Raw genomic sequence first — 528,414 nt, 5'->3', positions numbered from 1 at the left:
CGCTGTCCATGGTGTCCGAGTGCCTGTTCTCCCTGGTCAATGGTGACGACACAGGTGTGACAGGTGTGACAGGTGACACAGGTGACACAGGTGACACAGGTGACACAGGTGACCCAGGTGTCCCTCCCCGCAGTTCCGCTCGCTGTCCATGGTGTTCGAGTGTCTCTTTTCCCTGGTCAATGGTGACGACACAGGTGTGACAGGTGACACAGGTGTGACAGGTGACACAGGTGACACAGGTGTGACAGGTGACACACAGGTGACACAGGTGTGACACACAGGTGACACAGGTGTTCCCGTTGACAGTTCCGCTCGCTGTCCATGGTGTCGGAGTGCCTGTTCTCGCTGGTCAATGGTGACGACACAGGTGTGACAGGTGACACAGGTGTGACAGGTGACACAGGTGACACACAGGTGACACAGGTGTTCCCGTTGACAGTTCCGCTCGCTGTCCATGGTGTCGGAGTGCCTGTTCTCCCTGGTCAATGGTGACGACATGTTTGCCACCTTCGCGGCGCTGCGGCCCAGCGGGGCGCTGGTGTGGCTGTTCAGCCAGGTGTACCTGTACTCCTTCAGCGCGCTCTTCATCTACATGGTGCTCAGCCTCTTCATCGCCCTCATCACCGGCTCCTACGACACCATCAAGGTGAGCGCACACCTGCGTGTGACGTCACCGGGGCGGGGCCTCACCTGGGTGTGACCTCACCTGGGTGTGACGTCATCTGGGTGTGACGTCATCTGGGCAGGGCCTCACCTGGGTGTGACCTCACCTGGGTGTGACGTCATCTGGGCAGGGCCTCACCTGGGTGTGACCTCACCTGGGTGTGACGTCATCTGGGTGTGACCTCACCGGGGCAGGGCCTCACCTGGGTGTGATGTCACCTGGGTGTGACGTCATCTGGGTGTGACCTCACCTGGGTGGGGCCTCACCTGGGTGTGATGTCACCTGGGTGTGACGTCATCTGGGCAGGGCCTCACCGGGGTGTGATGTCACCTGGGTGGGGCCTCCCCTGGGCAGGGCCTCACCTGGGTGTGATGTCACCTGTGTGTGACGTCATCTGGGTGTGATGTCATCTGGGTGTGATGTCAGCTGTGTGTGACATCACCTGGCTGGGACCACACCTGGGTGGGGCCTCACCTGGGTGTGATGTCACCTGTGTGTGATGTCATCTGGGTGTGATGTCATCTGGTGCCTCACCTGGGCGTGACATCATCTGGGTGTGACATCACCTGAGTGTGGTGCCACCTGAGTGTGATGTCATTTGGGTGTGACATCACCTGGGTGTGACGTCACCTGGGTGTGATGTCATCTGGCTGGGACCTCACCTGGGCGTGATGTCACCTGGGTGTGATATCATCTGGGCGTGGCGTCACCTGGGTGTGACATCACCTGTGTGTGATGTCACCTGGGTGTGATGTCATTTGGGTGTGACATCACCTGTGTGTGATGTCACCTGGGTGTGATGTCATTTGGGTGTGACATCACCTGGGTGTGACCTCACCTGAGTGGGGCCTCACCTGGGTGGGGCCTCACCTGGGTGTGACGTCACCTGAGTGTGACATCACCCGGATGTGACGTCATCCCTGTCCCTCCCCTGTCCCCAGAGCCAGTCGGAGGCGGCCCCTCCCCCGTCTCAGCTCCAGGTGTTCATCGCTCAGTGCCAGGACAGCCCCAAATCCGGAAAGTTCCGCCGGGACAGCTCCGCCTCCTGCTCCGCCCTCTGCTGCTGCGGCCGGTCCGGACCCGGCTGGGGGGTCTGGGGGGGTCCTGGGGGGGTCTGGGGGGGTCTGGGGTGTCCTGGGGGGTCTGGGTGGGGTCTGGGGTGTCCTGGGGGGGTCTGGGGGGTCCTGGGGGGGTCTGGGGGGTCCTGGGGGGTCTGGGGGGTCCTGGGCGGTGTCACCTGGGCGGGGGATCCCGAATTATCCCAAAATCCGCCCCAAATCACCCCAAAACCACCCCAAAATTTAGCCCCAAATCACCCCAAAATCCAGCCCCAAATCACCTCAAAATCCAGCCCCAAATCACCCCAAAATCCAGCCCCAAATCACCCCAAAATGACCCCAAATTCCAGCCCCAAATCACCCCAAAATCCAGTCCCAAATCACCCCAAAATGACCCCAAATTCCAGCCCCAAAATCACTCCAAAATCCAGCCCCAAATCACCCCAAAAAGACCCCAAAATACAGCCCCAAATTACCCTAAAATCCAATCCCAAATCACCCCAAAATCCAGCCCCAGATCACCCCAAAATGACCCCAAAATTTAGCCCCAAATCACCCCAGAATCCACTCCTGGACCAGCCCCGAATCACCCCAAATCACCCCAAAATCCAGCCCCAAATCACCCCAAAACCACCCCAAAATCCAGCCCCAAATAACCCCTAAATGACCCCAAAATCCAGCCCCGAATCACCCCAAAATTATCCCAAAATCCAGCCCCAAATCACCCAAAATCCACCCAAACCCCGCCCCTCCCTCAACTCTCTGTGCTCCCCCCTCCCCTCCGGGAATTTTTGGGGTCCGGGGGGGTCTCCCCGGGGTCCCTCCCCCCAAAATCTCCTAAAACCCCCCCAAAATCTCCTAAAATCACCCCAAAATTGTGTCCCCGCAGGGCTCCCTCGCAGGACAGCGCGCTGCTGGTGAACTGAGGGGACACCGGGGGGACACCGGGGGGACACCGGGGGGACACCCCAAAACCCCCCCAAGCTTTTAATTTAATTTATTTTATTTTCTGCTTTTACCCGCCCGCGACCCCGAATTTGGGACCCCCAGGATGGAATTTTTGGGGGGGGGGGGTTGGGACTTCTGGGTCCCCAAATTTGTTTTTGGGGACGTTTTGGGACCCCCGGATCATTTTTTGGGGTAAATTTGGAACTTTGGGACGCCCCAAATCCGTTTTTGGGGGCACTTTGGGGTCCCCAAATCATTTTTTGGGGTAAATTTGGAACTTTGGGACGCCCCAAATCCGTTTTTGGGGGGCACTTTGGGGTCCCCAGGATGGGTTTTGGGGACCCTTTGGGACTTTGGGACGCCCCAAATTTTTTGGGGGATTTTTTTTTGGGCTAGGTTGGAATTTCAGGGCTCCCAAATCCATTTTTGGGGGGAAACTTTGGGACCCCCAAAATCTGTTTTTAGGGCCAGTTTGGGACCCCCCTGATGGTTTTGGGGGGGTAAATCCGGACCCTTGGCGCCCCCAAATCCGTTTTTGGGGACACTTCGGGGACCTCGTCCCTGTCCTTGGGGTCACCGGAGCCGCTCTGGGTCCCCCCACCCGGCCAAAAATGTCCCTTTTCACCCCAAATCTGGGGGGTGTGGCCACCCTGGGGGGGGTTTCGTGTCCCCAAGGGGACAATAAAGGTGACGTGGGACACGAGGGCTCTGTGGTGACACTGGGGACACCCCCGTTCCTGTAATGGTACAGCCCTGTGAGAAGGTCTCGCCCTCCCACGCTGCCTTAGGGTGGTATGCTCCATACGGCCCCCCCTCCGTGCCCTCAGTGGTACCGCCCGCCTCCCCCCGTTACCCCTCAGTGGTACCGCCCATCTCCCCCCCCCGTCTCTCCTCAGTGGTACCGTCCGTTACCCCTCAGTGGTACCGCCCGCCTCCCCCCGTCTCCAGTGGTATCTCCCGTTACCCCTCAGTGGTATCTCCCGCCTCCCCCCGTTACCCCTCAGTGGTATCTCCCGTTACCCCTCAGTGGTATCTCCCGCCTCCCCCCGTTACCCCTCAGTGGTATCTCCCGTCACCCCTCAGTGGTATCTCCCGCCTCCCCCCGTTACCCCTCAGTGGTATCTCCCGTCACCCCTCAGTGGTATCTCCCGCCTCCCCCCGTTACCCCTCAGTGGTATCTCCCGTTACCCCTCAGTGGTATCTCCCGTTACCCCTCAGTGGTATCTCCCGCCTCCCCCCGTCTCCCTTTAGTGGTACCTCCCACTCCCCCCTCACCGCTCCGTTCCCCCCTTGAGGCCTCCCCGTTCTCCCCCCCCCGCCGCTCCCGGTACTCGCCCCGACCCTCCCGGTGCCCCCCGGTCCCCTCGCGGTCCCCCCGGTGCGGCGGGGCCCGCCCTGCCCGGCGCTGTCCCCCCCCGCGGCGGCAGCATGGTGCGCGCCGGCTCCCCCCGCGCGGTGGTCGGCGCCGCCCCGCTCCCGCCGCTCGTTTCCGCGCGAAGCCGCTCCCGGTCCCGCCGAGCCGGGCCCAAAGCGCGGCCCCGAACCCGGCCCCGAACCGGGCCCCGAGCCCGCCCCGCGCCCCCCGCCCGGCCCCAGCCCCGCTCCCGATGCCGGCCCGCGCCGCGCCGCTGCCGCCGGCCCCGCTGCCCGCCGAGCTGCGCCGACGGTGAGTCCCGGACGGGAGACGGGAGTGAGGCCCCCTCAGAGCTCCTCATTTCTCGCATTGCCCTCAGAGCCCTTCACTGCCCCTCACAGCCCCTCAGAGCCCTTCACGGCTCTTCACTGCTCCTCAGAGCCCCTCACGGCTCTTCACTGCTCCTCAGAGCCCCTCAGAGCTCCTCATTTCTCGCACTGCCCTCAGAGCCCTTCACTGCCCTCAGAACGCTTCACTGCTCCTCACAGCCCCTCAGAGCCCCTCACTGTTCCTCACTGCCCCTCACAGCCCCTCAGAGCCCCTCACGGCTCTTCACTGCTCCTCACTGCTCCTCACAGCCCCTCGGAGCCCCTCACAGCCCCTCACTGCCCCTCACAGCCCCTCAGAGCCCCTCACGGCTCTTCACTGCTCCTCAGAGCCCCTCAGAGCTCCTCATTTCTCTCACTGCCCTCAGAGCCCCTCACTGTCCCTCAGAACCCTTCACTGTCCCTCACTTCCCTCACTTACCTCACTGTACCTCAGTATTTTTCTGCCTTCACAGCCCCTCAATTCCCTCACTGTCCTTCAGTCTTTCACCGCTCTCAGAGCCTCTCACTGCTCTCAGAACCCCTCACTGCCCTCAGGGGCGGCCCAGGATAAGCTGAGGGCCACCAGGATAAGCTGAGGGCCACCAGAATGGGCTGAGGGCCACCAGGATAAGCTGAGGGCCACCAGAATGGGCTGAGGGCCACCAGGATAAGCTGAGGGCCACCAGAATGGGCTGAGGGCCACCAGGACGGGCTGAGGGCCACCAGGACGGGCTGAGGGCCACCAGGATGGGCTGAGGGCCACCAGGATAAGCTGAGGGCCACCAGAATGGGCTGAGGGCCACCAGAATGGGCTGAGGGCCACCAGGACGGGCTGAGGGCCACCAGGATGGGCTGAGGGCCACCAGGATAAGCTGAGGGCCACCAGGACGGGCTGAGGGCCACACTGCGGTCCCGATCCGTGCCCGGTGTCCCCTCCGGAGCCATCCTGGTGTCCCCCGGCCCCGCTGACCCCCGGCTCTGCCCCCCAGGCTGCAGGACCTGGATCGGGATGAGGAGAACCTGGGAGAGAAGGTGAGTCCTGGGATGTCCCCGGTGTCCCCCCTGTGTCCCCACCGTGTCCCCTCTGTGTCCCCCTCTGTCCCCACACTGTCCCCATGTTGTCCCCACACTCTGCTCTGTCCCCTTGGTCTTCTGTGTCCCCTCCACCCCGGTATCCCCATGGTGTCCCCAATGTCCCCAATGTCCCCAGGAGAAGCTGAGCCTCATCCATGGCTTCCTGCCCCTCCTGTCCCTGCTGTCCCCAATGTCCCCATGGTGTCCCCAGTGTCCCCCTGCTGTCCCCAATGTCCCCCTGGTGTCCCCAGTGTCCCCCTGGTGTCCCCAATGTCCCCCTGGTGTCCCCAGGAGAGCGTCCAGGAGAAGCTGAGCCTCATCCACGGCTTCCTGCAGGCCGAGGTGCAGCTGCAGCTCAGCGAGCTCGAGGCCAAGCTGCGCCGCGAGGAGCTCTCGGAGGTGGGAGCCCCAAAACCCCCGGGATTCGGGATGAAACCCCGGGAAAACACAGGGGAAACCCCGGGATTTGGGATAAAACACTGGGATTTGGGATAAAACACTGGGATTTGGGATAAAACCCCAGGAAAACCCTGAGATTTGAGATCAGGGAAAACCCAGGGGGAACCCCGGGATTTGGGATGGAACCCCGGGGTTTGGGATGGAACCCCGGGATTCGGGATGGAACCCCGTGATTTGGGATGGAACCCTGGGATTTGGGATGGAACCCCGGGATTTGGGATGGAACCCCGGGATTTGGGATGGAACCCCGGGGTTTGGGATGTAACCCCGGGATTTGGGATAAAAAACCCTGGGATTTGGGATGGAACCCCGGGATTTGGGATGGAACCCCGGGGTTTGGGATAAAAAACCCCAGGGTTGGGATGGAACCCCTGGGATTTGGGATGGAACCCTGGGATTTGGGATAAAAAACCCTGGGATTTGGGATGAAACCCCGGGGTTGGGATGGAACCCTGGGATTTGGGATGGAACCCCAGGGTTGGGATGGAACCCCGGGATTTGGGATGGAACCCCGGGATTTGGGATGGAACCCCGGGATTTGGGATGGAACCCCGGGGTTTGGGATAAAAAACCCCGGGATTTGGGATGGAACCCCGGGATTCGGGACGAGCTCCAGGCCCCGCTGCCCTCCCCAGGAGCGTTACCTGGCCAAGGTGAAGGCGCTGCTGCGGCAGGAGCTGTCGGGCCGGAATGGCGCCGCGGGGGCCGATCCCGACCCCGACGGCAGCGACGATGACGACGACGGCGCCGCGGACGCGTCCGGCCCCGGCCCCGCCGCGCGGGCGCGCAAATCCCGCCGGAGCCGCTCCAACGGCGACGCCAAAAGTAAAACCTGGGGGTTCCCGGGGGGTCTTTGGGGGCGTGAATGGGGGTCCCTGGGGGGGGGAGGGAGGGGAGGAGCTGGGAAATTTGGGAAGGGGTTGGGGTGTGGCAGTTCCCATCGGGAGGGAAAATGGGATTTCCTTGGGAAAGGGTTGGGGTGTGACAATTCTTGTCAGAATTGAGAACTGGGGTCCCCTTGGGAAGGGGTTTGGGGTCTCCTGGTTTTGGGGTGTGACAATTCCCATTGGGATCGAGCTGGGATCCCCTTGGGAAGGGGTTTGGGGTCTCCTCACCTTGGAATGTGACAATTCCCATTGGGATTGAGAGCTGGGATCCCCTTGGGAAGGGTTTTGGGGTCTCCTGATTTCAGAGGACAACGATTCCCAGTGGGATCCCCTTGGGAAGGGTTTTGGGGTCTCCTGGTTTTGGGGTGTGACCATTCCCATCGGAATTGAGAGCTGGGATCCCCTTGGGAAGGGTTTTGGGGTCCCCCTGGGAGAGTTTTGGGGCTCTCCTGGCCTTGGGGTGCAGCAGTTCCCGGGGGGATCCCCTCGGGAAGGGGTTTGGGATCCACCCCGCTTTTCCCGGCAGAGTCTCCGGCCAGCGCCCGCGTCACCCGCAGCTCCGGCCGGCAGCCGTCCATCCTCAGCCTCCTGTCCAAAGGGTCAGTGAAGGCTCCCCCTCCTCTTCCTCACCCCGAAATCCCCAACCCCGCCCCGAACGCCCCAACCCCGGGCTCCTCCCGCAGGTCCAACAAGCGGAAATCGGAGGAGGCGAACGGGGAGGCGAAGCCGGAGCTGATGAGCGTGGAGAAGGAGGAGGAGGAGCTGGAGGAGAAGGTCGGTGGTGTCATCCCAGACCTGTCCTGGGTCGTTTTTGGGGTGATTTCCCGGGATTTTGGTCATTTCCAACATCCCAGACCTGTCCTGGGTCGTTTTTGGGGTGATTTCCCGGGATTTTGATCAGTGCTGACACCCCAGAACCCTCCTTGGGTCGTTTTTGGGGTGATTTCCCGGGATTTTGATCAGTGCTGACACCCCAGAACCCTCCTTGGCTCATTTTTGGGGTGATTTCCTGGGATTTTGATCAGTGCTGACACCCCAGAACCCTCCTTGGCTCATTTTTGGGGTGATTTCCTGGGATTTTGATCAGTGCTGACACCCCAGAACCCTCCTTGGCTCATTTTTGGGGTGATTTCCCAGGATTTTGATCTGCTGTGGCAAATCCTGGCACTTTGCTCACCCTGGGATTGTTTTTTCCCGCTCCTTTTCCCATTTCTTTGTCTTTTTCCCCAGGACCAAGAGGAGAAGAGGATGAAGATGGAAACCAAAGACGGGTGAGGAGCGCGGGGACGTTCCCGGCCGGCGCCGCGTCCCGGTGACGGCGACGGTGACACCGATGACGTCACTGCCCCGTCCTCACCCCAGGATTTAACTTTTCCCTCCCAGGTTGGAAATCAAAGACGAAATCCCTCAGGTTAAAATCACCGCTCCTGCTAAAGTGAGTTCCTTCCTCATTCCAGCTTTTTACTTTTTTTGGGGATTTTTTAATTCCTTAAAATCCGGAATTTTGGGGGGTTTTTGGGATGAGTCCCGAAATTATTTTGGGATTATTCCCAAGGGTGGATTATCCCACGTTCAGCTCCCCAGAACCAAACAGGTTCTGAGGGGAAACCACGGATTTTGCTGAAATCTGGGATAATCCCGGGAATAATCCCAGGAATAATTCCGGGAATAATCCTGGGGATAATTCCAGGAATAATTCCAGGAATAATCCCGGGAATAATCCCGGGAATAATTCCGGGAAAATCTGACCCTCCCTCCCCTCCCCTCTCCCGCAGACCACCCCCCCAAAATGCCTCGACTGCCGGCAGTACCTGGACGACCCCGACCTCAAATTCTTCCAAGGGGACCCCGACGACGCCGTAAGGGATCCGAACCCTCCTTCCCGAGCTCGGGAAGAGCGGGAACATCCCTTAATCCCGGTTTTTTATGGAATCTCCCCCCTCCAAACGCAGCTGGAGGAGCCGGAGATGCTGACGGACGAGCGCTTGTCCATCTTCGACGCCAACGAGGACGGCTTCGAGAGCTACGAGGACCTCCCCCAGCACAAAGTCACCTCCTTCAGGTGAGATCCCGGCGGGATTCCCTCCGGAATCCCCTCCGGAACGGCGTCCCACGCCCTCCCCGTCCCCTCCCCGGCAGCGTCTACGACAAGAGGGGACATCTGTGTCCCTTCGACACCGGCCTCATCGAGAGGAACATCGAGCTCTACTTCAGCGGCGTCGTCAAACCCATCTACGACGACAACCCCTGCCTGGACGGTGAGGAAACGCCCGGAATTCCGGGGAAATCCGGGATCCCCGCCCGGGAATTGCTCCGGATTTGGTTTTGGCTCTGCAGGTGGGGTGAGAGCCAAGAAGTTGGGGCCCATCAACGCCTGGTGGATCACGGGCTTCGACGGCGGCGAGAAGGCGCTGATCGGCTTCAGCACGGGTCAGGAGGGGCTTGGGGGGACTTTGGGAACTTTTTAGGGGTTTTCCCCTTTTTTTTTCCCTTCTCCTTTCTTCTCCTTTTTCCTCTTTTTCTCCTTTTCTTTCTCATTTTTCCTTTCCATTTTCCCTTTTTCTCTTTTCTCTTGTTTTTCTTTTTCTTTTCCCTGTTTTGGTTTTTTTTTCATTTTTTTTCCCTTTTTTTGTCCATTTTTTCTTCTCTTTTCCTTTTCCCTTTTTCCTCCTTTTCCCTGCTCTTTTCCCTTTATTTTTTTCTCCTCTTTCTTTCCTCTCTTTCTTATTTTTTCTCACCTTCCCCCTCTTTTTTTCCTTTATTTTTGCTTCCTCTTTTCTCCTCTTTTCCTTTTTTCCATTTTTTCTTTTTCTTCCTTTTTTTTCCTTTTTTCTTCTTTTTTGCTTTTTTTCCTTTTTTCTTCTTTTTTCCATTTTTTTCTTCTTTTTTTTCTTTTTTATGTCTTTCTTTTTTTCCTTTTTTTTTCATTTTTTTCCTTTTTATTTCCTTTTTTCCTTCATTTTTTTCCTTCTTTTTTCCTTCTTTTTTCATTTTTTCCTTCTTTTTTTCCTTTTTTCCTTTTTTTTTTCCTTTTCCTTTTCCTTTTCCTTTTCCTTTTCCTTTTCCTTTTCCTTTTCCTTTTCCTTTCCCTTTCCCTTTCCCTTTCCCTTTCCCCTTTCCCTTTCCCTTTCCCTTTTCCTTTCCCTTTTCCCTTTCCCTTTCCCTTTCTCTCTTCCTCCCCTTCCCCTCTCTCCCCTCTCCTCCCCCACCCTCCCCCCGCCCGTTTTTTCCCAATTCCCACCGTTCCCACCCCAATTCCGGTGGTTTTGGGGCCGTTCCAGCCTTTGCCGACTACATCCTGATGGAGCCGAGCGAGGAGTACGCGCCCACCTTCGCGCTGATGCAGGAGAAGATCTACATGAGCAAGATCGTGGTGGAGTTCCTGCAGAACAACCGCCACGTCAGCTACGAGGACCTGCTCAACAAGATCGAGGTGACGCTGCCGACGTGCTGGCACCTCATGGTGGCACTGCATCATGGTGTCACCTTCTTGTGGTGTCACCTTGTGGTGGCACTTCATCATGGTGGCACCTCATGGTGGCACTTCATCATGGTGTCACTTCATCATGGTGTCACTTCATCATGGTGTCACCTCATGGTGGCACTTCATCATGGTGTCACTTCATCATGGTGGCACTTCATCATGGTGGCACCTCATGGTGGCACTTCATCATGGTGTCACTTCATCATGGTGTCACTTTCTTGTGGTGTCACCTTGTGGTGGCACTTCATCATGGTGGCACTTCATCATGGTGTCACCTTGTGGTGTCACCTTGTGGTGGCACTTCATCATGGTGTCACCTCCTCATGGTGGTACCTCATGGTGTCGCCTCATGGTGGCACCTCCGCGTGGTGGCACCTCGTGGTGGCACTTCATCATGGTGTCACTTCATCATGGTGTCACCTTCCTGTGGTGTCACCTCGTGGTGGCACTTCATCATGGTGGCACCTCATGGTGGCACTTCATCATGGTGTCACTTCATCATGGTGTCACCTTCCTGTGGTGTCACCTCGTGGTGTCATCTTCTCATGGGTGGTGGTGATGGGGCCCATGGGTTGAACATGTTGGATCTCCCAACCCATTCCCAACCCATCCCATTCCCAAATCATTCCCAAATCATTCCCAACCCATTCTCAAACCATTCCCAACCCATTCCCATCCCATTCCCAACCCATTCCCAACCCATTCCCAAACCAAACCATTCCCAACCCATTCCCCACCCATTCCCAAACCAAACCATTCCCAACCCATTCCCAAATCATTCCCAACCCATTCCCCACCCATTCCCAAACCATTCCCAACCCATTCCCAAACCATTCCCAAACCATTCCCAACCCATTCCCAACCCATTCCCAACCCATTCCCAAACCATTCCCAAACCATTCCCAACCCATTCCCAACCCATTCCCAACCCATTCCCAACCCATTCCCAACCCATTCCCAACCCATTCCCAACCCATTCCCAAACCATTCCCAAATCATTCCCAACCCATTCCCAAACCAAACCATTCTCAACCCATTCCCAAATCATTCCCAACCCATTCCCAAACCATTCCCAACCCATTCCCAACCCATTCCCAAATCATTCCCAACCCATTCCCAAACCATTCCCAACCCATTCCCAACCCATTCCCAACCCATTCCCAACCCATTCCCAACCCATTCCCAAACCAACCCATTCCCAACCCATTCCCCACCCATTCCCAACCCATTCCCAACCCATTCCCCACCCATTCCCAACCCATTCCCAACCCATTCCCAACCCATTCCCAAACCAAACCATTCCCAACCCATTCCCAAATCATTCCCAACCCATTCCCAAATCATTCCCAACCCATTCCCAACCCATTCCCAACCCATTCCCAACCCATTCCCAAACCAAACCATTCCCAACCCATTCCCAACCCATTCCCAAACCATTCCCAACCCATTCCCAAACCAAACCATTCCCAACCCATTCCCAACCCATTCCCAAACCAAACCATTCCCAACCCATTCCCAACCCATTCCCAACCCATCCCATTCCCAACCCATTCCCAACCCAACCCATTCCCAACCCATTCCCAACCCATTCCCAACCCATTCCCAACCCAACCCATTCCCAACCCATTCCCATCCCATTCCCCACCCATTCCCAACCCATTCCCAAACCAAACCATTCCCAACCCATTCCCAAATCATTCCCAACCCATTCCCAAATCATTCCCAACCCATTCCCAACCCATTCCCAACCCATTCCCAACCCATTCCCAACCCATTCCCAACCCATTCCCAACCCAACCCATTCCCAACCCATTCCCAACCCATTCCCAAACCAAACCATTCCCAACCCATTCCCAAACCATTCCCAACCCATTCCCAACCCATTCCCAACCCATTCCCAACCCATTCCCAACCCATCCCATTCCTATCCCATTCCCAAACCATTCCCAACCCATTCCCAAACCATTCCCAACCCATCCCATTCCCATCCCGTTCCCAACCCATTCCCAACCCATTCCCAACCCAACCCATTCCCAACCCATCCCATTCCCATCCCGTTCCCAACCCATTCCCAACCCAACCCATTCCCAACCCGTTCCCATCCCGTTCCCATCCCGTTCCCAACCCATTCCCATCCCATTCCCAACCCATTCCCAACCCATCCCATTCCTAACCCAACCCATTCCCAACCCAAACCATTCCCAACCCATTCCTAACCCATTCCCAACCCAGTCTCAACCCATTCCCATCCCGTTCCCAACCCATTCCCATCCCATTCCCAACCCATTCCCAACCCGTTCCCATCCCATTCCCATCCCGTTCCCAACCCGTTCCCATCCCATTCCCATCCCATTCCCATCCCGTTCCCAACCCGTTCCCATCCCGTTCCCAACCCATTTCCATCCCATTCCCAACCCGTTCCCATCCCGTTCCCAACCCGTTCCCATCCCGTTCCCAGACCACGGTGCCGCCGGCCGGGCTGAACTTCAACCGTTTCACCGAGGACTCTCTGCTGCGGCACGCGCAGTTCGTGGTGGAGCAGGTGGAGAGCTACGACGAGGCCGGCGACAGCGACGAGCCCCCGGTGCTCATCACGCCCTGCATGAGGGACCTCATCAAGCTGGCCGGCGTCACCCTGGGCAAGAGGTGAGCTTTGGGGGTAAAAACCCCGAAATCGGGAAAATCCCGCCAAAATCCGGCGAGGGTTTGGGTTTTGGTGGCTGAATTTGGGGAAATTTCACCCAAATTTGGGGTTTTTTTGGCCAGTGGGAGGATCTTGTGGAGGTGGATGGGGTCACTGTGGGTGGGTGGGTGTAAAAAACCCAAAATCGGGAGAATTTCAACAAAATTTGGGATGTGAAGTGTTAAAAATAAAAGGATTTGCCCAAAATTTAGGAGGGTTTAGGCTCAGTGGTTCCAAATTCAGGGAAATTTGCCCAAATTTGGGGAGGGTTTGGGTTCTGTGGCTGTGAAATTGGGAGAATTTGGGAAAATTGGGAAAATCTTTCCGAAACCACAAAGACGCTTCAAAAACTGGGAGAATCCTCCAAAAATCACCAAAACTCCTCCCAAAACTGGGAGAATCCTCCAAAAATCACCAAAACTCCTCCCAAAACTGGGAGAATCCTCCAAAAATCACCAAAACCTCTCCAAAAATGGGGAGAATCCTCCAAAAATCACCAAAACCCCTCCAAAAATGGGGAGCATTCTCCAAAAATCACCAAAACCTCTCCAAAAATGGGGAGAATCCTCCAAAAATCACCAAAACCCACCAAGACCTTCCCAAAATCGGTCAAAGCCAAACCCGCTGCTGCTCCCAAGGGGGAAGGACCCTGGGTTGGACCCACCAAAACCCATCCAGACCTTCTGGAGACCCCAGGCAGCAGCTGCCGGGGGTCCCGCGGGCGCTGAGCGCTGTCCCCGTGCCGCAGGCGAGCCGTGCGGCGCCAGGCCATCCGGCACCCCACGCGCATCGACAAGGACAAGGGTCCCACCAAGGCCACCACCACCAAGCTGGTGTACCTCATCTTCGACACCTTCTTCTCGGAGCAGATCGAGAAGGACGAGCGCGAGGAGGACAAGGAGAACGCCACCAAGCGCCGGCGCTGCGGCGTCTGCGAGGTGACCGAGGGTCGCCGGCAGCGCCCGGCCCCCTCTCGGGATGCGGTTGTGGGGTGGGGGTGGCTGTGGGTGGTTGGTGTTGGATGGTCTCCAGTCTTGGTGGACATCAGTGCCATGGGTTGGGTTGGTGTTGGAGGGTTTTCCAGTCTTGGTCATCGTCAGCTTCGATGTCCTGGGTTGGGTTGGGTTGGTGTTGGTGGACATCACCATGGGTTGGGTCGTTGATCTTGGAGGGTCTCCTGTCTTGGTGGACATCAGTGCCATGGGTTGGTTGGGTTGGTGTTGGTGGACATCAACCATGGGTTGGGTTGTTGGTCTTGGAAGGTCTTCCAGTCTTGGTGGACATCAGTGCCATGGGTTGGGCTGGTTGATTTTGGAGGGTCTCCAGTCTTGGTGGACATCAGTGCCATGGGTTGGGTTGATCTTGGAGGGTTTTCCAGTCTTGGTCATCGTCAGCTTTGATGTCCTGGGTTGGGTTGGGTTGGTGTTGGTGGACATCACCATGGGTTGGGTCGTTGATCTTGGAGGGTCTCGTGTCTTGGTGGACATCAGTGCCATGGGGTGGTTTGGTTGGTGTTGGTGGACATCAACCATGGGTTGGGTTGGGTTGATCTTGGAGAACTTTTCCAGCCTGGATCAACCAATCCCGACCTCCCATCCCATGGGGCCCTCCCAGCAGAACCTGGGGAGCGTTCCTGGTGTCACCGGTGTCCCCAGGGAGTATTCCTGGTGTCCCTGGTGTCACCAGGGAACGTTCCCGGTGTTCCTGGTGTCCCTGGGGAGTGTTCCTGGTGTCACCAGTGTCCCTGGGGAGCGTTCCCGGTGTCACCGGTGTCCCTGGGGAGCGTTCCCGGTGTCACCGGTGTCCCGTGTCCCGTGCCAGGTGTGCCAGCAGCCCGAGTGTGGCAAGTGCAAGGCGTGCCAGAACATGGTCAAGTTCGGGGGCAGCGGCCGCAGCAAGCAGGCGTGTCTGCAGAGGAGGTGGGTGGCCCTGTCCCCTGTGGCCCTGTCCCCTGTGTCCCTGTCCCCAAAACCTCCCTGTCCCCAAACCCCTGCCCTGTCCCCAAACCCTCCTGTCCCTGTCCCCAAACCCCCCTGTCCCTGTCCCCAAATCCTGTGTCCCTGTCTCTGTCGCTGTCCCCAAACCCCCCTGTCCCCTGTGTCCTTGTCCCTGTCCCCAAACCCCCCTGTCCCCAAACCCCTGTCCCCAAACCCCCTGTCCCTGTCCCCAAACCCCCTGTCCCTGTCCCCAAACCCCCCTGTCCCCAAACCCCTGTCCCCAAACCCTGTGTCCCTGTCCCCAAACCCCCCTGTCCCCAAACCCCCCTGTCCCCAAACCCCGCTGTCCCCAAAACTCCCCTGTTCCTGTCCCCTGTGTCCCTGTCCCTGTCCCCAAACCCTGTGTCCCTGTCTCTGTCCCCAAACCCTGTGTCCCTGTCTCTGTCCCTGTCCCCAAACCCCCCTGTCCCCTGTGTCCCTGTCCCCAGACCCCCCTGTCCCCATCCCTGAGTCCCCGGTGTCACCCCCGGTGCCGCCCCCGGTGCCACCCCTGGTGCCACCCCCGGTGCCACCCAGGTGTCCCAACCTGGCGGTGCGGGAGGCGGACGAGGACGAGGAGGTGGATGACAACATCCCCGAGATGCCCTCGCCCAAGAAGATGCTGCAGGGCCGCAAGAAGAAGCAGAACAAGAGCCGGATCTGCTGGGTCGGGGAGCCCGTCAAGGTGAGGCACCTGCGCAGGTGAGGGGCTGGGGAAGGTGAGGGGCCTGGGGAGGTGAGGGGACCTGGAAAGGTGAGGGGACCTGGAAAGGTGAGGGAACCCATCCAGGTGAGGAACCCATCCAGGTGAGGAACCCATCCAGGTGAGGAACCCATCCAGGTGAGGGCCCCATCCAGGTGAGGGGACACATCAAGGTGAGGGAACCTGGAAAGGTGAGAAGGACCTGGAAAGGTGAGAGAACCCATCCAGGTGAGGGCCCCATCCAGGTGAAGGTCCCATCCAGGTGAGGGGACCCATCCAGGTGAGGGTCCCATCCAGGTGAGGAACCCATCCAGGTGAAGGTCCCATCCAGGTGAGGGGACCCATCCAGGTGAGGGTCCCATCCAGGTGAGGAACCCATCCAGGTGAAGGTCCCATCCAGGTGAGGAACCCATCCAGGTGAAGGTCCCATCCAGGTGAGGCCGGTACCTGTAACCGCGCCCGTGTCCCGGCAGAGCGATGGCAAGAAGGATTATTACCAACGCGTCTGCATCGACTCCGAGACCCTGGAGGTCGGCGACTGCGTGTCCGTGAGCCCCGACGACCCCACCAAGCCCCTCTACCTGGCCAGGTGGGTTCTCCATTCTCCTGTGGGGCTGGGGACATCCCCACCGATCCCCTCTACCTGGCCAGGTGGGTTCTCCTGTGGGTTTGGGGACATCCCTGATGATCCCACCAGGCCAGGTAGGTTCTCCCGTGGGTTTGGGGACATCCCTGATGATCCCACCAGGCCAGGTGGGTTCTCCCGTGGGTTTGGGGACACGGCGCCGTCCCCTCTCACGCCGCGGTGCCCCTCAGGGTGACGGCCATGTGGGAGGACAGCGGTGGCCAGATGTTCCACGCCCACTGGTTCTGCCCGGGCTCGGACACCGTCCTGGGGGCCACCTCGGACCCTCTGGAGCTGTTCCTGGTGGACGAGTGCGAGGACATGCAGCTGTCCTACATCCACGGCAAGGTCAACGTCATCTACAAGGCACCCTCGGACAACTGGGCCATGGAGGTGGGGACGGCGCCGCGGGGTCGGGTCAGCGCGGTCAGAGTGGTCCATCCCGGTCCATCCCTGTCCATCCCGGTCCATCCTTGTCCATCCCGGTCCATCCCGGTCCATCCCAGTCCATCCCCGTCCATCCCGGTCCATCCCGGTCCATCTTGCTCCATCCTGCTCCAACCTGGTCCATCCTGGTCCATCCTTGTCCATCCTTGTCCATCTTGGTCCATCCTTGTCCATCCTGGTCCATCCTTGTCCATCCCGGTCCATCCTGGTCCATCCCTGTCCATCTTGGTCCATCCTTGTCCATCCTGGTCCATCCTGCTCCATCCTGGTGGTCCACCCTTGTCCACCCTTGTCCACCCTTGTCCATCCTTGTCCATCCTGGTCCATCCTGGTCCATCCTGGTCCATCCTGCTGGTCCATCCTGGTGGTCCATCCTGGTCCATCCTGGTCCATCCTGGTCCATCCCGGTCCATCCTGGTCCATCCTGCTCCATCCTGGTGGTCCATCCTGGTCCACCCTTGTCCATCCTTGTCCATCCCGGTCCATCCTGGTCCATCCCGGTCCATCCTGGTGCTTCTGGCCCTCAGGGCGGCCTGGACACGGAGATCAAGATGGTGGAGGACGACGGGAGGACCTACTTCTACCAGATGTGGTACGACCAGGAGTACGCGCGCTTCGAGAGCCCGCCCGGCGCGCGCCCCACCGAGGACAACAAGTACAAGTCAGTTTTCGGGGTGGGAACCTCGGAGGTTCTTCCCATCTCCAAAAAAAAACAAAACCCCCAAAACCCCAGGTGGTTTTTTTGGAGGAGAACCTGGTGGATCTCCGGCAGGTTCTGCATGAGCTGCGCGCGCCTGGACGAGGTGAGGCACAAGGAGATCCCCAAGGTGGCCGAGCCGCTGGAGGAGGCCGACGGGAAGATGTTCTACGCCGTGGCCACCAAGAACGGCGTCCAGTACCGCGTCGGGGACGGCGTCTACCTGCTGCCGGAGGCCTTCTCCTTCAGGTGGCTTTGGGAATCGCGGCTTCCGGGCGGGATTTTGGGGAAAATTTGGGAAATCTCACCCAAAAGTGGAGCCACCTTGAATTTGTGGAATTTCAGCGTGGAAACGAGCCCGGTGTGGGTTTGGGGATGTTTGGTGGTGTCTCTGATCCCGGTGTTTGGGGGGGAGCTGGAGGTTGGGAATTGCAGGATGGAAGAGTTGGAGTTGGGAGATCCATCCAAGGTCCTGAGGTCCAAATTCTAACCCGGTTTTGGGGGGAAAAATTGGAATTATGGAATTAAGGCTCTAAAACTTTTCCAAGGTCCCTCAATTCCAAACTTTCACCCAATTTTTGGTGGAAAAATTGGAATTACGGAATTGTAGGACCCATTAAGGTTCAAAAACTTCTCCAAGATCCCTCAGTTCCAAACCTTCCCCCAACTTCTGACAAAAAAATTGGAATCAGGGCTGGAAAACCCCTCCAAGACCCCTCAATTCCAAACCTTCACCCAACTTTTGGTGGAAAAATTGGAATTATGGAACTGTAGAACCAATCAAGGTTTAAAAACCCCTCCAAGATCCCTCAATTCCAAACCTTCACCCAATTTTTGGTGGAAAAATTGGAATTATGGAACTGTAGAACCAATCAAGGTTTAAAAACCCCTCCAAGATCCCTCAATTCCAAACCTTCACCCAACTTTTGGTGGAAAAATTGGAATTATGGAACTGTAGGACCAATCAAGGTTCAAAAACCCCTCCAAGATCCCTCAATTCCAAACCTTCACCCAATTTTTGGTGGAAAAATTGGAATTATGGAACTGTAGAACCAATCAAGGTTCAAAAACCCCTCCAAGACCCCTCAATTCCAAACCTTCACCCAACTTTTGGTGGAAAAATTGGAATTATGGAACTGTAGGACCACTCAAGGTTCAAAAACCCCTCCAAGATCCCTCAATTCCAAACCTTCACCCAACTTTTGGTGGACAAACCAAACTCAAAGCTGGAAAACCCCTCCAAGACCTCCCCACCTGCCCCCTGCACCGCCCCGCTCTCCCCATCCCGACGTTCCGGGGCCGCTCTTCCCGCTTTTCCCCCAGCGTGAAGCCGGCCAGCCCGGCCAAGAGGCCCAAGAAGGAGGCGGTGGACGAGGAGCTTCACCCCGAGCACTACCGGAAGTACTCGGAGTACATCAAGGGCAGCAACCTGGACGCGCCCGACCCCTTCCGCGTGGGCCGCATCAAGAGCATCTTCTGCAGCCTGCGCGGCAACGGCAAACCCAACGAGGCCGACATCAAGCTGGCCATCTACAAGTTCTACAGGTGCCTCCAGGAGGTCCAAATCCCCGGAGTTTGGGCGGGGTTGGGAAGGTTTGGAGGTGGTGGTGGGACCAGGGTGGGGTTTGGTGGCACGAATCGGTGGAGGGTCTCGGTCGCTTTGGCGGTTTGGGTGGTTCTTGTTGGGTCTGGTTCTTGTTGGGTCTGGTTCTTGTTGGACCTGGTGAGGATCTGTTTCTTGTTGGACCTGGTTCTTGTTGGACATCTTTGGATGTTTTGAGATGTTTTTGGACATCTTGAGGCATCTTTGGACATTTTGAGATGTTTTTGGACGTTTCTGGACATCTTTGGATGTTTTGGGAGATCTTTGGACATTTTTGAGACATTTTTGGACATTTCTGGACATCTTTAGATGTTTTGGGAGATCTTTGGACGTTTTTGGACATTTTTGGACGTTTTGAGACGTTTTTGAGATGTTTCTGGACATCTTTGGACTCCTCAATCTCCTTCAAATCCCTTTCTCCTCAACCCCACCTCCTCTCCCCCTCCATCCCACCCAAACCCACCAAGACGAGCCGAGTTTTGATTTATTTTCTTTAAAAAAAACTCCGATTTTTTTCCCAATCCCAACGTTTTTTTGGGAATTCCCAGGCCCGAGAACACCCACAAGTCCACCAAGGCCAGCTACCACGCCGACATCAACCTGCTCTACTGGAGCGACGAGGAGACCACGGTGGAGTTCCGGGCGGTGCAGGGCCGCTGCTCCGTGGTCTACGGCGAGGACCTGACCGAGAGCATCCAGGACTACTCGGCCGGGGGCCCCGACCGCTTCTACTTCCTGGAGGTGAGGGAACGGGGGGCTCCAGGGGGGTGGTCCCGAGGGTCTGGAGATCCCCCAGGGGTGAGGGGAAGGTGGGGTTGTCCATGGAGGGGTTGGATTTGGGGCCAATTCCAGGATTTTGGGGAGTAAGGTTTGGATACTGGAGTGGGTTTTGAAGGATCTGGATGATCTCCTGAGGTTCTGGATGAGCTCCTGAGGTTCTGGATGAGTTCCTGAGGTTCTGGATGAGTTCTTGGAGGTCTGGATGAGCTCCTGAGGTTCTGGAGACCCCAGGGGTGAGGGGAAGGTGGGGTTGTCCATGGAGGGGTTGGATTTGGGGCCAATTCCAGGATTTTTGGAATGAATTTTGGGTACTGGAGTAGGTTTTGAAGGATCTGGATGGGTTCCTGGGGGTCTGGATGAGCTCCTGAGGTTCTGGATGAGTTCTTGGAGGTCTGGATGAGCTCCCGAGGGTCTGGAGACCCCAGGGATAAAGGAAGGTTGGGATTTTCCATGGAAGGATTGGATTTGGGGCCGATTCCAGGATTTTAGGATCAAATCTTGGATACTGGAGTGGGTTTTGAAGGATCTGGATGAGTTCTTGGGGATCTGGATTAATTCTTGGAGGTCTGGATGAGTTCTTGGAGGTCTGGATGATCTCCTGAGGTTCTGGATGAGTTCTTGGAGGTTCTGGATGATCTCCTGAGGTTCTGGATTAATTCTTGGAGGTTCTGGATGAGTTTTTGGAGGTTCTGGATGAGTTCCTGGGGGTCTGGATGAGTTCCTGAGGTTCTGGATGAGCTCCTGGGGGTCTGGATGAGTTCCTGGGGTTTTTTTTCCAGGCTTACAACGCCAAAACCAAGAGCTTTGAGGATCCTCCCAACCACGCCCGGAGCTCGGGGAACAAAGGGAAGGGGAAGGGAAAAGGGAAAGGTGAGGCTGGAAAAGGGTGGGAAAAAGGGGCTGGAAAAAAGGTGGAAAAAAGGTGGAAAAGGGTGGGAAAAGGGGCTGGAAAAGGGGCAGGAAAGGGCAGAAAAAGGGTGGGAAAAGGGATGGGAAAAGGGGCAGGAAAGGGTGGGAAAAGGGGCAGGAAAGGGATGGGAAAAGGGGCAGGAAAGGGATGGGAAAAGGGTGGGAAAAGGGTGGAAAAGGGGCTGGAAATGGGTAAAAAAGGGGCGGAAAAGGGTCCGGGAAGTGATGGATTACTGGAGGAGGAAGAACTGGGAATGAGGAGGAGGAAGGAGCAGGGATGAGGAGGAGGAAGAACAGGGAATGAGGAGGAGGAGGAACAGGGGATGAGGATGAAGAACAGGGGATGAGGAGGAGGAAGGAGCAGGAATGAGGATGAAGAAGAACAGGGAACGAGGAGGAAGAACAGGGAATGAGGAGGAGGAAGGAGCAGGAATGAGGAGGAGGAAGGAGCAGGAATGAGGATGAAGAAGAACAGGGAACGAGGAGGAGGAGGAACAGGGAATGAGGATGAAGAACAGGGGATGAGGAGGAGGAAGGAGCAGGAATGAGGATGAAGAACAGGGAATGAGGATGAAGAACAGGGGATGAGGAGGAGGAAGGAGCAGGAACGAGGATGAAGAACAGGGGATGAGGAGGAGGAACAGGGAATGAGGAGGAGGAAGGAGCAGGAATGAGGAGGAGGAAGGAGCAGGAATGAGGAGGAGGAAGGAGCAGGAATGAGGATGAAGAAGCAGCGTGAGCCATGGCTGTCGGGGCCGTTGCCAGGGAAGGGCAAGGGGAAGGCGGCGAGCGCGGAGCAGAGCGAGCAGGAGCCGCAGCGGCTGCAGCTGCCCAAGCTACGGACGCTGGACGTCTTCTCCGGCTGCGGGGGCCTCTCCGAGGGCTTCCACCAGGCAGGTGAGCTCCAGCGGGCAGGTGAGCTCAGCAGGTGAGCTCCAGCGGGCAGGTGAGCTCAGCAGGTGAGCTCCAGCAGGTGAGCTCCTCTAGGTGAGCTCCTCCAGGTGAGCTCCAGCGGGCAGGTGAGCTCAGCAGGTGAGCTCCAGCAGGTGAGCTCCTCTAGGTGAGCTCCTCCAGGTGAGCTCCAGCGGGCAGGTGAGCTCAGCAGGTGAGCTCCTCCAGGTGAGCTCCTCCAGGTGAGTTCAGCAGGTGAGCTCCTCCAGGTGAGCTCCAGCGGGCAGGTGAGCTCCTCCAGGTGAGCTCCAGCGGGCAGGTGAGCTCCAGCGGGCAGGTGAGCTCCAGCGGGCAGGTGAGCTCAGCAGGTGAGCTCCAGCAGGTGAGCTCCAGGTGAGCTTAGCAGGTGAGCTCAGCAGGTGAGCTCCAGCAGGCAGGTGAGCTCCTCCAGGTGAGCTTCAGCAGGTGAGCTCCAGGTGAGCTCAGCAGGTGAGCTCCTTCAGGTGAGCTCCTCCAGGTGAGCTCAGCAGGTGAGCTCCAGCAGGCAGGAGAGCCTGTGTCATTCCTGGTCATTCCCACCCACCCCTGACCATCCCTGACCATTCTCAGTGTCCACCCCTGACCACCCCTGACCATCCCTGACCATCCCTGACCATTCCCACCCATCCCTGACCATTCTCAGTGTCCACCCCTGACCACCCCTGACCACCCCTGACCATCCCTGACCATCCCTGACCATTCCCACCCATCCCTGACCATTCTCAGTGTCCACCCCTGACCGTTGCTGGTCATTCCTGACCATTCCTGACCATTCCTGGTCATTCCTGACCATTCCCACCCCACCCCTGACCATTCCTGGTCATTCCTGACCATTCCTGGTCATTCCTGGTCATTCCTGACCATTCCCACCCCACCCCTGACCACGCCGTGTCCCTCAGGAGTCTCGGAGACGCTCTGGGCCATCGAGATGTGGGAGCCGGCGGCGCAGGCGTTCCGGCTCAACAACCCCGGCACCACGGTGTTCACCGAGGACTGCAACGTCCTCCTCAAGCTGGTGATGGCCGGCGAGAAGACCAACTCCTTGGGCCAGAAGCTGCCCCAGAAGGGCGACGTGGAGATGCTCTGTGGTGGCCCCCCGTGCCAGGGCTTCAGCGGCATGAACCGCTTCAACTCCCGCACCTACTCCAAGTTCAAGAACTCCCTGGTGGTCTCCTTCCTCAGGTGGGCGGGGAGGGGGTGGTGAGATCTTCATCCGGTGTCCTCTGGTGGGCGTGGACCACAGCTGGTGGGTGTGGAGGGGATTTTTGGGATGAGATCTTCATGCACTGTCCCCTGGTGGACATGGACAGGATTTTTGGGATGAGATCCTCATCTGGTGTCTCCTGGTGGGTGTGGAGGGGATTTTTGGGATGAGATCCTCATCTGGTGTCCTCTGGTGGGCATGGACCACACCTGGTGGGTGTGGAGATGATTTTTGGGATGAGATCTTCATCCAGTGTCCCTTGGTGGGCATGGACAGGATTTTTGGGATGAGATCCTCATCTGGTGTCTCCTGGTGGGCGTGGAGATGATTTTTGGGGTGAGATCTTCATCCTGTGTCCTCTCTTTGGTGTGGAGGGGATTTTTGGGATGAGATCTTCATCCTGTGTCCCCTGGTGGGCATGGAGGAGATTTTTGGGATGAGATCCTCATCTGGTGTCCTCTCTCCAGTGTGGAGATGATTTTCTGGTGTCCCCTGGTGGGCGTGGAGATGATTTTTGGGATGAGATCCCAGGATTTTTGGGATGAGATCCTCATCCGGTGTCCCCTGGTGGGCATGGAGGAGATTTTTGGGATGAGATCCTCATCTGGTGTCCCCTCTTCGGTGTGGAGATGATTTTTGGGTGAGATCTTCATCCTGTGTACCCTGGTGGGTGTGGAGAGGATTTTCTGGTGTCTCCTGGTGGGCGTGGACAGGATTTTTGGGATGAGATCTTCATCTGGAGTTCCCTCATTGATCTGCAGAGGATTTTTGGGATGAGATCTTCATCCAGTGTCTCCTCACCAGTGTGGAGGAGATTTTTGGGGTGGGACACCAGACAGGGTCCCCTGGTGGACATGGAGCACACCTGCTGGGTGTGGAGATGGGATGAGATCTTCATCTTTTGGGATGAGATCCTCATCCGGTGTCCCCTGGTGGGCGTGGACCACACCTGGTGGGCGTGGAGATGATTTTTGGGATGAGATCCCAGGATTTTTGGGGTGAGATCCTCATCCGGTGTCCCCTGGTGGGTGTGGAGATGATTTTTGGGATGAGATCCTCATCTGCTGTCCCCTCACCGCTCTGGAGATGATTTTCTGGTGTCCCCTCACCGGTCTGGAGATGTTTTTTGGGGTGGGACACCGGCTGGGGTCCCCTGATGGACATGGACCACACCTGCTGGGTGTGGAGGAGATTTTTGGGGTCCCCCAGCCACGCCCACGTCCGTCTGTCCCCGCAGTTACTGCGATTATTACCGGCCGCGCTTCTTCCTGCTGGAGAACGTCCGGAACTTCGTGTCCTTCAAGAGGTCCATGGTGCTGAAGCTGACCCTGCGCTGCCTGGTGCGCATGGGCTACCAGTGCACCTTCGGGGTGCTCCAGGTACCTTCTCCAGCACCACTTTTGGGGGGAAAAAACCCTTTTTTGGCGCCCCGAGAACGTCGGGGAGGTTCCCAAAGGAGATGTCAGATCCCGGTGGGTTCTCCAAAGTTCCTGGTGGGTTCTCCAGAGCCCCCAGTGGGTTCTCCAAAGTTTCCAGTGGGTTCTCCAAAGTTCCTGGTGGGTTCTCCAAAGTTCCTGGTGGGTTCTCCAAAGTTCCTGATGGGTTCTCCAAAGTTCCTGATGGGTTCTCCAAAGTTCCTGGTGGGTTCTCCAGAGTTCCTGGTGGGTTCTCCAAAGTTCTCAGTGGGTTCTCCAAAGTTCCTGGTGGGTTCTCCAAAGTTCTCAGTGGGTTCTCCAAAGTTCTCAGTGGGTTCTCCAAAGTTCTCAGTGGGTTCTCCAAAGTTCTCAGTGGGTTCTCTGGAGTTCCTGATGGGTTCTCCAGAGTTCCCCATGGGTTCTCCAAAGTTCTCAGTGGGTTCTCCAGAGTTCTCAGTGGGTTCTCCAAAGTTCTCAGTGGGTTCTCCAGAGTTCCCCATGGGTTCTCCAAAGTTCCTGGTGGGTTCTCCAGAGTTCCCCAGTGGGTTCTCCAAAGTTCCTGGTGGGTTCTCCAAAGTTCTCAGTGGGTTCTCCAGAGTTCTCAGTGGTTCTCCAAAGTTCCCCATGGGTTCTCCAAAGTTCTCAGTGGGTTCTCCAGAGGAGGATTGACCTCTTGGGTGTCTCTGGGGCTGTTCCCACCCCTGTCCTTCAGGAATTGTCCCCTCCAAAGTCCCTGCTGTCCCCTGGGGTGTCTCTAGTGTCACCCCTGAGGTCCAGCTGTCCTCTGACGTGTCCTTGGTGTCCCTTGAGGTGTCCCCGCTGTCCCCTGGGTGTCCCTTGGGGTGTCCCCTGATGTCCCCGCTGTCCCCTGGGTGTCCCTGGTGTCCCCTGATGTCCTCGGTGTCCCCTGGGTGTCCCCGGTGTCCCCTGATGTCCCCGGTGTCCCCGGTGTCCCCAGGCCGGGCAGTACGGCGTGGCGCAGACGCGGCGCCGTGCCATCGTGCTGGGGTGTCCCCTGGTGTCCCCTGGGTGTCCCCTGATGTCCCCGGTGTCCCCGGTGTCCCCAGGCCGGGCAGTACGGCGTGGCGCAGACGCGGCGCCGTGCCATCGTGCTGGCGGCGGCGCCGGGCGAGAAGCTGCCGCTGTTCCCGGAGCCCCTGCACGTCTTCGCCCCCCGCGCCTGCCAGCTCAGCGTGGTGGTGGACGACAAGAAATTCGTCAGCAACATCACCCGGTGAGAGCCGGGAATCCGGGAATTCCGGGAATTCCGGGAATTCCGGGAATTCCGAGCCGGGAGTCGCCGCTGGGGAGGCGCCGGAGGGGAGTTCTGGGGTGGGAATTCCAGGGTGGGAATTTGGGGTTTGGGAATTCCGGGGTGGGAATTCGGGGTTTGGGAATTCGGGGTTTGGGAATTCCGAGTTTGGGAATTCCGAGTTTGGGAATTCCGAGTTTGGGAATTTGGGGTTTGGGAGTTTGGGGTTTGGGAATTCGGGGTTTGGGAATTCTGGGGTGGGAATTCCAGGGTGGGAATTCAGGGTTTGGGAATTCTGGGGTGGGAATTCGGGATTTGGGAATTCTGGGGTGGGAATTCCAGGGTGGGAATTCGAGGTTTGGGAATTCTGGGGTGGGAATTCGGGATTTGGGAATTCGGGCTTTGGGATTTGGGGTTTGGGAATTCCGAGTTTGGGAATTCGGGGTTTGGGATTTGGGGTTTGGGAATTCAGGGTTTGGGAGTTCCGAGCTGGGAATTTGGAATTTGGGATTGAGAATTCTGTGGTGGGAATTTGGAATTTGGGAATTCCGGGAATCGCCGCTGGGGAGGCGCCGGAGGGGAGTTCTGGGGTGGGAATTCCGGGGTGGGAATTCGGGGTTTGGGAATTCCAAGTTTGGGAATTCTGGGGTGGGAATTCCGGGGTGGGAATTTGGGGTTTGGGAATTCCGGGGTGGGAATTCCGAGTTTGGGAATTCTGGGGTGGGAATTCCGGGGTGGGAATTTGGGGTTTGGGAATTCCAGGGTGGGAATTCGGGGTTTGGGAATTCGGGGTTTGGGAATTCTGGGGTGGGAATTTGGGGTTTGGGAATTCTGAGTTTGGAAATTCGGGGTTTGGGAATTTGGGATTTGGGAATTTGGGGTTTGGGAATTCCGGGGTGGGAATTTGGAATTTGGGATTGAGAATTCTGTGGTGGGAATTTGGAATTTGGGAATTCCGGGAATCGCCGCTGGGGAGGCGCCGGAGGGGAGTTCTGGGGTGGGAATTCCGGGGTGGGAATTTGGGGTTTGGGAATTCCGGGGTGGGAATTCCGGGGTGGGAATTTGGGGTTTGGGAATTCGGGGTTTGGGAATTCCGAGTTGGGAATTCCGAGTTGGGAGTTGCGAGCTGGGAATTCCGGTGGGGAATTGCGGTTTGGGAGTTCGGTGGGGAATTCTGAGTTGGGAATTGCGAGTTGGGAATTTGTGAGTTGGGAATTCCGGTGGGGAATTGTGATTTGGGAATTGCGGTTTGGGAATTGTGAGTTGGGAATTTGTGATTTGGGAATTCCGATTGGGAATTGCGGTTTGGTAGTTCCGGTGGGGAACTGGGGTTTGGGAATTCCGAGTTGGGAATTGTGAGTTGGGAATTTGTGAGTTGGGAATTCCGGTGGGGAATTGTGATTTGGGAATTGTGGTTTGGGAATTCCGGTGGGGAACTGCAGTTTGGGAATTGTGATTTGGGAATTGCGGTTTGGGAATTGTGAGTTGGGAATTGTGGTTTGGGAATTGTGGTTTGGGAGTTCCGAGTTGGGAATTCCGATTGGGAACTGCGATTTGGGAATTCTGGTGGGGAACTGTGGTTTGGGAATTGCGGTTTGGGAATTGTGAGTTGGGAATTGTGATTTGGGAATTGTGAGTTGGGAATTCCGATGGGGAATTGCGAGTTGGGAATTCTGAGTTGGGAATTGTGATTTGGGAATTGTGAGTTGGGAATTGTGAGTTGGGAATTTGTGAGTTGGGAATTCCGATGGGGAATTGCGATTTGGGAATTGCGGTTTGGGAGTTCCGGTGGGGAACTGGGGTTTGGGAATTCCAAGTTGGGAATTGTGAGTTGGGAATTTGTGAGTTGGGAATTCCGGTGGGGAATTGTGGTTTGGGAATTGTGGTTTGGGAGTTCCGAGTTGGGAATTCCGATTGGGAACTGCGGTTTGGGAGTTCCGGTGGGGAACTGCGGTTTGGGAGTTCGGTGGGGAATTGCGAGTTGGGAATTGTGATTTGGGAATTCCGATTTGGGAATTGTGAGTTGGGAATTCCGATGGGGAATTGCGAGTTGGGAATTCCGAGTTGGGAATTCCGGTGGGGAATTGTGGTTTGGGAATTGCGGTTTGGGAGTTCCGAGTTGGGAATTCCGATTGGGAACTGCGGTTTGGGAGTTCCGGTGGGGAACTGCGGTTTGGGAGTTCGGTGGGGAATTGCGAGTTGGGAATTGTGATTTGGGAATTGTGGTTTGGGAATTCCGGTGGGGAATTGTGAGTTGGGAATTCCGAGTTGGGAATTGTGAGTTGGGAATTGTGATTTGGGAATTGTGAGTTGGGAATTCCGATTGGGAATTGCGGTTTGGGAATTGTGGTTTGGGAGTTCCGAGTTGGGAATTGCGAGTTGGGAATTCTGAGTTGGGAATTCCGGTGGGGAATTGCGGTTTGGGAATTGTGAGTTGGGAATTGCGGTTTGGGAATTGTGGTTTGGGAGTTCCGAGTTGGGAATTCCGATTGGGAATTGCGGTTTGGGAATTGTGGTTTGGGAGTTCCGAGTTGGGAATTCCGATTGGGAATTGTGGTTTGGGAATTGCGGTTTGGGAATTCCGAGTTGGGAATTGTGAGTTGGGAATTTGTGATTTGGGAATTCCGATTGGGAATTGTGAGTTGGGAATTGTGATTTGGGAATTGTGGTTTGGGAATTCCGATTGGGAATTGCGGTTTGGGAGTTCCGGTGGGGAACTGTCCCTCCCCCAGGACGTACTCGGGCCCGTTCCGCACCATCACGGTGCGGGACACCATGTCGGACCTGCCCGAGATCCGCAACGGCGCCGCGGCGCTGGAGATCTCCTACAACGGCGAGCCCCAGTCCTGGTTCCAGCGGCAGATCCGCGGCTCCCAGTACCAGCCCATCCTCAGGGACCACATCTGCAAGGTGGGAACGGGTCACAGCGGCTCCAGACGGGTCCTGACGGGTCCCAGCGGGTCCAAACGGGTCCCAGCGGGTCCAAACAGGTCCAAACGGATCCAAACAGGTCCCAGCGGGTCCAAACGGGTCCTGACAGGTCCAAACAGATCCAGACAGGATCCAAATGGGTCCCAAGGGATCAAAACAGGTCCCAGCGGATCCCCCCCATGGGTGTCCAACACCCCACATTGGGTGCCCATCACCCCCCATTGATGCCCAACACCCCCCATGGGTGCCCAACACCCCCCGTGGGTGTCCATCACCCCCCATGAGTGTCCATCACCCCCCGTGGGTGCCCAGCACCCCCCGTGAGTCTCCATCACCCCCCATTGATCCCAAACACCCCCCGTGGGAGCCCAACACCCCCCATGGGTGCCCATCACCCCCCGTGAGTGTCCATCACCCCCCATTGATCCCAAACGCCCCCCATGAGTGTCCATCACCCCCCATGGGTGCCCAGCACCCCCCATGAGTGCCCATCACCCCCCGTGAGTGTCCATCACCCCCCGTGGGTGCCCAACACCCCCCATGGGTGTCCAACACCCCCCATTGATCCCAAACACCCCCCATTGATGCCCAACACCCCCCATGAGTGTCCAACACCCCCCATGGGTGCCCAGCACCCCCCATTGATCCCAAACACCCCCCATGGGTGTCCAACACCCCCCGTGGGTGCCCAGCACCCCCGCCCAGCCCCGCCGTCCCCGTCCCCGTCCCCGGCAGGACATGAGCGCGCTGGTGGCGGCGCGGATGCGGCACATCCCGCTGGCGCCCGGCTCCGACTGGCGGGACCTGCCCAACATCGAGGTGCGGCTGTCGGACGGCACCAACACCCGCAAGCTGCGCTACACCCACCACGAGCGCAAGAACGGCCGCAGCAGCTCCGGCGCCCTGCGCGGCGTCTGCTCCTGCGCCGAAGGTGGGTGCCGGCACGCCGGGAACGCCGAGCCCGCGCCGGGCGGGCGCCGCCCGTTCCGCCCGGCGACGGCGGGCTTCGGCGGCTGTCGTGTTTCTGCTGTTCCCCAGGGAAGCCGTGCGACCCGGCCGACCGGCAGTTCAACACCCTGATCCCGTGGTGCCTGCCGCACACCGGGAACCGCCACAACCACTGGGCCGGGCTGTACGGGCGCCTGGAGTGGGACGGCTTCTTCAGCACCACCGTCACCAACCCCGAGCCCATGGGCAAGCAGGTGGGGGATGGTGGTCACAACCCTCGGGGGGGTCGGGGGGTGACCGATGGTCACGGTGTCATGGCCCTGGTGGTGTCCGGTGGTCACAACCCCCGGGGGGGTCGGGGGGTGACCACGGTCACGGTGTCGCGGCCTCGGTGGTGTCTGGTGGTCACAACCCTCGGGGGGGTCGGGGGGTGACCGATGGTCACGGTGTCACGGCCCTGGTGGTGTCCGGCAGTCAGGATGGTGGTCACAACCCTCGGGGGGGTCGGGGGGTGACCACGGTCACGGCCTCGGTGGTGTCCAGTGGTCACCGGCCTGGGGTAGGTCAGGGGGTGACCAATGGTCACAGTGTCACAGCCCTGGTGGTGTCCGGTGGTCAGGGGATGGTGGTCACAACCCTCGGGGGGGTCAGGGGGTGACCACAGTCACGGCCCTGGTGGTGTCCGGTGGTCAGGGGATGGTGGTCACCGGCCTGGGGTGGGTCAGGGGGTGACCACGGTCACGGTGTCACGGCCTCGGTGGTGTCCGGTGGTCACCGGCCTGGGGTGGGTCAGGAGGTGACCAATGGTCACGGTGTCACGGCCTCAGTGGTGTCCGGTGGTCAGGGGATGGTGGTCACAACCCTCGGGGGGGTCGGGGGGTGACCACAGTCACGGTGTCATGGCCTCAGTGGTGTCCAGTGGTCACTGGCCTGGGGTGGGTCAGGAGGTGACCAATGGTCACGGTGTCACAGCCCTGGTGGTGTCCGGTGGTCAGGGGATGGTGGTCACCGGCCTGGGGTGGGTCAGGAGGTGACCGATGGTCACAGTGTCACAGCCCTGGTGGTGTCCGGTGGTCAGGGGATGGTGGTCACTGGCCTGGGGTGGGTCAGGAGGTGACCGATGGTCACGGTGTCACGGCCTCGGTGGTGTCCGGTGGTCACTGGCCTGGGGTGGGTCAGGGGGTGACCGATGGTCACGGTGTCGCGGCCTCGGTGGTGTCCGGTGGTCACGGTCACACAGCCCTTGGCCACCATGACCTAATGGTGAGGTGTGATGGTCACCAGTGTCCCCATGGGTGGGGTCCCAGTGTCCCCGTGGGTGTCCCCAATGTCCCCACGGGTGTCCCCAGTGTCCCAAGGGTGTCCCAAGGGTGACCCCAGTGTCCCTGCAGGTGGGGTCCCAGTGTCCCCATGGCTGTCCCCAATGTCCCCAAGGGTGTCCCCAGTGTCCCCACAGGTGTCCCCAGTGTCCCACGGGTGTTCCCACGGGTGTCCGCAGTGTCCCCACGGGTGCCCCCATGTCCCCATGGGTGTCCCCACGTGTGTCCCCATGTCCCCACGGGTGTCCCCACGGTGTCCCCACGGGTGTCCCCAGTGTCCCCATGTCCCCACGGTGTCCCCAGTGTCCCCATGGGTGTCCCCACGGGTGTCCCCACGGGTGTCCCCACGGTGTCCCCACGGTGTCCCCACGGGTGTCCCCAGTGTCCCCACGTGTGTCCCCATGTCCCCACGTGTGTCCCCATGTCCCCACGGGTGTCCCCACGGGTGTCCCCACGGTGTCCCCACGGGTGTCCCCACGGGTGTCCCCATGTCCCCACGGTGTCCTCACGGGTGTCCCCAGTGTCCCCATGTCCCCACGGTGTCCCCACGTGCCGTGTCCGGCTGCAGGGCCGGGTGTTGCACCCCGAGCAGCACCGCGTGGTCAGCGTGCGGGAGTGCGCGCGCTCCCAGGGATTCCCGGACACCTTCCGGCTCTTCGGGAACATCCTGGACAAGCACAGGCAGGTCAGTGCTGTCCCCTGTCACTGTGTCACTGTCCCCGTGTCACTGTGTCCCCTGTCCCCATGTCACTGTGTCACTGTGTCCCTGTGTCCCCGTGTCACTGTGTCCCTGTGTCCCTGTGTCACTGTCCCTGTGTCCATTGGTCACAGGCAGGTCAGTGCTGTCACTGTGTCACTGTGTCACTGTCACCGTGTCACTGTGTCCCCGTGTCACTGTGTCCCCTGTCCCCGTGTCCATTGGTCACAGGCAGGTCAGTGCTGTCCCCTGTCCCCGTGTCCCTGTGTCCCCGTGTCCCTGTGTCCATTGGTCACAGGCAGGTCAGTGCTGTCCCCTGTCCCCGTGTCCACTGTGTCACTGTGTCCCCTGTCCCTGTGTCCCTGTGTCACTGTCCCCGTGTCACTGTGTCCCCGTGTCACTGTGTCCCTGTGTCACTGTGTCCCCATGTCCCTGTGTCACTGTGTCCCCCTGTCCCCCTGTCCACTGTCCCTGTGTCCCTGTGTCCATTGGTCACAGGCAGGTCAGTGCTGTCCCCGTGTCACTGTGTCCACTGTGTCACTGTGTCCCTGTGTCACTGTCCCCGTGTCCCCATGTCCATTGGTCACAGGTCAGTGCTGTCCCCTGTCCCCGTGTCACTGTGTCACTGTCCCCGTGTCCCCGTGTCCCCGTGTCACTGTCCCCGTGTCACTGTGTCCCCTGTCCCTGTGTCACTGTGTCACTGTCCCCGTGTCACTGTGTCCCCTGTCCCTGTGTCACTGTGTCCCCGTGTCCCCCTGTCCACTGTCCCTGTGTCCCTGTGTCCATTGGTCACAGGCAGGTCAGTGCTGTCCCCTGTCCCTGTGCCCATTGTTCCCTTTGTCCCCTTGTCCTGTGTCCACTGTCTTGTCCCCATCCCCTGTCCCTGTCCCCCTGCCCGTGTCCCCATGTCCCCTCTCGGTGTCCCCATGTCCCACTGTCCATGTCCCCTGTTCCCTCTCAGTGTCCCCATGTCCCCCGTCCCCTGTCCATGTCCCCTGTCCCTGTCCCCCTGCCCGTGTCCCCATGTCCCCATGTCCCCTCTCGGTGTCCCCATGTCCCCTGTCCCCCCTCAGTGTCCCCTGTCCCCTCAGTGTCCCCTGTCCCCTCTCGGTGTCCCCTGTCCATGTCCCCTCTCAGTGTCCCCTGTCCCCTCTCGGTGTCCCCAGGTGGGCAATGCGGTGCCACCTCCCCTGGCCAAAGCCATCGGGCTGGAGATCAAGGCCTGCGCTGTGGCCAAACTGCGCCAGGACACGGCCGGTGAGTGACCCCTGAGTGACCCCTGACCCCTGAGTGACCCCTGAGTGACCCCTGAGTGACCTCGCCTGTCCCCACGGTGTCCCCGTGGTGTCCCCAGGTCCCCGCGTGGCGCGTCCGGAGCCGATGGAAGCGGCCGCCTGAGTCCCCGGCCGCCGGACACGGAGCCCTGGGGGGGCGGCCTGGCTGATTTGGGGATGATTTTTGGCCTTTTTGCTTCACTTTGGTTTGGTTTCGCTTTTATTTCCCCTTTTTTTTTAATTTTTTTAAAGTTTTTTCCTCAATTTTTTCTGGTTTTTCCTCAATTTTTTTCTGTTTTTTTCTCTATTATTTTGTTTTTCCTCTATATTTTTTTCCTCTATTTTTTTTTCTCTTTTCCCCCCTTTTCTATTTTTCTCCCTTCTTTACATCCCTTCTTTCTTTCTCCTTTTTTTCCTCTTTTTTCCTATTTTTTCTTTCTCTTTCTTAACCCTTATTTTCCTTTATGTTCAAAGTTCTTTTTCCCTTCTTTTTCCCCCTGGATTTTTTTTTCCTGCCTTTTCTTCTTCCGTTTTTTTCTTTTAAAAACCACTTCACCTCTTTGTCTTTCGTTTATTTTTTTAATTTTATTTTTAAATTCCTTTCCCTCAGCGCTCTCTGTGCTGACCCAACCCCCCCTCAGGGCCCGGCCCCGCTCCCCGTTTTTATCGCATTGTACCCAACCCCCCGCGGCCGCTTTGTACAAGGTGGAACTCGATACTTTATGTAGTTTTTATATGTTGTAATATTTCTTCAAATAAATCGCGCCTATAAATTATAAATTAGAAACCGATTCTCTCCCGCCGCGCTACGAGTAGGCCTCAAGGGGGCGTTGCTTAGCAACCGCTTCCCGTCAGGCCCCGCGCGGGGCGCGTTCCCGCCTTCCCCCCCGCCGGAAGTGACGCGCGCGGGCCGGAAGTGGCGGGCGGCCTTTCCGGTGTGGCGGCGTGAGGGAGGCGGAGGCGATGCCGACCGGGGAGTACGAGTGAGGGCGAGGAACTGCGGGAACGGCACCGGGAGCGGCGCTGGGGAGCGGGAACCGGGATTGGGGGCGGGAACCGGGATGGGGGGCGGGAACCGGGATGGGGAGCGGGGCTGGGCGCGGAGCGGGAGCGGCGGGCGCATCGGGCCTGTGGCTGTGGGGGGTGGGGGGGAACCGGGAGTGGGATCCGGGAGCGGGGTCCCGCTTGTGGGGCTCGGTCGGTTCCGATCCGGGGTCCCGGAGGTCCCGATTGGTCTCGGTTTGGTGTCCCGGGGGGTCCTGGTTCGGTATCTGGGGATCCCGGTTTGGTGTCCCGGAGGTGCCGGTTCGGTATCTGGGGGTCCCGGTTCGGTGTCCCGGGGGTCCCGATTGGTCCCGGTTCGGTATCTGGGGGTCCCGGTTCGGTATCTTGGGGGTCCCGGTTCGGTGTCCCGGGGGTCCCAGGGGTCCCGGTTCGGTATCTGGGGGTCCCGGTTCGGGGTCCCGGGGGGATTCGGGCGGGGCTGTGGCCGTGAGGGGAAGGGGGCGGCGCTGGGGGGGGACAGACGGACAGGAGGGGACAGGGACAGGAGGGGACAGAGGGACAGGAGAGACAGGAGGGGACAGAAGGACAGAGGGACACAGGGACAGAAGGACACAGGACACAGGGACAGACGGACAGGAGGACACAGGAGGACAGAGGGACCTGAGGCCGTTGTGTCCCCACAGCTCCAAGCCCAGCTGGGCTGACCAGGTGGAGGAGGAGGGAGGAGAAGATGGTGAGTGACACCTGGGGACACCTGAGACACACCTGGGGACACCCCCAAACACACCTGGGGACACCTGGGGGGCTCTGGGGACACCTGAGACACACCTGGGGACACCTGGGGACACCCCCAAACACACCTGGGGACACCCCCAAACACACCTGGGGACACCTGGACACACCTGGGGACACCTGGGGGGCTCTGGGGACACCTAAGACACACCTGGGGACACCCCCAAACACACCTGGGGACACCTGGGGACACCAGGACACCCCTGGGGGGACACCAGGACACACCTGGGGGTACCTGGGGGGCTCTGGGGACACCTGGGGGGACACCAGGACACCCCTGGGGGTACCTGGGACAGCTGGGGACACCTGGGGGTACCTGGGACAGCTGGGGACAGCTGTGGGGGTGGCACCTGGGGCTACCTGTGCCCAGGTGACCCCAGCTGTCCCCCAGACAAGGTGATCACCAGTGAGCTGCTCAAGGATCTGCCCCTGCCCGGGGTCCTGGGAGGTCCCTCCAGCGCCGAGGCCGAGCTGCTCAAGGGAGGTGAGGCTGGGACACACCTGGGGACACACCTGGGACACACCTGGGGACACCTGGGGACACCTGGGGGTACCTGGGACACACCTGGGGACACCTGGGGACACCTGGGACACACCTGGGGGGCTCTGGGGACACCTGGGACACACCCGGGGACACCTGGGGGTACCTGGGACACACCTGGGGACACCTGGGACACAGCTGGGGGTACCTGGGACACAGCTGGGGGTACCTGGGACACACCTGGGGGTACCTGGGACACACCTGGGGCACACCTGGGACACACCTGGGGGTACCTGGGACACACCTGGGGACACCTGGGACACACCTGGGGACACACCTGGGGACACCTGGGACACACCTGGGGACACCTGGGGGTACCTGGGACACACCTGGGACACACCTGGGGGGCTCTGGGGACACCTGGGACACACCTGGGGGTACCTGGGACACACCTGGGGGTACCTGGGACACACCTGGGGACACCTGGGGGATACCTGGGACACACCCGGGGACACCTGGGGGTACCTGGGACACACCTGGGGACACCTGGGGGTACCTGGGACACGCCTGGGGGTACCTGGGACACACCTGGGGGTACCTGGGACACACCTGGGGATACCTGGGACACACCTGGGGGGCTCTGGGGACACACCTGGGGACACACCTGGTGCTCACCTGTCCCCAGGGCCCCTCCCATCCCCCAAGGAGGTCGTCAATGGCAACATCAAAACCATCACCGAGTACCGCGAGGAGGAGGATGGGCGCAAGGTCAAGGTGAGCTGGGGGCTCAGGTGAGCTCAGGTGGGGCTCAGGTGAGCTCAGGTGGGGCTCAGGTGAGCGCAGGTGGGGCTCAGGTGAGCTCAGGTGGGGCTCAGGTGGGCTCAGGTGGGGCTCAGGTGAGCTCAGGTGGGGCTCAGGTGAGCTCAGGTGGGCTCAGGTGGGGCTCAGGTGGGGCTCAGGTGGGCACAGGTGAGCACAGGTGGGGCTCAGGTGGGGCTCAGGTGGGCACAGGTGAGCACAGGTAGGGCTCAGGTGAGCTCAGGTGGGCACAGGTGGGGCTCAGGTGGGCACAGGTGAGCACAGGTAGGGCTCAGGTGAGCTCAGGTGAGCTCAGGTGGGCACAGGTGAGCTCAGGTGGGGCTCAGGTGGGCACAGGTGAGCTCAGGTGGGCACAGGTGGGGCTCAGGTGAGCTCAGGTGAGCTCAGGTGGGGCTCAGGTGGGCACAGGTGAGCACAGGTGGGGCTCAGGTGGGCACAGGTGAGCGCAGGTGAGCTCAGGTGAGCTCAGGTGGGGCTCAGGTGGGGCTCGGTGGGGCTCAGGTGAGCTCAGGTGAGCTCAGGTGGGCACAGGTGAGCTCAGGTGGGGCTCAGGTGAGCTCAGGTGGGGCACAGGTGGGGCTCAGGTGGGGCACAGGTGGGGCTCAGGTGAGCTCAGGTGGGCACAGGTGGGGCTCAGGTGGGCACAGGTGGGGCTCAGGTGGGCACAGGTGGGGCTCAGGTGGGGCTCAGGTGGGGCTCGGTGGGGCTCAGGTGAGCTCAGGTGAGCTCAGGTGGGGCTCAGGTGGGGCTCAGGTGAGCTCAGGTGAGCTCAGGTGAGCTCAGGTGGGCACAGGTGGGCTCAGGTGAGCACAGGTGGGCACAGGTGGGCACCTGAGCCCCAAATTCTGCACCTGAGCCCCAAATTTTGGCACCTCTGGACCCCAAATTTGGCTCAGGTGCTCCAGGTAACTCAAATTCTGCACCTGAGCCCTGAAATTGGGACCTGAGAATCCCAAATTTGGGGATTTTGTGGATCAGACGCTCCAGGAATTCCCAAATTTGGGGATTTTGGGGATCAGACGCTCCAGGAATTCCCAAATTTGGGGATTTTGGGCCCCAATCCCGCGTTTTTCCCGTTCCCAGATCATCCGAACCTTCCGGATCGAGACCCGCAAAGCCTCCAAGGCCGTGGCCCGGCGCAAGGTGAGGGGAAAATCCGGGAATTCCGTGGGAATTGGGGGAAAAATCCGGGAATTCCGTGGGAAATGGGAAATGGGAATGGGGAAAAACCCAGGAATTCCGTGGGAATTGGGGAGAAAATCCGGGAATTCCATGGGAATTGGGGGAAAATCCGGGAATTCCGTGGGAATTGGGGGAAAATTCTGGGAATTCTGTGGGAATTGGGGGGAAAATCCGGGAATTCTGTGGGAAATGGGGGAAAATTCTGGGAATTCTGTGGGAATTGGGGGGAAAATCCGGGAATTCCGTGGGAATTGGGAAATGGGAATGGGGAAAAAACCCGGGAATTCCGTGGGAATTGGGGAGAAAAACGGGAATTCCGTGGGAATAGGAAAGAAAACGGGAATTCTATGGGAAATGGGAAATGGGATTGGTTAATCTGGGAATGGGGAAAAAAATGGGAATTCAGTGGGAATGGGATTGATTTATTTGGAATGGGAATAAATTGGGATTGATTTATCTGGGAATGAAACTGGGATTGATTTATTGGGAATGGGAATAAATTGGGATTGATTTATCTGGGAATGAAACTGGGATTGATTTATTGGGAATGGGAATAAATTGGGATTGATTTATCTGGGAATAAACTGGGATTTTTTTATTTGGAACGGGAATAAATTGGGATTTTTTTATTTGGAATGGGAATAAATTGGGATTGATTTATCTGGGAATGGGAATAAATTGGGATTGATTTATCTGGGAATGGGAATAAATTGGGATTGATTTATTTGGAATGGGAATAAACTGGGATTGATTTATTTGGGAATAAATTGGGATTGATTTATTGGGAATGGGAATAAATTGGGATTGATTTATTGGGAATGGGAATAAATTGGGATTTTTTATTTGGAATGGGAATAAATTGGGATTTTTTTATTTGGAATGGGAATAAATTGGGATTTTTTTATTTGGAATGGGAATAAATTGGGATTGATTTATTTGGGAATGGGAATAAACTGGGATTGATTTATCTGGGAATAAATTGGGATTGATTTATTTGGAATGGGAATAAATTGGGATTTTTTATTTGGAATGGGAATAAATTGGGATTGATTTATTTGGGAATGGGAATAAACTGGGATTGATTTATCTGGGAATAAATTGGGATTGATTTATTTGGAATGGGAATAAACTGGGATTTTTTATTTGGAATGGGAATAAATTGGGATTGATTTATTTGGAATGGGAATAAACTGGGATTGATTTATCTGGGAATAAATTGGGATTGATTTATTTGGAATGGGAATAAACTGGGATTTTTTATTTGGAATGGGAATAAACTGGGATTTTTTATTTGGGAATGGGAATAAACTGGGATTTCCCAGCTCCTTTTCCCGATTTTCTTCTCCCCCCTCCCAGAACTGGAAGAAATTCGGGAATTCCGAGTTCGACGCCCCCGGGCCCAACGTGGCCACGACGACCGTGAGCGACGACGTCTTCATGACCTTCATCACCAGCAAGGAGGTGAGGGACACCTGGGGACACAAAAACACACCTGGGGACACACCTGGGACACCTGGGGACAGCAAAAACACCCCTGGGGACACACCTGGGACACCTGGGGACACCAAAAACACACCTGGGACACAAAAACACACCTGGGGACAGCAAAAACACACCTGGGACACAAAAACACACCTGGGGACAGCAAAAACACACCTGGGGACAGCAAAAACACACCTGGGGACAGCAAAAACACACCTGGGGACACCAAAAACACACCTGGGGACACACCTGGGACACCTGGGGACACAAAAACACACCTGGGGACACCAAAAACACACCTGGGGACACAAAAACACACCTGGGGACAGCAAAAACACACCTGGGGACACACCTGGGACACCTGGGGACACAAAAACACACCTGGGGACACACCTGGGACACCTGGGGACAGCAAAAACACACCTGGGGACACCTGGGGACACACCTGGGACACCTGGGGACACCAAAAACACACCTGGGGACACAAAAACACACCTGGGGACACCTGGGGACAGCAAAAACACACCTGGGGACACACCTGGGACACCTGGGGTCACCTGGGGACACCTGGGGACACAAAAACACACATGGGGACAGCAAAAACACACCTGGGGCACCTGGGGACACCTGGGGACACACCTGGGACACCTGGGGACAGCAAAAACACACCTGGGGACAGCAAAAACACACCTGGGGACACACCTGGGACACCTGGGGACACAAAAACACACCTGGGGACACACCTGGGACACCTGGGGACACCAAAAACACACCTGGGGACACCTGGGGACAGCAAAAACACACCTGGGGACACCTGGGACAGGTGGGGACACCTGGGGACAAGTGGGACACCTGGGACAGGTGTGTCCCCAGGTGTGCCAGGTGTCCCCAGGTGTGTCCTGGGTGTCCCTAAGTGTCCCCAGGTGCCCCCAGCTGTGCTCAGGTGTCCCCAGGGGGTTATCAGGGATACCCAGGTACACTCAGGTGTACCCAGGTGTGCCCAGGGGGTTATCAGGGGTACCCAGGTACACTCAGGTGTACCCAGGTGTGCCCAGGGGGTTATCAGGGGTACCCAGGTACACTCAGGTGTACCCAGGTGTGCTCAGTGGGTTATCAGGGATACCCAGGTACACTCAGGTGTACCCAGGTGTGCCCTAGGGGGTTATCAGGGGTACCCAGGTGTGCCCCAGGTGTGCCCCAGGTGTGCTCAGTGGGTTATCAGGGATACCCAGGTGTGCCCAGGTACACTCAGGTGTGCTCAGTGGGTTATCAGGGGTACCCAGGTGTGCTCAGGTGTGCCCCAGGTGTGCTCAGGTGTGCCCCAGGTGTGCTCAGGTGTGCTCAGTGGGTTATCAGGGATACCCAGGTGTGCCCCAGGTGTCCCCAGGGGGTTATCAGGGGTACCCAGCTGTGCCCAGGTGTGCCCAGGTGTGCTCAGGTGCGCTCAGGTCCCTCACCTGCCCCACAGGACCTGAACTGCCAGGAGGAGGAGGACCCCATGAACATCCCTTAGTGTCCCCAGGTGTCCCCAGGTGTCCCCAGGGGGTTATCAGGGATACCCAGGTGTCCCCAGGTGTCCCTAGGGGGTTATCAGGGATACCCAGGTACACTCAGGTGTGCCCAGGTGTGCCCAGGTGTGCTCAGGTCCCTCACCTGCCCCACAGGACCTGAACTGCCAGGAGGAGGAGGACCCCATGAACATCCCTTAGTGTCCCCAGGTGTCCCCAGGGGGTTATCAGGGGTACCCAGCTGTGCCCAGGTGTGCCCAGGTGTGCTCAGGTGACCTCACCTGCCCCACAGGACCTGAACTGCCAGGAGGAGGAGGACCCCATGAACAAGCTGAAGGGGCAGAAGATCGTGTCCTGCCGCATCTGCAAGGGCGACCACTGGACCACGCGCTGCCCCTACAAGGACACGCTGGGGCCCATGCAGAAGGAGCTGGCCGAGCAGCTGGGGCTGTCCACGGGCGAGAAGGAGAAGCTCCCGGGGGGTGAGAACCTGAATCCCTGGTTTTTTGGGAATTTTGGGAATTTTTTACCCCATTTCTGTGTGGTTCTGTGAGTGGTGCTGGCCCCGAGGTCGCCGTGGTGGCCCCGAGGTCACGGTGGTGGCCCCGGGCAGAAGGAGCTGGCCGAGCAGCTGGGGCTGTCCACGGGCGAGAAGGAGAAACTCCCGGGGGGTGAGAACCACAATTCCTGCTTTTTTGGGAATTTTGGGAATTTTTTACCCCATTTCTGTGTGGTTCTGTGAGTGGTGGTGGCCCCGAGGTCACGGTGGTGGCCCCGAGGTCGCTGTGGTGGCCCCGAGGTCACGGTGGTGGCCCTGGGCAGAAGGAGCTGGCCGAGCAGCTGGGGCTGTCCACGGGCGAGAAGGAGAAACTCCCGGGGGGTAGGAGCCACAATTCCTGCTTTTTTGGGAATTTTGGGAATTTTTCCCTGGTTTTTATGTGGTTCTGTGAGTGGTGGCAGCCCCGAGGTCACGGTGGTGGCCCCGAGGTCGCTGTGGTGGCCCCGAGGTCACAGTGGTGGCCCCAAGGTCACGGTGGTGGCCCCAGGCAGGAGGAGCTGGGAGTTGGGGTCTCACCTTTGCCTTCCCTCCTCACCTGTGCTCACCTGTCCCAATCCATCCCCACCTGTCCCCACCTGTCCCATCCATCCCCACCTGTCCCCACCTGTCCCACCTGTCCCCACCTGTCCCCACCTGTCCCCACCTGTCCCCACCTGTCCCCACCTGTCCCACCTGTCCCACCTGTCCCCACCTGTCCCACCTGTCCCCACCTGTCCCACCTGTCCCCACCTGTCCCCACCTGTCCCCACCTGTCCCACCTGTCCCCACCTGTCCCCACCTGTCCCCACCTGTCCCAATCCATCCCCACCTGTCCCCACCTGTCCCTCCTGACCCCACCTGTCCCAATCCATCCTCACCTGTCCCACCTGTCCCTCCTGTCCCACCTGTCCCACCTGTCCCACCTGTCCCCACCTGTCCCACCTGTCCCCACCTGTCCCTCCTGTCCCACCTGTCCCACCTGTCCCACCTGTCCCACCTGTCCCCACCTGTCCCCACCTGTCCCTCCTGTCCCACCTGTCCCAATCCATCCTCACCTGTCCCACCTGTCCCACCTGTCCCCACCTGTCCCAATCCATCCTCACCTGTCCCCTCCTGTCCCCACCTGTCCCACCTGTCCCACCTGTCCCACCTGTCCCCTCCTGTCCCCACCTGTCCCCTCCTGTCCCCACCTGTCCCCACCTGTCCCACCTGTCCCACCTGTCCCACCTGTCCCCACCTGTCCCCACCTGTCCCAATCCATCCCCACCTGTCCCCACCTGTCCCCACCTGTCCCAATCCATCCTCACCTGTCCCCTCCTGTCCCCACCTGTCCCCACCTGTCCCTCCTGTCCCACCTGTCCCACCTGTCCCACCTGTCCCACCTGTCCCCACCTGTCCCCACCTGTCCCTCCTGTCCCACCTGTCCCAATCCATCCTCACCTGTCCCACCTGTCCCACCTGTCCCACCTGTCCCCACCTGTCCCATCCATCCCCACCTGTCCCTCCTGTCCCACCTGTCCCATCCATCCTCACCTGTCCCACCTGTCCCACCTGTCCCCACCTGTCCCATCCATCCCCACCTGTCCCTCCTGTCCCACCTGTCCCAATCCATCCTCACCTGTCCCACCTGTCCCACCTGTCCCACCTGTCCCCACCTGTCCCAATCCATCCTCACCTGTCCCCACCTGTCCCACCTGTCCCCACCTGTCCCCTCCTGTCCCCACCTGTCCCCTCCTGTCCCACCTGTCCTCACCTGTCCCATCCACCCTCACCTGTCCCCTCCTGTCCCCACCTGTCCCCACCTGTCCCCTCCTGTCCCTCGTGTCCCCCCTGCAGAGCCGGAGCCGGTGGCTGCCCAGGTGAGCAAGACGGGCAAGTACGTCCCGCCCAGCCTGAGGGACGGGGCCAGCAGGAGAGGGGAGAGCATGCAGCCCAACCGGAGAGGTGAGCACACCTGGGGACACACCTGGGACACACCTGGGGACACACCTGGCACACCTGGGGACACACCTGGGACACACCTGGGACACACCTGGGACAGCTGGGGACACCTGGGACAGCTGGGGACACACCTGGGACACACCTGGGACACACCTGGGACAGCGGGGACACACCTGGGGACACACCTGGCACAGCTGGGGACACCTGGGGACACACCTGGGACACACCTGGGACAGCTGGGACACACCTGGCACACCTGGGACACCTGGGAACACCTGGGACAGCTGGGACACACCTGGGGACACATCTGGGACAGCTGGGGATACCTGGGGACACACCTGGGAACACCTGGGTGGGGGAAGCACACCTGGGGGGGGTTAAAAACCACACCTGGGGAGGGGAATAACACACCTGAGACACACCTGGGCACCTTGGGGACACACCTGAGACACACCTGGACACCTTGGGGACACACCTGGGCACCTGTGACCCCACTTGGGCACCTTGGGGACACACCTGAGCCACACCTGAGCACCTGTGACTCCACCTGAGCACTCTAGGGACACACCTGGGCACAGCTGGGGGTGGTAAAACACACCTGGGGAGGGGAAAGACACACCTGGGCTCTCTGGGGACACACCCGAGACACACCTGGGCACCTTGGGGACACACCTGAGCACCTGTGACCCCACCTGGGCACCTTGGGGACACACCTGGGCTCTCTGGGGACACACCTGGGCACAGCTGGGGATGGTAAAACACACCTGGGGAGGGGAAAAGCACACCTGAGACACACCTGAGCACTCTGGGGACACACCTGGGCACCTGTGACCACACCTGAGCTCTCTGGGGACACACCTGGGCACCCTGGGGACACACCTGGGCTCCTTGGGGACACACCTGGGCTCCTTGGGGACACACCTGAGACACACCTGGGCACCTTGGGGACACACCTGGGCACCTGTGACCCCACCTGGGCACCTTGGGGACACACCTGAGACACACCTGGGCACCTGTGACCCCACCTGGGCACCTTGGGGACACACCTGAGCTCTCTGGGGACACACCTGGGCACCCTGGGGACACACCTGGGCTCCTTGGGGACACACCTGGGTACCTTGGGGACACACCTGAGACACACCTGAGCTCCTGTGACCACACCTGAGCTCTCTGAGGACACACCTGGGCACCTGCGACTCCACCTGAGCACTCTGGGGACACACCTGGGCACTCTGGGGACACACCTGGGCACTCTGGGGACACACCTGGGCTCCTTGGGGACACACCTGAGACACACCTGGGCACCTGTGACCCCACCTGACCACCTTGGGGACACACCTGAGCACTCTGGGGACACACCTGTGCCCTCACCTGTGACCCCACCTGTGCCCTCCCCGTCCCAGCCGATGACAACGCCACCATCCGCGTCACCAACCTGTCGGAGGACACGCGCGAGACCGACCTGCAGGAGCTGTTCCGCCCCTTCGGCTCCATCTCCCGCATTTACCTGGCCAAGGACAAAACCACCGGGCAGTCCAAGGTCACCTGCGGGGCCCCGCCCCCTCCTCCCGCCTTTCCCGCCTTTTTCCTGCTTTTCCCGCCTTTTTCCTGCTTTTCCCGCCTTTTTCCTGCGGTTTGATCCCGCCTTTTTCCTGCTTTTCCCGCCTTTTTCCTGCTTTTCCCGCCTTTTTCCTGCGGTTTGATCCTGCTTTTCCCGCCTTTTTCCTGCTTTTCCCGCCTTTTTCCTGGGGTTTGATCCCGCTTTTCCTGCCTTTTTTTCCTGTTTTCCTGGGGTTTGATCCCATCTTTCCTGCCCTGCTTTTCCCGCCTTTTTCCTGCTTTTCCCGCCTTTTTCCTGCTTTTCCCGCCTTTTTTTCCCGGGATTTGATCCTGTTTTTCCCGCCTTTTTTTCCTGTTTTCCTGAGGTTTGATCCCATTTTTCCTGCCCTGCTTTTCCCGCCTTTTTCCTCCTTTTCCTGCCTTTTTCCTGGGGTTTGATCCCGCTTTTCCTGCCCTGCTTTTCCCGCCTTTTTCCTGCTTTTCCCGCCTTTTTTTCCCGCCTTTTTCCCACTGTTTGATCCCGCTTTTCCCGCCTTTTTTTCCCGCGGTTTGGTCCTGTTTTTCCCGCCTTTTTTTCCTGTTTTCCTGGGGTTTGATCCCATTTCTCCTGGGATTTATTCCCGTTTTTCCTGTGCTTTGATCCTGTTTTTCCCACCCTTTTTTTCCCGTTTTCCCATGATTTGTTCCCATTTTCCCGTGTTTTGATCCCATTTTCCCATGTTTTGGTCCCGTTTTTCCCGTTTTCCCGTGTTTTGATCCCGTTTTCCCGTGTTTTTATCCCGTTTTCTCGTGTTTTGAGCCCGTTTTTCCCGTTTTCCCGTGTTTTGAGCCCGTTTTCCCGTGTTTTGGTCCCATTTTTCCCGTTTTCCCGTGTTTTGAGCCCGGTTTTCCGTGTTTTGATCTCGTTTTTCCCGTTTTCCCGTGTTTTGATCCCATTTTCCCGTGTTTTGAGCCCGTTTTGAGCCTGTTTTTCCCATGTTTTCAGCCCATTTTTCCCGTTTTCCCATGTTTTGATCCCATTTTCCCGTGTTTTGGTCCCGTTTTTTCCCGTTTTCCCGTGTTTTGAGCCCATTTTCCCGTGTTTTTATCCCATTTTCCCGTGTTTTTATCCCATTTTCCCGTGTTTTTATCCCATTTTCCCGTGTTTTGAGCCCGTTTTTTCCCGTTTTCCCATGTTTTGAGCCCGTTTTCCCGTGTTTTGAGCCCATTTTCCCGTGTTTTGAGCCCATTTTCCCGTGTTTTGAGCCCATTTTCCCGTGTTTTGAGCCCATTTTCCCGTGTTTTTATCCCATTTTCCCGTGTTTTGAGCCCGTTTTTCCATGTTTTGAGCCCGTTTTTTCCCGTTTTCCCGTGTTTTGAGCCCGTTTTCCCGTGTTTTGAGCCCGTTTTTTCCCGTTTTCCCGTGTTTTGAGCCCGTTTTTCCCGTTTTCCCGTGTTTTGAGCCCATTTTCCCGTGTTTTTTTCCCATTTTCCCGTGTTTTGGTCCCGTTTTTCCCGTTTTTCCCGTTTTTTCCCATTTTCCCGTGTTTTGAGCCCGTTTTCCCCGCAGGGTTTCGCCTTCATCAGTTTCCACCGGCGCGAGGACGCTGCCAGAGCCATCGCCGGCGTCTCCGGCTTCGGCTACGACCACCTGATCCTCAACGTGGAGTGGGCAAAGTGCGCACCTGGGCACACCTGGGGACACCTGGGGACACACCTGGGGACACCTGGGGACACCTGGGAACACCTGGGGACACCTGGGGACACCTGGGACACCTGGGGACACCTGGGGACACCTGGGAACACCTGGGGACACCTGGGGACACCTGGGGGCTACCTGGGCACATCTGGGACACCTGGGGACACCTGGGGGGTACCTGGGGACACCAAAAACACACCTGGGGGGTATCTGGGGGGTACCTGGGGACACCTGGGGAACACCTGGGACACCTGGGCACACCTGGGGGGACCTGGGCACATCTGGAACACACCTGGGGACACCTGGGGAACACCTGGGGACACACCTGGGCATACCTGGGGACACCTGGGGGGTACCTGGGCACACCTAGGGACACCTGAGGGGTACCTGGGGACACCTGGACACACCTGGGCACATCTGGGGACATCTGGGGGGTACCTGGAGGGTACCTGGGGACACCTGGAGGGTACCTGGGGACACCTGGGGGGTACCTGGGGAACACCTGGGGGGACTTAGGGACACCTGGGCACACCTGGGGAACACCTGGAGGTATCTGGGCACACCTGGAGCACACCTGGGGACACTCAGGGGGTACTTGGGGACACCTGGGGATACACCTGGAACACCTGGGGGGACTTGGGGGGTACCTGGGACACACCTGGGGGGTACCTGGGAACATCTGGGCACACCTGGGGGGTACCTGTGAACATCTGGACACACCTGGGGGAACATCTGGACACACCTGGGGGGTCTCTCACCTGTCCTGACTCCCCTTTTCCTCCCCCCCAGGCCTTCGACCAACTGAGCCGGGTCTGGCGGATCCCAGCGGATCCCGACGGATCCCAACGGATCCAAACGGATCCCGACAGATCCCAGCGGGTCCCAACGGATCCCAGCTCATCCCAACGGGTCCCAACGGATCCAAACGGATCCCAACGGATCCCAGCGGATCCCAATGGATCCCAACAGGTCCCAGTGGATCCCAATGGATCCCGACGGATCCCAGTTTGGCTCCAGTGGATCCCAGTTCAATAAAAGCTCCACTTCCGCACCTCCCTGGTTCCTGTCCTGTGATTTCCGGGCGGGAAAAGCGGGAATTGCGGGAATTCCGGGCGGGAAAAGCGGGAATTATCCCAGGAAATCGGGAATCGGGAATTTCTGGTGCGGAATCCGCGGGAAATGGAGTTCTGGGTGGGAAAATGGGAATTTTCCCATGGAAAAAGGAGCAGGACCAGGCCCTGGGGGTGGATCCGAGTTTATTCCCGCTCCTCCCAAGGGGGAATTCCCGGAATTTTAATCCGGAATCTCGGGATTAAATTCCTGGGAGTTTTTTTTTCACCCATTTTTGGGGTTTTAGCCCCGTTTTTTCGGGGCGGTTTCACCTGGATTTGGGGGGATCCCAAAAACTTTTCCGGGTGACCCCAAAATTCCCCTGGGGACCCCAAAACTGCCCTGGGGGATCCCAAAATTCTGAGGGACCCCAAAATTCCTCCCAGAGACCCCAAATTCCTCCCAGGGACCCCAAAATTCCTCCTGGAGACCCCAAAATTCCTCCTGGAGACCCCAAATTCCTCCCAGGGACCCCAAAACTCCTCCCAGAGACCCCAAATTCCTCCCAGGGACCCCAAAATTCCTCCCGGAGACCCCAAATTCCTCCTGGAGACCCCAAAATTCCTCCCAGAGACCCCAAAATTCCTCCTGGAGACCCCAAATTCCTCCCAGGGACCCCAAATTCCTCCCGGAGACCCCAAATTCCTCCTGGAGACCCCAAAATTCCTCCCAGAGACCCCAAAATTCCTCCTGGAGACCCCAAAATTCCTCCTGGAGACCCCAAAACTCCTCCCAGGGACCCCAAATTCCTCCTGGAGAACCCAAAACTCCTCCCAGGGACCCCAGAATTCCTCCCAGGGACCCCAAATTCCCAATCCCAGGGGGGTCAGGGGGTCCCAAATTCTTCCCCCGCTGGGATTTGGGGGTTCCAGGATGGAATTTTGGGGTTCCAGGATGGAATTTTGGGGTTCCAAGGTGGAATTTTTGGGAATTCAGAATGGGATTTTTGGGTTTTTAAATGGGAATTTTTGGGGGGGTTCCAGAGCGGAATTTCGGGGTTCCAGATCAGGAATTTCGGGGTTCCGGAGCGGAATCCCCATATATAGGACGCGATTTTTGGGTTTTTCGAATGGGATTTTTGGGGTTCCAGAGCGAAATTTTGGGGTTCCAGATCGGGAATTTCGGGGTTCCGGAGCGGAATCCCCTATATATAGGACGCGATTTTTGGGGTTTCTCGAACGGGATTTTTGGGGTTCCGGAGCGGAATTTCGGGGTTCCGGAGCGGAATCCCCTATATATAGGACGCGATTTTTTTGGGGTTCCGGAGCGGGATTTCGGGGTTCCGGATCGGGAATTTCGGGGTTCCAGATCAGGAATTTTTGGGGTTCCAGAGCGGAATCCCCTATATATAGGACGCGAATTTTGGGTTTTTCGAATGGGATTTTTGGGGTTCCAGAGCGGAATTTTGGGGTTCCAGATCAGAATTTCGGGGTTCCGGAGCGGAATCCCCTATATATAGGACACGATTTTTGGGGTTTTTCTAATGGGATTTTTGGGGTTCCAGAGCAAAATTTTGGGGTTCCAGATCGGGAATTTCGGGGTTCCGGAGCGGAATCCCCTATATATAGGACGCGATTTTTTGGGGTTCCGGATCGGGAATTTTGGGGTTCCGGAGCGGAATTTCGGGGTTCCGGATCGGGAATTTCGGGGTTCCGGAGCGGAATCCCCTATATATAGGGTGCGATTTTTGGGGTTTTTCTAATGGGATTTTTGGGGTTCCAGAGCGAAATTTTGGGGTTCCGGATCGGGAATTTCGGGGTTCCAGAGCGGAATCCCCTATATATAGGATGCGATTTTTGGGGTTCCAGAGCGGAATTTCGGGGTTCCGGATCGGGAATTTCGGGGTTCCGGAGCGGATTTTTGGGGTTCCAGAGCGGAATTTCGGGGTTCCGGATCGGGAATTTCGGGGTTCCGGAGCGGAATCCCCTATATATAGGAAGCGATTTTTGGGGTTCCGGAGCAGAATTTCGGGGTTCCGGAGCGGAATACCCTATATATAGGACGTGATTTTTGGGGTATTTATGATGGGATTTTCGGGGTTCCAGAGCGGAATTTCGGGGTTCCGGATCGGGAATTTCGGGGTTCCGGAGCGGAATTTTGGGGTTCCAGAGCGGAATTTCGGGGTTCCGGATCGGGAATTTCGGGGTTCCGGAGCGGAATTCCCCTATATATAGGACGCGATTTTTGGGTTTTTCGAATGGGATTTTTTGGGGTTCCAGAGCGAAATTTTGGGGTTCCAGATCAGGAATTTCGGGGTTCCAGAGCGGAATCCTTTATATATAGGTTGCGAATTTTGGGGTTTTTCTAACGGGATTTTTGGGGTTCCAGATCAGAATTTCGGGGTTCCAGAGCGGAATCCCCTATATATAGGACGCGATTTTTGGGTTTTTCGAATGGGATTTTTGGGGTTCCAGAGCGAAATTTTGGGGTTCCAGATCGGGAATTTCGGGGTTCCAGAGCGGAATCCCCTATATATAGGACGCGATTTTTGGGGTTTCTCGAACGGGATTTTTGGGGTTCCGGAGCGGAATTTCGGGGTTCCGGAGCGGAATCCCCTATATATAGGACGCGATTTTTTTGGGGTTCCGGAGCGGGATTTCGGGGTTCCGGATCGGGAATTTCGGGGTTCCAGATCAGGAATTTTTGGGGTTCCAGAGCGGAATCCCCTATATATAGGACGCGAATTTTGGGTTTTTCGAATGGGATTTTTGGGGTTCCAGAGCGGAATTTTGGGGTTCCAGATCAGAATTTCGGGGTTCCGGAGCGGAATCCCCTATATATAGGACACGATTTTTGGGGTTTTTCTAATGGGATTTTTGGGGTTCCAGAGCAAAATTTTGGGGTTCCAGATCGGGAATTTCGGGGTTCCGGAGCGGAATCCCCTATATATAGGACGCGATTTTTTGGGGTTCCGGATCGGGAATTTTGGGGTTCCGGAGCGGAATTTCGGGGTTCCGGATCGGGAATTTCGGGGTTCCGGAGCGGAATCCCTTATATATAGGACGCAATTTTTTTGGGGTTCCGGAGCGGAATTTCGGGGTTCCGGATCGGGAATTTCGGGGTTCCGGAGCGGAATCCCCTATATATAGGGTGCGATTTTTGGGGTTTTTCTAATGGGATTTTTGGGGTTCCAGAGCGAAATTTTGGGGTTCCGGATCGGGAATTTCGGGGTTCCAGAGCGGAATCCCCTATATATAGGATGCGATTTTTGGGGTTCCAGAGCGGAATTTCGGGGTTCCGGATCGGGAATTTCGGGGTTCCGGAGCGGATTTTTGGGGTTCCAGAGCGGAATTTCGGGGTTCCGGATCAGAATTTCGGGGTTCCGGAGCGGAATCCCCTATATATAGGACGCGATTTTTCGGGGTTCCGGAGCGGAATTTCGGGGTTCCGGATCGGGAATTTCGGGGTTCCGGAGCGGAATCCCCTATATATAGGAAGCGATTTTTGGGGTTCCGGAGCAGAATTTCGGGGTTCCGGAGCGGAATACCCTATATATAGGACGTGATTTTTGGGGTATTTATGATGGGATTTTCGGGGTTCCAGAGCGGAATTTCGGGGTTCCGGATCGGGAATTTCGGGGTTCCGGAGCGGAATTTTGGGGTTCCAGAGCGGAATTTCGGGGTTCCGGATCGGGAATTTCGGGGTTCCGGAGCGGAATTCCCCTATATATAGGACGCGATTTTTGGGTTTTTCGAATGGGATTTTTTGGGGTTCCAGAGCGAAATTTTGGGGTTCCAGATCAGGAATTTCGGGGTTCCAGAGCGGAATCCTTTATATATAGGTTGCGAATTTTGGGGTTTTTCTAACGGGATTTTTGGGGTTCCAGATCAGAATTTCGGGGTTCCAGAGCGGAATCCCCTATATATAGGACGCGATTTTTGGGTTTTTCGAATGGGATTTTTGGGGTTCCAGAGCGAAATTTTGGGGTTCCAGATCGGGAATTTCGGGGTTCCAGAGCGGAATCCCCTATATATAGGACGCGATTTTTGGGGTTTCTCGAACGGGATTTTTGGGGTTCCGGAGCGGAATTTCGGGGTTCCGGAGCGGAATCCCCTATATATAGGACGCGATTTTTTTGGGGTTCCGGAGCGGGATTTCGGGGTTCCGGATCGGGAATTTCGGGGTTCCAGATCAGGAATTTTTGGGGTTCCAGAGCGGAATCCCCTATATATAGGACGCGAATTTTGGGTTTTTCGAATGGGATTTTTGGGGTTCCAGAGCGGAATTTTGGGGTTCCAGATCAGAATTTCGGGGTTCCGGAGCGGAATCCCCTATATATAGGACACGATTTTTGGGGTTTTTCTAATGGGATTTTTGGGGTTCCAGAGCAAAATTTTGGGGTTCCAGATCGGGAATTTCGGGGTTCCGGAGCGGAATCCCCTATATATAGGACGCGATTTTTCGGGGTTCCCGAGCGGGATTTCGGGGTTCCAGAGCGGGAATTTCGGGGTTCCGGAGCGGAATCCCTTATATATAGGATGCGATTTTTTGGGGTTCCGGATCGGGAATTTTGGGGTTCCAGAGCGGAATTTCGGGGTTCCGGATCGGGAATTTCGGGGTTCCGGAGCGGAATCCCTTATATATAGGACGCGATTTTTTTGGGGTTCCGGAGCGGAATTTCGGGGTTCCGGATCGGGAATTTCGGGGTTCCGGAGCGGAATCCCCTATATATAGGACGCGATTTTTCGGGGTTCCCGAGCGGGATTTCGGGGTTCCCGAGCGGAATTTCGGGGTTCCAGAGCGGGAATTTCGGGGTTCCGGAGCGGAATCCCTTATATATAGGACGCGATTTTTGGGGTTTTTCTAACGAGATTTTTGGGGTTCCGGAGCGGAATTTCGGGGTTCCAGATCGGGAATTTCGGGGTTCCAGAGCGGAATCCCTTATATATAGGACGCGATTTTTTGGGGTTCCGGATCGGGAATTTTGGGGTTCCGGAGCGGAATTTCGGGGTTCCGGATCGGGAATTTTGGGGTTCCGGAGCGGAATCCCTTATATATAGGACGCGATTTTTTTGGGGTTCCGGAGCGGAATTTCGGGGTTCCGGATCGGAAATTTCAGGGTTCCGGATCGGAATCCCCTATATATAGGATGCAATTTTTGGGTTTTTCGAATGGGATTTTTGGGGTTCCGGATCGGGAATTTCGGGGTTCCGGAGCAGAATTTCGGGGTTCCGGAGCGGAATCCCCTATATATAGGACGCGATTTTTTTGGGGTTCCGGAGCGGAATTTCGGGGTTCCGGATCGGGAATTTTGGGGTTCCGGATCGGGAATTTCGGGGTTCCGGATCGGAAATTTCAGGGTTCCGGATCGGAATCCCCTATATATAGGACACGATTTTTGGGTTTTTTTTAATGGGATTTTTGGGGTTCCAGAGCGAAATTTTGGGGTTCCAGATCAGGAATTTCGGGGTTCCGGAGCGGAATCCCCTATATATAGGACGCGATTTTTGGGGTTTTTCGAACGATATTTTCGGGGTTCCGGAGCGGGATTTCGGGGTTCCGGAGTGGAATTTTGGGGTTTCGGATCGGGAATTTTGGGGTTCCGGAGCGGAATTTTTGGGGTTCCGGAGTGGAATTTTGGGGTTCCGGAGAGGAATTTTTGGGGTTCCGGAGCGGAATTTTTGGGGTTCCAGAGCGGAATTTTTTGGAATTTGGATGTGATTTTTAAGGTTTTACAACAGGATTTTGGGGTCCCAGGGTGGGATTTTGGGGTTCCAGGATGGGATTTTGGGGTTCCAGGATGGGATTTTGGGGTCCCAGGATGGGATTTTGGGGTTCCAGGATGGGATTTTTGGTTCCTCTTCCGTCGTTTCCGGGCCTGGGGAGCGCCCGAGGGGCTTCGCTTCCTCTTGGAGCGGCCGGGAAACAAATCTGGGGGAAAAAGAGGGAAAAACGAGAATTGGGAGGGGAAAAAATTGGGATTTGGGGGGAAAAATGGGGATTTGGGGGGAAAAAAATAGGATTTGGGGGGAAAAATGGGAATTTGGGGGGAAAGAATTGGGATTTGGGGGAAAAAAACAGGATTTGGGGGAAAAAATTGGGATTTGGGGGAAAAAAATTGGGATTTGGGGGGGAAAAATGGAGATTTGGGGAGAAAGATTTGGGATTTGGGGGAAAAAATTGGGATTTGGGGGAAAAAAATTGGGTTATGGCGGGAAAAAATTGGGATTTGGGGGGGAAAAAATGGGATTTGGGTGGAAAAAATTGGGATTTGGGGGGAAAAATAAGGATTTGGGGAGAAAAAATGGGGATTTGGGGGAAAAAATTGAGATTTCGGGGAAAAAATTGGGATTTAGGGGGAAAAAATCGGGATTTGGAGGGAAAAATAAGGATTTGGGGAGAAAAAATGGGGATTTGGGGGAAAAAATTGAGATTTGGGGGAAAAAATTGGGATTTAGGGGGAAAAAATCGGGATTTGGAGGGAAAAAAATGGGATTTGGGGGCTAAAAAATGGGATTTGGGGAGAAAAGTGGAGATTTGGGGGTAAAGAATTGGGATTTGGGGGAAAAAAATTGGGATTTGGGGGAATAAATTTGGATTTGGGGGGAAAAATGGGGATTTGGGGGGAAAAAATTGGGATTAGGGGGGAAAAAAATGGGATTTTGGGGGAAAAAATTGGGATTTGGGGGGAAAAAAATGGGATTTGGGGGGAAAAAAATGGGGATTTGGGGGAAAAAATTGGGATTTGGGGGAAAGATTTGGGATTTGGGGGGAAAGAATTGGGATTTGGGGTTTGGGAAGCGTCAGAGCGTTTACTTCGATCCAAAATCACGGAAAATTCAGGAATTTTGCGTCATCAGCCACTTCCAGGGAGGGAAAAAGGGGGATCAGCCCCACCCCACCCAAAAAACTCACCTGGAAACCCCAAAAATCCACCTGGAACCGCCCAAAAATTCACCTGGAGACCCCAAAAACTGCCCTGGGAGACCCCAAAATTCTGAGGGACCCCAAATTCCCAATCCCAGGGGGGTCAGGGGGTCCCAAATTCCCGTTTTTTCTCCCCCTCAGTTTTTCCCTTTCCGGGGCCGTTGGAAATTTGGGATTTTCCGGGGGTTCGGGAGCTCCCCCCGCTGGGATTTGGGGTTTTTGGGGTGTCCCGGGTGGGATTTGGGGGTTCCAGGATGTCCCGGGCGGGGTTTTTGGGATCCAGGGTGGGATTTGGGGGTTCCAGGATGGGATTTTGGGGATGCAGGACGGAATTTGGGAGTTCCCCGTTGGGATCTGGGAATTCCAGAATGTCCTGGCCGGGATTTTGGGGTCCCAGGTTGGGATTTTGGGGTCCCAGGTTGGGATTTTGGGGTTCCAGGATGGGATTTTGGGGTTCCAGGATGGGATTTTTGGTTCCTCTTCCGTCGTTTCCGGGCCTGGGGAGCGCCCGAGGGGCTTCGCTTCCTCTTGGAGCGGCCGGGAAACAAATCTGGGGGAAAAAGAGGGAAAAACGGGAATTGGGAGGGGAAAAAACTGGGATTGGGGGGGAAAAATTGGGATTTGGGAGGAAAAAATTGGGATTTGGGGGGAAAAATGGGAATTTGGGGGGAAAAAATGAGGATTTGGGGTTTGGGAAGCGTCAGAGCGTTTACTTCGATCCAAAATCACGGAAATTCAGGAATTTTGCGTCATCAGCCACTTCCGGGGAGGGGAAAACTCAACCCACCCAAAAAACTCACCTGGAAACCCCAAAAACCACCTGGAACCTCCCCAAAACTCACCTGGAAACCCCAAAAACCACCTGGAACCTCCCCAAAACTCACCTGGAAACCCCAAAAACCACCTGGAACTGCCCAAAACTCACCTGGAAACCCCAAAAACCACCTGGAACCTCCCCAAAACTCACCTGGAAACTCCAAAAACCACCTGGAACCTCCCCAAAATTCACCTGGAAACCCCAAAAACCACCTGGAACTGCCCAAAATTCACCTGGATGCCCCAAAAACCACCTGGATCCTCCCCAAATTCCCCTTGACGGCCCCAAAACTCACCTGGAAACCCCAAAATTTCCATTTCTTCCCCCAGAATTTACCTGGAAGCCCTAAAAATCTCCTTTTCCCCTCTCCAAACTCACCTGGCCCCTCCCCCAACCCTGGCCCCTCCCCCATCTCACCTGGCTCAGGCTCCTCCCCCAGCTCACCTGGCTCAGGCTCCTCCCCCATCTCACCTGGCTCAGGCTCCTCCCCCATCTCACCTGGCTCAGGCTCCTCCCCCAGCTCACCTGGCTCAGGCTCCTCCCCCAGCTCACCTGGCTCAGGCTCCTCCCCCAGCTCACCTGGCTCAGGCTCCTCCCCCAGCTCACCTGGCTCAGGCTCCTCCCCCATCTCACCTGGCTCAGGCTCCTCCCCCAGCTCACCTGGCTCAGGCTCCTCCCCCAGCTCCTCTCTGTAATATTCGGCGTCGTCCTCGTCCGATGGCTCCTCCCCCTCACCTGGCTCAGGTGCGCCGGGGTCCTCGGCGCCGCTGTCACCGCTGAGGTCACCTGAGCCACCCCTGGGGTCACCTGAGCCACCCCTGGGGTCACCTGAGCCACCCCTGGGGTCACCTGAGCTCCGGCCCATCCCGGCCAGGCTGCGCTCCCTGGGGGTGACACAGGTGGGGACAGGTGAGGGTGGGACAGGTGAGGGTGGGACAGGTGAGGGTGGGACAGGTGAGGGTGGGACAGGTGAGGGTGGGACAGGTGAGGGTGGGACAGGTGAGGGTGGGACAGGTGAGGGTGGGACAGGTGAGGGTGGGACAGGTGAGGATGGGACAGGTGAGGGTGGGACAGGTGAGGGTGGGACAGGTGAGGGTGGGACAGGTGAGGGTGGGACAGGTGAGGATGGGACAGGTGAGGGTGGGACAGGTGAGGGTGGGACAGGTGAGGGTGGGACAGGTGAGGGTGGGAGAGGTGAGGGGGTCTCACCTGGGAGAGCCCCTCAGCCTCACCTGAGCCCCCCCAGTCTCACCTGTGCCCCTCCCCCCCTCACCTGAGCCCCTCCCCCAGTCTCACCTGTGCCCCTCCCCAGTCTCACCTGAGCCCCTCCCCAGTCTCACCTGAGCCCCTCCCCAGTCTCACCTGAGCCCCTCCCCAGTCTCACCTGAGCCCCCCCCCCAGTCTCACCTGTGCCCTCCCCAGTCTCACCTGAGCCCCTCCCCAGTCTCACCTGAGCCCCTCCCCAGTCTCACCTGTGCCCCTCCCCAGTCTCACCTGTGCCCCTCCCCAGTCTCACCTGTGCCCCTCCCCCAGTCTCACCTGTGCCCCTCCCCAGTCTCACCTGAGCCCCTCCCCCCCAGTCTCACCTGTGCCCCTCCCCAGTCTCACCTGTGCCCCTCCCCAGTCTCACCTGAGCCCCTCCCCCCCCTCACCTGTCCCGCAGCCGCTGTTGCCGTTTCCTCTCCAGGTTCTGCTCCTGCTGCCGCCGCCGCTCCGCCCTCACCTGCAGCCGCTGCTCCCGCCGGGCCCGCAGAGCCGCCAGCTCCGCCTCACCTTTGGGGGCTGCGGGGGACACACCTGTCACACAGCTGGACACACCTGGGCACACCTGTCACACAGCTGGACACACCTGGGCACACCTGGGTACACCTGGGATACACCTGGATACAGCTGGGATACACCTGGATACACCTGGGTACACCTGGGATACACCTGGGTACACCTGGGCACACCTGTCACACAGCTGGACACACCTGGACACACCTGTCAGACAGCTGGACACACCTGGACACAGCTGGGATACACCTGGGTACACCTGGGTACACCTGGGTACACCTGGGTACACCTGGATACACCTGGGTACACCTGGGTACACCTGGGTACACCTGGGATACACCTGGACACACCTGTCAGACAGCTGGACACACCTGGGCACACCTGGGCACAGCTGGGCACACCTGGGTACACCTGGGTACAGCTGGGATACACCTGGACACAGCTGGGATACACCTGGATACACCTGGATACACCTGGATACAGCTGGACACACCTGGACACACCTGGGATACACCTGGATACACCTGGATACAGCTGGACACACCTGGATACACCTGGATACACCTGGATACAGCTGGACACACCTGGATACACCTGGATACACCTGGATACAGCTGGACACACCTGGACACAGCTGGGATACACCTGGATACACCTGGATACAGCTGGACACACCTGGACACACCTGGGATACACCTGGATACACCTGGATACAGCTGGGATACACCTGGATACAGCTGGACACACCTGGACACACCTGTCAGACACCTGGACACAGCTGGGCACACCTGGACACACCTGGGTACACCTGGGATACACCTGGGTACACCTGGGACATATCTGGGATACACCTGGACACACCTCGGTACAGCTGGATACACCTGGATACACCTGGACACACCTGGACACACCTGGGCACACCTGGACACACCTGGGATACACCTGGATACACCTGGGTACAGCTGGATACAGCTGGATACACCTGTCAGACAGCTGGACACAGCTGGACATTGCTGGGACACACCTGGGCAGGTGTGATCCCCCCCCTCCCCCACTGTCACAGGTGTCCCCAGGTGTGTCCCTCACCCGTCCCTCACCTGTCACTCACCCAGCCCGTGGTACAGGTGTGTCCCAGGTGTCCCCAGGTGTCCCCAGGTGTCCCTCACCTGTCCCCAGGTGTCCCTCACCTGTCACTCACCCAGCCCGTGGTACAGGTGTGTCCCCAGGTGTGTCCCCAGGTGTGTCCCCAGGTGTGTCCCCAGGTGTGTCCCCAGGTGTCCCTCACCTGTCACTCACCCAGCCTGTGGTACAGGTGTGTCCCCAGGTGTGTCCCCAGGTGTCCCTCACCTGTCACTCACCCAGCCCGTGGTACAGGTGTGTCCCCAGGTGTCCCTCACCTGTCCCCAGGTGTCCCTCACCTGTCCCCAGGTGTCCCCAGGTGTCCCTCACCTGTCCCCAGGTGTTCCCAGGTGTGTCCCCAGGTGTCCCCAGGTGTGTCCCTCACCTGTCACTCACCCAGCCCGTGGTACAGGTGTGTCCCCAGGTGTGTCCCCAGGTGTGTCCCCAGGTGTCCCTCACCTGTCCCCAGGTGTCCCCAGGTGTCCCTCACCTGTCACTCACCCAGCCCGTGGTACAGGTGTGTCCCAGGTGTGTCCCCAGGTGTGTCCCCAGGTGTCCCTCACCTGTCACTCACCCAGCCCGTGGTACAGGTGTGTCCCCAGGTGTGTCCCCAGGTGTGTCCCCAGGTGTCCCCAGGTGTGTCCCCAGGTGTCCCCAGGTGTGTCCCTCACCTGTCACTCACCCAGCCCGTGGTACAGGTGTGTCCCAGGTGTGTCCCTCACCTGTCCCCAGGTGTCCCCAGGTGTGTCCCCAGGTGTCCCCAGGTGTCCCTCACCTGTCACTCACCCAGCCCGTGGTACAGGTGTGTCCCAGGTGTGTCCCCAGGTGTCCCCAGGTGTCCCCAGGTGTGTCCCCAGGTGTCCCCAGGTGTCCCTCACCTGTCACTCACCCAGCCCGTGGTACAGGTGTGTCCCCAGGTGTGTCCCCAGGTGTGTCCCCAGGTGTCCCTCACCTGTCCCCAGGTGTCCCTCACCTGTCACTCACCCAGCCCGTGGTACAGGTGTGTCCCCAGGTGTCCCCAGGTGTCCCCAGGTGTCCCTCACCTGTCACTCACCCAGCCCGTGGTACAGGTGTGTCCCCAGGTGTGTCCCCAGGTGTGTCCCCAGGTGTCCCCAGGTGTCCCCAGGTGTCCCTCACCTGTCACTCACCCAGCCCGTGGTACAGGTGTGTCCCCAGGTGTCCCCAGGTGTGTCCCTCACCTGTCACTCACCCAGCCCGTGGTACAGGTGTGTCCCCAGGTGTCCCTCACCTGTCACTCACCCAGCCCGTGGTACAGGACGTTGCCCTGGCCCAGCCCCTCCTCCACCTTCAGCAGCTGCAGCGTCAGCCGGGGCCCGATCTGGGACAGGGGACACGGGGACACAGGTGAGGGACAGGGGACACGGGGACACAGGTGAGGGACAGGGGACACTCAGGTGACACGGGGACACAGGTGAGGGACAGGGGACACTCAGGGGACACAGGGACACAGGTGAGGGACAGGGGACACAGGTGAGGGACAGGGGACACAGGTGAGGGACAGGGGACACGGGGACACAGGTGAGGGACAGGGGACACTCAGGGGACACAGGGACACAGGTGAGGGACAGGGGACACAGGTGAGGGACAGGGGACACAGGTGAGGGACAGGGGACACGGGGACACAGGTGAGGGACAGGGGACACAGGTGAGGGACAGGTGACACGGGGACACAGGTGAGGGACAGGGGACACAGGGACACAGGTGAGGGACAGGGGACACAGGGGACACAGGTGAGGGACAGGGGACACTCAGGGGACACAGGGACACAGGTGAGGGACAGGGGACACAGGTGAGGGACAGGGGACACAGGGGACACAGGTGAGGGACAGGGGACACAGGGGACACAGGGACACAGGTGAGGGACAGGGGACACAGGGGACACAGGTGAGGGACAGGGACACAGGTGACACAGGGACACAGGTGAGGGACAGGGACACAGGGACACAGGTGAGGGACAGGGACACTCAGGGGACACTCAGGGGACACAGGTGACACAGGTGAGGGACAGGTGACACAGGGACACAGGGGACACAGGTGAGGGACAGGGGACACAGGTGAGGGACAGGTGACACGGGGATACAGGTGAGGGACAGGTGACACTCAGGGGACACAGGTGAGGGACAGGGGACACAGGTGAGGGACAGGGGACACAGGGACACAGGTGAGGGACAGGTGACACGGGGACACAGGTGAGGGACAGGTGACACGGGGACACAGGTGAGGGACAGGGGACATTGAGGTGACAGCCAGGGACAGCCAGGGGACACAGGTGGTGTCTGTGTGGTGTTCCTGGTGTCCCCAAGGTGTCACCTCGGTCAGCCTGATGGCACTCTGCCGTGTCACCGCGTTACCCAGGGATGTCCCCAGTGTCCCCAGGGATGTCCCCAAGGTGTCACCTCGGTCAGCCTGATGGCACTCTGCCGTGTCACCGCGTTACCCAGGGATGTCCCCAGGGATGTCCCCAAGGTGTCACCTCGGTCAGCCTGATGGCACTCTGCCGTGTCCCCAGTGTCCCCAGTGTCCCCAGGGATGTCCCCAAGGTGTCACCTCGGTCAGCCTGATGGCACTCTGCCGTGTCACCAGTGTCCCCAGTGTCCCCAGGGATGTCCCCAGTGTCCCCAGGGATGTCCCCAAGGTGTCACCTCGGTCAGCCTGATGGCACTCTGCCGTGTCACCGCGTTACCCAGGGATGTCCCCAGTGTCCCCAGTGTCCCCAGGGATGTCCCCAAGGTGTCACCTCGGTCAGCCTGATGGCACTCTGCCGTGTCACCGCGTTGCCGCGCCCGGCGCAGCTCTGGGGCAGCTCCGGCACCGTCTGAGCCACGTCCGGCTCTGCCTCGCTCTCGGACAGGGGAACAGAGCTGGGGACAGGGACAGGTGACAATGACATCAGTGGGGACATGGGGACAGGAACAGGGGAACAGAGCTGGGGACAGGGACAGGTGACAATGACATCAGTGGGGACAGGGACAGGGACAGGGGAACAGAGCTGGGGACAGGGACAGGTGACAATGACATCAGTGGGGACAGGGACAGGTGACAATGACATCAGTGGGGACAGGGACAGGTGACAATGACATCAGTGGGGACAGGGACAGGGGAACCGAGCTGGGGACAGGGACAGGTGACAATGACATCAGTGGGGACAGGGACAGGTGACAATGACATCAGTGGGGACAGGGACAGGTGAACCGAGCTGGGGACAGGGACAGGTGACAATGACATCAGTGGGGACAGGGACAGGTGACAATGACATCAGTGGGGACAGGGACATGGGGACATGGGGACAGGAACAGGGGAACCGAGCTGGGGACAGGGACAGGTGACAATGACATCAGTGGGGACAGGGACAGCAATGGGGACATGGGGACATCAGTGGGGATGGGGACAAGGACAGCAATGGGGACAGGGACAGGGGAACCGAGCTGGGGACAGCAATGGGGACATGGGGACAGCAGCGGGGACATGGGGACATCAGTGGGGACAGGGACAGCAATGGGGACATGGGGACATCAGCGGGGACATGGGGACAGCAGTGGGGACAGGGACAGGGGAACCGAGATGGGGACAGGGACAGGGACATGGGGACATCAGTGGGGACAGGGACAGCAATGGGGACATCAGTGGGGACATGGGGACATCAGTGGGGACATGGGGACATCAGTGGGGACAGGGACAGGGGAACCGAGCTGGGGACAGGGACAGGGACATCAATGGGGACATGGGGACATCAGTGGGGACATAGGGACAGCATCCCCAGATGTCCCCAGGTGTCCCCAGGTGTCCCCAGGTGTCCCCAGGTGTGTCCCAGGTGTCCCCAGGTGTGTTTTTGGTGTCCCCAGGTGTCCCCAGGTGTGTCCCAGGTGTCCCCAGGTGTCCCCAGGTGTGTCCCCAGGTGTGTTTTTGGTGTCCCCAGGTGTCCCCAGGTGTCCCCAGGTGTCCCCAGGTGTCCCCAGATGTCCCCAGGTGTCCCCAGGTGTCCCCGTACCCCGTCAGGAGCTCGCTGACGTCGTCCATCCTGCCCAGGTCTGGGAATTTCTCCTGGAGAATTTTCCGGATCCCCCGGCTGAGCCCCACGGGCACCACCTGGACACTGCTGGATTGGGGGGAAAAATGGGAATTTGGGAAAAAAATGGGAATTTGGGGGAAAAAAAATGGGAATTTGGGGAAAAAAAAACGGGAATTTGGGAAAAAAACGGGAATTTGGGGGAAAAAAATGGGAATTTGGGGGAGAAAAAATGGGAATTTGGGAAAAAAACGGGAATTTGGGGGAAAAAACGGGAATTTGGAAAATAAACCCAGGAATTTGGGGAAAAAAATGGGAATTTGGGGAAAAAAATGGGAATTTGGGGGGAAAAAATGGGAATTTGGGGAAAAAAATGGGAATTTGGGGAAAAAAATGGGAATTTGGGGGAAAAAAATGGGAATTTGGGGGAGAAAAAATGGGAATTTGGGGGGAAAAAATGGGAATTTGGGGGAGAAAAAATGGGAATTTGGGGGAAAAAATGGGAATTTGGGGAAAAAATGGGAATTTGGGGGAAAAAAATGGGAATTTGGGGGAGAAAAAATGGGAATTTGGGGAAAAAATGGGAATTTGGGGGAAAAAAATGGGAATTTGGGGGGGAAAAAATGGGAATTCGGGGAAAAAAAACGGGAATTTGGGGAAAAAACCCAAGAATTTGGGGGAAAAAATGGGAATTTGGGGGGGAAAAAAATGGGAATTTGGGGAAAAAAATGGGAATTTGGGGGAAAAAATGGGAATTTGGGGGAAAAAATGGGAATTTGGGGAAAAAACCCAAGAATTTGGGGAAAAAACCCAGGAATTTGGGGGAAAAAATGGGAATTTGGGGGGGAAAAAAAATGGGAATTTGGGGAAAAAAATGGGAATTTGGGGGGAAAAATGGGAATTTGGGGAAAAAAATGGGAATTTGGGGAAAAAAATGGGAATTTGGGGGAGAAAAAATGGGAATTTGGGGGGAAAAAATGGGAATTTGGGGAAAAAACCGGGAATTGGGGGGGAAAAAAAATGGGAATTTGGGGGAAAAAATGGGAATTTGGGGAAAAAAACGGGAATTTGGGAAAAAAATGGGAATTTGGGGAAAAAAAATGGGAATTTGGGGAAAAAAATGGGAATTGGGGGGGAAAAAAAATGGGAATTTGGGGAAAAAACCCAAGAATTTGGGGAAAAAACCCAGGAATTTGGGGGAAAAAATGGGAATTTGGGGAAAAAATGGGAATTTGGGGAAAAAACCCAAGAATTTGGGGAAAAAACACAGGAATTTGGGGGAAAAAATGGGAATTTGGGGGGAAAAAATGGGAATTTGGGGAAAAAACCGGGAATTGGGGGGGAAAAAAAATGGGAATTTGGGGGAAAAAATGGGAATTTGGGGAAAAAACCCAAGAATTTGGGGAAAAAACCCAGGAATTTGGGGGAAAAAATGGGAATTTGGGGAAAAAATGGGAATTTGGGGAAAAAACCCAAGAATTTGGGGAAAAAACCCAGGAATTTGGGGGAAAAAATGGGAATTTGGGGGGGAAAAAAAATGGGAATTTGGGGAAAAAAATGGGAATTTGGAGGGAAAAATGGGAATTTGGGAAAAAACCCAGGAATTTGGGGAAAAAACCGGGAATTTGGGAAAAAATTTGGCTCTCACTAGTGCCGGAATTCCAGGAGCTGGGAATCGGCGTCGTAGGAGATGAGGAGACAGCGCCGGACGGAGTTCAGGTTCAGCTGGAGCGGGAAAAACAACGGGAAAACAATGGGAAAAATGGGAAAAACAATGGGAAAAACAAGGGGAAAAATGGGAAAAATGGGAAAAACAATGGGAAAAACCATGGGAAAACAATGGGAAAAATAACAGGAAAAACCATGGGAAAAATGGGAAAAACAACGGGAAAAACAAGGGGAAAACAAGGGGAAAAATGGGAAAAACAATGGGAAAAATGGGAAAAACAAGGGGAAAACAAGGGGAAAAATGGGAAAAACAATGGGAAAAACAATAGGAAAACAATGGGAAAACAACGGGAAAAATGGGAAAACAATGGGAAAACAATGGGAAAAACAAGGGGAAAAACAATGGGAAAACAATGGGAAAACAATGGGAAAAATGGGAAAAATGGGAAAACACTGGGAAAAACAACGGGAAAACAATGGGAAAAACAATGGGAAAAATGGGAAAAACGGGAAAAATGGGAAAAATGGGAAAACAATGGGAAAAACAATGGGAAAAACAACGGGAAAACAATGGGAAAACAATGGGAAAAAATGGGAAAAATGGGAAAACAACGGGAAAAACAATGGGAAAACAACAGGAAAAATGGGAAAAACAACGGGAAAAATGGGAAAAACAAGGGGAAAACAAAGGGAAAAACAATGGGAAAACAATGGGAAAACAACAGGAAAAACCATGGGAAAAATGGGAAAACAAAGGGAAAAACAACGGGAAAACAATGGGAAAACAATGGGAAAACAATGGGAAAAATGGGAAAAATGGGAAAACAACGGGAAAAACAATGGGAAAACAACAGGAAAAATGGGAAAAACAACGGGAAAAATGGGAAAAACAAGGGGAAAACAATGGGAAAAACAAGGGGAAAACAATGGGAAAAATGGGAAAAACAAGGGGAAAACAATGGGAAAAACAATGGGAAAACAATGGGAAAAATGGGAAAAACAATGGGAAAACAATGGGAAAAACAAGGGGAAAACAATGGGAAAAATGGGAAAAACAATGGGAAAAACCATGGGAAAAACAACGGGAAAAATGGGAAAAACAAGGGGAAAACAATGGGAAAACAATGGGAAAACAATGGGAAAAATGGGAAAAACAATGGGAAAAACAATGGGAAAACAATGGAAAAACAATGGGAAAACAATGGAAAAACAATGGGAAAAATGGGAATGGGAAAAGCAGGGAAGATCCTCCCTCCTTCCCCTGTTCCCATTTCCAAATTCCCTTTTCCCCTCCCCATTCCCATATTCCCAAATCTCTGTTTTCCCATGCCCAAATTCCCATTTTTTCCCATTCCCACTCCCAAATCCCCAATTTCCCACTCCTAAATCCCCATTTTTCCCCATTTTTCCCCATTTTCCCCCATTTTTCCCCATTTTCCCCATTTTTCCCCATTTTTCCCCATTTCCCATTCCCAAATCCCCATTTTCCCGTTCCCAAATCCCCATTTTTTCCCATTTTTTCCCCCATTTTTCCCCGTTTTTCCCCATTTTCTCCCATTTTTCCCCGTTTTTCCCCATTTTCCCCATTTTCCCCGTTTTTCCCCCGGGACTCCCGCTCACCCTGTGCACGTTGAGGGTGGGGAACATTCCCCATTTCTCCCCATTTTCTCCCATTTTTCCCCCAATTTTTCCCCATTTTCTCCCATTTTTCCCCCAATTTTTCCCCATTTTCCCCATTTTTCCCCATTTCAACCCCATTTTTTCCCCATTTTTTCCCCATTTTTCCCCATTTTTTCCCCATTTTTCCCCGTTTTTCCCCATTTTTTCCCCATTTTTCCCCATTTTCTCCCATTTTTTCCCCATTTTTCCCCGTTTTTCCCCATTTTCCCTGTTTTTCCCCCGGGATTCCCGCTGACCCTGTGCACGTTGAGGGTGGGGAACATTCCCCATTTTACCTCCGTTTTTCCCCATTTTTCCCCATTTTTTCCCCGTTTTTTCCCATTTTTCCCCATTTTTTCCCCATTTTTCCCCATTTTCCCGTTTTTCCCCGTTTTCCCCCGGGATTCCCGCTCACCCTGTGCACGTTGAGGGTGGGGAACATTCCCCATTTTTCCCCATTTTAACCCCATTTTCCCTCCGTTTTTCCCCATTTTTTCCCCATTTTCTCCCATCTTTTCCCCGTTTTTTCCCATTTTTTCCCGTTTTCCCCGTTTTTCCCGTTTTTTCCAGTTTTTCCCCCGTTTTTCCCCGGGATTCCCGCTCACCCTGTGCACGTTGAGGGTGGGGAACATTCCCCATTTTTCCCCATTTTAACCCCATTTTCCCTCCGTTTTTCCCCATTTTTTCCCCATTTTTTCCCCATTTTCTCTCATTTTTTCCCGTTTTTTCCCCATTTTTCCCCGTTTTTCCCGTTTTTTCCCGTTTTTCCCCGTTTTTCCCTGGGATTCCTGCTCACCCTGTGCACGTTGAGGGTGGGGAACATTCCCCATTTTTCCCCATTTTAACCCCATTTTCCCTCCGTTTTTCCCCATTTTTTCCCCATTTTCTCCCATTTTTTCCCCGTTTTTTCCCCATTTTCCCCCGTTTTTCCCGTTTTTTCCCGTTTTTCCCCGGGATTCCCGCTCACCCTGTGCACGTTGAGGGTGGGGAACATGCCCTGGAACATTCCGGCCGCCAGCCGCAGCTGCATCCCCGCAGCGCCCGCGTTGCCCAGCACCAGCAGCGGCGGCTGCAGGAACTGCTGCTCGTGCATGCGGTGCCGCCGCAGCGCCGACACCACGTCCCGCACCAGGGAGTACTGCCAAAAAAACGGGGAAAAACGGGATTTGGTCCCAAAAAATTCCGTGGAATTGCAAAAAAACCTGAGAAATTAAAAAAAATCCTACAAAAAACCCAAAAAAAACGCCCAAAAAAACCCCAAAAAAACCTCAAAAAAAACCCCAAAAAACCCCAAAAAAAACCCCAAAAAACCCAAAAAAACCCCCCAAAAAAACCTCAAAAAAAACCCCAAAAAAACAAAAAAAACCCAAAAAAACCCAAAAAAACCCTCAAAAAAGCCCAAAAAAAACCAAAAAAACCCCAAAAAAAACCCCCCAAAAAACCCCCAAAAAAACCCCAAAAAAACCAAAAAAAACCCGAAAAAAACCCCAAAAAACCCCAAAAAAAACCCCAAAAAACCCAAAAAAACCCCAAAAAAACCCCCAAAAAAACCCAAAAAAACAAAAAAACCCCCCAAAAAAACCTCAAAAAAAACCCCAAAAAAACAAAAAAAACCCAAAAAAACCCTCAAAAAAAAACCAAAAAACCCAAAAAAACCCAAAAAAACCCCCCCAAAAAACCAAAAAAACCTCCAAAAAACCCCAAAAAAAACCCCCAAAAAACCCCAAAAAAACCCCCAAAAAACCCAAAAAAACCCCAAAAAAACCCCAAAAAAACCCCCAAAAAACCCCCCAAAAAACCCCAAAAAACCCAAAAAAACCCCAAAAAATCCCCCCAAAATCCCCAAATCTCCCCCAGAATCCCCGGAGCTGCTGCTCGTGCATGCGGTGCCGCCGCAGCGCCGACACCACGTCCCGCACCAGAGAGTACTGCAAAAAAAAACGGGAAAAAAGGGATTTGGTCCCAAAAAATTCCGTGGAATTGCAAAAAATCCCCGGAAAATTTAAAAAAATCCTAAAAAAAACCCAAAAAAACCAAAAAAACACCAAAAAAACACCAAAAAACTCCAAAAAACCCCAAAAAAAACACAAAAAACCAAAAAAAACCCCCCAAAAAACCCCAAAACAACCCAAAAAACCCCCCAAAAACCCCAAAACAACCCCGAAAAAACCCCAAAAAACTCCAAAAAACCCCCCAAAAAACCCAAAAAAAACCCAAAAAAACCCAAAAAAACCCCAAAAAAACCAAAAAAATCCCCAAAAAAACCCAAAAAACCCCAAAAAACCCCAAAAAATCCCCAAAAAAACCCAAAATACCCCAAAATAAACCCCAAAAAAACCCAAAAACCCCCCAAAAAAACCCAAAAAAACCCCCAAAAAACCCCCCAAAAAACCCCAAAAAAACCCCAAAAATCCCCCCCAAAATCCCCAAATCTCCCCCAGAATCCCCGGAGCTGCTGCTCGTGCATGCGGTGCCGCCGCAGCGCCGACACCACGTCCCGCACCAGAGAGTACTGCCAAAAAACGGGGAAAAACGGGATTTGGTCCCAAAAAATTCCGTGGAATTGCAAAAAATCCTGAGAAATTAAAAAAAATCCTACAAAAAACCCAAAAAAACCCCAAAAAAACCCCAAAAAAACCTCAAAAAAAACCCCAAAAAACCTCAGAAAAAGCCCAAAAAACCCCAAAAAACCCCAAAAAAAACCCCAAAAAAACCTCAAAAAAACCCCCAAAAAAACCAAAAAAACCCCCAAAAACCCCCAAAAAACCCCAAAAAAACCCAAAATACCCCAAAAAAAACCCCAAAATACCCCAAAAAAACCCCAAAAAAACCCCAAAAATCCCCCCCAAAATCCCAAAATCTCCCCCAGAATCCCCGGAGCTGCTGCTCGTGCATGCGGTGCCGCCGCAGCGCCGACACCACGTCCCGCACCAGAGAGTACTGCAAAAAAACGGGATTTGGTCCCAAAAAATTCCGTGGAATTGCAAAAAAATCCCGGAAAATTTAAAAAAATCCTAAAAAAAACCCAAAAAAACCCAAAAAAACACCAAAAAAACACCAAAAAACTCCAAAAAACCCCAAAAAAACACAAAAAAAACCCCAAAAAAACCCCAAAAAAACCCCAAAAAACCCAAAAAAACCCCCCAAAAAAACCTCAAAAAAAACCCCAAAAAAAACAAAAAAAACAAAAAAACCAAAAAAACCCCACAAAAAACCCCACAAAAAACCCCACAAAAAAACCCAAAAAACCAAAAAAAACCAGCAAAAAAACAGCAAAAAAAACCAAAAAAACCCCAAAAAAACCCCAAAAAAAACCCAAAAAAACCCAAAAAAACCCCCAAAAAAACCCCAAAAAACCCCAAAAAACACCCCCAAAAATCTCCCAATCCCAAAAAAACCCCTCAGGATCTGGGAATGAGGAGAAAAACAGGGATTCATCCCGAAAAATTCCGTGGAATTACAAAAAAAATCCCGAAAAATTAAAAAAAATCCTAAAAAACCCCCCCAAAAAACCCCAAAAAACGACCTCAAAATCCCCCCACAAAAATCTCCCAATCCCAAAAAAACCCTCAGGATCTGGGAAGGGGGAAAAATGGGATTTCATCCCAAAAAAATCCAAATAAAACTCCTAAAAAAATCCCCAAAAAATCCCCAAAAAATCCCCCAAAAATCCCCCCAAAAATCCCCCGGAATTCCCGGAATTCCCGGACTCACCTGCAGCACTTTGAAGGTCAAGGTGGGACCCCCCGGCAGCCGGAAAATTTTCTGGGAAGGAGAAAAAGCTTCAGAAAATCCCGGGAAAATCCATGGAAAACCCTGGGAAAATCCCAGGAAATATCCCAGAAAAATCCCGGGAAAAAATCCATGGAAAACCCCGGGAAAATCCCGGGAAAAATCACAGAAAAATCCTGGGAAAAAATCCATGGAAAACCCTGGGAAAATCCCAGGAAATATCCCAGGAAAAATCACAGAAATATCCCAGGAAAATCCCGGGAAAATTCTGGGAAAATCCTGAGAAAAATCCCAGGAAAATCCTGGGAAAAATCCTGGGAAAATTCCAAAAAAAATCCCTGGAAAATCCCGGGGAAAATCACAGAAAAATCCCGGGGAAATCCTGAGAAAAATCCCAGAAAAACCTTGGGAAAAACCCCAGGAAATCCCGGGAAAAATCATTGAAATATCCTGGAAAAAATCCCTGGAAAAATCCTGGGAAAATTCCCAGAAAAATCCCGGAAAAATCCCAAATTCCAACCCCAAATTCCCTCCCGTTTTTCCCCCTCCCCCTTTTGGCCAACCCCAAAAAAAACCCTGGGAATTCCCGATCCCAAAATTCCGGGGAATCCCCCCCATCCCCCCCCAGGCTCCGGAATTCCTGGAATTCCCGGGATTCCCGGGATTCCCGGGATTTGGGCTCACCAGGTTGATCCCGGTCTGGGATTTGCTGAGTGCCAGGAATTGGGTGACTCCCAAGGGCCCGGCCACGGCCACCAAATCCCGCAGGGAATTGCTCCGGCGCACCTGGAAAAAGCCGGAATTGCCGCCGATCCCAGAAATCCCCGGGGGACGGAGCCCCGGAATTCCCGGGAGAAAAATCCCGAAATCCCCGGGGAAATCCATCCCGGAATTCCTGAGAAAATCCCGAAATCCCTGGGGAAATCCATCCCGAAATTCCTGGGAAAGATCCTGAAATCCCTGGAAATGACCCCGAAATTCCTGAGAAAATCCATCCCGGAATTCCTGAGAAAATCCATCCCAAAATTCCCGGGAAATCCATCCCAAAATTCCCGGGAAAGATCCCGAAATCCCTGGGGAAATCCATCCCGAAATTCCTGGAAATGACCCCGAAATTCCTGAGAAAATCCATCCCAGAATTCCCGGGAAAGATCCCGAAATTCCTTGGAAAAGATCCTGAAATTCCCAGGAAATCCATCCCAAAATTCCCGGGAAAGATCCCGAAATTCCTTGGAAAAGACCCCAAAATTCCCGGGAAATCCATCCCGAAATTCCTGGGGAAATTCCTGAAATTCCCCAGAAAGATCCCAAAATTCCTGGAAATGACCCCGAAATTCCTTGGAAAAGATCCCGAAATTCCTGAGAAAATCCATCCCAAAATTCCTGAGGAAATCCATCCCAAAATTCCCGGGAAATCCATCCCAAAATCCCTGGGAGATCCTGAAATTCCTGAGGGAATCCCTTGGAAAGCCTCAAATTCCTGGGAAAATCCCAAAATTCTTGGAGAAATCCCCGAAATTCCCATTGGAATTCCCAGAATTCCCAATAAATTCCCGTTATTTCCCACACCTGCAGCCTCCGGGCCGTGTAGGGCTCCAGAACTTTCCATGGACTGTTCCCAGACCCCGGAATTCCCAGAATTCCCGTTAAATTCCCAGAATTCCCGATAAATTCCCAATAAATTCCCAGAATTCCCAATAAATTCCCGTTAAATTCCCGTTATTTCCCGCACCTGCAGCCTCCGGGCCGTGTAGGGTTCCAGAACTTTCCATGGGCCATTCCCAGACCCCAGAATTCCCGTTAAATTCCCAGAATTCCCAATAAATTCCCAGAATTCCCAATAAATTCCCAGAATTCCCGTTAAATTCCCGTTATTTTCCCACACCCGCAGCCTCCAGGCCGTGTAGGGCTCCAGAACTTTCCATGGGCCATTCCCAGACCCCAGAATTCCCAGAATTCCCGTTAAATTCCCAATAAATTCCCAGAATTCCCAATAAATTCCCGATAAATTCCCAGAATTCCCAGAATTCCCGTTAAATTCCCGTTATTTTCCCGCACCTGCAGCCTCCTGGCCGTGTAGGGTTCCAGAACTTTCCATGGGCCATTCCCAGACCCCAGAATTCCCAGAATTCCCGATAAATTCCCGTTAAATTCCCGTTATTTCCCGCACCTGCAGCCTCCGGGCCGTGTAGGGTTCCAGAACTTTCTGTGGACTGTTCCCAGACCCCAGAATTCCCAATAAATTCCCAGAATTCCCGATAAATTCCCGTTATTTTCCCACACCCGCAGCCTCCAGGCCGTGTAGGGCTCCAGAACTTTCCATGGACTGTTCCCAGACCCCAGAATTCCCAGAATTCCCGTTAAATTCCCAATAAATTCCCAGAATTCCCAATAAATTCCCGATAAATTCCCAGAATTCCCAGAATTCCCGTTAAATTCCCGTTATTTTCCCGCACCTGCAGCCTCCTGGCCATGTAGGGCTCCAGAACTTTCCATGGGACATTCCCAGACCCCAGAATTCCCAGAATTCCCGATAAATTCCCAGAATTCCCAATAAATTCCCAATAAATTCCCGTTATTTCCCGCACCTGCAGCCTCTGGGCCGTGAACGGTTCCAGAACTTTCCATGAACTGTTCCCAGACCCCAGAATTCCCAGAATTCCCAATAAATTCCCAATAAATTCCCAGAATTCCCATTAAATTCCCGTTAAATTCCCGTTAAATTCCCGCACCTGCAGCCTCCGGGCCGTGTAGGGTTCCAGAACTTTCTGTGGACTGTTCCCAGACCCCAGAATTCCCAATAAATTCCCAGAATTCCCGTTAAATTCCCGTTATTTTCCCACACCCGCAGCCTCCAGGCCGTGTAGGGCTCCAGAACTTTCCATGGGCCATTCCCAGACCCCAGAATTCCCAGAATTCCCGTTAAATTCCCAATAAATTCCCAGAATTCCCAATAAATTCCCGATAAATTCCCAGAATTCCCAGAATTCCCGTTAAATTCCCGTTATTTTCCCGCACCTGCAGCCTCCTGGCCGTGTAGGGTTCCAGAACTTTCCATGGGCCATTCCCAGACCCCAGAATTCCCAGAATTCCCGATAAATTCCCGTTAAATTCCCGTTATTTCCCGCACCTGCAGCCTCCGGGCCGTGTAGGGTTCCAGAACTTTCTGTGGACTGTTCCCAGACCCCAGAATTCCCAATAAATTCCCAGAATTCCCGATAAATTCCCGTTATTTTCCCACACCCGCAGCCTCCAGGCCGTGTAGGGCTCCAGAACTTTCCATGGACTGTTCCCAGACCCCAGAATTCCCAGAATTCCCGTTAAATTCCCAATAAATTCCCAGAATTCCCAATAAATTCCCGATAAATTCCCAGAATTCCCAGAATTCCCGTTAAATTCCCGTTATTTTCCCGCACCTGCAGCCTCCTGGCCGTGTAGGGCTCCAGAACTTTCCATGGGACATTCCCAGACCCCAGAATTCCCAGAATTCCCGATAAATTCCCAGAATTCCCAATAAATTCCCAATAAATTCCCGTTATTTCCCGCACCTGCAGCCTCTGGGCCGTGAACGGTTCCAGAACTTTCCATGAACTGTTCCCAGACCCCAGAATTCCCAGAATTCCCAATAAATTCCCAATAAATTCCCAGAATTCCCATTAAATTCCCGTTATTTCCCGCACCTGCAGCCTCCTGGCCGTGTAGGGCTCCAGAACTTTCCGTGGGCCATTCCCAGACCCCAGAATTCCCAGAATTCCCAATAAATTCCCAATAAATTCCCAGAATTCCCGTTAAATTCCCGTTAAATTCCCGTTATTTCCCGCACCTGCAGCCTCCGGGCCATGTAGGGTTCCAGAACTTTCCATGGACTGTTCCCAGACCCCGGAATTCCCGATAAATTCCCAGAATTCCCAATAAATTCCCAGAATTCCCGTTAAATTCCCGTTATTTTCCCACACCCGCAGCCTCCAGGCCATGTAGGGTTCCAGAACTTTCCGTGGGCCATTCCCAGACCCCAGAATTCCCAGAATTCCCAGAATTCCCGTTAAATTCCCGTTTTTTCCCACACCTGCAGCCTCCGGGCCGTGTAGGGTTCCAGAACTTTCCGCAGGTCCCGGACGAGCCCCCGGAGGCTCCTCCCGGCGCGGCCCCGCGAGAACACGAAGGAATGCGGAACCTTCTGGAATTCCAGCTCCGAGCGCGCCCGGGCCCGCGAGCGCTGCAGCCGCTGGCAGCGGCTCTGGAATCAGCCCCGATTAATTAGCCCAACTTAATTAATTATCCCAAATTAATTAACCCAAATTATCCCGGAATTATCCCAGGAATGATCCCAAATTATCCCAAAATTATCCCGAATATTCCGGGTTAATTAACTGGGAATGATCCCAAATTAATTAGCCCGGGTTAATTAATTAACCCAAATTATCCCGAATTATCCCAAACATTCCAGGTTAATTACCCCGAATTATCCCGGGTTAATTAACCCAAATTATCCCAAATTATCCCAAATTTATCAGGGAATTATCCAGGAATTATCCTGAATATTCCAAGTTAATTAACCAGGAATGATCCCAAATTATCCCGGATTAATTAACCCAAATTAATTAACCCAAATTATCCCGGATTTATCCCGAATATTCCAAGTTAATTAACCCAAATTATCCCGAATTATCCCAAAATTATCAGGGAATTATCCCGGGTTAATTAAGCGGGAATGATCCCAAATTATCTTAAATTATTCCGGGTTAATTATCCCAAATTATCCCGGAATTATCTCGAAATTCACGGGATTAATTAATTCACGGGATTAATTAATCCAAATTAACCGGGAATTATCCTAAATGTATCCCGGGTTAATTAACCCAAATTATCCTGGAATTATTCCAGGAATAATCCCAAATTATCCCAGGTTAATTACCCCGAAATTATCAGGGAATTATCCAGGAATTATCCCGAATATTCCGGGTTAATTAACCGGGAATTATCCCCGAATTAATTATCCCGAATTAATTATCCCGAATTAATTCCCCAAATCCGGCGATTCCCAAACTTCCCCCCCCCCCCCCGATCCAACTTTTCCCCTCACGATTCCCAAAATTTGGGGAATTTCGGGATCCCCGCCCCTCCCCCACCGTTCCTGTTCCCGCCGCCGCTTCCCGGAGCCCTCCCCATCCCGGTTTTTCCCGGTTTTTTTCCCGTTTTTCCCGGTTTTTTCCCGGTTTTTTCCCTCCCGACCTTCCCGGGCCTCCCCATCCCGGCGTCTCCACGCGGCCTCCGCTCCTTCCGGTGCGTCACTTCCTGTGCGTTATCGCACTACGTCACTTCCTGTGCGCCACCTCCGCTCGTTCCGGCCTCCCAGCGTTTCCCCGAACTCGAGTTCCGCCCCTCGATGTTTCGGGACCGCCCCCCCCCAATAAAAATTCCCAAAAAATTCCCAAAAAATTCCCAAAATTCCCCCCAGGAATCCCGGAACTCCCGGCGCGACAGTGAAGGCCAAGGCGCGGCTGTGGGAGGAGCCCCGGCTTTAATGGAAACCCCTCGAAATTCCCAAAAATCCCCCCAAAATTCCACCAAAATCCCCAAAAATTCCATCAAAACCCCCCCAAAACACCCTAAAAAACCCCCCCAAAAAAACCCAAAAAAAAACCCCAAAAAAACCCAAAAAAAACCCCAAAACTCCCGGATTTTGCCCCAAAACTCCCGGATTTCAACCCAAAAACCCCCAAATTTTTGGGGTTCCTCAACCTGGGATGGCTCAAAGCCCCCTGAGGACACCCAACTTCCGCTGAGACCCCCCAAACCCAAAACAACCCCAAAAAACCACCAAAAAAACCCCAAAATATCCCAAAAAATCCCCAAAAAAAACCCCCAAAAAATCCCAAAAAATCAAAAAAAAATCCCCAAAAAATCCCAAAAAACCCCCAAAAAAACCCAAAAAATCCCAAAAAATCCATTTTTCTCCCCAAAACCTCGGGGATTTTTGGGGTTCCTCAGACGGGGGTGACGCGGCGGCGGCAGCAGCGGCAGGTGAGGCACCTCAGCGCCGCCAGGCTCAGGTGGAACCCCCAAAACCCCCCCAAACCCCCAAAAAACAACCTCAAAACTCCCCAAAAAACCCAAAAAACAACCCCAAAACTCCCAAATTTTTGGGGTTCCTCAACCTGGGATGGCTCAAAGCCACCTGAGGACACCCAACTTCTGCCGAGACCCCCCAAACCCAAAACAACCCCAAAACAACCCCCAAAAAACCCAAATAAAATGCAAAAAAAAATCCAAAAAAACCCCAAAAAATCCATTTTTCTCCCCAAAACCTCGGGGATTTTTGGGGTTCCTCAGACGGGGGTGACGCGGCGGCGGCATCAGCGGCAGGTGAGGAACCTCAGCGCCGCCAGGCTCAGGTGGAACCCCCAAAACCCCCCCAAACCCCCAAAAAACAACCTCAAAACTCCTCAAAAAAACCAAAAAACAACCCCAAAACTCCCAAATTTTTGGGGTTCCTCAACCTGGGATGGCTCAAAGCCACCTGAGGACACCCAACTTCTGCCGAGACCCCCCAAACCCAAAACAACCCCAAAACAACCCCCAAAAAACCCAAATAAAATGCAAAAAAAATCAAAAAAAACCCCAAAAAAATCCCAAAAAATCCATTTTTCTCCCCAAAACCTCGGGGATTTTTGGGGTTCCTCAGACGGGGGTGACGCGGCGGCGGCAGCAGCGGCAGGTGAGGCACCTCAGCGCCGCCAGGCTCAGGTGGAACGCGGGCCCGAGGTCGAAGAGGAGGCGCTGGAAGGTTCTGACCCCCAAATCCCCGCGGGGGTCGGCGAAGCGCAGAGCCAGGAGAGGGGAGTACAGGGGGTTGGTGGGGGTCCGGAATGGGGGGCGGGGGGCGCCGATCACAGCAGCGATGGCCTGGGGGGGACACGGGTCAGGGGCACCCCAAAAATCCCCAAAAAACCCCAAAAAAATCCATCCCAGATGGCCCAAAAACCAAAAAAAATCTGCTCAGAAATGGTCAAAATGCCCCAAAATGGAGCCAGAAACACTAAAAAACCTTGAAATTCCCCCAGAATTTTGGTCTGGGGTCTCCAATCTCTGGGGGGGACACGGGTCAGGGGGACCCCAAAAAACCCAAAAAAATTCCACCCCAGATGGCCCAAAAAACACCGAAAATCCGCTCAGAAATGGTCAAAAATCCACCCAAAAAGGCTCAAAGTGCCCCAAAACTCCACCTGAAAACCTCCCAGGATTTGGGTCTGGGGTCTCCAATCTCTGGGGTGGGGACACGGGGGAGGGGGACCCCAAAAAAATCCATCCCGGGTACCCCAAAAAACACCAAAATTCCCCCCAGAAAATCCCAAAAAATTCCCAAAAAATCCCCCAAAAATTACAAAAAAATCCCAAAAAAATTCCCAAAAAATTCCCAAAAAATTCCCAAAAAATTCCCAAAAAATTCCCCAAATTTCCCCAATCCTCACCTGCGCCACCTCCTCGGGGCTCTGGCCGAAGGTGTCGAACACCTGGCGGCTGGCGGGCAGGTAAACCTCACGGAAATAGCGCAGAGTCTCGGGATCCGTTCCCGGGAATTCCGATTTTTCCACCTCCTGCAGGACCTTGCGCTCGAACTCGGTGTTCACCGGGCCCGGCTCCACCAGAGACACGCTGGAACGGGATTTTATTGGGATTTTATTGGGATTTATTGGGATTTTATTGGGATTTATTGGGATTTTTTTGAGATTTTTTTTGGCATTTTTTTGAGAATTTATTGGGATTTTTTTGGTATTTTTTAAGGATTTATTGGGATTTTATTGGGATTTATTGGGATTTTTTTGAGATTTTTTTTGGATTTTTTTGAGAATTTATTGGGATTTTTTTGAGAATTTTTTAAGGATTTATTGGGATTTTTTGGAGATTTTTTGGGTTTTTTTTAAGGATTTATTGGGAATTTTTTTGGTATTTTTTGGTATTTTTTGGAGAATTTATTGGGATTTTTTGGAGATTTTTTGAGAATTTTTTAAGCATTTATTGGGATTTTTTTGAGATTTTTTTTTATTTTTTTGAGAATTTATTGGGATTTTTTTGGTATTTTTTAAGGATTTATTGGGATTTTTTTGAGATTTTTTAAGGATTTATTGGGATTTTTTTGAGATTTTTGGGGGGGAATTTGGGGGGATTTATTGGGGTTTTTTTTGACGATTTTTGGGGGTATTTTTTAGGATTTGGGGGGATTTTTGGGAGGTAATTTTGAGGTGATTTTTAGGGTGATTTGAGCTGATTTGAGGCTGATTTTTGGGGTGATTTCAGCTCATTTTTGGGGCTGATTTGAGCTGATTTTTGGGGTGATTTCAGCTGATTTTGGGGTCCCCCGCACTCACAAGACGTTGAACTGCAGCAGCTGCACCGCCAGGCTCTCACACAGCCCCTCCACGGCGAACTTGGAGGCCGAGTAGATGTCGTTGAAAACGACCCCTGGGGACACCCCAAAATATTTTGGGGTGTCGGGAAAGGATTTGGGGGTCTCAAAACCCCCAAAATTTGGGGTTTGGGGAAGGTTTGGAGCCTCCCAGGGGGTCCCAGGGGGATTTTCGGGAGCTTTTTTTGGGGTCAGGGAGGTTTAAAAATCAAACCTGGGAAATTTGGGGGATTTGGGGAGGGTTTGGGGTCTCGATCCCCCCAAAAATTTGGGGTCTGGGAGGGGTTTGGAGGTCTCGATCCCCCCAAAATTTGGGGTCTGGGTGGGGTTTGGAGGTCTCGATCCCCCCAAAATTTGGGGTCTGGGTGGGGTTTGGGGGTCTCGATCCCCCCAAAATTTGGGGTCTGGGTGGGGTTTGGGGGTCTCGATCCCCCCAAAATTCGGCTTTGAGACCCCAAAATTTGGCCTCAAGGAGGATTTTTGAGGCCCCAAACCCAAATTTGGGGTTCCCGAGGAGAATTTGGGGTTCCCGAGGAGGATTTTGGGGTACCCGAGGAGGATTTGGGGTTCCCAAGGAGGATTTCGGGGTCCTTGGAGGATTTTGGGTGGATTTGGGGTGGATTTGGGGTGGATTTGGGGTGGATTTGGGGCTGCCCACCACCGACATCCCCAGGGGGGGGTTTTTTGAGTTCCCAAACCCGAATTTGGGGTTCCCGGGGAGGATTTGGGGTTCCCAAGGAGGATTTGGGGTGGATTTGGGGTGGATTTGGGGAGGATTTGGGGTTCCCAAGGAGGATTTGGGGAGGATTTGGGGTGGATTTGGGGTGGATTTGGGGTGGATTTGGGGTGGATTTGGAGCTGCCCACCACCGACATCCCCAGGGCGGGGTTTTTTGAGTTCCCAAACCCGAATTTGGGGTCCCGAAGCCGAATTTGGGGTCTCACCCTGCAGCCCCATGATGCTGCTGACCACCACGATGTGGCCGCTGCGGCGCCGCTTCATTTGGGGGAGCAGGGCCTGGGCCAGGCGCAGCACCCCGAAAACGTTGGTGTCGAAGACGCGCTGCACCTGCGGCCCCGAGGCGCTTTCCAGGGGTCCCACCATCCCCACCCCGGCGTTGTTCACTGCGGGGCCGCGGGGAGAGGGTCGGGGAGAGCCCCAAAAACCCCCAAATCCCCACCAAAATCGGCCCCTGGGGCTCGGAGATGCCCAAATCTTAGAAAATCCCGTTAAATCTGAGTAAAATCCTCCCCAGGATCCGCTGAAAATCCAGCCTGGGAGGGGGAGTTAAAAGTTCGCTGGTTGTTGTTTGGGGAATGTCCTGGAAACTGAGATGAAACTACCCCGAAATCACAAAAATCACCCCAAAACCACAAAAATCACCCCAAAACCACACCAAAAATCACAAAAACCACCCCAAAATCACAAAAATCACCCCAAAACCACCCCAAAAATCACAAAAACCACCCCAAAACCACCCCAAAAATCACAAAACCCACCCCAAAATCACAAAAATCAACCCAAAACCACACCAAAAATCACAAAAACCATCCCAAAACCACCCCAAAAATCACAAAAACCACCCCAAAATCACAAAAACCACCCCAAAACCACCCCAAAATCACAAAAACCATCCCAAAACCACCCCAAAAATCACAAAAACCACCCCAAAATCACAAAAACCACCCCAAAATCACCCCAAAATCACAAAAATCACCCCAAACCCACCCCAAAATCACAAAAACCACCCCAAAACCACCCCAAAAATCACAAAACCCACCCCAAAATCCCTGATAACCACCCCGAAAAACCCCAAACCCCCCAAAATCTCCCAAATCCCCCCCAACCCTCCCCAAATCTTCAATAACCACCCCAAAAAAAACCCCAAAATCCCCGATAACCCCAAAACCCCCTGAAATCTCCCAAATCCCCCCCAAATCCCTGCCAATCCCCCCCAAAAAACCCAAAATCCTCAATAACCGCCCCAAAACCCCCCCAAATCCACCAAAAACTCCCCCAAACCCACCCAAAAACTCCCCAAAATCCCCTCAAACCCACTGAAAACTCCCCAAAACCCCCAAAAATCTCAATAACCACCCCAAAAAAACCCCAAAATCCCCGATAACCGCCCCAAAACCCCTCAAATCCACCAAAAACTCCCCAAACCCACCCCAAAACCCCCAAAAATCTCAATAACCACCCCCAAAAAAACCCCAAAATTCACAATAACCGCCCCAAACCCCCCCAAACCCCCAAAAATCTCAATAACCACCCCAAAAAACCCCCAAAATCCCCAATAACCGCCCCAAAACCCCCCCAAATCCACCAAGAACTCCCCAAACCCACCCCAAAACCCCCAAAAATCTCAATAACCACCCCAAAAAAACCCCAAAATCCCCGATAACCGCCCCAAAACCCCCCCAAATCCACCAAGAACTCCCCAAAACCCCCCCAAAAACTCCCCAAAATCCCCTCAAACCCACTGAAAACTCCCCAAAACCCCCAAAAATCTCAATAACCACCCCAAAAAACCCCCAAAATCCCCAATAAACGCCCCAAACCCCCCCAAATCCACCAAGAACTCCCCAAACCCACCCCAAAACCCCCAAAAATCTCAATAACCACCCCAAAAAAACCCCAAAATCCCCGATAACCGCCCCAAAACCCCCAAAATCTCAATAACCACCCCAAAAAAACCCCAAAATTTCCAATAACCGCCCCAAAACCCCCGGAAATCTCCCAAATCCCCCCCAAATTTCTCACCCACGACGTCCACGCGCCCCCCCGGGACCCCCCCCAGGCACTCGGCCACGGAGCTGTCGCTGGTGACATCGAGGCGCAGAATCCTCAGGGTGTCCCCAAGGGTGGCCCCGGCCGCCTCCTCCAGCGGCCCCCGGCGCGACAGGTCCCGCATGGTGGCCAGGACTGAGCCCCAAAATCACTCAGGGGTCCCCAAAAAACCCAAAAAACCCCATTAGGGGTCCCAAAAATCCATCTGGGATCCCAAAAAACCCCAAAAATCCATCAGGAATCCCAAAAATCCCATTAGAGACCCCCCCTCCCAAACTGGCCGTGACAGGTCCCGCATGGTGGCCAGGACTGAGCCCCAAAATCACTCAGGGGTCCCCAAAATCACTCAGGGGTCCCCAAAATCACTCAGGGGTCCCAAAAACCCCCAAAATCCCACCGGGGATCCCAAAAATCCCATTAGAGACCCCCCCTCTCAAACTGGCCGTGACAGGTCCCACATGGTGGCCAGGACTGAGCCCCAAAATCACTCAGGGGTCCCCAAAATCACTCAGGGGTCCCCAAAAATTCATCAGGGGTCCCAAAAAAACCCCAAAACCTGGCAGGGGTCCCAAAAATCCATCCGGGATCCCAAAATCCCACCGGGGGTCCCAAAATCCCGAGGTGTTGGGGACAATCCCGGGGTGTCCCCTCCCCCTTCCCTCCTGGGATTTCCCGCGTCCCCTCCCGCCTTGGGGACATTTGGGGACCGCCCTGACCCCTTTAGGGACCCCCCCTGACCCCTTTGGGGACACCCCTGACCCCTCTGGGGACCCCCCTGTCCTTGGTGACACTTCTGGGGACACCCCGACCCCTCTGGGGACCCCCCTGACCCCTTTAAGGACCCCCCTGACCCCTCTGGGGACCCCCCTGACCCCTTTGGTGACCCCCCTGACCCCTCTGGGGACGCCCCCTGACCCCTTTAGGGACCCCCCTGACTCCTCTGGGGACCCCCCCGACCCCTTTGGGGACCCCCCTGGCCCCTTTGGGGACCCCCCTGACTCCTCTGGGGACCCCCCCGACCCCTTTGGGGACCCCCCTGGCCCCTTTGGGGACCCCCCGGCTCTTCTGGGGACCCCCCTGACCCCTTTAGAGACCCCCCTGACTCCTCTGGGGACCCCCCCGACCCCTTTAGGGACCCCCCTGACTCCTCTGGGGACCCCCCCGACCCCTTTGGGGACCCCCCTGGCCCCTTTGGGGACCCCCCGGCTCTTCTGGGGACCCCCCTGACCCCTTTAGAGACCCCCCTGACCCCCTGGGGACCCCCCCCTGACCCCTTTGGGGACCCCCCTGACCCCCCTGACCCCCCTGGGGATCCCCCTGACCCCTCTGGGGACCCCCCCGACCCCCCTGGGGACCCCCCCGACCCCCCTGGGGACCTCCGTGACCCCTCTGGGGACCCCCCCGGTCCCTCTGGGGACCCCCCTAACCCCTCTGGGGACCCCCCTGACCCCTTTAGGGACCCCCCTGACCCCCTTGGGGCCCCCCCCGGCCCCTCTGGGGACCCCCCCGGCCCCTCTGGGGACCCCCCTGACCCCTTTGGTGACCCCCCTGACCCCTCTGGGGACGCCCCCTGACCCCTTTAGGGACCCCCCCTGACCCCTCTGGGGACCCCCCTGAACCCCCTGGGGACCCCCCTGACCCCTTTAGGGACCCCCTCACCCCCCTGGTGACCCCCCCGGCCCCTCTGGGGACCCCCTGACCCCTTTAGGGACCCCCCTAACCCCCCTGGGGACCCCCCTGACCCCCTGGGGACCCCCCCTGACCCCTTTAGGGACCCCCCTGACCCCCTTGGGGCCCCCCCCGGCCCTTCTGGGGACCCCCCTGACCCCTCTGGTGACCCCCCCGGCCCCTCTGGGGACCCCCCTGACCCCTCTGGGGACCCCTCTGAGCCCCTGGGGACCCCCCTGTCCCCCCTGGGGACCCCCCCTGCCCCCTCTGGGGACCCCCTGACCCCCCTGGGGACCCCCCTGACCCCTTTAGGGACCCCCTGACCCCCCTGGGGACCCCCCTGACCCCTTTAGGGACCCCCCCTGCCCCCTCTGGGGACCCCCCTGACCCCTTTAGGGACCCCCCTGACCCCCTTGGGGACCCCCCCGGCCCCTCTGGGGACCCCCCCTCACCCAGGTATCGTTTCTGGGGGTCCCGGGCGAGCCGCACGGCCAGGGCCAGCCCGATGCCCGAGGAGCAGCCGGTGACAAGGACAGTCCGGGCCGGGGGGGCGGCCATGGTGTCACCTCCCCCCCCCCGCCAGCACCGGCAAAAGGCGCTTAACGGGATCAGCGGGCACGTGACCCCGGGAACGGGGCCAGAACCGGGGCCGGAACCGGGAGCGGGGCCAGAACCGGGGCCAGAACCGGGGCCGGAACCGGGAGCGGGGCCAGAACCGGGAGCGGGGCCAGAACCGGGGCCGGAACCGGGGCCAGAACCGGGAGCGGGGCCAGAACCGGGGCCGGAACCGGGAGCGGGGGGTGGGGGTCACACCCGGGAGCGGGGTCACACCGGGATCAGAACCGGGATCAGAACCGGGAGCGGGGGGTGGGGGTCACACCGGGATCGGGGCCAGAACCGGGATCAGAGCCGGGATCAGCACCGGGATCGGGGTCACACCGGGATCGGGATCAGCACCGGGATCAGCACGGGGAGCGGGGCCAGAACCGGGATCAGAACCGGGATCGGGATCAGCACCGGGATCAGCACCGGGAGCGGGGCCAGAACCGGGATCAGAACCGGGAGTGGGGGGTGGGGTCACACCCGGGATCGGGGTCACACCGGGATCGGGATCAGAGCCGGGATCGGCACCGGGATCGGGGGGTGGGGGTCAGCACCGGGAGCGGGGTCAGCACCGGGATCAGACCCAGGATCGGGGTCACACCGGGAGCGGGGGGTGGGGGTCACACCCGGGATCGGGGTCACACCGGGATCAGAACCGGGGTCAGAACCGGGAGCGGGGCCAGAACCGGGATCAGCACCGGGATCGGGGGGTGGGGATCAGCACCGGGAGCGGGGCCAGAACCGGGATCAGAGCCGGGATCAGCACCGGGATCGGGGTCACACCCGGGATCGGGATCAGCACCGGGATCAGCACCGGGAGCGGGGCCAGAACCGGGATCAGAGCCGGGATCAGCACCGGGATCGGGGTCACACCCGGGATCGGGATCAGCACCGGGATCAGCACGGGGAGCGGGGCCAAAACCGGGGCCAGAACCGGGAGCGGGGCCAGAACCGGCAGCGGGGCCAGAACCGGGATCAGAACCGGGATCGGGGGGTGGGGGTCACACCCGGGAGCGGGGTCACACCGGGATCGGGATCAGAGCCGGGATCGGGGTCACACCGGGATCAGAACCGGGATCAGCACCGGGATCGGGGTCACACCGGGAGCGGGGGGTGGGGGTCAGCACCGGGATCGGGGCCAGAACCGGGATCAGAGCCGGGAACACCGGGACCACCTGGACCGGGCTCCGAGCTCCGGGACCGGACACCGGGACCACCCGGACCGGACACCGGGACCGGACACCGGGATCACCCGGACCGGACACCGCGACCACCCGGACCGGACACCGGGACCGGACACCGGGACCACCCGGACCGGACACCGGGACCGGACACCGGGACCACCCGGACCGGACACCGGGACCGGACACCGGGACCACCCGGACCGGACACCGGGACCGGACACCGGGATCACCCGGACCGGACACCGGGACCGGACACCGGGATCACCCGGACCGGACACCGGGACCGGACACCGGGACCGGACACCGGGATCACCCGGACCGGACACCGCGACCACCCGGACCGGACACCGGGACCGGACACCGGGACCACCCGGACCGGACACCGCGACCACCCGGACCGGACACCGGGACCGGACACCGGGACCACCGGGACCACCCGGACCGGGCTCTGAGCTCCGGTACCGAGCACCGGGGACCCCCGAGAGCCCCCCGGGAGCCCCCCAGGAGCCCGGGATGTCCCCCCAGCCCCACGGGCCGGTCCCGGCAGGGAGCAGGAGGGTCCCCGGGGAGAGGGGAGAGGGGAGGAGGAGGAGGAGGAGGAGGAGGAGGTGAGGATGAGGAGGAGGAAGAGCTGAGGATGAGCAGGAAGGTGAGGATGAGGAGGATGAGGAGGAGGAGGATGAGGAGGAGGAGGAGGAAGAGCTGAGGATGAGCAGGAAGGTGAGGATGATGAGGAGGATGAGGAAGAAGAGGTGAAGATGATGAGGAGGAGGAGGAAGAGCTGAGGAGGAAGAGGAGATGAGCAGGAAGGTGAGGATGATGATGATGAGGAAGAAGAGGTGAGGAGGAGGAAGAGCTGAGGAGGAAGAGGAGATGAGGAGCAGGAAGGTGAGGATGATGTTGATGATGATGAGGAAGAAGAGGTGAGGAGGAGGAGGAGGAAGAGCTGAGGAGGAAGAAGAGATGAGGATGAGCAGGAAGGTGAGGATGATGATGATGATGAGGAAGAAGAGGTGAGGATGATGAGGAGGAAGAGGAAGAAGAGATGAGGAGGAAGAGGAAGAAGAGCTGAGGATGAGCAGGAAGGTGAGGATGAGGATGAGGAAGAGGTGAGGAAGAAGAGGAGGAGGAGGATGAGGAAGAAGAGAAAGATGATGATGAGGAGGAAAAAGAGCTGAGGATGATGATGATGAGGAGGAGGAAGAAGAACAGGTGAGGAGGAGCAGGAAGGTGAGGATGAGGAGGATGAGGAAGAAGAGGTGAGGATAACGATGAGGAGGAAGGTGAGGATGAGGAGGAGCAGAAAGAAGAGGTGATGATGATGAGGAGGAGGAGGAAGAAGAGGAGGATGAGGATGAGGAGGAGGAAGAGCTGAGAAGGAGCAGGAAGGTGAGGATGATGATGATGAGGAGGAGGAGGAGGAAGAAGAAGAGGAGGAGGATGAGGATGAGGAGGAAGAGCTGAGGAGGAGTAGGAAGGTGAGGATGAGGATGAGGATGAGGAGGAGGAAGAGGAGGATGAGGAGGAGGAAGAGCTGAGGAGGAGCAGGAAGGTGAGGATGATGATGATGAGGAAGAAGAGGAGGATGAGGAGCAGGAAGATGATGATGAGGATGAGGAGGAGGAGGAGGAAGAGCTGAGGAGGAGCAGGAAGGTGAGGATGATGAGGAGGAGGAGGAGGAAGAGCTGAGGAGGAGCAGGAAGGTGAGGATGATGATGATGATGAGGAAGAAGAGGAGGATGAGGAGGAGCAGGAAGGTGAGGATGATGATGATGATGAGGAAGAAGAGGAGGATGAGGAGGAGCAGGAAGGTGAGGATGAGGATGAGGAGGAGGAAGAGGAGGATGAGGAGGAGGAAGAGCTGAGGAGGAGCAGGAAGGTGAGGATGATGATGATGAGGAAGAAGAGGAGGATGAGGAGCAGGAAGGTGAGGATGATGATGATGATGATGATGATGAGGAGGAGGAGGAGGAGGAGGAAGAGCCCTGGGTGTGCCTGAAACTCCCGCCCGGTCACATGGGGAAACCGCGCCAGGAACCGGAGCGGAGCCCGGAGGTACCGCGGGGACACCGGGGGGGAACACCGGGGGGGACACGGGGACACCGGGGGGGACACCGGGGGGGGACACGGGGACACCGGGGGGGACACCGGGGGGGACACGGGGACACCGGGGGAGGGACACCGGGGGGGGGGACACGGGGACACCGGGGGGGACACCGGGGGGGGACACGGGGACAGTCCCCAAACCCCCCCGTGGTGGGGGAGGGGTCCCGCAGCTCCTCGGGGGGGATGGGGGGGGGGAGGGGACCCCAAAAATTTTGTGTCCCCCCCCCCCGTAGGATGTCACCCCCCCCCTCCCGCGCTGGTGACAATTTTTGGGGGGTGGCGGTGACAAAAAGCGCCCGGTGTCACCTCGGGGGGGGCGGGGGGAGGGGGGACACGGAGCCCCCTCCCCACTGAAGGGGACAAAGGGGGGGTGGGGGGAGGGGGGGGTTGGGAGGGTGGGGGGAGGGGGGGGTTGGGGGGTGGGGGAGGGGAAGCGCGGTCGGGGCGCGACGGAAACGCCTCCGGTGCCTCCCGCGCCTCGGGGGGGGGGGAGGGGTGGCACCTGTCACCGCGTCCGTCTGTCCCCTCCTGTCCCCTCCTGTCCCGTGTCCGTCTGTCCTCGTGTCCGTCTGTCCGTCTGTCCCCTCCTGTCCCCTCCTGTCCGCTCCTGTCACCGCGTCCGTCTGTCCCCGTGTCCGTCTGTCCCCGTCTGTCCCCTCCTGTCCCCTCTTGTCCCCTCCTGTCCGTCTGTCCCCGTGTCCGTCTGTCCCCTCCTGTCCCCTCCTGTCCGTCTGTCCCCTCCTGTCCCCTCCTGTCCGCTCCTGTCACCGTGTCCGTCTGTCCCCATCTCACCAACCCCCCAACCCAACCCCCAAAATCCCATTTTCTCACCCCAAACCCCTCCAAACCCCCCCAAACCCCCCCAAATCCCCTCTCCCCCACCCCCAAACCCCCCCAAACCCCCCCAAATCCCCTCTCCCCACCCCAAAACTCCCCCAAAACTCCCCCGAGCCCCCCAAATCCCCTCTCCCCCACCCCCCAACCCCCCCAAACCCCCCCCAAATCCCCCCAAAACCCCCCCAAACCCCCCCAAATCCCCTCTCCCCACCCCAAACCCCCCCAAATCCCCTCTCCCCCCCCCAAACCCCCCCAAACCCCCCCAAACCCCCCCAAATCCCCTCTCCCCACCCCCCAACCCCCCCAAATCCCCTCTCCCCACCCCAAAACCCCCCCAAACCCCCCCAAATCCCCCCAAATTCCCTCTCCCCCACCCCAAATCCCCCCCAAACCCCCCCAAATCCCCCCCAAATCCCCCCCAAACCCCCCCAAACCCCCTCTCCCCTCCCCCACAGATGGATCTCGACGCCCCCCCCGCCCCCCCCGAGCCCCCCGCCCTCCTCCGGAGCTACCGGTGGCTGACGGCGACCCCCGGGGGGGACCCCGAAAAATCCCCGGGGAGCCGCCGCTGGGGCTGGAAACGCTCCTACAGCCACCCCGACAGCGACAGGGGCGGCGACACAGGTGGCGACAGAGGTGGCGACAGAGGTGGCGACAGGGGTGGCGACAGAAGTGTCCCCAAGGCCACCGCGCGGAGGTCGCTGTTCCAAAGGGCGTTTTCCGCCCCCTCCAAGGCTCCCAAATTTTTGGGGGACCCCAAGGGACAGGAGGGGACATCGGGGGACCCCAGGGGACAGGAGGGGACAGCGGGGGACCCCAGGGGACAGGAGGGGACCCCCCTGCAGCGGTACCTGCGCTCCGTGGGCAGGAGGAGGGGACGCGGTGACAGCGGAGCCCGAGCCGAGCTGGGGGGGCTCGATGGGGCAGGTGAGGGGGGAGAGGGGATTTTGGGGTGGGGGGCGAGGGGGTTTGGGGTTTTGGGGTGGGGGGCGAGGGGATTGGGGTGGGGGGAGATGTGTTTTGGGGTGGGGGGCGAGGGGGTTTGGGGTTTTGGGGTGGGGGAGATGGATTTTGGGGGGATTGGGGTGGAGGGCAAGGGGGTTTGGGGGTTTGGGGTATGGGGAGAGGGGATTGGGGTGGGGGAGATGGATTTTGGGGTGGGGGGAGATGAATTTTGGGGGGTTTGGGGTGCGGGGAGAGGGGTTTTGGGGTGATTGTGAGGGGGGAGAGGGGATTGGGGTGGGGGGCGAGGGGGTTTGGGGTGGGGGGAGATGGATTTTGGGGTGGGAGGAGATGGGTTTTGGGGTTTTGGGGTGGGGGGCGAGGGGGTTTGGGGTGGGGGACATAGATTTTGGGGTGATTGTGAGGGGTTTTGAGGTGGGGGGAGATGGATTTTGGGGGGATTGGGGTGGGGGGCAAGGGGGTTTGGGGGTTTGGGGTGGGGGGAGAGGGGATTGGGGTGGGGGGAGATGGATTTTGGGGTGGGGGAGATGGGTTTTGGGGGTTTGGGGTGGGAGGAGATGGATTTTGGGGTGGGGGTGATGGGTTTTGGGGTGGGGGGAGATGAATTTTGGGATTTTGGGGTGGGGGGAGATGGATTTTGGGATTTTGGGGTGGGGGGAGATGGATTTTGGGGTGGGGGTGACGTTTTTGGGCTGAATTTTGGGAATGATGAATTTTTGGGGTGTGGGGTGGGACACCCTGGCCCCGCCCAGCCCCCCTGGGGTCCCCCCTGTCCCCCCCCCACCCCCCCCACCTCCCCAGGTCCCCCGGGTGTCCCCCGTGCCGGGCCGGTGGCACCGGGCCAGGCCCCGCGGCACAACCGGCACCGGGACCCGGCCAAACCGGCTCGGCACGGCCGGGGCCACCCACGGCACGGGCACCGAGCCACCCGGGCTTGTCCCCACGCGTGGCCGGCCACCGGCGCTGCCACGCCCGCCCGGGGACGCCCTGCTGGCATCGCCATGGTCGTGGGTCACTTGGTGTCACCACGTCCATGGTGGCACCTCCATGGCCATGGTGGCATCTCCATGGCAATGTGTCACCTGATGTCACCTCACTCGTGGTGGCATCTCCAGGGGTGTCTGTGGTGGCATCTCCATGGTCGTGGGTCACTTGGTGTCACCATGTCCATGGGGTCACCTCCATGGCCATGGTGGCATCTCCATGGCAATGTGTCACCTGATGTCACCTCACTCGTGGTGGCATCTCCGTGGTCATGGGTCACGTGGTGTCACCTCCATGGCAATGTGTCCCTTGGTGTCCCCTCACTCATGGTGGCATCTCCATGACCATGGTGTCACCTCAATGGCCATGGTGGCACCTCCATGGCCACGTGTCACTTGATGTCACCACGTCCACGGTGGCATCTCCATGGTCATGTGTCCCTTGGTGTCACCATGTTCATGGTGGCATCTCCATGGTCACATGTCACTTGGTGTCACCTGGTGTCACCTCACTCATGGTGTCACCTCCATGGCCAAGTGTCCCTTGGTGTCACCTCCATGGCCATGGTGGCATCTCCATGGCCACGTGTCACTTGGTGTCACCTCCATGGCCATGGTGGCACCTCCATGGCCATGGGTCACCTGGTGTCACCATGTTCATGGTGGCATGTCCATGGCCATGTGTCACCTGGTGTCACCTCCATGCTCATGGTGGCACCTCCATGGTCACGTGTCCCTTGGTGTCACCTCCATGGCCTGGCCAGGCCGCACCTCCCCCCCGTGGGGTGACAGGGCCACCGTGGCCACCCTCAGCCGCTTCTGTCCCCTCTCAGTGACGCCCCTGGGGACATCCCCGCTGCCACCCGATGTCACCGTGTGGGACGTGTCCCAGTTCTCGCTGGTGGACGGACACCTGGTGCCACTGGGCAGGGACGAGGAGGTGACCGGGGGACATCGGGGGTGTCCCCAAGGGGGTCGGGATGTCCCCTCCTGACCTCGGGGTGTCCCCAGGGGTGTCAGTGTGTCCCCAGGGGTGTCCCCAGGGTGTCCCCGGGGTGTCCCCAGGGTGTCCCCAGGGGTGTCGGGATGTCCCCAGGGTGTCCCCAGGGGTGTCCCCTCCTGACCCCGGGCTGTCCCCAGGGCTCGTGGCGGAGCAGGACCCGCACCGGGAGTGCCACCTCCGAGGCCACCAAGCTGTCCCCGACGGGCAGGAGGGACCCGGGTGAGGACGGGGGGGGTGACACTCGGGGGGTGGCACTCGGGGGGTGGCACTCGGGATGTCACTGGGGGGGTCACTGGGGGGGTCACTGGGGGTCTCTGAGTGCTCCCCCCCAGACCAGGTCGCGAGGAGCCCCGAAAATGAGACCCCCCCGAGCTCCCAGTTCAGCAACGTCAAGGTGGGACAGCCCCGTCCCTGTGTCCCCTGTGTCCCCTCCCTGTGTCCCCTCCCTGTCCCCTCTGTCCCCATCCCTGTGTCCCTGTCCCCATCCCTGTCCCTGTCCCCAGGGGCTGCTGTGGAAGAGGCTCCTCCGGGACAGGAGAAGTCGCGGTGGCACCAAAAGCGACGCGGTGGCGGCGGCCCCGGAGGGTGACAGGTAGGGGACAACACCGGGGGGGGTGGCAGTGACACTGCTGTCCCATTTTTGGGGTCCTGGTGACACTGCTGTCCCCTCAGGGTCCCCATTTGGGGTCCTGGTGACACTGCTGTCCCCATTTGGGGTCCTGGTGACACTGCTGTCCCCATTTTTGGGGTCCTGGTGACACTGCTGTCCCCCCAGGGTCCCCATTTGGGGTCCTGGTGACACTGCTGTCCCAGTTTTGGGGTCCTGGTGACACTGCTGTCCCCATTTTTGGGATCCTGGTGACACTGCTGTCCCCTCAGGGTCCCTTTTTGGGGTCCTGGTGACACTGCTGTCCCCATTTCTGGGGTCCTGGTGACACTGCTGTCCCCCCAGGGTCCCTTTCTGGGGTCCTGGTGACACTGCTGTCCCCCCAGGGTCCCTTTCTGGGGTCCTGGTGACACTGCTGTCCCCCCAGGGTCCCTTTTTGGGGTCCTGGTGACACTGCTGTCCCCATTTCTGGGGTCCTGGTGACACTGCTGTCCCCCCAGGGTCCCTTTTTGGGGTCCTGGTGACACTGCTGTCCCCCCAGGGTCCCCAGCCGCAGCGGTTCCCGCGAGTCCCTGCTGCCACCGCCCGAGCTGGACCTGACCGGGGACGACGTCACCGTGCGGCCGGTGCACGGCAGCGTGGTGGGGGAGAGGTTCTGCTTCCAGGTACGGGGTGGGGGGCTTGGGGGGCCTGGGGGGCACCCCGGGAACCCCAGAGGGGCACCCGGACCCCAAAAAAGTCACCCAGACCCCAAAAAAGGGGATCCAGACCCCAAAAAGGGGGATCCAGACCCAAAAAAATGGGACCCAGCCCCAAAAAAGGACACCTGGAGTACCCCAGGAACCCCAAAGGGGCACCCAGACCCCAAAGGGACACCTAGACCCCAAAAAAGGGGATCCAGACCCCAAAAAGGTCACCCAAACCCCAAAAAAGGACACCCAGAGCACCCCAGACCCCAAAATAGGGGACCCAGACCCCAAAAAGGGGCACCTGGAGCACCCCAGACCCCAAAAAAGGGGACCCAGACCCCAAAAAGGTGACCCAGACCCCAAAAAAGGCACCCAGAGCATCCTAAAAGGGCACCCAGGACACCCCAAACCCCAAGAAAGGACACCCGGAGCACCCCAGACCCCCAAAAAGGCCCAAAAGGACCCTTAACCAGGGACACGCCTTGTCCCCTCTGGGGTGTCCCTGTCACCCTCAGTGTCCCCTCTGGGGTGTCCCTGTCACCCCCGGTGTCCCCTCAGGTGATCACGGCCGAGGGCAGCCGCTCCTTCGGCTGCTCCTCCCTGGCCGAGCGCGACCGCTGGATCGAGGAACTGCGCCGGACAGCCCAGCCCAACAAGGTGGGACACCTGGGGACAGCTGGGGACACCTGGGGACACCTCGGGGACACCTGGGGACACCCTGGGGACACCTGGAGACACCTGGGGACACCCTGGGGACACCTGGGGACACCTGAGGACACCCTGGGGACACCTCGGGGACATCCTGTCACCCCCAGCACCCTCGTGGGGCTCCCTTGTCCTTGGGGTGGGTGGGGAAACTGAGGCACGAACTGCCCAGCACGGAGCGTCCTCAGTGTCTCTCTTGTCCCCTCTGTCCCCATTGTCCCCATTGCCCCCATTGTCCCCTCTGTCCCCATTGTCCCCACTGTCCCCAATGTCCCCTCTGTCCCCATTGTCCCCCACCCCACCAGGACAACTGCGAGCGCCTGGAGCTGGCTCTGACCCTTTGGGTCTACGAGGGCCGGGACCTCCCCGCCGGCCGCCGCCTCCGCTGCCACCTCCAGCTGGACGGCGCCGTCTTCGCCCGCACCACGGCCAAACCGCCGGGCGCCGACGGCCGGCTCTTCTGGGGCGAGCTCTTCCAGCTGGCCGCCCTGCCCCCGGCGCGCGCCCTCACCGTCGCCCTGTGCCGCGACGACCCCGCCGGCCGGCCGCTGGCCGCCGTCACCATCCCGCTGGCCGAGCTGGCGGCGGCGCCGCAGCCGCTGGAGCGCTGGTACCCCCTGAGCGGCGGCGGCGGCGGCGGCGAGCGGGCGCCGGCGGTGCGGCTGCGCGGGCGCTACCGCCAGGTGCGGGTGTTGCCCATCGTGCGCTACAAGGAGCTGGCGGAGTTCGTCACCTTCCACTACCGGGAGCTGTGCGGCCGCCTGGAGCCGGCCATCGCCGCGCGGCACAAGGAGGAGCTGGCCGGCGCCTTGGTGCGCGTCCTGCAGAGCACCGGCAAGGCCAAGGTGGGGAGGGGATGGGACGGGATGGGGGGGGTTGGGTTGGGTTGGGTTTGGTTGGGTTGGTTTGGGTTGGGTTGGGTTTGGTTGGGTTGGGTTGGTTTGGGTTGGTTTGGTTGGGTTTGGTTGGGTTGGGTTGGGTTGGTTGGGTTGGTTGGGTTTGGTTGGGTTGGGTTGGTTTGGTTGGGTTGGGTTTGGTTGGGTTGGGTTGGGTTGGGTTGGTTGGGTTGGGTTTGGTTGGTTTTGGTTGGGTTGGGTTTGGTTGGGTTGGTTTGGTTGGGTTTGGGTGGGTTGGTTTTGGTTTGGTTGGGTTTGGGTGGGTTGGGTTGGGCTGGGTTGGGTTTGGTTGGGTTGGTTTGGTTGGGTTTGGGTGGGTTGGGTTGGTTTGGTTGGGTTGGGTTGGTTGGGTTGGGTTTGGTTGGGTTGGGTTGGTTTGGTTGGGTTGGTTTGGTTGGGTTTGGTTGGGTTGGGTTTGATTGGGTTGGGTTGGTTTGGTTGGGTTGGGTTGGTTGGTTTGGTTGGGTTGGGTTTGGTTGGGTTGGTTTGGTTGGGTTGGGTTGGGTTGGGTTGGGTTGGGCTGGGTTGGGTTTGGTTGGGTTGGTTTGGTTGGGTTGGTTGGGTTGGGTTTGATTGGGTTGGGTTGGTTTGGTTGGGTTGGTTTGGTTGGGTTGGGTTTGGTTTGGTTGGGTTTGGTTTGGTTGGGTTGGGTTTGGTTTGGTTGTGTTGGGATGAATTCGGTTGGGTTTGGTTTGGTTGGGTTTGGTTTGGTTGGGTTGGGTTTGGTTGGGTTGGGTTTGGTTGGGTTGGGATGAATTTGGTTTGGTTTGGTTTGGTTGGGTTTGGTTGAGTTTGGTTTGGTTTGGTTGTGATGGACAGTCCAGAACCTTCGACGTGTCAAACACCACTCAGCAGAGGCCCAGGAGATCCACCAGCGCTTGATGGTCAAGCCATGGTGGATCACTTGGGGTCACCTGGGGGGTCCTGGGCGCCACCAACCCCTTCCCCACCCGTCCCCGCAGTCGTTCCTGATCGACCTGGGCGTGGCCGAGCTCGACCGCTTCCATGACCACGAGGCCCTGATCTTCCGCGAGAACACCTTGGCCACCAAGGCCATCGACGAGTACATGAAGCTGGTGGGGGCCAAGTACCTGCAGGACACGCTGGGTACGCCCAGGGGACACGGGGGACATCCCGGGGGGTGGCAGGGGGCAGGACACCTTGGCTGGGACCAGGCCCTGGGGGTTGTGGGACACTCCTGACCATCCATGGGGACGTGGTGGTGACCCCTCGGTCCCCTCATGGCTTGTGGGACACCTCTGACCACCCATGGGGACATGGTGGTGACCCCTCATGGCTTGTGGGACACCCCTGACCACTCACAAGGACGTGGTGTGGGTTCCTCATGTCCATCCCCACCTTGGTGACCTCTGAGTCCCCTCACGGGCTGTCCCCTGTCCCCAGGGGAGGTGGTGGTGACCCCTCATGGCTTGTGGGACACCCCTGACCACTCACAAGGACGTGGTGTGGGTTCCTCATGTCCATCCCCACCTTGGTGACCCCTTGGTCCCCTCACGGGCTGTCCCCTGTCCCCAGGGGAGGTGGTGGCCCAGCTCTGCAGCTCCAAGGAGAGCTCCGAGGTGGACCCCAGCAGGTGCTCAGGGCTGGAGCTGTCGGAGCACCAGCAGCACCTGCGGCAGCTCTGCGAGGAGACCCTGCGGCGCATCACCGACGGCTCCGAGTGAGGGACGGCCGGAGGGGACGGCCGGGGTGGCACCGGGGTCACAGCCAGAGCAGGAGAACCTGGGAGAACCCACCTGGACACGGGGGTGGCATCAGGGGACAGGACAAGTCTGGGGACAGGGATGGGGATGGACCTCAGGATGGACCTGGGGACAGGGATGGACATCAGGATGGACCTGGGGACAGGGATGGACATCAGGATGGACCTGGGGACAGGGATGGACATCAGGATGGACCCAAGGACAAGTTTGGGGACAAGGATGGACATCAGGATGGACCTGGGGACAAGTTTGGGGACAAGGATGGACATCAGGATGGACCCAAGGACAGGGATGGACATCAGGATGGACCTGGGGACAGGGATGGACATCAGGATGGACCCAAGGACAAGTTTGGGGACAAGGATGGACATCAGGATGGACCTGGGGACAAGTTTGGGGACAAGGATGGACATCAGGATGGACCCAAGGACAAATTTGGGGACAAGAATGGACATCAGGATGGACCTGGGGACAGGGATGGACATCAGGATGGACTTGGGGACAAGGATGGACATCAGGATGGACCCAAGGACAAGTTTGGGGACAAGGATGGACATCAGGATGGACCTGGGGACAAATTTGGGGACAAGGATGGACCTCAGAATGGACTTGGGGACAAGGATGGACATCAGGATGGACCCGGGGACAGGGATGGACATCAGGATGGACCCAAGGACAAATTTGGGGACAAGGATGGACATCAGGATGGACCCAAGGACAAGTTTGGGGACAAGGATGGACATCAGGATGGACCCAAGGACAAATTTGGGGACAAGAATGGACATCAGGATGGACCTGGGGACAGGGATGGACATCAGGATGGAGTTGGGGACAAGTCTGGGGACAAGGATGGACATCAGGATGGACCCAAGGACAAATCTGGGGACAAGGATGGACATCAGGATGGACTTGGGGACAAGGATGGACATCAGGATGGACCTGGGGACAAGTTTGGGGACAAGGATGGACATCAGGATGGACAAGTCAGGGGACAGGGATGAGGATGGTCACCATGGAGATGAAAACCCCCTCGGTCCCCACCCCAGCCGTGGTGCCACCACCCCAGGGTGGCACCGGCAGGTCCCCTGTCCCCATCACCTTGTCCCCGCCCAGGTCCTTCCCGGCCGAGCTGGCCGAGGTGTTCTCGGCGTGGCGCCAGGAGTGCGCGGCGCGGGCCAAGGCGGCCATCGGCCAGCGCCTGGTGTCGGCCTCGCTCTTCCTGAGGTTCCTGTGCCCGGCCATCATGTCCCCGAGCCTCTTCGGCCTGGTCCAGGAGTACCCGGCCGAGGCCACCGCCCGCACCCTCACGCTGGTGGCCAAGGTCATCCAGAACTTGGCCAACTTCACCACGTAGGTCACCGCGGGGGTGGGACGGGGACGTGGGGCAGGGGGGACATCTCGGCTGTGCTGCGTGGAGAGGCGTGGGGCAGCTGGGCTGTCCCCAGGTCCGGGTTGTCCCCAAGGTTTGGGTTGTCCCCAGGTTTGGGTTGTCCCCAAGGTCTGGGCTGTCCCCAGGTCCGGGTTGTCCCCAAGGTCTGGGCTGTCCCCAGGTCTGGGTTGTCCCCAGGGTTTGGGTTGTCCCCAAGGTTTGGGTTGTCCCCAGGTTTGGGTTGTCCCCAAGGTCTGGGCTGTCCCCAGGTCTGGGTTGTCCCCAGGGTTTGGGTTGTCCCCAGGTCTGGGTTGTCCCCAGGTCTGGGTTGTCCCCAAGGTCTGAGTTGTCCCCAAGGTCTGGGTTGTCCCCAAGTTTCGGTTGTCCCCAGGGTTTGGGTTGTCCCCAGGTCTGGGTTGTCCCCAAGGCTCCATGGGACAGTTGGCTTGGATGGTCCATGCTCCTGACCATGGTGGTCATGGTGGCCCATGTGACCATGATGATGACCCCAGACCACGACAATGACCCCAGACCGTGGTGGTGACCCCTTGACCACGACCATGACCCCAGACCATGGTGGTGACCCCAGACCATGGTGGTGACCCCAGACCATGGTGGTGACCCCTTGACCACGACCATGACCCCAGACCGTGGCGCTGACCCCAGGTTTGGCGAGAAGGAGCCCTACATGACCTTCATGAACGAGTTCCTGGAGCAGAACTGGGCCACCATGAGCGAGTTCCTGCAGGCCGTGGCCACCCCCGAGGCCAGCGCCCACATGGCCACCTACGACGGCTGCGTGGACCTGGCCCTGGAGCTCGCCACGCTCCACCTGCTGCTCTGTGACATCTTCTCCAGCCTCGAGCAGGTGCCACCACCCCCTCCTGTCCCCAGCGCCGCGCCGGCCGCCTCCTTCTCCGCCCCGGTGTCCCCGTGATGACCCCGCAATGTCCCCGTGATGACCCCGCGGTGACCCCGTGATGTCCCCACGATGTCCCCACGGTGACCCCGTGATGACCCCGCGGTGTCCCCATGATGACCCCGCGGTGACCCCGTGATGTCCCCACGGTGACCCCGTGATGACCCCGCGATGTCCCCACGATGTCCCCACGGTGACCCCGTGATGACCCCGCGGTGTCCCCATGATGTCCCCGCGATGTCCCTGTGATGTCCCCGCGGTGACCCCGTGATGACCCCTCAGGACACGCAGGAGGAGCTGGAGCCGCTGCCCACCATCCTCAGGGCCATCAGGGAGGGGACACCGGTCCCCGTGTCCGTGCGCCTCAGCTCCAGCGCCAGGAGGAGGTACTGGGGACACCTGGGGACACCTGGGGACAGCCTGGGGACACCTGGGGATACCTGGGGACACTCTGGGGACAACCTGGGGATACCTGGGGACAGCCTGGGGACAGCCGGGGACACCTGGGGACACCTGGGGACACCTGGGGACACCTGGGGACAACCTGGGGATACCTGGGGACAGCTGGGGACACTTGGGGACATCTGGGACACACCTGGGGACAGCCTGGGGATACCTGGGGACAGCCTGGGGACAGCCTGGGGACAGCCGGGGACACCTGGGGACACCTGGGGACACCTGGGGACATCTGGGGACATCTGGGGACACCTTGTCCCAGCCACACTGGGGGTGCCCCATTTCCATCCCCTGTCCCCATCCCTGTCCCTGTCCCTTGTCCCCATCCCTGTCCCCTGTCCCCATCCCCCTGTCCCTGTCCCGGTCCCTGTCCCCGTCCCTGTCCCCGCAGCCCCTCGGAGCCCCCCAGGCCGGGTTTTGTCCCCCCGCGGGAGCTGGGCAAGCACAGTCCCCTCATCAAGAGCCAGTCCCTGACCAGCGTCCGGCGCCTGCGGGGCCGCGAGGAGGGGACAGCGGCGGAGCCACCCCCGGAGCCACCCCCGGAGCCATCCCCGGTACCGGAACCGGTACCGGAACCGGCCCCGCTCCCGCCCCGGCAGCGCCGGAACGTCCAGCGGACCCAGAGCGTCCCGGCACAGGGCAAGGCCAGCCGCGCTCCGGCCACCGCGGCCACCGCCGGCCACGCGCCCGAGGGGACAGCGGGGGACGGAGCGGGGACAGCGGCGACCGGCGATGGCCCGGTGAGTCCCGGTGGCCGCCGGGGGCTGGGGGACGGCTGGGAGTGGTGGCCCGGGGGGGTTCTGGGGGTATTAACGGGGGCGGGGTGACATTAACGGGGGCGTGGTGGCATTAACCGGGGGGCGGGGTGACATTAACCGGGGGGCGTGGTGGCATTAACCTGGCTTCTGGTGACACTAACGGGGGGTCCGGTGCCATCCCCGGTGTCCCGGTGCCATCCCCGGTGTCCCGGTGCCATTCCCGGTGTCCCGATGCCATTCCCGGGACACTGACGCCTGTCCCGGTGTCACTATCGGCTGTCCCGGTGCCATCCCCGGTGCCATCCCCGTGTCCCGGTACCATTCCCGGCGTCCCGGTACCATCCCCGGTGTCCCGGTGCCATTCCCGGTGCCTTTCCCGCCTGTCCCGGTGCCATTCCCGGCTGTCCGGTGCCATTCCCGGGACACTGACGCCTGTCCCGGTGTCATTCCCGGCGTCCCGGTGCCGTTCCCGGGACACTGACGCCTGTCCCGGTGTCGCAGCCCCGGGGGAAGCTCCGCTCGTCGGCGTCGCTGCCCCGCAAGCCCTCGGTGCCGTGGCAGCGCCTGGCCGAGGACGCGGCGGCCCCGGGCGAGCTCTACGGGCTGCGGCCGCTCGAGAAGGTAACCCCGGGCCGGGGGTGGGGACAGTCCCCGGTGTCCCCATCCCGGTGTCCCCATCCCGGTGTCCCCCGCTGTCCCCCGGTGTCTCCCGGTGTCCCCCTGGCTCCCCTCGGTGTCCTCCCGGTGTCCCCAAGCCTCATCCCGGTGTCCCCAAGCTCCCGGTAACGCCCGGTGCCCCCTCTGTGACCCCATCCCGGTGTCCCCAAGTCCCCCGTGACCCCATCCCGGTGTCCCCAAACCCCATCCCGGTGTCCCCAAGCCCCCAGTACCCCCCGGTACCCCCTGGTACCCCCCGATACCCCCCGGTACCTCCCCGGTGACCCGATCCCGGTGTCCCCAATCCCCGGGTGACCCGACCCCGGTGTCCCCAGCACGGGCGGCTGCTGGAGGCGCTGCGGGAGGAGCTGGCGGAGCGGGGAGTGTCCCCAAACCCCCGGTACCCCCCGGTACCCCCCGGTACCCCCTTTGTGACCCGATCCCGGTGTCCCGGTACCCCCGGGTGACCCGATCCCGGTGTCCCCAAACCCCCGGTACCCCCCGGTACCTCCCCGGTGACCCCATCCCGGTGTCCCGGTACCCCCGGTGACCCGATCCCGGTGTCCCCAAGCCCCCGGTACCCCCCGGTACCTCCCCGGTGACCCCATCCCGATGTCCCCAAGTCCCATCTCGGTGTCCCGGTACCCCGGGTGACCCGATCCCGGTGTCCCCAGCACGGGCGGCTGCTGGAGGCGCTGCGGGAGGAGCTGGCGGAGCGGGGAGTGTCCCCAAACCCCCGGTACCCCCCGGTACCCCCCGGTACCTCCCCGGTGACCCCATCCCGGTGTCCCGGTACCCCGGGTGACCCCATCCCGGTGTCCCCAAGCCCCCGGTACCCCCCGGTACCTCCCCGGTGACCCCATCCCGGTGTCCCCAAGTCCCATCCCGGTGTCCCCAATCCCCGGTGACCCCATCCCGGTGTCCCGGTACCCCGGGTGACCCCATCCCGGTGTCCCCAGCACGGGCGGCTGCTGGAGGCGCTGCGGGAGGAGCTGGCGGAGCTGCGGGAGCGCCTGGAGCGGGCGGAGGCGCGGGCGGCTCGGGCCGAGGAGCAGCACCGGGAGCGCCTGGAGCGGCTCCGGGGGCAGCTGGACGAGGGCAACGCCCGAGCCGCCAACCTGGCGGCCAGGTGGGACCCCAAATCGGGCTGGGGGCGCCCCGAAAATGGGGGAGAGCGCCCCAAATTGGGGTGGGGGCGCCCTGAAAATGGGAGGGAACGCCCCAAATTGGGGTGGGGGCGCCCTGAAAATGGGGGGGAACGCCCCAAATTGGGGTGGGGGCGCACCTGGGGGGTCACAGAACAGGGGAACCTTAAAGGGGGTCTGGGCTGGTGGCCAGGTGGGGCTGGGGGCGCCCCAAAAATGGGAGGGAACGCCCCGAATTGGGGTGGGGGCGCACCTGGGGGGTCACAGAACAGGGGAACCTTAAAGGGGGCCTGGGCTGGAGGCCAGGTGGGGCTGGGGGAGCCCCGAAATTGGGGTGGGGGTGCCCCAAAAATGGGAGGGAACGCCCCAAATTGAGGTGGAGGCGCCCCAAAAATGGGGGAAAGCGCCCCGAAATTTGAGGTCCCAGTTTGGGGTCCCAGTTAGGGGTCCCAATTTGAGGTCCCAGTTTGGGGTCCCGATTTGGGGTCCCGGGGTCCCGATTTGGGGTCCCAATTTGAGGTCCCAGTTTGGGGTCCCGATTTGGGGTCCCAATTTGGGGTCCCGGGGTCCCGATTTGGGGTCCCAATTTGGGGTCCCAATTTGAGGTCCCGATTTGGGGTCCCAATTCGGGGTCCCACCGCCCCCCCCAGGCTGACGGCGGCCGAAGGGACCCGCAGGAAAGACCTGGAGCGGCTGAAAACCAGCGAGGAGAAGGGCCGGGAACTGGTGAGACTGGGATGGGGACAGGGGGGACACTGGGTGTCCCCGAGGTGTCCCCGAGGTGACCCCGCGGTGACCCCGCGGTGACCCCGAGGTGACCCCGCGGTGACCCCGAGGTGACCCCGCGGTGACCCCCCGTGTCCCCGCAGGAGCGGCGGCTCTCGGGGCTGGAGCGGGAGCTGCGCAGGACTTGGGGACATCCCCGCGCTGTCCCCGTGTCCCCGAGGGGCTGCGACGAGCCCGGCGACGACGCCCAGGCCACCAGCGTGTGACGCGGAATGTCGCCGGGATGTCGCGACATGTCGCCGAGGCAATAAACCGTGGCGTTGTCGCCGAGCGCGGCTCTGTCCCCGTGTCCCCACCCTGGGTCCCGACGGGTTTTGGGGGCTTCGAACCCGGTTGATTTGGGGGTGCCGGGGTTTTTGGGGTGCCAGAGGTGCCCGAGGATGGTGAAGGCGTCCCCTCAACCTCTTCAGTGTCACCCCAATGTCCTCAAGTGTCCCCCAATTGTCCCCAAAAGTCCCCAAAAGTCCCCAAAATTCCCCATCCACCGAACACAGAGTTGAGTGGGATCAGATTTGGGGTCTCTCCCCGTTTTTTGGGGTTTCACCCCCGGTTTATTTTGGGGTGCCGGGTTTTTTGGGGTGCCAGAGGTGGCCGGGGATGGTGAAGACATCCCATCAATGTCCCCAAATATCCCCCAAATGTCCCCAAAAGTCCCCAAATGTCCCCAAAAGTACCCGGAAGTCCCCATTGAGAAAGCACCGAGCGCACAGAGTGGGATCAGATTTGGGGTCTCTCCCCGTTTTTTGGGGTTTCACCCCTGGTTTATTTTGGGGTGCCGGGTTTTTTGGGGTACCAGAGGTGCCCGAGGATGGTGAAGACATCCCCTCAACCCCTTCAGAGTCACCCCAATGTCCTCAAGTGTCCCCCAATTGTCCCCAAAAGTCCCCAAAAGTCCCCGGAAGTCTCCAAGCACCAAACACCGAGTTGAGAGTGGGATCAGATTTGGGGTCTCTCCCCGTTTTTTGGGGTTTCACCCCCGGTTTATTTTGGGGTGCCGGGTTTTTTGGGGTGCCAGAGGTGGCTGGGGATGGTGAAGACATCCCCTCAATGTCCCCAAATATCCCCCAAAAGTCCCCAAATGTCCCCAAAAGTACCCGAAAGTCCCCAAAAGTCTCCAAGCACCAAACACCAAGTTGAGAGTGGGATCAGATTTGGGGTCTCCCCAATTTTTTTGGGGTTTCACCCCCGGTTTATTTTGGGGTGCCGGGTTTTTTGGGGTGCCAGAGGTGGCCGGGGATGGTGAAGACATCCCATCAATGTCCCCAAATATCCCCCAAATGTCCCCAAAAGTCCCCAAATGTCCCCAGAAGTCCCCAGATGTCCCCAAAAGTCCCCGGAAGTCTCCATCCACCGAACACCGAGTTCAGAGTAGGATCAGATTTGGGGTCTCCCCGTTTTTGGGGGTTTCACCCCCGGTTTATTTTGGGGTGCCGGGTTTTTTGGGGTGCCAGAGGTGGCTGGGGATGGTGAAGACATCCCCTCAATGTCCCCAAATATCCCCCAAAAGTCCCCAAAAGTCCCCAAATGTCCCCAAAAGTACCCGAAAGTCCCCAAAAGTCTCCAAGCACCAAACACCAAGTGCAGAGTGGGATCAGATTTGGGGTCCCCCCAATTTTTTTGGGGTTTCACCCCCGGTTTATTTTGGGGTGCCGGGTTTTTTGGGGTACCAGAGGTGCCCGAGGATGGTGAAGACATCCCCTCAACCCCTTCAGAGTCACCCCAATGTCCTCAAGTGTCCCCCAATTGTCCCCAAAAGTCCCCAAAAGTCCCCGGAAGTCTCCAAGCACCAAACACCGAGTTGAGAGTGGGATCAGATTTGGGGTCTCTCCCCGTTTTTTGGGGTTTCACCCCCGGTTTATTTTGGGGTGCCGGGTTTTTTGGGGTGCCAGAGGTGGCTGGGGATGGTGAAGACATCCCCTCAATGTCCCCAAATATCCCCCAAAAGTCCCCAAATGTCCCCAAAAGTACCCGAAAGTCCCCAAAAGTCTCCAAGCACCAAACACCAAGTGCAGAGTGGGATCAGATTTGGGGTCCCCCCAATTTTTTTGGGGTTTCACCCCCGGTTTATTTTGGGGTGCCGGGTTTTTTGGGGTGCCAGAGGTGGCCGGGGATGGTGAAGACATCCCCTCAATGTCCCCAAATATCCCCCAAATGTCCCCAAAAGTCCCCAAATGTCCCCAGAAGTACCCGGAAGTCCCCATCCACCAAGCACCGAGCGCACAGAGTGGGATCAGATTTGGGGTCTCCCCAATTTTTTTGGGGTTTCACCCCCGGTTTATTTTGGGGTGCCGGGTTTTTTGGGGTGCCAGAGGTGGCCGGGGATGGTGAAGGCGTCCACGCTGCCGCTCATGGTGCGTGCCGGGAGGCGGCAGAAGCGCCGCTGGTCCGACTGGTATTTGTACAGAGCCTCCACCATGGGCAGGGGGACGCTGCGGGGTCCCGACCCCGAAAGGCGTTTTAGGGTCGGGGGGATCCCCCCCAAAGCGTAAACGCCCCGGAATTGGCAGCCCCCGTCCCGGAATAGGATCAGGAGTTGTTGAGCTGAGCTTTGTTCCATCTCCTGAGGGGGGGAAGGGGCGTTTAGGGGGGGTTTGGGGGGGTTTAGGGGGGGGTTTGGGGGAAAAAAGGGGAATTTTGGGTATTTGGGGGGTATTTATGGGGCGATTTGGGGCAGTTATGGGGGGGTTTGGGGCAGTTATGGGGTGATTTGGGGCAGTTATGGGGTGATTTGGGGCAGTTATGGGGGGATTTGGGGCAGTTATGGGGATTTGGGGCAGTTATGGGGGGATTTGGGGCAGTTATGGGGATTTGGGGCAGTTATGGGGTGATTTGGGGCAGTTATGGGGGGGTTTGGGGGATTTATGGGGTCGTTTTTGGGGAATTTTTGGGGTTTTGGGGGTTGGTTTTGGGGTATTTTTAGGGTTTTGGGGAATTTTTGGGGTTTTGGGGCATTTTGGGGGTCAGTTTTGGGGGATTTTTTGGGGTTTTGGGGGGATTTTTGGGGTCATTTTTAGGGGATTTTGGGGGATTTTTGGGGTCGTTTTTGGGGGATTTTGGGGTTTTGGGGGTCGTTTTTGGGGTTTTGGGGTCGTTTTTGGGGGATTTTGGGGTTTTGGGGGTCGTTTTTGGGGTTTTTGGGGTCGTTTTTGGGAGATTTTGGGGATTTTGGGGACCGTTTTTGGGGGATTTTTGGGGTTTTGGGGGATTTTGGGGTTTTTGGGGTCCGTTTTTGGGGGATTTTGGGGTTTTTGGGGTCCGTTTTTGGGGGATTTTGGGGTTTTGGGGGTCGTTTTTGGGGGATTTTGGAGGTAATTTTGGGAGATTTTGGGGATTTTGGGGACCGTTTTTGGGGGATTTTTGGGGTTTTGGGGGATTTTGGGGTTTTTGGGGTTCGTTTTTGGGGGATTTTGGGGTTTTTGGGGTCTCACCTGCAGCACTTTGGCCCTCAGGGGGGCGTTGGGGGTCCCGGCCAGGACGCAGTGGGCCAGGGCGTTCTGGATCAGCGGCCGGTTCGACCTGGCCGTGGGTTCCTTGTACAGCCTCGGGCCTGGGGGAGGAATTTTGGGGCAAATTTGGGGGATTTTGGGTAAATTTGGGGGATTTTGGGTAAATTTGGGGGGTTTGGGGGGGATTTTGAGGGGTTGTAGGGGAAGTTTTTGGGGTTATGGGGGCTGGGGAGGGGGAAATCGGGATCTGGCCGTGGGTTCCTTGTACAGCCTCGGGCCTGGGGGAGGAATTTTGGGGCAAATTTGGGGGGTTTTGGGCAAATCTGGGGAATTTGGGGGGATTTGGGGGGAAATTTGGGGGATTTGGGGGGAAATTTGGGGTTTTGGGGGAGATTTGGGCATTCAGGGTGGGGTTTTGGGATGATTTTGGGGTTATTTTGGGGTGATTTTGGGGTTATTTGGGGTTATTTGGGGTGATTTGGGGTGATTTTGGGGTGATTTTGGGGTGATTTTGGGGTGTTTTGGGTAATTTGGGGAGGGGTCTCACCCGTGTACTCCGGCCCTGGGGAGGAGGGGTTGGGGGGATTTGGGATCCCAGGGGATTTTGGGGTGATTTTTTTTGGATGATTTTGGGGTGATTTTGGGGTGTTTTGGGTAATTTGGGGAGGGGTCTCACCCGTGTACTCCGGCCCTGGGGAGGAGGGGTTGGGGGGATTTGGGATCCCAGGGGATTTTGGGGTGTTTTGGGGTGATTTGGGGTGATTTTGGGGTGATTTTGGGGTGTTTTGGGGTGTTTTGGGGTTATTTGGGGTGATTTTGGGGTGTTTTGGGGTGATTTTGGGGTGTTTTGGGTAATTTGGGGAGGGGTCTCACCCGTGTACTCCGGCCCTGGGGAGGAGGGGTTGGGGGGATTTGGGATCCCAGGGGATTTTGGGGTGTTTTGGGGTGATTTTGGGCTTTTTTGGGGTTATTTGGGGTGATTTGGGGTGATTTTGGGGTGTTTTGGGTAATTTGGGGAGGGGTCTCACCCGTGTACTCCGGCCCTGGGGAGGAGGGGTTGGAGTCGTTGTCCCACTCCCGCCCTGGGGGGGGGGCTCGGTTTGGGGACCCCGGCCCCGAGGGGGACCCGGCCCGGCTGGGGGAGGGGGAAAAAAGGGGTGAGAGACCCCCCCCCAAAAACCCCAAATTCTCACCTGAACCCCAAAATTCCCTCCCAGACCCCCGAATTTTCCCCACGAGACCCCAAAAGTCCTCCTCAAATTTCAAATTTTCACCCCAAAATCTCTCCCCAAAAACCCCAAATTCCCCCCTGAACACCCCCAAAAAAACCCCAAAATCCCCCCCCCAAAAACCCCAAAATTGCCCCCCAAAAAACCCCAAAATCCCCAAAATTCCCCCCAAAAAACCCCAAAATCCCTCCCAAACCCCCCAAAACCCCAAATTCCACCCTAAACCCCCCCAAAAAAACCCCAAAATCCCCCCCAAAAAAACCCAAATTCCCCCCTAAATCCCCCCAAAAAAACCCCCAAATCCCCCCCAAAAACCCCCAAAATTCCCCCAAAAAAACCCCAAAATCCCCCCCAAAAACCCCCAAATTCCCTCTTAAAAACCCCAAATTTTTCCCCTAAACCTTCCCAAAAACCCCAAATTCTCCCCCAAAAACCCCAAATTTCCCTCCCCAAACCCCAAAATCCCTCCCAAACCCCCCCAAAGACCCCAAATTCCCCCCTAAACCCCCCCAAAAAACCCCCAAAATCCCCCCAAAAACCCCCAAAATTCCCCCCCCAAAAAACCCCAAAATTCCCCCCCCAAAAAACCCCAAAATCCCCCCAAAAACCCCCAAATTCCCTCCTAAAAACCCCAAATTCCCTCCTAAAAACCCCAAATTTTTCCCCTGAACTCCCCAAATTCTCCCCCAAAAACCCCAAATTTCCCTCCCCCAACCCCAAACCCCCCAAAATCCCCCCCAAAATCCCCCCCAAAATCCCCCCCCTCACCTGGTGCCGCGCCCCCCGCCCGGCTCGGCCACGCTGGACAGGGACAGGGAGCTCTGGGAATAAACCTTGGACAGGCGCGACCCTGGGGGGGGAAACGCTCTGAGACCCCTCCCCAAATTCCCTGAGACCCCCCCGGGACCCCCAAATCCACTGAGACCCCTCCCCAAACTCAGAGACCCCCCCAAAAACTCAGGGACCCCCCCCAAAATCCCCCCAAATCCTGGGACTGAGAGCTCTGGGAATGGGAATTGACCTTGGACAGGCGCGACCCTGGGGGGGGGGAAACGCTCTGAGACCCCTCCCCAAATTCCCTGGGACCCCCCCGGGACCCCCCCCAAACTCAGAGACCCCTCCCCAAACTCAGAGACCCCCCAAAAACTCAGGGACCCCCCCAAAATCCCGGGACTGAGAGCTCTGGGAATAAACCTTGGACAGGCGCGACCCTGGGGGGGAGGAAATGCTCTGAGACCCTCCCCAAATTCCCTGAGACCCCCCCGGGACCCCTCCCCAATTTACCAGGGACCCCTGGACCCCCCCTTAAACCTCCCAAAATTCCAATGGTCTCCCAAAAGCCTCCAGGACCCTCTAAAAAACCCCCAGACCCATTTTTGGCTTCCCCAGACCCATTTTTGGGGGTCTCCAGCCCCCCCTGAAGACCCCAGACCCATTTTTGGGGGTCTCCATCCCCTCCCGAAGACCCCAGACCCATTTTTGGGTTCCCCAGACCCATTTTTGGGGGTCTCCAGCCCCCCCTGAAGACCCCACACCCATTTTTGAGGGTCTCCATCCCCTCCCCAAGACCCCAGACCCATTTTTGGGTTCCCCAGACCCATTTTTGGGGGTCTCCAGCCCCCCCTGAAGACCCCAGACCCATTTTTGGGGGTCTCCATCCCCTCCCCAAGACCCCAGACCCATTTTCGGGGGTCTCCAGCCCCCCCTGAAGACCCCAGACCCATTTTTGGGGGTCTCCAGCCCCCCCTGAAGACCCCAGACCCATTTTTGAGTTCCCCAGACCCATTTTTGGGTTCCCCAGACCCATTTTCGGGGGTCTCCATCCCCTCCCAGGACCCCAGACCCATTTTCGGGGGTCTCCATCCCCTCCCCAGGACCCCAGACCCATTTTTGGGTTCCCCAGACCCATTTTTGGGGGTCTCCAGCCCCCTCCCAGGACCCCAGACCCATTTTTGGGGGTCTCCATCCCCTCCCCAAGACCCCAGACCCATTTTTGGGTTCCCCAGACCCATTTTTGGGGGTCTCCAGCCCCCCCTGAAGACCCCAGACCCATTTTTGGGGGTCTCCATCCCCTCCCCAAGACCCCAGACCCATTTTTGGGTTCCCCAGACCCATTTTCGGGGGTCTCCATTCCCTCCCCAAGACCCCAGACCCATTTTTGGGTTCCCCAGACCCATTTTCGGGGGTCTCCATTCCCTCCCCAAGACCCCAGACCCATTTTTGGGTTCCCCAGACCCATTTTTGGGTTCCCCAGACCCATTTCCGGGGGTCTCCAGCCCCCTCCCAGGACCCCAGACCCATTTTTGAGTTCCCCAGACCCATTTTTGGGTTCCCCAGACCCATTTTCGGGGGTCTCCAGCCCCCCCCCGAAGACCCCAGACCCATTTTTGGGTTCCCCAGACCCATTTTCGGGGCTCTCCAGCCCCCTCCCAGGACCCCAGACCCATTTTTGAGTTCCCCAGACCCATTTTTGGGTTCCCCAGACCCATTTTCGGGGGTCTCCAGCCCCCCCCCCCCCCAAGACCCCAGACCCATTTCTCGTTACCCAGCAGCCCCTTGGGGGGGCTCCTCGCCAGGGCCGAGTCGTCGCAGCAGCGGGGCCGGGGTCTCCCCGAGCCCCCTCCCCGATTTTGGCCGTCCCGGGGGTGCCCCCGACCGCCGCCCCCCCCCGATTTTGGGGCGGGGGTCCCGCGGGGGGGTCTCAGGACTTTCTCCAGCTCCTCCATCAGCTTCAGCTGCTGCCGCCGCTCGTACTCCAAGCGGGTGAACTCCCCCCGCCGGGACCCCCCCCCAAATTCCTCCTCAGGGGGGGGTCTGGGGGGCGCTGGGGGCGGGGGGGGCTGGGGGGGCTCCGCTGGGGGTCTTTGGGGGAAGGGGGGGAGGGAAAAAACAAAGTCAGGACCCCTCCCCAAATCCTCCTCCAGGGGAGAAATCGGGGGGGGGGGGGAAGGAAAAAAAGGGAGAGACCCCTCCCCAAATTCTCCTGGGGGGGGGTGGGTGGGTGGGAGGGAGGAGTTGGGGTGCCCCCCCCCCCTGATTTTTAGGAGACCCCCTCCCCAATTGTTGATGCCACTCCCATTTTCAGGAGACCCCTCCCCAGGTTTTGAGACCCTCCCCGTTTTTAGGAGCCCCCTCCTCCAATTTTTGTGGCCCCCCCATCATTTTTAGGACCCCCTCCCCCATTTTTAGGACCCCCTCCCCAAATTCCCCCCTGACCTGTCCGGGGGCTGCTCCTGCCCCGCCCCCCAGAGGCGCCGCTGCCGCAGGGGGGGAGGGGCGCGGCGGGGGGGGCTCGGCTCGGTGTCGTCGAGCTGGGACAGGGGGACAGGGGGACATGGGGACACCCCCCCGGACACGCCCCGGTGTCCCCATGGTGCCACCACCCCAATGCCACCAATCCCAGTGCCACCACCCCAATGCCACCACCCCCGGTGTCCCCATGGTGCCACCACCCCCAGTGTCCCCATGGTGCCACCAACCCCAGTGTCCCCATAGTGCCACTACCCCCGGTGTCCCCACAGTGTCCCCATGGTGCCACCACCCCTGGTGTCCCCCCGGTGTCCCCGTAGTGCCACCACCCCTGGTGTCCCCCCAGTGTCCCCATGGTGCCACCACCCCCGGTGTCCCCATAGTGCCACCACCCCCGGTGTCCCCACGGTGCCACCACCCCCAGTGTCCCCACAGTGTCCCCATAGTGCCACCACCCCTGGTGTCCCCATAGTGCCACCACCCCCAGTGTCCCAGTCTCCTGTCCCCATAGTGCCACCATGCCCAGTGTCCCCATAGTGCCACCACCCCTGGTGCCCCCACAGTGCCACCACCCCCAGTGTCCCCCCAGTGTCCCCATGGTGCCACCACCCCCGGTGTCCCCATGGTGCCACCACCCCCAGTGTCCCCACAGTGTCCCCATGGTGCCACCACCCCCGGTGTCCCCATAGTGCCACCACCCCCAGTGTCCCAGTCTCCTGTCCCAGTGCCACCACCCCCAGTGTCCCCCCAGTGTCCCCATGGTGCCACCACCCCCGGTGTCCCCACAGTGTCCCCATAGTGCCACCACCCCCAGTGTCCCCATAGTGCCACTACCCCCGGTGTCCCCACAGTGTCCCCATGGTGCCACCACCCCCGGTGTCCCCACAGTGCCACCACCCCAGTGCCACCCCTCCCTGCTGTCCCCTGTCCCCTGTCCCCTGTCCCCTGTCCCCTGTCCCCGTACCTTACAGAAGAACCCCACGCTGGCCCGGGGTCCCCCGTTTCCCCCCTCGCTTGGGGACCCCTCCAGCGAGTCCCCTTCTCCTTCCTCCTCCTCCTCCTCTTCCTCCTCCTCCTCCTCCTCCTCCTCCTGGTGCTGCCGGTGTCCCCGGGCTGTCCCCTTCTCGCCGGGGGACAGGGACACGTCGCTGGTGCCATCCCCGCACGCCCGCGCCCGCAGGCTCCCCTTGCCGGCCCCCGGGGGCGACTCGGGGGGGCCGGAGGTGGCCGGGGGTCTCTGCTGGGGGTGGGGAGGGGGTGTCACCAAAGTGTCCCCGCGGTGGCAGCGAGGGGGACAGGAGGGGGATGGGAATGGGGGGGGAATGGGTTCAAATCGGGCCCGAAACGGCCCAAATGGGACCCGAAACAGCCCAAATGGGACCCGAAATAGCCCAAATGGGACCCAAAATAGCCCAAATGGGACCCGAAATGGCCCAAATGGGACCCGAAATAGCCCAAATGGGACCCGAAATAGCCCAAATCCGACCCGAAATAGCCCAAATCGGACCGAAAACAGCCCAAATCGGACCTGAACCGGCCCAAATCGGACCCAAACCCCCTCAAACCCCACCCGAACCCCACCCGAACCTCCTCAAATCCCACCTGAACCCTCTCAAACCCCACCTGAACCTCCTCAAATCCCACCCGAACCTCTTCAAACCCCACCCGAACCCCCTCAAACCCCACCCAAACCTCCCCGAACCCCCTCAAACCCCACCTGAACCCCCTCAAATCTCACCCGAACCCCCTCAAACCCCATCTGAACCCTCTCAAACCCCACCCAAACCCCCTCAAACCCCACCCGAACCCCACCCGAACCCCCTCAAACCCCCTCAAACCCCACCCGAACCCTCTCAAACCCCACCCAAACCTCCCCGAACCCCCTCAAACCCCACCCGAACCTCCTCAAACCCCACCTGAACCCTCTCAAACCCCACCCAAACCCCCTCAAACCCCACCCGAACCCCACCCGAACCCCCTCAAACCCCACCCGAACCCCCTCAAATCTCACCCGAACCCTCTCAAACCCCACCCAAACCTCCCCGAACCCCCTCAAACCCCACCTGAACCCCCTCAAACCCCACCCGAACCTCCTCAAACCCCACCCGAACCTCCTCAAATCTCACCCGAGCCCCCTCAAACCCCATCTGAACCCCCTCAAACCCCACCCGAACCTCTTCAAACCCCACCCGAACCTCCTCAAACCCCACCCGAACCCTCTCAAACCCCACCTGAACCTCCTCAAACCCCACCCGAACCCCCTCAAACCCCACCCGAACCTCCCTGAACCCCCCCGAACCTCCTCAAATCCCACCTGAACCTCCTCAAACCCCACCTGAACCCCCTCAAACCCCCTCAAACCCCACCCGAACCCCCTCAAATCTCACCCGAACCCTCTCAAACCCCACCCAAACCTCCCCGAACCCCCTCAAACCCCACCTGAACCCCCTCAAACCCCACCCGAACCTCCTCAAACCCCACCCGAACCTCCTCAAATCTCACCCGAGCCCCCTCAAACCCCATCTGAACCCCCTCAAACCCCACCCGAACCTCTTCAAACCCCACCCGAACCTCCTCAAACCCCACCCGAACCCTCTCAAACCCCACCTGAACCTCCTCAAACCCCACCCGAACCCCCTCAAACCCCACCCGAACCTCCCTGAACCCCCCCGAACCTCCTCAAATCCCACCTGAACCTCCTCAAACCCCCTCAAACCCCACCCGAACCCCCCCCAAATCCTCTCAAACCCCACCCGAACCCTCTCAAATCCCACCCGAACCCCCTCAAATCCCATCTGAACCCTCTCAAATCCCACCCGAACCCCCTCAAATCCCACCCGAACCCCCTCAAACCCCACCCGAACCCCCCCCGAACCTCACCTCTTCCTCCTCCTCCTCCTCCTCCTGCTGCTGCTGCTGCTGCTGCTCCTGGCCGTCGGCGAAGCGCAGCGAGCTGCGGGTCTGCACGGGCACCTGGCTGGGCGAGAAGCGCCGCAGGTGCGGCAGCGTGTCCACGTCGTGGGGAGGGGTCAGCACCCGCGTCAGGGGCGGCAGCCGCAGCTCGGCGGGCCGGGGTCTCCTCGGGCTGCGGGGGGGCGCCTTGCGGGACCCCCCCGTCGCGATTCCGCCCGATGTCGCGACAGAAGCCGCGTTTCCTCCCGCTGTTGTGGCCGGTGCGGCGCTCCCCGCGTTGTTGCTGCTTCCTCCTCCTCCTCCTCCTCCTCCTCCTCCTCCTCTCCTGGCGGGCGCTGGCGACCCCGGCGCGTTTTTTGGGGGAGCCGCGGGGGTCTTGGCGGATTTGGGGAGGGGGATCACCCAGGCTTGGGGGGCTCCGTGCGGCCGCTGCTCCAGCAGGAGCCGCTCCTGCTGCTGCGTCAGGCGCTGCATGTCCAGCTGCAGCGAGCTCAGCGCCGCGCTCAGCCTGGCCACCGCCGCCTCGTACTGCCCGGCGGGAGGGTGAGGAGGGGCTTTCTGAGCAGCCCCCAGACTCAATTCCTCCTCGGGAGGGGCGGGGGAAGCCCCCTCCTCATCGTGGCGGAGGCGCTGCAGAGCGCTCTGCCCCAGGCGCTGGCGGTGCTTGGCGAAGATGGCCTCGATTCGCTTCTTCTGGGCCTCGATGGCGCGGCGCTTCTCCTCCAGACGCGCCCCCAGCTGCGACATCTCGGCGCTGAGACCCCCGCCCGCCTCCGGGGGACCCCCGGGGGTGCTGGAGACCCCCCCCAAACTCACGGCGGGACCCCCGCCGCAATTGGAGGGGGCGGCGTTGGTGGCTTCCTCCAGCTTCTTCTTGCGCTCGGCGAAGCTGGTCATGGGGCGGGCTGGATTTTGGGGGGTCCCGGGTGGGTTTTGGGGGGTCCCGGGTGGGTTTTGGGGGGTCCCGGGTGGATTTTGGAGGGTCCCGGGTGGATTTTGAGGAGGGGGCGGCTCCGGGGAGTGAAGGAAGAAAGCGTCGGGGGCTCCGTCGGGGAGCAGGCGCTCGGAGCTGTGGATGATCTGCAGCGCCTCCTCGATGCTGGGGGGCTCGGGGGGCTCGGTGACACCGTTGGGGACCCCCGTGGGGGTGGCCCGGGGGTGGCGGCGGGGAGGGGCGAGGCTGTCGGAGCTGGCGGAGCGGGCCAGGGTCCCCGCCGGGACCCCCACGGGGTTGCCCATGACGATGTCGACGTCGCTGTCCAGCCCGAAGGGGATGCTGAAGGACACGGCTTGGGACAGGGGGTGGCTGTGGGGAGAGGAGGGAGGGGGGGGACACACGCACGGTTTAGGGGGTTTAGGGGTGGGGGGGGACACCCCAAAAAGTGGCACCGAGGTGGGGGGAGAAGGGGCGGATGGAAATGGGTGGGGGTTGGAGGAAATGGGGGCTCAAATCTCAGCTGAGTTGGCTCGAATTGATGAGAATTTGACCCAAAACTGACTCGAGTCATCCCAAAATGTGGGTGAAATCACCCCAAATCAGATGCAAATCACCCCAAATTTGACCCAAACCACCCTGGGACCCCCTAAATTCACCCCAAACCTCCCTGGGACCCCCCAAATTCACTTCAAATTCACCCCAAACCACTCTGGGACCCCCCAAATCCTCCCCAAACCACTCTGGGACCCCCCAAATTCACCCCAAACCACTCTGGGACCCCCCAAATCCTCCCCAAACCACTCTGGGACCCCCCAAATTCACCCCAAACCACTCTGGGACCCCCCAAATTCACCCCAAACCACTCTGGGACCCCCCAAAATCACCCCAAACCACTCTGGGACCCCCCAAAATCACCCCAAACCACTCTGGGACCCCCCAAATTCACCCCAAACACCCCTGGGACCCCCCAAATCCTCCCCAAACCACTCTGGGACCCCCCAAATTCACCCCAAACACCCCTGGGACCCCCCAAAATCACCCCAAACCACTCTGGGACCCCCCAAATTCACCCCAAACCACTCTGGGACCCCCCAAATTCACCCCAAACCACTCTGGGACCCCCCAAATCACCCTGGGACCCCCCAAACTCACCCCCAATCCTCCCAAATCCCTCCCAAAACCCCCCAGGACCCCTCCTCACCTGAGGGGTCTCTTGCTCCAGCCCTTCCCGAATCCGTCGCCGTGGGGGAGGGAGGGGGAGTGGGGCAGGAGACCTTTTTTGGGGTGGGGGGAGGGGAAAAAAGATGAAATGGGGTCACCCCCAGACCCAAATGAACCCCCCAAAACCGCCCAAAAAATCCCAATGACCTCCCCCCCAAAAAGCCCAAATCCCCCCCAGGATCCCCCCCCCAAACCCCACAAATCTCTTCCCTGAGCCCACCCAAACCTCCCCCTCCCCTCTAAGACCCCTGCCCAAAATTTTGGGGACCCCCTCAGATTTTTGGGGGGGGGGTCTCACCTGGGGGCTGCCCCCCCCCTGCCAACAGGGGGTGCCGGAAGTTGAAGCCGGGGGAGCTGCAAGGGGGAGTCATGAAAGGGTTAATTTTGGGGTGAAAAACCCCCAAATCCTCCCCCCAAAGAAACCCAAAATCCTCCCCAAAACCTCTGACCCCCTTCCAAGCCCCAAAATCGCCACCCCAAAACTTCAAAATCCTCCCCCAGACCCCAAAATCGCCTCCCCGAAACCCTCCCATCTCCCCCGACCTCCAAAATCCTCTCCCAAAATCCCCCAAAACCCCAAATCTGCCCCCAAAAACCAAAATTCACCCCCCAAAACCCCAAATTTACCCCCAAAACCCAAAATTCGCCCCCCAAACTCTCAACCCTCTCCGAAAACTTGAAAATCCCTCCCTCAAAAAACCCCAAAACTCCCCAATCCCCCCCAAAATCTACCCCCCAACCCAGAAATCATCCCCAAAAAACCCCAAATTCCCCCAAAATCCCCCCCAAAATCCTCACCTGCTTTTGGGGTTTGAGGCATCACCGGTGGCTGGAGATTCTGGTGGGGGGGGGGTGTGAACATTGGAATGTGCCCCCCCCTCCCCAAATTTGGGGTCTCAGGACCCCCACCCCACCCTAAAACCCTTCAGGACCCCCCCTCATATTTAGGGACCCCATCCCAATTTGGGATCACCCCAAACTTTGGGAGACACCCCCACCCCAGACCCCCTCCCCAATTCGGATCCTCGCCAAACCTTGGAATCTCTTCAGCCCCCCCACGCCTTTTTTAGGGCCCCCTCCCCATTTTAAGCCCCCTCCCCCCCAAAATTTGGGGTCCCCCACCCAAATTTGGGGTCCCCACCCAAATTTGGGGTCCCTCCCTACCTGGGCCCCCCCCCAGCTGCCGGGGGGTGACAAAGGGGGGTCTCAGCACCTCGAAACACAGGAACAGCTCGGCCAGAAAGGCCCCCACGTTCAACTGGGGGGCACGGGGAGGGGTCAGGGGGGGCTCCCAGTGCCTCCCAGTATCCCCCAGTGCTTCCCAGTATCCCCCAGTGCCTCCCAGTATCCCCATTCCCTCAGCCCCCCCCAGTTTTCCCAGTCCCTCCCAGTTTAGCCCAGTTCCCAGTGAGGCTGCCGTGTTCCCCCCCTCCTTCCCATTGCTCCCAGTCCTTCCCAGTTCACCCAGTTTGACACATTCCTCCAGTTTCTCCCAGTTTTTCACAGTTTTTCCCAGTTTTTTCCAGTTTCTCCCAGTTTTTCCCAGTTTTATCCCAGTTTCTCCCCAGTTTCCCCCTCAGGACCGGCCGCCATGTTGCCCCATTGCCCTCACCACCTCCATCCCCTCCCAGCTCACCGAATTTCTCCCATTTTCCCCCATTTCCCCCCATTTTCCCTCCAGTTTATCCCATTTTCCCCCACTTTATCCCAGTCCCTCCCAGTTTAACCCAGTTTTACCCAGTTTCTCCCAAGGTTCCCCCTCAGGACCGGCCGCCATGTTGCCCCACTGCCCTCACCACCTCCATCACCTCCCAGCTCACCAAATTTCTCCCAGTTTCCCCCATTTCCCCCCATTTTCCCCCCAGTTTATCCCATTTTCCCCCCATTTTATCCCATTTTCCCCCACTTTATCCCAGTCCCTCCCAGTTTAACCCAGTTTCTTCCCAGTCTCCCCCTCAGGACCAGCCGCCATGTTGCCCCACTGCCCTCACCGCCTCCATCCTCTCCCAGCTCACTGAATTTCTCCCAGTTTCCCCCGAGTTTACCCCATTTCCCCCCAGTTTACCCCATTTCCCCCCCACTTTACCCCATTTTCCCCCACTTTATCCCCGTTTCCCCTCCCGGTTTAACCCCAGCTTACCTTGAGGGCCGGCGCCATGTAGAGCAGGTCCTCCACCGCCAGGGGGCAGCGCGTGCGCAGGTGGCGCGCGCCGAAGTCGCGCACGAGCCCCAGGTTGTGCAGCCGGTCCGGCAGCGCCAGCGGCGCCCCGAGGCGGATCTCTGCAAAATTCCCGCCAAAAATAAAAAGGGGGGGGGGCGGTTTGTGTTTGTGTGGGGGTCGCGCCCCAAAACCGATCCTAAACCCCCTCAAAAACCCCCCCAGCCCATTTAATGGGATGTCTCCTCTATGGGGTTTCTCCATTGGGAACTCCTTATTAGGAACTCCCCCCGGTTTTTATGATGTTTTTAACTCGCCCCCCCCCCCCCCCCATGGCGCCCTCAGGTTGGGACTGTCCGGATCGCTGGAAAATTTGAGGGGGGGGGGGTCACACCCTAAAAGCGACCCCAAAAACCCCTCGGATCCCCCCCCCCGTGACCCCACATCGAACCCAAAACCACCCAAAGACCCCTCATGGGTTCCCCTATTGGAATTGTTCCCTATTTTCCCCATAGGACCCCCCCCCCCCCCCACCGTGCCCCCCCACCCATCCCCGGATCACCGAAAAATTCCAAGATTTGGACGTTTCTAGAAAAACCCCACAAAAAAACTCCTCAGGACCCCCACCATAAACTCAACAACTCCCCTAAAAACCCTTCCGAAGACCCCTCCCCATTAGGACAACCCCCCCCCCCTAAATTTTCCCAATGGGACCCCCAAGATCCCCCTCAGATTGGTTCGGTCCAGCCGCCCCTCAGCGGATCCGTCCCTCAGGTTTGTTGCTTGGAACCCCCCAACCCTTTTCCCAAAAAAGACCCCAAAATCCCCCAAAATCCCCCCAAAACCCTTCCTCACCCTCGAGGCGCAAAGATTGGGGGCAGTAGAAGTGAATGGCGGCCGCCAGGACCCCCCCGCTGGCCAAATCCTGGAGCCCCCTCACGGGAGGGAACGGGGGAGGCGCCGGGGGAGCCCCTTTGTCTTTACGGTACCGAATCTGAGGGGGGAAAAAAATTAAATTGAGGAGAGAGATCCTCAAAAATCTCAAAACTCCCTTAAACCCCCTCGAAATGTGGAAGGACTCCCCCAAAAAATAACAAAGAGGGACCCCAAATGTGGAAGGAACACCCCAAAATAACCCCAAATCCCCCCCCCCGCCACCCCCTGAAGTTAAAATGGAACGGTCCTGAAAGGCCCCTCAGGTTTGGGGATCCCAAAATTGCCCCAATTCACCCCAAAAATAGCAAAGGAGGGGGTTAAAATTGGGGGAAAACTCTTAAAATTATAAAAGAGAGGGGTCCCCAAAATCCCCCCAGGTTGGGGAGGGCTTGAAGACCCCAAAAACAACAAAAGGGGTGCCCCAAACCCTCCCCAAAAATGGGGGAATTCTCCTCAAAAATGGTCGAGAAGACCCCAAAAAATCCCCCGAGGACCCCCCCAAATCTCCCCCCAAATTCCCCCAAATTCCTCCCACGCCCCCCAAAAAAAGGCGCATGCAGGGGAGGGGACCCCCAAATTTTTTGAGGGGCCAAAATTTTGGGGGGCGTCCCACCCTAAAATCCCCTTTAAAAAAAACCCTAAAAATGCCCCAAAATTGGGGTTTTGGGGTGAGGTTTTTTTTTTTTTGGGGGGGGGGTCCAGGATTTTGGGGAGGGGTCTGGGGGTGCCCGAGAGGGGGAAAAGGGGGTGCCCCCTTCCCAAATTTTGGATTTTGGGGGGGGTCCTTACCACCGGAGGTTTATTCCCCGATTCCTTCAAACAGAAGGCGATGGCGTGCTGTGGGAAAAAAAGAGTCAGGGGGTCCCCAAAACCCCCCCGGGGACCCCAAAAACGGGCAGGGGACCCCCAAAAATGGAAAGAGCGCCCCCAAAAACGGGGGGGGGGGGAAAAAAGGGAAATTTGGGGAAAAAAAAGGGAAATTTGGGGAAAAATGGGGGGGAAATGAAGAGAAATGGGGAAAAAAAGGGGATTTTAGGGGGTGGAGAAAAAGGGGGGCACTAAAAAGTTTAGGGGACCCCAAAATTGGGGAGAGCGACCCCAAAATAGGGGGGGAAGTGAAAATTTGGCAAAAATCGGGGGAAAACGGGGAAAAGTTGGGGGGAAAATGGAGAAAAATGGGAACAAATGGAGAAAAAATGGGATTTAAAGAAGGGAAAAAAAGAAAGATGAGGCGAAAATTAAGGAGGGGGCTCTAAAAATGGGGAGGGGGCTCCAAAAAATGGAAAGCAGAGAAAATTCGGGATGGGCAGAAAAAAATTTGGGAAGAATTGGGGGAAAAATGGGGGAAAAAATGGGAAAAAATGGGAAAAAATAGGGAAAAATGAGGGGGAAAAAGAGATTTAAAAGGGAAAAAAAGGATTAAAGACCCAAAATTGAGGAGGGGTCTCCCAAAATTAGGGAAGGGTCCCCCAAAATTGAGGAGGGGAGCCCAAAAAATGGGAAGGCTCCAAATATTCAAAATAATGGGGAAAAAAATGACAAAAAAAGGCCCCCCAAAAAAGGAGAAAATCCTAAAAAAAACCCCAAATTGGTCTCAAAAAATTGGGGGGGTCCCCAAAAAATTTAGGGGGGGGTCCCCAAGCCCCTCCCCCTCCCCAAATTCATGCTCCTCCCCCCTAATTTCATGCCCCTCCCCCCATGCAGCTTTGTGCCCCTCCCCCTCCCTCCCAAATTTCGACGCAAGACACAGAAAAAAAAAGGGGGGGGGGGGAGGGGAGGATGCTGGGGGGGCTTCACCCCCCAAAAAAATTTGGGGGAAAATCCCATAAATCCCTAAAAATTTTTGGGAATTTTTGGGGATTTTTTTTTTTAAATTTATTTTGAATTTTTTTGGCATTTTTAGAGATTTTTTTCAGAATTTTTTGTAGGTTTTTTTTTTTTTATTTTAATTAATTCCAATGAAATTAAATCCATCCCCGAAAATCTGGGGAGGATCCCAAAAACTCCTAAATTGTTCTGGAATTTTTTTTCCAATATTTTTCCCATTTTTATTTCGTATTTTTTTAAAAAAAAAAAATTCAATTTTTTGCCAATTTTTTTCTCATTTATCCCCAATGTTTTTCCAATTCATCCCCAATTTTTTTCCAATTCATCCCCAATTTTTTTCCAATTCATCCCAAATTTTTTTCCAATTCATCCCAAATTTTTTCCCAATTTCTCCCATTTTTTCCCCAATTTATTTTCCCATTTTTCCTCCGTTTCTCCCCATTTTTTTTCCCCCATCATCCCTCCAAACTCCCGATTTTAAGACGGAAAAACCCATTCCAAACAAATTTTTTGGGGGGGATTTTTCCACTCCCACCCCCCCAAAATATTTGGGATGGGATTGAGCAGGCGGGGGTGAATTTTTGGGGTGAAAAAAGCGGATTTTGGGACAGAGAAAAGCCCCCACTTACGGGCACCAACTTCCAGTACCAGCGGGTGGGACACTGAGAAAAGAGGGGGGGGGTCAGCAAAAGGAGAGGAGGGGGAGCCCCAAAATTTGGGGAGGGGTCCCCAAATTCCACCGAGAGAATCCCGACACCGAGGGAGGAGAAGAGAAAGAAAAAGAGGGGAAAAAAAGCGAATTTTGGGGGGAAAAAAGCGAATTTTTGGGGAAAAAAATGCGATTTTTAAGGGTAAAAAAAGCGATTTTTAAAGGGAAAAAAAGCGATTTTTTAAGGGTAAAAAAAGCAATTTTTAAGGAAAAAAGCGCGATTTTTTAAGGGTAAAAAAAGCGATTTTTAAAGGGAAAAAAGCGAATTTTTTGGGAAAAAATGCGATTTTTAAGGGTAAAAAAAGCGATTTTTAAAGGTAAAAAAGCGATTTTTAAAGGGTAAAAAAAGCGATTTTTAAGGGAAAAAATGCGATTTTTAAGGGTAAAAAAAGCGATTTTTAAAGGGAAAAAAGGCGATTTTTAAGGGTAAAAAAAGCGATTTTTAAGGGTAAAAAATGTGATTTTTAAGGGTAAAAAATGCGATTTTTAAGGGTAAAAAATGTGATTTTTAAAGGAAAAAAAAGCGATTTTTAAAGGGAAAAAAAAGCGATTTTTAACGACAAAAAGACAAATTTTAAGGGGGAAAAAAAGCAATTTTTAAAGGTGAAAAATGTGATTTTTGAAGGATTTATTTTTATTTTTAAGTTTTTTTCTTTTGGTTGGTTCTTAAAGGTTTTTTTTTTAGTGATTTATTTGGGGGTTTTTTTATTAATATTATTATTATTATTAATTTATTAATATTTGGGATTTTTTGGAGATTTTTAGAGATTTTTTTGGAGGTGTTTGGGTGGTTTCTTGTTGATTTTTAAAGCCTTTTTTTTTGATGGTTATTTTATAAATATTTGAGAAGTTTTTAGGGTTTTAGTGGGAATTTTTGGGAATTTTTTTGTGCTTTTTGGTGGGATTTTTTTGGGGTTTTTTGTGCTTTTTTGGTGATTTTTGGGGGGATTTTTTGAGGATATTCCCGATTTTTTATGTGACTTTTGGCAATTTTTTTGGGGTGAATTTTGGGGGATTTTTTTTGATTTTTGCAGCACTTTTTGGCGATTTTTTTGGGTGTTTTTTATCATTTTGAAGCCATTTTTGGACGATATTTTGTGATTAATTTTGAGATTTTAAAGTGATTTTTTGGGGTGAATTATTGTGATTTTTTTCATGATTTTTTGCAGGATTTCAAGGATTTTTTCTTATTTTTTTATCGATATTTTTGACCATTTTTAGCCAACTCCTCTGATTTTTTGCGATTTTTTTTCAGGGTTTCAAAGTGAAAATTGTGAAGATTTTTTTTATTGACTTTTTAATCCATTTTTGACGATTTCTCCATCATTTTTCACCATTTTCTGTGACTTTTTTTAGGATTTTTAAATAATTTTTTATTACCTTTTCACTCATTTTTTCACCCATTTTTTGTGCCGATTTTTAATGACTTTTTCCACGATTTTAAAATTATTTTTACCACACTTTAAAATTACCTTTAATTCACATTTTTCACCCATTTTTTTACAACATTTCCATCACTTTTTGTGATTTTTCCCCCCCAATCTTTAAATTATTTTCTATGCTTTTTTCAATATTTATTTTATTACATAATTATTAATTTTCCCACCCATTTTTAAACACTTTTTTATTGATTTTGGACCTTTTTAACCACATTTAGAATTTTTTAACCCCCCCAAACCATTCCCAACACCGAAGGGGGAAGCCAGCGAAGCAGAAAGGACCAAAAAAAGCCATTTTTGGGGCGATTTTGGGGGTTTTAAACACCAAAAAAATCAATTTTAGGGTCTAACCAACCTTGTGGGCGCAAGCTGGGGGGGCTGTGGTGGTCTCGGGGACCCCCGAATTTGGGGGTGTCGCCCCCCCCTCTTTTTCCGTGCTTTCCTGCAGCTTCCGATTCACCTAAAAATGTGAAAAAAATCCCCCAAAAATTCAATTTTTAGCTGTTTCACCCTCAAAAAAAAAACCCCAAACCCCCCCCCCCAAAAAATAAAATCAACTTACGGTGTCCAACCAACCCAAAATTTTGGGTTCCCAATTTTGGGGTCCTGGGGGGGCTCCTGGGGGAGCCCCCAAATTCCGAGTGGCCTCGGCGACGAAGGCGGCCATGAGGGAATCGATCAAGGCCAGGTGAGCGCCCTGAAGGGGGAAAATTTGGGGGAAAATTGGGGGTTTTGGGGGTCCTGGAAAAAAAAATTGGGGATTTTGGGGGGTGCTGGGGGGAAAAATTTGGGATTTTAGGGGGTCCTGGGGGGAAAATTTGGGGTTTTGGGGGGTTCCTGGGGGAAAAATTTGGGGTTTTGGGGGTGCTGGGAGGAAAATTTGGGGATTTTGGGGGTCCTGGGGGAAAAATTGGGGGTTTTGGGGGTGTTGGGGGGAAAATTTTGGGGGAAAATTGGGGATTTTGGGGGTCCTGGGGGGAAAAATTGGGGTTTTGGGGTATCCGGGGGGAAAAATTTGGGATTTTGGGGGTGCTGGGGGGATGAATTGGGGGAGAATTTGGGGTTTGAGGAATTTTGGAGGGGTTTGTGAGGGTCTTTGAGGGGTTTTGGGGGTCCTGGGTGGAAAACTGGGGAGAAAATTGGGGATTTTGGGGAAAAAATTGGGGATTTTGGGGCTCCCAGGACTTTCTTGTCCCTTCCAGGACCCTCGGAGGGGGCGTGGCCAGGCGGAGGGGGCGTGGCTACACAGCTTAATGGGCGTGGTTAAAGCGTGATTGACGTCGGTGTGAAGGGGGCGTGGTCAGAGGGCGGGGAGGGTTAATGGGATTGGCCAGAGCCAATTAGCGGCCAATTAAAGCGGCCCAGCCTTAATGAGATTAATGAGGGGGGGCGCACACAGCTCCCAGTGCTCCCAGTATGGCCCCAGTCATCCCAGTAACCCTTCCCAGTGCTCCCAGTATGGCCCCAGTGCTCCCAGTATGGCCCCAGTGATCCCAGTATGGCCCCAGTGCTCCCAGTATGGCCCCAGTGATCCCAGTAACCCTTCCCAGTGCTCCCAGTGCTCCCAGTAACCCTTCCCAGTGATCCCAGTATGGCCCCAGTGCTCCCAGTATGGCCCCAGTGCTCCCAGTATGGCCCCAGTGATCCCAGTGCTCCCAGTATCCCTCCCAATTCCCCGCCAGTCTCCCCCAGTCCCTTCCCAGTCCATCCCAGTGCTCCCAGTACCATGCGGATGGGCCCAAATCCCCTCCCAGTCCATCCCAGTCCATCCCAGTCCATCCCAATCCCCTCCCAGTCCATCCCAGTCCATCCCAGTCCCATCCCAATCCCCTCCCAGTCCATCCCAGTCCATCCCAGTCCCATCCCAATCCCCTCCCAGTCCATCCCAGTCCATCCCAGTCCCTCCCAATCCCCTCCCAGTCCATCCCAGTCCATCCCAGTCCATCCCAGTCCATCCCAATCCCATCCCAGTCCATCCCAGTCCGTCCCAGTCCGTCCCAGTCCCATCCCAGTCCCATCCCAGTCCATCCCAGTCCATCCCAGTCCCTCCCAGTCCATCCCAGTCCATCCCAGTCCATCCCAGTCCATCCCAGTCCCCTCCCAGTCCATCCCAGTCCATCCCAGTCCATCCCAGTCCATCCCAATCCCATCCCAGTCCATCCCAGTCCGTCCCAGTCCGTCCCAGTCCCATCCCAGTCCCTCCCAGTCCCTCCCAATCCCTTCCCAGTCCATCCCAGTCCCTCCCAATCCCCTCCCAGTCCATCCCAATCCCCTCCCAGTCCGTCCCAGTGCTCCCAGTACCATGCGGATGGGCCCAAATCCTCTCCCAGTCCATCCCAGTCCCCTCCCAGTCCATCCCAGTCCCATCCCAGTGCTCCCAGTGCTCCCAGTACCATGCGGATTGGCCTCTGCTGCAGGTCCTGGGGCCTGACGGGGACCCCCTGCAGGGTGGGGGGGACCCCCCTCCCCGCCAGCAGCGCCAGCAGCGCCCCCAAATCCTGGGGGGGGGGCTCGGGGTGGGGCGTGGCCGAGGGGGGCGTGGCCTGGCAGGGCGTGGCCAGGGCGTGGCTCCAGGCCCTGCAGTAGATGTCGGAGGCCAGCAGGAGGCGCTCGACCGGGGGCTTCAGGTGCTCCTGCGCGTATTGGTCGGTGTAAAACGGGTCCCGCAGCTCCTCGGGGACGTTTCCTGGGCGGAAAAACGGAGAATTCGGGAAAATTGGGGTGGGGGGGTTAGAAATGGGTTAAAAATGGGTTAAAAGTGGGTTAAAATGGGTTATAAATGGGTTATAAATGGGTTATAAACGGGTTATAAACGGGTTAAAATGGGTTATAAATGGGTTAAAATGGGTTATAAATGGGTTAAAATGGGTTAAAATGGGTTATAAATGGGTTAAAATGGGTTAAAAATGGGTTATAAATGGGTTAAAATGGGTTATAAATGGGTTATAAATGGGTTAAAATGGGTTATAAATGGGTTAAAATGGGATAAAAATGGGTTATAAATGGGTTATAAATGGGTTAAAATGGGTTATAAATGGGTTAAAATGGGTTATAAATGGGTTAAAAATGGGTTATAAATGGGTTAAAAATGGGTTATAAATGGGTTAAAATGGGTTAAAATGGGTTATAAATGGGTTAAAATGGGTTAAAAATGGGTTATAAATGGGTTAAAATGGGTTATAAATGGGTTAAAATGGGTTAAAATGGGTTATAAATGGGTTAAAAATGGGTTAAAATGGGATAAAAATGGGTTATAAATGGATTATAAATGGGTTAAAATGGGTTATAAATGGGTTAAAATGGGTTAAAATGGGTTATAAATGGGTTAAAATGGGTTAAAAATGGGTTATAAATGGGTTAAAATGGGTTATAAATGGGTTAAAATGGGTTAAAATGGGTTATAAATGGGTTAAAAATGGGTTAAAATGGGATAAAAATGGGTTATAAATGGATTATAAATGGGTTAAAATGGGTTATAAATGGGTTATAAATGGGTTAAAGTGGGTTAAAATGGGTTATAAATGGGTTAAAATGGGTTAAAATGGGTTAAAAACGGGTTAAAAATGGGGAAATTGAGGTCAAGGGTCACTCAGAGGTCATCGTACACACGGACACTGACCCAACGTGGACACACAGACACTGACCCAACGTGGACACACGGACACTGACCCACCATGGACACACGGACACTGACCCACCGTGGACACACGGACACTGACCCAATGTGGACACACGGACACTGACCCACCGTGGACACACCGTGAACCCATCATGGAGCCATCACTGACCCACCCTGGACACACGGACACTGACCCATCATGGATCCATCAGTGACCCATCATGGACCAGCCATGAACCCACCATGGACCCTCCATAGACCCATCACTGACCCATCATGGACCAGTCATGGACCCATCATGGACCCACCATGGACCCACCATGGACCCATCACCGACCAATCATGGATTCACCATGGACCCACCATGGATTCACCACTGACCCAACCCACCATGGACCCACCATGAAGCCATCACTGACCCACCATGGACACACCATGGACCCACCATGGACACTGACCCACCATGGATCCATCAGTGACCCACCATGGACACACCATGGAACAACCATGGACACTGACCCACCATGGATCCATCAGTGACCCATCATGGACCAACCATGGACCCACCATGGACACACAGACACTGACCCATCATGGACCCATCAGTGACCCATCATGGACCCATCACTGACCCATCATGGACCCACCACGGACACACCATGGACACTGACCCATGACTGATCCATCAGTGACCCATCATGGACCCATCATGGACACACCATGAACCCATCATGGACCCATCATGGACCCACCATGAAGCCATCACTGACCCACCATGGACACACCATGGACCAACCATGGACACTGATCCACCATGGATCCATCAGTGACCCGTCATGGACCCATCATGGACACACCATGGACACACCATGGACACACCATGGACACTGACCCACCATGGACCCATCACTGACCCATCAGTGACCCATCATGGACCCACCATGGACCCATCATGGACCCACCACGGACACACCACAAACCCCAAGGGCCACGGAGACCCCAGCAATGACCACTGAGACCCCCAAGGACCACGTAGAACCTCAACGGTCACGGGAACCCCAAAACCAACCATGGAGACCCCAAAATTGGTCATGAGGACCCCAAAATTGGCCATGAAAACCCCAAAATTGGTCATGGAGACCCCAAAATTGGCCATGAAAACCCCAAAATTGGTCATGGAGACCCCAAAATTGGCCATGAAAACCCCAAAATTGGTCATGAGGACCCCAAAATTGGCCATGAAAACCCCAAAATTGGTCATGGAGACCCCAAAATTGGTCATGAGGACCCCAAAATTGGCCATGGAGACCCCAAAATTGGTCATGAGGACCCCAAAATTTGCCCTGGAGACCCCAAGAAGGACCCCCCTGAGCACCTCCCAAAATCCCGGCCCCACGGGTGGGGGAGGGGCACATTCCAGGTGTGGGGGTGGGGCAGGGCCACACCCACAGACGGGTGGGGGAGGAGCCCTGGCAGCCACCGGTGTCCCCACGGGGCCACGCCCTCACCTGCCTGGGGAAGGGCCACACCCAGGGGTGACAGGGGACACCTGGGACCCTCACTTGTCCCACGGCACCCACGGGACCCTCACCTGTCCTGTGGGACCCATGGGACCCTCACCTGTCCTGTGGGACCCTCACCTGTCCCACGGCACCCATGGGACCCTCACCTGTCCCACGGCACCCATGGGACCCTCACCTGTCCCCCACCTGCCCCAGCCCCCCCCAGGGGTTAAAATCCCTCCCCTCCCCCACCTGGCCCCTCCCTCTGCCCCTCCCCCCAGCCAAAGGGCGTTGGGGGAGGGACTTTGACCCCTGGAGGGGGGGAGGGGACTGGGAGAACATCTGGAGGGTCCCAAAATGCACCTGGGGGGTCCAAAATACACCTGGGGGGTCCCCAAAAACCCCTGGGGGGTCCTAAAAATCACCTGGGGGAGACACAGGGGGGTCCTAAAACACCTGGGGGGTCCCCAAAACACCTGGGGGGGTCCCTAAAACACCTGGGGGGGTCCTAAAACACCTGGGGGGGTCCTAAAACACCTGGAGGGTCCCAAAAACACCTGGGGGGGTCCTAAAACACCTGGGGGGGTCCCTAAAACACCTGGGGGTCCCTTTTTTAGGGAGGGGGTCCCCCAGGGCTTCCCCAACCCCCTCCGGGGGGGCGACCCCTCCCTCGCCCCCCCCCAACACCGCAGGGGGCGGGGCGCAAAGGGGGGGGTTCCCCGCCCTGTGACGTCACAGCGCGACGTCACAGCCCCCTCCCCCCGACTGCAACAAAAGCGCCCGAGGGGCGGGGGGGGCAGGGGGGGAACCCCGGGATTGGGGACCCCCCCCCCCCAAAAAAAAAATAAATATTCACCGGGGACCCTCCCCAAATTAAACCGCCCCTCCCCCCACGGAGCATCCCCCGGGACCCCCCCCCACGGCACGGGGACCCCTCCCCAGTACCGAACCGCCCCCCTCCGGTACCACCGGGACCCCTCCCCAGTACCGAACCCCCCTTGGGTACCACCGGGACCCCTCCCCAATACCGAACGGCCCCCCCCGGTACCCCCGGGACCCCTCCCCAATACCGAACCGCCCCCCCCGGTACCCCCGGGACCCCTCCCCACGGCACAGAGCATCCCCCACCCCCTTTCACCGCATCCTCCCGGGACCCCTCCCCACTCCCAGAACCCCCCCCCAGACCCAAACCCCTCCCGTTCGGTACCGGGACCCCTCCCCACTGTCCCCGCCCGCTCCTACCGGCGCCGCCGTAGCCGGTGGCGATGGCCCAGGCCAGGCTGGCGGCGCTGCGAGCCCGAGCCCCGTCGTACTGGTCGAGCGGGCGGATTTCGGGCACCAGGAACCCCCGGCGCATGGCGGCGGCGGCGGCCGGGGGAGCCGCCACCATCCCGGGGCCACCGCCGGGGCCACCGGGGCCACCACCGGGGCCACCGGCGCCCGCTTCGGCCGCGGCTTCGGCTCGGCGCCGCTTCGGGTGGGCTCGGAGAGGCTTCGGGTGGGCTCGGAAAGGCTTCGGGCGGCTTCGGGTGGGTTCGGCAGGCTCGGGTGGGCTCGGAGAGGCTTCGGGTGGGTTCGGCAGGATCGGGTGGGCTCGGAGAGGCTTCGGGTGGGTTCGGCAGGATCGGGTGGGCTCGGAGAGGCTTCGGGTGGGCTCGGAGAGGCTTCGGGAGCGTTTCGGGGGGGTTCGGGTGGGTTCGAGGGGGTTCGGGCGGGCGCGGCGCGAGCGCCAGGTGCGGGGAGGGGGGGGGTGGGGGAGGGGGGGCGGGGCGCACCTGCGGTCACGTGATTTGGGAGGGGGGCTGGAGGCCGCGCCCCCTTCTCTGGAGCGCGGGGAAAGGGGCGGGACTGGGAATACTGGGGGATACTGGGAGCGATGTGTCCCCATGTCCTGTGTCCCCCTGTCCCCATTTCAGTGTCCCCCCCATGTCCCCCTGTCCGTGTCCTGTGTCCCCATGTCCCCATTTCAGTGTCCCCATATCCGTGTCCCCCCATCAGTGTCCCCCCCATGTCCCCCTGGCTGTGTCCGGTGTCCCCCGTCTGTGTCCCCATGGCTCTGTTGGTGTCCCCTCTGTCCCCATGTCCATGTCTGGTGTCCCCCTGGCCCTGTCCCCATGTCCGTGTCCAGTGTCCCCACGTCCCTGTCCATGTCCCTGTCCCCATGTCTGGTGTCCCTCTGTCTGTGTCACTGTCCCCGTGTCTGTGTCCCCATGTCCCTGTCCCTGTGTCCCCCTGTCCGTGTCACTGTCCCCGTGTCCGTGTCCCCATCTGTGTCCCCGTGTCCATGTCCGTGTCCCCTGTCCCTGTGTCTGTGTCCCCATGTCCCTGTCCTTGTCTCCGTGTCCTCCTGTCCGTGTCTGTGTCCCCATGTCCGTGTCGCTGTCCCCTCTGTCCCCCTGTCCCTGTGTCTGTGTCCCCATGTCCATGTCACTGTCCCCTCTGTCCCCCGTCTGTGTCACCGTCCCCGTGTCTGGTGTCCCCGTTTGTGTCCCCATGTCCGTGTCCAGTGTCCCCGTGTCCGTGTCCCCCTGTGTCCCTGTGTCCATGTCTCTGTCCCCGTGTCCGTGTCCGTGTCCCCCTGTTTGTGTCCCCATGTCCGTGTCTCTGTCCCCGTGTCCGTGTCCGGTGTCCCCATGTCCATGTCGGTGTCCCCATGTCCGTGTCTCTGTCCCTGTGTCCGTGTCCCCCTGTGTCCCCGTGTCCGTGTCTCTGTCCCCGTGTCCGGTGTCCCCCGGCCCCTCCCTGTGCCCTATTTTCCACCGTGGCCATGGCAACGCAGGGACCGAGAGGGACACGGGGGGGACAGGGATGGGGACACAGAGGGGACACGTGAGGGACACAGAGGGGACACGGGGATGGGGATACAGGGATGGGGACACAGAGGGGACACAGGGACATGTGAGGGACAGGGGTGGGGACACTGAGGGGACACGGGGATGGGGACACAGGGATGGGGACACAGAGGGGACATGTGAGGGACAGGGGTGGGGACACAGGACACGGAGGGGACGCAGAGGGGACATGGGGACACAGCAGTGACAGAGACGGGGACAGGAGGGGACATGGCAGTGACAGGGATGGGGACAAGGGACACAGAGGGGACACGGGGATGGGGACACAGGGATGGGGACACAGAGGGGACACAGGGACACAGCAGTGACAGGGACAGGAGGGGACACAGGGACAGGGATGGGGACAAGGGACACAGAGGGGACACTGGGGGATGGCTGGGGACACGGAGGGGACACCGGGAAGGGACCTGGGGACACCGAGAAGGGACCTGGGGACACCGGGAGGGGACACGGGGACACCGACGGCGCCACCCCGCGGGCGGGGCCCGCCCCTCCCCCCCGCCCCGGCCGGGCCGGTCGGACTGGTTAAACTGGGAGTGGGGGAGGGGCGGGTCGGGCACACCCGGGGGTGGGGGGAGGGGCAGCGCGGGGTCTCCCCCACCCCCTCCCCCCGTTAATCCGCGGCCGCCGGGGCCCCTTAAGAGGCTTAAAACGGACCCGGGGGGGGGGGGGAGGGGAGGCACCCAAATTCCCGCGCCCCTCCCCCTCCCAAAATTCCCACCCATTCCCCCCAAATTCCCCCCCTTCGCCCCTCCCCCCTCTTTTTTTACCCACCCCCCCCGTATTTATTCGGGGGCAACCCCGCCAGATGTTGGAGGGTTCCGCGGTGACGTCACGATCCAGATGTTGGGGGCGTGTCCCCCCCCCCCCGGGCCTTCTCCAGATGTTTGGGGTCCCATCACCCCCTCTGCAGATGTGGGGGGGGGGGTCCCCAATTCCAGATGTTGGGGGTCCCCACCCGAATTCCGAGCCAATTCCAGATGTTTGGGGTCCCCATCGCCCACCGGCCCCGCCCCCCCCAATCCAGATGTTCATTTTCCCGCCATTAGCGGGCGGTTCCGCCCCCTCCGCCCCGCCATTGGCTGACGCCGCTGATTGACACCCGCGCCCACCAATCAGCGCCGCGCACCCCCAACAAACCCGGAAGCGCCGCTATTAAAAAAACAAGAAAACCCCTTGAAAATCCCGGGAATGTTTTGATGGGAAAAACCTGAAGATTTTTTGGGGAACAATCCCATTTTTTCCCTTTATTTATTCCTCCTCTGCCGGCGCCCGCTGGGGTTTCCTCCGCAGCAGCCTCCGGGCGGGGGATCCCGGCAGATTCCGGAAAGTTCTGGAAGCTGGGAGTGGGGGGGGGGAAAAATCCTCGTCATTCCCGGTTTTTCCCCTCCCCGAAATTCCCGGGATTTCGGGGTTTCTCCGACTCACCCAGCTGCTCCGAGAGGTCCCTCAGGTATTCCCTGCTCTCCTTCTGGAACTCCAGCACCAACTTCGTCGCCTGCAGGGCCTCGTCCACCTGGGAATCCCCGAAAAACGCAGCGGAAAGTTCCGGAAAGTCCCGGAAAATCCCGGAAAATTCCCGGAAAATCCCCAAAACCGGGGGATTTCGCCCCAAAAAAGCCTCACCAGGAGCTGCAGGGATTGCAGGAGCGGCGTCTGGCGGGCCAGGATCTCTCCGTAGTCGGGTTTGGAGGAGGGAATTTGGGAATCGGGGGGAGGGGGCCAGGGGGGGTTCCCGGCTCGGAGCTGCTCCAGGCGCCTGCGGGGGGAAATCCGGGGATTTCGGGGAAATTTGGGATTTTGGGGGGGTTTGGGGATTGGGGATGGGAAATTTGGGATTGGGGATGGGAAATTTGGGGATTTTGGGATTGGAGGGGGGAAATTTGGGATTGGAAGAGGGAATTTTGGGAAATTTGGGATTGGGGATGGGAAATTTGGGGATTTTGGGATGGGAAATTTGGGAATTTTTGGGATTGGAAGAGGGAATTTTGGGAAATTTGGGATTTGGGATGGGAAATCTGGGATTTTTTTTGGATTGGAGGTGGGAATTTGGGATTGGAGGTGGGAAATTTGGGGATTTTGGGATTGGAAATTTGGGGATTTTGGAATTGGAGGGGGGAAATTTGGGATTGGGGATGGGAATTTTGGGATTGGGGATGGGAAATTTGGGGATTTTGGGATTGGAAATTTGGGGATTTTTGGGATTGGGGATGGGAAATTTGGGGATTTTGGGATTGGAAATTTGGGGATTTTGGGATTGGAGGGGGGAAATTTGGGGATTTGGGGTGGGAAATTTGGGGATTTTGGGGGATTCTGGGATTGGGGATGGGAAATTTGGGATTGGAGGGGGGAAATTTGGGAATTTTTGGGATTGGAGATGGGAAATTTGGGGATTTTGGGATTGGAAATTTGGGGATTTTGGGATTGGAGGGGGGAAATTTGGGATTGGAGGTGGGAAATTTGGGAAATTTGGGGATTTTGGGGATGGGAAATTTGGGGATTTTGGGGAGATTTGGGGATTTTGGGGGGTTCCTCACCTGGAGGCCTCCTGGGATCGCTGCTGGTGCTGATCCAGGAGCCGATCCCAGGCCTGGAGCTCCCCGGAGATGCTGAGGGGACAGGACAGGGACAGGTGTGTCCCAGGTGTGTCCCAATGTCCCCAGGTGTGTCCCAATGTCCCCAGGTGTCCCCAGGTGTGTTCCAGGTGTCCCTTCCCCACTCCAGGTGTGTCCCAATGTCCCCAGGTGTGTCCCAAACGTCCCCAAGGTGCCTCAGGTGTGTCCCAGGTGTCCCTTCCCTACTCCAGGTGTGTCTCAGGTGTCCCCAGCTGTGTCCCAATGTCCCCAGGTGTGTCCCAGGTGTGTCCCAATGTCCCCAGGTGTGTCCCAGGTGTGTCCCAAGGTGTGTCTCAGGTGTGTCCCAAATGTCCCCAGGTGTGTCCCAAACGTCCCCAGGTGTGTCCCAGGTGTCCCTTCCCCACTCCAGGTGTGTCTCAGGTGTCCCCAGGTGTGTCTCAGGTGTGCCCCAAATGTCCCCAGGGTGTCCCCAGCTGTGTCTCAGGTGTGTCTCAATCCCCCAGGTGTGTCCCAGGTGCGCCCTCCCTGCTCCAGGTGTGTCCCAAATGTCCCCAGGTGTGTCTCAGGTGTGCCTTGACATCCCCAGGTGTGTCCCAGGTGTCCCCAAATGTCCCCAGGTGTGTCCCAGGTGTCCCAGGTGTGTCCCAGGTGTCCCCAGCTGTGTCCCAATGTCCCCAGGTGTGTCCCAGGTGTCCCCAAATGTCCCCCAGATGTCCCCAGGTGTGTCCCAGGTGTCCCCAGGTGTCCCAGGTGTCCCCAGATGCCCCCAGGTGAGTCCCAGGTGTCCCCAGGTGTCCCCAGGTGTCTCAGGTGTGTCCCAGGTGTCCCCAGGTGTGTCCCCAAATGTCCCCAGGTGTGTCCCCAGGTGTCCCCAGGTGTCCCCACCTGGCTATGCGCTCCTTCATCTGCACCACGGACGCCTCCGTGGCCGAATCCAGGGAATCCCTGCGGAAAAGGACCCAAAAAACTCCAAAAGAATTCCCAAATTTTGGGGCACATCCAGAGAAAACCCAAAAAATTCCCAAATTTCAGGGCAAATCCAGCCAAAATTCCCAAATTTCGGGGCAAATCCAGCCAAAATTCCCAAATTTTGGGACAAATCCAGCCAAAATTCCCAAAAGGACCCAAAAAATTCCAAAAAATTCCCAAATTTCGGGGCAAATCCAGAGAAAACCCAAAAAATTCCCAAATTTCAGGGCAAATCCAGCCAAAATTCCCAAATTTCAGGGCAAATCCAGCCAAAATCCTCAAATTTCGGGGCAAATCCAGCCAAAATTCCCAAAAGGACCCAAAAAATTCCAAAAGAATTCCCAAATTTTGGGGCAAATCCAGAGAAAACACAAAAAAATCCCCAAATTTCAGGGCAAATCCAACCAAAATTCCCAAATTTCGGGGCAAATCCAGCCAAAATTCCCAAAAGGACCCAAAAAATTCCAAAAAATCCCCAAATTTCAGGGCAAATTCCCAAATTTTGGGGCAAATCCAGCCAAAATCCCCACAGGAAAAGCTCCGGGATTGCCTCAAAACCCATCCCCAAATTCCCAATTTTTTTTTTTTTTGGGATTTCCGTGGATTTTTGGCCCCTCCCAGCCTGGAAATTCCCAAATTTTGGGGGATTTTGCCCCAAATCCTGACCCCGGGGGCGGCTCCACGCAATCCTCCAGGGTCCCATCCAGGAGCAGCCTCTGGAGCAGCCGCCGGAATTCCTCGGTTTTTACCTGGACTGGGGGGGAAAAAACCAGGATTAGAAACCCCCCCTGTAATTAATTAGTTCATAATTAATTAGCTGCTAATTAATTTTGCGGGATTTAGGGATTTGCCCTCGTTTTCCTGATGGTTTTTGGGCGAATTCCTGAATTTTTGAGGAGTCTGGAGGAGCCAGGAATCCCTCAGGGCTTTTTTTTTTTGTTGTTGTTCCTCCCCCTAATTAATTACTGATTAATTATCAATTAGTTATTAATTATTAATGTTGTTTATTAGTTATTTTATAGTTTATTAATTATTAATGAATTCCATTTTCTCTTTTTTTTGGGCCGAAATTCCCAAATTTCTTGGGAATCAGGGGCCTGCCCTGACCCTCCCCCAATTAACCATCATCTAATGATTAATTAACTCTTAATTATTATTAATTAATTCAATTATTTTCTCATGGAATTTAAGGATCAACCGTTTATGGTCATTTCCCACCTTTTTTTTTTGTTTTTTTTACCCAAACTCCCCAATTTTTTTTTGGGAATTGGGAGCATCCAGGACCATTTTTGACCCCCCCCAGTCAGTTAATTATTAATTAATAATCAATTAATTAATTACCAATTAATTACCAATTAATTCCTAATTAACTCCATTGCTTCTTCCCCGAATTCCCAACTTTTTGAGGTCCCCCCCACGCCTTTGTGGGGTTGGAAATTTGGGATTTGGAGGGGGGAAAAACCCCAAATTTTGGGAATTTTGGAGGTTCCAAATCCCCACCTCTGGCAGCGAAAGCCTCGGGGTCGAATCCTTCGGATTTTTCCAGATCCTTCTGCAACTTCTGGGCGGAAAACTGAGGGGAAAACGGGGAAAAATCCAATAAAAACGGGAAAAATTGTCTTTAATCCCGAATTTCTGGGGATTAAAACAAAGATTTGGGAAGAAAAATGAGCCCAAATTCGCTTTTTTTTGTGTTTAAGGGGTCGGGGAAAGGAATACAAGGAATTTTTTTGTGGGGATTTTGGTAAATTCCAGGATTTTTTTGAGTTAATTCCATGATTTTGGTGAATTTTATCGTTTTTCAGGTGCTGCTCCAGCCCTTAAAAGTGCCCCAAAAATTGCAGGATTTGGGTTCATTGCAGGATTTGGGGTAAATTTAAGGTTTTTAGGAACTTCTCCTTCTGTGGAAGGACCAAAAATTCCCAGGATTTTGGGGGAATTCCAGGGTTTTGGGTGAATTTACCTTGAAGCTGTTAAGGAGGAGGAGGAAGAGACGTTGGACTTCGGGAAGCTCCAGGCTGATGGATTGGCTCAAATCTGGACAAAAAAAAAACGAAAAAAGGTGAAATTCAGAAAAATAAACAGCTGGAATTTGACCCAGAATTCCCCCAAAAAGCAGCAGTGGGAAAAGCAGGGAAAAAAAAAAGGTGGGAAAAATCAAATTGAAGGGGGAAAGGAGGAGAAAAAAATCGAATTTAAGGGGGGAAATCGGGGAAAAATGAAGGGGAAAAGTCACATTTAAGGGTAAAAAATGGGGGAAATCGGGAAAAATGAAGGGGAAAAGTCACATTTAAGGGTAAAAAATGGGGGAAATCGGGAAAAAATGAAGGGGAAAAGTCACATTTAAGGATGAAGAGGGGAAAATGGGAAGAAGAAAGAGGAGAAGCCACAATTAAGTTGAAAATTGGGTTAAAAGAAGAACCAAAAACGAAGGAAAAAAAGAGAATCCTCAGGGGACAGAAGGCTCAGCGCAGCACCTCCCGCAATCCTCACTCCCAAAAAAATGATTTTAATTAAAAATCAGGCTAATTAAGCGTTAATTAAGCCTGGAAATACGAACCGGTGACGTCCTGGTGGACTGGGGGCAGCGATTTGCGGCGGGATCGCCTCCGCTCGAGGTCGGAGCGGTGCCAGAAGCGGATTTTGTCCTGAGGGGCGGCGGCGACCGGGGACAAAGCGGAGGAATTCAGCAACTCTTGGCTGCTCTCGGCTCTTCTCTTCCTGCTGGAAGGGCTCGGCTTTTTCTCTTGTCTGGGAAGCTTCAAAATCGCCTCAGGATCCGCTGCCGAGTCCGGATCTGAGGGGAAAAGAGGCGAAATTTTAAAAAGGGGAAAGTGCCCTGGCTGCGCTTCTCACTCGGGATTTCTCGGTTTTATGAGGGGAAATGGTTTTTTTTTTTTCAAGGATTTCGGAGCGCTGAAGGCGGTTTTTATGGTTTTATTTTGAAGCGGGCGGACCAGGAGCGCTGCGGGGATCTGAGGGGGATCCCCACCTCCCAAACCTCAAATCCTCCCTAAATCCCAACCAACTCCTCCCAAAACCGAAAGCAGCGGTTTCCTTCCCTGCCCTTACCTGGCGCGGCCCCTCCGCTCTCAGGGCTGGGTCCGCCGGGGCATCGCTGAGGGGAAAAAACCTTAAAGGCCTGGAAGCGCGGCCGCCCCGCGGCTCCCCCTGCCGGACCGGGCTCCTCCAGCTCTCACCTCGCCCTCCTGTGGCCCGGCCGAGCCCCGTGAGGACGAAGCAGCGGCCGGACCGGGGGAGCCGCCGGGTTCCGCCGCTGCCTCCGCCATTGCGGTTTCCCGCCGCCCGCTTGCCCTCAGCGTCTTGCGCATGCGCAGAGCCCCCTCCGGCTTCGCCGCCATCACGGCGCAGGCGCGGGGCGGCTCCTGCCCTCACGATCTTCCCGCCCTTTTTCGCCCCTCACGACGTTCCCGCTCTTTTTCGACCCCTCACGAACCTCGGCCGCCTCCCGCCCGCGGAGAGAGGGGAAAAAAATCAGAAAAAAGGCCAAAAAGAAAAAAAAAGAAAAAAGGCTTTGGAAGTTTATTTTCTTTGATAAAATCTCAACTGAAAGGGGCGGACTCTGAAAAGCGCCAGAATGGCAAAAACCCCCTCGAATTCCCATGGGGAAATCCGGTGTTTCTCGGCTGTTTTGTGGCGAATTTGGGGGGATTTTATTATTTTTTTTTACTTTTTCATGAGAAAAAGTAAAGCCGTGGAATTTAAGAAATCCCTTGGAACGACACCGGCAGAAGATCCTACCTGCGAGCGATATCCGGTGGGAAGTTTGGTAAAGCAACGTTCTCTTTAATTAGCTAAATTAGTTAAGAAAAAGCTGAATTCCCTATAGAAAATTACAATACAGAGAACATACAATTACAATACGGGGAGGAGGCTTGAACTGGAACTATTCACTTAGAACAGAAAATCCCAGAGTAAAAAAAAAAACAAACAAACCGGTCGGAAACGAAAATAAATCCGTTTTCTTCCGCTGTAAAACTGGAGACGAACGCCGAGACTTTTTATTTTCTTCGTGTGGAAATCAGTGGAGTTTTTCCTTTTTAAAATAAAGCGGAATTTGCTGAGGCGAAATGAAGTCGGAAACAATTTCAGGTCCCCGGCGGGGCCAAGAAGTCGGTGAGAGGTAGAGGCGTCGCTGCCATCGCAATCTATTGGCTTCTTCTGAGGTAATTAATTAATTGTGAGTCAATAATTCTTGCAACTTCGGTTAATTAACGCTAATTGACCTCTCTCCTCTCGTTAAAAAAGGTCCTAAAAAAATGTTTTAATTGGAGGCGTCGCTTCCCGGGTCTCCGGTGGGGGAGGTGATGGATGAGGGGGTGGCAGCGTCCTGCCAGCTGCCGTTGGCCTGTGGGGATATTAAAATGTAATTAATTAATTTTTATTGTCATTAAATCCTCGAGAAATTAACTCTAGGTGATGTTTGTGCGTTTGGAAGTGAGGGTGGTTTGAAAAGGAAAGTGTGCAGGTTGTGGATATCCCCAAAAAAAAACTTATTCTCTCTTGTTTTTATGTTTATTGTGCTAAAAAAACTTCATTTTTCCTTTATTTGTATCTTTGCAATTTATAAATTTCAGGGTCAATTTATAGATAAAGCAAAAAAAAACTTATTCTCTCTTGTTTTTATATTTATTGTCCCAAAAACCTTCCTTTTTCCATTATTTTTGTAGTTATAATTTATAAATTTCAATGTTAATTTATAGATATCCCCCAAAAAAAACTTCTTTTTTCCTTATTTGCATATTTATAATTTATAAATTTCAATGTTAATTTATAGATATCCCAAAAAAAACTTCCTTTTTCCTTATTTGCATATTTATAATTTATAAATTTTAATGTTAATTTATAGATATCCCCCCCAAAAAAACTTCCTTTTTCCTTATTTGCATATTTATAATTTATAAATTTTAATGTTAATTTATAGATATCCCCCCCCAAAAAAACTTCCTTTTTCCTTATTTGCATATTTATAATTTATAAATTTTAATGTTAATTTATAGATATCCCCCCCCAAAAAAACTTCCTTTTTCCTTATTTGCATATTTATAATTTATAAATTTCAATGTTAATTAATAGATATCCCAAAAAAACTTCCTTTTTCCTTATTTGCATATTTAATTTATAAATTTTAATGTCAATTAATACACTTTGATTTAACCTAGAATATTAATTTATAATGCAAAACGTTTGAGTATTAATTTACAATGTAAAATTAATTTAGAACATATTTTATAATGCAAAACTAATTTATTATGTAAAATTATTATAATTAAAACTCAGTATTTTAAAAAATATTAAGTATGTGTTTGTAATTTATATATTTAAATATCAATATAGAGGATAATGTAGTTTTTAATTAATATATTATGACTTATATAATATATTTTATTAGTATATTATTATTAAAGTTGTTTATAAGATAGAATATATTTAAAATCATATTAAATATTTTAATTATATAGATATAAAAATATATAAATGTATAAATATATATAATTATAATTAAAGATTTAAAAGTTGATCAATTAAATCCCATTTTTCCAAATTCTTTGCTTATACCAATATTGGCTTTGCTGGGGGAAATAATAAAAATAAATTAAAATAAATGAAAATAAATGAAAATAAATGAATAAATGAAAAATAAATGAAAATAAATGAATAATAAATGAAAAATAAATGAAAAATAAATGATAATAAATGAATAATAAATGAAAATAAATGGAAATAAATGAAAATAAATGAAAATAAATGAAAAATAAATGTAAATAAATGAATAATAAATGAAAATAAATGGAAATAAATGAAAATAAATGAAAATAAATGAAAAATAAATGAAAATAAATGAATAATAAATGAAAATAAATGGAAATAAATGAAAATAAATGAAAATAAATGAATAATAAATGAAAATAAATGGAAATAAATGAAAATAAATGAAAATAAATGAAAAATAAATGAAAAATAAATGTAAATGAATAATAAATGAAAATAAATGGAAATAAATGAAAATAAATGAAAATAAATGAATAATAAATGAAAATAAATGGAAATAAATGAAAATAAATGAAAATAAATGAAAAATAAATGAAAAATGAAAGAAAATAAATGAAAATAAATGGAAAATAAATGAAAAATAAATGAAAATAAATGAAAAATAAATGAAAATAAATGAAAAATAAATGAAAATAAATGAAAAATAAATAATAATAAATGAAAAATAAATGATAATAAATGAAAATAAATGAAAATAAATGAAAATAAATGAAAAATGAATGATAATAAATGAATGATAAATGATAATAAAAGAAAAATAAATGAAAATAAATGAAAAATAAATGAAAATAAATGAAAAATAAAATTAAAATAAAAGAAAAATAAAATGAAAATAAATGAAAAAGAAAAGAAAAATAAAATGAAAATAAGAAATCAGATTTATTGCTGAGATTTAGGAATGAAATCCCAATTTACATCGAGGCGCTGCGTGGAGAACAAAGGCTGGAACCTCCCCGTCGGGTGCAGGACGCGGTGCAGGGAATCCACCTGCAAAATGCCAGGAAAAAGGGCAAAAAAAGGGAAAAAAATCAAAATAAACCAAGTTGGGAATTCCTAAAACGGGAATTTCCCACCCCAATAAAGAACTGAGGGAACCTTAGCAAAGATTAATTAATTGGAGATTAATTAATGTGGAAATTAATTAATTGGAGATTAATTAATGTGGAAATTAATGTGGAATTTGGGATTTTATTTTGGGAATTGGAGATTAATTAATGTGGAATTTGGGATTTTTTATTGGGAATTGGAGAAATCCCAGCAGGAATTCCTGGATTTGAGGATGGGAATTTGGGGTGGGAAATCTTTCAGGAGGAATTTCATTGGGAATTTGTAAAATCCCAGGAAAAAGAGGCAAAAAAAAGGCAAAAAAATCAAAATAAACCAAGTTGGGAATTCCTAAAACGGGAATTTCCCACCCCAATAAAGAACTGAGGGAACCTTAGCAAAGATTAATTAATTGGAGATTAATTGATTGGAGATTAATTAATTGGAGATTAATTAATTTGAGATAAATTAATGTGGAATTTGGGATTTTTTTTGGGAATTGGAGATTAATTAATGTGGAATTTGGGATTTTATTTTTGGGAATTGGAGAAATCCCAGCAGGAATTCCTGGATTTGAGGATGAAGATTTCCATGGGAATTCTTTCAATGTAAATTTTAATATTTAATATAAAATTTCACTCCTAATTCCAAGGAGAATTTCAGATTTTTTTTGCCCCCATAAAAACCAGGAAATTTAAACCACAACAAAATTTGAAATAAATATAAAAACCAGGAAATTTAAACCACAACAAAATTTGAAATAAATATTAAAATTGGAATTAAAAAATGGGAATGAGTGAATTCCTCTGGGATCCAGGGGCAGAAATTTGGGATTTTTTTTCCCAGTTTTTCCCATTTTTCCAGGTTTTTTCCTCACATTTTGAGGGCTCTGGTAGGAGGTCAAGGATTGAAGGTTGAGGAAGGAATCCCCGGGATTTGGCATCTGAAATGAGCCAGAAGAAGCTGGAAAAATCAAAAAGATATTGAAAATATTGAGTTTATAAAGGAAATTTTGGGGAGGGGTAAATGGGTTTTTTTAGGGGGATGGAAAGGGGAATAAATGGGAATAAAAATAGGAATAAAATGGGAATAAATGGGAATAAAAATAGGAATAAAATGGGAATAAAAGGGATTTAGAAAGGGAATAAAAGGGAATAAAAATAGGAATAAAATGGGAATAAAAGGGATTTAGATAGGGAATAAAAGGGGATAAAAAGGGGAATAAAATGGGAATAAAATGGGAATAAAAGGGATTTAGAAAGGGAATAAAATGGGATAAAGAGGGAATAAAAGGGAAATAAAGGGAAAATAAACAGAAATAAACCGAAAATAAATGGAATTAAACAGAAAAAAACAGAAATAAAGGGAAAGTAAACAGAAATAAAATGAAATTAAACAGAAATAAACAGAAATAAAGGGAAATAAAGGGAAAATAAACAGAAATAAAATGAAAATAAACAGAATTAAACAGAAAAAACAGAAATAAAGGAAAAATAAACAGAAATAAACCAAAAATAAATGGAATTAAACAGAAAAAAACAGAAATAAACAGAAATAAAGGGAAAATAAACAGAAATAAAATGAAATTAAACAGAAATAAACAGAAATAAAGGGAAAATAAACAGAAATAAAATGAAATTAAACAGAAATAAAGGGAAATAAAGAGAAAATAAACAGAAATAAACAGAAAAAAACAGAAATAAACAGAAATAAAGGGAAAATAAACAAAAATAAAGCGAAATAAACAGAAATAAAGGGAAAATAAACAGAAATAAACTGAAAATAAACAATTAAACAGAAATAAAGGGAAAATAAACAGAAATAAACAGAAAATAAACAATTAAACAGAAATAAAGGGAAAATAAAGGGAAATAAAGGGAAAATAAACGGAAAAAAAGGGAAAATAAACAGAAATAAACATAAATAAAATGAAATTAAACAGAAATAAACAGAAATAAAGGGAAATAAAGGGAAAATAAACATAAATAAAATGAAAATAAACAGAAATAAACAGAAATAAACAGAAATAAAGGGAAAATAAACAGAAATAAAATGAAATTAAACAGAAATAAACAGAAATAAAGGGAAAATAAACAGAAATAAAATGAAATTAAACAGAAATAAACAGAAATAAAGGGAAATAAAGGGAAAATAAACATAAATAAAATGAAAATAAACAGAAATAAACAGAAATAAACAGAAATAAAGGGAAAATAAACAGAAATAAAATGAAATTATACAGAAATAAACAGAAATAAACAGAAATAAACAGAAATAAAGGGAAAATAAACAGAAATAAACATAAATAAAATGAAATTAAACAGAAATAAACAGAAATAAAGGGAAAATAAACAGAAATAAACAGAAATTAAATGAAATTGAACAGAAATAAACAGAAATAAACAGAAATAAAGGGAAAATAAACAGAAATAAAATGAAATTAAACAGAAATAAAGGGAAATAAAATGAAATTAAACAGAAATAAACAGAAATAAAGGGAAAATAAACAGAAATAAAGGGAAATAAACAGAAATAAAGGGGAAATAAACAGAAATAAAGCGAAATCACCGGAATTTGGCGAGGAAGCGGCGGCGGCGTCCGCGGCGCTTTTGGCGGCGTAAATATTCGCCTCCTCCTGGAACTTGCCCATGTTCTTCTTGTAGCGGATCCTCTTGTTCCCAAACCAGTTGGAAACCTGGGAAAAATCCCCCAAAAAAATTTGGGAAAAAAAATTCCCATGGGAAGGAGAAATTCCCCAAAATATTCGGGGTTTTTTGGGGTTTTTTTGGGGTTTTTTTGGGGTTTTTTTGGGGTTTTTTGGGGTTTTTTTGGGGGTTTTTTTGGGGTTTTTTTGGGTTTTTTTGGGGTTTTTTTTGGGGTTTTTTCCAGTGAGAATTCCAGGGATTATTCCAGTGAGAATTCCAGGATTTCATTGATAATTCCAGTGAGAATTCCAGGATTTCAGTGAGAAAATTCCAGGATTTCAGTGAGAATTCCAGGGATAATTCCAGGATTTCATTGATAATTTCACAAGGAATTCCAGTGAGAATTCCAGGATTTCAACAGGAATTTCAGAGAGAATTCCAGGATTTCAGTGAGAATTCCCGTGAGAATTCCAGGATTTCACTGATAGGAATTCCAGGGATAATTCCAGGATTTCACTGATAATTCCAGTGAGAATTCCAGGATTTCATTGATAATTCCAGGGATAATTCCAGGATTTCAGCGATCATTCCACAAGGAATTCCCGTGAGAATTCCAGGATTTCACTGATAGGAATTCCAGGGATAATTCCAGGATTTCATTGATAATTTCAGTGAGAATTCCAGGATTTCACTGAGAATTTCACAAGGAATTCCAGTGACAATTCCAGGATTTCATTGATAATTTCAGTGACAATTCCAGGATTTCAGTGAGAATTCCAGGGATAATTCCAGGATTTCAGTGATCATTTCACAAGGAATTTCAGCGAGAAATCCAGGATTTCACTGAGAATTCCAGTGAGAATTTAGCAAGGAATTCCAGCAAGAATTCCAGGATTCCATTGATAATTCCAGGGATTATTCCAGGATTTCATTGATAATTCCAGCGAGAATTCCAGGATTTCAGTGAGAATTTCACAAGGAATTCCAGTGAGAATTCCAGGATTTCACTGATAGGAATTCCAGTGAGAATTCCAGGATTTCAGTGATAATTCCAGGGATTATTCCAGGATTTCACTGAGAATTCCAGGGATAATTCCAGGATTTCATTGATAATTTCAGTGAGAATTCCAGGATTTCAGTGCTAATTTCACAAGGAATTCCAGGGATAATTCCAGGATTTCACTGATAATTCCAGTGAGAATTCCAGGATTTCACTGATAGGAATTCCAGGGATAATTCCAGGATTTCACTGATAATTCCAGTGAGAATTCCAGGATTTCACTGATAATTCCAGTGAGAATTCCAGGATTTCATTGATAATTTCAGGGATAATTCCAGGATTTCAGTGATCATTTCACATGGAATTCCAGGATTTCAGTGATCATTTCACATGGAATTCCAGGATTTCAGCGATCATTTCACAAGAAATTCCCGTGAGAATCCCAGAATTCCCAACAGAAATTCCAGCCACAATTTAACTTGGAATTTCAGCAGCAATCCCATAAGAATCTCCAACAACAATTCCTAAATTTCTAATTAAAAATTAAAAATTTCACCATTAATCCCAACAGAAATAAAAGCTAAAATTTCCTGCTTTTAGCAAAAACCTAAATTTTTATTAAAAGGGTGAAAATTGACCCAAAATCCCGGGAATTTTTCCCACCTGGGACACGGTGATTCCTCCTTTTTTGGCGAGTTCCTCTTTGGCCTCTTCGCTGGGGTAGGGATTGCTCAGGTGAGAATAAAAATATTCATTCAGCACCTCCGTGGCTTGTTTGCTGAAATTTCGCCTTTTCCGCCTAAAAAATGAGAAAAAAAATTAAAATTAATAATTGTTAATTCATTAATTAATAATTTATTAATAATAATAGCATTAATTGATGTTATTATTAATTAATAATGGTTAATAATGGGGTTTTGGAGGTGCTAAATTAATTTGTTAATTGGGAAAGGAGTTTTTAATTTGAAATTAATTGAGTTGGTGGTAAAGGGAATTTTAAGTGGGTGGTGGTTGGGTTGGTAATTAAGTTTATAAAGGTAAATTTAATATTTTATGTATTTTCTATGTAATTTATATATATTTTAATAGTATTATATATATTTTATAGTCTATTTAATATGTTATATAATCATATATAATTATAATTATGTATATTGGGTTGGTAATTAAGTTTAAAAAATAAATTTAATATTTTATGTATTTTCTATGTAATTTATATATATTTTAATATATATTATATGTATTTTATAATCTACTAGGTTATAAAATCATATATATTAATTATAATATAATATAAACTATAATATTATAATATTAATTAAACTTTATTAATTTATAATTATACAATTAAATATTATTTAATTGTATAATTCAATATACAATCATTTAAATTAAATAAAATTAATATTAAATGTAATAACATTACTCGTGTCAGAACATTTACATTAATATGTAAATATTCAATAAATTAATACTAAACCAACCAAAAATACCCAGATTTTTCCATCAAATATCCACGTTTTTCTACCAAAACCCACATTCCAACCAGAAAAATTTGTCTTCCCACCAGATATTGACATTTTCCCACCCAATATCCACATTTTCCCACCGAAAATTCAGGTTTTTCCACCAAAAATTCACATTTTTCCACCAAATATGGACATTTTCCCCCCGAAAATTCACATTTTTCCACCAAATATGGACATTTTCCCACTGAAAATTCAGATTTTTCCACCAAACATGGACATTTTCCCACCGAAAATTCAGATTTTTTCACTGAAAATTCAGTTTTTTCCACCAAACATGGACATTTTCCCCCCAAAAATTCACATTTTCCCACCCAATACCCATATTTTCCCACTAAAAATTCAGATTTTTCCACCAAACATGGACATTTTTTCACCGAAAATTCAGATTTTTTCACCGAAAATTCACATTTTCCCACCTAAAATTCACATTTTTCCACCAAACATGGACATTTTCCCACCGGAAATTCAGATTTTTTCACCTAAAATTCACGTTTTTCCACCAAACATGGACATTTTCCCACTGAAAATTCACATTTTTCCACTGAAAATTCACATTTTCCCACCCAATACCCACATTTTCCCACCGAAAATTCACATTTTTCCACCAAATATGGACATTTTTGCTCCAAATATGGACATTTTCCCACTGAAAATTCAGATTTTTTCACCGAAAATTCACATTTTTCCACCAAATATGGACATTTTCCCACCGAAAATTCAGATTTTTTCACCGAAAATTCAGATTTTCCCACCAAATATCCATATTTTCCCCCCAAAAATTCACATTTTTCCACCAAATATGGACATTTTCCCACCGAAAATTCAGATTTTCCCACCGAAATTTCACATTTTTTCACCGAAAATTCAGATTTTTTCACCGAAAATTCAGATTTTCCCCCCAAAAATTCAGATTTTTCACCGAATATCGACATTTTCCCACCCAACATTTTTTTTTTTTGGGATTTGTGTCCCACCTGGCGTCAAGGAACCTGGAGCTGAGGATCATGACGGCCTCGCAGGTGCTCTGCTTGAGCTGCACCTGGATGGATCCGAACTTGCCGTGGATGACGCCCTCCCAAAAATATCCAGGTTTTCCACCAAAACCCCCATTCCAACCCAAAAATATCACATTTATCCACCAAAACCCCCATTCCAACCCAAAAAAATCACATTTATCCACCAAATATCCACCTTTTCCATCAAAACCCCCATTCCAACCCAAAAAAATCACATTTATCCACCAAAACCCCCATTCCAACCCAAAAAAATCACATTTATCCACCAAAACCCCCATTCCAACCCAAAAATATCACATTTATCCACCAAAACCCACATTTATCCACCAAAACCCACATTCCAACCCAAAAAAATCACATTTATCCACCAAATATCCATGTTTTCCATCAAATATCCACATTCCAACCCAAAAATATCCACGTTTTTCTACCAAAACCCATATTCCAACCAGAAAAATTTGTTTTCCCACCAAATATCCACATTTTCCCACCGAAAATTCACATTTTTCCATCAAATATGGACATTTTCCCACCGAAAATTCACATTTTCCTACCTAAAATTCACATTTTTCCACCAAATATGGACATTTTCCCACTGAAAATTCAGATTTTTTCACCAAAAATTCACATTTTCCCACCCAATACCCATATTTTTCCCCCCGAAAATTCAGATTTTCCCACCAAAAATTCAGATTTTTTCACCAAAAATTCAGATTTTCCCCCAAAAATCCGTGTTTTTGCCCCCAATATTGTTGTTTTTTTGGATTTGTGTCCCACCTGGCGTCGAGGAACCTGGACCTGAGGATCATGACGGCCTCGCAGGTGCTCTGCTTGAGCTGCACCTGGATGGAGCCCAACTTGCCGTGGATGACGCCCTCCCAAAAATATCCAGGTTTTCCACCAAAACCCCCATTCCAACCCAAAAATATCACATTTATCCACCAAAACCCACATTTATCCACCAAAACCCACATTCCAACCCAAAAAAATCACATTTATCCACCAAATATCCATGTTTTCCATCAAATATCCACATTCCAACCCAAAAATATCCACGTTTTTCTACCAAAACCCATATTCCAACCAGAAAAATTTGTTTTCCCACCAAATATCCACATTTTCCCACCGAAAATTCACATTTTTCCATCAAATATGGACATTTTCCCACCGAAAATTCACATTTTCCTACCTAAAATTCACATTTTTCCACCAAATATGGACATTTTCCCACTGAAAATTCAGATTTTTTCACCAAAAATTCACATTTTCCCACCCAATACCCATATTTTTCCCCCCGAAAATTCAGATTTTCCCACCAAAAATTCAGATTTTTTCACCAAAAATTCAGATTTTCCCCCAAAATCCGTGTTTTTGCCCCCAATATTGTTGTTTTTTTGGATTTGTGTCCCACCTGGCGTCGAGGAACCTGGACCTGAGGATCATGACGGCCTCGCAGGTGCTCTGCTTGAGCTGCACCTGGATGGATCCGAACTTGCCGTGGATGACGCTGACCATGCGCTCGATCTCGCCGGCGGCGATCGGCCGCGTGCGGCTCTGCTCCCGCAGCAGGTTCAGCACGTGCGCCGTGAACTCGCTGCAGGCCTGCCCTCCACAACATTCCCAGGATTTTATAAATAAAGAAAAAATTGGGAAAGTTAAGAGGGATTCGTTAAAAAATAAAAAAAAAAAAAATAAGTAAAATTTTAAAAAAATTAATTGATGGCGTCGTCGTTAGGAAACGGCACCGAAAATGGGATTTTAGGGTGGGGGTTTGATGGGGTTTTGTTGCCTTGGGTGGTTTTTTGTTAATTTTCCTTTTGTTTCCTTTGGTTTTTAAAGGCTTTTCTTTTATTTTTGAAGAATTTTCTTTGGTTTTTGAAGAATTTTTTTCCTTGAATTCCCACGGATTTTCCCTTAATTTCCACAGATTTTCCCTTTAATTTTTCCCTTAATTCCCACAGGTTTTCTCTTTCATGTTTCCTTTAATTCCCACGGATTTTCTCTTTAATTATTCCTTTAATTTCCACGGATTTTTCCTTTTAATTTTTCGTTTAATTCCCAAGGATTTTCCCTTTAATTTTCTCTTTAATTCCCATGGATTTTCCCTTTAATTCCCAGATTTTCCCTTTAATTTTTCCTTTAATTCCCACAGATTTTCCCTTTAATTTTCTCTTTAATTCCCATGGATTTTCTCTTAAATTTTTCCTTTAATTCCCACAGATTTTCTCTTTCATTTTTCCATTAATTCCCACAGATTCTCCCTTTAATTATTCCTTTAATTCCCACGGATTTTCCTTTAATTCCCACAGATTTTCCCTTTAATTTTTCCCTTAATTCCCACAGATTTTCCCTTTAATTTTTCCCTTAACTCCCACGGATTTTCCCTTTAATTCCCAAGGATTTTCCCTGAATTCCCACAGATTTTCCCTTTAATTATTCCTTTAATTCCTACAGATTTTCCCTTAATTCCCATGGATTTTCCCTTTAATTTTCCCTGAATTCCCACAGATTTTCCCTTAATTCCCACAGATTTTCCCTTTCATTTTTCCCTTAATTCCCACAGATTTTCCTTGAATTCCCACAGATTTTCCCTTTAATTTTTCCTTTAATTCCCACAGATTTTCCCTTTAATTTTCTCTTTAATTCCCACGAATTTTCCCTTTAATTTTTCCCTTTAATTCCCACAGATTTTCCCTTTAATTTTCCTTTAATTCCCACAGATTTTCCTTGAATTCCCACAGATTTTCCCTTTAATTCCCACAGATTTTCCCTTTAATTTTTCCCTTAATTCCCACAGATTTTCCCTCTCATTTCCCCCTTAATTCCCCTTTAATCAATTAATTCCCCCTCCTTTCACCCCCACCAACCCCAAACTCCCTTTTCCCCCCCTCACCCCCCAAAAATCCCCTCCCAAACATCCCAAAAATCCCAAAAAAAAAACCCCAAATTTTTTTTTGGGGGAGGAAAAACCAAAAAACCCCAAATCACCTGATCGTATTTCTCCAGCTCCGAGTGGAAAATCTGTCGGATCTGCGCCAGCTTGGCGCGATAATCCGAGTGCTCGATGCCGTGCTCGTGTGGACAACCCCCAATCCCAATTTTTCCAGGGATTTCTCCCACTTTTCCGGGCTCTTTTCCGGAATTTTCCGCGCCTTTTCCCGTTTTTTCCCGGTTTTTTCCGGCTCTTTCCGGCCCCGCCACGCCCTCGGCCAGCAGCATGTTGTCCAGGCGCATCAGCTGAGCGTCAGGGGGTTCCTCCTCGGGGAGGTTACGCACGCTCAGAGCTGGGAAAATGAGGGAAAAACAGGGAAAATCAGGAAAAACGAGGGGAAAAATTAAAAAAAAACCAAAAAACCCGGAGGGTTTGGTGTTTATGGGGAGGAAATTCGGGGTTTTCTTCGTTTTGGTGTCGGGGAGGGGGAAGAGGGAGGGATGAGGAGAAAAGGTTTGGAAACAAAATGGTGTTTTTAAAGTTAAATTGAAATTCAAAAGAAGAGTAAAAATTAAAATTTAAAGTTTAAAAATAAATAAATAACGAATCAATTAATTAATCACGATTTTTAGTTAATCCCTTTTAGGAAAAGGAAAATAATCTGAATTTTTCCAGCTTTTGGAGGGAATTTCCTAAAGAAAAAAAAATAAAAAATAAAACTCCCAAATCTTGGAATTTTCCCGTAAAAACAACCCCAAAATTTTCCTTTTTCTCCCTTAAAAAAAAAAACCAAAAAATTCAAGTTTCAGCCTAAAGGAATGAAAGAATCATAACTTTTATTGGAGAATCCGTGAGGGAAAATTGGGATAAAGCGGAATGGGAGGGAAAACGAGGAGAAAAACGAGGATTTGAGGGAAAAAGTGGAATAAAAAGGAGAAATCCAAACCTGTTTTTTCCTTGATTTCACAGAGGACACTGAAAAGGGCCGGCTTCATCCTGTGGCAGTTCAGGGCGTGCTTCCTGCAGAAAACATGGAAAAATCAGCCCCAAAATCCATGGGAAAAGCTCCAGAACGGGCTCACGCGGCGGGAAGGACAGGTGAGGAAAAATCCTGGAAAAAATGGGAAAATCCAGGGGGAAATGGGAATTTTGGAGGTTTTTTTTGGGGTTTAACCTCGTTTTTTTTCTGGAAGGATAATGGGCTGGGAATGGCCTCAGTGTCCCCTCAATGTCCCCTCGGTGTCCCCTCAATGTCCCCTTGATTCCCCCTCAGTGTCCCCTCAGTGTCCCCTCAATGTCCCCCTCAGTGTCTCCTCGATTCCCCCTCGGTGTCCCCTCAGTGTCCCCCCAGTTTCCCCTCATTGTCCCCTCAGTGTCCCCTCAATGTCCCCTCGGTGTCCCCTCAGTGTCCCCTCATTGTCCCCCCAGTTTCCCCTCAGTGTCCCCCCGGTGTCCCCTCAGTGTCCCCTCAATGTCCCCTCAGTGTCTCCCGGTGTCCCCTCATTGTCCCCTCAGTGTCCCCCCAGTTTCCCCCCAGTTTCCCCTCAGTGTCCCCTCAGTTTCCCCTCAGTGTCCCCCCAGTTTCCCCTCATTGTCCCCTCAGTGTCCCCTCAGTTTCCCCTCAATGTCCCCCCGGTGTCCCCTCAGTTTCCCCTCAGTGTTCCCCCACTTTCCACTCAGTGTCCCCCCGGTGTCCCCTCAGTTTCCCCTCAATGTCCCCCCAGTTTCCCCTCAGTTTCCCCTCACTGTCCCCTCAATCTCCCCCCAGTTTCCCCTCAGTTTCCCCTCAGTGTCCCCCCGGTGTCCCCTCGGTTCTTGCTCAGTGTCCCCTCAGTTTCCCCTCAGTTTCCCCCCAGTTTCCCCTCAGTGTCCCCTCAATCTCCTCCCGATTCCCCCTCAATGTCCCCTCAGTGTCCCCTCAGTTTCCCCTCAATGTCCCCTCAATCTCCCCCCGGTTTCCCCTCAGTTTCCCCTCATTGTCCCCCCAGTTTCCCCTCATTGTCCCCTCAGTGTCCCCTCAGTGTCCCCCCAGTTTCCCCTCAGTGTCCCCTCGGTGTCCCCTCGGTGTCCCCACGCTGAGTCACGGCGTTCCCGCTCTCCCCGGTCCCCATCACCGCTCTCCCTTTCCCGTACCTGGCCTGGGCCTCATCCAAGCTCTGGTCGGTGATGGCCATGATCTGCTGCAGGACATCGCCGGTGTCGTGCTGGGGTGGCCCCGCTGGTGGCCCTGAGGGTGGCCCTGAGGGTGGCCCTGAGGGTGGCGGCTCCCCGCTGCCGGCAGCAGAGGAGGGAGGCGCTGGCGGAAGAGACCCCGGCATGGCCACCCCGGGCATCAACCGCGGCGCGGCCTCCATGGGCGGGCCTGGATCCGCGGGCCCGGCGCGACAAATCGCGACAAATCGCGACAGGAGCCGCGCCGACACCGCGGCCACAGAGCCGCCCCCCCCCCAAACCCCCCCTGCGCTGCCGCCTTTGTGGTCACGCCCAGGTATAACCACGCCCCTTCCCGCCGCGCCCACAGGCCACGCCCCTTCACGTGACGGACGCCCTTCCCGCCATTGAGTTTGGCCACGCCCACAGCGCAAACCACGCCTCTTTATTGGGGCGGATATTCCCGCTATGGCAATGGCCACGCCCCCAGTGCGCAATTTCCGCTCTCACGACCGCGCCCAAACGTCATGACGTCTCCATAGCAACCTTAGCCACGCCCACATCGTTAGGCCACGCCCCCAGCTCATGATTATCCATGATTTTCCCCGATTTTCCCCTTTTTCCACCCAAAAACCTGAGAATTTTTGTGCTCACAGCCCCGTTTTGGCTCATTTTGAGGCTCCGGTGTTGAATTCCACCCAAGCAGAGCTTGGAACCGAATTTTGGGATTAAAACAGAGGGAAAAAGGAAGGAATTAAAGGGAAAAATGAGGGAATTAAAGGGAAAAATGAAGGAATTAAAGGGAAAAATTAAGGAATTTCAGCTTAAAAATTCCCACTGGGAGCAATTCCAGGTTTGGAGGGAACGCTGCGCTCCGGGTTTGGGTGTTCAACCTCAGTTTTGCCTGGAAAAATCCCATGGAATCGGGAAAAATCCCGATTATTCCAAGGAATTCCGCGGCCGAGCTGGGAAAATTCACCTGGTTCCACCCCAGGGATCCCTCGGAATTCCCAGAAAGGGAACGGAAATTTTCCAGGATCAGGGGAAGAAAAGAGTGGAAAATCCGGATTTTTCTCAGCATTCCCAAATCCCGGGATTCTGGAGATTTTCCCGGGAAAAATCCTGATCTCGGAATTCCCAAATTCCCGGAGGATTCCTGAATTTTTTTTTTTCCAAGGAAAAACGACTCCGGGGTTAGAAGCAGTCTTTAATGGGAATTCTGCTCCGAGGGTGTCCCACAAATCCTTGAGTTTTCCAGGGAAAATTGGGATGTGGAGCGCTCCAGGATGCTCCAAAATTCCCAAAAAATCGCTTTATCCGTGATCCACCGGGAGTTTTCCAGGGAATTTTCCATGCTGGAAGCGCCAGGAGTCCGGAATTTTCCTCAGTTTCCCGATCTTTGCTCCAATGTGGTTTTTCCCCAAGGAAAAATTTGGGCCGCACCCAAAAAAAAATCTGGGAAATAAATAATAAAAAAATAATAATAATAATAATAATAATAAAAAACGAATTAAAAAAAAATTCCTACCCCCCCCCAAAAAATAAAAATTCCAAAAGAAAACAAAAAAATACTCCTAAAAATAAAAAAAATAAATAAAAAAAACTTCACAAAAAGATTTTAAAAATCAAAAAAGTTCCTCCCCAAAATTCCCAGAAGAATAAAATGAATTTGAAATAAATCCCACCCAAAAATTCCCTAAAAATCCTAAAAAATTCCCCCAAAAATTCCCTAAAAATCCTCAAAAAATCCCCAAAAATCCCCCCCCAAATCCTCCAAAAACCCCCCAAAAATCCCCAAAAAATAAAAAAAAAATCCCCCAAAATTAAAAAAAAAATTCCTAAAAATTCCCCAAAAATTCCCCAAAATTCACAAAAAATCCTCAAACAATCCCCCAAAAATTCCCAAAAAATCCCCAAAAATTCCTAAAAAATTAAAAAAAAATTCCCCAAAATCCCTAAAAAATAAATTAAAAAAAAATCCCAAAAATCCCCCCAAAATTCTCCAAAAATCGCCAAAAAAATTTTTAAAAATTTAAAAAAAATAAAAAAAATCCCCCAAAAAACTCAAAAAAAATCCCCCAAAATCCCAAAAAAATCCTCAAAAAATCCCCCAAAAATCCCCAAAAAATCCCCCCAAAATTCCCAAAAAATCCCCCCAAAATCCCAAAAAAACCCCCAAAAATCCCCAAAAAATCACCCCAAAATTCCCAAAAATTCCCCAAAAAATCCCCAAAAATTCCCAAAAAATCCTCAAAAAATCCCCCAAAAATTCCCCAAAAATACCCAAAAACTCCCAAAAAATTCCCAAAAATTCCCAAAAAAATCCCAAATAATTCCCAAAAATTCCCAAAAAATCCCCAAAAAATCCCCCAAAAAATCCCAAAAAAAATTCCCAAAAATCCCCAAAAATCCCCAAAAAATCCCAAAAAATCCCCAAAAACTCCAAAAAAATCCCCAAAAACTCCCAAAAAATCCCAAAAAAATCCCCAAAAATCCCCAAAAAGTCCCAAAAAATTCTGAAAAATTCCCAAAAAAATCCCCCAAAAATCCCCAAAAATTCCCAAAAAATCCCCCAAAAATCCCCAAAAATCCCCAAAAAATCCCCCCAAAATCCCCAAAAAATCCCCCCAAAATTCCCCAAAAATCCCAAAAAATTCCCCAAAGAATTCTCAAAAAATCCCCCAAAAATCCCAAAAAAATCCCCAAAAAATCCCAAAAAAATCCCCAAAAAATCCCCAAAAATTCCCAAAAAAATCCCCCAAAAATCCCGCACCTCCCTAAATGGAAGAATCCACGGTGAAGTTTCCGTAGTGGGAGCCGAGCCCCGGCTCGGGCGCGGCGTATTTGGCGCGGCGCTGGCACGGGAAGCCGAGGATGCGGCGGAAGGTGCTCCTCATCTCGTTATCCCGCCAGGAGTAAACGATGGCGTTAATTAGCGAGTTAATTTCGGCCAGCAGCAGCACGTATTTCTCCACGGCCAGCACGTCGCAGCTCTGGCAGCCCAGCCCGTCCAGGAGGAGCAGGACCTGGCCCGGGGTCCAGCAAACCACGAAAGCGCCTGGAGAAACGGGGGGAAAATGGGGAAAAACGGGAAAAACGGGGAAAGAAATGGGGAAAATGGGAAAAAACGGGAATAGAAATGGGGAAAATGGGAAAAAACGGGAATAGAAATGGGAAAAATGGGAAAAAACGGGGAAAGAAATGGGAAAATGGGAAAAACGGGGAAAGAAATGGGGAAAATGGGAAAAAACGGGAATAGAAATGGGAGAAATGGGAAAATGGGGAAAGAAATGGGAAAAATGGGAAAAAACGGGGAAAGAAATGGGGAAAATGGGGAAAAATTGGGAAATAAATGGGAAAAATGGGAAAAAAAATGGGAACCCAACCCAATTAACCCCTAATTAATGACCCACCAAAGATGATGATGTGCAACCCAATCAACCCCTAATTAATGACCCATCAAGGATGACGATGACCAACCAAGGATGATGATGACCAATCCAACAAACCCCTAATTAACCCCTAATTAATGACCCACCAAGGATGATGATGATGAGCAACCCAATCAACCCCTAATTAATGACCCACCAAGGATGATGATGACCAACCCAATCAACCCCTAATTAACCCCTAATTAATGACCCACCAAGGATGACAACGACCAGCCCACCAAGGATGATGGTGACCAACCCACCAAGGATGACAATGTCCAGCCAAGAATGATGATGACCAACCCAATCAACCCCTAATTATCCCTAATTAATGACCCACCAATGATGATGATGACCAACCCAACCAACCCCAAATTAACCCCTAATTAACCACGCACCCAGCACGATGGTGACGGTCTTGACCAGCGCCATGACGGTGTCGCGGTGCCGCGGGTGCGCGCCCGTGTGCCGCGCCATGCGCGCCATCCTCCTGCGGACGTAGACGAAGATGTGCCCGTAGACCACGACCATCACCAGGAACACGGCCAGGTTGGACACGGCCCAGAAGGTCAGGTAGCTCCGGCTGTAGAGCGGCGCCATCCTGGAACAGCTCTCCAAGGAACACAGGCAGTGCCAACCGTAGGACGGGATCAACCCCAACAACAACGCCGCCGCCCAGATGGAGAAGATCAAACCCACCACGCGCTGCGCCGACATCTCGCTGTGGAGCTGCATGGTCAGCACCGTCCGGTGCCTCTCCACCGCGATGGCCAACAGGTTGACCACCGAAGCGGTCAAGCTGGTGTCCAGCAGGCTCTGCCGGATGAACCAAGTCTTGAGGGACAACTGGGCGGTTCTAGGCCCGGTGTGGAACATGAGGAACATGTAGGCCACGCCGGCGAAGAGGTCGGCGGCGGCCAGGTTGGCCAGGAGGTAGTAGATGGGGTAGTGGAAGCGGCGGTTGGTGGCCACGGCGGCGATGACCAGCAGGTTGGTGAGCAGGACCACGGCGCTGACCGCCAGGCCCAGGGCCACCACCAGGACGTCCTTGGGGCGCCAGTGGGGGCTGAGCTCCTTGCGGCTGTTGTTGTAGAAGAAGCCGAGGGTCTCGTTGTAGAAGCAGTGCTTCATGGCGGGGGGCCTGCGGGGAGCGGGGAAACGGGGGGAAACGGGGGGAAAAATGGGGGGAAACGGGGGGAAATGGGGAAAAATGGGGGGAAATGGGAAAAATGGGGGGAAATGGGGGGAAATGGGGGGAAAAATGGGGAAAAATGGGGAAAAATGGGGAAAAATGGGGGGGAATGGGGGGAAACGGGGGAAAAATGGGGAAAAATGGGGAAAAATGGGGGGGAATGGGGAAAAATGGGGGGGAATGGGGAAAAATGGGGGAGAAATGGGGAAAAATGGGGGGAAATGGGGAAAAATGGGGGAGAAATGGGGAAAAAAACAAGGAAAAATGGGGAAAAAATGGGGGGAATGGGGGAAAAATGGGGGGAAATGGGGGAAAAACGGGGAAATGGAGGGAAAAATGGGGGAAATGGGGGGAAAAATGGGGAGAATGGGGGAAAAATGGGGGGAAATGGGGGGAAACAGGGGAAAAAACAGGGAAAAATGGGGGGAAAATGGGGAGAAATGGGAAAAATGGGGAAAAAATGGGGGAAAATGGGGGAAAATGGGAGAAATGCGGGGAATGGGGGAAAAAATGGGGAAAAATGGGGAAAAAATGGGGGGAAACGGGGAAAAAAACAAGGAAAAATGGGGGGGAATGGGGGAAAAAAACAAGGAAAAATGGGGGGGAATGGGAAAAATGGGGGAAATGGGGGAAAAATGGGATAAAAATGGGGAGAAATGGGGAAAAATGGGGAAAATGGGGAATAATGGGGGGAAATGGGGGGAAAAACGGGGGGAAATGGGGGAATGGGGGGAAAAAGGAAAAAATGGGGGGAAATGGGGAAAAATGGGGAAGAAATGGGGAAAAAAACAAGGAAAAATGGGAGAAAAATGGGGGGAAATGGAGGGAAATGGGGAAAAAAACAGGGAAAAAATGGGGAAAAAACAGGGAAAAATGGGGGAAAATGGGGAAAATGGGGAAAAATGGGAAAAAAATGGGGAAAAATGGGGAAAAAACAGGGAAAATTGGGGGGAAATGGGGAAAAAAAAGGGAAAATTGGGGGGAAATGGGGAAAAAATGGGGGGAATGGGGAAAACGGGAAGAAAATGGAAAAAACAAGGAAAAAATTGGAGGAAATATTGGAAAAAATGGAAGAAATATTGGAATTTGGGGTTTTTCCCCCCCTGGATTTGGGTTTTTTTTCCCAGGGATTTTGGGGTTTTTTTCCCCTTGGATTTGGGGTTTTTTTTCCAGGGATTTTGGGGTTTTTTCCAGGGATTTTGGGGTTTTTTCCCCCTTGGATTTGGGGTTTTTTTCCAGGGATTTTGGGGTTTTTTTCCAGGGATTTTGGGGTTGTTTTCCCCTTGGATTTGGGTTTTTTTTTCCAGGGATTTTGGGGTTTTCCCTTGAGGAATTTCCCTTTTTTCCCGGGATTTTCCCTCCCCTTTGGGAATTCCCCTCCCCCTCCCCCCCGGAAGCTCCTTCCCCCCCAAAATCCTCCAAAATCCTTCCCAAATCCCATTTTTTCCAAAAAAAAACCAACCCAGGAAGGGCCTCCCCTCCTCCTTCAGTCCCGCAGGGGTTGGGGGGGAAAAAAACCCTGGAATTCTTGGAATTCTTGGAATTCTCCTCCCAACAAATCCCCAAAAACCCAGCGGGAAAAACTCCATAAAAAAACCCCAAAATTCCCATTTTTTTTCCCCCCCTTCCTCTCCCGGGAATTTTTTCCTCCCCTCCCCCATTCGGAAAGATCCAGAGGGGGAATTTTTATTTTGGGAATCCCGAAATTCCAAGGAATTCTCACCTGGGATCAGCACGCGGCGCTCCAGGGGGGAAATTCCCATTTCCAGCGGTTGGAAAAAAACCCGAAAAAATTCCCAAAAAATTCCTTTTGGGTTTTTATTTTTATTTTTGGGGGGGATAAAATCGAGTTGGAGGCTCCCGGAGAAATCCGGGAAGGGGAAAAAAAAAAATTCCTGCCAGGAGCCGCCCCCGGGCGGGGCCTGAAATTCGATCCCGGGAATCCAAAATCCCCGATCCAGGGAAAATTCCGGGATCCGGAGCTGGGAATATCCAAGAAATCCTTGAAAAAATCGGGAAATTCCCAGAAATTCCCATTTTAGGGGTTTTTTTTAAGGGAATTCCAGGTGGGAATTATCTCAAAAAGGGAATTTTCCCAAATTTGGGATTAAATTGGGAATTCCCGCTGTTAAATTGGGGAATTTTGGGGATTAAAAAGGGGAATAAATCGGGGGATAAATTGGATTAATTGATTTTAATTGCCTTTAATTAATAAATTTTTGAAGATTCAATTTGATTTGGGATTAGACTGACTCGGCCTCAAAGAATTCCCATTTTTTTGGGGGAAAACTGCGGGGATTTGGGAATTCCCGGCTGGATCCATCCCGTTTTCTTCCTCCTCCTCCTCTTCTTCCTCTTCTTCCTCTTCCCTTCTTTTTTTTTTTGGGAAAAACCGCTGGGATTTGGATGTGATTCCCTACTCCTCTTCTTCCTCTTCATCCTCTTCCTCCCTTCTTTTTTTTGGGGGATTTTGGATGCATTCCGCTCCTCTTCTTCCTCCTCCTCTTCCTCCTCCTCCTCATCCCTTCTTTTTTTGGGATTTTCAATCCAATCCGCTCCTCCTCTTCCTCCTCCTCCTCTTCATCCTCCTCCTCCTCTTCATCCTCTTCATCCTCCTCCTCCTCCTCCTTTCTTTTTCCGGGATTTTGGATCCAATCCTCTACTCCCCTTCCTCTTCCTCCTCTTCCTCCTCTTCTTCCTCCTCCTCCTCTTCCCTTTTTTTTTCTGGGATTTGGATCCAATCCATTACTCTTCCTCCTCTTCTTCCTCCTCTTCATCCTCCTCCTCCTCTTCCTTTCTTCTTTTCCATAAACTCCTCCTCCTCTTCCTCCTCCTCTTCCTCTTCCTCTTCCTCCTCCTCTTCCCTTTTCCCGGCATTTCTGATCCAATCCTCTACTCCCCTTCCTCTTCCTCCTCCTCTTCCTCCTCTTCGTCCTCCTCCTCTTCCTTTCTTGTTTTCCATAAACTCCTCCTCCTCTTCCTCCTCCTCCTCTTCCTCCTCCTCCTCTTTCTCCTCTTCCTCCTCTTCTTCCTCTTCCTCCTCCTCTTCATCCTCCTCCTCTTCCTTTCTTCTTTTCCATAAACTCCTCCTCCTCCTCCTCCTCCTCCTCCTCCTCCTCCTCCTCTTCCTCCTCCTCTTCCTCTTCCTCCTCTTCAACCTCTTCCTCCTCCTCTTCCTCCTCCTCTTCCTCCTCCTCCTCCCTTTTCCCGGCATTTCCCATCCGATCCTCTACTCCCCTTCCTCCTCCTCCTCCTCCTCCTCCTCCTCCTCCTCCTGCTGCCTCAGCCGGTATTTGAGTCTCCTCAGGGGCTCTGTCAGGCTGCGCCGGACGGAGCCTTCGGCCTCCTGGGGCTCCTGGAAGTTCCTGTCCAGCAGCTCGGCCGCTTCCCGCCAGCGCTGGAAGCAGGCGGCTCCGGCCTGGCCGATCTCGGGCACGGCGTTTCCCGCCAGGACGGAGCCGCCGGGGCCCAGCACCACCACGGCCGGCGGCTCCGACACCCCGAAACGGAGCTGGAGCTCCCTGCGGGGCAGGGGAGAGGTCAGCGGGGTCACCTGGGTCACCTGTCCCTCACCTGAGCTCACCTGAGCTCACCTGGGTCACCTGAGCTCACCTGAGCTCACCTGTCCCTCACCTGAGCTCACCTGGGTCACCTGTCCCTCACCTGAGCTCACCTGGGTCACCTGGGGTCACCTGTCCCTCACCTGGATCACCTGTCCCTCACCCCGAAACGGAGCTGGAGCTCCCTGCGGGGCAGGGGAGAGGTCAGCGGGGTCACCTGGGTCACCTGTCCCTCAGCTGAGCTCACCTGGGTCACCTGAGCTCACCTGGGGTCACCTGTCCCTCACCTGAGCTCACCTAGGTCACCTGGGTCACCTGTCCCTCACCCCGAAACGGAGCTGGAGCTCCCTGCGGGGCAGGGGAGAGGTCAGCGGGGTCACCTGGGGTCACCTGGGTCACCTGAGCTCACCTGGGTCACCTGAGCTCACCTGTCCCTCACCTGGGTCACCTGGGATCATCTGTCCCATCCATCCATCCATCCGTCCATCCATCCATCCATCCTCACCTGTGCTCACCTGTTCCTCACCTGTTCCTCACCTGTCCCATCCATCCATCCATCCATCCATCCATCCATCCATCCATCCATCCATCATCCATCCCCACCTGTGCTCACCTGTGCTCACCTGTGCTCACCTGTCCCATCCATCCTCACCTGTCCCCACCTGTCCTCACCTGTCCCCATGCATCCCCATCCATCCCCAGCTGTGCTCACCTGTCCCATACATCCCCACCTGTCCCATCCACCCTCACCTGTCCCAGCTGTGCTCACCTGCCCAGCTCATCCCCGTAGGGCAGCGCCATCCATCCTCGGGCCATGTTCCTGACGTACTCCCGGTGCTCCTGCTCGCACCTGTCCATGCCCAGGTACACCAGGCTCACCTGTCCTCACCTGTCCCACCTGTCCCATCCATCCATCCATCCATCCATCCATCCATCCATCCATCCATCCATCATCCATCCATCCCCACCTGTGCTCACCTGTGCTCACCTGTCCTCACCTGTGCTCATCTGTGCTCACCTGTGCTCACCTGAGCTCACCTGTGCTCATCTGTCCCATACATCCCCACCTGTCCTCACATGTCTCACCCATCCCCACCTGTCCCATCCACCCTCACCTGTCCCATCTGTGCTCACCTGTCCCATCCATCCCCACCTGTGCTCACCTGTCCCATCCATCCCCACCTGTCCCACCTGTCCGAGCTGTGCTCACCTGCCCAGCTCATCCCCGTAGGGCAGCGCCATCCATCCTCGGGCCATGTTCCTGACGTATTCCCGGTGCTCCTGCTCGCACCTGTCCATGCCCAGGTACACCAGGCTCACCTGTCCTCACCTGTCCTCACCTGTCCCATCCATCCATCCATCCATCCATCCATCCATCCATCCATCCATCCATCCCCACCTGTGCTCACCTGTGCTCACCTGTCCCACCTGTCCCATCCATCATCCATCCATCCATCCATCCATCCATCCATCCATCCCCACCTGTGCTCACCTGTGCTCACCTGTCCTCACCTGTCCTCACCTGTCCCATCCATCCATCCATCCATCCATCCATCCATCCCCACCTGTGCTCACCTGTGCTCACCTGTCCTCACCTGTCCCATCCATCCATCCATCCATCCATCCATCCATCCATCCATCCATCATCCATCCCCACCTGTGCTCACCTGTGCTCACCTGTCCTCACCTGTGCTCATCTGTGCTCACCTGTGCTCACCTGAGCTCACCTGTGCTCATCTGTCCCATACATCCCCACCTGTCCTCACATGTCTCACCCATCCCCACCTGTCCCATCCACCCTCACCTGTCCCATCTGTGCTCACCTGTCCCATCCATCCCCACCTGTGCTCACCTGTCCCATCCATCCCCACCTGTCCCATCCATCCCCAGCTGTGCTCACCTGCCCAGCTCATCCCCGTAGGGCAGCGCCATCCATCCTCGGGCCATGTTCCTGACGTACTCCCGGTGCTCCTGCTCGCACCTGTCCATGCCCAGGTACACCAGGCTCACCTGCTCGGGCCTCTCCACGTGCGCGGGGTCGGTGAGGCGGCTCCAGAAGCGGCGGAGCCGGGGCTCGAACCCGCGGCAGCGCGGGCAGCGCCGGGCCGAGAAGAGCAGCAGCAGCACGCGGTTCTCCAGAGCCCGGCGCAGCTCCCGCTCCGTGTCCAGCCGCACGTCCGAGCGCCGCGTCAGCAGCGAACGGCCCGAAAACAACGCCCAGGCCATGCTTTGGGGTTCGGGGAGAAAAGGGGGAAAAAAATTGGGGGGTTTAAGGAAAAAAATCCGGGGTTTGTAGGGTTAAAAATGGGGGTTTTAGGGGTAAAAACCCGGGGGTTTTAGGGTTAAAAAATGGGATTTTTAGAGGTGAAAATGGGGTTTTAATAGGTAAAAATGGGGTTTTAATAGGTAAAAATGGGATTTTTGGAGGTGAAAATGGGGTTTTTAGAGGTTAAAATGGGATTTTAGAGGTGAAAATGGAATTTTTAGAGGTAAAAATGGGGTTTTTAGGAAAAAAACCCGGGGTTTTTAGGGTTAAAAATGGGGGTTTTAGGGTTAAAAATGGGATTTTTAATAGGTAAAAATGGGATTTTTTGAGGTAATAATGGGGTTTTTAGAGGTGAAAATGGGATTTTTAGAGGTGAAAATGGGATTTTTAGAGGTGAAAATGGGATTTTTAGAGGTTAAAATGGGGTTTTTAGAGGTTAAAATGGGGTTTTTAGGGAAAAATGGGGTTTTTAGGAAAAAAACCCGGGGTTTTAGGGTTAAAGAATGGGGGTTTTAGGGTTAAAAGAGAAGGGGGTTCAGAGCTAAAAATGGGGGTTTTATCACAAAAAGTGCGGGGTTTAGAGTTAAAAGAGGAGGTTTAAGGAGTGAAAATGGGGATTTTGGGGTGGAAAATGGGGATTTTGGGGAGGAAAATAGGGATTTTGGGGTGAAAATGGGGATTTTGGGGTGGAAAATGGGGATTTTGGGGTGAAAATGGGATTTTAGCGGTGAGCAGGGAGCGCCTCCGTGTCCAGCCGCACGTCCGAGCGCCGCGTCAGCAGCGAACGGCCCGAAAACAACGCCCAGGCCATTCCCCCCCCCAAAAAAAATGGGGTTTGGGGGAAAAATTGGGGTTTTTGGGAAAAAAAACCGGGGGTTTTAGGGTTAAAAATGGGGGGTTTAGGGGTAAAAATGGGGTTTTTAGGGGTAAAAATGGGGGTTTTAGGGTTAAAAAATGGGATTTTTAGAGGGGAAAATGGGGTTTTTAGGGTTAAAAATGGGATTTTTAGAGGGGAAAATGGGGTTTTTAGATGTTATAATGGGGTTTTTAGGGAAAAATTGGGGTTTTTAGGAAAAAAAACCCGGGGTTTTTAGGGTTAAAAATGGGGGTTTTAGGGTTAAAAATGGGGTTTTTAGGGCTAAAATATGGGATTTTTGGAGGTTAAAATGGGGATGTTGGGGAGGAAAATGGGGATTTTGGGGAGGAAAATGGGGATTTTGGGGTGAAAATGGGGATTTTGGGGTGGAAAATGGGGATTTTGGGGAGGAAAATGGGGATTTTGGGGTGAAAATGGGATTTTAGCGGTGAGCAGGGAGCGCCTCCGTGTCCAGCCGCACGTCCGAGCGCCGCGTCAGCAGCGAACGGCCCGAAAACAACGCCCAGGCCATTCCCCCCCCAAAAAAAATGGGGTTTGGGGGAAAAATTGGGGTTTTTGGGAAAAAAATCCGGGGGTTTTAGGGTTAAAAATGGGGGGTTTAGGGGTAAAAATGGGGGTTTTAGGGTTAAAAAATGGGATTTTTAGAGGGGAAAATGGGGTTTTTAGGGTTAAAAATGGGGTTTTTAGAGGTTAAAATGGGGTTTTTAGATGTTATAATGGGGTTTTTAGGGAAAAATTGGGGTTTTTAGGAAAAAAAACCCGGGGTTTTTAGGGTTAAAAATGGGGGTTTTAGGGCTAAAAAATGGGATTTTTGGAGGTGAAAATCGGGTTTTTAGAGGTTAAAATGGGTTTTTTAGGGAAAAATGGGGTTTTTAGGAAAAAAAACCGGGGTTTTTAGGGTTAAAAATGGGGGTTTTAGGGTTAAAAATGGGATTTTTAATAGGTAAAAATGGGATTTTTGAAGGTGAAAATGGGATTTTTGGAGGTTAAAATGGGGTTTTTGGAGGTAATAATGGGGTTTTTAGGGAAAAATGGGGTTTTTAGGAAAAAAACCCGGGGTTTTTAGGGTTAAAAATGGGGTTTTTGGAGGTAAAAATGGGAATTTAGCCCTAAAAAATGGGAATTTATCGTTAAAAAATGAGGATTTAGCCTTAAAAAGTGGGGATTTAGCCCTAAAAAATGAAGATTTAGCCCTAAAAATTGGGATTTAGCCTTAAAAAATGGGAATTTAGCCCTGAAAATGAGGATTTTTCCGTAAAAAATGGGAATTTATCCCTAAAAAAATGAAGATTTAACCCTAAAAAAAGGGAGAAAAAATTCTTGGAAGAAAAAGGGATGGGAAAAAAATGGGAATTTTATCCCAAAAAAAAAAATCGCGGGATCAAAAGAGCCGGAGCTCGCCCGGGAGCGGCTGCGCGGATTTGGAGCGATGGGATTAATTAGGAGGTTAATTAAGGGATTAATTAGCGGGAAAGGAGGGGGAGGAGCGGGAAGGGCTGGGGGGAGGGGCGAGAATCCCGAAAAATGAGGATTTTATCCCAAAAAATCGCGTTTTCATCCCCAAAAAATGGATTTTTTAGCCCGAAAAATGAGGTTTTTAACCCGAAAATTTGGAGTTTTATTAAAAAATTTGGGGTTTTATCCCAAAAATTGGGGTTTTATCCCCAAAAATGAGAGGTTTAATATAAAAAATGGGGTTTTTAGCCCCCCAAAATGAGGTTTTTATCCCAAAAAATTGGGGTTTAGCTCCAAAAAGTTTTAATTTTATGGTAAAAAATGGGATTTTAACCGAAAATTGGAGGTTTATCCCAAAAAAACGGAGGGGTTATCCTAAAAAATGGGTTTTAATCCCAAAATTTGGGGGTTTTAGGCAAGAAATGAGGGGGTTAGCCTAAAAAAGGGGCGGAAAACTCAACAAAAATTGGGATAAAAACCTCAAAAAATGGGGATAAAAACTTCAAAAAAATGAGGATAAAAACCCCCAAAATGGGGATGGAAACACCAAAAAAATTGGGATAAAATCCCCAAAAATGAGGAAGGAAATCCCAAAGAAATGGGGACAAAATCCTCAAAAAATGGGGATAAAAACTTCAAAAAAATGAGGATAAAAACCCCAAAAATGAGGATAAAATCCTCGAAAATGGGGAAGGAAATCCCAAAAAAAAAGTGGGATAAAAAACCCCAAAAATGAGGAAGGAAACCTCAGAAAAATGGGGATAAAAACCCCAAAAATGAGGATAAAACCCTCAAAAAATGGGGAAAGAAATCTCCAAAAATTGGGATAAAAACCCCAAAAATTGGGGATGGAAACACCAAAAAAACTGGGATAAAAACCCCAAAATTGGGGAAAGAAATCCCCCCAAAATGGGGATAAAAACCTCAAAAATGAGGATGGAAACCCCCAAAAAATTGGGATAAAAACCTCAATAAAATTGGGATAAAACCCCCCAAAATTGGGATGAAAACCCCTAAAAATTGGGATAAAAACCCCAAAAATGAGGACCAACCCCCCCAAAAAAAAGGTTAAAAAGGGGGGAGCCCCCCCAGGACCCCCCCCGGAGCCGCCTCCGGTGGCGGATTTGGGATTTCCGGGGATTATTTGGGATTTGGGATAATCGGGAATTAACGGCAGGGTGGGGGAGGGGCGGCCGGGGTGGGGGAGGGGACCCCGAGGTTTCTTTGAGGTTTTTTGGGGGAGGGGTCCCGGTTTTGGGGGTCCCAAACCTGGAGAGGTCCCGGATTTGGGGGGAGGGTCCCGATTTGGGGTCGGGTCCCGATTTTGGGGGTCCCGGCGCTGTTTGGTTTCAATTTTGGGGTCCCGAATTTGGGGGGGGGGGGGGGTCCCGCGCTCCCCTCCCCCCGCTGGGGGGCGCCAACAGAACGTGGGCGTGGCTCCGTTAGCTCCGCCCACTTAATTTGCATAACGACGCCCCTTCAGCGTCCCTGACCCCTCTTTTTTTAACCGTCCCCCTCCTCGTCCAATCAGCTGCCGCCATTCGCGCCGCCAACCAATAGGAGCGCGTCATTCCCCAAGCCACGCCTTTCGTGGGCGTGGCCTCGCCTGAGGGGGGCAGCGGCGGGGCGGGAGCCGCCATCCAGGAGGGAGCCGGCAGAATTCCCAGGAATTTGCAGGGAAATCCTGACTTTTTCCGAGGGAAAACAGCGGAATTCCGAGGAAAACCGGGACTGAGGGAGAACGATGGATGCGGCTCTTCCTTACGGCCGCTAATTAACTCTGACAGCGCTAATTAACGTCTAATTCGTGCCTAATTAACCCCGTCAGGGACTCCCGGACATATTTATTGGCATTAACCCTTTCGGGCCGTTTTTAACCCGATGTGCTGCCTTGGTCGTGCCTGACCGTGAGGCCATTAAAAACCAGCGACTGTGCCGCGTGCTGTGCTGCGGGGCCGGGGGGGGAACAGCGAGGGAAGCTTTATGCGGAGAAAGGCGGCGAAACAGCCGCGCTCCTCCGGCCAGCGCCGCTACGCGAGGCCGAGGCTTCACTAGGCCTCACTAGGCCGCGCGTTGCTAAGCAACGCGCGCTCTGACGTAACTTGCGCCGCGTTCACAGCCTAGCAACGCGGCGCGCTGCTGACGTCACTTCCTCCTTCTCCCTTCAGGCCGCCATCATGGCGGCCGTGGAGGTTTTCCCCTCTCCGGGCGAGCTCGGCGCGGCGCTGGCGCGGGCGGTGACCGAGGCCGCGGCCGAGGCGGTGGCGAGCAGCGGCCGCTTCACGCTGGGGGTGTCCGGGGGTTCTCTGGTGCCGCTGCTGGCGCGGGAGCTCCCGGGCGCCCTCAGCGCGGCTCCCGGCGCGGATCCCTCGCGCTGGCTCGTGGCGTTCTGCGATGAGCGCCTGGTGCCGCCCGAGCACCCCGAGAGCACCGCGGGCGCCTACAGGGTGAGGGGGGCCGGGGGGAACCGCGAGGGGCCGCTCCAGTGGCCACCAGTTCGGCCCAGTTCCCCCCTCAGTTCCCTTCTCCTTCCCTCAGCTCTTCCCGGTCCCTCCCAGTGCCCCCATTCCCCTGCCAGGCCTCCCCCAGTTCCTCCCAGTAACCCTGTCCCCGTTCCCAGTGCTCCCAGTAAGGGTTTACCCCATTCCCAGTGCTCCCAGTAAGGGTTTATCCCATTCCCAGTGCTCCCAGTAAGGGTTTATCCCATTCCCAGTGCTCCCAGTAAGGGTTTACCCCGTTCCCAGTGCTCCCAGTAAGGCTCTGTCCCGTTCCCAGTGCTCCCAGTAAGGCTCTGTCCCGTTCCCAGTGCTCCCAGTAAGGGTTTATCCCATTCCCAGTGCTCCCAGTAAGGGTTTACCCCATTCCCAGTGCTCCCAGTAAGGGTTTATCCCGTTCCCAGTGCTCCCAGTAAGGGTTTATCCCGTTCCCAGTGCTCCCAGTAAGGGTTTATCCCGTTCCCAGTGCTCCCAGTAAGGCTCTGTCCCGTTCCCAGTCCCAGGTCCTGGCCCAGTTCCCCCCCCCCGGGCCGCGCTGGCTCTGGGTCCGGCCCGAGCTCGGCGCCGCCGCCGCCAGCGACTACGAGAGCCAGATCCGACGGGTACTGGGAGCACTGGGAGGGACTGGGATGGACTGGGAGGGGAACTGGGAGCACTGGGAGCACTGGGATGGACTGGGATGGACTGGGAATAGTGAGGGAGGAATTGGGAGGGATTGGGAGGACAACTGGGAGCACTGGGCGGGCAACTGGAAGGGACTGGGGTGGACTGGGAGGGGACTGGGATGGACTGGGAGGGGACTGGGATGAACTGGGAGCACTGGGAGGGACTGGGAATAGTGAGGGAGGAATTGGGAGGGATTGGGAGGACAACTGGGAGCACTGGGAGGGCAACTGGAAGGGACTGGGATGGACTGGGAGGGGACTGGGATGGACTGGAAGGGACTGGGAGCACTGGGAGGGGACTGGGAGGGACTGGGATGGACTGGGATGGGAACTGGGAGCACTGGGAGGGCAACTGGAAGGGACTGGGATGGACTGGGAGGGGACTGGGATGGACTGGGATGGGACTGGGAAGGGACTGGGATGGACTGGGAGCACTGGGAGGGAACTGGGATGGAACTGGGATGGACTGGGATGGACTGGGAGGGACTGGGATGGGACTGGGAAGGGACTGGGATGGACTGGGATGGACTGGGAGGGACTGGGAGGGACTGGGATGGACTGGGAGGGGACTGGGATGGACTGGGAGGGGACTGGGATGGGACTGGGAAGGGACTGGGAGGGACTGGAAGGGACTGGGATGGACTGGGATGGACTGGGAGGGACTGGGAGGGACTGGGATGGACTGGGAGGGACTGGGAGGAACTGGGATGGACTGGGAAGGGACTGGGATGGACTGGGAGGGGATTGGGAGGGACTGGGATGGACTGGGAAGGGATTGGGAGGGACTGGGATGGACTGGGAGGGACTGGGATGGACTGGGATGGACTGGGAGGAACTGGGATGGACTGGGATGGACTGGGAGGAACTGGGATGGACTGGGATGGACTGGGAAGGGACTGGGATGGACTGGGAGCACTGGGAGGGAACTGGGATGGACTGGGAGGGTCTGGGGCAAACTGGGAGGGATTGGGGAGCACTGGGAGGGACTGGGAGCACTGGGAAGGGCTTGGGAGGGGAACTGGAAGGGACTGGGATGGACTGGGATGGAAAATCCCTGGTCTGAACTGGTCCACACTGGTCCAGACTGGTCCCTACTGGTCCGTACTGGTCCCGCAGGAGTTCCCAGGCGCGGGGGTGCCCCAGTTTGATTTGCTGCTGCTGGGGCTGGGCCCGGACGGTCACACCTGCTCGCTGTTCCCGGGCCACGCCCTGCTCCAGGTGCTGAATCCCGGCATTCCGGAACCTTCCTCCCCCTCATTCCCGCTTTCCACCCAAATTCCCCTCCCATCTTCCTCGTTTCATTTTTAAGGAGTTTTTTCGTCAATTTTGGGGAATTTTTTTCCCCATTTTTTCTCATTTTTTGGGAATTTTCCTCATTTTTTTTCCCTCAGTTTTTCAGGTTTTTTTCCTCATTTTTCCCTTGAGTTTTCCTCCATTTTTCCCTGTTTTTTTCACCATTATTTCCCAATTATTTCCCCCATTATTCCCCCATTTTTTTCTCCCATCTTTCCTCCTATTTTCCCCGTTATTTCCCCAATTTCCCACTGATTTTTCCTGCTGATTTTCCCCCATTTTTCCCATTTTTCCCCATTTTTTCCCGCTGTTTTTCCCCCTGTTTTCCCCCCATTTTTCCCATTTTTCCCTGTTTTTTCCTGCTGATTTTTCCCGCTATTTTTCCCCATTTTTCCCATTTTTTCCCCATTTTCCCCCATTTTTCCCCGCTGATTTTTCCCCCTGTTTTTTCCCCATTTTTCCCCATTTTTTCCCCACTGTTTTTCCCCCATTTTTATCCCATTTTTCCCCGTTTTTTCCCCATTTTTCCCCATTTTTTCCCGCTGATTTTTCCCATTTTTCCCCGTTTTCCCCCCCTGTTTTTCCCCCCCATTTTTCCCCCATTTCCCCCCATTTTTCCCCGCTATTTTTCCCCCTGTTCTTCCCCATTTTTTCCCATTTTCCCCGTTTTTTCCCTCTGATTTTCCCCCATTTTTTTCCCCATTTTTCCCCATATTTTCCCCATTTTTCCCTGTTTTTTCCCCATTTTTCCCCGCTGATTTTCCCATTTTTCCCCCATTTCCCCCATTTTTCCCCACTGTTTTTCCCCCTGTTTTCCCCCATTTTTTCCCATTTTCCCCGTTTTTTCCCTCTGATTTTCCCCCATTTTTTCCCCCCCATTTTCCCCATTTCTCCCCACTGTTTTTCCCCCTGTTTCCCCCATTTTTTCCCATTTTCCCCGTTTTTCCCCCCAGGAGCAGCAGGCCCTGGTGGGGTTCCTGGAGGACTCCCCGAAGCCGCCGGCGCGGCGCGTGACGATGACGCTGCCGCTGCTCAACGCCGCGCGCTCCGTGCTCCTCGTGGCCGCCGGCGCCGCCAAAGCGCCCGCCGTCAAGGTCTGAGCCCGGCTTTTGGGGTTAAATCCCGGGCTTTGGGTTAAATCCTGGGGTTTGGGGTTAAATCCCCAATTTTGGGGGTTAAATCCCAAATTTTGGGAGTTAAAACTGGGATTTTGGGGGTTAAATCATGGGTTTTTGGGGTTAAAACTGGAATTTTGGGGGTTAAAACTGGGATTTTGGGGGTTAAAACTGGAATTTTGGGGGTTAAAACTGGGATTTTTGGGGTTGAATCCAGGATTGTGGGGCTTAAATCCCAGAGTTTTCGGGTTAAGTCCTGGGTTTTGGGGTTAAAACTGGGATTTTTGGGGTTAAAACTGGGATTTTGGGGGTTAAAACCAGGATTGTGGGGGTTAAATCTCAGAGTTTTGGGGTTAAAACTGGGATTTTTGGGGTTTAATCCTGGGTTTTTGGGTTTAAAACTGTGATTTTTGGGGTTAAAACCAGGATTGTGGGGTTAAATCCCAGGTTTTGATCTTGAATCCAGGATTTTGCCCTCAAATCCCGGATTTCTGGGGTTAAATCCCGGCATTTCGGGGCTCCGGGGGTCGTTTTTGCTCCCGAATCCGGGGATTTTGGGCTGAAATTCCCGTTTTTTTGGTGTCTGTCCTCAGCGGATCCTGGAGGGCCGGGAGGAATTCCCGCTGCCGGCCGCTCGGGTCCGGCCCCGCTCCGGCCGCCTCCGCTGGCTCCTGGACCGGGAAGCGGCCGAGGAGCTGCGGAACCCCCCGGGAAAAAACCCCGGGAATCCCGGAATTCCCGGGGGAAAGAAACCGGGAGCCGAAGATCCCCACGGGGAGTGACGGAAAGTTCCGGAACTGGGATTTCCCCTGCCGGGAATCGGGGAGTTCCGGTGGGAAACGTCCCGGGAATCGGGAATTCTGATGGAAAAAACCCCTCAGGAATTGGGAATTCTGATGGAAAAACCCCCCAGAAATTGGGAATTCTGATGGAAAAAACCCTCAGGAATTGGGAATTCCATTGGAAAACCCCCCAGAAATTGGGAATTCTGATGGAAAATGTCACAGAAATTGGAAATTTTGATGGAAAACCCCCCAGAAATCGGGAATTCCGATGGAAAATGTCCCAGAAATCGGGAATTCCATTGGAAAACCCCCCACAAATTGGGAATTCTGATGGAAGAACGCTCCAGGAATCGGGAATTCTGATGGGAAATGTCCCAGGAATTGGGAATTCTGATGGGAAATGCCCCAGAAATCCAGAATTCCATTGGAAAACCCCACAGGAATTGGAAATTCTGCTGGAAAAACGCTCCAGGAATTGGGAATTCCGATGGAAAGTGTCCCAGAAATCCGGAATTCCATTGGAAAACCCCCCAGGAATCGGGAATTCCGGTGGGGGATTTTAGAGCTTGGAATTCCAATGGAAAAACCCCCCAGAAATTGGGAATTCTATTGGAAAATGCCCCGGAAATCAGGAATTCCGATGGAAAATGTCCCAGAATTCGGGAATTTTGATGGAAAAACACTCCAGGAATTGGGAATTCCGATGGAAAATGTCCCAGAATTCGGGAATTCTGATGGAAAACCCCCCAGGAATTGGGAATTCTATTGGAAAAATGTCCCAGAAATTGGGAATTCCATTGGAAAACCCCCCAGGAATTGGGAATTCCGATGGAAAATGCCCCAGAAATCGGGAATTCCAATGGAAAATGCCCCAGAAATCAGAAATTTTGATGGAAAATGTCCCAGAATTCGGGAATTCTGATGGAAAATGTCCCAGAAATCCGGAATTCCATTGGAAAACCCCACAGGAATTGGGAATTCTGATGGAAAATGCCCCAGGAATCGGGAATTCCATTGGAAAATATCCCAGAAATCGGAAATTTTGATGGAAAAACCCCCCAGGAATTGAGGAATTCCCATGAAAAACCCGGGAACGGAGAATTCCAAGGGGGGAATTTTTAATTTTGGATTTTTTTTTGGAGCTCGGAATTCCCCCAGAGGAGGAGAGAGAAAAAAAAACAAAAAACAAAAAATCCGGGATCAAAATCCACGGATTTGGCTCCGACATTCCAAACCTGAGCATTCCCATGGGAAAACCTCCGGGAATTCCAGGAATTCCGGGAAAAATTGGGATTTTTTTTGCTGTTTAATTGTTTTTTTATTGGGAATAAACGGTGCTTTGGCTGAGCTGGAATTTTGGGTGGGAATTCCTTGGATTTGGGGGATCCTGGACCGGGAAGTGGAGGAAAAGAGGCGGGAAAAAAACATTAAAAAAAGGGCTGGGAAAAAAAAACAAACCCGGGATTTTGCAGCAGGCGGAAATTCCCACAAATTCCACTTTTTACCACAAAAAGGAGCTTTTTTCATTCCAAACCCTCCCAGACGCCGCCCTCATCCCAAAAAAAACCCTCATCCCGAATTTTTCCAGCCTGGCTCTCACCCCATTCCCCTCCTCCAATATTCCCAAATTTTTTTCCCATTTATTCCCTTTTTTCCCCACTTTTTTTCCCATTTTATTCCCCAATTTTCCGTTTTTCTTCCCCCTTTTCCCCCCAGTCCTTTTCCCCTTTTTTTTACCGTTATCCCCATTGGGGATTTCGGGGTTAAACCTTGGAAAATTGGGAAAATCCCGTTAAAAATCCTTAAAAATTGGAATTTTTTAAAGGCGGGAATCCCTGAGGGGGAGAACAGGGGGGCGTGGCCACAACGCGGCACCACCCACACATCCATATATGGGCACAGCGGGCGTGACCTCATTTATAGCTATGATGGGCGTGGTTATGCAAATTACACCGCAAGGCGTGGCTTCGCGCCACACAAATATATTGTGTTTTAAGGGGCGTGGCTTGCGGTGCTCGGCCAATCAAATCGCTCGGGGGGGGGGGGGCGTGGTCAGGCGAGGCGCCCTGAGGGAGAAGGGCGTGGCTTGGCGTGAGGGGCGGCCCAAGATGGCGGCGCGGCCGTGGCCGCTGCTGCTGCCGCTGCTGCTGCCGCTGCTGGCGGGGCCCTCCCGGCGGCTCCGCGGGGGCCTCGGGCCCGGCCCGGCCGCCGCGTATTTCCCCGAGGAGCGCTGGAACCCGGAGTCGCCGCTGCGGCCGCCCAGCGTGGCCGTGGCGCTGCTGGCGAGGAACGCGGCCCACGCGCTGCCGCTGGTGCTGGGAGGGCTGGAGAGGCTGAGCTATCCCAAGGACAGGATGGCGCTGTGGTCAGTGAGGGGACACTGGGGGACACTGAGGGGGTTGGGGGCATTGAGGGGCAGTGGGGAGGCACTGGGGGGACACAGGAGGGACATTGGGGACACTGAGGGGATACTGGGGGGGGGATACCGAGGGGACACTGGGGGGACGCTGAGGGGTTTGGGGACACTGGGGGTCACTGGGAGACACTGAGGGGTCACTGGGGGACACTGAGGGGTCACTGAGGGGACATCGGGGGGACATTGAGATCTGTGACCCCACTGACCCCAGTGTGACCCCGGTGTGACCCCACTGACCCCAGTGTGACCCCTAGGGTGGCCGTTGACCACAGCGTGGACAACACCTCGGCTCTGTTGGCCGAGTGGCTGGGCCGGGTGCGGGGCCGATACCACCGCGTCTTCTGGAGACACCAGGAGGAGCCCAGGTGGGGTCTGGGGGCTCCTGGAGGGGGTCTGGGGGCTCCTGGAGGGGGTTTGGGGGGTCCTGAAGAGATTTGGGGGGTCCTGAAAGGATTGGGGGGTCCTGGAGGGGTTTGGAGGGTCCTGAGGGACTTTAGGCGGTCCTGAATGAGATTTGGGGGGTCCTGGAGGGAATCTGGGGGCTCCTGAGAGGATCTGGGGGCTCCTGAGAGGATTTGGGGGGTCCAGGGGTCTCAGAACTAATCTGGAGGGGGGTTTTGGGTGACTCTGGAATTTTGGGGGGGGTCTCAGGTGCCCCCCAGCTCCTACCCTGACGTGCAGGATCCCAAATTTCCGGGCAAAAATCCCTTACATTTTTGAGAACCCTTGGGGTGGGGGTCTCCAAGTTTTGGGTGGCGATTCTGGGGAGGTTCTGGGGGGGTCTGAGGGGGCGTTGGGTGCCCCCCAGGTCGTTCCCCGACGAGGAGGGGCCCAAGCACTGGAGCCCCGCGCGCTACGAGCACCTGATGAGGCTGCGCCAGGAGGCCCTGGAGGCTGCCCGGGCCATGTGGGCCGATTACCTGCTGGTACGGGGGGGTCCCCAGTTTGGGGAGGGGTCCCTGGGTCTGGGGAGGGGTCCCCAATTCGAGGAGGGGTCCCCAGTTCGAGGAGGGGTCCCCAAGTCTGAGGGGGGGTCCCCAGTTCGGGGAGGGGTCCCTAAGTCTGGGGAGGGGTCCCCAATTCGAGGAGGGGTCCCCAAGTCTGAGGGGGGGTCCCCAGTTCGGGGAGGGGTCCCTGGGTGTGGGGAGGGGTCCCAGAGTCTGGGGAGGGGGCCCTGATGTGACAGGTGGGCTCCAAATAGGCCCCCAGATGTCCCCAGGTGTCTTCCAGGCGGGTCCTAGACTGGGTCCTAGACTGGGTCCTAGAGTTGGTTCTAGAGCGGTTCTAGACTCGGTTCTAGACTCGGTTCTAGATCGGGTTCTAGAGCGGTTCTAGAGCGGTTCTAGACTCGGTTCTAGACTCGGTTCTAGATTGGGCTCTGGATCAGGTTCCAGGTGTCCCCAGGTGTGTTTTGGGTGTCCCCAGCTGTCCCCAGCTGTCCCAGCTGTCCCAGGTGTGTCCCCAGCTGTCCCCAGCTGTCCCAGGTGTGTCCCCAGGTGTGTCCCCAGGTGTCCCAGGTGTGTCCCCAGCTGTCCCCAGGTGTGTCCCCAGCTGTCCCAGGTGTGTCCCCAGCTGTCCGAGGTGTGTCCCCAGCTGTCCCCAGGTGTGTCCCCAGCTGTCCCAGGTGTGTCCCCAGCTGTCCCCAGGTGTGTCCCCAGCTGTCCCAGGTGTGTCCCCAGCTGTCCCCAGCTGTCCCAGGTGTGTCCCCAGCTGTCCCAGGTGTATCCCCAGCTGTCCCAGCTGTCCGAGGTGTGTCCCCAGGTGTGTCCCCAGCTGTCCCCAGCTGTCCCCAGGTGTGTCCCCAGCTGTCCCCGCTGTCCCCGCAGTTCCTGGACGCCGACACGGTGCTGCTGAACCCCGACACCCTGCGGGTGCTGATGGCCGAGAACAGAACTCTGGTGGCGCCGATGCTGGACTCGCGCGCGGCCTATTCCAACTTCTGGTGCGGCGTCACCGCACAGGTGAGGGACACGGACAGGGACAGGGGTGGGGACAGGGACATGGACAGGGATGGGGACAGGGAAGGGGGTGGCCATTCCTGCTGGGGCTATTCCTGGGGCCGTTCCCCCATTCCCAGTTCCCATTCCCATTTCCCATCCCAGTTCCAGTTCCCATTCCCATTCCCATTCCCAGTTCCCATTCCCAGTTCCCATTCCCAGTTCCCATTCCCAGTTCCAGTTCCCATTCCCAGTTCCCATCCCAGTTCCCATTCCCAGTTCCCATCCCAGTTCCCATTCCCAGTTCCCATTCCCAGTTCCCATTCCCCCATTCCCATTCCCAGTTCCCATCCCAGTTCCCATTCCCAGTTCCAGTTCCCATTCCCAGTTCCAGTTCCCATTCCCAGTTCCAGTTCCAGTTCCCATTCCCAGTTCCAGTTCCAGTTCCCATTCCCAGTTCCAGTTCCCATTCCCAGTTCCAGTTCCCATTCCCAGTTCCCATCCCAGTTCCCATTCCCAGTTCCCATCCCCATTCCCAGTTCCAGTTCCCATTCCCAGTTCCTATTCCCAGTTCCCATTCCCAGTTCCCATTCCCATTCCCAGTTCCCATTCCCAGTTCCCATTCCCAGTTCCCATTCCCATTCCCATTCCCAGTTCCCATTCCCCATTCCCAGTTCCCATTCCCAGTTCCCATTCCCAGTTCCCATTCCCAGTTCCCATTCCCATTCCCATTCCCAGTTCCCATTCCCAGTTCCCATCCCAGTTCCCATTCCCAGTTCCCATTCCCAGTTCCAGTTCCCATTCCCATCCCCATTCCCATTCCCAGTTCCCATTCCCATTCCCATTCCCAGTTCCCATTCCCATTCCCAGTTCCCATTCCCAGTTCCCATTCCCAGTTCCCATTCCCATCCCCATTCCCATTCCCATTCCCATTTCCCATCCCCATTCCCATTCCCAGTTCCCATTCCCAGTTCCCATTCCCATTCCCAGTTCCCATTCCCATCCCCATTCCCATTCCCAGTTCCCATTCCCATTCCCATCCCCATTCCCAGTTCCCATTCCCATTCCCATTCCCAGTTCCCATTCCCATCCCCATTCCCATTCCCATTCCCAGTTCCCATTCCCAGTTCCCATTCCCAGTTCCCATTCCCAGTTCCCAGTTCCCATTCCCAGTTCCCATTCCCATCCCAGTTCCCATCCCAGTTCCCATTCCCAGTTCCCATTCCCATTCCCATTCCCAGTTCCCATTCCCAGTTCCCATTCCCAGTTCCCATTCCCATTCCCAGTTCCCATTCCCAGTTCCCATTCCCATTCCCAGTTCCCATTCCCATTCCCATTCCCAGTTCCCAGTTCCCATTCCCAGTTCCCATTCCCATTCCCAGTTCCCAGTTCCCATTCCCAGTTCCCATCCCCATTCCCATTCCCAGTTCCCATTCCCATTCCCATTCCCATTCCCGTTCCCGTTCCCAGGGTTATTACCGCCGCACCGCCGCGTACCTGCCGATCCGGCGCCGGGAGCGCCGCGGTTGTTTTGCGGTGCCCATGGTTCACTCGGCGTTCCTGCTGGAGCTGCGCCGGGAGCGCTCCGGGGCCTTGGCCTTCCACCCGCCCCCGCCGGGATACCACGGGGCCCTGGACGACATCCTGGTGTTCGCCGCCGCCTGCCGGCACGCGGGTACGGGATCCTTGGGATCACTGGGATCACTGGGATCACTGGGATTGGGATCACTGGGATCATTGGGATTGGGATCATTGGGATCACTGGGATCACTGGGATTGACATCCTGGTGTTCGCCGCCGCCTGCCGGCACGCGGGTACGGGATCCTTGGGATCACTGGGATCCTTGGGATCACTGGGATTGGGATCACTGGGATCATTGGGATTGGGATCATTGGGATCATTGGGATCACTGGGATTGACATCCTGGTGTTCGCCGCCGCCTGCCGGCATGCGGGTACGGGATCCTTGGGATCACTGGGATCCTTGGGATGGGATCGTTGGGATCACTGGGATCATTGGGATTGGGATCATTGGGATCACTGGGATCACTGGGATTGGGATCACTGGGATCACTGGGATGGGATCCTTGGGATCACTGGGATTGGGATCATTGGGATCATTGGGATCATTGGGATCATTGGGATTGACATCCTGGTGTTCGCCGCCGCCTGCCGGCACGCGGGTACGGGATCCTTGGGATCACTGGGATCCTTGGGATCGTTGGGATCACTGGGATTGGGATCACTGGGATCACTGGGATTGACGTCCTGGTGTTCGCCGCCGCCTGCCGGCACGCGGGTACGGGATCCTTGGGATCACTGGGATGGGATCACTGGGATCATTGGGATCATTGGGATCACTGGGATCATTGGGATAGGGATGGGATCATTGGGATTGGGATCATTGGGATCATTGGGATCATTGGGATCACTGGGATTGGGATCCTTTGGATCGTTGGGATGGGATTGTTGGGATCGTAGGGATCATTGGGACTGGGATCATTGGGATCCTTGGGACTGGGATGGGTTTGGGATGGGTTTGGGATTGTTTGGGATGGGTTTGGGATTGTTTGGGATGGGTTTGGGATTGGTTTGGGATTGTTTGGGATGTTTGGGATTGGTTGGGATGGGTTTGGGATTGTTTGGGATGGGTTTGGGATGGGTTTGGGATTGTTTGGGATGGGTTTGGGATTGGTTTGGGATGGTCAGGATGGGTTTGGGATGGTTTTGGGATTGTTTGGGATGTTTGGGATTGTTTGGGATTGTTTGGAATGTTTGGGATTGTTTGGGATGGGTTTGGGATTGTTTGGGATTGTTTGGGATTGTTTGGGATGTTTGGGATGGGTTTGGGATTGTTTGGGATTGTTTGGAATGTTTGGGATGGCTTTGGGATTGTTTGGGATGTTTGGGATGGGTTTGGGATTGTTTGGAATGTTTGGAATGTTTGGGATGGGTTTGGGATTGTTTGGGATTGTTTGGAATGTTTGGGATTGGTTTGGGATTGTTTGGGATGTTTGGGATTGGGCTGGTTGGGCAGGGCTGGGATTTGGGATCAGCTTTGGGTGATCCCAGCATGGGAACGACGCCCCCATCTTGATCCCAGTCCATTCCCGATCCCGCCATTCCCGATCCCGCCGTTCCCGCCGCTCCAGGGGTGCAGATGTTCGTCTCCAACCGGGAGCAGTTCGGGTTCCTGCCGGTGCCGCTCCCGTCCCGGAGCTCCCTGCGCGACGAGGCCGAGAACTTCCTGCACGTCCAGCTGGAGATCATGGGTCAGATCCCCAGGGATCCCCAGGGGTTCGGGGCTGATTCCTCTGGGATTCGGGGCTGATTCCTCTGGGATTTGGGGCTGAATCCTTTGGGATTCGGGGCTGAATCCTTTGGGATTTGGGGCTGAATCCTTTGGGATTTGGGGCTGAATCCTCTGGGATTCGGGGCTGATTCCCCTGGGATTTTGGGCTGAATCCTTTGGGATTTGGGGCTGAATCCTCTGGGATTCGGGACTGAATCCTTTGGGATTTTGGGCTGAATCCTCTGGGATTTTGGGCTGAATCCTTTGGGATTTTGGGCTGAATCCTCTGGGATTCGGGGCTGAATCCTTTGGGATTTGGGGCTGAATCCTTTGGGATTTGGGGCTGAATCCTCTGGGATTCGGGGCTGATTCCCCTGGGATTTGGGGCTGAATCCTTTGGGATTCGGGGCTGAATCCTTTGGGATTTTGAGGACCAATTCCCACAGGATTTGGGACCAGTTCCTTTGGGATTTTGGGTCTGATTCCCACGGGATTTGGGGCTGAATCCTTTGGGATTTTGGGGCTGAATCCTTTGGGATTTTGGGGCTGAATCCTTTGGATTTTGGGGCTCATTCCCCTGGGATTTTGGGAACCAATTCCTTTGGGATTTTGGGGTCCATTCCCACGGGATTTTGGGCCCATTCCCACGGGATTTTGGGGCTCATTCCCCTGGGATTTTGGGGCCCATTCCTTTGGGATTTTGGGGTCCATTCCCACGGGATTTTGGGGCTCATTCCCCTGGGATTTTGGGAACCAATTCCTGTGGGATTTTGGGGTCCATTCCCACGGGATTCTCCCGTTCCCGCAGTGAAGCTCCCTCCGGCCGAGCCCTCCCCCAACGTTTGGGTCCCTCCCAAAGTCCTGGACAAGCTGGGATTCGATGAGGTGAATTCCCTGGATTTTCCCATTTTCCCCTGGATTTTGGGTGGATTTCCCCTGATTTCCCCATTTTTTCCTGGATTTTGGGTGATTTCCTCATTTTCCCCTGGATTTTGGGTGGATTTTCCCTGATTTTCCCCTGGATTTTGGGTGGATTTCCCCTGATTTCCCCCTGGATTTTCCCTGATTTTCCCCTGGATTTGGAGTGGATTTTCCCTGATTTTCCCCTGGATTTTGGGAGAACTTTCCCTGATTTTCCCCTGGATTTTGGGTGAATTTTCCCCTGGATTTTGAGTGAATTTCCCCTGATTTCCCCCTGGATTTTCCCTGATTTCCCCTGGATTTTGGGTGAATTTCCCCTGATTTTCCCCTGGATTTTGGGTGGATTTCCCCTGATTTCCCCATTTCCCCCCGGATTCCGGCTGAACCCCCCGTTCCCTCCCTGATCCCCGCTGGATTTCCCCCTTCCCCGCCGGCATCCCCGGGAATTCCGCCCTTCCCAGGTTTTCCTGATCAACCTGCGGCGCCGCTCGGACCGGCGGGCGCGGATGCTCCGGACGCTGCGCGAGCTGGGAATCGCCCCCAAGCTGGTGGAGGCCGTGGACGGGCGGTGAGCGCCGGGAGAGGGCCGGGAATTCCCGGGATTGGCTGGGAATTGGCTCCCGAGCCGCCTTCCGGAACGTTCCAGGGCGCTGAACAGCAGCCAGGTGGAGGCGCTGGGGGTGCGGATGCTGCCGGGGTATCGGGATCCGTTCCACGGCAGGCCCCTGACCCACGGCGAGATCGGCTGCTTCCTCAGCCACTTCCGCGTCTGGCAGGAGGTCAGGGAGCTCGGGAATCCCTCGGGAATTTGGGGGAATTTTTGGGGGAATTTTGGGGAATTTTTGGAATTTTTGGGGGGAATTTTTTTGGGATTTTTTGGGAATTTTTTGGGGAATTTTTGGGGGGAATTTTTTGGGAATTTTGGGAAATTTTGGGGGATTTTTTTGAATTTTTGGGGGGAATTTTTTTGAATTTTGGGGAATTTTGGGGATTTTTTGGAATTTTTTGGGAATTTTTTGGAATTTTTGGGGGGAATTTTTTTGAATTTTGGGGAATTTTTGGGGATTTTTTGGAATTTTTTGGGGATTTTTTGGGAATTTTTTTTAATTTCTGGGGGGAATTTTTTTGGAATTTTGGGGAATTTTTTTGGATTTTTTGGAATTTTTGGGGGGATTTTTGGGAATTTTTTGGGAATTTTTGGGGGGATTTTTTGTGGATTTTTTTTTTACTTTTTCGGATTTTTGGGGGATTTTGTTGGAATTTTTTTTTGTGTTTTCTGGGGGACTTTTTGGGAATTTGGGTGGATTTTGGATGAAGTTGGGGTGGATTTGGGTGGGTTTGGGGTGGATTTTGGTGGATTTTGGGTGGAATTTGGGTGGATTTTGAGTGGATTTGGGCAGATTTTGGTGGATTTTGGGTGGATTTTGGGTGGATTTTGGGCAGATTTAGGTGGATTTTGGGTGGATTTGGGCAGATTTAGGTGGATTTTGGGTGGATTTGGGCAGATTTAGGTGGATTTTGGGTGGATTTTGGGTGGATTTGGGTGGATTTTGGGTGGATTTGGGCAGATTTAGGTGGATTTTGGGTGGATTTGGGCAGATTTTGGTGGATTTTGGGTGGATTTTGGGCAGATTTAGGTGGATTTTGGGTGGATTTAGGCAGATTTAGGTGGATTTTGGGTGGATTTTGGGTGATTTTGGGTGGATTTTGGGTGAATTTGGTGGATTTTGGGCGCTCCCAGATCGCCGAGCGGGGCCTGCAGCGCTCGCTGGTGTTCGAGGACGATTTGCGCTTCGAGGTTTTCTTCCGGAGCCGCCTGACGGAGCTGATGGAGCAGCTGGAGCAGGCGGGGATCTCCTGGGACCTCATGTGAGCCTTCATCCTCCTCCTCATCCTCCTCATCATCCTCATCCTCATCATCCTCCTCATCCCTGTCCTTTGGGACCTCATGTGAGCCTTCATCCTCCCCATCCTCATCATCCTCATCATCCTTCTCATCCTCATCATCCTCCTCATCCTCATCATCCTCCTCATCCTCCCCATCCTCCTCATCCTCATCATCATCCTCCTCATCCTCATCATCATCCCTGTCGTTTGGGACCTCGTGTGAGCCTTCATCCTCCTCATCCTCCTCATCCTCCTCATCCCAAAACTCATCCCAATCCCCTGGGACCTCGTGTGAGCCTTCATCCTCCCCCTCCTCCTCCTCATCCTCCTCATCCTCCTCACCCCACTGCTCCCCATTTCCTGAGGCCTCTTGGATCCCACTGATCCCGATAATCCCATTGATCCCGATAATCCCATTGATCCCTGATCCCATTGATCCCTGATCCCATTGGTCATTGATCCCATTGATCGATCTTGATAATCCCACTGACCTCACTGATCCTGACCCCATTGATCCCCTGACCCCTGACCCTGATCCTGACCCCGATCCTGACCCCAATCCTGACCCCCTGACCCCAATCCTGACCCATTGACCTCAATCCTGACCCCATTGACCCCTGACCCCAGTGACCCCTGACCCCAATCCTGACCCCGTGACCCCGCAGTTACCTGGGCCGGAAGCGTCTGGAGCCGGCGGGTTCGGAGCGATCCCATCAATGCCCCTGACCCCGATCCTGACCCCATTGACCCCATGACCCCAATCCTGACCCCGTGACCCCAATCCTGACCCCATGACCCCAATCCTGACCCCGTGACCCCAATCCTGACCCCGTGACCCCGCAGTTACCTGGGCCGGAAGCGTCTGGAGCCGGCGGGTTCGGAGCGATCCCACCAATGCCCCTGACCCCACTCCTGACCCCATTGACCCTGTGACCCTGTGACCCCAATCCTGACCCCGTGACCCCAGTCCTGACCCCGTGACCCCGCAGTTACCTGGGCCGGAAGCGTCTGGAGCCGGCGGGTTCGGAGCGATCCCACCAATGCCCCTGACCCCGATCCTGACCCCATTGACCCTGTGACCCTGTGACCCCAATCCTGACCCCGTGACCCCAATCCTGACCCCAATCCTGACCCCGTGACCCCAATCCTGACCCCGTGACCCCGCAGTTACCTGGGCCGGAAGCGTCTGGAGCCGGCGGGTTCGGAGCGGGCGGTTCCGGGCGTGCGGCACCTGCTGCGCCCGGGCTACTCCTACTGGAGCCTGGGCTACGCCCTGGGGCTGAGCGGGGCCAGGAAGCTCCTGCAGGCCGAGCCCCTGGGGAAGATGGTGCCCGTGGACGAGTTCCTGCCCCTCATGTTCGACAGACACCCCAGGTAATGGGATTTGGGATTTATGGGATCAGGGATTTATGGGGTTTATGGGATTTGGGATTTATGGGGTTTGGGGTTTGGGGTTTATGGGGTTTGGGGTTTATGGGATTTATGGGATTTATGGGATTTGGGATTTATGGGGTTTGGGGTTTGGGGTTTATGGGGTTTGGGGTTTATGGGGTTTGGGGTTTGGGATTTGGGGTTTGGGGTTTGGGGTTTATGGGGTTTGGGGTGCTGATCCCCTGGGGAAGATGGTGCCCGTGGATGAGTTCCTGCCCCTCATGTTCGACAGACACCCCAGGTACGGGGTTTGTGGGATTTGTGGGATATTTGGGATTTGGGATCAGGGATTTATGGGATCGGGGATTTGGGGTTTATGGGAATGTGGGATGTGTGGTACAGGGATCAGTTCCTGCCCCTCTATTCAACAGACACCCCAGGTAATGGGATTTGGGGTTTATGGGATATTTGGGGTATTTGGGATATTTAGGATTTGGGATATTTGGGATTTGGGATATTTGGGATCAGGGATTTATGGGGTTTGGGGTTTATGGGATTGTGGGATGTGTGGTACAGGGATCAGTTCCTGCCCCTCGTGTTCCACAGACACCCCAGGTAACGGGATTCGGGATTTATGTGATTTGGGGTTTGGGGTTTATGGGATATTTGGGGTTTATGGGATTGGGAATGTGAGATATGTGGGACAGGGATGAGTTGCTGCTGTTTTTCCCATTTTCCCTCACTTTTCCCCTGTTTTTCCTGTTCTTTCCTTATTTTCACCCCATTTTCTTCACCCACTTTTCCCCCATTTTTCCTCCCATTTTTTTCCCATTTCTCCCCATTTTTTCCCATTTTCTCCCCATTTTTCCCCATTCCTCCCCATTTTTTTCCCATTTCTCCCCATTTCCCCCCATTTTTTTCCCATTTTCACCCCGTTTTCACCCCGTTTCTCCCCATTTTCACCCTGTTTTTCCCATTTTCACCCCGTTGCTCCCATTTTCACCCTGTTTTCACCCCGTTTCTCCCCGTTTCTCCCCGTTTTTCCCCATTTCTCCCCATTTCCTCCCATTTTTTTCCCATATTCACCCCGTATTCACCCCGTTTCTCCCATTTTCACCCCATTTCCCCCCATTTTTCCCCATTTCTCCCATTTTTCCCCCATTTTCCCCCCATTTTCACCCCGTTTCTCCCCATTTCCCCCCATTTTTTCCCCACTTTCCCCCCGTTTCTCCCCATTTTCACCCTGTTTCTCCCCGTTTTTCCCCATTTTTCCCCATTTCCCCCCGTTTCTCCCCGTTTCCCAGCCCCGAGTACTCCCGCTACTTTTCCCGGCGGGATCTGGAGGCGTTTTCGGCGGAGCCGCTGCTGCTGTTCCCCACTCACTACACGGGGGAGCCCGGCTACGTCAGCGACACCGAGACGGCCCCGGCGCCGCCGCGCGACGAGCTCTGACCCCAATAAAACTCACACTTGGATTTTTAAACGGCTTTTTGCTATTTTTATTTTCGGGATTTTTTTTGGGATTTTTGGGGATTTTTTATGGGGTTTTTTGGGGTTTTTTGGGGATTTTTTGGGGATTTTTTATGGGTTATTTTGGGGTTTTTTGGGGATTTTTTATGGGGTTTTTTGGGATTTTTTTTTGGATTTTTTGGGGATTTTTTATGGGTTATTTTGGGGTTTTTGAGGAAGTTTTTTCTGGGTTTTATTGGGATTTTTTCTGGCTTTTATTGGGATTTTTTCTGGGTTTTATTGGGATTTTTTTTTGGATTTTTTTGGGATTTTTTCTGGGTTTTATTGGGATTTTTTCCAGGGTTTTTTGGGATTTTTTCTGGGTTATTTTGGGATTTTTTCCAGGGTTTTTTGGGATTTTTTCTGGGTTTTTTGGGATTTTTTCTGGGTTATTTTGGGATTTTTTCTGGCTTTTATTGGGATTTTTTCTGGGTTTTTTGGGATTTCTTTTTTGATTTTTTTGGGGATTTTTCTGGGTTATTTTGGGATTTTTTTCTCGGATATTTTGGGGTTTTTTGGGGATTTTTTCTTGGGTTTTTTGGGATTTTTTCTGGCTTTTATTGGGATTTTTTCTGGGTTTTTTGGGATTTCTTTTTTGATTTTTTGGGGGATTTTTTATGGGTTATTTTGGGATTTTTTTCCAGGTTATTTTGGGATTTTTTCTGGCTTTTATTGGGATTTTTTCCAGGCTTTTTTGGGGGATTTTTTTGGGATCTTTGGGTAAATTTTTGGGGTTATTTTGGGGATTTTCTTTGGATATTTTGGGAATATTTTGGGGATAATTTGGGATATTTTGGGGATATTTTTGGGGATAATTTGGGAATATTTTGGAGATAATTTGGGATATTTTGGGATATTTTGGGGATATTTTGGGATATTTTTTGGGGATAATTTGGGACATTTTGGGGATATTTTGGGGATATTTTGGGGATATTTTGGGGCTCAGAGCTCATCGTGCTCCTCGTGCCCAGGTGTTTCGGGCTCCCTGCAGGGATTTGGGGATATTTTGGGGATATTTTGGGGATAATTTGGGATATTTTTTGGGGATAATTTGGGATATTTTGGGAATATTTTGGGGATAATTTGGGATATTTTGGGGATATTTTGGGGATAATTTGGGATATTTTGGGGATGTTTTTGGGGATGTTTTTGGGGACATTTTGGGGACATTTTGGGGCTCAGAGCTCGTCGTGCTCCTCGTGCCCAGGTGTGTCGGGCTCCCTGCAGGGATTTGGGGATATTTTGGGATATTTTGGGGATAATTTGGGATATTTTGGGGATATTTTGGGGATAATTTGGGATATTTTGGGGATGTTTTTGGGGATGTTTTTGGGGACATTTTGGGGACATTTTGGGGCTCAGAGCTCGTCGTGCTCCTCGTGCCCAGGTGTGTCGGGCTCCCTGCAGGGATTTGGGGATATTTTGGGATATTTTTTGGGGATAATTTGGGATATTTTGGGACATTTTGGGGCTCAGAGCTCGTCGTGCTCCTCGTGCCCAGGTGTGTCGGGCTCCCTGCAGGCCGCAGGTGTCTCCAGCTCCAGCAGGTACTCGCAGCGGCTCGGCTCCGACGCCGCCGTCACCGCCGTGTCCCGGCCACACCTGAGCCGCACCTGGCAGGGGACAGCACAGCTCAGACACACCTGGGACACCTGGGACACCTGGGACACACCTGGGGACATCTGGGGACACCTGGGGACACCTGGGACACATCTGGGGACACCTGAGATACACCTGGGGACACCTGGGGACACCTGAGATACACCTGGGGACACACCTGGGGACACCTGGAAATAGCTGAGCACAACTGGGGACACACCTGGGACACAGCTGGGGACATTGTGGGGGCTCAGGTGACACAGGACAGGTGACACACAGGTGACACAGGTGACACAGGTGTCACTCACCGTGGTGGCTCTGTTGGGTCCCTGCCAGCACCCCGTGCTGCTCACACAGGTGTGACACAGGACAGGTGACACACACACACAGGTGACACACACACACAGGTGACACACACACACAGGTGACACACACAGGTGACACAGGTGACACAGGTGACACACACAGGTGACACACACACACAGGTGACACACACACACAGGTGACACACACAGGTGACACAGGTGACACAGGTGACACACACAGGTGACACAGGACAGGTAACACACACAGGTGTGACACACACACAGGACAGGTGACACACACAGGTGACACAGGTGACACAGGTGACACACACACACAGGTGACACACACAGGTGTGACACACACACAGTGACACAGGTGACACAGGACAGGTGACACAGGTGACACACACAGGTCACACAGGTGACACACAGGTGACACAGGTGACACAGGTGACACAGGTGTGTCACTCACCGTGGTGGCTCTGTTGGGTCCCTGCCAGCACCCCGTGCCCCCCTCGTATTTTTGGGCCCCGAATTTGTCGCCTTCGGGCCCCGCCCAGGAGCCCCAGAGCCTGTGGGGGAGGGGCCAGGTGAGCGCAGGTGACGTCACGGGGTCAGGTGACATCATGGGGGTCAGGTGACATCACGGGGGTCAGGTGACGTCATGGGGGGGTCAGGTGACGTCATGGGGGGGGTCAGGTGACATCATGGGGAGGTCAGGTGACACCAGGGGCTGTCCCCGGGCGTCCCCAGGGTGGTTTTGGGGGGGATTTGGGTTTTTTTGGGTGTTTTTGGTGAGATTTTGGGGGTATTTTGGGGGTTTTTGGGGGTTTTTGGGGTGTTTTGGGGGTTTTTGGGGTATTTTGGGGATATTTTTGGGGTGTTTTGGGGGTTTTTGGGGTGTTTTGGGGTTTTTTGGGGTATTTTTGGGGTGTTTTGAGGGTTTTTGGGGTATTTTGGGGATATTTTTGGGGTGTTTTTGGGGTGTTTTGGGGGTTTTTGGGGTGTTTTGGGGGTTTTTGGGCTATTTTGGGGATATTTTTGGGGTGTTTTTGGGGTGTTTTTGGGGTGTTTTGGGGGTTTTTGGGGTGCTTTTGGGGTGTTTTGGGGGTTTTTGGGGTGCTTTTGGGGTGTTTTGGGGTGCCCTGACCCCAGGTTGGTCTCGGCGCCGCCGTTTTTGGGTCTCTGGGTGACGCGCTGGAAGGGGCAGAGCCGGTACAGGTACCTGGGGGGGGAGGGGAAATTCGGGGTCAGGACCCCCCCAAACCCCGTGGGACCCCTCCCCAAAACACCCCCAGACCCCAAAATCCTCCCCCAGACCCCAAAATCCTCCCAGAACCTTCCAAGAATCCCCCAAAATCCCCCCCAGATCCCCTCCAGGACCCCCCAAATTCCCCCAAAACCTCTCAGGACCCCCCCAGATCCCCCCAAATCCCCTCCAGGACCCCCCAAATCCCCCCAAAACCTTTCAGGACCCCCCCAGATCCCCCCAAATCCCCTCCAGGACCCCCCAAATCCCCCCAAAACCTTTCAGGACCCCCCAAAATCCCCCCAAATCCCCTCCAGGACCCCCAAAATCCTCCCCAAATCCCCTCCAGGACCCCCCAAATCCCCTCCAGGACCCCCCAAAATCCCCCAAACCCTTTCAGGACCCCCCAAATCCCCCCCAGGACCCCCCAGGACCCCCAGCCCCCTCCCCACTCACTCGCTGGTGCCCAGCTCCCAGCACTGGTTGTACAGGTACGAGAATTCCCCCTCGGGCCCGAAATCCATCCCCAGTTCCAGCTCCAGGGCCCTGGGGGGGCACAAAAAGGGGCTCAGGGGGGTCCCCAAAACCCTCCCGGACCCCTCCCCAAAAAAATCCCCATCTCCAAAACCCCCCCAGAGCCTCAAACCCCCCCAAACCCTACAGGGGCTCAGGGAAACTGAGGCACGAGGGGGCGTGAAAGGGGTTTGGGGTCCCCCAGGTGATTTTTGGGGTCCCCCAGGTGATTTTTGGGGTCCCAGGTCAGTTTTTGGGGTCCCCAGGTGATTTTTGGGGTCCCAGGTCAGTTTTTGGGGTCCCCAGGTCAGTTTTTGGGGTCCCCCTCACCTGATCCCCTCCTCGGCCTCCTTCAGCTCCCGCTCGGCCGCGGCCAAATCGTCCCGAGCGCGTTGGGCGGCTGGGGGGGCAAAGAGGGGTCAGAACCCCCCAAAAACCCCCCAAAAACCCCTCGGGACCCCCAAAAACCCCCCAAAAACCCCTCGGGACCCCCCAAAACCCCCCAAAAACCCCTCGGGACCCCCAAAAACCCCCCAAAAACCCCTCGGGACCCCCAAAAACACCCCAAAAACCCCCCCAAAAACCCCTCGGGACCCCCCCAAACCCCCCCAAGGACCCCCCCAAATTCCCCATTCCCCCTCCCCAAACCCTCCAAAATCCTCCCCAGGACCCCCCAAAACTCCCCCAGCACACCCCAGACCTACCCAGGACCCCCCCAAAATCCCCTCAAACCCCCCCAAAACCCTCCCAGGACCCCCAAAAACTCCCCAAGACCCCTCAAAACCCTCCCAGGACCCCCCAAACCCCCCCAGAACTCCCCAAAATCCCCCCAGGAGCTCCCAGGACCCCCCAAATCCCCCCCAGGACCCCCCAAATTTCCCATTCCCCCTCCCAAAACTCCCCCAAACCCCCCCAGGACCCCCCAAAATCCCCCCAGGACCCCCCAAACCCCCCCAAATTTCCCATTCCCCCTCCCAAAACCCCCAAAAACTCCCCCAAACCCCCCCCAGGATCCCCCAAAATCCCCCCCAGGACCCCCCAGGACCCCCCCAATCCCCCCCAATCCCCCCACCATCGATCAGCTCCTGCGTGGCCTCGTCGAAGGGCGGCTCCTCCTGGGGGGGCCCCTCCCCCTCCTGGGGGGCCGGGGGGGGCACCTGGGGGTGGGGGAGGGGTCAGGGGGGTCCCCACCCCCCCCGATTTGGGGTGGGGGATGGGGGAGACCCCGAAATTCGCAAATTTTCCCGTTTTTAAGGGAATTTTCAGCTGAAATTTTGGGGTTTTTTGGGGGCCCCCCCCCCCAAACCTGCTCGGGGCCTTCCTCTTCCTCCTCCTCCTCCTCCTCGGGCTCCTCCTCCTCCTCTTCCTCCTCGGGGGGGGTCTGGGGGGGCTCGGGGTGCTCCTGGGGGGGGTCAGGGAACCCCAAAATTGGGGGGAGACCCACCCCAAAAACCCCAAAAACCTCCCTAAAAAAAAACCTCCAGAAAACCCAAATTTGGGGATTTTAACCCCAAAAAAAACTTCAAATTTTGGGGATTTTCACCTCAAAAAAAACCCCAAATTTGGGGATTTTAACCCCAAAAAAATCCCTCAAATTTGGGGATTTTCAACTCAAAAAAAACCCCAAATTTGGGGATTTTAACCCCCAAAAAACCCCCAAAATTTTGGGATTTTCAGCCCCAAAAAAACCCCAAAATTTTGGGATTTTCACCCCCCAAAGAAACCCCAAATTTGGAACTTTTCACCTCAAAAAAAACCCCAAATTTTGGGATTTTCACCCCCCAAAAAAAACCCAAATTTTGGGATTTTCACCCCCAAATTTTGGGATTTTTCACCCCAAAAAATTCCCCGAATTTTGAGCCCCCCCAGCCCCCCCCAAACCCCTCCCGATTTCGGGGACCCCTCCCCAAATTCCCGCTCACCTTCGCTCGGAGCCGCCCCCGGGCGCTGCCCCAGATCCGCTCCCGGAAGGTTCCGGAATCCACGGAGCCCGCGGGGCCCAGCAGAGCCTGGGGGGGGAGGGGCAGCCCCAGGAGATGGGGATTTTTTTGGGGAGGTTTTGGGGATTTTTGGGGATTTTTTGGGGATTTTTTTGGGATTTTTTGGGAATTTTTTTGGGATTTTTTTGGGGATTTTTGGGGATTTTTGGGGGATTTTTTTGGGATTTTTGGGGGATTTTTGGGGATTTTTTGGGGGATTTTTTGGGGATTTTTGGGGATTTTTTGGGGAATTTTTGGGGATTTTTTGGGGATTTTTTTGGGATTTTTTGGGAATTTTTTGGGATTTTTTGGGGATTTTTTTTGAGGATTTTTGGGATTTTTTGGGGGATTTTTTTGATTTTTTGGGGGGGATTTTTGGGATTTTTTTGGGGAGGTTTTTGGGATTTTTTGGGGGATTTTTTTGGGATTTTTTGGGTGTTTTTTGGGGATTTTTGGGATTTTTTGGGGATTTTTTTGGGGGGATTTTGGGGGATTTTTTGGGATTTTTTGGGATTTTTTTGGGGATTTTTGGGGATTTTTTGGGGATTTTTGGGGATTTTTGGGGGATTTTTTTGGGATTTTTTGGGGATTTTTTGGGGGGATTTTTTGGGATTTTTGGGGGATTTTTGGGGATTTTTTGGGGATTTTTTTGGGATTTTTGGGGGATTTTTGGGGATTTTTTGGGGATTTTTTGGGGATTTTTGGGGATTTTTGGGGATTTTTGGGGATTTTTTGGGGGATTTTTTGGGATTTTTTTGATTTTTGGGGGATTTTTTTTGAGGATTTTGGGGATTTTTTGGGGAATTTTCGGGGGGATTTTTTTGATTTTTGAAGCATTTTTTTTTGAGGATTTTGGGATTTTTTGGGGGGATTTTTGGGAATTCTGGGGGGATTTTTGGGGGGTTTTTTGGGGGATTTTTTGGGGGTTTTTGGGGTTTTTTTGGGTTTTTTTGGGGGATGCTTTGGGGTTGTTTTGGGGTTATTTTTGTGACTTTTTTGGATTTTTTTTGGGTTGTTTTTGGGGCTTTTTGGGGAATTTTTTGGGGTTATTTTTGTGATGTTTTGGGGGATTTTTTGGAGTTATTTTTGTGATTTTTTGGGGTTCTTTTGGGGATGTTTTGGGGTTATTTTTGTGATGTTTTTAATGGTTTTTTTGGGTTATTTTTGGGTTTTTTTGGGGTTATTTTGGGGATGTTTTGGGGTTATTTTGGGGTTATTTTTGTGATGTTTTTGGAGGTTTTTTTGGGGTTCTTTTGGGGATGTTTTGGGGTTATTTTTGTGATGTTTTTAATGGTTTTTTTGGGTTATTTTTGGGTTTTTTGGGGGTTCTTTTGGGGATGTTTTGGGGTTATTTTGGGGTTATTTTTGTGATGTTTTTGGAGGTTTTTTTGGGGTTTTTTGGGGTTCTTTTGGGGATGTTTTGGGGCTATATTTGGGTTATTTTTGTGATGTTTTTGGGTTTTTTTGGGTTTTTTTGGGTTTTTTTGGGGTTCTTTTGGGGATGTTTTGGGGTTACTTTGGGGTTATTTTTGTGATGTTTTTGGAGATTTTTTTGGGGTTCTTTTGGGGATGTTTTGGGGTTATTTTTGTGATTTTTAATGGGTTTTTTTGGGTTATTTTTGGGTTTTTTTGGGGTTCTTTTGGGGATGTTTTGGGGTTATTTTTGTGATGTTTTTGGAGATTTTTTGGGGGTTCTTTTGGGGATGTTTTGGGGTTATTTTTGTGATGTTTTTGGGTTTTTTTGGGGTTCTTTTGGGGATGTTTTGGGGTTACTTTGGGGTTATTTTTGTGATGTTTTTGGGTTGTTTTGGGGTTCTTTTGGGGATGTTTTGGGGTCTCACCTCGGCCTCGGCGTCGTCCAGCTCAGGGTGGGCTCGGAGCTCAGCCAGGCTCAGCCTGGAGGGGTCAGGGAGGGGTCAGGACCCCCCAAAAACCTCAAAACTCCCCCAAAGACCCCCCAAAATCCCTCAGGGACCCCCAAAATCCCCCCCAGGACCCCCCAAACCCCTCCCAGGGGGGTCCCTCCAGCACCTGGGGAGGGATTTTGGGGCAATTTTGGGCTTTTTTGGGCATCTCTGGAGTGGGGGAAAAACTCAAGATACCCCCCCCAGGACCCCCAAAATTCTCTGGGGGACCCCAAAATTCTCTGGGGACCCCAAAATTCCCTGGGGGACCCCAAAACCCTCCCGGGGACCCCAGAACTCGCCGTCCATCCCCGTCCGAGTCGAGGTCAGCGAAGGCTTCGGCCGCTCTGGCCTCGTCCTGAGCCGCTGCTGCCGCCGCCCTCTGCTCTGTTTGGGGGTTTTGGGGGGGTCTGAGGGCTTTGGGGACCCCAAAATTCAATCTGAGACCCCCAAAAACCCCCCCAGGACCCCCCCCCAATTCCCTCCTGTGCTCCCCCCCCCCCCCCCCCCGTCGTTGCTCGTTTGGTTTCGTCCGTGGCGCCCATCAAAAATTTCCCCCCCAAAAAACACAAAAAAACCCAAAAAAACCCCCCAAAAAAACCCCCAAAAAACCCCAAAAATACCCCCCAAAAAAACCCCCAAAAAACCCCAATAAACCCCCCCAAAAAAACAAAAAAAACCCCATAAAAATCCACCCCAAAAAACCCTTAAAAAAACCCTAAAAAAACCCAAAATAACGCCAAAAAAACCCCAAAAAACCCCAAAAAAACCCCCCCAAAAAACCCCAATAACCCCCCCAAAAAACAAAAAAAAACCCATAAAAAACCACCCAAAAAACCCCTTAAAAAAACCCAAAATAACCCCCAAAAAAACACAATAAACCCCCATAAAACCCCCAAAAAACCCCAATAAACCCCCCAAAAAAACCCAAAAAAACCCCCAAAAAATTCCCCAAAAAACCACAATTAACCCCAAAAAAACCCCCCAAAAAAACCCAATAAACCCCCCAAAAAAACCCCATAAAAAAACACCCAAAAAACCCCTTAAAAAAACCCAAAAAAAACCCAAAAAAACCCCCCAAAAAAACCCCAATAAACCCCCCCAAAAAACAAAAAAAAAACATAAAAAACCACCCAAAAAACCCCCCAAAAAACCAAAAAAAAACCCATAAAAAAACCCCCAAAAACCCCCAAAAAACCCCAATAACCCCCCCAAAAAACCAAAAAAAAAAAATCCCATAAAAAACCACCCAAAAAACCTCTTAAAAAAACCCAAAATAACCCCCCAAAAACCACAATAAACCCCCAAAAAAACCCACAAAAAACCCCAATAAACCCCCCAAAAAACAAAAAAAAACCCATAAAAAAACCCCCAAAAAACCCCAATAAACCCCCCCAAAAAAACCCAAAAAAACCCCCAAAAAATTCCCCAAAAAACCACAATTAACCCCAAAAAAAACCCCCAAAAAAACCCAAAAAAACCCCAGAAGACCCCCCAAAAAGCCCCAATAACCCCCCCAAAAAACCAAAAAAACCCATAAAAATCTACCCCAAAAAACCCTTAAAAAAACCCTAAAAAAAACCAAAATAACCCCAAAAAAAACCCCAAAAACCCAAAAAAAACCCAAAAAAAACCCCCAAAAAACCCCAATAACCCCCCCAAAAAACCAAAAAAAAAATCCCATAAAAAACCACCCAAAAAACCTCTTAAAAAAACCCAAAATAACCCCCAAAAAACCACAATAAACCCCCCAAAAAACAAAAAAAAAACCCATAAAAAAACACCCAAAAAACTCCTTAAAAAAACCCTATAAAAACCCAAAAAACCCCCCAAAAAACCCAAAAAAAACCCCCCAAAAAAACCCCAATAAACCCCCCAAAAAACCAAAAAAAAAAACCCCATAAGAAACCACCAAAAAAACCCCTTAAAAAACCCTAAAAAAAACCAAAATAACCCCCAAAAAAACCCAAAAAAATCCCCCAAAAAAACCAAAAAAACCCCAAAAAAACCACAATAAACCCCCCAAAAAACCTAAAAAAAAAAACCCCAAAAAATCCCCCAAAAAAACATAAAAAATCCCCCAAAAACCCCCAAAAAACCCCCAAAAAAACCCCAAAAAAACCCCCAAAAAACCCAAAAAAATCCCCCAAAAACCCAAAAAAATCCCCCAAAAAACCCAAAAAAATCCCCCAAAAAACCAAAAAAACCCCAAAAAAACCACAATAAACCCCCCAAAAAACCTAAAAAAAAAAACCCCAAAAAATCCCCCAAAAAACCCAAAAAATCCCCCAAAAAACCCAAAAAAAACCCCCAAAAAACCCAAAAAAACCCCAAAAAACCCAAAAAAGAACCCCAAAAAACCCAAAAAAATCCCCCAAAAAACCCAAAAAAACCCCCAAAAAACCCAAAAAAATCCCCCAAAAACCCAAAAAAACCCAAAAAAATCCCCCCAAAAAACCAAAAAAACCCCAAAAAAACCACAATAAACCCCCCAAAAAACCTAAAAAAAAAAACCCCAAAAAATCCCCCAAAAAACCCAAAAAAATCCCCCAAAAAAACCCCAAAAAAACCCCAAAAAACCCAAAAAAAAACCCAAAAAACCCAAAAAAATCCCCCAAAAAACCCAAAAAAAACCCCAAAAAACCCAAAAAAACCCCAAAAACTCCCAAAAGACCCCCCAAAAAGCCCTAATAAACCCCCCAAAAAATAAAAAAAAAACATAAAAAACCATCCAAAAAACCCTTAAAAAACCTTAAAAAAACCCAAAATAACCCCCCAAAAAAACCCCAATAAACCCCAAAAAACCCCCCAAAAAAACCCCAAAAAAACCCAAAAAAACACAAAAAAATCCCCCAAAAAACCCAAAAAAACCCCATAAAAACCCCATAAAAAAACCCCAAAAAACCCCTTTAAAAAAACCCTAAAAAAAACCCAAAATAACCCCCAAAAAACCCAAAAAAAACCAAAAAAAACCCCAAAAAACCACAATAAACCCCCCAAAAAACCAAAAAAAAAAACCCCAAAAAAATCCCAAAAAAATCCCCAAACCCCCCAAACCCCCCAAACCCCCCAAATCCCCCCCGAACCCCCCCGAACCCCCCCGTACCCCCCCACTTGCGCTGGTGCTCGGCCCTGGCCGCCTGCTCGGGCGCTTCCGCCGCCTCCTTGGCCGCCCTGAGGCTCCCCAGGCGCTGCTGCAGCTCCTCCCGCGCCTCCTGCAGCGCCCCCAGGCGCGCCTGCCGAGCCCAGAACAGAGCCGGGTCACACCCGGGTTGTGCTGGAATTGTACTGGAATTGTACTGGAGTTATCCTGAAATTGTCCTGAAATGATCCTGAAATGATCCTGAAATTATCCTGGAATTATCCTGAATTTATCCTGAATTTATACTGAAATTATCCTGGAATTATCCTGAATTTATCCTGAATTTATCCTGGAATTATCCTGAATTTATCCTGAATTTATACTGAATTTATCCTGAATTTATCCTGAAATTGTCCTGAATTTATCCTGAAATTATCCTGAATTTATCCATAAATTACACTGGGTTTATACTGGAATTGTACTGGAATTGTACTGGATTTATACTGGATTTATCCTGAATTTATCCTGAAATTACACTGGGTTTATACTGGAATTATCCTGAAATTATCCTGAATTTATCCTGAATTTATCCATAAATTACACTGGGTTTATACTGGAATTATCCTGAATTTATCCTGAAATTATACTGGATTTATCCTGAAATTGTCCTGAAATTATCCTGAAACTGTCCTGAAATTATCCTGAATTTATCCTGAATTTATCCAGAAATTGTCCTGAATTTATCCTGAAATTATCCTGAATTTATCCTGAATTTATACTGAAATTATCCTGAATTTATCCTGAAATTATCCTGAATTTATCCTGGAATTGTCCTGAATTTATCCTGGAATTATCCTGAATTTATACTGAAATTATCCTGAATTTATACTGAAATTATCCTGAATTTATCCTGAAATTATCCTGAATTTATCCTGAAATTATCCTGAATTTATCCTGAATTTATCCTGAATTTATCCTGAAATTATCCTGAAACTGTCCTGAAATTATCCTGAAATTATCCTGAATTTATCCTGAATTTATCCTAAAATTGTCCTGAATTTATCCTGAAATTATCCTGAAATTGTCCTGAATTTATCCTGAAATTATCCTGAATTTATCCTGGAATTATCCTGAAATTATCCTGGAATTATCCTGAATTTATCCTGAAATTATCCTGAATTTATCCTGAAATTGTCCTGAATTTATCCTGAAATTATCCTAAAATTATCCTGAATTTATCCATAAATTACACTGGGTTTATACTGGAACTATACTGGAATTATACTGAATTTATCCTGCCCCAAAAATGCCCCAAAATCCAAAAAAAACCCCTTAAAAAATCCCCAAAAAATAAAAAAAAAAATCCCCCAAATTCCCCCAAATTCCCAAATTCCCTGGAATTCCCAAATTCCCAATTTTTTCACCCATTTTCCTTCGGCTGCCTCCCAAACACCCCCCAAAAAAACCCCCAAAAAACCCTGAAAAATGCCCTAAAATCCAAAAAAAACCCTCAAAAAATACAAAAAAAATCCCAAAAATTCCCAAAAAATTCCCAAAAATTCCCCAAAAATTCCCAAATTCCCTGGAATTCCCAAATTCCCGATTTTTTCACCCTTTTCTCCCATTTTCCTTCGGCTGCCTCCCAAACACCCCCCAAAAAAATCTGAAAAATGCCCCAAAATCCAAAAAAAACCCCCCAAAAAATCCCAAAAAAATCCAAAAAAATCCCAAAAAATTCCCAAAAATTCCCAAAAATTCCCAAATTCCCTGGAATTCCCAAATTCCCGATTTTTTCACCTGTTTCTCCCGTTTTCCCTCGGCTGCCTCCTGCACCAGGCGCTGCCTCAGCGCGAATCCTTCCCTGGCCAGGGCGGCCGAGCGCAGCCGAGCCTCGCGTTCCCTCCGGCCCCGCTCCCTGGGAACCCCAAAATTCACCTGGGGGGCCCCAAAATTCACCTGGGGGGCCCCAAAATTCACCTGGGGGGTCCCAAAATTCACCTGGGGGGCCCCAAAATTCACCTGGGGGGTCCCAAAATTCACCTGGGGGTCTCAAAATTCACCTGGGGGGCCCCAATATTCATCTGGGGGGCCCCAATATTCATCTGGGGGGCCCCAAGATTCACCTGGGGGGTCCCAAAATTCACCTGGGGGGCCCCAAGATTCACCTGGGGGGTCCCAAAATTCACCTGGGGGGCCCCAAAATTCACCTGGGGGTCCCCAAAATTCACCTGGGGGTCTCAAAATTCACCTGGGGGGCCCCAAAATTCACCTGGGGGGCCCCAAAATTCACCTGGGGGGTCCCAAAATTCACCTGGGGGTCTCAAAATTCACTTGGGGGGTCCCAAAATTCACCTGGGGGTCCCCAAAATTCACCTGGGGGTCTCAAAATTCACCTGGGGGGTCTCAAAATTCACCTGGGGGGTCCCAAAATTCACCTGGGAACCCCAAAATTCACCTGGGGATCCCAAAATTCACCTGGGGGGCCCCAAAATTCATCTGGGGGTCTCAAAATTCACCTGGGGGGCCCCAAAATTCACCTGGGGGGTCCCAAAATTCACCTGGGGGTCTCAAAATTCACCTGGGGGGCCCCAAAATTCACCTGGGGGTCCCCAAAACTCCGGGAACCCCAAAATTCACCTGGGGGGCCCCAAAATTCACCTGGGGGGGCCCCAAATTCACCTGGGGGGTCCCAAAATTCACCTGGGGGGCCCCAAAATTCACCTGGGGGTCCCCAAAACTCCGGGAACCCCAAAATTCACCTGGGGGGGCCCCAAAATTCACCTGGGGGGTCCCAAATTTCACCTGGGGGTCCCCAAAACTCGGGGACCCCCCCCTGAGCCCCTCCCAGCCCCCCCAGTTTCACCTGCAGGTGTTCTCACAGCCGGCCCCGCTCCCCCACTCGTCGGTGCCGTCGCAGCAATCTGGGGGTGAGGGGTCAGCACAGGGGGGGACCCCAAAAACATCGAGAATCACCCCAAAATCACCCCCAAAATCCCCTCAAATCACCCCAAAATCCCCCCAAAAATCCCCTCAAAATCCCCCCAAAATCCACCCCAAAAACCCCACCCAGAACACCCCCAAAAAAACCCCAAAATCACCCCAAAATCCCCAAAAAATTCCCCCTTAAATCACCCCAAAATCCCCCCAAAAAAACCCTCAAAATCCCCCAAAAAAACCCCAAAATCCCCCCAAATCACCCCAAAAATCCCCCTAAATCACCCCAAAATCACTCCGAAACACCCCTAAAATCCCCTCAAATCCCTTCAAATCACCCCAAAAATTCCCCCCAAAATCCCTCCCAAACCCCCCCAGTCCCCCCCAGGACCCCCCAAAATCCCCCCCAGGACCCTCAAAATCCCCCCCAAAATCCCCCCCAAATCCCCCCAGGACCCCAAAATCCCCCCCAGGAACCCCCAAAATCCCCCCCAGGACCCCCTGAGATCCCCCCCAGCCCCCCGAAGCCCCCCAAATCCCCCCCAGGACTCCCCCCAATCCCCCCCAGGACCCCCCAAATTCCCCCAATCCCCCCCAGGACCCCCCCAAATCCCCCCCAGCCCCCCGAAGACCCCCCCAAACCCCCCAGGACCCCCCAAATTCCCCCCTATCCCCCCCAGGACCCTCTGAGATCCCCCCCAGTCCCACCCAGGACCCCCCAATCCCCCCCAGGACCCCCCAAACCCCCCCAGGACCCCCAAAAATCCCCCCCAGGACTCCCCCCAATCCCCCCCAGGACTCCCCCAAATCCCCCCCAGTCCCCCCCAAACCCCCCCAGGACCCCCCAAATTCCCCCCTATCCCCCCCAGGACCCCCTGAGATCCCCCCCAGGACCCCCCAATCCCCCTCAGGACTCCCCAATCCCCCCCAGGACCCCCCAAATTCCCCCCTATCCCCCCCAGGACCCTCTGAGATCCCCCCCAGTCCCACCCAGGACCCCCCAATCCTCCCCAGGACCCTCCAATCCCCCCCAGGACCCCCCAATCCCCCCCAGGACCCCCCGAAGCCCCCCGCCCACCGCAGACGCCGTCGTTGACGTGAGCCGCGGGGATGCTGCGGGGCCGGTGCCCGGCGTTGGTGCAGTGGAAGCGCCCGTTGGGGCAGGCGGGGGTCCCTGGGGGGGATTTGGGGGGTCCCCGTGAGTTTGGGGGGTCCCTGAGAGTTCGGGGATCACCCAGAGAGACACTGGAGACCCCTCCCCAAAATTTGGAGGGGCGGGAAAGTCCCAAAAAGCGAGGAGGGGGCTCTGGGGAAGGGGAGTTTTGAGGGTTTGGGGGGATTTGGGGGGGATTTGGGGGTCCCTGGGGGGGACTTGGGGGGTCCCCGTGAGTTTGGGGGGTCCCTGAGAGTTCTGGGATCACCCAGAGAGAGACTGGAGACCCCTCCCCAAAATTTGGGGGAGCGGGAAAGTCCCAAAAAGCGAGGAGGGGGCTCCGGGGAAGGGGAGTTCTGAGGATTTGGGGGTCCCTGAGGAGCATTTTGGGGGTCCCTGGGGGGGATTTTGGGGGTCCCCGTGAGTTTGGGGGCTCCCTGAGAGTTCGGGGATCACCCAGAGAGAGACTGGAGACCCCTCCCCAAAATTTGGGGGAGCGGGAAAGTCCCAAAAAGCGAGGAGGGGGCTCTGGGGAAGGGGAGTTCTGAGGGTTTGGGGGGGATTTTGGGGGTCCCTGGGGGGGATTTGGGGGGTCCCCGTGAGTCTGGGGGCTCCCTGAGAGTTCGGGGATCACCCAGAGAGACACTGGAGACCCCTCCCCAAAATTTGGAGGGGCGGGAAAGTCCCAAAAAGCGAGGAGGGGGCGCTGGGGAAGGGGAGTTTTGAGGGTTTGGGGGGATTTGGGGGGGGATTTTGGGGGTCCCTGGGGGGGATTTGGGGGGTCCCTGTGAGTCTGGGGGGTCCCTGAGAGTTCGGGGATCACCCAGAGAGACACTGGAGACCCCTCCCCAAAGTTTGGAGGGGCGGGAAAGTCCCAAAAAGCGAGGAGGGGGCTCTGGGGAAGGGGAGTTTTGAGGATTTGGGGGTCCCTGAGGAGCATTTTGGGGGTCCCTGGGGGGGATTTTGGGGGTCCCCGTGAGTTTGGGGGGTCCCTGAGAGTTCGGGGATCACCCAGAGAGAGACTGGAGACCCCTCCCCAAAATTTGGGGGAGCGGGAAAGTCCCAAAAAGCGAGGAGGGGGCTCTGGGGAAGAGGAGTTTTGAGGGTTCGGGGGGATTTGGGGGTCCCTGGGGGGGATTTTGGGGGTCCCTGGGGGGGATTTTGGGGGTCCCAGGGGGGATTTTGGGGTTCCTTGGGGGTATTTTGGGGGTCCCAAGGGGGTTTTGGGGGTCCCGAGTTGGTTTTTGGGGCAGTTCTGGGGCTGCCTTTGGGGTTTTTGGGGCGGTTTTGGGGTTTTGGAGAGTCCTGTGAGTTGGGACGGTTCTGGGGGGATTTTGGGGGTCCCGAGTTGGTTTTTGGGGGTCCCGGGGGGTTTTTGGGGGTCCTGAGTTGGTTTTTGGGGGTCCCAGGGTGGTTTTGAGTGATCCCAGGGGGGTTTTTGGGGGTCCCAGGGTGGTTTTTGGGGGATTTTTGGGGGTCCAGAGTCGGTTTTTGGGGGTCCCAGGTGGGTTTTTGGGGGTCCCGAGTTGGTTTTTGGGGGTCCCAGGGTGGTTTTGAGTGATCCCAGGGGGGTTTTTGGGGGTCCCAGGATGATTTTTGGGGGGTTTTTGGGGGTCCAGAGTCGGTTTTTGGGGTCCCAGGTGGGTTTTTGGGGGTCCCAGGTGGGTTCTGAGTGATCCCAGGGTGGTTTTTGGGGGTCCCAGGGTGGTTTTTGGGGGGTTTTTGGGGGTCCAGAGTCGGTTTTTGGGGGTCCCGGGGGGTTTTCGGGGGTCCCGAGTCGGTTTTTGCGGGTCCCGGGGTCGCACCGGGCTCGTCGGAGCCGTCCCGACAGTCGCAGTAGTCGTCGTTGACCCAGGCGAAGGCGATGGAGCCGGAACCGTCCAGGCAGCGAAACGGCCCCGAGGGGTCATAGAACGGCAGCTCTGGAACGGGAGTGGGGGGAGTGGGGGGAGTGGGGGGGATTGGGGGGGTTTGGGGGGATTTGGGGGGATTTTGGGGAGATTGGGGGGATTTGGGGGGATTTGCTGCCATGCTACAAAATGGAAAACTGAAACAGCAAGAGACAAAAATCTTACCTTTCTGAAAGGTGACATCTAACTTGCAGAGATAGCGTGGAAGTTCCTTAAAAACAAAGAGGAATGGAACATCAATTCAAATACAGGAATATAATCATGACCCTCCTCCAAAAAGACCAAAAATATCATAATTCATAAGCCACTTATCTTCTCATCCAAAAAGTGGATTTAGTAGCGCCACTTTCAGTATTAATTGAACTATCTGACAAATCTGTTTCTTAGATTTGTATCACCTGTAGTTGAATAAGGCAAAACATTCCCACATGTCTTGAGAATTCTGAAAATTCCACTGGTGGGGGAGGGGGGGATTCATCTCCCAGTTTTCCCAATAAAAACTGGCCACACCAGGAAGAGCTTTTGTCACTCTGCCATCAGTGTTTGAGGTGATTTTGGGGTGATTTCAGGGTGATTTTGGGGTTTTTGGGGGTGATTTTGGGTGATTTCAGGGTGATTTCGGGGTGATTTTGGTGTTTTTGGGGGTGATTTTGGTGTTTTTGGGGGTGATTTTTGGCGTTTTCGGGGTGCCACTCACGGCTCAGGGCCACCCCTCGGGGTCTCGGCACCGTCACCTCCGGGGGTCCGGCCAGCGCCAGCGGCAGCAGCAGCAGCAGGGGAGGGGGCACCATGGTGGGGGCTGGGGGCGGCCCCGAGTCAGGGACCCCCCAAAAATCCCCCCCAGAGCTTTCCCCATTCCTCTTCAGAGCCCCCCTCCCCACAAAAATCACCCCCAGACCCCTTAGGGCGCCACAAATCCCCCCAAAATCCACTTTAAACCCACAAATTCCCCCCAAATCCCCCCCAAATCCCCCAGACCCCCCTCAAGAACCCCCCAAAACCCCTCAGGCCCCATTTTAAACCCCCCAAATCCCTACTTTAAACCCCCAAAATCCACAAAATTCCCATTTTAAACCCCCTAAACCCCTCAGACCCCACTTTAACCCCTCAAAATTTCCCAAATCCCCCAAAATCCCACTTTAAACCCTCCAAACCCCTCAGATCTCACTTTAAACCCCCCAAAATCCTCATTTTAAACCCCCCAAAAGGCCCCAAACCCCTCAGACCCCACTTTAAACCCCCCAAATCCCCACTTTAAACCCCCAAAATCCCCCAAAATCCACAAGATCCCCATTTTAAACCCCCTAAACCCCTCCGATCCCACTTTAAAGCCCCCAAATCCCGACCCTAAGCCCCCCCAACCCCTCAGACCCCACTTTAAACCCCTCAAAAACCCCCGAACCCCCCCAAAATCCCAACTTTAAACCCCACAAAAGGCCCCAAACCCCTCAGATCTCTCTTTAAACCCCTCAAACCCCTCAGACATCACTTTAAACCCCCCAAAACCCCCCAAAATCCCCATTTTAAACCCCCCAAAAGGCCCCAAACCCCTCCCGGTACCGGCTCGGGCCTCACGCGCGCGCCTCAGGCCCCGCAGGCCGGAACCGGAAGTGGGAGGAACAAAGGAACTTCCGGTTTTCCCCCAATGGAAGCCGCCATATTAAATGAGGGACTCCCGGTATTATGGGCGCCGCCATCTTGGTTGCGGCGGCTCAGCCAATCAGCGCCCGCGCGTCCCGTTGCCATGGCGAAGGGGGGCGTGGCCAAAGGGCAGCCGCGGCCTGCGGGCACGTGCGGCATTTCCGGGGGGGTTTGGGGGGTCCTGGGGGGGATTTGGGGTGAAATTTGGGGGATTTGGGTGTCCTGAGAGAGATCTGAGGGTCCTGGGGAGGAAATTTGGGGGATTTTGGTGAGATTTGGAGGATTTGGGGGGTCCTGGGGGGCTGAGGCTCCCCCAAAGCCCCCCCTGACCTCTCTGTGCCCCTCCCCCAGCTCCGGGACCCCCCAATGGCCACCGGAGACCCCGGTATGGGGGAGGGGAAGGGACTGGGGGCTTCTGGGGGGGTTCGGGGGGTCCTGGGTGGGGTTTGGGGGGTCCTGGAGAGGGTTTGGGGGGTCCTGGGGGATTTTGGGGGGTCCTGGGTGGGGTCCTGTGGGGTTTGGGGGGGATTTTGGGTGGGGGGGTTGGGTTATTTGGGGGTCTCGGGGAGGATTTTGGGGGTTCTGGGGGGGATTTTGGGGGTCTCGGGGAGGATTTTGGGGGTTCTGGGGGGGATTTTGGGGGTCTCGGGGGGGGTCTCTGACCCCTCTGTGCCCCCCCAGGCCGGGCCCAGCCCCGGCGCTGCCCCCGGGACCCCCCCGGGCCCCCCCGGGACCCCCGACAGGACCAGGTGGGTGTGACCTGAGTGACCCCAGGTGACCCCTGAGTGACCCCAGGTGACCCCAGGTGACCCCTGAGTGACCCCCGTGTCCCCCCCGTGTCCCTCCCCAGGTCCGGGGGCTCCGGGGGTCCCTGGGGCGGCTGCAGCTGCGGGGGGAGGAGGCTCAGAGGCTGCGGGGGCTCTACCTGAGCCTGGGGCAGCTGCTGCAGGTGAGGGGCGCACCTGGGACAGGTAACGCGCACACCTGGGCACACCTGGGCACACCTGGGACAGGTAACGAACATCTGGGGGGGGTCACACACACCTGGGACAGGTAACGTGCACACCTGGGCACACCTGGGACAGGTAACGCGCACACCTGGGCACACCTGGGCACACCTGGGCACACCTGGGCACACCTGGGACAGGTAATGAACACACCTGGGCACACCTGGGCACTCCTGGGCACACCTGGGCACACCTGGGACAGGTAACCCGCACACCTGGGCACACCTGGGACAGGTAATGAACATCTGGGGGGGTCACACACACACCTGGGACAGGTAACGCACACCTGGGCACACCTGGGCACACCTGGGACAGGTAACAAACAGCTGGGGGGGGTCACACACACACCTGGGACAGGTAATGCACACCTGGGCACACCTGGGCAGGTTGGGGTCCCACCTGGGGGTGTTGGGGTCCCACCTGGGCAGGTTGGGGTGACACCTGGGGCTGTTGGGGTCCCACCTGGTCTCACCTGGGGTCTCACCTGTCCCGCAGGCGGAGGCGGGGCTGGCGCGCGCGCTGCTGGGCGGGGCGGAGGCGGAGCTGCTGCGCACGCGCCGGAGGCTGAGGGGGCTGCGGGGCCGGGGGGGGCGGGGGGGAACCCCGCAGGTACCGGGGGGGGGCGGGGGGGCTGAATTGGGGAGGGGGCTGGGGGGGCTGGGGGGGCTGAATTGGGGAGGGGGCTGGGGGGGCTGAATTGGGGGGGCTGAACTGGGGAGGGGGCTGGGGGGGCTGGGGGGGCTGAATTGGGGGGACTGAATTGGGGGGGCTGGGGGGGCTGAACTGGGGAGGGGGCTGGGGGGGCTGGGGGGGGCTGAATTGGGGAGGGGGCTGAGGGGGCGGGGCGGGCTCGGGGGGTTGAATTGGGGGGGGGGCTGAATTGGGGAGGGGGCTGGGGGGGTTTTGGGGGTCCTGGATAGGGGGATCCTGAATTGGGGGGGGGGTCTCTGGGGCTGGGGGGGGTCTCTGGATTGCGGGAGGGGTCTCTGGATTGGGGGGGTCTCTGGATTGGGGGAGGGGTCTCTGGGGCTGGGGGGGGTCTCTGGATTGGGGGGGGTCTCTGAACTGGGGGGGGGTCTCTGGATTGGGGGGGGTCTCTGGATTGGGGGGGGGTCTCGGGTTGGGGTCTCTCTGCGGACCCCCCTGACCCCCCCCTCCCCTGTTGCCCCCCAGGCCCGGGGGTCCCGGCGGGAGGGGGGGGCGAGGCCGCGGGAGCCGCTGGGGCCGGTACGGGGGGGCTGGGGGGGATCTGGGGGTCCCGGGGGGGATCTGGGGGGTCCCGGGGGGATCTGGGGTGGTCTGGGGGGGGATTTGGGGGGTCCCGGGGGGGATCTGGGGGGTCCCGGGGGGATCTGAGGTGGTCTGGGGGGGGATTTGGGGGGTCCCGGGGGGGATCTGGGGGGTCCCGGGGCGGATCTGGGGGGATCTGGGGGGGTCCCAGGGGGGATTTGGGGGGTCCCGGGGGGATCTGGGGGGTCCCAGGGGGGATTTGAGGAGGATCTGGGGGGGATTTTGGGGTCTGGGGGTGTCCCAGTGGGATCTGGGGAGGATTTGGGGGTCCCAGGGGGGATCTGGGGAGGATTTGGGGGTCCCTGAAGGGATTTGGGGGGTCCTGGGGGGATTTGGGGGGGTCTGGGGGGGGATTTGGGGGTCCCGGGGGGGTTGGGGGGATTTCAGGGGGGGGTTTCGGGGGGTCCGGGCCGTCCCCGCCCCCATCCCCCACTGACCCCTCCCCCTCCCCCAGCCCGAGCCCCCCCAGGAGTGGCCGGAGTGGGGGGAGGGGCAGGGGGAGCCCCCCCCATCCCCTCCCCCATCGCCGCCCCCCCGCCGGGACCCCGAGGAGACCCCGGGGACCCCCCCAGGGACCCCCCCAGGGACCCCCCCAGGGACCCCCCCGGGGACCCCCCCGGTGACACCGGCCCGGGCCACGCCCAGCAGAGCCCGGCCACAGGTGAGACCCCCAAACACACCTGGGGACACCTGGGGACACCTGAGAGACCCCCAAACACACCTGGGGACACCTGAGGGACCCCCAAACACACCTGGGGACACCTGAGGGACCCCCAAACACACCTGGGGACACCTGGGGACACCTGGGGACCCCCAAACACACCTGGGGACACCTGGAACACCTGGGGACCCCCAAACACACCTGGGGACACCTGGGGACACCTGGGGACACCTGAGGGACCCCCAAACACACCTGGGGACACCTGGGGACACCTGGGGACACCTGAGGGACCCCCAAACACACCTGGGGACACCTGGAACACCTGGGGACCCCCAAACACACCTGGGGACACCTGGGGACTCCCAAAACACACCTGGGGACACCTGGAACACCTGAGGGACCCCCAAACACACCTGGGGACACCTGGGGACACCTGGGGACATCTGGGGACACCTGGGGACCCCCAAACACACCTGGGGACACCTGGGGACACCCATCTCACCTGTCCCCGGTGTCTCCCCTGTCTCACCTGTCCCCATCTCACCTGTCCCAGGTGTCTCACCTGTCCCTGGCCCTGACCCAGCACCTGGCCCAGCTCCGGGCCGAGGCTGCGGCTCTGCGGGGGCGCCTGAGGGGGGGACACCTGGGGACAGCCCCCCGGAGGTGAGTGAGGGACACCTGGGGACACCTGGAGACACCTGGAGACACCTGGAGACACCTGGGGACACCCTGGGGACACCTGGGGACACCTGGGGACACCTGGGAATACCTGGGAATACCTGGGGACACACCTGGGGACACCTGGGGACACCTGGACACACCTGGACACACCTGGGGACACCTGGGGGCACACCTGGGGACACCTGGGACACACCTGGACACACCTGGACACACCTGGGCACACCTGGGACACACCTGGGGACACCTGGGACACCTGGACACACCTGGGACACACCTGGGACACACCTGGGCACACCTGGGTGCTGAGGTCCCTCTGGGGGTCGCAGGGACCCCTCCCCCCCCAGCTCGGGGGGCGTGGCCGCCGCTCGCAGGGACCTGGCCCAGGTGAGCCTCGAGCTGAGCGGGGCCTCGGCACAGCTGGAGCGGATCCTGACACACCTGGGACAGGTGAGGGGACACGGGGACACACCTGGGACACACCTGGGACAGGTGAGGGGACACGGGGACACACCTGGGACACACCTGGGACACACCTGGGACAGGTGAGGGGACACGGGGACACACCTGGGACACACCTGGGACACACCTGGAACAGGTGAGGGGACACGGGGACACACCTGGGACACACCTGGGACAGGTGAGGGGACACGGGGACACACCTGGGACAGGTGAGGGGACACTGGGACACACCTGGGACAGGTGAGAGGGGTTGGGGACACACCTGGTTCACACCTGGGACAGGTGAGGGGACACGGGGACACACCTGGGACACACCTGGGACAGGTGAGGGGACACAGGGACACACCTGGGACAGGTGAGGGGGGTTGGGGACACACCTGGGACACACCTGGGACAGGTGAGGGGGGTTGGGGACACACCTGGGACACACCTGGGACAGGTGAGGGGGGTTGGGGACACACCTGGGACAGGTGAGAGGGGTTGGGGACACACCTGGTTCACACCTGGGACAGGTGAGGGATGCCGGGTGTCCCACGGGGGGGGGGGGGGTGGTCCGGCCGTGCCTCAGTTTCCCCTCGGCAGGAGCTGGCCCCGCCCCCCCCGCGGGACCCCCGGGCTCTGCTGGAGCTGCTCCAGGTGCGGCTGCGGGGGGGGGAGGGGCCAGCGCCGGCCCCGCCCCCCGGAGCGACCCCCCAGGTACGAGCCGGGGGGGCGGGGGGGGCTGAGCCCGATCTGGGGGGGTCCCCAATCAGTTTGGGGGGGATTTGGGGGGGCTCTGACCCCAATTCGGGGGGTCCTGACCCATTTGGGGGGTCCTGACCCCGATTTGGGGGGTCCCGAGTCCGGTTTGGGGGATTTGGGGGGGATCTGACCCCAATTCGGGGGGTCCTGACCCATTTGGGGGGTCCTGACCCCGATTTGGGGGATCCTGACCCCAATTTGGGGGGGTCCTGACCCCATTTTTGGGGTCCCCGTTTGTGTTTCGGGGGGTCCTGATCCATTTTTGGGGGGTCCTGACCCCATTTTTGGGGGGTCCTGACCCCAATTTGGGGGTCCTGACCCATTTTGGGGGGGTCCTGACCCCATTTTTGGGGTCCCCGTTTGTGTTTCGGGGGGTCCTGACCCATTTTTGGGGTCCCCCAGCCCCCCCGGCTGCAGCACGAGGAGCCCCCGGCGCTGCCCCCCAGCTCCGAGGGTGAGGGGGGGTCCCGGAGGGGTTTGGGGGGAATTTGGGGGTCCCGGAGGGGTTTGGGGGGAATTTGGGGGGATTTGGGTTGTTTTGGGCTGGTTTTGGGGGTCTTTGGGGGGGATTTTGGGGAGGATTTGGGGGATTTTGGGGAGGATTTGGGGAGGATTTTGGGGGGATTTTGGGGAGGATTTTGGAGATTTTGGGGAGGATTTTGGGGAGGATTTGGGGGATTTTGGGGGGGATTTTGGGGGGGATTTTGGGGGGATTTTGGGGGGATTTTGGGGGGATTTTGGGGGGGATTTTGGGAGATTTTGGGGAAGATTTTGGGGGGATTTTGGGAGGATTTTGGGGGGGATTTTGGGGAGGATTTGGGGGGATTTTGGGGGATTTTGGGGGGGATTTTGGGGGGATTTTGGGGAGGACTTTGGGGAGATTTTGGGGAGGATTTGGGGGGGTCTTGGGAGGATTTTGGGGGGATTTGAGGAAGATTTTGGGGGGATTTTGGGGAGGATTTTGGGGGGTCTTGGGAGGATTTTGGGGGGATTTTGGGGGGGATTTGGGGGGATTTTGGGGGATTTTGGGGAGGATTTTGGGGAGGATTTTGGGGGGATTTTGGGGGGGATTTTGGGGGGATTTTGGGGGGGATTTTGGGGAGATTTTGGGGGGATTTTGGGGAGGATTTGGGGGGGATTTGGGGGGGATTTTGGGGGGATTTTGGGGGGGATTTGGGGGGATTTTGGGAGGATTTTGGGGGGGATTTTGGGGGGATTTGGGGAGGATTTTGGGGAGGATTTTGGGGGTCTCTGACCGTGTCCCCCCCCTCCCCTCCCCCAGACGAGGCCGCCCCCGCCCCTCCCCCATCCCGGGCTCTGCTCAAGCGCCGCGCGCGGCTCCTGCAGGGGGGGAGGGGCCGCCCCAGTGACCCCCAGTGACCACCAGTGACCCCCAGTGACCACCAGTGACCACCAGTGACCACCCCCCAGTGACCCCCAGTGACCCCCCAGTGACCACCAGTGACCACCAGTGACCACCCACCAGTGACCCCCAGTGACCACCGGTGACCACCGGTGACCCCCGGTGACCACCAGTGACCACCAGTGACCCCCCAGTGACCCCCCAGTGACCCCCAGTGACCCCCAGTGACCACCAGTGACCACCAGTGACCACCCACCAGTGACCACCAGTGACCACCCAGTGACCACCAGTGACCACCAGTGACCACCAGTGACCCCCAGTGACCACCAGTGACCACCAGTGACCACCCAGTGACCCCCAGTGACCCCCAGTGACCCCCAGTGACCACCAGTGACCCCCCAGTGACCCCCAGTGACCCCCAGTGACCCCCGGTGACCCCCAGTGACCACCAGTGACCACCAGTGACCCCCAGTGACCACCCACCAGTGACCCCCAGTGACCCCCAGTGACCCCCAGTGACCACCAGTGACCCCCAGTGACCCCCAGTGACCACCAGTGACCACCAGTGACCCCCAGTGACCACCAGTGACCACCCAGTGACCACCAGTGACCACCAGTGACCACCAGTGACCTCCCAGTGACCCCCCAGTGACCACCAGTGACCCCCCAGTGACCACCAGTGACCACCAGTGACCCCCAGTGACCACCAGTGACCTCCCAGTGACCCCCAGTGACCACCAGTGACCCCCAGTGACCCCCAGTGACCCCCCGGTGACCACCAGTGACCACCAGTGACCCCCAGTCCCCCCCATTAAAGCCTCCTGTACCCTCCCCCCGCCTGCGTCTCCTTTTTTGGGGGGGTCCCGGGGGGTTTTTGGGGGGGTCCCGGGGGGTTTTTGGGGGGGTCCCGGGGGGTTTTTTTGGGGGGTCCCGGGGGTTTTTGGGGGGGTCCCGGGGGGTTTTTGGGGGGGTCCCGGGGGGTTTTTTTGGGGGGGTCCCGGGGGGTTTTTTTGGGGGGGTCCCGGGGGTTTTTTTGGGGGGGTCCCGGGGGGTTTTTTTGGGGGGGTCCCGGGGGGTTTTTGGGGGGTCCCGGGGGGTTTTTTGGGGGGTCCCGGGGGGTTTTTGGGGGGGTCCCGGGGGGTTTTTTTGGGGGGGTCCCGGGGGGTTTTTGGGGGGGTCCCGGGGGGTTTTTGGGGGGGTCCCGGGGGTTTTTTTGGGGGGGTCCCGGGGGTTTTTTTGGGGGGGATCCCTGAGGAAATTCCCGAATCTCCTCCCCTCCCCCCGCCTGAACTCGCCCCTCCCCCCCTTATCTCGCCCCTCCCCCTCCCTTATCTCCCCCCCCCAGCCCCGCCCCGCCCTTGCAGGGTGGGGGCCCCCCCAAAAAAAACAAACTCACCCCCAAAAGCCCCAAAAAGCCCCAAAAAGCCCCAAAAAACCCCAAAAAAGCCCCAAATCCGCCCCATGGCGGGGCTGCTGCTGCTGGGGGCGCTCCTGGGGGGGCTCCTGGGGGCGCCCCCTCGGCTTTGGGGGGGCCCGGGGGGGGTCCTGGGGCTGCCCGGGGGCTCCGAGACCCCCCCGGATCTGGAGGAGGAAGGTAAAGGGGGGAGGGGAGGGGGTTTGGGGGGGATTGGGGGAGTTTCGGGGGGCTTTGGGGGGGATTTTGGGGAATTTCGGGGGGGTTTCGGGGGGTTTGGGGGGGATTGGGGGAGTTTTGGGGGGGTTTTGGGGGTTTTGGGGGAGTTTCGGGGGGGTTTGGGGGGGATTTTGGGGAATTTCGGGGGGGTTTGGGGGGGATTTGGGGGGGATTTTGGGGAATTTCGGGGGGGTTTGGGGGGGATTTGGGGGGGCTTGGGGGAATTTCGGGGGAGTTTTGGAGAATTTCGGGGGGGTTTTGGGGGGTTTGGGGAATTTCGGGGGGTTTTGGGGGGATTGGGGGGAGTTTCGGGGGGATTTCGGGGGGTTTGAGAGGAGTTTTTGGGGGATTTGAGGAGATTTTGGGGGGCTTTGAAGGGTTTTGGGGTGGTTTTGGAGGGGTTTTGGGGCGGTTTGGGGTGGTTTTGAAGGGTTTTGGGGAGGTTTTGTGGGTTTTGAAGGGTTTTGGGGAGGTTCGGGGGGTTTAGGAGGGGTTTTGGGGCGGTTTTGGGGGATTTTGAAGGGTTTTGGGGAGGTTTGTGGGGTTTTGGGAGGTTTTGGGGGTTTGGGGGAGGTTCGGGGGGATTTAGGAGGGGTTTGGGGGAGGTTTTGGGGCGGTTTTGGGGAGGTTTTGGGAGGTTTTGGGGGTTTTGAAGGGTTTTGGGGAGGTTTTGGGGGTTTTGGGGCGGTTTTGGGGAGGTTTTGGGGCGGTTTTGGGGGTTTTGGGGTGGTTTGGGGGAGGTTTGGTGTGAAATTCCTCGTGCGATTCCCCCCTCGTGTGACCCCGAAGCGTCCCCCGAGCCCCCCCAGTGTCCCCAATGTCCCCAATGTCCCCGATGTCCCCAATGTCCCCAATGTCCCCAATGTCCCCGATGTCCCCGATGTCCCCAGTGGCCATTGTCCAGCGGCAGGACCCCGAGCCCCCGCACTGTCCCCAATGTCCCCAATGTCCCCGATGTCCCCAATGTCCCCAATGTCCCCAATGTCCCCGATGTCCCCAGTGGCCATTGTCCAGCGGCAGGACCCCGAGCCCCCGCACTGTCCCCAGTGTCCCCAATGTCCCCAATGTCCCCGATGTCCCCGGTGTCCCCAATGTCCCCATGTCCCCAATGTCCCCAATGTCCCCAGTGGCCATTGTCCAGCGGCAGGACCCCGAGCCCCCGCACTGTTTCTCGCGGACCCTGCATGACCTGAGCTGCTTCTGGGACAGCCCCGGGCCCGCCGAGCCCAGCCGCTTCCGCTTCCAGTTCCGCCTCGAGTGAGTGACCCGAGACCCCCGAGTGACCCCCGGGTGACCCCCGAGTGACCCCTGAGTGACACCTGAGTGACCCCCGGGTGACCCCTGAGTGACCCGAGACCCCCGAGTGACCCCCGGGTGACACCCGAGTGACCCCTGAGTGACCATTGAGTGACACCCCGAGTGACCCCTGAGTGACACCTGAGTGTCCCCCGGGTGACACCTGAGAGACCCCCGGGTGACACCTGAGTGTCCCCCGGGTGACACCTGAGAGACCCCCGGGTGACACCTGAGTGACCCCCGGGTGACACCTGAGAGACCCCCGGGTGACACCTGAGTGACCCCTGAGTGACCCCTGAGTGACACCTGAGTGACCCCCGGGTGACACCTGAGTGACCCCTGAGTGACCCCTGACCCCTCGGTGTCCCGTGTCCCCCAGGGAGGACCCATGGCAGGAGTGTCCCCTCAGTGTCCCCTGACCCCTCAGTGTCCCCTGACCCCTCAGTGTCCCCTCAATGACCCCTCGGTGTCCCCTGACCCCTCAATGACCCCTCGGTGTCCCCAGGCAGGACCCGTGGCAGGAGTGTCCCCTCAGTGTCACCTCAATGACCCCTCAGTGACCCCTCAGTGACCCCTCGGTGACCCCTCGGTGTCCCCAGGCAGGACCTGTGGCAGGAGTGTCCCCTCAGTGACCCCTCAATGACCCCTGACCCCTCAATGACCCCTCAATGACCCCTCGGTGTCCCCAGGCAGGACCCGTGGCAGGAGTGACCCCTCAGTGTCCCCTGACCCCTCAGTGTCCCCTCAATGACCCCTCGGTGTCCCCAGGCAGGACCCGTGGCAGGAGTGTCCCCTCAGTGTCACCGCGCTGTCCCGGGGGTCTCGTTTCTGGTGCTCGCTGCCCCCGGCCGCCACCGTCACCTTCGTGCCCCTGGAGCTGCGCGTGCTGCCCGCGACCCCCGCGGGGACCCCCGCGACCCCCGCGACCCCCGGGACCCTCCCCGCGACCCCCGGGACCACCGGGACCCTCCCCGGGACCACCGGGACCCCCACCGGGACCCCCACCGGGACCACCGGGACCCCCGGGACCCTCCCCGAGACCACCGCGACCCCCACCGCGACCCCCGGGACCACCGGGACCCCCGCAACCCCCACCGGGACCACCGCGACCCCCACCGCGGCCACCGGAACCGCCCCCGGGTCCACCGGGCTCCCCCCCGGGACCACCGGGCCCCCCTCCAACACTTCCGGGACCCCCGGGAGCCCCCCCCAAACGACGGAGCCCCCTCCCCCCCTGTTCCAGCGGACCCTTTACATCGACCAAGTCGGTACGGGGGGGATGGGGGGGTTTGGGGGGTCCCGGGGGGGTTTGGGGGGTCCTGGAGGGGCTTGGGGGGTCCCGGGAGGGGTTTGGGGGGTCCCGGGGGGGGTTTGGGGGTCCCGAGGGGGACTTGGGGGGTCCCGGGAGGGATTTGGGGGGTCCCGGGGGGGATTTGGGGGGTCCTGGGGGGGGTTTGGGGGGTCCCGGGGGGGGTTTGGGGGGTCCCAGGGGGATTTGGGGGGTCCCGGGGGGGATTTGGGGGGTCCCGGGGGGGATTTGGGGGGTCCCGGGAGGGGTTTGGGAGGTCCTGGAGGGGGTTTGGGGGGTCCCGGGGGGGATTTGGGGGGTCCTGGAGGGGATTTGGGGGGTCCCGGGGAGGGTTTGGGGGGTCCTGGAGGGGATTTGGGGGGTCCTGGAGGGGATTTGGGGGGTCCCGGGGGGTTGGGGGGGTCCCGGGGAGGGTTTGGGGGGTCCCGGGAGGGATTTGGGGGGTCCTGGGAGGGGTTTGGGGAGGTCCCTGGGGGATTTGGGGGGTCCTGGAGGGGATTTGGGGGGTCCTAGAGGGGATTTGGGGGGTCCTGGAGGGGGTTTGGGGGGTCCCGGGGGGGATTTGGGGGGTCCTGGAGGGGATTTGGGGGCTCCCGGGGGGGGTTTGGGGGGTCCCGGGGGGCTTTGGGGAGGTCCCTGGGGGATTTGGGGGGTCCCGGGGGGTTGGGGGGCAGAGTTTGGGTGAATTCCGGGGGTTTTTGGGAGGAATCCTCGTGTTAATTTTCGAGGTTTTTGGGGTTCATTTCTGCCTTTGGGGGGGGGCTCCTGTCCGTGCCGGGGTATTTTGGGGGGGGGGGGGTCCCCACTGACGGAGCCCCTCCCCCAGTGCTGCCGGGACCCCCCCAGAACGTGTCGGTGTCGGCGGGGGGGGCGCGGGGGGAGCTGTGCGTGCGCTGGGCCCCTCCCCCCGGGCCCTACCTGCACTCCAGCCTCACCTTCCAGCTGGCCCTGAGCCCCCCCGAGGGACCCCCAAAAACGGTCAGAGCGGATTCGGGGGCTCCGGGGGGGCGCGGGGTCCCTGGAGGGGGTTGGGGGGTCCCTGGAGGGGCTCCGGGGGGGTTTGGGGGTCCCTGGAGGGGATTTGGGGGTCCCTGGAGGGGGTTTGGGGGGGTTTGGGGGTCCCTGGAAGGGCTCCGGGGGGGGTTTGGGGGTCCCTGGAGGGGATTTGGGGGTCCCTGGAGGGGGTTTGGGGGGGTTTGGGGGTCCCTGGAAGGGCTCCGGGGGGGGTTTGGGGGTCCCTGGAGGGGATTTGGGGGTCCCTGGAGGGGGTTTGGGGGGGTTTGGTGGGGTTTGGGGGTCCCTGGAGGGGATTTGGGGGGGGTTGAGGGGGTTTGGGGGTCCCTGGAGGGGATTTGGGGGACCCTGGAGGGGGTTTGGGGGTCCCTGGAGGGGATTTGGGGGGGTTTGGGGGTCCCTGGAGGGGCTCCGGGGGGGTTTGGGGGTCCCTGGAGGGGGTTTGGGGGTCCCTGGAGGGGATTTGGGGGGGTTTGGGGGTCCCTGGAGGGGGTTTGGGGGATATTTGGGGGTCCCTGGAGGGGGTTTGGGGTGGGTTTGAGGGGGTTTGGGGTCCCTGGAGGGGCTCCGGGGGGGGTTTGGGGGTCCCTGGAGGGGATTTGGGGGCTCCGGGGGAGTTTGGGGGTCCCTGGAGGGGATTTGGGGTGGGTTTGAGGGGGTTTGGGGGTCCCTGGAGGGGATTTTAGGGGTCCCTTGAGGGGATTTGGGGGGGTTTGGGGGTCCCTGGAGGGGATTCGGGGGCTCCGGGGGGGTTTGGGGGTCCCTTGAGGGGATTTGGGGGTCCCTGGAGGGGGTTTGGGGTCCCTGGAGGGGATCTGGAGGTGTTTGGGGGTCCCTTGAGGGGATTTGGGGGTCCCTGGAGGGGGTTTGGGGGTCCCTGGAGGGGGTTTTGGTTCCCCGTTGTGGTTTTGGGGGATTTTCGGGGGGATTTTTTGGGTTCCCCGTTCTGGTTTTTGGGTTCCCTGTTCTGGTTTTTGGGTTCCCCGTTCTGGTTTTGGTTCCCTGTTGTGGTTTTGGGGGATTTTGGGGGTATTTTGAGGCTCCCTGTGCGGTTTTTTTGAGATTTTGGGATATTTTTGGGGGGATTTTGGGATATTTTTGGGGGGATTTTGGGATATTTTTGGGGGGATTTGGGGTTTTTGGGGTCCCTGAACAGCACATCCCCCCAGGTGGGGGTCCCGGCGGGGTTTTTTGGGGGGATTTTGGGATATTTTGGGGTATTTTGGGGTTTTTGGGGTCCCTGAACAGCACATCCCCCCAGGTGGGGGTCCCGGCGGGGTTTTTTGGGGGGATTTTGGGATATTTTTGGGGGGATTTGGGATTTTTGGGGTCCCTGAACAGCACATCCCACCCCAGGTGGGGGTCCCGGCGGGGGGGTTTTTGGGATTTTGGGATATTTTGGGTATTTTGGGGGGTATTTTGGGGTTTTTGGGGTCCCTGAACAGCACATCCCCCCCAGGTGGGGGTCCCGGCGGGGGTTTTTGGGGGGATTTTGGGGTTTTTTGGGGGGGATTTTGGGGTTTTTGGGGTCCCTGAACAGCACATCCCCCCCCAGGTGGGGGTCCCGGCGGGGGTTTTTGGGGGGATTTTGGGGTATTTTGGGTATTTTTGGGGGTATTTTGGGGTTTTTGGGGTCCCTGAACAGCACATCCCCCCAGGTGGGGGTCCCGGTGGGGGGTTTTTTTGGATTTTGGGATATTTTGGGGGGTTTTGGGGGGTATTTTGGGGTTTTTGGGGTCCCTGAACAGCACATCCCCCCCCAGGTGGGGGTCCCGGCGGGGGTTTTTGGGGGGATTTTGGGGTTTTTTGGGGGGGATTTTGGGGTTTTTGGGGTCCCTGAACAGCACATCCCCCCCCAGGTGGGGGTCCCGGCGGGCCGGCGCGAGCAGGGGGTCGGGGGTCTCCGGGCCAGCACCGAGTACTCGGTGCGAGCCCGGGCCCGGCCCGACGGGATCAGCTACAGCGGCTTCTGGAGCCCCTGGTCCCCTCCCCGCAGGGCCACCACCCCCCCCGGTGAGTGACAGCGGCGACACCGGGGGGCGCGGGGACACTGGGGGGGCGCGGGGACACTGGGGGGCTTGGAGACATTGGGGGGACACCGGGGGGCGCGGGGGGAGCGGGGACATTGGGGGGGCTTGGGGACATTGGGAGGGCTTGGGGGCATTGGGGACATTGAGAGGACATTGAGTGGGGTTGGGGACACTGAGGGGACATTGAGGGAGGGTTTGGGGACACTGAGGGGGGCTTGGGGACATTGAGGGGGGGTTTGGGGACATTGGGGGGGTTTGGGGACACTGAGGGGACACTGAGGGGGATTTGGGGACACTGAGGGGGGGTTTGGGGACATTGGGGGGGGTTTGGGGACACTGAGGGGACATTGGGGGGGGTTTGGGGACACTGAGGGGACACTGAGGGGGGGGCTTGGGGACACCGAGGCGGGGTTTGGGGACACCGAGGGGGGGTTTGGGGACACTGAGGGGACACTGAGGGGGGGGGTTTGGGGACACCGAGGGGGGGTTTGGGGACACTGAGGGGACACCGAGGGGGGGTTTGGGGACACTGGGGGGGGTTTGGGGACACCGAGGGCACACCCAGGGCCGCCGAGGCGCTACTGGGAGCACTGGGGCGCACTGGGAGGGGTCCCTGAAGAGGTGTCGCCCCCCCCGTGACCCCCCAGTGCCACCCCCCGGGTGTCCCCTGTCACCCAGAGCTGGACGCGGTGACGCTGGGACTGGCGAGCCTGCTGGTGCTGCTGCTGCTGGCACTGGGAGCACTGGGGCTGCTGGGACACCGCCGGTACTGGGGGGACTGGGGACACTGGGGGGGCTGGGGGGGCTGGGGGGGACTGGGGCTGCTGGGACACCGCCGGTACTGGGGACACTGGGGACACTGGGGGGACACTGGGGGGGACTGGGGGGACACTGGGGGCACTGGGGACACTGGGGGGGCTGGGGGGGACTGGGGGGACTGGGGGGACTGGGGGGACACTGGGAGCACTGGGGGGACTGGGAACTGGGGGGACTGGGGGGGCTCTGTGGGATTTTGGGGCGGTTTTGGGGTCTCGGGGGGGATTTTGGGGCGGTTTTGGGGCGGTTTTGAGTCTCGGGGGGGATTTTGGGGCGGTTTTGGGGTGGTTTGGGGTCTCTGTAGGGGATTTTTGGGGTGGTTTGGGGTCTCTGTAGGGGATTTTTGGGGTGGTTTGGGGGTCTCTGTAGGGGATTTTTGGGGTGGTTTGGGGTCTCGCGGGGGATTTTTGGGGCGGTTTTGGGGCGGTTTTGGGTCTCGGGGGGGATTTTGGGGCGGTTTTGGGGTCTCTGTAGGGGATTTTGGGGCGGTTTTGGGGTCTCGGGGGGGATTTTGGGGTGGTTTTGGGGCGGTTTGGGGGTCTCTGTAGGGGATTTTGGGGTGGTTTTGGGGCGGTTTTGGGGTCTCTGTAGGGGATTTTTGGGGTGGTTTGGGGTCTCGCGGGGGATTTTGGGGTGGTTTTGGGGTGGTTTTGAGTCTCGGGGGGGATTTTGGGGTGGTTTGGGGTCTCTGTAGGGGATTTTGGGGTGGTTTTGGGGTCTCGGGGTGGTTTTGGGGCGGTTTTGGGGCGGTTTTGGGTCTCGGGGGGGATTTTGGGGACCCCCTGACCCCCCCGGCCCCCCAGGACCCTGCGGGCCAAGCTGTGGCCGCCGGTGCCGGGCCCGGAGCGAGAGTTCGAGGGGCTCTTCAGCGCCTACGGCGGCAACTTCCAGGTGAGGAACCGGGAATTTGGGGAATTCGGGGGGTCCCGGGGTCCCGGGGGGTTGGGGGTTCTGGGGGGATGGTTTGGGGTTTTTTGGGGTGAGTTTTGGGGCGTTTCGGGTGATTTTGGGGTGATTTTTGGGTAATTTTCGGGTGAATTTTGGGTGATTTTCGGGTGAATTTTGGCTGATTTTCGGGTAATTTTTGGGTGATTTTCGGGTGAATTTTGGGTAATTTTCGGGTGAATTTTGGGTGATTTTCGGGTGAATTTTGGGTGATTTTCGGGTGAATTTTGGGTGATTTTCGGGATATTTTGGGGATGTTTCAGGGGGATTTTGGGGGATATTTTGGCTGATTTGGGGGTGATTTTTGGGGGATGTTTTAGGGGGATTTGGGGGGATTTTTTAGCGATATTTGGGGGGACATTTTGGGATATTTCGGGATATTTTGGGGGATATTTTAGGGATATTTAAGGGACATTTCGGGAATATTTTGGGGGATATTTCGGGATATTTTAGGGATATTTCAGGATATTTTGGGGATATTTTGGGGGATATTTCGGGATATTTTGGGGGATATTTCGGGACATTTCGAGGCTGTTTAACCCTTTCCCCCCCGCAGCTGTGGCTGTGCCATGGCCCGGGCTCTCCCTGGGCGCCCCCCGCGCCCCCTCCCTTGGAGGCCGAGGACGCCGTGGAGGAGGTGGGGGGGGGTCCGGGGGCTCCCCCCTCGCCGGAGCCGCCCCTCCCCCCCGGGGCTGAGACCCCCCCCCAGCCCCGGGACCCCCCCGGGGACCCCTCCCCCTCCCCCAGCTTTGAGTACACGCTGTTCGAGCCCGGCTCCGCCCTGCTCCGCCCCTCCCCCCGCGGCCCCGCCCCCTACGCCAACCTCGCCCCGCCCCCCAAGGGCGCCGACCCCGCGGGGGCGGGGCAAGAGCCCCATTACGTCATCTGCTCCTGATGGCGGCCGGTGACGTCACGCGGAGAAAGGGGCGTGTGACGTCACCGGGGGGAAAAGCTGGATTGGTGACGTCACACACGGCAACAACGAGATCGTCGCGGAAGGGGACGCGACGCGGTGACGTCACGCAGAGGGGGCGATGACGTCATCGCGGAAAGGGACGCGTCGCTGTGACGTCACGCGATGCAGAACGGTGACGTCACGTGAGAAGGGACGCAGCACGGTGACGTCACACCGAAGGGGCGGACGATGTCACGACGGAAGGGACGCGATGACGTCACACGGACGGGACCGGTGACGTCACCGCTGTGGGAACGCGTCCCGGTGACGTCACGCAGACGGGACAGATGACGTCGCGCGGAGCGGGACGCGTGGCGCGATGACGTCAGTGCAGAACGGACATGACGTCACGGTGACGTCACCCCCGGGGCGCGGGGACACGGAGGGAGGGGGAGGGGACGGCCGGGGACATCGAATTTCGCCTGCTTTGGGTTTTTAATGTTTTTGTACAATAAAAGTGAAGCTGGGCCTTGGCCCATGCCCCCACTGGGGACACTGGGACAGACTGGGGACACTGGGACAGACTGGGAGGGACACTGGGGACACTGGGAGGGACACTGGGGACAACAGGGAATAACTGGGAGGACAGTGGGGGACACTGGGAGGGACTGGGGACACACTGGGGACACTGGGAGCACTGGGACAGGAGCCTGGGGACACTGTGGGGACACTGGGGACACTGGGACAGGAGCCTGGGGACACTGTGGGGACACTGGGGACACTGGGACAGGAGCCTGGGGACACTGTGGACACTGGGAGGGCACTGGGAGCACTGGGACAGGAGCCCGGGGACACTGTGGGGACACTGGGGACACTGGGACAGGAGCCTGGGGACACTGTGGGGACACTGGGGACACTGGGAGGGCACTGGGAGCACTGGGACAGGAGCCTGGGGACACTGTGGGGACACTGGGAGCACTGGGACAGGAGCCCGGGGACACTGTGGGGACACTGGGGCCCTGGAGGGGTGGCACAGGCGGGCTGGGCGTGGGGGGAGGGGCTGATAACGCTTATCAGGAGCCCCCAGACGGGCCCGGGTGGGGACACCTGGCACCGTGTCACTGTCACCCCTCCCCGGCACCGTGTCACCCGCCACGTCCCTGGCACCCGCGGGGGGGTGGTGACATCGGGTCCGTGTCCCCACGGGGGGTGGTGACATCGTGTCCGTGTCCCCACGGGGGGGTGGTGACATCGGATCCATTTCCCCGTGGGGGTGGTGGCACCGCGTCCGTGTCCCCATCGTGTCCGTGTCCCCGTGGTGGGGGTGGTGACATCGTGTCCGTGTCCCCATCGTGTCTGTGTCCCCATCGGATCCATGTCCCCGTGGGGGGGTGGTGGCACCGCGTCCGTGTCCCCATCGGGTCCGTGTCACTCCCACTCCTCCTCGGAGCCGCTGTCCCCAGGGCTGTCCCCAGGGCTGTCCCCAGGGCTGTCCCCAGGGCTGTCCCCTCTGTCCCCTCCGCTGTCCCCGAGGCGCAGCCGCCACCTCCGCCCGGCTGTCCCGGGGCAGCGCAGCGTCACCCGCGCGTGTCCGGGGCTGTCCCCGCGGGCCGGCCGCAGGTGACACCGCGCCGGGAAGAAGCGGAGCAGCGTCCCCAGGACGTGCGGGCCGGGCGGGGGCAGGCGCAGGGCGGCCACCAGCTGCGGGGGGACCCGCGGGGGACAGCGGGGGACGCGGCAGAGCTGCAGCAGCAGCGCGGCCAGGCGGGCGGGGGCGGCCGGGGACGCCCCCAGGTAACGCTCCAGGCCGTCCAGGAGCAGCAGCGCCGGGGGCTGAGGGGACAGCGACAGCTGCCACACCAGCTCGCGACACAGCGACGAGCGGCTGCAGGGGTAGCGCAGCTCCAGGCGCTGCGGCGGGGACACGGGGACAGCGGGGGACACGGGGACAGCGGGGGGACAGTGGGGGGACAGCGGGGGACATGGGGATAACGGGGGGACAGGGGGACAGAGGGGACAGTGGGGGGACAGTGGGGGACATGGAGATAACGGGGGGACAGGGGGACAGTGGGGGGACAGTGGGAGACACGGGGATAGAGGGGGGACAGAGGGGGACACGGGGACAGAGGGGGACAGTGGGGGACATGGGGGATAACGGGGGGACAGAGGGGGACACGGGGACAGAGAGGGACACGGGGACAGAGGGGGGACATGGGGACAGAGGGGGACAGTGGGGGACACGGGGACAGTGGGGGGACGGTGGGGGACACGGGGGGATAGCGGGGGGACAGTGGGGGACACGGGGATAGAGGGGGGACAGGCGGGGACACGGGGATAATGGGGGGACAGTGGGGGACACGGGGGGACACAGGGGACAGGGGGACAGAGGGGATAAGGGGGACAGAGGGGACAGTGAGGATGGCGGGACAGGAGGCACAAGGGGGACAGAGGGGACAGAGGGGACAAGAGTCAGGCCGCGCCCCCATGGCATTTCACACCCCACCATGAGTGGGGGTCCCCAAACCCCGCCCACACGCACAGCCCCACCCACGACAGCGCAAAACCACGCCCCCTACGGACCACGCCCCATAGAGACCACGCCCCCAGCGACGGCCGCACCGACCCACGCGTATCTTCACGCAAAGCCACGCCCACCGCAAATACGGCCCCGCCTTCCCCTCAGCGAACCCCGCCTTCCCCTCAGCGAACCCCGCCTTCCCCTCAGCACATCCCGCCTTCCCCTCAGCACATCCCGCCTTCCCCTCAGCACATCCCGCCTTCCCCTCAGCGCCCCCGCCCCGTCCCGCCGGCCCCGCTCACCTGCAGCGCCCGCGGGTCGGTGCCGGGTCCTCCCGGGAGCCTCGGGATGGCGCTGGGCGCCAGGAACAGCGCTCGGGGCCCGTCCGCGCCGCCCGCCAGCGCCGCCCGCAGCAGCAGCGAGGTGCGGCCCGAGCCCGCCGGGCCCAGCACCAGCACCGGCAGCGGCGGCAGCGCCGCCTCCGAGCCTTCCCCCGGTGCCGCCGGGCCCAGCGCCCGCTCCAGAGCCGCCGCCATGGCAGCGGGGCCGGGAGCTGCGCGGCCAATGGGCTGCGCGCCTCGGCTGCGCTCAGCCAATCAGCGCACGGCTTCCCTCAGCGCCGTTCCCTCCACAGCGGTGGGCGGGAATGCCTCAGCCAATCAGAGCAGAGCCCCCCTCAGCGCTGTTCCCGCCAGCGCGACTCGGCCAATCAGCGCACGGCTTCCCTCAGCGCCCCCTTCACCCCCTCAACCGCCGGGGGCGGGGCTCCGCATATTAATGAGATGCGTGGCCCCGCCCCCCTGCGCGTGCAAAGGGGCGGGGCGAACACGAGGGTCCCCGACGGTCACGTGAGGGTCCCCAAAGGTCACAGAAAGGTCCCCAAAGGTCATTAAGGGTCCCCAAAGGTCACGTGAGGGTCCCCAAAGGTCATTAAGGGTCCCCTGAGGGTCCCCAAAGGTCACCCGAGGGTCACCGGAGTCACGTGAGGGTCCCCAAAGGTCATTAAGGGTCCCCAAAGGTCACGTGAGGGTCCCCAAAGGTCACAGAAAGGTCCCCAAAGGTCCCCTGAGGGTCACAGGAGTCACACGAGGGTCCCCAAATGTCACGTGAGGGTCCCCAAAGGTCATTAAGGGTCCCCCAAGGGTCCCCAAAGGTCACGTGAGGGTCCCCAAAGGTCATTAAGGGTCCCCAAAGGCCATTAAGGGTCCCCCAAGGGTCCCCAAAGGCCACCCGAGGGTCATCGGAGTCACCCGAGGGTCCCCAAAGGTCACAGGAAGGTCCCCAAAAGTCATTAAGGATCCCCTGAGGGTCCCCAAAAGCCACACAAAGGTCCCCCAAACCCCCTCGAGGGCCCCACAAGTCACAGGAAGGTCCCCAAAGGTCACAGAAAGGTCCCCAGAGCCCCCCCGAGGGTCCCCAAAGCCCCCCCGAGGGTCCCCAGAGCCCCCCGAGGGTCCCCAAAGGTCACAGAAAGGTCCCCAAAGCCCCCCCGAGGGTCCCCAGAGCCCCCCCGAGGGTCCCCAAACCGAGGGTCCCCAGAGCCCCCCGAGGGTCCCCAGAGCCCCCCCGAGGGTCCCCAGAGCCCCCCGAGGGTCCCCAAAGGTCACAGAAAGGTCCCCAAACCCCTCCAGAGGGTCCCCAGAGCCCCCCCGAGGGCCCCCAAAGCCCCCCCCGAGGGTCCCCAAAGTCCCCCCGAGGGTCCCCAAAGTCCCCCCGAGGGTCCCCAGAGCCCCCCGAGGGTCCCCAAAGGTCACGGAAAGGTCCCCAACCCCCCCCCGAGGGTCTCCAAAGCCCCCCCGAGGGTCCCCAAAGCCCCCCCCGAGGGTCCCCAAACCCCCCCGAGGGTCCCCAAAGCTCCCCCCGAGGGTCCCCAGAGCCCCCCGAGGGTCCCCAAAGGTCACAGAAAGGTCCCCAAACCCCCCCGAGGGTCCCCAGAGCCCCCCCGAGGGTCCCCAGAGCCCCCCGAGGGTCCCCAAAGGTCACAGAAAGGTCCCCAAAGCCCCCCCGAGGGTCCCCCGAGCCCCCCGAGGGTCCCCGAGCCCCCCGCGCGCTCTTCCCGGGGTTCCCGGGTGTCCCCGGGGGACCCTCGGGCCTTTCCCCAAACGTTCCCGAGTGTCCCCAGGGGATTCCCGGGGGGCTCCCGGCCTTCTCCAGCCCGGAGGGGACGGTGGGGATGGGGAGGGGTCCCCGGGGGTCCCGAGCGGGGCTGGGGGCGTCCCCTCGGCTCCGCGTATTCTCCAGCAATAACAGCGCGGCCGGAGGGATCCGTGTTACGGCCCGAGAATACCCGGGGCCGCGGGGCGCACGGCGGGGGGACCCCGGGATGGGCTGGGGGGGGCTGGGGGGGTTCAGGGGGGCTGGGGGGGCTGGGGGGATCTGGGGGGGCCGCGGGGCGCACGGCGGGGGGACCCCGGGGGGCTGGGGGGGTCTGGGGGGGCTGGGAGGGCTGGGGGGGTCTGGGGGGGCTGGGGGGATTCAGGGGGGCGCGGCCGGAGGGATCCGTGTTACGGCCCGAGAATACCCGGGGCCGCGGGGCGCACGGCGGGGGGACCCCGGGGGTTGGGGGGCTGGGGGGGTTCAGGGGGGCTGGGGGGGCTGGGGGGGCTGGGGGGGTTCAGGGGGGCTGGGGGGATTCAGGGGGGCTGGGGGGATCTGGGGGGGCCGCGGGGCGCACGGCGGGGGGACCCCGGGATGGGCTGGGGGGGGCTGGGGGGCTGGGGGGGACCCCGGGATGGGTTGGGGGGGCTGGGAGGCTGGGGGGGGGCTGGGGGGGTTGGGGGGGACCCCGGGGGGGGCTGGGGGGGACCCCGGGATGGGCTGGGGACGATTCGGGGGTCTGGGGGGGATTTGTGGGTCTGGGGGGATTTGGGGTCTGGGGGGGATTTGGGGTTTGGGGGATTTGGGGTCTGGGGGGGATTTGGGGTTTGGGGGAGGTTTCTGGGTCTGGGGGGGATTTGTGGGTCTGGGGGATTTTGGGTCTGGGGGGGATTTGGGGTCTGGGGGGGATTTGGGGGGTCTGGGGGAATTTGGGGTCTGGGGGGGATTTGTGGGTCTGGGGGATTTGGGGTCTGGGGGGGATTTGTGGGTCTGGGGGATTTGGGGTCTGGGGGATTTGGGGTCTGGGGGGATTTGGGGTCTGGGGGGGATTTGGGGTCTGGGGGGATTTGGGGTCTGGGGGATTTGGGGGGTCTGGGGGGGATTTGGGGTCTGGGGGGATTTGGGGTCTGGGGGAGCTTTCTGGGTCTGGGGTCTCCCGGATTTTGGGGGGGGAGGGAGGTCCCGGGAATCCCCAATTTGGGGGGTCCCGGCAGCCGCGGCCGCCCCGCCCCCTTCAGCACCGCGGACAGCTCCGCCCCCCCGGCTCCGCCCATAGGGGCCTATAGGGGACCTATAGGGGGTCTATAGGGGTCTGGGGGGGTCCATAGAGGTCTGGGGGGTCTATAGGGGGTCTGGGGGGTCTCTGGGTGTCTGGGGGGGCCCATAGGGGGTCTATAGGGGGCCTATAGGGGGTCTATAGGGGTCTGGGGGGGGTCTGGGGGGCCCATAGGGGGTCTATGGGGGGGCCTAAAGGGGTCTATGGGGGTCTGGGGGTCTCTGGGGGGTCTAATGGGGGTCTACAGGGGTCTATAGGGGTCTGGGGGGGCTCATAGGGGCTCTATAGGGGTCTATGGGGGTCTGGGGGGGTCTGTAGGGACCTATAGGGGTCTTTGGGGGCCCATAGGGGTCCATGGGGTTCCATGGGGGTCTATAGGGGTCCATGGGGGTCTATAGGGTTCCATGGGGGCCGTCCAGGCCGGGGGGCTCCTCCATAGCCCCCCCCCCTTTAATTCCCACCCGCGGGGTCTCCCCCCGCCCCCTCCCCGGCTGTAGGACCCGCCCCTAAACCATCCATAGGACCCCCCCCCCCCCCAAAAAACCCCCCCCGATTTCGGGCCCCTCCCCCCATCAATCCCCCCCCCTAAAGGGGGCCCCTCCCCCACAGGACCCCCCTCATCCCTCCCCTCCCCCATCCCCTATGGCCACAGGGACCCCCCCCACCCCCAGACCCCCCCCCCATATCCCGGGGCCCCCCACCCCCCTCCATAGGGGACCCCCAGCCCCAAATTCCCCCTCAAAATCCCCCCCAAATTCCCCCCCGGATCCCCCCCGGACCCCCCCGGACCCTCCCCAATCCCCCCCAGACCCTCCCGAATTCCCCGAAATTCCCCAAATCCCCCCAAAATCCCCCCAAATCCCCCCCCCCCACTCACCCTCGGCCGCCGGAGCCGCGCCCGCCCCGCCGCAGTCCGAGGGGGCGGGGCCTGCGATAACCACGCCCACAAAGCCCCTCCCCGCCCGTAGCCACGCCCCCTCCGTACGCCCGCCGCCGTAGGGGGCGGGGTCTGCGCTGACCACGCCCCTCGAGCGTCAATCAAAACGTTTAAAGGCGGGGCTTGCGCGGCCACGCCCCCAAAACGGGACCGGGTTTTGTCGGACACGCCCCCTTCGGGGTGACGCCCACTCACGTGGTTTGAAGCCACGCCCACCGAGCTCACGTGGAGCCCCGCCCCCTTCCCCTAAAGACCCCCCCCCAAAACCCCCCCAGGGACCCCCAGCCCCACAGGAACCCCACAGGAACCCCATTGACCCCATAGAAACCCTATAGACCCCATAGAAACCCCATAGAAACCCTATGGACCCTATAGGAACCCTATAGACCCTATAGGAACCCTATAGACCCCATAGAAACCCCATAGAAACCCCATAGAAACCCCATAGAAACCCTATAGACCCTATAGGAACCCTATAGACCCCATAGAAACCCTATAGGAACCCTATAGAGACCCCATGGACCCTATAGAGACCCCATAGACCCTATAGAGACCCCATAGGAACCCCATAGACCCCATAGAAACCCCATAGAAACCCTATAGACCCCATAGAAACCCCATAGAAACCATATAGACCCTATAGGAACCCTATAGACCCTATAGAAACCCTATAGACCCCATAGAAACCCCATAGAAACCCTATAGACCCTATAGGAACCCTATAGACCCCATAGAAACCCCATAGGAACCCTATAGAAACCCTATAGACCCCATAGAGGCCCCATAGGAACCCTATAGACCCTATAGAGAACCCATAGAAACCCTATAGAGAACCCTTAGGAACCCTATAGACCCCATAGAAACCCTATAGGAACCCTATAGACCCCATAGAAACCCTATAGACCCTATAGGAACCCTATAGACCCTATAGAGACCCCATGGACCCTATAGAAACCCCATAGGAACCCTATAGACCCTATAGAGACCCCATAGACCCTATAGAGACCCCATAGAAACCCTATAGACCCCATAGAAACCCTATAGACCCCATAGAAACCCTATAGACCCTATAGAGACCGCATGGACCCTATAGAGAACCCATAGAAACCCTATAGAAACCCTATAGAAACCCTATAGACCCTATAGAGACCCCATAGAAACCCCACAGGAACCCTACAGACCCCATAGGAACCCTATAGACCCTATAGAAACCCCACAGACCCCCTATAGACCCCATAGAGACCCTATGGAAACCCCATGGACCCTATAGAGACCCCATAGAGACCCCAAAGGAACCCCACAGACCCCATAGAAACACCACGGGCCCCCTATAGAAACCTCCCAGGCCCCCCCCAATCCCCCATAGGAGCCCCCAAAACCCCCCAAAACCCCAAAAACCCCCCCAAATCCCCCCCAAATCCCCTATAGGACCCCCCCAAATCCCCCACAGGACCCCCCAAATCCCCTATAGGACCCCCCCCAATCCCCCATAAAACCCCCCAAAACCCCCCAAAACCCCCCAGACCCCCAAAAACCCCCCCAAATCCCCCCCAAATCCCCTATAGGACCCCCCCAAATCCCCTATAGGACCCCCCAGACCCCCCAAATCCCCTCCCCCCACACGGACACGGGGGGGTCGCACGAAGCCGCTTTTATTGCCCCTCCCCCCCACCAAAAAAAACACCCCCCCAAATCCCAAATTCCGGGATCCCAAATTCCCGGATCCCAAATTCCGGGATCCCAAATTCCCGGATCCCAAATTCCCGGATCCCAAATTCCGGGATCCCAAATTCCAGGATCCCAAATTTCCGACCCCTCCCCCCAATCCGGCATTCCCAAATTCCCGAATTCCCGAATTTTCGGGATTCCCCGGGAAATTCGGGATCCCAAATTTTCAGGCTCCCAGGAATTCCAGGATCCCAAATTCCCGGATCCCAAATTCCAGGATCCCCGAAAATTCAGGATCCAAATTTTCGGGATTCCCGAATTTCAGGCTCCCCCAAATTCCGGGATCCCAAATTCCAGGATCCCAAATTCCCGGATCCCAAATTCCGGGATCCCAAATTCCCGGATCCCAAATTCCAGGATCCCCGAAAATTCAGGATCCCAAATTTTCGGGATTCCCAAATTCCGGGATCCCAAATTTCCGACCCCTCCCCCCAGTCCCGGCATTCCCAAATTCCCGAATTCCCGATTTTCTCTCAGGTCACCGCTGGGAATTCCGCCCGACGAACCTGGGGGGGGGCGGGGGGCGGGGTCACCCCAAATTCCCAAATTCGGGGATCCCCTCCCCCCATTTCTCACCCCAAATTCCCAAATTTGGGGATCCCCTCCCCCATTTCTCACCCCAAATTCCCAAATTCGGGATCCCCCCCCTCCATTTCTCACCCCAAATTCCCAAATTTGGGGTGACCCCTCCCCCATTTCTCACCCCAAATTTTGGGATTCCCCCCCCCCCCCCATTTTCCCGCCTTTTCCCACCGGATTTTGGGATTTCTCCTCCCCATTTTTGGGCTCTTCCCAAATTTTGGGGCCGATTTTGGGGTCACTCCCCCCGATTTTGGGGCCGATTTTGGGGTCGGGATTTGGGGTCTCCCCCCGATTTTGGGGTCGATTTTGGGGTCACTCCCCCGATTTTGGGGTCGGGATTTGGGGCCTCTTTTGGGGACCCTCCTCTGGTTTTTGGGGCCGATTTTGGGGTCCATTTTTGGGACCCTCCCCCCGATTTTGGGGTCCGGATTTGGGGTCTCCCCCCCCCCGATTTTGGGTCCATTTTTGGGACCGGTTTTGGGACCCTCCCCCAATTTTTGGGGTCCATTTTTGGGACCCTCCCCCCGATTTTGGGGTCCATTTTTGGGGTCGGTTTTGGGACCCTCCCCCCATTTTTAGGGCTCCTTTTTGGGGTCTTCCCCCCATTTTTTGGGCCAGGTTTTGGGGTCGGTTTTTGGGACCCTCCCCTAATTTTTGGGACCCTCCCCCAAGTTTTGGGGTTCATTTTTGGGACCCTCCCCCAATTTCTGGGACCGGTTTTTGGGGTCCATTTTTGGGACCCACCCCCCGATTTTGGGATCCATTTTTTGGGGACCCTCCCCCCGATTTTGGGACCCTCCCCCAATTTTTGGGGTCCGTTTTTGGGGTCGGTTTTTGGGGTCGGTTTTTGGGGGGGGTCTCACCTGGGTGACGCTGATCTCCTCCAGGGGGGGTTGGGGGTTCGGGGGGGGCAGCTCGGGGGGGGCCCGGGGGGTCCCCCCCCACCCCAAATCCCCCCCCTGGTTCTGGAAGTTTCCGACCACGCACGTGACCTGCGGGGGGAGGGGCGGGAATTTTGGGGGGGGGATTTTGGGGGGTCCCAGGGGGATTTTGGGGGGGAATTTAAGGGATTTTGGGGGGAATTCGGGGGATTTTGGGGGTCTCGGGGGAATTTTGGGGGGAATTTGAGGGATTTTGGGGGTCCCAGGGGGATTTTTGGGGGGAATTCGGGGGATTTTGGGGGTCTCAGGGCGATTTTGGGGGGAATTTGAGGGATTTTGGGGGTCTCGGGGGGATTTTAGGGAGGATTTTGGGGGTCCCAGGGGGATTTTTGGGGGGAATTCGGGGGATTTTGGGGGGAATTCGGGGGATTTTGGGGGTCTCAGGGGGATTTTTGGGGGGAATTCGGGGGATTTTGGGGGTCCCAGGGGGATTTTGGGGGTCTCAGAGGGATTTTTGGGGGGAATTCGGGGGATTTTGGGGGTCCCAGTGAGATTTTGGGGGGAATTCGGGGGATTTTGGGGGTCCCAGGGGGATTTTGGGGGTCTCAGAGGGATTTTTGGGGGGAATTCGGGGGATTTTGGGGGTCCCAGGGGGATTTCGGGGGAGGATTTTTGGGGTCCTTTTATGGTTTTTGGTTCTGGGGTTTCAGGGCCGGATTTTTTGGGCCGATTTTGGGGTTTTTTGGGGATTCAGGGCTGGATTTTGAGGTCACTTCGGGGTTTCCTGCGATTTTTTGGGGGGGGGATTTTTGGGATTTGGGGGATCCGGGAGAGAATTTTTGGGGTCATTTCTTCATTTTTTGGAATTTTTTTTGTATTTTCTCCACCCAGGAGCGAATTTTTTTGGGGATTTTTTTTTGGGGAGGGGGATTTTTTTGGGGGGGGTCTCCCCAGGAAAGCATCGCTCAGTGAGGGGCGGATTTGGGGTGGATTTTTGGGGTCATTTCTTCATATTTTGGTATTTTTTTTGTATTTTCTCCACCCAGGAACGAATTTTTTTGGGGATTTTTTTTGGGGGGAGGGGGATTTTTTGGGGAGGGGGATTTTTTGGGGAGGGGGATTTTTTGGGGAGGGGGATTTTTTGGGGGGGTCTCCCCAGGAAAGCATCGCTCAGTGAGGGGCGGATTTGGGGTGGATTTTTGGGGTCATTTCTTCATTTTTTGGTATTTTTTTTGTATTTTCCATATCCAGGAGCGAATTTTTTTGGGGATTTTTTTTTGGGGAGGGGGATTTTTTGGGGAGGGGGATTTTTTGGGGAGGGGGATTTTTTGGGGGTCTCACCAGGAAAGCATCGCCCGGGGGGGGCGGATTTGGGGTGGATTTTTGGGGTCATTTCTTCATTTTTTGGTATTTTTTTTGTATTTTCCATATCCAGGAGCGAATTTTTTTGGGGATTTTTTTTTGGGGAGGGGGATTTTTTGGGGAGGGGGATTTTTTGGGGAGGGGGATTTTTTGGGGGGGGTCTCACCAGGAAGGCGGCGATGGCGGTGCCGCACAGGAAGCCCCCCAGGACCCCTCCCCAGCTGTTGCGGTGCTCGGCCACGCGCAGAGCCCCCAGCAGGAACGGGGGGGCCGCGAACCCCAAAACCGCCGCGGGCTTGGCCAGGCGAGACCCCCCCCCCCGCCAGGCCAGGGTCACGTACAGCTGGGGGGGGCACAGAGAGTCACCCCAAAAACCCCAGAAATCACCCCAAAAAAAACCCGACCCCAAAAACCCCAAATCACCCCAAAATCCCCCCAAAATCCCATTAAAATACCCCAAAACCAGCCCTAAATCCGCCCCCCCGCCAGGCCAGGGTCACGTACAGCTGGGGGGGGGCACAGAGAGTCACCCCAAAAACCCCAGAAATCACCCCAAAAAAAACCCGACCCCAAAAACCCCAAATAAACCCATAAAACCCCAAATAAACCCCAAAATCCCATTAAAACACCCCAAAATCCCATTAAAATACCCCAAAATCCCCCCCCCCGCCAGGCCAGGGTCACGTACAGCTGGGGGGGGGCACAGAGAGTCACCCCAAAAACCCCAGAAATCACCCCAAAAAAAACCCGACCCCAAAAACCCCAAATTAACCCATAAAACCCCAAATAAACCCCAAAATCCCATTAAAATACCCCAAAATCCGCCCCCCCGCCAGGCCAGGGTCACGTACAGCTGGGGGGGGGCACAGAGAATCACCCCAAAAACCCCAGAAATCACCCCAAAAAAAACCCGACCCCAAAAACCCCAAATCACCCCAAATAGATCCCAAATAACTCCCATAAATCCCAATTAAATCCCAATTAAATCCCTATAAATCCCCCATAAATCCCCCCAGATCCCCTCCAAAAGCCCCCCGAGACCCCCCAAATCCCCCCTGGGACCCCCTGGGACCCCCGGGACCCCCGGGACCCCCGCCCACCCCGGCGAACGCCCCCGCGTAGGCTCCCAAACCCCAAATAACCCCAAAATAACCCCAAAATAACCCCCATAAATCCCCATAAATTCCAATTAAACCCCAATTAAATTCCCATAAATCCCCCCCGGGACCCCCCAAACCCCCCCCGGGACCCCCGGGACCCCCGGGACCCCCGCCCACCCCGGCGAACACCCCCGAGTGAGCTCCCAAACCCCAAATAACCCCAAAATAACCCCAAAATAACCCCCATAAATCCCCATAAATCCCAATTAAATCCCAATTAAATCCCCATAAATCCCCCCCAGGACCCCCCAAATCCCCCCCGGGACCCCCGGGACCCCCGCCCACCCCGGCGAACGCCCCCGCGTAGGCTCCCAAACCCCAAATAACCCCAAATAACCCCAAAATAACCCCCATAAATCACTATAAATCCCAATTAAATCCCAATTAAATCCCAATTAAATCCCCATAAATCCCCTCTAAACCCCCCCCCGGGACCCCCCAAACCCCCCCGGGACCCCCGGGACCCCCCAAACCCCCCCGGGACCCCCGCCCACCCCGGCGAACGCCCCCGCGTAGGCTCCCAGCGCCGCCTCCTTGCAGGGGAAATCCCTTCGGGCCGCGGCCACGGCCGGGGGGTCCCCGGAGCAGGGGGAGCCCCCCGGGGGCACGAAGTGGGGAGGGGTCGCGGCGCTGCCGGGGGGCTGCGCGCAGCCCAGGGCGCTGTAGTTGGGGCGGCAGACGGCCAGGAAATGGGGGGCGGGGGTCCCCAGGACCACCTGGAAGGCGTTGGAGAAGATGGCGGTGGCGAGGAGGCCGAAGGAGAACACACCTGGGGAGGGGGCGACAGGTGAGGGGGGGCTGGGGGGGGATTTGGGGGGATTTGGGGGGTCTTGGGGAGGGGGTAAAATGGGAATTTGGGGGGATTTGGGGGGGATTTGGGGTGAGGAGGCCGAAGGAGAACACACCTGGGGAGGGGGCGACAGGTGAGGGGGGGCTGGGGGGGCTGGGGGGGGCTTGGGGGGGCTGGGGGGGGTTTGGGGGGGATAAAATGGGAATTTGGGGGGGTTTGGGGGGGATTTGAGGGGGTTTGGGGGGATAAAATGGGATTTGGGGGGGATTTGGGGTGAGGAGGCCGAAGGAGAACACACCTGGGGAGGGGGCGACAGGTGAGGGGGGGCTGAGGGGGCTGGGGGGGGTTTGGGGGGGATAAAATGGGAATTTGGGGGGGTTTGGGGGGGATTTGAGGGGGTTTGGGGGGGATTTGGGGGGGATTTGGGGTGAGGAGGCCGAAGGAGAACACACCTGGGGAGGGGGCGACAGGTGAGGGGGGGGCTTGGGGGGGATTTGGGGGGTCTTGGGGGGGGTAAAATGGGATTTCGGGGGGATTTTGGCGGTAAAAGGGGAATTTGAGGAGAATAAAGTGGGATTTGGGGGGGGGTTTGGGGGTAAAAGGGGATTTTGGGGGGTAAAAATGGAATTTGGGGGGTAAAAAATGGGATTTTGGGGGGGTTCAAAGGGGATTTTGGGGGGAAAAATGAGATTTTAGGTGGTTAAAATGGGATTTTGGGGGGTTCAAAGGGGATTTGGGGGGGGTTGCAGACTCTGGAGGGGATCCGGGGGTTTTGGGGGGCTCCGGGGGGGTCTCCGGGGGGTTTTGGGGGGCTCCGGGGGGGTCTCCGGGGGGTTTTGGGGGGCTCCGGGGGGGTCTCCGGGGGTTTTGGGGGTCTCCGGGGGTTCTTGGGGGGCTCCGGGGGGGTCTCCGGGGGTTTTGGGGGGCTCCGGGGGGGTCTCCGGGGGTCCCCCCCATCCCTCACCGAGGAATCGCAGCAGCCGCCGCAGCGGCGCCCCCCGCTCGCAGCTCCGGGCCCAGCGCGGGGGGGCGGCGCGACCCCCCCGGGACCCCCCCAAACGGCCCAGGAGCTCCCCCACCGCCATCTGGGGGGCAGGGGGGCGTTAGTGACCCCCAAAAACCCCAAAATCCCCCCCAAAAAACCCCAAATCCCCCCCAAAAACCCCCAAAATCCCCCCAAAAAACCCCAAAATCCCCCCCAAAAACCCCAAAATCCCCCCGAAAAACCCCGAAAATTCCCCCAAAACTCCTCCCGACTCCCCCAAAACCCCCCCGGGACCCCCCAAAACCCCCCCGGGACCCCCCAAAACGGCCCAGGAGCTCCCCCGGTCCCACTGGGGGTTAGAGGGGCGTTCGTGACCCCCCAAGAAACCCCAAAATCCCCCCGAAAATTCACCCGAAAAACCCAAAACTCCTCCCGAAAAAGCCCGAAAATTCCCCCAAACCCCCCCGGGACCCCCCAAATCCCCCCCGGGACCCCCCCAAACCCCCCCCAGGACCCCCCAAACCCCCCGGGACCCTCCCAAAACCCCCCCGGGACCCCCCAAACCCCCCGGGACCCTCCCAAAACCCCTTTTAACCCCTTCCTGACCCCCCGAGACCCCCCCGGGACCTCCCCAAACCCCTTTTAACCCCTTCCTGACCCCCCCAGGACCCCCCCGGGCCCCCCCAGACCCCCCAGGACTCCCCCAAACCCCTTTTAACCCTTTCCTGACCCCCCCCGGGACCCCCCAGGACCCCCCCGGGACACCCCAGGACCCCCCCAAACCCCTTTTAACCCCTTCCTGACCCCCCAAAACCCCCCTAGGACCCCCCGGGACCCCCCCCAAACCCCTTTTGACCCCCCCAGCCCCCCCCGGGACCCCCACTCACGGTGAGGGCGGGCACGGCCGTGACCAGGGCATAGACCAGGGCGGGGGGGGCCCTGCTCAGCCCGGGGGGTCCCGGGTAGGGGCGCCCAAAATCGGGGTCCCGGCAGAAGAAACCCCCCACGTGCACCGGGAAGGCGTCGGTGAACTCCAGCTGGTAGGCGAGGGCGGCCGTGCCCCCCAAAATCCCCACCTGGGGGGGGAACCCCAAAAAAACCCGCTGGGAACCCCAAAATCCACCCTGGGAACCCCCAAAATCCCTCTGGGAACCCCAAAAATCCACCCTGGGAACCCCCAAAATCCCCACCTGGGGGGGGAACCCCAAAAAAACCCACTGGGAACCCCAAAATCCACCCTGGGAACCCCAAAAAAACCCGCTGGGAACCCCAAAATCCCACTGAGAACCCCCAAAATCCACCCTGGGAACCCCAAAAATCCACCCTGGGAACCCCAAAATCCCACCCTGGGAACCCCAAAATCCCACTGGGAACCCCAAAAATCCACCCTGGGAACCCCAAAAAAACCCGCTGGGAACCCCAAAATCCACCTGGGAACCCCAAAATCCCACCCTGGGAACCCCAAAATCCCACTGGGAACCCCCAAAATCCCCACCTGGGGGGGGAACCCCAAAAAAACCCGCTGGGAACCCCAAAATCCACCTGGGAACCCCAAAATCCCACCCTGGGAACCCCAAAATCCCACTGGGAACCCCCAAAATCCACCCTGGGAACCCCAAAATCCCTCTGGGAACCCCAAAATCCACCCTGGGAACCCCAAAATCCCACCCTGGGAACCCCAAAATCCCACTGGGAACCCCCAAAATCCACCCTGGGAACCCCAAAATCCCTCTGGGAACCCCAAAATCCACCCTGGGAACCCCAAAAATCCACCCTGGGAACCCCAAAATCCCTCTGGGAACCCCAAAATCCACCCTGGGAACCCCAAAAATCCACCCTGGGAACCCCAAAATCCCACCCTGGGAACCCCAAATCCCCCCCTGGGGGGTCCAAAATCCCCCAAATCCCCACCGAGACCCCCCCAAAATCCCACCCAGAGCAAGCCGCGTTGGATTTTGGGGTCCCCTGGGTGATTTTTGGGGGGTCCCGGGGCGGTTTTTGGGGTCCCTGGGTTATGGGGGGGGTCCCGGCTGTTTTTGGGGGTCCCGGGTTGGTTTTTGGGGTCCCCTGGGTGATTTTTGGGGGGTCCCCGGGGCGGTTTTTGGGGTCCCCCCTCACCTCCACCAGGAGCACGCAGGGGACGATGGAGCCGCGCTTGTCCTGCCGGGGGGGGGCCATGGCGGAGACCCCCAAAATCCCCCCCAAATCACCCCCAAAATCCCCCCAAAACCCCCCCAAGACCCCCCAAAATCCCCCCCAAAACCCCTCAAAACCCCCCAAGTCACCCCCAAACCCCCCCAAGACCCCCCAAAATCCCCTCCTGGGGCTGGGGGGGGCTCTGGGAACACCTGGGGGGGGTAAAAAAAAAAAGGGGGGGAGGGGTCAGAGCCACCCCCCAAAATCCGGCCCCGCCCCCTCCCCCAATTCCACCCCCCCCCTCCCCCAAAACGGGGGGACCCCTCCCCAATTGAACCCCCGGACACGCGAGACCCCCAAAATCCCCAAAAATGGGCCCCAAACCCCCCCAAATTCCCCCAAAAACGGAGACACCCCCCCCCAAAATCTCCCGGGCAGGTGAGACCCCCAAAATCCTCCCCAAATTCACCCAGAACCCCCCAAAATGAGCCCCAAAACCCCCTGGGACCCCCCAAAACCCCCTGGGACCCCCCAAAAATCCTTGGGACCCCCTCAAAATCCCCGATACCCCCCCAAAAAAACAGAGACCCCCCCCAAAATCTCCTCCCGGGCAGGTGAGACCCCCAAAATCCTCCCCAAATTCACCCAGAGCCCCCCAAAAATCCCCGGGACCCCCCCAAAATGAGCCCCCAAATCACCCAGAACCCCCCAAAATGAGCCCCAAAACCCCCTGGGACCCCCCAAAACCCCCTGGGACCCCCCAAAACCCCCTGGGACCCCCCCAAAAGGGCCCCAGCCCCCCCCAGGACCCCCCCAAAAAGGGGCTTTCCCCTCCCCCCACCCCCCAAAAAGGCTCCGCCCCCCTCCCCTCCCCCCCCCCTCGGTTTTTTTGGGACCCCCCCCCAATAAATTCGGGGCCCCCCCGGACCCACCCGGCTCCTTCAGGCGCTGCGGGGGGGCGGGGGGAGGGGGCGGCGCTGTCGCGACAGAGACATCGCGATACTGCGGGGGGGGGAGGGGCGGGAGAGCGCGGATTGGCTGCGGAGGCCGCGCCCCTCCCCCACCCCCAGCGCGCCCCCCCCTCAATGCGGCAGAGGGGGGGGAGGGGAGGGGAGGGGAGGGGAGGGGAGGGGAGGGACCCCCCCCCAATTAAAAATAAATGGGAAAATTCTCTTAAAAAATGGGAAAAAAAATAAAAAAAGGGAAAAAAAATAAAAAATGGGAAAAAATAAAAAATGGGAAAAAAAATAAAAAATGGGAAAAAAATAAAAAATGGGAAAAAAATTAAAAAATGGGAAAAAAATAAAAAATGGGAAAAAAATGGGAAAAAAAATAAAAAATGGGAAAAAAAATAAAAAATGGGAAAAAAATAAAAAATGGGAAAAAAAATAAAAAATGGGAAAAAATAAAAGGGAAAAAAAAATGGGAAAAAAAATAAAAAATGGGAAAAAAAATAAAAAAATGGGAAAAAAAATAAAAAATGGGAAAAAAAATAAAAAATGGGAAAAAAATTAAAAATGGGAAAAAAAATAAAAAATGGGAAAAAAAATAAAAAATGGGAAAAAAAATAAAAAATGGGAAAAATCCCCCCCCAAAATTTTGAAACCCTAAAAATGGGAAAAAAAAAACCCCAAAAATGGGAAAATAAAAAATGGGAAAATCCCAAAGAATTGGAAAATTTCAAAAATGGGAAAAAAAAAAAAGGGAAAATTAAAAATGGGGGAAAATCCTAAAAAAATTTGAAGCCCTAAAAATGGGAAAAAACCAAAATGGGAAACCCAAAAAATGGGGGAAAACCCGAAAAAATTGGCAAATAAAAAATGAGAAAATCCTCAAAAAATGGGAAAATCCCCCCAAAATTGGAAACCCCAAATCGGAACCAAAAAACGGGAAAATCCCGGGAATTGGAGACCCCAAAAATGGGAAAATTCCGGGAATTGGGGACCCCAAAAATGGGAAAATTCTGGGAATTTGAAACCCCAAAAATGGGGAAATTCCGGGAATTGGGGACCCCAAAAATGGGAAAATTTCGGGAATTGGGGACCCCAAAAATGGGAAAATTCCGGGAATTGGGGACCCCAAAAATGGGAAAATCCCAAAAAACGAACCCGAAATGGCCCCGGAGCCGGAGCCGAGTTTGGGATCCCCCGGTCCCGATTTGGGATCCCCATTTTGGGATTTTGGGATTTTGGGATCCCCTTTTTTTTGGGATCATTTTTATTTGGGATCCGTTTTTGGGAATGGAATTTTTTGGGATCGGGTTTTTTCCTTTTTTTTGGGGATCATTTTTTGGCTCAATCGTTGGGATCTCATTTTTCGGGATCCGTTTTTTTGGGGGGATTTTGGGATCTTTTGTCACGATCCCATTTTTGGGATCCTTTTTTTTTTTTTTAATCCATTTTTTTTGGGATCATTTTTTTGGGATCCCATTTTTGGGGGGGGATTTTGGAATCCCTTTTTTTGGGATTCATTTTTTGGGATCTCTGTTTTTAGGATCCCTTTTTTGGGAGGGATTTTTTGGGATCATTTTTTTGGGATCCCAGATTTTGGGTGGAATTTTTGGGATTCCATTTTTTGGGGGGGAATTTGGGATTCCATTTTTTTAGGACCCTTTTTTTCCTGGGATAATTTTTAGGATCATTTTTTGGGATCCATTTTTTGGGATCCATTTTTTAGGATCCCTTTTTTGGGAGGGATTTTTTGGGATAATTTTTTTGGGATCAATTTTTGGGATCATTTTTTGGGGGGGATTTTGGGATTCCATTTTTTTAGGATCCTTTTTTTCCTGGGATCATTTTTTAGGACCATTTTTTGGGATCCCATTTTTGGGGGAGGGATTTTGGGATCCATTTTTTTGGGATTCATTTTTTTGGATTCCATTTTTTGGGATCTCTTTTTTTAGGATCCCTTTGGGGGAGGGATTTTTTTGGGGATCATTTTTTGGGGGGGAATTTGGGATTCCATTTTTTTAGGACCCTTTTTTTCCTGGGATAATTTTTAGGATCATTTTTTCGGATCCATTTTTGGGATCCATTTTTTGGGATCATTGTTTTGGATTCCATTTTTTGGGATCCCAGTTTTTTTGGGGATTTTGGGATTCCATTTTTTAGGATCTTTTTTTTCCTGGGATAATTTTTAGGATCATTTTTTGGGATCCATTTTTTGGGATCATTTTTTGGGATCCATTTTTTGGGATTATTTTTGGGATCCCATTTTTTGGGATCCATTTTTTGGGATTATTTTTGGGATCCCATTTTTTGGGATCCATTTTTTGGGATCATTTTTTTGGGATCCATTTTTTTGGGGGGATTTTTTTGGGATTTTTTCTTTTCGGGCTCCCCGATTTTGGCGCATGCGCGGGGGGCGGCGCTTTACGATGACGTAATCCCCTCACCCGAATGGGGCGTGGCTTTAAAATGACGTAACCATTACCCGCTGTGGGCGTGGCTTTGCGATGACGCAATATTAACAAAGTGGGCGTGGTTTATGCTGACGAAACCCCGCCCCTCCAGGTGTGGGCGTGGTCTGGCGCCAGGTGGGGATGGGCGTGGCCACGCGTGTGCCACGTGACGAGGGGCGGGGCCACGGGAGCGGCCCCGGAAGGAGGAGACGGGAGCGGGACAGGTGAGGGGGGAGGGGCGGGGCTGGGGGGGTCCCGGGGGGTCCCGGGGGGGGCGGGGCCGCCTGGGGAGGGGGCGGGGGGAGAGTTTGGGGGTTCGGGGGGGGTTGGGCGGCTCCCAGGTGTGGCCGGGGGGGTCCCAGGTGAGCCTGGGGGGGTTCAGGTGAATTTGGGGGGTCCCAGGTGTGTCCCGGGTGTATTTTGGGGGTCCCAGATGTATTTTGGGGGGTCCCGGGTGTGGTTTCGGGGGGTCCCAGGTGTATTTTGGGGGGTCCCGGGTGTATTTTGGGGGTCCCGGGTGTATTTTGGGGCGTCCCGGGTGTATTTTGGGGGTCCCGGGTGTATTTTGGGGGGTCCCGGGTGAATTTGGGGGGTCCCGGGTGTGGTTTCGGGGGGTCCCAGGTGTATTTCGGGGGTCCCGGGTGTATTTCGGGGGTCCCTGACGTGTCCCCGCAGCCGCAGGAGCCCCCCCAGGACCCCCCCCCATGGCCGGAGCCCCTCACCTGGCCCTGGCCCTGGCCCTGCCCTGCCTCGCCCTGGCCCAGAGTACGTACGGGGGGCTCGGGGGGGATTTGGGGGGTCCCGGGGGGGTTTGGGGGGTCCCGGGGGGGATTTGGGGGGTCCCGGGGGGGTTTGGGGGGTCCCAGGGGGGATTTGGGATGATCTGGGGGGGATTTTGGGGGTCTGGGGTGGGATTTGAGGAGACTTTGGGGGGTCCCAGGGGGATCTGGGGGGTCCCGGGGGGATTTGGGGGGTCCCGGGGGGGTTTGGGGGGGTCTCAGGGCTCATTTGGGGGGGGTCTCTCTCCACTTTCAGCGCGGGGCCGTGGCCAGGGCTCACCTGAGCGCAGGTGAAGTGGGGGGGAGGGGGGCTTTGGGGGGGTTTTGGGGGGTCCCGAGTGCTCCGGGACCCCCCCAGTGACCCCCCCGTGCCCCCCCCAGCCTCTCCCAGTGTGACCAGTAACGACTCCAGTAACGGGACCACCCCCCACGGCGGCGGGGGGGGGCTCTCGGTCAGTGGGGGGGGATCTGGGGGGTCCCGGGGGGGATCTGGGGGGTCCCTGGTGGGATTTAGGGGGGATTTGGGGGGTCCTGGGAGGATTTGGGGGGGTCCTGGGGGTTTTGGGGGGTCCCAAGTGGGGTTTAGGGGGGATTTGGGGGGTCCTGGGAGGATTTTGGGGGGGTCCTGGGGGGGTTTGGGGGGTCCCAAGTGGGGTTTAGGGAGGATTTGGGGGGGGTCCTGAGGGATTTTGGGGGTCCTTGGGAGGGTCCCTGAGGAGATTTTTGGGGCTCTTTGGGGGGATTTTGGGATCCTGGCTGGGATTTGGGGGGTTCCAGTGGGATTTGGGTTTATTTGGGGGGGGGGATTTGGGGATTTTGGGGTTCCCCTGGGGTTTGGGGGTCCCTGAGGAGTTTTAGGGCTCTTTGGGGGGGTCCTCGAGGGGATTTTTGGGGCTCTCAGACCCCTGGAGGGGTGGGGGTCTTTGGAATTCGGGGGGGGGGGTGGGGTCCCCCCCGGATTTTTTTTTTTTTTGTGATCCCCTGACGCCCCCTCCCCTTTTCTCCCCGCAGCCCGCGGGGGTCGTGGCGCTCTCGGTGGTTTTTGGGGGTCTGGGGGCTTTCGGGCTGGTGGGGCTGCTGATCGCGGCGGCGCTCAGGCTGCGCGAGAAGCGCCGCACCGAGGGCTCCTACCGACCCAGCCGCGAGGAGCTGGGAGGGGGCGCCCGGGGAGCCCCCCCGGGACCCCCCCCGCTGCGCCTGCCCCCCGAGGAGAGGCTCATCTGAGACCCCTCCCCAAATTCCGCACCGCCCGCGACCCCTCCCCGAACTTCGGGGCTCGGATGAGGCTTCGTCGGGACCACGGGGGGTCATTTTGGGGGGGGTCCTGGGGGGTCCCTGAAGGGTTGAGACCCCCCCTCTGTGACCCCTCCCCATCTTAAGGAGGGACTCGTCTGAGACCCCGCCCCAAATTCCGGATCGGCTGCGACCCCTCCCCGAAATTTGGGGCTCATTTGGGACCCCCTCCCCAAAATTCGGGTTTGGCTGAGGCTCATCCGGGCCATGGGGGTCATTTTGGGGGGGTCCTGGGGGGTCCCTGAAGGGTTGAGACCCCCCCTCTGTGACCCCTCCCCATCTTAAGGAGGGACTCGTCTGAGACCCCGCCCCAAATTCTGGATCGGCTGCGACCCCTCCCCAAAATTTGAGGCTCATTTGGGACCCCCTCCCCAAAATTCGGGTTTGGCTGAGGCTCATCCGGGCCATGGGGGTCATTTTGGGGGGGTCCTGGGGGGTCCCTGAAGGGTTGAGACCCCCCCTCTGTGACCCCTCCCCATCTTGAGAAGGGGCTCGTCTGAGACCCCGCCCCAAATTCCGGATCGGCTGCGACCCCTCCCCGAAATTTGGGGCTCATTTGGGACCCCCTCCCCAAAACTCAGGGCTCATCTTGGCCATGGGGGTCATTTTGGGGGGGCCCTGGAGGGTTGGGGACCCCCCACGAGTGGAGACCCCCCCCCCCAATTTGAGGAGAGGCTCCTCTGGGACCCCTCCCCAAAATCTGGGATCATTTGAGACCCCCCTGAAAAAAATCTGGGATCTTCTAGGATGCCCCTCCCACCAAAAAAAACCCCAACACTGGGGGTGTTTGGGGGTCCCTGGGGGGGTTTTGGGGGGTCCCGGGGGGGTTTTGGGGGGTCCCGGGGGGGTTTTGGGGGGTCCCTGGGGAGGTTTGGGTGGGGGAGGGGCGCGGCTCAAAGTTTATTTTTGGAAATAAAAGAAAAAGTTTTGGAAAAAAAAAAAAAAGAAGAAAATTCAAAAAATTCCCAGAATTCAGCCCCAAAAAATCCCTGGAATTCCCCCCCCCCCAAAATCCCTCCTAGAACCCCAAAATCCCGGAATTTTACCCCAAAATCCCTGGAATTCCACCCCGAAAATGTCCTGGAATCCCCAAAATCCCTGGAATTCCCTGAATCTCAGAGATTTCAGCCCAAAATCCCAGGAATTCGCCCCAAATCCAAACTCGATTTTCTTTACTGAGCTCCCCGAGCTGGGTAAAAATCCCGAATTTCCCAAAATTCCATCAAATTTCCCAAAATTCCATCGATTCCCCCCAAAATTCCATCGATTCCCCCCAAAATTCCATCGAATTTCCCCAAAATTCCATCGATTCCCCCCAAAATTCCATCGATTCCCCCCAAAATTCCATCGAATTTCCCAAAATTCCATCGAATTTCCCAAAATTCCATCGATTCCCCCCAAAATTCCATCGATTCCCCCCAAAATTCCATCGAATTTCCCAAAATTCCATCGAATTTCCCCAAATTTTTGGTTTTTCCTGGAATTTTCGGCACCTGTGGGAGGAAGGGAGGGGTTACTGGGGTTACTGGGGTAACCGGGAGGGGTCACTGGTGTCACTGGTGTCACTGGTGTCACTGGGAGCTGTCACTGGTGTCACTGGTGTGACTGGGAGGGGTTACTGGTGTCACTGGTGTCACTGGGAGCTGTCACTGGTGTCACTGGGAGGGGTCACTGGTGTCACTGGTGTCACTGGTGTCACTGGGAGGGGTTACTGGTGTCACTGGTGTCACTGGTGTGACTGGGAGGGGTTACTGGTGTCACTGGGAGGGGTTACTGGTGTCACTGGTGTCACTGGTGTGACTGGGAGGGGTTACTGGTGTCACTGGGAGGGGTTACTGGTGTCACTGGTGTGACTGGGATGTCTCACCTGGTGTCACTGGTGTCACTGGTGTGCCTGGGAGCCCCGGGCGCAGCCCATACTGGTGTTACTGGTGTCACTGGTGTTACTGGGAGCTGTCACTGGTGTGACTGGGATGTCTCACCTGCTGTCACTGGTGTCACTGGTGTCACTGGTGTGCCAGGGAGCCCCGGGCACGGCCCATACTGGTGTTACTGGTGTGACTGGTGTTGTTACTGGTGTTACTGGTGTCACTGGGATGTCTCACCTGGTGTCACTGGTGTCACTGGTGTCACTGGTGTGCCAGGGAGCCCCGGGCGCGGCCCATACTGGTGTTACTGGTGTGACTGGTGTTGTTACTGGTGTTACTGGTGTTACTGGTGAACTCCGAGTACGGGCGCCAGCGCGGGCACAGCAGCGACCGGTACCAGCCCCGAACCTGCAACCAAACCGGTTTGGACTGGTTTGAACTGGGAACGGACCGGTTTGGACTGGTTTGGACTGGGAACGGACTGGTTTGGACTGGTTTGCACTGGTTTGGACTGGTTTGGACCGGGGCAGTTTTGGGGCTGATTTTGGGGGGGATTTTGGGGTGAATTTGGGGTTTTTGGGGTGAATTTGGGGTTTTTGGGTACCTTGGGGTGCCCCAGGCAGTGGCACAGGAAGATCAGCAGCCCCTGGGCGGGGTTTGGGTGTCCCGGGGGGGATTTTGGGGGGGATTTTGGGGGGGATTTGGGGGATTTTGGGTGGGAATTTGGGGATTTTGGGGATTTTTGGGATCCCGGTTCCGTTTTTGGGGTGAATTTGGGGTTTTTGGGGTGAATTGGGGTGATTTTGGGTACCTTGGGGTGCCCCAGGCAGTGGCACAGGAAGATCAGCAGCCCCTGGGCGGGGTTTGGGTGTCCCGGGGGGGATTTTGGGGGGGATTTGGGGGATTTTGGGTGGGAATTTGGGGATTTTGGGGATTTTTGGGATCCCGGTTCTGTTTTTGGGGTGAATTTGGGGTTTTTGGGTACCTTGGGGTGCCCCAGGCAGTGGCACAGGAAGATCAGCAGCCCCTGGGCGGGGTTTGGGTGTCCCGGGGGGGATTTTGGGTGGGAATTTGGGGATTTTGGGGATTTTTGGGATCCCGGTTCTGTTTTTGGGGTGAATTTGGGGTTTTTGGGGTGAATTCGGGGGTTTTTGGGTACCTTGGGGTGCCCCAGGCAGTGGCACAGGAAGATCAGCAGCCCCTGGGCGGGGTTTGGGTGTCCCGGGGGGGATTTTGGGTGGGAATTTGGGGATTTTGGGGATTTTTGGGATCCCGGTTCCGTTTTTGGGGTGAATTCGGGGGTTTTTGGGTACCTTGGGGTGCCCCAGGCAGTGGCACAGGAAGATCAGCAGCCCCTGGGCGGCGTTGAGGAGGCAGAAGAGGAGGGGGAGGGGCGGGGGGGCGCTGCCGGGGGGGAGGGGCGGCCCCTCCCCCCCCGCCCAGCCCAGCCCCGCCCCCATCCCCAGAGCCCAACCCGAGCCCAGCAGGGACAGCTGGCCCAGGGATGTCACCAGCAGCACCCTGGGGACACGGAAATGTCACCTGTCACACCTGTCCTGTGTCACCTGAGTGTCACTGTCACCTGTGTCACACCTGTCCTGTGTCACCTGTGTCACCTGTGCCCCCCCCAGTGTCCCCAATCCCAGCCCAGCAGGGACAGCTGGCCCAGGGATGTCACCAGCAGCACCCTGGGGACACGGAAATGTCACCTGTGTCACACCTGTGTCACACCTGAGTGTCACTGTCACCTGTCCTGTGTCACCTGTGCCCCCCCCAGTGTCCCCAACCCGAGCCCAGCAGGGACAGCTGGCCCAGGGATGTCACCAGCAGCACCCTGGGGACATGGAAATGTCACCTGTCACACCTGTCCTGTGTCACCTGAGTGTCACTGTCACCTGTCCTGTGTCACCTGTGTCACCTGTGCCCCCCCTAGTGTCCCCAGCCCGAGCCCAGCAGGGACAGCTGGCCCAGGGATGTCACCAGCAGCACCCTGGGGACACGGAAATGTCACCTGTGTCACACCTGTCCTGTGTCACCTGTGTCACTGTCACCTGTCCTGTGTCACCTGTGCCCTCCCCAGTGTCCCCAGCCCGAGCCCAGCAGGGACAGCTGGCCCAGGGATGTCACCAGCAGCACCCTGGGGACACGGAAATGTCACCTGTGTCACACCTGTCCTGTCACCCAAGTGTCACCTGTGTCACCTGTGCCCCCCATCCCCAATACCCCTGAACCCCCAATGTCCCCCTGATGTCCCCAATCCCCCCCCAAGTCCCCCCAATGTCCCCCCGTGTCCCACCGGACCCGGCGCAGGTGTCCCATGTCCCCTCGATGTCCCCAATCCCCCCGATGTCCCCGATGTCCCTGATGTCCCGAATGTCCCCCCAGTGTCCCCCCGTGTCCCCTCATGTCCCACCGGACCCGGCGCAGGTGTCCCATGTCCGGCGTCACCTCCTGGGATTTCTGCACCAGCTTCCACAGGGTGACAACCAGGATGGCGGCGTTGGCCTGGGGACATCGGGGACAGAGGTGGCACAGGTGTGACACACACACGGCTGTCCCCAGGTGTCCCCAGGAGTCCCCAGATGTGTCCCAGGTGTGTCCCCAGGTGTCCCCAGGTGTGTCCCAGGTGTCCCCAGGTGTCCCCCCAGGTGTCCCCAGGAGTCCCCAGGTGTCCCCAGGTGTGTCCCCAGGTGTCTCAGGTGTCCCCAGGTGTCTCAGGTGTCCCCAGGTGTCCCCAGGTGTGTCTCAGGTGTCCCCAGGTATCCCCAGGTGTGTCCCAGGTGTGTCCCAGGTGTGTCCCAGGTGTGTCCCAGGTGTGTCCCAGGTGTCCCCAGGTGTCCCCAGGTGTATCTCAGGTGTCCCCAGGTGTGTCCCCAGGTGTGTCCCCAGCTGTCCCCAGGTGTGTTTCAGGTGTCCCCCCAGATGTCCCCAGATGTCCCCAGGTGTCCCCCCAGGTGTCCCCAGGTGTCCCCAGGTGTCCCCAGGTGTCCCCAGATGTCCCCAGGTGTCCCCAGGTGTCCCCAGGTGTGTCCCCAGCTGTCCCCAGCTGTCCCCAGGTGTCCCCAGGTGTCCCCATGTGTCCCCAGGCTCTCTCACCGCGGTGATGACGATGACGGGGCCCTGGAAGCTCCAGCGGAAGCCGCGCTCCAGGGACAGCCAGCAGCTGCAACGGGACTGGGGTGAACTGGGGGGACTGGGGGGACTGGGGGGACTGGGGGGACTGGGGGGACTGTTATTGATCAGCATCGGTTATTGATCAGTATCAGTTATTGATCACTATCAGTTATTGATCAGTATCGGTTATTGATCAGTATCAGTTATTGATCACTATCAGTTATTGATCAGTTATTGATCAGTATCGGTTATTGATCAGTTATTGATCACTATGGGCTATTGATCAGTATCAGTTATTGATCAGTATCGGTTATTGATCAGTTATTGATCACTATCAGTTATTGATCAGTTATTGATCAGTATCGGTTATTGATCAGTTATTGGTCACTATCAGTTATTGATCAGTATCGGTTATTGATCAGTATCAGTTATTGATCAGTTATTGATCACTATCAGTTATTGATCACTATCAGTTATTGATCAGTATCGGTTATCGATCAGTTATTGATCACTATCAGCTATTGATCAGTATCGGTTATTGATCACTATGGGTTATTGATCAGTATCGGTTATTGATCACTATCAGTTATTGATCACTATCAGTTATTGATCAGTATCGGTTATTGATCAGCTATTGATCGGTATCGGTTATCGATCAGTTATTGATCACTATCAATTATTGATCACTCACTATTGATCGGTGCCGTAGCCCTCGGGGAAGGCGGCGGCCGCCAGGGCCACCAGCAGGGCGGGGGGGCACTATTGATCACTATTGATCACTGTGGGTTATTGATCACTATTGATCACTGTGGGTTATTGATCACTATTGATCGCTGTGGGTTATTGATCACTATTGATCGCTGTGGGTTATTGATCACTATTGATCACTATGGGTTATAGATCACTATTGATCACTGTGGGTTATTGATCACTATTGATCACTGTGGGTTATTGATCACTATCGATTATTGATTACTCACTATTGATCGGTGCCGTAGCCCCCGGGGAAGGCGGCGGCCGCCAGGGCCACCAGCAGGGCGGGGGGGCCGTAGCCCAGGGCCAGCAGCAGCCGCGGGCGGAGCCAGGTGGGGACGAACACCTGGACCAGCAACACGTACAGGTGGAGCCCCTGCAGGGCCATCCAGGAGAACGCTGACAGGTAACACAGGTGTAACACCGCTGCTGTCACTGCACACAGCACCTGGGGACACACAGGTGACACAGGTGTGACACACACAGGTAACACAGGTGTGACAGGTGTGACACACACAGGTGTGACAGGTAACACAGGTGGAGCCCCTGCAGGGCCATCCAGGAGAACGCTGACAGGTAACACAGGTGTAACACTGCTGCTGTCACTGCACACAGCACCTGGGGACACACAGGTGACACAGGTGTGACACACACAGGTAACACAGGTGTGACAGGTGTGACACACACAGGTGTGACAGGTAACACAGGTGGAGCCCCTGCAGGGCCATCCAGGAGAACGCTGACAGGTAACACAGGTGTAACACCGCCGCTGTCACCGCACACAGCACCTGGGGACACACAGGTGACACACAGGTGTGACAGGTGTGACAGGTAACACAGGTGTAACACCGCTGCTGTCACCGCACACAGCACCTGGGGACACACAGGTGTGACAGGTGTGACACACACAGGTGTGACAGGTGTGACACACACAGGTGACACAGGTGACACACACAGGTAACACAGGTGTGACAGGTGTGACAGGTGTGACAGGTAACACAGGTGTAACACCGCTGCTGTCACTGCACAGAGCACCTGAGGACATCGGGGACATTGGGGAGATCAGTGGGGACACAGCACAGGTGACACAGGTCACGCACACACAGGTGACACAGGTGACACACACAGGTGACACAGGTGACACACAACACACAGAGGTGACACAGGTGACACAGGTCACGCACACACAGGTGACACAGGTGACACACACAGGTGACACAGGTGACACACAACACACAGAGGTGACACAGGTGACACAGGTCACGCACACACAGGTGACACAGGTGACACAGGTGACACACACAGAGGTGACACAGGTGACACAGGTGACACACACAGGTGACACAGGTGTGACACACACAGGTGACACACACAGGTGACACAGGTGACACAGGTGACACACACAGAGGTGACACAGGTGACACAGAGGTGACACAGGTGCAGCACCACCTGAGGGACAGCAGGACAGGGAGCCAAACTCAGCCAAAACACCGCAAAGTGACCCCAAATCCCCCCAGAATGCCCCAAAATGCCCCAAATCCCCCCAAATCCCCCCAGATCCCCCCCAAATCCCCCCCAGTCCCCCCCAGCCCCCCCAGCCCCCCTCACCGGTCTCTGGGCCCCGTCGATGCCCCCCAGGAACGCCAGGGGGCGCCTCCAAATCCCCCCAAATCCCCCCAAAATGCCCCAAAATGACCCAAATCCCCCCCAATCCCCCCCAGATCCCCCCAGCCCCCCCCCAGCTCCCCTCACCGGTCTCTGGGCCCCGTCGATGCCCCCCAGGAACGCCAGGTGCCCCCCGAGCAGGCTCAGGCTCAGGTGCAGCTGCAGCGTCCGCCGAGGCTCCCCCAGCGCCCGGCACAGGGCGAAGGTGGCGGCCGAGGCCACCAGGGCCACCACCGACACCCCCAGGGCCACCTGCGTCACCAGGTCCAGCAGCCAGTGGTCCTGGGGAGGGGGGACAGGGCTTGGGGACACCCCCGGGGACATCGGGGACACCCCTGGGGACACCCAAGGGTCACCAGGGCCACCCCGGGGTCACCAGGGCCACCCCCAGGGACACCCAAGGGACACTGGGGACACCCCAGGGCCACCCCGGGGTCATCAGGGCCACCCAAGGGACACCAGGGCCACCCCCAAGGACATCAGGGACACCAGGGCCACCCCCAGGGACACCCCCAAGGACATCAGGGACACCCCAGGGACACCCCAGGGACACCCCAGGGACACCCCAGGGACACCCCGGGGTCACCAGGGCCACCCCGGGGTCATCAGGGACACCTGAGGGACACCAGGGCCACCCCCAGGGCCACCCCCAAGGACATCAGGGACACCCCAGGGACACCCCGGGGTCACCAGGGACACCTGAGGGACACCAGGGCCACCCCCAGGGCCACCCAAGGGACACCAGGGACACCCAAGGGACACCAGGGCCACCCCCAGGGCCACCCCCAAGGACATCAGGGACACCCCGGGGTCACCAGGGCCGCTCCTGGGGTGATTTTAGGCTTATTTCAAGGACATTTTTGGGCTGGTTTTGGGTGATTTTGGGGTATTTGGGGTGATTTTGGCTGTTTTTGGGGTGATTTTGGCTGTTTTGGGGGTGATTCTGGGGTGTTTTTGGCTGTTTCTGGGTGATTCTGGGGTGTTTTTGGCTGGTTTTGGGTGATTCTGGGGTGTTTTTGGCTGTTTTTGGCTGTTTTGGGGATGATTTTGGCTGGTTTTGGGGTGTTTTTGGCTGTTTTTGGCTGTTTTTGGCTGTTTTTGGCTGTTTCGGGGTGTTTCGGGGTACCTGGATCTCGTTGAAGGCCAGCAGCACAGCGAAGCTCGTCAGGTGCTCGCAGGCGCAGACGGTGCCGGGGGGGCTCCCCGGGGGGAGGGTCCCGTTCTTGGGGGGCACCTCCCGACACCCCCTCGTGTCCCAGTGCCCCCCCTGGGGGTCCCAGAAGGCGCAGACGACCCTCCCCCCCAGTTTGGGGTCCTGGGGGAGGGGCAAGCAGGGGGTCAGGGGGGGTCTCCAGCCCCATTTTGGGGGTCCCATCCCCAATCCCGGGGGTCCCACCCCCATCCCGGGGGTCCCAGCCCCATCCCGGGGGTCCCATCCCCAATCCCGGGGGTCCCATCCCCATCCCGGGGGTCCCATCCCGGGGGTCCCATCCCCATCCCGGGGGTCCCATCCCCAATCCCGGGGGTCCCACCCCCATCCTGGGGGTCCCATCCCCATCCCGGGGGTCCCATCCCCAATTCAGGGGTCCCACCCCCATCCCGGGGGTCCCATCCCCAATTCAGGGGTCCCACCCCCATCCCGGGGGTCCCATCCCGGGGGTCCCAGCCCCAATCCCGGGGGTCCCAGCCCCATCCCGGGGGTCCCATCTCGGGGGTCCCATCCCAAATTCAGGGGTCCCAGCCCCATCCCGGGGGTCCCATCCCCAATCCCGGGGGTCCCATCCCCAATTCAGGGGTCCCATCCCCATCCCGGGGGTCCCAGCCCCAATTCAGGGGGTCCCACCCCCATCCCGGGGGTCTCTCTGACCGGCCGGGGGTGCCGGAAGCTCAGCGTGGCCGCGGGGTGGCCGCGGGGCCGGCTCGGGGTGACCACGGCGGTGGCCACGGGCGACAGGAGCCGCCAGGAGGGGGAGGGGCGGCCCCGGCGGGGGGGGCGGGGCAGGGACCCCCACCCCTCCCAGCGCAGGGGGGGAGCCCCCCCCAGGGCCTCGGGGAGCCGGGCCAGGCTCAGCAGGGCCACCAGGGCCAGCCCTGCGTGGGGACGGGACACGGGTCAGCCCAGAACGCTCCCAAAAACCCCTGGAATGACCCCAAAACCCCTGGAATGACCCCAAAACACCCCGAAATGACCCCAAAACACCCCAAAATGACCCCAAAACACCCCGAAATGACCCCAAAACACCCCAAAATTACCCCAAAACACCATGGAATGACCCAAAACACCCTGAAATGACCCAAAACACCCCAAAATGACCCCAAAACACCCCAAAATGACCCCAAAACACCCTGAAATGACCCCAAAACCCCCTGGAATGACCCCAAAATGACCCTGAAACACCCTGAAATGACCCCAAAACAGTCCCCAAACCCACCCTAAAATGACCCAAAAATCGCCCCCAAAACCACCCCAAAATCCCCTGAAATTGTCCCCGAAATGACCCGAAAATGACCCAAAAATGGCCCCAAATCCCCCCAAAATGACCCCAAATCCCCCCCAAATTGCCCCAAATCCCCCCAAAATGACCCCAAATCCCCCCAAACCCCCCCTAAAATGACCCCAAACCCCCCAAAATGACCCCAAATCCCCCCAAACCCCCCCTAAAATGACCCCAAACCCCCCAAAATGACCCCAAATCCCCCCAAAATGACCCCAAACCCCCCCGCCGCCCCGTACCGCTGTCCTGGTCCAGGGCCACCTCGGGGGGGACCTCGAGCGTCACCTCAGGGACCCCCAGGGTCACCGGGCCGGGGGGGGCCCCCCGGGACAGCGCCAGGGCCAGGGCTGGGGACACGGACAGGTGACACAGGTGACACAGGTGACACAGGTGAGACAGGTGAGACAGGTGACACAGGTGACACAGGTGACACAGGTGAGACAGGTGACACAGGTGAGACAGGTGAGACAGGTGAGACAGGTGACACAGGTGACACAGGTGAGACAGGTGACACAGGTGAGACAGGTGACACAGGTGAGACAGGTGACACAGGTGACACAGGTGACACAGGTGAGACAGGTGAAACAGGTGACACAGGTGGGACAGGTGAGACACGGCAAGTGACACAGGAGGTGACACAGGAGGTGACACGGGAGGGTCCAGCTGTGTCCCAGGTGTGTCCAGGTGCCCCCCATGAGCCCCCCAGGTGTCCCCAGGTGTCCCCAGGTGTGTTCCAGGTGTCCCCAGGTGTGTTCTGGGCGTCCCCAGGTGTCCCCAGGTGTGTTCCAAGTGTCCCCAGGTGTGTTCTGGGCGTCCCCAGGTGTCCCCAGGCGTGCTCCAGGTGTGGTCTAGACCGGGCTCTAGGCTCGGTTCTAGACTGGGTTCTAGAGCGGTTCTAGACTGGGTTCTAGAGCGGTTCTAGAACGTTCTAGAGCGGTTCTAGACTCGGTTCTAGACTCGGTTCTAGATTGGTTCTAGACTCGGTTCTAGACTCGGTTCTAGACTCGGTTCCAGACTGGGTTCCAGGTGCGTCCCCACCTGTCCCCAGGTGTGTTTGAGGGTCCCCAGGTGTTCCCAGGTGTCCCAGGTGTGTTTTTGGTGTCCCAGGTGTGTCTCAGGTGTCCCCAGGTGTCCCCAGGTGTGTCTCAGGTGTCCCCAGGTGTCCCCAGGTGTGTTTTTGGTGTCCCCAGGTGTGTCCCAGGTGTGTCCCAGGTGTGTCCCAGGTGTCCCCAGGTGTGTCCCAGGTGTCCCCAGGTGTCCCCAGGTGTCCCCAGGTGTGTCCCCAGGTGTGTCCCAGGTGTCCCAGGTGTGTTTTTGATGTCCCAGGTGTGTTTTTGGTGTCCCCAGGTATGTTTTTGATGTCCCAGGTGTGTTTTTGATGTCCCAGGTGTGTTTTTGGTGTCCCCAGGTGTCCCCAGGTGTCCCCAGGTGCGTTACCTGTCCCAGGTGTGTTTTAGGTGTCCCCAGGTGTGTGTTTGCTGTCCCCAGGTGTGTCCCAGGTGTCCCCAGGTGTCCCCAGGTGTGTCCCAGGTGTGTTTTTGGTGTCCCAGGTGTGTTTTTGGTGTCCCCAGGTGTGTTTTTGGTGTCCCCAGGTGTCCCCAGGTGCGTTACCTGTCCCAGGTGTGCTGATGTTGGTGGCTGTCCCCGCCGGCAGCCGCGTCCCCGCCGCTCTCAGCAGCTCCTCGGTGACGGCCAGCAGCGCCGAGAGGAGCCGGGGCGGGAGAGGGGAACCTGCCAGGACCTGGGAGACCACGCTGAGCAGCTCCTGGGGACCCAAAACAGCCCAAAATCACCCCAAAATCACCCAAAATCACCCCAAAACAGCCCAAAATCACCCCAAAATCACCCCAAAACAGCCCAAAATCACCCCAAAATCACCCCAAATCACCACAAAACAGCCCAAAACCGCCCCAAACAGCCCAAAACCGCCCAAAACAGCCCAAAATCACCCCAAAATCACCCAAAATCACCCCAAAACAGCCCAAAATCACCCCAAAATCACACCAAAACAGCCCAAAATCACCCCAAAATCACCCCAAAACCGCCCAAAATCACCCCAAAATCACCCCAAATCACCCCAAAACAGCCCAAAACAGCCCAAAATCACCCCAAAACCGCCCAAAATCACCCCAAAATCACCCCAAATCACCCCAAAACAGCCCAAAATCACCCCAAAACCGCCCAAAATCACCCCAAAATCACCCCAAAACAGCCCCAAATCACCCCAAATCCTGCCAGGACCTGGGAGACCACACCGAGCAGCTCCTGGGGACCCAAAACCGCCCAAAATCACCCAAAATCACCCCAAAACTGCCCAAAATCACCCCAAAATCACCCCAAAACCGCCCAAAATCACCCCAAAATCACCCCAAATCCTGCCAGGACCTGGGAGACGACACTGAGCAGCTCCTGGGGACCCAAAACTGCCAAAAACTGCCCCAAAAATATCCCCAACCCCCCCCAGGACCCCCCAAACCCCCCCAGGACCCCCCAAAACCCCTCCAGGATCCCCCAAAACCCCCCCAGGACCCCCCAAAGCCCCCCCAGGACCCCCCAAACCCCTCCAGGACCCCCAAAACCCCCCCAGGACCCCCCAAACCCCTCCAGGACCCCCAAACCCCCCCAGGACCCCCCAAACCTGCAGGACGCTCAGGGGGTCACGCCCCCCCCTCAATTCCTCCGAAATCCGGGTCAGGGTCTCCCGCAAATCACAGCCCTGGGGGGAGGGGGAGGGGTCAGAGGGACCCCCCCAAATCCCTGAGACCCCCCCCAAATCCCTGAGACCCCCCCAAATCCCCCAGACCCCCCCCAAATCCCTGAGACCCCCCCAAATCCCCCAGACCCCCCCCAAAATCCCTGAGACCCCCCCAGACCCCCCCCAAATCCCTGAGACCCCCCCCAAATCCCCCAGACCCCCCCCCCCAAAATTTGGGGTCCCCAAAACCCTTCGGGACCCCCCCGGAATTGGGGGAAATTCCCCTCCCCCACCCCCCCCCTCCAGGGGCTCGCTCAGATTTTGGGACCCCTCCCCAAATTTGGGGCCCCCCCCTCCCCCCCTCACCTCGTCCTGGCCGCAGATTTCGGGGGGCACCGGCACCGCTGGGGGGGGAACCCCAAAAGTTGAAGGAAATTTTTGGGGGAATTTGGGGCTTTTTTGGGATTTTGGGGGATTTTTTGGGAATTTTGGGATTTTTGGGGGGATTTTTGGGGGGATTTTTGGGATTTTTGGGGTCCAGGGGAAAAGTTTTGGGGAATCTCGATGGGATTTTGGGAGGTTCTGGGGTTTTTGGGGCTTTTTTGGGATTTTGGGGATTTTTGGGGCTTTTTTGGGATTTTGGGGGGAATTTGGGGCTTTTTTGGGATTTTGGGGGATTTTTTGGGATTTTTTGGGATTTTGGGGGATTTTTTGGGGTTGGGGTTAATTTGGGGAGGGGTCTCACCCGGGGGTCCCTCCCGGGGGGGGATTTGGGGTCGGTTTTGGGGGTTTTGGGGCAGATTTTGGGGGGATTTTGGGGGAATTTTGGGGGGGATTTTGGGGGCCTTTTTGGGGCTGATTTTTGGGATTTTGGGGGGGATTTGGGGGAGGATTTTGGGGGGGATTTTTGGGGGGGATTTTGGGGGGATTTTGGGGGGGATTTTGGGGCCGATTTGGGGGGCATTTTTGGGATTTTGGGGGGGATTTTGGGGGGGATTTTGGGGCTGATTTTTGGGATTTTGGGGGGGATTTTGGGGGGGATTTGGGGGGGATTTTGGGGGGGATTTTGGGGCTGATTTTTGGGATTTTTGGGGGGGATTTTGGGGGGATTTTTGGGATTTTGGGGGGGATTTTGGGGCTGATTTTGGGGGGGATTTTTGGGATTTTGGGGCTGATTTTGGGGGGGATTTTTGGGATTTTGGGGGGGATTTTGGGGGGGATTTTTGGGGAATTTGGGGAGGGGGTCTCACCTGGACACCCCTCGGGCCCCGGGGGTCCCCGGCCGGGGGGGGGACAGTGACACTCGAAGCTCCCGGGGGTGTTGAGGCACACGGAGCCCCCCCCGCACAGCCCCTCCCCCACCTCCGAGCACTCGTCCACATCTGGGGGGGAGGGGCGGGGTCAGGGGGGGCCCGAATTGGGGGAGACCCCCCCGAGACCCCCCCCGAGACCCCCCCGAATTGGGGGAGACCCCCCCGAGACCCCCCCCGATCCCGGGATGGGAGGGGGAGGGGATTTGGGGGGATTTTTGGGGTTTTTTGGGGGGATTTTTGGGGTTTTTTGGGGGGATTTTTGGGGTTTTTTGGGGGGATTTTTGGGGTTTTTTGGGGGGGATTTTGGGGGAGATTTTGGGATTTCTTTGGGAATTTTAGGGGGGAAATTTTGGGATTTGTGGGGGAATTTTTGGGGGGAATTTGGGGGATTTTTTGGGAATTTTGTGGGGGAATTTTGGGATTTTTCTGGGGGGATTTTCAGGTGGGATTTTTGGCATTTCTTCGGGAATTTTTGGGGTGTTTTGGGTGGGAATTTTTGGGATTTGTTTCGGAGTTTTTTGGGGAATTTTCGGGTGGATTTTTGGGATTTGTTTGGAGATTTTTGGGTGGGAATTTTAGGATTTGTTTGGGATTTCTTCGGGAATTTGGGGTGGGAATTTTGGGGCTTTTTGGGAATTTTTGGGATCTTTTGGGTAGGATCTTTTGGGATTTGTTTTGGAATTTTTGGGTGGATTTTTGGGATTTCTTCGGGAATTTTTTGGGAATTTTAGGTGAGAATTTTGGGACTTTTTGGGAATTTTTGGGGTGTTTTAGGTGGGAATTTTGGGATTTGTTTCGGAATTTTTGGGGGAATTTTTGGGTGGATTTTTGGGATTTCTTCGGGAATTTTTGGGGAATTTTAGGTGAGAATTTTGGGGCTTTTGGGGAATTTTTGGGGTGTTTGGGGTGAGAATTTTGGGACTTTTTGGGGAATTTTTTGTGGCATTTTTTTCCCTTCATTTCCAGGAACCTCCCCCCCCCACCCCCCTCCCCCCCTCCCCCCCCACCGGCTCCCCCTGGCAATTTTTCCCATTTTCCCCGTTTTTTGGGGTCGTTTTCCCCCCGTTTCGGGGGCGTCTCTGACCTTGGCAGTGCAGGGGGGGGGTCCCGGCCTGGGGGGGGGTCCCGGCCTGGGGGGGGGTCCCGGCCTGGGGGGGGGTCCCGGCTCTGTAGCCGCCGTTGCAGACGCAGCCGAACCCCCCCTCGGTGTTGTTGCAGCTCTGCTGGGGGGGGCAGGGCGGGGGCCCCTCCCCCACGCACTCGTTGATGTCTGGGGGGGGGGGGGAGGGGAGGTTGGAGACCCCCCCCCCCCAAAAAAATGGGGGCCTCCCCTCCCCCCACCCCAATTCATCCACGGGGAGGGGGGGACCCCAAAATTCAGCGCTGGGCCCCTCCCAGTTCATCCCAGTTCGTCCCAGTTCATCCCAGTTCCACTCCCAGTTCATCCCAGTCCATCCCAGTTCATCCCAATCCGTCCCAGTTCGTCCCAGTTCATCCCAGTTCCACTCCCAGCCCCTCCCAGTCCATCCCAGTCCATCCCAGTGCTCCCAGTTCTCATTATCCCACTCCCAGTTCATCCCAGCTCCATTCCCAGTCCCTCCCAGTTCATCCCAGTTCCACTCCCAGTTCATCCCAGTCCATCCCAGTTCATCCCAGTCCATCCCAGTTCTCATTATCCCACTCCCAGTCCCTCCCAGTTCCATTCCCAGTCCCTCCCAGCTCATCCCAGTGCTCCCAGTCCCCATTATCCAATTCCCAGTCCCTCCCAGTCCCTCCCAGTCCCCCCAGTTACCCTGGCAGTGTCACCCCCAGTCCCCCCCGTTACCCTGGCAGTGTCCCCCTGGCAGTGTCACCCCCAGTGTCCCCCCAATGTTACCCCCATTACCCTGGCAGTGTCACCCCCCGTTACCCTGGCAGTGTCCCCCCCAGTGTCACCCCCAATGTCCCCCCCGTTACCCTGGCAGTGTCCCCCCAATGTCACCCCCAATGTCACCCCCCCGTTACCCTGGCAGTGTCACCCCCAGTGTCACCCTCAGTGTCCCCCCCAATGTCACCCCAATGTCCCCCCCGTTACCCTGGCAGTGTCACCCCTGGCAGTGTCACCCCAGTGTCCCCCCAGTGTCACCCCCGTTACCCTGGCAGTGTCACCCCCAATGTCACCCCAATGTCACCCCCCCGTTACCCTGGCAGTGTCACCCCCAATGTCACCCCAATGTCACCCCCCCGTTACCCTGGCAGTGTCACCCCCAGTGTCACCCCCCCGTTACCCTGGCAGTGTCCCCCCAATGTCACCCCAATGTCACCCCAATGTCACCCCAATGTCACCCCAATGTCACCCCCCCGTTACCCTGGCAGTGTCCCCCCAGTGTCCCCCCAGTGTCCCCCAGTGTCCCCCCCGTTACCCTGGCAGTGTCCCCCCTGGCAGTGTCACCCCTGGCAGTGTCACCCCCGTTACCCTGGCAGTGTCACCCCAGTTACCCTGGCAGTGTCCCCCCAATGTCACCCCAATGTCACCCCCCCGTTACCCTGGCAGTGTCACCCCCAGTGTCACCCCCCCGTTACCCTGGCAGTGTCACCCCCAATGTCACCCCAATGTCACCCCCCCGTTACCCTGGCAGTGTCACCCCCAGTGTCACCCCCCCGTTACCCTGGCAGTGTCCCCCCAATGTCACCCCAATGTCACCCCAATGTCACCCCAATGTCACCCCAATGTCACCCCCCCGTTACCCTGGCAGTGTCCCCCCAGTGTCCCCCCAGTGTCCCCCAGTGTCCCCCCCGTTACCCTGGCAGTGTCCCCCCTGGCAGTGTCACCCCTGGCAGTGTCACCCCCGTTACCCTGGCAGTGTCACCCCAGTTACCCTGGCAGTGTCCCCCCAATGTCACCCCAATGTCACCCCCCCGTTACCCTGGCAGTGTCACCCCCAGTGTCACCCCCCCGTTACCCTGGCAGTGTCCCCCCAATGTCACCCCAATGTCACCCCAATGTCACCCCAATGTCACCCCAATGTCACCCCAATGTCACCCCCCCGTTACCCTGGCAGTGTCCCCCCAGTGTCACCCCAGTGTCCCCCCAGTGTCACCCCCGTTACCCTGGCAGTGTCCCCCCAGTGTCACCCCAGTGTCCCCCCAGTGTCACCCCCGTTACCCTGGCAGTGTCCCCCCAATGTCACCCCAATGTCCCCCCCGTTACCCTGGCAGTGCCTCTCCCAGGGCTGCTCCCGGTCCCAGGGGGGTCCCTCGAATCCGGGGGGGCAGCGGCAGTGGGAGGAGTTCAGGGGGTGGGGGCACAAATCCTGTCCTGGGGGGGCCGGGGGTCAGAGATTTCCAAAAAAATACCCAAAATCCATCCCCAAAAATACCCAAAAAATCCCAAAATTCATCCCCAAAAACCCAAAATCCCCAAAAATCCCAAAATCCCTCCCCAAAATCCCAAAATCCCTCCCCAAAAATCCCCAGATCCCAAAATCCATCCCCAAAAATCCCAAAACCCCAAAATCCATCCCCAAAAATCCCAAAATCCCTCCCCAAAAATCCCCAGATCCCAAAATCCATCCCCAAAAATCCCAAAACCCCAAAATCCATCCCCAAAAATCCCAAAATCCCTCCCCAAACAATCCCAAAATCCATCCCCAAATCCCAAAAATCCCCAAATCCCCAAAAATCCCCAAAATCCACCCCCCAAAATCCCAAAATCCATCCCCAAATCCCAAAAAATCTGAAATCCATCCCCAAAAAACCCCAAAATAAAAAAAAAATCCCAAAAAATCCCCCAAATCCCCCAACCCCTCCCAAAACCCCCCAAAAACCCCAAATCCTTCCCCAGAACCCCAAATTCTTCCCCAAATTCCCCCCAAAAACCCCAAATTCCCCCCAAAAAACCCCAAATTTCCTCCCCAAAACCCCAAATTCTTCCCCAAATCCGCCCCAAAACCCCAATCTTTCCCCCCAAACCCCAAATTTTCCTCCCCAAAAACCCCAAATCTCCCCAAAAGCCCCAAATTCTTCCCCCCAAACCCCAAATTTCCTCCCCAAAACCCCAAATTCTTCCCCAAATCCGCCCCAAAACCCCAATTTTTCCCCCCAAACCCCAAATTTTCCTCCCCAAAAACCCCAAATCCCCCCCCAAAAGCCCCAAATTCCCCCCAAATTCCCCCCAAAACCCCAAATTCTCCCCCCAAAAACCCCAAATTCCCCCCAAATTCTCCCCCCAATTCCCCCCAAAACCCCAAATTCTCCCCCCAAAAACCCCAAATTCCCCCCAAATTCCCCCCAAAACCCCAAATCTCCCCAAAAGCCCCAAATTCTTCCCCAAATTCCCCCCCCAAAACCCCAAATTCCCCCCAATTCCCCCCAAAACCCCAAATTCCCCCCAATTCCCCCCAAATTCCCCCCAATTCCCCCCAAATTCCCCCCAATTCCCCCCAAATTCCCCAAATTCCCCCCAAATTCCCCCCAATTCCCCCCAAATTCCCCCCAATTCCCCCCAAATTCCCCAAATTCCCCCCAAATTCCCCCCAATTCCCTCCAAATTCCCCCCAATTCCCCCCAAATTCTCCCCAATTCCCCCCAATTCCCCCAAATTCCCCCCAAATTCCCCCCAATTCCCCCAATTCCCCCAAATTCCCCCCAATTCCCCCCAAATTCCCCCCAATTCCCCCCAAATTCCCCCAATTCCCCCCAAATTCCCCCCAATTCCCCCCAAATTCCCCCAATTCCCCCCAATTCCCCCAAATTCCCCCCAAATTCCCCCCAATTCCCCCCAAATTCCCCCAATTCCCCCCAATTCCCCCAAATTCCCCCCAAATTCCCCCAATTCCCCCCGGCCCCCCCCATCCTCACCGGCCGCGGGGGGGGAGGGGCCGAGCGCTCCCAGGACGAGCCCAACGAGCCCTGGGGGGGGGGGGGGGGAGGGGGGGCGGAAATGGGGGAGGGGGGAGGGGGAGGGGGGGAAGGGGGAGCTGTGAAATTTTGGGGGGGTGGGGGATGGGCAGCCCCCCCCCTCCCCCACTCCCAGTTCAAACTGGGCCCGACTGGGAGCGCGCCCCTCCCCCAACCCGTTGAGACCCTCCCCCCCCCCTCACTCGATTTTTGGGGGGGGGGGGTAGTGACGTCACAACCCCATTTCCGCCCCCCCCCCCAAAGTTTTGGGTCAGAACCTTCCCCCTCCCCCACCCCAAAATCCTCCCCCAGTTCCTCCCAGTGCCCCAAACTGGGAGCCGCCCCTCCCCCCACTTCCCCTTCCAGGCGTGGGAAACAAACGCGGGGGGGGGAGGGGGGAGGGGGGAGGGGGGAGGGGGGAGGGGGGAGGGGGGAGGGGCCCCCCCAAAAAAAATCCGGGGTGGGGGGAGGGGCCCCCCCCAAAAAAAACCCCAAAAACCAAAGCGGGGAAACTGAGGCACGGCCGGGGGGGGGAGAGGCGGGAACCGTTATTTGGGGGGGGCGGGGAAGGGGTCCCAAATATTCGGGAATTCCACCCAAAACTGGGGGAAACTGAGGCACGGGGAGGTTTTTTTGGGGATTTTTTGGGGTTTTTGGGATATTGCAGAATTTTTTTTATGACATTTTTGGGCTTTTCTGGGATTTTTCCGAATTCCCGGGCGGATTTTGGGGATTTTTTTGGGGGGTCCCGACCCGGGCGGGTTTTGGGGGGGGGGTCCCGGGGGAGATTTTGGGGATTTTTTCGGGACTTTTGGGACTTTTTTAGAGAAATTTTTGGTTTTTCGGGGAGGTCCCGGGGCGGTTTTGGGGATTTTTGGGGCAGATTTTGATTTTTTGGGGGGTCCCGGGTTGGATTTTGGGGAATTTCGGGAATTTTCGGGGGGATCCCGGAGCCATTTTTGGGGATTTCTGGAATTTTTTGTTTTTTCGGGGGTTCCCGGGGCGATTTTTGGGGCTTCTTTAGAGAATTTTTGATTTTTGGGGGGGTCCCGAGGAGGATTTCGGGGGATTTTGGGGCAGATTTTGGTTTTTTGGGGGGTCCCGGGGAGGATTTTGTGGATTTTTTTTGTTTTTTGGGGGGTCCCGGGGTCATTTTTGGGGGATTTCGGGAATTTTTGGGGGGTCCCGGGGCGGTTTTGGGGCGGATTTTGGGGCTCTCTGGGGGTTTTTTGGGGGGTCCCACCCCGGGCGGGTTTTGGGGGGGTCCCGGGTTGGATTTTGGGGGGATTTCGGGGGTTTTGGGGCCGTTTTGGGGGGGTTTTGGGGGGTCCCGCTCTCACCGAGGCTCCCGGCGAATCCCATCGCGAGCGGGGCGGGGCCGAGGGGGCGGGGCCTGAGCGGGCGGGGCCGCGATTCGCGCCCTTGGGGGCGTGGCTTCACCGGGGGGGCGTGGTTTAACGCGGGCACGGGTTAAATGAGGGGGCGTGGCTTACCGAGGGGGCGTGGCCACGGCGGCCCCGCTGGTTTTGGTGGCCCCGGGGTCCCTTTGGTGGCCCCTGGGGTGGCCCCGGTGGCTTTTGGTGGCCCCGGGGTCCCCCGTGCCCCGTTTTTGGGGACATTTCGGGAGGGTTTGGGGACATTTGGGGAGAGGGACGATTTGGGGACACTGCAGGGACGCTGTGGGGACAGTTCCAGGCCTGGGGACACTTTGGGGACACTTTAGGGACACTTTGGGGACACTTTGGGGACAGTGCCACCCCCAGGGACGCTTTGGGGACACTTTGGGGACAGTGCCACCCCCAGGGACGCTTTGGGGACACTTTGGGGGCACTTTGGGCACCGAGACACTTTAAGGACGCTTTGAGGACACTCTAGGGACATTTTGGGGACACTTTGGGAGCAGTGCCACCCTCAGGGACACTTTGGGGGCTGTTTGGGGACAGTTCCAGGCCTGGGGACACTTTAGAGGCACTTTGGGGACACTTTGGGGACACTTTGGGAACAGTTCCAGGCCTGGGGACACTTCAGGGACACTTCGGGGACACTTTGGGGACAGGGACACTTTAAGGACACTTTGGGAACCCTTTAGGGACACTTTGGGGACACTCTGGGGACACTTTGGGAACAGTGCCACCCCCAGGGACACTTTGGGGACACTTTGGGGACAGTTCCAGGCCTGGGGACCCTTTGGGGACACTTTGGGGACAGTGTCCCCCCTCCGGCCTCCCTTTGAGAACACTTCAGGGGCACTTTGAGGACACTTTGGGGACAGGGACCCTTTGGGGACACTTTAAGGACACTTTGGGGACACTTTAAGGACACTTTGGGGACACTTTAAGGACACTTTGGGGACACTTTCCCCCTCCCGCCCCCCCCCCGGCCCCGACCTTCCCCTCACACCTCAAGATGGCGGCGCGGCGCCTCCGTCGCGCGCCTGTGACGTCACAACCGCGCGCCGCCCACCCCCGGAAGGTCGGCGCGGCACGCGAGCCCCTCCCGCCACTCTCAACATGGCGGCCCGGCCCCCTCCGCCGACGTCATCTCCGCGCGCCGCGCGCGGGCCGAGGGCGGCGGCGGCTCCGGCGGGGACGGGGAAGGAGCGGGGGGGAAGGGGGGGGGGGGGAGTCCCCAACATGGCGGCGGCGGCGGCGGCGGCTCCTCCCGCGTCCCCCGCGCGCTCCGCCGCCTCACCGGGCCCCTCGGCCCCGCCGCCACCGCCCCCGTCCCCTCCGCCGCTCCCCCCCTCAAGATGTCGGCGGCGGCTCGGTCGCGCGCGGCGTGACGTAGTCAGGCCCCGCCGGCGGGAGGGGGGCGGGGGAGCGGCACCGGGAGCGGCACCGGGAGCGGAACCGGGACCGGGAGCGGCACCGGGAGCGGCGGCGGGAGCGGCGGGGGGAGCCCCGGGCCGGCTCCTCAGGGCGCCATGGGCCCGGCGCGGCGGCGGAGGCGGAGCGGGCCCGAGGCGGGCGCGGGGCGGCGGCGGCGGCGGCGCTGCTGAACGGGAACAGCTCCGCGGGCGCGGCCCCGGAACGGGCCCGGGCCGGTGAGTGCCCCGGGGGGGGGGGAGCGGGCCCGGGCCCGGTGAGTGCCCCGGGGGGAGCGGGGCAGGCCCCGCTTCGGGCCCCGGGGGGGGGGGAACGGGCCCGGCCCGGCCCGGTCCGGCCCGGTTGGGGCTCGGGCGGAACCGGAGCCCGGCGGGGCCGTTCCGGGGCAGCGCGGGGGGGGCGCTGCCACCGCCCGGAACCGGAACCGGAACCGGCACCGGGCGGGACGCGGGGACGGGCCCGGGCGGCTCCCGGTGCCCCGGACAGCGGGGACAGGTGAGGGGGGCTGGGGGGGTCCGGGTGTGCCCAGGTGTGCAGGGGAGGCTTGGGGGGGGGGGCAGGTGTGTGCAGGGGGGTCCAGGTGTGTGTGAGAGGGATCCAGGTGTGCTCAGGTGTGCAGGAAGGGTCTGTGAAGGGATCCAGATGTGCACAGGTGTGTGTGAGAGGGATCCAGGTGTGTGTGAGAGGGATCCAGGTGTGCTCAGGTGTGCAGGAAGGGATCCAGATGTGCACAGGTGTGTTCAGGTGTGTCTGGGGGGGATCCAGGTGTGCTCAGGTGTGCAGGAAGGGTCTGTGAAGGGATCCAGATGTGCCCAGGTGTGTGTGAGAGGGATCCAGGTGTGTGTGAGAGGGATCCAGGTGTGCCCAGGTGTGCAGGAAGGGATCCAGGTGTGCCCCAGATGTGCCCAGGTGTGTCTGGGGGGATCCAGATGTGCCCAGGTGTGCAGGAAGGGTCTGTGAAGGGATCCAGGTGTGCCCAGATGTGCCCCAGGTGTGTCCAGGTGTGCCCAGGTGTGCCCAGGAGCAGCCCCGAGCTGGGGGCTGGGCAGGGTCTGTTCAGGAGCTTCGGGATCGTCCTGGAACCCCCCGGAGCAGCTTTGGGATCCTCCTGGATTCCTTGGATCACCTTTGGGATCCTCCCGGAGCTTTGGGATCGTCCTGGAGATTTGGGATCACCCAGGATCCCTTGGATCACCTTTGGGATCATCGGGATCCTCCTGGAACCTTCTGGATCACCTTTGGGATCGTTCTGGAGCAGCTTTGGGATCACCCCGGAGCTTTGGGATCCTCCTGGAACCCCCTGGATCAGCTTTGGGATCACCCTGGACCTCCTGGATCACCTTTGGGATCATCAGGATCCTCCTGGAACCTTCTGGATCACCTTTGGGATCCTCCTGGAACCCCCTGGATCAGCTTTGGGATCGTTCTGGAGCAGCTTTGGGATCACCCAGGAGCTCCTGGGGCGGCTTTGGACTCGTCCCAACGCCTTTGGAGCCGCTCTGGGACCGTCCTGGATCTGTGGGATCGTCCTGGAGCTTCGGGATCGTTCTGGAACCTCTGGGAGCCGCTCTGGGATCGTCCTGGATCTGTGGGACCGTCCTGGAACCCCTTGGAGAAGATTTGGGATCGTCCTGGAGCTTTGGGATCACTCTGGATCTGTGGGATCGTCCTGGAACCCCTGGGAGCCGCTCTGGGATCGTCCTGGAGCTTCGGGATCGTTCTGGATCTGTGGGATCGTCCTGGAACCCCTGGGAGCCGCTCTGGGACCGTCCTGGAGAAGATTTGGGATCACCCTGGAACCCCTTGGATCGGATTTGGGATCGTTCAGGAGCTTTGGGATCCTCCTGGAACCCCTGGGAGAAGATTTGGGATCGTCCTGGAGGAGATTTGGGATCATTCTGGAACCTTCCGAGCAGCTTTGGGATCCTCCTGGATCCCCTTGGATCGGCTTTGGGATCCTCCAGGAGCTTTGGGATCGACCTGGATCAGCTTTGGGATCAGCTTTGGGCCCCCCCAAATTCCCAGACCCCAAAATCCCAAAAAATCTCCGGATTTTGGGGTCTGGGATTTTGGAATTTTGGAATTTTGAGATTTTGGGGTTTGGGATTTTGGGGTTTGGGATTTTTGGGGTTTGGGATTTTTGGGTTTTTGGGGTTTGGGGTTTTTGGGGTTCCAGGGGCTCCTGAGGGTCTGGAATTGTTTGGGATCGGCTTCGGGAGCTCCCGGGCTGGGAAAGGACGGGAAAAACTCGGGAAAAAAGGGGAAAAAAAAAAAAAAAAAAACCCAAACCGGGAAAAAAATTCCTTTGGGAAAAGAGAGAAAAAAAACTCGGGAAAAATTTAAAAAAATTTAAAAAAAAAAAGGGAAAAAATTCCAAGCGAAGCGCTGGGAACTGGGGGAGGAGGAGGAGGAGGAGGAGGAGGAGGAGGAGGAGAATTCCGCGGGATCCTCCTGGAAAAGCTCCCGGATTTCTCCTGGAATGCGGGGGAGCCTCGGCAGAAAATTCCAGCCCCGATCCCGATCCCGCCCTTCAGGGGAGAGGGGAAAAGCGGGGGAAAAACCGGGAAAAACCGGGAAAAAAACAGGGAAAAACAGGGAAAAAAACCCGGGAAAAACCGGGGAAAAAACCTGGGAAAAACCGGGGAAAAACCGGGGAAAACCCCGGGAAAAACGGGAAAAAAACCGGGAAAAACCGGGAAAAAAACCAGGAAAAACCGGGAAAAAAACCGGGGAAAAAACCTGGGAAAAACCCCGGGAAAAACGGGAAAAAAACCCGGGAAAAACCGGGAAAAACAGGGAAAAAAACCGGGAAAAACCGGGGAAAAAATCCCGGGAAAACCCGGGAAAAACCGGGGAAAAAACCTGGGAAAAAACGGGAAAAAAACCTGGGAAAACCCGGGAAAAACCGGGAAAAAACCCCGGGAAAAGATCCCGGGAAAAACCGGGAAAAAAAATCGGGAAAACCGGGAAAAAATCCGGGAAAAAAACCCGAGAAAAACCGGGAAAAGAACCCGGGAAAAACGAAAAAAAATCGGGAAAAAAGGAAAAAAACCGGGAAAAACAAACCCGGGAAAAGCAAAAAAAATCCTGGGGAAAAAAAAATCCGGGAAAGAAAAAAAGCGGGAAAAGAAAAAAAGCGGGAAAAGAAAGAACCCGGGAGAAATGCCGGCGGGAATTCGGAGCCGTTCTTTTCCCGGGAAAAGGGAATTTCTGGGTGGGAAAAACCAAGAAAAGAATTCCGGGGATGAATTCCAGAAAATCCCCGATCCCAGCGGCGTTCCCGGGGTTTTTTGGGGGGAAAAGGAGGAAAAACGGGATTGGAATGCTGGGAAAAATCGGGGGAAAATTGGGAAAAAATGGGGAAAAAACCGAGGGGAAATCAGGAAAAAATTGGGAAAAAAACCGGGAAAAAATCGGGAATAAACTGGGGGAAAATCGGGAAAAAACCAGGGAAAAATCGGGGGAAAATTGAGAAAAAAAATCGGGGAAAAATTGGGAAAAAAATTGCAAAAAATCGGGGAAAAATTGGGAAAAATCCGGGAATAAACTGGGGGAAAACCGGGAATAAACCGAGTTAAAACCGGGAATAAACCGAGTTAAAACCGGGAATAAACCGAGTTAAAACCGGGAATATCGGCGGCTTTCGGATCCCATTCCCGCCGGGAAAAATCCAAATGAAAGCGGCGCGAATCCCGAATTTTCGGGGGAAATTCCCGGCGGGAAAATCCCGGTTTTTCCCGGTTTTTTTCCCGGTTTTTTCCCCGGTTTTTCCCCTGTTTTTTCCCCGTTTTTCCCCGGTTTTTTTTCCGGTTTTTTCCCGGTTTTTTTTCCCGGTTTTTTCCCGGTTTTTTTCCCGGTTTTTTCCCGGTTTTTCCCGGTTTTTTCCCGGTTTTTTCCCGGTTTTTCCCGCTTTATCCCCGCAGGTTTTCCCGGCGGTTCCCGGTTTATCCCGGTTCCATTCCCGGTTTATCCCGGTTTATCCCGGTTCATCCCAGTTCATCCCGGTTCATCCCGCTTTATCCCCGCAGGTTTTCCCGGCGGTTCCCGGTTCCATTCTGGTTTATCCCGGTTCCATTCCCGGTTTATCCCGGTTCCATTCCCAGTTCCATTCCCGGTTAATCCCGGTTCATCCCGGTTTATCCCCGCAGGTTTTCCCGGCGGTTCCCGGTTCCATTCTGGTTTATCCCGGTTCCATTCCCGGTTTATCCCGGTTCATCCCGCTTTATCCCCGCAGGTTTTCCCGGCGGTTCCCGGGCGCTGGGATCACCGTGGGCGCGCTCCCGCGGCGCGGGATGGACGGCAGCGGCGCCCTGGCCCCCGAGGGCGAGGCGGAGGCGGCGGCCGAGGCCGGAGCCGCGGTCCGGCAGAGCGGCGGGAGGCGGCCGGAGAGCGCGGCCGGGGCGGCGGCGCCGGGGCAGGACCAGGACCAGGAGGAGGAGGAGGAGGAGGAGGAAGAGCCGGGTTTGTTCTCCGCGCTGGCCCGGACGGAGCCCGGGGTGGCCCTGGAGGCCAACGATGAGGCCGGTGAGTGCTGGGGGAGGGGACGGGAACGGGAGCGGGAGCGGGACCGGGAGCAGAACCGGGATCGGGATCGGGACCGGGAGCAGAACCGGGATCGGAACCGGGAGCGGAACTGGGATCGGAACCGCTGGCGGCCCAGCTGGTTCTGGACTCGGTTCCGGAGCTGGTTCCAGACCCGGTTCTAGACTCGGTTCCGGATCGGTTCTAGAGCGGTTCTAGACTCGGTTCCGGAGCGGTTCTAGACTCGGTTCTAGACTCGGTTCCGGATCGGTTCTAGACTCGGTTCTAGATCGATTCTAGACTCGGTTCTAGACTGGGTTCCAGACTGGGCTCCAGACTCGGTTCCGGTGCCGGTTCCGGTTCTGTCCCGGTGCTGCCGTTACCCCTCGGTGCCGGTGCTGCTCCCTGGGTGACGTCGCTGTCCCAGAGCGAGTTCGGGGTCAGGGATGGTCAGTTTGGGGTCAGTTTGGGGTCAGTTTGGGGTCAGTTCTGGTCAGTTCTGGTCAGTTCTGGTCAGTTTGGGGTCAGTTCTGGTCAGTTTGGGGTCAGTTTTTGGGGTCAGGGACGGTCAGAGTTTGGGGCCGGGGCTGTAAATAACACCCCAAATTATCCCAAATTAATCACCCCAAATCACCCCAAATTATCCCAAATTATCCCAAATTAATCACCCCAAATCACCCCAAATTAATCACCCCAAATCACCCCAAATTAATCATCCCAAATTACCCCAAACCACCCCAACCCATCCCAAATGATCCCCAATCCCCGCCCCGCCGGAACGGGGCCGCCGGATAAAAATAAATCCGGGAGGGAAAAGGCCGGGAGAGCTTTGGGATTCTGCAGGGGAGGAAAATGGGCCAGGTCTGTTCCCCCGGAGGCTGCGAGGGACTTTTGGGCTGAAAAATCCCGGTTTTTGGGACAGCAGATCCTGCATTTTGGGCTGAAAAATCCCTTTTTTTTGGGCTGTAAAATCCTGGATTTTGGGCTGTAAAATCCCTTTTTTTTGGGCCATAAAATCCCAGGTTTTTTTGTCATAAAATCCCAGTTTTTGGCTATAAAATCCCAGTTTTTAGGACATAAAATCCCATTTTTTGGGACATAAAACCCCAATTTTTGGGCCATCAAGTCCCATATCCTGGAGTTTGGGATTTTTCCTGGGGGTCCCCTCCTGCCTCCCAGGCCTTCCCCTCCCTCATCCCGGATTTTCCCGGCGTTTCCCCGGCCCCAAATCCCCGGAGGAGCCGAGAAAACCTCGGAAAACCCCGGGAAGCGTCGGGTTCCTGCCAAGGAAAACATTCCCGCTGGGAATCCTCCTCCTCCTCTTCCTCCTCCTCTTCCTCCTCCCCCGGCCCCGCCCCCTCCGCGGGGACCCCTCGTTTTTTTGGGATAAAACCGCTTTTTTTGGGATTTTCCCGGGAGCTTTTCCTCCCCCCCGGGCGCCGGAACCGCCGCCGGATTTCGTTTCCTTTTCCCCTCCTGGAGCTTTCCCGGGATTTCCGACGCCACCGGAGATTCCCGAGCCCCCGTTCCCAGGATTCCCTGGAATTTCTGGGCTTTTCCTTTTCCCTCAGGGAGCGGGCTGGGGGCGGCTTTGGTTTTGTTTTCCCCGGGATCCATCCCCAGTTTCCCCGGGAAGGTTTCCCGGCCCCGGCTCCGGGCCCCTTTTCTGGGAAGAGCTGCTCCGGGAGGGGCGATCCCCGGGAAAGGGGGGCTGAGATCCCGGGAATGCCGGCGGGAGCCGCCAGGGATCCCGCTCCCGAGGGATCCTCCCGGGCCCTGCTGAGCGCTGGGATGAGGAACCTCCTCCCTTTTCCCGGGATTTCCTCCAGGATCGGAGCTGGGGGGGCTTGGGGCGGCTCTGGAGGGGATTTGGGACATTCCCAGGGACGTTCCTGGGGAATTTGGGATCGATCCCGGGACATTCCGACATTCCTGGGATTATTTGGGATCAATCCCAGGACATTCCAGGGGAATTTGGGATCAATCCCAGGACATTCCAACATTCCTGGGATTATTTGGGATCGATCCCGGGACATTCCTGGGGAATTTGGGATCGATCCCAGGACGTTCCAGGGGAATTTGGGATCGATCCCAGGACATTCCTGGGATTATTTGGGATCAATCCCGGGACATTCCAACATTCCTGTGATAATTTGGGATGGATCCCGTGACGTCACCAGTTCTCCCACGGGTCCTCTCCAATGGGAGCATCCCAGGGCAATTCCCGATTTTCTGCGGGAATTTTTTTCAGGGCGGATTGGGGAGGGGAAAATTCCGTTTTCCCCCTTTTTTTGTTCCCCTCCCTCCCCCCCCCCCCCCCCCCGCCTCTCCTGGAGCCGGGAATTTGGGAATGCAGAGCTGGGAATTTGGGAATGCAGAGCCGGGAATTTGGGAATGCAGAGCCGGGAATTTGGGAATGCAGAGCTGGGAATTTGGGAATGCAGAGCTGGGAATTTGGGAATGCAGAGCTGGGAATTTGGGAATGCAGAGCCGGGAATTTGGGAATGCAGAGCTGGGAATTTGGGAATGCAGAGCCGGGAATTTGGGAATGGGCTCTGCTGACCCCGGTGTTCTCCTCCTTTTCCAGATGAGCCCGACCCCGCCCTCTCCGGAGCCGTCCCGGCCGCGCCTCACCGGACACAGCTCGGGTGAGTTCCCGGGAACGGCCACGAGCGGCCCCGGATCCATCCCAGATTTCCCTGGATCCATCCCAGTTCCCCTGGATCCATCCCAGTTCCTCTGGATCCATCCCAGTTCCCCTTTGGATCCATCCCAGATCCCCTGGATCCATCCCAGATTTCCCTGGATCCATCCCAGATTTCCCTGGATCCATCCCAGATCCCTTTGGATCCATCCCAGTTCCTCCGGATCCATCCCAGTTCCCCTGGATCCATCCCAGTTCCCCTGGATCCATCCCAGTTCCCCTTTGGATCCATCCCAGTTCCCCTGGATCCATCCCAGATTTCCCTGGATCCATCCCAGTTCCTCCGGATCCATCCCAGATTTCCCTGGATCCATCCCAGTTCCCTCTGGATCCATCCCAGTTCCTCTGGATCCATCCCAGTTCCCCTGGATCCATCCCAGTTCCCCTGGATCCATCCCAGTTCCTCCGGATCCATCCCAGTTCCCCTGGATCCATCCCAGTTCCCCTTTGGATCCATCCCAGCTCCCCCGGATCCATCCCGTGGGTTTTTCCCCCATTCCCGGTTTCCAGCCCCGCAATTCCCCGGGTCCATCCCGTGGGTTTTTCCCCCATTCCCGGTTTCCAGCCCCGCAATTCCCTGGATCCATCCCGTGGGTTTTTCCCCCATTCCCGGTTTCCAGCCCCGCAATTCCCCGGATCCATCCCGTGGGTTTTTCCCCCATTCCCGGTTTCCAGCCCCGCAATTCCGTTGCAGCGCGGCTCCCGAGGAGCGCCCGCCGTTCCCGCGGCTGCTGTTCCGCGCCGAGCCGGTTGCCGCGGGCTGGGCCGCCCCGGCCCAAAGCACTTTCCAGAGCGGCTCCCCGGAGCCGCCCTTCTCCCTGGAGCCCCGGCCGGACGCGGAGCCGCCGGACAGCGGCCGGGACACGGAGCCGGACGCCGGGAAAGCGCCGCCGGAGTCCCCGGAGCCCGTCCCAAAGCCGCAGCCGAAGCAGGCGGAAGCGGCCGGCGCCGAGCGCAGCCGCGGGAGCCTCCGGAGCCTGCAGTGGATCCCGGGGCCGGCGTTCCCGCAGCTCCGGGACGTAGCGGCCGGCTCGGCGTTCCGGCGGGAAGCGGCTCCGGCGTTCCGGAGAGCGCCCAAAGCCAAAGGCTCGGAGAGCCGGCGCCGGAGGGCGGCGCAGCCGGAGCCGGCCGGGCCCCCGGAGTGGGCGCCGCCGGAGCCGCCGTGGGCGCTCGACGCCGCCGCCGCGCCGGAGCCGCCGCCGCCGCACGGAGCCTTCGCGGCCGGCCCGGCACGCGGCCTCCTCCCCGGGCCGCCGGACAGGGAAGCGGAGCCGGAGCCGGAGCCGGAGCCAGAGGACGACGCCGGCGTTTTCACCTGCATCGAGTGCAGCATCTACTTCGGCAAGAAGGAGCACCTGCGGGAGCACACGCTGCAGCACAACCGCGGCGCCGAGCGCGGCGCCGACTCCCCCGCCGGCCGCTGCCGCCTGCGCTGCGGCGAGTGCGGCTGGGCCTTCGGCGAGCCGGCGGCGCTGGAGCGGCACCGGCGGCTGCACCAGGAGTCGCGGGAGAAGATCATCGAGGAGATCCAGAAGCTGGACGAGCTGCCGGACGAGGGCCGCGAGGCGCGGCTGCAGTGCCCCAAGTGCGTCTTCGGCACCAACTCCTCCAAGATCTTCGTGCAGCACGCCAAGATGCACGTCAAGGAGAGGAAGGAGGGCGGCTCCCGCGGCTCCGGGCTCGGCTCCGGCCTCGGCTCCGGCCTCGGCTCCGGCCTCGGCTCCGGGCTCGGCTCCGGGCTCTTCCACGGCCTCTCGGGCGCCGAGGAGGCTCCGGCGGCTCCGGCCGGGCGAGCGCCGAGCTCCTGCGTCCTGTGCGGGTTCCCGGCGCCCGACGAGCGCGTCCTGAGGGAGCACCTGAGCTTCGCCCATTCGCACCTGGCCTGGCAGAGCTTCCCCGGCGATCCCGGCCAGCCCGGCACCAGCCGCGATGCCTTCAGCCCCGCCGAGCTCTTCGGGCAGAGCGAGCGGCTCTCGGCGGCGCGGGAGGGCTCGGAGAGGGGCGACGGCGGCGCCAGGAAGGACTGGAGGGGGCTGCAGCACGCCAGGAAGGCGGCGCCGCGCCCCGGCCCCCACCAGAGCCCCGCATTCGCCGGAGTCACCAAGGGCCACTCGCAGCCGGCGCCGCGGCTGCCGAGGAAGAGAGCGGCCGGGCAGGACGGGGACGGCGACGCCGCGGGGCTGGAGGAGCTCCAGGAGCAGGACGAGGAGGAGGACGAGGAGGATGAGGAGGACGAGGAGGAGGAAGAGCCGGGCGGCGTCGCCGTGCCCGCGGCGGCGCTGGAGCTCAAGAGGAGCTTCGGGGCCCTGCTGAGGGCGGCGGGCTCGGAGCAGCAGCGGCGGCAGCTGCGGGCCATGGTGCCCCTGGTGCTGCTGGAGGGGCCCAGCGCCAAGAGGAGGAGGAGGAGGAGGAGGAGGAGGAGGAGGAAGAAGCCGCCCGGCGGGGGTTTCCTGCTGGAGGAGCCGCTGCCCCTGGACGTGCTGCTGCTGGAGGCGCCGCTGGAAGCGCCGCTGGAGCTGGAGGAGCTGCTGGGCTCGGAGGGCGCGGCGCTGCGCAACGAGGAGCGGCGCTGCCCCTACTGCCCCGACCGCTTCCACAACGGCATCGGGCTGGCCAACCACGTCCGCGGCCACCTCAACCGCGTCGGCGTCAGCTACAACGTGCGGCACTTCATCTCGGCCGAGGAGGTGAAGGCCATCGAGCAGAGGTTCTCCTTCCAGAAGAAGAAAAAGAAAGGTGAGCTGGGGGGTGGGCTGGGGGGAGGAGGGGGCAGTGAGACCCCCCTGAGGGGGCAGTGAGGCCCCCCTGGGTGAGGAGGGGTCACTGAGACCCCCCTGGACATCTGACCAAGGGGTTTTGGGGTCACTGAACCCCATTTTTGGGATCCTGATGCTTTTTTTTGGGGGGGGGGGTCCTGGACATTTTTTGGGTTCCTGGTGGGGTTTTTGGGTTCCTGGAGGTTCTTTTTGGATCCTGGTGGGAGTTTTGGGATCCTGGTGGGATTTTTGGGGATCCTGGTGGGATTTTTGGGATCCTGGTGGGATTTTTGGGGATGCTGGTGGGATTTTGGTGATCCTGATGGGATTTTTGGGTTCCTGAATGTCTCTGTGTCCCCACTGACCGCTGTCCCCCGTCCCCAGTGGCCAACTTTGACCCGGGCACGTTCAGCCTGAGTCGGTGGGGTGGATTTTGGTGATCCTGGTGGGGTTTTTTGGTGATCCTGGTGGGGTTTCTGGAGGTTTTTTTTGGGATCCTGGTGGGATTTTTGGGTTCCTGATGGGATTTTTGGGATCCTGGATGTCCCTCCATCCCCGCTGACCGCTGTCCCCCGTCCCCAGTGGCCAACTTCGACCCGGGCACGTTCAGCCTGATGCGCTGCGAGTTCTGCGGCGCGGGTTTCGACACGCGGGCGGGGCTGTCCAGCCACGCCCGCGCCCACCTGCGCGACTTCGGCATCACCAACTGGGAGCTGACGGTGTCGCCCATCCACATCCTGCAGGAGCTGCTGGCCGCGACCCCCGCGCCCCCCGCGCTGCTGCGCGCCCTCGCGCCCTCCCCCGCCGCGCCCTGGGGCCCCCCCGGCCCGCAGCACTACGGGGACGGTGAGAGCGGGACGGGGGGACGGGGGGGACAGGGGGGTCTGGGAGGCTTTGGGGGGGTCTGGGGATTTTTTGGGATTTTTTGGGGATTTTTTGGGGATTTTTTGGGGATTTTTTGGGGATTTTTTGGGATTTTTTGGGTTTTTTTGGGGATTTTCTGGGAATTTTGGGGATTTTTTCTGGGATTTTTTGGGATTTTTTGGGGGTTTTTTTGAGGTTTTTTGGGGATTTTTTTTTTATTTTCTGGGGGGATTTCAGGGTTTTTTTTCGGGATTTTTTTGGGGGTTTTTTAGGGGATTTTGGGGATTTTTTCTGGGATTTTTTGGGATTTTTTGGGGGTTTTTTTGAGGTTTTTTTGGGATTTTTTTGGATTTTCTGGGGGGGTTTTGGGGGTTTTTTTCGGGGGTTTTTTGGGGTTTTTTTAGGGGATTTTTTTGGTTTTTTCTGGGATTTTTGGGGGGATTTTTTGGAATTTTTGGGGTGTTTTGGGGGGGGTTTTGGGAGTTTTTGGGAATTTTGGGGGATTTTTTTTTGATTTTGGGTTTTTTTTTTGAGGAATTTGGGATTTTGGGGGTTTGGTGAAGTTTTGGGGCTTTTGGGATAAATTTGGGATTTGGGGCTGACGGAGGAGCCACTCTGGATCCACGCTTTGGGATTTTTGGGGATGTGCGGTTGGAAATCCAGGAAAGTTCAATTCCAAACCCACAAAATGCGGGATTTTCCCTATTCCCCTACCCAAATTTCCCCATATTTCCTCCGAATCCTCCCTTTTTTCCCCCAAAACCCCTCAAGATTTCCTAAATCCTCTCCAAAATTCCCACAAATCCCCCTCAAAATCCCCAAATCCCCCCAAAATCCCCAAAATCCCCCCAAAATCCCCAAATTCCCCCAAAGCCCCCCCGGTCCCCTATCGGTGCGCTCGGCGCTCGGCCGCTCTCCCCTGGCCGCTCGCGGCCGCGCTCGCTGTCTCGGCGCTCCCCGCGGCGGCCTGGCGGGCGCCCCGCGTGCGCCGTGCCCAAGATGGCGGCCTCCACCTCGGCCTCGGCCGCCGCCTCCCCGCCGCCCAAAGTCACCAAAGCGGCGGCGGCTCCGCGGCCCCGCGACCGCGACCGCGGCGGGGACAGCGACCCCGAGCCCCCGGCCGCGCCCGAGCCGGGTGAGCGCCCCTTTTCCCCCTCCGCCGGCCCCGGCCCCGCCCCGGCCCGCCCGCGCCCCCCCCGCCCCCCCGGCTCCCCTCACGGTTCTCGCCGGTACCGGCGGCGCTCGGCCGGCGCCGCGGCCCGCGGAGGGCGCGGGGAGAGCCCCGAGGGGCTCCGGGAGGCCTCGGCCGCGGAGCCGCCGCCCTCCTTTGTCCCGGCCCCGGCTCCGCTTTGTCCCCGCGGGACCCCCGGGATGCGGCCCCGGGCACTGACCGGCGGGGACCGGCACGGAGCGGGGGCTCGGGGGGCTCCGGGGGCCCGGCTTGGGCAGCCCCCGCGGGGCCGCTGCTCCCGGGATGGCCCCGGGGTGTCACCGGGAGCCCCGCGGTGTCACCGGGAGCCCCGCGGTGTCCCCAGCCCGGTTCCCGGGATGGCCCCGGGATGGCCCCGGGTGGCCCCGGGATGGCCCCGGGTGGCCCCGGCTGTCCCTGCCCGGCTCTGTCCCCTCCCCGTGTCCCCTCCCCGTTCGGGACCCGGCCCTGTCCCCTCAGGGCCCGCCACTGTCGCTGTCCCCTCCCCCTTAGAGACCCGGCCTGGCCCCGTCCCCTCCCTGAGGCACCGGCGGTGTCCCCAAATCCCCCAGGAACATCCAAAATATCCTTTGGAATATCCCAAATCCCCCAGGAACATCCAAAATATCCTCTGGAACATCCCAAATCCCCCAGGAACATCCAAAATATCCTTTGGAATATCCCAAATCCCTCTGGAACATCCAAAATATCCTCTGGAACATCCCAAATATCCTCTGGAATATCCCAAATATCCTCTGGAACATCCCAAATATCAGCTGGAATATCCCAAATCCCCCTGAAATATCCAAAATATCACCTGGAACATCCCAAATCCCTCTGGAACATCCCAAATATCCTCTGGAACATCCCAAATCCCCCTGGAATATCCAAAATATCACCTGGAACATCCAAAATATCCTTTGGAACATCCCAAATATCCTCTGGAACATCCCAAATCCCCTCTGGAACATCCCAAATATCCTCTGGAATATCCTAAATACCCTCTGGAATATTCCAAATATTCCCTGGAACATCCCAAATCCCCCAGGAATATCCTAAATATCATCTGGAACATCCCAAATATCACCTGGAACATCCCAAATCCCCCTGGAATATCCCAAATCCCCCCTGGAACATCCCAAATCCCCTCTGGAACATCCCAAATCCCCCCTGGAACGTCCCAAATCCCTCTGGAACATCCCAAATCCCCTCTGGAACATCCCAAATCCCCCTGGAACGTCCCAAATCCCTCTGGAACATCCCAAATCCCCCTGGAACATCCCAAATCCCCCAGGAACGTCCCAAATCCCCTCTGGAAAGTCCCAGATCCTTCTGGAACATCCCAGAATTCTGATTCCCGGCTCCTTCCCGCAGTGCTGGCTCCGGACGAGGATGACCTGGTGGCCATGGAAGTGACGTCCCCTCCTCCCATTCCCAAAAAAAGCTCCGGGAATTTGGTGCTGGAGCCGCCCCCGCCCCGCCTCGGGACCAAGCTCTCCCCGGAGCCCCCCGGCAGCAAAGCCGAGCCCCAGGATTCCAAAGGTTGGGATTTTCCCGGGATTCCCTCGGGAGGGGGCGGCTGGGGCCGTTCCCGGCGTTTTTTGGGAATTACCCGGGGAGTTCTCGGTTGGGAACGTCGGGAACCGGGGCTGGGAGGGGGAAAATGCCCCGGGATCGGCTCCCAACCTTCCCCAGCTCCTTCCTCTGCTCCTTCCCCTTCCCCTTCCTCTGCCTCTGCCTCTGGCAGCAGCTCCAGCCGCGTTTTTTCCCATTTTTCCCATTTTCCCCTGTTTTCCTCAGCCTGAGCGGGTGCGAGGTGTGCAGCTCCTGCTCCCATCCCAAACCGGGGCTGGGTTCGTTCAGGAACAGAACCCGAGGGATTCTCCATATCCAGCACCAAAAACACAATTAATATTCCCATTTTTCCCCGTTTTCCCCCCGTTTCCCGCAGCCCCCAGCCTGACCACGTGCGAGGTGTGCGGTTCCTGCTCCCATCCCAAACCGGGGCTGGCAGGACTGGAACAGATCCTCAGGGATTTTTAACCCAAACACCAAAACCACAGTTAATTTCCCCGTTCTTCCCCCGTTTCTCGCAGCCCCCAGCCTGACCACGTGCGAGGTGTGCGGTTCCTGCTCCCATCCCAAACCGGGGCTGGGTTCATTCAGGAACAGATCCCGACAGATCCTTTACATCCAACACCAAAATCACAATTAATTTTCCCGTTTTCCCCCGTTTTCCCCCCGTTTCCTGCAGCCCCCAGCCTGACCACGTGCAAGGTGTGCGGCTCCTGCTCCCATCCCAAACCGGGGCTGGCAGGAACCGATAATTCAGGGACAGATCCCCAGGGATTTTTAACCCAAACACCAAAACCACAGTTAATTTCCCCGTTTTTCCCCCGTTTCCCGCAGCCCCCAGCCTGACCACGTGCGAGGTGTGCGGCGCCTGTTTCGAGACGCGCAAGGGCCTCTCGAGCCACGCGCGCTCCCACCTGCGCCAGCTCGGCGTGGCCGAGTCCGAGAGCTCCGGCGCTCCCATCGACCTCCTGTACGAGCTGGTGCGGCACAAAGCCAAAGCCGACGGCAAATCCTCGTCCCCCAAAGAGCCGGCGGTGCCGGCGGCGCCGCGCCCGGAGCCGCCGCTCAACAAAGCCATCAAATCCCCGCCGGGTTTCGGCAAGGCGGCGCCGGGCTCGCCGGGGCTGCGCAAGGCCGTGCCGGGCTCGCCGTGCGCCCGCGGCGCCGACGACAAGGGAGCCAAGCTGGGGCTGGCGGCGCTGCCCGCCGACGGCAAGTGGGGGCCGGACGAGGAGACGCCGCTCAACCTCAGTGAGTTACGGGCTGGGGGGGGGTTTGGGGGGCTTGGGGGGTTTTGGGATTTTTTAGGATTTTTTCCAGATTTCTTGGGATTTTTTCCGGATTTTTTTGTGTATTTTTGGGGTTTCTTGGGGATTTTTTTGCGGATTTTTTGGGGTTTTTTTGTGGATTTCTTGCGGATTTTTGGGGGGATTTTTTAGGATTTTTTGGGAACTTTTGGGGAATTTTTTTGGATTTTTTCCAGATTTTTGGGGATTTTTTTGGGGATTTTTGGGGATTTTGGGATTTTTTGTGGATTTTTTTGTGGATTTTTGGGGATTTTTGGGATTTTTTGGGGATTTTTTGTGGATTTTTTGGGGTTTGGATTTTCTGTGTTTTTCCAGGATTTTTTTTTAGGTTTCCCTGGATTTTCCTGGGAATCCCCCACCCCCATTTAACCCTTCTGGTGCCATTCCCAACCTTGGGCTCTGAGCCGTGCGGCGACATCCGCTGAAGGATTTCCCTCGGGGCTTCCCCTCATCCCAAATCCCTTTTCCCGGGAGTTCCCCCATCCTTTTAACCCTCCGTGTGCCGCCGGCAGCCTCGGGCGCGGAGCCGTGCCGCGACATCCGCTGCGAGTTCTGCGGGGAGTTCTTTGAGAACCGCAAGGGGCTGTCGAGCCACGCGCGCTCCCACCTGCGCCAGATGGGCGTCACCGAGTGGTACGTGAACGGCTCGCCCATCGACACGCTGCGCGAGATCCTGGCGCGCCGCCGCCCCGCCGCGCACCCCAAAGCCCTGCCCAAGGGGCTCCTGGCCGGGCTGGCGCCGCTGGAGCCGCCGCGGCCGCCGGAGCTGCACCTGGCCGGGCTGGCCAAGAAGGCTCCGCTCAGCCCCCCGGGGCCGGCGCCCGGCGCGGCCTCGCCGCCGCCCACGGCCAGGAAGATGTTCCCGGGGCTGGCGGCGCCGGGGGTGCCCAGGAAGGTGAAGCAGGATCAGCTGCGGGTGGAGATCAAGCGGGAGCTGATGGCCTCGGCAGGAGGAGGAGGAGGAGGAGGAGGAGGAGGGGCCGGGATCCATCCCGGGGAGGCGGCGGCGCCGGAGCCGGGCTGGGCCGCGCACGAGGAGATGGCGCCGCTCAACCTCTGTGAGTGCGGTGGGGCAGGGGCTTTGTTCCGTAAAGATTTGGGGGATTTGGGGCTTTGTCTCAAAAATTTGGGGGATTTGGGGCTTTATCCCAAAGATTTGGGGGTTTATCCCGAGGATTTGGGGGATTTTGGGGTTCATTCCCAGGATTTGGGGGTTCCAGGGATCATCCCAGGGATCTGGGATCCCAACCCAGAGGATCCTTCCCTCCTTAATCCTGGAATTCCCCCAGCAGCCTTCCAGGCCAGCCCCGTGTGCGACGTTCCGGGGATTTGGGGTCTCCTGGAGCTCATCCCGGGGATTTGGGGTCTCCTGGAGCTCACCCCGGGGATTTGGGGTCTCTCCACCCCCCTGATCCCGGTTTCCCGCAGCGTCCCGGGCGGAGCCGTGCCGCGACATCCGCTGCGAGTTCTGCGGGGAGTTCTTTGAGAACCGCAAGGGGCTGTCGAGCCACGCGCGCTCCCACCTGCGCCAGATGGGCGTCACCGAGTGGTCGGTGAACGGCTCGCCCATCGACACGCTGCGCGAGATCCTCAGGTACCGCCCCGGCCCCGGCCCCGGCACGGTGCCGATCCCGATCCCTGATCCTGATCCCTGATCCTGATCCCTGATCCCTGATCCTGATCCTGATCCCTGATCCCTGATCCCTGATCCTGATCCCGATCCCAGCGCCAATCCCTGGTTCCGATCCCGGTGCCGATCCCTGGGTACAAATCCTTGGGTACAAATCCCCGGTGCCGCGGTGCCAAACCCCCGGAATTCCCGGGAATTCCCGGTGCCGCGGTGCCAAACCCCCGGAATTCCCGGGAATTCCCTGTGCCGCGGTGCCAAACCCCCGGAATTCCCGGGAATTCCCTCCCCAGGAAGAAATCCAAGCCCTGCCTCATCAAGAAGGAGCCGCCGATCCCGCCGGGGCTGGAGGCTCCCAGCCCTTTGCCGGAGGAGGCGCCGGATCCCAAACTCCCGGCGCCGGCTCCCGGCAAAGCTCTGCCGCCGCTGGCGCTGGCGCCGCTGGGCGCCGGCCGGCCCGGCAAGCCGGGATCGGGATCGGGGCTGGCGCTGGCGCCGCTGGGAGCCAAAAACGCCGGAGCTTTCCTGGGAGCCAAACGGGCGCTGCCCGAGGAGGGGCTGGGAGCGCCCGGAGACCCCAAACACCGCGGCTTCGAGCTGGGCATCAAGGCCCGGGCCCTGCACGACAAGGCCTGTGAGTCCCGAGCGGGATTCCCGGGAATTCCGGCAATTCCGGGGCTTTGGGAAGGGTTTGGGAAGGGTTTGGGATGGGCAGGGCAAACACCGCAGCTTCGAGCTGGGCATCAAGGCCACAAGCTGCACAAGGCCCGTGAGTGGGATCCCGGCAATTCCGGGAATTCCGCGGAATTTGGGATGCTTGGGGTGGTTTGGGGTTTTTTTCCCATTTTTCCTTCTTTTAATCCCGTTTTTCCCTCTTGTTTTCCTGTTTCTCCCCGTTTTTTCCCATTAATCCTTATTTTCTCCCCATTTTAAATGTTTTCTTCAATTTCTCCTCATTTTAACCTCATTTTAACCTCGTTTTTTTCCATTTTAACCCCGTTTTTTCCTGTTTCCCCCCATTTTAACCCTGTTTCTCTCCATTTTAACCCCGTTTTTTCTTGTTTTCCGTTTTCCCCCATATTTCCCCCGTTTTCCTCCATTTCTCCTCATTTTTTCCCCATTTCTCCCCATTTTTTCCCCATTTCTCCCCATTTTAACCCTGTTTCTCCCTGTTTTTTCCCCATTTCTCCCCATTTTAACTGTTTCTCCCTATTTCTCCTTATTTCTCCCCATTTCTCCCCATTTTTTCCCCCATTTCTCCTCATTTCTCCCCATTTTAACCCTGTTTTCTCCCTGTTTTCTCCCCATTTCTCTCCGTTTTTTCCCCATTTCCCCCCATTTTCTCCCCATTTCTCCCCGTTTCCCCCCATTTCCCCCCATTTTAACCCTGTTTTCTCCCCGTTTCTCCCCATTTCCCCCCATTTTAACCCTGTTTTTCTCCCCGTTTCCCCCGTTTCCCCATCCCGTGTCCCGCAGCGGCCGAGGCGTGCTGCGAGCTGTGCGGGCTGTACTTTGAGAACCGCAAGGCTCTGGCGAGCCACGCCCGGGCTCACCTGCGCCAGTTCGGCGTCACCGAGTGGTGCGTGAACGGCTCCCCCATCGAGACCCTGCGCGAGTGGATCCGGCACCGGCCCCACAAGGCCGGCGCCTACCGCAGCTACATCCAGGGCGGCCGGCCCTTCTCCAAGAAGTTCCGGAGCTCGGCGCCGCCGCGGGAGCCGCGCGGGGCGCTGGGAATGCCCTTCCTGGGCAAGGCGGCGGCGCTGGCGGCCGAGGCGGCGCTGGGCGACGGGAAAGGAGCCGAGGGAGCCGAGAGAGCCCTGGGGACGGCGCTGGGGGTGGTGAAGGTGGAGGAGCCGCGGGGGAACTTCAGCAGTGAGTGAGGGGTGGGGGGGAATGGGGATTGGGGATTGGGAATTGGGGGATTGGGGGATTGGGAATGGGAATGGGGAATGGGAATGGGATTGGGAATGGGAATGGGAATTGGGAATGGGGAATGGGAATGGGAATGGGAATTGGGATCAGGAACTGGGAACGGGGATCAGGGATTAGGAACAGGAATTGGGAACAGGGATTGGGATCAGGAATTGGGAACAGGAATTGGGAACAGGGATTGGGATCAGGAATTGGGATCAGGGATTGGGATCAGGAATTGGGATCAGGAATTGGGATCAGGAACTGGGAACGGGAATTGGGATCAGGAATTGGGATCAGGAATTGGGATCAGGAATTGGGATCAGGGCCAGGCCCGGCTCCCGCCCCGTCCCCACCGGCGTTGCCGGTCTCCCGTTGGACGCAGAGTTCGAGCGGCGCCAGGCGCGGCCGCTGGAGCCGCCGCTGCCGCGGGACGAGGAGGGCGGCGCCGAGTTCCCGCGGAAGCTTCCGGAGCCGCGGCCGCCGCCGCGCGTGCGCCCGGTGCCGGCGCTGGTGCCGCGCCCGCCCCAAACCTCGCTGGTCAAGTTCGTGGGGAACATCTACACCCTCAAGTGCAGGTGGGGCAATGGGGATGGCGGCGCTTCTCCCACCTTTCCCTCCTCGTCCTGCTCCCCATCCCCATTTTCGGGTGCTTTTCCCGCCTTTCCTCCCTTTCCCAGCATTTCCATCCCTTCTTTTTCCCTTTCTCCACTTTTTTCCTGTTCCCCCATCCCTATTTTTGCTTTTTCTCCCTTTCTTTTCTCCCCATCCCATTTTTCCTGTCCCTTTTCCTCCTTTCCTTCCTCCCCATCCCATTTTTCCTGGTTTTTTCCCCGCTTTCCTTCCTCCCCATCCCGTTTTTCCCTCCTTTCCTTTCTCCCCATCCCGTTTTTCCTGTTTTTTCTCTATTTTCCTTTCTCCCCATCCCGTTTTTCCTGGTTTTTCTCTCCTTTCCCACTCATCCCACCCCATTTTTCCTGTCCCTTTTCCTCCTTTCCTTCCTCCCCATCCCGTTTTTCCTTCCTTTCCTTTCTCCCCATCCCGTTTTTCCTGGTTTTTCCCTCCTTTCTCCCAACCCCATTTTTCCCAGTTTTTCCTCCTTTCCTTCCTCCCCATCCCGTTTTTCCTGGTTTTCCCTCCTTTCCCACCCATCCCATCCCGTTTCCCCGTGGCTTTCCCTCCGGCCGTTGCCGTTTCCCCGCAGCCGCCGCCATTCCCGGCGTTCCGCCTTTCCCAGGTTCTGCGAGGTGGAGTTCCAGGGCCCGCTGTCCATCCAGGAGGAGTGGGTGCGGCACCTGCAGCGCCACATCCTGGAGATGAATTTCTCCAAGGCGGATCCGTGCCGGAGCGAGGCCCCCCCGGAGCCGCCCGCCCTGCCCGAGGCTCCCTGAATATTCCCAAAAAACCCAAAATTCCAGGAGGGGGGGAAAAAACAACAACAACAAAAAAACCCCACCAAACAAAAAAATCCCGACCGGAATTCCGGAATTCCGCCGGAATCTCCCCGTGGGTTTTTTTTTCCCCCCCAAATCCGCGGTTTTCCGGGAATTGCGGGAGCGAGCGGCGCCGCGGAGCCGGGGCCGGGGCCGGGCCGGCCACAAGCACTACACGGAGCGGATCCTCGGAATTCCCAGCGGGAATTCTCCTCCCCTCCCCTCCCCTGCCCCGGGATTCCGCCCTTCTCGTCGCTTCCCGGGAAACAAAACAAAAAGGAAAAAAAAAAAAAAAAAATCCCTTTTTTTATCCCAAAGAACCGGCGGCGTCGCCTTTTCCCGCTGGTGGCGGCTCGGGGAGGGAATTCCCGGGAATTCCTGGAATTCCCGGGGGGGGGGGAACGCTGTGGATTTTGTACATTTGGACCCTGGCAGAGTTGTAAATTCCCAAGGTTTTTTCCCGTTTTTTTTGGTTTTATTTTTCCATTCGTTTCTCTTCCCGCGGCCCCGCCGATGTCGGAATTCCCTCAGTTCCGGGGCTGCGTGTTCCCAAAATTCCCACTTTTCCCGTGCAGATCCCGCGGGAATCCCCAGAATTCCGGGAGGATTCGGCTCCGTTTCTTTTCCCGATTCCCAGTTTTTTTCCCCTCCCGTCGTTCTTGGTTTTATTCCCGGATTTTTTTTCCCCCTCATTCCCGACTTTTTTAATCTCTAGGTTTGTGTAGGAGAGCGAAGGACAGAGATCCGTTTTTATTTGGGAATCCCGAAACTTCCGGATTTCGGAAGGAATTTTAACGGGGAAAAAATTTTGGGGTTTTTTTTTTTTTCCTGATTTTTTTTTTTTTTTTTCCCCTCCCGATTTTATTTTTTTTTAATTTTTTTTTTTTTTTTTTTTAAATTTCCACGTTTTTCCGGAGGTTTCCGGCAGTTCCTGCGCCCGGGAGTGGGGGACGATGGATTAAATTCTTCTGGAAATGAATTCCCGGGAAAAACGGAGTCTCTTGTGGCGGGAACGTTGGGATTGGCGGGAATTCCGGGGGAATTTGGGGAGAATCCGGGGGGGATTGGGGGGAGGGGTCAGGGTGGGGTTCGAGTCCTGGGATTTGGGAATTTGGGGATTTTGGGAGGATCCCGAGGGTCGGGATTTGGGATTTGGGGAATTTGGGAATTTTGGGGCCCTCGCGTGACCCCGGTGGGGTCCCCACGTCTCCCACGTGACAAGCACGTGACACGTGACAGACACGTGACCCCAGGGGTGGCAGCCAATAGCAGCCGGCGCCGCGGCGAGGGGGCGTGGCCGAGGGCGCGGCTGCCACGCGATAGGCCCCCGGCGGGCGCCGCTGACCAATGGGAGAGCGGGGCTGTCGAAGCCACGCCCCGTCACCCGGCAGACGCTCTATCCGACCAATCGCGGCGCGGGGGTCGCCATGAACGACAGCGCACGGCGGCCAATGGGAGGCGCGAACCGCGCGGACCAATCAGCGCGGGGGAGGCGGAACGGCGCGGCCAATGGGCGCGAGGGGGCGGGGCCCGCGCGGCGCCGTTACCGCCCGGGAAAGGGGAGGAGGCGCCGCCATCATGAGCTACGGTGAGGGGAGGGGGCGGCACCGGGGCCGGGACGGGAACCGGGGCCGAACCGGGGGGTTCCGGGCCGGGACGGGAACCGGGGGGGGAACCGGGGCCGGGAGGGGAACCGGGGCTCCGGGGGGCACCGGGGGCAGCGGGGCCCGGAGGGGAACCGGGGCTCCGGGGGGGTCCCGGGGCCGGCCGGAGCGGGGAGCGGCCGGGGCCGAGCGGGATCGGCTCGGGGCCGGCGCTGCCGCTGGGGCGGGAGGGGACACCGGGACAGGGAGGGGACACCGGGACAGGGAGGGGACACCGGGAGCGGGAGGGGACACCGGGACAGGGAGGGGACACCGGGACAGGGAGGGAACACCGGGAGCGGGGAGGCGACACCGGGACAGGGAGGGGACACCGGGAGCGGGGGATGTCCCGGCCAGACCGGGGACACCGGGGGGACCCTGAGGGACACCGGGAGCTCCCCGGGGGTCCCGGAGCCGCCTCCGAGCCCGGCCCGGTCCCGGCAGCGCCCGCCCGGGAACCGCCGGGTGCCCAAAATCCCCAAATCCCGGGAATTCCATCCCAAATCCCGGGAATTCCATCCCAAGATCCGGGAATTCCATCCCAAAATCCCGGGAATTCCATCCCAAATCCCGGGAATTCCATCCCAAATCCCGGGAATTCCATCCCAAATCCCGGGAATTCCATCCCAAAATCCGGGAATTGCATCCCAAAATCCGGGAATTCCATCCCAAAATCCCGGGAATTGCATCCCAAAATCTGGGAATTCCATCCCAAAATCCGGGAATTCCATCCCAAAGCTGGAATTGGATCCAAATCCCAGCCCAGGCCGGCCCCTCTCCCGTTCCCTCCCGCCGTTCCCGTTTTTCCCGTTTTTCCATGGATTCCGTTCCCGTTTCCCGTTTTTCCATGGATTCCGTTCCCATTTCCCGTTTTTCCATGGATTCCGTTCCCGTTTCCCGTTTTTCCATGGATTCCATTCCCGTATTTCCCGTTTTTCCATGGATTCCGTTCCCGTTTTTCCCGTTTTTCCGTGGATTCCATTCCCATTTCCCGTTTTTCCATGGATTCCATTCCCGTATTTCCCGTTTTTCCATGGATTCCGTTCCCGTTTTTCCCATTTTTCCATGGATTCCATTCCCGTTTTTCCATGGATTCCATTCCCGTTCCCGTTTTTCCATGGATTCCGTTCCCATTTCCCGTTTTTCCATGGATTCCATTCCCATTTCCCGTTTTTCCATGGATTCCGTGCCCATTTCCCGTTTTTCCATGGATTCCGTTCCCGTTTTTCCCGTTTTTCCGTGGATTCCGTGCCCCTGCTCACCTGGGACGCTCCTGGCTGGGGAGGGGCAGCGATTCCCGTCGATATTCCCGGAAAATTCCCGCCTGGAAGCGGAGACAGGAGGGCAGCAATCAGTTAATTGGGTTCTCTCGCTAATGAGGAGCCGCTAATTAAGGCCAAAATTCCCTCGGGGAACGAGCCAGGAATATCCCGCCCAGAATGCGACAAAATTCCCAGTTTTTTCCCAGTTTCTTCCCACTTCCCCCTCGCTCCTTTTCCCGTTTTTCCGGCGTTTCCAGCAGGAATTTCCCGTTCCTGGTGGGAATTCTGGACCCTCGGGGGTTTGGGGCCGATTCCCGGCGGGAATTCCGGACCCTCGGGGGTTTGGGGGATCCTGGGGCCGATTCCCGGTGGGAATTCCGGACCCTCGGGGGATCCCAGGATCGATTCCCGGCGGGAATTCCGGACCCTCAGGGGTTTGGGGCCGATTCCCAGTGGGAATTCCGGACCCTCGGGGCTTTGGGGCCGATTCCCAGTGGGAATTCCGGACCCTCAGGGGTTTGGGGGATTCCAGGATTGATTCCCGGCGGGAATTCCGGATCCTCGGGTGATCCCAGGATCGATTCCCGGCGGGAATTCCGGACCCTCGGGGGATCCCGGGGCCGATTCCCGGCGGGAATTCCGGACCCTTGGGGGATCCCAGGATCGATTCCTGGTGGGAATTCCGGACCCTCGGGGGTTTGGGGGATCCCAGGATCGATTCCCGGCGGGAATTCCGGACCCTCACTGGGAATTTCCGTCCCTCAGGTTACGGCGATTGGAACTCGGGCACGAGCAGAGGCAAGTGCGGCATCGGGACCCCCGGGAAGCTCCGGCCTCTCCCGGGTTTTCTCCCCAAATTCCCGGGGTTTCCCCTCTCTTTTCCTGGGAACGGTCCCAGGTTTTGTGGGAACGATCCCAAATTCCCGGGTAAAGATGGAAACAATCCCAAACTCCGTGGGGATTAACTGGGAGTGAACCTGAACTCCCTGGGAATTCCCTGGGAATCCTCTGGGAATTCCAAGGATCACTCAGGGAATCCCAGGATCTCAGGGAATCCCAGGATCTCAGGGAATCCCAGGATCTCAGGGAATCCCAGGATCACTCAGGGAATCCCAGGATCACTCAGGGAATCCCAGGATCTCAGGGAATCCCAGGATCTCAGGGAATCCCGGGATCTCAGGGAATTCCCAGGATCTCAGGGAATTCCCAGGATCACTCAGGGACTCCCAGGATCACTCAGGGAATCCCGGGATCTCAGGGAATTCCCAGGATCACTCAGGGAATCCCAGGATCTCAGGGAATCCCAGGATCACTCAGGGAATCCCAGGATCTCAGGGAATTCCCAGGATCTCAGGGAATTCCCAGGATCTCAGGGAATCCCAGGATCACTCAGGGAATCCCAGGATCTCAGGGAATTCCCAGGATCACTCAGGGACTCCCAGGATCACTCAGGGAATCCCGGGATCTCAGGGAATTCCCAGGATCTCAGGGAATTCCCAGGATCACTCAGGGAATTCCCAGGATCTCAGGGAATTCCCAGGATCTCAGTGAATCCCGGGATCTCAGTGAATCCCGGGATCTCAGGGAATTCCCGCCATTCCCGCAGGTTACGAGGGTTACTCTTTCCCCTATGGCTTCGGCCCCGAGGGCTCTGGCGGCTCCGGCGGCGCCTTTGGCTACGGAGCCGCGGCCGGGAATTCCTGGGATTTGGGAGCGGCCGAACCCGACGGGGCCCCCGAGGGCGGGGAAGGCCCCGGGAAGCAGCGGCCGGAGCCGGGAGCCGGGATCGCCCCGGAATCCGAGGGGATGCAGGGCCGGGGCTACGGAGCCGCCGGAGACAGGTGGGAACGGGAACGGGAACGGGAATACGGGGATGGGAATGGGGGAATGTGGGGATGGGAATGGGGGAACGGGAATGGGGGAGTGGGAATGTGGGGATGGGAATGTGGGGATGGGAATGTGGGAATTGGGATGTGGGAATGGGGGAATGTGGGGATGGGAATGTGGGAATTGGGATGTGGGAATGGGGGGATGTGAGGATGGGAATGTGGGGACGGGAATGGGGGAGTGGGAATCCAATCCCAAATCCCAGCCCTGGGATCGGGTCCTGGAGAGCCGGGAAAGGGCCGGGAAATTGGGAAGGGGGATGGAGAAGGGGTCCCCAACAGCCAGGACCTGTTTTTGGGAATTGTGGGAATCCCCATCCCTGAACCCTTTTCCTTGGGAATCCCAACCCCTGAACAGATCTTTGGGAATCCCCGTCCCTGAACGGATTTTTGGGAATCCCCAATCCCTGAACGGATTTTTGGGAATCCCCAATCCCTGAGTGGTTTTTTTTGGGAATCCCCAATCCCTGAACGGATTTTTGGGAATGGTGCCCGTTCCCAGGTACGATCCCTACGAATCCTACGGCGACTCCCGGGGGGCCGTGAGCGAGCGGGAGCTGTACCGGGCGGCCTTCGACTATCCCGACTATCCCGACTATCCCGGCGATTATCCCGACTATCCCAACGATTATCCCGGCGATTATCCCAACGATTACCCCAACGATTATCCCGACTACCCCAACGATTATCCCGGCGATTATCCCGGCGATTATCCCGATTTTCCCAACGAGTCCGAGCCCGACGCCAACGACTTCTACGGCCGGCCCCGCCCCCGGGAGCAGCAATTCCAGGGGAAATTCCGGGAGAACTTCGGCCACCGGGGGCACGGCTGGGGCCGGGAGCGGCAATTCCCGGGATTTCCCGGCCGGGGGGTCTGGAATGAGCCGCGGGGCCCCCCCGGAGCCCGGAGGCTCCCGTCGCTCTTCTCCCAGAACATCCTCCCCGAGCCCGGCGGCTTCCAGGGCTTCCGAGGCTTTCCCGGGAATTTCCGCGGCATGAAGAGGATGAGGAGGGGCTGGAAGATGTGGGATGCGGATTTCCGGGTGAGTCCGGCCCCTTGGCCGCGGCGTTCCCGGCGTTCCCGGGCTTTCCCATGGATTTTCCTGTGATTTCCCACGATTTTCCATGATTTCCCCACGATTTTCCATGATTTTCCCATGATTTCCCATTGTGTTTCCACGATTTTCCCATGATTTCCCTGTGATTTTCCCATGATGATTTTCCCATGATTTTTCCCACAATTTTCCATGATTATCCCACGATTTCCCATGATTATTCCATGATTTCCCTGTGATTTTCCCACGATGATTTCCCCATGATTTTCCCACGATTTTCCCAAGATTTTCCCAGCATTTTCCCGCTGAATTCGCGGAGGGAAGGAGGAGCTGGGAATCCCAAGGGGTTTTTGGGGTGGTTCTGGATTTCCAGGGGGGTTCGGATCCGGAAAATCGGGGTTTGAGAATGTTGGGAGCTTTTCCAGGGGGAAATTCCTGCTGGTTTGGGATTTGAATTCCCGCTTTTCCCCCTTTTTCCCGCTTTTCCAGCCGCAGCGGAAGCGGCTCCGCCGGGATTCCTTTGGGAAGAAGCGGAAGCAGCCGAGCGGCTCCGAGGAAAAAACTCCCAAAACCGACGGATCCGACAATTCCAGCTCGGAAAACGGTGAGGGGCCCAAAATCCCGGGATTCTGCCCAAATTTGGGGCTGAATCCCGGATTTCCAGCTCTGAAAATCCCGGGATTTATCCCCAATTCCCGATTTTTGGGGCTTTGTCCGTTCCAGAGGAAGGCACGGAGGGCGAATCCGGAGAAAAGGAGGAATCCAGGGGGGTGAGTGAGGAGAAATCCTGGAATTCTGGGGAGTTCCTGAAGGATTTGGGGGAATTCCCGAGGGAAATGGGGTGGGGAGGGGAAATCCCGGGATTTGGGGATGGGAAATCCCGGGATTCCGAGGGAATTCCCGCAGGATTTGGGTTGGGGGAATGGCTGGAGGTGGAATTTTCTGTGGGAATGAATTCCAGGGAATTCCGGCCTCTCCAATGAAATTCCCGGAATTTCCCGAATCCAGGGGAAATTCCAGAGGGAGAAACTCGGGGAATTTCGCTGCGGGGGGGGTTGAAATTCCCACGGTTTTGGTTTTTCAGGAAGGGGAGGATGAAGAGGGAAGAGATTCCGAGAAAGGTGAGTTGGGAATTCCCAGGGGAAATCCCAGGAATTCCCGGGGTCGGGGAATCCCAGAAATCTGGGGCCGCTTTTTCCCTAAATCCTGGAATTTGGGAAAGGATCCGTCCCTAAAACCAGAAAATTTGGGATGAGTTCCTCCCTAAACCCAGAGAAATCTGGGATTGCTCCATCCCTAAAAACCCCCGAATCCCAAAAAGCCGGGATCCCCTCTGGCTCCAGGCCCGCCTTTCCCAAGCTCCGCCTTCCTCGGCGTTCCCGGCATTCCCGTTTTTCCAGGAGCCCTGAGCATCCCGGAGGAGAATTCCCAGAATTCCCAGCTGCGGCAGAAGCTCCAGGCCGGGAGGAAATCCCAGGAGCGGCAGAAGAAGCGGCACCGGGACCGGATGGTGGAGAGGTATTTCCTGGGAATGCCGGGGCTTTGGGGAATATTTCCCTCCTTTTTAGGGATGCTTTTCCGGGATTCTTGTTCCCATTGTTCCTGGTGTCCGTTCCCCAGGATCCAGTTGGTGTGCATTCCCGTTATCCCGTTATTCCCATTGTTAGTCCCATTGTTATTCCTGTTATTCCCATTTATTCCCATTGTTATTCCTGTTTTTCCCACTGTTATTCCCACTGTTATTCCCCTTGTTATTCCCCTTGTTATTCCCATTGTTATTCCCATTGTTATTCCCATTGTTATTCCCACTGTTATTCCTGTTATTCCCACTGTTGTTCCCACTGTTATTCCCGTTATTCCCGTTGTTATTCCCGTTGTTTTTCCAGGATCCAGTTCTTGTGCATTCCCGTTACTCCCATTGTTATTCCCGTTGTTATTCCCATTGTTATTCCCACTGTTATTCCCATTGTTATTCCCATTGTTATTCCTGTTATTCCCATTTATTCCCATTGTTATTCCCATTTATTCCCATTGTTATTCCCACTGTTATTCCCATTGTTATTCCCATTTATTCCCATTGTTATTCCCACTGTTATTCCCATTGTTATTCCCCTTGTTATTCCCATTGTTATTCCCCTTGTTATTCCCATTTATTCCCATTGTTATTCCTGTTATTCTCACTGTTATTCCCATTGTTATTCCCATTGTAATTCCCATTGTTATTCCTGTTATTCTCATTGTTATTCCCATTGTTATTCCCGTTATTCCCACTGTTACTCCCATTGTTATTCCCATTGTTATTCCCATTGTTATTCCCACTGTTACTCCTATTGTTACTCCCATTGTTATTCCCATTGTTATTCCCATTGTTATTCCCATTGTTATTCCTGTTATTCCCATTGTTATTCCCATTGTTATTCCCATTGTTATTCCCACTGTTATTCCCATTGTTATTCCCGTTGTTTTTCCAGGATCCAGTTGGTGTGCATTCCCGTTACTCCCATTGTTATTCCCGTTGTTATTCCCATTGTTATTCCCGTTGTTTTTCCAGGATCCAGTTCGTGTGCTCGCTGTGCAAGTTCCGGACGTTTTTCGAGGATGAGATCCGGCAGCACCTGGAGAGCAAATTCCACCGGGAGCATTTCCAGTTCGTGGGCTCCAAGCTGCCGCCGCAGACGGCGGAATTCCTGCAGGTCCCGCGGCATTCCCGGGATCGGGGGCTGCTCTTCCTTCCCTCTTTTCCTGCTCCTCTTTTCCTGCTTTTCCTGCTCTTCTTTCCCTCTTTTCCTGCTCCTCTTTTCCAGCTTTTCCTGCTTTTCCTGCTCCTCTTTTCCAGCTCTTCCTGCTCTTCCTTCCTTGCTTTTCCTGCTCCTCTTTTCCTGCTCTTCCTGCTCCTCTTTTCCAGCTTTTCCTGCTCTTCCTGCTCCTCTTTTCCTGCTCCTCTTTTCCGCCTTTTCCTTCCTTTCCTGCTTTTTCTTCTTTCCCTTTTCCTGCTTTTCCTTTTCCTCCCTTCCTTCTCTTGTTTTTCCCGCTCTTCCTGCTTTTCCTTCCCCCTTTTCCTCACATTCCCTTCCTTCCTTCCCTTTTCCCTCCTTTTCCTCTTCCCTCTTTTCCCCTTTTCCCTCCTTTTCCCTTCTCCCATCCCCTCCAATCCGCGGCCCCGGGCTCCTTCCCTGCCGGGGTTTTTGGGATGGGGAATCGGGGATTTTTGGGGATCCCGGGGAATTTCCCCTGCAGGAATCCCCGGGGCCGTTCCTGGGGATTTCTGGGAATTCCCTGCAGGAATACGTGGCCAACAAGACGCGGAAGACGGAGGAGCGGCGCCGCGGGATCCGCGACATCAACGCCGTCATCCAGCAGATCCAGCGGGAGCAGGACCTGACACAGGGTATCCCGGGAATTCCTGGGAATTCCCATGGGGAGGGGCACAGGAGATCCTGGGAATTCCCATGGGGAGGGGCACAGGAGATCCCGGGAATTCCTGGGAATTCCCATGGGGAGGGGCACAGGAGATCCTGGGAATTCCTGGGAATTCCCATGGGGAGGGGCCGGGAATGCCGAGGCTGGGAAGGTTCTGGGGGATCCCGGGGGAAGGAAGAGTTTGGGAAGCCCGGGAAAGGCTCTGGAATGGCCCCAAGGGATTCACTGATCCCGATCCTGATCCTGATCCCGATCCTGATCCCAATCCTGATCCCGATCCTGATCCCAATCCCGATCCTGATCCCGATCCGGATCCTGATCCCGATCCTGATCCCAATCCCGATCCTGATCCCGATCCTGATCCTGATCCCGATCCTGATCCCGATCCTGATCCCAGGCTCGGGTTGCAGAGGTGGGCCTGGAACCCTGGGGATCCCATTGATCCCATTCCCATTGATCCCATTGATCCCATTGATCCCATTGATCCCATTGATCCCATTCCCATTGATCCCATTGATCCCATTGATCCCATTGATCCCGATGATCCCATTGATCCCATGGATCCCTGGCAGAGGTGGGCCTGGAGCACTTCCTGCGGAAGGTGGAGGCCGCTCACTGCTCCGCCTGTGACCTCCTGCTCCCGATGCACTTCGGCTCCATCCAGAAACACCTGAAATCCCCGGATCACAACCACAACCGCCGGGTGAGCCGCGGGAATTCACCCCGGGACAGCCCCGGGATCCCGGGAATTCACCCCGGGACAGCCCCGGGATCCCGGGAATTCACCCCGGGACAGCCCCGGGATCCCGGGAATTCACCCCGGGACAGCCCCGGGATCCCGGGAATTCCCACTGGGGGGCCACCAAATCCCGGGAATTCCTGGAGAGCCCCAGAATCCCATGAGGATCCTGAAAAATCCTGGGATTTCCCACAGGGATCCACCAAAATCCTGGGAATTCGCAAAGGGGGAGCCCCAAATCCCGGGATTTCCCCCAAATTTCCCTGGATTTGTGCCCCCAGCCCCTTTTCCCTCAGGAATTTCCTGGGAATTTTGCTGGGTTTCTGCTCCCAGTCCCTTCTCCCAGGGAATTTCTTGGGAATTCTGCCGGATCCGCATCCGAATCCCGGGAATTCCCTGTCCCCTCCCAGGCCATGATGGAGCAATCCAAGAAATCCTCGCTGGTGGTGGCCCGGAGCATCCTCAACAACAAACTCATCAGCAAAAAGCTGGAAAAGTACCTCAAGGTGGGAATTCCCGGAATTCCGGGGGCAGGAACACCCCAGGAGGGCTTTTTTGGGAATATTTGGGAGTTTGGGGGTTTTTTTGGGAATGTTTTGGGGGTGGGAATTCCTGGATTTTTCCGGGCGCTGTGGGGTTGAGGCTGGATTTGGGATTTGGGGGATTTTTGGGAATTCTGCAGCGGTTTGGGGTTTAGATCCCAGAAATCTCATTGAGGCCATCCCAAATATCCTTTAAATCCCAAAAAATCCCAGAATTCCTTGGAGAATCCCGAGGGAAGCTCCAAATGGTTTTTGGGGATTTTTTTTTTTTTCCCTTTTTTTTCCCCCTTTTTTCCAGGGGGAAAATCCCTTCACAGATGATCCCGAGGAAAAGGAGGAGCACGAGGAAGGGGAAGGAGCCACGGAGGAAAATCCCGAGGAAAACCCCGAGGAAAACCCCCAAAATCCCGAGGAAAATCCCCAAATTCCCGAGGAAAATCCCCAAAATCCCCAGGAAAGCCACGAGGAAAATCCCAAAAATCTCGAGGAGACCCCCGAGGATCCTGAGGAAAACCTCGAAAATCCCGAAAATCCTGAGGAAAATCCCGAGGAAAACAAAAACCCCGAGGAAATTCCAGCAGCTAAAGCCCAGGAAAGGGGAACAGGGACAAATCCAGAGGCGGAAAAGGCGGGAAATTCCCAAAACGCCGAGGAATTCCCGGAGGAATTCCCAAGGGAAGAGCAGCAGGATGAAGAGGAAAGCTCCGGAATGCTCCAGGAGTGAATTCCCAACGGGAAAAGGACCCAAAATATTCCCTGGATGTGTCGGAACCGTGTCCGTGGATGTTCCCCGTTCCCAGCCCCAAATCCCAGGAATTCCCAGGGAAAAGAGGGAATTCTTTTGGAATTTTTTCTTGGGAACTCCTGGGAAAAAGAGGGAATTTTGTCGAGGTTTTTTTTTTGTTTGTTTGTTTGTTTGTTTATTTGTTTTTGGGAATTCCCGGAAAAAAAGGAGGGAATTGTGTAGAATGAATTTTATTTTTTTGGGGGGGAATTTTTTTTCTACCGGATCTCCCGAAGTTTTGCCGTGATCCCGTTTATTTGGGTTTTTTTCCAGGTGGATTTGTGGGAATTTTTCCCCTTTTCCCTCGGGAACGGGGATTTTTCCGGGTGGGACAAGGCTGGGATTTGTCCCCCTCACCTCGCCGAGGTTTTCCCAGGATTTCCTGTGGCTGTGGATCCCCCTTTTCCCGATGTTTTCCTGCTGTTTTCCCGTCGTTTTTCCCAATTTTCCCGCTGTTTTTCCCTCCCCTCTCGGAGCGTTCGGTGCCGTTGTGTCTGTTGTGAAACGGGAGAATTCCCGAGGTTTTTGTGGATTTTAAAGGACTCATCCTGAGGTTATCCCGACTCTCTCATCCTTGGAAAAGCCCAAATTCCCAGTTTTTGGAGGGGAGCTCCCATCCCAATCCCGACGTGTTTGGAGTTGGGATTTTCCTGCCCAAAATGGGGAAAATCTTGGAATTCGGGTTCCAGGAATGTCCCTGCTGGAGGGAATGGTGGAAGCGGGGCTGGTTTTTCTGGGAATTTTGGGGTTTGGGGAGCTCCAGGTTGGGCTGGGATGGGGAAATTCCTGCCAGGAATGAGGAAATTCCACCCAGTTATGGAAAACGGATGGAAAAAAGAGATGGGAGGAAAGAAAAGGGAAAAAGGAGGGAAAAGGGATGGAAAATGGGTGGGAAAAGGGATGTGGGGACACTGAGGGGATTTGGGGGCCCTGAGGGGATTTGGGGACATTTTGAGGAGATTTTGGGACATTTTGAGGGGATTTGGGAACCCTGAGGGGATTTGGGGACATTTTGAAGAGATTTTGGGACATTTTGAGGGGATTTGGGAACCCTGAGGAGATTTGTGTAACCTGAGGGATTTGGGGAGCCTGAGGGGATTCAGAGACATTGTTAAGGGACTTAATCGTGAGGGGATTCGGGAACCCTGAGGGGAATTCAGGAAATTCTGAGGGGATTTGAGGACATTTTGAGGAGATTTGGGAACCCTGAGGGGATTTGGGGACCCTGAGGGGATTTGGGGAGCCTGAGGGGATTTGGGGACGCTGTCCCTGAGGGGCAGGGGACACTCACTGTGAGGCACAGGGGACGTTGGCACCGTGAGGGGCCGGTCCGGGGCCATTCCGGGGCCATTTCGAGGCCGCTCCGGGGCCGCTCCGGGACCGTTCCCAGGTGGGCTCGGAGCCCCTCCGCTCTCGGCCGCGGGGACTCCCTGGCGGCTCCTCCTCTCCCTCACGGCCGGTGAAAGGCGCGCCCCGCGGAGCCGCCCAATCAGGAGCCAGAACGCCCGTGATTGACAGACCTTGCCCTCAGGGAGGAAGCGCCTTTACCAATCAGATCGTGAGCGGGAACCAGCCTGACCAATAGGAGCTGCGGGCGGGACGCGCCGCTGGGGAGAACGGCCAATCAGAAGCGCGGAGGGCGGGCCCTAGTGGGAGGCGCGGGGCTGCGCGCGTGCGCGGGCGGCTGAGGCGGGCGGTGAAGCGGCGGCGGCGGCGGCGCCGGGCGGAGGCGGCGGCCATGGAGCCGGGATACGGCGGTAGGTGCGGCGCGGGGCAGTCCCGCGGTGCTGACGCTGCCCCAGCGCGGCGGGGGCTCCTTCCCGTCGCTGCCTCAGCACCGGCTCCGTTACCGGCGGTTGAGGGGGGGGGGCTCCGCCGCAGCGGCAAGCGCTGCGCCCACCCCCCCGTGAGGCGGCGGCGCCGCTGATTGGCTGAGTGGCGCGTCACTCACCGCTAGGGCGGCGCTGATTGGCTCTGGGGGGGTCGTGCCCTGAGGGGGGCGGAGGGGGCGGAAATGGCGCCGGGCCCGGTGCTGAAGACGACACAAAATGGCGGCCGCAGCCCCGCCCCCGCCGCCTGTGCCTCAGTTTCCCTCGTCCTGGCGACATTCGGAGGGGTCCCGTGTCCCCTCCTCAGGGGGATTCCCCCTTGGATCGCCCTCAGGATTCCCCCTGGAAATTCCCTCGGTTCCCTTCAGGAACCCCCCTGGAATTTCCCCTGGATCCCCTCAGGATCCCCCTGGAATTTCCCCTGGATCCCCTCAGGATCCCCCTGGATCTCCTCAAGATCCCCTGGAAATTCCCCTGATTCCTCAGCCTGGAAAAAGGGACCGGGAAAGGGAAAATCCCGAGCCCGATGCCCTCGGAATCTCCTTTTCCACCGGGATTTCCCCTCCTTCAAATCCAAAGGATCCCAAATCCAAGGATCCCGTGCTGGGAATGGAAGGAATTCCCTCAATCCGAGGTTTTCCAGCTGGATCAAAGCCCCTGCCTGGAGTTTTTTTGGGATGAGAGAGGAGAAATATTCCCAAAATCCTGGAATCTCTTCCCATTTGGAGCCCTCCATGCTTTCCTTCCCTTTAAATCCACGATCGGGAGCTGCAAAAATCCCTGGAAATTGAATTTTCCTTCACTTTTAGGGACACAAAAATCCCGCCAGGACAATTTTTCCTTCCTTCCCTGGATTTATCACTTCATTCCCAGCTGGAATCGATGGAAATCCCGGCTGGAATTCCTGCAGGATCCACGGAAAAGGAGCTGTTCCCCTTGTAGCGGGAATTTGGGATCCGGAATTTCCTCTGTGCTGGTTTCAAACCTTTATTTCCGTGGTTTTGTTGGTTTATTTTTTGGATTTGGGAATAAAAAAACCAAGCAACGGGATGGAAAAAGAAACCTGGAAAAGCAAAACGGGGATGGAATCGGCCTCTGCGAATCCTGGGGATTTTTCTGGATGAAAAACCCGGAAAAATTCTGTCAGCCGAGATTTCCTTGGATTTATGGAATTAGCAGCGGGACTGGGACTGGAATAAACGGCTCCGGAGGGATTTTTATCCCGGATTTTCCCTGGATTTTGGCATAAAACTCTGCAATTCGGACAATCCTTGGCCGGATTCAAAAACGTGGAAAACCGACCCCGAATATTCCCAAATCCGTGGATTTGGAGCCTCCAGTTTTGGGATCCATGGATGGAATTCCCAGGATTGATCATCCCAGAGGACAAAACTCTTCTCCTTGGGACGGAATTCCATCGAAATCAGGAATTTCCACACTCAGCTCCGTAAAATTGGCTTTTCCTCCTTTCCCGGTGTTGTTTCTTTCCCAGTTTTTTTGGTCGATTCCGTGGATTTTATCCCAAAAAATGGAGACCAGGATTTATTCCCGAGAGTTTTCCCTCCTGGAAATATTCATGGAGTATTTCCTTCTGGAATTAATCCTTAATTCCCACTGGAAACCTGAGGTTTTATCCCGATTTCCTGGGGAAAAAAAAAACCAAAAACAGGAAAATGGGAGTCGGAACATCCAGGGACAAAACCCAGGGAATTTCATCCTGAAAAGGACAAAAATCCTTTGGAAAACGGGGAAATTTGGGAGCAGCAGCTGCGACTTCCCGAAGATTCCGGCCTGGCTTTGCCTCCGGGCTCAACAATTCCCAACTTTTCCCTGGGAGCAGCTCCGGGTGGGGGGCGGGAGGAGCCGGATTTGCGGGAAAACCGGGAATTCCTGCTGCTTTTTTGGGGTGCCTCATCCCGGGCTGGGCTGGGATTTGGGGCTGGGGGGGTTGGGATTTGGGATCTGCCTCTGGAAAAGTGGGAATTTGCCCTTCCCGGCTGACGGCTCCGCCTTTTCCCCAGGATACGGCGCCTGGAGCACCGGGGCCGGCGGCACCCAGGGTGAGCTTTCCTCAGCTTTTCCTTTTTTCCCCTTTTCCCCCCTTTCTTCCCACTGTTTTCCCACTTTTTTCCCCTTTTTCCCACTTTTTCCCCCCTCTTTTCCCCCTTTTTCTCCCTTTTTTCCATCTTTTTCTCTCTTCTTCCCCTCTTTCTCTCTCCCTCTCCATTTTTCCCCCTTTTTCCCCCTTTTCCCCCCTTTTTCCCCCTTTTTCCCCCTTTTTCCCCCTTTTTCCCCCTTTTTCCCCCTTTTTCTCCCTTTTTCCCCCTTTTTCCCCCTTTTTCCCCCTTTTTCCCCCTTTTCCCCCCCTTTTTCCCCCTTTTTTTCCCCTTTTTCCCCCTTTTTCCCCCTTTTCCCCCTTTTTCTCCCTTTTTCCCCTCCCAGAATCTCTGCATCCACCCCCAAATCCCCTTTTCCCTCTTTTCCTGCTTTTTCCTGCAAACCCCACTGCAATTCCCAACAAATCCCAGCCCCTTCCCTCCCTGCTCTTCCCAAAATTTCTCCCTTTCCCCACAAATCCCTCTGATTCCCGAGCCTTTCCCCCAGAATTCCAGCAGTTTTCCCTGGGAAAATTCCCGTTCTCCCTGTTTTCCCCAGGTTCCTACGGCACGAGCGCGCCGAGCTGGCAAGGTGGGAGCGGGGGCAGCGCGGGATCCTCCGGAATCCGGGAACGCTCCGCGGCCTCTTCCCAAATTCCCTGATTTCCTGCTCCTCCCTTTTCCCATTTTTTTACCCCTTTTCCTCCTTTTTCCTCTCCTTTTTCCCGTTTTTTCCCCTGGAATTCTTTCATTCCCTCCTAATTAAGCGGCTCATTAATTAATTAATGACCCCGGGGGCTGCGAGTTTGATCCACCCCGACCCCCCCCCCACGAATTCCCTGGGAATTTTTTTCCCTGGGAACCATCCCGGGATTTTTCCCGCCGGGATCCCCACCCCGGAATTCCTTCATTCCCCCACTAATTCCCCCTTAATTAATTAACCAATGGCTAATTTCCCTTAGCTAATTAATCAACGCCTAATTAACCCTTTCATTCCCAGCCTACAGAGGCTACGAGTTCCACACCCCCCAAATTCCCTGGGAATTTTTTCCCTGGGAACCATCCCGGGATTTTTCCCGCCGGGATCCCCCCCTGGGTTCTTTCCATCCCTAATTAAGCAGCTCATTAATTAACCAATTAACGAATTACCCCCTCCAGGCTATGAGAGCTACGAGTTCTACGCGGGCTCGGCCTCGGCGCCGCCCGGAGCCGCCTACGGATCCTGGGAGACTCCCAAGGCTGCGGAGCTGGGGCTGGGATCCTCCGAGGGATCCTCGGGATTGGGATCCTCGGGATTGGGATCCTCGGGAGCCGCCTACGGATCGGGAGCTGCGGGATCCGCCTACGGATCGGGATCCGGGAGCGCCTTCGGATCCTCGGGAGCCGCCTACGGATCCGCCGGATCGGCCTTGGGACTGGGATCCTCGGGACTGGGATCCTCGGGACTGGGATCCTCGGGACTGGGATCTTCAGGATTTGGATCCTCGGGATTTGGATCATCGGGATTGGGATCGTCAGGATTGGGATCGTCAGGATTGGGATCGTCAGGACTGGGATCTGCAGGACTGGGATCCTCAGGATTGGGAGCCTCAGGATTGGGAGCCTCAGGAGCCGCCTATGGATCGGGAGCTGCAGGATCTGCCTATGGATCGGGATCCGGGAGCGCCTTCGGATCCTCGGGATCAGCCTTGGGACTGGGATCCTCGGGATTGGGATCCTCAGGATTGGGCTCCTCAGGATTGGGATCCTCGGGATTAGGATCTTCAGGATTGGGATCCTCGGGATTGGGATCATCAGGACTGGGATCATCAGGACTGGGATCTTCGGGACTGGGATCTTCGGGATTGGGATCTTCGGGACTGGGATCATCAGGACTGGGATCTTCGGGACTGGGATCTTCGGGATTGGGATCTTCAGGATTGGGATCATCAGGACTGGGATCATCAGGACTGGGATCTTCGGGACTGGGCTCCTCGGGATTGGGCTCCTCGGGCTCGGCCTTTGGGGCGGAAGTTTCCGGCTCCAACCCCGACTCCATCATCGCCAAGATCAACCAGCGCCTGGACCTGCTGGCCAAGGAGGGCGCGCCAGGGGAGGGGCGCCAGCCACAGGAGAGGTGGGAATTCCATCCCGGATTCCCCCAGATCCCTCCCTCCCCTTCCTGGCATCGGCCCTAATCCGGGATTTTATTCCCAATTTCCCAGCATAAGAGGAGGGATCCCTGCCCTTCATTCCCAGCCCTAATCCCGGTTTTTATCCCCATTTTTCCAGGATAAAAAGGGGATCCCTGCCCTTCATTCCCAGCCCTAATCCGGGATTTTATTCCCAATTTCCCAGGATAAGAGGAGGGATCCCTGCCCTTCATTCCCAGCCCTAATCCCGGTTTTTATTCCCATTTTTCCAGCTCCTTCCGCTTCGACTCTCTGGCCCCTCTGGACGGGCGCGTTTCCCGGGATCCTTTCCGGCCGTCCTTTCCCTTCGGAGCGGGGCCCTCGGAGCGTTCCCGGGACGCCCCCGGCGGCTCCGGCTCCTTCCCGGCGCTTCCCGGCTCAGGCGGGCCCCGCGGCCGCGGCCGCCGGCGCCTCCCGGAGCCGTTCCCGGCACGCTGGAGCGAGCCGGCGTTCCCGGGAAACCGCGCGGGGCCGGAATCGCGAGCGCTGCCCTCGCTCTTCCCGCCGGCGCCGGAGTATCCCGGCGATTATCCCGACTACCCCGGCGACTATCCCGACTACCCCGGCGACTATCCCGACTACCCCGGCGATCTGGGGGTGCCGGGAATGCCGGGAATGCCGGGCCTGGGGCGCTCCCTGATGGGCGGCCGCAGGAGGGAGCGGCCGGGGGCGCTGCCCTGGAACGGGGCCCTGTTCCCGGTGAGTCCCGCAATTCCCATTCCCCCTTTTCCTGCCTTTTCCCGCCTTTTCCTGCCTCTTCCTTCCTTTTCCTTCATTTTCCCGCCTTTTCCTGCCTTTTCTTTCCTCTTCCTTCTTTTTCCCACCTTTTCCCGCCTTTTCTTACCTTTTCCCGCCTTTTCCCACCTTTTCCCGCCTTTTCCCGCTCCTTCGTACGCCATTCCCAGGTTTCCCCACTTTTTCCCCGCTCTTTTGCCAGTTCCTGTTTTTTCCCAGATTTTTCCACTTTTTCCCCAGATTTTTCTGCCTTTCTCCCACTTTTTTTCCCCATTTTTTTCCCCACAGATTTTCCCTGCTCTTCCCCACGTTTTTCCCAGGGTTCCTCAATTTTCCCCACGGGATTCCCACATGTTCCCCATTCCCGGATTTCCCCATTCCCAGCTTTCCCCATTCCCAGGTTCCCGGGATTCCCACATGTTCCCCATTCCCTGATTCCCGGGATTCCCAGGTTTCCCCATTCCCAGGATTCCCCATTCCTGAATTCCCCTGATTCCCGGAATTCCCAGCTTTCCCCATTCCCAGCTTTCCCCATTCCCGGATTTCCCCATTCCCAGGTTCCTGGGATTCCCGGCTTTCCCCATTCCCGGATTTCCCCATTCCCGGATTCCCCATTCCCAGATTTCCCCATTCCCGGATTCCCCATTCCCGAGTTTCCCCATTCCCGGATTCCCGGGATTCCCGGATTCCCCTGATTCCCGGGATTCTCCGCAGGGCCGGCGCCGCCCGTTCCGCGCTCGCTCCGGGGGGCGCTGGGAGCCCGAGGGGGCCCGGAAACGGAAACGCTCCCGGAGCGGCGACGACGGAGCCGGGAACGCCGATGGGAACGCCGGGAACGCCGGGAACGGCTCCGGGAACACCGGGAACGCCGATGGGAACACCGGGAACGCCGACGGGAACGACCCCAAAAACACCCGGAGCGACAGCGACGGCAACGAGCGCGACTCCGAGCACGGTAACGCCGGCCCCGCTGGGAAATTCCAGCTTTTCCTGGGAATTCCCAGCCTTTTCCTGGGGATTCCCACCTTTTCCTGGGGATTCCCACCTTTTCCTGGGAATTCCCACCTTTTCCTGGGAATTCCCAACTTTTCCTGGGGATTCCCACCTTTTCTTGGCAATCCCCATTTGTTCTCCTGAGATTTTCTCCCTTTTCCTGGGAATTCCCACCTTTTCCTGGGAATTCCTGCCCTCTCCCTTGGATCTTCACCGATTTTCCTCCCCTTTCCCGGGATTTTCTCCCTTTTCCCGTGGATTTCCCCTTTTTCCCGGGGTTTCCCGGCCTTTTTCCCCCCAATTCCCGGCGTTTTTCCCCCTGAATTTTCCCGTTTTTCCCGCAGGAGAGGAAGGGGAAGGAGAGGAGAAATCCTTGGATGAGGCTGACAAAGGTGTAAGTGTTCCAGGGATTCCCCGAAATCCGGGAATTTCGGAGCCCTGCAGCAATTCCCGAGGGATTTTCTGGCTTGGAGCATCCCAAAAAAACCCTCTGGGAATGGGAAAATTCGGGAATTTGGGCCCGGAAGGGCTGGATCCCAAATTTTGGGTTTTTTTTTTTTTTCCAGCTGGGATCAGAAATTTGGGGATTTTGGGAGGATTTTTGGGAAGAATTCCTGCCTGGAAAAAGTCGGGAGGGGCTGAGCGGGGCAGGAATTCCCAAATCCCTCGGGGCTTTCCCAGCCTGGAAAATTCCATGGAAAACCGGCGGGGTTTTTGGGAATATCCACGAAAAACGGGGTGAAAATTCCCAAAATTCTGCTGATCCCAAGAAATTCCAAGAAAAATCCACTCCAGTCTTTCCTTTTCCTTCTTTTTGCTTTCCAGGAGATCCCGGATTCCGCTCCCCAGGAGAATTCCCGGGATTCCGGGGCCCTTTGGAAGGAGCTGGGGGGAATTCCTGGATTTTCCAGCTTTTTTTTGGGCTCTTCCCGCTGATTTTGGAGGAATTTTGGGGCGTTTTGGGGAGGAATTCCCGAGGATTTCGTTGGGGAGGATCCCAAAGGATTCCAGAGGATCCCAGGGAAGCTGAACCCGCTGGGAATGGGGGAAAAACCTGGGAAAAATGGGGGGAAAACGGGGAAAAAAGGGGAAAAATGGGGAAAAACCTGGGAAAAATGGGGGGAAAATGGGGAAAAAAGGGAAAAAATGGAGAAAAAATGGGAAAACTGGGGGGGAAATGGGAAAAATTGGGGGAAAAATTGGGAAAAAGTGGGAGAATCTCAGGGAAAATGGGAGAGAAAATGGGGAAATTTGGGAAAACCCGGGAAAAACCTGGGAATCCTGGGGATTTGGGGGTCTGGGAATGCTGGGAAAGGATTCCCTGGAGTTTTTTGGGATGAGAATTGCCGAGTTTTCCCCTCAGCGTCCGAGGAGGAGGACGAGGAGGTGAGGAAGAAGCGGGAGAAGCAGCGCAGGAGGGACCGGATGCGGGACCGGGCCATGGACAGGTGGGGCCAGCCGGGAATTCCTGGGAATTCCCAGAAATTCCAGGAGTTTTCCCCTCCCTCGGGGCAAATCCCGCACCTGGAGCCCCTCGGGGCCCAGAATTCCCGGGAATTTTGGCGTTTTCCCGCTTCCCCAGACAAGAATTCCCGGGGACTTGGGGATTTTGCCCCGTGAATTCCCAGAGATTCCCGGATTTTCCCCAGTTTCAAGATGAGAAATTCCGGGATTTTTGCGCCTCCCGGTGCCTCCTTGCCCGAGAATTCCAGGGATTTGGGGCCACCCTGGAATTCCGGGCCGACAATTCCCGTTTTTGCGCCAGCATTCCCAAGGAACCCCGTGGGATAAACGGGATAAAATGGGACGTTCCCGTTCCGGGGCCGATTTTGACGGGATTTTCCCGGTTTTTCTTTCCCGGGATTTGGCTTTTCCCAGGATCCAGTTCGCCTGCTCCGTCTGCAAATTCCGGAGCCTGGAGGAGGAGGAGATCCAGCGGCACCTGGAGAGCAAATTCCACCGGGAGACGCTGCGCTACATCGGCACCAAACTGCCCGACCGCAGCGTGCAGTTCCTGCAGGTGGGAGCTCGGGAATCCTGGGAATTCCTTGGGAATTTTGGGGGGATTTTGGGGGGATTCTTTGGGAATTTATGGGGGATTTTTGGGGGATTTTTTGGGAATTTTTAGGAATTTTTCAGGCTTTTTTGGGGAATTTTTTGGGGATTTTTTAAGAATTTTTCAAGATTTTTTGGGGAATTTTTTTGAGATTTTTAAAGAATTTTTCAGGATTTTTTTTGGGACTTTTTGGGGGATTTTTTAAGAATTTTTCAGAATATTTGGGGAATTTTTAAAGAATTTGTCAGGATTTTTTTGGGATTTTTTTGGAGATTTTTTAAGAATTTTTCAGAATTTTTTGGAAATTTTTAAAGAATTTTTCAGGATTTTTTGGGAATCTTTTGGAGATTTTTTAAGAATTTTCCTGGATTTTTCCCGTTATTTTCTCAGGATTTTTTTTGCCGTTTTCCCGAAAGGTTTTAGGTGGAAAATCGGGATTTTTGTTGGAATTTTTGGGTTTTTTTTTTTTTTCCTCAGATTTTCCAGGATTTCTTTGGGATTTTCCAGGCTGGAAATCTGGGATTTTCCCATTGTTTTTTGGGTCAGAATTCCCAGATTTTCCATGGTTTTGGGTCAGAATTCCCAGGGTTTTCCAGTGGGGTTTTTCCTTGGGGGTTGTTCAGGATTCCTTTGGGATTTTCCCGGTGTTTCTGGGCAGCCATTCCCGGATTTTCCCGGTGTTTCTGGGCTGCCATTCCCGGATTTTCCCGGTGTTTCTGGGCCGCCATTCCCGGATTTTCCCGGTGTTTTCCCAGGAATACATCGTGAACAGGAACCGGAAGATCGAGAGGCGGCGCCAGGAGCTGAACGAGAAGGAGGGGAGCAAACAGAGACCCGACCCCTTCAAGGGTAGGGAATTCCGGGAATTCCGGGAATTCCTGGGAAATCCAGGGAATGTGCCGGGGTTTCAAATCCGGGAGATTTTCCAGGCTTGGTTTGGGAATTTTCCCTGGGTTTATTTGGGAATTTTCCATGGATTTATTTGGGAATCCCCCTGTTTTCCCTGGTGAGTTTTGGGGATGTTCCTGCCCGTCCCCGTTGCCGGGGTGATCCCGTTGCCGTGGTGATCCCGAGGGGGGGGATCCCGTTGCCGGGGTGATCCCGTTGCCGTGGTGATCCCGAGGGGGTGATCCCGTTGCCGCGGTGACGGAGGTGCCGGGGTGATCCCGTTGCTGCGGTGATCCCGTTGCCGGGGTGATCCCGAGGGGGTGATCCCGTTGCCATGGTGATCCCGAGGGGGTGATCCCGTTGCCGGGGTGATCCCGAGGGGGTGATCCCGTTGCCGGGGTGATCCCGAGGGGGTGATCCCGTTGCCGGGGTGATCCCGTTGCCGGGGTGATCCCGTTGCCGGGGGGATCCCGTTGCCGGGGTGACGGAGGTGCCGGGGTGATCCCGTTGCCGGGGTGATCCCGTTGCCGGGGGGATCCCGTTGCCGGGGGGATCCTGAGGGGGTGATCCCGTTGCCGGGGTGATCCCGTTGCCGGGGGGATCCCGTTGCCGGGGGGATCCTGAGGGGGTGATCCCGTTGCCGGGGTGATCCCGTTGCCATGGTGATCCCATTGCCGGGGTGATCCCGTTGCCGCGGTGATCCCGAGGGGGTGATCCCGAGGGGGTGATCCCGTTGCCGGGGTGATCCCGTTGCCGCGGTGATCCCGTTGCCGGGGTGATCCCGTTGCCACGGTGATCCCGTTGCCATGGTGACGGAGGTGCCGGGGACGCAGGGATCGGGCAGGAGCACTTCTTCCAGCGCATCGAGGCCGCGCATTGCCTGGCGTGTGACGTGCTGATCCCGGCCCAGAGCCAGCGCCTGCAGCGGCACCTGAGATCGGCCCAGCACGCCCGCAGCCGCAGGGTGAGAGATCCCACGGGAATTATCCCTTATCCCGGGGAATTCATGGGAATTATCCCACGGGAATTCATGGGAATTATCCCTTATCCCACGGGAATTAATGGAGATATCCTGGGATTATCCCATGGGAATTATCCTGGGGAATTCCTGGAGTTATCCCAGGGATTCAGGGGGTTATCCCATGGGAATTCATGGAGTTAATCCCTGGAATTATCCCAGGGGGAATTCGTGGAGTTATCCCTGCAGTTAGCCATGGGAATTCATGGAGTTAGACCTGGAATTATCCCTGCAGTTATTCCTGGAGTTATTCCTGGGAATGCCTGGAGTTATCCCTGGGAATGCCTGGAGTTATCCCTGGGAATTCCTGGAGTTATCCCTGGGAATTCCTGGAGTTATCCCATGGGAATTCCTGGAGTTATCCCTGGGAATGCCTGGAGTTATCCCATGGGAATTCCTGGAGTTACCCCTGGGAATTCCTGGAGTTATCCCTGGGAATGCCTGGAGTTATCCCTGGGAATTCCTGGAGTTATTCCCTGGGAATGCCTGGAGCGATCCCTTGCCAATTCCTGCATTTCTCCCCATTCTCCCCAAACCCTTCTGGAATTCCCAATTTTCCCTTGGAATGCCGGGGATCCCTGAGCCCACCCCAGTCCCGTGGGGAATTCCCAGCGGCATTCCCGGGGGCTCCGGCATTCCCTGGATCCGGGTTTGTGCCATTCCCGGCATTCCCGGGCTCCGGGTTTGTGCCATTCCCGGCATTCCCGGCATTCCCAGGCTCCGGGTTTGTGCCATTCCCGGCATTCCCGGGCTCCGGGTTTGTGCCATTCCCGGCATTCCCTGGCTCCGGGTTTGTGCCATTCCCGGCATTCCCGGGCTCCGGGTTTGTGCCATTCCCGGCATTCCCGGCATTCCCGGGCCCCGGCATTCCCTGGATCCCGGTTTTTTGCAGCTGGCAGCGGAGCAGTTCCGCAAGGCGAGCCTGCACGTGGCCAAGAGCGTCCTGAACAACAAACACATCGTGCGCATGCTGGAGCGCTACCTGCAGGTATTCCCTTTGGGAATTCCCTTCCCAAAAACCCCTCAAAATCCCAAAAATCCCTCAAAATCCCACAAAACCCCACAAAATCCCACAAAATCCCACAAAATCCCCGCCTTCCCCCCCCGATTTTGGGGTTTTTTGTCCAATTTTTGGGTTTCCCCGCCCCACTTTTTCCCCGCTCCTTTGCCATTCCAGCACGGTCAGAGCCAAATTCCCAGGGAATTCCACAGCTTCTCCCAGTTTTTGCTGGATTTTTGTCCAATTTTGGGGTTTTTTCCCCCCTTTCTTTGCCATCCCGAAATCCTCGGAGCCAAATTCCCAGAAAATTCTGGAAAATCCCGGAAAATTCCGGAGCTTTCCCCCATTTTTTTGTTGCTTTTTTTTGTCCAATCCTGGGGGTTTTTTTCCTCGTTTTTTCCGGCGGTTTGGGCATTTCTGGGAATTCTTTCCCAGTTTTTCCTCCTCTTTCGTGTCCCAGAAAAATCCTGGAATTTTTCTTTATCCAATCTGGGAATTTTTGGGGGTTTTTTTTTTCCGGTTCTTTTGGCGTTCCCGGCTTGGTTTTCGTTGTTTTTCGGGAATTCCTTCCCAACTTTCCGTCGTCTCCTCGGCATTAAAGCAAAAACCCCTCAAATCCCGGACTTTTCCCAAAAACTTCCTCTGGAGCCGTGGATCCCGGTGGGGAATCGTCGGGAATTTGGGGAATTCCTGGAATTCCGGGGGCGGTTCCAGCCCCAAATCCCGATCCCAGGAATCCCAAACCCCCCCAGATCCCGGGATTTGGGGCTGGGCCGGGATTTCCCGGGGTTTCCCGGGGTTTTCCTGGGTTTCCCGGGGTTTCCCGGGGTTTTCCGGAGTTTTCCGGGCAGGATCCGCAGCCGGGCCGGAGGAAAAGCGACGGAGCCGCCTCTGGAGGATTCCCGGGAAAAGCTCCACGATCCCAAAAAAATCCCTTCCCGGAGCTCTGGGGCCGGGAAACCGCGGAAAAACGGGAAAAGCCGGGAAAAAAGTGGGAAGAGATTGGGGGGAAAAAGTGGGAAAAACGGTGGCTGTGCCTGCTGGCTCCTGGGGGAAAAAAAACGGGATTTGGATCCCGGGAAAAAATCGGGATTTGGATCCCGGGAAAAATCGGGATTTGGATCCTGGAAAAATGGGATTTGGATCCTGGAAAAATGGGATTTGCATCCCGGGAAGATGGACCTGGAGTCCCGGGAAAAATGGGATTTGGATCCCGGGAAAAAATCGGGATTTGGATCCCGGGAAAAATCGGGATTTGGATCCCGGGAAAAAGGATTTGGATCCTGGGAAGACGGACCTGGAGTCCCGGGAAAAATGGGATTTGGATCCCAAAAAAATCAGGACTTTGGATCCTGGGGAAAAAACGGGATTTGGATCCCGGGAAAAATGGGATTTGCATCCCGGGAAGACGGACCTGGAGTCCCGGGAAAAATGGGATTTGGATCCCAAAAAAATCAGGACTTTGGATCCTGGGAAGACGGACCTGGAGTCCTGGGAAATTCGGGATTTGGATCCCAAGGAATCGGGATTTGCATCCCGGGAAGACGAAGCTCGGGTGCCGGGAAAAATCGGGATTTGGATCCCAAAAAAGGATTTGGATCCTGGGAAGACGGACCTGGAGTCCTGGGAAAAATGGGATCTGGATCCCAGAGAAATGGGATTCGGATCCTGGGGGAAAATCGGGATTTGGATCCCAAAAAAAAAACAAACGGGACTTTGGATCCTGGGAAGACGGACCTGGGGTCCTGGGAAATTCGGGATTCGGATCCCAGGAAAGAAGAGGGACGTTGGATCCCGGGAAAAAAAAAAATCGGGACTTTGGAGTCCACAGAAAAAGGATTTGGATCCCGGGAAAAAAAAAATCGGGATTTGGATCCCCAGGAAAAGGGACGCTGGATCCCGGGAAAAGGAGGGAATTGGGATCCCAACGGCAGGGAGCTGGAGCCCCGGGAAGACGGAGCCGGAATCCCGGGAAAAGGAGCTCTGGAATCCCGGGAAAAGGAGCCCCGGAATCCCGGGAAAAGGAGCTCTGGAATCCCGGGAAAACCTCTGGAATCCCGGGAAAAGGAGCTCTGGAATCCCGGGAAAAGGAGCCCCGGAATCCCGGGAAAAGGAGCCCCGGAATCCCGGGAAAAGGAGCTCTGGAATCCCGGGAAAAGCTCTGGAATCCCGGGAAAAGGAGCTCTGGAATCCCGGGAAAAGGAGCTCTGGAATCCCGGGAAAAGGAGCCCTGGAATCCCGGGAAAAGGAGCCCCGGAATCCCGGGAAAAGGAGCTCTGGAATCCTGGGAAAAGGAGGGAATTTGGATGCCGGAATCGGCTGCGTGGGACGGGAGCGTTCCCGCGCTCCAAATTTTGGGATGGAGGCATTCCCAAGATCCCAATGGATCCCAATGGATCCCAATGGATCCCAATGGATCCCAGTGCAGAGCAGCCACATTCCCGCTGTTTTCCCGGCCTCCCATCCCGGATTCCGGGAGAAACACCCAGAACACCGAACCCAACCCCCCCGGAATTCCCGGAATTTCCTGGGAATTCCCCTCGGAGGCGGCTCCGGAGCGCTCCCGTTCCCAGCTCTGCAATTCCTGGCTGGGAAAGGAGAGGGGGGCTGAGAAATCCCGGAAAAAACCCCCAAGAATTCCCAAAAAAATCCCGAAAAACCCCCCCAAGAATTCCCAAAAAACTCCCCCGAGAATTCCCAGAAAAATACCAGAAAAATCCCAAAAAAAACCCTGAGAATTCCCAAAAAATTCCCCCCCAAAAAATCCCAAAAATCTCCCCCGAGAATTCCCAGAAAAATCCCAAAAATCTCCCCTGGGAATTCCCAAAAAACTCCCCCAAGAATTCCCAGAAAAATCCCAGAAAAATCCCAAAAAAACCCCTGAGAATTCCCAAAAAATTCCCAAAAAAAAAACCCCAAAAATCTCCCCCGAGAATTCCCAAAAAGCCCCCCCTGGAATTCCCGATCAATGCCCCCGGAGCAGCAGCTCCTCGCTTGGAGTTTCGGCTGCTCCGGAGGAAACCGGGAAGAGATTCCCGATGGAATCCGGGATGGGGAATCCGGGGATTCCGGGAGGATTCCGGGAGGATTCCCGAGGATTCCCGAAGGTTCCGGGACGATCCCAGGGCCGCGATCCCGGATTTTCCCCCTTTGGAGCTCTGAGCTTTCTCCTCCCCCTCCCCAAATCCCCGGAATTCTCCGAACCCCCGGGATGAGATTCCCCCCCCCAAAATCCCCCCCAAAATCCCGGGAATTTGGGGTTCCCTGCCCCGGGAATTCCGGCGGAACTCGGAGCTGGGATGGGGAATTGAAGGAATTTCCCCCTTTGGATTCAAATCTCCCAAATTTCCCCCAGGATCCGGCTTTTCCCAGGGATTGGAGCCTTTCCCAGCGGAAATTCCCAAATTTCCCCAAAATTCTTGGGCTCTCCCCCCAAATTTTCCCAATTTTCCACCGTTTCCCCCCAATTTTCCAGGGTTTTCCCAGATTTCCATGGTTTCCTCCATTTTTTCCCCATTTTCTCCCATTTTTCTCCATTTCTCCTATTTTTTCCTCATTTTATTCCCATTTTTTCTCCATTTTTTCCCCTTTTTCCCCCATTTTCCCCATTTTTCCTCGTTTTCCCCCATTCTTCCCCAATTTTTCCCATTTTATTCCCATTTTCTCCCATTTTATTCCCATTTTTTCCCAATTTTTTCCCAATTTCTCCCATTTATTCCCCATTTTTCCCTATTTCCCCCCATTTTTTCCCAATTTTTTCCCAATTTCTCCCATTTTATTCCCATTTTTCCCCATTTTCCCCCATTTTCTCCCAATTTCTCCCATTTTTTCCCCATTTTATTCCCATTTTTCCCCATTTTATTCCCATTTTTTCCCAATTTTTCCCCATTTTTCCCCATTTTTTCCCCATTTTCCCCCATTTCCCCCCGTTTTTTCCCATTTTCCCCGTTTTTCCCCCCATTCCCGCCTCCTTTTCCCTTGCAGGGCGAGGATCCCTTCTCGGAGGAGCCCCCGGAGCCCCCCAAGTCCCCGGGAAGCTCCGGAATTCCCGGGGATTTCCCGGCACCCCGGGAATTCCTGAAGGCTCCGGAGCCGCTGCGGATGCCGCCCTTCCTGCAGGACGAGGACGAGGAGCCCCAAAATCCCGGGAATTCGCCCCAAAACCAACCCCAGGGCGGGGAGGGGGAAAATCCGGGAAGAGAGGGGGAAAATCCGGGAGAAAATCCGGGAAGAGAGGGGGAAAATCCAGAAAAAAATACGGAAAAAAATCCAGAAAAAACTCTGGGAAAAGACGAGGAAAATCCAGGAAAAACTCTGGGAGAAGAGGGGGAAATTCCAGAAAAAAACCCCGGGAAATGCGGAGAAAATCCAGAAAAAAATCCGGGAAAATCTGAGGAAAATCCAGAAAAAAATCCGGGAAAATCTGAGGAAATTCCAGAAAAAAATCCGGGAAAATCTGAGGAAATTCCAGAAAAAAATCCGGGAAAATCTGAGGAAATTCCAGAAAAAAATCCGGGAAAATCTGAGGAAATTCCAGAAAAATCTCCGGGGAAAGAGGAAGAAAATCCCGGAAAATCTCCGGGGAAGGAGGAAGAGAAAAGCTTGGAAGAGCCCTGAGAATTCCCGGGGAAGGTGAGGGCTCGGATCCCCGGAATCCTGGATTTTCCCAGGTTTTTTTCCCGGATATTTTTGGGGACAATTCCTGGGAAATCCTTTCCGAGGAATTCGCTTTTCCCGCCGGTTTTTTTTGTTTTTGTTTCCTTTTTCCAGGGTGAAGAAACCGCGGAGCCGAAAATTCCCGGGTTTTTCCCAGGAAAATTCGGGAATTCCAGGAGGGGGAAAATAAAAAAAAATCTCCCGGAAAAAACCAAATAAAGTTGGAATTTTGGAAATTCCCAATAAAGGCGGCGCTCGCATCCCAGGGAATTTTTTTTTCCTTCTTTTTCCACCCCCTCCCAAAATTCCTCAATTTTAGGGAAGATTTTCCCCCCAAAAAAAAAAAATAAAAAGGAATTTTTCCCTCGTTTTCCCGGGGAGGATTTGGGGCTTTTTAAGGAACGATCTCGTTCCAAAAAGGGATTTTATATTTTTTGGGGGAAGAAATCCCAGATTTTTCCCCAAAAATTCCCTTTTCCAGCAGAACCCGGAGGCTCCACCCCCCCCCATTTCCTTTTTTCCCGGAGAATTCCCAAAAAAAACCGGGAATTTTTTGGGATGGGGAGGGAGAACCCTGAGCCAATCCCGGATTTCCTGGGGGTTTTTTTTCAGGACCAAAATCCCATTTTTCCACCCCAAACCCGATGGGAATTCCCCCAAAAAAATGGGAATTTCGGGGATTCCCCCCCCCCCCCCGGAGCGATCCCGAATTTCTCTGGGATGGGAATTCCCGGAGGGAATTTTGGGTGGGGGATGGGGGAAGCTCTCGGTGACGTCACAGCCCCAAAATGTCCCCGGGACCCCCCCTCGGGGATTCCCCTCCCCCCCCCAATGTCCCCCCCCGTGACGTCACGCGGCGGGGCCGGCGGCGCGGGTGGGCGTGTCCCGGGTGCGCCGTGACGTCACGCGCAGCGCGGTGAGGTCAGTGCGGCGCCGCTGCCGGAGCCGCTGCCCCTCGGTGCCCGCGGCCCCCCCGCCCCCTCCCCTCCCTCCTCCTCCTCCTCCTCCGCCCCCGCCGCCGCCCCCGGCCCGCGGGGAGGGAGGGAGGGCGGCTCAGCCCGGCCCGGCCCGGCCCGGCCCGGCCCCCTCAGGTAAGAGCGGGGCCCGGGGCGCGCCGGGAGGGCCGGGCCGGGCCGGGCCGGGCGGTGCCGCCGCTGAGGGGAGAAGCGGGAGGATGTGGCGGTGTGTGTGTGGGGGGGTGATACCGGGTGGGCTTCACGGGGGTGCCGCGATTCACCAACGCCGCTTACGTCGCCCCGCCGGCGTAACCCGCATTGCGTAATGCGGCCGCTGCGTCAGGGCGGCTACGCCGGCGGCGTAAACTGCGGCGCGGGGCCCGCCGCTGCGCCAACGCCGTAAAGGCGGGGGCGCCGCCGCCGCTTCCCGCCGCCCGCCGCCCTCTCCGCCGCCTCCCGCCGCGGCCGCCGGGGGCTCCGCGGCCCGGCCGCCGGTCCCGGCGGGCTCGGGGGGCTCCGGGGGAGCGCGGGGGTCGCGGCGGAGCGCCCTCCGCCCTGCGCCGCCGGGGTTACGCCGTTGGCGTAGGGCGCGGGGCGGGGCGGGCGGGGCCGCGCTGCGCCGTTGGCGTAAGCGCCGTCGGGCGCCGCCTTGCGCCGTTGGCGTAGCGGAAGCGCGGCGGGGCGTTGCGCCGTTTGCGTAGCGCCGGGCGTGCGCGGCGCGGGCGGGGCCGCCTTGCGCCGTTGGCGTAGCGCGGGGCGGGGCCGGCGCGCGGGGGGCACTTCCTGCCGCCGCCATTTTGTCGCGGACCGGGAGGAAGCGGTGGCGGCTCCTGCGCGGCGGCAGCGCCGGCCCGGCCCGGCCCGGCCCGCGGTGAGTGAGCCCCGGGACGGCGGAGGGAGCGGCCGCGCCGCCGGGCGGGGCCGGGCGGGGCCGCGCCGCCGCGGCGGAGGGAGCCGCCCCCGTTAGGCCCAGCCCGCCCCCGGCAGGCCCGCGCCGCTCCCGCCCCCGGGCCGTGAGGGGAGGACGCGCTGAGGGCGGCCGGGGCTGCGGGGCCTCCCCGGGCCCGGCGCTGCAGCCGCGCTCGGGACCCCCTCAGGGCGGCTTTGACCTTTCCCGCCGCGCTTTTCCCACATTCCCGGCGGTTGTGGCGGTTTTTTGGGAATTCCGGCTCGGCGCTGGGAATGGGGGGGGGCTCCGGGGGTCCCTCAGGGCGGCGCCGGGGGTTGGGGCTCGGGGCGGCTCCCTGAGGGGATTCCCGGGATTTGTGGGGATGGGAAGGGGACGCTGAGGGAACTCGCGGCTTTTCTGGGGCGGGAATTCAAATCCTGAGGGAATTCCCGAGTTTTGGGGATGGGAATTGGGAGCCCGAAGGAATTCCCGGTTGTTTTGGGGTGGGAAGGGACCGCTGAGGGCGTTCCTGGTTTTATTTGGGATCAAGAGGAAACACTGAGGGGATTCCTGTTTTTTGGGGGGATCAAGAGGGAAAACTGAGAGGATTCCTGGATTTTCTGGGATAGAGAGGGAACACTGAGGGGATTCCTGGTTTTTTTGGGATGAAGAGGGAATTCCCGGGTTTTTTTGAGTAGGAATTGGGAGCTTGGGGGTGTCCCCAGGGTTTTGTGGTTGGAATTGGGAGCCTGAGGGAATTCCTGGATATTTTGGGATGGGAATTGGGAGCCTGAGGGAATTCCTGGATATTTTGGGGTGACAGGGCATCCCTGAGGGTGTTGCCAGGTTTTTTGGGAATACACTGAGGGAATTCCTGGGAATTTTGAGGTGGGAAGGGAATAGTGAGGGAATTCCCGGGTTTTTTGGGGTGGGAAAGGGACGCTGAGGGAATTCCAGGGTGTTTTGGGAGGAGAATTGGGAGCCTGAGGGAATTCCCAAAGTTTGGGGATGGGAATTCAGAACCTGAGGGAATTCCTGGGTTTTTTGTGGTGGGAATTGGGAGCCTGAGGGAATTCCTGAGGTTTTGGGGTGGGAATCGGGAGCCTGGGGGAGGTTTTGGGGTTGGAATTCCCAACCTGAGGGAATTCCCAAGGTTTTGGGGTTGGAATTCCCAAGCTGAGGGAATTCCCGAGGTGTTGGGATCCCTCCCCGCTGAATTCCCTTGGATTTCCCTCCCCAAATTCCCCAAATTTCCCCAAATCCTGGCGTTGTCTGGGCTGAGCTTCCGGGCTGGCTTTTCCCGGGATCCAGCAGATCCCAGCTCCAGACGCTTTGGGGGGATTTGGGAATCCCTTCCCAAAGTTTGGGGGGATTTGGGAATCCCTTCCCAAAGTTTTGGGGCTGTTTTGGGAGCTTTGGGATTTCTGCGCATCCTCGCTGCGATTCCAGGGGGTCGGAGCCGCTTCCGTCGGATTTGGGGTTTTTTGGGATCGTTTCCCGAGCTTTGGGGCGGCTTCAGCGTCGCCTGTGGAATTCCCGAGCGTCTCTCCGAGTTTTGGGGCCGTTTGGGGATTTTTTTGTGGAATTCTGGGGCGGTTTGAGGATGTTTTGTGGAATTCCGGGGCGGTTTGAGGATGTTTTGTGGAATTCTGGGGCGGTTTGAGGATGTTTTGTGGAATTCTGGGGCGGTTTGAGGATGTTTTGTGGAATTCCGGGGCGGTTTGAGGATGTTTTGTGGAATTCCGGGATGGTTTGAGGTTTTTTTGTGGAATTTTGGGGTTTTGAGCGTGGTCTGTCAAATATTTGAGTTCTCTGAGCATCACTCAGTGAATTTTGGGTTTTTTTGAGGATTTTCTGGGAAAGTTCTGAGATTTTTGAGCCTCATTTTCCAAAATTTTGGGTCGTTCGAGGATCATTCCCAAAATTCGGGGTCATTTGAGGATCAATCCCAAGATTTTGGGGTTATTTAAGGATCATTTACCTAAGTTTGCGATATTTAAGGGCCATTCCCAAATTTTGGGGCTATTTAAAGAACTTTCCCAGATTTTGGGGTGTTTTTAAGGGTCACTCCCAAAGTTTGAGGATCATTCCCGAAGTTTTGGGGTCGTTTGAGGATAATTTCCCAAAGTTTTGGGGTTGTTTGAGGATAATTCCCAAGGTTTTGGGGAATTTGGGATCCCTCGGGCCTGGGAATGAACCCCTGCATTCCCAGCGGAGCATGGGATGAGATTCCCTGGCCAGAATTGAGGAAAAACGGGATTTTCCCAGGATTTTTATCCCTGGGGTTCCTCCAGGCTGCCTGCCCTGATCCCAAATCCCGGAATTCCAGGGACAACGGGGATTGGTCATGGAATTCCGGGGGTTTCCATCCCGATTTTTGGGTTATTCTGGGAGCAGGGAGGGAAATCCCAAGGCCCGCCCCTCCCTCATTCCCATTCCAGGGGATTTCTGGGAATAATCCCCCAAAATTCCCTTCCCGCTCCTGGATGGGACCAGGGAGAATCTGGGAATTTTGGGATTGGGATTCCCTGGGCTTGGGGAGGATCCGGAGGATTTTCCATGGAATTCTGTTCCCAGGGTGGGGCAGGGAACGGGGAATTTCATCCCGGAGGATCCCCCGGATCCCAAATTCCTCCGGAATGTGGCGGAGCTGGGGCGGGAAAGGGGGGGAAAAAAGCGGGAAAAGCTTGGGAAAATCCACCCTCATCCCAAAAAAAAGGGCGGGAATCCCGGTTTGGGGTGGGATTTTGGGATGAGCTCCACAAAAAGTGGGGGGGAAAATGGGAATTTTTGGGGACGGGATGGATGGAATCCTGCCCGGAGCTCCCCGTTCCCTGCGGGATTCATCCCAAATCCCCAAAAATCCCCTGGATTGGGAAAATTCCCTGGAAAACCCCCGGGATTCCGTGGGAAAAGGGGATTTCTGTGGAGGAAAATTCCCCAAAAAATCCGTTTGGAGGGAAAATTCCAGCCTGGGAATTCCCTGCTGCGGCTCCCGCTGGGCTTTGGGAAGAACCTCGGGAAACCGGGAATTTGGAGGCTGGAACTCTGGGACGAGGATCCCAAATTTTCCCTCTTTGGCCTCCTTCCCTCCCCTTTCTTTCCCTGGGAATTCCGGGATTTTTCCTTTGGGAATTCGGGGCTGGGAGTTGTCTCTGCCTGGAACTGGGGGGGAAATCTGGGAATTCCCATCCCGGATTTCCTGGGATCGAAGCGTTCGGGGTTTTCCAGGGGGAAGTTCGGGATCGCCCGGGGAACTGCAGGAATTTGGGGAAGTTTTCCCGGATTTTTCCGGCTCCGGAATTCCGGGCTCGGATTTGGAGCCGCAGCCCCGCCCAAGAGGGCAATTAAGGGTTAATTAGGGCCAACTTTAATTGCCTGGGGTCATTCCCGGGGTTAAATCCCAACTCTGGGGCGGCTCCAGGAGTTTTCCCGGCAATCTGGGGGCTGGAATTGGGAATTTGGGAGCTGGAATTGAGGATTTGGTGCCTGGATCGGGAATTTTGGGGCCTGGATTGGGAATTTTGGGGCCAGGATTGGGAATTCTGGGTCTGGAACGAGGAATTGATGGGAATTCCCTTTTCCTGTTGCTGTTTTTCCAGAGGTTTTTCCAACGGGAGCTTGGAAAATGAAGGTCAGAGGCTGAGGGAGCCACAGCTGGAAGGGGCACCTGGAATTCAGGTAAATTCCGGCTTTTCCTGCGGCCCTGGGGGAGGAATTCCAGGATTTTCCCTCCAAGGCCAGGCTGAAGCGGGAGCAGACGGAAATCCCTCCTTGGAACGTGGATTTGGGGCTGGAAAAACGGGGGGAAAAGCGGGAAAACCCCAAATTCTGTTGCCAAATCCTCGTTTTTCCGTGGGAATCTCGGGGTTTTTGGGGATGCCGATAAACCCGGGGCGGTTCTCGGGGTTCTGGGGGGGAATTCCCGCTCTTCCCGAGGTTTTTATGGTTCCCTCAGAGTCGGGGTCGGGAGGCGGCCGAGCCCGGAGCCGGGCCGGGATAGATGGACAAGCCAAGCAACTTCTGACTCCGCGGCTTTTCCGGGCTGAAATTCCATGGCAATGTATCCCACAAGGTACCGGGGGCACGGGGGGCTCCGGGGATCCCTGCTGACAGAATTCCTGCTCTTTATTCCCTGAATTCCTGCTCTTTATTCCCAAATTCCTGCTCCTTATTCCCAATTCCTGCTCTTTATTCCCAATTCCTGCTCTTTATCCCCAAATTCCTGCTCCTTCTGACAGAATTCCTGCTCTTTATTCCCAAATTCCTGCTCTTTATCCCCAAATTCCTGCTCCTGACAGAATTTCTGCTCCTTATTCCCAATTCCTGCTCTTTATTCCCAAATTCCTGCTCTTTATCCCCAAATTCCTGCTCTTTATCCCCAAATTCCTGCTCCTGACAGAATTTCTGCTCCTTATTCCCAATTCCTGCTCTTTATTCCCCAATTCCTGCTCTTTATCCCCAAATTCCTGCTCCTGACAGAATTCCTGCTCTTTATCCCCAAATTCCTGCTCTTTATCCCCAAATTCCTGCTCCTTATCCCCAAATTCCTTCTCCTTCTGACAGAATTCCTGCTCTTTATTCCCAAATTCCTGCTCTTTATCCCCAAATTCCTGCTCCTTCTGACAGAATTCCTGCTCTTTATTCCCAATTCCTGCTCTTTATTCCCTGAATTCCTGTTCTTTATTCCCAAATTCCTGCTCCTGACAGAATTCCTGCTCTTTATTCCCAATTCCTGCTCCTTATTCCCAATTCCTGCTCCTTTTTCCCCAATTTTTTCTCCTTTTTCCCTTCAAATTTCTTCCCCTTCCTCAAAATCTTTCCCCTTTGAGGAATTTTGAGGGAATACAACGGGATTTTGGGGTAATCAAATGGGATTTTGGGGGAATGCAATGAGATTTTGGGAGAAATAAATGGGATTTTGGGAGGAATAAATGGGATTTTGGGGGAATGCAATGGGATTTTGGGAGGAATAAATGGGATTTTGGGAGGAATGAATGGGATTTTGGGAGGAATAAATGGGATTTTGGGGTAATCAAATGGGATTTTGGGGGAATGCAATGGGATTTTGGGAGAAATAAATGGGATTTTGGGGGAATGCAGTGGGATTTTGGGAGGAATAAGTGGGATTTTGGGAGGAATAAATGGGTTTTTGAAGGAATGCAGTGGGATTTTGGGGGAATGCAGTGGGATTTCGGAGGAGCCAAGGCCTGGATCCTGTCCCGCAGGGTCTCTGGCGAGGAATGCAACGGGCTGAACGCGCTGGCGGCCGACAGCGGCCCCGGCACGCGCCTGCGGAACCTTCCGGTGCTGCCCGACGCGCTGGACTCGGCGCAGGCGTCGGCGGCGCCCGCGCCCGGCCAGGCCCCGCCCGGCGTCGGCGTCGGCGCCAATCCGCCGCCGCCGGAAACGTCCAACCCCAACAAGCCCAAGCGGCAAACGAACCAGCTGCAGTACCTGCTCAAGGTGGTGCTGAAAACCCTCTGGAAGCACCAGTTCGCATGGCCCTTCCAGCAGCCCGTGGACGCCGTCAAGCTCAACCTCCCGGTGAGCGCCGGGAAACGCCGGGAATGGCCGGGAATCGCCGGGAATGGCCGGGAATTGGGGACGGGGGAACGGCCGGGAAACGCAGCCGGGAATCAGCCGGGAATCACCGGGAATTGGGGACAGGGGAACAGCCAGGAACTGCCGGGAATTGCCGGGAATTGGGGATGGGGGAACGGCCGGGAAACGCAGCCGGGAACTGCCAGGAATCACCAGGAATCACCGGGAATCACCGGGAATCACCGGGAATTGGGGACAGGGGGAATGGCTGGGAGTCAGGGAATGGTGGGAATCGGGGAGCGTTGGTCCAGTGGTTGGACTTGATCCAGTGGATGGATTTGATGATCCAGGGGTTGGATTTGATGATCCAGGGGTTGGATTTGATGATCCAGTGGATGGATTTGATGATCCAGGGGTTGGATTTGATGGGGTTGGATCCAGAGGTTGGATTTGATGATCCAGAAGTTGGATTTGGTGATCCAGGGGTTGGATTTGATGATCCAGGGGTTGAATTGGATCCAGAGGTTGGATTTGATCCAGGGCTTGGATTGGATCCGGTGATCAGATTTGGTGATCCAGGGCTTGGATTTGATGGGGTTGGATCCAGGGGTTGGATTTGATCCAGTGGATGGATTTGATGATCCAGGGGTTGGATTTTGATGATCCAAAGCTGGATTTGATCCAGTGGTTGGATTGGATCCGGTGATCAGATGTGATGATCCAGGACTTGGATTGGATCCAGAGGTTCAATTGGATCCAGGGATTGGATTTGATGATCCAGGGGTTGGATTTGATCCGGTGATTGAATTGGATCCAGGGGTTGGATTTGATGATCCAAAGCTGGACTTGATCCGGTTGTTGAACGCGATGATCCCGTGCTTGGGCTGGGATTTTTAGGAATTTATCCAGAATTGGGAAATTTTGGTACTTTTGGGATGAAATTCCCGGAAATTTCCTCCTTTTTTAACAAAAAAATCCCCACTTTAGGGAGCAATCCCGGTGCTGATGAATCCAGGAACGAACCAGGAGACCCCAAACCCTTAAAACCCTCAAATTCCCAATTTTTTTTTATTTTTTTTTTTTAATCCCCAGGATTATTATAAAATAATTAAAACTCCGATGGATATGGGAACAATAAAGAAACGCTTGGAAAACAATTATTACTGGAATGCTCAAGAATGTATCCAGGATTTCAACACCATGTTTACAAACTGCTACATCTACAACAAGGTGCGGGAAAAATTCCCGGGAATTTTGGGGGGAAAACCCGGGATTCCATGGCTGGGAACGGTCCCTGGTTCAGCCTCATTCCCATTGGGATTGGTGGAATTTCCCCCTTTTTTTTTTTGCTTTTTAGAGGAATTTTGAAGGCATTTTCTTCCCTATTTCCCCTCATTTTTCTCCCTCTTTTCCCTCTCCCATTTTCCTCCTTTTTTCCCCTGTTTTCCCTTAGTTTTTCCCTGATTTTTTTCCCGCTTTTTCTTCCCTTTTTTCACCCCATTTTTCTTCCCTTTTTTCCTCTATTTTCTCTTAGTTTTTCCCTGATATTTTTCCCCTTTTCCCCCCCCTTTTCTCCCCTCTTTTCCTCCCTTTTTCCCCAATTTTCCCCTTTCCTCCCCATTTTCCCGCCTTTCTCTCCCCTTCCCTTCCATTCCCTTCATTTTTTTCCTACATTCCTTCCATTTTTCTCTATTTCCCTTCAACTTCCCCCATTCCCCCCCTCATCCTCGCCCCCTTCCCATCCTCAGCCTGTAAAAAACCCCAAATTCATCCCCAAAACTGCCCCACTCCTCCAGGCCGCTGGAAAACCCCAAATTCCCGTTTTTTCGCCCCGTTTCTGCAGCCAGGGGACGACATCGTGTTGATGGCGGAAGCTCTGGAGAAGCTTTTCCTGCAGAAAATCTCGGAGATGACGCAGGAGGAGACGGAAATCGTCATCGCCCAGACCAAGGGCCGGGGCCGCGCCCGCAAGGAGGCAGGTGGGGATCCCAAAATCCCTGAATCCCCAAAATCCCTGAATCCCCAGAATCCCAGATTCCCAAACTGCAAATCCCCAAAATCCCAAATCCCCAAAATCCCAAATCCCCAAAATCCTCAAATCCCCAAATTCCAAATCCTCAGATCCCCAAATCCCCAAAATCCCAAATCCCCAAATCCCCAAAACCTTAAAGAGATCCCCCCAAAAATTCCCAAAATTACGTTTTTCCATATTTTTCCCAGGATTTTCTATTATTTTTTCCCCGCTCTTCTTATTTTTCCCATATTTTCCTTCATTTTTTTTTTTATTTTTCCTCTTTTTTTCCCTTTTATTTTCCCTCAGTTTTCCCTTCTTTTTCCCCTTTCTCCCTCCCCATTTTTATTTATTTTTTCCCTTATTTCCCCCTTTTCTTCCCCTATTCCTCCCCTTTATTTCCCACATTTTCCTGTCCATCTTTCCCTCATTTCCCTCTTTATTTCCATATTTTCCCTCTTTATTTCCACGTTTTCTTTTCTTTATTTCCACATTTTCCCTGCCATCCCCTCCCCTATTTTCTACATTTTCCCCTCTACTTTCACCATTTTTTCCCTGATTTTTTCCCATTTCTCCCCCGTTTTTGTTCCTCTTTTCCCCCCTCATTCCGGGCCCTTTCCGCTTCCCGCTGACGCGCTCTCCCTTCCCGGCAGTGCCCTCCAAGCCGGGCTCCTCGGCGCTGCCGGCGCCCGCCCCGGCCTCGTCCCCGGTGCCGCTGCTGCCGGCTCCGGGCCTGGCTCCGCCCTTGGCCTTTCCCGGCGCCGCCGTGGGCTCGGAGCTGCCGCCGGCGCCCGCCGTGCCCGCGGTGCCGCCGGCGCCGCCCGCGCCCGCCCCGGCGCCGCCCGCGCCCGCCCCGCCCGCCGCGCTGCCGCCGCACCCGCCCGTCATCCCCACGCCCGCCCAGCCCGTCAAGGTGAGAGCCGGGGGCGGCTGCGTTAATTATTCATCAGTTATTCATTAATTATTAATTACTCATTAATTATTATCGTTATCGCCGTGGTTATCGTTGTCGCGGACATCGCGGTTGTTTTCCCGGTCGTTACGGCTTCATGAGCCACGGTTCCCCCTCCTAACGGGATCGGGGTTGATTTGATTCGTTATTAGTCATTAATTATTGTTATTATTGTTGGGATTACTGTTAATTGCTGTTAAGGCTTCATTAGCCGTGATTAGCTGGCCTAACGAGATTAGGGTTTATTGCTGTTGGTATTAATCACTGCTCATTATTGCGGTTACTTTTAATATTGTTATTATTATGGCTTCGTTGGCCGTGATTAATTAGCCTAATTGGGGGTTAGGGTTTCATGCTTATTACAATCACTGTTATTGTTATTAACAACTTTTGATGATGATGGTGATGATGATGATGATGATGATCATGACTAGTGTTTAATTAGCTGTGATTAATTAGGCTGGCTGGGGATTGGGGTTTAGAGTAGGAAATGCAGAAATGGAAATCCCAAGAGTGACCCCAGAGCAGAAACCCAGGACAGACCCCAAAATAGAAACCCCAATGAGTGACCCCAAAATAGAAACCCCAATGAGTGACCCCAAAACAGAAACCAAGACCAACCCCAGAGCAGAAACCCCAAGAGTGACCCCAAAGTAAAAACCCCACAAGTGACTCCAGAGCAGAAACCGCAGTGAATGACCCCAGAATAGAAACCCCAAGAGTGACCCCAAAATAGAAACCCCAATGAGTGACCCCAGAGTAAAAAACCCAATGAGTGACCCCAAAATAGAAACCCCAAAACCAACCCCAGAGTAGAAACCCCAAGCGTGACCCCAAAATAGAAGCCCCAAGAGTGACCCCAGAGCAGAAACCCCACAAGTGACCCCAGATCAGAACCCCAAGCGCGACCTCAGAGTAGAAACCCCACAAGTGACCCCAGATCAGAACCCCAAGCGCGACCCCAAAGTAAAAACCCCACAAGTGACCCCAGAGCAGAACCCCAAGCGCGACCCCAGAGCAGAAACCCCACAAGTGACCCCAGAGCAGAACCCCAAGCGCGACCCCACGCCCCACGCCCGCTGTCCGTTCCCAGACAAAGAAGGGGGTGAAGAGGAAAGCAGACACCACCACGCCCACCGCCATGGACCCCATCCACGACTCCTCCTCGCTGCCCGCCGAGCCCAAGGCCACCAAGCTGGGCCCGCGCCGCGAGAGCGGCCGGCCCGTCAAGCCCCCCAAGAAGGAGATCCCGGACTCGCAGCAGCACCCGGCCGAGAGCCGCGGCAGCAAGGCCTCGGAGCAGCTCAAGTACTGCGGCGGCATCATCAAGGAGATGTTCGCCAAGAAGCACGCCGCCTACGCCTGGCCCTTCTACAAACCCGTGGACGTGGAGGCGCTGGGGCTGCACGACTACTGCGACATCATCAAGCACCCCATGGACCTCAGCACCATCAAGGTGGGCGGGGAGCGGGGATTGGGGGGGATTTGGGGAGGAATCGGGGGGTTTGGGGGGTTTGAAGGACCTCAGCACCATCAAGGTGGGCAGGGAAGGGGGGTTTGGGGGGGAATCGGGGGGTTTGGGGGGTTTGAAGGGACCTCAGCACCATCAAGGTGGGCGCGGAGCGTGGATTGGGGGGGTTTGGGGGGGAATCGGGGGGTTTGGGGGGTTTGAAGGACCTCAGCACCATCAAGGTGGGCAGGGAAGGGGGGTTTGGGGGAAAATCGGGGGGTTTGGGGGGGATTTGGGGGAAAATCAGGGGGGGTTGGGGGGAAATGTGGGGGTTTTTGGGGTTTGAAGGGACCTCAGCAGCATCAAGGTGGGCGGGGAAATGGGATTTGGGGGAATCAGGAGGTTTGGGGGAAATTGGGGGGTTTGAAGGGACCTCAGCAGCATCAAGGTGAACGAGATGAGGGGAAAAAACGGGATTTTGGGGTAAATCAGGGGATTTGGGGTAAATCAGGGGGTTTGAAGGGAAGCTGGAGAGGTGAAATGGGGTTAAACCCCAATCCTTGCACCACAACACCCCTGAAACCCCGTCCCCGGCGGCGAATCCCGGCGGAATTCCCGGCGGAATTCCCGATTTGGCCGTTCCCCCGTTGCAGTCCAAGCTGGAGGGCCGGGAGTACCGGGACGCTCAGGAATTCGCGGCCGACGTGCGGTTGATGTTCTCCAACTGCTACAAGTACAACCCCGCCGACCACGAGGTGGTGGCCATGGCCCGCAAGCTGCAGGTGAGGATTCCCGGCGTTCCCGGGGAGTTCCCACGCTTTTCCAGCAGGATTCTCCCAAAAAAAAAATATAAATTTAAAAAGTCTCGGGATAACCCCGGGAAAACGTTGATTCAGGAAAAAAAAGCAAAACATAAAAAGGGGCGTTTGTGTCGCGGCAGCGAAGGAAACGAGCTCGGCTTCCTCCCAATTTCCTCCTTTTTTAGTTTTATTTCCCATTTTTTCCATTTTTATGGAATTTCTTCTTGATTTTCCTTTCATTTTTCCCTCAAGTTTTCATAAATTTCCTCTTCTAACCTGGATTTAATTTTTCTCTGGCACTCCCCGCATCCGGAATTCCAGGTGTTCATTCTCTGAAATCCTGATTTTTTTCCCTGGATTTTTTTGGCCTTGGCCTCGTTTTCCGAAGAAATTAATTGGAATTTTTTTTTTTTGAACGATTTGATCTCAAATCCACATGAAAGAGGGAAAATCCAGGTGGGGAAGATCCTTCAAGCGTGGGAACAAATTCTTGGAATCTTGGAGATGGAAAAATCAGGAAAAATCGGCGCTGGCTCTGCCGGAGCTGGGAAAAAAAAATTCTTGGGAAAGAAAATCCTGGGAAAAGCAGCAGCAAATCCAGGAAATTTGAAGGAAAATCAACCAGGGAATTATTTGAGTTTTGGGGTGAATTTAGGAGAATCCAGGAAATTTTTTGGTGGATTTTTGATGGAGTTTTTGAGGAGTGGAAATCCTTCCAAAAGGCGTTGAGATCCTTCAGAAAGGAGGGAAAATCCTTGGAAATTGGGTGAAAATGCTTGGAATGATTGGAGGGGAGAGAGGGCTGTGAATCCGTGGTGGAATTCAGGCTGGAGAAGACCCATAGAATCACGGGGTCGAGGGAAGACGATCCAGGAAGATCCAGAAGAACTCAAAAACCTGGAAAATGCAGCTTTTAAAGGAACAAATCCTCTGAATTTCCCCCCAAAACCCCTTGGGGATGGTTGGGATCTCCAGTGGGAACCCCTGGTGGCACCTCCAAGATCATCAGACCCCCTGAAGACGATCCAAGAAGATGCAGAAGATCCCAAGAGCCCAAAAGCCGCATCTTCCAACCAAAAACCCCAGGAATCTTCTCCCAGATCCACCTTGGAGAGGATCAGAATTCCAAGAAACCCCAGGATTTCGGGACCCCCCGTGTCCACGCGCTGACCCCTGGTGTAGAACCCCCCCCCAAGCCCCGTAGGGTCCCCGGGCGCGGCGCCGGCGCCGCCGTCACTCCCGGGCCGTGCCGTGTCGTTGCAGGACGTGTTCGAGATGCGCTTTGCCAAGATGCCGGACGAGCCGGAGGAGCCGGCGATTCCCGCCTCGTCCCCGGTGGTGGTGCCGCCCCCCACCAAGGTGGCCCCGGCCTCGTCCAGCGACAGCAGCAGCGACAGCTCCTCCGACAGCGACAGCTCCTCCGACGACTCCGAGGAGGAGCGGGCGCAGCGCCTGGCCGAGCTCCAGGAGCAGGTACGGCCCGGGACAGGCGTCACCTCCGGAGGGGACAGAATCCGTGGGGTTTAACTGGGAACGGTTGGGTTTGTGACCATGGAATCCATGGGGTTTAACTGGGAATGGTTGGGTTTGTGACCATGGAATCCATGGGGTTTAACTGGGAACGGTTGGGTTTGGCACCATGGAATCCATGGGGTTTAACTGGGAACGGTTGGGTTTGGCACCGTGGAATCCATGGGATTGAACTTGGAATTAAATCCATGGGATTTAATTGGAAATGGTTGGGTTTGTCAGCCTGAAATCACTGATTTATTGATCCAGAATAGTTGGGTTTGTCACCCAAAATCGTTGGATTTAATTGGAAGCAGCTGGGTTTGTCAGCCTAAAATTGGGATTTAACTGAAAATCTCTGGGTTTGTCACCCAAAATCGTTGGATTTAATTGGAAACAGCTGGGTTTTTCCACCCCAAGTCGTTGAGATTTAATTGGAAACAGCTGGGTTTGTCACCCAAAATCGTTGGATTTAATTGGAAACAGCTGAGTTTGACCACCCCAAGTCGTTGGGATTTAATTGAAAGCAGCTGGGTTTGTCCACCCGAATTCTTTGGGTTTGTTGAGCTGGAGTTGTTGGGTTTGTTGAGCTGGAGTTGTTGGGTTTGTTGAGCTGGAGTTGGGTTTGTTGAGCTGGAGTTGGGTTTGTTGAGCTGGAGTTGTTGGGTTTGTTGAGCTGGAGTTGTTGGGTTTGTTGAGCTGGAGTTGTTGGGTTTGTTGAGCTGGAGTTGGGTTTGTTGAGCTGGAGTTGGGTTTGTTGAGCTGGAGTTGTTGGGTTTGTTGAGCTGGAGTTGGGTTTGTTGAGATGGAATCTTTGGGTTTGTTGAGCTGGAGTTGTTGGGTTTGTTGAGCTGGAGTTGTTGGGTTTGTTGAGATGGAATCTTTGGGTTTGTTGAGCTGGAGTTGGGTTTGTTGAGATGGAATCTTTGGGTTTGTTGAGCTGGAGTTGTTGGGTTTGTTGAGCTGGAGTTGGGTTTGTTGAGCTGGAGTTGGGTTTGTTGAGCTGGAGTTGTTGGGTTTGTTGAGCTGGAGTTGGGTTTGTTGAGCTGGAGTTGGGTTTGTTGAGCTGGAGTTGTTGGGTTTGTTGAGCTGGAGTTGGGTTTGTTGAGATGGAATCTTTGGGTTTGTTGAGCTGGAGTTGTTGGGTTTGTTGAGCTGGAGTTGTTGGGTTTGTTGAGCTGGAGTTGGGTTTGTTGAGCTGGAGTTGGGTTTGTTGAGCTGGAGTTGTTGGGTTTGTTGAGCTGGAGTTGTTGGGTTTGTTGAGCTGGAGTTGTTGGGTTTGTTGGCCCAAGGTGCTCAGGTTGACTGGAAACCGTTTGCTTTGTTGACCTAAAATTGTCGAGTTTTAACCGAAAATTATTGACTTGGTTGACCCAAAATTGAACCCAAAACTTAATGACCAGGTGGGGTCAGCATGGTTGGGTTTGGTGACCCCAGAGCTGACAGTGACCAGGTGAGGTCAGTTGTGGGTTGAGTTTGGTGGCCCCAGAGGTGACAGTGACCAGGTGGGGTCAGCCAGGGCTGGGTTTGGTGACTCTGGAGGTGACAGTGACCAGGTGGGATCAGTTGTGGGTTGAGTTTGGTGACTCTGGAGGTGACAGTGACCAGGTGGGGTCAGCCATGGTTGGGTTTGGTGACCCCAGAGGTGACAGTGACCAGGTGAGATCAGTTGTGGGTTGAGTTTGGTGACTCTGGAGGTGACAGTGTCCAGGTGAGGTCAGCCAGGGTTGGGTTTGGTGACTCTGGAGGTGACAGTGACCAGGTGGGGTCAGCCAGGGTTGAGTTTGGTGGCCCCAGAGGTGACAGTGTCCAGGTGAGGTCAGCCAGGGTTGAGTTTGGTGGCCCCAGAGGTGACAGTGTCCAGGTGAGGTCAGCCAGGGTTGGGTTTGGTGACCCCAGAGGTGACAGTGACCAGGTGGGGTCAGCCAGGGCTGGGTTTGGTGACCCCAGAGGTGACAGTGACCAGGTGGGGTCAGCCAGGGTTGAGTTTGGTGACCCCAGAGGTGACAGTGACCAGGTGGGGTCAGCCAGGGTTGAGTTTGGTGACCCCAGAGGTGACAGTGACCAGGTGGGATCAGTTGTGGGTTGAGTTTGGTGACTCTGGAGGTGACAGTGTCCAGGTGAGGTCAGCCAGGGTTGAGTTTGGTGGCCCCAGAGGTGACAGTGACCAGGTGGGGTCAGCCAGGGTTGGGTTTGGTGGCCCCAGAGGTGCCCATGGAACCACTGGAGGTGACAGTGACCAGGTGGGGTCAGCCATGGTTGGGTTTGGTGACCCCAGAGGTGACAGTGACCAGGTGGGGTCAGCCAGGGCTGGGTTTGGTGGCCCAGGGCGGAGAAGCCGTCGGCGTTGCCGGTGCCAGCGTTGCCGTTCCCGCAGCTCAAGGCCGTGCACGAGCAGCTGGCGGCGCTGTCCCAGCCCCAGCAGAACAAACCAAAGAAGAAGGAGAAGGACAAGAAGGAGAAGAAGAAGGAGAAGCACAAAAAGAAGGAGGAGCTGGAGGACGCCAAGAAGAGCAAAGCCAAGGAGCCGCCGCCCAAGAAGGCCAAGAAGAGCAACAGCAACAGCAGCGCCTCCAGGTGGGCCCTTCCCCTTTCCCTGGGGCAGCCTGGGCGTGTCCCCTTCGCTCATTAACGCTTGGTGTTAATTAATCGGGTCGTTAATTAGCTTTGTCTGTGCGAGAGCAGATCAAGCTCAGGTTTGGGTTCTCAGAAGTTTGAGCTGAGTTCGGGGTGTCCATGAGAAGTTAAATCTGAGTTTGGGGTGTCCAGGAGGAGTTTGAGCTCAGTTTGGGGTGTCCAGGAGGAGTTTGAGCTCAGTTTGGGGTGTCCAGGAGCAGTTTGAGCTCAGTTTGGGGTGTCCAGGAGCAGTTTGAGCTCAGTTTGGGGTGTCCATGAGAAGTTAAATCTGAGTTTGGGGTGTCCAGGAGGAGTTTGAGCTCAGTTTGGACCATCCTGAGCTCCACCCCAAAGGCAGAACCACCAAAACCTCTCATTTTCAGGATAAAAACTGAACTTCCTCCAGCTCTGTGGGTTCAGGCCGGGTTTAGAGTGGGCTGGGGTCAGGTTTAGGGTCAGGTTTAGCTCTAAAACGCCATTTCCTGGTGCTGTGAGCAGCGAGAAGGACCCGGTGGTGAAGCTCTGCGGCTCCTGTGGGTTTGGGCTGGGTTTAAGGTGAGATTTAGGCCAGGTTTAGGTCTAACATTGCATTTCCTGGTGCCGCGAGCAGCAAGAAGGAGCCGGCGGCGCCGGTGAAGCCCAGCAAAGCCGCGCCCGCCTACGAGTCGGAGGAGGAGGAGAAGTGCAAGCCGATGTCGTACGAGGAGAAGCGGCAGCTGAGCCTGGACATCAACAAACTGCCCGGGGAGAAGCTGGGCAGGGTCGTGCACATCATCCAGTCCCGGGAGCCGTCGCTCAAGAACTCCAACCCCGACGAGATCGAGATCGACTTCGAGACGCTGAAGCCGTCGACGCTGCGCGAGCTCGAGCGTTACGTCACTTCCTGCCTGCGCAAGAAGAGGAAACCCCCAGGTACTTCCCCAGGCCGGGGATTTGGGGGTTCTCGGCCGGATTTTCCCGGTTGTTTCCCCAGGGTTGGGTTTTTGGGGAGGTTTTGGAGGGGTTTGGGGTTTTTTTCTTGCCTGGCCGAGATGGTGGCAGATTCAAGATGGCGGCCACTGCCGTTCCCCTTTCATTCGTAATAATTAACGATTTTAATTTTAATTTTCAATGTTTTGAATTATTAAACGCGGGTTTGCGACAAACCGGTTGGGATGACCCAGTTGGGTTTGAGATGACCCAGTTGGGTTTAAGATGATCCAGTTGCGTTTGGGATGATCCAGTTGGGTTTAAGAAGACCCAGTTGGGTTTGGGATGATCCAGTTGGGTTTAAGATGACCCAGTTTGGTTTAGAACCAATGAGTTTAAGATGACCCAGTTGACTTTGGGATGACCCAGTTGGGTTTAAGATGACCCAGTTGAGTTAAGGATGACGCAGTTGGGTTTAAGATGGCCCAGTTGGGTTTGGGATGACCCAGTTGGGTTTGGGATGTCCCAGTTTAGTTAAAGATGACCCAGTTGGGTTTAAGATGACCCAGTTGGGTTTGGGATGACCCAGTTGGGTTTGGGATGACCCAGTTGGGTTTAAGATGACCCAGTTGGGTTTAAGATGACCCAGTTGGGTTTGGGATGTCCCAGTTGGGTTTGGGATGTCCCAGTTGGGTTTGGGATGACCCAGTTGGGTTTGGGATGACCCAGTTGGGTTTAAGATGACCCAGTTGGGTTTGGGGTGACCCAGTTGGGTTTGGGGTGACCCAGTTGGGTTTGGGATGTCCCAGTTGAGTTTAGGATGATGCAGTTGGGTTTAAGATGACCCAGTTGGGTTTAAGATGACCCAGTTGGGTTTGGGATGACCCAGTTGGGTTTAAGATGTCCCAGTTGGGTTTAAGATGACCCAGTTGGGTTTGGGATGTCCCAGTTTAGTTAAGGATGACCCAGTTGGGTTTAAGATGACCCAGTTGGGTTTAAGATGACCCAGTTGGGTTTGGGATGACCCAGTTGGGTTTGGGATGACCCAGTTGGGTTTGGGATGACCCAGTTGAGTTAAGGATGTCCCAGTTGGGTTTGGGATGTCCCAGTTGAGTTTAGGATGATGCAGTTGGGTTTAAGATGTCCCAGTTGGGTTTGGGATGTCCCAGTTGGGTTTGGGATGACCCAGTTGGGTTTAGAACCAGTGAGTTTAGGATGATGCAGTTGGGTTTAAGATGACCCAGTTGGGTTTAAGATGACCCAGTTGGGTTTAAGATGACCCAGTTGGGTTTGGGATGACCCAGTTGGGTTTGGGATGACCCAGTTGAGTTTAGGATGACCCAGTTGAGTTAAGGATGACCCAGTTGGGTTTGGGATGTCCCAGTTGAGTTAAGGATGGCCCAGTTGGGACGTTGGGGTGGAGTTGAGCCCGACCCAGTCGCGTCCGTTGCCGTTGCCGCCCCGCGGTGACGCTCCCGCTTTTCCCGGCAGAGAAGCTCGACGTCCTGGCCGGCTCCTCCAAGCTCAAGGGCTTCTCCTCGTCGGAGTCGGAATCCAGCAGCGAGTCGAGCTCCTCCGACAGCGACGAGTCGGACTCAGGTTAGCGCTTCCCGCCTTTCCCGACCTTCTCCGGACAAATAAACTCGATTTCATTCCTGCCTCCGCCGTCCATTCTTCTTTGGGGGAGCCTCTGCCATTCCCTGACCCCATCCCCTGGTTTTGATTGGAATTCTTTCCCTGTTCTTCTGTTGCGTGGAGCGAGCGCCGGGGGAGGATTCGGCTGGACGGGGTTGGGCTTCACGGGAAAACGGGATTTGTGCCTCGATGGAAGCGTCGGGAATGTTGTGAGGGGATGGGGTTTGGTGGAGAAAATGTGAATTTTGTGGAGGAAAGAGGAGTTTGTGGAGAAAAAGGAGATGGGAAGGGATTTTATGGAGAAAAAAGAAGGGACTTTGTGGATTAAAAGCTGGAGGAAAATGGGGTGTTGTTGTAAAAATGGGATTTCATGGAGGAGAAGGATGGAGCAGCTGGGATTTTATGGATGAGGATGGAGAGAATGGGATTTTACTGAGGAAAGGTGGAGGAAATGCGATTTTATGGGGAAAATGGGATTTTGTGGATATAAAGACGGAGGAAATAGGATTTTACGGATTAAAAACACGGGGAAAATGGGATTTTAGGGATAAATCCCGTTTTATTTTACGGCAGCGGGTGGATTTGGGATCTTTGGATGCTTTGAAATAATAAAAGCCATGAAAGGACTCCAACATTCCACTTTTTTCCATGGAATTTTACCCCGGGACGTGGGAATTCGGATCCGTTTCGCTCCTTGGGTGGGAATAAAATCAGGATTTCGGGGAAAATTCGGGAAAAATCCCAGAAAGCCACGCGGCCACGCTGGATTGGAGCTTTTTTCCCTCAAAAACCACCTGGAAGTGACTTTTCCGTGAATCCCGGATTTTATCCCCTTGGATCCGGAGCTTCATCCAGGGCTTGGGATGTGCGGAATTTGGGATGATCCGTCCGGGAACGCCGTTCCGACTGGGATCCAGGAGCCGGTGCTGGAATTCCGGGATCGTCCTTGGCTGGGAAACGCCTGGAATCTCCTTCTGGACCTGGCGATTCCGCCCGGGAGCCAAGAGCTGGGAGCGAAGGTCGGGATCGTCCCGGGGATCTCCAGAATCCGGGATGATCCTTCTGGGAACGCGATTCCGACCGGCATCGAGCACCGGAGGAGGAATTTGGGATCATCCTGGGCTTGAAACCCTTGGAATCTCCAGGCGGACGTCGGGAGCCGACAGCCGGCAGCGGAACTCGGGACGGCCTTGGCGCCGGAACCCTTGGAATCTCCTGGGACCGCGATTCCGACCGGGACCCGACGCCGGCGACGAGGGTTGGGATCTCCGGGATCCGGGACGATCCCTCTGGATCTCCCACCTGGGACACCCCAAAACCGGGGATGAACTTGTGGCATCTCCCAAAACCCGGGATGAACCCTCGCGGGAACGCCGTTCCGAGCGGGACCGACAGCCGGCGGTGGAATTTGGGTGGAAATGCTCGGAATCTCCTCGCGGGAACGCGGTTCCCGCCGGGACCCGGCACCGGCGATGGATCGCGCCGAGGTTCTGCCTCCGGAGCAGCGACGTTCCCGGGAAACCCCGTCCTGCTGCATCCCAGGATTTCCCTGGCTCTTGGATCCTTCCCCGACAATTCTCCCTCGGGTTTTTTTTTTGGCGACAAAAATCCCCGATTCCCAATCCCGGAAATCCCCGGGGAATCCCAGCCCCGCCCCTGGGGAATCCCAGCCCCGCCCCTGGGGAATCCCCGCCCCCTTCCCGCTCGGGTTTTTCCAGAGCCATTCCCAAAATAATTCTTTTTTTTTCTTTTTTTCCTGTTTGTTTTTTTTTTTGGCAGAAATGGCGCCAAAATTGAAGAAGAAAGGGCACTCGGGGCGGGAGCAGAAAAAGGTAGGAACGGGATCGGGATTTGGGTGGGATCCGTGGATTTGGGTTGGGATTGGATCCGTTAATTGGGGTTTGATCCGTTAATTGGGATGGGATTGGAATCCATGGATTTGGGTTGGGATGGGATCCGTGGATTGGGGTTGGATCGGTCACTCAGGTGACAAAAAAGCCATTTTTTGGTGACCCAGAAGAGCGTTTTGGTGGCTCAGCAGAACGTTTTGATGGTCTCAGAGATGTTTTTGATGGCCCTGGAGGTCGTTTTGGTATCTAAAACCCCATTTTGGTGACCCAGGAGGTCATTGGGGTAACCAAAGCCTCATTTTAATGCCCAAAACCCCATTTTGGTGACCCAGGAGGTCATTGGGGTGACCAAAACCCCATTTTAGTGACCAAAACCCCATTTTAGTGACCAAAACCCCATTTTCGATGCCCAAAACCCCATTTTGGTGACCAAAACTGCATTTTGGTGACCCAACAGGTCATTGGGGTGAACAAAACCCCATTTTTGATGCCCAAAACCCCGTTTTAGTGCCCAAAACCCCATTTTGGTGACCCAAGAAGTCATTTCAGTGCCCAAAACCCCGTTTTAATGCCCAAAACCCCATTTTTAATGCCCAAAACGCCAATTTTGATGCCCAAAACCCCATTTTGGTGCCCAAAACCCCATTTTTAATGCCCAAAACGCCGATTTTGATGCCCGAAACGCCACTTTGGTGCCCCACCAGCACATTCTGATGCCCCCCAAGCCCCCATTCCCACCCCCAAACCCCAATTTCTGCCTCCTCTCCCCCCAGCACCACCACCACCACCACCAAGCGGCGCCGGCGCCGCCGCAGCCCCCTCCGGCGCCGCCCCAGCCCGTCCCGCCGGCGCTGCAGCCGCCGCCGCCGCCCGTCCCGCAGCCCGCCGCGCCCCTCAAGGCGTCGCCGCCGCCGCCGCCGCCCTTCGTCCCCGCGCCGGTGCCGGTGCTGGAGCATCCCCTGCCGGGCACCATGTTCGACACCATGGCCCATTTCGGGCAGCCCATCCTGCACCTGCCCCAGGCCGAGCTGGCCCCGGCGCACCTGGCGCCCGCCGCCGAGCACGGAACCCCTCCCCACCTCAACCAGCACGTGGTGTCTCCTCCAGGTGAGCGGGGCAGGGGGTTGGGAATGGGTAAAAAAACGGGGGTTTGGGTTTGGGAACGGGGGTTTGGGTTTGGGAACGGGGTTTGGGTTTGGGAACGGGTGGGGAGCGGGATTTGGGTTTGGGAACGGGAAAAACCGGGGTTTGGGTTTTGGAGCAGGTGGGAAATGGGATTTCAGTTTGGGGATGGGATTTGGGTTTGGGAACAGGGGAAAAAATGGGATTTCAGTTTGGGAGTGAGTGGGAAATGGGGATCTTGGGACTTCAGATTAGGTGAAAAAAACGGGATTTGAGTTTGGGGTCAGGTGAAAAAAGGAGGTTTTGGGGATTTGGGGTTTGGGTGGAAAACCAGGATTTGGGGAGTTTGGGGTCAGGTGAAAACAGGATTTGAGTTTGGGATGTTTTGGGCTGGGGTTTTTGGGTGGGAGCAGAGGTGGAGGCAGCGGAACGGTGCCGGGAGGGGTCAGGATCAGCCTCCACGCCCAGCCAAACACCGGGACACGGCCGGGGGGCGTCCAGGGGGGCTGGAGAAGGGAATCCTCGGCTCTGGGTGTTCCCCACGGTGCAGTTGGGACGTCCCAGGATCCGGGAGGGCGAGGCCGGGGTCGGAGGGGACGGAGGGGACGGAGCAGCCGCCGGGAGCCGTCGCGGCGTCACCGGCAGCAGCGGGAGCCGCCGGTGACCCCGGCCGTGTCCGTGTCCCGCAGCTTTGCACAACGCTCTGCCTCAGCAGCCCTCGAGGCCCAGCAACCGCGCGGCGGCGCTGCCCCCGAAGCCGCCGCGGCCGCCGGCCGTGTCCCCGGCGCTGCCGCCGCCGCCGCAGCCGCCGCCGCAGCCGCTGCTCCCGCAGCCGCCGCTGCCGCAGCCGCCGCAGGTGCTGCTGGAGGACGAGGAGCCGCCGGTGCCGCCCCCGGTGCCGCCGCCGGTGCCGCCGCCGGTGCCGCCGCCGCCGCACCACAACCTCCCCCTGAGCACCAGCCAGATGCAGCTGTACCTGCAGCAGCTGCAGAAAGTGCAGCCGCAGACTCCGCTTCTCCCTTCAGTGAAGGTCCAGTCGCAGCCGGCGCCGCAGCCGCAGCCGCCGCCGCCTCCCCCGGCGCTGCCGCCGCCGCCGGCGCACCCCGCGGTGCAGCCGCTGCAGCCGCCGCCGCGCCCGCTGCACCTGCAGCCCCTGCCCTTCCCGACGCACCTGGCGCAGCCGCCGGCGCCGCCGCAGCCGCAGCCGCCGCCCCCGCAGCCGCCGCAGCCGCAGCCGGCGCAGCCGCAGCCGGCGCCGGCCAAGGCGCAGCAGGTCATCCAGCACCACCCGTCACCGCGGCACCACAAGCCAGACCCCTACGGCACCGGTGAGCCGCCGGAGCCAGCACGGACTGCGGACGGGGCGGGGGGAACCCGGGGGGGGAACCCGTGGATGGAATCCGTGGATGGAATCCATGGATGGATGGAATTCATGGATGGAACCCATGGATGGATGGAATTCATGGATGGATGGATGGAATCCATGGATGGATGGATGGAATCCATGGATGGATGGATGGAATCCATGGATGGATGGATGGAATCTATGGATGGATGGAATCCATGGATGGATGGATGGAATCCATGGATGGATGGATGGAATCCATGGATGGATGGATGGAATCTATGGATGGATGGAATCCGTGGATGGATGGATGGAGAAATTGGGAAGGGTGGGATCGAAGCGCTCAGGAGGGGCTCGGCCCATCAGGGATCTCTGGGAATTTGAGGTTCTTGAGGATCTCCAGGTTCTTGAGGGTCTCCAGGTTCTTGAGGATCTCCAGGTTCTTGAGGGTCTCCAGGTTCTTGAGGGTCTCCAGGTGTTGAGGGTCTCCAGGTGTTGAGGGTCTCCAGATGTTGAGGGTCTCCAGGTTCTTGGGGGTCTCCAGGTTCTTGAGGGTCTCCAGGTTCTTGAGGGTCTCCAGCTGTTGAGGGTCTCCAGCTGTTGAGGGTCTCCAGCTGTTGAGGGTCTCCAGCTGTTGAGGGTCTCCAGGTTTTGGGGCTCCTGAGTAATGGAGGATCTCGAGGATCTCCAGTTTTCCAGGATATTCGGGGTTTGGGCACCTCAAGACCTTTGAGATCTCGAGGATCTCCAGGTGTTGGGGATCTCCAGCTTTTGGGGCTCTTGGGTTCTTGGGGATCTCCAGCTTTTGGGGATCTCCAGCTTTTGGGGATCCTCAGTTCTGAAAGCTCTGGAGGATCTCGAGGATCTCCAGTTCCCTGCGACCTCGAGGGCCTCGGGTTTTGTTGAGGACATCAAAGATCTCCAGGCCTCGAGGGTTTTGAGGTGTTGGGGATCTCAGGAGTGTCCCAGGGCTGGGCAGGGTCCTCGGGGTCCCTCGGGGACATCCCAGGGCTCTTCGAGGTCATTTTGGGATCTCCTGGGGACATCCCAGTGCCACAGGAGCTGCTTGAAGACGCTTGGGGACATCCCGGGGTCCCTTGGGACCACCCTTGGCTTCTCTGGGGCCATCTCAGGATCCCTTGGGGACATCTCGGGGTTCTTCTGGAGTCCATCCCAGGGTTCTTCTGGAGTCCATCCCAAGGTTCTTCTGGAGTCCATCCCAGGGTTCTTCTGGAGTCCATCCCAAGGTTCTTCTGGAGTCCATCCCAAGGTTCTTCTGGAGGTCATTCCAGGGTTCTTAGGGGCCATCCTGAGGTTCTTTTGGAGACCATCTTGGGCTTCTTCTGGAGGCCATCCCAGCGTTCTTTTTGAGGTCATCTTGGGATTTTTTGGGGCCATCCTGAGGTTCTTTTGGAGACCATCTCAGGGTTCTTCTGGAGACCATCCCAGGGTTCTTTTGGAGATCATCTTTGGGGCCATCCCAGGGTTCTCTTGGAGTCCATCCCAGGGTTCCTCTGGAGACCATCCCAGGGTTCTTATGGAGATCATCTTTGGGGCCATCCCAGGGTTCTTCTGGAGACCATCCCAGGGTTCTTATGGAAACCCATCTTGGGGTTCTTCTGGAGACCATCCCAGGGTTCTTCTGGAGACCATCCCAGGCTTCCTTTGGAGACCCTCTCAGGGTTCTTCTGGAGCCTGAAACATCTTCTGGAACATCCCAGGGTTCTTTGGGACCACCCCAGGGTTCTTCTGGAGCTCCCGCCGGGGTTTCTGGGGCCGCGGCGGGCGGGGGCGGCGGTGCCGCGGTGACGACGCTGACTGACCGGTGCCCACCTGTTGCAGGTCACCTGCGGGAAGCCCCTTCCCCTCTCATGATGCCTTCCCCACAGATGCCGCCGTTCCAGGGCCTCGTGCCTCAGTCGCCCCCTCAGCAAAACATCCAGCCAAAAAAACAGGTGAAAACTCGGGAATTCGGGGAGCTCGGGATCAGTGGAAGCTCGGGAGTTCGGGATCAGGTGAAGGAAAACTTGGGAATTCGGGATCAGGTGAAAAAACAGGATTTGGGATCAGGTGAAAAAACAGGAATTCAGGATCAGTGAAAACTCGGGAATTCGGGGTCAGGTGAAAAAACAGGATTTGGGATCAGGTGAAAAAACAGGAATTCAGGATCAGTGAAAACTCGGGAATTCGGGGTCAGGTGAAAAAACAGGATTTGGGATCAGGTGAAAAAACAGGAATTCAGGATCAGTGAAAACTCGGGAATTCGGGATCAGGTGAAAAAACAGGATTTGGGATGTTTGTGATCAGGTGAAAAAATCAGGGATCCGGGGAGCTCAGGATTAGGTGAAAAACCCCGGATTTCAGGGTTTTGTGGTCAGGTGAGAAACGGGATTTTGGGGAGTTTGGGATCAGGTGAAAACCAGGATTTCAGGGATTTCAGGGATTTTAGGATCAGAGGAAAAGACGGGATTTGGGGTTTGGGGGATCAGGGAGGAGGAAGAGGAAGGTCGGGGTCTGCAGGTGGATGCGGAGCTGGGATCTGTCCCAGGGGATGAGCGCCAGGATCGGGGCCGGGATTTGGGGCGGGTCCCGATCCCAAATTCCCTCAGGAATTGTGGACAGGGTCAGGATCGGGGTCAGGATCGGGGTCGGGATTTTGTGACGGATCCTGATCCCGAATTTCCACAGGAACTGGAAGCAGCCTCGGGATCAGGATCGGGGCTGGGATTTGGGGACGGATCCTGATCCCGAGTTTCTGCAGGAATTGTGATCAGGATCAGGATCGGGGTTAGGATTTGGGGCCGAATCTGATCCCAAATTTCCGCAGGAATTGTGAACGGCCTCGGGATCGGGATCAGGATCGGGGCTGGGATCTGGGGTTGAATCTGATCCCAAATTTCCGCAGGAATTGTGAACGGCCTCGGGATCAGGATCAGGATCGGGGCTGGGATCTGGGGACGGATCCCGATCCCAAATTTCCACAGCAGGAATTGCGAGCGGCCTCGGGATTGGGATCAGGATCAGGATTAGGATTGGGGCTGGGCTTTGGGGCTGAATCTGATCCCGAATTTCCGCAGGAATTGTGAACGGCCTCGGGATCGGGATCAGGATCGGGGCTGGGATTTTGGGACGGATCCTGATCCCAAGTTTCTGCAGGAATTGCGAGCAGCCTCGGGATTAGGATCAGGATCAGGATCGGGGTCAGGATTTGGGGCCGAAGCTGATCCCGGATTTCCGCAGGAATTGCGAACGGCCTCGGGATCGGGATCAGGAGTGGGGCTGGGATTTGGGGACAGATCCTGATCCCAAATTCCCACGGCAGGAATTGCGAACGACCTCGGGATCGGGATCAGGATTGGGGCTGGGGCTTTGGGGCCGAAGCTGATCCCGGATTTCCACGGCAGGAATTGCGAGCGGTGTCAGGATCAGGATCAGGATGAGGATGAGGAGTGGGGCTGGGATTTTGGGACGGATCCTGATCCCGAGTTTCCGCAGGAATTGCGAGCGGCCTCGGTGGTGCAGTCGCAGCCGCTGGGGGGGGGCAAGGAGGAGAAGCTGCACTCGCCCGTGATCCGCACCGAGACCTTCAGCCCCCCCCTGCGCCAGGAGCCCCCCAAGGGCCACCCCGAGGGCATCAAAGCGGCCCCGCACCTCCCCCAGCGTGAGTGCCGCCGCACAAAGCACCCCAGAACACCCCAAAACGCACCAAAAACACGGTTAAAACACCCCAAAAACACCGTAAAACACCCCAAAAACCCCCAAAACACACCAAAAACACCCCAAAAACAACCTGAAACACACCAAAAACACCCTAAAACACCCTAAAACACACCAAAAACACCCTAAAACACACCAAGCACCCTAAAACACACCAAACACCCTAAAAACACCAAAACACCCCAGAAACACCCCAGAAACACTGTAAAACACACCAAAAACACACTAAAACACACCAAACACCCTAAAAACACCAAAACACCCCAGAAACACCCCAGAAACACTGTAAAACACCCCAAAAACACCCTGAAGCACCCCAAAAACACCCTAAAACACCGTAAAACACCCCCAAAACACCTCAAAAACACCCTAAAACCCCAGGTGGGGATGAGATCCCAACACAGCCCAAATTTTGGGGTCGGAATTCCCGATTTGGGGCTGGAAATGCCCAGAATTCCCAATTTTTGGGTCAGAAATCCCCGTAATTCCCAATTCCAGGGTCGGAAATCTCCGTCATTCCCGGATTTTGGGGTGGGGCTGTCCCTAATTCCCAGATTTGGGGGCGGAGCTTTCTGTAATTCCGGGATTAGGGGGCGGAGCTTTCCGTAATTCCGGGATTTTGGGGGCGGAGCTTTCCGTAATTCCGGGATTTTGGGGGCGGAGCTTTCCGTAATTCCCGGATTTTGGGGCGGAGCTTTCCGTAATTCCGGGTTTTGGGGCGGAGCTTTCCGTAATTCCGGGATTTTGGGGCGGCAGGGCCGGAGCTGAAGCCCCTGGAGGGGGGAGGACCCCGGCCCGTGATCCGACCCCCGGAGCAGACCCCGCCCGCCCCGGACAAGGAGCGGCAGAAACCGGAGCCCAAAACCCCGGTGGCCCCAAAAAAGGTACAGAAACCTCAGGTTTGGGAAAAGAAAAACTCCCGGAATTCCCGAGGGGTCCGGGGAAAAGGCGGGATTGGGGGTTTGGGGCTGGGATTTTGGGGGGTTCCTGCTCCCAGAAATGGGGGGGAGGGGCGGGAGAAGCTCCAGGGTCGGATTTTGGGGAAGCTCCTGAGGCCCCACCGGGCTCAGCGAGGGTTGGGAGCCTGGGGAGCTCCAGGGATGGATCTGGAACGTTCCAGAAGCTTTTCCATGGGGTCCCAGCAGGTTCAGGGAGGGTTGGGAGCCAGGGGAGCTCCAGGGATGGATCCGGAACGTTCCAGAAGCTTTTCCATGGGGTCCCACCGGGCTCAGCGAGGGTTGGGAACCTGGGGAGCTCCAGGGATGGGTCTGGAACATTCCAGAAGCTCTCCCATGGGGTCCCAGCAGGTTCAGGGAGGGTTGGGAGCCAGGGGAGCTCCAGGATTTGGATCCGGAACATTCCAGAGGTTCTTTCCTGGGGTCCCAGCAGGTTCAGGAAGGGTTGGGAACCTGGGGAGCTCCAGGGATGGGTCTGGAAGGTTCCAGAAGCTTTTCCATGGGGTCCCAGCGGGCTGAGGGATCCAGGGGATCTCCACGGCGGGTGGATCCCGGGGGATCCCAGAAGGTCCCGGGGGATCCCAGAGGATCCCAGAGGGTCCCGGGGGATCCCAGAGGGTCCCAGAGGATCCCAGAGGGTCACAGAGGGTGGATCTCGGAGGGTGGATCCCGGGGGATCCCGGGGTGACGCCGCTGTCTCCCGCAGGACCTGAAGATCAAGAACATGGGCTCGTGGGCGTCGCTGGTGCAGAAGCACCCGGCGGCGCCGGCGGCCGCGGCCAAGTCCTCGAGCGACTCCTTCGAGCAGTTCAAGCGGGCGGCGCGCGAGAAGGAGGAGCGCGAGAAGGCCCTCAAGGCCCAGGCCGAGCAGGTGGAGCGCGAGAAGGAGCGGCTCAGGAGGGAGCAGGAGAGGATGAGGTGAGGGCACGGCCGGGGACGCCTCAGGCACCACCGGGGACATCAGAGACACCTCAAACAGCACCTGGGACACCTCAAACAGCACCTGGGACACCTCAGAGACATCTCAAACACCTCAGACACCACCAGGGATGCCTCAGACACCACCGGGGACATGAGAGACACCACCGGGGACACCTCAAACAGCACCAGGGACACCTCAGACACCACCAGGGACACCTCAGACACCACCGGGGACATCAGAGACACCTCTGGGGACATCTCAAACTGCACCAGGGACACCTCAGACACCACCAGGGACACCTCAGACACCACCTGGAACACCTCAGAGACACGTCAGACACCACCAGGGACATGAGAGACACCTCAGACAGCACCTGGGACATCTCAAACTGCACCAGGGACATGAGAGACACCACCAGGGACACCTCAGACACCTCAGACAGCACCTGGGACACCTCAAACTGCACCAGGGACACCTCAAACAGCACCTGGAACACCTCAGACACCACCAGGGACATCTCAAACACCTCAGACACCACCAGGGACATGAGAGACACCTCAGACACCACCAGGGACACCTCAAACACCACCAGGGACACCTCAAACAGCACCAGGGACACCTCAGACACCTCAAACTGCACCAGGGACACCTCAGAGACACCTCAGACACCACCAGAGACACCTCAAACACCACCTGGGACATCAGAGCCACCAACCCCAGCAGGACCACCGGCAGTGACCCCCATTCCTGTGCTCACTGGTGGTCACTCATGGTCACTCTGTGGTCACTCTGTGGTCACTCCAGGTCCCGGGAGGATGATGAAGCCCTGGAGCAGGCGCGCCGGGTGCACGAGGAGGTTCAGGCAGGGGGGGGTTCCTGGTCAGTGATGGTCAGTGATGATGGTCAGTGGTCAGTGATGGTCAGTGATGGTCAGTGGTCACTCTGGTCACTCTGCAGGTCCCGGGAGGATGATGAAGCCCTGGAGCAGGCCCGCCGGGTGCACGAGGAGGTTCAGGGTTGGGGGGGTTCCTGGCTGATGGTGGTCACTCATGGTCAGTGATGATGGTCAGTGGTCAGTGATGGTCAGTGATGATGGTCAGTGATGATGGTCAGTGATGGTCAGTGATGGTCAGTGGTCACTCTGTGGTCACTCTCTGGTCACTCTGCAGGTCCCGGGAGGATGATGAAGCCCTGGAGCAGGCGCGCCGGGTGCACGAGGAGGTTCGGCGGCGCCAGGAGCAGCAGCCGCCGGCGCCGGGGCCGGGCTCGGTGGCGGTGGCGGTGCCGGTGCCGGGCTCGGTGGCGGTGCCGGGCTCGGGGCCGGTGCCGGCGGCTCCGGCGGCTCCGGCGGCGCCGGCGGCTCCGAGCTCGCAGTCGGTGCTGGACCAGCAGCGGGAGATGGCCCGGAAGAGGGAGCAGGAGAGGAGGCGCCGGGAAGCGGTGAGGAAAGGGTTAAATCCCCGCGATTCCGGGGGGAAAACGGGGAAAAAACACCTGGGAAAAATGGGGAAAAATCACCTGAAATTCCATAAAAAATGGGGAAAAATCACCTGGGAAAAATGGGGAAAAATCACCTGAAATTCCATAAAAAACGGGGAAAAATCACCTGGGAAAAATGGGGAAAAATCACCCAGAAATTCCATAAAAAACGGGGAAAAATCACCTGGGAAAAACGGGGAAAAATCACCTGAAATTCCATAAAAAATGGGGAAAAATCACCTGGGAAAAACGGGGAAAAATCACCTGGAAAAATGGGGAAAAATCACCTGGGAAAAATGGGGAAAATCACCCAGAAATTCCATAAAAAACGGGGAAAAATCACCTGGGAAAAATGGGGAAAAATCACCTGAAATTCCATAAAAAATGGGGAAAAATCACCTGGGAAAAACGGGGAAAAATCACCTGGGAAAAATGGGGAAAATCACCCTGAAATTCCATAAAAAATGGGGAAAAATCACCTGGGAAAAATGGGGAAAATCACCCTGAAATTCCATAAAAAATGGGGAAAAATCACCTGGGAAAAATGGGGGGAAATCACCCTGAAATTCCATAAAAAATGGGATAAAATCACCCTGAAATTCCATAAAAAACGGGGAAAAATCACCTGGGAAAAATGGGATAAAATCATCTGGAAATTCCATAAAAAATGGGTTAAAATCACCTGGAAATTTCTGGGAAAAAATGGGGTAAAATCACCTGGAAATTCCTTAAAAAATTGGGAAAAGCATCCCAAAAAATGGGATAAAATCACCTGGATATTCCATAAAAAAATGGGATCAAATCAGCTGGGTAATCCATAAAATAAAATGGTATAAATTCACCTGGATATTACATATTATTCACCAAAAAAATCCCCCAAAAAATTACAAAAAAAACCCCCAGAAATTCCTGGGAATTCTGGGAATTCTGGGAATCTCCTCCCCAAAGGAAGAGAAGGGCGGGGGGTGAAGAATTCCCGGAGTTTTTTCCCGATTTTTCCCGTTTTTCCCCCCCTGGCAGATGGCGGCGACGATCGACATGAACTTCCAGAGCGACCTCCTGGCCATTTTCGAGGAGAATCTTTTCTAGGAGAGGCGATTCCGGCCGGGAATTTGACTCTTTCCCAAAAAAAAAAAAATACCACAAAAAAAAAAAAAAAATATTACAAAAAAAAAAACAAAACAAAACAAAAAAAAAAGACGGAAAAAAAACAAAAAAAAAAAAAGTGGAAAAATATCCAAAAAAAAAAAAAACAAACAAAAAAAAAGAAACAAAAAAAAAATTCCTTTTTTTTTTTTTTTTTTTTCTCTCTCTCTCTTTTCCCGGCCAAAAAAGAAAAAAAAAACGAGGAAAAAAAATGACAAAAAAAAAAAAAGAAAAGAAATGAAAATTTGGGAGTCTCGGTTAAATCTGGGAATGTTGGGGGATGGGAGCGGGGGCGGGGCTGCCTCACCCCGGAATTCCCGATTTTCCCCTCTTTTTTCCCTTTTTCACACCAAAAAAAAAAAACCAACAAAAAAAAGCAAAAATTCCCCCCCTCCCCCTCCAGGATTCCCGGGAATTCTCTGGGATTTTTTTTTTTTATTTTTTTTTTTCCAAGGAATTTTTTTAATTTTTCCAGAATTTTTTTGGTGTTTTTTTTTTTTTTTCCCGGCGGCGGCGAAATAAAAATGGGGAAAAATTCCCGAATTTTGGGGCCGGCTGGGGCGGATTTGGGGATTTTTGGGGGGAGGATTTGGGGGTGGGGGGAGGGGGGATGGGGGGAGGGGCGCGGCCCCTCCCCCACCCGCTGCCTCAGGGACTCCCCCTCCCCCCCCTTGGCCTTTTCCCGATTTTCCTTCTGGAATTTTCCCTCTTCTTCCTCATTTTTGAATTCTCAAAAAATGCCTTTTTTCCCCCCAATTTTTTCCCTTTTTTTTTCTCTTTTATTCCTGATTTTTTTCTAATTTTTTTCCCCATTTTTTCCCCTTTTTTTTCCCATTTTTTCCCCATTTTTTCCCTTTTTTTCTTTAAATTTTCCCCTTTTTTTCCTCCTCCTCCTCTCCCCATTTTCCCCCGTTTTTTCCCTTTTTTATTTTAATTTTCCTTTTCCCCTTTAATTCCGTTTTTATTCCTCCCTTAAATTCCTTTTTTCACCTCTCTTCATTTTTTTTTAAATTTCAATCCTTCCCAAAATCCCTTTTTTTCCCCCCATTTTTTATAAACCCCCCGGATTTTTTTAATTCCTCCTTTCCCCTCCCTCCCCTCCCCCTTTTTCCCCTTTTTCCCCTTTTTCCCCCCAAAAAAACAAAAAAATCGCCGCCAAACCCAAAATTACTTTTTTTATTCTTTATTTTTTTTTTCCCCCCTCAAACCTGGGTTTTAATTCATTTTTATTTTTTATTTTATATAAATCCAAAAAAAAAAAAAAAAAAATTAAAAAAAAAATCCCGGGAATTCTCCCCGTTCTTCCCCTCCCCCCGCCGGGGTTTTATTAATTAATAATTATTAATTAATTTTATTTGGGTCCCCGTCGGTGCCAATCCCGAGGTTTTTTTTTCCTCCCCTCCCCCCGGAATTCCCGCGCCGGGGTTTCGCCGATCGTGGAATAAAAAACGCCGCGAGTTTGGTTTTGTATAAAAAAAAACGACCAAAAACACGGAAATTTCGGGTTTTTCCGCCCCGTTTTTATCCCAAAACCCCCGAAAATTGATGGGGGGGGAGGGGAGGGGAAGGGGGGAGGGGAAGGGGGGAAAAAAATCCGAATTGAAATCGGAAATGTTGGGATTTAATTGGGATTTAATTGGAATTTAATTGGAATTTAATTGGGAATTTAATTGGGAGTTTTGAGGTGAAATCGGCAGAAATGGGAATTTCGGGATTTCCCCTTTTTGGGGGTTTTTGGGTGGAATTTTAAGCTCTCGGCGGAATTTGGGATTGGTTTTTCCATCCAAATTGGGATTTTTTTGAACGTTTTCGGATCGATTTCAATCGGATTTTTTTTGAAGTTTTTCAGGAATTAAAATTGGGGGGAAAGTGGGAAAAAGAGGAAAATTGGGGAAAAGAGGAGAATAAATCAGGAAAAGCTAAAAAAAACAGCTAAAAATGGCCAAAAACACCAAAAGGAGGAAAAACGGGAATTAAAAAAAGGGAACGAAAATGGGGGGAAAAGGTTAAAAAATAGAAGAAAAGGTGAACATTCAAAGGAAAATTAAAATTGGGAGGATAAAACTCCCCCGAAAGACGCAAAAGCGGCAAAAAAATTAAAACTAAAAAGGAATGAACGGGGAAAGGCAAAAAAAAATACAAAAAAAGTAAAAAAAACGGAGAAAAAAACCCCAAAATGCCCCGAATTTGCCCCAAAAGGGCCCCGCGAGGCTCCGCCCCCTGAGCGCTCCTGGCCCCGCCCCTTCGCGCTCATTGGCTGTCCCCGCACGGCCCCGCCCCTTCCCGCGCCGTCCAATCAGCGCTCGGGGGCGTGGCCGGCGCGTTCCGAGGCGGAAGCGGCTCGGGGGGGGGGGGGGAGGGGGCGGCGACAGCGCCGCGATCGCGACAGAGGCGACAGAGCCCCTCCCCCCCTGTCGCGACAGGTCGGTGACGGCGCGGGAGCCCCGCGCTGTCGCGACAGAGGCGCGGAGGGGGCGGGGACAGCGCGGGAGTCGCGGCGGGGGCGGGACAGGGACAGGGGTGACAAGGACAGCCCGCCCGATGTCGCGACAGCCCTGGGGACAGGGACGGGGACAGCCCGATGTCGCGACAGCCCTGGGGGAGGGGACACTCAGGGGTGGTGGCAGCAGGCGGTGGCACCCGAAACGTGGGGGCGGTGGCGCCCAAACAATGGTGACACCGGGGGTGGTGGCACCTGGGGATGGTGACATTCAGGGCAGGTGGCACCGGGGGTGGTGACACCCAGACGTGGTGGCACTGGGGGTGGTGGCACTCGGGAATGGTGACATTCAGGGCAGGTGACACTCGGGGGTGGTGGCACCCGGGAATGGTGACACCTGGGGATGGTGACACCTGGGGATGGTGACATTCAGGGCAGGTGACACCTGGGGATGGTGACATTCAGGGCAGGTGACACTCGGGGGTGGTGGCACTCGGGGATGGTGACACCTGGGGATGGTGACACTCAGGGATGGTGACATTCAGGGCAGGTGACACATCCTGGGGGCGCCACCCGGGCGGTGCCACCCGGGAATTGGGACAGGCGGTGACATCCGGGAACGGCAGCGCGGGGACAAGGTGGGGACAGCGGGGGACAGCGGGGGGGCTGTGGGGACACCGGGGGGGACACTGGGGGGGCTGTGGGGACACCGGGGGGGACACTGGGGGAGCTGTGGGGACAGCGGGGGGACAGCGGGGGACACCGGGGGACCTTGGGGACACTCTGGGGACGCCGGGGGGGACACTGGGAGGGCTGTGGGGACACCGGGGGGGACACTGGGGACCTTGGGGACACTCTGGGGACACCACGGGGGCAGCGCGACATCGGTGACGAGGCCACCCCGGGATAGGGGACACCTTGAGGACACCGGCGTGTCCCCGCGGTGCCCCCCCAGTGTCCCCCGCTGTCCCCCGCTGTCCCCCGCTGTCCCCAGGTGATGTCCCCGCTGTCCCCTGAGTGTCCCCCGCTGTCCCTAGGTGTCCCCAGGTGTCCCCAGGTGTCCCCAGGTGTCCCCAGGTGATGTCCCCGCTGTCCCCTGAGTGTCCCCCGCTGTTCCCAGGTGTCCCCAGGTGTCCCCAGGTGATGTCCCCGCTGTCCCCCGAGTGTCCCCCGCTGTCCCCCGAGTGTCCCCCGCTGTCCCCCGAGTGTCCCCCGCTGTCCCTAGGTGTCCCCAGGTGTCCCCAGGTGTCCCCAGGTGATGTCCCCGCTGTCCCCTGAGTGTCCCCCGCTGTTCCCAGGTGTCCCCAGGTGTCCCAGGTGATGTCCCCGATGTCCCCCGAGTGTCCCCCGCTGTCCCCCCGCCTGTCGCGGCTCCTGCTGCTCCCCTCGCGGCTGCTGCTGGCGCTGCGGGCGCTGCTGGCCCGGGGGGCTCTCGCGGTGGCCGCGGTGGCCTCGGGGGTCGCCTTCGGGCTCTGGGGGGCGGCGCTGCTGCTGCGGGGACCCCGCGCGGGGCGGGGGCGGCGGCGGCGACCCCCGGAAGCGGCGGGGGGCTGCGGGGAGCACCGGTACCTGCGGCTGCGGGTGAGGAACGGGGGCTCGGGGGGCTCGGGGGGGATTGGGGGGCTCGGGGGGGCTGCGGGGAGCACCGGTACCTGCGGCTGCGGGTGAGGAACGGGGGTTCGGGGGGGTTTGGGGGGATTGGGGGGGGTTTGGGGGGTCCTGAGGGGATTGGGGGGGTCCTGGGGAGGAGCTGGGGGGGGTTCGGGGAGGTTTTGGGGGGGTTTGGGGGGGCTGCGGGGAGCACCGGTACCTGCGGCTGCGGGTGAGGAACGGGGGGCTCGGGGGGGATTGGGGGGGGTTTGGGGGGTCCTGAGGGGATTGGTGGGGTCCTGGGGAGGAGTTGGGGGGATTTGGGGGGGTCCTGGGGGGGTTACGGGGATTTTGGGGGGGTTTTGGGGGTGTTTAGGGGGGGTTTTGGGGGCTCAGGGGGGGCTGCGGGCAGCACCGGCGGCTGCGGGTGAGGATCGGGGGGGATTGGGGGGTTCGGGGGGGATTGGGGGGGGATTGGGGGGTCCTGAGGGGATTGGGGGGGTCCTGGGGGGGCTGCGGGCAGCACCGGCGGCTGCGGGTGAGGAACGGGGGTTGCGGCTGGGGGGGTTTGGGGGGATTTGGGGGAGTTTGGGGGTCCCTGGGGGGTTTTGGGGGGGTTTGGAGGAATTCTGGGACTTTCTGGGAGTCCTGGGGGGATTTTGGGGAGATTTCGGGGGGTTTGGGTGTGGTTTTGGGGGGGTTTTGGCGGGGTCCGGGGGGGATTTTGGGGAGATTTCGGGCGGGTTTTGCGGGAATTTGCGGTGGCTTTGGGGACATCGTGGGCGGTGGCCCCGCCCCCTTTGTCACCCCCCCTGTCCCGGTGTCCCCCCGGTGTCCCCCAGGGCTCGGGGCTGCGTCTCCACTACGTCACTCGGGGCCCCCCCGGCGCCCCCCTGGTGCTGCTGCTCCACGGCTTCCCCCAGAACTGGTGCGTGTCCCCAATGTCCCCAAATGTCCCCAAATGTCCCCAAAGAGTGTCCCCAAGTGTCCCTGAGTGTCCCCAAATGTCCCCAAAGAGTGTCCCCGGGTGTCCCCGAGTGTCCTCGAGTGTCCCCGAGTGACCCCGAGTGTCCCTGAGTGTCCCCAAGTGTCTCTATGCCCCCCAGGTACCCCCCAGATGTCCCCAGGTGTCCCCCATGAGCCCCCCAGATGTCCCCAAGTGTCCCCCAGGTGTCCCCAGATGTCCCCAGGTGTCCCCAGGTGTGTCCAGGTGTCCCCAGATGTCCCCAAGTGTCCCCCAGATGTCCCCAGATGTCCCCAAGTGTCCCCCAGATGTCCCCAGGTGTCCCCAAGTGTCCCCCAGATGTCCCCAGGTGTCCCCCATGAGCCCCCCAGGTGTCCCCAGCGTCCCCCCGCCCCCCCGCCCCCGACGGTCCCTTGTCCCCGCGGTGTCACCGCTGTCCCCGCGGTGTCACCGCTGTCCCCGCGGTGTCCCCAGGTCCTGCTGGCGCCACCTGATGCAGGAGTTCAGCCCCCGGTTCCGGCTGGTGGCCCTGGACCTGCGGGGCTACGGGGACTCGGAGAAGCCCCCGGGCAGGGCCAGCTACCGCCTGGAGCTGCTGCTCGGGGACATCCGTGACGTCATCGAGGCGCTGGGGACACCGCGGGGGACACCGCGCTGCGCCCTGGTGGGACACGACTGGGGAGGGGTCCTGGCCTGGGAGGTGGCCTCGAGTCACCCGAACCTGGTGGAGAAACTGGTGGTGATGGACGCGCCGCAGAGGGGAGTGATGGCAGGTGACACTGAGGGGACACCGGGGGGACACCGGGGGGACACCGGGGGGACACCGGGGATGGCAGGTGACACTGAGGGGACACCGGGGGGACACCGGGGGGACACTGAGGGACACTGGGGATGGCAGGTGACACTGAGGGGACACCGGGGGGACACCGAGGGGACACTGAGGGGACACTGAGGGGACACCGGGGATGGCAAGTGACACTGAGGGGACACTGAGGGGACACCGGGGATGGCAGGTGACACTGAGGGGACACTGAGGGGACACCGAGGGGACACCGGGGGGACACTGAGGGACACTGGGGATGGCAGGTGACACTGAGGGGACACCGGGGGGACACCGGGGGGACACTGAGGGACACTGGGGATGGCAGGTGACACTGAGGGGACACCGGGGGGACACCGAGGGGACACTGAGGGGACACTGAGGGACACTGGGGATGGCAGGTGACACTGAGGGGACACCGAGGGGACACCGGGGGGACACCGGGGGGACACTGAGGGGACACTGAGGGGACACTGAGGGGACATTGAGAGAACACCGGGGACACCGAGGGGACACTGAGGGGACACCGGGGATGGCAGGTGGCACAGAGGTCGTGGGTGGAGGTGGCACCGCGGGGACATCGGGCGTCCCCTGCCGCGGCCATCGAGTGCCACCGCTCACGTTTGTGACCCCGCGCTGTCGCTGTCGCTGTCGCTGTCGCTGTCGCTGTCCCCGACCCCGCGGTGTCCCCGCGCTGTCGCTGTCCCCAGATTTCATGCTCCGTCACCCATCGCAGCTGCTCCGCTCCTGTTACATTTTCCTGTTCCAGCTGCCCTGGCTGCCCGAGCTGCTCCTGGCCCTGCACGACTTCCAGGTCAGCCCTGTCCCCTCTGTCCCCTCTGTCCCCTCTGTCCCCTCTGTCCCCTCTGTCCCCCCTGTCCCCTCCCTGTCCCCTCCCTGTCCCCTCCCTGTCCCCTCTTTGTCCCCAGTGTCGGGTCCCGGTGTCCCGGTGTCCCCGTGTCCCCAGTGTCGGGTCCCGGTGCCACCCCGGTGTCCCCGTGTCCCCACGCTGTCCCCAGTGTCGGGTCCCGGTGCCACCCCGGTGTCCCCGTGTCCCCACGCTGTCCCCAGTGTCGGGTCCCGGTGCCACCCCGGTGTCCCCGTGTCCCCACGCTGTCCCCAGATGCTGAGGACGTTCCTGTGCAGTTCCCGGACCGGGATCCAGGACCCGGCCCGGCGGCTCTCGGAGCGGGACCTGGACTCGTACCTGGGGGGGCTGGGCCAGCCCGGGGGGCTCAGCCCCCCCATCCACTACTACCGGAACCTCTTCCGGTGGGCGGGGCCGGGCGGGGCCGGGCGGGGCCCTGGGTGGTCCCGGTTGGGTCTGGGGTGGTCCCGGTTGAGTTTCGGTGGTCCCGGTTGGGTCTGGGGTGGTCCCGGTTGGGTTTGGGTGGTCCCGGTTGAGTTTGGGTGGTCCCGGTTGGGTTTGGGGTGGTCCCGGTTCGGTTTGGGGTGGTCCCGGTTGGACCCCACTGGGATGTCCCCTACCCTGTCCCCCCCCCGGGACTCCCCGGTCCCCTGGGAGCCGCCTGTCCCCCCAGGTGTCCCCAGGTGTCCCCAGGTGTCCCCAGGTGTGTCCCCAGATGTCCCCGGGTGTCCCCAGGTGTGTCCCCAGGTGTCCCCAGGTGTGTCCCCAGATGTCCCCGGGTGTCCCCAGGTGTCCCCCGTGTCGCTAACGCTGTCCCCTCCCCCCAGGGACACGCCCATCCCCCGGGAGCCGCCCCCTCCCCCCACGCTGCTGCTCTGGGGTTCCCGCGACGCCTTCCTGGACCCGCGCCTTGGCCCCGCCCACCTGCGCTGGCTCCGCCCCTCGGCGCGGCTCCGCGTCCTGCCCGGCGCCTCCCATTGGCTGCCCGAGGAGAAGCCCCGCCTCCTGGCCAAGCTGATTGGAGAGTTCCTCGAGGGAGGGGGCGTGGCGGAGGCGTAGCCGGGGAGGGGGTGGGGGAGGGGCGGGGTTTTGGGGGGCTCGAACATCTGGAACGGACCCCAAATATCTGGAATGGACCCCGAACATCTGGAACGGAGCCCGAATTCCCGCGATTGGTCGTGTCTGTGTGTCAATCATTGGGATCAGCCAATGGCAGCGCGGCTGGGTGTGCGGGCGGGAACTGCGGAGATGGAAGTGGCGTCTGTTCCCCCCCCAGTGTCCCCCAAGTGTCCCAAATTGTCCCCCCAGTGTCCCCCAAGTGTCCCCCAAGTGTCCCAAATTGTCCCCCCAGTGTCCCCCAAGTGTCCCCCAAGTGTCCCAAATTGTCCCCCCAGTGTCCCCCAAGTGTCCCCAAGTGTCCCCAAGTGTCCCTCAGTGTCCCCCAAGTGTCCCCCAAGTGTCCCAAATTGTCCCCCCAGTGTCCCCCAAGTGTCCCAAATTGTCCCCCAAGTGTGCCCTCAGTGTCCCCTCATTGAGGGACACGGGGGGGGACACTGAGAGGACACTGAGGGGACACTGAGGGGACAGAGCAGGGGCAGGAGATGACACTGAGGTGACAGGAGGGGACAGGAGGGGACAGGAGGGGACAGGAGGTGGCCGGGGCTGGCAGGAGCCGATAGCGCGCGGCCCTTCCTGTGTGGCCCTGTCACCCCCCCCTTGGGGACATCCTGGGGTGGGGACATCCTGTCCCCCCCTTGTCCCCTGCGGGCGTTATCAGCCCTGGGGACACTGGGGACACTGGGGACACCACTGGGGACATTGGGGACAATGTACGGGAACGTGGAGACCGCGCTGGACAAACCCTGGGGAGCCGGGGAAGGTACGGCCACCAATGTCCCCAATGTCACCTCCCTGTCCCCGGTGTCACCTCCCTGTCCCCGATGTCACCTCCCTGTCCCCGGTGTCACCTCCCTGTCCCCGATGACCGAGAGGTGTCCCCAGGGTGGGTGGTGGCACCTGGGAGCTGTCCCCAGCCCCCCGGGGGTGTCCCCAGGTGCCACCGCGTGTCCCCAGGGCTGTCCCCAAGCCCTGCTGGCCCCCGGCTGTCCCCAGAGAGGTGACACCGGGCTGTCCCCAGGTGCCACCCCCTGAGTGTCCCCCCTGTCCCCGCAGGCTGTCCCCACCCCCCCCCGGACGAGGACCCCTACGAGCCCCTGGACCCCTCCCCCAGCCCGGGGGCGCCCCCCGAGGTCCCCTCCCCCCCCCGGCTGTCCCCCCGGGTGGCGCTGGTGGCCCTGGTGGCGCTGGTGGCGCTGGCGGTGACGCTGCTGCTGCTGCTGGGGACACTCGGGGCGCGGCGCAGTGAGTGCGGGGGGGATTCGGGGGGGATTCGGGGGGATTCGGGGGGATTCGGGGGGGATTCGGGGGGATTCGGGGGGGATTCGGGGGGATTCGGGGGGATTCGGGGGGGATTCGTGGGGATTTTGGGGGGATTCGGGGGGAATTGGGGGGATTCGGGGGGATTCGGGGGGATTCGGGGGGATTCGGGGGGGATTCGGGGGGATTGGGGGGGATTTTGGGGGGATTCAGGGGGGATTCGGGGGGATTTTGGGGGGGATTTGGGGCGGTTTTGGAGCGGGTTTTTTGTGGGATTTTGGGGGGGTTTGGGGGGTTTGGGAAGTGTCCCCTCATTGTCCCCTCGGTGTCCCCTCGGTGTCCCCTCAGTCTCGGCCCTGGAGGCCGCCCTGGAGGCCGAGAAGGCGAAGGAGCCGCCGCCACCCTCAGGTTGGTGTCACCTGTCCCCGGAGTGTCCTCGGAGTGTCCCCAGGTGTCCCCTCAGTGTCCCCAGGTGTCCCCTCAGTGTCCCCTCAATGTCCCTTCAGTGTCCCCTCGGTGTCCCCAGGTGTCCCCTCAATGTCCCTTCAATGTCCCCTCTTTGTCCCCTGTCCCCGCAGGCTCCCCGCTCTTCCCGGAGCCCCTCGGGCAGCCCCCGCTCTCCCCAGGTGCGCTGCCGGTGTCCCCCGCGGTGTCCCCAGGTGCGCTGCCGGTGTCCCCCGCGGTGTCCCCAGGTGCGCTGCCGGTGTCCCCCGCGGTGTCCCCGCGCTGTCCCTGTGTCCCCGCCGTGTCCGGCTCCTTCCTGCTCTACAACGAGCGCCACTCGGGCTGCGTGGTGTCCTCGGGCCGGGCGCTGTCCGTGTCCCCCTGCTCGCCCTCCTCGCCGGCCCAGCGCTTCCAGTGGCTGCCGGGGGGGCGGCTGCGGCACCTGGGCTCGGGGCTGTGCGCGGGGGCGGCGCGGCCGGCCCGGCTGGCGCTGGTTCTGCTGGGCCCGTGCCGGGAGCGCTCGGGGCTGCAGCGCTGGGAGTGCGGCCCCGGGGCGCTGCTGGCGCTGGCCGGGACCGCGCTGCGCTTCAACTTCGGCCACGAGGCGCAGCGCAGGGTGATGCTCTACGAGGGCGAGGGCGACTGGAGCCGCTGGCTGGCCCACGGCACCTCCCAGGATGTTTGCTCGCGGGCCTGTGAGTCCCCGGCCGGGCCACTCCCGACTTTACCCCGAGTTTGCCCTTTTTTCCCCCGACTTTCCCTCTTTTCCCTGATTTCCCCCTTTTTCCCCCGATTTTCCCCCTTTTTTCCCCCGACTTTCCCTCTTTTCCCCCGATTTTCCCCCTTCTTTCCCCCGACTTTCCCTCTTTTCCCTGATTTCCCCCTTTTTCCCCGATTTTCCCCCTTTTTTCCCCCGACTTTCCCTCTTTTCCCCGATTTTTCCCCTTTTTCCCCCGATTTTCCCCCTTTTTTCCCCCGACTTTCCCTCTTTTCCCCGATTTCCCCCCCTTTTTCCCCGATTTCCCCCCTTTTTTCCCCTGATTTTCCCCCTTTTCCCCCCGATTTCCCCCCTTTTTTCCCCCGACTTTCCCTCTTTTCCCCGATTTCCTCCCTTTTTCCCCGATTTCCCCCCTTTTTTCCCCTGATTTTTCCCTTTTTTTCCCCGATTTTTCCCCGATTTCCCCCCAAACTTTCCCCCGACATTTTCCCCCGACATTTTCCCCGACTTTTCCCCCGGATTTTCCCCCCACTTTTCCCGGATTTTTCCCCGACTTTCTCACCGACTTTTCCCATTTTTTTCCCCAAGTTTCCCCCGACTTTTTCCCCGACTTTCCCCCCAACTTTTCCCGACTTTTTCCCCGACTTTTTCCCAATTTTTTTCGCCGATTTCTCCCGGTTTTCCCCCCACTTTTCCCGCCTTGCCTTGGGGTTTCCCCACATTTTTGGGGCTCGCTTTGCTGTTTTTCCGAATTTCCCCAATTTTCCCGACTTGGTTCGGAGCTTTCTGAAAACCCCTGGGATTTTCCCCAATCCCGACCCCAAACCTTTGGGATTTCCCCAATCCCGACCCCAAACCTTTGGGATTTTCCCCAATCCCGACCCCAAACCTTTGGGATTTTCCCCAATCCCGACCCCAAACCTTTGGGATTTCCCCAGGTCTCCTGCCCTGCTCCAAGGGCTGGGTCTTTTTCCGGAATTCCTGTTATTTCTTCTCAAAATCCACCGCTTCCTGGAAGAATTCCCAGTTTTTCTGCTCGGCTTTGGGGGCGCAGCTGCTCGAGGTCGACGATGCCGAGGAAAAGGTGAGGTCCCAAATCCCGAGAAATCCCAAAAATCCCAAAATCCGCCCCCAAATCCCATAAATCCCCCCCTAAATCCCAAAAATCCCCCCCCAAATCCCATAAATCCCCCCCAAATTCCTCCTAAAACCCATAAATCCCGTAAATCCTATAAATCCCCAAATTCCCCCCAGGAATTTGGGTCCAGGATCCAGGGGACCATACTGGTTTGTACTGGTTTGTGCTGGTTTATACTGGCCTGCATTGTTTTATACATATTGATACTGATTTATACTGGTTTATATCGGCCTGTGCTGATCTGTACTGGTTTATACTGGTCCACACTGGTTTATACATATTTATACTGGTTTATACTGGTTTATATTGGTTTATACTGGTTTATACTGGTCCGTACTGGTTTATATCGGTTTATACTGGTTTATACTGGTCCGTACTGGTCTCCCCAGCGCCACATCCAGGCCCAGCTCCGGGGCCCGTCCTGGCTCGGGATCCGGGACCGGGATCAGGAGGGGACCTGGACCCGCGGGGACGGCACCGCCCTGGACCCCAACAACAGGTGGAGTTTGGGGGGGTTCGGGGGGCTCGGGGGGGTTCGGGGGGGTTCGGGGGGTTTGGGGATTTTTGGGATAATTTTGGGGATTTTGGGGGATAATTTTGGGGATTTTTGGGGATAATTTTGGGGGTTTTGGGGATACTTTTGGGGATTTTTGGGATATTTTTGGGGATATTTTTGGGGAATTTTGGGAATTATTTTGGGGAATTTTTGGGATAATTTTGGGGATTATTTGGGGGATTTTTGGGATAGTTTTGGGGATTTTTGGGATAATTTTTGGGATTATTTTGGGGAATTTTGGGGATAATTTTGGGGAATTTGGGGATAATTTGGGGGATTATTTGGGGTTATTTTGGGATAATTTTGGGGGTAATTTTAGGGATTTTTTGGGGATAATTTTGGGGAATTCCGGGATAATTCTGGGGAATTTTGGGGTTATTTAGTCGGGATTTAGGGAATTCGGACAACCTGGGGGCAGGGGTGGATTTTTTGGGATTTGCTGTGGATGCGGGTGGGATTTTGGGGACTCGGGGATGTTTTTTGGGATTTCTGTGATCCCGATCCCGGTGTTTTTTTGGGGATGGGGGCAGCTGGTGGCACCGGGACGAGCCCAACGGGGGTGCCCTGGAGAACTGCGCGGCCGTGGGGCTGGACGGGCTCTGGGCCGATTATCCCTGCGAGACCCCCCTGGCCTGGGTCTGCGAGGGACCCCCCTGACCCCAAACCCCGGGAATTCACCCCAGAATCCCGGGAACATTCTGGAAACCCGGGAAGAGGGGCGATAAACCTGTGTGTGTTTACTTGACTGGGATCGTACTGGGATCAAACTGGGAGCTGCGGGACCCCCTGGCCTGGGTCTGTGTGACCCGAGTCCCTTCCCAAAAACCCTGGAATTCCCTTCCCAAAAACCCTGGGATTCCCTTCCCAAAAACCCTGGAATTCCCATCCCAAAAATCCTGGGATTCCCCTCCCAAAAATCCTGGAATTCCCATCCCAAAAACGCTGGGATTCCCTTCCCAAAAACCCTGGAATTCCCATCCCAAAAATCCTGGGATTCCCCTCCCAAAAATCCTGGGATTCCCTTCCCAAAAATCCTGGGATTCCCTTCCCAAAAACCCTGGAATTCCCATCCCAAAAACCCTGGAATTCCCTTCCCAAAAATCCTGGAATTCCCATCCCAAAAATCCTGGAATTCCCCTTCCCGAAATCCCGGAATTCCCCAGATCCCGGAATTCCCCAGATCCCGGGATTCCCGCCCCGCCGGACACCCGGCTCCATCCCCGGGATCCAACCCCAGGGTCCGGCCTTGACCTTTGCCCCCGGCCGGACTTTCCGCGTGCCAGGAATTTCCTGGAATTCCCCTTTTTTTGGGGCCTTTTCCCGTAAAATTCCGCCGCCCCCCCCCCCCCCCTTCCCCGGAGCTCTTCCTCATCCTCCTCATCCTCATCCTCATCCTCATCCTCATCATCATCCTCATCCTCATCCTCATCCTCATCCTCATCCTCGTTTATTGTCCCTCCCGCGCGGGAAGAGCCATAAATTACCGGGATCGGGGCTCGGGGACACGGGGGTGACACCGATGGGGGGGTGACAATGACAGGGGGGTGACAGTGACAGTGACAGTGACAGTGACAGTGACAGTGACAGGGGGGCGTCGGTCTCAGCAATAATCCGAATATTCCTCGTCCACGTAATTGGCGGGAAACCACCCGACCTGGGGAGGGGGGACAGGGGCTCAGGGACCCGGCTGTCCCCAGGGGGTGGGGACAGGGCCGGGGGTGTCCCCAGGGGGTGGGGATGGGGTCAGGGGTGTCCCCAGGCCATTCCCGGTGTCCCCAGGCTGTCCCCAGGGTATCTCTGGTGTCCCCAGGGTGTCCCCAGGGTGTCCCCAGGGTGTCCCCAGGTGTCCCCAGGATGTCCCCAGGATGTCCCCAGGGTGTCCCCGGTGTCCCCCGGTGTCCCCAGCCGTACCCGGCCGTAGATCTCCCCTTTCCACCAGCCGGGCTGTCCCCTCTTGCTGAGGACGCGCACGATGTCCCCTTCCCGCAGCGACAGCTCCGTCCGGTCCCGCGCGCTGAAGTCGTAGCGAGCCTTGGCCGAGCCGAAACTGCGGGTGGCACCTGGGGACACGGGGGGGGACACGGGCATGCCCCCAAATCCCACCCCAAAATCCCCCAAATCCCCAAATCCCACCCTGAATCCAACCCCAAACCCCCAAATCCCACCCCAAAATCCCCAAAATCCCCAAATCCTGCCCCAAATCCCACCCCAAAATCCCCAAAATCCCCAAATCCCACCCTGAATCCAACCCCAAACCCCCAAATCCCACCCCAAAATCCCCAAAATCCCCAAATCCTGCCCCAAAATCCCACCCCAAAATCCCCAAAATCCCCAAATCCCACCCCAAACCCAGCCAGAACTGCGGGTGGCACCTGGGGACACGGGGGGGACACGGGCATGTCCCCAAATCCCACCCCAAAATCCCCCAAATCCCCAAATCCCACCCTGAATCCAACCCCAAACCCCAAAATCCCACCCCAAAATCCCCAAATCCTGCCCCAAATCCAACCCCAAAATCCCCAAAATCCCCAAATCCCACCCTGAATCCAACCCCAAACCCCAAAATCCCACCCCAAAATCCCCAAATCCTGCCCCAAATCCAACCCCAAAATCCCCCAAATCCCCAAATCCCACCCTGAATCCAACCCCAAACCCCCAAATCCCACCCCAAACCCATCGGGGATGGACACCCCCATGTCCCCAAAGGCCACCCCGTGCTCCCCCCGGGGTCCCCCCAGCCCCGTACCCGGCTCCCGGGGCCCCGCGCGGCTCTGGGGGTCCCTGTAGGGCACGGCCAGGGTCGTGTCCAGCGCCTTGAAACAATCCCGCAGGGAATTCCGCCGGTAGAACTCCACCAGCTCCTGCGGCACCCCAAAAACATCCCGGGGGGGGGGGTCAGGGACCCCAAAAACATCCCCGGGGGGGGTTCAGGGACCCCAAAAACATCCCCGGGGGCTCAGGGACCCCAAAAACATCCCCGGGGGCTCAGGGACCCCAAAAACATCCCCGGGGGTGGGGTCAGGGACCCCAAAAACATCCCCGGGGGCTCAGGGACCCCAAAAACACCCCGGGGGTGGGGTCAGGGACCCCAAAAACATCCCCGGGAGGATTTGAGGGAGGTCCTGGAAGTTCTGTGGTGACCTTAAGAAGATTTTGGGGTTCCTGGAGAAGTTTGGGGGAGGGTTTTGGGTTTCTGGGAGTTCTGGGGTGACCCCAGGAGGGTTTTGGGTTTTTGGGGGGTTCTGGAGGATTTTTGGGGAGGGTTTTGGGGTTTTTGGGGTTTCTGGGGAGGGTTTTGGGGTTTCTGGGGAGGGTTTTGGGGTTTCTGGGGTTTCTGGGGAGGGTTTTGGGGTTTCTGGGGAGGGTTTTGGGGTATCTGGGGAGGGTTTTGGGGTTCTGGAGGATTTTTGGGGAGGGTTTTCTGGGATTTCTGGGGTTTCTGGGGAGGGTTTTGGGGTGTCCCCGCGGGGTTTGGGGTGCGGCTCTCACCACCAGCCCCTTGAAGGCTTTTTTCTCGGTGACCCAGTAGAGGCCCTGGCCGGCCGTGACCTTGATGTGCTTCACCTGCCCGCGGTACCTGCGCAGCGCCGTCAGCCCCGCCCCGCCCTCCCAGAAAGTGTCCCCAGGTGTCCCCAAAAATGTCCCCAAGTGTCCCCAAATGTGTCCCCGAAAGTGTCCCCAAAAATGTCCCCAAGTGTCCCCAAATGTGTCCCCAAAAATGTCCCCATGTCCCCAAAAGTGTCTCCGTGTCCCCAAATGTGTCCCCAAAAGTGTCCCCAGAAGTGTCCCCAATGTCCCCCCAGTGTCCCCAATGTCCCCAGTGTCCCCAGTGTCCCCAGTGTCCCCCCAATGTCCCCCCAGTGTCCCCAGTGTCCCCAGTGTCCCCAATGTCCCCAATGTCCCCCCAGTGTCCCCCCAGTGTCCCCCGCTGTCCCCTGTCCCTCACTTGAGGCTGATGGCGAAGTCCCCGGGCTCGCGGAGCCGCTGTCGCACCAGGAAGGCGCCGTCGGAGCGGGGGGACAGAACCTGCTCGGCCCCCGCGCGCTCCAGGGGCCCCCCGAACCTGGGGGGGGCAGGGGGAGTCACCCCAAAAACCCCTAAAACCCCCAAATATCCCCAAAGCCCACAAAATACCCAAAATACCCCTAAAAGCCCCAAAAAACCCCACCCGGGAACCCCCCCCCACAGCCCCAAGGCCCCCGAACTTGGGGGGTTTGACCCCAAAAACGGGAGAGGGAGGGAGGGGAGGGGTTCAGGGCAGGATTTGGAGGTTATGGGGAGGATTTGGGGGGTCCCAGGTGCGAATTTTGGGGTTCAGGGGAGGATTTGGGGGGTCCCAGGAGTGAATTCGGGGGTTCAGGGGGGGATTTTGGGGGTCCCAGGTGTGAATTCGGGGGTTCAGGGGAGGATTTGGGGGGTCCCAGGTGTGAATTCGGGGGTTCAGGGGAGGATTTGGGGGGTCCCAGGAGTGAATTCGGGGGTTCAGGGGGGGATTTTGGGGGTCCCACCACTGACCAGGGGTAGGCGGAGAGATCCGGCAGCGGCACCTGAGGGAAGGGGTGGACACCAAAATTGGGGTGGGGGCTCCAAATGTGACCCCTCCCCCAACATCCCAGAACCCCCCCCCCCCCCCAAAATTCGGTGACCCCCCCCCCAGTGACCCCGGGGGGGTTTCTTGGGGGGTCCCCCAAACTCACGGACACGAAGGGTCTGACGGCGCTGCTGGGGAACCAGCCCAGCTCCCCGCTGGCCACGTTCCGGCCCTGAGGGGAAATTCGGGGGGTCCGGGCGGGGGTCCCGAGACCCCCCAGGCTTGGGGGAGACCCTGAGACCACCCCCCCGAGAATTGGGAATGGGGGAGCCCCCCCCCAAATCTCGGGGGGGGGGGGGGAAGGACCATGGGGAGGGGTCTCCAATGACCATGGGGGGCCCCCAGACCCGATTTTGCATCTTGGGGGTCCCAAACCCACCCTGGGGGGTCCCATCCCCATTTCGGGGGTCCCGTGTCCCCCCCCAGGTGTCCCCCCCGGTGTCCCCCACCTGCCACCAGAGCTCCTCGGCCTCGGCCGCCGTCACCTCGATGACGTCACCGGGGCTGAGGCGCAGGGGGGGCGCCAGGACCCCCGGCGGGGGGGGCACGCCGCCGTAGGCCTGGGTGCTCTCCATTTTGGGGAGTCCTGGGGGGGGGCAAACCCTGAGTCAGGACCCCCAAAAATGGATGGGGGGGGGTCGGGAACCCTAAAATCCCCCCCAAAATCTGTCCTGGGAGGGGTCGGGACCCCCCAAATTCCTCACCCAGCTCCTCCCGTTTCCGGTCGGGTCCCGGGCGCTGCGATTTGTTCTGGGGGGGGACGTGAGGAGGGGAGGATTTGGGGGGGCTGGGGGGGGCCAGGACCCCCCCCAGAGACCCCCGGGACTCCCCCAAGGGATCCCCCCAAAAAATCCCGGGATTTCAGCCCATCCGGAGCCGTTTTCCCGGAGTTTGGTACCTTCCGTGCACCGGAATCTAGGGAGGGGAAAACCTCGTTAGCGGGGAGGGGGGTAATTAGTGCCTTTCTTAATTAATGATGGGGTAATTAATAATTAACTGACCCCACCCCTAATTAATAATTAACTCTTAGTGTTTGCGCTCAATGGGCGGCCATCATTAAGGCATCCCACATAGCGGCCATCTTGTATCCCACAATGTTCTTCTGTGTTGGCCATTTTGAATCCCGTAACGCTCAGTGTCGGCCATTTTGAATCCCATAATGCTCAGTGTCGGCCATCTTGTATCCCACAATGCCCTTCTGTGTCGGCCATCTTGTATCCCCTAACGCTCAGTGTCGGCCATCTTGTATCCCATAATCTTGTGTCCCACCCTCCCCTGTCCCCCTCCTGCCCCACCCCCCTTTTCCCCCCTCCCCAATCCCACAATTCCCCAATCCCACGTTGCCCCTCACCAGTTCCGGCCTTCCCGCAGGTCCCCACGCGCCCCAGGCACTCCTTGTGGGCGGGGGCCCGGCAGCGGCTGCAGCGATAGCCCTGGTAGAAGGTGCCCCTGGGGACACGGGGGGGACACAGAGGGGACACGGGGTCACGGTCATCAGGGACAGCACCAGCCACGCCCCACACCCACCTGAGCCCGCCCAAGACTGACCAGTCCATGATGGACCTGGGCCTGGACTGACCAGGCTTGACCCACCTTGACTTCCCCGTGACCCCACCCCCTCCTCCAACCCCCCCGGGGTCTCCCCAGGGCCGCGGGGGACGTGGTTTTGGGGTCCCACCTCAATAACATCTGGCACGCCCTGCAGGACGTGGTGTCCTCGAAGGAGAACATCTGGAAGTCGTGTCCGTCGGCCAGGGCGTGCTCGGGGAAGATGTTGGACCTGCCGGACACCAGGAGGACCCAGGTCCGGTGGGGATGAGCTGGGCCTCCCCGGGACCACCCAGCGGGGCAGGTGTGACCCCCTCCAGGGGGACAGGGCCACCTACAGGGCCATCTCAAACTGCTCCAGCCACTTCTTCTTCAGCTCGCGTGTCTTGAAGAAGAGCTCATAGTCCTGCAGCCCGGCCGGGTCCAGCAGCACGAAGGTGTGGGACCACTGTGGGGTGGGGAGGGGTCAGCCACGCCCCCCAAATGGGGCGGGGTCACGCAAAACGGGGGATATTGAGGTCACACCCCCCCAGTGGTGGGGACACGGACACCAGGGTTGAGCAGGTTTTGGGGTCCACCAGGGACCAGGATTATGGGGATCCACCAGGGACCGGGATCCTGGGATCCACCAGACTGGACACTTGTGTCCACCCAGGTCCTTTGGGAGGAGGACGCTGGGACTGGAGGGACACTGGGGTCCTGATGTCCCCACGGTGTCCCCGGTACCTTCTTGCCGTCGCGGGGCCCGAGGCCACCGTCCCGCAGTTGGTGGCTCTGCAGCTCCACCACGCCCTTGGTCTCGTAGGAGTCCCCGCGGCGCTTGCAGATGATCAGGGCCTTGTCCAGCAGGAAGCCGTACCTGGGGACAGTGACAGGGTGGCACCGCGTCCCTGAGGCCACCACGGGGTGTCCCCATGGACCGGCCCCAGCTCCAAGTCCTGGTGTCCCATCCCTGTGGTGTCCCCAGGTGTCCCCATGGGTGTCCCCATGTCCCTGAGGTGTTCCCAGGGGTGTCCCCAGCTGTCCCCAGGTGTCCCCAGCCCACCTGTCCACCTTGGAGCGTCTCTCAGTGCTGGAGACCTTCAGCTCCCCGTCGATCTTGGGGCGCCCGAACTGCGCCAGGGACTGCGGCTGGGAACGGGACACGGGAACGGGACATTGGGAATGGGATATCGGGGGTGGGATATCAGGGATGGGATATTGGGGATGGGATATCGGGGATGGGATATCGGGGATGGGATATCGGGGGTGGGATATCGGGGATGGGATATCAGGGATGGGATATCGGGGATGGGATATCGGGGGTGGGATATCGGGAGTGGGATATCGGGGATGGGATATCGGGGATGGGATATCGGGGATGGGATATCGGGAGTGGGATATCGGGGATGGGATATCGGGAGTGGGTTATCAGGGATGGGATATCAGGAATGGGATATCAGGGATGGGATATCGGGGATGGGATATCGGGGATGGGATATCGGGGATGGGATATCGGGAGTGGAATATCGGGGATGGGATATCGGGAGTGGGATATCGGGGATGGGATATCGGGAATGGGATATCAGGGATGGGATATCGGGGGTGGGATATCGGGGGTGGGATATCGGGAGTGGGATATCAGGGATGGGATATTGGGGATGGGATATCGGGGATGGGATATCGGGGATGGGATATCGGGAGTGGGATATCAGGGATGGGATATCGGGAGTGGGATATCGGGGATGTGGAGACATGTGGGGGACATGTCTGGAGGACATGGGGGACCATGAGGGGTTCCCAGGGGGGGATCAGGGTCCCCAGGGGGGATCGGGGGTCCCAGGGGTCCCCACCATGTTGTGCAGGCACAGCTGGATGCTCGTGAGCTGCTTTAGGGTCTCGTTGTCCCGTTTGACCTCGTTCACGCACTGGGCCAGGTCCTGGGGGGCTCCAGTCAGAGACCCCCGAACCCCCAAACCCCCCCTGGAACCTCCAAACCCCCACCAGAACCCCCAAACCCCTCCTGGAACCCCCAAACCCCCACCAGGAACCTCCAAAACCCCCCAGAAACCCAAAAACTCCCCCCAGGATCCCCCCAGACACCCCCAGACCCTCTAAAGGCCCCCCCAAATCACCCAAATCCCCTCAGGACACCCCAGGACCCCCCAGATCCCACCCAGGACCCCCAAATCCCCCCCAAATTCCCACCCTCATGGCGTCCAGCGCCCCCCGCAGCCGCTCCCGCTCGGCCACGTCCGGGGTCAGCTTCACCAGCTCCTGGGGACAAAGGTCAAGGTGTGTCCAGGTGTGTCCTGAGCGTGTCCCCAGGTGTGTCCAGGTGTGTCCCCAGCTGTCCCCATGTGCCCCCCCAAGTGTGTCTCTAGATGCCCCCCAGCTGTCCCCAGGTGCGTCCCCAGTGTGTCCCCAGGTGTCCCCAGCTGTCCCAGGTGTCCCAGGTGTGTCCCCAGGTGTCCCCACACATCCCCAGGTGTCCCCAGGTGTCACCTGGAGCAGCAGGTGATATTTCAGCACCCTCTGCATGGGCACCATCAGCAGGTCCCGCAGCGAGAAGCGCCCGTTGTTGGCGCGCTGGGAGCACTCCTGGGGGGGACGGGGTCATTGGGGTCACTTTAGGTCATTGGGGTCACTTTGGGGTCAGTTTGGGGTCACTTTGGGTCATGGGGGGACATTGCCGGGGTCATTGGGGTCATCAGGATCGGGAGAGGGGATTTGGGATTTTTTGGGGCCCACCCGGAGCTTCCTGGGGAGGTTTGGGAGGGGGTTTTGAGCCATTTTGGGTGACTTTGGGTGATTTTTGGAGGTTCTGGTGGGAGGTTGGGATTTGAGGGGTTCATGGGAAGGATTTTGGGGTGTTTTTGGGGTGTTTTGGGGCTCACCTGCAGCTTCATGCGCAGGTCAGTGCAGGTGGACAGTTGGTCCAGGCGCCGCGCGGCCGCTTCCACCTGGCTGCAGTAGCGGCCGTAGAGCAGGAACCTGGGGTGGACACCCGAAATCAACCCAAACCCACCCAAAATCCATCAAAATCCACCCAAATCCTCAGAAATCCACCCAAAATCCACAGAAATACGCACAAAATCCATCAAAACCCACCCCAAATCCATTAAAACCCACCCCAAATCCATCAAAATCCACCCCAAATCCATCAAAACCCACCCGAAATCAACCCAAACCCATCCACCTGGAATCCACCCCAAATTCATCGAAATCTACCCCAAATCTGCAGAAATCCATGCAAAATCCATTGAAATCCACCCACAATCCACCCAAAATTCACCCAAAATCCACCCCAATCCCACCCAGGACCCTCCTAAACCCCTCAAATCCTCCCCAAGACCCTCAAATCCTCCTCAGGATCCCCCAAAACCCACCCAGGACCCCCCAAAATCACCCAAAATCCCCCAAGAACTCCCCAAGCCCCCCCCAAAACCCCCCAAACCCCCCCAAGCCCCCCCAAGCCCCCCCGTACCTCTCCTTGTACTGCAGGAACAGGGGGGGCAGCCCCCCCCCGGCCCCCGCCAGCGCCCCCCGCAGCTCCCCCAGGAAACGCCGGTGCAGCTCCAGCAGCTCCTGCAAACTGGGGTTACTGGGGGCACTGGGAAGGGCTACTGGGGGCACTGGGGGTACTGGGAAGGGCTACTGGGGGCACTGGGGGTACTGGGAAGGGGTACTGGGGGCACTGGGAGCACTGGGAAGGGCTACTGGGGGTACTGGGAAGGGGTACTGGGGGCACTGGGGGTACTGGGAAGGGGTACTGGGAGCACTGGGGGTACTGGGAAGGGGTACTGGGAGCACTGGGAGCACTGGGAAGGGCTACTGGGGGCACTGGGGGCACTGGGAAGGGGTACTGGGAGCACTGGGAGCACTGGGAAGGGTTAATTTGGGTTAACTGGTGTCACTGGTCAGTGTCCCCCTGTCCCCTGTCCCCGTGTCACTGTCACCTCCACGTTGATGAAGACGCTCTCCATGTCCTGGGGGCTCAGGAAGTGCCGCAGTGGCCGCAGGAAGTGCTGGGGACACCGGGGGGACACCGGGGAGGGACACCGGGGGGGACACCGCGCCTTACTGGGAGCACTGGGAGGCCCCGTGAGGCCACCTCTGTCCCCGGTGTCCCCAGTGTCCCCAGTGTCCCCAAGGTCCCCACCTGGCAGATGGACTCCAGGGTCTCCGTGTACCTCTCCTCCGTCTGCCGCAGCTCCTGGAGGCAGCAGAGCCGCCGGTCCACCCCCCCCTTCTGTGGGGACATCGGGGACATCGGGGACATCGGGGACATTGGGGACATTGGGGACATTGGGGACATCGGGGACATTGGGGACATCGGGGATGTTGGGGACATTGGGGACATCGGGGACATTGGGGACATCGGGGACATTGGGGACATTGGGGACATCGGGGACATCGGGGACGTTGGGGACATCGGGGACGTTGGGGACGTTGGGGACATCGGGGACATTGGGGACATTGGGGTGGTTCCAGGTGTTTTTTGAGGGTCCCAGGTATTTTTGGGGTGTCCCGGGTGTTTTTTGGGGTGTCACGGGTGTTTTTTGGGGTGTCCCGGGGGGTGTCCCTGTCCCCGTGGGGTGACACCCACCGCGGCCGGAGGGGGCTCGACCCTCATCAGGTCCTCGTAGACGTCGTCGCCGTCGTCCCCTTCGGCCTCCACGCAGTCGTAGAGGTCATCGTCCTCCTCGGCCGTGTCACTGCCGGGGGTGGGGACAGCTGGGGACACCCCCGGAGCCCCCCAAAATCCCTCGGGCCCCTCTGATTGTCCCCAGATCCTCTGGGGGTCCTTTAATGTCCCCAAACACCCCCGGAACCCCCCTCTAACCCCATTAATGCCCCCACAAAATCCCCCAATGTCCCCAAATGTCCCTGGCTGTCCCCAATGACCCCCCGTGACCCCAGACCCCCCCCAGTACCCCCCCACTCACTCGATGAGGTCGGAGAGGCCGCTGTAAATGTCATCGTCCCCAACGCTGTCCTCGGACGGGAACGGCCTGGGGGGACACGGCCGGACACCAGTGACCCTCGGGGAGTGGACACTGGGGACTGGACACCAGGGACTGGACACCAGTGACCCTCGGACGCCCGAGTCCCGTCCACTCACGTGAGTCCTTTGCTCTGCGCGATCGGGGTCCAGGAGAGCGCTGAGAGCGTCTCGATCACCTGGGGACAGAGAGGTGACACTGGGGGACCGAGGGGCCACCCTCAGGTGCCGCCCCCAGGACTGCTGACCCCTGACCCCACCTTGCCGAAGTCCTGGACGTCGAAGAGGTCGAAGGCGCCGAAGAGCCGGTGCTTGGGGAGCCCGAATTTGTCGGCGCAGGCGGTCAGGAAGGTGCGGATGTTCCTCAGGCACAGGAACTGCGGTGGCACCATCACCGCTGTCACCGCTGTCACCGGTGCCACCCGCCAGCCCCCTCGGTGCCACCCCGGCACCACCGGCACCCCCGGTGTCACCACCAAAATCAGCGCCTTCCTCTGCCCGCGGTTGTGGCCGCCGTTGTCACCAATGGTGACGCCATCATCTCTGTCACCGGCGGTGTCACCGTCATTGTCACCCCGTCAACGCCGCGATTGTCCCTGTCCTTGTCACTCACCTGGCGCCATCGCCACCATCACCACCACCATGATTGTCACCGTCACCAGCATTGTCATTGTCCCTGTCACCCCCCAGCGCCACCATCATTAAGACAATGTCACCACCGCTGTCCCCATCAATGTCACCATCAATGTCCCCATCATGGCCACCCCCCTCGTCCACAGCCACCGTGGTCCCTGCCATTGTCACACCGTGTCCTCCCTGTCTCTCACCTGTGACATCTGGGGCCGGGGACAGATGTCCCGGGGGGGCACGGCGCGGGGCAGGAGGGCGTTGAGGAGGTGGCACAGCAGGACCCCGTCCCGCAGCGCCTGCGCCAGGTCCCACACCTGTCCCCCGGGGCTGCTGGCCCGGTGTCCCGCCGGCAGGACGCGCGCGGCCACCAGCCAGTGGGCACATTGGCGCCACGCCTCCATGGGGACACCGGGACCGGCTGCTGCGGGGGGGGAGAACTTCACCGAGGTGGGTCCTGGTGGGGAGAACTTCACCGAGGTGGGTCCTGGTGGGGAGAACTTCACCGAGGTGGGTCCTGGTGGGGAGAACTTCAGTGGAGCAGCTGGTGGAAGAGGATGCAACCATCAACTTCTGGACAGGAGCTGATGGAGAGGAGATCCTGCTGGAGGTGAGGTCCCGATGCAGGTGAGGTCCTGGTGAAGGTAAGATCTGGATGCAGGTGAGGTCCTGCTGGAGGTGAGGTCCCAGTGTCACCACATCCAGGTGAGGCCCTGCCTTGTGTGGCCTTGGCAGGACCACGTCCAGTGAGGAGCACTGGATGACCCCTGGATGACCCCTGGGTGACCCCTGGATGACCCCTGGATGACCCCAGGTGACCCCAGGTGACCCCAGGTGACCCCTGAACAAACCTCAGCTCTTCACGCAGCCCCCACGGCGCAGGGGTCCCTTCCCCGCAGGAAGGGGAGGAACCGGAGGCGCTGGGGCCCCGTGGGGCCACCACCGGTGACGAGTGGCAGACGTCGGTCCCCGTCCCCCCGCCAGGTCCCGATGGCCCCGGTGGGCTCCTTCTCCTGCTCCCCCCGTGGCCGGGGAGGCTCCGGTGGCCCGGGGGACCCCGGCGTGGCCGGCGGAAGGCAGAGGTGGCACTGGGCACGGCGGAGGTGTCGCGCCTGCGCCCCAGGGGTGCCGCGGGGGACAACGGGAACGGGGCCGTGGCTCCCGGGCGCCTTCCGGGGACCTTCCTGTGCCAGCAGCGGCACCGGGGAGGAGCTGCCACCACGGGCTGCTGGGGACAACGGGGACATGAGGGGGGATCTGGGCTTCTGGGGCCTGGAGCCATGCCAAGGTGCCAGGAGGGTCAAGGTGTCCTGGACATGGTGGCCCAGAGGGTCCAGGTGACCTGGACGTGGTGGCCCATGGAGTCCAGATGGCCTGGACATGGTGGCCTGGACATGGTGGCCCAAGGGTTCAAGGTGGCCTGGACGTGGTGGCCCAGGAGGTCCAGGACGGCTCCAGATGGCCTGGACGTGGTGGCCCAAGAGGGCTCCAGATGGCCTGGACGTGGTGGCCTGGACATGGTGGCCCAGGGGTTCAAGATGGCCTGGATGTGGTGGCCCAAGAGGTCCAGGAGGGCTCCAGGTGGCCTGGCCGTGGTGGCCCAGGAGGGCTCCAGGTGGCCTGGCCATGGTGGGGGTCTCAGGATGGACCCAGCTCTTGGGGTCCTACCAAGGCTTTGGGGTTCAACCAGGCCCAGGTGTCCAAGCCCTACCAAGTGTCCAGGAGGTCACCCCGGCCCTGTCAGGGGTCACCGGGGGGGTCCCGGGTGGAGCCGAGGACCCTCCCCACCCCCCAGCCCAGCAGAGTCCCCCCAGCCCCTGTCGCGGCCCCCCCTCGGGTGTCCCCGCGGGTGTCGCAAGCCCCGCGGTGGCCCCGCGCCAGCGCCTTCCCCGAAATGAGGAAGGACCGGGCAGCCCCTCCCCCACCCCCGGGGGGGCCCCAACCCCCCCCAAACCCCCCCCCACCCCCCACAGGGGCACCCAAGGGTGCGGGACCCCCCCCCGACAGTGCCACCCCCCCCCGGCACGGGGGGTCCGGGGGTGTCACCCCAGCAGCACCGGGGGGCCGGAGGTGGCCGGAGGTGGCCGGAGGTGGCCGGAGGTGGCCGGAGCCCCCCCCCATGGCCGGGTTACCCATTAACCACCGGGGCCGCCATAAAGGGACCCCCCCGCCGCTGTCGCTGTCGCTGTCGCTGTCGCTGTCCCCTCCCTGCGGCCATGGGGGCTCCGGCGCTGCCGCCCCCCACCCTCCTCCTCCTCCTCGGCCTCGCGGCGCTGCTCGGGACCCCCGCCCGCGCCCAGCTGTGAGCGATTGGGACCCCCACCCACCCCATGGGACCCTCACCCACCCGTGGGACCCCTCCCCACCCGTGGGACCCCTCCCCACCCGAGGGACCCCCATGGAATCCCCTCTTTTGGGATCCCCAAACCTCGGGATCTCCCCCCTCACCCCCCCCAGCCTGGATCCCCCATAACCGGGACCCCCCGAAACCCGAACCCAAATGTGCCGGGGGGGGGGGGGGACACTGGGGCGCAGTGGGGGGTTTTGGGGTGAAATCGAGGGATTTGGGGTTGTTTCAGGACCATGGGGCAGATCAGGGGGTTCACGGGGTCCCACGAGGTCCCTGGGTCACTGTGGGGACAGTTTTGGGGTTCCCGGGTGCTGTGGGGACAGGTTTGGGGTTCCCGGGTGCTGTGGGGACAGGTTTGGGGTTTTTGGGTCACTGTGGGGACAGGTTTGGGGTTCCCGGGTCACTGTGGGGACAGGTTTGGGGTTTTTGGGTCACTGTGGGGACAGGTTTGGGGTCCCCGGGTCACTGTGGGGACAGGTTTGGGGTTCCCGGGTCACTGTGGGGACAGGTTTGGGGTTTTTGGGTCACTGTGGGGACAGGTTTGGGGTTTTTGGGTCACTGTGGGGACAGGTTTGGGGTTCCCGGGGCCGTGGGGACAGGTTTGGGGTTCCGGGGCCGTGCCACCCCCGCAGCCCCGCGCTGTCCCCAGGGTGACGATGGTGACCCCGGCCGTGCTGCGGCTGGACACGGACGAGCGGGTGGTGCTGGAGGCGCCCGGGCTGAGCGCGGCCACCGAGGCCTCGCTGCTGGTCCAGGACTTCCCCCAGAAGCGGCAGGTGCTGTTCCAGAGCCGGCTGGCCCTGAGCCCGGCCGAGGGCATGATGGCCACGGCCACCATCAAGGTACGGTGTCACTGTCACCGCCCCTGGTCACTGTCACCACCCCCCGGTCACTGTCACCACCCCCCCCAGTCACTGTCACCACCCCCTGGTCACTGTCACCACCCCCCCCAGTCACTGTCACCACCCCCTGGTCACTGTCACCACCCCCCCCAGTCACTGTCACCACCCCCTGGTCACTGTCACCACCCCCTGGTCACTGTCACCACCCCCCCAGTCACTGTCACCGCCCCCTGGTCACTGTCACCTCCCCCGGTCACTGTCCCGGGCCATTGTCACAGCGGTCGCTGCCCGGGCGGGGAAACTGAGGCTGAACCCTGAACCGGGGGTGGGGGACAGGAGGGGACGGTCACTCCTGGTGACCACGGGGACTGTCCCCAGCGTCCTCAGCTCCATTTCCTGGGCATGGCTGCCACCCGCTGTCCCCTGTCCCCAGTGCCCCAGTGTCCCCAGTGTCCCCACACGTGTCCCCAGTGTCCCCAGTGTCCCCACACGTGTCCCCAGTGTCCCCAATGTCCCCGCAGGTGTCGGCCAAGCTCCTGCCGCCGGCTCAGAAGAAGCAGTTTGTGACGGTGACAGCGCGGGTGGCCGCGGTGACACTGGAGAAGGTGCTGCTGGTGTCCCTGCAGAGCGGCCACATCTTCCTGCAGACCGACAAACCCATCTACACCCCCGGGGCCACCGGTGAGCGCGGGGGACACCGGGGGACACCTGGGGACACCCGGGGACACTGCAGGGACACCGCGGGGACACCGCAGGGACACCTGGGGACACTGCAGGGACACTGCAGGGACTGCAGGGACACCTGGGGACACCTGGGGACTGCAGGGACACCTGGGGACACCTGGGGGGTGGGGACACTGTGGGGACACCTGTGCCCCCTCTCACCTTGTGCCCCGTGTCCCCGCCCTGTCCTTTGTGTCCCCTCTGTCCCTGTCCCCGTGTCCCCTCGCAGTGCTCTGCCGTCTCTTCACCGTGGGCCACCTCATGCAGCCGGTGGCCAAGACGGTCATCGTGGAGGTCAAGGTGGGTGACAGCGGGTGACACGGGGGTGACAGCGGGGGTGGGGGGGGTGCCCCGGTGCCACCCGCGCCACCGTCCCCGCCCCGCGCGTGTCCCCCCAGACCCCCGACAACGTCATCATCAAACAAGTGCCGGTGTCGTCGCCGATGAAAACCGGGATCCTGTCCCTCAACCACAACCTGCCCGAGGTGGTCAGGTGGGTGTCACCTCCCCCCCGCCGCCCCCGCGGTGGCCCTGGGGACACCCCCGGCGCTGTCCCCTCGCTGTCCCCTCACTGTCCCCTCCTCCAGCCTCGGCATGTGGACGATTTCGGCCAAATTCGAGGATTCTCCGGATCAGGTTTTCAGCACCCAGTTCGAGGTCAAGGAGTACGGTGGGTGCGGGGGGGACCGCGGGGACCGTCCCCAAGGGCTGGCGGTGTCACCGCGTCACCGGTGGCACCCAAGGGCTGGCGGTGCCACCGTGTCACCGGTGTCACCCGTGTCACCCCCGCAGTGCTGCCGAGCTTTGAGGTGGCCCTGGAGAGCGAGGAGAAGTTCCTGTACATCGACCGCCAGGAGGATTTCCGGGTGTCCATCCTGGCCAGGTGACCCCAGAAGTGTCCCCAGAAGTGTCCCCGAAAGTGTCCCCTTTGGGGCCACCCCTGCGTGGGGGACAGGGGACAGCTCTGCCGTCCCTGGGGGTGGCGTGGGGACAGGTTGGGGGGGTGAGGGGGACACAGGTGACCTCGGTGGTGGCTGTGGCAGGGATGGGTGACACGGGTGGCAGGGTGGGGACACGGGGACACGGTGGCTGTCCCCAGGTACCTGTACGGGAAGCGCCTGGAGGGGACGGCCTTTGTCCTCTTCGGGGTCATGGTGGACGACGAGAAGAAGAGCATCCCCCAGTCCCTGCAGCGCGTCCCGGTGAGCCTGGCACTGTCCCCAGACCTGTCCCCAGGTCCCTAACCCTGTCCCCATGTCCCTGTCCCCATGTCCCTAACCCTGTCCCCATGTCCCCACGTCCCCAGGTGCAGGACGGTGACGCCGAGGCCGTGCTGTCCATGGCTCACCTGCGCGAGCGCTTCCCCAACCCCCAGGAGCTCGTGGGACACTCCCTCTATGTCACTGTCACCGTCATCACCGAGTCAGGTCTGTGTGGGGACACGGGGGACACGGGGGGACACAGGGGACACGGGGGACAGGGACACGGGGGACACAGCGGGGACAGCAGTGATGTGATTCTGGGGATGCGTGGGGTTGGGGACAGCGAGGACGGGGCTGGCCCTGGCCCCGGGTGACACGGTCACCGCCGTTGTCCCCACAGGCAGTGACATGGTGGAGGCGCAGCACGGTGGCATCCAGATCGTGACGTCCCCCTACAGCATCCACTTCACCCGCACCCCCAAGTACTTCAAGCCGGGGATGCCCTTTGACCTCACGGTTGGTGACATCCTGGGGACAGCGGTGGCCCAGGGGGGTGGCCCAGGGCCCACTGGGTGTCCTGGCCTGGGGTGGGGACACAGCTGGGCTTGGGGGTGAAGCTCAGTCCCTGGGTGACGTCTCTGTGTCACCTGAGAGGGGCTGGGGACCGTGGGCTGTCCCTGTGTCACGGGGATGGCCCTTCCTGGTGGCAATGTCCCTTCCCAGTGTCCCTTCCCTCGCTCCATGTCCCCACATAACGTCCCCACGTCCCCCGGTGTCCCCTCCAGGTTTATGTCACCAACCCCGACCAGTCCCCGGCCCCGCGTGTCACCGTCCAGGCCGATGGCTTCCAGGGCCAGGTGTCCACCCAGCGCGACGGCACGGCCAGGCTGGTCCTCAACATGCCGGCCAACAAGGACAGCGTCCCCATCACCGTGAGTGGGGACACCGGCGGTGCCACCAGGCCTGGGGTGGCCGGGGGGGTGTGGGGGAGCGTCCCCCGTGACCGAGTGCCACCGTGTCCCCGTGCCAGGTGCGCACGGCCCAGGCGGGGCTGCCCCCGCAGCGCCAGGCCTCGCGGCAGATGACGGCCCTGGCCTACCGCAGCCAGGCCGGCTCCGGAAACTTCCTGCACCTGGCGGTGGCCGGCACCGAGCTGCAGCCCGGGGACAACCTGGCCGTCAACTTCCACCTCAAGACCAACGACAACAACGTCCGCAACTCCGTCCCCTTCTTCACCTTCCTGGTGGGTCCCAATGTCCCTTGTCCCCAATTCTGTTCTTTCCCTTCCTGGTGGGTCCCAATGTCCCTTGTCCCCAACTTCATTTTTCACCTTCATGGTGGGTCCCCAATTCTGTTCTTCCCTTTCATGGTGGGTTCCCAACTCCCTTCTTCACCTTCCTGGTGGGTCCCAATGTCCCTTGTCCCCAACTCCCTTCTTTCCCTTCATGGTGGGTCCCAATGTCCCTTGTCCCCAACTCCCTTCTTCCCCTTCCTGCTGGGTCCCCGTGGCCGCCGCTCCCCCGGCTCGGCCGCCCGGACGCGCCGGTGGCCACCGAGCCCTCGTTCCTCGCAGGTGATGAGCAAGGGCCGCATCCTCCGAGCCGGCCGGCAGCGGCACGAGGCCGGCCAGAGCCTGGTGACCATGACGCTGCCGGTGACGCCCGAGCTCATCCCGTCCTTCCGCGTGGTGGCCTACTACCACGTGCTGCCCGGGGAGATCGTGGCCGACTCCGTCTGGGTGGACGTCAAGGACACCTGCATGGGCACCGTGAGTGTCCCCCGCCGGCCCCGGGGGGTCCAGGGCTCCTGGGGACACTGGGGACGGGCCCTGGTGGTGGCAGGAGTGGTCCTTGAGATGGCCCTGGAGGGGTGCGGGTGGTTTTGGACGTGCTTGGGGGGCTCCTGAGGGACCTGGGAGGGCCTTGAGGGGTTTTGGGAAGTCCTTGAGGGCCTTGGGTGGTCTTGAGGGATCTGGGGGGGCTCCTGAGGGACTTGAGGGACCTTTGAAAGGGTTTGGGGGACTCTTGAGGGATCTTTGAGGGATCTGGGGCACCTTTGGAAGGTTTTAGGGGGACCTTGGGGTCGTTGGGGACCTTCGGAAGGGCTTGAGGGGACATTGAGGGACCTGGGTGGCCCCTGGAGGGGATTTGGTGTCACTTGGGTGGTTTTGGACACTCCGTGAGGAGCTTGGACATCTCCTGGGTGGCCCAGGTGGCCCTGGTGACCCAGTGATGGCCCAGACATGAATCCCATGGCCACCAACTGCCCCTGGAGGCCCGGACTTGGTGTCCCCCGTGGTGGGGGGGACAGAGGTGGCTTTTGGGGACATCCTGGGGACATCACCCCCCGTGTCTGTGGCAGCTGGTGGTGAAGGGGGCGACGGAAGGTGACAACCGTGTCCACGAGCCGGGGACACCGATGAGGCTGCGCATCGAGGGCGACCACAAGGCCCACGTGGGGCTGGTGGCCGTGGACAAGGGCGTCTTCGTCCTCAGCAAGAAGAACAAGCTCACCCAGACCAGGGTGGGTGGCCCTGTCCCTGCTGTCCCCAAGGGCTGGCCATCACGGCTGTCCCTGTCCCTGCTGTCCCCGGGTGGTGGCGGTGGCCATCACGGCTGTCCCCACTGTCCTTGGATGGTGGCGGTGGCCATCACGGCTGTCCCCTGTGGGTGCAGGTGTGGGACACGGTGGAGCAAAGTGACATCGGCTGCACGCCGGGCAGTGGCAGGGACAACATCGGGGTCTTCACGGACGCTGGCCTGAGCCTGACCACCAACGTCCAGCTGAGCACCCCGCAGCGGTCAGGTAGGGACAGCCGAGGTGGCACCTCGGGGACAGGGGGGTGGCACCTCAGGGATGGGGCGGTGACCCTGAACTTTGGGATGTGACACCTGGGACACCGCGGGGTCCTGACCAGTGTCCCCTCTGTCCCCAGATGTCCAGTGTCCCCAGCCGGCCAAACGCAAGCGCCGCTCGCTGGCACTCGCCGAGTACAAGGGCACCAAGGGTAGGTGGCACTGGGGTGTCCCTTGTCCCCAGGAGCACCGGAGGTGTCCCTTGTCCCCAGGAACGCTGCAGTGTCCTGTGCCCCTGGGGCCACCAGGGTGTCCCTTGTCCCCAAGGTCACCAGGTGTTCCTTGTCCCAAAAAGGCCACCAGAGTGCCATGTCCCTGAGGGCCACCAGAGTGTCCCATGTCCCAGTTAATACTGGTACCTGTTGTCCCTGAGGGCCACCAGTGTGTTTGATGTCCCAAAGGCCACCAGAGTGTCCCCTGTCTCAAGATCCACCAGAGTGTCCCACACCCCCAAGAGCCACCAGAGTGTCCCACACCCCCAAGAGCCACCAGAGTGTCCCACACCCCCAAGAGCCACCAGAGTCCCACACCCCGAGGTCCCCGCTCCCGGGAGCCACCGGGGCCGGTGCCAGCCGTGTGCCGGTGTCTGGCAGTGGCCGAGTACTCGGGGAAGCTGGAGCGGAAGTGCTGCGAGGACGGGATGAAGGAGAACCCGATGGGGCACGGCTGCCAGCGCAGGAGCGAGTACATCCAGGAGGGCGAGTCCTGCGTCCGCGCCTTCCTCGACTGCTGCACCTTCATCAAGGCCAAGCGGGACCAGCAGAACGTGGCCCTCGGCACCGGGCTGGCCAGAAGCAAGTGCCGGGCCCTGGAGGGCGGGAGGAGGGACCTCGGGTGGAGTTGGGGTGAAGGTTGGGAGGGTCTCGGGCGGGTTTTGGGTGGTTCTTGGTGAACCTCAAATGGAGTTGAAGGGTTTTTCTTGAGCAAAGCTTGGGTGAAGCTCAGGTGGACCTTGAGGGAAGTTCAGGTGGACCTTGAGGGAAGTTCAGGTGGACCTTGGGTGTTCCTTGGGTGTTCCTCAGGTGAACCTTGGGTGTTCCTTGGGTGTTCCTCAGGTGGAGCTCAGGTGAAGGTTGGGAGGGTCTTGGGTGGGTTTGGGTGGCACTGGGGTGGCACTGGGTGGCACTGGGGTGACGCTGGGGTGGCACTGGGTGGCGCTGGGGTGATACCAGCTCTGCTCAGGGCTTGGAGCCCTGAAGCCACGTTCGAGAGGGCCGATGCCACCACCCCCAGGCCAGGAGGAGGACGATCTCTTCTCTCCGGACTCGGACATCGTCTCGCGGACCCTCTTCCCCGAGAGCTGGCTGTGGCAGGTGGAGCAGCTGACGGAGCCACCCAACGATCTGGGGTGAGCCTGGACCTCCTGTCCCAGCACCCTCCCACCCCACGGCCCAGCCAGGGCACGGTCACCCCGTCCCCATCCAGCTCGGACATCTCTGGAGACCAGTCATGGTCACCCCAAATCCAGACATGGTCACCGCTGACCTCCTGGTGCGACCTCAGGACTTCTTGGTCCACTTGGGGATCATCTCCAAGCTCCTGCTCCTGCCTGGGGCTCTGTGGGTCTGGAACATCTCTGGGGACCAGGGAGGTCCCACGGTGACCCCCCCTGAGCCTGGGGTGGGCCGTCACCCCCTTGGTCACTCCTGTCCCCTGCAGGGTCTCGGCCAAGACGCTGCCCGTGTACCTGAAGGACTCCATCACCACCTGGGAGGTGCTGGCCGTCAGCCTCTCCCCCTCCAAAGGTACGGGGTCATGGAGGACCAGGGGGGTTCCTGGGGAACGCCCCCAAACCTTGGGGGGGGTCCTTGAGGCCTGAGGGGTCCCCTGAAATCTGGAGATGCCCCAAAGCTTGGTGGCCATCCTTGGGACTTGAGGGATCTGCTTGGGACTTGAGGGGATCTCCAGAGTCTTGGGAGATCAAGGGATCCCCTAAACCTTGTGAGGATCCCACAGTCCTTGATGGATCCCCCAAACCTTGTGAGGACTCCCTGGACTTCCAGGGACCTCTGAAGCCCCCAGGGCTGCCGTGGGGACACGAGGTGTCCCCCCACCCCAAATCCCCGCGTGTCCCCCCACCCAGGGCTGTGCGTGGCCGACCCCTACGAGATCACGGTGATGAAGGACTTCTTCATCGACCTCCGCCTGCCCTACTCGGTGGTGAGGAACGAGCAGGTGGAGATCCGCGCCATCCTCTACAACTACTGGCTGCACGACATCACGGTGGGTCCGGGGGCATTTTCTGGGGACGCCGCCCCCCGCCCCGGACCCGGCGCGTGACGTCCCCGTCCCCGTCCAGGTGCGCGTGGAGCTGCTCCACAACCCCGACCTGTGCAGCCCCTCCACGGCCAAGCAGCGCTACCAGCAGGTGCTGCGCATGAAGGCCGAGTCCTCGCGCTCCGTGTCCTTCGTCATCGTCCCCCTCAAGCTCGGCCTGCTGGACGTCGAGGTCAAGGCGGCCGTCCGCAACCAGTACGTGGGCGACGGGGTCAAGAAGAAGCTCAGGGTCGTGGTGAGTGGCCGTGGCGGTGTTGCCTCCGTTCCCGGGATGTCCCCAGCGCGGTGACGTCCCGGTGTCCCCCTCCGGTGGTTGGGTGGCCGGGTGATGGGCAGCGGGCCGGACACGAGCCAGCAGCGTGCTCAGGTGGCCAAGAAGGCCAACGGCACCTGAATGGTGTGGCCAGCAGGAGCAGGGCAGGGATTGTCCTCCTGTCCTCCTGTCCTCCTGTCCTCCTGTCCTGTCCTGTCCTGTCCTCCTGTCCTGTCCTGTCCTCCTGTCCTCCTGTCATCGCTCCCTGGGCTGGACCCTCCTGCCGGGAGCTCGTGGCGAGGGGTGAAGGATTGTCCCCTCAGGATGGCCAAGAGTGGCCTCCTGGCATTGTCCCAGTACGTCACTGGGGGGGACTGGTTTATACTGGGGGACCTTTCCCGGCCGGTCCGGAGGGGTTGGGAAGGGGAGGACCCCAGACCCAGCCCCACCTTCAGCGCCGGACTCTGCCCCGGGCAGCCCGAGGGGATGCGGCTGGAGAAGACGGTGAAGATCGTCGAGCTGGACCCGCAGAACAAGGGAGTCAGTGAGTGACACCTCTGGGAGGTCACACTTGGCTTTGGGACATCTCTGGGGACCAAGGGAGGTCACACTTGGCTTTGGGACATCTCTGGGGACCAAGGGAGGTCCCACTGTGGCTTTGGGACATCTCTGGGGACCAAGGGAGGTCCTACTGTGGCTTTGGGACATCTCTGGGGACCAGGGAGGTCCTGCTGTGGCTTTGGGACATCTCTGGGGACCTCAGGGAGGTTCCACTTGGCTTTAAGCGTTGTGGGGAGACATGGGGAGGATTTGGGGTCACCCAAGTCCACCCCACCCCACAGACGGGGTGCAGGAGGAGCGGGTGAAGGCCGCGGATCTCTCGGACATCGTCCCCGACACGGAGGCAGAGACCAAAGTCAGCATCCAGGGTGAGGCCCAAAGAGGGGACACCTGGGGACAGCCTGGTGGTGGGGTGGGGACAGGTGGGACATCCTCGGGGGTGACACGTCCCCCTCTGGGCCAGGCAACCCCGTGTCCATCATCGTGGAGAAGGCCATCGATGGGGACAAGCTGAAGCACCTGATCGTGACCCCGTCGGGCTGCGGGGAGCAGAACATGATCGCCCTGACGCCCACGGTCATCGCCGTCCACTACCTGGACAACACCCAGCAGTGGGAGAACTTCGGCGTCGACCGCCGGGCGGGGGCCATCGAGCTGATCAAGAAAGGTGGGAACAGCCCCAAAAGGGCTGGGAGTGTCCCCAAAAGGGCTGGGAGTGTCCCCAAAAGCAGTGGGAATGTCCCTCGGTGTCCTCTCTCGTGTCCCTGCCACCTGAGGTGGCAGAAGGTTGCCCCTCTGGAGGAGACCTGGGTTGGGTGAGGCCAGTTTGGGGTTTCCAGTTACTGGTTTGAACTGGGATGGGCTCCAGAGTGGGCTGGTGGCCTGAGGGCTCCTCAGCTTGGCTCCTTGTGCTGGCCGATGGCTGGAGGACACGGGTGGCTGGAGCCACCGCTGGTCACCGCTGGCGTTGACCGGCCACCGTCTCCTCACAGGTTACACCCAGCAGTTGGCTTTCCGCAAGCCCGACAGCTCCTACGCCGCCTTCATCAACCGCCCCTCCAGCACCTGGTGAGGGTCCTGCCGCCACCACCGCCACCACCCGGCCCGGGTGACAGGGCTGGGTGTGACCCAGGTGTCCCCACCCCCAGGCTGACCGCCTACGTGGTCAAGGTGTTCGCCATGGCCAGGAGGCTGACGGACATCGAGCACGATGAGATCTGCGGCCCCGTCAAGTGGCTCATCCTCAACAAGCAGAAACCGGACGGGGTCTTCCAGGAGGACGCGCCCGTCATCCACAAGGAGATGGTGGTAGGGGGACACCTCAGCCCCGTCACTGCTGGGGACGGGGGACACCTCGGGTGGAGGTTTTGGGGTGAAGGTCTGGTTCTTTGGACGTTCCTTGTGTGAAGGTCAGGTGAAGGTCAGGAATTCTTCAGATGTCCCTTGGGTGACGTTTGAGTGTCCCCTGGGTGGCGTTTGAGTGTCCCCTGGGTGACATTTGAGTGTCCCCTGGGTGTCCCTCAGAGCGGTCAGGGACGGGTGTTCGGAATGAGCTGCTGGGCGCTGGGAAAACCCCGATCCTGAGGTTTTTCCCCTCGTTTTTGTCCCCCAGGGAGGTTACCAAGGTGCCGAGCCCGAGGTGTCCCTCACCGCCTTCGTCCTCATCGCCCTCAAGGAGGCACAGGACACCTGCAAGGACCACGTCAACGTGAGTGGCCCCACGCGGGGACAGGGGCGTTCCTGAGGTGCCAGACCCTTGTGGAAGCCACCTGAGATCCCGAATTTTCCATCCAGAACTTGGACGACAGCATCAACAAAGCTGCCAACTTCCTGGCCCGGCGCTACGAGCAGCTGGCCCGGCCTTACACGGTGGCCCTGGCGTCCTACGCGCTGGCCCTGGCCGGGAAGCTCAAGAGCGAGAAGGTCCTCATGAAGTTCTCCAAAGGTGACACCCCAAGATCAAACTGGGGTGAAAGGAGGTGGTTTGGGGTCTCTGTGAGGTTCTCCAAAGGTGACACCAAACCTGGGGTGGAAATTGGGGCGGGGGGAGGTAGCTTCACCCGGGGGATCCAATTTGAGGTGAAAAGAGGCAGTTTTGGGTAATCATGAGGTTCTTCAGAGCTGGTTGTGGCTCCTCCTGAGGTTCTCAAAGGTGACGCCTCGCCTTGGGGTCAGCGGAGACGGTTTTGGGTTCTCACGAGGTTCTCCAGAAGTGGTTTTGGATCCTCCTGAGATGGCTCCACACCTGGGGCTGTAATCTGGGGCCAGGGCGAGGTGGCCACGGGGTCCCCGGTGGCTGAGGGTGTCCCCGATGTCCCCACAGGTGGGGCCAGCTGGGAGGAGCGCAACGCCCGCACCTACAACATCGAGGGCACGTCCTACGCGCTGCTGGCCCTGGTGGAGATGAGGAAGTCGGAGCTGGCGGGGCCGGTGGTCCGGTGGCTCGCCCAGCAGAACTACTACGGAGGGGGCTACGGCTCCACCCAGGTGGGACATGGGACACCCCCAGCCGCCCCTGGGGACATCTCAGGGGACATCCCTGGTGGCGCTGGGTCACTCAGAAGCCTTTGGGGGCGATGTCCCCAAGCCCTGGTGACCCCGGTGTCCCCTCAGGCCACCATCCTGGTGTTCCAAGCACTGGCCCAGTACCAGGTGGCCACGGAGGCCCAGCAGCAGCTGGAGTTGGACGTGTCGGTGCTGCTGCCGCGCCGCGCCAACCCCGTCAAGTACCGCATCGAGAACCGCAACGCGCTGGTGGCACGCTCCACCGAGGTACCTGTCCCTGTCACCTGTCCCTGGCACTGTCACCTGTGCCTGTCCCTGGCACCTGTCCCTGTCCCTGTCACCTCTGGGCCTCTTCATGTTCCAGCACCATCCTGTCCCCTCTCCATGGCCTTGGTTGTCCTTGTCCCCTCCGTGTCCTGTCACCTCCGTGTCCTCCCAAGGCTTGGGATGTCCCAGGCTGACCTTGTCCCCTCCCTGGAATGTCCTGCCCTGTCCCTGTCACCTCCCTGTCCTGATCTCCGTGTCCCCTCCGTGTCCTGCCACGTCCCTGTCCCCTCAGACCAAGCTGAACGAGGAGTTCACGGTGAAGGCCGAGGGCGTGGGCAAGGGGACGATGACAGTGGTGACCGTGTACCACGCCAAGGTCCCCGAGAAGGACAACAAGTGTGACAGCTTCGACCTGAGCGTGGACGTGGAGGACGTGGACACGGGTGAGTCCCCAGCTGTCCCCTCCCTGTCCCCGCTGTGTCCCCCGTGGGTGCCCCATGTCCCCTTCCATGTCCCCTCCTTGTCCCCACCCAGGCAAGGAAGAGGAGGAGATCATCAGGTCTGTCAAGATCACCATCTGCACCAGGTGGGGACACTGGGGACACTGGGGACAGGGAGGGGACACTGGGGACAGGGAGGGGACACTGGGGACACCAGGGACAAGGATGGGGACACTGGGGACAAAGAGCACTCAGCCTCACCTTGTCCCCTGGGTGGAGAACGGGGACATCGGGGAGGGGGACACTTGGGGACACTGCAGGGGTTGGGGACAGGTGGGGGTGGCCTCAGCCCTGTCCCCACAGGTACCTGGACACCGTGGATGCCACCATGTCCATCCTGGACGTGTCCATGCTCACGGGCTTCTCGCCGGACGTCCAGGACCTGAGGAGGGTCAGTGTGGGGACACGGGGACACCGTGGGGGGACATGGGGACACCAGGAGGGGACACGGGGACACCCAGGGGGGACATGGGGACACCTGGGGCGACCTGGGTGAGACAGGGGACCCCACGTCTTCGTGCCACCGTGCGCCACCATGTCCCCACATGGCCACACGTGCGTCCCCGTGTCCCCCGTGCCCCGGTGTCACGCTGTCCCCGTGTCCCCGCTGTCCCCAGCTGTCCGAGGGCGTGGACAGGTACATCTCCAAGTTCGAGCTGGACCAGGACAAAGAGCGGAGCAACGTCGTCATTTACCTGGACAAGGTGGGGACACTGGGGACACTGGGGTGGGGACAGGGACAAGGTGGGACAGGGACGGGGTGGGGACAGGACGTCACAGGGTCCGAGATGGAGTTGGGGACGCGCAGGGACACGAGGAGGACAGGGCTGTGACAGGGACACAGCTGAGGTTGGGGACAATGCTGGGGACAGGAGCGGGCGGGTTGGGGAGGTGGCTCACAGCCTGAGTGCCACCCCCATGTCCCTGTCCCTGTCCCCAGGTGTCCCACAAGGCCCAGGAGTGTTTCGCCTTCAAGGCCCACCAGAGGTTCCAGGTGGGGCTGATCCAGCCCGCGGCCGTCAGCGTCTACAGCTACTACAGGATCGGTGTGTCCCTGTCCCCTGTCACCGGTGTCACCGGTGTCACCTGGGCCACCTGGGCCACCCCTGAGTCCTGCACTGTCCCGCCAGCCCGATGTCACTGCCCTGTCCCCACCCCTCCTGGTGTCCCCATGTTCCCCCTGGCTGCTGTCCCCTGACGTCCCCTGCTGTCCCCTGCTGTCCCCTGATGTCCCCTGATGTCCCCTGATGTCCCCACAGACGATCGCTGCACCCGGTTCTACCACCCGGACAAGGAGGGAGGGAAACTGAGCAAGATCTGCCAGGGGGAAGTTTGTCGCTGCGCCGAAGGTGACACTGGGGACACGGGGACATGGGGAGGGACATGGGGACACACACAGGGACACGGGGACACACATGGGGACACGGGGGCGGGACGGGCAGGCAGCTCTGGCCGGGTGGGACATGGTGGGACACGTCACTGAGGAGCTGCCACATGTCACCGTGACGGGGACACATCCCTGCCACAGCTGACCTTGTCATGACTGTGTCCCTGTGATGTCCCCATGATGTCCCCGTGATGTCCCCGTGTCCCCACAGACAGCTGCTTCAAGCGCCACGAGGAGCCCGAGGCCATCACTGTCAACCAACGCATCGAGCGCGCCTGCGAGCCCGGGGTGGACTTCGGTGGGACACTGGGGACAGTGGGGACAATGGGGACACTGGGGACACTGGGGACACTGGGGACAATGGGGACAATGGGGACACTGGGGACAATGGGACACTGGGGACAGTGGGGACACTGGGGACATTGGGGACACAGGGGACAATGGGGACAATGGGGACAGTGGGGACAATGGGGACACTGGGGACAATGGGGACACTGGGGACATTGGGGACATTGGGGACAGTGGGGACAGTGGGGACAATGGGGACATTGGGGACAGTGGGGACAGTGGGGACAGTGGGGACACTGGGGACAGTGGGGACAATGGGGACAGTGGGGACAGTGGGGACAATGGGGACAGTGGGGACAGTGGGGACATTGGGGACATTGGGGACAGTGGGGACAATGGGGACAGTGGGGACAGTGGGGACAATGGGGACAGTGGGGACAGTGGGGACAATGGGGACACTGGGGACAGTGGGGACAGTGGGGATGTTGGGTGGTAAGGGTGAAGTTGGGGACACTGGGGACACGGAAGTGCCACCGTGGCGGGGGTGGTGGCACTGTCCCCGTGTCCCCTGGCAGTGTACAAGGTGAAGATGCTGGCCCGCAAGGAGACCCCGTCCCACGACAATTACATCATGAAGGTCCTGTCGGTCATCAAGATGGGTACGGCCACCACGGGGCAGGGACACGGCCACCATGGGGCAGGGACACGGCCACCACGGGGCAGGGACACGGCCACCACGGGGCAGGGACACGGCCACCACGGGGCAGGGCCACCACGGGGGGACAGGGACACCACGGGGGGACAGGGACACCACGGGGGGACAGGGACACCTTGGGGAGGGCCATGGTGGCGGTCACCTGCAACTGGGGACACTCAGGTGGGCTGGTTGGGGACAGCCAGGTGGTGTCGGTGTCACCCCGGTGGTGTCGGTGTCACCCAGGTGGGGTCGGTGTCACCCAGGTGGTGTCGGTGTCACCCCGGTGTGTTGGGGACCCCCTGGCGAAGCTGGAGGGACCCGGTGCCACCAGGAGGGTGGTGCCACCACAGCTGCCCTGTCTGGGGGGTGGAGGTGACACGGTGACACCACGGTGACACCACGGTGACATGGTGACACCACGGTGACACGGTGACACCACGGTGACACCACGGTGACACGGTGACACCACGGTGACACGGTGACACGGTGGCCAGGCACGGACGAGGACCCCAGCGGGAGCAACAGGACCTTCGTGAGCCACCAGCAGTGCAGGGACACCCTGAGGCTGCTCGAGGGACACGACTACCTGGTCTGGGGACAGGCCAGCGACCTCTGGGTCACCGGCAGACAGTAGGGACACCGGGGGGACACTGGGGGGGACACTGGGGACATGGGGGGACATGGGTGGGGCCTGTAGGGACAGGGTGGGACACTGGCACGGGGGCAGAGGGGACAGGGGGACACGGGGATGGAGGACAGAGGTGGGGGGACATGGGGGGGACAGGGAGGGACGAGGGAGGGACACGGTCCCCATTGTCCCCATTGCCCCCTTTGTCCCCATTGTCCCCATTGTCCCCATTGCCCCCATTGTCCCCATTGTCCCCGTGTCCCCACGGCTGTCCCCGTGTCCCCAGCTTCTCGTACCTGATCGGGAAGGACACCTGGCTGGAGGAGTGGCCGTCGGAGGCCTCGTGCCAGGACCCGGCGCTGCAGGGACAGTGCCAGGACTTCGCCGAGTTCGCCGAGGCCATGGTGCTCTTCGGCTGTCCCAGCTGAGTCCCCAGCGCCACTGGCTGTCACCTGCCCCGGGGTGTCACCTGCCCTGGTGTCACCTGCCCTGGTGTGTCACCTGCCCTGGTGTCACCTGCCCTGGTGTGTCACCTGTCCTGGTGTCACCGACCCTCAGTTGTCACCTGCCCTGGTGTCACCACTCTCAGGTGTCACCACTCTCAGGTGTCACCACTCTCTGTCACCTTTTTTATCCTCCCTCTTCCCCCCCCGCCTTTTTTTTTTTTTTTTGTAAAAAAATCATTTCTGAGCAGCCGGCTTGAGGTGTCCTCGATGGGGGGGACACGTGGGGGGACATGGGGACACCAGAGGGGACATGGGGATACCAGAGAGGACATGGGGACATCACAGGGGTCACAGGGACACCAGAGGGGACACGGGGACATCACAGGCGACACATGGGGTGAGTGGGGACATCACAGGGGACACCAGAGGGGACACGGGGACATCACAGGGGACACAAGGACACCACAGGGGTCACGTGACCCCAGGCCCTGCACCCCACATATCCCAGCCCAGCCCCCCCCCCCCCCCCCCCCCCGCAGTTTCCGGAACTTTCCGGAGCCGCTCGAGGGGTCCAGGAGGTTCTGGGGGAAATTTGGGGGGGATTTGGAGCTGGGGACCCCCAGAGGTCCCTCAGGGCCACCCTAAATAATCCATAAATAAATTTATTAATTCATTAATAAATAATTAAGGGTAATAATTTAGGGGGGAGGATCCCCCCCCCAGGCCAGCTGTGGGGGGAGGGGTAGGAGGCAGCAGGGCCCCCCCAAAGTGTCCCCAATGTCCCCAAGGAGGCCCCAGGGTCCCCAAGTGTCCAGCACCGGGTCCCCAAATGTCCCCAAGTGTCCAGCACTGCGTCCACGAGGTCCCCGAATGTCCCCAGGCACCAGCGGGAGGGCCGGTGGCGTCCCCTGATGTCCCCAAATCTCCGGCTGCGGAGGCCACAGGCGTCACTTGGTGTCCCTTGATGTCCCCAAAGCTCTGGGCAGGGGGGGTCTCGTCTCCAGATCTCCAGCCATGGATGTCACCGACGTCCCTTGTCCCCAAATCTCCAGCCATGGATGCCACCGGTGTCCCTTGTCCCCAAATCTCCAGCCATGGATGCCACCGACGTCCCTTGTCCCCAAATCTCCAGCCATGGATGCCACCGGTGTCCCTTGTCCCCAAATCTCCAGCCATGGATGCCACCGACGTCCTTGATGTCCCCAAACCTCCACACTCGAGTCCTGGATGTCCCCAAGCCCCGTGCTGGCAGGTGACCAGCAGGACACGAGGCCAGCCACGCCCACGTCACCCCCGCTGTCACCCAGGGTCACCCCCGCTGTCACCCCCGGTGTCACCCGGTGTCACCTGCTGTCACCCCCCGCGATGCGCAGCAGCCCCACGAAGTTGCCCTCGCGCTCGTCCTGCGCCAGCTGCCACCCGCCCGTGTCCCCTCCGGTGTCCCCAACCAGCTCCAGGCTGAGGATGTCCCCAGGCCACAGCTGTCCCACGGCCTGGGCCAGCGCTGACCGCTGCTGGTGGCCCCCGGCCGCGGCCGGCAGGGTCAGTGGCACAGCCAGCAGCGGCCGCGGGGACACGGCGCGGCGCAGCCGCAGGGTGACACCGCCCTGGGGACAGGTGGCCGCCGTGCAGGTGACACCCAGCTGGCCGTAGAGGAGGTAGAGGCCACCCGATGTCACCCGCAGTGTCCCCGCGGTGCCGGGCCGGATGTCACCGCTCAGGAAGACGCCCTGGACACCGTCCTCGTAGTGCCAGCCTGGGGACAGCGGCAGTGACAGCGAGCCTGGGGACAGGGGACAGCGGTCAGGGGGACAGGGGGACACTGGGGACAGCCTGGGGACAGGGGACAGCGGTCAGGGGGACAGGGGGACACTGGGGACAGCCTGGGGACAGGGGCAGGGGGACAGCAGGACAGCCTGGGGACAACAGGGGACACTGGGTGAGGCTGGGGACAGAGGGGACAACGGGTGGGGTAGGGGACAGAGGGGAGGAGGTGACACCAAGGGTGACACCTCGGGGACATTCCGTGACACCCTGGGGACACTCCGTGACACCCTGGGGACACTGACACTATGGGGACACCCTGGGGACACTCCGTGACACCATGGGGACACTGACACCATGGGGACACTCCGTGACGCCGCTTGTGCCACCCCCGGATGCCGCGGGGGAGGTGACACCGGGGAGGTGACAATCGGGGAGGTGACACTTCCTCTGCGAGGAGCCCGAGTGACAATTTCGAGTTGACTTGGCGGGTTGGGGGGGGGAGGTGACATGGGGGGGGACAGGAGGGGACACAGGGGACAGGAGGGGACACAGGGGGACATCCGGGACTTACCGGCACTGAGCAGGACGTGGGCGGCGGTGGCAGCCTGAGGGGGAGGGGACAGGAGGGACAATTTCAGCGGGAGGGTCCCCAATGTCCCCAAGGTGTCCCCAGTGTCCCCAACCCCCGCCCCGGGAAGGGGAAGTGGCGCCGGGTCCCGCCGGGATTTGGGGACTTCCTGAAGGCCCCGCCCCCCGGGGGGATTTTTGGGGGGAAAAAGGGAAAATTCCGGGATTTGGGACTGCGGGAAACTGAGGCACGGGGGGGGTGACATTCGTGTCCCCCGAGAGGGGACAGGAGGGGTGGGCGCGGCGATGGACACAGGGACACCTGGACGGACACGCGGGTGGACAGATGGACACACGGATGGACAAATGGACGCGTGGACGGGCGGGCGGACGCCTGGACGAACGGACAGATGGACAACCGGACACCGGAACGACCGGACACCGGAACGACCGGACACCTGGACAAACGAACACCTGGACAGTCAAACACCGGGACAACTGGACAACCGGACAGATGGACAGCCGGACACCGGAACAACCGGACACCTGAACACCTGAACAAACACCTGAACTAACGGACACCGGAACAACCGGACACACCTGAACAAACACCTGAACTAACGGACACCGGAACAACCGGACACACCTGAACAAACACCCGAACAAAGGCACACCTGAACAAACACCTGGACAACCGGACACCGGAACACCTGAACAAACACCTGAACTAACGGACACCGGAACAACCGGACACCGGAACACCTGAACAAACACCGGAACACCTGAACAAACACCTGAACTAACGGACACCGGAACAACCGGACACACCTGAACAAACACCCGAACAAAGGCACACCTGAACAAACACCTGAACTAACGGACACCGGAACTAACGGACACCTGAACACCTGAACAAACACCTGGACAAACGGACACCGGAACTAACGGACACCTGAACACCTGAACAAACACCTGGACAAACGGACACCCGGACACCCGGACACTCGGGCCGCGGGACGCGCGGCCGCCCAGCCCTCAGGACAGACGGACAGACGGACGGACGGACGGACGGACCCCCCCCGTGCCCACCTTGGCCGGGGGCTGCCCCCGGAGCGTGCCCAGGACGGCGGCGGCGGCGGCGGCTCCGAGAGCGGCGGCGGCGAGAGCGGCGAGGGCCGGGAGCAGGCGGCGGAACCGGGACCGGGACCGGGCCGGGGGCTGCTGCTGGTCCCGGGGCTGGTCCCGGGGCTGGTGCTGCTCCCGGTCCCAATTCTGTCCCCAGCTCTGTCCCCGGTGCTGGTCCCGGTCCCGGTCCGGGCAGAGGCACCGGCAGGGGCACGGGGGTGGCGGGGGATTCTCGGGGTCGGCGAGCGGCGACATCGCGGCGACATCGGGGACAGAGCGGAGCGAGGCTGGCTTTTAACGGGACCCGGAGGGGACAGCGGGGAGGGGACAGCGGGGAGGGGACAGTGACATCAGGGAAAGGAGCGGGGAGGGGACGGGGACACCGGGGAGGGGTTGGGGACACCGGGGAGGGGACAGGGACACCGGGGAGGGACGAACCGATTCGGGGAGGGGCCGGGTGGCAGCGGGGCGGGGACAGAGCCGCGAGGAACCGGCGACACCGTGGGCGGGGGGACACCGGCGAGGAGGGGGTTTCGGGGACTCACCCGGCGGTGACGTCACGGCGGATGGGAAGTGTCCCCAAATGTCCCCAGGTGTCCCAAAGCGCCACCCCCCGCGGGGATTTCGCCTCCGGAGTTTCCTGCGCGGAGCGGGGACGGAATTTTTGTCCCCCCTGGCCGGGACAGGCGACATTGGGGGAGGGGGTGAGGGGGGCTGGGGACACCCGGGACCCCCTTGGGCAGAGACCCCCCCCCCAAAATGGGACCCCCCCATGGGGACCCAGTTTAAACAAACGAATCCGAAAACTTTTAAATTTAAAGCTTTTAAATTTAATTTTTTAATTTAAAGTTTCCGCCCTCCCCCACCCGAGACCCCCTGATCGCCCCCCCCCAAATTTGGGGGATGGTGTCTCCCCAACAGGCCACGCCCCTCGACCACGCCCCTTTCCATATAGCCCCGCCCGTTTCCCGGCCCCTCACGCTTGGCCGCGCCCCCTCCCGCAATTCGCCAATCAGCGCCCCGCGCGCGCAGGGCGTCACCGCGCCGACCCGGAAGCGAGGGCGGCGCTGCGGGCAGTTGGAGTCACGTGACCTCCGCGGTCGGGCGGGGCCTCCAGGTGTGGGCGGGGCCACGGCGCGAGCGGCGCTTCCAGGAAGGACAGGTGAGGGGACAGGTGAGGGGACAGGTGAGGGGACAGGGGGGACAGGGGGGACAGGGGGGACAGGGGGGTCTGGGGACACTGAGGGGACACCGGGGGGGGGGATCCGGGCCTTGTGGGGACACGGGAAGGGTCAGGGGACACCTGGGGAGGGTCCTGGGCATTGGGGGGGACACCTGGGGACACCTGGGGGACACCTGGGGTGACAAAGACCCAGACCCGGGCAGGACCGAGGTCGTTTGTCCCCATTGTCCTCTCGCTGTCCCCTCGCTGTCCCCCCCGTCCCAAAATTGGGGATTTTTGCCCCAGTTTGGGCACTTTCGGCCGCATTTTTCCCGCCGGGTTTTGGGGCAAAAAAAGGGGGAATTTGGGAATTCCAGGAATGTTCGAGGGAGGAGCGAAATTTCTTAATTAGGGGTCATTATCTGAGGAGTTTGTATGAATATGCAAATGAGTGTTTAATTATGCAAATCGGCTGCGTGGTTATGCAGATGAGGTGGGCGGGGACCTGGATAAACCGGGCCTGGTTAAACCGGGACTGGTTAAACTGGCTTTAATTAATCCAGAGTTTAATTAATCCGGTCTAATTAATTAAACTAGGTTCAGTTCACTGGGTTCCATTGATCTCGGTTCAATTAATCCAGATGGGTTTAATTAATCCGAACTTAATCTGGGTACAATCCACTGGGCTTAGTCAATCCCAGCTCAATTAACGTGGCATTAATCATTAATCAATCAATCAATTAATTAATCCCCATCCGGCTGATACGGTTAATTTGGTTTCGGTTAATTCGCTGTAATTAATCCGGGTTTAATTAATGAAAATCGTGTTTGCCACCGCGCCTGGGGCTGCTCCGTGTCCCCGATGTCCCCACTGATGTCCCCACTGATGTCCCTTGTGTCATTTGTTGTCACTTCTGGTGGCCCCAGGGTGTCCCCAGGCCATTCCCAGTGTCCCCAGTGGGTTCCCGATGTCCCCAGGTGGCCCCAGGGTGTCCCCAGGTGTCCCCAGTGGGTTCCAGGTGTCCCCAGGTGTCCCCAGGGGTTCCCACGGTGGCCCCGTTCCTTTGCAGCCCGTCCCATGGATTTGGTGGCCGTGCTGGGCTGTGCCTGTGCCGGGCTGGTGGCCCTGGCCCTGCTGACGGTGGCCCAGCGCCTCGGGCTCCTCTACCGCCTGTGCCACAAGGTCTGGGGACAGCGGGGACACGGGGGGGATGTTGGGGTGGGGGGGGTGGGTGGCACGGGTGACACAGGTGGGATGGAGGACACTGGGCACAGGTGACACAGGTGACACAGGTGGGACGCAGGACACTGAGGACACTGGGGACAGGTGACACAGGTGACACAGGTGGGATGGAGGACATTGAGGATACTTGGTACAGGTGACACAGGTGACACGGGTGACACAGGTGGGATGGAGGACACTGGGCACAGGTGACACCGGTGACACAGGTGACACAGGTGACACAGGTGGGACGCAGGACACTGAGGACACTGGGCACAGGTGACACAGGTGGCACAGGTGGGATGGAGGACACTTGGTACAGGTGACACAGGTGGCACAGGTAGGACAGAGGACACTGGGGACACTGAGGACACTGGGCACAGGTGACACAGGTGACACAGGTGGGACGCAGGACACTGGGCACAGGTGACACAGGTGGCACAGGTGGGACGCAGGACACTGGGCACAGGTGCCACCATCCCGTGTCCCCGCAGGTGGACGCGGCGAGTCCCCGTCACGGCGGGGAGCTGGTGGCCGAGGTGCTGCGCGCGCACGGCGTGCGGTTCCTGTTCACGCTGCCCGGCGGCCACATCTCGCCCGTGCTGGTGGCCTGCGAGAAGATCGGGGTCCGCGTGGTGGACACGCGCCACGAGGCCACCGCCGTCTTCGCCGCCGACGCCGTGTCGCGGCTCTCGGGTCAGCGCCGCCAGGGCTGTCCCCAACTGTCCCCAACTGTCCCCAACTGTCCCCAGGGGGTGCAGGTGGCACGGAGGGGTGGCTCCACGGGGGGTTTTGGGGTGTCCCCCCTTGGGTGACCTGAGAGGTGTCAAGGACTTGGAAGGCGGGGGGGGGGGGTTTGTCCCCATTTGTCCCCTCCTGGGTCAGAGCCATCCTTGGTGTCCCCCCGGTGTCCCCCCGGTGCCACCCCCGCTGTCCCCGCAGGCCGCATCGGCGTCGCCGCCGTCACGGCGGGTCCCGGTGTCACCAACGCGGTGACAGCCGTCAAGAACGCGCAGATGGCCGAGTCCCCGCTGCTGCTCCTGGGCGGCGCCGCCGCCTCCCTGCAGAAGGTGCGGACATCCCAAAAAATGCCCTCCCCCAGCGGATTCCCGGCTTTTCCAAATTCCCGGTGCCATTCCCGAATTCCCCGTCATTCCCCGTGCCATTCCCGGTACTCTCGGTGCCGATCCCGGATTCCCAAGGGCCGTTCCCAGAATCCCAGGGGGTCATTCCCGAATTCCCGCATTCCCGGTTCCCGTTCCCGGTTCCCATTTCCGTTCCCGCATTCCCGGTTCCCATTCCCGGTTCCCGTTCCCGCATTCCCGGTTCCCGTTCCCGGTTCCAGGGCCGGGGCGCGCTCCAGGACATCCCGCAGGTTCCGCTGTTCCGGACCCTCTGCAAATCCGCGCTCTCCGTCCGGGCCGTGCGCGACATCGTCCCCACCCTGCGCCGGGCCATCGCCACCGCCATGGAGGGGACACCCGGTGGGGACACGGCGACGTCCCGAAATCCCCCGAAATCCCCTCAAAATACCCCCCAAAATACCCCCCAAATTCCTTCGAAATCCCCCCAAAATCCCCCCCAAATCCCTCCCAAAATCCCCTGAAATTCCCCCAAAATCCCTCCCAAAATCCCCCCCAAATCCCCTGAAATTCCCACCCAAAATCCCCCCAAATTCCCTCCCAAAATCCCCTGAAATTCCCCCAAAATCCCTCCCAAAATCCCCTGAAATTCCCCCAAAATCCCCCCCCAAATCCCCCCCAAATCCCCTGAAATTCCCCCAAAATCCCCACCCAAAAATTCCCCCGGGATTTGGTTTGGGGAAGGAGAAATCCCAAAACTCCCCCGGGGTTGGGGGTCCCCAGATGGGCTGGGGAATCCGGGAGGGAGGGAACCCCAAAATCTCCCCCCGTGAGGAGTTTGGGGACGGGGGGGGAACCCCAGAATTGCTCTGGGGGAAATTCGGGAGGGGAGGAATTCCCAAAATTCCCGCGGAGAGGATTTTAGGGGAGGAGGGACCCCCAAATCAGCCGTGGGACGGGGATTGATTCCCAGGGGGATTTTGGGGCGATCCCCACAGATTTGGGGGTTTTTTGGGGTGTCTGGGGATGGAGTTTTGGGGACACGGGGACAATTTTGGGGCTGTTTGAGGAGTTTGGGGTCGGTTCCCAGAGGTTTTTGGGGGGGTCCTGCTGTGGGAATTGGGGTCTCAAACCCCCTTGAAGGGGTTTTGGGGTGATCCCCGCGGATTTGGGGTTTTTGGGGTGCCCCACAGGCCCCGTGTTCGTGGAGCTGCCCATCGATGTCCTCTACCCCTTCCACGTGGTCCAGAAGGAGCTCGGGGGCTCCAAAACCCCGCGGGGGCTGCGGGGGAAACTCATCCAGTGGTGAGAAAACACCCCCAAAACACCCCAAAAATACCCCCTAAACACCCCCAAAAATACCCCAAAAACATCCCAAAAACACCCTCAAAACACCCCAAAAATACCCCAAAAACACCCCCAAAAATACCCCCAAAACACCCCAAAAATACCCCCAAAACACCCCCAAAAATACCCCCAAAAACATTCCAAAAACACCCCCAAAACACCCCAAAAATACCCCAAAAACACCCCCAAAAATACCTCCAAAACACCCCCAAAAATACCCAAAAACCACCCCCAAAAATACCCCAAAATACCCCCAACAAAAAAAATTCAAAAAACAACAAAAACCCACAAAAAAAAACCACCCCCAAAAACCTCAAAAAACAAAAAATTCCCCCCCCCAAAATAATGAAAAACAAAAAATCACCAAAAACAACCCCCCCAAAACCCATAAACCCCGCCAAAAAAACACCCAAAACCCCAAAAATCCCCTCTAAAAATCCCAACCCTCCAAAAAACTCCCTAAAAAAAAAATCAGATCATTAAAAAAAAAAACCCCAAACAACAACGAAAAAAATCCTAAAACCTCACCCCCCAAAACCTCCACAAAACAACAAAAAACAAACAAAAAAAACCCAAAAATCCCTGAAACCCCATAAAAACCTCACCAAAAAATTAAAAAAAATTCCGAAAAACCCCCAAATCCTATTAAAACCCCCAAATCCTATAAAAGCCCCAAATCCTATAAAAGCCCCCCAAACCCCGCAGGTACCTGGGGAATTACCTGCAGAATCTCTTCGCCGGGGCCTGGGAGCCGCGGGACCTGACCCCGCTGCCCCTGCGCGTCCCCAAAGCCACCCCAGAGCAGGTGGGGACCCCAAAATGGGGAGAAAACCCCGAATCTCTGGGGTTTGGGGTGCGCTGAAGGGGTTTGGGGTGGGCTGAAGGGGTTTGGGGTGGATTTTGGGGGTTTGGGGTGGATTTTGGGGGTTTGGGGTGGGCTGAAGGGGTTTGGGGTGGATTTTGGGGGTTTGGGGTGGGCTGAAGGGGTTTGGGGTGGATTTTGGGGGTTTGGGGTGGGCTGAAGGGGTTTGGGGTGGATTTTGGGGATTTGGGGTGGGCTGAAGGGGTTTGGGGTGGATTTTGGGGCTTTGGGGTGGATTTTGGGGCTTTGGGGTGGATTTTGGGGGTTTTTTGGGGGGGTTGATTTTTGTTTCTTTTTATTGGGATTTTATGGGGTTTTGGGGTCTTTTCGGGGGTTGATTTTTTGGTTTTCTTGGGGGTTGTTTTGGGGTTTGTAGGGTTGGGGATGGGGTTTTTGGCATGGATTGGAGGATTTTTGGGATGGATTAGGGGTTTTGGGGTTAATCCCGGCCCTTTTGGGGTCAGTGGTGTTTTTGGGGCTGTCCGGGGCAGGTTTTGGGGTTAATCCCGGCCCTTTTGGGGTCAGTGGTGTTTTGGGGCTGTCCGGGGCAGGTTTTGGGGTTAATCCCGTTCCTTTTGGGGTCAGTGGTGTTTTGGGGCTGTCCGGGGCAGGTTTTGGGGTTAATCCCGGCCCTTTTGGGGTCACTCCCAGGTGCAGCGCTGCTCCGAGCTGCTCAGCCGGGCTGTCCGGCCCCTGGTGCTCGTGGGCAGCCAGGCCCTGCTGCCCCCGACTCCGGCCGAGGAGCTGCGGTGGGCACGGGGGGACTGGGGGGACTGGGGGGACTGGGGGGACTGGGGGGGACTGGGGGGGACTGGGGGGACTGGGGGGACTGGGGGGACTGGGAGGGACTGGGGGGACTGGGGGGGATTGGGAGGGGAATTGGGGGGGACTGGGGGGGACTGGAGGGGACTGGGGGGGACTGGGGGGGACTGGGGGGACTGGGGGGGATTGGGAGGGACTGGGGGGACTGGGCACACTGGGAGGGGACTGGGGGGGACTGGGGGGACTGGGGGGGATTGGGAGGGACTGGGGGGACTGGGCACACTGGGAGGGGATTGGGATGGACTGGGAGGGACTGGGAGGGACTGGGAGGGACTGGGAGGGACTGGGGACACTGGGCGGGCGCTGGGAGGGGCTGAGGTCTTAACTGAGCAATTTCTGGGACCTAATCGAACCGATTTTGGGGCCAAACCGAGGCAGTTCGGGACCGGGACTGAGCCGGGTTTGGGACCGGGTTTGGAGCCGGGTTTGGGACCGGGTTTGGAGCCGGGTTTGGGGCCGAACCGAGCCGGGTTTGGGACCGGGACCGAGCCGGGTTTGGGCCCGAACCGAGCCGCTTTGGCCCCCCCAGCCCCTCACCTGCCCCCCCCCGTCCCCAGCTCGGCGCTGCTGTCCCTCGGTGTCCCCTGCTACCTGGGGGGGGCGGCGCGGGGGCTGCTGCCCCCCGAGTGTCCCCTGCTCCTGCGGCAGAACCGCCGCGACGCGCTGCGCGCCGCCGACCTGGTGCTGCTGGCAGGTACCGGGGGGACACCGGGGGGACACCGGGGACACCGCGGGGACACCGGGGGGACACCGCGGGGACACCCCTGAGCCCCGGCTGTGCCCCCAGGCACCGTCTGCGATTTCCGCCTGTCCTACGGGCGCCTCTTCGGCCGCGGCACCGCCGTGGTGGCCGCGAACCGGGACCGGGCGCAGCTGCTGCGGAACGCGGACGTGTTCTGGAAACCGCGGCTGGCGGTGCACGGTGAGGGGACACCGACCGGGACCCTGGGGACACCGACCGGGACCCTGGGGACACCAACCGGGACCGGGGGGGACACGAACCGGGGCTCTGGGGACACAAATGAGGCGGTTTTGGGTCAGAACGAGGCAGTTTGGGGCCGATTTGAGCCATTTTGGGGCCGAATTGAGCCATTTTGGGGCCGAATTGAGCCATTTTGGGGCCGAATTGAGCCATTTTGGGGCCGAATTGAGCCATTTTGGGGCCGAATTGAGCCATTTTGGGGCCGAATTGAGCCATTTTGGGGCCGAATTGAGCCATTTTGGGGCCGAATTGAGCCATTTTGGGGCTGAACGGAGCCGGTTTGGGGCTGAACGGAGCCGGTTTGGGGCCGTTCCCAGCCGGGCCGGTCCCTGGTGACACTTTGGGGTCCCGCAGGTGACCCCGCGTCCTTCGTGGTGGCGCTGGCCCAGAGCCTCCAGGGCTTCTCCTGCCCCCGGGAATGGCTGGAGCGGCTCCGGGAGGCCGAGAGGGAGAAGGAGCAGCGGAACCGGTGAGGGGACGGGGACAGTGAGGAGAGTTTGGGGGGCGATGCCATTCCCGATTTTGGGGCTCCCCTTCCCAACCGGTCCCGGGGGGGTTTGGAGGTCAGACCCCCCTCATTCCCCTTTTCCCGGGATTTTTGGAGTCAGACCCCCCTCATTCCCCTTTTCCCGGGATTTTTGGGGTCAGACCCCCCTCATTCCCCGTTTCCCGCAGGGACAAGGCCGCGGTGCCCCCCCCGTGTCACCTGAACCCGCTGGCGCTGCTGCAGGCCCTGGACCAGGTGTTGCCCCCCCAGAGCCTCTTGGTGGCCGACGGAGGCGACTTCGTGGCCACCGCCGCCTACATCGTCCGGCCCCGCCGGCCACTGGCCTGGCTGGACCCCGGTACGGCCACCCCCGGGACAGGGGACAGCTTGGGGACACCCCGGGGACAGCTCGGGGACAGCTCGGGGACAGCTCGGGGACACGGCCGGACCCCGTGGGGCTGTGGGGACACGCGGGGACACAGCCGGTGGTGTCGTGGTGCGGTGGCAGTGATGTCCCCGCTGTCCCCTGCGTGCTGGCAGTGATGTGATGTCCCCGCTGTCCCCGGTGGCAGTGATGTGATGTCCCCAATGTCCCCTGTGCGGTGATGTGATGTCCCCAATGTCCCCGCTGTCCCCGCAGGTCCCTTCGGCACCCTGGGCGTGGGCGGAGGATTCGCGCTCGGGGCCAAACTCTGCCGGCCCGAGGCTGAGGTGACACCGGGGGGGACATGAGGGGACACTGGGGGGCCGGAGGGTCCCCGGGGCCACCCGCCAGGGACACGGGTGACGTCTGGGGACGGTCCCCAGGTGTGGATCCTGTACGGGGACGGCTCGCTGGGCTTCAGCCTGATGGAGTTCGACACCTTCGTGCGCCACAAGGTGACCGTCACTGTCACTGTCACTGTCCTGGGGTGTCACCTTCCCTCTCCCGGCCCTCAGCGAGGCCCTGGGGATGTCACCTGTCCCCGGGGGTGTCACCTGTCCCTGTCCCACTGTGGCTGTCCCCGCAGGTCCCGGTGATCGCCCTGGTCGGGAACGACGCCGGCTGGACCCAGATCAGCCGCGAGCAGCTCCCAATGCTGGGCAGCGCCGTGGGCTGCGGCCTGAGCTACAGCGGTGAGTGACCGCTGAGTGACCACTGAGGGACCACTGAGTGACCGCTGAGTGACCACTGACCACTGACCACTGAGTGACCACTGGCCACTGAGTGACCGCTGAGTGACCCCTGAGTGACCACTGACCACTGAGTGACCACTGACCACTGAGTGACCACTGAGTGACCACTGAGTGACCACTGAGTGACCACTGACCACTGACCACTGAGTGACCACTGAGTGACCACTGACTGCTGAGCACTGCAAAGTGACCGGGGAACACTGGGGACGTGGGAGGACACTGAGGGGACACTGAGGGGACAGGGGACCGCAGCTCAGGCCACCCCCCAGTGACAATGCCACCCCCTGTCCCTGTGCCACCCCCTGTCCCTGTGCCACCCCCTGTCCCTGTGCCACCCCCCGGTGACAATGCCACCCCCGGTGACAATGCCACCCGTGTGTCCCCAGATTACCACGCGGTGGCGGCGGCGCTGGGGGGCCGAGGCTTCGTCGTGGACAGCGCTGGGGACACCGGAGGGGACCCTGAGGACGTTGGGGACAGGCTGGTGGCCGTGCTGAAGGCGGCGCAGGCCGAGTGTCACCGAGGCCACCCCGTCCTCGTCAACGCCCTCCTGGGCCGGAGCGACTTCCGCGAGGGCTCCATCTCGGTCTGAGTGTCCCCAAGTGTCCCCAAGTGTCACCAGAGTGGCCCCAAAGGGTGGCAGGGGCCATTTTGGGGATTGTCACCTTCTCAGGTGACATTCTGGCCACTGTCACCTCCCCTCAGGTGACACTTCAGGGTCTGTCACCCCCTCCTTGGGGACACTTCGGGCATTGTCCCCAACCCCAGGTGACACTTGGGGCACCACCACCCCCCCCCCCTTGGGGACACCATGGGACTGTCACCCCCCCTTTGGGACACTTTGGGATTGTCACCCCCCTTTGGGGACACTGTGGGACTGTCACCCCCACCCTTGGGGACACTTTGGGCACCGTGGGAATAAAGAGCTGTGTCCTTTATTGCCGGTGACAATTTGGGGGCAGTGACAAAGGTGGGGGGGAGAGGACAAGGGACACTTTTGGCACCCCCTCCCCCCCGGAGGTGACACTGAGGGGACATTGGTGGCCTTGGGGACGGGGGCTCCACATTCCTGGGGGATTTTTGTGGGAATTTTGGGGGGGGGATTTTGGGGGCCATGTCCTCGGTGTCGCCCCGATGTCCCCGATGTCACAGCCCCACGTCCGGCCGTGTCCCCAGCTCCCGCTCCAGCTCCCGGATCAGGGCATCGAAATCCTTCAAAGTCAGGCGGGGCCCGGACCCCGACCCCAAATCCGCCCCCAAATCCGCCCCTGACCCCAACCCCGACCCCAAATCTGTCACCGGCCCCAAATCCGACCCCAGATCCTCTCCCAGCCCCAAACCCGGCCCCGACCCCAAATTCCCGAGCAGCGGCGTGTGGGGCGGGGTCCCGGGGGGGGTTTGGGGTGGGGTTTGGGGCAGGTTTTGGGGTGGGGGCGGGATTTGGGGCAGGTTTTGGGGTGGGGGCCGGGTTTGGGGCCTGGGCGGGCTTTGGGGCGGGGTCTGGAGCGCGATTTGGGGCAGGGTTTGGGGCAGGGTTTGGGATGGGCTTTGGGGCAGGGTTTGGGATGGGTTTTGGGGCGGGTTTTGGGGCAGGGTTTGGGGCGGGATTTGGGGCGCTGTCCCCGCGGTGTCGCCGTCGCTGTCCCCGGGCGCTCCCCGGGGGTCGCACACGCTCCAATCCCCCGCGTAGCGGTTGCTGGGGGGGCTCTCGGGACCCCTCGGCCGCGACCGCGCCACCACCGGGGGGTCACCCGGGGCCACCACGGCGGGGTCACCCGGGGCCACCGCGGGGGGGTCACGCAGGGCCAGCGCCGAGGGGCGACCCCGGGGAGCCTCGGCCCAGGCAGGGAGCGGGGGGACTGCAGGGACAGAAGGGGACAGGGGTCAGTGGGGGGCAGTCCCTGTCCCCTCCCCAGGTGTGTCCCCTCCCCAGGTGTCCCCTCACCTGGCCACACCCTCAGCAGGTAATGCAGCACCTCCAGGTGCCGCTTGAAATCCACGGCTCCGGCCGCGTCCTCTGCGGGCTCCTGGCCCTGCTGGCCCGGGGGGTGGCCCTGCTGGCCCTGCTGGCCCGGGGGGTGGCCCTGCTGGCCCTGCTGGCCCGGGGGGTGGCCCTGCTGGCCCGGGGGGTGGCCCTGCTGGCCCTGCTGGCCCCGGGGCCGTGCGGCCTCACCTGCGCAGGTGTGCGGGGGCAGCAGCACGGGCCCGAAGCACACGGCCAGGTTCTGGCTGCCCATGCGGTTCCAGCGCTGCAGCGCGGCCACCAGGCTCAGGTGTGACAGCAGCCGCCGCAGGGTGGCCTTGGGGACACGGGGACAGCGGCGCCGTCACCCGGGGGGGGGTCTCACCTGAGGGACACCTGCGCAGCCCCATCCCCCTTCCCCCTCCTTCCCAGCCCCGTTTCCATTTCCCATTTTCCCCATTTCCTTCATTCCCACCCCCTTTTCCACCCATTCCCAAACTGCCACCCTCGTTTTCCCCATTCCATTCCCATATTCCTGTTCTGCCTATTCCCAATCCCATTTCCCACCCCATTTCCCCATTCCCAATCCCTTTCCCACCCCATTTCCCCATTCCCAATCCCATTCCCACCCCATTTCCCCATTCCCAATCCCATTCCCACCCCACTTCCCCATTCCCAATCCCTTTCCCACCCTCTCCGGGGGTCTCAGGCATTCCAGCAGCGCCGCGGGGTCCCCGGGGGGGTCCCGGGGGGGTCTCTGGGCCATGGCCTCGAGCACCGAGCGCTGCAGCCGGGGCGGCACCAGCGGGGACGGCAGCTCCCGCAGGAAATCCTTCAGGATCCCTGCAAGACACCACGGGGGGGTCCCGGTTGTGGGGCCAGGGTCCCATTTTGGGGCTGGGATCCCATTTTGGGCTGGAGATCCCATTTTTTGTACTGGGAACCCCTTCTCAGTACTGGAACCCCCTTTCTTGACACCAGGAACCCCCCTTTTCACCCCCAAATCCCTCCCTTTCAACCCCAAATTCCCCCCGCGTTCCCCCCCCGGGATGTCCCCGCGTGTCCCCCTGACCGGTGACCACGTTGATGTCCGGGCAGAGCTGCTCGGACAATGCCACGGCCGCGCTGTCCCTCTCGAAGGCGTCCCGCAGCTCCTTCTTGGCCGCGGCCGAGCCGCAGAGCCGGTACAGCCCCACCACCTGCGGGTCACTGCTGGTCACTCTCCGGCCACCACTCACTCTCCGGCCACCGGTCATCAGCGGTCACCCCCAGTCCCGGTCACTCCTTGGCTTCAGTCGCCCCTCGGTCACTCCCTGGTCACCCCTGGTCATTCCCTGGTTATCCCCGGTCACCCCTGGTCACTGTGGTCACTCTGGTCACTCGGTGGCCGCACTCACCGCCAGCCCACGCCGCTCGATCTCGGCCAGGCACTTGAGCACGAGCAGCGGGACCTGTCCCGGGTGTCCCTCGCGCGCCACCAGCTGTGACAGCTCCACGCCGAACACTCGCGGGCCCGGGGCCACCCGCGGCGGTGACGGTGACGGTGACAGCGACGGTGACAGCGACAGGCGGCAGAACAGCACAGCCCGCGGCCGCAGAGCCAGCGCCAGCGCCTGTGAGCGGCCACCTGCGGGGACACGGGGACGTCAGCGGGACACCCCCGGGGACACGGGGACATCAGCGGGACACCCCCGGGGTCACCAGAGGGACACCCGAGGGTGGGAATCGGACCCCCCAAATCCCCCCCAGGTGCCCCCCGGTACCCTGGAAGAGCCGCGCCAGCCCCACGGTGCCGTGGCAGAGCAGGCGGTTCCTGCCGGCCGAGCCGTCCCAGGCCAGCACGGCCACGCTCAGCAGCCGCGCCCGCTCCAGCTCCAGGTTGAAGCAGTGGTCAAGCCGCAGGAATTCGGCCCCTCCGGCCAGCAGCGCTGTCCGAGCGCGGCTCGCTCCGTCCACCTGCAGCACGCAGAAAAGCCGCTCCGGCCAGGCCGGCCGCAGCCCTCGCAGCTGGACGCTGAGCAGGCCGGACAGCACGGCCGAGCCCCTCGCGGCGGGGTCCTCGTAAGGCCGGAACGCCCCCAGATCCAAGCCGGGATCCGCGGGACCCCCGGGACCCCCGGGCCGGGCGGGCAGCTCCGGGGAGTCGCCGTCGCTGCGGTGTCCGGCCCGGCCGGAGCCCCCGCGGGGCAGCGCCCAGGCCACGCTGCTGTCCAGGTGGTAGCGGCTGATGACGTTCCGGGACTCCCGGCGGGACTCGGGGGGCGAGGGGCAGCCCCCAGCCCCATCGGGGTCGCGGGGCCGGGGGCTCCTCAGGCTCAGCTTCCGCCGCAGCTCCGGCAGCTTCTTCATCCTGAGCGAGAGGCGCCGCACCGGGCCCGGGGATTTGCATTTGGGGAGGGGGCGGCCCTTGCCGGGGGGCGAGGGGGGCTCCGGCGGCTTCCCTGTGGGGCGGGGGGCGCAGGGGTCAGCGGGGGGCGCTGGGGGGGCTGGGGAGGGGGCTGGGGGTGTGGACCGTGGAGTTTGGGGAGCACTGGGGACAGTGGGGACAGGGATTGGGGACAGTGGGGACAGGGATTGGGGACAGGGGACACTGGGGACAGGGGGAGGTGAGGACATTGGGGACAGGGGACAGTGGGGACACAGGGGACAGTGGGGACACAGGGGACAGGGGAGACAGGGGGGACAGTGGGGACATCGGGGACAGGGCCGGTGACGCGCGGGGAACACCGCGAGGGTCGGGGGGAGGTGACAGCAGGACAATGTCCCCCCCTCACCGCTGGCCTGTCCCCGCCCGGCTCCCGCCTCCTCTCCGCGGTCTCCGTGTCCCTCCGTTGTCCCCAAACCCTTCGGGGTCCCCTCCCCGCGGGTCCCCTCGTCATCCTCATCCTCGGGGATGGGGTTGTACCAAATGTCCCCTCGTGCCGCGCCGCTGTCGCCGTGCCCGGTGGCCCCCGCGTCCTCCGCGCCCTTCCCGGCCAGCACCCAGCGGCGGCTGCTGCGCTCCAGGCTCTGCAGGTACGCGCCGGGCCCGGGGGGTCTCCCGGGACCCCCCAAAAGCGGGGGGCCGCTCCCGGCCTCCGCCTCTTCCCGCGGCTCGGCCCCGTCGGGCTCCGGCCGCCGAGCTCGGGGCTCCTCGCGGTGACTTTGGGGCTCTTCCTTAAGGGCTGGGGGCTCTCCAGAGTGATTTTGGGGCTCCTCGCGGTGATTTTGGGGCTCCACACGATGATTTTGGGGCTCCACACGATGATTTAGGGGCTCCACACGATGATTTTGGGGCTCCTCGCGGTGATTTTGGGGCTCCACACGATGATTTTGGGGCTCCTCGCGGTGATTTTGGGGCTCCTCGCGGTGATTTTGGGGCTCCTCGCGGCCGCTCCGGCGGGACCCTCCTGAAACCCCAACGGGGACCCCAAAGGTGAGCAGGGGGCTCCAGCCGGACCCTCCCGGGGGGGTCCCATCCTCGGGGGTCTCCCGTTCCCAGGGGGTCCCTTACTCGGCGAGGGGTTTCCCATTCCCGGGGGTTTCCCTTTTTCGGGGAAAGGGGGGGGTCCCGTTCCCGGGGGGGTCCCGTTCCCGGGGTCCCGTTCCCGGGTGTTCCCCGTTCCCGGGGTCCCGTTCCCGGGTGTTTCCCGTTCCCGGGGTCCCATCCCGGGGGGGTTTCCCGTTCCCGGGGTCCCGTTCCCGCTGCGGGGGGGGTCGTTACCTCCTTCCTCGGCCTCCGCCCTCCCGGCTCCGCGGCGCTCCCGGCGCCTCAGGCGGGACAAAGTTCGGCGCAGCAGCGGCTCCGCCATCGCCGCCTGCCCGGGGACACCCCCGGGACCCCCGGGAGCCTCCCCGGGACCCCCCCGAGCCCCCCCGGGACCCTCAGAGCGAAGGGCCCCGCAGCGGCCGCGCCGCCATCCCGGGCCGCGAATTCCTGGGATGCCGCCGGCAGCGCTGCCGGGAGCTGTAGTCCGGAACAGCGGGAGCGGCCACAGCTGGAGCGGCAACAGCTGGAGCGGCAACAGCTGGATCGGGATAGCCACAGCTGGATCGGCAACAGCTGGAATGGGAACAGCTGGAATGGGGAACAGCTGGAATGGGAACAGCTGGAGCGGGAACAGCTGGAGCGGGAACAGCTGGAATGGGGAACAGCTGGAGCGGGAACAGCTGGATCGGGATAGCCACAGCTGGAGCAGGAACAGCTGGAATGGGGAACAGCTGGAATGGGGAACAGCTGGAATGGGAACAGCTGGAGCGGGATAGCCACAGCTGGAGCGGGAACAGCTGGAGCGGAAACAGCTGGAATGGGAACAGCTGGAATGGGAACAGCTGGAGCGGGAACAGCGGGAGCGGGAACAGCTGGATCGGACACAGCTGGAATGGGGAACAGCTGGAGCGGGATAGCCACAGCTGGAGCGGGAACAGCTGGAATGGGAACAGCTGGAATGGGAACAGCTGGATCGGCAACAGCTGGATCGGGATAGCCACAGCTGGATCGGGGGAATTCACATCTGGATCAGAGGTATGAGCACATCTGGATTGGGGTGGGGGGGTCACATCTGGAATGGGGTTTTCCCGCCTGGATCCACCTGGGGGTCCGGGAAAGGGGATTGGATGCAAAACCAGGGAAAATCCATCAAAAAGTGGGGAAATCCATCAAAAAGTGGGGAAATCTGGCTAAAACCAGGGAAAAATCCCCGGGGGAAAAACGGGAAATTCAGGAAAAAAAGGGGGAAATCTGGCAAAACCGGCCCCGGCATGAAAAGATTTTTTTCTTTTCTGGGGAAAGATCCAAAAGCGATTCCCAAAATCCTCCCCAAATCCTCCCCAAAGCGGGGGCGGGGCCCAGCCCCGGGGGGAGAAAGGCGAGACCCCAGGGGGGGATTTTGGGGAATCTCCAGGGGATTTTGGGGGTTTATTCCCATTTTTTTTTGAGGTTTTTCATCAGGAAATCAGGGAAATCTCCAAATCCGTGGGATTTTGGCTGCAGTTTAACCAAACTCCCCGGAAATTCAGGCGGGGGAGCGTCGCTGCCGCCTCCTCGGAGGTTTTGGGTTAAAAAAGACCCGAAAAGGGGAAGCGAGAGAGGTGCAAACGAGGCTGGGAGCGTTTTGGGGTAGAAAATGCAAATGCGGAGCTCGGGGGTGCCCAAGCGCGGCGCCGGTGTCACCGCGGCTCTCACACCCAGAGCTGGAAATCCGGGCTTTTAACCCAAAACTCGGGATTCTGCCCCAGCAACTGGGGTTTTACCCCCAAAATTCTGGGGGTTTACCCCCCAAAAATCGGGATTTTACCCCAAAACCCTGTGGCTGACGGCAGCAGCTGGGAAATCTGCGGTTTCGCCCCGCACGGGAGGGAAATTCGGGATTTCGGGCGTTTCGGGGCGTCCCGGAGCCGCCGGCGGCAGCGCGGTGGATCTGGGGAATCCCTCGGCTCCCCGATCCCAAATCCAGCTGTTTTCCCCCCAAATCCCGGGGGAGGCGGCGGGTTTGGGCGGATCCGTGCCCGAGGGGGACCCGAGCGAGGATTTGGGGTGCCCAAATGGCCCGGCAGGAGACCTACGGCAACTGGCTGGGCCCCAAGCGCCTGCTGCGGCAGCCAGGTAAACCCCGAGCCCGGGCTGAACCCCCGCACCCCTTTTGGGGGGGAATCCTCCAATTTCCCCTTTTTCCGGGGAAAATCCTCAATTCCCGCCCCTTCTCTGGGTTGAGCCTCCAAATCCCCGTTTTTACCGGGTTAAATCCCCAAATTCTCCCTTTTTTTGGGGGTAAATCCCCTTTTTTGGGAGATTTCATCCCCTCTGTGGTCGCTGGAGCTCGGATGAACCCGGGGCCATCGAGAGCCCCAAAATCCGCGGGTTTTGCCTCAATTTTAGCGGGGTTTTTAGCGAGTTCCCCGTGGGGATTTTGGGGGATGCTCCCGTTGTTCCCAGTGCTCCTTTCCCGGTTTTTTTCCCCATTTTTTCCCCATTTTCCCCGTTTTCGGCAGCGATTTACTCCGTGCCCGGGAAGATGTCCCCGGTGGGAAACTTCAGACCAGGTAAATTCTTCTTTTTCCCAATTTTCGGGGTTTTTCCGGGGTTTTTCCAGGGTTTTGGGGTCAATTTTTGTCTCCTTTGGCCCAAAATGTCCCGAATTTTGCGGGATTTTGATCCAAGTTGGGATCCTGCTGTCAAGAACTGTCAAAAAATCCAAGACCCCCAGAAATCCCGCTCTGAGGGAATTTCTGGATGGGATTTGCACCTTCCCAGCCCCAAACCCTTCATGGAAAGCACCAAAATTCCCGATTTTTTGGGGGGGAGGATGGAATTCCTGATTAATTTTCAGCCAGGACTGGGAATTTCTGCCGATCCTCTGGCCCCAAAATCCCGGAAAAGTCGATTTTTCCCCCCTTGGACTTCTTTAAAAATAAGACTTTAAAACCCTTCCCGTGGTTTTGAGGGAATTCCCCGGATTTTGGGAATTTTTGAAGCCGCTGGCTGAGTTAATTGGGGCAGAAAACAAAGGAATTGGTTCCTGTTAAAAATGTCAGTTTTGCTGGGGGGGAAATGAGGGAAAAGCGTGGAAAAACCTGGGAATTCCCAAAGGGAAAAGGGGAGAGCTCTGGGAATAAAGGGATAAAAACCGATAAAATCCATAAAAAAGGAGGGAAAATGGGAAAATCCCCGTGGGAATTGCGATTTTTTGGGACATTTTCCGAATAATCCGGGATTCCCGGTGCTCCTAAAATCCAGTTTTTCCCGTTTTTCCCGTTTTTCCAGCGTCTCCTGACAGCTTCGAGGACGATTACGACGACGTCTCCGTGGTGGGCTCGGATCAGGGCGCCCCCGCCAAAGGTGGATCCCAAAAATTCCCTGGGATTGGGATTTGGCCCCGAAATGGATTAACTTTGGAATTCCAGGGTTTCATTCCACACTGGAATGGGAATTTTAGGATTTCATTCCGCCTAAAAATGATAATTTTAGGGTTGATTCCACCTCAGGAAGCGAAATTTTGGGGATTTGAGTCCAAATTTCCCTAAAAAAAATCCATAAACGGGGCAGATTTGGAATCCCAACAATTTTCCCGCATTTCCCTGGAACACCCTGGATCGGGATTTGATCCCAAAATTCCCCAAAATTCCCTAAAATTCCCCTTCCCAACAGGCGTTTACCTCCTGGCGGGGCCTCCGGGCTCTTCCCGAGCCCCATCCCCAAAGGATCCGGAGGAATTCAGCCCCAGTTCCCGGGACTCGGATCCGAAATCCCAGGATTTGGCCCCAAAATCCGGGAATTCCGCCCTGGTGGCCGTCCTGGCCCTGCTGGTGGCCCTGAGCGCCCTGGCCTGGGGGGGGCTCCTGGCCGTGGCCATCGGGAAGCGTGAGTGGGCCCGGAATTCCGGTGGGAACGGGAATGTGGGGGTTCAGTTCCACCCAAAAATGGGAATTTGGGTGTTTATTCCACCCAAAAATGGGAATTTGGGGTTTAATTCCAGCTGGAATGGGAATTTGGGGTTTAATTCCACCCAAAAATGGGAATTTGGGGTTTAATTCCACCCAGAAATGGGGATTTGGGGTTTAATTCCAGCTGGAATGGGAATTTGGGGATGGAATGCACCTGGGATGGGAATTCTGGGGTGAATTCCACCCAAAAATGGGAATTTTGAGGTTTAGTTCCCAGGAATTCCAGTTTCTTTCCCCCGATTTCCCTTCCAGACAAGGAAATGAGCGCGGAACTGGAGCTCCTGAAGTCGAATTTGTCGGGAATTTGGGATTCTGGTAAGTCCTGGAATCACATCCAGGAAAACTTTGATTTTGGGGGTTCTCACCTTTTCCAGCTCCGTTTTTGGTGTAAAATTTGGGGGGAAACCCCTGATTTTTCCCTGTTTTTCCTCCCTTTTCCCCAATTCCAGCCAGGATCAGCCCAGATTCCAAAATGCTGGGATTTATCCCACACTGGGGCTTTTCCTGATGGGGATTCCCCTGGAAAAGCGGGAACAAATTCCTTTATTTCCGCCCAAAAATGACGGAAAGGGCGGAAAATCCTTCGGGAGAGCCGGGCTAAAAATGGGATTGAATCGGGCAAAGCCTCAACCGCTGACAAATTGATGAATTCCGGGGGGAAAAAGGGGAAAAAGGGGATCAGAGCCGTGGGGAAGGGGCTGTACTGGGAGCACTGGGCTGTACTGGGAGCACTGGGATCTCTCCCAGTCCAGCAGGAGCAGACCCGGCTGCAGTTCGGGATCCACCAGCACCAGCTGGAGCTGCAGGAACTCACCGGTAATTCCCAAAATCCCCCCCAAAAACTCCCCCAAACCCCCGTAATCCCCCCCCAAAATCCCCCCACCTGGAATTCCCGTTCCGACGGGAAAACTGGGAGGATTCCCGTGGGTTTTGAGGCGTTTCCTCGTGGGGAGCCCCTGGGATGATCCCGGAGGAGAAGCTGGGATTTCCCCCGGGGATTTTCCCGGTGTTTTCCCAGAGCTGCTGTGCCAGGCCAGGAGCTCCCGGCGGTGCCAGGCCGGATGGAAATCCCATGGGAACAGCTGCTACTCCTTTTCCCGGGATTCCCTGAGCTGGGGCAGCGCCCGCAACGCCTGCGGCGACCTGGGAGCGCACCTGGCCGTCGTCAGCTCCGAGGAGGAGCAGGTGAGGGGGCACCCCAAATCCATCCTGGACCCCAAATCCGTCCTGGACCCCAAATCCATCCCAAATCCATCCTGGACCCCAAATCCATCCCAAATCCCAAATCCATTCCGGACCCCAAATCCCAAATCCATCCTGGACCCCAAATCCATCCCAAATCCATCCCAAATCCATCCTGGACCCCAAATCCATCCCAGACCCCAAATCCCAAATCCATCCTGGACCCCAAATCCATCCTGGACCCCAAATCCATCCTGGACCCCAAATCCATCCCAAATCCATCCTGGACCCCAAACCCATCCCAAAACCATCCTGGACCCCAAATCCATCCTGGACCCCAAATTCATCCCAAATCCATCCCAAATCCATCCTGAACCCCAAATCCATCCCAGACCCCAAATCCCAAATCCATCCCAAATCCCCAAATCCATCCTGGACCCCAAATCCATCCCGAACCCCAAATCAACCCCGAACCCCAAATCAACCCCGAACCTCAACTCAGTCCCAAATCAAATGAACAATTAATTAATAGCAGCATTAACTGATCAATAAATTAATAAATAACCACGGAACTAATGCTGGATAAAACTCGAATTAAAACCCACTCAAATAAAACCCACAATAGATCGCAGTCGGATGAAAACTCAATAAAAAAACCCCTAAACACCCAAAAAATGCCCTTTTCCCCCCGAAACCCGGGGGTTTCGCTCCGTAGCCCTCGGGAATTGCGGATTTGGGGTTTTTTGGGAATTTTTTCCAGGTGTTCCTGCTGGAGAACAGCAACCGCAGCAGCTCCTACTGGCTGGGGGTGACGGACAGGGAGCAGGAGGGGAAGTGGCTCTGGGTCACCGGGGAGGATCCCGATTTCAGGTGAAATTCCCCAGTTTTGGTACAATTCCCAATTTCTGGGAGGAAAAAAAAAATAATCCCCGTTTTTGGGAAAAAAAATATCCCAGTTTTTAGTAAAAACAAAACAAAAAAAATCCCAATTTTCCTTCTCAAAAAATCAGATTTTTAGCAGGAGGAATCCTGGCTTCCAGTAAAAATCCCCGGTTTTTTGGTTTTAAAAATAACCCCGATTTTAGTAAAAAAATCCTGATTTGGGGAAGAAATTCCTGATTTGGGAGGAAACTCCCAGTTTCATTTTTACCTTGGAACAAACGGGATTTCGGGAGAGTTTCCCACCCCAAAACCAGGATTTTTTTTGGGATGTTTTAATTCCTTTTTTTTTGTTTTTTTCCCCTTTTCCCGTTTTTTCCCCCAGGTTTTGGGATGTGTGGCTGGAGGACTCGGAGAGGGAGCTGAAGGATTGCGGCACCATCGGCCCCCGGGGGCTCTGGGTCAACGCGCGCTGCTCGGAATTCCACCGCTGGATTTGTGAAAAACCCGGGAATTGCTGAATTCCTGCCTCTCTGCACCTGTTTTGGGGTGGTTTTTAACAGATCCCTCAAAAGGAAAAAGAAAAAAGGAATTTTTCCTGGAATTTTGGCGCCGCGATGCCGAATTTTGCACCTGAAGGATCCAGAATGACCCCAAAATCCTCCCAAATCCATCGAAAATAACCCAAATCCCTCCCAAAAGATTCCAGGAAACCCCAAATCTGCTCCTCCCACCCCCTCCCAGCTCCCCAATAAAATCACTGGTTTGAACATGAACCAATTTGGGCGTTTTTTACCCCAAAAGCCTCAACTTCTCCAGAGCCTCCTCCAGCGCCTCAAAAATCCCCCAAAATCCCAGGAATTCCCACTAAAAAAGACCCCAAAATCCCAATGTCAGGGAATTCCCATTCTCACCCCTATTCCCATTCCCATCATTCCCAATCCCATTATCCCAATCCCATTATTGCCATTCCCATTATCCCTTTATCCCATTATTCCCATTACTCCCATTATTCCCATTATTCCCATTACTCCCATTATTCCCATTACTCCCATTATTCCCATTATCCCATTGCCATTATTCCCATTATTCCCATTATTCCCATTGGCTCTTTCTGGGCCCAACCCCGAAATTCCAGGAGAATCCCCCTGGAGCCGGAGGGGATCCAGGAAAATCCCCCCCGGAATTCCCAACCACGGGAATGAATTCGGGGGGAAATCGGGGTTTGGGGGGGTGTTAATGAATATTCATGAGGGGAGGGGTGGAGGCCCCGCCCACCGCTGGCCAGCGCTGATAAGGAATTCCCGATATCCCAAAATTTTGGTCGAAAGTTCCATTTCCGGCCGGGTTCGCTCCTGCCCCAGCCGGAACGCGGCAGCCCCGGAGCTCCCGAGGGATTTTCCGGATCTTTCCCCGCTGGGATTCCCCTGGAGAAAAACCCCAAAACTCCCCAATTTCTCTGGTGAGACCCCCCTTTCGGGGCTGTTTTTTGGGGGGGAATTGTGGCCTTTCGGGACAGCTGGGATTTTGGAATTCAGCATTTCGGGATTCGAGGCCGTGGAATTGGGAATTTCGAAAGCGGGTGATTTTGGTTTTTAGGGTACTTTGGGATTTCAAAACCCGGTTATTCCCGGAATTCGGAGCGCGGATTCCGGGGGTTTTTTGGGATTTTTTTTTGGTTTTTGTGGATTTTGGGATTGGTTTTGCTGATATTTGGAGTTATTTCGGGGTTTCGAAGCCGCGTTATTTTGGGATTTCCGACCTCGGTTTTTGCGGGAAACGGGGCTGTTTGGGGATTTGGGGATTCTGGAATTGGGATTCCGGGTATTTCGGAACTGGGATTTTTCCAGGGGGTTATTTTGGGATTCTGAAATTCGGTTTTCTGGCAGTTTGAAACGGGGCGAATTCGGGGTTTTGCGGGTTCCCTGCTATTTCGAAACGGGGCTAATTTGGGATTTTGGGGGCTGGGTTTTGTGGGGAACGGGGCCGTTTGGGGAATTCGGTTTTTGGGGGAATTTCGGAGCTGGGATTGTTGGACGAGGTCATTTTGGGATTTTGGGCCGTTATTTTGGGTTTTCGGCCGTTTGAAACTGGCTTATTTCAGATCCCCCTTCCCGAGCAGCCTGGAACAAAATGATTTCGGTATTTTCCTGCTCGGTTTTGGGGTTATTTGGGGATTTTGGAACCCTTTTTTTAAAAGAAATCGCCCTTTGGACGAATCTTGAAACGTTGGAGGCGGATTGGATTCCCAGTTGGAACAGCAATGGTGGAGAATTAACTAAATCAAATAATTAAATATTGCATACTTAATTAAGTATTAATTCATGAAATATGGTGTTGATTGGATACCAATGTAATTAAACATAATTTAATTGTTTAATTAAGTATTCATTTAATTAAATGTTAACTCAGTAAGTAGTAATCCCAATGTAGATTTAATTAGTGGATAAATTAAAGCTGGGGGGAAAATCCCCAAAAACGGAACCCTAGACTTCAAAAATTTGGGAACAAATATGGGGGTGAAGCGATGGATTTTGGAATTTTCTGGATTTTGAGAGCTCCTGCTCAACGGGAGAAGGATTTTGGTGCTTTTGGGTCCTTTAATTTCGGGTTTGGAGGAGGAAAACGAGGAGGAAAGGGTTCAAAGTTGTTGGTGTGGAGAGGTTTGCTTAAAATATTTGGAATTTCAAGAAAAATAAAATTTAAATTTAGAGGAAAGAGGAGGGGAGGGAGCAGCTGCAGGGGGAGATAAGAGAAGCTGAGAGAGATAAGAGAAATTTGGGGGGGAAAAGTGAGAATCGGCCACTTCTTGTTTTGTTGGGGGAGGCCTCGGATGGCGTCGGAATTTGGGAGCCCCAAAAATGCACCAAAACCCCCCAAAAAAACCACCAAAAACCAAATCCCCCAAAACCCTCAAAACAACACAAAAATCCCACCCAAAATCACAAAAAATCCCCCTGAAAAAAATCAAAAAACAACAAAAAAAACCACCCCAAATTGTTGGGATTTTTGGGATCAATTGGGATTATTGGGGTAATTTTTGGGATTTTTGGGAACTGAACCAGTTCATGTTAAAAAATACCAATTTCTTGTAGGGAAAAGCATGGAAAAACCTGGGAATCCCCAAATGGAAAAGGGGAGAACTCGGCTCTGGGAGTAATGGGACGAAAGCCGATAAAACCCATTACAAAAGGATGAGAAAAAGGGAAAATCTCGCAGGAATTGTGATTTTTTTGATGCTTGCCAAAGAACCCAGGATTCCCAGTCCACCTAAAACACCAATTTTCCCCGTTTTCCCTCTTTTCCAGCTCCAAGGACGCGTCCATGTCGGAATTGTATCGGATGCCGGCAGCCAGAGCTGCCCCAATGAAGAAAGGTGGATCCCAAAAAATCGGGGTTTGGCCCCAGAACGGCCCCGCATTCCCGGAAAACTTCATCCCATAAATTTCAGGATTTAGTTTTGCCTCAGATTCGGAACTTTGGGGTTTAATTCCACCTGAGAAATGGAAATTTTGGGGATTTAAATTCAGCTTTGGAACGGGAATTTTGGGATTTAAATTCACCTTTGGAACGGGAATATTTTGGGATTTAAATTCACCATTGGAACAGGAATATTTTGGGATTTAAATTCACCTTTGGAATGGGAATATTTTGGGTTGAAATCCACATTGAAATGGGAACTTTGGGGCTTTCTCCACCCCACTCCCAACCGGGATAAATCCGGAGCAAATCCACTTCGGAATTCCTCCCTCAACCCCCAAAATTCCCCAAATGCAGCAAATTCAGAAACTGCTCCAGCATTTTCCCAAAAAACGGGGCGATTCCCGCAATTCCCGCTATCCCAGAAACTCCCTGGATCAGGATTTCACCCCAAAATCCCCTAAAATTCCAACAGAATTTCCTTTTTCCCCATTTCCCTGCAGTTTATATCCGGGAGGAGCCTCCGAGCCGTTCCCAAGGCCCTGCCCCATCCCAGAGGCCTCGGGTGGATCCGGAGTGGAAAATTCCGGAATGGAATCCCAGCGATTGGGCCCCGCGCTGGTCGGTGGTCAGCGTGGCCGTGCTGCTGGCCCTGAGCTGCCTGCTCTGGGTCATCCTGCACGGGGTATCCATGAGAAACCGTGAGTGGAGAACCGGGAAAATCCGGGAAAAGGCAGCAGGAAAGGGAAAATGCCCCCGAGAAAAAGAGAAAACGGCCCAGAAAAGGGGGGGGATTTGAGATCCTGAAAATCAGCTGGGGTTGGGAACCCACGTGGGAATGTGAATTTTTGGGATGGAATTTTACCTTTGGAATGGGAATTTTGGGGTTTCCTCCACTCCATTCCCAGCAGGGACAAACCCCAAATAAAATCCCTCTGGAACTGCCCCCTCAGCCCCAAAAATTCCCGAAATGAGGCAAATTTGGATGGGCTCTGGAATTCCCAAATCTTGGGGAATTCCAGGGTGATCCACAGGGATTTTCTGGGAATTCGGGGTGGGATCCACGGGGATTTTCTGTGATTTTTATTCCAGAGGAGGAAATGCGGGAGGAGCTGGAGCTGCTGCGGGAGAACTTGGGGAACTGGGAGCTGGGTAGGAACTGGGAGCACTGGGAGGGGAACTGGGAGGGAACTGGGATGGACTGGGAGGGAACTGGGATGGACTGGGAGACACTGGGATGGACTGGGATGGACTGGGAGAGACTGGGATGGACTGGGAGGGACTGGGATGGACTGGGATGGACTGGGAGGGACTGGGATGGACTGGGAGCACTGGGATGGACTGGGATGGACTGGGAGGGAAGCGGGAGGGACTGGGCTGTACTGGGAGCACTGGTCTGTACTGGGAGGACTGGTCTGTACTGGGAGAACTGGGATCTCCTCCCCATTCCCAGCCCGGCAGGAGCTGCGGCAGGTCCGGTGGCACCAGATGGAGCTGGGCAGGATCACCGGTAATCCCCCAAATTCCCCCAAAACCTCTGGAATTCCCCTGAAAACACCTAAAACTCCCCCATGTCCTAAGGAATTCGCCCCCAAACCCCTCAGAATTTCCCACATTTCCTCCCCGTATTTTCACTGTTTCTCTGTGGTTTTTCCCTGGATTTTCACCCTTTCGCTGTGTTTTTCCCCCGTTTCCCAGACCTGCTCTGCCAGACCATCAACAACTCCAACAAGTGCCCGGACGGGTGGCAATTTCACAAGAACACCTGTTACCTCTTCTCGGAGATTCCCCAGAGCTGGGGCAGGGCCCAGAACTCCTGCGCCGCCTTCAGCGCCCACCTGGTCGTGGTCAGCACTGAGGACGAGCAGGTGAGGGGAAAATCACAAATAAACCCCAAACCCCAAGTGTTCTCCCAGGGAATCCCCAGCCTGGGAATTCCCGGCTCCTTTTTGGGGTGCAACTCACCAGGATTGGGAATTGTTTTTGGAAGCGGAGATGGTCCCGTGGCCAGGTTGAGTTGTGTTGTTGGGAATGTCCCTGTTTTAGGGAAAAGGGACAAAGAGGGGAGAAAAGGGCAGGAAAACATGAGGGGAGAAAAGAGCGGGAAAACGTGAGGGGAGAAAAGAGCGGGAAACGTGAGGGGAGAAAAGAGCGGGAAAACGTGAGGGGAGAAAAGGGCGGGAAAACGTGAGGGGAGAAAAGTCAAGCTCCTAAACTTGGACTTTAAACACAGAATTTAAATGTGTTCTAAGAATTAAAGGTGTTCTAAATCAAAATGAAGTTATTAATGTAATTAATGGTTAATTGTATAGGTGGCAGGCAACAATCTGTAATTAATACTTGATTTGATTTTGAAGAAAAAATTAACTGAAAATAATTAAAATCATAAAACTGAGTTTACTAATTCTGAAATAATGCACTAGTAATGTTTAAATAACTTACTCATGTAATACCTTATGTGTAATCAATAATTACCTAAAACTAAATAGCAAAAACAAAAGAACTGAAAAAAAATTAAACTGCACACAGTTAATTAATGATTATACAATTCATTTAGCAGTTTAATGTATATATGTATATATAAAGGTGACCTAACCTTATAGGTTATATATATTATATATATATATATATATATATATATATATATATGGTTATATATATAAAACCTTATAACCTAACCTTATTACCAAAAACCTGGGAATTATGCCACATAACCCACCAGAATGATAGATTTGGGGCTGTTTTAAGGAATTCTGCTTTTCCAGTTGTTTCTGGTACACAACATCCAGAGGAACAACTCTTACTGGATTGGGGTGATGGACGAGCAGCACAAAGGGCAATGGACTTGGATCACCGGTGAAACTCCAAGTTTTGGGTAAAAATTCCTGACAGAAATCCCCCCAAAAATCTGAAAATTAATGAGAAAGATAAAGCTGACCCCCCAGAAACTGGGATTTTGGGAGCTCACCATTGGAAAAATGGGATTATGGGAGTGTTTTCTGCCTGGCACCAGAAAAAAAAATTGAGCTTTTTGTAGTCTTTTCCCCCTGAAATTCCAATTTGAGCTTTTCCCACTCATTTTTTATTCCTTGATTTTCTCTTTCTCCTTCTCCCTCTTTTTTCCCCCCAGATTTTGGGATGTGTGGTCTGAGGACCCAGACAAGGAGTACAAGGATTGTGGAGCCATGAAATCCAACGGCCGTTGGATCGGGGAGCGCTGCTCCGAATTCAACCGCTGGATCTGTGAGAAATCCTGGGATTGCAATTCCTCACTTTTGCCCCCCCTTCCTGAAAAATCTGCACCAGCTCTGTGAAAAACACACAGAATTTTGAAGTGCTTTGCTCAGAGCTGGACAAGCTCCAGAGGCATCTGGAGGTTCTGCAATCCCATTTTTTGCTTCTGAAAGACCTGGAAATTCCCTAAAAATCCATCCAATTCCCTCAAAAAATCCATGAACTCCCTAAAAAAATCCATGAACTCCCTAAAAAATCTGTAAAAGCGATGAAGAACTCCGTAAAATTCTCGTGACTCCCCAAACCATGGCAAAAATTTGATTTTCAGCTCAAATGAGGACTCAAAAAAAACCCAACCTCCCCCAAAGCCTTCAAAATAACCCAAGCCCGTCAGAAACCCCCACCCTGCCCCCGAAGAAACCCCAAATCCCAAAAAACAACCCCCAAACCCTCCAGAACATCCCCCCCCCCAAAAAAAACCCCACAGCCCACCCCCCAAAAAACCCCAAAGCCCCTGAAACAACCCTCAATAATATGTGTGACTCCAAGCAAAATCACAAATTTGTCCCAAATCCTTACTTGTGGTGGAAAAAAGGGCTGGGAAGGAGGTGGGAGATGCTCCTGGGGAATCATTGGAAGAAATTGGGTGGCACTGAGGGTTACTGAGTGCCAGGCAGGGGACACTGGGAGCACTGAGGGGGAAAAAGGGCGGGAAACGTGAGGGGGGGAAAAAGGGCGGGAAACGTGAGGGGGAAAAGGCAGGAATTTTCCTGTACTGGGACAGATTTTAAGCACCAACCCAGAGCCTGTGGATGCACTAATGAGGGTTCTGAGCCTTTTCTGGTGAAAAAAAAAAGGGGGGGCTGAGGGAGAAAAAATCTGATTTTGGAGAAAAAAAAGCAAAATAAAGAAGAATCTGAAGATTAAGGGAATCGAGTCTGGAAAAGAGAATCAGTTGGGAAGAATTGGGATGTATCACATGTGGGACAGAAAAAAGGGAAAGGTGGCGGAATTCCTGGTATTTGGAGGAATATTCCCATCCTGTGTGAACAGGGATCCCTGACGCCCCATCCCTGGGCATTCCCATATCCAGATCCTTGAGGGAATGAACAATCCATCCCGCATTACCCTTCGTCGTTCTCCCCGATTCCTTGGATCTCCAATGGCACCGCTTCCCTATCCGACAGGGCTCCTCGACGCCCCATAGGAGGAGCCTTCTGTCCATCATTGCTATAAGTCAGTAAGAGTCGCGACTCTCCCCAGGAGGGTGAGAGCAGCGCTGAGAGCTGGGGGGGCGGAACTCCGTCTGGTACCCGCGCTTCCATTGGCTGGCTCAGCAGCTTCTGCCCTTCAATCGGCTGACACTCCTGTCAATCATAACCAGCCTTCAGGTGGAGCGGCGGGGCTTGCTGTCCTCTCCTGTCAGCCAGGTGCCACTCCAAGCGAGACGAGGCAGTTGATTTGCTATTTTACCCATCCATCATCCGCACTTGAACCTGCCATTCGTCGGTTCCCACACCGCTTCCCACCGCTTCGCACCTGAGCCTGCCATTCGCCGCTTCCACACCGCTCCCCACCGCTTCTCCCTGGGGTGTGGGCGCCTAGCATCTCCTTGGCACTCATTGGAAAAGCGCCCTGCCCATCTACTCGATTGCGCGATTCCATTGCTAAAGGGGGCTGCAGGCGGGGCTCGTCGCTGCAGATCCCTATAGTGATTGGCGAAGACGCGGCGGGTGGGCGAGCCCAGACGCGGAACAAGAGCGCTGATTGAGCGGGGGGCGGCCCCGCTGTCAGTCAGCGCCGGCCGGGGCGGCGGCGGCTCCGCGATGGCGGCGGGCGCGGGGCTCCCGGTGAGGGGGGAGCGGCGCGGAGCCCCCCCGAGGTGGCGGCCGGGGGTCGCCATGGCCACGGACCGCAGGTGCGAGGGGCCGGGGGGGCCGTGGAGGGGCTGTCATTGAACAATGGAGGTGTCCCCCCCTCAGGGGTGAGGGGGATGGGGGGCGGGGCATCGGCCCCCTGAGGGGGAAAATGGGGGTGACCCTCCCCAGTGGCGCGGGGGGGTTCCCGCCTTTTTTGCGTGAGGGGATGGCAGCCCTCAGGGGCATCTGGAGTCACCTCCCCTTTGTGGGGGCCCTTCGCTGACCCCTCCTGAGGAGAATTTGGGGTCACCCCCATTTTTGAGAGGGTTTGGGGTCCCCCCCGCCTTTGTGTGGGGGTTTGGGGTCACCCCTCTTTGTGGGGATTTTTTGGGCTGACCCCTTTTTGTGGGTATTTTGGGGGGTGACCCCCCCCTTTTTGGGGGTTTTGGGGTCAAACCTCCAGCCCAGGCTCTGAGGGAGGGTTTTAAGAGGGGGATTTTGGGTCTGTCGCCTTCCAAATTGGAGGAATTAGGCGTCCTCCCATCCTTTTGTGTTCCCCTTTTTTTGTGGGGGGGGTAATTGGCAGGAGTGAATGAATGAAACCCTGCAATTCTGAGGGGGAATTGGGCTTTTTTCCTCCATTTTGGGGCACTCTGGGCTCCCTTTTCCCTTAAAACCCTGAGGTTTTGGTTAAAAACAAAAGAACTAAAAAACAAAACCCCTCCCAAATCCATCCCCAAATCTTTATTTTGGGAGAATTTTCCCCTCCTTGACTCCCCCAATTTTGAGGAGGGGTTTGGGGTTTTCCCCCCTCCTCTTTGGGCTGAAATCCAGGGATTTGGGCTTTACCGGGAGCTGTCAATCAACCCTTCATCATTTCCCACGGTTTTCCCCCAAATTTCCGCCTTCCTCTGGGATTTTTCCCCTTTTTCCAGACTGGATGGGAGGGGGAAGCCACAATTTTGGTGAAAAATCCGAAATTGGGGCTTTTTTCATCCAATTCCACGCCAGAAAAACACAAAATTCCTCTCCCTGCTGGCGTTTAGAGGAATTTTCCAAAAAAATCCCGAATTTGGGAATGCAGGTGGCTGGATGGGGAGGCTCCGTTTTGGTGCTAAATTTGGTGTTTTGGGCTCTGCAGAAAGTGCAAAAATTGCTGCTGGATTTGGGGGAGAATCCCTGTTATGTGGAACTTTTGGGAGGGAGGAAAAATAGGGGAAGATTTTCAAGGTGGGGCAAATATTGGGATAAAAAAAGCACAAATTGGTTTCAGTAAATGGCAGCAAAACCAGAAGGGGAATGGGGTGGAAACAGCAGAAAAAAAGGGGGAAAAAAGGGTGGGGGGAAAGGGGGAAAAAAGGTGGAAAAGGCAGAAAAAGGGAGAAGGGTGGAAATGATGGAGGAATGGGGTTGAAATGTGGGATTTGGGGGCTGAAATGTGGGGTTTGGGGCTGAAAAACAGGATTTTGGGCTGCAACCTTGGATTTGGGGGCTGAAACTTGGGGTTTTGGCCCATCCAGGTGAGCCCAGGCCGGCCATGGCCTCTCCGGCCGCCAGCCCGGACTCCTCGTCCCACGAGGGGCCCTCGGCCCCCGGGGGGTCCCCAACGTCCGACTCGGAGAACCTGAGCCCGGACGAGCTGGAGCTGCTGGCCAAGCTGGAGGAGCAGAACCGGTGAGGAAAAAGCTCATTTTTGGTGTTTTACACCCTTCATTTGGGCAGGAATTCGACCTCAAATTCATTTCATATGGGTTTAGGGGAATAGCTCCCTCTTTGTGATGAATATCTGCGTTTTTTGAATGATTTTGGGAGGAATATTTTCCTTTTTTGAGTGGTTTTTGAGGAGAATATCTCCATTTTTTTGGGAGAATATATCAGTTTTTAGGAGGAATATCTTCTTTTCGGGGGCAACATTTCAATTTTTGGAGATATTTAGAGATTCTCCAGCTCGGAGTTTTGGCCAATCTGGGGGAGCAGAACCAGTGAGGAGACTGGGGCAGTTTGGGGTCCATCCCACCTCATTCTGGGGACATTTTGGGTCTCTCCCACTCCCTGTGGGCACATTTTGGGTCAGTTTTGGGTGTCCCCAGGCTGCTGGAGGCCGACTCCAAGTCGATGCGCTCGGTGAACGGCTCGCGGCGCAACAGCGGCTCCTCGCTGGTGTCCAGCTCCTCGGCCTCGTCCAACCTCAGCCACCTGGAGGAGGACACCTGGATCCTCTGGGGCCGCATCGTCAATGAGTGGGATGAGTGGAGGAAGAAGAAGGAGAAGCTGCTCAAGGTGACCCCAGTTTGTCGTGCTTCGGGGTGAAATTGTCCACTTTGTTCTGTTTTGGGATGGATTTTTTCAATTTGTCGTTTTTTGAGATGGGATTTGTCCTCCCAGGTCACATTTTGGGGTGGATTTGGTCAACTGGACACATTTCGGGATGGGTTTGTCCAATAGGAGGACACAGCTTTGACCACATTTGGGGTCAGAGTGACCCCCGTGTCCCCAGGAGCTGATCCGGAAGGGGATCCCACAGCATTTCGGATCTAACACGTGGTGCCTGCTGTGCCCTGGAGCAGCAGGTTTGGGGTCACGTTTGGAGCTCTGGGGTCACATTTGGGGTGTCCCTGTCCCCAGGAGCTGATCCGGAAGGGGATCCCGCACCATTTCCGGGCCATCGTGTGGCAGCTGCTGTGCAGCGCGGCCGAGCTGCCGCTCAAGGCGCAGTACTCGGAGCTGCTGCGGATGTCGTCGCCCTGCGAGCGCCTGATCCGCCGCGACATCGCCCGCACCTACCCCGAGCACGAATTCTTCAAGGGCCAGGACAGCCTGGGCCAGGAGGTGCTCTTCAACGTCATGAAGGTGACGGGGGTTTGGGGACATGGGGACACTCGGGACAGGGGTCTGGGGTGGGACAGGGACGTTGTGAAGGTGACGCAGATCTAGGGGCCTCCATGGAGAGGTTGGGGCCACCCCAAACTCATTTCTGGTTCCATCACAAATTCATTTTTGTGGGATTTGGTCCCAGCCCAAATTTTGAGGGATTTGGTTCCATCCCAAACCCCTGGAGCCAACAATTTTTACCTTTTCCTCCCCAAATTCCATCATTCCCAACTTCATTTTTCCCATTAATTTGGAATTTCTAACCCAAAACTCGATGTCTTTTGGGATCTAAATCTGACTTTTCAGCCATATCCCAATCCTGGTATCCCAAAAAAAATCCCAATTTCCGTGGTCAGGGCTTCCCTCTCGAGGAATGTCCGGAGCAGGGGAGCCATGACCCCAATCCATGGATTTTTTTGGATTTTTTTTTTATTTTTGCCATTTTTCCAGGCCTATTCCCTGGTGGATCGGGAGGTCGGATATTGCCAGGGCAGCGCCTTCATTGTGGGACTGCTGCTGATGCAGGTGGGAATCCCAGAGGTTTTTGTGGGAATCCCAGGGGGTTTTCTGGGAATTCTGGGGGTACGATGGGAACAGGGGAGGTTTGGTGTGAATTCCAGGGGTTTTGGTGGGAGTTCCATCAGTTCCGTGGGAATTCCCGGGGTTTTGGTGGGAATTCCCGGGGTTTTGGTGTCCCCAGATGCCGGAGGAGGAGGCGTTCAGCGTCTTCGTGCGGCTGATGCAGGAGTACCGGCTGCGCGAGCTCTTCAAGCCCAGCATGGCCGAGCTGGGGCTCTGCATTTACCAATTCGAGTTCCTGCTGCAGGTGGGGACAGCGGGGACGGGGACAGGGACAGATCCCAAATTCCCTTTTCTGTCCTTGAATCCAACCCCGAATTCCCGTTTTTCTCTGACCCCGAATTCCCATTTCTGTCCCTGAATCCCCCGCATTCCCGTTTCCCGTGGCAGGAGCAGCTGCCGGAGCTGAACGTGCACTTCCGCTCGCAGAGCTTCCTGACCTCCATGTACGCCTCGTCCTGGTTCCTCACGCTCTTCCTCACCACCTTCCCCCTGCCCGTGGCCACGCGCGTCTTCGACATCTTCATGTACGAGGTAGCCCAAAATCGGTCCCTCTCACCCCGAAATCTGGGGCTTGGGGGAGATCAGGGTCCCTCAGAAATGGCTTTGGGCTTGACCAAATCCCTCAAAATTTGCGGTGGGACCAAATCCCTCCAAAGCAGCCCTGGGAATGGGTCAGGTGATCCTTGGATGACCCAAGGTGGCCCCAGGGTGGCTGTGATGGCTGTGGGGTGGCAGTGGTGGCCCCGGGAGGACCTGAGCTTGTCCTGAGGGTGGCAGTGGTGGCCCCGGGGTGACCGTGCTGGCCCCGGGGTGACCATGGTGGCCCCGGGGTGACCCCAGTGACGGGGTGGGGCCGCCGGCAGGGGCTGGAGATCGTGTTCCGTGTGGGGATGGCGCTGCTCCAGTTCAACCAGGCCGAGCTGGTCCAGCTGGACATGGAGGGGATGTCCCAGGTACCGCCCCGAGCGGGGCTGGGATGGATTCGGGGTGGATTTGGTCACTGGGAAGGATTTGGGGATGGATTTTGGGGTGGGGTTGGGATGGATTTGGTCACTGGGAAGATTTGAGGATGGATTTTGGGGTGGATTTGCTCAGTGGGATGGGGCTTTGGGGGAGGTTGGTCAGTGGGATGGGTTTAGGGATGGGTTTGGCCAGAGTGGGATGATGTTTTCCCCATTTTGTGCCGGTTTTCCCCCGTTTGGGGTCAGTTTTCCCTCATTCCGGGTGGGCTTTTCCCATTTTGTGCCATTTTTTCTCCGATTTGGGTGAATTTTCCCTGACTCGGGGTGAGCTTTCCCTGACGTGATCCCGGCCCTGCAGTACTTCCAGAAGGTGATCCCGCACCAGTTCGACTCGTGCCCGGACAAGCTCATCCTGCGCGCCTGCCAGGTCAAGTACAACCCCAGGAAGATGAAGAGGTCAGGGGGACACGTCCCTGTCCCCGTCCCCTGTCCCCAGCCCTGTCCCCAGCCCTGTCCCTGTCCCCAGCCCTGTCCCTGTCCCCAGCCCTGTCCCGTCCCTGCAGGCTGGAGAAGGAATACGCCGCCCTCAAGAGCAAGGAGATGGAGGAGCAGATCGAGATCAAGGTGAGACACGGCCGGGGACACCTGGGGACACCTGGGGACACGTGGGGTCATTACAGGGTCACACTGAGCCATCCCACAGCCCTTGGAGCCACCCCAGGGCCACCTGACCCAACCTTGGGGCCACCAAACCCACCCTGAAGCCACTTTGGGTCTTCCCAGGGTCACCAAACACACCCTGGCTGTCCCCAGGCTGTCCCTGGGGTCAGTGGCAGTTGGGGACATCCCCTGGGCTAATCTCTCTTCTGTCCCCTCCCTGTCCCCACAGCGGCTCCGCTCCGAGAACCGGCTGCTGAAGCAGCGCATCGAGACCCTGGAGAAGGTGAGGACCCCCAAAACACCCGGGGGGAGCCCAAAAACACCCCAGAACACCCCGAAACACGGCCTGGAACCCCGAAAAACAAAAAAGAAAACCCTTAAAACACTGCATGGAACCCCAAAACAACCGAAAGCAGCTGGGGAGACTCAGAAAGACCCCAGGGAACCCCAAAAAAGCCAAAAACACCCATGGGGACCCCAAAAAAGCCAAACCCATCCCAGGGAATCCCAAAAAAACCACATGGAACCCCAGAAGCACCAGGGGAGACCCCAAAAAAACCCCAAATCCCCCAAGAACCCCCCAAACCCCTTCTGAGGATCCCAAACCTCCTAGGGCACTCCAGTTCTGGGGTAAAATCCCCCCGTTTTGGGACAAAAACCCCATTTTGGGGTAAAATCCCTCCTATTTTCGACAAAATCTCACATTTTGGGATAAAATCTCTCATTTCGAGGTAAAATTGCTCCATTTAGCCACAAACTCTCCCCTCTTTTGGACAAAATCCCCTGTTTAGGGCCAAAATCCCCTTTTTGCATTAAACCTCCACACTCGGGGCACAAAACCCCAAATCCTGGGGAATTCTGTGGGAATTGTGTGGGAATTCTGCGGGAATTGTGTGGGAATTCCGCGGGAAGGGGGCGGGGCGCGGGTGCCTCTGTCGCTGTCGCCGCTGTCGCTGTCCCTGACCTGGCTCTGTCGCTGTCCCCTCCCCTCCCAGGAGAGCGCGGCCCTGGCCGATCGCCTCATCCAGGTACTGCCTCATTCCCAATTTTCCCCTTTTTCCACCCATTTCCTTCTCCTCCTCCTCCTCCTCCTCCTCCTCCTCCCCCCCTCCCTTCCCCCAGCCTCTTTTTGGGGCGGATTTTCGCTTTTTCCGCCTTTTTTTCCTGCTTTTCCGGAGGCTCCCGCGCAGCCCAGCAGGGAGGGATGGTTTGGGGTGAAAAGCGGTGATTGCAGGAGTTTGGATGGAGTTTGGGGTGGGGGAGGGAAGGGAGGGGACAAATGGCCCTGGAGGTCCCCATGGGGCTGGTGGCACCTCCCTGTCCCTGGTGTCACTCCCTTGTCCCCGAGCCCATTCTGCAGTTCCAGCGTCACCCCAGTGTCACTCACTGTCCCCAGTGTCACTCACTGTCCCCCCAGCGCCACCACAGCCGTGCTGGCTCTGCCCTGGTGGCAGGAGGTGACAGCGTCCCCGATGTCCCCACTGTCCCCAGGGCCAGGTGACACGAGCACAGGAGGCTGAGGAGAACGACGTCATCCGGCGGGAGCTGGCACTGGTGCGGCAACGCTGCAGCTCGGCCACCGAGAGCCTGAGACGGGCACAGAGCACCATCAGAGAGCTGCAGGTGTGTCATTGTCACCTGTCTGTCACCTGTCTGTCACCTGTGTCATTGTGTCACCTGCGTGCTGCCTGTTTGTCACCTCCTTTGTCACCTGTTACCTGAGTGTCACACAACGGAGCCCCCAGCTGAGGGAGGTGGGGAGGTGACAAGGCAGGTGACAGCGTTGAGGATGCGTTGGTGGCATTTGGTGACACTTGCCTGAACGAGGATTTGGTGGTGGGTGGAGGTGATGGGGTGACACCTGGGGACGTTTGGGGACGTTTGGGGACAGGGTAACCCCCGCCTGACCGAGGAGTTCGTGGCACACCTGGAGACGGAGCTGGAGCGGTCGCGGCTGCGCGAGAGCGAAACCCTGGGCGCCCTCAAGGAGATGCAGGACAAGGTCCTGGACATGGAGAAGGTGACACTGTGGGGACACCGTGGGGACACCAGGGGTGGCAGGGTTCCGTGGGGACGGGGAGTGGTGGCACTGGGGACAGGGAGGTCCTACGGGTGGCACTGGGGACAGGAACTGTCCTGGGTGGCTCTCTGAAGGTGCCTCCATCTGTCCCCACTGATGTCCCCACTGATGTCCCCCTGTCCCTGTCCCCAGCGCCAGCCGCTGCTGCCAGACGAGTCCAGCGTGGTTCGGCTGCAGGAGGAGCTGCAGGAGCTGGCCCTGAGTGACCTGGGGGACACCTGGCAGGTGAGACACGGGGACACTGGGGACACCTGGCAGGTGAGACATGGGGACACTGGGGACAAGTGGCAGGGTGTCCCAGCTGCCCCTGGGTGTCCCAGGTGTGTCCCCACCTGAGCAGGTGTGTCCCCAGCTGTCCCCAGGTGTGTCCCCACCTGAGCAGGTGTGTCCCCAGGTGTGTGGGGGCCGCTGGAAGGAGCCGCGGGCGCTGCACGAGGCCGTGCTGGGGGTGCAGCTGCGCGAGAGCCAGGCCCAGGCGGAGCTGAGGGCGCTGAGACAGCGCGTGCTGCACCTGGAGACACAGGTGAGCAACTGGGATGGGCTGGGATGGGCTGGGATGGGCTGGGAGAGCAAGGACCAGGGTTTATCCCGCTCTCTCCCGGCTGTTTCCCGCTCTCTCCCGCTCCAGGGCCGGATCCAGCGCTCGGTGCTGGGCCGGGCCGAGCAGGCCTGTGCCGGGCTGAGGGAGCAGCTCCGCGCCGCGGCCGCCCAGAGCCAGGGGCTGCAGGCCCAGCTGAGCGAGAGCCACCGCAAACACGCCGAGGCGCAGTGCAAGGTGGGACGGGGACCCGGGGTGTCCCCAGGGTGTCCCCAGGGTGGCCCAGGGTGTCCCATGGTGGCCCCGGGTGTCCCCCGGTGTCCCTGCGGTGACAGCACTGTCCCCAGAGCAAGGAGGAGGTGATGGCCGTGCGGCTGCGCGAGGCCGACAGCATGGCCGCCCTGGCCGAGATGCGCCAGCGCGTGGCCGAGCTGGAGATCCAGGTACGGGGACGGGGGGACAGGGAGGGGACACGGGGGGATGTGGAGGGGACACGGAGGGGCTGTGGGACGGGTGGGACATGGAGGGGACATGGGACATGTGGGACACAGGAGGGGACAGGTGGCCACAGTGTCCCCTCGGTGTCCCCTCGGTGTCCCCCAGCGGGAGGAGGGACGGCTGCAGGGCCAGCTGGAGCACTCGGACGCCGCGCAGTACATCCGGCACCTGCGGGGCCACATCAGCGAGCTCAAGGCCGAGGTGGGGGCACTGGGGACATTGGGGGGACACTGGGGACATTGAGGGGACACTGGGGGGACACTGGAGGGGTTGGGGACACTGGGAGGAGAGTGGGGACATGGGGAAACATGCGAGTGGCATTCAGGGGGGCCTGGGGGAGGTGACAGGGGTTGGGGACACCTGGGTGGCACCCACAGGTGCTGGGAACCCCCAGTCTGGCCCTGGTGCCACTGGTGACATCCCTGGGTGCCACCGGCGATGTCCCCTCAGTGCCACGTGGTCTGGGGACAGCTGGTGACAACGTGTCCCCTCTCTCCTGTCCCCGCTGTCCCCAGATCCGGCTGCTGCGGGGGCCGCTGTCCTTCGGCGCGGTGGCCTTGGGGACACGCCTGGGGGACGAGGACTCGCTGGGCTCGTCGGATGAGGAGCTGCCACCGCCCTTCGCCCTGACCCCGGGGGACATTGGGGACAGCAGTGACAGCGAGCCTGAGGTGACACCCCCAGCACAGTGACCCCAGGGGACACCGGGGACACTGGGGACTGCCCGAGGTGGCACCAACAGCACCGTGACCCACAAGGGACACTGGGGACATCGGGGACAGCCCGGGGCCACCCCAGGGACCCTCGGGGACATCGTGGGGAGCTGCCAGGCCCAGCCCAGGGACACCGGGGGACAATGGCACACCTGTGGCACATCCCAGGTCCCTGTGGCACTTTGGGGACACCTGTGACAAGCAGGGGACACTGAGATCCCAGAGCCGGCGCACTCCTGGCTGCTGCGGGACCCCCAAGGATGGGACCCGTTTGCCCTGGACCCCCTGGATGGATCCCGGATCCCAAACGGATCCCAGGCCCCTCTGGACTGCTTGGATGGATCCCAGATCCCCCTGGATCCCCCAAACGGATCCCAGGCCCCTCTGGACTGATCTCCTGGACAGATCCTGAACCCCTCTGGACCCCCTGGATGGATCCCGGATCCCAAACGGATCCCCCAGACAGATCCGGGACCGGGACAATGGTGGGGACACCCCCCACACCCCCTCCCCGCTGTACAGAAATACAGGATCCCAAAAAGCCTCGGATTGACCCCAAAAATCCTTGGATTGACCCCAAAAGCACCAGCCCAGGCCGTGTCCCCGGTGTCACCTCCCGGTGTGTATCGGGTGTGTAACGGCTGTGTAATTGCTGTGTAAGGGGTGTGTAAGGGATGTGTAACAGCTGTGTAAGGGCTGTGTAAGGGGTGTGTAAGAGCTGTGTAAGGGGTGTGTAAATCCTCTCCCCCCCACATCCGCAGCCGCTCCCATTTCTCCGGTTTTTATGCTGAAATCGTTTCCACCAAAATACAAAAATATCCCGGGGGGGTGGGGGGAGCCCCAGGAGCCCCCCGGGGACGGGGACAGGGATGGGGCAGGGTCCCCCCCAAGGCGGTCAGTGCGGGGGGGACGCGGGGGGGTGACACGGGGGGTGACAGTGTGTGACAGGATGTGACAGCGTGTGCTGGGGGGTGACAGGCTCAGATTGCCATCGGGGGGGGGAGGGGGGCCCCGTGCCGTATTTTGGGGGCCCCCCCACCCACAAAAGCCCCTTGGGGGCGGGGGGGACACCCCTGTCCCTGTTGGGGACATCGATGTCACCATGGGGGGGTCCAGGAGTGTTTCGGGGGGGGAGAGGGAACAATGGATTTGGGGGTCTGGAGTTTGGGGGGAACCCAGGTCCCGAGAGGAATTTGGGGGGTCCGGAATTGGGGGCACCCAGGTCCTGGGGGGGCTCCTCAGGGGGGGCTCCTCGGGGGGGGCTCTCAGGGCACTTTGGGGGTCCAGCAGATTTTGGGGGAGTGGGTCCAGCTTTTTGGGGGGTTCCCCAATCACGGGGATTGCAGTGGGGGGGTCCCAGTTCAGGGGGGTTCCCCAGTTCAGGGGGGGTTCCCCAATCCCTGGGGGGGGTTCCCCAATCCCTGGAGGGGTCCCCGGCGGGGCTCAGCAGCGCCCGGCCTTGGCGTCCCCGATGGCGCCCCAGACGTCGAAGACGAACTCGTCGGGGAAGGCGAAGTCCCCGAGCTGCGCGTCCAGAGCCTCGGCCAGCGCGTCCGGGTCCCGCGCGTCGCGGCCCAGCTCCACCATGGTGGCCGCTGCGGGGACAGCACGGTCAGGGGGTCCCCGAATTCCGTGTCCCCAATGTCCCCTGACTGCAGCAGAGCCGGGAACTCTGGGGGCTTGGGGACATCGGGGATGTCGGGAGGGTTTGGGGTTCCCCAGGAGTTGGGGGGTTCCCCGGGACTTGGGGGGTTTCCCCAGGAGTTGGGGGGTTCCCCAGGATTGGGTCTGGGGGTCCCGGCTCACCCAGCTCGCTGTCCCGGATGCCCATGTAGCTCTCCAGCAGATCGTCCACCTTGGCCACCGCGCGCTCCTCGAAGGCCGAGGGCTGGGGGGATTCGGGGGATTTGGGGGGTCCCCAAGGACCCCGGGGGGATTGGGGGGGATCCCCGAGGGGATGGGGGGGGGATCCTGGGTGGACTTTGGGGTGTCTCCAGGGGATTTTGGGTGGTGCCCAGGTGGATGTGGGGACATTTTGGGGATATCTGGGAGGTCCTCGGGGACTTTGGGGTTCCTGGGGGGATTATGGGAGGTCCCGAAGGTCCCGGCACATTTTGGGGAGTCCCCGGGGGATCTGGGGGGAATTTTGGGGTCCCAGGGCTGGGTTTGGGGTGGTACCTGCTCCTGCAGCGTGGCTGGGCCCCTCGAGCGCAGCCTCAGCGTCCCCCGGCCCCCCTGGGGGAACTCCCCCCGAGCGCCCCCCGAGCGCGGCCCGAGCGCCTCTGGGACAGAGGGAACAGTCAGGGACCCCCTGGGACCCCAAAACATCCCTGGGACCCCCTGGGACCCCAAAACATCCCCGGGACCCCCTCAGAACCCCCTTAAAACCCCCTGCAGGGTTTGGGCTCACCCAGGGGATCCCAGTGCTCCCAGTACAGCCCAGTGCTCCCAGCACGCTGCCAGTTCATTCCCAGTCCCCCCCAGTGCCCCCAGTTCACCCCCAGTTCACCCCCAGTTCACCCCCAGTGCCCCCCAGTGCCCCCAGTTCACTCCCTGTTCACCCCAGTGCCCCCAGTTCACTCCCTGTTCACCCCCAGTGTCCCCAGTGTCCCCAGTTCACCCCCAGTGCCCCCAGTTCACTCCCTGTTCACCCCCAGTGTCCCCAGTGTCCCCAGTACGCACCCGGGGCGCGGCGGGGCTCGGTGAGGCGCAGCGTGAAGCGCTGCCCGCGGGGCAGCTCCTGCAGCAGCCGCGCCACCTCGAAGTGCCGCGCTCCCACCAGGCTGCGCCCGTCCAGCGCCTCCAGCACGTCCCCGACCCCCACCTGCGGCACCCGCGCCACCAGCGAGCCCTCGCGGATGCGCTGGGGGACGGGGACATGGGGACACAGGGACACGGGGACACAGCGGGTCACAGGGACAGCACAGTCACCCGGGCACTGGGGACACCTGGGGCTATCTGGGGTCACCCCCATCCAGCCAGGTGTCCCCTCAGGTGTCCCCACCCCAGGGCGCTGCCTGGCCCTCTCCCAGCACCCCCAGGTGTCCCCAGCTGTCCCCCACCCCGGGGTGGCTCCAGCCCCTCTGCCATCACTGCCAGGTGTGCCCCCTTTGTCCCCAGGTGTGTCCCAGGTGTGTCTCCACTGTCCCAGGTGTGTCTGAGGTGTGTCCCTGCTGTCCCCAGGTGTGTCCCCGCTGTCCCCAGGTGTGTCCCAGGTGTGTCCCCGCTGTCCCAGGAGTGTCCCCGCTGTCCCCAGGTGTGCCCCAGGTGTCCCCACACCTTGATGAAGGCGTAGCCGGCGCCGTTGTCGGTGATGGTGAGCCCCAGCGCCTGCTCGGACTTGAGCAGCTGCACGTCCTTGCGGCGGCCGCGCGTGTGCGCGAAGATGAAATCCTCCAGCCCGATCTGTCCCCCCAGCAGCTTCTCCATGTCCACCTGCGGCGTGTTCAGCGTGCAGAACAGCACCTGGGGACACGGGGGCGTTGGGGACACTCTGCGGCCACCACCAGGACAGGTCCCACCTGTCACCCCCTCCAGGTGTCCCCAAACACCTCCTGACACCCCCACCCCCGTGTCCCTGCGGAGTGTCCCCAGCCCCCTCCGTGCCCCCCGGGTGTCCCAGTGCCCCCCAGTCTGTCCCAGTACAGTCCCAGTGCCCCCCCCCGTGTCCCAGCCTGTGTCCCCATTGCCCCCTGGTGTCCCGATGTCCCCCCCGATGTGCTCCTGTTGTCACAGTGTGTCCCCAGTGTCCCGATGTCCCCCCGGCTGTCCCCCCGGTGTCCCCCCGGTGTCCCGGTGTCCCCCCGGTGTCGCGGTGTCCCCCCGGTGTCCCCCCGGTGTCGCGGTGCCCACCTCGGCCGGGGGGATGCCGAAGGCCTCCCCGATTTTCCCGTACAGCTCCCGCACGTTGCTGAAGCCCTCCACGCGGCCGGTGGGCGAGCCGTGGGCGAGCTGCGTGTGGAACACGAGCCGCGGCCGCAGCGCGGGCCCGGCCCCGGCCCCCGCCGCGCCCCCCGCCGCCCCCCCGGGCTCCCCCGCCGCGCCCCCGCCGCCCCCGGACCCCTCCTCGTTCTCCACCAGCGGCGGCGGCTTCTTGCGGCGGCCCAGGCCCAGCGGCATGGGGGGCTCGGGGGGTCTGGGGGGCTCGGGGGGTCCGGGGGAGGTCTGGGGGAGGTCTGGGGGGGGGTGGGAAGGTTTAGGGGGGTTCGGGTGTGTCCGGAGAGGTTCCGGAGGGGTTCCGGGGGGGTTCGGCTGTGTCGGGGGGTTCCGGGGGGGTTCGGCTGTGTCGGGGGGGTTCGGGGGTGGTTCCGGGGGGGTTCGGCTGTGTCGGGGGGGTCGCAGCGCTGTTCCGGCGGGTGCGGGGCTCGCTGCCCCCACCCCGAGATGGGGGAGGGGGGGTTCCTGCGCTGCTTCGGTGGGGGCTGAAAGGAGAGAGGGGGGAAACTGAGGCACGAGGGGCGATGCGATCGAGGCCGCCCCGATGCCGGGGGGGGTCCCCGAGTCCCTCAGGCCCGGCCAGAGACACCCGGAGCACCCCCGGGACCCCCGCTACCGCCAGCCCCCGCCGGGTCCCGGTTCCGACCGGCCCCCAGGCCCACCCCGGCCCCTCCCGGGCAGCCGCAGCCCCAATCTCGGTTCCGGCCCCGCTGCCGGGCCCGGTGCCGGTCCCGGGCCCCCCTCACCGGCCGGACCCTGCGCCGGGCGCTGCTGCTGGAGCGGCACTTCCGGGAGGGCGTGGTCAAACCGCTCCCTAACCAATCAGCGCCGCCGCCCCGCCCCGCCCGCGAATGGGATGCGAGAGGGGGCAGGAAAGGGCTGGGCCGCTCGGGACACCCCCGCCCGCCGCGGGCAATGGGCGCGCCCTGCCTCGCGCCGCCGCGCAGCCAATCAGGAATCAGGACGGTGCATGCCGGGGGCGGGGCCAAGAGGGGCGTGGTCCAAAGGCGGGGCCAGATGGGGGCGGACCCCAAAAGGGAGGGGGCGGGAACGGAGCCGGGGGGGGGGGGGTCATTGGGGAGGGGTCACAAACCCCGTTTGGGGAGGGGGCGTGAACAGACCCGATTTGGCTGTTGGGGGGGGTCACCGTGTGATTTTCGGGAGGAGGGAAGAGCCTCTGTGGCACCCCTGCCCCTGAGCCCCCCGGTGCCCCCCAGGTCCCGCCCGAGCCCCCCCCCCGGTCCCCCCGGTGCCCCCCCCGTTCCCCCGGCGCCCCCTCCCCGAACAGAAGCACGGACCAGGTTTCAGCGTTGTTTTATCACGGACCCTTTTTCAGGCGGTTCCACCCCAAAACCGCGAGGGACCCGCCCCGAACCCCCCCCGAGCCGCCCGCGGCCCCCCCACCCCCCCCGAGGGGTCCCCCCTGGCCTGGGGGGGCTGGGAAGGGACACGGAACCCCACGACCACCCCCCAGATGAGGGGGAGGCACCCCGGGGACCCCCAGCCCTCAGGGGGGACCCCAAAAGGGGGGACAGGGAGACCCCCCGGAGTGGGGGGAGGGGACATGGGCACCCCCCCACACACACAGCCCTGAGGAGGGGGGGACAGGGACACCTGGGGACCCCCAGAGCAGAGATGGGGGGACAAGGACACCCGAAAACCCCCAAAATGAGGGGGGAAGGGGTTAAGAACACCCGGGGACCCCCAGAGCTCCAAGCTGGTGGGGGACAAAGGCCCCCAAAACCCTCACAGCCACCAAAAGAGGGGACAAGGACCCCCCACCCTGAGCCCCTGACCACCAATGTGAGGTCAGGACAACAAAGGCACCCTGAGACCACCCGAAGCACAGAAATGGGGTGACAGCAACACCCCGAGACCCCCAAAGCCACCCCGGGACCCCCAGATCCCCGACAGGAGGGCGGGAAGCCACCTCAGGACCCCCAAAGCCACAGCACAAAGGTCACCTGGACCTCTGCAGGGTGGGGACACCCCCAAACCCCTGAGGCGGCGGGGGCAAGGCCACCTCAGCCCCCACCAGGTGCGGGGGGCCCCACGACCCCTCCAAGCTCCGAGATCAGGGACAGGGACACCCCGAGACCCCCCTCAGCCCCCCGAGCTGGAGGTGGGGGGCGAGCACGGCGAGACCCCCCGAGGCCGGAGGTGTTTGGGGAGGCACCCCCAGGGTGTCCCCCCGAGTCCGAACCCTCCCGGGCCCCCGGGCGGGGTTTTGGGGGGCACGGGGGGCACTAGAGGGGCAGGATCTGCTCCAGGAGGGTCTTGGAGGCTGGGGGGATCCTGTCGGGGAACTTGACCTCGAACTCGATGACGAGGTCCCCGCGCTGCTCGGGGCAGCGGGGGTAGGGCAGCCCCTCGCCCGGGATGCGGCGCTTGACCCCCGGCTTCAGCACGTCCTGGAACACCATGGGGATGGAGCGGCCGTCCAGCGTGGGCACGGTCACCGTGCAGCCACACAGCGCCTGCGGGACACGGGGGGACACGGGGGGACATCAACACCGAGCTGAGGGAACACCCCAGCACGGCCCCGCTGCCCAGAGTGAGCCCCGGAGTGACCCCAGAGTGACCCCCAGAGTGACCCCCGGAGTGACCCCGGAGTGACCCCCAGAGTGACCCCAGTGTGACCCCAGAGTGAGTGACCCCGGAGTGACCCTGGAGTGACCCCAGAGTGAGTGACCCCACACCTCGCGGAGGCTGATCTTGGCCGGGTAGATGATGTCGGAGCCCTCGCGCCGGAACACGTCGTGGGGCTTGTCCTTGAGCACGAACACCACGTCGGCCGGGATGTTGTTGGGGGTCTGGTCGCCCTCCTTGGGGAAGGTGATCTTGGTGCCCTCCTTCCAGCCGCGCTTCACCTCGATGGTCAGGATCTTGTCCTCGTTCCTCACCGTCTTCCCGTCGGGGCCCAGGCGCTTGTGGGAGATCTTCATCTTCTTGGTGCAGCCGCTGTAGATCTCCTCCAGCGACACGCGCAGGTCGTACAGCACGGGGGGGTCCTGCTTGCGGCCGTCGGGCCCCCGGCCCCGCGGGAAGCTGACGCTGCCGAAGCCCCCGACGTGGAAGGTGTTGAAGGCCTCGTCGCCGTCCTCGTCGTCGCCGTTGCGCTGCACGAAGAAGGTGTCGAAGGGGTTGCGGCCGTCGAAGAACTCGGCGAACATGGCGTGCGGGTCGCCGCGGAACGTGTAGGTGAAGGTGGGGCCGTTGGAGCCCCCCGGGCCGGGGGTCGGGGCTCCCCCTTTCAGCCCTGGTGGCGGGGGGGAAGCGCCCATCAGCCCCCCGGCCCCGCGGGGTGCGGGGCGAGCCGCGGGCAGGGCGTGGGGCAGGCCAGGGCGTGGGGAACCGGTTCTGCCCGTGGCGCCGACGCTGCTGACGGCCCCGGACGGGCCCCAACAGGCCCAGCCGGCTCCAGCGGCCCCCCCGGCACAGCCCGGCGCCCTCCCGGCCCCCCCGGGGCTCCCGGCCTGGCGCCGGCCGCCCCCAGCCCCCGGAGCCCCCCGTGCCCCCAGCCCCGCTCCGTGCCGCACCTGCCCCCAACTCCTGCCCGCACCCCCCAGCCCCCAATCCTGCCCCTGTCACCTGTCCCCATCACCTGTCCCCACCCCCGTGTCCCCCAAGACCCCCCCACCCCTTCACTCTTCCCCCCAACCTCCCCTTCAGACCCCCGCCCTGACCCCCGAACCTGCGCCCCCAGACCCCCGAGCCGCTCCCTTTACCCCCCAGGACCCCCGCGCCCCGACACCGCGCCCCCCGTGCCGCCGCTCACCCTCCTCCCCGTACTTGTCGAAGATCTCCCGTTTTTTGGGGTCGCTGAGCACGTCGTAGGCCTCGGCCACCTCCTTGAAGCGCTGCTCGGCGCCCGGGGAGCGGTCCTTGTCGGGGTGGCAGCGCAGCGCCTGCCGCCGGTACGCGCGGCGGATGTCGGCGGCCGAGGCCCCCCGGGACAGCCCCAGCGTGCGGTAATAATCCTTCCCCATGGCCGCCCCCACAGCTCTGGCACCGGGCACGGCGCGGCTCCGCGGGACGGGCACGGAGAGGGAGCCGGGAGGGGCGGGGGGGACGGGGAGGGACCGGGGAGGGACCGGGGGATGGATGGGGAGGGACCGGGGAGGGACCGGGAGATAAAAGGGGAGAGGGCTGGACCGGGAATGGAGCGGGGAGAGGGCTGAACCGGGCAGGGACCGAGGGATGGAGCTGGGAGACACCGGGAATGGAGCGGGGAGGGTCCGAGGGATGGATGGGCAGGTACCGGGAATGGAGCGGGCAGGGACGGGGCAGGTACCGGGAATGGAGCGGGGAGGGTCCGAGGGATGGGTAGAGAAGCGGGTGGAGCAGGGGAGGGTCCGGGAAAGGAGCCGGGGGCACCGAGGACGGATCGGGAACGGGCCGGGAGAGGGTCCGGGGGTAGAACTGCGGAGGAACCGGGAGAGGGACCGGGGAAGGAGCCGGGGGGGACCGGGGAAGGTCTCAGGAGAAGGATCGGGGAGGAGGGAGGGAGAAGGGACGAGGAGGGACTGGGGAGGGAAACGGGACCGAGACCGGGGATGGAGAGGGGAGGAACCGGGGGAGCGAGGATGGGAACCGGGAAAGGGCCGGGGAGGAAACGGGAGGAAACGGGATCGGAAACGGGGATGGGAAGGGGCGGAAGGAGGAGCCCGAGCCTTGCCGGGGGCTGTCCCTGTCACTGCAGGGTGTCACCACCGTGACACCGTCTGGAGCCTCTGCCCACCCCCAACAAGGTCGCCGTGGGAATCCCCGGTTCAGATGACACCTGGGGCAGGACCCAGCAGGGTGACAGCACGCCTGGGGAGCTTGGGGGACACGGGGGACGTGAGGACAGGGGACACGGGACATGGGGACACGGCTATTGGAGACCTGGGGACAGGTGGCCAAGGGGACACGGGGACACACAGGGAGGGACAGGCCCCTCCACCCCGTTGTCCCCATGACCAGGAGTCCCCATGGCCCCACATTTCAGTGTGTCCCAAAGTGTCCTCAGGCCCTGCCACATCCCCTTGGGCCCAGAGGTGTCCCCACGGACACCTGCCCCACCCCGATCTGTGTCCCAGCATGTCCCCACGGTGTCCCCACGGTGTCCCCACGTGTCCCCAGGAGCCCCAGTTCCCTCAGACCCTCCCCAGCTCCCCGCGACCTCATCTCCCCCAGCCCTCCATGGACACCCGGGACCCCCAGACCCCTCTGAGCCCCCAAGACCCTTCTGCCCCCCAAGCCCCCCAGGCCCCTTTAGTCCCGCCCACTGCCCGCCCTTGCCGTGATCCTATTGGCTGGCCTGGACGTCACTCCGCACCCCACCCCCGCCTCCCATTGGCGGAGGCGCCCCTCGGGCGTTCGCGTTGCTCCGGCAACCAGAGCGGCGGGAAGGGGCGGGCGCGAGGGCAGGGCCGCGGGGCTTTGATTGGCCGAGCCGAGCCACGCGCGCGTCGCCGATTGGCCGCGCCGCAGGCCCCGTCCCAGCGGGCGAACGGGGCGTGTCACGTGGGGGCGGCGGGGGCGGCGGGAGCGGCGGAGCGCAGCGGCCATGAAGCACTACGAGGTGAGGAGGCCTCGCGGCCCGCGCACCGGGAACAGCGACCGTCACCGGAGCGACCCCGGGCGCCGGCCCCGCACGGAGCGCTCGCGCCGACCTCGCGGAACCCGCGCGTTCCGCCCCGGGGCACCCGGGACGCGCTGTGCGCATGTGCGCTCTGGGTGGCGCTTTGCTCATGCGCGTCAGAGCGCGGCTGCTGGGGCGGGGCTTGGGGCGGGGCTTCGGGAGGGGGCGGGGCCCCGGGAGGGGGCGGGGCCCCGGGAAAGGGCGGGGCTTGGGGACCCGGGACACTCGGGGGGTCTCGGGGGGTCTCGGGGGCCCGGAGGGTCCCGGGAGGTCCCGGAGATCCCGGACGGTCCCGGAGGGTCCCACCGCCCCCTCGGGGCCCTGAGGGGCGGGGTCACCGCCGAGCGTGTCCTGTCCCTGTCACCTTCCCCACCAAGGGTGACAGCCCCGTGCCGGGTGACACAGCCCCGTCCCGGGGTGACACAGCTCCATCCCGGGGTGACAGCCCCGTCCGGGGTGACACAGCCCCGTCCCGGGGTGACAGCTCCATCCCGGGGTGACAGCCCCGTCCCGGGTGACACAGCCCCGTCCCGGTGTCCCCGGTGACGTCACGCGCTCCCCCCGGCAGTGTCACCCCGCGGGTGACAGCGCCCACGTGGCCGCGGCCGGCTTTGTCCCCACCTGGTGGCACCGAGGCTCTCGGGGTCGCTCTCGGTGCTGGGGGGGTCCGGCCTCACCTCCCGCCCGCGCCACGAACTGACCTGGCCTGTCCCCTCCGTGCCCGCCGGCCACTGTCCCCACCCCCCCCGGGTGACCCTGTCCCTCCCGGGGCCACCTCCGGGGCCACCTCCAGGGCCACCCCCGGGCCACCTCCAGGGCCACCAAGAGGGGGAGGTTTATATTTAGCGCGGCCGATCGGGTTTCGGGCGGGCGCGGTGACATGGAGGTGGCGGTGCCACCCCGCGAGGGGGGCCCGGTGGCCCCGGGGACCGTGCTGGCGCTGTGGCCACCGGTGGCCCCCAGCAGGCGGCCCAAGAAATCGGCCGTGCTCTTCTTCGAGGTGGAGATCCTGGACGCCCGCACGCGGGACAAGCTCTGCTTCCTCGACAAGGTACGGGGACACGGCCGGGGGACACGGGGACACCGCCGGGGGACACGGGGTGGCCTGGAGCTGTCCCCGTGCTGTCCCCGCGGCCCCTGACAGCCCCCAATGTCCCCAGGTGGAGCCTCAGGCCACCGTGGCCGACATCAAGAATCTGTTCAGCAAAGCCCGTGAGTGGGGACAGGGACAGGGACGGGGACAGGGACAGGGATGGGGACACTGCCCAGCAGTGCCACCACCGCTGTCCCCTCTGTCACACAGATCCCCAGTGGTACCCGGCAAGGCAGTCGCTGCGCCTGGACCCCAGTGAGTGTCACCGTGGGATGGGACATCCCCAGGTGTCCCCAGGGGTGTCCCAGGTGTCCCCAGGGGTGTCCCAGGTGTCCCCAGGTGTCCCCAGGGGTGTCCCAGGTGTCTCAGGTGTGGCTGTCCCCAGAGGGTCGCTCGCTGAAGGACGAGGATGTGCTGCAGTCGCTGCCCGTGGGCACCACGGCCACGCTCTACTTCCGGGACCTGGGGGCGCAGATCAGCTGGGTCACGGTGAGAGACCCTCACCTCTGTGTCACCCCTGTGTCACCTCAGTGTCACCTCAGTGTCACCCCTGTGTCCCCCTGTCCCCCTGTGTCACTGATGAATCACCCCCATCCCTCACCTGTCCCCTCACCTGTCCCAGGTGTTCCTGACGGAGTACGCGGGTCCCCTGCTCATTTACCTGCTCTTCTATTTCCGGGTCCCGTTCCTGTACGGGCCCCGCTACGACTTCACCGCCAGCCGGCACCGCGTGGTCCAGTGAGAGGGGACAGCGGGGATGGGGGACAGCGGGGACAATGGGGACAGCAGGGACAATGAGGACAGCAGGGACAGTGGGGACAGCGGGGACAATGGGGACAGCAGGGACAGTGGGGACAGCGGGGACAATGGGGACAGTGGGGACAATGGGGACAGCGGGGACAGCAGGGAATGGGGATTGGGGACAATGGCAGCACAAGGGGGGCTGGGGGGACACGGGGGGGGTCTGGGAGGTGGTGGCATCACGGGGACAGTGGCTGGGGTGGCGAGACAGGGGGAGGTGTCCCCAGGGAGTGTCCCCAGGCTGTGTCCCCATGTCCCCGGTGTCCCCAGCCTGGCGTGCTGCTGCCACTCGTTCCACTACGTGAAGCGGCTGCTGGAGACGCTCTTCGTGCACCGCTTCTCACACGGCACCATGCCCCTGCGCAACATCTTCAAGGTGACACTGCCACCTGCGGTGACACTGTCACCTGCGCCACCTGCGCCACCGCCCTGTCCCCACAGGGGTGTCACTGCATCCTCCCTGTCCCCCGGGTCACCCCACTCTCCCTGTGTCCCATCCCTGTCCCCTCAGCTGTCCCCAGCTGTCCCCTGCCTGCCGCTGCTGTGTCCCCAACATGTCCCCAAAGTGTCCCCATTGTCCCCAGAACTGCACCTACTACTGGGGCTTTGCTGCCTGGATGGCGTATTACATCAACCACCCGCTGTACACACCCCCGGGTGAGTGTCCCTGTCACCCCCCTGTCCCTGTCACCCCCCTGTCCCCCCACATCTGAGGGGACACCGGGGGCTGTCCCTGTCCCTGACACCCCGCTGTCCCCCCAGCCTACGGTGACGAGCAGGTGAAGCTGGCGCTGGCCGTGTTCCTGGTGGGTCCCTGATGGGGACATGGGGGATTTGGGGGGGCTGGGGGGGTTTGGGGGGCTGGGAGGGGCCAAGGGGACACTGGGGGGTCCAAGCTGGGTGTTTGGGGGGGTCCAGGTGCCCCCCCAGGTGTCCCCTGTGACTCCGCCCTGCTCCCCCCCAGTTCTGCCAGCTCGGGAACTTCTCCATCCACGTGGCCCTGCGGAACCTGCGCCCTGCAGGTGAGCGGACACCAGGGGGGACACTGGGGACATTGGGGACACGGGGGGGGACACTGGTGACACGATGGTGCAGAGGTCACAAGAACACGTGGGAGCAGCCAGGGGCTGGCAGGGGCATGGTGGGGACACAGGGGGTGACACCTCTCCAGGGGGTGACCCGTGTCCCGTGGGTGTCACTGTGTGTGTCCTGCGGGTGTCACCGTGTCCCATGTCCCTGGTGCCAGGCTCCAAGACACGGAAGATCCCGTACCCCACCCGCAACCCCTTCACGTGGCTGTTCCTGCTCGTGTCCTGCCCCAACTACACCTACGAGGTGAGGACACCTGGGGACACCTGGGGACACCTGGGGGGATGTGGAGGCTGGGGGGGAGGGGACACCGCTGTGCTGGTGCCCTGGGGGGCACGGCAGGACTGTGGGGGAGGGGAACATGTGGGGGCTGCCCCCCCAGTGGTGACACCCCCAATGGTGACACCCCCGTGGGTGTTCCCCCCCCAGGTCGGGTCCTGGATCGGTTTCACCATCATGACCCAGTGTCTGCCCGGTGAGGAGAGAGGGGACACGGGGGACAAGGGAGGGGCTGATGGGGGGGGTGGCACCCCAGAGACCCCCGCTCTGTGTCCCCTGTCCCACCCTGGGGTCCCTGTGTCCCCTGTGCCACTCCAGGGTCTCCTGTCCCCTCCACATCCCTCGTGCCACCCGTGACCCCCCAAATCCCCCATGGCTTGGGGTCCCTGTCCCTCCCTGTCCCCATGGTGACAGCGCTGTCCCCACAGTGGCCCTGTTCTCGCTGGTGGGCTTCGTGCAGATGGCGATCTGGGCGCAGGGCAAGCACCGCAGCTACCTCCGGGAATTCCGGGATTACCCTCCCCTGCGCTCGCCCATCATCCCCTTCCTGCTGTGACACCCGGGTCACCTGCTGTCACCTCCCTGCTGTGACACCGGGGACACCCCCTGTCCCCTCCCTGCTGGGACACCCGGGTCACCCCCTGTCCCTGCTGGGACACCCGGGTCACCCCTTGTCCCCTCCCTGCTGTCACACCAGGGGCAGCCCTTGGGGACACTGGGAACACCCTGATCTGTCCCCGTCAGTCCTGCCCTGAGCCTTGGGGACAGCGTGGGGACAGGGGACACAGGCCCATTGTCACCCCGGTGCTCACAGCAGGACACACATTGGAGAATGTGGCCCCACTGTCCCTTGTCACCTTCAGGGTGCCACCCCCCGTGTCCCCTCCCCGGTGGCAGTGTCCCCAGCAGGGCTGGCCCAGTCCCAGGGACAGCAGTGGTGACCGAAGCCACCCCTGGTGACAATGCAGTGTCACCCACACGTGGCTGGTGACCACAGCCCAGCGTCACCGCGTCCCCTCCCCACAGGTGACAATAAAACCCATCCCCCACCCGCGTGTGGCCTGTCATTGTCCCATCCCGGGGGGTCACAGCCGCCCCGAGGGACACTCCCGCTGTCCCCACACGCAGTGACGAGCCAGCACGGTGACACTCGGCAGCTTTATTGCACGGGGTGGCCTCACGTCCCCGTCCCCGTGGTGTCCCCGGGTGTTCCCGGGTGTCACTCGCTGTCCCCGTGGCGCTGCCGGATTCGCTTCTGGCGCTGCCGCAGGCGCCGCTCGCGCTCGAACTCCTTCATGCGGGTGACGTAGCTGGGGACAGGCGGCACCGAGCTGTCACCGCCTGTCCCCAGGCTCACCCGTCCTCAGCGCTGCGTCCCCGCCAGTGTCACACACCCCCCGTGTCCCTGTCCCCACTCACGGTGTCCCCACTCACCCCCAGCCGTGTCCCCCCAGCGTCCCCGATGTCCCCATCATGTCCCCATGTCCCTGTCCCTCACTTGCAGTGCTGACAGCTGTCCCAGCCGTGTCCCCACAATGTCCCCAATGTCCCCCTGTGTCCCCGTGTCCCTTACTCGTGGTGCTGGCAGCTGTCCCAGGCGTGGTGCAGCGCGTGGCAGCCCCATGGCACGGGGAAGTTGTCGCGGTGGCAGCGCAGCAGCCGCAGCAGGTGGTGGCCGCAGAAGTCCCTCTGCTCCAGGGGCACCCGGCCCTGCGCCAGCTGCGCCGCCGAGGCCACCATGGCTGTCACCGGAGGGAAAAGGGACACGCTCAGCGCCCGCCCGGCCACCGGCGGAGGGGACAGGGCTGGGACAGAGCTGGGGGCGCGGGGTGGCGACAAGGGGACATCGAGACGCGCGTGGCACGTGGGGACGGGACGGGGTGTGACAGGGGTGGGGACACGGGAAGGGACGGGGCCGGCGGCCACCGCAGCGCCGGTGGGGACACAGAGGGGACACGGGAGGGGACACGGAGGGGACACGAGAGGTGGCACCGGGAAACACGCGCGGGGGGGGGGTGGCGCCGGGAGGTCACCGCGGTCACGCGAGGGCGGGGACGCCCCAAGGCCACCGCGTCCCCCGCCCTGTCCCCGTCCCGCGCCCTCCCCGCGTCCCCGTGTCCCCGTGTCCCCGTGTCCCCGTGTCCCCGCACTGACCGCGGGGCTGGCGGCGCGGCAGGCCCAGATCGGCGGGGAAGGACGGCATGTGCAGCGGGTCGGGCTCGGCCTCCGCGTCCCACAGGTAGCGCCGCGCCAGGTGAGCGCCCATGGCGGCGGGGCCGGCCCGGCAGCGGCAACGGGGGCCCGGCAACGGCGGCGGAAGCGGAAACGGCGGCGGAAGCGGAAGCGGTGCGCACCGGAAGCGGAGGCGGCGGAACCGCAGCGGGGGGACCCCAGAGCACCCCCTGAATCCCCCAAAATCCCCCAACCTCACCCCAGGTCTCCCCCGCACCCTCAGGGAGCTCTCCCACCTGCCCCCGGTCCCTCCCCGAACCCCCGAATGCCCCAAGACCCCCCCGCCCTTTCTGGGGGGACGTGGGGACAACGACGGCACCGGGAGGGTCACAGGGTGGTGGCACCTGCGGCCCCGGAATGTCCTCAGTGTCCCCAGGAGGTGATCGATGTCCCCACAGGGATCCCAGAGGCAGGGGACGCGTTGGGGACCCAAAGCTACCCCAGGATAGCCCCGGCCAAAGCAGAGACGAGGCCACTGGAGTGACAAGAGACAGTTTATTGTAACATGAGTGTCCACAAGGGCCACCTCGGGGACAAGACCAGCCCCGATGTCCCCCGAGGTGGCCGAGGCCACCAGGAAGCTCCTGTGGCGGGTGGTGATGTCTGTCCCGGTTCGATGGCGGATGTCACCGTCGCTCAGGCCCCTCCAGGCTCCTGTCCCTCTCCAGACTGTCCCCTCCCTAGCAGCCCTGTCCCCCACAGCCCCGTGTGACACGGCCAGGCTGTCCCCACCGTGTCCCCAGGCTGTCCCCTCCCTCCCGGCGCTGTCCCCGCTCCCGGCGCTGTCCCCGTGTGACAAGGCGACACGGCCGCGCTGTCCCCGCGGCTCAGCGCCCCTCCAGGCTCTTGTCGCGGGCGATGACGGCCTCGTCGAACTTGATCATGAGCGTGGTGCCCTTGTGCCAGTGCGCGCTGACGCGGGCGGGGAAGCCGGCGGCGCCCAGCACGGCCTCCAGCAGCCCCGCGGCGAAGGCGGCGCAGTTGAGGGAGCTGTTCTCCCGCGGCACCGACACGAACGTGTTCACCACCGGCTCCCGCTCGATCACGTAGAACGTGCGGTCGTCGTCGTTGGCCTGCTCCAGCTTGTCGGCCTCGCGGCCGAAGAGCGCCCGCCAGAGCGGGCCCTTGACGAACAGCAGCACGCCCAGCACCTTGGTCTCCCGCCGGCCCGGCCGCTCCCGGGCCACCAGCGCGTCCAGCGCCCGCAGCCCCACGTGCTGGCCCAGGCGGGCGAGCCGCGCCTGCAGCTCGGCCACCGAGGCCACGCGGCGCTGGCAGTACTGCACCAGCTCCGAGAAGAGCAGCGCGAAGGCGGCGAGCGACAGCTCCGAGCGCGGCCGGCCCAGCGCCCGCTCCAGCACCGGAGACTTCCCCCGCGTGAAGCGCGCGTCCATGGCGGCCTGCGGGCGGGAGCGGCCCTCAGCGGGACAGCGGCACCGGGAGGGGCGGGGGGCGGCTCGGCGGGGCTGGGGAGGGGCTGGGGAGGGGCTGAAGGGGCGGGCAGCGGCCAAAAGCGCGGTGGGAGACGGTGAGGGGCGAGCTGAGGGAGTTCGGGGGCTCAGAGGGGGCAGTGGAAGCTGCGGGGGTCGAGGGCTCTGAGGGGGTTCGGGGGCTCAGAGGGAGCCGTGGCAGCTGATGGGGTCGGGGGCTCAGAGGGGATTCAGGGGTTCTGAGGGGGCGGTGGAAGCTGCGGGGGTCGGAGCAGCGCGGGGCTGGGTTAGAGCAGGCGGCGGGGTCTGAGCGGCTCCCGGGGCCCGCAGCAGCGCTCGGGGGAAGCGGGGCCGCGGCAACGCCCCTGACAGCGGCGGGAGGGGATGGGGGGCACGGACACGGCCGGGCTGGGGGCGCCCCTGGAGGGAGAGAGGAGATCGGGGCCTGCCCGGGACCCCCGGTACCGACCTGACACCGGTCCGGCCGCCGCGACACCGCCGTGAAACAGCCGTAAAGCGCGCCGGGGGAGGGGGGGCTGCGCTGGGGGCGGGGCCGCGGCCGCTTGGGCACGCCCCCGGGGACAGCGGGGACATCTGGTGACACGGGGGGACATGGGGGGACATCTGGTGACACGGGGGGACACGGGGGACATCTGGCGACACGGGGACAGCGCGCACGCCTCTGTGCCCCCCGCCCCTCTCCCCCGGGACACCTGGGCCGCCAGCTGGGCTGGGGGAAGGGCCCGGGTCCCCGATGACGTCAGAGAGTGGGGGACAGGAGCGGGGAGGGGTGCGGTGACCCCCGGGGGGACACCTGGACATGGGGTGGGGACACACCAGGACAGAGCCAGCCATGGGGGGGACCGGGGTGACCCCCAAATGTGACATGGTGCCACTGGTGTCACCTGCGTCCCCCGGTGTCACCTGTGTCGCGCAGGTCGCGTCCGCTCCCCACCGTGTCCCCCGTGCCACCCAGGTCCTCCCTCATGTCCCCCGTGTCACCAAGAGCCCCCGTGTCCCCCCCGCAGCGGGAGCGCGCGGGGCGGATTTATGGGTGCAATTAATTAAGCGCCATTTCGTTAATTGCTCGTGGCTGCCAGGGGGGGATTGGGGACACGCGGGGGCGGGGGCAGCCCCCCCCGGGGACACGGGACACGCACGGGGACCCCATGGTGACAACGGGGACCCCATGGAGACCCCACAGCACCCCCGGGGACCCCACAGACCCCATGGAGACCCCACAGTCCCCACAGCGGCTCAGCGCACACGCAGCACCCACGACCCCCCCCGGCACCTACGGGTGCCCCCCCCGCGCTCCCATCGTCCCCGTGTCCCTCCCGTGTCCCCCCCGTGTCCCCCCCGTGTCCCCCCGGGCTATAAGAGGGGGCGCGGGGGCCGCTCCCCCCCACCCGCGATGGCGGCCCCGGGGGGGACGGAGCCCGAGCGCGCCGCGGTGAGGGGGGGTCCCGGTGGGGCTTGGGGGTCCGGGGACACCGGGGGGGTCCCGGTGGGGCTTGGGGGTCCGGGGACACCGGGGGGGTCCCGGTGGGGTTTGGGGGTCCCCTCTGAGGGCGGGTCCCCATCCGAAGGGCACCGAGGGGAGCCCCCCACGTTTGGGGATCACTGGGGGCGGCTGTCCCCGTTTCGGGGGGGTTTCCCCGTTTCGGGGGGGCTGTCCCCGTTTCGGGGTCCCTGACCGCTGTCCCCGCAGGAGGGCTCCCCGGCCGAGCGGGGCTCCCCGGAACAGGAGGGGTTCTTCTCGCTGCTGAGCTCCGTGCAGGGAACCCGCATGGACGAACAGCGCTGCTCCCTGGGCGGGGGCGCGGGTGAGGGGACACGGGGACACCGGGAGGGGACACGGGGAGGGGACACCGGGAGGGGACACACAAGGCACGGGGGGACAGGAGTTTGGGGACCTGAAGGGAGCGGGGCAGAGGGCTCGAGGGGTCCCCGGGAGGGCGGAGGGGGGCCCGGGGGTGACGCGGGGGTCCCCGAGCTCCTCGTGGGTGTCCCGGGGGGTGTCCCCAGGATGTCCGGGGGTCCGTGGGTGACCGGGGCGTGTCCCCGGGATGTCCGGGGGTCCGTGGGTGACCGGGGCGTGTCCCCGGGATGTCCGGGGGTGACTCGGGGGTGTCCCCGGGATGTCCGGGGGTGACTCGGGGGTGTCCCCGGGGGTCCGTGGGTAACCCGGGGGTGTCCCCGAGATGTCCCGGGGGTGTCCCCGGGGCTCCGTGTGTGACCCGGTCCCCCCGGGCAGGAGAAGGGGGCGGGGGCCCGCCGCCCCCCGAGCTGGCCTCGCTGCTGGACATGGTGGCGAGCTCGCAGGGCCGCAGGATGGACGAGCAGCGGCTGCCCGTGCCCAGACTGCCCGGCTTCGGCACGGGGGGGGCGCAGGTGGGCACGGGGGGCACCGGGGGGGCACCGGGGGTCGGGGAGAGCCACAGGAATTTGGGGAGGGGGCACGGGGGGGAGGGGGGAGCCCCGGGTTTGGGATGGGAGGGCACCATGGGGAGGGGGCTCCCGGGGGAACTTGGGGACACCCCGGGAGTGTCCCCAGGAGACCCCCGCGAGTGCCCCTTCCCCTCTCCCCACAGGACTGAGCCCCCGGAGCCGCCGAGCCCCCCTCGCCTTCCCCTGGAGCCACCTCAGCCCTGTCCCCTCCCCTGGCTGTGTCCCCAATAAACCCCCGAGCACTTGGGGCCTGTGACACCCGCGGGGCCTTGGGGACACTGGGGGGGACACGGGGGGGGCACTGAGGGACACCGGGCACTGCCGGGGGGGCACCGAGGGACACCCGCGGCACTCGGGTGACACTGAGGGACACCGGCCGCCCGTGGGGGTGGCACCAGGGGACAGAGGGGCACAGGGGACACTGAGGGACGGCCGTGCCACCCCCGGGGACAGTGCCAGCGCCGTTTATTGGGGGTGGGGACACCAGGGGTGCCACGTGTCCCCTCGGGCCAGGAACAGCAGTGGGTCCCTCACACGTCACACACGAGTCCCTCGTGTCCCCACGTCACCAGCGCAGGGACACCGGGGCGGCCGCGAGGCCCAGCTGCCACCCGCGGTGCTGCCATCGGGCGAGGCCACGTGTCCCTTGTGCCACCGACACGGGGACCAGGTGTGGCCACCAGCATGGTGCCAGCGACGCCATCGGTGCTGCCACGTGTCCCCTGCCACCAGCACGGTGACAGCGACGCCATCGGTGCTGCCACGTGTCCCCTGCCACCAGCACGGTGCTGGCACTGGTGTCATGATGTGCCCACGGGGACAGGCACTGCCACGCGTCTCCTGTGTCACCACCGCGGCCACGGCGCCACTGTCACGGTGCCACCACGTTGAGCAGCGATGTCTGCCTTCTGTCACCGCCGTGTCCCCTCTGCCAGCACCGTGTCCCGTCGGTGGCCACGTGTCCCCTGTCCCTTCACTCCTGTGTCCCCTTCCTCTCCCGCAGCCGCTGCTTCAGCTCAGCCATGGCCCGGCGCTGTGGGGACACCGTGGGGACAGGGACAGGGTGAGGGGACAGCAGGGACACGGGGGGACAGGAGGTGACACCAGGAGTCGCCTCCTCTGTGTCCTCTCTGTCCCCCCTCACCCCCCAGAGTGGCAGGGGACACTGGGGACAGCGGGGACATGGCCGGGGCAAGGCTGGACATGCTGGGGACACTGCAAGGAGACTCTGGGGACACTGGGGGATGTCGGGGACACCTTGGGGACACATGGGGGACACTGGGGGGGGTCTCACCTGTTCGGGATTGTCCGGTGGGAAAATCTCCCTCTGCAAATAGAGTGGGTGAGGGGGGAGCTGGGGACCCGGGGGGACATCGGGGTGTCCCCAGGGTGTCCCCATGGTGTCCCCGGGGTGTCCCCCCTCCCACCTTGCGGTCGATCACGTGACGCTGGAAAAACTCGGCCTGGTTGGAGACCCAGAAGACCCCGACGGGGAAGGACAGGTACACCAGCATCTGGGATAGGGAGAGCTGTGTCACCTCCTGCGTCCCCTCCCGTGTCCGCTGTTGTTCCCCGAGCCCAGCCATCGCCCCCCGGCCCCGCCGCTGCCCCCCGCACCCTCAGAATCTCCAGCTTCACCCCCATGGCTCCTCCGGGACCCCTGCGCTTCCGGCTACGCCAGCTCCGCAACACCGCGGCCGCCCATTGGTCCCGCCTCCAGCACCGCCGCAGTCTATTGGCTCGGAGCAGAGATGAGGGGGCAGGGCGAAGACCAGATGAGCCAATGAGCAGGGGCAGTAAAATAAAGTAAGAGCGGCGCGCCGGAAGTGAGGGCGGCGCGCGGGGAAATGGCGGCGGCCGGGGCCGAGATGGCGGCGCGGGAGGAGCCGCCGGGAGCGGGGCCAGGCCTGGAGCAGGAGCCGGGAGCGATGGAGCCGGGAGCGATGGCGGAACCGGCGCCCGGAGCGGGGCCGGGGGTGGAAGCGGAGCCGGGAGCGGGGCCCGGAGCGGGGCCGGGCCCGGAGCGGCCGGAGCTGTGCTTTGTGAGTGCGGGGCTGAGTCCCTTCCGTCCGCAGCCGTGTCCCCGTCCCTGTTCCCTCCTGTCCCCCATCCCAGGCCCTTCCCTAATCCCTCCTCGTTCTCGTGTCCCTGTCACCCCTCGGTTCTGTCCCCTCTGTCCTGTCCTTTTATCCTGCTCTGTGCTGTCCCTGACTGTGTCCCTGCCTCCTGTCCCCGTTCTCTGATGGTGTCCCCTCAGGAGGAGGAGGAGCTGCTCAGGAGCCCCTGGGGTGTCCCTGAGTGTCCCTGAGTGTCCCCAGGGTGTTCCTGGGTGTTCCTGGGTGTTCCTGGGTGTCCCTGAGTGTCTCCTGAGTGTCCCTGAGTGTCCCCTGTCCCCCCTGTCCCCGCAGGAGGAGGAGGAGGTGCAGCACGAGGAGGAGCTGCTCAGGAACCCGTTCTCGGTGCGGGGCTGGCTCCGCTACGCCCAGGCCCGGCAGCGCGGGCCGCGCCCCCGCCTCAACCAGATCTACGAGAGAGCCCTGCGGGAGCTGCCCGGCAGGTGGGGACACCTGGGGGACACCTGGGACACACCTGGGGGACACCTGAGATACACCTGGGAGACACGTGGGACACCTGGGACACACCTGGGGGGACCTGCTGTGTCTCCTCAGGGTGACAGGGACAGCCTGGGCCCTCTCAGGGTGCTGGGAGGTGGCAGGGGGTGGCCCAGGTGACAGGAGTGACGCGGGTGGCAGGGTGTCGGGTGTATGGGGGTGACGGAGGTGACGCAGGGGGCGACTGGTGACAGCACAGGCAGTGTGGTGACAGGGGTGGCACAGGTGACAGAGGTGTCAGGGATGTGTCCCCGTGTCCCCCCCAGTTACAAGCTGTGGTACCAGTACCTGTGATAGTGACGCAGGTGACACGCAGGTGACATGCAGGTGACACAGGTGTCCCCCCCAGTTACAAGCTGTGGTACCAGTACCTGCGGCAGCGCCGGGCGCAGGTGAAGGGGCGCTGCCCCTCGGACCCCGCCTTCGAGGAGGCCAACGCCGTGCACGAGAGAGCGCTGGTGTTCATGCACAAGGTCAGGGGACACGGGGACAGGGCTGGGGGACACGGGGGGACACGGGGGGACACGGGACAGGGAGGTGATGGGGACACAGAGGGGACGTGGGGCGTGGCTGAGCAGGGTGGGGTCCCCATTGTCCCCCTGTCCCCATTGTCCCCAGATGCCGCGGATCTGGCTGGATTACTGCCAGTTCCTGGCGGAGCAGGGCCGCATCACGCGGACGCGCCGCACGTTCGACCGGGCGCTGCGGGCGCTGCCCATCACCCAGCACCGCCGGCTGTGGCCGCCCTACCTGAGCTTCGTCCGCAAACACCCCCTGCCCGAGACCGCCGTGCGTGTCTTCCGCCGCTTCCTCAAGGTACGGGGACACCGGGGGACACCTGGGGACGGGGACACACACCTGGGCACACCTGGGGACACTCTGACACGCACACCTGGGGACAGGGACACAAGTGGCGGTGTCCCATTGGGGGGGATGGATGAGCACCTGGATGTCCAGGTGACACAGAGGTGACACTGCTGTCCCCAGCTGTGCCCTGAAGAGGCAGAGCAGTATGTGGGGGTTCAGGTGACACTCAGGTGACACTCAGGTGACACTGCTGTTCCCAGCTGTGCCCCGAGGAGGCAGAGCAGTACGTGTCCTACCTGCGCTCCGTGGGCCGCCTGGACGAGGCCGCGCAGGTGCTGGCCCGGCTGGTGAACGACGAGCGCTTCGTGTCCCGCCAGGGCAAGTCCAACTACCAGGTGGGCACTGGGGACCCCTGGGGGGGGCACTGGGGACACCTGGGGGACACTGGGGACACCTGGGGGGGTCTGTGGGAGGGAACACGGAGCACAGAGGAGACAGGCTGGGCACTTTTGGGGCACCTGGGGGTGCTGGGGGGCTCCTCCCAGGGCTGGGGAGGTGCCTGGGTGTTTGTGGGGGATCTCAGTGGGGTTTGGGGTCCCTCACATCCCGTTCTTTCCCCAGCTGTGGCAGGAGCTGTGCGAGCTGCTGTCCCAGCACCCCGACCGCGTGCGCTCGCTGGACGCCGGGGGCATCATCCGGGGCGGGCTGACGCGCTTCACCGACCAGCGCGGGCGGCTCTGGGGGGCCCTGGCCGACTGCTACGTGCGCTGCGGCCACCTGGAGAAGGTGACACTGCTGTTCCCGAGGCTGGCACCCTGGGAGGGACTGGCAGCACCTGGGGGCAGACTGACACCCACGGGACAGACTGACACCCCTGTCCCTGTTCCCTGTCTGTCACCTGTGTCCCTGTCCCTCGTCTGCGTCACCTGTGTCCCTGTCCCACCCCAGGCTCGGGACGTGCAGCACGGGAGCCTGTTCAGCTCACGGTGTCCCTGTCTTTGTCCCCTGCGTCCCCAGGCCCGGGATGTGTGCGAGGAGGCCGTGCAGGCTGTGATGATCCCAGTCCCGGTCCTGACCCCGGTGTTTGTCCCGTTCCAGGCCCGGGATGTGTACGAGGAGGCCGTGCAGACGGTGATGACCGTGCGGGATTTCACGCAGGTGTTTGACAGCTACGCGCGCTTCGAGGAGAGCGTCATCGGCGCCCTGCTGGACACCCAGGCCCAGCTGGGCCGGGGCCAGGACGGTGCGTCCGGGGCACCCCAAAACCAGGGGGGAGCTGGGGGACCCCAAAAGGGCAGCTGGGGGACCCCAAAAGGGCAGCTGGGGGACTAGGAGGGCATTACTGGGGACAGCTGGGTCAGGGGCAGGAGGGACAGAGAGCACCCCGGAATGGGGACACTGCAGAATAGGGGGTGGCACTGTGGAATGTCCCCCCCGTGTCCCCATACCTGTTTTGTGTCCCCTGACCCCCACGTCCCCGTGTCCCTGCAGAGGAGGTGGAGCTGGAGCTGCGCCTGGCGCGCTTCGAGCGCCTCATGGCGCGGCGGCCGCTGCTGCTCAACAGCGTGCTGCTGCGGCAGAACCCCCACAACGTCCACGAGTGGCACAAGAGGGTGGCCCTGCACCAGGGACAGCCTGACAAGGTGAGGGGACACCGGGGGAGGGTGACTGGGTGTAGGGGACACTGGGGACTGTGGGTTTGGGGGGTTTGGTGGTGACACTGTAGTGACCATGGTGTCCCCCCTGTGTCCCACCGTGTCCCCCCCGTGTCCCCCCGTGTCCCAGATCATCCAGACCTTCACAGAGGCCGTCCGCACTGTGGATCCCCAGCGCGCCACCGGCCGCCCCCATGAGCTCTGGGTGGCCTTCGCCCGCTTCTACGAGGACAACGGGCAGCTGGACGATGTGAGTGACCGCTCAGACCCTGACTGACACCCCCAGAGCCGCCTGTGGTCCCCAGGCCAGGTCCACCCTATCCCCATGTCCCTGTCCCCAGGCCAGGTCCATCCTGTCGCGGGCCACGCGGGTGCGGTTCCGGCGCGTGGAGGATTTGGCCGCGGTCTGGTGTGAGTTCGGAGAGCTGGAGCTGCGCCACCAGCGACACCAGGAGGCCCTGAGGGTGCTGCGGGTGAGCAGGCACCCCAAAAATGGGGGGGAACCCCAAAAATGAGGGGGGCTGAGGACAGTGGGAACCCCCAAGGGCCACCCCTGTCCCCAGGTGGGCCATCAGGACTGGGATCTGTGTCCGGGGGGGTTCTGGGGTTTTTTGGGATGTTTTTGGGGACCCTGGTGACGCCTTTTTCCCGCAGAAAGCCACGGCGCTCCCAGCCAAACGCGCCGAGTACTTCGACAGCTCGGAGCCCGTCCAGAACCGGCTCTACAAATCCCTCAAGGTGTGGTCCATGCTGGCCGACCTGGAGGAGAGCCTGGGCACCTTCCAGGTGGGGCACAGGGACATCTGGGGACACTGGGGTGGACGGGATGACACCTGAGGACACCTGGGTGGACGTGGGGGACATTTGGGGACACTGGTGGGTATGGGGGACATCCATGTGCCCCGTCCCCCCGTGGACACCCCTGTGTCCCCATGTCCTCTTGGCCTACCCATGTCTGGGGTGTGCTGGGGGTGGCTCTGACCTCCTGTCCCCCTGTCCCTGTCCCCAGTCGACGCGTGCGGTCTATGAGCGCATCCTGGACCTGCGCATCGCCACCCCCCAGATCGTCATCAACTACGCGCTGCTGCTGGAGGAGCACGGCCGCTTCGAGGACAGCTTCAAGGTGACATGGGGATACCTGGGGACACTGCGGGGACAGCCCGGCAGAGCAGGGGAGTGGGGGCATCCAGGGGAGCAGCTGGGGACAGCTGGAGAGGATGAGGGCACCCCATGGCTGGAGGGGTTGGGTGGGACACCCTGGGAAGGTGTTGGGGACACCCTGGGAAGGTGTTGGGGACACCCGTGGCTTGGAACAGCGTTCCCACAGGTGTACAAGCTGTTCCGGTGGTGACACCGTGTCCCTGTCCCCGCAGGCGTACGAGCGCGGCATCGCGCTGTTCCGGTGGCCGCACGTGGGGGACCTGTGGCTCACGTACCTGTCCAAGTTCGTGGCCCGCTACGGTGGCCGGAAGCTGGAGCGGGCACGGGACCTCTTCGAGCAGGCACTGGACGGGTGCCCCCCGCAGCACGCCAAGAGTAGGGACACGGGGACAGGAGGACAGGGGGACAGGGGGTGTGCAGGGGGCCAGGGGATGCCAGGACAAGTGCCTGTTTGGGTAGGGGGTGCCCAGGTGTGCCCAGGTGTGCCCAGCTGTGCTGGTGACATCTGTGTGGCCAGTGTCGGTGCCCCTGAGTGGGGACTTGGGCAAGCTCCCGGGCGGAACCAGGGGAGTTCCTGTCCCTGTCCCCAGCAGTGTCCCTGTCGCTGTCCCCCAGCCATCTACCTGCTGTACGCGCAGCTGGAGGAGCGGTTCGGGCTGGCGCGCCGGGCCATGGCCGTGTATGACCGCGGCACGCGGGCGGTGCCGCCGGCCCAGCAGCGCGACATGTTCCACATCTACATCCGGCGCGCCGCCGAGCTCTTCGGTGTCACCCACACGCGGCCCATCTACCAGAGAGCCATCGAGGTGGGCCTGGGGACACCTGGGGAAACCTGGGGGGTGACGAGGGGAGCCCAGGGGGGTGGGGGCAGACAGGGGACCTGGGGGCTTCACGTGGGGGCGTGGCTGGGGACGCAGCAAGGGCTGGGGGGCACTGGGGGCACCCAGCAGAACCCCCGTGCCCCCCCAGGTGCTGGGGGACGACGCCGCACGGGAGCTGTGCCTGCGATTCGCCGACATGGAGTGCAAGCTGGGAGAGGTGGACCGGGCCCGCGCCATCTACACCTACTGCTCGCAGATCTGCGACCCCCGGGTGAGCCTGGGCACTGGGAGGGACTGGGGGGAACTGGGAGGGACTGGGGGCACCCCCTGCTCTCCCCGATGACCTTTGGCTGAGGTGGCACCTGGCCAGGAGCGTCCCCAGGGTGTCCCCAAGGCCACACGGGTGCTGTGGGATTGTCCCCAGGCCCATGTGGTGTCCCCAGGCAGTCCCCGTGTCCCTGTCCCCGTGTCCCTGACACTGTCCCCATGTCCCCGCAGATCACGGGCAGTTTCTGGCAGACGTGGAAGGAGTTTGAGATCCGGCACGGCAACGAGGACACGATCCGGGAGATGCTGCGCATCAAGCGCAGCGTGCAGGCCACCTACAACACCCAGGTCAACTTCATGGCCTCGCAGATGCTCAAGGTGTCTGGCAGCGCCACCGGCACAGGTGAGCCCGGGGGGGGCACAGGTGAGCCCGGGGGGGGCACAGGTGAGCCCGGGGGGGGCACAGGTGGGAAACCACAGCGGGAGGAGTGCAGGTGAGGAGGCTGGGAGCGAGGGGATGAGGAAGGCCTGGGAGTGCTGGGGGATTCCCAGGGGGGCCGTGCCCCACTGAGCACCGTGTCTGGGGCAGTGTCGGACCTGGCCCCGGGACAGAGCGGCCTAGACGAGATGAAGCTGCTGGAGCAGCGAGCCGAGGCGCTGGCGGCCGAGGCCCAGCGGGACACGCCCCGCCCCACCCAGCAGGTGCTGTTTGTCAGGTGAGTGACCCCGCCCTGCCGTGGCCACACCCCCGACCCCACCCACCTCTACCTGCCCCACCCACACTGGTGGGGTCCTTGGGTGCTGGTGGGGGTCTCTGGGTGCTCATGGGGGGTGCAGGGCCGAGGCCCCCCCGGGGGCAGAGCCCTCCCTGTCCCAGCAGGGGAACCCGGAGGAGATCGACCTGGGCGAGGACGAGGGGGACGAGCCAGACGGTACTGGGGACAGTGGGGCTGGGGTGGGGACACTGGGGCTGGGATTGAGGGGACAGCAGGGCTGGGGTGGGGACAGCGGGGCTGGGATTGAGGGGGTGCCATGGGAGGAGGTGGGGGGTGAAAAGTGGGGGACACAGGGGGTGTGGGGTGTCCCCAGGGCATTGGGACAAAGAGGGGGATCTGTGGGTGGGGAGAGAGCAGGAGGAGCTGGGCAGGGACACACGGGGACAGCCCTGGTCTGGGGGGCCGTGGGGGTCCCACGGCAGTCTCGTGGCTTGGGGGGGATGTGGGATGTGGCCAGCCCCGCTCAGGGGTCCCTGACGCCCCTGTTCCCCCCAGAGGTGCAGCTGGAGCAGAAGCAGGTCCCAGCCTCGGTGTTCGGGGGGCTCAAGGACGACTGAGGCACCCCCCAATAAACCCCGTTTGTACAAGTATGGCTGCCCTGGTTCTCCCCACCTTTGGGTGCCCCCAGCCCCTTTCTGAGCCACAGGGACCCGGGGGGGGTCAGGGGGGACACTGTGACCTCTCCTGACCCAAATTCAGCTTTTATTGCTCGGGGGGGGTCCCCGAGGGGTCCGGGGGGATCTTGAGGGTGTCCAGGAGCCGCTGGGCAAAGGCTTGTTCGAGCTGGGGAGGGAGAAAAAGGGGCTGAATCCCCTCAATTCCTCCCAAATCCCTCTTCATGCCCCTAAACCCCCTCCCCACCCCCCAGAGCTCTCCCAGCCCCACATGTCACCTGCAATCCCTCTTAAGGACCCCCCCTCCCATCCCCAGAGCCCCCCAAGCACCCCCAAAACCTGCCCAGCCATCCCTTCTCCCCACCTCCAGCAGCAGCCCCCCGCCCTGGGGGTCCCCGTCGGGGGGTCCCAGCTCCAGCGTCACCCGGTGTGGGGGGCAGGGGCCCAGCCCGGCCCGGTGCAGCTCCAGCTCTGGGGGGAAGGGTGAGGTCAGCCATGGGGGGCTCGGGGGGATGTGGGGGGGCTGGGAGGGGTCAGGATTGGGGGAGAGGAGCAGGGATTTGGGAGACCCCTCCCACTCCAGGACTCAGGGGTCCCTCTCCCCCATCCCGTGGCATTTGGGGTTCTCTCCCCACACCCGGGATTTGGCTCTGTCCTGCCCCCCCCCCCCCATTTCCCCCCAGTATTTGGGGTTTGTCCCCTCCTTTCCTCCCCCATTATTTGGTGTCCCACTCCCCCTGTTATTTTGGTTTCTCCCCCCATATTTTGATGTCTCCCCCACCCCCTCTATTTTGGCCTCTCCCGCCACCCCTCCCCCGATATTTTGGTCTCTTCCCCTCCCCCGTTATTCCCCCCCCTGGAAGTTGGTCTCACCCTCCCGGAAGCGCTGTGCATCGAACGGCTGCAGCAGCGCCCCCTGCTGGAGCGGCCCATGCGGCGCGTGCGGGCCCCGCACGGTGCCGGGGGCGGGGCCGTCCCCGGGGCGCATGCGCAGGAACAGCCCGCGGGGGGCGCTACTGAGCAGGAGCCCCCGGCCCAGCCCCGCCCCTGCCCGCAGCACCAGGCGCGGCAGCGGCGGCGGCGCTCCCTGGCGGCCCGGAGGACTGAGCAGGTACTCGCCGGGGGGCAACACCCCCTGCCAGGCCAGGGCGGGGCCTTGGCACAGGCGCAGCAGCAGCGCGGAGTCTCCTGCAGGGGGCGCCAGGGAGCCGTGAGGAAAGAGGCGGGGCCAAAAGGGGTGGGGTGGGCATGAGGGGGCGGGGCCAAAGTTTGGGGGTGACAGTGGGAGGTGAGGCTGTGGCTGGGGTGATGCTTTTGGGGGAGCCAAGACTGGCTGGCGTCAGTAGGAGGCGAGGTCGGGGCTGGGAGCGTGGCCAGGTTGTGGGGCCCTGCTGGTGATCGGCTGGGCGTGGCTCCTTCCCTTCGAGCAGAGCTTACCATGTGCGGGTGGGAGGGGCTCCGTGCTCTCCACCTCGATGCGCAGGGGTGGTGCTCCTTGGGGTGGGATCTCGGCTGAAGGGGCGGAATCAGGCATCAGCCATGCCCCATTGCTGCGCCCCCAGACAGAGCACCCACCCTCCCCCAGAACTGTCTCCAAGTCTCATAACTGCCCCCCAAGTCCCCCTGCTCTCACCAGGGTCTTCGTCATCCTGGGCCCCCTCTTGGGTCTCAGGGGGTGGGGTCGGTGGGAGGGGCTCTGGAGGGCTCAGCCCCGCCTCCTTCTGGCTCTGCTGGGCCTTGGGGGGCTTCGGTTCTGTTGGGATGGGACACAGAGATGGCTGATTTGATGTTGGACTCCCTGCACTCCTCCCCTCTTCCCTTTTGGTCCACCCATTTGGCTCCTGCCCTCCGAGATCCTCTGTTTTGATTTCCCCATCCGTGCTATCCCCATCCTCGGGTGCCCCCAGCCTCAATATCCTGTCCCACTCAGGACCCTCCCAGTTCAGGGTTTCCCCTTCAGCCTTCCTATCCACCATGGTGCCCCTCATATTCAGTTTCCTCACCCCATTTCCTGCGTGTCCTCCCCGGGCTCCCCCGAATTTGGTGCCTCTCCCCAGCCTCCACCCCCATTCATTCCCCTCCCAGTTGGGTGCCCCCATATTCGCTGTGTCCCCCCCTCACTCTATTCCGCATCCCATCCCCCGTTTGCCTCCCCCGGCCCGGTTTTTCCCCGTCGCTCACCGCGGGCGGGCAGCAGCCGGTACACGCGGTAGGGGCTGGGTCCGTCGGGACGGCCCCGGCCCGGCAGCAGTCGGAACTCGGGGCTCCGGGCCAGGGCACAGCGCAGCCGCGTCTTCCACCCTGCGGGGTCGGGGGGGTCCCCGGGCCGCACCCGCCCCTTGTACTCCGCCCAGGCCTGCCGGGACCACCGGTGTCAGCGAGCTCCGGTACCCCGCCACCGAATCCCCACAGCACGGCCCCGGCCCCGGCCCTCCCCAAAGCCCCGCCCCTTCCACTTAATCCCCGCCCCTGACCCTGCAAAGCGCCGCCCCCGGCCCGTCCTTGGCACCGCTCCGCCCGCCGTGGGCCCAGGGGATCCTCAGCGCCGTTTGAGCCGCGTCGTCCCACTGGAGCCCCGGGAAGCGGCCGCTCCGCAGCTGCGCCAGCAGCCAGGGCCGCAGACGCCGCGGGCCGCCCTCCGCCATGGCGGCCGCTCCGGGGGCTCCGGGGGTCCCGAGGGCTCCGGGCCGAGCTGAGGGATCTCGGGCTCGTCGAGCAGCGCCGCCGCTTCCGGGACAACAACGTGATATCCCGCACCAATCAGCGGCCGGCTACGGAGCACCGCTCCCGGCGTAAGGGGGCGTGGTTATAGCGCGCGGCACAGCTTTATTTGCATAAAGGGGCGTGGCTGTAATGCACAGCACCGCCTCTCTATTTCCAAAAGGGGAATTTTATCCAATATTTCAATAATTTGGCGTGGTCGTTCTTGAAAACCTCGGCCCCCCCCCCCCCCCCCCCCCCCAGTTCCCTGCACGGGGCCCCCTCAAGGGCAGAGCCGAGGATTTGGGGTCCCCTCTGGACCCCCGGGGGGTCTCCCCAGTTAGGCCATTTTGGTGGGGGGGAGGTCACACCCACATCTGGGTGGTCACACAGATTTGGGGGGGGTCATACCCAGATTTAGGCGCTCACACAGATTTGGGGGGTCTCACACAGGTTTATTGCATATCCCCCACCTCGGGGGGGGGGGCAGGAGGGTTATGGGGCATTTTTGGGGGGGGTCTCACCTGACCCCCGCCCCCCCTCCACCCCCCGTGCCCCCCCCTTGTGCCCCCCCGGCGTCGGGAGCTCCGGACATCATGAGGAAGAGGACGATGGGGATGATGTACATCCACTGTGGGGAGAGGGGGGAAGTCACTGCAAAATCACCCCCCAGCATGGGAAATGGGGTGGGGGTCAGCCCAAAACCCACCTCCCCCAATGGGAAACAGGGGGCATCACCCAAAAATCCCATTCCCAGGTGATGTGGGGAGAGTTGGGGGATGCAGGAGATGTGGGGAGGGGGAGTTTGGGGCTTCAGTGTAGCCCTGGGGAGGATTCGGGGGTGCTGAGGTGGGGTGCTGGGGGATTGAGCATTTGGGGAGGAGGGGGCTTTGAGGGAGGGTTGTGGGTTTTGGGGGTTTGTTGGGTTTGGAGGGGTTGGTGGCTTTTGGAGCAGTAAATTTTTGGGGGTCTTGGTTTGTTTTTGGGCGTTGCAGGTGTTTTTTGGGGGGTCCCTCACATATTTGGCGAAGAAGGATTTCTGCTCCTGGGGGTTCCGGGCGCGCTGCGCCTGCTCCTGCTCCAGGTGCCGGATGAACGCGGCCGTCTCAGGGCTGGGGGACATGGAGGGGACACAGGGGGGACAGGGGCAGTCACAGGCACCCCGAAACTTCCCCCCCTGCCCCCATGGGCAACCGCAGCATCCTCCAAAACCTGCAGCAGCCCCAAAATTCCCCCCAGGGTCACTTTGTCCCCTGTCCCCCTGCCAGGGTCACCCCACCCTCCAGACCACCCCTCCAGCATTTCTGTGTCCCCCTGTCCCCACAGAGTCCCCACCATGTCACCAGCTTGTTACCCGTGCCCCACAGTGTCCCCATGTCCCAATGTCCCACCCTGTCCCCAGGTCCCTGTCATTCCCATGGCAGCAGAGCTGGCACGAGGCCACCGAGGGGAGGGAGACTTCCAGGCCAAGGGTCCCCACCATGTCCCCGTGTCACTCACGTGGCCGCAGGCAGGGGCTGCCTCAGGGCCACCGAGCTGTTGAAGAGCTCCAGGTCCACGTCCTCCACCTCGGTGCCCCGGCAGGTGCCCGGAGCTGCCACCACCCCCAGGGCCACCACGTTCCCGGCCACATCCAGGTGCAGTGTCAGCTGATCCGACAGGTGTGACTCCAGCAGGGCACACTGGGGACAGAGTACAGGGGCTGGCAGCAGCACAGGGAGGTGTGTGAAGGCAGCAGGTGACATGAGGGGACGTGGAATGGGGGGAGGAGCAGGGTGACAGGGGCACGGGGGGACACAGGGTGGGTGACAGGGGACATGGACACAGGGAGGACGAGGGTGGGAGGACTCCGGGGCATTCCAGAGACTGCTGGGGGTCAGGGCTGTCCCAGGGGGTGTCCCAGGGGGTGACAGAGGTCAGGGGTGTCCCCATCACTCACGGCCCGCACGAAGGAGGTGACGAACTCAGTGCCCCCCTCCTCGCCAGGGCCCAAGGGCTTGCGGGGGACCCGCACCCGGTACAGCCCATCCCGCGCTGCCACCTCCTGTGGGGACACCGTGTCACTGCAGCGTCACCCCGGTGTCCCCCGGTGTCACCCCATGCCCCCATCCCTGACCCTGAGCCGGGCGCGCTCCTCGTCCCCGAGCGGTTTCTGGGCCAGCGCCACTGCCGGCTCGGGGCCCAAGCTCAGCGCCAGCGTCCCCCGGCGCCGGAACCGTGGGGCGTCATCTGTGGGGACACACAGGGGACACGGTGGTGGCACCAGGGACAACCCTGTCCCCATGCCCCCAGTGCCATCCCCGTGCCCCCAGTCTTGTCCCTCAGTGGTATCCCCCTGTGCCCGTATCCCCAGTGCCACCTCCATGTCCCCATCCCCTCACCAGCTCCAAGGAGCTCGCAGTGTCCCCTGTCCGTCCTCTGACCCGGCTTGGAGCTCAGAGTGTCCCCTGTCCCCTGACCCAGCTTGGAGCTCAGTGTCCCCTGTCCCATCCCTGTCCCCTCACCCAGCTCGAAGGAGTGCTCCAGGCTCAGGCTCACCCGGCAGCTCTCGGTGTCACCAGGCTGGGGGGACACGAGGGGGACACGGGGATGGCACCGGGACGGGGACACCCCCCGAGGGGTGACACCCCGCCCCCTCATTAACCCTAATGAGGCTCTACAGCCTCTCATGAATATTAATCACATGGCAGGAGCTAGACCCGCCCCTCATTAGCATTAACAAGCTGTCACCAACAGCCTCATTACTCTTCACCTGAACCGCGGGGCTCGTAATAAGCATTCATGAGGGCAGCACACGGTCCAGCATCCCTCCGCCCCGCTCACTCCGGTGCCGGCCCCAGGGACCCTCCCGCTCCCCCGGCCCCGGGTCACGCCCGTGCTCACCCTACTGCCGGTGCCGGTGCCGGGGCCCCCCCGGCAGAGCCCCCCGCCCCCGCCCAGCGCCGGCCCCGCCGCCAGCAGCACCAGCAGCGGCAGAGCCCACGGCGCCGCCATCTTGGAGCGCGGGGCACGGCGGGAGCGGGGCGGGGCCAGGGCGGAGCCACTATGCGGAAATGGGCGGGGCAGTTGAAGAGGCGTGGCTCGGTGAGGGGGCGGGGCCAGCACGGGCCTCCCAAAACCACACCCCCACCCCCCCCCCCCCCCAAAATCCAGCCCGGGACAGACAGGGGGACCCCTCCAGTCACCTCAGGACCCTTCAGCCACTTCTGGGGATCCCCCCAAACACCTCTAAACCCCTCCAAGACACCCCGGGACTCTCCAGTCACTCTGGCCATCCCCCAGGACCCCCAGTTACCCTTGGGACCCCCCAGTCGCCTCAAGGGACCCCTCAGTCACCTCTGGGACCCCCCCAGTCCCCTCTGGGATCCTCCAGTCGCCCCACGGGACACCGCGGTCATCCCTCGGGACCCCCCGAGCCCCCTTGGCCATTCATCGCAGCCCCCCGGGGAGAACAGATAGATCTGGGGGGTCACAGCACAGACCAGTCTGTGTCCCAGACACAGAGGAGCTGTGTCCCCCCTCTCGGCTCCCCTGTGCCCCCTGCCCCCTTCCCGAGACACTTCCAGCCCTCCCCAGCGCGCAGGTGCCGGACAGGTGAGGCCTCCCCTGGCCCAGGAGCCGGAACGGGGCTGAAAACGCGGAGAATTGAGAACACAAGGAATTGTATTCCAACATCGGGGCCGGGGGCTGCCCCTGAGGAAAGGGACGGAGGCCGGGAATTGCCCGGCCCCGGACGCCGGGAATGTCCCCGCCGGAGCCCGGCGGCGCGGCTCAGCCCGTGGGGTCCCGCAGGAAGCGGAGCAGCTCTCGCATCACGGCGAAGAACTGCAGCAGCACCGGGTTCACCGGGTTCACCGGGTTCACCGGCGCCGCGGGCTCCTCGCCGGGGCCGCCGCCGCTCCCGGGCGCTCCCAGCTGCAGCAGGATCCACTCGCTGAAGCGCCAGGCTGGGGTGAAGACGCAGCCGCGGCCCCAGCTCGTCACTCCCGCGATCCAGAACTGGTCCGAGTGGGGGTCCCGGCACACCAGGGGACCCCCGCTGTCCCCCTGCGGCGGGGGCGGCGCGTCAGGGCGGGGGTCGCGCTCCCGGCTCGGGGGGCGCTCCCGGGGGTCGGCGGGGTGAGGGAGGGACCCATGGGTGGGGAGGGGGCCAAATGCGCCCCCGCTGCCACAGGGCCCGGAGGATCTGGGAGGATTTTGGGGGTCTCTGGAGGAGTCTCGGGGGTCCCAGCTGGTCCTGCAGGAACAGCAGCACTGCGCCAGGAGTTCTGGGGTCTCTGCCTGGATTTGGGGGGGTTTGGGGCCTCAGCTACCCGGCACACGGGTGGGAAAGGGGAAAGGGGAGTGGCACGGCAGCCCCGGGACACAGAAGGGGATGGAGATCGGCACCGGAATGGCAGCCCCGGGACACGGAACGTGGATGGGGAACAGGGCCGGGACCGGGCCGGGGGTGCCGGGGGCGGGGTCTCCCTCAGCTCTCACCTGGCAGGTGTGGGACCCGCCCCGCGAGTGCTCCGCGCACACCTGCTGGGAAACCACGGTCTCGCCGCCGCTGTTACAGAGCTCGGGCTGGAGCAGCCGCACCTGCGCCTCCTGCAGCACCTCCCGGCCGGCCTGGGCTGGGGGCGCGGCCGTGAGACCCCCGCGCCTGCCCCGCCCCGCCCCATCCGTGCGCTCGGAACGCACCTGGGACACAGCTGTGCCCCTCCAGCCCCAGCTCAGACACACCTGTGCCCGCCATGGAGCCCCAGCCCCCAATATAACAAGGTGCGAGCCCATCCGGCCGCGCCCCTGCCTCAGCCACGCAGCCGAGCTGGACGAAGTCGCTGCACTCCACGGGCCGCTCCAGCTCCAGCAGGGCCACGTCCAGCTCCCGGTGCTTCCGCAGCCACCGCACCTGCCGCACCTGCGCCTCGGGGCCGGGGTCGCTCAGGTCGGAGGCCCCCAGGACCACGCGCCACGTGCTGACATTCCTGGGGACACGCGGGGAAGGTAAAGGGGAGCGGAGCCACCCTGGAGCTTTCCAGGGCCCTCCCGGAGCCTCCTGGAGTTTTCCGGGGCTGTCCCGGGAGGCCCCGCTCACCTGGTGTGGAGGAAGCAGCGGGCGGCGGTGAGAACCCACGCGGGGCTGATGAGGGTCCCACCGCAGACGTGGCCGCTGCCGGCCCTGCGCGGGTCCTGAATGCTGGCGAGCCCCGGCCAAGCCCCGGGCACGGCCCCGGCGCCGTTCCCGAACTCTTCGGCCATGGGGCGGAGCCCGCAGGTGCCGCTGGAAGCGCGAAGGTGTCACTGCCCGGCCCGGTGGGACCGCGACACGGGGACAGGGACACCCCCCAGGGACCTGGCTGTCCCCCCTGGCTCTGCCTGAGTAGGGACAGGGGACCCCCGGCTTGGGGATAGGGGCCCCCAGGGTCACATCTGCCCCCCAAGTGGTGCCTGAGCAGCTGTGCCAGAGCCTGGTATGGGCACAGGGCTGTGACCTTCCTCTGGGCTCCGGGTGTCTGTGGTGACCCCCAGGGGACCCCTGGGGAACAGGGGAACGGCTTCGGGCAGGGGTCACGTACTCGCAGGTGTCCCAGGTGCCCCAGGAGGGCGCGGCCAGGGCCAGCAGGACAAGCAGCCACAGCGGAGCCATGCTGGGGACACCGTGACAGCGGCCAGAGCCCAGCGTGTCCCCTCTGGGGCCCCCCGAGCCCTGCCTGGGGCTGATGTCACAGAGCAGCCCCGGTTCTGTGCTGGGACAGTCACAGAGCCCTGGAATGGCAGGAAAAGGACCTGAAATCCCATGTAAACCTTCTCTGGGGCAGCTTAAAGCCCCTAAACTTTCCCTGTCCCTCTCTCGCTGAGGACAGGAGTGGAACAGCCCTGCTGCCCCCTCAGAGCAGGGAATGGGGGCAAGCCCAGCCCAGATTCCGTGGGAAAATATCCCAAAAGGAGCAGCTGGAGCACCCCGGGAGCTGTGGCAGCAGCCCAGGGCAGGGCTGGGACAGTTTGGAGCTCACTCCAGGAACACTGGGAATGGCAGGGTAAGTTTCTTAGCAGAAAATTTATTTTTACAAAAATACATTTATTTTTTGATATGCCACAGTGTCAGCTTGGGACACAGAAATCCCCAGGGATGCAGGGGGAGTTCAGGGCCCTTTCTTCAGGGACTCCAAGAAGAGCCGCTCATTCTCCAGGAAATCGTGGTCCTGGGGACAGGTAAGGACGGGCTGAGCCCTTCCCAGCCCCTTCCAGCAGTTTCTCAGGCCCTTTCCCAGCCCACCTGGCCAGTCCCAAGCCCTTTCCAGCTCCCCCTGGCTGTCCCTCAGCCCTCCAGCCCTGTCCCCTCACCATCTGGGCACGGTGCTTGAGCAGCAGGAGGTGTCCATAGAGTGCAGCCGAGCCTGGGTGGTCCCTGCTGTCCCCCAGGAACATCCCCACAGGAGGCAGGAGCCCAGGAGCCACCGGAGCTGCAGAGGGGGACAGCAGAGCACCCGTCCCTGCTGTGCCTTCCCACCTCCTCCCACCCTGCACAGAGCCCAGAGCAGCTCTGGAGCATGAGGACCCCCAAGAAACCAGCCGGGACTATCCCCACAGGGCTGGAGCCTCACCCAGCCCATTGATGGGGACTGTCCCCAGCAGTGTCCCTGGAGCAGGGGACAGCTCATCCCGGAGCCGCTGGAGCTGCTCCCTCTGCCGCTCCAGGCTCAGCCGGTCCTGCCCCGCGCCGGGAAAAGGGAAGGAAAGGCCGTCGGAAAAGGCTCTGGCTCTGGGCACAGCCAGGCTGGGCTGGGGAAGGAGGGATTTGCCTGGTGCAGACGCTGCTCCTGCTGCCTCAGCTGCTCCCGCTGCTCCCGCAGGGCCTGCAGCCGCTCCCGCTGCTCGGCCTGGACGCTCCGTGCCTCCCGCAGTGCCCGCTCCCCGTCCTGGTGCCGCTGCTCCGAGCGCTGCGGGAATGGCACCAGGACAGGGGAGCAGGGGGTGTGGAGCCCCAGCTCTGCTCCCAGCTGGGAATTCCAGCATGGTAGCTCCACTTACCTCAGCCAGGGCATGGATCTGCTCCTCCCGCTCCCGCAGGCGCTGCTCGGCCCGGAGAACCTTCTCCTTTTCCAGCCTCAGCTCCCGCTGGGCCTCGTCCAGCTCCTCCCTGTCCCTTGCCAGCTGCTCCTCCTTGGATCTCAGCTCCCGGCTCCGGAACTTCAGCTCTGCCTGCTCCTGGGTAGGGGGACAATGAGTAAGTGTCACCTGTCCCATCCTGCAGTCATAGGAGAGCTCTGGGCCTGCCTGGCTGCTCCAGCTTTGGGCTGCGGTGCAGGGGGAGGTGGCCTGGGACCCTGGGAGGGCCATCATAGACCTTGGCCAGGCTCCTCAGCGCAGACTCCATGCCCAGGGCCCGCTCCTTGTCCTGCTCCGCCCGCTCCCGGCTCAGCCGCTCCCGGGTGTGGAACTCAGCCCAGGCGGCCGCCAGCCGCCGCCGCTCCTCGGAGCGATCCTGGAGCTCTGCGCGCTGCTCCTCCAGCCACGTGCCCTGGGGCCGAGGGACAGCTCTAGGTGCTGCTTTTCCCTCCTTCAGCCCCACCGACCTGCCCCTCGCTGCTCGCAGGATCACCTGGAGCCATGTCCCTGCTCACCTTGGCCTCGTCCAGCGCCACCCTCTCCATGGCCAGCAGCTGTGCCGAGAGCCGGCGCTGCTCCTCCAGCGCGTCCCGCAGCGAATCCGCCCTGGAGCGCTCGGCTGCGGCCCTGCGGCGCTCCTGCAGCCACACGGGGCAGCTCGGCAGGAGGCCGGGCACGGACACGGGCACAGCTCTGGGATAGGGTCTCACCTGCTCCAGGAGCTGCTCCCGCTCTCCCAGCCTGGTCTCCAAGTCAGCCACAACCTCCTGGAGCCGGCTCTGCTCCCGCTCTGCATCCCGCTGCTGCCGGCACAGCCTGTCCTGGAGCACTGCGAGAGGCACGGCACGTCCCGGGATGTGGGACCTCCCTCCATCCACATGGACATCCCTCATGGAAATCCCTCCATGCTCATGCGCCATCCCGGGACAGGGAGATCCCACTGTGGCATCTGCCCATGGGAGGTAGGACTTTGCCAGCTTTGGCTCCTGGCCTCTGGCTCACCAGGTTTTCTGGGAACTGGTGGGAATCCTGGACGGAGCTGAGCCCCTGCCCAAGCACCACTGGACACTCAGACTGGCAGAGCCTCTGGTCAGGAATCCCCCCCAGGAGAGATGGGACAGGGATCTATAGGCCCAGGGCTCCCTCTGGACAGCAGGATTTGTCCCAGAACCCTTTGGATTCTGTGGGATCAGCTCTGACGCCGTTGGGATGGAGCAAAGGGTCCCACTGGAACGATGCACTTGGAGGGAATTTACCTGTGAGCTGCTCATCCCGCTCCTGGGATCCAGGGTGATCCCGTGCCGTGCCCTGGCTCCGGGATGGGATTTGCTCCTTTTCCTGCTGTGGTCTCTCCTGCTGTTTCTGCACCTTTCCCTGACTCCTGCCCAGGACGGATCAGGAAGAATCCCAGTGCTCCCAGCCTGAGGAGCTGAGCAGGGAGCTGGGAGCACAGGTGAGATCCTGTTACCTGTAGGAGCTCTCCAGGACCGGTCCCCGCTGCGCCCGCTCCAGCTCCAGAGTCCGCACCTGGCGGGAGTGGGACGGGCTCCAGGTGCCACCCTGGGCACGGAGCTCCCGTGGCCACCTCCGGCTTCCCCGTGTGACACCCTCAGGTGTGACACCCTCAGGTAACTCCCTCAACCCCCACCTGGTTTTCCAGCTCCTCCACCCGGGCCTGGAGGCTGCGCAGGGTGATCCCACAGCCTGGATGCTCTTGGCACGGATGGGACTGGAGAGTTTGGGAATCCTGGTGGGGCTGGGAGGGGAGAACCCCTGGATCCTCCTGGTGGGGCTGGGATGTTTCCAGATCCTCCTGGCGCTTCTGGGCTGGGAAAGCTCCTGGATGCTCTGGGCAGAGCCAGGATGGGAGAGCTCGGGGATTCTCCAAGCAGGGCTGGGCTGGCAGCAGATCCTCCTGTGGGGACACAGGGATGCTCCAGGAGAGGCCTGGGAAGGGCAGCTCCCCTCTCCTGGGAATGCTGATCCATGTCCAGCCCCCCCAGTTCCAAGGGATCCCCAGGGACACCTCCCTGCTCCTGCCCCAGCACCCACCTGAGCAGGTGTGGCAGGACCCGGCACCTCCTGCACTGCTGGGGAGGAAAATGGGACAGATCCATCCCTGGGATTCGGCAGCCAGAATGGAACTGTCCCATCACATCCCATGGATCCCATCCCATCATCCCAGGTGACCTCAGAGGACACCTGGGGGTGACAGAGGCCTCACCTGCTGCCACCTGCCCACGGGGCTGTGTCCTGATGGGGAGATCCAGCCTGGATCAGGAAACAAATTGCACAGGGAGAGTGAGGGGAGCCAGGACTCTCCCCCAGCCTGGCCTGTCCTGTGTCACCTGTGTCGTATCACCTGTGCCATGTCAGGGATCCCACCTTTGGGATTTGGAGGGGACAGGGACACCCCAGGGGTGCCCTCCCCCCACACTGGTCACCTGAGCCCTGCCCGGTGACACCTGTGTCACAGGTGAGCTGAGCCAGGGCAGGAGTTCTGGACCAGGGCCATTCCCTGGGCACACCTGGAGGAGACCATGGGACAGGAATCCTGATCCAGGAGATCTCCTCAATCCCAGGTGAGAGTTCTGGAAGGAGCCTTTACCTGCTGGGCTCGTGGGGCTCTGGGACCCTCTGGGTGTGGGAACTCTGCTCTGGAGCCTCAGCCTGGGATTGCTTCCGTGCCAGGGCAGTGCTGAGCCAGCTCCCATCCTCCTGACCTGGGGGATTGGGCCCTGACCCTGGGAAATCCTCATTCTTTTGTCCCAGTCCTGGGAAATCCTTCTCCTTCGATCCCAGTCCTGGGAAATCCTTGTTCTTCTGTCCTAATCCTGGGAAATCCTTGTTCTTCTGTCCCAGTTCTGGGAAATCTTTGTCTTTCTGTCCCAATCCCAGGAAATCCTCATCCTTTGATCCCAATCCTGGGAAATCCTCATCCTTCAGCCCCAGCCAGGTGGCCCCAGAGGGACGTCGGGAGCTGGTCCCAACCAGACACCTGTGGGGGGAGAGGGACACTGGGGACACCGGGGACATGGCTGGGTGGGGACATCCTCCCTCCCTCCCCAGTACCTCCGTCCCCGTCTCTGCCCAGTCCCTGAGGCCACCGAGGGCTCGTAGAATCCGAAGGGAGAATCTGGCTCCTCTCGGCACCTGCCCAGCCCTGGAACAACAGCCCTGGGTCACAATTCCCGAAATTCCAAATGGGATGGAGCCTCTGGAAAACACCTTCCATGGAACCCCCACCCCCAGCCATGCTTACCCGTCTGCTCCTGCTCCTTGGGATCCGGCTGCAATTCCACTTTTCCCGGCTGCTCTGGGGTTTTTCCCGCAGAGCCTCCTCCCAGCAGCTCCTGGATCCTGGTGTGGCCCTTCCGGAGCCCCTGGCTGGGCGCACAGGGGGGTGGCACCAGGGGTTGGCACCAGGACCACCCCATCCCTGTCCCCATCCCGGTGTCCCCTCACCTTCCCGGTGTTCCCTGCGCATTCCTGGCTCCATCAGCACTGCTCCCGAGCCCCAGGGAATCCACCAGGTCATCGACGTCGTCCCCAAAGGTGACATCAGGACGTGGTGGGGCTGGGGGGGAATGGCACCGATGGCATCTGGGACATCCCTGGCTGTCACCAACTCTGGGACAGCTCCTGGTGTCACCAGCTGGATTTGGGACATCTCCAGGTGGCCCCAGCTCTGGGAGTCTCTGTGTGTCCCCTGGGTTCCCCTCACCGCTGTCCCTGCTCCGTCCTGCTTTGTTCCCGGAGCTGTTCCCAAGCCCCGCTGGCTCCTCCGGGTACGGCTTTTCCAGGGGGTCCCCCAGATCTGGGAATGCCCCTGGAAGCGTGGGAAAAGGGAGGAACAGTCACAGATCCATAGGGAGGATCTGGGAACAGGGCGTGGGGTTGGATCCCATGGGAATTCCTTGTACCTTTTCCAGGACCCAGCCCCTTCCCGGCGTGTTTCCCCAGCCTGGACCCGACTCTGGCCATTCCCAGGATTTCTGCATCCAGCTCATCCAGGTGATCCAGCTCCTGGGGAGGGGCAGCTCCTGCCCTCACCTGCAGCTCAGGTGGGATTCCCAAAACCTTTGGGAATTCTGCGCCTGCTCACCTTCGTCCCTTCTGCGTTCTCCGTTGGGAATTTCTCGTTCCCTGCTGGGAATTTGCCTCCGGAATCCAGATCCAGGCTCTCCCTGGGCACAGCCCAGGTCAGGGGGGTGGGGAGGAGTCCCAGGTGCTCCCAGGTGGGAACACCTGGAAAACGAGGGTCATCCAGCCCCAGAGTGGGGGAGCAGGGCTGGGAATGCCGGGGAGATTCCGCAACGTGGGATTGGAGGGGCTCACCTGGGGCTCACCTGCGGGAAGGGGGCCTGGGAACCTCGCGAAGGGGGAGCCAGGGGCTCTTCTGGAAACAAGGGAGGGGTCAGGGATGGACAGTAGGGGATTCCCTCCAGGTGATTTTGCTGGGAACTCCCATTTTACCATCAAACCCCAGGAGCTCCCCGAGCACGTCCTCGATGGGATCTGGAACAGGACAATGCCCAGGTGACCCAGGTAAGCCCAGGTGCGTTCCCCATACCAGGCAGGTGGGAAAAGCTCCTGGAACATTCCCTGTCCCAGTGTCCAGGTGAGGGCACTCACCTGGTATCCTGCTCCTGGCCTTGGCAGCCTGAGGAGAGACACAAATTCCCTTGGGAGAAATGGAAGCACCGGGATTTCCCCACACGCTAAAGCTGAGTTATTGTGCAGTTTCCACCTGGATCCCGGACCTGTCACACTCACCTGGATCCCTGCCCATCCCACCTGGATCCCCCCTCACACTCACCGTGGCGCGTCCCAGCCCGTCCGCCATTGCCGGGCGATCCCAAGCTGCCCCTGCCCGGTGCCGGCTCCTGGTCCCCCGAGCTCAGCCCTGTCCCGGCGCTGAGGGGAGAGGGAGGCGCTGTTCGGGGTCCCACTCCCGCCCCTCCCGCCCCTCGGCTCCCGGGGCTCCTCCCGCCTTTCTCACCCGGCACCGCGCTCGTCATGGGCGCCGCCATATTGCGCGCCGTCCTCATGGAAGGCCCCCGTTGCCGGAGCAACGAAGCCGCCTACGCAGCGCCTGATTGGAACGTGGCCGTTACCATAGCAACGCCCCCCCGCGCCTCTGTCGTGATTCTCTTCTGCATCGCCGGAGATTCCCACATATCGTGAGTTTTATCCATATCGGGAGCTCTGGGTTTTCAGGCTCATGTACCCCTGTACAATTGCTGGCTGTAACATCGCGATATGTTGTCATAAAATTGTGATATCCCAACAAAACACCCCGGGATGTTGCCACAAAACTACCAAAACACAACGGAGGCCCCAAAATCGCCTTTATTTATAAACAAACGGGGCAGGTTTGGAGCCTCAATGCAGCTCCAGGGGGAGAAATGGGGTGAAAATGGGGGTGGGGGACACTGGGATGTACTGGGAAGGACCGGGATGCACTGGAAGGGGCCACTATTGGTAGTAGAGCTCCAGGTTCATCCCATCGTGGATCTCATCTGGAGCCAGAGTTAAAGAAAAGTGAGTTTTTGGGGGTTTTCTCTGCAGGGGTTGAAGGATTTGGGGTGGAATTTTTGGTATTGAAGGATTTTGGAGAGAGGGAGGGGGTTTGGAGTTTGGTGTCGATTGATTTCGGGGAGGGGTTTTGGGGTTGAAGGATTTTGGGGAGGGAGTTGGGTGTTGGTGGATTTGGGGGAAGGGTTTTGGGGGTTTCTGGGGTGCAGGTGGATACAGTCCCCGAGCGTGACGTGGTCCTTGAAGATGGTGTACCTGGAGGGGGAAGAGGAGGCAGGGGTGTCACTCCTTCCCCAAAATCCCACAGCTCCCTCCTGACCCCCCAAACCTCTGGGGTGGTCCTGTGTGAGCCCAGAGCCCCCCAAATCCCCTGGGGTTCTCTCCTGGCCCTCCCAAAACCCACCGTGTCCCCCAAGACGCTCCCCAACCCCTTCAGGCGCACCCTGAGGTCTTTCCCAAAACCCCTCACGTGCCCCCCAAAACCTCTCGGGTGTCTCCTGGAGCCTTCCCAGCCCCCTGGGGTGCCCCACTAGCCCCCTGGGGTGCCCCCCTAGCTCCCCGTACCATTTCTTGAGCACGATCTTGTCCCAGCGGGTGCCGGTCTGGGCTGCGATCAGCTTCTTCAGGTCCCGGATCGAGTCCTCGGGGCTGCAGAGCCGTCAAGGAAAGGAGGCACGGGGAGGGACCCCCCAGAACCCCCCCAGAACCCCCCGAACCCCCAAATCCGGATACTTGCATTTCACCCTGACCTTCTTCCCCAGACGGTCATTGCAGACAACCTCGATCATGGCTGAGAAACCAGGTACGGGAAAAGGGGAATGGGGGAAAAGGAAGGGAAAGGGAAGGGAAAGGCAAGGAGAGAGTAGGGAGAAGGGGTAGAGAAGGGGAAGAGGGATAGAAAAAGAGAAAAAGTGGAGAGGGGCGGTAACGGAGGGAGTTAAAGAGGGAAGAGCCTCCCGGTTCCATCCCCCGGTACCCCCGACCTCAGAACCCCCTACGGGCCCTCCCCGGCACCACCGGAACCCCTTCCCGGTCCCTCGTGGGTACCTCCCGAGCCCTTTCGGGACCCCCAAAATCCCTCTCGAGCACCCTGGGCCCCCCCGGTACCTGCCGGGCCCTCCTCGCTCTGCCACAGCCGCGACGGAACCGGAAGTGGCGTTGGAAAAATGTCATAGGGCGCCGGAAGTTATGTCACCAGTGACGGCCAAGATGGCGGCGGCTCCTGTGGGGGAATGGGTAGGGAAATGAAGGAGGATGGGGAAAATTAAAAGAGAAATGGGGGAAAACGGGGGAAATTAACAGAGAAATGGGGGACAGTGGAGGGGAATGGGAGAGAGAAAGGGAGAAAAATGTGGGGACAAAGGGAGAGCAATGGTGGGAATGTGGGGAAATGGGGAGAGGAATGCGGGCAGTGAGGTGTTGCCAATGTGGAATTTAGGAAGTTTTCTCCCAAACGTCGCTTTCTCGTGTTTGATCACGGTTTGACCAAAGCAGCTTTGGAAGCTCATCGCCCTCACGAGGAGGAATTTCTGCCCCCAGTCCCCCCTCCTTTGCCCTAAAGCCACGGCAGGGCCTTCACCCCCCGGCCATTGACCGGACACTGAAAGGACATTGACCGTGCTGGCACCAGCTGGAGCTGTGGGGTGGCGAAGGGGACAGGGACCCCCTCAGGGTTCCCCTGGCTTTTCCCGGGGCTTCCTGGGAGGCGACAGAACGCCCCTGACGTGTCCTGCTCCAGGGATTCTCTGCTCCAGGAATTCTCTGCTCCAGGATCCTGCTGCTCCGCCGTTCTGGGAGTTCTGGTGCTCTGGGTCTCCTCCCACTCCTGGCAGGATCCCTCGGGATGTTGGGACTCAGGGCGCAGTTGGATGTTCTGGAGCTCGGGGAATTGCCGAGCACCTTTGGATTCTCTTCTCCCGCTGTTGCTTTGGGGCCCAACCTTCAGTGGTACCGACACAGCGCGGGGGGACACGGCTGCTCCAGGTGACACAGCCAGGACTGGTGACGCTGCGCTGACCCCCCAGTCTCACCCTGACACTGTGGTGACCCCCCAGTCTCACCCTGATGCTCTGCTGACCCCCCAGTCCCTCTCACCCCCCAGTATCTCCTGGCCCCTGTTGCCCTGTGTTCGCCCCCCTGCCAAGGTCCCTGTGACCCCTGTGTCCCCCTGTCCCCCCCAGCCCATCCCTTGCTCCGCACCCCCATGTCCCCCTTGACCCCAGACCTCCCCCGCCCCCCCAGTGTCCCCCAGAGCCCCTGAATTCCCCCCAGGCCCCCCAAACACAGGGGATGGTTCCAAGAACTGGTGTCACCTTTATTGGTTCCTGTCTGTGACCGTCCCCACGGTGGCCCTGACCAACCCCGTGGTGGCCCTGACTGTCCCCATGGTGGCCCTGACTGTCCCCATGGCGACCCTGGCCACCCCCTCTGCGGCCCTGGTTCTCTGGTCCCTTTGGTGGCCCTGGCAGTGGCCTGGGTCACCTCTGTGGTGGCCACAGTGGCTTCAGCAGGGTGGTGGTGGCCCTGCCTGTCCCCACGGTGGTATTGGCCATCCCCTGACTCTTGCTGTGGTGGCCTTTGGTGCCCCCTTGGTGGCCCCAGCCACCTCCTGGCTCTTCCTGTGCTGGCCCCAGTGGCCCTGCAGTGGCCTCATGGTGGCCCTCGATGGCTCTGGCCATGGTGGCCCTGGTGACCCTGTGGTGACCGTCCGGTGGCTCTTGGTGACCCTTGAAGGCCCTGGCCATCCCCTTAGTGGCCACAGTGGCCCTGTGGTGGTGCTGGGTGGCCCCACAGTGGCCCCAGTAGCCCGTGGTGGCCCCGTGTCCCCTCTGGCTCTGGTTTCGTTGGTTTGACGCACTCGACCCAAAGTTGGTTTGGCAGAATTTGGGGGGGGAGGGAAGGGAGGGACCCCCCAAACTCGGGGGGGGGAGGGAGACCCCAAGATGTGGGGGTGGGGGGGAGGGGAGGGGGTTTTCCCTTCCGCACCCCCAAGTTTGGGGTCCCCGAGAAAGTTTTGGGATTCCCCCATGCTAAGGGAAGGGGGAGGGGCACCCCAAAACCTAGGGAGGGGATGGCCCCCCCCGTGTGTCCCCAAAAACCCTGAGGCGGGCTGGGGGGATCCCCCAAAACCCGGGGGGGGGGAGGTCCCTGATACCTTGGGGGTCCCCAAAACACAGGGGGCTCCCAATGTAAGGGGACTCCAAATAGTGGGGGGGCCCCGGATCCCAGGAGGGGGTGCCTGAGCTCTGGGGGCTCTCCAAAGTATGAGGGACCCTCAGTCCTGGGGTGTCCTCATGTTCACTGGGGGTCCCCAGAACCTGGGGGCTCTCCCTGGTACCTGGGGGTGCTCCCGAAAATGTGTGTGGGGTCTGAACATCCCAGGGAGGATCCCCAAGCCCTGGGGGGCATCCCTAGACTGTGGGGTCCTGTCAGTTTTGGGGGGTTCCCAAATTCGAGGGGGTTCCCAGAACTTGGGGGGGTCCCCAAAACTCTTAAGGGTCCCCTTTGCCCTCCCCTGATTTTGGGGGCCCCCCCATCCCTATGTACAGCGTGGCGAGGCCCCCCCCGGCTGGGGAGGGTTGTGCTTCCAGGGGGGCCCCGCTGGGGTTGAGGAGACCCCCGGATGGGGGGGGGGGTTTGGGGGACCCCCGTGCCTCAGTTTCCGGGGGGGGGGGGCTGGTCCATTTACATCTATATTACAAGGAAAATGTGTCTCTTTCTGGGGGGGTCCCCATTTTGGGGAGGTCCCCGCTGTGGGGGGACCCCTCATTTTGGGGGGCTGTCAGTGCCCCCCCCCTCCCGGCTCGTTGCTGCCGAGGCCGTGGGGGCCCCCCCGGGATGGCTTTGGGGGGAACCCCCGGAACGAGGCTGCGGCCCGCCCCCCCCCCAAAACCCCCCGTGCCGGGGCGGGGGCACGAGGAGGGGTCCCCGTGCAAAGTCCTGGTGCAAGGTCCCGGTGCGGGGGGGCGCAGCCCGGCCCGGTCCCTCCTCGTGCAGAACCGGCAGCCCCGGGCCCGCGCTGTCCCCCCGGGCCGCGCCCGCTCCTCCTGCGAGCCCCGGCCCCCCCGGCCACGGCCCCTCGCCAGGGGATGGGGGGGGTCCCGTGTGCCCCCCGCCCGGGGGTCTCACAGGCTGGTCACCAGCTGCATCTGCCCGTCGGGCTCGGCCCCCCCCGCGCCCCCCTCGGGCCCCCCGAAGGTCTCGGGGCTGTGCCGGCGGTTTGGGGGGGGCGCGCGGGGGGGCCCTCCCAGGTAAGGGGGTGCGGGAGGGGGCCCCTCGGGGCTGCTGTCGGGGTAGTCCCGCGGCGGGGGGGGGTGCCGGGGGTCGCGGGGAGGGTCGGGGGGGGGCCCCAGCCCGCCCGACCCCCCCCGGGCCAGCTCCTGGTAGAGCAGCCCCAGCTCGGGGGCGCCGGGGGGGGGCTCGGCCGGGGGCGGGGGGGGTGGCGGGGGAGGGGGCGGCGGCGGAGGGGGGGCCCCTCCGTGCGCAGAGCCCCCTCCCCGCAGGTTGTTGTGCACCAGCTCCGAGATGATCATCTTCTCCAGCGCCGCCGGGTCCGGGGGGGCTCCCCCCGGGCAACCCCCCCGGCCCGGGGCGACCCCCCCGGGCCCCCCCTCGGGGCCCCCCCGAAGGCTGTAGCTGTTGTTGAAGTTGCCGTTGAGGGGTAGCGGCTCCGGGGGCTCCCGGGGGGGCTCTGCGGGGACGGGGGTGTCAGTGGGAGGGGCTGGGGGATCATTTGGGGTCAGTGGGTGTGGTTTGGGGGGGTCATTCTGCAGGGCTGGGGAGATAGAGGGGGACTTGGGGGTGCTATGAAAGCTTTGGAAGGTAAGTGGTGGGTCTGGGGCATCAGATGAGGGATCTGGGGGCTGAAGAGGATTGGGGGGGGTAATTGAGTGTGTCTGGGGGGGCCATAGGGGATTTGGAGAGGTCTGAGGGAGAGGGCAGATTCGGTGGGGGGGTGTAGGGGGCAAATGGGGGGGGCTGGGGAGGTGGGGGCTGAGGGGCACGGGCTGACATGGGGAGGTCATGGAGGAGCACTTACTGGTGTCACGGAAGCTCCCTGGGGACAGAAGCAGCACTTAGGCGGGGTCCTGACGCGCCCCGGGCCCCCCAGTCCTCCCTTCATCTGCCCCAATCTCCCAGCACCCCGCACCAGCCCCACAGGTGGGACATTTGGGCAGAATTTGGCCCCAGGTATTGCAGGGGGGATTGTGTGGGGTCAGAACACCCCTGTCCCCTCCATGAGGGCTGTGGGAGAGTTTCAGGGGGCACAGAGGGTTGGGGGCAGTTGGTGGGAGCAGGAAAATCCCCCCATTCCCACCCAGGGGCTGAAATTGGGGGGCACTGGGCAGGTGCAGCACCCAAGACCCCCCAAGCCCCCCCAGTTCCCACCTTGGGGGTGGCTGCAGGAGGGGGTGGGGGCAGTGTTGGGATTTTGGGGAGATCCAGGGGATTGTGGGGGGGATTTTGTGGGACCATCTACCCCCAGAGGGCTTAAGATGGGGTGTTCAGGGTGGGAGCAGCCAGGATCTCCCCAAACCTCCCCTGAGCCCACCTGGAGGGGCTGAGGGAGGAATGGTCAGGGGATCTGGGGGAGGATCCTGGGGTTTGGGCAGGTCCCGAGGGTTTGGGGGCAGTTTGGGGGGGTCATGCCCCACCAGACCCACCTGGGGCAGTGAAGGCAGGGGGGGAGGCGGGGGTGAAGCCCCCCCCCTCGGCCAGGAGGGTGTTGTAGGGGCTCGACCCCCCCCGCGGCGGCAGCACCGGGTTGGGCAGGAGGTGCGACCCTGTGGAGAGGGGAGGGGGTCACACGTGGGGGTCTGAGGGGGCCCAGGGCTCCCTGAGGGATCTTTGGGGTCCCACAAGGGTTTTTTGGAGAGGTCTCACCTCTGTTCAGGGTAGGGGTGGTTTTGAGGTGTTCTTTGGGGTGTGTCTCACCTCGGTTCAAGGTTGGGGTGCTGTTCAGGTCCCCCCCCATAAAACTTGACTCTGTCTGTTTCCGGACCGTGTCATTCCACATCCTCCGGATCCGGCTCTGAGAGCACAATGGTGGGGCTGGGACCCCCAGAACCCCCCAAAAAACAATCCAGAGCCCCCCTGGACTCCCCCAGACACCCTGGAATACTCCCAAGGTGTCCCCACATCCAGCACCCACAGCCTGGTGAGGTCTGAGGGAATTCTTGGGTCCCAGGGGGGTTTGGGGAAACACAAGGGGATCTAGGGGTGCCACAGGTAGATTTGGGGGGTCTGGGGGATGGTCTGAGTGTGTCATGAGGAGATTTGTGGATCTGGGGGGATTTGAGGGTGTCATGGGGAGGATCCCCACCTGCGTTTGGGGTTTGGGTTTTTTTGGGATGGTTGGGGGTCCCAACCTGGGTGCTGCTGTAGTACTGGGCTTGAGTTTGGGGGGGTTATTTGGAGGGCTGTGGTGGATGCCGCTGTGGTAGCAGGGATGGGGTTTAGGGGGAGGTTTTTGGGGTGTTTTTGGGGGTCCTCACCTGGGTGCCGCTGTAGTACCGGGGGTGGGCGCGGGCGGCCGAGGGTTTGAGGGCGCCCAGGGAGGTCCCTGGGGGGCCCCTGAGGCAACACCCCGAGTGCCGCAGGCACTTGCTGAGCTCCCGGTGCACCTGGGGAACCCACCAGTTCACACCAGTAACCTCCCAGTGCCCTCAGTGGCACAGACACTTCTTGAGCTCCTCATGCAACTGGGGGCCCCACCAGTAATGACCCAGTAGCCCCCCCATTACTGTCCCAGTCCCTCCCAGTGCCCTCCCAGTCCCCTTGTTCATGATCTCTGGAGGTCTCACTCTCTCCCAGTTCTTCCCAGTCCGTCCCAGTGCCCCTCATTCATGCTCTGTGAGGATCCCAGTCTGTCCTACTCTCTCCCAGTGCCCCCAGATCTTTTTTCTGGAGGGTACAGTGGAAGAGGAAGATGAAGGTGCCTACACAGTGTCCTCTCAGTCCCTTTATTCCTGATCTCTGGGGGCCCCACTATCCCCCAGTGCCTCCCAGTGCCCTAGCCCCCACACCTTCTTCTGGAGGGCGCAGTGGAAGAGGAAGATGAAGGTGCCCTGCAGGGCGTTGCAGGCCGTGAACAGCGACGCCGTCAGCACCGACTCGCGGGTGACAAACAGGAGCCCAAAGGCCCAGGTGAGCCCCAGCAGCAGCAGCAGCGCGATGGCCCCCAGCGCCCACGACCTGCGGGGCACCCACTGTGAGCGGGACGGACTGGGGAGCCCTGGGAGGGAAGTGGGGAGCAGCGGGACCCCCAGAGATCCTGAATGAGGGGACTGGGAGGGCACTGGAGGGCAGTGGGAGCAACTGGGAGGGCACTGAAGGAAACTTGAAAGGACTGGGAGGGACTGGAAGGGGATTGAGGGTTAGGGTTAGGGTCCCTAACCCTGGGATCCCCAGCATCCATGACTGAGGAGTTCTAGGGGAGTTTGGGCCCCATTTTGGGGGTCCCTTCCTGCCCTGTTTGGGGTCCTGTTTGGGATGTCCCAATCAGCCCACTTGGGCTCTCCCTGTTTGGGGTCTCATTTGGGGTCCCCCCCATTTGTGCGTGCCTCCCCTCCTTGCAGGTCCTCCCCAAGTCCAGGGGCCCTGTTTGGGGTTCCCCCCTTTGGGGTCCCCCCACCTGATGCTGTCCAGGCGGCTGGAGTCAGGTTTGAGGGCGGCCGAGCTGCGCAGCATCTTGTGCAGCGTCACCAGCAGGAACACCAGCGTCACCTGCGGGACCCGCCCTGAGACACAGCCAGAGCCCAGAGCCGCTGCGGGACCCCAGACCCACGGGGGGATCCCGCAGATCCCCATGGCATGATCCCCACACCCCTGGGGTTCCCCCAGCTCCCAGATGAGGATGATGAAGGTCCATCCCCAGATCCCCAAAGGCCCGCAGCCCCCCAAGGCCCTCCGAGCCCTCTCAGGCCCCCAGATGAGGATGAGGAATGTCCATTCCCAAAACCCCCCAGACCTCCCAAAGCCTCCCAAGCCCCCCATCCCCTGTATGAGGATGACAAAGATCCACCCATGGTCCCTCTGCCCCCCGAAGCCTGCACAGTGTCCCCCCAGCTCCCCCGTACGAGGATGACGAAGGCCACGGGGCCGATGAAGCTCCAGATGAAATAATTGTCCACCCTCAGCCAGCACCTGCCGGGGACAGCGCATCATCAGAACATTATGGAGGACGCGCTTCCCGACCAGGTGAGAGCACGCCCCCGCAGACCCTGCCCATCGCCCAGTGCCACTCCCAATGGGGAAGCCACACCCCAAGCCACACCCCTGTTCTTCCATTCACACCTGGTCACTCCCAATGGGGGAAGCCTCAGCCCCGGCCACACCCCAGCCACACCCTGGCCCTGTCCCGACTCCACCCAGCCTTGCCCCAGCCCAGTCCCGGCCGTGCCCGCTCACGCCTGGTCGGTGCCGTAGCTGCGGTGGTCGACAGCGGCAGCGACGGCGACGACGACTGCGGGGAAGAAGTACCCCCCTGCGTAGTAGTACTTGCGGCGGCCGGGGTCGCTGTCGAACACCTCGAGCAGCAGCAGGTACAGGTGAACCCCCTCCAGGCACAACCACGAGAATGACGCCAGGAAGAAATAGTGCAGCAGCCCCGCAAAGATGGGACAGGCCACCTGCGGGTGGGGACAGTGTGGGGACAAGGACTGCCCAGGGATGGGACAGGTCATCTGCAGGGACAATGGGTGCCTTGTGGAGATACGGACAGGGACAGCAAGAGGGGTGCTGTGGGTGGTCCCTTGGGGCTCCCAGATGTGCCACAGGGTGTCCTGGGATGTCCCAGCTGTGTCATGGGCGGTCCCTTGGGGATTCCAGGGGTCTCAGGTGTGCTGTGGACTGTCCTTCAGGGGTCCCCAGGTTTACCATGAGGGTTCTCAGGGGTGCTGTGGGGTGTCCCAGGTGTGCTATGGGCTGTCCTTCAGGAGTCCCTTCATTCACAGGCTGTCCCTCAGGGGTCCCAGGTGTGGCAGCCTCACCTGGTACTGCGTTTTGTCGATGCCCACGAGGAAGAGCAGCTCGGCGAGGAAGAGGCTGATGCAGAGGTTCTTGTGGATGGTGGTGCGCTCCGAGGGCAGCCCCCGCAGGCAGCAGAAGGCAGAGATGGACAGGCCCAGGCACAGCAGGGCCACCAGGATCCCCGCCCAGGTGATCACTGACAGCAGCACCTCATTCAGCCGCCCCGGGAACTGCAGGAAATTGCGATAAAATGGGTATTTTGTGGGGGATTTGGGTTAGGGGTCATCTGGATACAGTCATGATACAGTGGCAGGGACAGTGGCCACCAGGATCCCCACCCAAGTGATCCCAGATGTTTTCCAGCTATCTCAGGTGTGCCCAGGTGTGTCACTCACGCTCTGAGTCCGGGCCATCAGCAGGGCGAAGTTGGTCAGGTGGCTGCAGGCGCATGAGCTGTGGGTGCCGTTGGAGCGCAGAAGGCGGCAGCCCTGGCTCGACCAGTGCCCAGCCATGGAGCGCTCCGAGTAATTCCAGAAGGAGCAGTTGGCCCCAAAATGGTTCTTGGTCTGGGGAGGGGGAAATGGGGCATCAGGGGAGAAATGGGGGTCCAAGGGGGTCCCAGAAGGTCCCAAAACAGGGAGAGGGCCCCAATCCCAGTTATTCCAGAAGCTGCTCTCAAAGTAGTTCTTGGTCTGGGGGTCTGGGTGAGAAATGAGCGCTCCTGGGAGGTTTGGGGGCCTCTGGGTATGGTTTTGGAGGTCTGGGTGGGATTTTGGGGTTCCTGAGTAGTTCCCAGATTCTGAGTGGGGCTTGGGGGGCTCTGGGTGGTGTTTGGGGGTGTCCCGGGGGGGTTCCCAGGTCCTGGGTGTGGTTTTGAGGGTCTGGGGGCATTTTCGGGGGTCCCACCAAGATGAAGACCTCAAGGTTGTTCCTGGTGAAGTTTTGGATGTCCCAGAGCTGGGGATTTGGGGTCTCTGGGTGCAGTTTTGAGGGTCCCAGGGTGTTTTGGGGGTCTGGGTGGGTTTTTGGGGGTCGCACCTCCAGGTGGGGCAGGGTGAAGACCACGGGGTCACGCAGGAAGACCCTGCTGGACTCCTTGTTGATGGAGGCGGCGATGACCTGGGAGTTGACCACGAGCTGGGGGGCGCGGGGACCCCCATCTCCCCCCAGCCGCACGGTTGCGTTCTCCGTGGGCAGGAACAGCCCCAGGTTGTTGTACAGGATGAAGACAACCTTCACCACCCCTGTGGAGACAACATGTCAGAGAGACAGCAGGTCAGAGACACCCCAAAAACACCCTAAAGACACCCGGACCCTCCCCCTTCACCACCCCTGGGGAGACGGTGGATCAGAGAGCCCCCCTCACCATTCCTGCTGCTCTGAGGGTGCCCCTGTTCCCCCAGGACCTCCCAAAACACCCCAGAACCCTACCAATGTGTCCCCCTATTCCTGCTGTTCTGTTTGGGGGCGCTCTGGGTGCCCCAAGCCCTCAGACCCTCAAATGTGCCCCCACTCACCGTTCCTGCTGTTCTGTTTGAGGGTGCTGGCCGAGAGCTGGATGGAGCCGTCACCCCCCAGCTCCTGCGGGAACACGAGCTCCTGGAGTGGCCCCTCAGTGTTCAGCACTGACACCTCCAGCACTGATGGAAAACACGGGAAAAAACATGGGAAAACACGTGAAATGTGTGTGACACAGCACCGACTCCTCCAGCACTGCCAGGAAACACGGAAAAGTGTGGGAAGATATGGAAAAACTTGGGAATAACACAGGAAAACACGTGTGTCACACACAGCACACAGGAATGCGCGTGCAGGAATGCTCCTGTCACCAACAGGAGACCTTCAATGCTCAGAGAATTTGGGTGGGGGTCCCCAGGGCAGGTTGGGAGGTGGGAGATGATCCAGGGGAGGGAACAGGGGGTGGGAGAGGCCCCTGGAGACCCCGGGGAGGGGTTGGGGGAGACCCTCGATGTCCCAGGGATGTGGGTGGGACCATGGGGACTGCAAGGGTGGGTAGGCAGGGCCCTGTGGGGACTCAGGAAGGACTCGGGGGTTTGGGAGGGGGTCCTTGGGGTCCCTGCGGAGCTGACCCAGGTTCTGTCGGGCAGCCAGGAAGCGCGCGGGCTCCTTGACGTTGTCGGCGAGCAGGAAGGCGCCCTCCTCGAGCACGTCCAGCAGCATGGTGGCCGTGTGCGCCTGCTCCGAGCCGTTCATGTCCCGCCACGACTCCAGCGCCTCTGGGCGCAGCAGGTTATCCACGGCCTCCACCACGGCCTGCGGGACGGGCGGGGTGGGCCGGGGCTGGGACATGCCCGGGGACACAAGCCCCACCCATCACACCCTGACCGCACCCACACAAGCCCTGCCCACCACACCCTGATCACACCCACAAACCCCTCCCACTGCTCGTGGCCACGCCCCCTACCTTGATGTAATCCTTGCAGGTTCGCTCTCGCTTGTGCATCTGGGGGGACAATAAAATTGGGGAGGGAACACCTAGGTAAGGGGGTGGGACCCCCTAAAATCCAGAACAGGATCCTCCCAAAAGCCAGGGCAGAGCAACCCCAACATTTGAGGTAGGACTCCCAAATGTGGAACAGGAGAAAAGCAGCTCTAAAAATCTGGGTGGCAGCAGCCCAAAATTCAGGGCAGGGGGTGTTTGATCTCTAGAAAAGGAGACATTTGGAGCAGGACAAGCCAAGATATCCCCAAAAATAGGGGCAGGAGCACCTCAGGTTCTGGAGTAGGGGCACCCCAACCCCTGGGGCAGGGGCACCCAAAAATTGGGGCACAGGTACAAGTTGCTCCTCGGTCATCCCACCCCTCAATAGGGTGACCCCCAAAATCGGGGTTTTGGGGTCCCACCTTGTTCTGGTTCTTGCTGTAAGTCTTCCTCATTTGGCACTCAGAGCCCCCCATCCTCAGCCCCATCCCCCCCACCCTCCCAGGGTGGTGATCTCCCCCAAACCCGGGTTTTGGAATTCCACCTTGTTGTAATTTTTGCCAGCTGACTCCCTCTCGAGCGGGCGCAGGGCCTGGAGCTGCGCGTCCAGGATGTCCAGGAGCTGCTCCAGGAGCCGCACGGCCGAGCTGACATCCCCCGCGAACACCGGGCCCCGCGTGTGCCGCGCCAGCTCCCCTGCAATGCTCGCCGCATTCTCCCCGCTCTTGATCTGGAGGGGCACCCGCAGGTGAGGGAGGGCTCCCCGATATCCCCCACAGGGTTTGGGGGAACCCCTGAACAGAGATCAGTCACTTCTGTGGGATGGGGATGCTCTGAGGTGTCTCTAAGGAGGGCGGTGAGGATGTGGGGGGGCTACAGAGGGTCTGGGGGCCCCAGAGCGGGCCTGGGGGCCACCCCCATATCACCCAGGTGGGTTGGGGGACCCCCTGAGTAGGGAGCAGCCCCTCCAGTTTGTCCCTCTAGAGAGATGGACACCCCAGGATCCTCCAGGGAGGGGCCTGGGGGGTCCCAGAGGACCTGGGGGGGTCCCAGGGTCGCCCTGGGGTCAGGGGTGTCACTGAGACAGGGAAGGTCCCGAGGTGGGTCCCCAAATGGGGGAGTTGCCATTTTCAAGGTATCCTCATTTCTGGGGGGTCCCTGTCACGGGGAGGTCCCTATTTTGGGGGTATCCTCATTTAGTGGGGGGGGAATCCCATTTTGGAAGTATCTGCATTTTTGGGGGATCCCCATTAGAGAGTATCCCTATTTCTGGAGGGTCCCTGTTCTGCGGGATTTCTGTTTACAGGTGTCCCCTTTGGGAATGTTCTGGTTTTGGGGCCCCTTGGTACCTTCTGGGCCACCTGGTTGACCCAGGGACTGGTGCAGTTGCTCAGGTCGGGCCCGCGGGGGTTCCACACCCCCAGCCCCAGCAGGCACTGGAAGGAGGCGATGCCTTGGGGGGAAAAGGGTGGGCTTCAGGTGACCCCACATCTCCCCTGACTCCCCCATTGCCCCCTCCCCACCCCACAAAATCCCCAGCCCCAGCAGGCACTGGGTGGAGGTGATCTTGGGGAGGGAATACCACCTCCAAGACCTCCAGAACCACCCCCAAAATTCCCCATAGCCTGCAGAACCTCACAGGGTCTAACTGGTCATCAGAATCCCCCCCACCCCACCCAGTCCTGCCCACTCCCCCCGTACCTTGGGTCCCTGTGGGGCAGAGTCTCCCTACTTTCACCCCATGACCCCCCAAATCCCCCCATTTATCTCGTGTCCCTTTCCGTCAGGGTCTCTCCGCCTACATCCATAATCCCCAGGTCCCCATACCCCCCAGATCCCCCTGTACTGTGGCTTTCCTTGGGGCAGGGTCTGTCCACCTTCACGCCATGACCCCCCGCTCCCCAGTTCCCCCCATTCCCCCAGTTCCTAACCCGTTTACCTCGGGTTCCTTTGGGGCAGGGTCTCTCCACCAGCGCCCCTTGCTGGGCCGCGGGCCATTGCACCCTGCGCACCTCCCGCGCCTCGCACAGGCGCCCCCCGCCCCCGCCGGGGCCCCCCCCGGGGCCCCCCGTCCCTCCCCCGGGCCCCCCGCCGGAGCCCCCCCCGGGCCCTCCCGGCGGGCGGCGGGAGGCGGCGGGCGGGGGTGGCGGCGCCCCGGGGCCGCTGTTCGGGGGTCCCGGGGACCCCCCCGGGGTGGCGGCGCTGTGGGCGGGGCCTGGGGGGGGCCCCGGGGGGGGTCCCGGGCGGGGGGTGAGGGGGCCCCGCCGGGCCGTGGGGGTGGGGTACGGGGGGGCGGCGGAGCTGGGGGGAGCCGTGGGGTGCGGGGGGGCTGCGCTGGGAGGTTCTGTCGTCACCGGACCTGTGGGGGGGAGGGCGGATAAGAAAAGCGGGGGGGAGTTCAGGGACCCCCCTGAACCCCCCCAAGGGATCCCCTTCAGCCGATGTGAGGGGGAGGGGCTGCTGGACCTCCCAAGGGACTGGGGCACACCAGGACCCCCAAAATCAACCTGGACATTCCCCCGAGCACTTGGGGCTCTCCCCAGATATCTGAGGCTGCACCCCCAAAGTAAACCGGGAGCCCCCCAGCTCCCCGCAGGCAACTGGCGCTCCCATCCAGCACCAAGGGCTGTCCCCACATCTCCCCCCAGGCCTGTGGCCGCACCCCCCAAACCCACCCAGCCTCACGGGCCCCCCAGCCACCCTCACCGTCCCCGTCCAGGGGGGCGAAGTCGAGGCCGTAGCGCAGCAGGAAATGGTTGTTCCACACATAGAGCTGGTTGTCACGGGGGTTGTAGCCCACCGAGGCCACGAACTGGTATGGGTTGGGGAAGGGCAGCGCCAGTGCCGAGCCGCGCCCGCGCCGTGTGTCAAAGGCATAGACCAGCGCGTTGCCCAGGTGCTCGGTGTCATCGTCCAGGTACACGCTGCGCACCACGTAGAGCACCCCGCAGGCCATGAAGGCGTCCGAGGCTGCCCGCTTGGCGTAGCCGGTCTCCCAGGTGCCCTCGAGCCGCAGCGTGTAGGGGTTCAGCTGGCTGACCACCAGCCGCCCGCCGTTGCCCTCGGTGGCATAGATGACCCAGAGCCCTTCCTCATCCACTGCCAGGTCGATGTCGGTCTTGCCACCCCAGCGATAGGGCGATGTGTCGTGATAGTTGGCAGCACCCACCACAGTCTCACCGCTCTTGATGCGCGTCCGCAGGTCGTACTTGACGATGCTGCGGGTGCGCTCCTTGTTGTAGAACACGGCGCCATCGTAGACCACGAAGCCGGTGCCATCGGCGCGGTGCGGCAGCCGGTGCGTGGCTGCGGGCCGGGCGCCCACCAGATCGGCCCAGGATGCGTACTCAGTGAGTGTGTCGGTGCGGTATGGTACCCAGGGCAGCACATACAGCCGGTCCCCCGACTGCAGCGGGTCCCGGCACCAGCCGCCTGCTTGGTGCGGTGACTCATGCGTGGACAGCGCTGGCCCCACGCGCTGTGGCACCCCCGGGCATACGAAAACTGCAGGACGGGCGGACAGGGGGACACAGGCAGGGTGGGGACAGACACGGGGACAGGGGCAGGGTGGGGACGGACATGGGGGACGGTGGGGATGAGGGATGGATGAAGGGACATGGGTGGTTTGTGGGATAGGCATACAGTGGGACGTGGAGAGGGATGGGGGAACGTGGGAGGGGTGGGGACGGGGGATGACACCAGGACAAACACAGGGAAAGGGGGACACAGGGATGGATGAGGGACAGGAGGGGGTGGGTATGGGGACAGACGGGGGGGAGAAGGGGGACAGGAGAATGGTTATGGGGACAGACATAGGGACAGAGATGGATAAGGGTGTATGGGAATGGATGGAGGGACAGACATAGGGACAGAGTCACAGACACCGACAGATGGGGGACATGGATGTTATGGCGGTGATGGGGACAGACGGGGATGCAGGGGTGGATGGGGGGGCACAGGGGGAAAGCAGGACAGATGGGAGAAGATGGGACAGACATAAAGATGCAGAGGTGGATATGGATGAGATGTGGGGATGGACGTGGGACAGACAGGGACAGCAGGATGGACATGGGACAGGGATGGATGTGGGGATGCAGGCATGGGGACAGACGGACACAGGGACAGGTGTGGGGACACAGTGATGAAGGTGGGGACCGACATGGGGACAGAGGGGTGGGCAGTGGGGACATAGAGGGGTATGGGAGGGGACAGATGAATGAGGGGACATGGGGGGCAATAGGGGGACAGAGGGACAGCGAGGGGGAGGCAGTGGGGGGACATGGGGGGGGTACAGGGGGATGGGGAGGGGACAGCGAGAAGAGGAGAGAAAAGAGAAGCGTTTCATCAACGACTGGGGGGTCCTGTGGGGGGGCTGGGGGGGGACCCCAACCCCGGGGGGAATTTTGGGGACCCGGGGGAGGGAGTAGGACACAGGGGAGGGAGAGGGTCCCTTATCCAGAGAGGGGACAGAGGAGAGGGGACAGAATGGGGGGGGGGTTGGGAGGGGGACACCCCGACTGTCCCCTGGCAATGGCGAAAAGGGGGGGGCGCCATGGCCCCCCAGCGAACCCGGGATCCCCTTTGATTTTTGGGGGGGGGGGGGCCAGCACCCTGAGGGGGGAGGGGCAGCTCTCCTTGGGGGGAGCCCTAAAATGGGGGGGGCTCAAATCGGGGGGGCCCTAAATCGGGGGACTCTTCCCCTCCCCGCCCGGGCCCACAGCCAGGGACGATCGAGCGCGACGGAAATGGGGAAAGCTCGGGGGGGTCCCCCCTGTGTGGGAGGTTTGGGGGGACCCCCCGGTTTTGGGGTGCAGGGGGGGGGTTGGGGGGGTCGCGCATGGTCCCGGTGTCCGGCGCCGGCTGCAGAGAGGCTGGGGGAGAGAAACGGGGGGGTTAGAGCTGTGGGAGAGAAGGGGACATGGAGGGGACACGGGGGGACTTGGGGGGACCCCCAGAGCAGAGACCCTCCCCAAACCCAAATCCCCCTTCCCCCCCGGGGTCTCTGCGCCGGGGGGGGGATGGGGGGATGGGGCCCCCCACAGGGGCAGGGCCAGGCTGAGACTCCTGGGGGACACCGGGGTCATCCCCCCAATGTCACCCCCTCCCCTAAGGGACCCTGGGTTGGGGTCCCACCCCCCAGCCTGGCCTGGCCCCCTGGCCCGGGGCGCGGCACACACGGTGTGAGGGGAGGGGCTGTGGCACATGCGTGTGTGCAGGGCTGCACAGGTGAGAGCACAGGTGAGCACAAGTGTGCATAGGTGTGAGCACAGGTGAGAGCACAGGTGTGGTCATGTGTGCATGTGTGAACAGGTGTGAACACCCCCCCCCCTCAGTTCTAGGGGTGCACACACCTGTGCAGCCTCACACACCTATGCACACCTGTGCAGTCACACACACACCTGTGTGAGTCCATTTTCACATGCGTGTGGGCATATGTTCACCTGGGTGTGTTTGCAGAGGTTTGTGCACAGGTGTGTGTGCAGGTGCGCCCAGGTGGCAGCATGTTTGCATGCTCAGGTGTGGCTGCACAGGTGTGCAAGAGCTGTCACACCTGTGTCATTCCATGTTCACATCTATGGCTGTTACCTGTGTATGCACACGGGTGCGGTTCATTGTTACACCTGCCCAGGTGTGTGTCACTGTCACACTTTCCCAAGTGTTTGTGCTCACGTAGGTGTGTGTTGTTGTCACACCTGTCCAGGTGTGTCATTTTCACACCTTCCTGAGTGTTTATGGTCACACAGGTGTGTGTCACTGTCACACCTGCTGAGGTGTGTGTGCTGCCCCACCTGTGCCCCATCGCACACGCGCGTGCAGGGGGGCGCGGGGGCTGCGTGTGCACAGAGGCACACCTGGGTATGGAGCTGGATCCAGGTGTGCATGAACAGCTGTGAGTGCACGGCCCCAGGTGTGCACAGCTCAGGTGTGCACGAGGACTGGGAACACACAAGTCCCAGGTGTGCTCAGGAACAGGTGTACAAGGATCCAAGTGTGCACAAGGCACAGGTGTGCCCAGGTGTGCACATCTCGGCTGTGTGGCAGCCTGAGGTGTGCACAGGAATGCAGGTGTGTACATCCCCAGGTGTGGCCAAAAATCCAGGTGTGGCCAAGGACCTGGGTGTGCCCAGGTGTGCACAGCGCAGGTATGCACAAGGATCCAGGTGTGCCCATCCAGGTGAGCCCATCCTGGTGAGCACACCCCAGCTGTGCACAAGGATCCAGATACACGCATCTCAGGTGTACCCAGGTGTGCACGAGGATCCAGGAGAGCCCAGCCAGGTGTGCCCATCCAGGTGTGCACAAGGATCCAGGTGAGCCCATCCAGGTGCGCCCAGCCTGGCCGTGCCGCAGCCCCCGCGCTACCCCGGGGGTGTTTGGGAGGGTTCTGGGGGTCCCCGGGGAGGGTGGGGGAGGGGAGACTCACAGGCTCGGGGGGGCCCCGCGGTCCGGGGGGGCTCGGCCGGGCCCTGCGGGAGGAGGAGGAGGAGAGAGACACGTTAGGGGCCCCCCGCCCCCCGCTCCGGACACCTGTGGGAAGAAGCCGCGGCCCGGCCCTGCCCACACCTGCGCGGGCCCCGCCCCTTCCCGCCCACATCCCCCCCGGCCACCGCCCACCTTCCCCCACCCGCGCGGACGGACAGACGGACGGACACGGGGCCGACGCCCTGGCTGCGCCCGGGAGTGACCCTTGGGTGACCCCTGAGTGGCCCTGAACTGACCGCCAGGTGACTTTGGCTGCCCCGAACTGGCCCAAAGTGCCCCCTCGAGTGACATCCGGTGACTCAAACTGACCCCTGAGTGGACCCTCACAGAGCCCTGACTGACCCCTCGAATGATCCCCTGCTGACCCACAGCTGCACCCCTGACCCAAAACAGACCCCCCAACTAACTCCCGCTGGCCCCAGGTGACCCCGAATGACCCAACCCGACCCCAGCTAACCCAAACTGACCCCATAACTGCCCTCAAGTGACTCTTGAATGATCCCCTACTGACCCCCAAACTGACCTGGACTGACCCCAAATGACACCCCTGATTCCCAAATGACCCTTCCACTGACCCAAACTGATCCCAGCTGTCCTTGGCTGACCCTGACCTCAACTGACCCCAAACTGACCCGGGCTCCCCAAATTGGCCCGGGCCCTCCGAGCTGCCCCTCTTGGGGGGGTAATTTTGGGGGGCTGATTGGGGGGGGTCTCTGGGTCTCACAGCTGGGGGGCGCTGGAGGGACTGTGGGGGGTCCCGAGGCTGCCCCGGCCCCCCCCAGACTGCCACTCCTCCCCCATTTAAGGGGTGATGTGACGGGGAAGGAGTCACCCCGGCCTGGCCCCTCCCAAACTCTGGGGTCCCTCAGGGGACTTGGGGGTCCTCGAGGGGGGGGCTGGGTACACCTCAGGGGGTCCCGAGGGGGTCCCCAAAGGGTTTGGGGGTCTCCAGAGTCCCTCAAGGGGAGCCCCGGGGGGATCCCGGGAGGTCTGGGGGAGTCCTGGGGGGGGGGGAATCCCAGGGCACCTTGGGGGGATCCTGGGGGGTCTTGGGGGTCCCAGGGACCCCCGAGGGGACACGGGGGGTCTGGAGCCCCCCCCAAATCTATTGGCAGCTAATTAAAGGGGGGCATTGACCCCCCCGACACTGGGGACCTGGGGGGAGAGGGAAACAAGGGGGGGATTTGGGGGGGAGGGAAGGGGGACAGGGAGAAAATGGGTGGGATTTAGGGCAGGGGGAGGATTTGGGGGTTCAGGGAAGCAGGGGCAGGATCAGGGAATGGGTAAGGGGGTCTTGAAGAATTTGGGGGGGCCCTGAGGGGGTGGGTGCAGGGGACAGAGGGAATTTGGGATGCGAGGAGAGGAGAAGGGAGAGGGGCAGGATTTGGGTTGACGAGTGAGAATGTGGGGGGCAGAATCAGTGGGGGAGGGACTCAGAATTTGTGTGGAGGATTTTGGAGTGTGGGGTCACGGGTGAGGGGTGGGGGGAGTTTGAGGGGGGTCTGAGGAGCTTGGGGGGCCGAGAGGTCTGGGATGGGTTTAGGGGTTCAGGGGTGGGGGCCCTGAGGGGGGGTTGGAAGTTTTGGGGATGTCTGGAGGCATTTGGGGGGTTTGGGATGGGTTGGGGTTTTCGGAAGGTTTTAGGGGGTTCTGGGAGGGGTCAGGGAGGTTTGGGAGGTTCTGGGGGGGGTGGTTCGGAAGGTTTTAGGGGTCTCTGGGAGGGATCAGGAGAGTTTGGGGAGCTCCGGAAGGGGTCAGGAGGATTTTAGGGTGTCTGGGGGGGTCGGGGGGGCCGGAGCGAGGGGGTCCGTGTTACCTTTTTGTTCCACTTCTATTTTTAGCACCGGAAGAAAAGGCGGGAGAGAACGGGGTGAGGGGCGGGGGGGGGGCGGGGGGGAGGGGGTACGGGGGGAGGGGTCACACGGGCGGGGGGAGGGGTGGGGGGAGGGGCGAGAGAGGAGACAAAGAGAAAAGAGATTAAACGGCTCCGGCCCCCCCCCCCGAGCCCGGGGGGAACCCCGAGAACCCCCCGAGACCCCAGACCCTGCGGGGGGAGGGGCAGCAGCACCCGCAGATGGACACAAGGATGGACACACGGACACGGGGATGGACAGATGGACATGGGGGGACATGGAAGGATCGAGGAATGGGTGGATGGACAGATGGGGCTGGATAGAGACAGACGGAGGGATGGGAAAGAGAGGACAGACAGACACAGGGATAGGAAAGGGATGGACAGACAGGGAAAAGGAGGGAGAAAAGGGAGGGACGGGTGGACAAATAGGGGAGAAGGAAAGGATGGATATCAGGATGGGTGGGAGGACTGGCAGAGGGACGGCAAAGAGATGGACAGAGGGATGGATGGTGGGGGATGGACAGGGGGATAGAAAGGGGGAAGGGTTGATGGGGGAGGATGGACAGATGAAGCCCTGGAGGGACAGACAGACAGACACAGAAAGGTGGGGATAGGGATGCTGGATGAAGGTCATGGATGGAAAGGTGGACACACATACAGGGGGGCGCAGGGCTCCCCTCCCCCGCACTCCTGAGCCCCTCGGAGAGGGTCGGACCCCCCCGCCCCTCCCCTCCCAGCCCTGGAGGGAGAGAGAGAGAGAGAGAGAGAGAGAGACGGCGATAGGGGAGGGGCGGCCCGGGGGGGGAGGGGCCGCCGGGGGTCCCGGTCCGGGGGGATCCGGGGGTCCCTGTCGGCCCCTTGGCGTCACCTGCAAAGGAAAGAGGCGCCCCGCCCCTCCCCCAACCCCCCGGACCTCCCAAAACCTCCCCCACCCCCCCACGGCACTGGCAGGGACCCGCGTGGGCTGGGGGTGCTGCGTGTGCTTGGTGTGCCCTGAGCATCCCCGGAGTGTGCCCTGGGTGTGTTTGGTGTGTCTCAGGGGTGTCCAGGTGTGTCCTGCACAAGTCCAGGTGTGTCTGACACACTTTGCTCACACGCCAGGTGTGGGTTGGTGTGCTCAGCCCACACCACACTGCTCTCCAGGTGTGGCTTTAGCATGGACAGGTGTGTGCTTGGCGACATGTCCTGAGCCTGCCCAGGTGAGTTTAACCTGTGCCCTCCTGTACACCAGGTGTGCGTTGAAAATGCAGGGTGTGCACTTAGCTTGTCCTTTGCACACCCAAGTATGTTCAGAGGGTTCTCAGGTGCTTAGCATGTGCTTAATATGCACAGGTGTGTCCAGGTGTTTATTGTGTCCTTGGCACACCCTCAGCATGTTCAGGGGTCTTTGACCACTGCCAGGTGTGTCCTTGGCATGTGCAGGTGTGTGCTGGGCATGTCCAGAGCATGCCTAGGTGTGTTTAACCCATGCCAGGTATGCATTTAGTGTGCACATCGCGTGCTCAGGTGTTCATCGTATACTTTAACACGCCCTTAATGTTTCCAGGTGGGTTTACCTGCCCCAGATGTGTGTTGAGCATGGACAGGTGTGGGCTTGGCTCTCTCAGCCCCCATGAGCTGGCACCAGGTGTGGTTTTGCTGTGTTCTTTCTGTGGTTTTGGTGTGTTTTGGGCATGGTTTTGGCCATATTTTTGGCCATGTGTTTGGTGTGGTTTTCATGTGTTCCTGAAGTGTTCCTGTGCCCGTGGCGTGTCCCGAGGCCAGTGCCGTGTCCAGCCCTGTCCGGCCCAGTCCTGGCCATTCCCTTGGGTGGCTCCGGCAGCGGCTGCAAAGTAAAGCTGGGGGAGGGGCCGGGGGGTTTGGGGGGTCCCGCGACGGTGCCTGGGGAGAGACGGGGTCACCCCAACCCCCCCGGGACCCCCAGGTCAGAGAGAGCCCCCCAACGGGGGCAGCCCAGGGGGGTTGGGGATCACAGCGCCCGCAGAGGGACAGACACAGGGGGGGTCCAGAACTGGGTACAGCGGGGTCACACCCTGGCCTAGGGGGGACAAACACAACACAGGGGGACTCCGGGGGGCACAGATCCCCCCTGACACCTGGGGGCTCTCTGAGACCCCCTCCCAATCCCATCCCACTCCCTCCCAAACGTGCCTTGGTGCCCCCAGAATTGGGGGTCCTGGAGGACTGCAGGGTCCCCGTGGGGTCCCCCTTGGGTGCTGTGGGGCAGGACATGGGGGGCACTGTGTGGTCCCTGTGGGGTTCCATGGGTGCTGTTTGGTGGGACTCCCCATTTGCACCTCTGGGTGCTGTGGGGCTGGGGGGTGTCACTGTGGGGCAGGTCTATAGGGCAGAGCTGTGGGCACAGCTGTGGGACAGAATGGGAGTTATGGAGCAGAGCTGTGGGTCAGGGCTATGGGACAGAGCTGTGAGGCAGGATCTATGGGTCACCCACTGTAGGGCCCACAGTTGTGCAGCACCTCCAAGTATTTCTAGGTGCTGGGACAGGGGGTCGTGGCTCTGGGGTGCTGTGGGGCAGGGCTGTGGGGCAGGACAGGGGCTGTGGGGCAGCACTCACTGTAGGGCACGCAGTCGTACTGCACCTCCAGGTATTTGTAGGTGCCCGGGCAGGGGTCGGGGAAGGCATCAGAGCCGGCGACCACCACGCACTGAGTGCGATTATTGCACCTGGGGGACACGGGAACACATCAGGGACATGTCACAGACATGGGGGGACGTGTCAGGGACAGGGGGGGTATGGGGATACATCAGGGACACTTCAGAGACACATCAGGGATGCGTCAGGGATGTGGGGGACAGCAGGGGACATGGGGTGACATCAGGGACACAAAGACAGGTCACGGACACGGGTGGACACAGGAACACGTGAGGGGCACAGGGGACACAGGGGCACAGGGACAGCAAGGTCACACAGGCTCGGGGACATGGGGGGGATACAGAGGGACATGGGGCAGGAGGGGACACAGACACAGGGGGATGTGAGGGGACCTGAAGGGACATGGGACACAAGGGAACACAGGGGACATAGGGACACAGAGACATTGGGTGACACACGGGGACAGCAGGGACACAGGAGGACAGGGGATATGAGGGGACATGGGAACAGCAGGGGAAGATCAGGGACACAGGGGGACATGGGACCAGAGGGGACATGGGGACAGTGAGGGGACATGGGGACATGACACAGGATGTGGAGCTGGAAATATGGGGACAGAAGGGGACACCAGCAACATAGGGACATGGGGCTGGGGACATGGAGGGACAGCGGGACAATGGGGACACACAGGACATGGGACCAGGGACACAGGGGACATGGGGGACATGGGAGCACAGGTGTGCACCACACAGGTGTGGCCCTGGCACTTGGGGACACAGAACTCAGGTGCCACCACTGATGCCCCTTGGGGGGGGACAGTGCCTGCCATGGGGACATGTGGACGTCCTTGAGCTGTGCCACCCCTGTGTCATCCCCATGCTGTACCCAGCACCACCCACCCCATGTGTCCCACACCCTCAGTGTCCCCGTGTCCCCCCTTGTGCCACCCTCCATGCCTCCAGCTGTGTCCCCATGTCCTGCCTGTCCCCAGGTCCTCCCCACGTCACCATGTGGCCACGTCCCCTGATCTTGCCCATGTCACCCACATGTCCCCAAGTCCCAGACACGTCCCCAGTGTCCCCCCATGTCCCCTCTGTACCATCATGTGCAGGGCAAGGGTCAGGTCCACAGTGCCCCACTATGTCCTCACTCCATCCCTCTGTCCCCAATCCCCTACCTGTCCCCATGTCCCTGCGCCCATTGCCATGTCCCTCGTCACCTGCCTGTCCCCAACCTCCTACACTTTCCCAGTGTCCCCAGTGTTCCCGTGTCACCTCTGGGCCATGATGGGGTGTGCCTGGGGCAGGTAGCACTGCACATTCGCCATCTGCCCGGGGTCAGCATCGCAGATTTTGTCATCGGTCCGGCCGTAGTTGGCGTCGGCCACCAGGACAACGTCGCTGCCAGGGCAGCGCAGCTCCAGCGGGTACCCCTCACACGCCAGCTCCCGGCGTGCCAGCCCGAACGGGAGAGCCCCCCGGATCAGCCCTGGGGGGCACAGAACCCCAAAATGAGGTCAGTGCACCCCAGCTGGAGTCCCTACATCCCCAGCTGTGTGCCCTGCTCAGCCCTTGGGGCACAGGGAGCTCCTGGGCCCCCAATCCCCAGTCAGGGACCCTGGGCACCCCCCAGCTCTGCAGCCTCCAGCCCCAAATCCCCAACATCCAGACATTTGGGAACCTAAATCCCGAACACTTGGGACCCCCAATCCCTGACACCTGGGACTCCTGGATGAACAGGACCCCCAGTGAATGCTTAGGACCCCCAAAATCTGGGATCTCCCATTCCCAGGGTCTCCCTGGATTTGCCATTTCCCAGTTCTGGGACACCCTAAAACCTGTGCTCAGCCTGGCACACTCACTGTACACCCCTTGCACAGACGTTACTCTGGGACGTGTTCCTTACACACCCCTTGCACACCTGGGGTGTTGTACAAAGCCTTACACACCCCTTTCATGCCCCTGTGCACCCCTGCGTGCATCCTGTGACCTTACACAATCCCTGCGCACCCTTTGCACACCCCTTGCATGCCCCTGGGTGTCACACAGACCTTGCACGCCCCTTGCACAAGCAAAGGCACCTCTGGGGTGCTGCGAGCCCCCCGCACGTGCCCCACCCACCGGGTGTCCCCTTACCGTGGGTGGCCGAGGTGACAATGACCAGCACCAGGACAGGGCCCGGCCCCAGGCTGCGCAGGGCGGGGGAGGGGCGCGCCATGGTGGGGGAGGGGCGCGGGGACGCCCCAACCTCACCGGGGGGCTCCGAGCTGGGGGGAGACAAAAATGGGGGGAGGGGGGTTACGGGGGGTCCCCAAGAAGCGCACGGAGGCAGAAGGCCTGCGATTAATGGGATAATTAATGGAGGGGGGGGTAAATTAATGAGGGAGCAAATTAATGCGGGGACAGGGGGGATGCCGCTGTCGGGACCCCCCCCAAATCCAGCGGCTCCCAGGTGTCCCGACACCCCCAATCCTCTGTGCCCCCTCCAAATCGAAGAGAGCCGAACCCCCATCCCTCAAATTCCGGCCCTCCCCCTCCCAGCCCCGGACCCCCCCAAACGCGGGAGGGGCCAGGCACACCTCCCCAAATCCGGGGGGGCCATGACGTTCTGTCCCCACCACCACGGACCATCTGCTCCCCCCAAATCCTGCTGGAATCTAAGCCCCCTCCCCCCTTAATCCGCGGCTCAGCGGCCCGGGGGGGTCAAAGCCGATTATCGTCCCCCGGTCCCCCCCCGGGACCCCCGGCCCCCCCCTCACCCCGCGCAGGGGCCGATGCGGCCGCGGTGCATTGTGGGAAGCTCAGCCCCGGGTTGCCAGGGGCGACGGCGCCGCGGTGCATTGTGGGAGAATCCCCCCATCACCCCCCCTCCCCCCCAGAATGATGGGGGGGGGGCGCAGCTCCGTCCCAGAATGCTCCGCGCGCCGACATCGTCCCCCCAACCCCCCCCAAATTCCACCCCCCCTTGGGGAAACTGAGGCGGGGGCGGACCCCCCCCTCAGGTCCTCCTCGCCCAAACACCTGGGGGATCCCCACCCCCAGCCCTGCCTCAGTTTCTCCGAAGGGGGGGAACAATCACAACGCCCCCCCCGCCGCGCCCCAGGAGGGCCCCAAATGGGGGGGGTTGGGAGGGGCCGCACCCCCCCTTGTAGACGCCCCCCCTCAATTCCCGGCCCCCGCCCTGTTCCCCACCCCTCTTTATCCCTCGGCTCCCCCAGCCTTGGCCCCCGCCCTGTTCCCCAGCCCCCCCGGAATGTCACCTCCGCCCCCCCGGGATATCGTTCCCCCCCCTCCCTTTGCTCATCCCCCCCCTTTCCACAGCTCCCCTTTTTTACTGTCTCCCCCCCCGCCCCGCACAGACCCTCCCCCGCACCACGGGACCCCCCCCCCAATTTTCCACAGCCCCCCCGTCCCGCAGGACCCACCCCAGATTTACGCGACCCCTCCACATTGCACGGTCCCTCCTTTTAAATCTCCCCCATTCCAAACCCTCCCCCCATTTTAATAGCGCCCCTTTTTCACTCCCCCCTCCTTTTCACGGACCCTTCCCAAATTAGCAGCGCCCCCCCCTCACTCCCCCAGCCCTCCCGGCCGCTCAGCACTTGCGGCGACAGCTACCCCCGGCCCCCCCTGTCCCCCCCGGACCTGCGGGAGCCTCCCCCCAAGACCCAAAGGGGTCCGTCTGACCCCCCCAGGACCCTCCCCAGGATCCCCCCGGCCCCCGGCCCCCCCCCCGTACCTGCGGGTTCAGCTCCATGCGGCGATCGCGGCGCGACCCCCCCGGACCGCCCCGCGCCCGCGGGCTCCCCCCGGCGGTGGCCGCCGGAACTGCGGGACCCCGGCCCCTCCCGGCCCCGCCAGCGCCTCCCGCGGCCACCGCCGGGACTGCATGGACCCCTCCCCATTCCCGTCCCCATCACCGCCCCCCGCGGCCACTGCTGGGACTGCAGGGACCCCTCCCCATCACTGTCCCTTCGCTGTCACCTCCAGGACCCTCCCCCCCTCCATCGTCCCCCCGCGGTCACTGCCGGGACTGCAGCCACTTGGGGGCGGGGGCATTAATAAAGTGCCATTAATGGGCCTCTTAATTAAGGGGGTGTTAGTGAGGGACGGTAAATGGGGTTCATGAGGGAGGAGCGTTAATGAGCAGCGATGCTAATGAGGGGCGTTAAGGAACACAGGCAGGGCAGGAATGAGCTGGAGCTTTAATGATGGGAGTGTTAATGAGGGGCGTTAATCAAGGTAGGTGTCAATGAAGTGAGCTTTAGGGAGGAGTCTTAATAAGGGGGAACATGAATGGGAATATTAATGGAGAAGCATTAATGAGAAAGGTTAATGAGCTGGGAGTTAACGAGCTGGGGTTTATGATCTTACCTGGGCAGATGTGAGGTTCCTTAAGCCAATTAACAGGCAGGCCCATGCCTGCTAAGGAGTAATCAAGAGCAGCAGGAGCCCTTCTAATTGCTGTCATCAGCCATATATTAACATATGCTAATGAGCTGGGGTAATTAAACAGAAGCTTGTTAATTGAATGGAGATAGGAAGGATGGATTAATTGACAGACCGAGGCCAAAGCAGGGTTTATCGGGGGGGGGGGGGGGGCTGGGCCCCATTAGTTTAATTAAGGGGGTTAATTAACGAGCCCTCGTGCAAGGCACGAGGCTGGGCGTGTAAGCCCCGCCCCGTACCCACTAGCCCCGCCCCTCTCATGTCAATCACTGGCATCACGCCCCTCTGCACAAAGCCCCGCCCATAACGTCAGTGTCCCTTTGCCCCGTCCCTTGAAGAGGCCCTGCCCCTCGCCAATCATTTTTAATGACCATCAGGTGGGGCCGGGCGAACTCCGAACTGACGGTAGCCCCGGCGAATGGGAAGCGGCGGAGGTGGGACCCGGGGCAAAGCTGACCAATGGGAAGCGGCAGCCTCGCAGCCAACCAATGAGCGGCGGAAGCGGGGGACGGGCGGGGCCCGCGGGAGCACCGGGCCCGTGAGGGGAAAGGCGGCGGGAGGGGGAGAGGCGTGAGGGGGTCTCGGGATATCGCGTTACACACGGTACACACGGGGAAACACACCAGGATATCGGCATAGACACTTCGATACACACCGGGATATCGGGATACCGGGTCAGGGAAAAGCGGCGGGAGCGGGAGAGAGGTGAGAGGGATATGGGAATATTGGAGTACACACTGGGAGATACACACCGGGATCTCGGGATAGCGGATAGCGGGGAAAGCTGGAGAGCGGTAAGCGGAACACCGGGATGTCAGAATGTGGGGGGTCGGGGTACCAGAATATGGGGATCGGGACTGGAGAAGGGTGAGCGGGATACCATGATACCGGGATTGGGGTACCGGGGGAGCTGGAGAACCGTGAGCGGGGGGACCGGGAGGAAAAACAGAAGGGGAAGGTGGGGACCAAGGGGGCACCGGGCACCGGCGGAGGGACCGGTGGAGACCTGCGACCGAGGGGGATCGTGGCGACTCGGGAGCGGATGGGCGGAGAGAACAGTGGGCGGGGGGAAGCGGGCCGGGGGCCACTGGGACCGGCGGGGATTGGAAGGCGAAGGCAGGACCGGGACCTGGGCAGGAGCCCCCTGCCCCACTGAGCGAACAGAGGGGACAGGGGGGCGCTGCGACACCGGGGCTCTGGACAGGGGCTTCACGGGGGGACGGGGAGAGGTCTGGGGTCCCCCTCCCTCGCCGTGTCACCCCCTCCCGAGCGGTGGAGGGGTCTGGGGAGGAAAGGGGCCTCGGGTGGGAGAGTGTTGCCACAGAAACGCGTGGGGGGCGTAGTCTGAGGGGGCGTGGCCTAGATATGTAATAGGAACCAGGAGGTGCGACCTGTGAGTGGGCATGGTCTCAGAAGGGGCGTGGCGCTGGCGTTGCCATAGGGCCAGGAGGCGCACGTGGTTGCCATGGGGATAGGCTTGGCCTCTGGAAGGGAGCTATGACAGTTGCCATGGTGGCGTGGCTACAGAAAGGGGCGCCTTCGATGTGCCGTTGCCATGGGGACAGGGCGTGGCCTAATGAAGAAGGCGTGGTTACGGGAGGGCATGGTCCCGGGGGAAGGAAGAGGGGGCGGTCCCGGTGCTCCCAGGACGGATTTGGAGGGGGGCCGGGGGGCCTGGCCGGATCAGGCCCGACCCCTCCCATTCCCTGGGGTCTCGGGAACAAAAGCCAGAATGTCACGGGCAGTATCGGGACAGCGGGGCGACACGAGGGGACAGCGGAGGCGGGAGTGATGTCCCCCGGGGGTCCCGGGTGGGGCTGGGATCCCCACTTCCAGCTGTGGGTGCAGGCGCTGCTCTGGGCGCTGCTTTTGGGGCGCCTCCTCCACTATTGGATGGGCCAGGGCCGGGGGGAGCCGCACCGGGACCAGCCTGAGGCGGGGACACCCCAAAAACGAGGACGGAACCCCCCAAAGTGAGCCCTGATTGGGGGAGCAGAGGGACATCCCCAAAGATCCCTCCTTGTCTCCCCGAGTTCTTTTGGGGAGTCGATAAGTCGGGGGGGGGTGGTACTTCTGCCTCAGTTTCCCCCGTTCAGGGGAGGGAGGGTTTTGTCCACCCCCCCGTTCCCAGCGGGATCATTTGTCTGACTGGGCCGTACTGGGAGGGCCGGTGGGCTTCACATGTGGCCCTGGGGACATCGCCCGGCGACATCTCCGGACACGGTGAGATGGTCCGGGAGAGACGTGTGGGAGTTGTCCCTTTTGGGGTTCCCCCAGAGCCCTCCCATTCCACGGGATCCCTTTGGGGGTTCTAAATCCACTTTGAGGGGGTCCTCTGTGCTTTGGGGTGTCCCACGTCCCCTGGAGCAGTTCCATGTGCCTTTGGGGGATCTCCAGTCCCATTTGGGGTGTCCCCTGTCCCCTTTGGGGCACTCTTACTTCTCCTGGTCCCCTCAGTGTTCCCAAGGACCCCACTCTGGTGCTGTCTCTGTCCCTCTCTGTGTTTTTGGTGTCTCCCTGGTGGTTTTTGTGTCCCCACAGTCCCCAAAGCAGGGGCAGCTCTGGGCGCTGGGCACAGGGTCCCTCGGCTGGGGACAGGGACCAGAGAGGCACAAGGGACGGGGGCGGTGGGAGGAGGGGGAGATTTTGTCATGAGGGTACTGGACAGGTAAAAGGTGACACAGGGGGACATGGGGGAGACAACCCCAGCACAGAGGGGTGACAGAGGAGGGGGGTTGGGGAATGCAGGGTTTGGGGGTAGGGACGCTGGTGACATTGGGTCTGGGGAACATCGGTGTCCCTGGGGTGTCCCAGGGTGGGTGACACGTGTTCATGTCTCAGGCCTTGAGGGTCCTTTGCTGTCCCGAGCGTGGGGACTCTGGTGGCACCTTGGGGAATCCACTGATGGGATGTCCCCAGGGACTGGGAGGTGAACAGGATGTCCCCAGGATGGTGACAGTGTCCCCAGGTGTGTCCCTGTCCCTAGGTGTCACACAGGTGTCCCTGCTCTCATGTGTCCCCAGGTGCTGCAGGCAGAGCTGGGACCTTCCCCTTCCTTGGACACCTCTGGTGGCCCTTCAAGGTGTGACCCCAGTGTTCCCAAGTGTCCCCATGGCCTCGAGTGGCCTTTCCAGGTATGTCCCCAGGTGTCCCCATGTCCCCCAGGATGGTGGTCCCCAGGGTCATCCCTGTCACCCCCAGTGTGTCACCCACCCTGCCCAGGATGTCCCCAACATGTTGCTTGTCCCTCTGGGATGTTCCTGAAGTGTCCTCTGCCCCACCCAAGTTTTCCCTTGTCCCTCTAAGGCCTCTCCCATCCCTCCCAGGCTGTCCCCAAAGTGTCCCCTGCCCCCTCAGGCTGTCCCTGAGGTGTTCCATGTCCCCAGGGGGAGTCTTGAGGGTCCCAGGGAGATCCCAGGAGGGTATTGGGGGTTCCTTGGGGACCTTGGGCAGTTCCCTAGGAGGATTTGGGGTCCCTGGGGGGTATTTGGGGATATCTGGGAGGGTGGGATTTAGAGAGGTTTTGAGGAGAGTTTGAGGACTTTTCTGCCCTCCAGATTGTGCTGAGCTTCGAGGACCGGCAGGGCCTGGACTGGACCATCCAGGCCTTGACCCCCAGAGCACATGGAGGTACCTGAAATCCACAACTGGACCCCAAAAATGCACACCTGGATATAAAAAAATACATCTGAACCCCAGAATACAAACCTGAACCCAAAAATATACACTTGGAACCCAAAATTACACCTCAAAATTCTAAAAAACACCCCATAAACCCTGAACCCCCAAACGTGGAGATACTTGAAATACATCTGAACCCCAGGGGTTTGGGGGGTCCTAGAGCTGTGACCTCCATATTTGGGGTTTTCCCAGGGCTGTGACCCCCCTGTTTTTCAGCTTTTCGGGCATCTCAGGGTGGTGTTTGGGGTCCCAGGGTGGTGACTCCTCTGCTTTTGGGGTCTTGGGTTGTCCGAGGGTGATGTTTGGGGGTCCCAGGGCAGTGATTCCCGCCCCCCCCTCAAGGTGGAAGCCTCATCCATTTGTTCCCAAATGTGGGTCCCCAATACTGGGTGGGGTTCCCCAAAACCGGGGGGGGTCCCCAAAACCTCTGGAGGGGGGCTCCAACCACCCAAGGCTTTGTTGTTAATCAGTTTGAGACAAATCAATAAAGTTTGGGTTAAAAATCCAGTTTGGGGATCATCTTGGAAATCTGGGGGACCTCAATGGGTTTGGGGTGTTATGATGGCTTGGGGGTGCCCTAGGATTTGGGAGGGGCTCTGTGGGTTTGGGGACTCCCAGTAGGTCAGGGAAGCCCATAGGAGTGGGGACCCCATGATTTTGGGGGAATCCCTTGGAACTGGAGGGGACTCCAATGGGTTGGGAGGGTCAATGGTTTTGGGGGTCACCCCAAAGGGTTTGGGGTGATCCCATGGATTTGGGGTGTCCGTGGCTCTGGGGAGGTTTGTGTTTGGGAGGCCCTGGAATTGGGGGTCACCCCAGTGAGTTTGAGATGACCCCATGGGTCTGGGGGAGCTCCATGGGTTTAAAGAGTCCTCTCAATTGGGGGGGACCCCATTCTGGTGGGCCCGAGGGGCGGAGATCCCAGGAGTGGACGTGGCTTCTCGTAGGGGCGTGGTGTCCCTTCACAAGGGGCGTGACCTTTCGGTTATGGGCGTAACCTTTCATATCGGGGCGTGGTTTAGCTCGACGGGCGTGTCCTAATCAACAATAGGGCGGGGCCGATGGACATCGGCGTGGCTTTTCGGCGGGGGCGTGGCTCTGTTCGGCTCGCTGGGCGTGCCCCGCTTGTGTGGGCGCGGTTTTATCTGTGCTTTGGGCGTGCCTTGCCGTGGGCGCGGTCGCGCGGGGCGGCTCCACCCGGAGGCGCGCGCGCGCGGCGGCCGCGGCTCCTCCTCCTAGCGGGCGCGCGCGGGCGGGGCGGGGGCGGAGGAGGAGGAGGAGGAGGAGGAGGAGGAGGAGGAAGGGGCGCAGGAGGGGGGGGCCGGCGGTGCCGCGGGGGGGGGCCATGGCGGTGCCGCCGCCGCCGCCGCCGGGCCCCGAGCAGGCCCCGCGGTACCAGGAGTGGATCCTGGATACTATCGACTCGCTGCGTTCTCGCAAGGCGCGGCCAGATCTGGAGCGCATCTGCCGCATGGTGCGGCGGCGGCACGGCCCCGAGCCCGAGCGCACCCGTGCCGAGCTGGAGAAGCTCATCCAGCAGCGCGCCGTGCTCCGGGTCTCCTACAAGGGCAGCATCTCGTACCGCAACGCCGCCCGCGTGCAGCCGCCGCGCCGCCCGCCGCCGCCCGCCCGCCGCCCGCCGCCCGTCAGCCTCCGCGACACCGCGCGGCTGCTCGGCGGCGACGGCCGCCTCACCCGCGGCCGCCTCCAGGGCTCGGCCGCGCCCGGTGGCGGCGGGGGGGCGGCCGGGGCGGCCCCCGGGGCGGGCGGCGGCGGAGCGAGCGGCGGGGCCCGTCCCGAGCGCACCCGGCTGGGCGCCATCGCCACGGCCCGCGGGGAGCGCGGGAGAGCGGCGGCGGGGAGGGCGCGGAAGGTGAGGAGGGGGCGTGAGGGGGAGCGCGGCAAGCGGGGAAGCGGTGAGGGGCTGAGAGGAATGGGGGTCGTGAGGGGACACCGGGGGGCTGAGGGGAATCTGCAGGGTATGAGGGTCATGAGGGAGAGCTCGAGAATGGGGTTCCGGGGGTTGTGAGAGGGCACCGGGGGGCGGGTGATCGTGAGGGGCCGAGGGCACCGGGGGGCTCTGTGAGCAGGGGTCCTGAGGGGACATTGGAGAGGGGTCTGGGGATCGTGAGGGGGAGCATGGGAAGGGGACGAGACGTGAGGGGAAGAGGTGGGTCCCTGAGGACCTGAGGGGTCCGAGGGCCGTGAGGGGGGAGCGCGGGAAGGGCTGGGAGACTCGGGTGGCTGAGAGGAGTGGAGGGGCCCGGAGGTCGTGAGGGGGCACCGAGGGTCTGAGCTCTGAAAGAAACGGGGGGCCCTGTGAGGGGGACACTGGGGGAAGGTTCGAGGGTCGTGAGGGGTCACAGGGATGCCTGAGGTGGTTCTGAGAGGATGGCAGGTGTGAGGGTCGTGAGGGGGAGTGCGGGAAGGGGAAGGGGTTGAGGGGAAGGAGGAGCCCGGGAATCGTGAGGGGGCCCCCAGGGGGAGAGCCCTGAGGGGAACAAGGGGCTCTGTGATGGGGACCCTGAGGGGACACTGGGGAGGGGGCTGGGGGTTATGAGAAGGCACCAGGGTCTTGAGACATTCAGGGGTCATGCAGGGGAGCTGGGAGGGCTGAGGGGATGGCCCCCTGAGGGCGTGGAGGAGACTGGGGGGCTCTGGGAGGATGACCCTGAGGGAACTGGGGGCAAAGTGGTGGGAATTCGGGGCTGTCCAAGGGTCTTGAAGGCCTGAAGAGGCCGCGGGCTCTGGGGGGACTGGGGACAGGAGGGCTGAGGGGGACAAGGGTGGTGAGGCACTGGGGACCTGAGGGGACCCCTGAAGGGTTGGTGGGGATAAGGGGGACACAAGGGGGGACTTAAGTGAGTGGAGGGGACCTGGCGGGGAAGGGACACGGGACACAGAGAGAGGGGTCTGGAAGGCTGAAGGGACTTGGGGAGGGACCCTGAGGGGACTTGGGGTCCCCTGAGAGAACTGGGGCAGCTGGGGACTTGGGGGGGCTGAAGGGGGCACCCTTTAGGAGACCTCTGAGGGGATTGGGGAGCCTGAGGACATGGTGGGGGATCCTGAGGGGACAGCAGAGATTTCAAAGGGATGTTGGGGACCCCCAAGAAGACTTGGGTGACTTGGAGATGGGGGGACTTCAGGAGACCTGAGGTGACAGTGGGGATCTGAGGGAGTTTTGGGGGTCACCAAGAGCCAGGACTGGATGAGGGCAGGGGGCTGTGAGGTTGGGGGAAACCCCAGGACATGTTGGCAGGGGGACAATGACAGTGCTGGGGTGACAGCTCTCGCGGGCGAGTGCAGAATTTGGGATGCCCTGCAGGACCATAGGGATTCATTTTTTGGGGTGTCCAGGATTTGAGGGGGTGTGGCTTTCAGGATTGAGGGTGTTCTGAATTTTTTGGGCACAGGGTGGTGTCAAACTACATGGGGGTCAAGGTGCAACTTTGGAGCCCCTGTTTTGGTGGGGCTGTAGGTTTTGATGTCAGGGTTACAAATTATTTTAGGGGCCGCAGACTTTCAGGGGGCTGTAGGTTGTCGGGGGAGGTCCAGCTTATGAGGTTCTCTGTGGGGTGATGTCAATGCTGTACTTTTGGGGGCCCCCCAGCCCCCCTGCAGCAGCAGCGAGGCGTCAGCACGGGAGGAGGAGGAGGAGGAGGAGGATGAGGATGAGGAAGATGAGGACGGGACGGGCTCGGAGGCCTCGGAGGATGCGGGGCCCCCCCGGCAGCTGAATGGGGAGGGCCGGGCGGGGGGCTCCCTGCGCCCCCCAGGGCAGCCGCCCCCCGAGCGGCCCCCCCAGCCCAAGGCCTGCGCCCCGGGGGAGGGGGGCTGCCAGCACATGGCCCCCCTTAAAAAGGAGGGGGCCTTTGGGCAGCCCGACAGAGCAGGTACTGAGTGGGGAGGGCAATTTTGGGGGGATGGGTGGGGAATTTGGGGTGCTGAGGGCAGTTTTGGGGTGGTGGGTGCAGTTTTGGAGGTACAGTGGGCAGTTTGGGGCTGCTGGACTATGGGGGTTTGAGTTTGGGGGTGCTGGGGGGCAGTTTAGGGGTGGGGGATCAGTCTGGGCTGTAGGGTCAGTCCAGAGGGTGGATAGTCATTTGGTGCTGGGGGTCAGTCTGCTGTGTGCGGTCAGTCAGGGCTGACCCAGGGGTGACCTGTTGGTGTTCCTGCAGTGTCCCCGGCGCTGGCAGGGGCAGAGCCATCGGTGCCACTGTCCCCAGGCCGGCCGGGCCCCCAGGCCGCCGAGGGGGCCCCATTCAGCTGCACGTGAGTTAGGGACCAGTGTTCCCTTGCATCCCTCCGTGTCACGCATGTGCCACCCAGTGTGCCTCTGTGTCCCCCGGAGTGCCTTGTGCCCCACCCAGTGTCTCCCTGTCCCCATGACCATTGTCTCCATGTCCCCCTGTGACCGTGTCCCTGTGTCGCCCCCCTGTTGCTGTGACCCTGTCCCCATAGTGTCCACTCTCCCATGTGGCCATGTCCTGGTGTCCCTCTGTTCCTTCCCAGTACTCCAGTGACCGTGTCCCCATGGTGTCCCCATCCCGGTGACCATGTCTGTGTGTCCCTCGCGTGTCTCAGTGACTGTGTCCCCGTGTCCCCAGGGCCGGGCGCAAGGACAAGGCCGTTGATCCGGTGGAGTGGTCAGTGCGGGATGTGGTTGAGTATTTCACCGAGGCCGGCTTCCCTGAGCAGGCCGGGGCCTTCCAGGAGCAGGTGGGGCCACCCCTGTCACCCTGTGTCCCCTCTGTCCCCCAGGTGTCTCCACAGTGTCCCTGGGGCTCCCTCTGTCACTGTGGGTGTCCCCAAGAATGCCTCCCTCCCTGCAAAATTCCTCTACAGCCATCCCTGGCCTCCCGCTACCCTCCAGGTGTCTCCTCTGTTCCTGGGAGTGTCCCCAAGGTGTCCCCTATATTTTCCCCATTGGTCCCCCACCCCTCACCATTGCACCCACCCCCATCCCCCTGTGTCCCCTGGGTGTCCCCATGGCTGTCCTTCACTGTCCCCGTGTCCCCATGGCTGTCCCTCACTGTACCCATGTCCCCAGTGTCCCCATGGCTGTCCCCTGTCCCTATGACTGCCCGGCACTCTCCCCGTGTCCCCAAGAAATCAACGGGAAGTCACTGCTGCTGATGCAGAGGGTGGATGTATTCACAGGGCTCTTCATTCCTGTGTCCTTGGGGTGTTCCCTGATCCCTGAGTGTTCCTGTGTCCCCCAGGTGTCCCCTGTCCCCATGACTGTCCCTCACTGTCCCCGTGTCCCCAGGAGATCGATGGGAAGTCGCTGCTGCTGATGCAGAGGGCCGATGTGCTCACAGGGCTCTCCATCCGCCTGGGCCCCGCGCTCAAGATCTACGAGTACCACGTGAAGCTGCTGCAGCGCAGCCACTTCCAGGATGAGGAGCCCCCCACGGAGCCCTTCCCAGCCTGAGACCCCCCCCACAGACCCGCGGGGGTGCCCCCAGACCCGTGGGGGCACCCCAGTATCCGGGAGGGCTCCTCCCTCCCCCTGCTGCTGCACACATAGACTTTGGGGGGTGGGTGGGGGTCAGGGGCATCCCACCCCTTTTTGGGGAGTCCCGCCTCACTTTGGAGGGGTTCCCATCCCTATTTAAGGGGGGTCTTGCCTCTCTTTAATGTTCCACCTCTAATTTGGGGGGGGGTCCTACTCATAGTTGAGGGGTTGCACCTCACTTTGAGGGGGTCTCATCTCTATTTTGGTGGGGTCCCATCTCTCTTTAGGGGGCTCCCACCCCTCTTTGGGGGTCCCACGTCTCTCTGGGGGATCCTGCCCCTATTTTGGGGGTCCCACACCTCTTTGACAGGTCTCTCTTTTGGGGGGGGCACTTTTCTGGGGGGACACCCCTCTTTTGAGGCATTGCCTCCCTTTTGGGGGGTTCTCACCCCTTATTTGGGGGGCCTTCTCTTTAGGGGGGGGGTCATTTATCCTTTGGGGGGTCCCGCCTCTCTTTTGGGGGCCTTTTCCTTGTAGGACCCCTCTTTAGGGGGGGGTCACTTCTCTTTAGAGGGGTCCACCCCTGTCTGTTGGGGGCTGACCCCTCTTTTGGGGGGTTACCTCTCTCTGGGGCACACTGGGGGTGGGGACCACTGCTCCTTGTGAGGGTCACCCCTCTTTTGGGGGGCCTCTCTCGGAGTGGGGGATCACCCTCCTTGAGGGAGCCCCCTTTTTAGGGGATCCCCCTTTGGGGGGGATTTTTACCGCTGGGGAGGGGGTTGGGGGGGCTCTGTCCGGAGATGATTTAACCTTGCGCCATTCTGTGCCACCCCCCCCCCCCCGCAAATTGGGGTGCAGACCTCCCCACCCCTTGGCCACCAGGGGGGGAGACCCCCCTATTCCCCCCTCCCCGCAGTCTGTGCCCCACCCCCTTCCCCGGGCCTGGTTCGTTTTGGCTTTTTTAAATAAAAACGGAAAAATGAAACAAATAAATACAGATTCTCGACGGTTGTAGTGGGGGGACTTTTGCGGGGTGTCCTCCCTTTCGGGGGGTCCTCCCGCGTTAGAGCCTCCCCCAAAAGGGGGGATTTGGGTGGAATGGGGGAGCCATTGGGGGGCTATTGGGAGTCTCCGAGCCCCCCAGTGATGGGAGGGTGCTGCGCATGCGCTGGTCCTCCCGCCCGGCAGGGGGCGCCTGCGTTGTTCGCCTACGGGGAGCCCCTCCAGCCCTGGAGGCAACGGCGCCTTAGCGCCCTCCTCTGCGCTTGCGCCGTCCCGCAGCTGGCTCTACTACGTCCCTACGGCGGCTGGCAGTGCCCAAGGGCCCCGCTGCATAAACAAGCCTCGACTGCCCCAAGACAGTCTCAGGCTTCGCTAAAAGAGGAAGAACTGTCCCCAAAGTGCCCCAGAAGTGGGCACTTTCAGACGCCACTAAAACCACAAATGCCCCAACACTCCTAATGTGCTTCGAGCCGCTCTAAAACATCCCCAGTCCCCTATACAGCCCTTCTGACACACAGAAAATCTAAACAAGCTCAAATTGTCCCCACCTGCCCATGAAGCCCATGAAAATGTTCATATCGAATCTCCTCCTCCACCGTGTCTCCCTACGGCGGCCGGAGAGGCCCAAAAATCGCTCTGTTCCCCCATCCTTCTCCTCCCCTCCCGCCCTATGGCAGCTAGCGGAGCCAGATAAACTTCCGGTTTACTAAATGGTTTACTATTATTAGACCTTAATATATTCTGTTTATTTTTATTATACCTATGGCTGTTCTGTGTCCCGCTTTCCTACGGCGGCCGCAGAGACCCAAAAAGCCCTCGCATGCGCAATGGCCGTTCACCGGTGAAGATGGCGGCGTCCATGTGCCTTCTCTCCGTACGGCGGCCAGCGGGGTCAAAAGGCCGCCGTGCCCCCACCCCGTCCGCCCGCGTCCCTACAGAAGCCAAAGAAACCCAAAACCCTTCCTTGTCCTCTCGTCAATTCTCCCCCATCTACAGCGGCGGGTGAGGCTCTTAACTGCCTCCCGTTATCCTGCGCATGCGCAGTGACGGCTCCCGGGGGAGATAGCGGCGAGACTCAAATAATCCAAATATAGTTTTCTGCGCATGCACAATATCCATCCCGGGGAAGATGGCTGCGCTTTCTGTGCCCTCCCTCTGTACGGCGGCCGGCGTGGGCTCCAAGCCTCGCCCCTCGCGGGCCCCGCGCATGCGCCACGCGGGGGGAAGATGGCGGCGTCCTCGCTGGAGCAGAAGCTGTCGAGGCTGGAGGCGAAGCTGAAGCAGGAGAACCGCGAGGCGCGGCGGAGAATTGACCTCAATCTCGACATCGGCCCTGCCCGCGCCCGCCCCAGTAAGCGGGGCCGGGGCGGGTCGGGGAAACGGGGCGGGGCGGCTGAGGGGAGGCCGCGGTGGGGGGGGGGGGGGGGTGGAGGGGATCGAGGCTGTGAGAGGGAGATCGGGGCTGAGGGGCCCGTGAGGGGGACGAGGGGGTTTTAGGGGTGTTTTTGGGGCACTTTAGGGACATTTCGGGGCAGTTTTGGGGTGTTTGGGATACTTCAGGGGCATTTTGGGGCACTTCTGGTCTGTTGGTGGGGCCAGAGTGTTTTTAGGGGGGCTCCGAGGCTATTTTGGAGTGTTGAGGACAATTTAGGGGTGTTTTGGGCAGTTTAGGGGCGTTGGAGCAGTTTAGGGACATTTTAGAGCAGTTCTGGATTGTTCGGGGAGTTGCAGGCGGGTTCGAGGATGTTTAGGGACATTTTGGGGCAGTTCCGGGTTGTTTGGTGGCGTCCCAGGGTGCTGGGGATAGTTTTGGGGATTTGGGGACATTTGGGGTTGGTTTTCGGCTGTCTGGGGCGGTTTAGGGGCATTTTGCATTTGTCTGGGGTGATCGGGGGGACTCTGTGGGGGATCCGAGGCTGTTTTAGGGTTTTAAGGACAATTTAGGGGATTTCATGGGGGTTTAGGAGCGTTTGGGGCAATTTTGGGTTGTCTGGAGTGTTTGGGGCAGTTTAGGGCAGTTCTGGGTGCGTTTAGGGGAATTTGAGGCTCTTCTGGGGCATTTGGGGCCGTTTTTGTGGTCTTTGGGGCAGTTCAGGGGCACTTTGGATCAGCTCAGGGCTGTTTGTGGAGTCGGGGGGTTTTATGGCGTGTCCGAGGCTGTTACCGGGATATTGAGGACAATTCAGGGTATTCTGTGGCAGTTTGGGGTTTTTTAGTGGTGTTTCAGCCTGTTTTGGGGTATTTGGGGCTATTTTTGTGATGTTTGAGGCCGTTTAGGGACAATTTGGGACAGTTAAGGATTATTTGTGGGGCTTGGGGGTTTTATGGGGGATTTGAGGCTGGTTTTGAGGTGTTGGGGACAATTTTGGGGTAGTTTAGGAGCAGTTTGGGGGAGTTTGAGGCTGGTTTGGGGGGCAGGGTGTTTTGGGGGGGTCTGGGGCAATTTGGGGGGTATGGAGGGGGGAATTTGGGGACTCACAGTGAGCTTTTGTGGGCTCTGGGGGGGTTGGGAGTGGGATTTTTGGGGTGTTTCCCCCCCCCACTTGTCACCACGAGGATCCCCCCCCCCCCCCATCAGGTAGGACCCCTCAGTGAATATTTTCCAGCTTTTCCAGCAGTATTTTAGGATTTTCCAGGATTTTCTGGGCAGGGGGGAGCAGACCCCTCTGCTCCCCCTCCGTCCTCCCCTCTTTCCCCTCCCCCCTTTCAAATTTAAGCTCATGTTTATCCCACACAATTTAAATTCATCACCCCCAAATTACTTCCTGTCGCCCCCCCCCACCAAATTAAGGTGATTTCCCTACTAATTGAATTTTTTTTTTTTCCGCTGAATTTCGTTCCTGTCCCTCCCCCAGTTTCATCTCTGTCCTCTTCCCCAATTTAATTTCACTTAAATTTTGTTTAAATGTCTGTCCCCCCAATTAAGCTCCTGTACCCCCATTTCATTCCTGTTCCCCCAACTTCAACTCAATTTTATTTGTCCCCCCAAACTGAAATTAATTTCTGCCTCACCCTAATTAAAACTCATCCCCCTTAATTTAATTAATTCCCCCCAACTTAAGTCCATTTTTGTTTCCCCAATTTAAATTTGTGCCTTTCCAATTTAAGTTAATTTCTGTCTCCCCCATTTAATTAATTCCCCACACAATTTAAATTTATATCTGGCCACTATTTTAATTCACTCCCCCAATTTAAATTAAGTTCTGTCCCCTGAATTCAACCCCATCCCCCCAATAGGTTATTTTATAATTTATTCTCTTTTTCTTTCTGTTTTTTTCCCCCCCATTTTTTGTTTTCTCCTTGTGCTCCCCCATGTCCCCCACCCCCCCCCCCCCCCCAAATTCCAGTCATCGTCATCACCCTTAGCCCCGCTCCCGCTCCGTCCCAGCGAGCAGGTACCTACCCTCCCCCCCCAAAATTTGGGGACCCCCACCCCATGTTAACCTCCCCTTGCCTCATTTTCCCCTCTCGGAGCAGCTTTGCCCCCTCCCTTCCCCTCAAAATTTGGGGACCCTCTTCCCATTTTAACCACCCCGTGCTTCGGTTTCCTCCCCCCTCCCCCAGAGCAGTGTCTTTGCCCCTCTCCCCCCTCCATGTAACCCCCCCTGAATGACCCCCTGGAATGGCCCTTCTTTCCCCACCCCCACCCCAGAATGTCCCCCCTGTGTCCCCTCCCCTTCCCGTGGCTGTGGCATGGAGTGGCCCCCCCGGCCCCGTGAAGCATGCGGCCGCTCGGGATGGGAAAAATGGGGGGCAACTGAGAAAAATTGGAGAAAATGGGAGGGCTCAGAATGGGGAAGATTGGAGGGATGGGTAGTGGGATGGGAAGAGGAAAAAATGGGGGAGAAATTGGTAAAATTGGGCAGGAAGACGGGGAATTGAGGGAGAATGGGGCAGAAATGGGTGAAGTTGGGGAAATGGAGCAGGAATGGAGGAAAATGGTGTAGGAAAAGGCAAAATGGGGCAGGAATGTGAGAAATCCAGAAACAGGAGGGGAGAATGGGAGGAAATGTGGAAAAGTGGAGCAGGAATGGGGGAAATGGAGGGAAATAGGAAACTGGAAAAAACAAGGAAAAGTTGGACAGGAATGGGGGAAAACTGGGGGTGGAGAAATAGGGCAGGAAGAAGAGAAATGAGGAAAATTTGGGGGTAATTGCAGGAAAATGGGGCAGGCAGGGGAAAAATGGGGCAAGAAATGGGAAAAAGGGGCAGGAAACTGCAAAAGAGGAGAGTAAGGGCCAAAATTTGGGAAAAATAGGGCGGAACGAGAGTTGGGACTGACTGGAAACGGGGCCAGACTGGGGCTGGAATGGGGCCAGATTGGTTCAAACTGGGGCTGTGTCCCTGGGGAAAGGGGAAGGTGTGGGGGGTTGGGGGGGGGCTGGTAGGGGCTCACTGTGCTGATTCCCCCCTGCCCCCCCCATTTATGGGGTTCCAATCTTTCTCCCCCAATTTTGGGGTCTTGACAAGTCTGTTGTCTGTTTTTTGGGTCCTGATGGTTTTCCCCTTGTTTTTTGGGGTTCCTGACATGTCTGTTCCCCATTTTTATGTTCCTTACAAGTCTCTTCAGTTTTGGGCTTCCTGACTTTTCTTTTGCCCCCACACCCCAATTTTGGGGTTCCTGACTGGTTTTTTTTTTTGTCCCCTCACCTCAATTTTGAGATTCCTGGTTGGTTTCTCTCTCCTCCCACCCCAGATTTTGGGGTTCTTGCTGTTTCTCTCGCCATTTTTGGTGTCCCTGATGCTTCTGTCTCTATTTTTAGCGTTCTCTTCCTGTTTTATGTGATTCTCTCCCTCATTTTTTGATTCTCTCCATTTTTGGAGTTCTCTGCCCGTTTTTGGGATTCTGTCTCTCCCCAGGTTTGGAGGTCTCTCCCCTTTTTTTGGGGTCCCCATTTTTGTGGTTCTCTCCCAATTTTTGAGGTTCTCTCCCTATTTTGGGGGTCTCTGACATTCTTTTTCATCCATTTCTGGGGTTCTCTCCCTATTTTGGGGGTCTCTGTCCATTTTTGGGGTCCCTGACTCTGCTCTCCCCTCCAGCCCTGCAGCTGCCTCTGGTGAGTGAGGGGGTCCGGGGGGGGCCCCCCGAGAGCCCCCAGCCTGCGCCCCCCCCCAGACCCCGGCAGATGCTGGGACTGCCCCCGCCCCCCTTCCTGGTGCCGCGCAGCCTGGAGAGGTGAGGATGTGCTCCTGAATCCTGATTGGCTGATGGGGGAGGCCTAGCAGCTGATTGGCCAAAGGTTTGGGGGATCTTGTTCCCTGATTGGCTGGAGGTCTGGGTAGTGTTGTGTTCTCATTGACCAGTGCTTTGGGGTGATCTCTTGCACTGATTGGCTGCAGCAGATCCTGCAGCTGCTGATTGGTTGATGGTTTAGAGGATCTTGGTTGCTGAAATGCCCTGAGTTGATTGGCTGAGCTTTCCCGTTGCCCCTCCAGCATCGAGATCGACCAGAAGCTGCAAGAGATCATGAAACAGACGGGGTACCTGACCGTAGGGGGACAGGTGAGATGGGGGGATTACCTGGCTGTGGGGGGCACAGTTGAGAATGTGGCAGGGGGACAGGAGGGGGTTATTTGTGAGGGGGTTATTTGGCTGTGGAGGGGTTACCTGGCTGCGGGGGGCACAGGTGAGGATGGGAGGTGTTACCTGGTTATGGGGGCCCAGGTGAGTCCAGGGGTATCCCAGGTGACTCCCCCATTTCCTCCCCTGCCCCACAGCGGTACCAGGCAGAGATCAATGACCTGGAGAACCTGGGCGAGATCGGCAGCGGCACCTGCGGGCAGGTGTGGAAGATGCGATTCCGCAAGACTGGCCATGTCATTGCCGTCAAGGTGGGAGCGCTTGTGTCCCCATGCTTGGGGACATCGGGGTGACCCCTGTGATCCCCCCATGACACCTGTGGGCCCCCCCAGCAAATGCGGCGCTCGGGGAACCGTGAGGAGAACAAGCGGATCCTGATGGACCTGGACGTGGTGCTCAAGAGCCATGACTGCCCCTACATCGTGCAGTGCTTCGGCACCTTCATCACCAACGTAGGCACCTGGAGGGCTGGAGGGTCTGGATCCATCCAAGGGCTCCCCTCAGTACTGCCCCCAGTGCTCCCAGTCGCCCCAGTAACCCCTTTCCCCCAGACTGACATGTTAATCACCATGGAGCTTAGTGCTCCCAGTGTATCGCAGTGCTCCCAGTACATCCCAGTGCTCCTAGTGCTCCCAGTATTGCTCCCAGTACCACTCCCAGTATCACTCAGTGCTCCCAGTACTGCTCCCAGTGCTGCCAGTTCATCCCCTTTGTCCCCCAGACGGACGTGTTCATCGCCATGGAGCTCATGGGCACCTGTGCAGAAAAGCTCAAGAAGCGAATCCAGGGCCCCATCCCTGAGCGCATCCTGGGCAAGATGACAGTGGCAGTGAGTGTTATTGGGGACAGGGGGGGATGCCGGGGACAGGCAGGGGGTCCCCAGGATCCAGTGCCCCATTCCCAAGTGCATCCTAAACAGGGTGACAGTGACAGTGAGCAGTGTGGGTGGCACCGGGGGAACGCTGGGGACTGTCACTGCTGGTTCTCGCAGATGGGGAAGGTGCTACTGTACTTGAAGGAGAAGCACAGGGTGACCCACAGGGGGACACTGGGGACAGTGGATGTCCTGGGCAGGGTGACATGGCAGTGAGCAGGGTGATGGTGATGCAGAGGTGACACTGGGAACAGTGATGTCCTTGTCCCATTCACAGATTGTGAAGGCGCTGCTGTACCTGAAGGAGAAGCACGGGGTGATCCACAGGGATGTCAAACCCTCCAACATCCTGCTGGATGAGCGGGGCCAAGTCAAGCTCTGCGACTTTGGCATCAGCGGCCGCCTCGTGGACTCCAAGGCCAAGACCCGGAGTGCAGGCTGTGCGGCCTACATGGCGGTGAGGGGACATCGGGACATCCCCTGGAGTGCAGGCTGTGCAGCCTACATGGGAGTGAGGGGACACTGGGGACATGGGATTAGGGACATCCCCCAGCCCCAGAGTGGGGTGTTTTGGGGGTATCGGGGCTGTTTGGGTTCCCAGGTTTGGGGGGCTGCAGCCCAGGTTTGGGGATGGGGCTGTTTGGGATCCCCCCCAGGTTAGGGGGTTTTGGGGACCCCCCAGCCTTAGGGTCTGTACCCCCCTCCCGGTGCCCCCCAATTCCATCCCTCCCACGCAGCCCGAGCGCATTGACCCCCCTGACCCCACCAAGCCTGACTACGACATCCGGGCAGACGTGTGGAGCCTCGGCATCTCCCTGGTGAGTGAGTGTCCCTAATGTCCTCAGAATGTCACCCAACTGTCCCCAGAGTGTCACCAACCCCACCCCCCCAGTGTCCCTAAACTGGCTCCAAACAGACAGGTCCCAACCTTCCCCAACTGCCCTAGCCAGCCGAGGCCCACCCCAGTGTCCCCAGACTGTGACCAACTGTCCCCAAGCTGTCCCAAACCCACCCCAGTGTCCCCAGATGATCACCAGCTGGCCCCAAACTGTCACTAGACTGTCCCCAACCTGCCCCAAACTGTCCCCAAGTCCCCAGACTGGCCCCAGCCAGCCCCAAATTTGCCACAGATTGTCCCCAGCTGCTCCCAGTGTCCCCAGGTGTTCCCAGATGGCCCCAAGGTCCCCAATGCCTCCCCAGTGTTCCCAGACCGGCCCCAACCTATCTCTGGGTTCCCAGCATGTCCCCACAGTGCCATCCCAGCCTGCAGTGCCACCTGTCCCTACAGTCCACCACCTGTCTCTGTCATCTGTCCCTGTCACCTGTGTCACACCTTTGTCACACCTGTCTGTGTCACACGTGTCTGTGTCACAACTGTGTCATAGCTGTCACACCTGTGCCACACCTGTCTGTGCCACACCTGTCACACATGTCCCACCTGTTGCAGGTGGAGCTGGCCACAGGGCAGTTCCCGTACCAGAACTGCAAGACGGATTTCGAGGTGCTGACCAAGGTGCTGCAGGAGGATCCCCCCCTGCTGCCCCCCGCCATGGGCTTCTCCGGGGACTTCCAGGCCTTCGTCCGCGACTGGTGGGTGACATGGGGACATGGGGGAGACATAGGGATGCCAGGGACACACAGGGGACATGGGGGTCCCAGCCCAGGGGATCCCCAAGATGCTCCAGGGACTCCCAGGCCTCTGTCTGTGACTGGTGAATGACACAGGAATGGGGGGACATGGGAACACAGCCCAGAGGGTCCCCAGGGTGCCAGCCCCCCTTCTCTGTGGAGTCCAAGGCCTTCATCTGGGACTGGTGGGGGACACAGGGGACATGGGGAGACATGGGGACATGGCCTGAGTGTCCCAAGATGCTTATCCCCTGTCCCCTCCCCCAGCCTCACCAAGGACCACAGGAAGAGACCAAAGTACAACAAGTTACTGGTGAGTGGTACCTGTCACCTGTCCCACCTGTCACCTGTTATTGTCACACTTGTCCTTGGCACACCTGTTATTATCATTCCTGTCACCTCTCCTACCTGTTACCTGTTCAATCCCTGTCACCTCCCTTACCTGCCTGCACCTGTGTCCCCATGTCCCTGTGTCCCCTAGGCCATGTTCATGTCCTGGGTCCCCATACTCACCTTGTCCCCAAACCCTCATCACTCGCTGCTCCATCTCCATGTCCTCCATGTCCGTTGTGGTCGCCATGTCTGCATATCCCCCAATGTCCCCATGTCATGTCCCTGCTGTCCCTGGTGTCCCCAATGTCCCCATGTCCCCACAGGAGCACACCTTCATCAAGCGCTACGAGACGCTCGAGGTGGATGTGGCCACCTGGTTCAAGGACGTGATGGCCCGGACAGAGTCCCCACGCCCAGGGGGTGGCTTGGGCCACCACCTGCCCTTCTTCACCAGGTAGCGCCCATCCGGCGCCGCCACGCCCGGCAGGGGACACCGGGGACAGCCCTGGGACACCTCCGGGGACAGGAACATTGGGGACAGCTGGGCCACACCCTGGGACAGGGCCACCCTCCTAGGACAGGGACACCCAGGACAGATATACTGCCCTGGGCTGGGACACCCAGGACAGGGACACCTGTGACGCACCCTGGGGGTGGTGACACCTTTGCCACCCCCTTATGCCACCCAGCGTGATGGTGAACTGCCACGGCCACCACAGCCGTGGCCCGGCCTGGAGTGTCCCCAGTTTGTCCCTGTGGTGTCCCAGTGTGTCCCTGCCATCCCAGCATGTCCCCTCCCACTGTCCCATCCTTCCCAAGGCCAGGGGACAGCCCTGTCACCTCGGTGTCCCCCTGGCTGTGCCTCAGTTTCCCACAGGGTCCCGTGTGGGGACCAGGCTGGGTACAGGACGGGGAATTGGCACCAAGGTTGTGTCAGTCTGGGGTGTGACACCGGGGAGGTGACACTGGGAGGTGACAAATGGGGAGATGGCCCAGGGACGTGGACATGGCTAGGGGATGTGACATGGATGTGACACCGGGGCCTGGGGCTGTGGCACTCTCCCCTGAGGGGACATGGAGGTGGCACCAGGACCGGGGATGTGACACAGAGATGGCACTTGGGGACATGGAGATGGCGCAGGAACGTGGCACAGGGGACAGTGTGGAGAGCCAGCACGAGGATGTGACAGCAAGGGACAGCGAGGGGACACGGAAGGATGGCACAGAGATGGCACTGTGATGTGACACGGGGATGGCACCAGGATGTGACACAGGGACACAGGACAGAGATGGCACCGGGACGTGACACAGGACACAGGGATGGCATCAGGATGGCACCGGGAAGTGACACAGGATACAGGGATGGCATCAGGACGTGGCACCAGGATGTGACACGGGGACACAGGACAGAGATGTCTCCAGGCTGTGACGATGGGGACACGGAGCTGAAGGACACAGAATGATGGTCTGGGGACATGGACACGTCATGGACGTGACATCACAGGGCCCAGTCCTGGGGCTGTGACACCGGGGATGTGGCACCAGGAGGTGACACTGGGGGGGGTGACACCGGGGACATGGCCTGGGGTGGCCCCGAGTGGCAGGGCCATGGTGGCATAGTGACAATCAGGGCCAGGCTGTGTCCCCGTTGTCCCCAAGGCCAAGCAGGTGCAGTTTTAGTGCATTGGGGGCGTGGGCGGCGCTGCCCCCGTCACCCTCATTAATTATTATTAATTATTAATTATTATTATTATAAATGCGCATGTGGAACCCGAGGGGCGGCGTCGGCATCAGGCTCTGGGGACATGGGGGGGACATGGGACACGGGGAAACATGGGGTCATTGGGAGGGGGGACACAAGACATTTGAGGCATTGGGGACATTGGGAGGAGGACATGGGACATTGGGGACATTTGGATGGGGGGACACAGGACATTGGGATGAGGAGGGGATGGGGACATAGGGAGACATGGCATGGGGACATTGAGGACAGGGACGAGAAAGTGGAGGGGGAGACATTGGAGACACAAGAGATGGGACATTAGGGACCTGGTGACATTGAGATGGGGATGGGGAGCAGGGGCATGGATGGGGGTGGCACAGGTGGACCTTGGGGACATCAAGATGTGGGACATTAAGGATGGGAAAGAAGGGGCTGGGGACAGCGGAGGGACACTGGTGACACGGGAAGGAATGGCACAGGGGACACCGGTGCCAAGGGGGGTGGTAGAGGCCACAGGGTTTTGGGGACACTGGCTGGGGACACGGGGGGACAGCTGGAGGATCCAGGTGACACCAGGGTGCTGGGAAGGGCATTGTGGACATCGCAGGGGGGGACAGGGGGATACTGGTGGCACATCAGGGACACGCGGGGGCACTCGGGTGACGTCTCCTGTGACATCACCGCGGCCCAAGGGTGTCACCGGGGCGACGGTGGCCTCGGGCGGGCTACACGGAGACATCCCCCCCCAGCGTGGGCGGGAGCCGCGGGGACAGCGCCGAGACAACTTGGGGACAACGGGGACTGGATGGCAGCGCCACCGAGCCGCCCCCTCCCCCTGCTCATCCTCCTGCTCCTCCTGCCCGGGGAGGGGCCCGCAGGTGTGGGGGACAGGGGGAACATGGGGAGGGACACGGGGAGGGGTCCCAGTGGAGGAGTCCCACGTGGGTGGGGGAGTTTTTAGGGGTTCTCGCGTGTCACGGAGGGGACAGGAGGGTCCCAGGGGGGTCACTGGGAGACCGGGGCACGGGGGTGGGTCCTGGATGTCCGGGGTGGGGAGGCGTCCGGGTGACCTCGGGGGAACACCCAGAGGTGTCACCGTCCCCCAGGACCCCCCCCGGGCTGGCCGTGGGGTGACCCCGCCCCCCCCCCGGGACTCCCGAGCCCCCCGAGGCCGCGCTGCAGCGGGGACCGGCCCGGGGTAAGTGCGGGTACTGGGAGGGAACTGGGTGAATTGGGAGGAATAACTGGGAGCTCAGGGGGGTTACTGGAAGGCACTGGGGGGATCTGGGAACACTGGGATGTACTGGAGGGGAACTGCGAGTAGTAACTGAGGGTGACTGGGAGTGGGCGGAAGGGGGCACTGGGGGTGACTGGAAGGGTCACGGGGGAGCACTAGGGGTTACTGGGTTGAAAATGGGAGCACTGGGAGGCGACACTGGGAGGGGATACTGGGATCACTGGGATGGTGACTGTGAGCGCTGGGAGGTCACTGGTGGCACTGGGAGCGGACCCCGCGCTGACGCCGCTGCCGCAGCCCCGGTGCTCACCCCGGCCCCCTCGGCTCCGCCTGGACGTCGCCCCCTCCCCCGAATTCCGCCCGGCTCCGGGACCGCGCGCGGTGCCCGCGGGCGGACGCGTGTTCCTGCAGGTGAGTGGACACGGGAGGCGACACCGGAGACGGCGGGGGGCGCGTGTCTCCCCTAGGTGAGGGGGGGACAGGTGAGGGGATACCGGCGGGACATCGGACCCCGGGGGACCTTGTGGGGGACACGGGGAGCACGGTGGAGGCACCGAGGGGTGTCCCAATTTCCATCACCCCCGTGTGACCCACGTGACCCCTGTCTCGTGTTCCCCCAGGTGTCGCTGTCCCGCGCCCCCCCCGGGCTGGGTTTCTCTCTCCGCCGCTGTTTCGTGTCCCCGCGCTCGTCCCCGGGCCCCTCCCGGGGTCCCCCCCCAGTGCCGCGGCCGCTCGTGGTGCTGCGGGGGGGCTGCGGGGCGGGCAGGGGGCGGGGGGAAGGCCCGGGGGGGCCGCGGCGGCGGCTCCGGGGCTCGTTCGTGCTCCCGGCCCGGTTCCCGGAGCCGCTGCAGTTCCTGCATTGCCGCCTGCGCCTCTGCCGCCACCGGGGCGACACCGGGACACCGGGTGGGCTTCCCGCGGTACCGACCTCATGAACAATGGGATAACAATGGGATAACGGGAATGCGATAACGGGAATGGGATAATGGGGACACCGGGAATGGGGATAATGAGAACGGGGGATAAGAACAATGAGAACAATGGGATAAAAATGGGATAAAGGGAATACAGAGGAAATGGGAGACACTAGGAACGGGGGACAGTAGGCCCCGGAGCAACCCTGAACCAGGAGTGGGACACGCTGGGGACACACACCGGGAATAGGGGACAGCGGCAGCGGGGCCATGGCGGCACCGCGGGCGGGGGGACACCGGGATCGCGGGGACACTGGGAATAGGAGTAGGCACGGGGGATCGGGAGCACAGGGATGCTGACGGGAACCGGGGCCGGGGTTGACACGGGAGGAGGACACCGGGAACGGTGAGGGGATACGCTAAGGACCCATATAGGGAATAGCGAATAGGAGGAGGACCGGGACCGGAGACACCGTAACTCGGGAAGGGACGAGGGCAACGGGATCCGTGACCAGGGGGGCACGGGAGTGGCCCTGGGAACAGGGACACGGAGACAGGGGGACACAGGGGTGGCACGGGGGACACCGGGAGCCTATGGGGGGGGTCGCCCCCGGTCCCCGTTAACTCCGTCCCCCCTCAGTGCCGGGCCGAAGCCTGTACCCGCAGAAGAGGCGAAGCCTCCGGTTCAGGCCCCGCCCCTCGGTCCCGTCCCCGCGATGGCCCCGCCCCCGGGCGCGCGCTGCGCACCGTGACCCGCCCGATCGTGGTGACGCTGGGGACACCCGCCACCCCCGCGCCCGGTACGGGACCCCCGAGCGGCGACACTCCCGGACCCCAAACTCCGCTCCAACCCCAGGAGCGCCGGCCCGAGGCCCAACTTCCAATCCCAAGACTCCTTCACTGGGACCACCACCCCCGGACGGGGATCCACCCCTCAAGCTCCCCAGGGACCCCCAACTAAGACACCCCTGGAGACCCCCCCTAACGCTGGACCCCCTGACAGAGACCTCCTCCCTCCCCGAGACCCCCCGTGCCAACCGGGACCTCCCCGGGAAGCCCCAGAACGGATCTTCCCCATAACCGGGACCCCCAAACCCCATCCCACTCCCCCCCCCCGCGGGCAGAAGTGATCCCCCAGTAGCCTCCTCTTCCCCTCCAGGCGCCCCTCCTGGGCTTCCCCTGCTGCCGTTCCCACCGCCCCCACCTCTCCTGCGCCCCCCGCCGCCCCCCCGGGAGCAGCCCCGGGCACCCCTCGCGGGTGAGTGACGGGAATGGGGGGGTCACTGGGACCCCCGGGATTGGGGAGTTTGGGGAATCCAGGACCCCTGATTTTACTTTTGGGGGGGGGGGTCCCGGAACCCTGTTTTTTTTCTGGGGGAGTTTAGAATGGCGGATCCTTAGCTCTTTTTGGTGGGGAGGAGGGTCCGGAACTCCTGGGTCGCTTTTGGGGGTGGATCTTGGGGGGATCCCGGACCCCTTGGGGAGGGGGGGGTGCTGGGGGGGGGGGTGTGGCTCCCAAACTGCTCAGTCCCTTTCCGGGGAGGGACTTTGGACGGGCGTCCCGAATCCCTGGGTTCTTCCGGGGGAAGATGGTTTGGGGAGCAGGGAGGGTCTCGGGGTTCTGGTTTCCCTTTTGGTGGAATTTGGAGGTGTTTAGGGGAGAATTTTAGGGGGTCCCGGCCCCTACATCTGGGGGGGGTCAGGATTTTGGGGGGCTGACCCTGGTCCCCAGCCCCTTCTGTGCCCCCCGGGGCCGTGGCCGCCGTTTCTTTCGGTGCCTTCGTGGTGGGGGCGGCGCTCGCGGGGGGCCTTTGGCTCGTGCACGGCCGGACATGTGAGTGACCCCCCCCAAAATCATCTATGTCCCCCCCAGAATAATCCCCTCAAAATAATCCCCCTCCCCAAATAATACCCCTCCCCATAAATATCCCCTTATCCCCCAAAATACCTGCCAAGTTCATCTCCCCCAAATAATCCCCATCCCAAAATAACTCCCCCAAACAATCCCCGTCCCCAAAGTAACCCCCTCTCCAAAATAATCCCCACCCCCAAAATCCCTAACCTCATCCCTGAGTCCTCCCTGTTCTCCCAGAACCCCACCAAGGCTGGGACCCCCCCAACCCCCTTAATCCCCCCAATTCACCCCCCCATTTCCCTTTAACCGCTTCTGCCCCCCCGAGACCCTCCCCCCCTCCCCCATTTGGGGTGGGACGCGCCCCCCGATCTCTGCCCCTCCCCTCCCGCAGCCCTCCGGCCTCCCCCAGCGCTGCCCTCCAGCCCGGGGAGGGGCCAGGTACTGGGGATACTGGGAGCACTGGGGGGCAGCTGGGAGGGACATGGGGGATTTGGGGAGTATGGAAGGGGGAATTGGAGGGGCAGGGGTAACTCTCCTTTGGAATTGGAGGGGAGAACTGGGAGCATCGGGGGACACTGACAGGGACCCAGGGAATACTGCAGCACTAGGGGGGAACTGGGAGGAGATACTGCGGGATACTTTGAGTACTGGAGGGGAGCTGAGGGGAACTGGGAGGGACATAGGGGTATTGGGGGTGGGTCACTGGAAAGGGATTCTGTGGGTGCTGGGGGGAACTGGTCATGCTGAGGATACTGGGAGTGGCACATGGGAAACTGGGAACACTGGGGAGGACTGAGAGCCCGGGGAGTGACAGGGACCTGGGGGTTTTGGGACCCCATTGGGTCGGGCTGGGGTGTGTGGGAGGGGTCTGGGCTGGGTTAGGGTATCACTGTCACTATCACTGTCCCCGTCACTGTCACTGTCCCCATCACTGTCGGGTGACAGGTGATGATTGGCAGCTCTGAGCGCTTAGGCTGAAAAATTCCTGTGGGAAAAGGAAATTCCGGCAGTGGAAGATGGAGGCCACAGCTCATCCAGCCCATCGCTCACCTGCTCAGGCCCCCATGGCAGGGAAGAGCCACAGCCTGGGGAAATTCGCATGCGAGGAAGGAGACAGAACTAGCAAACTGGGGTATTAATTAATAAAAAGTTCTGCCTTCTGTAACCAACGATGAGCTGACGCCTTCAGTCATTAAAATGTCCTGATGGTGCAAAGCTTTGCTGATGGGGGAGCAGGGGAGCAGCCTTTGGAGGAACCCCCAGCTGCTGCTGTGCCGAGCCGAAGTGGGAATTGGGGAAAAAAATGAGAATTGGGGGAAAAAACAGGAATTGGGGAAAAAAAAATTGGGTTAAAAATTAGGAAAGAGACAAAATTGGGGCAGATTTGGGGAAAAATGGTCCAAAAAAGGTAAAAGATTTGTTCAGATTTGGGTAAAAAAGTGCCATCTGTTTAAATGGAGTTAGCTGTCCCATTTGCTCATTTTAAGTGTTACCTTTTCCAGCATTTCAAGGGTTTAAAGCTGCATTTCAGGGCACTTCTACCCACACCCCGGCACCAAATATTTCCAACGGGAGCAGGCCCAGCGGGTATGTAACGGTAATGCCACCTGGGAGTCCGTTCTTTTTCTTATTTTCATTTATAATGTAGAGAGCCCTGATTAAAGGTCCCTATGAGACACCATTCATATCAATACTATTCTTCTCCACCCTCATTAATCACAGGTGGAGTGCTACTTAGCAATCACTAAAAAATAATTATGCAAGTCCATAAATTATCCAACTTAGCTGGCAAGACTGCTGAAACACAAAGTTTTTCTTCTTACCTTTATTTTTTCCTTTGCTCCATTGCTCTGAGTAATTCTAGCAAAAAAGAAAACACTGCTTTTTCCCAAAGAGTTTTCTTCTATGCAGAGCTCCTTACCTCAAATTTAACTCAGAGGAGCCAAACAGCTACAGTCCCTCTGAGGGCTTTTATACCCGCTGGGATTTGCCGCCTCCCCTTTCCCAGGCATCGTGGGAAAAAGAGGCGGGCCCAATTAGGGGTATATTAACCCCAGGCTGTGCTAAGGGGCATTATTCCTTCTAGAGGAATCAGCTTGGGTAAAGAGCTCCTCTCTCATTTCAGTGAAGAGGCTCTTTCACCTTACTTCAGCCTGCTAAAAGCAGGCATCTTTTGGGCATTTGAAGCAGCAGAAGTTTTGAAGACACCTTGAAGAAAACAATATTGAATACAGGGAGTATTTAAGTTAATGATTCTGGGCTGGGGGTTCAGGGGCGATAAGATGCTTTTATAATGACTCTTCTTCATGGCTTTTTTTTTAGGAGGATTGCAATTTCCAGAAGTTCTAGATCACGTCAAGTGCGATGTTTCTGATTCTCTCAGCAGATTCATCGTAACACAAAGGGAACCGCCCCCACAGCAGCTTTCCTTAGCAGCAGATCGGCCTCTCGCACGGATTCGCTTCGGAGAGATAAGTCGAGGGCTGTGGTCACAGAGGGGATCAAAACAGGGTGGTGGGGTAGGATTCACACCGGTTAGGGGTTTTGAGTCATGCGGAGGGGAAGGTTTGAGAAATGGCCTCTGGGGCCACAGTGAGGGAAAGGCTCACTTTAGCTAACAATGCTGAGGTGGGCAGGGCAGAGCAGTCCCAGGGTGGGTTGTCACTTGTCTCTCGTGCTTTCGTATCTTCTGTGCATCTCATGTAAAGCGTCTCTTGCCTTAGCCCTCCCAGGAGCTTATGAGAAAGACCAGGTCCTTCCGTTCATCTCCCATCTTTGCGTTCCTCGGCCCGACGCCGGCGAAACTTCGATTCGGGAGCTCGGACACGCATCAGAATCGCATCTGTCTTTAGAAGCATGTGATCGGATGTTTTTTTAGGTCTTGTTCTCAGCTGTGTTGACAGCTATGTGCAGCAATGTTTCTTTACAGTGGATAAGGACTTGTGCCGATTCAAAGGCAGGCAGAGGCTTCCAGCCACAGGATTCTCAGGCATCCGTCTCTGCGGTTCTTGGAAAATAGTTGTTCTGTTAGCATCTTTTTCCTCCAGGGTCATCCGAGCCCAGCAGGCTCGCCTCGGGTCCCTCCTCGGTCATCTCGTTCAGCATTCTCTCGGTCCTCGTGAGGACTTTTTTGTCTCAGAGTTTTCTCTCCCTGTCATGTCCCCACGTGTCACGGGTGTCTGGGGGTATTTGGTCCAGAGCTGCTCTGCCCTGCCGCCCAGCCCGGTTGTAGGTGTTTAAGGACAAGTCCCGGGCACTTGTAATCGGAGACTTGTAGTACGGGCTGTGGTTGGAGTCTAGGTGGTATTCTTACGTTGGCAGCAGGTGTCTGGAGCTGTGAAGTTACCCTGCAGCACTTTGACTCTTTTCCTAACTTTCTTTCAGATGCAGATAGATTGACCTCGTGGCAGAACACCTGTCCCAGATGAGGGAGTCCCCCTGAGAAGGTCGGTCACGGTTTTACTTTGCAGCGGGGCTGGAACCGGTCACTGTGTTACAGCTCTGCTCTTTGTATTTATTTCTAGGAAGTAAAGCCGGAAAGCAGCGGGTAAGGCGAAGCAGGTGGAAGGTGAGCCTCGGTTGGTGGAGAGAAGCAGTTGTTCTTGCTGGGGTCTCAGTTTCTGGTGCAACTCCAAGCATCCCTGCTTGTTTGTGTGTTTTAGGCTGCCTCCTGATGCTGTGCTGAGGCCCCTCACTGACCTGCCAAGAGACCCGGTTTGGTTCTCTGGTGAGCCCCAGTAAATATTACCGGAGTCTGTGACGAAGCCTCGACCTCGTCCACGTGTCGGTGCGGTCCCGGTACCCTTTAGGCGCGGCCGAGGAGTCGTGGCGAGTCGGGGGAGTCGGAAGGAGCGGCGAGGGCGCGCTCAACTTTCAGTGACGCTACATCGCCTCCTCTCCGTTTATCCTAGGCGTACACTGCGACGACGGCGTCTGCCTCGGAGCGTGGCCGAAGTGTGCGGCCGGAGGACCCGGGAGTTCCTAAGAGACGGTGAGTAGGAGTTGGGTTTTGGTGAATATGCCACTAAGATTGTGCACTTATATTTGGTTTTCTTTATCATAGGTGATGATACTTGTCTGAGACAACAGCCCGGTGAGAGAAGAACTTCCCAGACAGCGAGGTGGCTTTGTTTGGCCCCCGACCGGCCTCTTGCTGTGACTCACATCTTCAGCCCTCTGAGAGATAAGTGGGGCCCGCAGAGGGGATCAAAGCGGGGTGGCGGGTCGGGACTGAGATCAATTTGGGTTTTTGAGTGAGCTTTGGGGATGGGGAAGTTCTGGAAATGACCCCATAGGCCCCAGTGAAGGGAAGCCTCACTTTGGTTTGCAATGCTGAGGCGAACAGGGCAGAGCAGTCGCAGGGTGTGTTGTCACTTGTGTCTTGTGCCTTCTGTGTCTTCTGTGCATCTCGTGTAACATCTCTATTGCCTTAGCCCTCCCAGGGGCTTATGAGAAACCCCAGGGTCCTTCCGTTCATCTCCCATCTTTGCGTTCCTCGGCCCGGCGCAGCTTCGATTCGGGAGGTCGGACACATGTCAGAATCGCATCTGTCTTCAGAAGCACATGATCTTTTTAGGTCTCGTTCTTAGCTGTGTTGACAGCTATGTGCAGCAGTGTTTCTTTACAGTGGATAAGGACTTGTGCCGATTCAAAGGCAGGCAGAGGCTTCCAGCCACAGGATTCTCAGGCATCCGTCTCTGCGGTTCTTGGAAAATAGTTGTTCTGTTAGCATCTTTTTCCTCCAGGGTCATCCGAGCCCAGCAGGCTCGCCTCGGGTCCCTCCTCGGTCATCTCGTTCAGCATTCTCTCGGTCCTCGTGAGGACTTTCTTGTCTCAGAGAGTTTTCTCTCCCTGTCACATCCCCTCGTCTCACGTGTCACAGGTGTCTGGGGGTATTTGGTCCGGAGCTGCTCTGCCCTGCCGCCCAGCCCGGTTGTAGGTGTTTAAGGACAAGTCCCGGGCACTTGTAATCGGAGATTTGTAATGCGGGCTGTAGTTGGAGTCTAGGTGGTATTCTTACGTTGGCAGCAGGTGTCTGGAGCTGTGAAGTTACCCTGCAGCACTTTGACTTTTTTCCTAACTTTCTTTCAGATGCAGACGGTTTGACCTCGTGGCAGAGCAGCTATCCCAGATGATGGGGGTCCCCCTGAGAAGGTCAGTCACGGTTTTACTTTGCAGCGGGGCTGGAACCGGTCACTGTGTTACAGCTCTGCTCTTTGTCTTTATTTCTAGGAAGTAAAGCTGGAAAGCAGCAGAGAAGGTGAAGCATTGCGAAGGTGAGCCTCGGTTGGTGGAGAGAAGCAGTTGTTCTTGCTGGGGTCTCAGTTTCTGCTATAACTTTAATCCCTTGTTTTTTTTATTTTAGGTGGTCTACTTGCAAGATATCCCAGCCAAGGATACTGGAGGACAGGTGGGTGCAAGCTCTGTGTGTGTTTTGGTGTTTAAGTCCCTGGTTTGCTGCTAGTCTTTAGTTCTCTAAGATAGAATGAAAGAACCACATCACAAATCCCACCTTGGGGATCCTGACACACATTGGTGTCACGGACAGGATTCTGAGAGACAGAAGGGGTTGCAGGTTTATTGTGCAGTCATTATCAAAGGAAAGACGTTTCGCCTCAGCCGCCCCTAGCCTGCCACGCCGGTGAGCAGTGTCTAGAAAGCAAGGGAGGTGACTCGAATTTTTTAAAAATAGCACATGCCTCAGGGCAAAGCACCCCACACTCGTTTGAGGGCTCTGTCTTCAGAACTTTACAGGGGATCTTTGAGTATGAGAAGTGGGACTGAGAGGTTTTTCTGTTTAAAGTCCCTGGTTTGCTGCTAATCTTTAGTTCTCTAAGATAGAATGAAAGAACCACATCACAAATCCCACCTTGGGGATCCTGACACACATTGGTGTCACGGACAGGATTCTGAGAGACAGAAGGGGTTGCAGGTTTATCGTGCAGTCATTATCAAAGGAAAGACGTTTCGCCTCAGCCGCCCCTAGCCTGCCACGCTGGTGAGCAGTGTCTAGAAAGCAAGGGAGGTGACTCGAATTTGTTAAAAACAGCACATGCCTCAGGGCAAAGCACCCCACACTCGTTTGAGGGCTCTGTCTTCAGAACTTTACAGGGGATCTTTGAGTACGAGAGGTGGGACTGAGTGGTTTTTCTTCTGTTTCAGTCCCTGGTTGGCTGACAAGCTTTTGTAGTCCAAGATGGAATAAAGGAACCACATTGGGAATTCCACCTTGTGCATTGTGACAGTAACTCAGTGCTTTTTTCTTTTCTGTCTTTGCAGGATTCGGCGTTGCCCCGAGCACGGCAAGGAGCAGAGATGAGCAGGTGAGTTGGCATTTTGAAGCTAAGTTAGAGGACAGGGCTGTAGTGGGATGGGCTCCTCTGAAGCCAAGGGAGAGGGTTTCTTTGCAAGCTCGCCAGAGCTTTTGCCGGGCAGGGCAGTTCCAATCCATCTTCTCGTTGTCTCGTGTTTCACGTCATCGGCCATCTCAGCCTCTCGACGTCATCGTGGATTTTTTCGCCTGAGGAACCGGCCTTCGCATCCACAGCTATCGCCGCGTTCACCCGGCAGACATCGCCTGCGACTGCCTTGTACCGTGCCTGCCTCTGTAAAACTAACTGCATTGTGCCTGCCTCTGTAAAACTAACTGCATTGTGCCTGCCTCTGTAACTTAACTTAACTGCATTGTGCCTGCCTCTGTAAAACTAACTGCACTGTGCCTGCCTCTGTAACTTAACTGCATTGTGCCTGCCTCTGTAAAACTAACTGCATTGTGCCTGCCTCTGTAAAACTAACTGCATTGTGCCTGCCTCTGTAAAACTAACTGCATTGTGCCTGCCTCTGTAAAACTAACTGCATTGTGCCTGCCTCTGTAAAACTAACTGCATTGTGCCTGCCTCTGTAACTTAACTTAACTGCATTGTGCCTGCCTCTGTAAAACTAACTGCACTGTGCCTGCCTCTGTAACTTAACTGCATTGTGCCTGCCTCTGTAAAACTAACTGCACTGTGCCTGCCTCTGTAACTTAACTGCATTGTGCCTGCCTCTGTAAAACTAACTGCACTGTGCCTGCCTCTGTAACTTAACTTAACTGCACTGTGCCTGCCTCTGTAACTTAACTGCATTGTGCCTGCCTCTGTACAACTAACTGCACTGTGCCTGCCTCTGTACAACTAACTGCACTGTGCCTGCCTCTGTAAAACTAACTGCACTGTGCCTGCCTCTGTAACTTAACTGCACTGTGCCTGCCTCTGTAACTTAACTTAACTTTAACTGCACTGTGCCTGCCTCTGTAACTTAACTTAACTTTAACTGCACTGTGCCTGCCTCTGTAACTTAACTTAACTTTAACTGCACTGTGCCTGCCTCTGTAACTTAACTTTAACTGCACTGTGCCTGCCTCTGTAACTTAACTTAACTGCACTGTGCCTGCCTCTGTAACTTAACTTAACTTTAACTGCACTGTGCCTGCCTCTGTAACTTAACTGCATTGGTTTGGAGCTGCCCTGCCCTGGCACAGAGTTAGAGTTAGGTGGAACAATTATAAAAGGTTACAGTTCCTCTTTTCTATGAGGTTTTTGTGTAGAAAATATGTGGGCCTAGAGGGTGGCTGAGTCATAGCTACCATAGAATTCCTCACTGACCACCTTGTGTTGTCTTGCAGGTCTCTGATGCCTATTTTCTGAGGATCTACCGTTTGATGTTGAGAAGCAGCAGTGAGAAGATATCTCAGGGCATTTTGTTCAGCAGAGTGTTTCAAATAAGGGTTGCGGTCACTGTGCGAGTTAGTCTCCTGCTGCGTGTCAGAGTGTGTCTGTCTGTGAGAGTCGGTGGGTCTGGGTCTGCTTGTGTGCATGTGTGTTGAGTGGTTCTAACCTTGTATGTATGGCTTTTGCTTTCTAGGACTTGCAATTCACTTTTAAATTTAGAATAAAAAATCCCCAGCTGGGGGGGTTTTTTTTTTTTCCCTCCCAGCTGGGGTTTTTTTTCCTCGGTCCCGGCCGGTCTGCGAGGCGACAGTCATCGCCAAAGTTTGGGCACGGACCGGCCCCGGACCGAGGTTTTCGTCAGGCAGGCTGAATTTGAGGCCCCCCGGGAACCGAGTTCCCGTGGGGTAGGAGGGGGGTGTGTGTTTGTGTCGAGTGGTTCTAACCTGGTATGTATGGCTTTTGCTTTCCAGGACTTGCAATTCACTTTTAAATTTAGAATAAAAAATCCCCAGCTGGGGGGGTTTTTTTTTTTCCCTCCCAGCTGGGGTTTTTTTTCCTCGGTCCCGGCCGGTCTGCGAGGCGACAGTCATCGCCAAAGTTTGGGCACGGACCGGCCCCGGACCGAGGTTTTCGTCAGGCAGGCTGATTTTGAGGCCCCCCGGGAACCGAGTTCCCGTGGGGTAGGAGGGGGGTGTGTGTTTGTGTCGAGTGGTTCTAACCTGGTATGTATGGCTTTTGCTTTCCAGGACTTGCAATTCACTTTTAAATTTAGAATAAAAAATCCCCAGCTGGGGGGGTTTTTTTTTTTTCCCTCCCAGCTGGGGTTTTTTTTCCTCGGTCCCGGCCGGTCTGCGAGGCGACAGTCATCGCCAAAGTTTGGGCACGGACCGGCCCCGGACCGAGGTTTTCGTCAGGCAGGCTGATTTTGAGGCCCCCCGGGAACCGAGTTCCCGTGGGGTGGGGGGGTGTGTGTTTGTGTCGAGTGGTTCTAACCTGGTATGTATGGCTTTTGCTTTCCAGGACTTGCAATTCACTTTTAAATTTAGAATAAAAAATCCCCAGCTGGGGGGGTTTTTTTTTTTTCCCTCCCAGCTGGGGTTTTTTTTCCTCGGTCCCGGCCGGTCTGCGAGGCGACAGTCATCGCCAAAGTTTGGGCACGGACCGGCCCCGGACCGAGGTTTTCGTCAGGCAGGCTGATTTTCAGGGTCCCGGGAACCACGTTCCCGAGGACCAACGACAGCAGGATTATAATGGGGCGGTGGAGAGGAGTGTGAAGGTGAGTATGTGTGCGAGCTGAAGCCGGCTTCTGTGGCGAATGAGTATTGTGTTTTCTGTGTGCTCCTTGTGGTTTGGCATAGCAGTAATAATGAAACAGCATGTATTGACCTTTCCAGAACTGTAGAAATAGTTATATTCTGTTAATATGTATTTGGCTTGTATTGTTCTGTATTTGCATTTGCTGCTGTGTTTCACTGTATTACTCTGTATGTGAATTAGGAATTTTTCAGTGTGTACATGGATTGTATTGTAATGCATTTGTCTCCAGTTTCTCTGTGTTTTGCTGTAGTGTAAATAAATTCATTAAATAAAGGTGAATAAACCTTCATCCCCCTCCCCCCTCTCCCCCCGGCTCTTGTGTTTTTGGTGTGGTGTAGTCATTATTTTCATTCTATTTCTTGCTTTTCAATCTCTTTCTAACTTTCTCTAAGTCTCTGTCACTGTTGCTCACTTTATTTTTCTGTTTCTTTTCTCTCCAACTCTGTTTCCTTTCCCTCTAGCTCCGAGTTAGACAGAAAGCAACTGGACTTGCTTCCTTTCCACCGTAACTCCGAGTTACGGTGAACAGGAATTGTCTAAGTTTCCTTTCTCTCTGCCTCTGAGTTAGAAAGAAAAGAAATAGAGTTAGTTTCTCTCTACTCTCCCTCGGTTTCTTTTCTCTCCAACTCGGTTTCCTTTCCCTCTAGCTCCGAGTTAGACAGAAAGCAACTGGACTTGCTTCCTTTCCACTGTAACTCCGAGTTACGGTGAACAGGAATTGTCTAAGTTTCCTTTCTCTCTGCCTCTGAGTTAGATGGAAAGGAAGTAGAGTTGGTTTCTCTCCACTGTCCCTCTCTTTCTTTTCACTTTGACTCTGTTTCCCTTTTCTCTGTACCTCTGACTTGGACTTAGTTTCTTTTTGCTCCCCCTCTGTTTCCCTTTTCTCTGTGACTCTGACTTGGACTTTGACTTGGACTTAGTTTCTTTTTGCTCCCCCTCTGTTTCCCCTTTTCTCTGTGACTCTGACTTGGACTTAGTTTCTTTTTGCTCCCCCTCTGTTTCCCTTTTCTCTGTGACTCTGACTTGGACTTTGACTTGGACTTAGTTTCTTTTTGCTCCCCCTCTGTTTCCCTTTTCTCTGTGACTCTGACTTGGACTTTGACTTGGACTTAGTTTCTTTTTGCTCCCCCTCTGTTTCCCCTTTTCTCTGTGACTCTGACTTGGACTTAGTTTCTTTTTGCTCCCCCTCTGTTTCCCTTTTCTCTGTGACTCTGACTTGGACTTTGACTTGGACTTAGTTTCTTTTTGCTCCCCCTCTGTTTCCCTTTTCTCTGTGACTCTGACTTGGACTTTGACTTGGACTTAGTTTCTTTTTGCTCCCCCTCTGTTTCCCTTTCCTCTGTGCCTCTGACTTTGTTTCTCTTCACTCTCTCTATTTTCTTTCCCTCAAACTTTAACTCATTTCTCTTCTCTCTAACTTCTTGTTTTGCTTTCTAGCTTAAACTTTAAACTTAGAAAAAGCAGCAGTAGAACCTTTTGTGCTCCCGGGGAGTAAAAAAACAATTTAAATAAAAATTATAAAATACATACCACTTACTCCCCGGGAGCACAAAACCTTCTACTGCTGCACCAGACTTATTATTTTTATTCTTTTTCTTTATAGTATATATACTATATACAGTGGGGCTCCAACCCCTCCCACCTACAATATACCTAGTACCCACACCTATCCCACCCTCACTCACACCTGGCACACCACTGACCCTCCCCTAGCACTCACCCAAGCCCTGCACCCACCCCTCTATGCACCCCCCATCCACAAGCACCCACCCCTCTATGCACCCCCCATCCACAAGCACCCACCCCCCCTATGCACCCCATGCGCCCAAGCACCCACCCTCACTACACACCCACCAGCCCCTAGCCCCCACCCCTCCTGCACACCCCCCATCCCCTAGCCCCCACCCCTCCTGCACACCCCCCATCCCCAAGCACCCACCCAGCCCCAAGCACCCACCCCCCTATGCACCCCCCCCATCTCCTAGCACCCACCCACCCCAAGCACCCACCCCTATACACACCCCTCCATCCCATACCCCCACCCCTGAAGCACACCCCAGCCCCAAACACCTCGCGCTCCATCACAACCCTGCCCCAAACACAGCCCCCCACCCCAGGACCGCCACGCCCAGCACTCCAGCAACAAGGAGAGCCCCCCTAATCAACACAACAGCCACCAAAACACCACCCCTCAACCCCAGCAGAGCCCCCGAGCTGCCCATCACGCCACACCACACCCCGGCGCCGCTCCGCCCCTCGGGACCGCCCCAGAACCGTCGATCACGCCGCCCCACCCCCGGCACCGCCTCCCGGCACCGCCCCCGCGCCGTCCGTCACG

General features: G+C 58.6%; 51 protein-coding genes and 7 long non-coding RNA genes across 124 annotated transcripts in view; 30 read left to right on the top strand and 28 right to left on the bottom strand.

Annotated features, from left to right (window-relative positions):
* Positions 1-3,373, top strand: part of MCOLN1 (mucolipin TRP cation channel 1) — a 17,062-nt gene extending 13,689 nt beyond the window's left edge. Inside the window, exons 12-14 of the mRNA XM_086871219.1 lie at positions 440-646; positions 1,606-1,736; positions 2,612-3,373. Coding sequence (XP_086727345.1) covers positions 440-646; positions 1,606-1,736; positions 2,612-2,648 — 375 coding nt within the window. The 3' untranslated portion in view covers positions 2,649-3,373. The remainder of the gene's footprint in view (positions 1-439; positions 647-1,605; positions 1,737-2,611) is intronic.
* Positions 3,374-4,154: 781 nt separating this feature from the next.
* DNMT1 (DNA methyltransferase 1) lies at positions 4,155-33,469 on the top strand. The gene is made up of 34 exons (XM_086871218.1): positions 4,155-4,336; positions 5,382-5,424; positions 5,758-5,865; positions 6,561-6,750; positions 7,339-7,411; positions 7,496-7,586; positions 8,043-8,083; positions 8,196-8,247; positions 8,588-8,671; positions 8,765-8,874; positions 8,952-9,070; positions 9,150-9,242; positions 10,094-10,245; positions 12,755-12,942; positions 13,728-13,917; positions 14,801-14,898; positions 15,493-15,640; positions 16,132-16,247; positions 16,475-16,676; positions 17,258-17,391; positions 17,503-17,676; positions 18,751-18,972; positions 19,579-19,771; positions 20,590-20,680; positions 21,485-21,616; positions 22,549-22,831; positions 24,091-24,232; positions 25,336-25,502; positions 28,253-28,430; positions 29,187-29,382; positions 29,490-29,653; positions 31,287-31,403; positions 32,582-32,672; positions 32,770-33,469. The coding sequence occupies exons 1-34, from the start codon at positions 4,278-4,280 to the stop codon at positions 32,811-32,813; spliced, it is 4,485 nt and encodes a 1,494-aa protein (XP_086727344.1). The 5' UTR covers positions 4,155-4,277; the 3' UTR covers positions 32,814-33,469.
* An 80-nt stretch (positions 33,470-33,549) lies between these two features.
* EIF3G (eukaryotic translation initiation factor 3 subunit G) lies at positions 33,550-46,726 on the top strand. 11 transcript variants are annotated; one of them, XR_015281400.1, is made up of 12 exons: positions 33,550-33,672; positions 34,378-34,427; positions 34,878-34,970; positions 35,653-35,741; positions 36,870-36,929; positions 38,325-38,429; positions 40,251-40,440; positions 42,333-42,440; positions 43,841-43,977; positions 45,547-45,653; positions 46,465-46,570; positions 46,652-46,726. XR_015281400.1 is itself a non-coding variant. In XM_086871236.1 (11 exons), exons 1-11 carry the CDS (start codon positions 33,653-33,655, stop codon positions 46,478-46,480), a joined length of 975 nt encoding a protein of 324 aa, XP_086727362.1. In that variant the 5' UTR covers positions 33,559-33,652; the 3' UTR covers positions 46,481-46,726. The 11 variants fall into 11 exon arrangements, 4 of the variants coding, with proteins under 4 accessions (XP_086727362.1, XP_086727363.1, XP_086727365.1 ...); XR_015281401.1 differs by having other exon boundaries at positions 33,559-33,672; positions 46,465-46,554; positions 46,682-46,726; XR_015281403.1 differs by having other exon boundaries at positions 33,567-33,666; positions 46,465-46,554; positions 46,682-46,726.
* Positions 38,236-39,060, bottom strand: LOC147647612 (uncharacterized). The gene is made up of 2 exons (XR_015281407.1): positions 39,008-39,060; positions 38,236-38,976 (listed from the first exon to the last, which is right to left on the bottom strand). It is a non-coding gene; the product is annotated as an uncharacterized LOC147647612 (long non-coding RNA).
* A 5,499-nt stretch (positions 46,727-52,225) lies between the features above and the next one.
* PPAN (peter pan homolog) lies at positions 52,226-73,777 on the bottom strand. 6 transcript variants are annotated; one of them, XM_086871232.1, is made up of 14 exons: positions 73,683-73,746; positions 72,517-72,687; positions 69,135-69,236; positions 68,433-68,483; positions 65,686-65,856; positions 63,040-63,116; positions 61,374-61,481; positions 60,123-60,246; positions 58,625-58,703; positions 56,122-56,251; positions 55,319-55,353; positions 55,130-55,255; positions 53,641-54,202; positions 52,226-52,656 (listed from the first exon to the last, which is right to left on the bottom strand). In XM_086871232.1, exons 1-13 carry the CDS (start codon positions 73,698-73,700, stop codon positions 53,790-53,792), a joined length of 1,605 nt encoding a protein of 534 aa, XP_086727358.1. In that variant the 5' UTR covers positions 73,701-73,746; the 3' UTR covers positions 52,226-52,656; positions 53,641-53,789. The 6 variants fall into 6 exon arrangements, with proteins under 6 accessions (XP_086727358.1, XP_086727359.1, XP_086727356.1 ...); XM_086871233.1 differs by having other exon boundaries at positions 61,374-61,478; XM_086871230.1 differs by having other exon boundaries at positions 55,130-55,353; positions 73,683-73,777.
* A 437-nt stretch (positions 73,778-74,214) lies between these two features.
* RDH8 (retinol dehydrogenase 8) lies at positions 74,215-81,873 on the bottom strand. Its single transcript, XM_086871241.1, has 6 exons — positions 81,768-81,873; positions 79,621-79,782; positions 77,802-77,981; positions 76,820-76,913; positions 75,923-76,106; positions 74,215-75,356 (listed from the first exon to the last, which is right to left on the bottom strand). Exons 1-6 carry the CDS (start codon positions 81,871-81,873, stop codon positions 75,132-75,134), a joined length of 951 nt encoding a protein of 316 aa, XP_086727367.1. The 3' UTR covers positions 74,215-75,131.
* A 4,627-nt stretch (positions 81,874-86,500) lies between these two features.
* RASAL3 (RAS protein activator like 3) lies at positions 86,501-99,975 on the top strand. Its single transcript, XM_086871296.1, has 18 exons — positions 86,501-86,972; positions 88,825-88,931; positions 89,132-89,213; positions 89,327-89,388; positions 89,498-89,586; positions 90,143-90,266; positions 90,849-90,947; positions 91,301-91,840; positions 92,854-92,998; positions 93,428-93,572; positions 94,729-94,965; positions 95,651-95,852; positions 96,186-96,289; positions 96,751-97,099; positions 97,619-97,738; positions 98,734-98,903; positions 99,570-99,645; positions 99,789-99,975. Exons 1-18 carry the CDS (start codon positions 86,501-86,503, stop codon positions 99,909-99,911), a joined length of 3,246 nt encoding a protein of 1,081 aa, XP_086727422.1. The 3' UTR covers positions 99,912-99,975.
* Positions 99,976-100,845: 870 nt separating this feature from the next.
* Positions 100,846-126,614, bottom strand: CAMSAP3 (calmodulin regulated spectrin associated protein family member 3). 2 transcript variants are annotated; one of them, XM_086871294.1, is made up of 20 exons: positions 126,133-126,612; positions 122,163-122,455; positions 120,332-120,466; positions 120,125-120,229; positions 118,251-118,283; positions 116,584-116,631; positions 115,714-115,852; positions 114,841-114,980; positions 113,865-113,958; positions 113,499-113,538; positions 112,999-113,054; positions 112,681-112,753; positions 110,510-111,848; positions 108,594-108,869; positions 107,597-107,691; positions 106,926-107,242; positions 105,149-105,230; positions 104,180-104,286; positions 103,134-103,252; positions 100,846-102,265 (listed from the first exon to the last, which is right to left on the bottom strand). In XM_086871294.1, the coding sequence occupies exons 1-20, from the start codon at positions 126,278-126,280 to the stop codon at positions 101,981-101,983; spliced, it is 3,924 nt and encodes a 1,307-aa protein (XP_086727420.1). In that variant the 5' UTR covers positions 126,281-126,612; the 3' UTR covers positions 100,846-101,980. The 2 variants fall into 2 exon arrangements, with proteins under 2 accessions (XP_086727420.1, XP_086727421.1); XM_086871295.1 differs by lacking the exons at positions 100,846-102,265; positions 103,134-103,252 and adding an exon at positions 103,260-103,429 and having other exon boundaries at positions 126,133-126,614.
* A 2,345-nt stretch (positions 126,615-128,959) lies between these two features.
* DSN1 (DSN1 component of MIS12 kinetochore complex) lies at positions 128,960-135,650 on the bottom strand. The gene is made up of 11 exons (XM_086871257.1): positions 134,488-135,650; positions 134,360-134,405; positions 133,848-134,084; positions 133,251-133,324; positions 132,788-132,860; positions 131,954-132,041; positions 131,204-131,263; positions 130,280-130,351; positions 129,369-129,501; positions 129,171-129,258; positions 128,960-129,082 (listed from the first exon to the last, which is right to left on the bottom strand). The coding sequence occupies exons 1-11, from the start codon at positions 134,647-134,649 to the stop codon at positions 128,994-128,996; spliced, it is 1,122 nt and encodes a 373-aa protein (XP_086727383.1). The 5' UTR covers positions 134,650-135,650; the 3' UTR covers positions 128,960-128,993.
* LOC111943064 (pre-B-cell leukemia transcription factor 4-like) lies at positions 134,816-149,662 on the bottom strand. The gene is made up of 9 exons (XM_086871259.1): positions 149,161-149,662; positions 147,974-148,047; positions 147,084-147,379; positions 145,507-145,697; positions 142,214-142,349; positions 140,474-140,600; positions 138,783-138,868; positions 137,777-137,848; positions 134,816-135,656 (listed from the first exon to the last, which is right to left on the bottom strand). The coding sequence occupies exons 1-9, from the start codon at positions 149,379-149,381 to the stop codon at positions 135,573-135,575; spliced, it is 1,287 nt and encodes a 428-aa protein (XP_086727385.1). The 5' UTR covers positions 149,382-149,662; the 3' UTR covers positions 134,816-135,572.
* A 710-nt stretch (positions 149,663-150,372) lies between these two features.
* Positions 150,373-155,740, bottom strand: LPAR2 (lysophosphatidic acid receptor 2). Its single transcript, XM_086871258.1, has 4 exons — positions 155,525-155,740; positions 153,008-153,750; positions 151,952-152,236; positions 150,373-150,633 (listed from the first exon to the last, which is right to left on the bottom strand). The coding sequence occupies exons 2-3, from the start codon at positions 153,738-153,740 to the stop codon at positions 151,956-151,958; spliced, it is 1,014 nt and encodes a 337-aa protein (XP_086727384.1). The 5' UTR covers positions 153,741-153,750; positions 155,525-155,740; the 3' UTR covers positions 150,373-150,633; positions 151,952-151,955.
* Positions 155,741-156,951: 1,211 nt separating this feature from the next.
* On the bottom strand, positions 156,952-159,664 carry NXNL1 (nucleoredoxin like 1). The gene is made up of 2 exons (XM_086871260.1): positions 159,262-159,664; positions 156,952-157,322 (listed from the first exon to the last, which is right to left on the bottom strand). Exons 1-2 carry the CDS (start codon positions 159,585-159,587, stop codon positions 157,031-157,033), a joined length of 618 nt encoding a protein of 205 aa, XP_086727386.1. The 5' UTR covers positions 159,588-159,664; the 3' UTR covers positions 156,952-157,030.
* Positions 159,665-161,221: 1,557 nt separating this feature from the next.
* PGLS (6-phosphogluconolactonase) lies at positions 161,222-169,666 on the top strand. 3 transcript variants are annotated; one of them, XM_086871255.1, is made up of 6 exons: positions 161,222-161,950; positions 163,491-164,406; positions 164,952-165,056; positions 166,203-166,337; positions 167,366-167,506; positions 168,121-169,666. In XM_086871255.1, the coding sequence occupies exons 2-6, from the start codon at positions 164,137-164,139 to the stop codon at positions 168,307-168,309; spliced, it is 840 nt and encodes a 279-aa protein (XP_086727381.1). In that variant the 5' UTR covers positions 161,222-161,950; positions 163,491-164,136; the 3' UTR covers positions 168,310-169,666. The 3 variants fall into 3 exon arrangements, with proteins under 3 accessions (XP_086727381.1, XP_086727380.1, XP_086727382.1); XM_086871254.1 differs by lacking the exon at positions 161,222-161,950 and having other exon boundaries at positions 163,376-164,406; XM_086871256.1 differs by lacking the exon at positions 161,222-161,950 and having other exon boundaries at positions 163,385-164,406; positions 166,236-166,337.
* Positions 169,667-170,339: 673 nt separating this feature from the next.
* Positions 170,340-181,619, top strand: LOC111945326 (procollagen galactosyltransferase 1). Of its 3 annotated transcripts, XM_086871248.1 has the most exons (12): positions 170,340-170,677; positions 170,983-171,093; positions 171,537-171,654; positions 172,555-172,689; positions 174,136-174,340; positions 175,818-175,937; positions 176,766-176,842; positions 177,340-177,446; positions 177,525-177,657; positions 178,620-178,747; positions 179,933-180,139; positions 181,441-181,619. In XM_086871248.1, the coding sequence occupies exons 1-12, from the start codon at positions 170,421-170,423 to the stop codon at positions 181,586-181,588; spliced, it is 1,746 nt and encodes a 581-aa protein (XP_086727374.1). In that variant the 5' UTR covers positions 170,340-170,420; the 3' UTR covers positions 181,589-181,619. The 3 variants fall into 3 exon arrangements, with proteins under 3 accessions (XP_086727374.1, XP_086727375.1, XP_086727376.1); XM_086871249.1 differs by lacking the exon at positions 174,136-174,340 and having other exon boundaries at positions 170,362-170,677; positions 175,769-175,937; XM_086871250.1 differs by lacking the exons at positions 179,933-180,139; positions 181,441-181,619 and adding an exon at positions 179,431-179,926 and having other exon boundaries at positions 170,363-170,677.
* On the bottom strand, positions 181,612-199,926 carry PRKCSH (PRKCSH beta subunit of glucosidase II). Of its 2 annotated transcripts, none has more exons than XM_086871251.1 (17): positions 199,834-199,926; positions 198,971-199,072; positions 198,169-198,285; positions 196,289-196,384; positions 195,140-195,197; positions 194,074-194,191; positions 192,301-192,430; positions 189,497-189,581; positions 189,132-189,186; positions 187,234-187,320; positions 186,618-186,713; positions 186,384-186,468; positions 185,642-185,711; positions 185,255-185,344; positions 184,700-184,774; positions 184,022-184,121; positions 181,612-183,258 (listed from the first exon to the last, which is right to left on the bottom strand). In XM_086871251.1, exons 2-17 carry the CDS (start codon positions 199,062-199,064, stop codon positions 183,118-183,120), a joined length of 1,497 nt encoding a protein of 498 aa, XP_086727377.1. In that variant the 5' UTR covers positions 199,065-199,072; positions 199,834-199,926; the 3' UTR covers positions 181,612-183,117. The 2 variants fall into 2 exon arrangements, with proteins under 2 accessions (XP_086727377.1, XP_086727379.1); XM_086871253.1 differs by having other exon boundaries at positions 199,849-199,867.
* A 174-nt stretch (positions 199,927-200,100) lies between these two features.
* Positions 200,101-204,791, top strand: LOC147647609 (uncharacterized). Its single transcript, XM_086871268.1, has 8 exons — positions 200,101-200,182; positions 200,266-200,299; positions 200,596-200,663; positions 200,765-200,863; positions 203,426-203,535; positions 203,880-204,000; positions 204,595-204,708; positions 204,765-204,791. Exons 2-8 carry the CDS (start codon positions 200,281-200,283, stop codon positions 204,789-204,791), a joined length of 558 nt encoding a protein of 185 aa, XP_086727394.1. The 5' UTR covers positions 200,101-200,182; positions 200,266-200,280.
* Positions 204,792-204,832: 41 nt separating this feature from the next.
* LOC147647608 (uncharacterized) lies at positions 204,833-206,947 on the top strand. The gene is made up of 2 exons (XR_015281440.1): positions 204,833-205,207; positions 206,036-206,947. It is a non-coding gene; the product is annotated as an uncharacterized LOC147647608 (long non-coding RNA).
* A 525-nt stretch (positions 206,948-207,472) lies between these two features.
* On the top strand, positions 207,473-216,600 carry EPOR (erythropoietin receptor). 4 transcript variants are annotated; one of them, XM_086871329.1, is made up of 8 exons: positions 207,473-207,710; positions 208,877-209,006; positions 209,814-210,313; positions 211,181-211,332; positions 213,228-213,381; positions 214,077-214,164; positions 215,018-215,105; positions 215,716-216,600. In XM_086871329.1, the coding sequence occupies exons 1-8, from the start codon at positions 207,578-207,580 to the stop codon at positions 216,052-216,054; spliced, it is 1,584 nt and encodes a 527-aa protein (XP_086727455.1). In that variant the 5' UTR covers positions 207,473-207,577; the 3' UTR covers positions 216,055-216,600. The 4 variants fall into 4 exon arrangements, with proteins under 4 accessions (XP_086727455.1, XP_086727457.1, XP_086727456.1 ...); XM_086871331.1 differs by having other exon boundaries at positions 214,046-214,164; positions 215,716-215,986; XM_086871330.1 differs by lacking the exon at positions 214,077-214,164.
* On the bottom strand, positions 216,531-219,196 carry SWSAP1 (SWIM-type zinc finger 7 associated protein 1). Its single transcript, XM_086871333.1, has 2 exons — positions 218,875-219,196; positions 216,531-217,965 (listed from the first exon to the last, which is right to left on the bottom strand). The coding sequence occupies exons 1-2, from the start codon at positions 219,106-219,108 to the stop codon at positions 217,483-217,485; spliced, it is 717 nt and encodes a 238-aa protein (XP_086727459.1). The 5' UTR covers positions 219,109-219,196; the 3' UTR covers positions 216,531-217,482.
* A 5,832-nt stretch (positions 219,197-225,028) lies between these two features.
* On the bottom strand, positions 225,029-232,598 carry LOC147647605 (phospholipid phosphatase-related protein type 2-like). The gene is made up of 7 exons (XM_086871407.1): positions 232,489-232,598; positions 231,258-231,446; positions 230,350-230,470; positions 229,090-229,364; positions 227,602-227,778; positions 226,056-226,184; positions 225,029-225,116 (listed from the first exon to the last, which is right to left on the bottom strand). The coding sequence occupies exons 1-7, from the start codon at positions 232,546-232,548 to the stop codon at positions 225,084-225,086; spliced, it is 984 nt and encodes a 327-aa protein (XP_086727533.1). The 5' UTR covers positions 232,549-232,598; the 3' UTR covers positions 225,029-225,083.
* Positions 232,599-235,324: 2,726 nt separating this feature from the next.
* On the top strand, positions 235,325-238,730 carry CRB3 (crumbs cell polarity complex component 3). The gene is made up of 4 exons (XM_086871293.1): positions 235,325-236,130; positions 236,582-236,671; positions 237,067-237,137; positions 237,697-238,730. The coding sequence occupies exons 2-4, from the start codon at positions 236,611-236,613 to the stop codon at positions 237,907-237,909; spliced, it is 345 nt and encodes a 114-aa protein (XP_086727419.1). The 5' UTR covers positions 235,325-236,130; positions 236,582-236,610; the 3' UTR covers positions 237,910-238,730.
* A 403-nt stretch (positions 238,731-239,133) lies between these two features.
* LOC147647603 (adhesion G protein-coupled receptor E5-like) lies at positions 239,134-258,539 on the bottom strand. 3 transcript variants are annotated; one of them, XM_086871289.1, is made up of 18 exons: positions 258,100-258,156; positions 256,721-256,771; positions 255,072-255,179; positions 252,966-253,151; positions 251,819-251,950; positions 250,935-250,972; positions 250,512-250,589; positions 249,485-249,638; positions 248,113-248,220; positions 247,246-247,469; positions 246,505-246,693; positions 245,466-245,660; positions 243,941-244,161; positions 242,943-243,009; positions 242,260-242,351; positions 241,160-241,367; positions 240,084-240,254; positions 239,134-239,471 (listed from the first exon to the last, which is right to left on the bottom strand). In XM_086871289.1, exons 1-17 carry the CDS (start codon positions 258,119-258,121, stop codon positions 240,108-240,110), a joined length of 2,220 nt encoding a protein of 739 aa, XP_086727415.1. In that variant the 5' UTR covers positions 258,122-258,156; the 3' UTR covers positions 239,134-239,471; positions 240,084-240,107. The 3 variants fall into 3 exon arrangements, with proteins under 3 accessions (XP_086727415.1, XP_086727417.1, XP_086727416.1); XM_086871291.1 differs by lacking the exons at positions 239,134-239,471; positions 240,084-240,254; positions 241,160-241,367 and adding an exon at positions 241,559-241,680 and having other exon boundaries at positions 258,100-258,539; XM_086871290.1 differs by lacking the exons at positions 239,134-239,471; positions 240,084-240,254; positions 241,160-241,367 and adding an exon at positions 241,687-241,983 and having other exon boundaries at positions 258,100-258,539.
* Positions 258,540-259,705: 1,166 nt separating this feature from the next.
* WIZ (WIZ zinc finger) lies at positions 259,706-280,453 on the top strand. Its single transcript, XM_086871262.1, has 13 exons — positions 259,706-259,802; positions 263,819-264,108; positions 266,693-266,753; positions 267,504-269,545; positions 270,148-270,411; positions 272,993-273,160; positions 274,028-274,444; positions 275,013-275,558; positions 275,929-276,094; positions 276,421-276,761; positions 277,604-278,002; positions 278,427-278,619; positions 279,279-280,453. The coding sequence occupies exons 2-13, from the start codon at positions 263,877-263,879 to the stop codon at positions 279,430-279,432; spliced, it is 4,983 nt and encodes a 1,660-aa protein (XP_086727388.1). The 5' UTR covers positions 259,706-259,802; positions 263,819-263,876; the 3' UTR covers positions 279,433-280,453.
* A 546-nt stretch (positions 280,454-280,999) lies between these two features.
* AKAP8L (A-kinase anchoring protein 8 like) lies at positions 281,000-291,362 on the top strand. 2 transcript variants are annotated; one of them, XM_086871265.1, is made up of 13 exons: positions 281,000-281,062; positions 283,145-283,177; positions 283,986-284,220; positions 284,768-285,308; positions 285,810-285,924; positions 286,044-286,090; positions 286,405-286,441; positions 286,721-286,838; positions 287,872-288,013; positions 288,603-288,708; positions 289,313-289,443; positions 289,890-289,985; positions 290,320-291,362. In XM_086871265.1, the coding sequence occupies exons 1-13, from the start codon at positions 281,053-281,055 to the stop codon at positions 290,743-290,745; spliced, it is 2,037 nt and encodes a 678-aa protein (XP_086727391.1). In that variant the 5' UTR covers positions 281,000-281,052; the 3' UTR covers positions 290,746-291,362. The 2 variants fall into 2 exon arrangements, with proteins under 2 accessions (XP_086727391.1, XP_086727392.1); XM_086871266.1 differs by lacking the exons at positions 289,313-289,443; positions 289,890-289,985; positions 290,320-291,362 and adding an exon at positions 289,151-289,182 and having other exon boundaries at positions 281,038-281,062.
* On the bottom strand, positions 288,246-292,270 carry LOC147647602 (uncharacterized). Its single transcript, XR_015281408.1, has 2 exons — positions 292,097-292,270; positions 288,246-291,455 (listed from the first exon to the last, which is right to left on the bottom strand). It is a non-coding gene; the product is annotated as an uncharacterized LOC147647602 (long non-coding RNA).
* Positions 292,271-292,448: 178 nt separating this feature from the next.
* Positions 292,449-308,512, top strand: AKAP8 (A-kinase anchoring protein 8). Of its 2 annotated transcripts, XM_086871264.1 has the most exons (14): positions 292,449-292,562; positions 294,656-294,694; positions 295,290-295,322; positions 295,889-296,846; positions 297,135-297,600; positions 298,351-298,591; positions 298,974-299,021; positions 299,993-300,077; positions 300,508-300,649; positions 301,441-301,534; positions 302,407-302,537; positions 303,484-303,579; positions 307,576-308,223; positions 308,362-308,512. In XM_086871264.1, exons 1-13 carry the CDS (start codon positions 292,544-292,546, stop codon positions 308,206-308,208), a joined length of 2,985 nt encoding a protein of 994 aa, XP_086727390.1. In that variant the 5' UTR covers positions 292,449-292,543; the 3' UTR covers positions 308,209-308,223; positions 308,362-308,512. The 2 variants fall into 2 exon arrangements, with proteins under 2 accessions (XP_086727390.1, XP_086727389.1); XM_086871263.1 differs by having other exon boundaries at positions 307,576-308,512.
* A 637-nt stretch (positions 308,513-309,149) lies between these two features.
* On the top strand, positions 309,150-341,553 carry BRD4 (bromodomain containing 4). 6 transcript variants are annotated; one of them, XM_086871427.1, is made up of 22 exons: positions 309,150-309,168; positions 313,695-313,773; positions 314,051-314,167; positions 315,321-315,639; positions 316,729-316,866; positions 317,480-317,615; positions 318,301-318,560; positions 319,693-320,055; positions 320,703-320,831; positions 322,113-322,322; positions 324,736-324,935; positions 325,585-325,886; positions 327,375-327,482; positions 329,298-329,350; positions 330,142-330,475; positions 331,180-331,818; positions 333,678-333,850; positions 335,331-335,496; positions 336,309-336,436; positions 337,215-337,426; positions 338,600-338,870; positions 339,930-341,553. In XM_086871427.1, exons 3-22 carry the CDS (start codon positions 314,148-314,150, stop codon positions 339,996-339,998), a joined length of 4,230 nt encoding a protein of 1,409 aa, XP_086727553.1. In that variant the 5' UTR covers positions 309,150-309,168; positions 313,695-313,773; positions 314,051-314,147; the 3' UTR covers positions 339,999-341,553. The 6 variants fall into 6 exon arrangements, with proteins under 6 accessions (XP_086727553.1, XP_086727552.1, XP_086727554.1 ...); XM_086871426.1 differs by lacking the exon at positions 309,150-309,168 and adding an exon at positions 309,201-309,338; XM_086871428.1 differs by lacking the exon at positions 309,150-309,168 and adding an exon at positions 309,967-310,074 and having other exon boundaries at positions 333,678-333,790.
* An 827-nt stretch (positions 341,554-342,380) lies between these two features.
* On the top strand, positions 342,381-347,797 carry LOC147647601 (epoxide hydrolase 3-like). 4 transcript variants are annotated; one of them, XM_086871447.1, is made up of 8 exons: positions 342,381-342,478; positions 343,616-343,750; positions 343,813-344,076; positions 344,928-345,013; positions 345,524-345,822; positions 346,580-346,683; positions 346,993-347,141; positions 347,565-347,797. In XM_086871447.1, exons 3-8 carry the CDS (start codon positions 343,816-343,818, stop codon positions 347,794-347,796), a joined length of 1,131 nt encoding a protein of 376 aa, XP_086727573.1. In that variant the 5' UTR covers positions 342,381-342,478; positions 343,616-343,750; positions 343,813-343,815; the 3' UTR covers position 347,797. The 4 variants fall into 4 exon arrangements, with proteins under 4 accessions (XP_086727573.1, XP_086727576.1, XP_086727575.1 ...); XM_086871449.1 differs by having other exon boundaries at positions 342,421-342,478; positions 343,616-343,635; XM_086871450.1 differs by lacking the exon at positions 343,616-343,750 and having other exon boundaries at positions 342,405-342,478; positions 343,794-344,076.
* A 734-nt stretch (positions 347,798-348,531) lies between these two features.
* Positions 348,532-352,714, top strand: LOC147647600 (macrophage mannose receptor 1-like). The gene is made up of 7 exons (XM_086871446.1): positions 348,532-348,616; positions 348,910-349,098; positions 349,462-349,521; positions 349,692-350,252; positions 351,214-351,359; positions 351,803-351,912; positions 352,500-352,714. Exons 1-7 carry the CDS (start codon positions 348,565-348,567, stop codon positions 352,624-352,626), a joined length of 1,245 nt encoding a protein of 414 aa, XP_086727572.1. The 5' UTR covers positions 348,532-348,564; the 3' UTR covers positions 352,627-352,714.
* A 683-nt stretch (positions 352,715-353,397) lies between these two features.
* Positions 353,398-365,515, bottom strand: VAV1 (vav guanine nucleotide exchange factor 1). The gene is made up of 28 exons (XM_086871434.1): positions 364,571-365,515; positions 363,920-364,354; positions 363,353-363,469; positions 363,213-363,271; positions 363,037-363,102; positions 362,697-362,805; positions 362,250-362,339; positions 362,047-362,115; positions 361,575-361,675; positions 360,985-361,081; positions 360,593-360,688; positions 360,296-360,364; positions 359,941-360,027; positions 359,154-359,239; positions 358,835-358,967; positions 358,447-358,556; positions 358,239-358,340; positions 357,912-358,009; positions 357,459-357,475; positions 357,265-357,310; positions 357,010-357,146; positions 356,667-356,732; positions 356,485-356,516; positions 355,916-356,032; positions 355,459-355,546; positions 354,716-354,830; positions 353,881-354,029; positions 353,398-353,623 (listed from the first exon to the last, which is right to left on the bottom strand). The coding sequence occupies exons 2-28, from the start codon at positions 364,121-364,123 to the stop codon at positions 353,570-353,572; spliced, it is 2,514 nt and encodes an 837-aa protein (XP_086727560.1). The 5' UTR covers positions 364,124-364,354; positions 364,571-365,515; the 3' UTR covers positions 353,398-353,569.
* A 245-nt stretch (positions 365,516-365,760) lies between these two features.
* On the top strand, positions 365,761-381,747 carry C3 (complement C3). 3 transcript variants are annotated; one of them, XR_015281465.1, is made up of 41 exons: positions 365,883-366,021; positions 366,719-366,911; positions 367,433-367,592; positions 367,864-367,934; positions 368,033-368,127; positions 368,222-368,304; positions 368,427-368,517; positions 368,734-368,836; positions 368,941-369,061; positions 369,237-369,352; positions 369,622-369,768; positions 369,867-370,079; positions 370,410-370,604; positions 371,198-371,359; positions 371,512-371,641; positions 371,772-371,843; positions 372,285-372,485; positions 372,874-373,039; positions 373,351-373,436; positions 373,775-373,914; positions 373,991-374,203; positions 374,699-374,765; positions 375,064-375,150; positions 375,246-375,449; positions 375,775-375,850; positions 375,931-376,090; positions 376,395-376,490; positions 376,577-376,727; positions 377,106-377,269; positions 377,396-377,554; positions 377,847-377,997; positions 378,089-378,140; positions 378,358-378,445; positions 378,672-378,758; positions 378,995-379,100; positions 379,314-379,403; positions 379,653-379,739; positions 380,305-380,388; positions 380,921-381,056; positions 381,341-381,565; positions 381,613-381,747. XR_015281465.1 is itself a non-coding variant. In XM_086871424.1 (40 exons), the coding sequence occupies exons 1-40, from the start codon at positions 365,936-365,938 to the stop codon at positions 381,480-381,482; spliced, it is 4,980 nt and encodes a 1,659-aa protein (XP_086727550.1). In that variant the 5' UTR covers positions 365,761-365,935; the 3' UTR covers positions 381,483-381,747. The 3 variants fall into 3 exon arrangements, 2 of the variants coding, with proteins under 2 accessions (XP_086727550.1, XP_086727549.1); XM_086871424.1 differs by having other exon boundaries at positions 365,761-366,021; positions 372,925-373,039; positions 381,341-381,747; XM_086871423.1 differs by having other exon boundaries at positions 365,850-366,021; positions 381,341-381,747.
* A 401-nt stretch (positions 381,748-382,148) lies between these two features.
* Positions 382,149-385,454, bottom strand: LOC147647599 (uncharacterized). The gene is made up of 3 exons (XM_086871459.1): positions 384,924-385,454; positions 383,839-383,872; positions 382,149-383,283 (listed from the first exon to the last, which is right to left on the bottom strand). Exons 1-3 carry the CDS (start codon positions 385,212-385,214, stop codon positions 382,844-382,846), a joined length of 765 nt encoding a protein of 254 aa, XP_086727585.1. The 5' UTR covers positions 385,215-385,454; the 3' UTR covers positions 382,149-382,843.
* A 33-nt stretch (positions 385,455-385,487) lies between these two features.
* HACL2 (2-hydroxyacyl-CoA lyase 2) lies at positions 385,488-395,039 on the top strand. 4 transcript variants are annotated; one of them, XM_086871442.1, is made up of 16 exons: positions 385,491-386,133; positions 387,192-387,304; positions 387,838-388,039; positions 388,286-388,413; positions 388,689-388,827; positions 389,619-389,730; positions 390,478-390,577; positions 391,286-391,383; positions 392,014-392,150; positions 392,244-392,378; positions 392,793-392,907; positions 393,114-393,283; positions 393,566-393,636; positions 393,733-393,804; positions 393,936-394,041; positions 394,488-395,039. In XM_086871442.1, exons 1-16 carry the CDS (start codon positions 385,863-385,865, stop codon positions 394,691-394,693), a joined length of 2,175 nt encoding a protein of 724 aa, XP_086727568.1. In that variant the 5' UTR covers positions 385,491-385,862; the 3' UTR covers positions 394,694-395,039. The 4 variants fall into 4 exon arrangements, with proteins under 4 accessions (XP_086727571.1, XP_086727570.1, XP_086727568.1 ...); XM_086871443.1 differs by having other exon boundaries at positions 385,492-386,121; XM_086871445.1 differs by lacking the exon at positions 393,936-394,041 and having other exon boundaries at positions 385,488-386,121.
* LOC147647597 (rho GTPase-activating protein SYDE1-like) lies at positions 395,021-400,539 on the bottom strand. Its single transcript, XM_086871431.1, has 8 exons — positions 399,768-400,539; positions 398,839-399,453; positions 397,828-398,505; positions 397,462-397,691; positions 397,137-397,263; positions 396,756-396,907; positions 396,047-396,401; positions 395,021-395,960 (listed from the first exon to the last, which is right to left on the bottom strand). Exons 1-8 carry the CDS (start codon positions 399,853-399,855, stop codon positions 395,248-395,250), a joined length of 2,958 nt encoding a protein of 985 aa, XP_086727557.1. The 5' UTR covers positions 399,856-400,539; the 3' UTR covers positions 395,021-395,247.
* Positions 400,481-406,323, top strand: LOC111922647 (asialoglycoprotein receptor 2-like). Of its 2 annotated transcripts, none has more exons than XM_023918173.2 (9): positions 400,481-401,648; positions 402,035-402,085; positions 402,807-402,881; positions 403,191-403,403; positions 403,739-403,801; positions 404,239-404,302; positions 404,505-404,671; positions 405,429-405,538; positions 405,933-406,323. In XM_023918173.2, exons 1-9 carry the CDS (start codon positions 401,588-401,590, stop codon positions 406,047-406,049), a joined length of 921 nt encoding a protein of 306 aa, XP_023773941.1. In that variant the 5' UTR covers positions 400,481-401,587; the 3' UTR covers positions 406,050-406,323. The 2 variants fall into 2 exon arrangements, with proteins under 2 accessions (XP_023773941.1, XP_023773940.1); XM_023918172.2 differs by having other exon boundaries at positions 400,482-401,648; positions 404,234-404,302.
* A 619-nt stretch (positions 406,324-406,942) lies between these two features.
* Positions 406,943-412,822, top strand: LOC111922644 (hepatic lectin-like). Its single transcript, XM_023918170.2, has 8 exons — positions 406,943-407,009; positions 408,856-408,923; positions 409,471-409,668; positions 410,060-410,119; positions 410,421-410,477; positions 410,666-410,835; positions 411,733-411,842; positions 412,098-412,822. The coding sequence occupies exons 2-8, from the start codon at positions 408,872-408,874 to the stop codon at positions 412,279-412,281; spliced, it is 831 nt and encodes a 276-aa protein (XP_023773938.1). The 5' UTR covers positions 406,943-407,009; positions 408,856-408,871; the 3' UTR covers positions 412,282-412,822.
* LOC111922645 (uncharacterized) lies at positions 407,900-413,747 on the bottom strand. Of its 2 annotated transcripts, none has more exons than XR_015281469.1 (5): positions 413,330-413,747; positions 411,687-411,875; positions 410,933-411,004; positions 410,740-410,821; positions 407,900-409,043 (listed from the first exon to the last, which is right to left on the bottom strand). It is a non-coding gene; the product is annotated as an uncharacterized LOC111922645 (long non-coding RNA). The 2 variants fall into 2 exon arrangements; XR_015281470.1 differs by lacking the exon at positions 413,330-413,747 and adding an exon at positions 412,781-412,883.
* Positions 413,748-414,002: 255 nt separating this feature from the next.
* On the top strand, positions 414,003-423,718 carry EVI5L (ecotropic viral integration site 5 like). 8 transcript variants are annotated; one of them, XR_015281467.1, is made up of 20 exons: positions 414,003-414,119; positions 415,581-415,734; positions 416,151-416,340; positions 416,686-416,910; positions 417,382-417,456; positions 417,632-417,757; positions 417,901-418,044; positions 418,377-418,466; positions 418,834-418,931; positions 419,039-419,099; positions 419,365-419,418; positions 420,627-420,758; positions 421,027-421,155; positions 421,348-421,440; positions 421,610-421,738; positions 421,844-421,990; positions 422,101-422,196; positions 422,357-422,452; positions 422,767-423,282; positions 423,343-423,718. XR_015281467.1 is itself a non-coding variant. In XM_086871439.1 (20 exons), exons 2-20 carry the CDS (start codon positions 415,598-415,600, stop codon positions 422,941-422,943), a joined length of 2,232 nt encoding a protein of 743 aa, XP_086727565.1. In that variant the 5' UTR covers positions 414,026-414,119; positions 415,581-415,597; the 3' UTR covers positions 422,944-423,718. The 8 variants fall into 8 exon arrangements, 7 of the variants coding, with proteins under 7 accessions (XP_086727567.1, XP_086727565.1, XP_086727564.1 ...); XM_086871439.1 differs by adding an exon at positions 420,131-420,163 and having other exon boundaries at positions 414,026-414,119; positions 422,767-423,718; XM_086871438.1 differs by adding an exon at positions 420,131-420,163 and having other exon boundaries at positions 414,026-414,119; positions 422,089-422,196; positions 422,767-423,718.
* Positions 423,719-423,729: 11 nt separating this feature from the next.
* Positions 423,730-427,687, bottom strand: GIPC1 (GIPC PDZ domain containing family member 1). The gene is made up of 7 exons (XM_086871456.1): positions 427,647-427,687; positions 426,817-427,385; positions 426,244-426,429; positions 425,647-425,827; positions 425,143-425,246; positions 424,771-424,852; positions 423,730-424,559 (listed from the first exon to the last, which is right to left on the bottom strand). The coding sequence occupies exons 2-7, from the start codon at positions 427,081-427,083 to the stop codon at positions 424,408-424,410; spliced, it is 972 nt and encodes a 323-aa protein (XP_086727582.1). The 5' UTR covers positions 427,084-427,385; positions 427,647-427,687; the 3' UTR covers positions 423,730-424,407.
* A 1,327-nt stretch (positions 427,688-429,014) lies between these two features.
* On the bottom strand, positions 429,015-431,600 carry DNAJB1 (DnaJ heat shock protein family (Hsp40) member B1). The gene is made up of 3 exons (XM_086871451.1): positions 430,679-431,600; positions 429,600-430,159; positions 429,015-429,377 (listed from the first exon to the last, which is right to left on the bottom strand). The coding sequence occupies exons 1-3, from the start codon at positions 430,887-430,889 to the stop codon at positions 429,147-429,149; spliced, it is 1,002 nt and encodes a 333-aa protein (XP_086727577.1). The 5' UTR covers positions 430,890-431,600; the 3' UTR covers positions 429,015-429,146.
* Positions 431,601-432,331: 731 nt separating this feature from the next.
* On the top strand, positions 432,332-436,837 carry TECR (trans-2,3-enoyl-CoA reductase). 2 transcript variants are annotated; one of them, XM_086871455.1, is made up of 13 exons: positions 432,332-432,466; positions 433,527-433,577; positions 433,687-433,738; positions 433,830-433,874; positions 434,005-434,108; positions 434,242-434,357; positions 434,691-434,796; positions 435,005-435,077; positions 435,183-435,226; positions 435,385-435,442; positions 435,667-435,755; positions 435,939-435,984; positions 436,217-436,837. In XM_086871455.1, exons 1-13 carry the CDS (start codon positions 432,452-432,454, stop codon positions 436,342-436,344), a joined length of 927 nt encoding a protein of 308 aa, XP_086727581.1. In that variant the 5' UTR covers positions 432,332-432,451; the 3' UTR covers positions 436,345-436,837. The 2 variants fall into 2 exon arrangements, with proteins under 2 accessions (XP_086727581.1, XP_086727580.1); XM_086871454.1 differs by lacking the exon at positions 432,332-432,466 and having other exon boundaries at positions 433,384-433,577.
* Positions 436,838-436,932: 95 nt separating this feature from the next.
* NDUFB7 (NADH:ubiquinone oxidoreductase subunit B7) lies at positions 436,933-438,131 on the bottom strand. Its single transcript, XM_086871461.1, has 3 exons — positions 437,943-438,131; positions 437,362-437,530; positions 436,933-437,098 (listed from the first exon to the last, which is right to left on the bottom strand). Exons 1-3 carry the CDS (start codon positions 438,052-438,054, stop codon positions 437,008-437,010), a joined length of 372 nt encoding a protein of 123 aa, XP_086727587.1. The 5' UTR covers positions 438,055-438,131; the 3' UTR covers positions 436,933-437,007.
* Positions 438,132-438,496: 365 nt separating this feature from the next.
* TRAPPC5 (trafficking protein particle complex subunit 5) lies at positions 438,497-439,989 on the bottom strand. The gene is made up of 2 exons (XM_086871460.1): positions 439,920-439,989; positions 438,497-439,420 (listed from the first exon to the last, which is right to left on the bottom strand). The coding sequence occupies exon 2, from the start codon at positions 439,412-439,414 to the stop codon at positions 438,848-438,850; it is 567 nt and encodes a 188-aa protein (XP_086727586.1). The 5' UTR covers positions 439,415-439,420; positions 439,920-439,989; the 3' UTR covers positions 438,497-438,847.
* A 64-nt stretch (positions 439,990-440,053) lies between these two features.
* PCP2 (Purkinje cell protein 2) lies at positions 440,054-442,157 on the top strand. The gene is made up of 4 exons (XM_086871457.1): positions 440,054-440,903; positions 441,162-441,276; positions 441,708-441,844; positions 442,045-442,157. The coding sequence occupies exons 1-4, from the start codon at positions 440,271-440,273 to the stop codon at positions 442,048-442,050; spliced, it is 891 nt and encodes a 296-aa protein (XP_086727583.1). The 5' UTR covers positions 440,054-440,270; the 3' UTR covers positions 442,051-442,157.
* Positions 442,158-442,258: 101 nt separating this feature from the next.
* On the bottom strand, positions 442,259-443,619 carry PET100 (PET100 cytochrome c oxidase chaperone). Its single transcript, XM_086871462.1, has 4 exons — positions 443,519-443,619; positions 443,329-443,415; positions 443,196-443,228; positions 442,259-442,934 (listed from the first exon to the last, which is right to left on the bottom strand). Exons 1-4 carry the CDS (start codon positions 443,543-443,545, stop codon positions 442,875-442,877), a joined length of 207 nt encoding a protein of 68 aa, XP_086727588.1. The 5' UTR covers positions 443,546-443,619; the 3' UTR covers positions 442,259-442,874.
* Positions 443,620-443,722: 103 nt separating this feature from the next.
* On the top strand, positions 443,723-450,587 carry XAB2 (XPA binding protein 2). 2 transcript variants are annotated; one of them, XM_086871432.1, is made up of 19 exons: positions 443,723-443,943; positions 444,310-444,458; positions 444,863-444,986; positions 445,132-445,329; positions 445,581-445,715; positions 445,942-446,106; positions 446,338-446,563; positions 446,812-446,963; positions 447,106-447,225; positions 447,317-447,448; positions 447,630-447,761; positions 447,985-448,098; positions 448,349-448,511; positions 448,752-448,942; positions 449,106-449,228; positions 449,456-449,627; positions 449,814-449,940; positions 450,062-450,156; positions 450,496-450,587. In XM_086871432.1, exons 1-19 carry the CDS (start codon positions 443,749-443,751, stop codon positions 450,555-450,557), a joined length of 2,775 nt encoding a protein of 924 aa, XP_086727558.1. In that variant the 5' UTR covers positions 443,723-443,748; the 3' UTR covers positions 450,558-450,587. The 2 variants fall into 2 exon arrangements, with proteins under 2 accessions (XP_086727558.1, XP_086727559.1); XM_086871433.1 differs by having other exon boundaries at positions 443,724-443,943; positions 446,419-446,563.
* Positions 450,588-450,682: 95 nt separating this feature from the next.
* LOC147647591 (interferon regulatory factor 9-like) lies at positions 450,683-453,511 on the bottom strand. The gene is made up of 7 exons (XM_086871452.1): positions 453,089-453,511; positions 452,796-452,970; positions 452,248-452,367; positions 452,052-452,126; positions 451,488-451,802; positions 450,979-451,085; positions 450,683-450,783 (listed from the first exon to the last, which is right to left on the bottom strand). The coding sequence occupies exons 1-7, from the start codon at positions 453,257-453,259 to the stop codon at positions 450,703-450,705; spliced, it is 1,044 nt and encodes a 347-aa protein (XP_086727578.1). The 5' UTR covers positions 453,260-453,511; the 3' UTR covers positions 450,683-450,702.
* A 237-nt stretch (positions 453,512-453,748) lies between these two features.
* EMC10 (ER membrane protein complex subunit 10) lies at positions 453,749-456,327 on the bottom strand. The gene is made up of 7 exons (XM_086871422.1): positions 456,198-456,327; positions 455,819-455,876; positions 455,431-455,543; positions 455,254-455,358; positions 454,815-454,996; positions 454,333-454,426; positions 453,749-453,945 (listed from the first exon to the last, which is right to left on the bottom strand). The coding sequence occupies exons 1-7, from the start codon at positions 456,306-456,308 to the stop codon at positions 453,835-453,837; spliced, it is 774 nt and encodes a 257-aa protein (XP_086727548.1). The 5' UTR covers positions 456,309-456,327; the 3' UTR covers positions 453,749-453,834.
* A 632-nt stretch (positions 456,328-456,959) lies between these two features.
* LOC111922672 (acrosin-like) lies at positions 456,960-459,062 on the bottom strand. Its single transcript, XM_086871420.1, has 5 exons — positions 458,879-459,062; positions 458,398-458,583; positions 458,043-458,287; positions 457,797-457,933; positions 456,960-457,361 (listed from the first exon to the last, which is right to left on the bottom strand). Exons 1-5 carry the CDS (start codon positions 458,947-458,949, stop codon positions 457,086-457,088), a joined length of 915 nt encoding a protein of 304 aa, XP_086727546.1. The 5' UTR covers positions 458,950-459,062; the 3' UTR covers positions 456,960-457,085.
* A 279-nt stretch (positions 459,063-459,341) lies between these two features.
* Positions 459,342-465,520, bottom strand: FBF1 (Fas binding factor 1). 14 transcript variants are annotated; one of them, XM_023918193.2, is made up of 25 exons: positions 465,415-465,520; positions 465,232-465,329; positions 465,048-465,075; positions 464,889-464,930; positions 464,751-464,811; positions 464,518-464,599; positions 464,336-464,438; positions 464,137-464,241; positions 463,878-463,989; positions 463,675-463,799; positions 463,485-463,575; positions 463,021-463,410; positions 462,637-462,683; positions 462,465-462,502; positions 462,061-462,327; positions 461,881-461,939; positions 461,669-461,793; positions 461,123-461,241; positions 460,928-461,050; positions 460,651-460,824; positions 460,335-460,511; positions 460,106-460,243; positions 459,908-460,013; positions 459,648-459,766; positions 459,342-459,505 (listed from the first exon to the last, which is right to left on the bottom strand). In XM_023918193.2, exons 2-25 carry the CDS (start codon positions 465,256-465,258, stop codon positions 459,446-459,448), a joined length of 2,718 nt encoding a protein of 905 aa, XP_023773961.2. In that variant the 5' UTR covers positions 465,259-465,329; positions 465,415-465,520; the 3' UTR covers positions 459,342-459,445. The 14 variants fall into 14 exon arrangements, with proteins under 14 accessions (XP_023773961.2, XP_086727538.1, XP_023773962.2 ...); XM_086871412.1 differs by having other exon boundaries at positions 462,465-462,499; positions 465,415-465,518; XM_023918194.2 differs by having other exon boundaries at positions 464,751-464,808; positions 465,415-465,488.
* On the top strand, positions 460,374-464,489 carry LOC147647589 (uncharacterized). The gene is made up of 3 exons (XR_015281463.1): positions 460,374-460,530; positions 460,900-462,040; positions 462,889-464,489. It is a non-coding gene; the product is annotated as an uncharacterized LOC147647589 (long non-coding RNA).
* Positions 464,892-465,739, top strand: LOC147647588 (uncharacterized). Its single transcript, XR_015281464.1, has 2 exons — positions 464,892-464,960; positions 465,075-465,739. It is a non-coding gene; the product is annotated as an uncharacterized LOC147647588 (long non-coding RNA).
* A 9-nt stretch (positions 465,740-465,748) lies between these two features.
* Positions 465,749-467,147, bottom strand: UBL5 (ubiquitin like 5). The gene is made up of 5 exons (XM_086871421.1): positions 467,058-467,147; positions 466,683-466,740; positions 466,515-466,598; positions 466,168-466,205; positions 465,749-465,934 (listed from the first exon to the last, which is right to left on the bottom strand). Exons 2-5 carry the CDS (start codon positions 466,736-466,738, stop codon positions 465,891-465,893), a joined length of 222 nt encoding a protein of 73 aa, XP_086727547.1. The 5' UTR covers positions 466,739-466,740; positions 467,058-467,147; the 3' UTR covers positions 465,749-465,890.
* Positions 467,148-469,976: 2,829 nt separating this feature from the next.
* Positions 469,977-492,127, bottom strand: ADGRL1 (adhesion G protein-coupled receptor L1). Its single transcript, XM_086871410.1, has 23 exons — positions 492,054-492,127; positions 490,451-490,581; positions 489,590-489,803; positions 488,277-488,386; positions 480,070-480,867; positions 479,303-479,722; positions 478,713-478,816; positions 477,908-478,093; positions 477,346-477,384; positions 477,011-477,194; positions 476,438-476,560; positions 475,959-476,164; positions 475,316-475,486; positions 474,941-475,150; positions 474,360-474,580; positions 474,029-474,095; positions 473,584-473,675; positions 472,976-473,144; positions 472,445-472,573; positions 471,885-471,981; positions 471,614-471,733; positions 470,989-471,006; positions 469,977-470,640 (listed from the first exon to the last, which is right to left on the bottom strand). Exons 2-23 carry the CDS (start codon positions 490,530-490,532, stop codon positions 470,075-470,077), a joined length of 4,326 nt encoding a protein of 1,441 aa, XP_086727536.1. The 5' UTR covers positions 490,533-490,581; positions 492,054-492,127; the 3' UTR covers positions 469,977-470,074.
* A 1,155-nt stretch (positions 492,128-493,282) lies between these two features.
* On the top strand, positions 493,283-496,951 carry LOC111922651 (uncharacterized). The gene is made up of 3 exons (XR_015281471.1): positions 493,283-493,468; positions 495,787-495,897; positions 496,321-496,951. It is a non-coding gene; the product is annotated as an uncharacterized LOC111922651 (long non-coding RNA).
* Positions 496,952-497,756: 805 nt separating this feature from the next.
* Positions 497,757-502,895, top strand: SAMD1 (sterile alpha motif domain containing 1). The gene is made up of 5 exons (XM_086871279.1): positions 497,757-498,317; positions 500,055-500,337; positions 500,623-500,716; positions 501,052-501,163; positions 501,714-502,895. Exons 1-5 carry the CDS (start codon positions 497,790-497,792, stop codon positions 501,876-501,878), a joined length of 1,182 nt encoding a protein of 393 aa, XP_086727405.1. The 5' UTR covers positions 497,757-497,789; the 3' UTR covers positions 501,879-502,895.
* An 840-nt stretch (positions 502,896-503,735) lies between these two features.
* On the top strand, positions 503,736-513,096 carry MAP2K7 (mitogen-activated protein kinase kinase 7). Of its 2 annotated transcripts, none has more exons than XM_086871277.1 (12): positions 503,736-503,906; positions 503,999-504,255; positions 507,945-508,080; positions 508,341-508,407; positions 508,623-508,736; positions 508,818-508,937; positions 509,207-509,314; positions 509,637-509,816; positions 510,097-510,177; positions 510,807-510,949; positions 511,256-511,301; positions 511,645-513,096. In XM_086871277.1, exons 1-12 carry the CDS (start codon positions 503,752-503,754, stop codon positions 511,777-511,779), a joined length of 1,542 nt encoding a protein of 513 aa, XP_086727403.1. In that variant the 5' UTR covers positions 503,736-503,751; the 3' UTR covers positions 511,780-513,096. The 2 variants fall into 2 exon arrangements, with proteins under 2 accessions (XP_086727403.1, XP_086727404.1); XM_086871278.1 differs by lacking the exon at positions 503,736-503,906 and adding an exon at positions 506,252-506,299 and having other exon boundaries at positions 504,098-504,255.
* A 1,410-nt stretch (positions 513,097-514,506) lies between these two features.
* On the top strand, positions 514,507-526,365 carry LOC111944774 (uncharacterized). Its single transcript, XM_086871267.1, has 17 exons — positions 514,507-514,748; positions 514,902-515,187; positions 515,836-515,995; positions 516,355-516,453; positions 516,928-517,029; positions 517,442-517,488; positions 517,996-518,182; positions 518,553-518,637; positions 519,434-520,496; positions 520,575-520,618; positions 520,713-520,777; positions 520,962-521,041; positions 521,114-522,204; positions 522,283-522,326; positions 522,416-522,460; positions 523,330-523,373; positions 524,714-526,365. The coding sequence occupies exons 1-7, from the start codon at positions 514,507-514,509 to the stop codon at positions 518,026-518,028; spliced, it is 969 nt and encodes a 322-aa protein (XP_086727393.1). The 3' UTR covers positions 518,029-518,182; positions 518,553-518,637; positions 519,434-520,496; positions 520,575-520,618; positions 520,713-520,777; positions 520,962-521,041; positions 521,114-522,204; positions 522,283-522,326; positions 522,416-522,460; positions 523,330-523,373; positions 524,714-526,365.
* The last annotated feature ends 2,049 nt before the right edge of the window (positions 526,366-528,414 follow it).

Source organism: Cyanistes caeruleus, chromosome 35, assembly GCF_971803275.1.
Source record: "Cyanistes caeruleus chromosome 35, bCyaCae1.hap1.1, whole genome shotgun sequence".
Lineage (NCBI taxonomy): Eukaryota > Metazoa > Chordata > Aves > Passeriformes > Paridae > Cyanistes > Cyanistes caeruleus.
The sequence above is the reverse complement of the archived record's forward strand: the minus strand, read 5'-3'. Positions and strand labels throughout refer to the sequence as shown.

Coding starts and splice junctions, on each gene's coding strand:
- DNMT1 (XM_086871218.1), top strand. CDS start 4,278: ATGCCGGCCCGCGCCGCGCCGCTGCCGCCGGCCCCGCTGCCCGCCGAG. Junction 8,248..8,587: donor AAATCACCGCTCCTGCTAAA/GTGAGTTCCTTC, acceptor CCTCTCCCGCAG/ACCACCCCCCCAAAATGCCT. Junction 9,071..9,149: donor CGACAACCCCTGCCTGGACG/GTGAGGAAACGC, acceptor TTGGCTCTGCAG/GTGGGGTGAGAGCCAAGAAG.
- EIF3G (XM_086871236.1), top strand. CDS start 33,653: ATGCCGACCGGGGAGTACGA. Junction 35,742..36,869: donor AGGATGGGCGCAAGGTCAAG/GTGAGCTGGGGG, acceptor TCCCGTTCCCAG/ATCATCCGAACCTTCCGGAT. Junction 42,441..43,840: donor CATGCAGCCCAACCGGAGAG/GTGAGCACACCT, acceptor TCCCCGTCCCAG/CCGATGACAACGCCACCATC.
- PPAN (XM_086871230.1), bottom strand. Junction 69,237..72,516: donor ACACGGCCCGGAGGCTGCAG/GTGTGGGAAAAA, acceptor GGCTTTTTCCAG/GTGCGCCGGAGCAATTCCCT. Junction 61,482..63,039: donor CTCCTGGAATTCCGGCACTA/GTGAGAGCCAAA, acceptor CCCCCAATCCAG/CAGTGTCCAGGTGGTGCCCG.
- RDH8 (XM_086871241.1), bottom strand. CDS start 81,873: ATGGCCGCCCCCCCGGCCCGGACTGTCCTTGTCACCGGCTGCTCCTCG. Junction 76,914..77,801: donor CAGCATCATGGGGCTGCAGG/GTGAGACCCCAA, acceptor GGGTGTCCCCAG/GGGTCGTTTTCAACGACATC. Junction 75,357..75,922: donor GCCCCGAGGAGGTGGCGCAG/GTGAGGATTGGG, acceptor TGTCCCCCCCAG/GCCATCGCTGCTGTGATCGG.
- RASAL3 (XM_086871296.1), top strand. CDS start 86,501: ATGGATCTCGACGCCCCCCCCGCCCCCCCCGAGCCCCCCGCCCTCCTC. Junction 94,966..95,650: donor AACTTGGCCAACTTCACCAC/GTAGGTCACCGC, acceptor CGCTGACCCCAG/GTTTGGCGAGAAGGAGCCCT. Junction 97,100..97,618: donor CGGCGACCGGCGATGGCCCG/GTGAGTCCCGGT, acceptor CCGGTGTCGCAG/CCCCGGGGGAAGCTCCGCTC.
- CAMSAP3 (XM_086871294.1), bottom strand. CDS start 126,280: ATGGTGGCGGCTCCCCCGGCCGCCGCCGCCGCCATGCGCCGGGGGTTC. Junction 120,467..122,162: donor AGCAGAGGCCAATCCGCATG/GTACTGGGAGCA, acceptor TTCCCCCTTCAG/GGCGCTCACCTGGCCTTGAT. Junction 107,243..107,596: donor CAGGAGCAGCCCCCGGACAG/GTCAGGGGGGAA, acceptor CTTCCCCCAAAG/ACCCCCAGCGGAGCCCCCCC.
- DSN1 (XM_086871257.1), bottom strand. CDS start 134,649: ATGGCGGCGAAGCCGGAGGGGGCTCTGCGCATGCGCAAGACGCTGAGG. Junction 134,406..134,487: donor CCGGGCCACAGGAGGGCGAG/GTGAGAGCTGGA, acceptor TTTTCCCCTCAG/CGATGCCCCGGCGGACCCAG. Junction 134,085..134,359: donor GAGCGGAGGGGCCGCGCCAG/GTAAGGGCAGGG, acceptor TTTTCCCCTCAG/ATCCGGACTCGGCAGCGGAT.
- LOC111943064 (XM_086871259.1), bottom strand. CDS start 149,381: ATGGAGGCCGCGCCGCGGTTGATGCCCGGGGTGGCCATGCCGGGGTCT. Junction 147,380..147,973: donor TGAAATCAAGGAAAAAACAG/GTTTGGATTTCT, acceptor TCATTTTCCCAG/CTCTGAGCGTGCGTAACCTC. Junction 135,657..137,776: donor TCTCCACGCAGCGCCTCGAT/GTAAATTGGGAT, acceptor ATATCCCCACAG/GCCAACGGCAGCTGGCAGGA.
- LPAR2 (XM_086871258.1), bottom strand. CDS start 153,740: ATGAAGCACTGCTTCTACAACGAGACCCTCGGCTTCTTCTACAACAAC. Junction 152,237..153,007: donor GACCGTCACCATCGTGCTGG/GTGCGTGGTTAA, acceptor CCGTTTCTCCAG/GCGCTTTCGTGGTTTGCTGG.
- NXNL1 (XM_086871260.1), bottom strand. CDS start 159,587: ATGGCCTGGGCGTTGTTTTCGGGCCGTTCGCTGCTGACGCGGCGCTCG. Junction 157,323..159,261: donor TACGGGGATGAGCTGGGCAG/GTGAGCACAGCT, acceptor CCTGCCCCGCAG/GGAGCTCCAGCTCCGTTTCG.
- PGLS (XM_086871255.1), top strand. CDS start 164,137: ATGGCGGCCGTGGAGGTTTTCCCCTCTCCGGGCGAGCTCGGCGCGGCG. Junction 164,407..164,951: donor GCACCGCGGGCGCCTACAGG/GTGAGGGGGGCC, acceptor TCCCGTTCCCAG/TCCCAGGTCCTGGCCCAGTT. Junction 165,057..166,202: donor ACGAGAGCCAGATCCGACGG/GTACTGGGAGCA, acceptor ACACTGGTCCAG/ACTGGTCCCTACTGGTCCGT.
- LOC111945326 (XM_086871248.1), top strand. CDS start 170,421: ATGGCGGCGCGGCCGTGGCCGCTGCTGCTGCCGCTGCTGCTGCCGCTG. Junction 172,690..174,135: donor GGTGCGGCGTCACCGCACAG/GTGAGGGACACG, acceptor TCCCGTTCCCAG/GGTTATTACCGCCGCACCGC. Junction 174,341..175,817: donor CGCCGCCTGCCGGCACGCGG/GTACGGGATCCT, acceptor CCGCCGCTCCAG/GGGTGCAGATGTTCGTCTCC.
- PRKCSH (XM_086871251.1), bottom strand. CDS start 199,064: ATGGTGCCCCCTCCCCTGCTGCTGCTGCTGCCGCTGGCGCTGGCCGGA. Junction 195,198..196,288: donor CGTCAACGACGGCGTCTGCG/GTGGGCGGGGGG, acceptor CCTCACCCCCAG/ATTGCTGCGACGGCACCGAC. Junction 186,469..186,617: donor AAGAGGAAGGCCCCGAGCAG/GTTTGGGGGGGG, acceptor CCCCACCCCCAG/GTGCCCCCCCCGGCCCCCCA.
- LOC147647609 (XM_086871268.1), top strand. Junction 200,664..200,764: donor GGGACCCCCGACAGGACCAG/GTGGGTGTGACC, acceptor GTCCCTCCCCAG/GTCCGGGGGCTCCGGGGGTC. Junction 204,709..204,764: donor CCCCCGGAGCGACCCCCCAG/GTACGAGCCGGG, acceptor GTCCCCAATCAG/TTTGGGGGGGATTTGGGGGG.
- EPOR (XM_086871329.1), top strand. CDS start 207,578: ATGGCGGGGCTGCTGCTGCTGGGGGCGCTCCTGGGGGGGCTCCTGGGG. Junction 209,007..209,813: donor CGCTTCCAGTTCCGCCTCGA/GTGAGTGACCCG, acceptor CGGTGTCCCCAG/GCAGGACCCGTGGCAGGAGT. Junction 215,106..215,715: donor CCTACGGCGGCAACTTCCAG/GTGAGGAACCGG, acceptor TCCCCCCCGCAG/CTGTGGCTGTGCCATGGCCC.
- SWSAP1 (XM_086871333.1), bottom strand. CDS start 219,108: ATGGCGGCGGCTCTGGAGCGGGCGCTGGGCCCGGCGGCACCGGGGGAA. Junction 217,966..218,874: donor CCGACCCGCGGGCGCTGCAG/GTGAGCGGGGCC, acceptor TCCCCGCCGCAG/CGCCTGGAGCTGCGCTACCC.
- LOC147647605 (XM_086871407.1), bottom strand. CDS start 232,548: ATGGCCCCCCCCCGGCAGGACAAGCGCGGCTCCATCGTCCCCTGCGTG. Junction 229,365..230,349: donor GCGGCTGCTGCGATTCCTCG/GTGAGGGATGGG, acceptor CCCCCTCCCCAG/GTGTGTTCTCCTTCGGCCTC. Junction 225,117..226,055: donor AGGAGATCAGCGTCACCCAG/GTGAGACCCCCC, acceptor GCCCCCCCCCAG/GTTCGTCGGGCGGAATTCCC.
- CRB3 (XM_086871293.1), top strand. CDS start 236,611: ATGGCCGGAGCCCCTCACCTGGCCCTGGCCCTGGCCCTGCCCTGCCTC. Junction 236,672..237,066: donor CTGCCTCGCCCTGGCCCAGA/GTACGTACGGGG, acceptor TGCCCCCCCCAG/CCTCTCCCAGTGTGACCAGT. Junction 237,138..237,696: donor GCGGCGGGGGGGGGCTCTCG/GTCAGTGGGGGG, acceptor TTCTCCCCGCAG/CCCGCGGGGGTCGTGGCGCT.
- LOC147647603 (XM_086871289.1), bottom strand. CDS start 258,121: ATGGGATTCGCCGGGAGCCTCG. Junction 253,152..255,071: donor CTGGGAGAGGCACTGCCAGG/GTAACGGGGGGG, acceptor CCCCCCCCCCAG/ACATCAACGAGTGCGTGGGG. Junction 243,010..243,940: donor GGCTACGGCACCGATCAATA/GTGAGTAATCAA, acceptor GTCCCGTTGCAG/CTGCTGGCTGTCCCTGGAGC.
- WIZ (XM_086871262.1), top strand. CDS start 263,877: ATGGACGGCAGCGGCGCCCTGGCCCCCGAGGGCGAGGCGGAGGCGGCG. Junction 275,559..275,928: donor GATGGCGCCGCTCAACCTCT/GTGAGTGCGGTG, acceptor GGTTTCCCGCAG/CGTCCCGGGCGGAGCCGTGC. Junction 278,003..278,426: donor GCCGCGGGGGAACTTCAGCA/GTGAGTGAGGGG, acceptor CGTTGGACGCAG/AGTTCGAGCGGCGCCAGGCG.
- AKAP8L (XM_086871265.1), top strand. Junction 286,442..286,720: donor GGGAAGAGATTCCGAGAAAG/GTGAGTTGGGAA, acceptor CCGTTTTTCCAG/GAGCCCTGAGCATCCCGGAG. Junction 286,839..287,871: donor CGGGACCGGATGGTGGAGAG/GTATTTCCTGGG, acceptor TTGTTTTTCCAG/GATCCAGTTCGTGTGCTCGC.
- AKAP8 (XM_086871264.1), top strand. Junction 300,078..300,507: donor CGGGACCGGGCCATGGACAG/GTGGGGCCAGCC, acceptor GGCTTTTCCCAG/GATCCAGTTCGCCTGCTCCG. Junction 302,538..303,483: donor AGCACGCCCGCAGCCGCAGG/GTGAGAGATCCC, acceptor GGTTTTTTGCAG/CTGGCAGCGGAGCAGTTCCG.
- BRD4 (XM_086871427.1), top strand. CDS start 314,148: ATGGCAATGTATCCCACAAG. Junction 315,640..316,728: donor CCGTCAAGCTCAACCTCCCG/GTGAGCGCCGGG, acceptor TTTAATCCCCAG/GATTATTATAAAATAATTAA. Junction 317,616..318,300: donor CCGCGCCCGCAAGGAGGCAG/GTGGGGATCCCA, acceptor CCTTCCCGGCAG/TGCCCTCCAAGCCGGGCTCC.
- LOC147647601 (XM_086871447.1), top strand. CDS start 343,816: ATGTCCCCGATGTCCCCCGAGTGTCCCCCGCTGTCCCCCCGCCTGTCG. Junction 345,014..345,523: donor CACGGCTTCCCCCAGAACTG/GTGCGTGTCCCC, acceptor CGGTGTCCCCAG/GTCCTGCTGGCGCCACCTGA. Junction 345,823..346,579: donor GCAGAGGGGAGTGATGGCAG/GTGACACTGAGG, acceptor CGCTGTCCCCAG/ATTTCATGCTCCGTCACCCA.
- LOC147647600 (XM_086871446.1), top strand. CDS start 348,565: ATGTACGGGAACGTGGAGACCGCGCTGGACAAACCCTGGGGAGCCGGG. Junction 349,522..349,691: donor GGAGCCGCCGCCACCCTCAG/GTTGGTGTCACC, acceptor CTGTCCCCGCAG/GCTCCCCGCTCTTCCCGGAG. Junction 351,913..352,499: donor GCCCTGGACCCCAACAACAG/GTGGAGTTTGGG, acceptor GGATGGGGGCAG/CTGGTGGCACCGGGACGAGC.
- VAV1 (XM_086871434.1), bottom strand. CDS start 364,123: ATGGAGGCGTGGCGCCAATGTGCCCACTGGCTGGTGGCCGCGCGCGTC. Junction 362,116..362,249: donor CCCTGGAGTCCATCTGCCAG/GTGGGGACCTTG, acceptor CGGTGTCCCCAG/CACTTCCTGCGGCCACTGCG. Junction 353,624..353,880: donor AAGGGGAGATCTACGGCCGG/GTACGGCTGGGG, acceptor CCCCCTCCCCAG/GTCGGGTGGTTTCCCGCCAA.
- C3 (XM_086871423.1), top strand. CDS start 365,936: ATGGGGGCTCCGGCGCTGCCGCCCCCCACCCTCCTCCTCCTCCTCGGC. Junction 367,935..368,032: donor CGGTCATCGTGGAGGTCAAG/GTGGGTGACAGC, acceptor GTGTCCCCCCAG/ACCCCCGACAACGTCATCAT. Junction 378,141..378,357: donor AAGATCACCATCTGCACCAG/GTGGGGACACTG, acceptor CTGTCCCCACAG/GTACCTGGACACCGTGGATG.
- LOC147647599 (XM_086871459.1), bottom strand. CDS start 385,214: ATGTCGCCGCTCGCCGACCCCGAGAATCCCCCGCCACCCCCGTGCCCC. Junction 383,873..384,923: donor GGGGGCAGCCCCCGGCCAAG/GTGGGCACGGGG, acceptor CCTCCCCCTCAG/GCTGCCACCGCCGCCCACGT. Junction 383,284..383,838: donor CCACGTCCTGCTCAGTGCCG/GTAAGTCCCGGA, acceptor CCCTGTCCCCAG/GCTCGCTGTCACTGCCGCTG.
- HACL2 (XM_086871442.1), top strand. CDS start 385,863: ATGGTGTCTCCCCAACAGGCCACGCCCCTCGACCACGCCCCTTTCCAT. Junction 391,384..392,013: donor ACTCCGGCCGAGGAGCTGCG/GTGGGCACGGGG, acceptor CCCCGTCCCCAG/CTCGGCGCTGCTGTCCCTCG. Junction 393,284..393,565: donor ACTGGCCTGGCTGGACCCCG/GTACGGCCACCC, acceptor CTGTCCCCGCAG/GTCCCTTCGGCACCCTGGGC.
- LOC147647597 (XM_086871431.1), bottom strand. CDS start 399,855: ATGGCGGAGCCGCTGCTGCGCCGAACTTTGTCCCGCCTGAGGCGCCGG. Junction 398,506..398,838: donor CGGGCGGGGACAGGCCAGCG/GTGAGGGGGGGA, acceptor CCCGCCCCACAG/GGAAGCCGCCGGAGCCCCCC. Junction 397,692..397,827: donor GCTGGCGCGGCTCTTCCAGG/GTACCGGGGGGC, acceptor GTGTCCCCGCAG/GTGGCCGCTCACAGGCGCTG.
- LOC111922647 (XM_023918172.2), top strand. CDS start 401,588: ATGGCCCGGCAGGAGACCTACGGCAACTGGCTGGGCCCCAAGCGCCTG. Junction 402,882..403,190: donor TCAGGGCGCCCCCGCCAAAG/GTGGATCCCAAA, acceptor CCTTCCCAACAG/GCGTTTACCTCCTGGCGGGG. Junction 403,404..403,738: donor GGCCGTGGCCATCGGGAAGC/GTGAGTGGGCCC, acceptor TTTCCCTTCCAG/ACAAGGAAATGAGCGCGGAA.
- LOC111922644 (XM_023918170.2), top strand. CDS start 408,872: ATGTCGGAATTGTATCGGATGCCGGCAGCCAGAGCTGCCCCAATGAAG. Junction 408,924..409,470: donor AGCTGCCCCAATGAAGAAAG/GTGGATCCCAAA, acceptor ATTTCCCTGCAG/TTTATATCCGGGAGGAGCCT. Junction 410,478..410,665: donor GGAGCTGGGCAGGATCACCG/GTAATCCCCCAA, acceptor CCCGTTTCCCAG/ACCTGCTCTGCCAGACCATC.
- EVI5L (XM_086871435.1), top strand. CDS start 415,598: ATGGCCTCTCCGGCCGCCAGCCCGGACTCCTCGTCCCACGAGGGGCCC. Junction 415,735..416,150: donor AAGCTGGAGGAGCAGAACCG/GTGAGGAAAAAG, acceptor GGGTGTCCCCAG/GCTGCTGGAGGCCGACTCCA. Junction 417,457..417,631: donor TGGGACTGCTGCTGATGCAG/GTGGGAATCCCA, acceptor TGGTGTCCCCAG/ATGCCGGAGGAGGAGGCGTT.
- GIPC1 (XM_086871456.1), bottom strand. CDS start 427,083: ATGCCGCTGGGCCTGGGCCGCCGCAAGAAGCCGCCGCCGCTGGTGGAG. Junction 426,430..426,816: donor TCGGCATCCCCCCGGCCGAG/GTGGGCACCGCG, acceptor CCGTGTCCCCAG/GTGCTGTTCTGCACGCTGAA. Junction 425,828..426,243: donor CCGGCTACGCCTTCATCAAG/GTGTGGGGACAC, acceptor CCCGTCCCCCAG/CGCATCCGCGAGGGCTCGCT.
- DNAJB1 (XM_086871451.1), bottom strand. CDS start 430,889: ATGGGGAAGGATTATTACCGCACGCTGGGGCTGTCCCGGGGGGCCTCG. Junction 430,160..430,678: donor CGACAAGTACGGGGAGGAGG/GTGAGCGGCGGC, acceptor CCCCGCCACCAG/GGCTGAAAGGGGGAGCCCCG. Junction 429,378..429,599: donor CCAAGATCAGCCTCCGCGAG/GTGTGGGGTCAC, acceptor CGTGTCCCGCAG/GCGCTGTGTGGCTGCACGGT.
- TECR (XM_086871454.1), top strand. CDS start 433,407: ATGGAGGTGGCGGTGCCACCCCGCGAGGGGGGCCCGGTGGCCCCGGGG. Junction 433,739..433,829: donor GAATCTGTTCAGCAAAGCCC/GTGAGTGGGGAC, acceptor TCTGTCACACAG/ATCCCCAGTGGTACCCGGCA. Junction 434,797..435,004: donor CCCTGCGCAACATCTTCAAG/GTGACACTGCCA, acceptor CATTGTCCCCAG/AACTGCACCTACTACTGGGG.
- NDUFB7 (XM_086871461.1), bottom strand. CDS start 438,054: ATGGGCGCTCACCTGGCGCGGCGCTACCTGTGGGACGCGGAGGCCGAG. Junction 437,531..437,942: donor GCCGCGCCGCCAGCCCCGCG/GTCAGTGCGGGG, acceptor CTCCGGTGACAG/CCATGGTGGCCTCGGCGGCG. Junction 437,099..437,361: donor GACAGCTGCCAGCACCACGA/GTAAGGGACACG, acceptor GCCTGTCCCCAG/CTACGTCACCCGCATGAAGG.
- TRAPPC5 (XM_086871460.1), bottom strand. CDS start 439,414: ATGGACGCGCGCTTCACGCGGGGGAAGTCTCCGGTGCTGGAGCGGGCG.
- PCP2 (XM_086871457.1), top strand. CDS start 440,271: ATGGGGTGGGGACACACCAGGACAGAGCCAGCCATGGGGGGGACCGGG. Junction 440,904..441,161: donor CGGAGCCCGAGCGCGCCGCG/GTGAGGGGGGGT, acceptor CTGTCCCCGCAG/GAGGGCTCCCCGGCCGAGCG. Junction 441,277..441,707: donor CTCCCTGGGCGGGGGCGCGG/GTGAGGGGACAC, acceptor CCCCCCGGGCAG/GAGAAGGGGGCGGGGGCCCG.
- PET100 (XM_086871462.1), bottom strand. CDS start 443,545: ATGGGGGTGAAGCTGGAGATTCTGAGG. Junction 443,416..443,518: donor TGAAGCTGGAGATTCTGAGG/GTGCGGGGGGCA, acceptor TCCCTATCCCAG/ATGCTGGTGTACCTGTCCTT. Junction 442,935..443,195: donor CACCGGACAATCCCGAACAG/GTGAGACCCCCC, acceptor GTGTCCCCACAG/CGCCGGGCCATGGCTGAGCT.
- XAB2 (XM_086871432.1), top strand. CDS start 443,749: ATGGCGGCGGCCGGGGCCGAGATGGCGGCGCGGGAGGAGCCGCCGGGA. Junction 448,099..448,348: donor GCTTCGAGGACAGCTTCAAG/GTGACATGGGGA, acceptor CTGTCCCCGCAG/GCGTACGAGCGCGGCATCGC. Junction 449,229..449,455: donor CGCAGATCTGCGACCCCCGG/GTGAGCCTGGGC, acceptor ATGTCCCCGCAG/ATCACGGGCAGTTTCTGGCA.
- LOC147647591 (XM_086871452.1), bottom strand. CDS start 453,259: ATGGCGGAGGGCGGCCCGCGGCGTCTGCGGCCCTGGCTGCTGGCGCAG. Junction 452,127..452,247: donor CCAGGATGACGAAGACCCTG/GTGAGAGCAGGG, acceptor CCGCCCCTTCAG/CCGAGATCCCACCCCAAGGA. Junction 450,784..450,978: donor GCGGGGGGCTGCTGCTGGAG/GTGGGGAGAAGG, acceptor CTCCCTCCCCAG/CTCGAACAAGCCTTTGCCCA.
- EMC10 (XM_086871422.1), bottom strand. CDS start 456,308: ATGGCGGCGCCGTGGGCTCTGCCGCTGCTGGTGCTGCTGGCGGCGGGG. Junction 455,359..455,430: donor AGGAGCGCGCCCGGCTCAGG/GTCAGGGATGGG, acceptor GTGTCCCCACAG/GAGGTGGCAGCGCGGGATGG. Junction 454,997..455,253: donor TCACCTCCTTCGTGCGGGCC/GTGAGTGATGGG, acceptor CTCTGTCCCCAG/TGTGCCCTGCTGGAGTCACA.
- LOC111922672 (XM_086871420.1), bottom strand. CDS start 458,949: ATGGCTCCGCTGTGGCTGCTTGTCCTGCTGGCCCTGGCCGCGCCCTCC. Junction 457,934..458,042: donor GGGCTCCATGGCGGGCACAG/GTGTGTCTGAGC, acceptor CCGCGCCCCCAG/CCCAGGCCGGCCGGGAGGTG. Junction 457,362..457,796: donor GCGGGTCCCACACCTGCCAG/GTGAGAGCTGAG, acceptor CCCCCGCCGCAG/GGGGACAGCGGGGGTCCCCT.
- FBF1 (XM_023918190.2), bottom strand. CDS start 465,258: ATGGCGGACGGGCTGGGACGCGCCACG. Junction 464,931..465,047: donor GGCCAGGAGCAGGATACCAG/GTGAGTGCCCTC, acceptor GTCCTGTTCCAG/ATCCCATCGAGGACGTGCTC. Junction 464,812..464,888: donor GGAGCTCCTGGGGTTTGATG/GTAAAATGGGAG, acceptor CCTTGTTTCCAG/AAGAGCCCCTGGCTCCCCCT.
- UBL5 (XM_086871421.1), bottom strand. CDS start 466,738: ATGATCGAGGTTGTCTGCAATGACCGTCTGGGGAAGAAGGTCAGGGTG. Junction 466,599..466,682: donor AAGGTCAGGGTGAAATGCAA/GTATCCGGATTT, acceptor ACGGCTCTGCAG/CCCCGAGGACTCGATCCGGG. Junction 465,935..466,167: donor CCACGTCACGCTCGGGGACT/GTATCCACCTGC, acceptor CTCTGGCTCCAG/ATGAGATCCACGATGGGATG.
- ADGRL1 (XM_086871410.1), bottom strand. CDS start 490,532: ATGGCGCGCCCCTCCCCCGCCCTGCGCAGCCTGGGGCCGGGCCCTGTC. Junction 479,723..480,069: donor CGCCCCCCTGGACGGGGACG/GTGAGGGTGGCT, acceptor TCCCCCCCACAG/GTCCGGTGACGACAGAACCT. Junction 473,145..473,583: donor AGCCGCCTGGACAGCATCAG/GTGGGGGGACCC, acceptor GGTGCCCCGCAG/GTCGTGGGCGCTGGGGGCCA.
- SAMD1 (XM_086871279.1), top strand. CDS start 497,790: ATGGCGGTGCCGCCGCCGCCGCCGCCGGGCCCCGAGCAGGCCCCGCGG. Junction 498,318..500,054: donor CGGCGGGGAGGGCGCGGAAG/GTGAGGAGGGGG, acceptor GGGGCCCCCCAG/CCCCCCTGCAGCAGCAGCGA. Junction 501,164..501,713: donor CCGGGGCCTTCCAGGAGCAG/GTGGGGCCACCC, acceptor CCGTGTCCCCAG/GAGATCGATGGGAAGTCGCT.
- MAP2K7 (XM_086871277.1), top strand. CDS start 503,752: ATGGCGGCGTCCATGTGCCTTCTCTCCGTACGGCGGCCAGCGGGGTCA. Junction 508,938..509,206: donor TCGGCACCTTCATCACCAAC/GTAGGCACCTGG, acceptor TTTGTCCCCCAG/ACGGACGTGTTCATCGCCAT. Junction 510,950..511,255: donor CAGGCCTTCGTCCGCGACTG/GTGGGTGACATG, acceptor CCCCTCCCCCAG/CCTCACCAAGGACCACAGGA.
- LOC111944774 (XM_086871267.1), top strand. CDS start 514,507: ATGGTGACTGTGAGCGCTGGGAGGTCACTGGTGGCACTGGGAGCGGAC. Junction 514,749..514,901: donor GGGGCGCGTGTCTCCCCTAG/GTGAGGGGGGGA, acceptor GTGTTCCCCCAG/GTGTCGCTGTCCCGCGCCCC. Junction 515,996..516,354: donor ACCCGCCACCCCCGCGCCCG/GTACGGGACCCC, acceptor CTTCCCCTCCAG/GCGCCCCTCCTGGGCTTCCC.